General features: G+C 39.1%; 1 protein-coding gene across 1 annotated transcript; it reads right to left on the bottom strand.

Moving 5' to 3' along the window:
* Positions 1-97285: 97285 nt before the first annotated feature.
* Positions 97286-563145, bottom strand: TRHDE (thyrotropin releasing hormone degrading enzyme). The gene is made up of 19 exons (XM_055396175.2): positions 562006-563145; positions 549259-549532; positions 426930-427056; positions 329526-329680; positions 326662-326775; positions 299469-299606; positions 233532-233597; positions 204866-204931; positions 204049-204236; positions 198057-198145; positions 192895-193025; positions 192730-192785; positions 154180-154327; positions 152416-152513; positions 151854-151961; positions 113964-114131; positions 113302-113442; positions 106293-106374; positions 97286-99752 (listed from the first exon to the last, which is right to left on the bottom strand). The coding sequence occupies exons 1-19, from the start codon at positions 562902-562904 to the stop codon at positions 99609-99611; spliced, it is 3192 nt and encodes a 1063-aa protein (XP_055252150.1). The 5' UTR covers positions 562905-563145; the 3' UTR covers positions 97286-99608.
* Positions 563146-576716: the final 13571 nt, after the last annotated feature.

The raw sequence follows: 576716 nt of genomic DNA, 5'->3' as shown, positions 1-576716 counted from the left end.
TGGACGTGGGGTAGGTCCTCTCTGCTGCTCCAGCACCACACAGCCACTACTCTCTGCTCCAGCGCCTCTTTAATTCTTGATAGTGATAATTTTTATGATCTCTTCTTCTTGATTAGTCTGGCTATATTTTCATCAATTTTATTCATCTTTTTAAAAGAAAAAGATTTTGACTTCATTGTTTTTACTCTATTGTGTTATGTGTTCTATTTTATTGTTTTCTATTCTTACATCTCTATCCTTCTGTTTGTTCTAGATTTAGTTTTCTTCTTTTCTAGCTTGTTAAACTGGAAACTTACTTAATTGATTTGTGACCTTTCTTCTTTTCTTATATAAGCACAAAATGCTATAAGCCATTCACTAAGAACTGTCTTAGCTCAGACTGTAAAGAATCTGCCTGCAACGCAGGAGACCCCAGTTCAATTCCTGGGTCAAGGAGATTCCCTGGAGAAGGGATAGGCTGACTACCCATTCCAGTATTCTTGGGCTTCCCTGGTGGCTCAGATGGTAAAGAAACCATGCACAGTGCAGGAGACCTGAGTCCAATCCCTGGGTTGGGAAGATCCCCTGGAGGAGGGCATGGTGACCCACGCCAGTATTCTTGCCTGGAAAATCCCCATGGACAGAAGAGCCTGGCGGGCTGCAGTCCTTGGGGTCCCAGAGTCAGACACGACTGAGTGGTTAAGCACAAGCACTGTCTGCACTTTGGATCTGAGTGAGTTTTTATTCATTCATTTTTATTTCATTGCAGAAGGTTGGTATTTTTGTTTGTTTGCTTAGTTTCTTTTTTGTTTTGTTTTGACTCATGGGTTATTAAGAAGTACTTTTGTGAATTTATAAACATTTGTGATTTATTTCCATCATCTTTCTGTTATTGATTCTAGTCAAATTCTGACATGATCAGAGAACATGCTTTATATAATTTTAATTCTTTTGAATTTGTTAATACTTGTTTTATAGCCCAGAATATGCTATGTATTAGCAAATATCACTTGTGTACTGACCTGCCTCTTGAGAAACCTGTATGCAGGTCAGGAAGCAACAGTCAGAACTGGACATGGAACAACAGACTGGTTCCAAATAGGAAAAGGTGTACGTCAAGGTTGTATATTGTCACCTTGCTTATTTAACTTATATGCAGAGTACATCATGAGGAACGCTGGGCTGGAAGAAGCACAAGCTGGAATCAAGATTGCTGGGAGAAATATCAATAACCTCAGATATGCAGATGACACTACCCTTATGGCAGAAAGTGAAGAGGAACTCAAAAGCCTCTTGATGAAAGTGAAAGAGGAGAGTGAAAAGGTTGGCTTGAAGCTCAACATTCAGAAAACAAAGATCATGGCATCTGGTCCCATCACTTATGGGAAATAGATGGAAAAACAGTGGAAACAGTGTCAGACTTTGTTTTTTTGGGCTCCAAAATCACTGCAGATGCTGATTGCAGCCATGAAATTAAAAGACGCTTGCTCCTTGGAAGGAAAGTTATGACCAACCTTGATAGTATATTAAAAAGCAGAGACATTACTTTGCTGACCAAGGTCCGTCTAGTCAAGGCAATGGTTTTTCCCGTGGTCATGTATGGATGTGAGAGTTGGACTGTGAAGAAAGCTGATCGCCGAAGAATCGATGCTTTTGAACTGTGGTGTTGGAGAAGACTCTTGAGAGTCCCTTATACTGCAAGGAGATCCAACCAGTCCATTCTAAGGGAGATCAATCCTGGATGTTCATTGGAGGGACTGATGCTAAAGCTGAAACTCCAATACTTTGGCCACCTCATGCGACGAGTTGACTCACTGGAAAAGACTCTGATGCTGGGAAAGGTTGGGGGCGGGAGGAGAAGGGGACGACGGAGAATGAGATGGCTGGATGGCATCACCAACTCTGTGGACATGAGTTTGAGTGTACTCCGGGAGTTGTTGATGGACAGGGAGGCCTGGCGTGCTGTGATTCATGGGGTCGCGGAGAGTCGGACAGGACTGAGCGACTGAACTGAACTGAACTGGAAACAAATATTTTTCACTTCTGTCATATAGCATGTTCTCTTAATGTTAGTTATGGCAATTTCCTTGATTATATTATCTTCTATAAACACACTGACATTTTAAATCTACTTGTTCTATCAAGTTCTATCAATTATTATTAATCTACTATTATTGGGATTATTCCACTTCTTATTTCAGTCCTGTCAGTTTTTGCTTCATGTGTTTGAAGCTGTTATTAGTTATTTATATTTATGTTTTTTGTTGTCATTTTCTTAATAAGTTCAATCATGTTTGAGACAGAAGTAGAAAATGATGAGACAGAAATATTATTTATTTGAAAGTGTTTTGTCTTTTATAAAGATTTCTTTAAAATAATGCAGAGTTCAATATTCCATCAAATGATGCAGACTGAAATTTATTTTACTTGCCATGATGTAGTTCATTTTGCAAGTTAATTTCCATTAAGTTATGAATGGTACAGAGGAAGAAGAAGTGAAGCTTATTGAGATATCCCTGTACAGGTTTCCTTTTTAGTCAGGCTTCATTTGGGAATTCTCCATGCATAAACTGGTTTTACTGTTCACAACATGAATCTGGGTCGATGGGGATGGCTGAAAATAGCATTTGCTTCAAGAGAAATGTACATAATCTTATGCTCTAAAATCCGAGACACTAGAAAGCACTGAAGAAGGGAATCAGTGAGTAAACTCTGGGTTAACACTATGTAGCACAGGAAATTTTTCAGCATTTATGAATACTCTTTGTTCTCTTTTTTCATCATATATAGAACCTTCACTGCCACACAGTATTTTATTTATTGTGTGAAAAGCTTCAACGGCAACCTGGTCGATTTTATTCCCAGGAGATTGTTTCACCATCTGCTCGAGCAGTAAAACTCACAGCACTTGGCAAATATCAGTCCCAAGCTATGTGACACAGCACCAGTGAAGGAGTTCATAAGAGAGAGTTCATGACACCGTGGTAATTATTTTGGGTTACCAAGTAGGAGAATTTAATTGGAATATTTTCTGACTCCCATTTGTAATTGATAATAATCCTGGTAATAAATATTAACTAAATTTTGACTTCTAATGATATTATCTGATTAGAGTTATGAAAGACTTTACCCTGAATAAGGTCTTCCCAAATGGAGCTAGTGGTAAAGAACCTTCCTGCCAATGCAAAAGTCATGAGATGCGGATTCCATCCCTGGGTCACAAAGATCCCCTGGCGGAGGGCATGGTAACCCTCTCCAGTATTCTTGCCTGGAGAATCCCATGGACAAAAGAGCCTCGTGGGCACAGGTCTCAAAGAGTCAGACACAACTGAGGCAACTTACCACCTACACACTCTGAATAAAATGTATACAGATAGAATAATCCACTTATATGAATTTCATTGTCTCATTTTGTTGCCTAACAAATATTGATTGAGCACTCATTTTGTATCAGGCACAATTCTGAGCACTGAGATAGTGAAAAAAAATTGAATTGAAAGGTTAAATAAATAAAAAGTGCCTTCTCTTACATTCTAAAGTCAGTGATAACTGCTAAGAGGCTAAATGTGATGAAGATATACTTTTGAAAGATGATCAGGAAAAGTTTCTCTAAGGAGGTGACATTTTAACAGAGACATGAATAAAGCAAGAGTGAGCAAGGCAGTTTAGGTAAAAATCACCTTAAGCAAAAGGAACAGCTGGTTCAGAATCCCTGAGGCAGGAACAAGCAAGGTGACCAGTGTGCCTCAAGCAGAGACGTGGGTAAGGAAAGAGTGATAAGGGATAAACTCTAAGAAGGTGAAAGGAGCAGGGGTCAGATCATGTGGTATTTATTGCATTTTACTCCAAATGTAATAGAAGATCACTGGAGAATATGAGCAGGAAAGTCATTGATCAGGCAGTGTTTGATGTTTTGAAAGGGTCCCTGGGCTCCTGGGTGGAAAAGTAAGCAGACTATATGGGTGTGGGCACAAAGGGAAGTCAAGAGACCAGCCAGGAAGACACTGCACAGATCCAAGTGAGGAAGGGAAGTGGCCTAGAACAGGCCGTAAGGCAAATAAATGAGGAGCAGCAGGATTTCTGATCTCTTTTGAAGAACTCTTGCTAATGCATCAAATGTGTGAAAGAAAGAAGAGTCTGTGTGTCTCTCTCCAGTGTAACCAGGTCAACACTGGGTGAATGGTTGGACCAATGACTGACACCAGGAAAGTATAAAAGGCTCAATTTTGAATAAATCAAAAGTGATATCCTTATTTACATCTAAATGAGATGTTGATCAAACCATTTGTAGAATTCCGTATTTCAGGAATACATGGCAAAGCCATTGAAACAAATTTGGGTGCCACCAGCATATAGATAGTATTTAAAGTCATGAGAATGGTAGAAATGAGATCTGAGGTTGGAGCCTTGGATTAATCTCTTTTTGGTACCCTGGTGTACTCTGTCACAGAGATGAAAGAGAAACTATTGAGGCAGAATGAAAAGAAGAATGTGTGGTCCCCTGGAAGCCTAGGAACAAATGTGTTTCAAAAAAACAAGAGGAAGAGATCAGTTTTGTGCATTTGTTTCTTAATGCTTTCACTCATTTTATCCTAGTCATAATCAATATAAGTAGGAAGAAATCCGCACATTTTCTCCATTGAAGAGCTAGAAAATGAAGTTGAAATAAAAATAGAAAACTCATGAAAAATATACGGTTACAGATTCTATTTTCTGAGCATAATACATAGGATATACAACAGCATACCCCATTTTCTTATTTATATGATAAAACTTGAGGATAGACCCTCAGATGAGCAACACATATATGAATATATATCTACCTTCATTGCTATGTTCAATGGCAATGACAGTATCATTTTCTTTTTTTCCCCCATTTCCAGATTACCAGTGATGTGGGTAACCTATAAATTTAGAAATGAATCATTCACCAAGAAACTAAAATAACTATATTGGACTCCATTCCAAATGATCTATTCTTAGCTGATTAAAGGGGGAAACAGCACTCTAAACTTTTATCTTTTCTGTGAAATCATGTGCATATGTTGGTGCTTGTATTACTCCCTGACTGTAAGCTGATAGTGTCTTCATCTACACAGAGCATAGGGGATATTCTATTTCTTTTTCTTTGATGTTAAAAGAGCCAAAACTAGTATATCCCCCTGATAAACACACTGTCTTTCTATCCCCACAGAAGCCAGTCTGCACAAGTTAATTGCTTGGACCTGACTGTGCAAGGCAAAGCAATAATAAATGGGGTGTACTGGGTTGTAGAAAGAACAGATGTGAGTTTTCTGCTCCACTGTACGATAAATTAATTCTCTATCTCTCCATTTATATACCATGGTCACCAACAAAGACCTATGTTTAAAGACTCAATGGTAAAGCACTCTTCATGGTCTCTGGTGACATCTAAAATTTCTCCTTTAAGATATAGTCCTTTTCTATGGTGCTGGGGAGGAGGGACTTTTACTTGAAATGCCACTGAAATATGATTTTTGTTTCTGGTTGCTCTAAAAAACTCTTGCTCACAGACCTACTGCCTGGAGAAACTAGAATTGTGCAATTACCTGTAACTTTGTCCCTATGGAAAATGTAGTTGAAATACATTTTGTAATAACTTTTGGTATTTTATTTTTTACCTGACTCAAAGGATGCACATATTTAAGCTCCAAGGAATGTAGCACTAGCTTGGGTTCAGAAAACTGATCCATGAAAAAAAAGTGTTTTTAATTTATCAATATATTTCTTGGGGGTCACAGATTTCACTATTCAAGATAAATAACATGCAAACCTCATGTGTATCTATTGCTTCTCTGAGCATAGACCAACCACTTGATGATGAAAATGTTCTGAGACTCTATCACTAGACGGAATTTGTTGTTGTTGAGTCTTTAAGTCATGGCTGACTCTTGTGACCCCATGTATTATAACCCACCAGGCTCCTCTGTCCATGCAATTTCCCAGGAAAGAACACTGGGGTGGGTTTTCATTCACTTCTCCAGGGTATCTTCCTGACCCAAGGATTGAACCTGGGTCTCCTTCATTGCAGGCAGATGTTTTACCATGTGAGCCACCAGGGAAGGCTGTATTGAATAATGAAAAAATTTAACTACAATCCTAATAATCATTGAACATCCACAACAGAAAATTGACTTCATTAAAATGTATATACTGTACTTGGCTCTTTTTCCTTTTTGTGTGTGTGATCAAATTTAACATGATGTTAACATGACATAGTAAATATGTATGTATAAACATTCTACATAATCATCCTACAAAAACTGGAAATTTCTATAAATATTTAATTTTGTTTATTTTCCTGGTATATGTCATTAGATTTCCCCAAAACACTTCAGAGAGTTATTTTTAATGTTCTCTAATCCAAAAGGTCTCTAAAGCCAGACCACTTCCTACACTTCCTGTAGTATAGGAAGCTTCCCCACAGAGTTATGCCAAATTCTTTTATTATTCAGCTCAGACTTTTCATGATCATTTGCCAAATAATACTGAGGCAGAAACAAAATTAAAATAAGACAAAATAAATTAGATTTTCTACGATAAAGTTAGTTCTTCTGTACTTTCAGGTAGCCAGGAAAATGTCCGATATTCTTAAAACTCAAATTCGCTAATTCCAAAAGACAGGTAGATGAGCTCAAGTTCCAATGCAACGGATGTCAGGCAAAATATGGACTTTTTTGTCTAGGCATTGGCATTTAATGTAAAAACGAAGCTGAAAGCAACAAAGTCATTGGCAAGCTTGACCTATGAAATATGAGAAAGCATCTCATGTGGAAAATCTGCTAAACAGGCTTAATTACAATCTCAGAGCATTTTTTTCCTAATAATCACAAGAATAAGCCTTTGCATTTGCACATATCTTTTATTTTTAATTTTTGTTTAAATGTGCTTTTCTGAAAATTCCATTCTTGAATGTGGTTGGCATCATTGTCACAGAAACATATCATACGAAAAGTTGGGGCATTCTAAGTCAGCCCTAAATTGAGAGAGGAAAACAGAAAGGTCAGTATTGGAATGATTACATGGTTAAGAACAGACACTAGACTGTAAGATGGACTTGGAGTTGAGACTTAGCTCAACCACTTCACAGTAGTATGTTCTTGAGAAAATTATTTAATTACCCTAAACCATATCCTTATTGGCAAAATGGGGATAATAATATTTTAACATCTCAGTTCAGTCCCTCTTCAATCTGTGCACAATGTTAACCCAAGGCTTTCTTCCATTTGGGGATAAGAATTGAGATCACTCTTGCTCTAAGGAGAGGTTATCAATAGAAGACGCAAAAAACTAATGGTCAATGATTGCTTTTTAGGCTTTAAAAACTCCCAGTCTAGGTGAAAGTTGGAGAAAAAAACCAAACGCAACACCCCAACTCTTTTTAACCTTCTCTGGCAATCTCCCCACCACTCACTTGGATTCCCCACCATTCACTATGTCTCTGAGCTGGGGAGACTAAGAGAGAATTGAAAGGAAATAAAAGTGAAGCTTGAAAGCTTAGCAGTTTGATATAGAGGTGCTGAAACTGAGGGAGAACATGGCCCTTTAAAACTGAGAAAACAAAATTTGAGGATATTTGATTCCTACTTTCTGGATGAGCTCTGACAGGCCTGCAGATGTGCCCCAGGTCACTGTGATGTAGGTGCCAAGTGAATCAGGGTGACTGCCCAGGATTTCAGTAGCAGAGGATATTTGATGGGGATTCAGTCAACTGCAGTCTCAGGAAGGTTCAGGAAACAGCCAAACCTTACCTGAAGGTAGAAGAATCACATAAAATTAATCTTTAATTCAATGGAAATGTGCATTCACAAATAGCTTGTACAGAGTGGCAAGAGGCCACTGAAACAAATCCCAGTGAATATGCAAATCAAACAATTATGTGTCTCCCTGAATACCAGCACAGGACAGATCAAGACCAAGAAGTGGAGGTCTCTCCCTACCAATACTACAGAATTTTTATAAGCTCTGAATCTTAGAATCAACTTAAGGAACTGAGAAAGTAAGGAGAAATCATTCTATGTTTTACTTTAGACTTGAAATAATTTCAAAACATCTAAGTTTCCCTAGAAAACTGATTCTATTGCAGATTCTATCAACACCTGGGGCAGATTCATGTCAATGTATGGCAAAACCAATACAATAATGTAAAGTAATTAGCCTCCAATTAAAATAAATAAATTTTTAAAAAAGGGGAAGAAGAGAAGATGACGGAGGAATAAGATGGGGCGGCCACTTTCTCCCCCACACAGTCAGCAAAAGAACCTTTGAACGCTGAGTAAATCCCACAAAACAACTTCTGAATACCGACAGAGGACATCAGGCACCCAGAAAAGCAGCCCATAGTCTTCAAAAAGAGGTAGGAAATAGTATAAAAGATAAAAAGAGAGACAAAAGAGGGAGGGACGGAGCTCCATCCAGGGAAGGGAGGCCTAAAAAAAAAGAGAGAGAAGTTTCCAAACATCTGGAAACACTCACGGGCAAGTCTGTGACGAGCCTTGGAAACTCAGAGGGCCACATAACTGGGAGAAAAAAGAAATAAATAATTAAAACCCACAGACTAAGTGCCCAGAGGAAACTCTCAGCGGAGAAGTGGCACAGACGCCCACACCTCCCACTAGCAAGCGGGGGCGGGAAGGGAGGTGCGGGCAGCAGCGCTTAGAGAGAGGACCGGGCCTGAATGCTCCGAGGGCAATCTGAGGGCACTAACAGGGAAATAGCTAAGCAGACTGTGCAGCTAAAAGGCAAATGCCTGCAAAAAGGTGAAAAGCCCCAACCTAAGACTCCGCCAGCCTCGCTCACAGAACAAAGGACTGAGCAGAGCGAGCTGGCTGCGGGCGGCCCACTTCCCATCCCCCACCAGGACAGACAGGGGAGGGCAGCCAGCGCTGGAAGGGCCAACCGCGGCCCCAGAGAGGCTTCCCATACCAAGCGGCAGGCAGGCTTCATTGCTAACCAAGACTTCTTGGGTTCGGGCCGGTCAATATCCGCCTGAGAAGGTGCGCCAGTTGTACACCCAGAAAACTGAGCAGCAGAGACCGGGGAGGCGATAAGTCGTAGCGATCATGCTTGCCAAACGCCTGGTCACTTAAGCTGCTCAGACCAGGGAAGGCACAAAATGCAGGCCCAACCAAGTCTGCGCCTTTGTGGAGTACCTGAGTACCTGAACCTGAGCCGCTCAGACCTGGGAAGTGCATGCAACACAGTGCCAGCCACGGACAGCTCCCGGCAGAGCAACCTAGAGCCTGAGCAGCATATACAGGGAAAGCACACACACTGCAAGTGGGAGCAATCCCAGTGTAGTCGAGACACTGCAAGCACTCCCCACAGACGCCAGGGATATTTGTTAGCAGCATTCCTCCCTCCCCACAGCAGGACTGAACAGGTGAGCCGAAAAAAAAAGTGTCCACCACCACACCCTGGTGTCAGGACAGGAATTAGACACTGAAGAGACCAACAAACAGAAGAGCTTTAACAGAAGGAACTGCCTTGGAAGTAACAGATGGAGAAGTCTTGAGAGTACTGTGAGAATAATACTGAAAACCAGAGGCAGAGGCTTAACTCCAAATCCTGAGAACACCAGAGACCTCCTGTTCCAGGGAACATTAATTGATAGGTGCTCATCAAATGCCTCCATACATACACTGAAACCAGGCACCACCCAAGGGTCAACAAGTTTCAGTGAAAGACATACCACACAAATTCTCCACCAACACAGGAGAAGAGCTGTGAGCTTCAATACACAGGCTGCCCAAAGCCACTCCAAACCCATTGACATCTCAAACTCATTACTGGACACTACATTGCACTCCAGAGAGAAGAAATCCAGCTCCACCCACCAGAACACCAACACAAGCTTCCCTAGCTAGGGAACCTTGACAGGTCACCAGTCCAACCCCACACACAACGAGGTAACTACATAATAAAGAGAACTCCACAAACTTCCAGAAAACGGAAAGGTCACCTGAAGCACAGCAATACAAGCAAGATGAAGAGGCAAAGAAATACCCAGCAAGTAAAGGAACAAGATAAATGCCCACCAACACAAAGAAAAGAGGAAGATATAGGGAACTTACCTGATAAAGAAATTCGAATTTTAATTGTGAAAATGATTCAAAATCTTGAAAGCAAAATGGAGTTACAGATAAATAAAGTGGAGAAAAGGATTGAGAAGATGCAAGAAATGTTTAGAGGAAATAAAAAAGAGTCAATATACAATGAATAATGCAATAGATGAAATCAGAAACACTCTCGAGGGAACAAACAGTAGAATAACGGAGGCAGAAGACAGGATAAGCGAACAAGAAGATTCAGTTCAGTTCAGTTCAGTCGCTCAGTCGTGTCCGACTCTCCACGATCCCATGAATCACAGCATGCCAGGCCATTGTAGAAATAAATGAAACAGAGATGGAAAAAGAAAAACAAATTAAAAGAAATGAGGACAATATTAGAGACCTCTGGGACAATGTTAAACCCCCCAACATTCGAATCATAGGAGTCCCAGAAGAAGAGGACAAAAAGAAAGACCATGAGAGAATACTTGAGGAGATAATAGTTGAAAACTTCCCTAAAATTGGGAAAGAAATAATCACCCAAGTCCAAGAAACCCAGAGAGTCCCTTAAAGGATAAACCCAAGGTGAAATACTCCAAGACACATATTAATCAAATTAACAAAGATCAAACACAAAGAACAAATATTAAAAGCAGCAAGGGACAAGCAACAAATAACACACAAGGGGATTCTCATAAGGATAACAGCTGATCTTTCAACAGAAACTCTTCAGGCCAGGAGGGAATGGCAAGACATACTTAAAGTGATGAAAAAAATTAACCTACAACCCAGATTACTGTAACCAGCAAGGATCTCATTCAAATATGAAGGAGAAATCAAAAGCTTTACAGACAAACAAAAGCTGAGAGAATTCAGCATCACCAAACCAGCTCTCCAACAAATACTAAAGGATTTTCTCTAGACAGGAAACACAGAAAGGGTATATAAACTCAACCCAAAACAATAAGGAAAATGGCAAGGGGATCATACTTATCAATAATCATCTTAAACGTAAATGGGTTGAATGCCCCAACCAAAAGACGAAGGCTGGCTGAATGGATACAAAAATAAGACTCCCATATATGTTGTCTACAAGAGACCCACCTCAAAACGAGGGACACATACAGACTGATAGCGAAGGGCTGGAAAAAGATATTCCACGCAAACAGAGACCAAAAGAAAGCAGGAGTAGCAATACTCATATCAGATAAAATGGACTTTAAAACAAAGGCTGTGAAAAGAGACAAAGAAGGAAACTACATAATGATCAAAGGATCAATCCAAGAAGATATAACAATTATAAATATTTATGCACCCAACATAGGAGCACCAATATGTAAGACAATTACTAACAAGTAAGAAAGGAGAAATTAACAACAATGCAATAATAGTGGGAGACTTTAATACCCCACTCACAACTATGGATAGATCAACTAAACAGAAAATTAACAAGGAAACACAAACTTTAAATGATACAATAGACCAGTTAGACCTAATAGATCTCTATAGGACATTTCACCCCCAAAAAGGTGAATTTCACCTTTTTCTCAAGTGCACACGGAACATTTTCCAGGATAGATCACATCCTGGGCCATAAATCCAGGCTTGGTAAATTTAAAAAAATTGAAATCATTCCAAGCATCTTTTCTGATCACAATGCAGTTAGATTAGATCTCAATTACAGGAGAAAAACTATTAAAAATGCCAACATATGGAGGCTGAACAACACGCTGTTGAATAATGAACAAATCATAGAAGAAATCAAAAGAGAAATCAAAATATGCATAGAAATGAATGAAAATGAAAACACAACAACCCAAAACCTCTGGGACACTGTAAAAGCAGTGCTGAGGGGAAAGTTCATAGCAATACAGGCACACCTCAAGAAACAAGAAAAAAGTCAACTAAATAACCTAACTCTACATCTAAAGAAACTAGAAAAGGAAGAAATGAAGAACCCCAGGGTTAGTAGAAGGAAAGAAATCGTAAAAATTAGGGCAGAGATAAATGCAAAAGAAACGAAAGAGACCATAGCAAAAATCAACAAAGCCAAAAGCTGGCTCTTTGAGAAGGTAAATAAAATTGACAAACCACTAGCCAGACTCATCCAGAAACAAAGGGGGAAGAACCAAATCAATAAAATAGAAATGAAAATGGAGAGATCACAACAGACAACACAGAAATACAAAGGATTATTAGAGGATATCATCAGCAATTATATGGCAATAAAATGAATAACTTGGAAGAAATGGACAAATTCTTAGAAAAGTACAACTTTCCAAAACTGAACCAGGAAGAAATAGAAAATCTGAACAGACCCATCACAAGCAAGGAAACAGAGGCTATAATCAGAAATCTTCCAGCAAACAAAAGCCCAGGTCCAGACGGCTTCACAGCTGAATTCTACCAAAAATTTAGAGAAGAGCTAACACCTATTCTACTCAAACTCTTCCAGAAAATTGCTGAGGAAGGGAAACTCCCAAACTCATTCTATGAGGCCACCATCACCCTAATCCCAAAACCTGGTAAAGATCCCACAAAAAAAGAAAACTACAGGCCAATATCACTGATGAACATAGATGCAAAAATCCTTAACAAAATTCTAGCTATCAGAATCCAACAACACATTAAGAAGATCATACATCAAGACCAAGTGGGCTTTATCCCAGGAATGCAAGGATTCTTCAATATCTGCAAATCAATCAATGTAATACACCACATTAACAAACTGAAAAATAATCATATGATTATCTCAATAGATGCAGAGAAAGCCTTTGACAAAATACAACATCCATTTATCATAAAAACCCTCCAGAAAGTGGGAATAGAAGGGACATACCTCAACATAATAAAAGCTATATATGACAAACCCACAGCAAACATTATCCTCAATGGTGAAAAACTGAAAGCATTTCCCCTAAAGTCAGGAACAAGACAAGGGTGCCCACTCTCACCACTACTATTCAATATAGTTCTGGAAGTTTTGGCTACAGCAATCAGAGCAGAAAAAGACATAAAAGGAATACAAATTGGAAAAGAAGAAGTAAAAATTTCACTGTTCACCGATGACATGATCCTCTACACAGAAAACCCTAAAGACTCTACCAGAAAACTACTAGAGCTAATCAATGAATACAGTAAAGTTGTAGGATATAAAATCAACACACAGAAATTCGTTGCATTCCTTTACACTAATAATGAGAAAATAGAAAGAGAAATTAAGGAAACTATTCCATTCACTGTTGCAACAAAAAGAATTAAATACTTAAGAATATATCTACCTAAAGAAACAAAAGACTTGTACATAGAAAACTATAAAACTCTGGTGAAAATAATCAAAGAGGACACTGATAGATGGAGAAATATACCGTGTTCATGGATTGGAAGAATAAATATTGTGAAAATGAGTATACTACCCAAAGTAATCTATGCATTCAATGCAATCCCTATCAAGCTACCAACAGTATTTTTCACAGAGCTAGAACAAATAATCACAATTTGTATGGAAATACAAAAAACCTCGAATAGCCAAAGCAATCTTGAGGAAGAAGAATGGAACTGGGAGAATTAACCTGCCGGACTTAAGGCTCTTATAAAGCCACAGTCATCAAAACAATATGGTACTGGCATATTGACGCAAGAGACACCGGCCCCGGCGCAACGAACCACACAAACAGGTACGGCCGTGAGGAGCTACCCCACGCCTGAGGCCAGGACCGGCGGCCGAGAGGAGCTGCCCCACGTCCAACAGGCGGTGGCTGCACCAGCACAGGAGGGCCGAGAAGAGCTACTCCGCGTTCAAGGTCAGGAGGGGCGGCCTTGAGGAGATACCCCTCGTCCAAGGTAAGGTACAGCGGCTGCACTTTGCTAGAGCGGCTGTGAAGAGATTTTCCACGACCAAGGGAAGAGAAACCCAAATAAGACGGTAGGTATTGCGAGGGGGCATCAGAGGGCAGACAAACTGAAATCATAATCACAGGAAACTAGCCGATCTGATCACATGGACCACAGCCGAATGTGGTCCACTGGAGAAGGGAATGGCAAACCACTTCAGTATACTTACCTTGAGAACACCATAAACAGTATCAAAGGGCAAAATGATAGGATACTGAATGAGGAATTCCCCAGGTCGGTAGGTGCCCAGTATGCTACTGGAGATAAGTGGAGAAATAACTATAGAAGGAATAAAGGGATGGAGTAGGAGCAAAAGCAAAACCAATACCCAGTTGTGGATGTGACCAGTGATAGAAGCAAGGTCTGGTGCTGTAAAGAGCAATATTGCATAGGAACCTGGAATGTTAGGCCCATGAATCAAGGCAAATTGGAAGTGGTCAAACAGGAGATGGCAAGAGTGAACGTCGACATTCTAGGAATCAGTGAATTAAAATGGACTGGAATGGGTGAATTTAACTCGGATGACCATTATATCTACTACTGTGGGCAGGAATCCCTTAGAAGAAATGGAGTAGCCATCATGGTCCACAAAAGAGTCCAAAATGCAGTACTTGGATGCAATCTTAAAAATGACAGAATGATTTCTGTTCGTTTCCAAGGCAAACCATTCAATATTACAGGAATCCAGGCCTATGCCACAACTAGTAATGCTGAAGAAGCCAAAGTTAAATGGTTCTGTGAAGACCTACAGGACCTTTTAGAACTAACACCCAAAAAAGATGTCCTTTTCATTATAGGGGACTGGAATGCAAAAGTAGGAAGTCAAGAACACCTGGAGTAACAGGCAAATTTGGCCTTGGAGCAAGGAATGAAGCAGGGCAAAGGCTAATAGAGTTTTGTCAAGAGAATGCACTGGTCATAGCAAACACCCTCTTCCAACAACACAAGAGAAGACTCTACACATGGGCATCACCAGATGGTCAACACCGAAATCAGATTGATTATATTCTTTGCAGCCAAAGATGGAGAAGCTCTATACAGTTAGCAAAAACAAGACCGGGAGCTGACTGTGGCTCAGATCATGAACTCCTTATTGCCAAATTCAGACTTAAATTGAAGAAAGTAGGGAAAACCACTAGACCATTCAGATATGACCTCAATCAAATCCCTTATGATTATACAGTGGAAGTGAGAAATAGATTTAAGGGACTAGATCTGATTGATGGAGTGCCTGATGAACTCTGGATGGAGGTTCGTGACATTGTACAAGAGACAGGGACCAAGACCATCCCCATGGAAAAGAAATGAAGAAGAGTGAAATGGCTGTCTGAGGAGGCCTTACACAGAGCTGTGAAAAGAAGAGAGGCGAAAAGCAAAGGAGAAAAGGAAAGATATAAGCATCTGAATGCAGAGTTCCAGAGAATAGCAAGGAGAGATAAGAAAGACATCCTCAGTGATCAATGCAAAGAAATAGAGGAAAACAACAGAATAGGAAAAACAAGAGACCTCTTCAAGAAACTTAGAGATTCCAAGGGAACATTTCATACAAAGATGGGCTCCATAAAGGACAGAAATGGTATGGACCTAACAGAAGCAGAAAATACTAAGAAGAGGTGGCAGGAATACACAGAAGAACTGGACAAAAAAGATCTTCACGACCAAGATAGTCACAATAACGTGTTCACTGACCTAGAGCCAGACATCTTGGAATGTGAAGTCAGGTGGGCCTTAGAAAGCATCACTACTAACAAAGCTAGTGGAGGTGATGGAATTCCAGTTGAGCTATTTCAAGTCTTGAAAGATGATGCTGTGTAAGTGCTGCACTCAATATGCCAGCAGATTTGGAAAACTCAGCAGTGGCCACAGGACTGGAAGAGGTCAGTCTTCATTCCAATCCCAAAGAAAGGCAATGCCAAAGTATGCTCAAACTACCGCACAATTGCACTGATCTCACACGCTAGTAAAGTCATGCTCAAAATTCTCCATGCCCAACTTCAGCAGTATGTAAACCGTGAACTCCCAGATGTTCAAGCAGGTTTTAGAAAAGGCAGAGGCACCAGAGATCAAATTGCCAACATCCAGTGGATCATGGAGAAAGCAAGAGTGTTTCAGAAAAACATCTATTTCTGCCTCATTGACTATGACAAAGCCTTTGACTGTGTCAATCACAATAAACTGTGGAACATTCTGAAAGAGATGGGAATCCCAGACCACCTGAGCTGCCTCTTGAGAAACCTGTATGCAGTTAGAACTGGACATGGAACAACAGACTGGTTCCAAATAGGAAAAGGTGTACATCAAGGTTGTATATTGTCACCTTGCTTATTTAACTTATATGCAGAGTACATCATGAGGAACTCTGGGCTGGAAGAAGCACAAGCTGGAATCAAGATTGCAGGGAGAAATATCAATAACCTCAGATATGCAGATGATACTACCCTTATGGCAGAAAGTGAAGAGGAACTCAAAAGCCTCTTGATGAAAGTGAAAGAGGAGAGTGAAAAGGTTGGCTTGAAGCTCAACATTCAGAAAACAAAGATCATGGCATCTGGTCCCATCACTTCATGGGAAATAGATGGAAAAACAGTGGAAACAGTGTCAGACTTTATTTTTGGGGGCTCCAAAATCACTGCAGATGCTGATTGCAGCCAGGAAATTAAAAGACGCTTACTCCTTGGAAGGAAAGTTATGACCAACCTTGATAGTATATTAAAAAGCAGAGACATTACTTTGCCAACCAAGGTCCGTCTAGTCAAGGCAATGGTTTTTCCCGTGGTCATGTATGGATGTGAGAGTTGGACTGTGAAGAAAGCTGATCGCCAAAGGATCGATGCTTTTGAACTGTGGTGTTGGAGAAGACTCTTGAGAGTTCCTTATACTGCAAGGAGATCCAACCAGTCCATTCTAAGGGAGATCAATCCTGGATGTTCATTGGAGGGACTGATGCTGAAGCTGAAACTACAATACTTTGGCCACCTCATGCGGCGAGTTGACTCACTGGAAAAGACTCTGATGCCTGGAAAGGTTGGGGGCGGGAGGAGAAGGGGACGACCGAGAATGAGATGGCTGGATGGCATCACCGACTCTGTGGACATGAGTTTGAGTGTACTCCAGGAGTTGGTGATGGACAGGGAGGCCTGGCGTGCTGTGATTCATGGGGTCGCGGAGAGTCGGACACAACTGAGCGACTGAACTGAACTGAACTGAACTGGCATAAAGTCAGAAATATAGATCAATGGAACAGAATAGAAAGCCCAGAGACAAATCCACACACCTATGGACACCTTGTCTTTGACAAAGGAGGAAAGAATATAAAATGGAGAAAAGACAGTCTCTTAAACAAGTGGTGTTGGGAAAACTGGTCAGCCACTTGTAAAAGAATGAAACTAGAACACTTCCTAACACCATACACAAAAATAAACTCAAAATGGATTAGAGAGCTAAATGTAAGACCAGAAACTATAAAACTCCTAGAGGAGAACATAGGAAAAACACTCTCCGACATAAATCATAGCAGGATCCACCAAGACCCACCTCCCAGAATATTGGAAATAAAAGCAAAAATAAACAAATGGGACCTAATTAAAATCAAAAGCTTCTGCACAGCAAAGGAAACTATAAGCAAGGTGAAAAGACAGCCTTCAGAATGGGAGAAAATAATAGCAAATGAAACAACTGACAAAGAATTAATCTCAAAAATATACAAGCAACTCCTGCAGCTCAATTCAAGAAAAATAAACGACCCAATCAAATAATGGGCCAAAGAACGAAACAGACATTTCTCCAAAGAAGACATACAGATGGCTGACAAACACATGAAAATATGCTCAACATAATCAGAGAAATGCAAATCAAAACCACAATGAGATACCATTTCACACCAGTCAGAATGGCTGCTATCCAAAAGTCTACATGCAATAACTGCTGGAGAGGGTGTGGAGAGAAGGGAACCCTCTTACACTGTTGGTGGGAATGCAAACTAGTACAGCCACTATGGAGAACAGTGTGGAGATTCCTCAAAAAACTGGAAATAGAACTGCCATATGATCCAGCAATCACACTCCTGGGCGTACAGACCGAGGAAACCAGAATTGAAAGAAACACATGTACTCAAAGTTCATTGCAGCTCTGTTTATAATAGCCAGGACATGGAAGCAACCTAGATGTCCATCTGCAGACGAATGGATAAGAAAGCTTTGGTACATATACACAATGGAGTATTTTCCAGCCATCAAAAAGAATGCATTTGAATCAGTTCTAATGAGGTGAATGAAACTGGAGCCTATTATACAGAGTGAAGTAAGCCAGAAAGAAAAACATCAATACAGTATACTAACGCATATATATGGAATTGAGAAAGATGGTAACTTTAACCCTGTATACGAGAACAAAAGAGACACAGGTGTATAGGACAGTGTTTGGGACTCTGTGGGAGAGGGTGAAGGTGGGATGATTTGGGAGAATGGCATTGAAGCATGTATGTTATCATAAGTGAAACGAATCACCAGTCCAGGTTCGACACATGATACAGGATGCTCGGGGCTGGTGCACGGGGATGACCTCGAGGGAGGATATAGGGAGAAGGGAGGGGGGAGGGGGGTTCAAGAAAGGGAACACATGTACACCTGGTAGGCTGCAGTCCATGGGGTTGCTAAGAGTCGGACACGACTGAGCAACTTCACTTTCACTTTTCACTTTCATGCATTGGAGAAGGAAATGGCAACCCACTGCAGTGTTCTTGCCTGGAGAATCCCAGGGACAGGGGAGCCTGGTGGGCTGCCGTCTGTGGGGTCGCAGAGTCGGACACGACTGAAGCAACTTAGCAGCAGTAGCAGCAGCAAGTGTGATAGTAAAAATATTTAACAACCATTATGGCATGGTTGGGGCTTCCCTCATAGCTCAGCTTGTAAAAATTTGCCTGCAGTGCAGGACACCCTGGTTCAATTCTTGGATTAGGAAGATCCCCTGGAGAAGACATAGGCTACCCACAACAATATTCTTGGGCTTCCCTGGTAGCTCAGATAGTAAAGAATTCACCTACAATGCAGGAGACCTGGATTCTCTCCCTGGGTTGAGAGGATCCCCTGGATGAGAGCATGGCAACCCACTCCAGTATTCTTGCTTGGAGAATCCCCACGGACAGAAGTGCCTGGTGGGCTACAGTCCATGGGGTCGTAAAGAGTCAGACACCTCTGAGTGACTAAGCACAGCATATGGCATGGTTACTGCTGGCCAAAGTGGTGGAGTGGTTGACAGGTTGAGAATTTCTCAATAAGTTAGAATTTGAGATGAGACCCAAAGAATGAAAAGGAACCAGCTATGAAAAAAATAGCTTATTTTGATCTTATGATCAAAAATGTAAACCAGTTCAGTCTACTGACACTTTGGTAATAAACTATATGGTGAAAGAATTAGAAGAATTAATATATGTATTTGTAAAAATGAATCACTATGCTACATCTGAAACTAATACAACTTTGTAAATACTCCAACTTTTTTAAAAAAATAAAATAACCAAAATAGAAAAAATAAAACCCCTGCAATACATTAGTAAGTGTACTTGACAGAGGATATCCACTGTGTTTCTTGAATAACCATGTACAAATTGAATCATATTTTAAAGTTTTTTAGTGAGTCTCATTTTTTAAAGCATTGTGGTTATTATTTTAAAAATAGGTTCTTTGGGGGAAAAAAAAGACTATTCAGGCTATTGTAAGGAATAGACTTTTATTGGTAAGTTAATGGGGGAAACTTTGAAAGATTTTGAGCAGAAAATGACATGATTCACGTGGCTTTGTAAACAGAGCGCTCTTCTCCCGGCTGCTTTTGCCACCAGCGCACCCGTGTTTGTGTTAAGTGCACAGTCGTGTCTGACTCTGCGACCCTGTGGACTGCAGCCCACCAGACTCCACTGACCATGGGATTCTCCAGGCAAGAGTACTGGAGTGGGTTGCCACTTCCTTCTCCAGAGGATCTTCCCAGCCCAGGGATCAAACCCAGGTCTACAGCTTTGCAGGCAGATTCGTTACCATCTCAGCATGTATCAATAATAGTCAGGATGAGATGGTTGAATGGCATCACCGCCTCAGTGAACATTAGTCTGAGCAATTTCGGGAGACAGAGAGGAGAGGGAAGGCTGGCATGCTGCAGTTCACGGAGTAACAAAGAGTCGGACACAACTTAGTGAGTGAACTACAACCAGGCCACGTTGCCAGGAGTGCACGGAGGGAGCCCCCTTACAACAATTCCCTCAACCCAGCCTCCTACTAGTGCCCCCACACGGCCTGCTGAGTGAACCCAGTTTGGTTACCCTGCTGCTGGCTTTCTCTCTCCTGACAGGCCTACTCTTTAGGAAAGTCCTTCTTCTTGGTCCCACTTTGCGGTTCATACTTGCTTCACTTCTGAATGTATTAACGTCAGGTCGTCTTAGCTGATCTTCTGAGCATATTCATGAGGGGTCTTCTTAGTCGCCACTTCTTGGAGGAGAAGTCTTAGTACAACTACACGGAAGAACGTAGCCTAGGTTGCTACAGAGCTAGAAACAAAATGAACAGGCTCTCTCTCCCCATCGTTCTTTCACATGCCTTCCAATTATAGGCAATGTCTCGATGAGGCCGTAGTTTTTGGCTAGAATCTAAATCACACAGCTTGCCTGATACAGGATGGTCAGCACATTTGCCCCAAAGTGTTTGTGTTTAATGCTCACTTTCAGCTGGGAAGCATGGCTGCCAGTTTGGGACTAGGTGTGTTCCTCCCGATTCATTTTGAGCCTGGAGCAGTACCTTTAAGGAATTGTCCTGCTCTGGCAATGCATGCCTAGGTCTGCATGATAGAAACATCTGCTTCATATCCAGAGCTTGCCAGCTTAGTTCCCTAAACTGCCCTGTTTGTCACTGGTACATCTCATTCCTCACAAATTCTCTGCTTCTTGGCCCTTTTTTTTTTTTCCATTCTCTGATGATAATGGTGGTGATGATGATATTTATAATGATGATATGATGATAGCCACAGTCACACTTGTGCCACCAGTGTTTTCTCCATGCCAGGCATGGTGATGGCTGCCTAGCACATAATATTTCAAATAATCCTTTCAACAGTTCAGGAACTTGAGTATAATTTTAAGCTCATTTTAGAGAGAAGAAAAGTAAGACTTACAGCCTAGAAGATCATATAGCTTGTGAGATGTGAACCCATACTTAACATTCAGAACGTTCTGACATGAAAGCCCATGGTCCTGCCAACCCATTCCTTCTTGGACTGCTGAGGGTTCTTGTTTCTCCTAGCTACAGCTGATGACAACTGAATGTGTTCATTGATTCACTTGGGTAGTAATGCTTCCAGTCTAGCTTGTCTTGGGAAAAATCTTCCCAGTGTACTGCCCCTAAGTAAAAAACACAGATCTGTGGTTTTGCTTCTGTGACTCTCCCAGAACGTGTCTTACCGTGCTTTTTTACTTGCAGTAATTCACAGTGGCTCAAAGATCAAGTGGAAGCAATGCTATGAAAACTTCATAATGTATGCAAACTGAGTTATTATTAAATTATTTTGGAGGGGCCAAAAGAGGTTTTTATCAGGGGCAAGAAGTATATTGCTTGTTTGATTAATACCTGCACTATTTCTCAAAAAGGAGTTAAGGCCATTAGAAATATAACTTCAACTCAACTTCATGTTCTTTAACACAGCTTTAAAAATAATTATAGCATATTAATTGAAAATAAATTTATATTAAGTAATACTGCTTGGATTTCCACTTGCACAGAGGTAAATTATAGTTGTATTGCTTAGACAAAAAGCACTTAATAATTTTGTAAAAATCTGTTTTATTTTTCTAATCATGATGTTTCAAATAGTGAAAGTGTTTTCCTCTGATAGAATATTTTGGATTTGCCTAGCACTTGTATTTTATTTGAATATGAAAAAAGTCTTTCTTTTAAGTTCTCCTCTTAAAAACTATAGTAAAAACAATATTCACATTTTACTTTCCACAGATGATTTGAATTTCTTTTCTGTTATATTCTTATTCAATCTGCTTTTCATAATTGGTCTTTTTTTTTTTTTTTTGCTTACCTATTTGTCATAGAATGGCACGGCAAGGCTAATAATGCTTCTTTTTTTTTTTATTTAACTTCAATTAATTTATTTTATTTTTTTTGTAGTTAATTTATTTTTTATTGAAGGCAAATTATTTTACAATATTATATTGGTTGGTTTTGCCATACATTGATATGAATTTGCCCCGGGTTTACATAAGTTCCCCCTCCTGAACCCCCCTCCCACCTCCCTCCTCCCTTTATCCTCCCTCTGGGGCATCCCCGCATGCCAGCCCCGAGCATCCTATAACATGCATTGACCCTGAACTAGTGATTCGTTTCACATATGACAAAATAAACTCAAAATGGATTAGAGAGCTAAATGTAAGACCAGAAACTATAAAACTCCTAGAGGAGAACGTAGGCAAAACACTCTCCGACATAAATCACAGCAGGATCCTCCATGACCCACCTCCCAGAATATTGGAAATAAAAGCAAAAATAAACAAATGGGACCTAATTAAAATCAAAAGCTTCTGCACAGCAAAGGAAACTATAAGTAAGGTGAAAAGACAGCCTTCAGAATGGGAGAAAATAATAGCAAATGAAGCAACTGATAAAGGATTAATCTCCAAATTATACAAGCAGCTCCTGCAGCTCAATTCCAGAAAAATAAATGACCCAATCAAAAAATGGGCCAAAGAACTAAACAGACATTTCTCCAAAGAAGACAGACAGATGGCTAACAAACACATGAAAAGATGCTCAACATCCCTCATAATCAGAGAAATGCAAATCAAAACCACAATGAGATACCATTTCACACCAGTCAGAATGGCTGCTATCCAAAAGTCTACATGCAATAAATGCTGGAGAGGATGTGGAGAGAAAGGAACCCTCTTACACTGTTGGTGGGAATGCAAACTAGTACAGCCACTATGGAGAACAATGTGGAGATGCCTCAAAAAAATGGAAATAGAACTGCCATATGATCCAGCAATCGCACTCCTGGGCATACACACCGAGGAAACCAGAATTGAAAGAGACACGTGTACTCCAATGTTCATTGCAGCACTGTTTATAATAGCCAGGACATGGAAGCAACCTAGATGTCCATCTGCAGACAAATGGATAAGAAAGCTTTGGTACATATACACAATGGAGTATTATTCAGCCATTAAAAAGAATACATTTGAATCAGTTCTAATGAGGTGGATGAAACTAGAGCCTATTGTACAGAGTGAAGTAAGCCAGAAAGAAAAACACCAATACAGTATACTAACACATATATATGGAATTTAGAAAGATGCAAATGATAACCCTGTATACGAGACAGCAAAAGAGACACAGATGTAATAATGCTTCTTAAGCAGCAGGTAGTATGTATTTTCTGACCAACTTTCTAATGGATGCGGACTTTGATGAATAGGATAGAAATATTTTTAAAAGTACAAGTATTCAGACAATTTATGTACCCTCACTGACCATAGTACCCCAACTGAGCAATTACATCGTTTTAAGTGGGCATAATTCTTTAAACAATATTGCACTCTCAGAACACAGTAAATGGTTAAATAATAGTCAGACTAACTTTTCTTGTTCTTAGAGAAGATTATCTCTCTGCCTTTTTATATATGCATACTCACAGGAAAAAACAGACCTAGATGTTGTCCTTAAGAATCCCTATGTAAATGAAATTTTTTCAGTGATATTTATTTACAAATAAATAAGTTTAAAATATGCTAACTAGTGAAAAAGTCACTAGTGAAAGCAATTTTTAAAGATAATTTAGTCTCAATTTTAATGGCAATAGTGTATTTTGATTGCATGTCTGAGAAATTTATTTAAAGTATTTTCACTATCCTGTAAACTGAATTTGCTTTCTGACTGATTTTCTTCCATTATTTTATATTCTAAGGCATAGAATACAATAAATGTATTACAAAAAGTATTTCCTTTCTATTTCTTTTTGGATATTTGGACAATTTTTCAAAGACTCTTTATAGTTAAACACATATATTAGAATGAGTGTAATAGTTTTTTTTTTTTTTTAAATGGGGGGCATTTTGAAAATACTTGTTAAAGGAAGGTGGCAGTGATAGTTATAAGTTTCTTGTTCATCTATTAATATTGTGCTAATCTTATTATTTGGCTTCCCAGGTGGCACCGTGGTAAAGCATTTGCTTGCCAGTGCAGGAGGCTCAAGAGATGCAGTTTCCATCCATAGGTCAGGAAGGTCCCCTGGACTAGGACGTGGCAACCCATTCCAGCATTCTTACTTGGAAAATTCCATGGACAGAGAAGCCCTGGAAGGCTACCTTCTATGGGGTCTCAAAGGGTCAGACACAACGAAACTACTGAGCACAGCACAATCTTGTTATTAATTCATAGAATTGACACAAAATCCAATGGAATGGAGTTTGCTCATTTTACTGACACAGAAAAGGTAACTCATAATTTTCTAAGTGTGCAATTCAAATACAGCTTAGTTTTAACTGTGTAAAAGGAGACATAAAATTGAAGTGATTTTCTTTCCTCTAGAATAATGTTGATTTTTGGATAAGTAGTGACTTGGATATGCTTACTTTTGTTATTTGCTAGATGGTACTTAACTTTTTTCTTAAGTACATTATATTGGCGCTTTCTCATGTAACCTTTCAATTTTCCAAGAAAGCAGATGCCCATAAAAAGTATTAAGAGGAAAAGTATCTGATGAATGCCTACCTCTCAAGATGATTTTGTTTCAAAAAAAACTAGTTAAGCAAGTCTATGGTTAAAATTTGAAAGAAAATTGTGTCTATTTCCAGTACTTTATTTTTTTCCTGGAATCCTCATAATTAGAGTGCCAAGATGGTTTTTATCACTTTTCTCAGTTTTTATACACATCATTCCATTTATTTCTCTTGAGGTCTCATGCTATTATACATCATAGTTGCCTCCAATTATCTAAATACTCCTCATTTTTATGAACCAAATTGATACGTTTGTCTGCCCTGTGGTCTACTGGGAAATTTTAACTCTTAATGATTAGTGCTGGTAGCAAAGTTTTCACTACAGATGGTGAAATGCTTCTCAGATGATTGGAGTGGCTTCTGGAGATGGAAGACCATTCCACTGTGCCTTTTGCTGCCGTTAATATATTTGCATAAATAAACTCAGGCTAAAACAAATGGCATGGGGAGATGAGAAAGGCAATAGAAATTACTAAAAATTCAATGAAAGTGTCTGTTAATATTTAGTATATGTGATGTATATGGACTCTGGACTCAGACTTTCTGGACTTGAGTTCCAGCACCACCACTCACAAATTGAGCAAGGCCCTTAACCTCTCTGAGCCTTATCAGTAGATGAGGAAAATATCAGCACCTGCTTTATAGATGCCATGGACTGCCGTAGGCACCAGTGACGCAGCAACAAAGCATAACTTGTGAAAGCATGGCACTCACATGAAGGAAGAGATCATGAGAAGGTAAAGCTATAATTTGCCGTGGGGTTATATGAACAGACACGATGGAAATCAAAGACTAGAATGAAAGTGCAGGAAGGTGGGGAGGCTGTCAATGTTTTATAAAAGGTGCTCAGAGACGAGCTCACTAAGAAGACAGTATCTAAAGGAAGCCATAGACAAGTCATGCAGATATTCAGGGGAAAAACATCGTTCTATGTAAAGAATTGGACTCGGAAAGGTCTGGACCAACAAAATGTGTTCAGTCCAGTTCAGTCGCTCAGTCGTATTTGACTCTTTGTGACCCCATGGACTGCAGCATGCCAGGCTCCCCTGTCCATAACCAACTCCCAGAGCTTGCTCAAACTCATGCCCATCGAGTCGGTGTTGCCATCCAACCATCTCATCCTCTTAAGCCCCTTCTCCTGCCTTAAATCTTTCCCAGCATCAGGGTCTTTTCTAAGGAATCAGTTCTTCTCATCAGGTGAAGTATTGGAGTTTCAGCTTCAGCATCAGTCCTTCCAATGAATATTCAGGACTGATTTCCTTTAGGATGGACTGGTTGGATCTCCTTGAAGTCCAAGGGACTCTCAAGAGTCTTCTCCAACACCACAGTTCAAATTCTTTGATGCTCAGCTTGCTTTATAGTCCAACTCTCACATCCATACATGACTACTGGAAGAATGATAGCTTTGACAAAACGGACCTTTGTTGGCAAAGTAACGTCTCTGAGTATGTCAAGACTGTATATTATAACCCTGCTTATTTAACTTATATGCAGAGTACATCATGAGAAATGCCAGGTTGCATGAAGCACAAGCTGGAATCAAGATTGCTGGGAGATATAAATAACCTCAGATATGCAGATGACACCACCCTTATGGCAGAAAGTGAAGAAGAACTAAAGAGCCTCTTGATGAAAATGAAAGAGAAGAGTGAAAAAGCTGGCTTAAAACAACATTCAAAAAATAAAGATCGTGGCATCCAGTCCCATCACTTCATGGCAAATAGATGGGGAAACAGTGGAAACAGTGACAGACTTTATTTCCTTGGGCTCCAAAATCTGCACCATGGTGCACCATCTGCACCATGCAGATGGTGACTGAAACCATGAAATTAAAAGAACATGTGCAGTGTGTACAAATAAAAGCAGAGAAGCCAATGAGAGTCTGCAAAGTGAAGCAGCAAAAGTGACAGGGGAGGTGAATTTCAAGAGGTAGGAAGCAAGAGGTGGAAAGGTAGCAAACCGTCCAGGGCCTTGAGTGATGATAAGGACTTTATTACCCTGGGTGAAATGAGAAGCCATCAGAGGATTTTGCATAAAGCAACGACATAAACTTGTTCATGCTTTATAAAAAATAAAGTGGCTGATCTGTTGAAAAAGACTGTAGGAAAGAAAGAGTGGACACATAAAGGTGACTCAAAAATAAAATAATTGTAGCTCCAACTAATTCAGTAACCCAGTGGACATATCAGATTCCAGATATAATTAGAAAGTAGACCTAAATGAAATTACAAACACATTGGCTGTTATGGGTAGGCTAGATAGGAGAAGTATTTTGCCTCAGCACCTTGGCTGAGATGGTGAAGATTAGAAGAGGAACGTTTGGGATTGGGAAGGGAGGTTTTTGTTGTTTTTCAGTCGCTCGGTCGTGTTCGACTCTGTGACCCCATGGGCTGCAGCACACCAGACTTCCCTGTCCCTCAACATCTCCCAGAGCTTTCCCAAGTTCACACCCTTTGAGTGGGTGACGACATCCAACCATCTCATCCTCTGTCTCCCCCTTCTCCTTCTGCCTTCAATCTTTCCCAGCATCACAGTCTTTTCCAATAAGTTGGATGTTCACATCAGGTGGCCAAATTATTGCAGTTTCAGCTGGGCTTCCCTGGTGGCTCAGATGGTAAAGAAAGGAGATTAAAGGCATGATATATTACAGATATCCACTGGTAGATAGTTGCCTACAAGAGCCTTAAGTTTGGTAAGAGAAGGAGGTACAAATTTAAAATTCATCAGGGTAGAGCTATAACCTTCTCTCATGACACTGAATAACATCTTGTGAGTTATTAATGTTGATAGTTAATAAGTCTAAGAACTGCGCTTTAAGGCATTCTAACTGAAGTTAGAGAAGATCAGAAATGACTAGAAAGCTCCAGAGGATTAAGGAAGAAAATGTTCCACGTGTTGTTGATAGATGAGTAATGGGAAGTGACCACTGAACTTGGTAACATGATTGTTGACTTAGCAAGAGAAATTTTGGTAAAATAGTGGAAATTAGAACCCTATTGGAGTGGGTTCAAGAGATAATGTAAAAGGAGGAGTAAGAGCGATAACTCTGTCAATCTTTTCAAGAAATTTTGCTCCAAAGGGAAAAGGGAAAGTAGCTAAAGGAGCATGCATGATCAAGATTTTTTTTTTAACTCAGAGATTGCAGTGAACGTTAAATGGAATAATACATATAATTGAATAGAGCCTGACATGTAAGAGCTCAATAAATATTAACTATTATTATTGTATACTAAAAGGAATTTTTTCCCATAATAACAGTAAAAAGTCAACTCTTCCTGTCCTTTTCCTTCTCAGTCTCTAAATAACTAAGTAAGTTTAGGATCATAGGAATCTTCAAAAGATAGAATCACCTTGAATGGCTATTGAATAAGTCACCTGATTGGGGAACAAGGAAATATGTTAAAATATAGCTCAAGCCCATGAGTTATCAGATAATCCAAGCTCTATATTTTTGCCTTATATTTCAAACTTGGCTGCATTTGACAGTTACCACCTCCTCCTTCATGAGGCTCTCAGCTATCTTGATTTCTATGACAACTTGTTACTGGTTTTTCTGCCTCACCAAACACTTCTCTAAACTGTCTTGTTCCTTTCTAAGTGTATGTATTTTTTCCAAGATTCTGTCTTCACTTTTGATTTCTTCTCTCTCCCTCAATGGTCTCAATGTCCATAGGGGCCTCATTTGAATATGTTCAAACATGAAGACATTTTTTAACTCTTTTCACTGTTACAGTTGAAACCATTATCATCTTATCTGATGGCTACCAAAAAATCCTATCATTTTAACATGGTCTCCTTTTCACTTTGTTTGTTTGTTTTTAAATTTTTTTGGGGGTACAGTTGATTTACAATATTGTGTCAATTTCTGTTGTACAGTAAAGTGAATCAGTTATATATACATATATGCTCTTTTTTATTTTTTATTTTCAGTACATTAAATTTACTCATAAAAACATTCTAAAAATGTACAATTTTTCTTTTAACAAAGTATAATAAAACATAAAAACCCCAAAAACAGAATACTTGACATTTACAATTCAAAATCAAATTAGCAGAATATTAGATATTTATAAAACTATATCTTTTGAAAATATTTAGTGAGCACTTTTCTATGCTCTTTTTTAGATTCTTTCCCCATATAAGTCATTACAGAGTATTAAATAGAGTTTCCTGTAATATACAGTAGGTCTTTATTGGTTAAGTGGTGTGTATATGTTAATCCCAATCTCCCAATTTGTCCCTCCCTGTCTTTCCCCTTGGTAACCATAGTTTGTCTTCTATATATGTGACTAGATTTCTGTTTTGTAAATAAGTTCATTTGTACCTTTTTTTTAGATTCCACATATATGCAATAACATGTGACATTTGTCTTTGTCTGACTTCACTCACTCGATATGCTAATCTCAATTCCTTCTACTGCTGCTTGTCTCTCCCACATGTGTGTTTCAGGCCTGGTCCTCTCTTCTGAGTATTAGGCTCACAGTGACATCTCCACTTGAATGCCTAGTCACCATCTCAAATGTAACATATCCAAACTTGCTGTTCCTCAAGGTTTCCCATCACAGAAAAACTCTCTGTTCACTACTCCAGTCATTAGTTCTATTCACCCTTGAGTATTCTACTTTTCTAACATCACACCTCCAATTTATCACATCTTTCAATTCTCCTATCAGGTTGTATCCTGAGTCACATCTGAACCACTCCCCAGCAGTTCCACTGAGAGTATCATTATTTTTTCTCTAAATTACTGAAATATTCTTTGTGGAAAGTATTATTTTTGTTAAAAAATATTTATTTCTCCCTTACTTGTGGGTACAAAGACCCACATGTCACCTGCTTGACATATGATTTGCCTTAGCAAGTGAAATATATGCATGTGATTTCTTTCATTTTTGGATAAAGCCACTTAATCAGCATTGCTGACTCTATAGATCATTTTTCTTCTCCTTTCCTTAGCAATTATAGAAGCCCTTGTTGATGTGGAGGTGCCATGAAATTGATGATATTTTCATCAATTGATGATGTGGGAGTTGCCTCAACCCACAGTACACTTTGCACGTGTTAATATCCAGCCTGATCAACATGACCTCCAAACCATCTCCTTGGTATGCTCTTGCTTCTACATCCCTACAGACTATTTTTCACAAAGCTACCAATTGCTCTCTCAAGCACAAAACATCATATCTGTCCTCTGTTCCAAGCCCTTCAATAGCTTCCCATAAGACTGAATAAAATCCAAAGCCATTACCAACACCCACCATGGCCCTATATATATATCTGATTTGGTGTCTCCTGACTGTCTGAAGTTTGCATGTCTGGCCCATATAGGGACTGAACCCACAACCTTGGTGTTATCAGCACCACGCTCTAACCAACTGAGCTAACTGGCCACCTAATGTGGAAGTTGGACCATAGACAAGGCTGAGCACCAAGGAATTGATGCTCTCAAATTGTGGTGCTGAAGACTCTTGAGAGTCCCTTGGACTGCAAGGAGATCAAACCAGTCCATCCTAAAGGATATCAGTCCTAAATATTCATCGGAAGTACTGATCTGAAGTTAAAGCTCCAATACTTTGGCCACCTGATGCAAAAAGCCAACCCATTGAAAAGACCCTGATGCTGGGAAAGATTGAGGGCAGGAGGAGGAGGGGGAGACAGAGGATGAGATGGTTGGATAGCATCACTGACACAGTGGACATGAATTTGCACAGACTCCAGGAGACAGTGAAGGACAGGGGAGAGTGACATGCTGCAGTCCATGGGGTCACAGAGTCGGACATGACTGAGTGGTTCTGAACAACAACGGTCTGAAGTCCTTCATACTTCCTCCCCGCTCTATCTTTCTCTACTCCAGATATGCTGGACTTCTTTAATTTCTCACATATGACTAGTATGCTCCTGCTGGAGCCAAAAGCAAATGCTGCTCCCCTTCCTCTTGCCATCTATTCTCTGATCAACGCATCCACTCACAAAGTGAAAGTGTAAAAGTGCTCATTGCTCAGTCGTGTCTGACTCTTTGTGACCCCATGGACTGTAGCCCACCAAGTTCCTCTGTCCATGGGATTCTCTGGTCTAGAATACTGGGGTGGGTTACCATTCTCTTCTCCAGGGGATCTTTCCGACCAAGGGATTGAACTCGGGTCTTAAGCATTGCAGGCAGGTTCTTTACCATCTGAACCACCAGGAAGGCCACTCATAAAACTTAACTGAAACTCAGCTGGTGAAGAAGTCTGGGAAATGTCCTTTGTAGCCATCTGGTTTTAATAATACTGAGAAGAGAAAATAGTAAGTGTGGGGCTAAGAACCAATAAACTATCCAGTGCCCTTGGCATAATATAAATTGCATAATAAATATTTATTGAGAAGGCAAAATGAATATGTCCTCCTCAAAGTTTCTCCTATTAATCAGTACCTGCTCATGAGATTATGAAAATTACGGAAAGGCACAGATAAGGGCAATGGAGGTGGTGATCTGAGAATTATATAAAGTAGGTGTGATTTTCCTGAAAACTCACATGCTAAGCAAACCAACACAATGAGACTCTCTTCTTATAGATAAATGTTACATTAAAGCATCTCACTAACACTTGCATTCAAACTCCCTTCCTGGAAAAATGAGATATGGTGCTAGCCAAAGCCTGGAGTCATGGGATCCAAATCTGGCAGAGATGACAGGATTGACACAGGAGTGACAGTGCATGAATAGAGGCAATTCTAAATAATGACAACCAGGGATAAAGCCGGAGAAAAACCAAGCTGACGTTAAAACCGAAGCATCAATTTAATGAAACTGGGTAGTGAGGCAGAAAACGGGAACCAGGCAACAGAATAAGAACTAGTCACCAAGGGATAGAGAAAAGGCTTGGAATAAAGGCTGGGAGGCAAAGCACTCAAAATTCCTGTGGTTCTGGAGCATAGCTCATCAGAGCTTGTTGAGCAGAGGCTTTCTTACTACCCTCTGTGTGGGACCTTACAGACATACTGTGAGAGCAGTAAAAGAGCAGATGAAATTGAATTTATCATTACTCTGTTAAGTTCCAGGCACTATGATTAGTATTTTACTTGAGTGTATTATCTAACTTTCGGTTCACAGAAACCCCCAAAGTTATGCATGATCTCAATTTTACAACTGCGAATAATGAGACCCAGAGAGGTTAAGTCACTTTTTCCAAGTCACACAGTCCAGTAAGGAGAGGGATGATAAAGAACAGAAACAATAAGGATCTAAAAGAAGCAGAAGAGGATAAAAAGGGGCAGCAAGAATACACAGAAGAGCTATATAAAAATATATTAATAACTCACATAACCATGATGGTGTGGTCACTCCCCTAGGGCCTGACATCCTGGAGACTGAAGTCAAGTGGGCCTTAGGAAACATTACTACAAACGAAGCTAGTGAAGGTGATGGAATTCCAGATGAGCTATTTCTAATCCTAAAAGATGATGCTATAAAAATGCTATACTCAATATGCCAGCAAATCTGGACAACACAGCAGTGGCCACAGGACTGGAAAAGGTCAGTTTTCATTCCAATCCCAAAGAAAGGCAATGCCAGAGAATGCTCAAACCCATACTATCATGCTCATTTTGCACGCTCATAAGGTTATGTTCAAAAGCCTTCAGGTGACGCTTCAGCAGTACATGAACCAAGAACTTCCACATGTACATGCTGGATTTAGAATAGGCAGAGGAATCAGAAATCAAATTGCCACCATTCCCTGGATCATAGAGAAAGCAAGGGAATTCCAGAAAATATCTACTTCTACTTCACAGACTACACCAAAGCCTTTGACTGTGTGAATCACAACAAACTGTGGAAAAATCTTCAAGACATGGGAATACCAGACCACCTTACCTATGTCCTGAGAAACTTGTACGCAGGTCAATAAGCAACCGCTAGAACCGTAGCTAAAACAACTTACTGGTTCAAAATTGGGAAGGGAGTATGATAAGGTTGTATATCGTCACCCTGCTTATTTAACTTCCATGCCGGTTGTATCACATGAAATGCCAAGCTGGATGAGTTACCAGCTGGAATAATGATTGCCAGGAGAAATATCAACAATCTCAGACATGTAGATGATACCACTCTAATGGCAGAAAATGAAGAGGAGCTAAAGAACCTCTTGATGAGGGTGAAAGAGGAGAATGAACAAGTTGGCTTAAACCACAGCATTCAAAAAACTAAGATCATGGCATTGAGTCCCAACACTTTATGGCACATAGATGGAAAAAAAGTGGAAGCAGTGGCAGATTTTACTTTCTTGGGCTCAAAAATTACTATGGATGGTGACTGCAGCCATGAAATTGAAAGATGCTTGCTCTTTGGAAGGAAAACTGTAACAAACCTAGATAACATATTAAAAAGCAAAGACATCACTTTGCTGACAAAGTTCTGTACAGTCAATCTATGGGTTTTCCAGTAGCCATGTACGGATGGGAGAGTTGGACCATAAAGAAGGCTGAGTGCTGAAGAATTGATGCCTTCTATTTGTGGTGCTGAAAAAGACTCTTGAGAGTCCTTTGGACTGCAAGGAGATCAAACCAGTCAATCCTTAAGGAAATCAACCCTGAAATTCATTGGAAGGACTGATGTTGAAGCTGAGGCTCCAACACTTTGGCCACCTGAGGGGAAGAGCTGACTCACTGGAAAAGATCCTGATGCTGGGAAAGATTGAAGGTGGGAGGAGAAGGGGACGACAGAGGATGAGATGGTTAGATATCATCACCAACTCAATGGACATGAATCTGAGCAAACTTCGGGAGATAGTGAAGAACGGGCAGCCTGATGTGCTGCAGTCCATGGGGTTGCAAAGAGTAAGACAAGACTGAGTGACTCAACAACTGCAATTAAGTGCTATCAGACCAGTCACTGGAACAAATTTATGAGTCTTAGTTGGGGCACTAGGGATCTTCACTGCATCATGCCAGATACTTTGTTGTGGCACACGGACTCTCTAGTTGTGGCATGCAAGCTCAGTAGTTGCAGCTCTTGTGCTTCACTCCTCCGAGTCATGTGGGATCTCATTCTCTGACCTGTTAATCTAACTCACATCCCCTGCATTGCAAGTCAAATTGTTAAGCACTGGACCACGAGGGAAGTACCCAGTCTTTGAAAATACGTTTTAAAAAATCTGCAGGAAAACACATGGGTTTACATTTCACTTTTTCACTCCCTTTCCTAGTGCATGATGGATTGCAAACCACAGTCTATCTCTGAGAGAATTGGGAATGTAACATGTCAACAAGTAGCATCTGTTTCCAAGCACATTTCCCTGGCAAAGCCCAGGAAGAAACAAACAAAAATCCAAATATTCCCATAATTTAAAGATGTAAATTTTTTTAAGTGAGTTTATTTTTCTTTTCTTTTTTTTTAAAAAACATCATACAGAACTTTTAAGAGAGGGGGAAGGAGACCAGGTCTGTGTCTCCCATCCAGATGCTTCAGCAAGGACCAAGTCTCAGCCTCAGATTCCAACGCAGTCCTAGCTACAATCTGAGCTTCTCCCCTAGAAGGCTGAGAATCAAGGCTAATAGGAAAACAGAGCCAGGCAAAGCAGCAAAACCAAATGAAGAATTTGCTGGGAAGCACCATGGCTTGGAAGAATTAGTAAGGAACACATTTCCCCATACCAGTCTTCTTCCTAAAAACCTATTTTTCTTTTAGATCTTGACAGTAGGTGATATTTTACCTAGAATTGTTTTGTTATAAAAATCCAATATGGGACAACTTCCCTGGCAGTCCAGTGGTTGAAACTGTGCTTGCCAGTGCAGGAGGTATGAGTTTCATCCCTGGTCAGGGAGCTAAGATTTCACATGTTGTGTGGCCAAAAAAACAAAACATAATGGACAGACATTCGTGACATTGTAGAGGAGACAGGGAGCAAGACCATCCCCAAGAAAAACAAATGCAAAAAGCAAAATGGCCATCTGAGGAGGCCTTACAAATAGCCATGAAAAGAGGAGAAGTGAAAAGCAAAGGAGAAAAGGAAAGATACACCCATTTGAATGTGGAGTTCCAGAGAATAGCAAGGAGACATAAGAAAGCCTTCCTCAGTGATCAATGCAAAGAATAGAGAAAAACAATAGAATGGGAAAGACTAGAGATCTCTTCAAGAAAGTTAGAGATACCAAGGGACCATTTCATGCAAAGATGGGCTCAATAAAGGACAGAAATGGTATGGACCTAACAGAAGCAAAAGATATTAAGAAGAGGTGGCAAGAATACACAGAAGAACTGTACAAAAAAGATCTTCATGACCAAGATAATCATGATGGGTGATCACTCACCTAGAGCCAGACATCCTGGAATGTGAAGTCAAGTGGGCCTTAGGAAGCACCATTATGAACAAAACTAGTGGAGGTGATGGAATTCCAGTTGAGCTATTTCAAATCCTGAAAGATGATGCTGTGAAAGCGCTGCACTCAATATGCCAGCACATTTGGAAACTCAGCAGTGGCCACAGGACTGGAAAAGGTCAGTTTTCATTCTAATCCCAAAGAAAGGCAATGCTGAAGAATGCTCAAACTACCGCACAATGGCACTCATCTCACACACTAGCAAAGTAATGCTCAAAATTCTCCAAGCAAGGCTTCAACAGTGAACTTCCAGATGTTCAAGCTCGATTTAGAAAAGGCAGAGGAACCAGAGATCAAATTGCCAACATTCATTGGATCATCAAAAAAGCAAGAGAGTTCCAGAAAAACATCTACTTCTGCTTTATTGACTATGCCAAAGCCTTTGACTGTATGGATCACAACAAACTATGAAAAATTCTGAAAGATATGGGAATACCAGACCATCTGACCTGACTCCTGAGAAATCTGTATGAAGGTCAGGAAGCAACAGTTAGAACTGGACACAGAACAACAGACTGGTTCCAAATTGGGAAAGGAGCCTGTCAAGGCTGTATATTGTCACCCTGCTTATTTAACTTTTATGCAGAGTACATCGTGAGAAACACTGGGCTGGATGAAACACAAGCTAGAATCAAGATTGCCGGGAGAAATATCAATAACCTCAGATAAGCAGATGACACCAGCCTTATGTCAGAAAGTGAAGAAGAGCTAAAGAGCCTCTTGATGAAAGTGAAAGAGGAGAGTACAAAGGTTGGCTTAAAAGTCAACATTCAGAAAACAAAGATCATGGTATCCAGTCCCATCACTTCATGGCAAATAGATGGGGAAACAGTGGAAACTGTGGCAGACTTTATTTTGGGGCTCCAAAAGCACTGCAGATGGTGACTGCAGCCATGAAATTAAAAGGTGTTTACTCCTTGGAAGAAAAGTTATGACCCAACCTAGACAGCATATAGCAGAGACATTACTTTGTCAACAAAGGTCTGTCTAGTCAAGGCTATGGTTTTTCTGGTAGTCATTTATGGATGTGAGAGTTGGATTATAAAGAAAGCTGAGCCCTGAAGAACTGATCCTTATGAACTGTGGTGTCGGAGAAGACTCCTGAGAGTCCCTTGGATGGCAAAGAGATCCAACCAGTCCTTCCGAAAGGAGATCAGTCCTGAGTATACGTTGGAAGGACTGATGTTGATGCTGAAACTCTGATCTTTTGGCCACCTGATGCAAAGACTGGAAAGACTTTGATGCTGGAAAAGATTGAAGGCAGGAGGAGAAGGGGTCAGCTGAAAATGAGATGGTTGGATGGCATCACTGACTCAACGGACATGAGATTGAGTAAACTCTGAGAGTTGGTGATGGACAGGAAGGCCTGGCATGCTGCAGTCCATGGGGTCGCAGAGTCGGACATGATTGAGCGACTGAACCAAAGTGAAAATATAAATAATATTGTAACAAATTTAAAGAAGACTTTAAAAATGGTCCACATCAAAAAAATCTAAAAAAAAAAAACACTAATATATGTAGCGAAGATATGTAATCATTTCAGCTCAGTTTTTATCTCCTCTGATTGACTCCCACATGCTTTAGAGGAACCATTACCTTTGCCTGTCTGCTATTGCATTGTTAACCCCTGGAGGGCACTTTCTTACCTCCCATTCAACCCACTGTGTTTGAATCTGTCAGCCATGAAAATTGTTCTCCCAGAATTTCTAGGTGCTACATATCTAAGAAGTATCTGACAATTCCTACTGAACTCAGTTTCTCTGAAGAATTTTATACTCTTGACCACTTACTTCTCTTTGAAATTCTCCTGAGTTCTGAGTTACCATTCTTCTCTGGATTTCTTCTTATCCCTACTCCTTCAAGACATCTCCTGAGGTTTCTTCCTCTTCCTTTCTCAGTACTTAAAATGTTGGTGTTCAAGGAAATGTATTTCTCAGCTCTCCTCTGTAACTATTTTTTGTTAATGAGACTCCTCCATTCTTCACTGGTGGTGGTTTAGTCGCTAAATCGTGTCTGACACTTGAGACCCCATAGTCTCTCCATAGCTCGCCAGGCTCCTCTGTCCACGGGATTCTCCCGGGAAGAATCATGGAGCAGGTTGCCATGCCCTCCTCCAGGGGATCTTCCCGACACAGGGATGGAAGCCCCATCTCTTATGTCTCCTCCTCTGTCAGGAGGGTTCTTTACCACTAGCACCACCTGGGAAGTCTCAATTGTAGTTACTATTTCAAAAATCATATTTCCAGTCCTGATATCTCTTTTAATCATACTGTATTTTGGATAATTCCAGCTGGGTCCCTCATATCCAGAAAATTAGAAATGGACCTGTCATATTGCTGCCGAGCAGTCTTCTCTTTCTCCTGTCTTCTGCACCTTATCCAACGCCATGACTGTTCATGTAGTTTTCCCAGTTCCAAAAATCTGGCAGGTGTTCTTAACTTCACTCTCAATTCCAATACCCACCACACCTGAAGGAAAGTGAATTCATATCAATCCTCCAATTTTAATATGTGCATTAAAAGTTTTCATTTCTCTCTTTATCACCTCTGTCTTCTTTCACCAGAATTATTTCAACAGCTTTTATTCTTAATTATGGTTTTGCTTACTTCTAATATAGTCCCTGCCCTGAAGTCATGGTAATCTTTTTAAAAGTCACTTCTTATCATGTCACTGTTCTGCTATAACCATTCAACTACTCTACCTGGATCTCGTATCTCCTGCCAAACTCTCAGGCATTGGATACAAGATCTTTCACAACCTGATTCCAGATAAATTCTTACCTTTGTTCATGTCCATCTCAATCCCTCATCTCTGTCTTATAAAAAGCTATTAAATGATATAACTCCTCAAATGCAACATTCTTTTCTTTCTTATCTTGGCACATGCCACCCACAAGAAATACTTTTTCCCCTTTGTCTCTTCACTTGCTTTACCGAACTACTCCCTATTCTTTCTTTTATACTCAACTGTGAAGTTTCCATGATTCACCCTTCCCAAAATACATCTACACAAACACACATAATTTAAAAATAAATGTGAAATAAAAACAGTTTTAAGAATAAACTGTAAGAAAAACCATTACCGTAGACCCACACCAAATAAAAACTAATACTGTGCACCAAGATAATGTATCTATGTTTTGCAAACATCTTTACAAAGATGTTACATGTGCTTTTAAACACTTGTCTAAAAGTATTACAGAAGAGCTATCACTTCCATTCCATGAATTAATGCTGATATAACATCACTATATGTCATCACTTCTCCAGGTTAGTGGCAAAATTTATCTAAAGGAAAGAAAAAAGACTTATAAGGTGAGAGGCTTAATGGGATAAGCGACTATCCTCTGTATTCCTTCTCTCCGTTCTTTAACAGTCTTTCTAGATTCTCCTGTTTTGGACACCTTACATTCTAGATCTCTCACTTTGTGGTCTCACACCTTCATAACTAGCTGTCTGATCCCCTAGTCACCTTGCCCTTGTCAGGTCTCAGTTGTGGTAATTATCACTGGGCAGAGAAGCAGCAGAAGGTGACTCGCTGAAGCCCCTGAGTCCTGAAACACTTATTCCTCTCTGCCCCAGTAGGTTACAGCAGCTCAGTGTCTGCATAATAGCCAGGTCAATTATTTCTGCCAATATAGTAACACTGTTATTTGTCTGCTGGTCTGTAAGCATGGGGTTTCCTAGGTGACTCAGTGGCAAAGAGTCTGCCTGCCAATGTTGGAGACACAGGTTCAATCTCTGGGTTGGGAAGACCCCCTAGAAGAGGAAATAGCAACCCACTCTGGGATTCTTGCCTGAAAAATTCTGTGGACAGAGGAGACTAGAGGGCCATAGGCAATGGGGTCACAAGGAGTCGGACGTGACTGAGCAACTGAGCTTGCACACAGCACACACACACACACTGCTGGCACGAGGAGCCTAAAATGACGTGGTGGAGCTTTGACTTTAAATTTACTTCACCATTCATTGCGCCCCTAGTTGCAGGCCCTTCCCCTTCTCACATCCCACCCACAACCAAGATATTAGTCCTGTAGAGACTACACTGCTGGGACAGGAAGCACAAATTCCCTAACTGGATAAATAGAAGTAATGGTCAATGGAAGACCTTCTACTTTGTTTCACAGGCCCATTTAGATAAATTATTTGTATCACTTAGATTGATACAATAGCAATTGATTCAAAGTATATTGTGGTGGTGGTTTAGTTGCTAAATCATGTCTAACTCCTTGCACAACCCCATGGACTGTAGCCCACAAGGCTCCTCTGTCCTTGGGGTTTTCCCAGCAAGAATACTGGAATGGGTTACCATGCCCTCCTCCAGAGGATCTTCCTGACCAGGGGATAGAACTCACATCTCCTGCACTGCAGGCAGGTTCTTTACCATCTGAGCCACCAGGTAACCTGGGCTTCAAAGAATATACAGCAACTTAAAGGACAAAGTGCAAAAGGCAACTAATACTGCAAAATGTCCTCCCCAAGCTGACACCTTATGTGCACTTTTGACAGACCCTTCTGAGAATCTGTATGATCAACAGTTCCTGAAATGTGGATCCCATAGTCATGCGCTCCTTTCTCTATCTCCTCAATCCTACAGTGAGTTCTTCATCCTAGGTGATGTCTTTTCACAGTATAATCAGACACTTTGTGAGCCCTCTGACAAGTCTGCTAGCTGAGGTACTGTGTACACAGATACATATCAATCTCAATACAGGTGGTTTGCTATCAATATAGTCAACTAGACACCAAGTAACTTACTGAATTCTTCAAAAGATGAGGATTTAGTATTAATCTCACAGCTGACTGCTTAGACATTCAACAGCAGGTTACTCTTGGTGAAAAAGAACCCATGCTATTAAGCCTATAGATAGGCATTATCCCAACCATAATAGCTTCTCCATTCATGAGCCAAACATGCAAATACTAGAACAGAAAAGCAGAGGCTGGCTAGCATATATTAAATTAGTAATTATGTCCATCTGCTTTCAGTGGTGCCTCTGAAATTGGTACTCTAGAGTATAAATTGTTATGAAATAAGAAGATGCACATATCTTTGTGCCACTCCCATTCGTCTTCATGCCTATTGTATATTTCCTTGTCTCCAATTTTCTATTCTTGCACTTTCCAGATCCCTGAAAACCCTGCAAAGCTATTCACCACTTCGTAGGGATTTTTGTACCTTCAACCACTTCTTCCTTCACATGTTGTTGATGACAAGTTATACTGAGTGAAGTTCTATCTACTGGGAGACCTTTCCCTCACCCCTGTCTTCCAGGGCCCCTCCAAGTGGTGATAGTGTGACAGAAGCATTTTCTTCACTTGCATCAATCAATCCAGCCATGATCCAGACCCAGGTGTTTCGCACTTCCATCAGCTGGCCTTAAGGAACCCTCAAGGAGGATGCACTTGTGACCTTAGAGTTAATAACAGTGGTAGATGACAAGGAGCTCTGGTCAGCAGATCAATGTGAAGTGTCCATTATCTAATAAGTTTATCCAGCATGAATATACACTCAGGGACCAGAGAAATGACTATGCTGGAGATCTGTGAAGTGCACATGTGCTAGGACTGTCACTGGCCTCTGTGTATCCCCCTTCACAAGGTGGGCAGTCGATGCTTGAATCTTCAGGTGTGACAGTCAGCTCAGAACCTGTTTTTAAGTGCTCTCAAAATATTTGAGTATTTCTGCTTTCCTCAGTGTATGCTACTATATTAAAGGGGAAGGAATGGAAGAGTGGCTATTGAATGTGCCTTTATGTATATTCTTCTGGCAGTGTTCTTCCACCCCTTTGATCAATAACCCTGACTCTGAAAACTGGCTAAGTTTTGGGAACAAGGACTGTGATTTTCCCTTACAGAGACTGCCATCAATCTTCTTCTCACTTGTTCTTGATCTCCTTTGATTGTATAGGTCAGGGATCATCAAACTTCTTCTGGAAAGGGCCACACACAAAAATATTTTATGGCTTTTCAGGTCACACAGTCTTTGCTGAACCTACTTAACTTTGCCACTGTAGCACCAGATGGCCATAAACCATAGGTAAACAAAAGGACTGGTTGTGTTCCACAGGCAAATGACTGGCTTTGACCCACAGACTGTAGTTTCCTGACCCTGATACAAGTCAAGTTATACCCTTACTGTTGCTACCCATCTATCTCAGTCGCAGGAGATCTGTGGTCTCTAAAATAAGACAGAGCCTCAAAAGTCAGTCCCTGCATGTTGCTCTGACCTTGCTGCCCATCATAATAATGATATCTACTTTGCTGCTGCTGACTGAGGGCTGCCATCTGACATCAAATATGCCATGATTTTATTATCCACATTGACCCCAGGGAGACGAGCTCCATACAAGCATCTTCCATCATCAATAGAAGCCTACAGAGATAATCACCTATGCTTCTCATCAATATTGAATTTCTTATCCTTTTAGTAAAAGGAGAGCCCTCTGGGACCTTCCAAGAAACATAGTCAGATGGTATTTTTTGCACTTGTTTAATAAATTCATTCTAAATTGTTCACTCGTCAAGTTGGTGATGGAGTTCTTACTACTATCTAACTAGCAAGCTCTCCACTTCCAGTATTTCACATCAGTGGGACAACTCCGGTATTCTCCTAAGTTGAGTTCCTCAACAGCATACCCCATGAAGAAGATAGAAGGACAAGAAGCTTATTTGAGAATCACACCCAAGACGTGAAGAGGAAGACAAATAAGGAAAGGAAGCGAAATACAGACTGTTATCAAGCAAGTCACTGATTCAGGCAATTAAAATGCAGTCTGGCTGAGAAACTTGAAATTACCCTTCCAAAGGGTCAGGAAAACTGAAGCCCCAGTCTTCAGACTCTCATCCATCATTGGCCAAGGACTGCTCCTGGGGCACTCACTGAGTGCATGAGAGAAGCCGTGAGACAGGAATGGCAGGATCATGCAACAGGAAACGTGTTACCATGAGTACCAGGGAGACATGAGCAGGACATCCATTATGTGTTCTACATACATTACAGCTGATGGAAAGGAAGAAAGGGATGGACAGGAGAAAGAGTAAAAAAAAAAAAAAAAGGTTTTATTTCTTAGAGTAAAAAGATTAGATACTGCCATGTAGACACTCCCAAAATGCTAGGGTTCAAAAGAGATAGAAGCTTACCTTCCTCTCATGTCACACTCAAATTTCCTGGTCAGTATGTGGCTCTCCTCCATATGGCCTTTCAGAGGGCATGACTATGACAGTTCTGCTATATTCAATATGTGGTTTTCAAGGTCACTTTGAGAATCACCTTTTCATCCAGGGGAAAGAATAGAAGGTAGAGATTTACTTCCCAGGATGTGTATTGAAGCTAACAGACATCATTCTCACTTATGTAATATTAGCAAGATTCTGTCACAGGAGACTTGGGTTCGATTCCTGGGTCTGGAAGATCCCCTGGAGGAGGAAATGGCAACAGTATCCTTGCCTGGAGAATCCCATGGACAGAGGAGCCTAGCAGTCTACTGTTTATGGGGTCACAAGAATCAGACAGGACTAAGCACACACACACCATTATGGTATGCCACTGTTACCAGCAGCAGTACACAAGGGTTCCGTCTAAAGGTGATAAAATAAGCAGCTCATATAATTCAGTGGCTTGAAAGTAACTACCCAAGAATTTAAAGTAAACAAAGTTTTTAAAATACTGTAGATTTTTCTAGATGTGGTGGAGGGGTCTGGTAGAATTTAATTTTTACTATTGTTTTGAATTTGATTGAAATATACTCCAAAAGTATAAAAATGAAGTGGGTCTTGATTTGGGAATATAAAATAATTTATAAAACACAATGTTAACTACTAAAATCAAAATACATAATACTATCTTTAATACAATCCCATTACCCAGGTGGCTCAATGATAAAGAATCCACCTGTCAATGCAGGAGATCCAAGAATCTCTGGGTGGGGAAGATCTCCTGGAGTAAGAAATGGTAACCCACTCTAGTATTCGTGCCTGGAAAAATTCCATGGGCAGAGGAGCCTGGCAGTCTACAGACCATGGGGCCGCAAAAAGTCAGACACAACTGAGCAACAACACACACACGCATGCATTAGAGTAAATTAGAAAGAATACACACACACACTAAACAGAATATGCTTATGTTTGCTTATAGATATTTTTAGAAAGATACATAAAAGATTATTCTTACTGGTTATCATCAAAGAGTGAAATTGCTGGTCAGAAGTTTGAATTAGAAAAAGGGAGATTTCAGTTTTTCTGATTTTTTAAAAATCACTTCCACTTAAAGTATTTGTTTAGAAAAAATAATATATTTACTAGGGAAATAAGTTCATTGAACTAAAAAGTCAAATACTCTGACTTACATTTTTTAGTCACATAACTTAAACTGCAAACTATCTTAAAATTCCTGTGTCCACCGCAGCTGTCTGTTTCCCATCATTTGGCAGAATCACTGAGTCATAACAGGACAGAGTTTCATTAACACGGGCAAAGAAGAGCCTTATCCTATCTCACATTCTCCATCCACGCCATCCGAGTGACTTCCATCCAGTCAGAATAGGACAGTTCTAAGTTAGCATGCATCCATTCACCCATTTACCAATTCTCGCCTTAAAATTCTGAGTCAGAAGCAGCAACAAAATCACTAGAAGCAGATGATGAAAACGTCATGATGGTGATGGATGGTGGAAAGAGAATTTCTAGAGAAAACTGTGTTTCAGAACAGACATTTGTATTATTACAGGGGGACTCTACCACCTACGGCCAGAATTGGAAGAGATAGTCTCTTCAAAATCTTGTATTCTTTTTTCATCACAATACCTTTAGAAATAACAGCCCTCTAAGGGTAAATACTGAAAGGAAGAGGTTTTATTAATAATAATTCTTTACCCTGAGCACTTTATTGAATGTGATTATTTAAGTATGGCAGATGTCCTTATGCATCTGCTCATTTGCACCTGCTTTGTACAGTCCATGAGAAATAATGACCACTTTTAGGATAATATACATTCATGAGTTATGTTTTGAACATAAGGTAAAATCTTAATTTCCACATAATGAAACTTTTTATGATATGATCATTTTTACTTTTCAACTCATGCCATGCACCATGCATTTTTTTTCTCCAAAAGTGATCAAATTTGCCATATAGCGTGTGCAGTGAGGGCCTTTTGACCATTCAGATCAGTCACACTGACTCAACCTTTTCCTATTCTCTGGTCACATGGACACCTTTCAAGTTGTTCTTTGAGAAATTCATTTGAGTCACTTAAAAGCATTGGGGTCTGGTTGAATTCCTGCAATAGGATAGGTTTGCTGCTGAATGGGATTTTGAATTCTGCTAGATCAAGACCAGAGTTGAGAAATTCACTCTGAAGCATCATGGTCATGAAAGCCAAAGAGTGAAGAAAGCCACAGAGAAAAAACCAGCAAATATACCTAAAATTAAAATGGTAGGAGGTGAGGGCTATTCCATCTGAAGCTTCCACAAGCAGACATCAGAGTGGAGGAAGGAAGAATCAGGGCTCGAGAGCTAGGACATGAGCTCAAGTAAAAGAAAATCGAGGTACTTCCTGGTGGCCCAGTGGCTAAGAATCTGCCTGCCAGTGCAGGAAACAAGGGTTCAACCCCTGGTCCAGGAATTAATATCTCACATGCCTCTGGGCAACTGAGCCCAGTGGTGGCCCACTACTGAGCCCACACTTTAGAGACTGCTCTCAGCAACAAGAGAAACCACTGCAGTGAGAAGCCTGAGCACTGCACCTGGAGAAAGCAAGTCTCCCCTGCTCACTGCAGCTAGAGGAAGCCTGCCAGCAGCGGTGGAGAGCTGTGTGCCACACAAAAGAGCCGGCACAGTCAAAAATAAATGCACAAATAAATTAAACACAGAGATCAATGGTCGTCTTAGACGTTTGCCTAAAATAAACATGAGGCTGCTGCCCATGGAAACATCCACCCAGAAAGGACCACTCTGTGCCCCTCTTCAGCTTGTATAGTGCATGAAAGGACAGGAGATGCAAGTGAGGGCTACCTCTTTGAGTCTCTTCCGCCTGCTCAAATTCTGTATAGGTCAGTGGGGCCCTGCACTCAGGTTAAGCAGACAAGCTTCCACTCGGCTGCATTATGGCTTCTAATCATATTCCTTTCTCCAACCTTAACAAAGTCATCAAACAAAAAGTATACAAAAGCACAAAACAAAACCATAGGTAAGCAACTAAACAAAATCAATGAAAGAAATGAGGCAAAAGTAAAGAGGACTCCAAGGGTGCATACCAAAGAGTGAATGCCAGCTTGAATATTCAGGATTTCTGGTAACTGTTCCCCGCTCCAACACACAAATGTTATCAGGTAAGGAATGTTCAGGCAAGATTCCATGCCAATAAAACCATATAATAATTATTCTTCTATTTTTAAATAATGGAATTCCAGCGTTTACTTTTTCTATAAATATGCATTGAATCCCTACTCTATATATTCCAAAGAGTATTCCAGAACCTGCAATGGTCTTTGCTCTCATGGAGTTTATAATCTAGCGACAGAAAAATCACTAATCTCATTGAGGTAAGCTTTCAAGTTTAAAGGAATTCAGTGTGCCTTGGGAGCACGGAACAATGGAAATTGGCTGGAGGGGCAGAGACGTACTGATGCAGACTACTTCTTTGCAGTTATCGAATACACGAAGACATTTAATTCCACATGAGATTAGTGCATGTCTTTTGTATTATAAACTCTTTAATAAAATAACAAATGCCCCATAGAAATTAGGTAAGTGTTCTGATGCTCCAAGTTTTCAATTGACAACAAGAAATCTAGTTACAGACACTGGGGAGGGATCGCTTTCATATGAAAATGGAAAAGCTGTTACACAGAAGGATTGAGAGATATTGCACTCTAGCTGAGAGCCAGTGGTGCTTGAGCCTGACTTCCAGTTGCTTCATAACGAAGAAGCCACCACTGCTAGAGGAACTGGCAGTCTACAGTCCATGGGGCTGCGAAGAGTCGGACACACTAAGGACGCACTCACACATATGTACACACACTACTTGTAACTGGCCTCTTCTGCAGGTATTGTCTTTGAAAGCTGCAAATAAATAATACCTGATAATTTTGAAAGACTAAATGTAAAAACAGGAGAAAAACAAAAGGCATAGTACAAATCAGGCCAGATTTTCTCAAAAAAAAATCTATTTATCTTTGGTAAAGAGTGTTTTTTAAATATAATTCAGGAGGAAAACAGGCCACAACCAGCACCAATGCAGAGACAAAAATGCTGAGTTTCCATGCTTATTGTCTGATACTTCTGTCCCCTCATAGAGCTCCCATTTCCCATGTAGCCCTGTGGGGCCAGCAGAAATTAATTGATTTTGTTAACATCTGACTCAAATCTGAGATGACACTTGGTAAGCCATAGCAAGTAGATACTGTGACTTGTATATTAGAATTCTAGGACTGCTATCACAAAGTACAAAATTATAGAAATTTCTAACAACACCCATTTGTTACCTGAATTTTCTGTGGGATTCAGGTGGTTCTCACCTTAGCATCTCACAAGGAGGAAATCAAGATGCCTGCAAGCTTGTGTTCCTTTCTGGAGGCTCCAGGCAAGAGTAGCACTGAGCTCATTTGGGTACTGGCAGAACCCAGGTCCTTGTGGCTGTAAGCATGAGACGCTGCATTATTAACCATCAGCATAGGAGCCCCTCTCAGTTTCCCAAGCCCACCTGCATTTCTTCTCACCTCACTCCTTCCATCTTCACACCAGCAACCGGCTGTCGAGTTTTTCTTAACTTTGAGTATCTCTGACTTCTGCTTCTTCCAGCTAGACATATTTCTCTGCTCCTAAAGCTTTTGGGATTAGACTTGAGTCCATCCTTGTAATTCAGCATAATGTATTTAAGATTCCCAACCTTATTTCATCAGCTAAGTAAATAATATATTCACAGTTTCTGAGGGATCCTTCAGGATTCACATCCTTCAGTTCAGTTCACTTCAGTCGCTCAGTCGTGTCCGACTCTTTGCGACCCCATGAATCACAGCACACCAGGCCTCCCTGTCCATCACCAACTCCCAGAGTTCACTCAAACACACCTCCATCGATTCGGTGATGCCATCCAGCCATCTTAATCCCTGTCGTCCCCGTCTCCTCCTGCCTCCAATCCCTCCCTGCATCAGAGTCTTTTCCAGTGAATCAACTCTTCTCATGAGGTGTCCAAAGTATTGGAGTTTCAGCTTTAGCATCAGTCCTTCCAATGAACACCCAGGACTGATCTGCTTTAGAATGGACGGGTTGGATCTCCTTGCAGTCCAAGGGACTCTCAAGAGTCTTCTCCAACACCACAGTTCAAAAGCATCAATTCTTTGGCCCTCTGCTTTCTTCACAGTCCAACTCTCACATCCATACATAACCACTGGAAAAACCACAGCCTTGGCTAGACGGACCTTGGTTGGCAAAGTAATGTCTCCGCTTTTTAATATGCTGTCTAGGTTGGTCATAACTTTCTTTCTAAGGAGTAAGCGTCTTTTAATTTCATGGCTGCCAGCATCCACAGTGATTTTGGAGCCCAAAAATATAAAGTCTGACACGGTTTCCACTGTTTCCCCATCTATTTCCCATGAAGTGATGGGACCAGATGCCATGATCTTAGTTTTCTGAATGTTGAGCTTCAAGCCAACCTTTTCACTCTCCTCTTTCACTTTCATCAAGAGGCTTTTGAGTTCCTCTTCACTTTCTGCCATAAGGGTGGTGTCATCTGCGTATCTGAGGTGACTGATATTTCTCCCAGCAATCTTGATTCCAGCTTCTGCTTCTTCCAGCCCAGCGTTCCTCATGATGTACTCTGCATAGAAGTTAAATAAGCAGGGTGACAATATACAACCTTGATGTACTCATTTTCCTATTTGGAACCAGTCTGTTTTTCCATGTCCAGTTCTGACTGTTACTTCCTGACCTGCATACAGCTTTCACAAGAGGCAGGTCAGGTGGTCTGGTATTCCCATCTCTTTCAGAATTTTCCACAGTTTGTTTTGATCCACACAGTCAAAGGCTTTGGCATAGTCAATGAAGCTGAAATCAATGTTTTTCTGGAACTCTCTTGCTTTCTCCATGATCCAGCAGATGTTGGCAATTTGATCTCTGGTGCCTCTGCCTTTTCTAAAACCTGCTTGAACATCTGGAAGTTCACGGTTTACATATTGCTGAGGCCTGGCTTGGAGAATTTTGAGCATGAATTTACTAGAGTGTGAGATGAGTGCAATTGTGTGGTAGTTTGAGCATTCTTTGGCATTCCCTTTCTTTGGGATTGGAATGAAGACTGACCTTTTCCAGTCCTGTGGCCACTGCTGAGTTTTCCAAATTTGCTGGCATATTTAGTGCAGCACTTTCACAGCATCATGTTTCAGGATTTGAAATAGTTCAACTGGAATTCCATCACCTCCACTAGCTTTGTTTGTAGTGATGCTTTCTAAGGCCCACTTGACTTCACATTTTAAGATGTCTGGCTCTAGGTCAGGGATCACACCATTGTGATTATCTGGGTCGAGAAAGCTTTTTTGCACAGTTCTGTGTATTCTTGCCACCTCTTCTTAATATCTTCTGCTTCTGTTAGGTCCATACCTTTTCTGTCCTTTATTGAGCCCATCTTTGCATGAAATGTTCCCTTGGTATCTCTAATTTTCTTGAAGAGATCTCTAGTCTTTCCTATTCTGTTGTTTTCCTCTATTTCTTTGCATTGATCTCTGAGGAAGGCTTTCTTATCTCTCCTTACTATTCTTTGGAACTCTGCATTCAGATGCTTATATCTTTCCTTTTCTCCTTTGTTTTTTGCTTCTCTTCTTTTCACAGCTATTTGTAAGGCCTCCTCAGACAGCCATTTTGCTTTTTTGCATTTCTTTTCCATGAGGATGGTCTTGATCCCTGTCTTCTGTACAATGTCACAAACCTTCGTCCATAGTTCATCAGGCACTCTATCTATCAGATCTAGTCCCTTAAATCTATTTCTCACTTCCACTGTATAATCATAATGCTGTACTTGGATGCAATCTCAAAAATGACAGAATGATTTCTGTTCATTTCCGAGGTAAACCATTCAATATCACAGTAATCCAAGCCTATGCCCAACCAGTAACACTGAAGAAGCCGAAGTTGAACGATTCCATGAAGACCTACAAAACCTTTTAGAACTAACACCCAAAAAAAAAATGTCCTCTTCATTTTAGTGGACTGGAATGCAAAAGTAGGAAGTCAAGAAACACCTGGAGTATCAGGCAAATTTGGCCTTGGAGCATGGAATGAATTAGGTCAAAGGCTGATAGAGTTTTGCCAAGAGAACACACTGGTCATAGCAAACACCCTCTTTCAACAACACAAGAGAAGGCTCTACACATGGACATCACCAGATGGTCAATACCAAAATCAGATTGATTATATTCTTACTGCCAAAGTTCTATACAGTTAGCAAAAACAAGATCAGGAGCTGACTGTGGCTCAGATCATGAACTCCTTATTGCCAAATTCAAACTTAAATTGAAGAAAGTAGGGAAAACCAGTAGACCATTCACATATGTCCTAAATCAAATCTCTTATGCACATCCTTGGGATGCCATTTTTCTGACTAAATAGCCTGATTTCACTATGGGAGTTGGAAGAAATTCTTCAGCTATGGGAAAAGGGGACAAGAAGACATATGACAGAAAGGGACTGACAAACAGTGGCTGATTGGAGATAAAGAAGTTGTATCTGGTTGGTAGTTTTGTCTGTTTAGTAAGGTATTTGCTGTTTGGTTTTTATATTGAATCTGAATGCCTTTAGGGTGATAAAATACAAATTGTTAGCTCCACATTTACCACCATTCCTCATGGTTTTACACTGCCCTAATTTCCACTATTAATCTTACATCCCTGTCCTCTGAAAATATCTGTGTTACAAAATCTGCCTTAAAATGAGGTCCACAGGACACACATAAAAAATAAATGAATAGATAAATGGGGCATATTGAGTCAGGAGCATATTTGGTCACAAGAAGACAGAAATGGCATAATTCTAGTCATCCCATCCTGTAGGATGCTGAGGAGTGCTAGCATAACTTCCTTTGTGTTCTCCAAAGCAACCAGAAGATGGTCTGTGTGATTCTATCATCAGTTCTGATACTTTTCACCTCTAGAAAGGAACTGGGAGCATACTCAGGGGGTTATAAAAGGGAAAGGTCTTCCAAAAATAGTTACACTCATATACAGGCAAGGCTCAAAAAATGGTTTGTTGTTGTTTACTGGCTAAGATGGAAGGAGTGATGGGAGAGGGATGCAGATGACCTCAGTCACTGTGCTGTGAAGACACTTCTGTCAAATCCAGTTCTTTTTCAACCCCCATGGTCTGTAGCCTGCCAGGCCCCTCTGTCCATGGGATTATCCAGGCAAGAATACTGGAGTGGGTTGCCATTTCCTTCTCCAAAGGATCTTCCCTACCTGGAACAAACTGGTATCTCCTTCATTGACAGGCAGGTTCTTTTCCACTGAGTCAGCCAGGAAGCCAAAATAAATAGATAAATAAAAGGTTCCTAGTTCACAAACCTTTCTCTCTCTTTGTAAACTCATTCCTTGAAAGTGGAAGTGAAAGTCACTCCATCCTGTCCAACTGTTTGTGATCCCATGGACTGTAGCTCGCCAGGCTCCTATGTCCATGGGGATTCTCCAGGCAAGAACACTGGAATGGTTGCCATGCCGACCTCATGGACTACACAGTCTGTGGAATTCTCTAGGCCAGTATAATGGAGTGGGTGGCCTGTTCCCTTCTCCAGGGGATCTTCCCAACCCATGGATCAAACCCAGGTCTCCGTATTTGTGGGTGGATTCTTTACCAGTTAAGCCACAAGGGAAACCCAAGAATACTAGAGTGGATAGCCTTTCCCTTCTCCAAGGGATCTTCCCTACTCAGGAATGGAACCAGGGTTTCTTTCATTGAAGGCAGATTCTTTACCAGCTGAGCTACTAAGGAAGCCCAAACTCATTCCTTAACTTTTCATTAAAATGTCTAAAAATGAAGGTGACCAGACAGGGAAGAGCACAGATTCTGTAATCAGGCTGCAGAGATGAAAACTTTGGCCCAATTATTTCCTCACTGCTTCCAACTGGGGAAAGTTATTTAATTCCTCTGTGCTTTGCATTTCTCATCTGCGAAGTGGGAAGAATAATGGAACCTACTATACAGGGTGATTTTGTGAGGATCAAATAAGTTAATATATTAAGGGAACTAACTGATCCAATACTTACTAATACTTTCAATACTTTAGTACTTATTCAATAAACATTGAATATTATTATTGTTAAAACCTATCAATTAAGTTTTTAAAATAATATCTGTGCTCTTAAAAAAAAGACTGAGCAATGCATATGTGAAACAGATTAAAATGTTATTCCAATATTTGTGTGTAGGGTTAAAAAATAAATCATATTCTCAGAAGGAGCTCAGTGTTTCCTGGTGAATATTAAGTAAACTGTCATACAGAAAATAGCCACAAATACCATAGTGGAGAGTGTGAAGGAAAGACAGAACAAACCTGAATGTGTGTGGAGAGCTGGGAATGTAACTGAGAAACATAATTTTGTGGAGTTTATAACTTAGTAGAAAATGGATTTTCTATGAAGCTAATGAAGCTGAAACTTTGGAAAACTTTATAATGAAGGACCCTTCTAAGGTCGAGGAGGAGACCTAATAATCTGTGAATTTAGTTTTGTGCTAATAATTTTGAAATAATTTTCTTTTCCAGCTTTATTGGAGTTTAACTGTCAAACAAAATTGTAATATTTAAAGTGTATAACATGATAACTTGACATATGTATAAACTGTGAAAAGATACTCCCATTAAGTTAATTATTACCTCAACCATCTCACACATTTACCTGTGTGTGTGTGTGTGTGTGTGTGAACATTTAAGTTCTACTCTCTTGGGCTGTGCTAAGTCACTTCAGTCTTGTCTGACTCTTTGCGACCCCGTGGGCTGTAAACCACTAGGCTCCTCTGTCCATAGGATTCCCCAGGCAAGAATACTGGAGTGGGCTGCCATATATTCCTCCAGGGGATCTTCCCATGGGATTGAACCCATGTCTCTTACATCTCCTGCGTTTCCGGGTGGATTGTTAACTACTAATGCCATCTGGGAAGTCTTAGCAAATTTCAATTACACAAAAGTTTTATCAATTATAGTTATCATGTTATACATCAGATCTTCAGACCTTGTTTGCCTTATAACTGAAAGTTTGTAAGCTTTTATCAATCCTTCCTTTTTTTCCTCACTTCTCTCCCAGCCCATGGTAACTGCTCTTTTACTATCTAATTATTCTTTTTTTTTTTTTTCCGATTTCATATATAAGTGATACCATGCAGCATTTGTCTTCCTCTGTCTGGCTTCTTTCACTTAGCATATGCCCTCCAGATTCATTCACTGATGTTGTCCCAAATAGCAGGATTTCCTTCTAAGACTAAATAATACTTATATTATTCCATTGTGTATATATTATTCCATGACTCCCCTGGTGGCTTAGTGGTAAAGAACTTGCCTGCCAATGCAGGAGACCTGGGTTTGATCCCTGGATTGGGAAGATCCCCTGGAGAAGGAAATGGCAACCCACTTCAGTATTCTTGCTTGGGGAATTCTGTGGACAGAGGAACATGGTGGGCTATAGTCCATGACACAACTTATCGACTAAACAACAACATATTATTCCACACACACACACATCTTCTTTATCCACTCAACTGTCAGTAGACATTTAGGTTCTTTCCATAGGTTGGCTACCATGATTATGGCTGCAGTGAAAATAGGGGTGTAGGTATCTTTTTGAGGCAGTGATTTTATTCCCTTTGTATAATAAGAAGTGGGATTATTAGATCATATAGTAGCTCTGTTTTTAATTTCTTGAGGAATATCCATACTATTTTCCATAGTGGCTCTTTACATTCCCAGCAACAGTTTTCAAAGGTTTTCTTTTTTCCACGTTTACCAGAATTTTTATCTATTTTTGATAATAGCCATCCTAACAGGTGTGAGGTGATAGTTCATTATGATTTTGATTTGCATGTTCCTAATGATTAGTGATACTGAGCAGCTTTTCATGTGTCTGCTGGCTATTTGTATGCCTTCTTTGGAAGAATGTCTATCCAGGACCTTTACCCAGTTTAAACGTTGCTTATTTATTTATTTCCTGCTATTGAATTGCATGAGTTACTTGTATATTTTGGATACTGAAGTTTAGTTTGCAAATATTCAAATATTCCTTATTGGATATATTGGGGGAGTTTGTAATTTCCTCTCTTCTGTCTCGCCACAGCAAAAATTTGAAGTGATGGACAAGCCAATGTTACAGCTCAGTTATATTTGGCAAGCAAAGGAAAATACATCCTCAAGGCATGAGGGCGGGCCAACCCAAAAGATTCGAAGAGAAGAGAGAGGCCCCAGGCTCAATTTTGGCTCCTCTTTTATATATTTTTTTCTCCTCCACCTGAGCTTGCCTTATGTAAATTGATCTAGCCAGGAGGGCTGTTTGTTTCACCGAGGTTCTCATTCCAGTCCTCAGATCTTCCTTTGTTTTATTTATGGGAGATTTTCCCTTCTTTGTCTTTTAGCCACCACCATTCTGGACTCGTTTTTCCTATTCTAACTACTTAACATTCCCCCTCAAAAGATGGGAGGCCCAGTTCTTTGGGAATAGGGGCATTGAGGTCTTTCTGGCTACTTCCTGCTGAGCTGGGATGACAAGGGGCATTGGCCTCCCCCTCTTGCTAGTCTCAAGCCTCAGAGTCCTTATAATGGTGTCCATCTGAGAGTAAGTGATCTTTTCTGTGTTCAGGTGTAGTTTTATATATCCTTGCTAAACTGGCACTGCATGTTGTAGCTTGTTGACCTGAGCAGAGACAAAATGGGTTAGACAACAGACAATACCCGGAGCAATCATAAGCAGCATCAATATGGTGATAACAGGGATTAGTAAGGGAATTAGCCAACTCCAAATTCCCCCTCGTCAGGAGAAAGATCCCCCAAAGAGAGATTGTAGCCACCCCAAGAACTCTCCAGCTCATTCTTTGAGATCCTGTATGATCTGAATGTTTTTCTTGAGGACTGTGAGACTTTCTTTAACTTTACTGGAGGTACTTACCCAGAAACAACAAATCTCATTCAAGATGGCTCAAGTCCCCCCTTATTCAGGGATCAGGAGATCTATCTCCTGTCTATTTAGGACTGCAACCCCTGCCAAGCCGTGTTGGCTCTTTAGAGCTGTCCTGAGGAATCTTTTCCCCAGAAACTTAATTTTCAGGGTGTTCATTAGAATGGCACTCATTTGTAGTCCTGAATAGGTATCTGAGATCTCCCAGGGGCTCACGGGTGTATTGAGTGTCCTTTTCTGTTTTCTTCTATGGCTTGACACGTAAGTAGTGAATCCAGAAGTCATGTTCTGGTGCCTTGACTGCTGTGGGGGTAGAAAGTATTACAGGGTAGGGGCCCTTTCATGGGCTGGAGCTGAACCTTTGGGGACCCATCTTTCCAGACTTTAATTAGGACTTGAGCCCCTGGAGCATATAGTGGTGGTTCTTTAGAATCTTTTGTGTCCTGGTTGACACCCCACAAGCGTATATCCTGTCAAAATTGCCCAATGTCCATGGTATAAGACCAGAGGGTCTGAGCCTCTGGATCTAGGACGAGGTCATTGACATAAACAAAAGGTCTCCCATACAGCATCTCATAAAGACTAAGACCAACCTCGTCCTTAGGAACAATACGGGTGTGGAGGAGAGCTTTGGGAAAGCTTCCTTCCATCCCAGGGAGGTCTGGGTTATCTTTTTTATTGCTGATTTTAAGAATTGGTTGGCTCTTTTTACTTTTCCTGAAGACTGAATCCTCCAGGCACAATGAAGATAATAAGTAATGCCCAATGCTTTAGAGACCCCTTGGGTAGCCTTAGAAGTAAATGATGTCCCATTGTCACTTTGTAATGACCTAGGCAGACCAAATCTTAGAATGATTTCATGGAGCAGTTTTTTTTTTTTTTTTTACTACTTCCTCAACCTTCTCAGTCTAGGTGGGAAAGACTTCAATCCATCCTGTGAATGTAACTATCATGACAAATAGGTTTTTATACCCTTGAGAAACTGGCATCTGGGGGAAGTCCATCTGCCAGTCCTCTCCTGGGTAGGCCCCATGTCATTGGATGGGCTGGGCCAGCTGGGGTCTTTGAGTTCCTTGGGGGCTGTTTAACTGGCAAGTAGGACAAGATGAACCCACTTGCCTCATAGTCATTTGGAGACCTGTTCCTCTGAAGGACCTTTCTAGTAATCTTTGGAAGGCCTTTTCCCCTAAGTAATTGGAGGCATGTAAGGAGTTAACCAACTTCCATTGGAGGTTCCCAGGCAGAAAAATGAGTCCCTCCTTGTGGAACGACCCCATATGATCTTCTTGAAAGCCCTCACTCTTAGCTTTAAGAATCTCACCTTCAGTATATGAAGGAGCTTCTGGCATATTAGACTGTGGAAATAAGGTGGTAATCCCTATTAAGTCACTGCTCTGTAATGCTGCTCTCTTAGCTGCCTGATCAGCTGCATGGTTCCCTCGTGCCACTTCTGTGCTCCCTTTTTGGTGTCCTTTACAGTGGGAGACTGAACCTCAGCAGGCAGATGGACTGCCTCCAAGAGCCTAAGGATTTGACCACTATATTTGATTGGGGACCCTCGGGTGGTCAAGTGGCCTCTTTCTTTCCAAACAGTGGTATGTTCATGTAGCACCAGAAAGGCATACTTGGAGTCAGTGTAAATGGCTCCTCTTTTTCCTTTTTCCAGCTCTAAAGCTCGAGTCAGGGCTATGAGCTCAGCTAATTGGGCTGAAGTACCTGGTGGCAAAGGTTTAGCTTCTATGGTCTCAAAATTGGAGACTACTGCATATCTGGCTCTTTTTCCATCCAAGACAAAGCTGCTTCCATCAGTGTACCAGATTTCCTCAGGATTGGTTCGAGGATCTTCTGACAATCCCTCTTGGGGTTTTGTCCAGTGGTCCAAGGTTTATAGGCAAGAGTAAAAGGGGAGAGAGCCCTCAGGGGTCGGCAGGAGATGGCTGGGTTAAGAACCTCACAAGGGGATGTAATGAGGCCTGTATTTTCCATCAGCATTACTTGATATCTGAGGATCCTTTGATCAGACATCCATGAATGGCCTCTCCCATTTAGGAGTTGTTTCACTTGGTGGCTGGTGAAAATAGCTAGTTTGCTCTCAAAAGAGAGTTTTAAAGCATCTTCTATCAGGACTGCAATAGCTGCAAGAATTTGAAGGCAGGGAAAGATCTCTTCCCAATAAGTGAGTAGGACACTTAGGGACCACCAGAAACTGGTGGGAAAATATTTGTCCATCCCAGCAAACAAAGAAGTGCTCAGGTGAATCTTTTTGTAATTGTTTTTCCTGTAGCACCAAAAATAGTGCAGGTTTGGGAGGAGAAGGCTCCGGAATAGGAGGTCAGGACAGAGTAGGTAGCCCCTGTATCAAACAAGAAATCTTGGACCTACCTGCCACATCTAGTTGCACCCTTGGCTCCAGCCCCATGATGGTTATCTGTGACAGGTGGGTTAGTTGGAGCAGGCCACTTCAGTCCTGTTGAACCATTGTGAGGGGAGGCTTGGCCCTTGACCTTGAGGCTCTTGGGTCCTGAGGGCAGAGTGTTGCCCAATGTCCCAGTTGATGGTATTTGTGGCAAGCTGTTTTAGAAGACTTGTCACAGTTTAGGCACTCTTTGGCCCAATGTCCCACCTGTCTACAGATTAAGCATTTTCCTCATGCCTTGTCCTTTAAGAACTTGGGATTTTCCATAGGGCTTCCCTGGAAAGCAGGCAGCATCTGGGTATGCCTTATCTCTTTCCTTTTCTCACTTTCCTGGGCCTTGGCTTCCCTCTCCTATTCTCTGTTATGAAAGGTATTGGTGGCTGTCGGGACCATCTCATCTAAACAGGCAGCAGAGTCCTGCTGCTGTTGCTGTTGTAACTTTATTCTGATATCTGATGCACATTGGGACAGGAATTTGTCCTTTAAAATCACCTGTCACTCATGAGAGTCTAAATCCAGATTAGTAAACTTTTGGAGGGCCTCTTTTAGCCTTTCTAGAAAGGCAATGGGGTTCTTGTTGGGCTCCTGAGTTACTTCTGAGACCAGGGACAGTCCCACAAGTAATAGGCTTCCTTCTATTTCCATGGGCGGACTTCTTTAGGAATGAGTCTTTCTGAACCTTAACCTACCCAGTACTGTTGCAATCTGAGAGCCAGGTGTCCCCAGGTCAGGGTGCAGATCCCCAGGCAGGTTGAGACATGACAACCTCCTAGAGGTTGAATCTCCGGGCAGGTCGAGGCATTTCAGCCTCACAAGATTTGGGTCTCTGGGCAGGCCGAGGCATGTCAACCTCCTTGGACCCCTGAACTGGTGGATCTCCAAGCAGGTTGAGGCATGACAACCTTCCAAGGATCAGATTCCTAGGCAGGTTGGGGCAGGTCAACCTCCTTGGACCCCCGTACTGGAGTTGGGCATCTCCAAGGTCTCCAGCATGACCAGCGCTGGGTAGGATTAAGGGGTTGTAATCTTAACTCATTGCTGGTTTGTCCACCGTGGATGGGAATAGATATCATGATGTAAAGCAGTCCAAGCCTGTGCTCTGAGACTTGGAATCTGGTCAAACAGCCATAAGCCTTATCCTCTTATTGCTCTGAGGGAATGTAAGTCACTGATTTCCTCCCCTAGTCCTCCATATGAGCTGTGTATCCAATGGTAAACATTTCATTGTCATAGACCCACTTTAGGTAATAACATAAGTAATGGCAAAGAAGCAGGTTATCTCGTCCTGTTAGGGGCATTAAGAGTATTTTAACAACAAGTGGGGTGGAGCAATGTTGCTTATAAGGGCACAGGGTCCTGGTTGTAGGAGTTAGTAAGTAGCTTAAGGATGAATTGATAAGAGGCCAACAGACCAGATGTTAAAAGTGGAGTGGAGATTTGATCCAGGGGTATGTTTGTAACTTTAGGAGAAGAGTGGTAAGGGTTTGGGCCCAATGGCCTGTAGAGATAACTCCCAAAGTGGCAAACATTATCCCTGGAAGCCCAATTGCCTTTGAAGGATGCCACCAACAGATGGACTTCTAGCAGGCACTGTGTGCCTGTCGCCCACCCTAGCAGGTTCACTGAGAGATGTTGTTGTTGCACATGCTGTAGAAAACATGAAATATGAAGGCCTGAATATCTAGAGAGATTGGATATTACATAGTATTTCCCTCCCAAGGGCCTCCCTGATAGCTCAGTTGGTAAAGAATCCACCTGCAAAGCAGAAGACCCTGGTTCGATTCCTGGGTCAAGAAGATCTGCTGCAAAAGGGATAGGCTATCTACTCCAGTATTCCTGGGACTCCCTTGTGGCTCAGCTGATAAAGAATCCGCCTGCAATGCAGGAGACCTAGGTTAGGAAGATCTCCTGGAGAAGGAAGGGAAAGATTGCCCACTCCGGTATTCTGGCCTAGAGAATTTCATGGACATTCCATAGGGTCACAAAGAGTCGAATATGACTGAGTGACTTTCACTATTCCTCCCAAAGGCCGGCTATTTTCTGGTTGTCCCTCCAGAATATTGTAAAGCAACATTGTGGGCCTGGACAGGGCTCAGGAAAAGAGCATGAAACAGGGTGGAAGGGGGCAGGGCACAACTTTTGAAAGAATGACATAGCCCAAGGGCACAACATAAACCAATTAAAATCAAATGGGTCCAAGATGACAAGTCAAATTCAACTAAACCTTGATCCTCAATCTGCAAGCTAAATGACACACACAGAGGTGCCAGGACTGTTCCAAAGCACTGTCAAAAGACCTAGGAGTGGGTGGTTCCCCAATTGTTGGAATGATTCTCCCACTCACTAGCATATGAAATCACCGTGCTCAAAAAAACTAACCACACCACATTCCATGGCCACTGCACTCTCCCTCTGTGATGGCCAACACCCTGTGGAGTGTGCTCTCTGAATCCAAACAAATCCGCCTCTTACCTATCACTGTGTCTGTCACTGATTTTTTTTGCAATGAGACATCAAGAGCCTGACTTTCATTAGGTCCTATAACCAGGCACCATGGGTTTTGGCTGGGCTCAAGTCCCAGTAGGATATGACTGAGTGACTAAGCATAGCACAGAGTCCCTGCCATGTGGGTTTGAGTCCCAGTCTTAAGTAATCAGTTTCAAGCACAACTTTCAGAAATGAAAATATGATGACCTGCCCAACACTTTGTAAGCAGTGGCATAGATGGAGAAAGGAGCTGAAGGACGGAAGGATAAAGCAGTGGGGGAAACGTGCCAATGAATCCCCTTCATAACCTGCTGGAAAATCAGCTAAATACCTGACCTGTGCTCACAGTTTTGATTGACCTGATCCTTGGCACAGAGAAGATTAAGGACAGAAGAACCCCCACCCACTTGAGCAACAGCTACTAAGTAGCCCCTGCCAGAGTCCCTCAGTTGCACCTACTTCCACTCACCTGTTCTCAGGGGGTTCAAGGAAACAAGAAATGAAAGATTGTAAAGGAATTAAGATTTTTTTGCAGCCATATGTCCTTCTGGCTGTAGGGGTGAGGACTTCCTACCCCAATCGGAGGTCCCCTGGAATCTGCGACTAAGCCACATGAGCTTTCTGCTGAAATGGTTTTTGCTGTCCTACTCTCCAGCATGCTGGGCTTCTTGTCACTTCCCCTGCACTAGGTTTTCTTCACTTTCAGCTTCTACCGTGGGAGATTTCATCGAGTTGGGCTTCAGCTGTTCTTAGCCTCCACCTTGTAGGGGCCAAGCCTAGGTTGTTCCAACCAGGTTAAATTAAAGTCAGGTACCATAGATGTCGGGGGAGTGTGTAATTTCCTCGGTTCTGTCTCACCGCAGCAAAAATTTGAAGCGACGGATGGACCAGTGTTACAACTCTTTTATTTGGCAAGCAAAGGAAAATACATCCTTGACACTTGAGGGCGGGCCGATCCAAAAGTTGAGAAGAGAAGAGAGAGGCCCCAGGCTCAATGTTGGCTCCTCCTTTTATATGTTTTTTCTCCTTTCCCTGAGCTTGCCCTATGTAAATTGGTCTAGCCAAGAGGGCTGCTTGTTTCACCTGAGGTTCTTACTCCAGTCCTTGGACCTTCCTTTGTTCTATTTTCATAGGATTTTTCCTTCTTTATCTTTTAGCCATTGCCATTCTAGACTCATTTTTTCCTGTTCTAACTATTCTAACCTATTCTAACTACGTGACTCTATGTGACTTAAAATATTTCTCCCAACCCATAGTTTGCCTTTCATTTTCTTAATGGTGTTCTTTTTGATGCAGAAGCTTTCTAGTTTGATGTACTCACTTGTTTACTTTTGCGTTTGATGCCTTTGCTTTTGGTGTCATATATTTCCCTAAAGAAGGTCCACCAAAATGGAATAGATATCAGATCTCCCCAAATCAGGCTATTCACCATATATTTAAGATCCACATTTGGTTTATTAGTGTTCCTAGTATTTATCCTTGCCCATCTCTATTCCATTGCATCTGCTCTGCAGCTACTTAATCACTTCAGTCATGTCCAACTGTGTGTGACCCTGTGGACTGCAGTTTGCCAGGCTCCTCTGTCCATGGGATTCTCTAGGCAAGAATACTAGAATGGGTTGTAAGTCCTCCTCCAGGGGATCTTCTTGATCCAGGGATTGAATCTGGGTCTCCTGCATTGCAGGCAGATCCTTTACCACTGAGCCACCAGGGAAACTCCCACCTGCTCTAGGTTGGGCTTATTGACAGAGAACATTCAGCCCAGCAACCTATTTGTTATTGGAAAGTTTTCTTTGTCTTGTAGCTACCACACTTAATAGCGGCTACATTCTGGAATTTCTGTCTCCTAAAAGGAGTACGTCAAGGTTGTATATTGTCACCCTGATTATTTAATTTATATGCAGAGTACATCATGAGGAACTAAAAAGCCTCTTGATGAAAGTGAAAGAGGAGAGTGAAAAGGTTGGCTTGAAACTCAACATTCAGAAAACAGAGATCATGGCATCTGGTCCCATCACTTCATGGGAAATAGATGGGGAAACAGTGGAAACAGTGTCAGACTTTGTTTTTTTGGGCTCCAAAATCACTGCAGATGCTGATTGCAGCCATGAAATTAAGACGCTTACTCCTTGGAAGGAAAGTTATGACCAATCTAGATAGTATATTAAAAAGCTGAGACATTACTTTGCCAACAAAGGTCCATCTAGTCAAGGTTATGGTTTTTCCCATGGCTATGTATGGATGTGAGAGTTGGACTGTGAAGAAAGCTGATTGCTGAAGAATTGATGCTTTTGAACTGTGGTGTTGGAGAAGACTCTTGAGAGTCCCTTGTTCTGCAAGGAGATCCAAGCAGTCCATTCTAAAGGAAATCGATCCTGGGTGTTCATTGGAAGGACGGATGCTAAAGCTGAACCTCCAATACTTTGGCCACCTCATGGGAAGAGTTGACTCACTGGAAAAGACTCTGATGCTGGGAAGGATTGGAGGCAGGAAGAGAAGGGGACGACAGAGAATGAGATGGCTGGATGGCATCACCGGCTCGATGGACATGAGTTTGAGTGAACTCCGGGAGTTGGTGATGGACAGGGAGGCCTGGCGTGCTGTGATTCATGGGGTGGCAAAGAATCGGACACGACTGAGCGACTGAACCGAACCGAATCTTTCTCAAGGGCATTCCCTCTGCTCCACCTCAGCTGTCACAGTCCCATTCAGAAACCCATCAACTCTTCATAGATGAATACAATGGACTCTCTGTTACCTGATGTCTGAACCCCTTCCCTTACACTTTCTGGTCTATTTTTTATAAAACTCAAATGCACTCATAATAGTCCATAGGATTCTTTGGGCAAGAATCCTGGAGTGAGTAGCCATCTCGTTCTCCGGGGGATCTTCCTGACCTTGGGATCGAACCTGTTCCCCCACAGTGGGCAGATTCTTTACCGTCTGAGCCACCATGGACGCCTAATCCACTTCATATATTTTTTCAAATGTTTCCCATTTCCTTTAGAGTAAATGCTAACTCCTCAATAGGAAATTAAGATCCTTCATAATCTAGTCAATACTTTTCCCTCAGTATCATCCCCTCTTTCACCATTTGCTTTCTTCCTATTTCCCAGCGACATTGAATTACTGCTCATTTTTTGACAATGCTACCCTGTGTCACAGTTCCATACTTCTCTGTCACTGTACCCTAGTAATGATGGCTTTAACTCTTATCACCTTATTCCCTGGTTGACCATAATCTGTCCAGTAAATTCTAAGACATATTTCAAGAGCCACTTTTTTTCTTTAATGACCTATGTTAAGTATTCTTTGACAACACCCTGGGAATTAACTTTCTTTCCTTTGTGTGCCCATTACTCTTTGTAAATAAACTTCATAATCATTTCCATTATATTCAAGAGCAGGAACCATTTTCATTTTAATTCCTAAAGCTACCATGGGACTTCCCAGGGGGCTCAATGGTAAAGCATCTGCCTGCCAAATAGGAGATTCAGTCCCTGGGTTGGGAAGATACCCTGGAGAGGGAAATGTCAACCCACATCAGTATTCTTTCCTGGGAAATCCCATAATCAGAGGATCCTGGTGGGCTGCAGTCCATGGGGTCACAAAAAGTTGGACACGACGTAAGAAACTAAACAACAAAAAAGCTACCTTAGTTTGATCACACAGCATGTTTTGACAAATGCCGGTGCTGACTGAAAGAATGGAATAATAAGAGACTGGAAATGGTCACCTAGAAGTTACTTCTTATGAATAAATCTTTCCCTCCCAAGAAATACTTCAATAAATATGTCATTGACAAGTGTCATGTCTTTTCCTTCCATGTTAGTCTCTTGAGTTCTTATTACAGTACAGAGAACATTGTAAATACTTCTTAACTGATTGAATATTGTCAGCAAGGGCAAATCTAAAGCACACTCCACTTAACTTCTCTGACAGAAAAGTTGGAGAGTGCCTCACAGGGGAAAAAAAAATAGGGGCAAGTAAATACCAACTTCCACCCAGCAGGTGGAGAATTTGCTTCCTTTTTTTAATCTCTCTAAAAAAGTACTGATTACCCAGGTTGCTGCTGCTGCTGCTGCTGCTGCTGTTAAGTCACTTCAGTCGTGTCCGACTCTATGTGACCCCATAGACGGAAGTCCACCAGGCTCCCCCATCCCTGGGATTCTCCAGGCAAGAACACTGGAGTGGGTTGCCATTTCCTTCTCCAATGTGTGAAAGTGAAAAGTGAAATTGAAGTCGTTCAGTCATGTCCGACCCTTAGCGACCCCACGGACTGCAGCCTACCAGGCTCCTCCCTCCATGGGATTTTCTAGGCAAGAGTACTGGAGTGGCTTGCCATTGCCTTCTCCAGATTACCCAGGTTAAGGAAGACTATTTCTATGATAAGACCACAGCTATTTTTCATCTTACAAGAAAAGCCAGTAAGAGTAATTAGATCCTTTCTCAGATTAATCTAATTTATGCTTTTGTGTTCCCATGTCTTGGAAATACATGTTGCTTGCATCTGTATTGATTACAACCACGTGAAACTCTTAAGTTTGGCATGAAATATATGTGGATATAATTTATGTGTTTGTTCTAATTGCAAGAAAAGTAATAAAACTATCTATAATACCAATAAAAGCCAAAATAAGTGAGAACTGGTGTTCTTCACTGCTCTTCTAACAAACTCATGATCAACACATTTATAAAAGAAAAACATATTTTTTCTTAAACATCTCTATATCATCCAAAAGACTAAAAAAATATGATCAAATGTACATGCCAAATATAGTCATTGGAAGTATTTAAGTATGTTTCCATGTAAACATATTCTGAAAGAAATACATTTGTCATGTATTCCTCTAAATTCTGACACTTAATGCATCTAAGATTATAAGCATAAAATTAGCATATTATTATTGTAAATTAGCATGGCAAAGATATGGGCAGTGGCACATTATGAAATGCCGTTAGAGAAAAATGGGTTTCCTCCTCCAAGAAATATTGAGAATTCTCTCTCTGTCCTACACTTAAAGAGGAAATATTCATTATCAATTACATTTTTATAAGGACCGTAACTATATTATTTGCAAGCTCCTTTTCCTCCAAACAAAGACTGGGAAAATTGCTGTAACTGAAATCACCTTGAACTGATGAGAAACTGCATGCCTCTAATCAGTGGTAGTAATAACAGTTATAGTTACCAGTTCAGTCGCTCAATCATGTCCGACTCTGTGACCCCATGAATCGCAGCACACCAGGCCTCCCTGTCCATCACCAACTCCCAGAGTTCACTCAAACTCATGTCCATCAAGTCGGTGATGCCATCCAGCCATCTCATTCTCTGTCGTCCCCTTCTCCTCCTGCCCCCAATCTGACTGTTAATTATGTGCCAAAGATTTTACATAAACCATATCAAAATCCACACTATGGTTCTAAGAATTAGGTACTATTTTCCCCCTTTTCTACAGTTGATTAAACAGAGGCAGAAAAGTTCAAGTCATCCAAGGATACAGCCTTGGTTGGGAAGGTGTAGAGTCAGAAATAATACTCAGTTACAGTATAGCTCTCATCCACTGGGTCATATTTACTCTGGGGAGAAATGTTGACTCCCTGAGGCTTCTAGCTAAAGAAGGCTTCCTTCCTTATAATGTTCCATTTCCTATGTAAGTCTATTTCTTACAATTCTGCTCCCTATGGAGAACAGCTGGCCAGTGCCCTTCTTCTAATAAAATTAACTAATTCACTGGGTGAGTAGTCTTTCTTATGAAAGATTTTAAGCCCCTAGAAAACCAAGTATTTACTCACAGAAGAAACAAAATCTACACTGAAAGAATGCAAGAAGAATGTTTCTTTAGCATCAAGCTTTCCCTATATTTTCAGCATGGGTGGGATGGAAAGAGGCAAATAGTGCAAAGAATCAAAAGTAAAGATATTTTCTTAATTTTTTCCTCATAACCATGATCTTGAACTTGCTGACTATAGACAAAAAAGTTGATGGAAACTCAAAAACTACTGAGAATATAATTTACACAAACATTTTCAGTGTTTACATCCCAAATCAAATTGTCAAAAAATTAATGTATTATAAAAACATTTGCCTCAATAATATTTGCTTTGGGACAAGGCCCTTCTTAAATTTATCATTCAATAATCTCATTGCAATTAGTCTTCTTCGATGAATACTTTTGCTGGTTCTTTAGCAAGCTCTCTCATCTGACTCATTTAATGCTCCACTATGTTTTTACCCAATTCATCTCTGTCTCTCTGCTGAAAATTAATCAGTCTTTAATAGCCACCTTATGTAATATGCAACAAGGCAGGACTCTCCCATCCTTTCCAAAAAGGACAGTATTGAAATATGTCATTAAGCTTATCTTTCCATCAAAATTTCACTCACCCAATTATCAACCTAGGAAATTTTGGAACCGTATTATAATTTTTTTCATAGCAACTCTGGGGATTAGAATTCCAAATCATCCTGGTATTTCTCAAAGGATTACCAACAAATAAAATGTAAGCTTTAAAATATATTTAAATGACTAAATACTAGAACAGAGGAGTTCTTTATGTCTCTCAGTATATTTAAACATGACAGCAACTTCTAGCATTTACGAACCTGATAATGAATTGAAAAGGTAAGTATTTTCTCTTGAGTATAAACATACTACTGAGTCCTAGCTAAACCAGAGTGGCTGGACTGTATAATAACAAATTAACTCTAAAAAAAAAAAAAAAAAAAAAAACTTGAAAACTAATACTGTTTTGTAAGGATACACAGAAGATTCTAACCTCCTAATCACTCTGGTGAATGAATTAATGAATAAATGATTTTTGAAGCAATTGGTTTGCTGGGTTATTATCCTGGTCCATATTTACCCTGAAATTATATGATCAACCCATAAGTCCACAGGGAAAAATCCTTATATAAAGCAATACCTTTTCCTTTCTTTAGTCCAACATATTGACCTGTTAATTATCTGTTTGACCAATGTTTTGAACTCCTACTGTATGCCTGATACTGTGCAAGTCAGGAACCACAGATGACTAACAGTGGGCTTCAGTTGACATTTTAGTAGGGAGACAAATTGGCTAAACGAACCATTTCTACATAGTGTGGAAAGTATAAGAATTGAGGTATGATTCAGTAGAATGAAAGTACACACAAAAGGTAACTAACTACTTGTCAGAGCTCCTGTCGCACTGCATTTTAAACCTGCGCGCTCCTGTCTTCCGCTCCTTGAGTTTCATCTATGTATGCTGAACTTTAACCATGAAATTACCAAATTCCTTCATAAACACTGCCAGTCAGATGTGAAAAGTATAATAATTGCTAACTTTTATTGATATGCCAGGCATTACTGTGAGATTTTCCGTGTATTAACTCAATTAATCCTCTCAATTCTCTGAAGTAAGCATAATTATGAACTCATTTCACATATGAGGAAACTAAGGCAAAAGAAGCCAAGTTACTTTCTCAGGGTTACAGAACTAGACAGTAGAACTGAAAATCACACTCAGGCATATACCTAATGGTATATTCCCAGTTCTCAAACATTTCACTCCACTGCTTCCTAATGATAGAAAGTGCAATGAAAGGAAAATGAGGTTTGAATCTCAACTAGAACAGTAATTAGCTCTTGTGATCTTAGACAAGATTTCTAATTTCTCAACTTTCAAGTTTTTCAGTATAAAATATAAACAATTTATACTTTTGTGGAAGTTTCAACACAGTTCTAAAATTCTTTGATCTCAAATTTCCATTGAGAGGTGAGATACATTTTTCTCCCCTTACATGTAGGCTCTGTAATTCCCCAACAGAAATGACCCTGTGCCAGTTTCCAGGTTTAGTCCTTAAAACTCTATCAGTTTCTTCTTGTCTGTTTGGATTCGCTCTCTCAGAACCTTGGCTTCCCTGGTGGCTCAGAGGTTAAAGCGTCAGCTTAGAATGTGGGAGACCGGGGTGACCCCCGGAGAAGGAAACGGCAACCCACTCCAGTACTCTTGCCTGGAGAATCCCATGGAGGGAGGAGCCTGGTAGGCTACAGTGCGTGGGGTCACCAAGAGTCGGACACGACTAAGCAACTTCAATTTCTCAGAACCTAGCCTTCACGGGTGAGGAAGCTCAGGGAATACCTATGTATAAGTGCTGAGGCCAATGGCCTGGGTAGAGCTCCAGACAACAGTGACTTTTGATATGTAAGCAAGGAAATCTTTGAGTTGACTGTGGACAGAGTGTGACTGCGACTGCGTGAGAAGCTTCAGCAAGAATCACCTACACTTCGGATTTTCCTCATCGTCCAGTGGCTACCATGCAGGCTCCGAATGCAGAGGGCCTAGGTTCAGGCCCTGGTCAGGGAACTAGAGTCCACATGCCTCAACTAAGAGTCACATGCTGCAACTGAAGATCCTGCGTGCGGAGACTAAGACCTAGCACAGCCACTTAAAAAAAAATGATAGAATCACCTACACTCAATTCAAACCCAGAACCATGAGAGATCATCAAAAACCATGAAAAACTGTTTTAAGCCATTCTTAGGGGTGCTTTTGTATGCAGCAATAAGTAATAGGAACAATTTGATCTTTTGTCAGTATTACTGGAGCAAGTTTGAAAGCCCTTGAAAAGTGAAAATGACAGTAGTGGACAGTAGTGTCCAGCTCTTTGTCACCCCATGGACTGTAGCCCCCCAGGCTCCACTGTCCATGGGATTCTCCTGGCAAGTATGCTGGAGTGGGTTGCCATTCCCTGCTCCAGGGGATCTTCCTAACCCAGGGATCAAACCAGGCAGATTTTTTACTGGTCTAAGCCACCAGGGAAGCCCATGAGAGCCCTTAGTATGTTATAAAGTACTGTACAAATGGAAAGAAATATTAACCTATATTAAGTGTACAGAAGCAATGATATTACATGAAATAATATGAAATCATAAAAATTTCAGTGTTCAATACCAAGGGCCAGTTAGTAAATTCATTTAAATCCAGTGGATATTCCTTGAGTATGTATAAATAGTTAGAAGATAAAGGTTCTATAAAGCTACAAAACAACAAAGACAGGTATATTTCATGTATTCTAAGACTGTGTAAAAACTTCTTATAACTAAGCAACAAATGAAAAGAACTATTTTATTTAGCATCTAAATTTCTCAGAAACATTATTTTCTCCCTTAAAGCACTATTCACTTCTTGAGAGAAGATTTGACACTGACATCAGGAAAATCTGGGTTTCAATCTTTCCTTTAATACTTCCTTGAGTGCATATAAAGCATTTCTAGTGAAAAGTTTCTATTTGTAAAATGAGAGTAATAATATCTAACTTGAAGAATTCTTGGAAGGATTAAATGGCACAATATATATTGAGAGCCTAGTACATAGAATGAGATCAATAATAGACAGCTCCCATTATAAATGATCCTTCTAGGTGTGTTCTCCATTGAAAAGTTTCATTAAAGATGATCCTAGATACCTATCATCATAGCTTAGAAAAATGGCTACCATATTTTAGTGTGTCCAGTTCTTAAGAGTAACAGCCTATGTTTTTCTTGAATTCCTTCTCACTCTTCTCTATTGAACCACGCATGCACCAGCAAATCCCATTGCTTTTGCCTTTTTAAAGTACCCTGGATCCAATAACCTTCATGACTCCCACTAGTACCAATCTGGCCAAGTCACCATCAACACTCACGTGTTATTTGCAATCTTTGTATTAGTTTCCTTAGGGCTTCCATTAAAAAAAAAAAAAAAGTGCCATAAACCAGAAAGTTTAAAACAACAGAGATTTATTCTTTCATGTCACAGAGGCTAAAATTCCAAAATCAAAGTGTCATCAGGGCCATGCTCCACCTGAAGTGTCTAGGGGAGGTCTAGAAGCTCACCATATTACTTACTGGTACTTGTTGGAAATAGTACTTAGTGCTTGATGGAAATCCTTTGGCATTCCCCAAATAAAGGCAACATTAACTCCAACCTTCTCCCAATGTATGTTTACATTTTCCTTTTATAAAGATACCAGTTTTGGGGTAAGAGATTGCACTAATCCAGCATAACTTCATCCCAACTTGGTTACATCTGCAAGGACATTATTTCCAAACTATGGAGACTCAGTTAGTGAGGAATCCGCCTGTAATGCAGAAAACCCAGATTCAGTCCCTGAGTTGGGAAGATCCCCTGGAGAAGGAAATGGCAACCCATTCCAGTATTTTTGCCTAGCGAATCCTAAGGACAGAGGAGCCTGGAGGGCTACAGTCCATGAGTTCACAGAGTCAGAAGCAACTTAGGGATTAAACCACCACAGCAAAGACACTATTTCACAGGTATTGGGGGGTTAGAACTTCAGTGTATCTTTTTGGCGGATATATTTCAACTTCTAATACTTCCCATCTGCTTTCCCTGATTTACCTTCAAACTATGTACCTCATCACGACTGAAATGTTTTCCATGCCTGATCGTGTTCCTCCTTTGTTCAAACCCTCTGTTGAAAATACATTTCCCATGAAGAAAAAAAGAATCAAAGTTCTGAAAGAAGACAAAAGAATTCATCTCGATCTTCTCAGACCTCCCTGTGATTCACCCACCCCATGGCTGTTTCTTAGAACTTCCTCTCCCTGTGATAATTCCATTCTAGCTGCATCAGGTTTCCTCTCAGTTCATACTGCAGCTGCCTTGGCGCCTTTGCACTTCGTGTTTCCTGTGTGTAAAATTCTCTCTCTCCCTCGACTTCCATAGCTCATAATGTGCTCCCTTTTACCTCCAAGCTTCTGTGGCAATATTACCTTAGTGGAGATAAGACTCCTGATGACTCCATGGAAATTAACACTCTCTTCTACCTTGTATTACTTAGTCAGCATCTTGGTTTGTACTTCTGCACAGATAACACTTCACTAACTAAGGTCTGTCTAGTCAAGGCTATGGTTCTTCCAGTGGTCATGTATGGATGTGAAAGTTGGACTATAAAGAAAGCTGAACCCCAAAGAATTGATGCTTTTGAACTGTGGTGTTGGAGAAAACTCTTGAGAGTCCCTTGGACTGCAAGGAGATCCAACCAGTCCATCCTACAGGCGATCAGTCCTGAATATTCATTGGAAGGACTGATGCTGAAGCTGAAACGCCAATACTTTGGCCACCTGATTCGAAGAACCAACTCATTGGAAAAGACCCTGATGCTGGGAAAGATTGAAAGTGGGAGGAGAAGGGGACGACAGAGGATGAGATGGTTGGATGGCATCACCAACTCAATGGACTTGAGCTTAAGTAAGATCCAGGGGTTGGTGATGGACAGGGAGGCCTGGGGTGCTGCAGTCCATGGGGTCTCAAAGAGTCAGACACGACTGAGCGACTGAGCTGAACAGATGGCACATGTCTCTTTGCTCTTGCTGTTCAGTCACTAAGTTGTGTCCAACTCAGTTGCAACCCTATGAACTGTAGTCTGCTAGGCTCCTCTGTCAATGAGATATCTCAAGCAAGAATACTGGAGTGGGTTGCTATTTCCTTCTCCAGGGGATCTTCCCAATCCAGGGTTCAAACCCATGTCTCCTGCACTGGCAGGCAGATTCTTTGCCACTGAACCACCTGGGAAGCCCCACACATGTCTCGAAAGGCCACATAGTATATTTCTATGTTTAACATCTGATTCTACTCCTCCTTCCCCACTCTGCACACACAATGACATAAGCTTCGAGAAGGCAGGAACTGTTTTGTGTACTCTTTTATCTATACAGTGCTTAGAACAGTGTCCAGAAAATTGTAGAAATCCAATAATGCAAGCTATACTTATCCATAGGAATGCAAGTTGGCTTGGTGGAGATTTGGTTCACTATAGGCCTTTGGATATTGACCAGTTCGACAGTTTTTCATTTAAGAAAATTTATATCAACATTCTCGATGGCACTGGCTTTCCTGGTGGCTCAATGGTAAAGAGTCTGCCTGCCAATGTAGGAAAAATGACTTCATTCCCTGGGTTGGGAAGATCCCCTGGAGGAGGTCAAGGCAACCCACTCCAGTATTCTTGCCTGGAGAATCTCATGGACAGAGGAGCCTGGTGGGTTATAGTCCATGGGGTCACAAATGAGTTGGACATGACTTAGTGACTAAAAAGTAGCATTTATTTTTTCTCTCTTAATGGCATTATGTATGTATGGTTCTTTAAGTTTCTTTGAAGAACTTGTAAAATGCTACTACTTCTCTCATTATTTGTCTTTTCATAACATCCACATTGATAAGGTTTCTGGAAAGGGATGGATGAGAATTGAGTTTCAAAGAGAGCATAGGAATGTACTGACATGTGGGGACAAACAGGGCAAAGAGGGCAGTAAGGATTTATGTACTGATACATTATTCCCTGTTATCTAGTAGTTTTCCAAAAAAAGAAAATCATGAATCTCATAAAAAATAAAGTGAATAAAGTCAACAATTTTATTTAGCTCATTAATTAATTGAGGCTTCCCTTGTGGCTCAACTGTTAAAGAATCCACCTGCAATGCGGGATACCTGGGTTCAATCCCTGGGTTTGGAAGATCCCCTGGAGAAGGGAAACGCTTTCCACTCCAGTATTCTGGCCTAGAGAATTCCATGGACTGTAGGTCTCAAAGAGTCAGATACGACTGAGTGACTTTCACACTTCACAGTCAGATTTAAATACCAGCAGAGTTACTTATCATAAGTCCAATTCTTCTTCAAACTGTCATTAGCAGGAAATGTTTGCATTGCTATGGACAGGAAACATTGTTGATGCATCACTAGTGCATTGTCATCAGCCATCCAAAAGTTAATCTTTATCTTTCTAATGCAAAGTACCCCAGCCATAAACAATCAAATGGACACACCCCATAAAAATAAGATAATCCTTGAAAAGTACCCTAGATAACATTCAGCATTCCTTTGAAAAGGCATCCAGTAATCTTTTTTAAAAAAAATCTTTCAGAATTTTCCTAAAAATACCAAGCAGGTTATGTAAGATATAGAGACTCACGTATTTCTGAGAATGATGAATATTCGTTTAGTTAGATGAAGGGACAGTCCAGTTAGTGAAAGATGTTATTGTAAGGCAAGTTAGGATATTATGTAACAAGTTATGGAAAATCACTGTAAATTATCAAGCACAGGAGAGACTTGATGAAAATTATGTTTGACGAGAATCATTTTAGCAGAGGTGTGTAGAATGAAAACTTAGAGTTGAGGAGAGGTGGGAAGAAAAGAAAAAGAAAAACAAGAAGATGTACTTGGAAAATCCAACCCTGGGTTAGAACTGGGACATGCAAATGATCCAGAGAGCGTTGATTAGACAGCACTGGACTTTGGGACAGAGAAAGCAACTGATCAGGGTGACCAGGAGAGAGTCCGCCTTCTCGGAATTGTTCAGATGATGCCTGATTGTGGGAGTTCTTATATCTCTAAAATGTGCTCTTGGTAACATGACAGTTTATTTCTCTCCATTTCTATTACTTTTGACAGCATGCTAATAAGTGACTTTTCATTTGAATTCAAAACATTGCATTTATGGACTTTTGTAAAAGCCATGGACTTCTGTAGCATTTTCTTGCCTAAAATATTTTCTCCCTAAAATGTTTTCCTATCATTTGAGAAAGGCATGTATCTATAAAACATTCAAGTGTATCTACTCCACTTCTGTAAAAGTATTTGTGATATTTTTTTTGATGAATGTTGTTTAGATTTCAATTCTAGTGTAATTTATTAATATAATTTTACTAATGTTCATTTGGTCTTCCCCAGTGGCTCAGCAGTAAAGATTCCTCATTTACTGAGATGCAAGGACATGGGTTCAATCCCTGGGTCAGCAAGATCCCATTGAGGAGGAAATGGCAACCCACTCCAGTATCCTGGCTGGGAAAAATCCCATGGACAAAGGAGACTGCAGGGCTACAGTCCATGTAGTTGCAAAGTGGGGCATGACTAAGAGACTAAGCATGCAAGCAAGGTTCAGTCAGAGCATTCTTTAAATGTGGAGCTGAATTCTAATAAAGTTTCTAACAATACAACAAGCTTAGAGGAATCTATTCTCTTTAACGCAGAATTATTGAGATATAATTGACATTGATATAATTGACATTTAAATGTGTGTAAGTTGAAGATGTACAAGGTGATGATCAATGCACGTACATATTGCAAAATGATTACCCAATAAGGTTAGTTGTTTATGTTTTTTTTTTAATCTGTGGTTCAATTATATTTTGAGTGTGACTTTTACTGAATTTTACCTGACTTGTAAAAAATAAGAAAAACATCATGTCTATTCAATATTAGAAAACAAAACAAATCATTCAGGTCATTTAAATCTATAACCACACTTGTTTGAAGTGCTTAGGTTACATCTTAATTTTAAGAAAACCAACTTGGGAGCAGTCTCATCATAATTGCAGGTAAATAACTGAAGTTCAAGCCATGCTTCCAATCTTTGATGTGAGCATACTTTCTTCATTTGCTTGAATTTTGTAGAAATTAAACAGTGGTGTTTTAAGAAAATGCCATTTTCCTAGCTTGACATATTCTAAACAAACACGTGCACTCTAAAAGTGCATATCAAAGCTAACCTTTTGAAAATTCAAACAGCACTGAGGAGTCATAAATGATTCACCAGTGACAGACGTATAGGTAATTTTTATGACCGAAGCCATGAATCGTTCTTAAGTTCTTGATTCAAGTGACTACTCCTCACTATATTGAGCCATGAGTTTCAAAAATAAACCTTCTGCTGATAAGGAGATTTACAGAGAACAAAAAAGCCTGAGTCAACTCTTTATCTGGGACTAAATTCTGTGAACTAAGCTTAGTTCGAGCAAGAGGTTTCTAAGCAGTTCATTTATTTCAATACGGTACAAGCATTTCAGAGCTACACTGCAGCCCTGTCCGCAGTGCATCGACAGACAGGAGGGAAAGGCCTAAGGTAACACGCCATGCGTTCCTAGAGATAAGAACTCGGCACCGCTAGAAGCAAGCTCCACATCAGGTGCTCTCGAGATACCCAGGCCTAGCCTACAAGGGGCTTATACCTATAATCAGAGGAGCAAAAGCCAGTGCACAGATCATTACATTATGGCAATTTATGACAGAAGACAGAATATTATAAATACTCTAGGAAGGTCATAAAAGTGAACTTTTTCAGAAATTCCACAGATAGAGAAAGAATATTGGTTTTCTAGGGGAATGAGAAAGACTTTATGGTGTTTGAATAGAACAGTGTTTCTCAAACTTCTGCATGCATAAAAGATGCCTGCTGAGCTTGTTAAAATTTAGATTTCTGGACCATCCCTAGAGATTCTGATTTTTATAATCAGTCTGCATCCCTAACTAGCACCCTGGGTGATTTAGATGGAAATGGCTCAAGTACCCTGATTTAGAAGCACATGGTTAGAGCCTTAGAAGATAAATAGTATTGAGAAGGCAGTGATGAAAGGAGAAAGAATTCAGATTAAAGAAATGCTAGAATAAATGAGGACATAGGGGAGTTTGATGTATTATCTGATCTCTGTGGGGGATTTTGGAATCCCTTTTCCTACCCCAATTAGCTAATTAAAATAACAACAATGGTTTCTGATGAGTCATTCTAGAAAATGAGGAAACTTGGAGGTCAGCAATAGAACACATTTAATATCACTATCTCCCAAAATAACCCTAAATCGCCTACAAGTTGATGAAGAGTATATGAAGTATTAATAAGAGATCCTCACATTGTCAAGTGATCTCATTTAAACAACTACAGAACTCTGGAGGGAAGGGCACCTTGGAGAACCAGCAAGGGAGGTCGGGGAGCTGATGCACTTCAGAACAACAGGCAGATGCTGACTTTCCATGGGCCAGCTCTGAGTAACTGCCCAATTTTGCTGGTGCCAGCCTGGCTCAACTTGTCCCCATCATCAATGGGCAATTTTCATAAACAGGCACTGCTGATTGTCATGACAAGCAGAAGGTGGAAGTCAACTATCTTTCTCCTGAGTCCAGCTGCTAGTCATCGGGAGTTCTCTGTGTCCTGTATCTTTGGACACAAGCTCAGATTCCCTTAGTTTCATCTTACTCTCCCTCTCTCATCCCCACTTTCCATATTATCCATCCTTACATAGCAGAAAATGTGGGCTCACAAACTGTAGAGTGAAAGCTGAAACTGGCCCCTGTACATGGAGAGCAAGGAGAGACTGGAGAGACCACGCCAGAAAATGCGAGAGAACTCACTGACAAGGTTTATCTTGGGTGTCTGCAGGATGGAATCTCCACAGCAGCCTGCCAGAATTTTAAAGTTGTGTCTAGAAATTTATATCGCTTAACTGGATTCAGTCACATATTCAGTCCAGATGGTCTCAACAACACCTTGTGCTCTGAGGCTGCATCCTTAGAACAGCTCCTAGTGTGGAAATGGTAGGCTGAACAAACGTTCTAAGGAAGGGGAGGGAGTGAGAAGCCTTCAGTAGCCTGGGTCCAGCTCAAATGTGTGTGCTAAGGCTCTTCAGTCATGTCCAACTCTTTGCCAGGCTCCTCTGTCCACGGGAATTCCCAGGGAAGAATATTGGAGTGAGTTGCCATGCCTCCTCCAGGGGACCTTCCTGAACCAAGGATTGAACCTCTTACTTCTCTTGCATTGGCAGGAAAGTTCTTTACCACCAGTGCCACCTAGGAAGCCCTGAGTTGGGCATGTCCTATTGACGACCTCTCCCTGCAAAAAAGGAATCTAGCATTCTTTATCTGTGTCAGCGCATGGTTAAAGCAGCAGAGGTAGGATCTAGAACTCAAGGAAAAACTTTGTATAGTTGGTAAACATCCAGTCTCCACTAGATGAGAACTTCCTAAGTGACCATTATGACAAAAACTTTGTAAAAGGATTAAGAACACTATGGTTAAGATGCAGTATATGGTAAGGAATGAGAATCAAGGAATAAATTATATGCCAAAGGCAAATTGTGAAAAATCTTGATGATGGCAAAGGACTTTTTCAACAGACCAAGGGGAATTACTGCACATGATTCAAAATTAGTCTGTAGGAAGTTTGAAGTGTACACAAAGTATAGAGAAGTTGACTAAAGACAAGACAAACATAGAAAACTCTAAACAGATTCACAGAGTTAAGATCATTCTTATATAGTCAGCCCCCCAAAACATTCGGTGCTGACCTATGGAAGAAATTCAATTACAGCATTCATTTCAATTTATTTCTTAAAGAGCTTTCATGTAACATCAAAAGCATAATCCCAGAGGCTTTATCATTGAGCACTCTAGAAGAAAAACAATTTTAATCATTTCAATTATATAGATAATTTTAAAAAAACATGAAATAGAAGTTTAAGGGATTATACATGTACTTGTATATCATCCACAATCTTAAGAAAGCATTTATTTTTATCTCAGATTCTTCCCATAATAATTGTTACTTCTGAAAAAATAGTCCTCAGAATAGAAACTGTTTGTTTTCATTGGAGCAGGCAGAATTAACTTAAAGTCAGTCAGAACTTTTCTCTAACTTGGGTGGATAAAATGGATGAATAGAAAAGATATTCAAAGTTGTATTTAACTTTTCCCTATGTCCTGCTTCCCTCCCCAAGTCTTACTTTTTCTCTCAATGAAAGTGCAGAATGATAAGCAATCTTCCTCCAAATCTATTTACTCCACAGTGTTTCCTAAAGAGTTCAGTCCATATCCAAATTTCTCTTTACTCAAAAGTAACCTAAAATGTGTATTATGTTTTCCTATATTCCTTTATGATATTCTGTTTTATCCATAAATGCCATTTGTCCAATCAATCAAAATTTATTCTCAGCAAAAATTTATGCCTTGGATTTCTTTAATGCCAGTCTAGTACTTTGGCCACCTGATGCAAAGAACTGACTCAATGGAAAAGACCCTGATGCTGGGAAAGATTGAAGGCAGGAGGAGAAGGGGATGACAGAGGATGAGTTGGTTGGATGGCATCATCGATTCAATGGACATGGGTTTGAACAAGCTCCAGAAGTTGATGAACAGGAAAGCCTGGCATGCTGCAGTCAGTCCATGGGGTTGCAAAGAGTTGGACATGACTCAGCGACTGAACTGAACTAAACTATCTAATATGGCTTCCTAGGTGGCACTAGTGGTAAAGAACATTTCTGCCAATGCAGGAGATGCAAGAAAGTCCAGTTCTTTACCTGGATCAGGAAGATCCCCTGGAGGAGGAAATGGCAACTCATTCCAGTATTCTTGCCTAGAAAATTCCATGGACAGAGGAGCCTGGAGGGCTACAGTCCATGGGGTTACATGACTGAGCACACACAGTATCTAATGTAGTCATGAGTGCACAGTTCAGTTCAGTCGCTCAGTTGTGTCCAACTCTGTGACCCCATGGACTGCAGCATGCCAGGCCTCCCTCCTGGGGAAGTTCACTCAAAATCATATCCATTGAGTCGGTGATGCTATCCAACCACCTTATCCTCTGTCATCCCCTTCTCCTCCTGACTTTAATGGTTCCCAGCATCAGGGTCTCTTCAAATAAGTTAATTCTTTGCATCAGGTGGCCAAAGTATCAGAGTTTCAGCTTCAGCATCAGTCCTTCCAATGGACACCCAGGACTGATTTCCTTTAGTTGAATCTGGTTGGATCTCCTTGCAGTCCAAGGGACTCTCAAGAATCTTCTCCAACACCACAGTTCAAAAGCATCAGTTCTTCAGAGCTCAGCTTTCTTTATAGTCCATACATATACTCACATCCATAATGACCACTGGAAAAACCATAGCCTTGACTAGATGGACCTCTGTTGGCAAAGAAATGTTTCTGCTTTTTAATATGCTGTCTAGGTTGGTCATAACTTTTATTCCAAGGAGCAAGTGTCTTTTAATTTAATGGCTGCAGTCACCATCTGCAGTGATTTTGGAGCCCCAAAATATAAAGTCTGACACTGTTTCCACTGTTTCCCCATCTACTTGCCATGAAGTGATGGGACTGGATGCCATGATCTGAGTTTTCTGAATGTTGAGCTTTAAGCCAACTTTTTCACTCTTCTCTTTCACTTTCATCAAGAGGTTCTTTAGTTCTTCTTCACTTTCTGCCATAAGGGTGGTGTCATCTGCATATCTGAGATTGTTGATATTTCTCCCGGCAATCTTGATTCCAGCTTGTGCTTCATCCAGCCCTGCGCTTCTCATGATGTACTTTGCACATAAGTTAAATAAGCAGGGTGACAATATACAGCCTTGACGTACTCCTTTTCCTATTCAGAACCAGTTTGTTGTTCCATGTTCAGTTCTAGCTGTTGCTTCCTGACCTGCATACAGATTTTTTAAGAGGCAGGTCAGGTAGTCTGATATTCACAGCTCTTTCAGTATTTTCCAAAGTTTATTGTGATCCACACAATCAAAGGCTTTGACATAGTCAATAAAGCAGTAGATGCTTTTCTGGATAGTAGGTCAATACAAATTCACATTCATTAGCTCCATAGTGGTTGAAGCTTAAACCATTAACATTTTGCAGCATTATGAAGCTTAGCAGTGGCATGTGAGTCAGAGGATTGTATAATTAACCTTCACCTTCGTTTCATACTAAAATATCAAGGAATAAAAGCTTGACAAAATTGTCCCAGTCCAATCCATGATTTTGCAAGAAATCTCAAAGCCATAAAGGGAACTATTTTCTGGGATAGATTCACTTTTATGGTAATAAACTCATAATGCAAATATTTTCTATAAGAAGATAATTTGAAGCTGCAGCATGCATGCAAAATCAAGTGTATGTGAAATTAACAAAATATTTTGTCAATATTTTCAGAAAATATTTTGTGAAAAGTGTGTTTTGCTATTTATTACAGTTTATCTTTAGCAGTGAACAAAAATCTCTTTAAAAATACTGATACTTTTTTAAAAAACTATTGCACTTCTTGGTTAGTTCAGCTCTTCAACTACAATTTCTTTCTCCCTTATGCATTTTGCAACCTTTTGGCAGCTTTATTGTTAAAAGCCAAGGTACATTCATAATTGTACCACAGCAGCATGCATTTATCATTGGCAAAGTTTCCGTACTATAAATGAATTACTGTAATAGATGTGTCATGAAATAGCATCTTATTATTCTTCTCTTCTTCTATTTTCTCTACCAAGTGGGTCAAAGTCAGTAACAAGTGTTCCTCTAGCATGACACTTTTGAACAAGTTAAAGGAATGGAGAGAGCTTTAAAGCTTTAGTTTTGTAATACTTTAAAATGATCAACACTTTTAATTTCAGTTATGTTTCTAAATCTTCTGAGAACTTCTTGCTCTGTGCTGATTTTGCCTATACTGGAAAGCCATTGGTTTCTGTACTGCCACTTACATTGTTCTCAATCAAGAAAATGTGATTGAGAATTTATTATATTTGAGGCTCCTGTAAAAAAAATTATATAAATCATCTCTATCCTTGAAGAATGTATAATGTCACTGTGAGATAAAGGGTGAAATAATGGTATAGCCAATAAGAACTATATTCAGAGGAGAGAGCTTTCAAATTGACCCCCCAAAAATGTAGCTGTGAATAGATCAATGTCTAATACAGATTATAAGATTTCCAATTGGTTTTATTCAGACGAGCTTGAAAACCTTATGAGAGAAAAACATCTACCCTACTTGTCTTCTTAAAGTGATAGCAAGATAAAAGAGTAAATATATTTATTGGCTCTGTGGCATGTTGGTGATTGCCATTTTAATGTCTCTGAGATAGGTAAAGTGGAGTTATCAGAAATTGAGGAAGCACAGGGTTCTGTTACCGCTTTATTTTAACAACTTTAAGGAGCCCCTGAAATAGACAGTGTGCATGGTCTGCCACGCCCAACTCTTTGCAACCCCATGGACCGTTGGCCACCAAGTTTTTCTGCCACAGAATTTTCCAGCAAGAATCCTGGAGTGGGTTGCCATTTCCTACTCCAGGAGATCTTCCTGATCTAGGGATTGAACCCAGGTTTCTTGCATCTACTGCGTGGGCAAGTGGATTCTTTACCACTGTGCCATCCGGGAAACCTTCGTGCATAAGCAACAGTGTGAAAAGTCAGTGTTAGTCACTTAGTTGTGTCCTACTCTTTGCAACCCCAAGGTCTGTAGTCTTCCAGGCTCCTCTGTCTATGAGATTCTTCAGGCAAGAATACTGGAGTGGGAAGCCATTCCCTTGTCCAGAGGATCTTCCCAACCCAGGGATCAAACTCCTATCTCCTGTATTGTCAGGTGGATTCTTTAGCATCTGAGCCACCAGGGAAGCTCAGTCTATAAGCAGAGTTCTCCCCAAACAAGTCCCACATAAATGTTAACTAACCATAGGATCTACATGTCTAAATGAGAATACGTTGGCAAGTATTAGATCTGCTGGCATATTGATAACAATCTCATCTCATGATTTAAGATGAGATTTAACAATGTTATCTCATTCAAGACAAAGTTGTAACCCTATTCATACATAGAGAGGTATAATAGATAACAAGATCAGAATCCCTAAATTCTCACATAATGACATTTAACAAGAACAAAAATATTAATTTCTTGGCTTCAGTATGAAAAATAACCAATATTTAATTGATATTTGACTTAGCATTATTCAAAGTTTGGACCTTTAATAAAATAAGAGCTATGTGGATCAAGTTGCTCTTTATAAGAAAACTACATATTTAGACATTACTAGAAATATAGTGGGCTTCCCAGGTGGCACAGTTGTAAAGAATCCACCTGCCAATGCAGGAGATGAAGGAGACTTGGGTTTGATCCCTGGGTTGGGAAGATCCCCTGGAAGAAGAAATAGCAACCCACTCCAGTATTCCTGCCTGAAACATCCCATGGACAGAGGAGCCTGGTGGGCTACAGTCCATGGGGTCGCAAAGAGTCAGACACAACTGAGCACAACAGTGCAGGAGTATAGTCCCTAAAACATGACAAGAGATATTTTGCTCTATTCTCATAATTTGGCCAATCTGTATAAAGTCTGTATTAACAAAATCAAACCCCCCAAGTGATGATAAACATTATGGTAAGTAAGCAACCATAGTCAAACTGAATAAAATATTTGCACAAAAATTTCAGACAAAGCATTTACTTTCAGTCAAGTTTTTTTTTTTTTTTCAAGTAACTGAGATTGACTAGAAAATTAACACATGAGAGCTCTTATTTTAAAATGAATCTGTGACAAAAGAAGCACCTCTAACATTAGCATTCCTGTATTTTGTTAGGGCTTCCTTGGTGGCTCAATGGTAAAGAATCTGACTGAAGTGCAGGAGACCCAGATTTGATCCTGAGGTTGAGAAGATCCCCTGGAGAAAGAAATGGCAGCCCAGTCCAGTATTCTTGTCTGGGGAAATCCGATGGTCAGAGGAGCCTGGCGGGCTACAGTCCATGGGGTCACAAAAGGACCAGAAAAGGCAACTTGATGTTTTCCAGTTTCATTTGGCCAAAATTAGATTTCGGTATTTCATTTTGCACTCAAGAGCACATCCAGATATGAGTGTCTATGTACTCAAGAGATCTACTGAATTGTATTTGATGCCTCTAGAAATGCACATCACTTTCTATTGAACCATAAGTAATAAAATTATGCTAAAGCATAGATCTCTCCCCTAAGTCACCAGGCATTTTCCCTTATGCACCAAGATGAGAGTTTCTAAACTAGAAAATTGAATAAATTGAGTCTAAATAATTGGAAAGTGATTTGAATATGGAATTCGAGACTCTAATTTCATTCTTTTAATGTGGAAATATGCTTGCTTAAAAGTTATGTCATCTGCTCTCAACCTTCCTCACTCTTCTCCTTCATCTAAAGTAAATAAACACACACACACACACACTTTGAATATCTCAACACCAGTCACTTCTTACTCTTCCTATGTAGTTTGAACAGGATTGAAATTAATATTTATTTTTGTACTCATGTTTATTATCTAAAACATTCCATTTATTTTACTCAATTTTTTTTCATTCACATATTGCTAGGAAAATAGCAAGGTGAGACAAGCACCAGAATTACAGTTATTTGTATAATATATTCATATGTAACTATAGTCCTTTAGACACCTGTTGCATTTTGCATATCCTCTGTCTTTGGAAGTCCATCATCTTAAATATAACAAGGTCACTTTCCAATCCCTTTTTTGGGCTAAATTTTGCTATATGTCTACCTAGTAATGCTAATGCTACACTGAATTCATTTGTTTTAAGCTTTACCTTTCAGACTTCTACATAGATCTTTGCTCGTTAAGCAGTTCCTTCTTTTATCTTACCCAGCAGTTGTTTGATAGACCTGAGTTGTCATAAATGTCTTAATGACATTCATCATAGTGCAAATTATAATCTTGATAATTTAATAAAAAGCTACTAGCTTAGAAGGTCTTCAGTTCAGTTCATTTCAGTTGTGTCCGATTCTTTGCAACCCCATGAATCACAGCACGCCAGGCCTTCCTGTCCATCACCAACTCCCGGAGTTCACTCAAACTCATGTCTACAGAGTTGGTGATGCCATCCAGCCATCTCATTTTCTGTTGTCCCCTTCTCTTCCCGGCCCCAATCCCTCCTAGCATCAGAGTCTTTTCCAGTGAGTCAGTTCGTCGCATGAGGTGGCCAAAGTATTGGAGTTTCGGCTTTAGCATCAGTCCTTCCAATGAACTCCCAGGACTGATCTCCTTTAGAATGGACTGGTTGGATCTCCTTGCAGTCCAAGGGACTCTCAAGAGTCTTCTCCCACACCACAGTTCAAAAGCATCAATTCTTACAACAAAATTTCCTTTCTGTCTGAAAAACAGGTTCAGTATGAAATCATATGGACATACTGCTTTTAGGGCATGGGTTCCCAGCCCCCAGGCTGTGGACCATACTGCTGTGGCTAGTTAGGAACAGGGTCACACAGCAGGAGGTGAGTGGTTGTGGAGGCAATGAAGCTTGATCTGCCACTCCCCATCACTTGCATTACTGCCTGAACACCTCCCAGCCCCACTCCTGTGGAAGAAAAACTGTCTTCCGGGAAACTGGTCCCTGTTCCCAGAAAGGTTGGAGATCACTTCTACTGGGTAAAAGAGAATGAAAAAACGTAGGAAAAGCAGAATAAAGGAGATTCAAGATATTGCTGGCCACTTACAGCTCAGGAGTTCTCCAGTGAAACTACTCACCCTCTCTTCTGTGCTGTGCTAGGTTGCTCCAGTCAGGACCATCTCTGTGAGCCCATGGACTGTAGCCCGCCAGGCTCCTCTGTTCATGGGATTCTCTAGGCAACAATACTGGAGTGGGTTGCCATGCTATCTACCATGGCATCTTCCTAACCCAGGGATCGAACCCAAGTCTCTTGCAACTTCTGCATTGGCAGGAAGATTCTTTACCACTAGCACCACCTGCTAAGATCCACCCTCTAACAGCTTGCTAAAACTTTCCCGAGGTGACCATGTTTCAGAGGTGACAATGTTTCTAGTTTCCTTTTTAGTGAAAAAAAAAAAAAAAAAGAATTGCTTGTATTCTGCAATCTGTAATTAGCTAGATAATTCAGGAAAGGAAAGCGAATTTCAGCAACCCGAGGGAAGCCAAGAGCTAAAGGATCAGTGAGTGAGCACAGCCGCTGAAAGAACACACCCCAGCGGTTTCGATGCACCCAGATGCCCTTTGGGTCTTGTCTGACAATCTCAAGAACACATGTCACTTTCTATTAGGCACACCAATATAGAAAGAGCTCCAAACTTGCACTATTCTTTTGCAATGTCAGTTGAAAATATAATGTCTATGGCTGAAAAAGGCTGAGGCTCAGCTGGCAGATCACGAAAGAGAAAAAGTAGGGAGACTAGAGTAAAAGACACAGGAAAAGAACTGGAAAAAAGAATAATATTTCAGAAACTAACAGAATATTTCAGAGAATAACAATTGTTAATAATATCTTACGATGCATTTATCCTCCTGATGTAGCAATTTTAACCCAAGCTCTGATTTCAGGCACTTGGGAAATGGGCAGCAGAAAATAAATTTGTTTTATTCAGCAGAGCAAAGGTTCAGTCATTTGCTGGAAGTTTCCACCATTTCAAAGCAAAAGTTGAAAAATTGTTATTGCTGATAATAGTAGATGTGTATATAATCACAAGATGATAGAGACTCATTAAGACTGTAGAGAAAAAGGTGTAAGACAAAGTGGGTGACAGGAAAATGTCAGCGTGGGAACACAGGGGAAATGAGGCATTTATGTGGATGGCCAGGAACCAGTCAGCTTTCTGCACTGAATCAGTGACATAGAAGAGCTGTAAGTTCAGTTGTTTAAGCCTCCTATTTGCTTTTCACAATTAAACTCACTGAGGACATATTTTGTATTTCTATATTCAAAGAATGTTAAACAATAGTCAGACATTCTTAGACTTTTAAAAAATAGGTACTTTTGGAAACATTCTATAATTATTGCTTATGCTACTAAAAGTTCAATTTGGTATCTGCTGCCTGGAGTTTCTTGACTATGATTGTGTATTAGAATCATCTGGGGGCTTTAAAAATATTGCTAATGCAAATACCTTGCACCAAAGATTCTTCTTTAACTGAAGTGTAGCCTAGGCATAAGTATGTTTTAGGAGCTATTTCAGTTGAGTCTAATATCAGGGCAGAGAACCCCTGTTGCCCACCCACTCAGTGTTTCTTAAAGTGTGGTCTAGATGGACGGACTCTACCAGAACCAACTACAATCCTCGCTCAAAATGCAAACAACCACATCACACCTGACACCAATAAGACAGAATCTCTAGAGTTGGGAACCAGAAAGAATTGTTTTCTTCATAAGCTCCCTCACGATTCTTAGAATTCCTATTACTGTGTCTGGATAATTTAATGTCATTTGACAGGCTCTTCAACTGTATAGAGCCATACTCTATAACCCCAATTTATATTTTGCAATAGCCATTTTCTGATCCATGTGATTGTTTTCTAGAGAACAGTCATTTGGACAAAGAGATAAAGAGACTAGATGAATACAGACACAGATATAAGATATACATCTATTTGTGATATCTACAGTGTCAGACTTTATTTTTTGGGGCTCCAAAATCACTGCAGATGCTGATTGCAGCCATGAAATTAAAAGACGCTTACTCCTTGGAAGGAAAGTTATGACCAACCTTGATAGTATATTAAAAAGCAGAGACATTACTTTGCCAACAAAGGTCCATCTAGTCAAGGCTATGGTTTTTCCCGTGGTCATGTATGGATGTGAGAGTTGGACTGTGAAGAAAGCTGATCGCCAAAGAATTGATGCTTTTGAACTGTGGTGTTGGAGAAGACCCTTGACAGTCCCTTGTACTGAAAGGAGATCCAACCAGTCCATTCTGGAAGAGATCAATCCTAGGTGTTCATTGGAAGGACTGATGCTAAAGCTGAAACTGCAATACTTTGGCCAGCTCATGCGACGAGTTGACTCACTGGAAAAGACTCTGATGATAGGAAAGGTTGGGGGCGGGAGGAGAAGGGGACGACAGAGAATGAGATGGCTAGATGGCATCACCGACTCTGTAGACATGAGTTTGAGTGAACTCCGGGAGTTGGTGATGGACAGGGAGGCCTGGCGTGCTGTGATTCATGGGGTCGCGAAGAGTCGGACACGACTGAGCGACTGAACTGAACTGATAGTGCTTGCTCAGTCGCTCAGTCATGTCTGACTCTTTGCTACCTCATGGGCAGTAACCCTCTGAGCTCTTCTGTCCATGAAATTTTCCAGCAAGAATACTGGAGTGGATTGCCATTTCCTACTCAAGGGGATCTTCCCCACCCAGGAATCAGATCCGTGTCTCCCATGTCTCCTGCATTGGCAGGCAGATTCTTTACCACTCAACCACCTGGGAAGACTCTATATATGAGATATAGACATATATATGCATCTATACATCTCTAGCAAATGTGGACATTGACCATAGTACTAATAGGAGTATTCTTGGTCCTGGCTTGGAAGGCCTTCTGATTCTTATTCCCATACTCAAGGGCAGAGGAGAATTTCATATAGCTGAATAAAGTGCCATGGGTAAGGTTAAATGGACAGCTATGCAGAGTCAAGTCTTAATGTTCTCTGAAGAATCCTTAGAAAATCAAGAGACATTGAAAACTATACTTTGAGTACTATTCATGCAGTGTGATGATATATATTTTATAGTTCCTGTTATTGAAAACTGTTCTTGAAATTCAAGGGATCCTGACAGTCTGTAGAACATGCAAACCTATTAAAAAGCAATCTGGAAAAGCATTTCTGCTGAAATCTCTTTTACCAAAGTGCAGATCATTTCATTTATTCTAAAAGGATATAATTAGAAAGGAGACCGAATTGGTTTATTTTTTTTCCTTTTTACAGTATAGCACAAATACATACTTCTTTATTCCAGCTTCAGCATGTGTATAGTTTTAAAAACGTGTCAAAAAAGAAAGTGATTTTTTTTTCTTTTTTCATGGACCTCTATAGTGTGTCTATTCAGAATTTTAAACATTGATTCTCAAGCAAGAACAGAAGCATAATTTTAAAAAGGGAGAAGATATTATTTATCTTGGCCTTCTCTGCACATGTCAGAAAATTAAGACAGTGATGAATTACACATTACTGTACAAAATTTTATTATCAGAGTCAAAATTCAAATTTTTTCTGCTTAACATACAGAAGATAAATTTTCTCATTTAGAAAAATCCATTTTGTTAGTGCTTGGTTATAATGGAATAAAAATTTCATGTTGAACACATACTGATTCAATTTTTACTGAATAATTTTAAAGGCATACCATAGAAAACATTAATCTGCTAAACTAACAACAAAGTTATTTGGTAAATGCTTTAGTAACTCATACTTACTAAAAGAACAGTGACTTTTTTATTCCTAAATCATAAAGTATTAGAAATGAAAAGTGCTTCCATTCGGCATTTTTTAAATATCTGTTCATTTGGGGAATGGCTCTACAAAAATAAACTTTTTGCTGAATAAATTCAAGTTCATTAGAAGTAGTCCACGTAATATTTTTAAAGATTATCTGATGAATTCAGAAATGTCTAAAAGCCAATTATGAAAGCTCAAAGGCGGAATTTCTCTTCTTGCTTCAAGAACTGGACAGTGCATAAGCTTCATAGTTCTACTGCATTTTAGTTTTATAGTTTTGGTCTGTTATTAAAGCTATTAAAATGTAAAGGGACTAAAACAGCAAAAAAAAAAAAAAGATGGCAAGTATAATCATACGTGGCAATCCTTAGGTAGCATTTAAAAAATAATGTTAGGTTACTATTCTACAATATTTTGAAGGGTAGAAACACAACATTTACTTGAAAAATGTTTTGTACTTAACTGACAGACAATAAACCTTTTAAAAATGAAACTGAATAGCAAAAAAATTAATAATGAATGTTTTCACCCAGGAGGTCATAAGTTATGTGAAGGTGGGAACAGAATAGTGAACAAGAGCAAAAGCTATATTGTGATCCTTGTAGGGGTTAAAAGGAGAGTGACAGAATGACAAACTTAGAAAGTAAATGCCGGCATACTCAAGGCAGATGTTCTTAACTCCACTGTAATATTTACTAGAAAACATTTCACTCTTCCATTTACTTACCTGACATCATAAAAAATATGTGCGATTAGACCAAGTTGGCCTGTGAAGAGCTAGATCAAAGCAGTCATCTTAAACTCTATTTGCACATAGCAAGCCAATGGAAAATGCAACTTCAAATAAATTAAGGCACTTCAGTGCATCTATAGGGTTCTAAGCAGAGAGAAATATTTCTCTAACCTTATCACTAAGTGAAAGGAAAGTCCTGGATAAACTAATAGGTCTCCTCCAGATGCAGGAATAGAGATTTAACCTTATTTTTGGTCCACTGGTGAAGAGCTTTGCAATCCATCCTCTCTCTTCCCTTATTTTTCATAGTTTGTTGGCTGGACTATCTCCTAATTACTTGTAATAGCTCAACACCCACTACACAGCACACTAATTCAAAACACTTTGAAGAAAAGTTTTATGGGCCATATGAAGTAACCAATGAAGTCTCTGTTCCTGCCATCAAGACATGTGGACAAGAAGGTTGGGGAGGCTGGGGCAAATTGGGAGGATTGACATACATACACTTCTGTCAGCATTGTTAGTCGCTCAGTTATGTCCTACTGTTTGCTACCCCATGTACTGTAGCCCACCAGGCTCCTCTGTCCATGGGATTCTCCAGGCAAGAATACTGGAGTGGATTGTCATTTCCTACTCTGGGGGATCTTCCCAACCCAGGGATCAAACCTGGGTCTCCTGCATTGCAGACAGATTCTTTACCATCTGAACCACCAGGGAAATCCACATACACACACTGCATGCATGCTAGGACACCACAGCTGTAGCCGACTCTAACTCTATGGACTGTAGCCCAACAAGCTCCTCTGTTCATGGGATTCTCCAGGCAAGAATACTGGAGTGGGTCTCCATGCCCTCCTCCAGGGGATCTTCTTGACCCAGGGATCAAACCCTCCTCTCTTTACGTCTCCTTGGTACATGGGTTCTTTACCACTAGCCCCACCTGGGATGTATGAAATAGCCAGTGGGAATCTTCTGTACAGCACAGGGAGCTCAGCTAGGTGGTCTGTGATGACCTAGATGGGTGGGATGGGGGGGTTGGCCCCAGAGGGAAGGGATATATGTATACGTATAACTGATTCACTTCATTGTACAGCAGAAACTAACACAACATTGTAAAGCAATGATACTTCAATTTCAAAATGAAAAAAAAAAAGAAAGGAGTCATAAACCAAAATGCAATAATTAACATTTTTCTCAAATTAACTAATTACAATGAAAAAGTATCTAGGTATCTATTCAAATCTTCTACATAGACTGGTCTGTATAGATAATCATTATGTTTCCAGGTTTGTAGCAGGCAGATTGGAGAAGGAAATGGCAGCCCACTCCTGTTCTTGCCTGGAGAATCCCAGGGACGGGGTAGCCTGGTGGGCTTCCGTCTATGGGGTCACACAGAGTCGGACACGACTGAAGTGACTTAGCAGCAGCAGCAGCAGGCAGATTAATGACTGATTTAAGCCATGTAAGGCTTGGGTTTGCAGGTTTAATTCTCACCAAAAACCTACCAGCAGTTACACAAACTCATCACAGCTCTCAGCCTCTGTCTCCTCACTGTTGACTAGAACCAATGGTATTTCACAGGGTTGTTAAATGATATGAAATCTACACAATGCCCAGCACTTAGGAGAACACTCAAATTTTCATACTTTCCTGATATCCTAACTCATTTAACACTTATACAGCACAAAAAATTAATTCTAGTTAAAATGAACAACTGGCCATAATTTTTTCTTTTTTCTTAGTGGATTGGTACATGAACTGGGAATGAACAAAAGGTAAACATCTCCAGTGTACTACCCTTAATGTGCTAAATATTCAAGATAAAATCCCTGAAAATGCTATGTTTTCAAAATCTGGGTAAAATTAATACTGCCTTCTGGTAGGGCTATTTGTGAAAAACCTATTTTAAAAATAAAATGCATATACAGTACATTTTTAAAATAGAACATATATTTTCACCAACTGCTTATTTTTAACATTTAAGACAGAATTTTTCTAAGTAAAATTTCATAAAATTAAAACTAAAAGCTACTAGACTATAATTTTGTTAGTTTTTTTTTTAATATAAACAATGCATGTTAAATTATTTTAATAAAACAACAACCTTATTCATTCAGAGCAATTGAACTGAAAGTTATTCTTATGTAATTAAATTTTGGAATTCCAGGATATTTTGCAGGAACATTTTCATACTCAAAAGTTCACATATACTAATTGAACAAATAAATTATTATTTAGTATAATAATTGTTGAACCTGTTTTTAAAAACATATGATTAACATTAACACATTGTGAACATAGAGTGTGCTAAAACTATTGTAGAAAACTTGAACTACTTTTACATAAGTAGGTAAAACATTTTCCTGCAACTTACCAATATTATTAAAATGCTCAAATAACTTTTCTTAGAGATAAATTCTATCCTAACTAAGGTTCCAACTTTAAAAGTTTAAACTATATGGTTTTATTGTGCTTTCTAAATGTTACACATTTCTTGAAAACATAATTAAGTACCATGAAACCAAAATGAGAATTATCTTGAAGTACCATAAATGTTTTGAAAAGACATACACATAAATAATGCCTAATATTATCTATATCTAAGAATTATTAGTTTCTTTTTTGTAGTATGTAATTATCTTTCACGTGCCCTTTTGGATTTATTATTTCACTGTTTGTTTCACTTATTGTGATGTAAATTCTTTTAGGTCTTGTTCATCCCTTCCCTTCTGCTCACAAAGTGCTTTGTGAAATAAAAGGTGCTCAATAAATATCTGTTAAGTCCTATCACTGTATAATTAGTAGTGTCAAATGAAAATGATTCAGCTATGGTCTCTGATAAAGGAAAAAAAAACAGCTATGGGAATCTTAATTTCCCATTACATGAGCTTTTACTTTGAAAAAGTATATATGTTTAACTTCACTGGAGTATTGAGCAGAATAAGCCATTTCAGTTTTCTAACTACTTACAAAAAAACTCCTTCAAATTCCAATAGATTTACATATCTATTCTTTCTTTCCTTTCCTCTCAACATATTTGTTAGTTTTGTTTTCATTGCTTTATTCCCCACTTGGTGCCATGCTTTAGTTTTGTTTTCCAGTTTGTGCTTTAGTTAGTTTTGTTCTTAACTGGTAAATATAATTTTCGATTTCCTTTGTTTTCCAAGTCAATCAGCTGTACATTATTTTTGTTGGACTGTGTTGACCTTGTTCATGGTTGTATATGTGTATATTCCATTATTTTAATTATTATTTGACTTGTTTTTAACTGCTGTCTGTCTGGGATTCATCTTTGGTTTCTCATTTTTGGGTATGTGTTTTAATCTCGCTTAATGCCATAACAAGCCACTTGTGGAATCTTCGTTCTTGACCAGAGATCAAGTCCTGAGCCTTTGGAGTGGGAACACTGACTCCAAGACCCTAGACTACCAGAAAACTAGCACTAGGGAATACCAAATCATGAAAACAGTGAGAACCCACACAGAGGAAACCACTTGAATACAAGACCTAGCATCACCAAACCACCTGTAGCACCCTGGGAAAGACCCCTCATCTAAACAACAAACAAAACAAAAACACAAATATAGTCACCAGCAGACAGGATTATCACCTCATTCAGCCTTGCCCATCAGAGGAAAAACAAACAAAAACTCAGCACAAATCTCACCTACCCTATATGAAGTTTACACATATCACTGGAGTAGCAATCCTCATATCAGACAAAATAGACCTTAAAAAAAGAATATTACAAGAGATAAGGAAGGCCACTACATAATGATCAAGGGATCAATCCAAGGAAGACATAACAATTGTAAATATCTATGCACCCAACATAGGAGCACCTCAATACATAAGACAGACACTAACAGACATAAAAGGAGAAATTGACAGGAACATAACAATAGTAGGAAACTTTACCACCCCACTCACACCAATGGACAGACCATCAAAACAGAAAATTAATAAGGAAACACAAGTCTTAAATAATACATTAGATGAGATGGACCTCATTGATATCTTCAAGACATTATCCAAATGCAGAAGACTAAACCTTCTTCTCAAGTGCACATGGAACATTCTCCAGGATAGACCACATCTTGGGTAACAAATCAAACCTCAGTAAATTTAAGAAAATTGAAATCATATCAAGCATCTTCTGTGACCACAACTCTATGAGACTAGATATCAATTACAGGAATAAAACTGTAAGAAATGTAAATGCATGGAGATTAAACAACACGTTTCTAAATAACCAACAGGTTACTGAAAAAATCAAAAGGGAAATCAAACAATTTCTAGAAACAAATGACAATGAAAACATGATAACGCAAAACAAGGGATACAGCAAAAGCAATTCTAAGAGGGAAGTTTATAGCAATGCTATCCATCTCAAGAAACAAAAAAAGCATCGAATAGAAAACCTAATTTTACACCTAAAACAACTGGAAAAAGAAGAAGAACAACAACAAAAACCCTAAAATTAATAGAAGGAAAGAAAACATCCGAGCAGAAATAAATGCAAAAGAAATGAAAGAAATACTAGTAAAGATTTAACAAAACTAAAAGCTGGGTCTTTGAGAAGATAAATAAAATTGACAAACCTCTAGCCAGATTCATCAAGAAAAAAAGAGAAGAATCAAATCAACAAAATTAGAAATGAAAAAGGAGAGGTTACAACAGACAATTCGGAAATACAGAGGATTATAAGACACTATTATGAACATCTATATGGCAATAAAATTGATAACCTGAAATAAATGGACAGATTCTTAGAAAAGTTCAATCTTCCAAGACTGAACCAAGAAGAAATAGAAATTATGAACAACCCAATTACAAGCACTGAAATGGAAACCGTGGTCAAAAGTCTCCCAAAAAATAAAAGCTCAGGGCCAGATGGATTCACAGGAGAATTCTATCAAACATTTAGAGAAGAGCTAACGCCTATCCTTCTCAAACTCTTTTAAAAATGTGTAGAGGAAGGAACACTTCCAAACGCATTCTATGAGGCCAACAGCCCCCTAATACCAAACCCAGACAAAGAGAACACAAAAAAAGAAAACTGCAGGCCAGTATCACTGATGAACATAGATGCAAAAATCCGCAACAAAACTTTAGCAAACAGGATTCAGCAATACATCAAAAATAGCTCATACACCATGATCAAGTTGGATTTATTCCAGGGATGCAAAGATTCTTCAATATACACAAATCAATGTGATACACCATATTAGTAAATTGAAAGATAAAAACCATATGATCATCTCAATAGATGCACGAAAAGACTTTGACAAAAATCAGCACTCATTTATGATTAAAACTCTTCAAAAAATGGGCATAGAAAGAACCTACCTCAACATAGTAAAGGCCATATATGATAAGCCTACTGCAAACATTATTCTCAATGGTAAAAAAATGAAACATTACCCCTAAGATCAGGAACAAGACAAGGGTGTCCACTTTTCCACTATTAAAGATAGTTCTGGAAGTTCTAGATAGCAATTAGAGAAGAAAAAGAAATAAAAGGAATCCAGATAGGAAAAGAAGAAGTAAAGCTCTCACTCCTCACTCAATGAGGAGTAAAGCTCTCACTGACATGATATGGTACATAGAAAATCCTAAAGACAGTATGAGAAAATTACTATAATCAGTGAATTTAGCAAAGTTGCAGGATACAAAATCAATACACAGAAATCACTTGCATTTTTATATACCAACAATGAAAAATCAGGAATAGAAATTAAAGAATCAATCCCATTCACCATTGCAACAAAAAGAATTAAATGTCTAGGAATAAACTTACCTAAGGAAACAACTATACACAGAAAATTATAAGACACTAATGAAAGAAATCAAAGATGACATAAACAGATGGAGAAATATTTCATGTTCCTGGGTAGGAAGGATAAATTTTGTGAACATGACTACACTATCAAATACAGTATACAGATTCAATGTTATCCCTATCAAATTACCACTGGCACTGTTCGCAGAACTAGAACAAAACATTTCACAATTCATATGGAAACACAAAGGACCCGAATAGCCAAAGCAGTCTTGAGAAAGAAGAATGGAACTGGAGAAATCAAGCCTCCTGACTTCAGATTATACTACAAAGCTACAGTCATCAAGACACTATGATACTGGCACAAAAACAAAAATATAGACCAATGGAACAAGATAGAAAACACAGAAATAAATCCATGCACCTATGGGTAACTTATTTTTGACAAAGGAGGCAAGAATATAAAATAGGGCAAAGACACCCTCTCAAATAAATGCTGGGAAACTTCAGTTACATGTACAATAGTGAAATTAGAACACTTCCTAACACCACACACAAAGATAAACTCAAAATGGATTAAAGACCTAAATGTAAAACCAGAAACTATAAAACTCTTAGAGGAAAACATAGGCAGAACACTCGATGACATAAATCAAAGCAAGATCCTCTATGATCCACCTCCTAGAGAAATGGAAATAAAAGCAAAAGTAAACAAGTGAGACCTGATTAAACTTAAAAGCTTTTGCACAGCAAAGAAAACTATAAGCAAGGTGAAAAGACAACCCTCAGAATGGGAGAAAATAATTGTAGATGAAACAACTGACAAAGGATTAATTTCCAAAATATAGAAGCAGTTCATACAACTCAATACCAGAAAAACAAACAACCCGCTCAAAAAGTGGGGAAAAGATCTAAACAGACATTTCTCCAAAGAAGACATACAGATGGCTAACACACACATGAAAAGATGCTCAACATCGCTCATTATTAGAGAAATGCAAATCAAAACCACAATGAGATATCACCTCACAGAGGTCAGAATGGCCGTCATCAAAAACTCTACAAATATTGAATGCTGGAGAGGGTGTGGAGAAAAGGGAATGCTCTTGCAGTTGGTGGGAATATAAATTGATACAGCCACTATGGAAGATGGTATGGAGATTCCTTAAAAAACTAGAAATAAAACCACCATATGACCCAGCAATCCCACACCTAGGCATATACCCGGAGTTCACTCAAACTCATGTCCATCGAGTTGGTGATGCCATCCAGCCATCTCATTCTCTGTCATCCCCTTCTCCGCCCGCCCCCAATCCTTCCTAGCATGAGACTCTTTTCCAGTGAGTCAACTCGACGCATGAGGTGGACAAAGTATTGGAGTTTCAGCTTTAGCATCAGTCCTTCCAATGAACACCCAGGATTGATCTCCGTTAGAATGGACTGGTTGGATCTCCTTGCAGTCCAAGGGACTCTCAAGAGTATTCTCCAGCACCACACAGTCCAACTCTCACATCCATACATGACCATGGGAAAAACCATAGCCTTGACTAGACAGACCTTGGTTAGCAAAGTAATGTCTCTGCTTTTTAATATGCTATCTAGGTTGGTCATAACTTTCCTTCCAAGGAGTAAGCATCTTTTAATTTCTTGGCTGCAATCAGCATCTGCAGTGATTTTGGAGCCCAAAAAAATAAAGTCTGACACCCTGAGGAAGCCAAAATTGAAAAAGACACATGTATCCATTGTTCACTGTAGCACTATTTACAATAGCTAGAACATGGAAGCAACCTAGATGTCCATCGAGAGAAAGATAAATATCATATTCTAATGCACATATATAGAATTTAGAAAAATGGTACTGAAGAATTTATTTACAGGGCAGCAATGGAGAAACAGACATAGAGAATAGACATACAGACATGTGGAGAGGGGAGGAGAGGGCGAGATGTATGGAAAGAGTAACATGAAAACTCACATTACCATATGTAAAATGGATAGCCAATGGGAATTTGCTGTATGGTTCAGGAAAGTCAAACAGGGGCTCTGTATCAACCTAGAGGGGTGGGATGGGGTGGGAGAGGGGAGGGAGGTTCAAAGGGAGGGGATATGTGTATACCCATGGCTGATTAATGTTGAGGTTTGACAGAAAACAACAAAATTCTGTAAAGAAATTATCCTTAAAAAAATATTAAAAGGAAAAAATTTCCAATAAATTTGAATTAAATATATTATCATAAACTTTATTAGGAATTCTTGATTGTATCTAACGTGGAACATTTGCATGAAAATTGCTGTTGCACTGCTTAGGTCTTCATAGATTTATAAACATTTTACTAAAGATTACTTTCATAGATTTAAATGGACATCATTTTACCTGTGGTCTGACCATCTATTTATCAGAGAAATCTTTGTGGAAAATAAATTGTCAGTATTTTTATGTCATTTTTAAATAATGTTCACCAAGATATTTTGAGAAGTATTATCAATGAGCTGTATTTTTTCATGATTTGGCTATTTACACTTACTAAAAGTGAAAGGTGATTAACACTTCTTTCAGTTGTTTGACATTATACAAACTAGAAACACAGACTTTTAAAAATAATATAATTATTGTGAAAAGAAAGATTGTTAGTTGTTTAGTCCTGTTCAACTCTTTGTGAACCCATGGACTATAGCCCAATAGGCTCCTCTGTCCATGGAACACTCCAAGCAAGAATACTGGAGTGGGTAGCCATTCCCTTCCCCAAAGGATCTTTGAGACCCAGACTCAAGCCCAAATCTTCCAAATTGCAGTTAGATTCTTTACCATATGAGCCACCAGAGGAGTCCCAATAATAATTGTAGACATATGTAATCTCATATTTTGATATGGCTTCTGATTTTTGGAAAATCTCCAATTAATGCAACTGACAGATGTTTCAAACATGTTTTTATATTTTAGTTGTAGGAAGGCTTTCTTGAAAGTCTAAAGTTATTGTAATAGGTCTGCAAATGACAATTATGTAATTTTTAAACAGTTCATGTTGCTCCTCTGAGCCTGTGTTTTGATCAGACTATTATGGTTAATATAATTTATTATGTTTTTGAAAAGAGTCAAATGAACCAGTATATTGCATTCAAAATGAAGTGTAATTTATTGTGCACGCGTGTGTGCTCAGTTATGTCCAACTCTTTGGGACCCATGGACTGTAGCCCACCAAGCTCCTCTGTCCATGGGATTTTCCGGGTAAGAATATTGCAGTGGGTTGCCACTTCTGCCTCCAGGGGATCTTCCCAACTCAGGGATCAAACTGTGTCTCTTGTGTTTCCTGCATTGGCAGGCAGATTCTTTACTAGTGCCACCTGGGAAGTCCCCAGTTATAACATATGGTATAATCTTAATAACCTTGTAAGTTTTACTGTGATATTTGTAAACTGCACTATCACAGAAATCTCAGTCATATGATAAAATTATCCTAGAAATAATGTAAACCAAAATTCCAAGTAAAATCCATGTTATTGAAACTGAAGAATCAACTTAACATTGTAGATAATTGCCTTAGAGGTTGTGCCTGTATATGTAAAAAAAAAAATACAATTGTAAGAACATTTTAAGGGAAAAGGCGTAAAAATGGGGAAAACTTTATTTACAAGTTACCTAGAGATATTTAACACTTAGGGTGGTAAACTTTTAGTCCTTTGTATTTTCTACCAAGTTTTACTGTCGTATATATATTGGCACAGTAAAGTTTTAAGCCTAGATGTTGAATTAACAATTTGCTATTTCATGCATATATATATATATGTGTGTGTGTGTGTGATTTGTAAGACAGACAACGGAGAGAAAAAAGATAAAAACTCTATGTAGAAAATAGAATTTTATGACTACATTTTACAGAATATTCCAAGAGATATCATTGGTCATTTTATTATTTTGAAAATATTACTCATTTAAACAACTAAAAAAGGTTAAAGCTTGATATAATCTTCAACACTGGAAAGGATAAATTATTGAAAAATATGTAGAACAAAAATTCCATCTCAATGCCATTGATATCACTATACTGTTGAACAAGTATGAGGTATTGAACATTGCACATAATTATACACTTAGGATTTGACATTGTAGCTAAACCAGTTGTTCAAGGCCACTAAAATACTGAAAGAGGATTAAAATTATTAACAGTGCAGAGGAAAACAGGACTATAAAATCCCTTGTAACTCAAATCTGGAAATGGTGCTTTCACTCAAAAGAATGTCACAACTACCAAGAATTTTCAGTAATTCACAACACAAAACAAGACAGCCACCTCTAATTTTTTATCTTTGCTATCAAAATGAATCCAGTGGTGATATAGTACATATTTTGGACCTGCGTGACAGTGATATTTATAATTGTTATGTTTCAGAACTTACCCCTTAAAGATTTCACATACATGTGATATGTACTAGTTAAATTTCATCACTTCAGATAGACGGGATGACTTTTAGATTTTATATTAAGCATTAGTATGTCTTATTAACAACATATAGAGTATTTAAAATTCATATATTAATTGAAAGTGCTGAAAAAATATATATGAGTAATAGCAATTAATTGCTAAAAAGATAAAATTCAATTTAGATGATACTTGTTCTATGGATTAGGAAATTGCTTCTCTTTACTGCAAACTTATAATAAATCTATGGCTCTGGTTTCTAAAATGCCTATTTTCCTCCCCCCAGTGTTCAGTGACTATTGGAGCTAGAAAATATTTCTTTCAATGATTTGCAAGATTTGGAGAAGTGGAAAAACCTCAGGAAAGCATAAAGTGGTCCACAAACATTTGGCTTATGTGCAATTAGTTGTACTGGCATTTCATAATGGTAAACTTAAAATATATTCATTTTTGAATATCTAAGCAGTACTTGGAGAGCTGGCCTACTGGGTGAGAGTACCATTTAAAAACACTTGTGTTACATAATACACAATCAGGAAAAGACTATTCAAAATTCCCAGTTAGAACAGAATTGTCAATGCCAAAGGATGTGCTTTGCTCAAGAAAAGAAACTTTTCATCATAATGGATGGAACAAAGGGCATCAAAGATCATTAAAATCCACCTGAAGTAGGGTTGCTTGATGGGGGATTAGATTCGCACAGACCCAAAGATCAACACGTGGAGAGAGTTTTTAACTCTCTGGACCTACCCAACATGAAAAAAGTGGAAAAACAAACAAGATGATAAAGAAACACTTTCTCAGCACTGATCATCATTAAGTGTGCACAACTGTTTATCCAATAGGAAGTTTGACTAAAATGATGACAGAATCTATATTTACGAGGTGAGGCTGCTACTTAGGAAAATTAGAAGAGCGTCTGTACATAAAATTTTTTTCAGTTCATTTTCATGTAGTAGAATAGACTATTCAGGAAATAGATGAAAAAAATCTCTAACAGGTGAGAAATTTATCAGGAAATTGTCAGGAAGGATAGTACTGAGATAAATTCTTTGAAGCATTTTCAAAGTTTGCATAAGTTTATAAAAAGAGATAAATTTTCTTTGAGGTGAAGTTTTTGCACGAGTGCAGCGTACAGCATACTATATACATATTGGGCTTCCCTATGCACATATACATATGCACACAGTATCTATATGCCTTTTTTAAAACATATACACAGCTTTAACGCAAAGAAAATGAGTTAGTAACACAATAATCATTGCAAGACAATCCAAGTGCTGAAATACATGACACCAATCAAAGGGTGACTTCACCTCTCACATTGCCCAGGACTACGACTATAACTCCCTGTTTTAGTGTTTCTTTTGATGCAACACTGATTGTCATAGATAATCTTTGTGCTTTTGTATAATGCCCATCCCGATGTAACATATATTCACATACAACACTGGACATTTTAAATAAGCATGCTGGAACACAGGCAGGACCATACACCATGCACAACGTTTTCTGAATATGTTTTTCGATACTGACTGCAGCACCAACATGCACCACTATCGTATTTGGTCCTGTTCAGCGAGGAATGTACAGCAGAAGCAGTCACGGCTAGATTCACTTGCAGGAGTTTCTTAAGAGAAGAACACCCAGTAGAGAAACAAAACAGAATGAATAAAACAAAAACATTTCCTAAAATTAAAAATTAAAAAAAAAATTCCTCCCACATGTTAACACTGAAAATCTGGCCATATTCCTCATTCCAAAACAGATCTTCTCACAAAACTCTGAGTTGCACTGTTTATAAGAGACACATATTAATGTCTCAGAGCTTTTCCTAGCCACTGGAAAAGCTCATCCTGATAAAGCATTTTCCAGCGTACATTGGCTTCGACAGTTTCCACAGCTCTTGAGAAAGAGGCAGCAGCTACTCCATCATAGCTCTTCATGAAGTTCTTTAGCTGGAAACAGAAATGTTAGATGGTAAACAGACAGCATAAGTTATATGGTCAATAATACTCTAATAACTTTGTATGGGGGCAGATGGTTACTACACTTATCATGGTGATTGTTTCATAATGTATGCAAATGTCAAATATATATAGGTATATACAGTGTACTTGAAAATAACACAATATTCTACTATGCTTCAATAAAATGTAAAAATGATAAATTCATGTCTTAAAATGAGCCCATGTCCAACACATATAAATAAGAATCAATTTGAAAAAAAAGTGTCACAGTCACTACAGAATGTATATTTAATGTGTGGAGTGAGCTAAGTAGGTATATCTAATATGCGGAGTGAGCTTAGTAATGAAATTCAATGAAACAGATTTTGTCCGTTAGGTGTAATGTAATTTCTTTTGGAATTGAAAGGGGAAAGAAAGAATGATATAGTTGCTCAGTCATGTCTGATTCTTTGCGACCTCAATGACTGTAGCCTACCAGGCTCCTCTGTCCACAAAATTCTCCAGGGAAGAATACTGGAGCAGGTTGCCATTCCCTTCTCCAGGGGATATTCCTCATGCAGGGACTGAACATGGGTCTCCTGTATTGCAGGTAGATTACCATCTGAGCCACCAGGGAAGCCTAAATAACTCCAAGTTTAGCTTCTTGTTTCATAAATATTAAAGCAGACATATTTAATTTCTCTTTCATAATGGGCTGGTGAGGTAGTGGCCAAAACTAGTTCTAATAACAAAGCATATCTAATGTACTAGTAGTAGTGTTAGTCATTCAGTCACGTCCGACTCTTTATGATCCTATGGACTGTAGCCTGCCAGGCTCCTCTGTTCATGGAATTCTCAAGGCAAGAATATGAGAGTGGATTGCCATTCCCTTTTCCATGGGATTCTCCCAACCCAGGGATCGAACCTGGTCTCCTACATTGCAGGCAGATACTTTACCGCTGAGTCACCAGGGACGTCCCCATATGCTCTGGGTTGGGTTTATTGACAGAGAACATTCAACCCAGTAACCTGTTTATTATTGGGAAGTTTTCTCTGTCTTGTAGCCACCACACTTAATAGTGGTTACATTCTGGAATTTCTGTCTCCTAATCTTTCTCAAGGGCATTCCCTCTGCTCCACCTCAGCTGTCACAGCCCTATTTAGAAACCCATCAACCCTGTCACGGAAAGCTCCAACTCTATCATAGATGAATACAGTGGGCTATCTGTTACCTGACGTCTGAAACCCTTCCCTTATTCTTTCTGGTCTATCTTTTATACTGCCAATATACATATATTGGAGTGGATTGCCGTTCCCTTCTCCAGGGATTCCTCCCAACCCAAGAATCGAACCTGGTCTCCTGCATTGCAGGCAGATTCTTCACTGTCTGAGCCACCAGGGAAGCCTGGTGAATATGTGTTATCTAATGTACTAAATAGTCTTAACATTGAATACAAACATTAAAGTTAACTTTTTGTCCACAAGGAGAAAAATATTCATCTTTTCTAAATAAGTAGTATGAGTATTTGACACTATCTTTGCTGGCAAAAGAATACCAAAATCACTGAGTAACAACAACGAAAAAAAATAATAATGATGCTATGAGTACTGGATGATAAATGACACTGGATCACCTGAGTAAGTAGATTTAGAAAGAATGAAGAAGGAATGCTGATTGATTTAGCTAGAGAATTTGAGCTTTAATTAGAATGCTAAAATTTTTAAATGATTTGTCATAATTTTATGGGTATCAGATTTTCTCTAGAGAGTACATACACTTTGGGAATACACAGGGATTTTATTGCAAGATTAGATACTAGCAGTTTTTCTCTCTGTTTCATATGTCTTAATAACTGGCAACCACCAATAAAAATCAACATGTAACACAGAAGCATTTATACTGTATAATTAGGATGAGATGAGATTCATCACATGATGGACGCCACATGGAGAATATACCAGGTGAGAAATGTCATCAAAATTGACTCGGGGATAGGGGGATGTGTGTGTGTGTTGGGGGGGGTCATTTAAAATGGAGTTATTAATAATTATAACTTTCTGAATTAATCTAGAAATTGGTTCAGGGTAGCTTGGTTTGTTTATGACAATATTACTTTGATTATATGATACATTTTTTTTCAAAGTTTATCCTCTACTTTTCTATAAAGCCAGGTACCTGGCAGCATTAGAAATGGATTTTCATATCTCATAGCTATATTCTTTGTAAGAGTTCAAAATCACTATCTTTTAATAACAAACATGAAAAATATTCAATGTGTAACGAAGATTTATCATTGCTGTCCTTAAAACTTATCTGACATCTGACACATACAAAAGAAAGATGATGAAGAGAAGGGACTGAAATTTATTGATACCTTCAATATATACCTGTGACATGTACACATACATAAAAAAGAAGTCTAATGAAAGCATTTGAATCATATTTTTAAACTTAACTAATTTACCTAATAATTCACTTGAATTTATATATTTATGTTCAGATTCATTCCATCCATATTCCTAAAGTGACAGAAAGTACATTTTGAACTATGTTTTTAATTTTGTGTTTTAATTTATTACAAAATATGCACATTGCAGTGCATATTTGTATATCTACTCATTATGGTGGCTTTATTTACATAATATGTCAGGAAAAAAAATTATATCTACTTCTTTTAAACTATGTTCCACATTATTAAATATTTTCCTAGACAGTCAATGAATACTCCAAATGGTAATAAATGACCTTTTGGCAACTTTGACTCTGGAGAGTATGCTCTTGGCCTTTTGATAAGATAGTAAGCCAGTCTGAATACATGAAGGAAAACTCTTGTGTATCTCAAAGGCAAACTGAGTTGACTATGAATGTGTTATTGACACAAACACAGTAGGTCAGATTATCCTGCAAGAGAATTCTTAGTATAAAATGTAACTGGAGTGTCTCTAGAGATTCATTTCTTAAATCACTATTTAAGTGCTCTAAATACTTTCTTTGTGAGCTTGGAGAGCATGGTGTGACTGATATGTAGATTAGCTGATTCATCAGAACACAGATGGCCCCTTTGCATAGTTGGCATAAACTGATCTTACGCCTCATACTCCGCCACAACTCTTCTGGTGAACATGTGGTCAGAGCAGCCATGTGATGGGTCCTCAGGCAGGAGCATAGCACCTTCCAGACCCTGCCTCACTATCAAGGGCATGGGGTAGATGGAAGGCCTTTGGCATTCCATTTTGCTTATTTTGGCAGTTCTTCAGTAGATGTTCTGCTGCTATTAGGTTTTATCATTGCACTTCCTAAATATTTATGCCATCATATGCTTTTATTTGAAAATGTTCCAAGTTTAGACATTTCTATAAAACAACATTTAGTAAGATGTCAGAGTTGTTTGTGTTTCCTGTTCTTCTTAGCATAAAAATTCTAGACATGTTTGTTAATTTATCTATTTAAAAACATTTCAGTATTTGAAAAAAATCCTTAACTTAGGGTACACTAGACCCTAAAACTCACAAAATAATTTGTAATGTGCAACACATAATATACTCTTAGTAACTATCGAACTATCTGAGTCGAATTAGCTATTGCCTGTTTATGAGGTTTATATTTTCAACATTAAAACTGTAAAGGGGATGCCTGTGATGCACAGGAGCTGTGTTCTTTCACAACAGTGTTGTGTATAAGGCAAAACAAACAAACAAAAAACAGGGAGTGCTGGAGAGGATGGCTGAATGAACATCAGTATGAAAAACGGCAAGGGCCTCTGAGAGTCCATGAGGTTGTACTTCCATTAGTTTAAAATTAAGGAAATGATGTACTGTTTCATGGAGAAATAGTGTTCAAATCGCTGGTGCTGCGGCTGCTGCTAAGTCGCTTCAGTCGTGTCGGACTCTGTATGACCCCATAGACGGCAGCCCACCAGGCTCCCCCGTCCCTGGGATTCTCCAGGCAAGAACACTGGAGTGGGTTGCCATTTCCTTCTCCAATGTGTGAAAGTGAAAAGTGAAAGTGAAGTCACTCAGTCATGTCCGACTCTTCGCGACCCCATGGACTGCAGCCTACCAGGCTCCTCCGTCCACGGGATTTTCCAGGTAAGAGTACTGGAGTGGGGCGCCACTGCCTTTTCTGGTTCAAATCACTAAAGCCATGTAATTAAAAAGAAATGGCCAGTTTCAGGTTCTAAAATGGCGTTTTGGGGAAGGACCACAGAACAATGCAAGTGTCTCTACTGAATGCCCCTAAAGCTGATGGGGATCATTAATATCTGAAGTCAGCTTTCAGAATTCATAAAGATGCCAATTCGTTTTTGATCTGTAAACTTTTGAAAATAAGAATATGCTGTAGACAAAAAGAGCACATTGGTTTTTCTGTTTACAAGGCTCATTGGATATGGGAAAATGAGACTGAAATTTCCTCAGCCCCTTCTTATTTATGGAAGGCAGTCATCAGCAATACAAATTATCCCCCCTCCCATCCAACAACAGTGGTCCACAGTCTTACAGTCAATGATTAGATAACAAAACTGTGGAAAAGCCTCAGGCTGCAGTTGGTAAACTAGAACCTCAGTGCAAGTAGCTGTGTCCTGAAGGGATTCATCTCTCGGGCTACGGAGAGCTTGTGTTGTGAAGTTAACTGCTTTGCAGATAATGGAATAAAAGCCACAGTTGAGTTTCAGTTTCCAGATGATACATTTCATTACAGGGGTATCTTGGAACATTTCACATGACAATTAAATCAAGCGTAAAAAATTAAATATGTAAGTGAAATATGTAAAGCAAAATGGCCATCATATGATAAAATTAATTTAAATGTCCGTTTAAAACATGTTTCCATGGGTTGGGTTATCACCAAAGCAAGGGAAATGAAGAGTTAGAGAACAGAAGAGGGAGAGAGAAGAGGAGGGACATGGAGAGAATGGAAGGGGAAGACAAGAGAAGAAAGGGAGCCAGAATGAAGACGGGTGGGGGGGGGATTTTTCACTTTTGCTTCACTTCAATGGCTGCATAAGTTGTCACTAAATGAGTCTTTCATTCCCAGATTATTGAATGCAAAATCAAAGAATTAAAACTACTTCATTTAAACACACAAAGCCATTAGCTTAATTGTTCTTTCTTTTTGCTTCCTTTGGAGATGAAAGAATTCCTTCTCTTTTAGGTTCCTAATAAAAAATATAGCAAAACATGTACTAGGGCTTTCAAATCCAAATCTTTCAGGGCTGGAAACACACATAGCAGGGATAAAAATATAATTTCAAGTTATTACGATCAGAGCTTAGCTCATGGTGTGAAAGAATCCAAGTTGCTGCATGGAAGATGATCATACAAAATTGGGCAATATTAGGAGATATTAAGGATGGAGGAAGGTTGATGCTTCTGGGGGAACCTTGCTCGATGGGATTAGCTTTGGGTCACAGCATCAGGCTTTCTGTCAGTGAAAACTGAAGAAACCATGATTCTCAGAGGTACACCTCGGCTATACTTTATAATTATAAGTGAAGAGAGGCTAAAAAGTGATAAATGTTTGAAGTCCAATTCATTTTAATCAGTGAAATATTTTGCTCCTTCCTCCTTTGCTCCCACCCCCAATCTCACATCCCTCTCTATTAGAGATGCAAATTAATGGTCACAAAACCAGCTGGTTTAAATTCCAGAGATGTAAACCAGAGAAAAAAGAAAATGTTAGATATTCTGCAGACTGGACTTCAGTCCTTAAAAAAAATGTTCAGTTTCATTAATGAAATTCACTTGTGACGGTATTCAGCAGAATATTAAACAAACTATTAATCTTAATATATATTGTCAGATATAGTTACTTCCAAATGTATGAATTTATTCCATTTAACAAAACAGATAGCATGAAGCATATTATCTTATACAATTATCATTCTTTGTATAGACCTGACCATAAAGCAATGAGACTCAAGGTCTGTACCTCAACAGCAATCTTAGTTCTGCATATCCGAATGCTGAGTCATTGTGACAGGATAGTTTTAATGTTCCAAGGATCCTAAACTGGGCTCACAGAGTCAAATGAGGAGCAGCTGGTTGGGAAGATTTCTAGAGTATATATGGAGTCTCCTATTTTGAGAATCACTGGGGCTTCCCCAGTGGACGGTGGAAAAGAATCTGCCTGCAATGCAGGAGACCAAGTTTTGATCCCTGTAGGGAAGATCCCCTGGAGAAGGAAATGGCAACCCACTCCAGTACGCTTGCCTGGGAAATCCCATGGACACAAGATCCTGGTGGGTTATAGTCCATGGGTCACAAAGAGTCGATCATGACTTAGTGACTATACAACAACAAACAACATTTTGAGAATCATTACATTCAAGCACCTTTCACAGGCTTAATATTTAATATGTTAGAAACATTTTTTTGCAAATAATGACTGAAGTAAAGCCTTTAGCATGAATGTGTGTGCGTGCCTGTATACGTGTGTGTGTGTACTTTAAAGGAATGAGTATGAATTTATTAGAAAGAAATGGTTGAAGTCTATCTATAATTTCATAAGTTTACAAAAGCAAAACATTACACTCATCTTATAATATTTACCTCTTTCAGTTCACCTTCAGTATTAAGAAATTCTGTAACACCACTGATAAGTTTGGAATTCATAAATAATGCTTCTCCATACCTTGAAAGATTAAAAAGAAAAGTCTTAATGTTAAAACAGGCAGTAATTTAGGAAATATTACTACACAGATTTTTTAGAATCCTTCTCATGAGCTCCATTCCATCTCTTAAGGCTATTCAAGGCCATTTCCCTAGGGAGTGGAGAGGTGCAAAGAGCTGTGGCTATGGGATGTCATCAAGTGCATCCTGATTTGGCTCACAGTGTTTCAAAGAGATCTACATTATAGTAAATGTTTAAAAAGGGAGTCCTATGATATTATAATTAGGAATTACTACTACTACTATTTCCAATATGAGGCCTGAAGGAAAAGTATTTTAAAACTTTTAATTTTAAAGCAACCTGGGTCACTGAAATAAGAAGGATTTCACCAAAAGAAACACGACTGCAGAACCAACTTTTGGAATTATTCATAAGTCACAGAGATCCTTTGGTTTGGTCAGCCCAAACTGATGTGCATTATTTTCTATTTCATTCCTAGAAACTAAGCCAAATTTCTCAAAAATGCTCCCAAAAGATTAGCATTTTTTCATATGAGCATTAAAATAAGACACTGAATTTTTCCTTTGAATTTTACAATCTTTGTATCACAAGCATAATTATTTTACTCATGACCTAAGGTAAGAATACTATGTACCAGCAAGTTGAAGAGATTTCTCCTTTTACTGATTTGTGTCTACTGTGCTAAGGGTACCTGTCACAGGATATCATACTCTTTGAAATTTAAAAAAAACAGTACACTAGGCTAAATTGGAGGCAGGATCAAGATGGCTGAGTAGAAAGACCCCGAATTCATCTTCTTCTATGAACATGCCCAAAATACAACTACATAAAGAAGCTAAGAATGACTTACTGTCTATTCATTTATGATAAAAACCCTAAACAAATTAGTGGGAATGCACATAAACATAATAAAGGTCATATATGACAAGCCCCCATAAACATAATAAAGGTCATATATGACAAGCCCCCATAAACATAATAAAGGTCATATATGACAAGCCATGGAGAAGGCAATGGCACCCCACTCCAGTACTCTTGCCTGGAAAACCCCATGGATGTAGGAGCCTGGTAGGCTGCAGTCCATGGGGTCATGAAGAGTTGGACACGACTGAGCGACTTTACTTTCACTTTTCTCTTTCCTGCATTGGAGAAGGAAATGGCGACCCACTCCAATGCCTGGAGAATCCCAGGGATGGCAGAGCCTGGTGGGCTGCCATCTATAGGGTCGCATAGAGTCGCATAGAGTCAGACATGACTGAAGGGACTTAGCAGCAGCAGCAGCATGACAAGCCCACATTTAATATCATACTGAATGGTGACAAATCAAAGTATTTCCTCTAAGATTGGGAACAAGACAAGAATGACCATTCTCACAACTTTTATTCAACATAGTGTTGGAAGTTCTGGCCAGAGCAGACAGATAAGAAGCATAAATAAAAGGAATCCAAACTGGAAAGGCAGAAGTAAAAATTTCACTGCTTACAGATGACATTATACTATATGGAAAACCCTAAAAACTACACACACACACAAAATTATTAGACTACGTGAATTCAGTAAAATAGAAGGATACAAAATTAATAATAGAAATCAGTTGAATTTCTATACACTAATACTGAACTATCATAAAGACAAGTTGATAATTTTTTTTAAGTACACTAAAGATAGCATATTAAAAAGCAGAGACATTACTTTGCCAACCAAGGTCCATCTAGTCAAGGCTATGGTTTTTCCCGTGGTCATGTATGGATGTGAGAGTTGGACTGTGAAGAGAGCTGATCACCAAAGAATTGATGCTTTTGAACTGTGGTGTTGGAGAAGACTCTTGAGAGTCCCTTGGACTGCAAGGAGATCCAACCAGTCCATTCTAAAGAAGATCAATCCTGGGTGTTCATTGGAAGGACTGATGCTAAAGCTGAAACTGCATACTTTGGCTACCTCATGAGACGAGTTGACTCACTGGAAAAGAGTCTGATGCTGGGAGGAATTGGGGGTGGGAGGAGACGGGGACGACAGAGAATGAGGTGGCTGGATGGCATCACTGACTCGATGGGCATGAGTTTGAGTGAACTCCGGGAATTGGTGATGGACAGGGAGGCCTGGCGTGCTATGATTCATGGGGTTGCAAAGAGTCGGACACGACTGAGCGACTGAACTGAACTGAAAGATAAGACTGAGTTTTTAAAAGCAAAGTCCAGCCATCATTAAAAGAGGCTTTCTAATGTTGTCCCTGTCTGTGGGAACTTAAGTAATTTAGTTTCTGGAGCCTTAGTTTTCTCATCTGTAAAATGAGGGGTGGGAAGTGCTTATAATGGCAAATGATATCACAGACAAGGGCTTAACCTCTAAAATACACAAGCAACTGAGCAACAAAAAAACCAAAAAACCTAATTGAAAAATGTGCAGAAGATCATAATAGACATTTCTCCACCTTACACTGGTCAAAATGGTCATCATTAAAAAGTCTACACTGTTGGTGGGAATGCAAACTAGTACAGCCACTATGGAGAACAGTGTGGAGATTCCTCAAAAAAACTGGAAATAGAACTGCCATATAATCCAGCAATCACACTCCTGGGCACACACACCGAGGAAACCAGAATTGAAAGAAACACATGTACTCCAATGTTCATTGCAGCACTGTTTATAATAGCAAGGACATGGAAGCAACCTAGATGTCCATCTGCAAACGAATGGATAAGAAAGTTTTGGTACATATACACAATGGAGTATTTTTCAGCCATCAAAAAGAATGCATTTGAGTCAGTTCTAACGAGGTGGATGAAATTGGAGCCTATTATACAGAGTGAAGTCAGCCTGAAAGAAAAACATCAATACAGCATACTAACGCATATATATGGAATTTAGAAAGATGGTAACCTTAACCCTGTATACGAGACAGCATAAGAGACATAGGTGTATAGAACAGTCTTTGGGACTCTGTGGGAAAGGGTGAAGGTGGGATGATTTGAGAGAATGGCATGTAGCATGTATATTATCATATGTGAAATGAATCACCAGTCCAGGTTCGACGCATGATACAGGATGCTCGGGGCTGGTGCATGGGGATGACCTGGAGGGAGGATATGGGGAAGAGGGAGGTGGGAGGGGGTTTCAAGAGGGGGAACACATGTACACATGTGGCAGATTCGTGTCAATGTATGGCAAAACCAACCAATATATTAATGTAAAGTAATTTGCCTCCAATAAAAAAAAAAGAATTTTAAAAAGGTAAAAAAAAAAAAAGACCTCAAATAACAAATGCTAGAGAGGGTGTTAGTTGCTCACTTGTGCCCAACTCTTTGCGACCCAAAGGACTATAGCCCTCCACGCTCCTCTGTCCATGGAATTCTCTAGGTAAGAATTCTGGAATGGGTAGCCATTTCCTCTAGCAAGGGATCTTCTTGACCCAGGGATCAAACCCAGGTCTCCTGTATTGCCACCAGGAAAGCTTCCCAGGTGGCAGCAATGGTAAAAAAAAAAAAAAAAATCCTCACCTCCCCAGTGTAAGAGACATAAGAGATGCAGGTTCAATCCCTGGGTAGGGAAGATCTGAGAAAGGCATGGCAAACCACTCCAGTATTCTTGCCTGAAGAATCCCATGGATAGTGGAGTCTAGCAGGTTATGGTCCATTGGGTTGCAAAGAATTGGACACGATTGAAGTGACTTAGCATGCACCTATGCAGAGAAGGTATGGAGAAAAGGGAATCCTCCTACACTGTTTGTGGGAATGTAAATTGTTATAGTCACTATGGAAAATAGTATGGAGGTTCCTCAGAAAACTAAAAAGAGAATTACCATATTTTCCAGCAATCCCATTCCTGGCAATATACCCAGAAAAAAATTATAATTCAAAAAGATATCTGTACCCCGATTTCAATAGCAGCAGTATTCACAAGAGCCAAACCATGGAAACAACCTAAATGTCCACTGACAGATAAATGGATCAAGATGTACATATATACAGTGGAATACTACTTTGCCTAAAGAGGGAGGCTAAGCCATACGACCATCATAAATTGCTAAAATTCTAACATTGAATTGGGAAATGATTCAGTTCTAACATTGAATCCATGGGAAAAGTTGGCTAGATAAAATAGACATTCAATAATAATATAAGTATTCATTAGTAATCAATATGTGGTTATAAAAATGGCCAACTGTACAGGAAAGGGGACAATTCCTCTTTAAAGAGTGTTTTGCTTATACTTGCAGTCATGTGAAAAAGAAAAACAGTCAGTCCTTTCCTTGAAGGTTATGTACTATATAATATTGTAAACAGATCATTCCCAGTTATTATGGTTAAAAGTGATGAAAATAAAATTATATACTGTTCAGAGTTCTCTTTAGCCGTGGGGTCTCTGGAAAGGCTTCCAGGAGATGATGACAGATGGATTGAATATGGAGTAATTTCAGATATCAAGGAAGAAAGCAGGCAGAGAACCAACATACATGAAGGCAAGGGGGTGTGAAACCACACGGTGTGTGTCAACAACTACACACATTTGGTATTGAGGGTATGAACTGTGAGACTGAGGATGACAGAATAAGAGGCAGAAGGGTTAGTAAGACAGGAGCTTAGATTTTCAACATGGCACAGAGTATTGAAGGCTTTACAGGAGGAAGTGTCATTTTTGCTTTTCAGAGAGATTCTTGGGACAAAGGGAAGTGGTGGGGGGTGTGTGTGTGTCCACGTATGCACACATGTGTTCATATATGTGGCAGCATATGTAATTAGAGACAGAAGACAGTCATTAAGAGTACTAACAAGGGCTAAGAACCTTCACTAAGGCAGTGGTAGTAGGAAAGAGAGGAAGAATTCAAGAAACATTTAGGAATTGTTCAACTGATAGGACCTCAAGCCTAAATGTTACTTTTTACATATATCAGGGGAAAAAAATAACTATATGTAGATTTCCAGGTGCCCAGCTTGAGCAATTGGTGGATGGCCATCTATTTACTGAGAGAATGAAGACATAGAAAATGATGGTTTAGCTTTGCAGGTACAACTCAGTAGGGGATCTCAACAAAAAACCATCTTTCATAGAGTGAAGCTTAGATGAAATATCTGAGGTGTAGATTTGGGAGTGATTCAAACTGTGAGAGTAAACGGCAACTAAAACCAGGGAGAATCTGCAGGCCAAGTAGTAAGGAGAACCTTGGACTGTTCCCTCAGAACTTTGATGTTCCAAGATGGACTAGGGAGTGGAAGGTGAAGAAGACAATCCTATTTGTCAAGATAAACACAGCTCTATCTGTAGAAATGCTGTAACTTCACCTTTCTACTTTTTTTTAAAATTAACTTTAGTTTGAGAGCAGTCTTAGGTTTACAAAAAAACTGAGCAGAAAGTTGAGTTCCCAAGTGCCTCTTCCTCCCTGTTCAGAGTTGTAGCTAATACTGATGTCCAGCTAATTAAACAAAGAGGTCATTAGACTGAGGTGGTTCTAATGTTATCTCTATCTTTCTACCTTTTGGTTAGAGATGATGTGCTTTCAGTGAAACAAAACAGGCATATCAGGAACTGAATATTTTAGGTAGGGACTATAAACTATATAGGCATTATACTGAACTCTGATTTACAAAAGCACGCCCTGAAGAGACTCTGTATTGGTAGATATTTGATACTTTTTAGTCAAATGCTTGTACATATATATTAATTCCATCTTGTGTCTGACTATTCCTTATACTATGTGCATGACAGCAAAGCAAGTGTAAATCATTCTAATTTCTGAGCTGAAAATACAAGAAATAGAAAGAAAAACAATGTGCCATCTAGGAATATTAGTGATTTCTAACAATGAAATAACAGATAGAAATACATTTTATTATTAAAAATAAATTCAAACTGAACTCATTATACAAGGTCAACCAATAACAGTGTACTTTAAAAAAATAAAGTTTATATACCAGCTTAAGAGATAGAACAGTGGGTATGCTAAATATCAGGGAACATTTAAGTTTGAGAACATGCAGCATTTACATGCTCTATAATAAATTTAACTTTAAAATACCATAGAGATTATCAAAGTAATACATTAACATTTATTATAATATATTTAAATATATAATGAAATATTTTCTAAAACAGAGTCTGAAGAATTCTCAACATGAAGCAAGATGGCTCAGGAATGAATTCTACTGCATCTAGAATTATACAGTGATTCAAACATCCCTCCTCTATGTCATGGCTTTACTTCAGATGTTTTATGATATTTATATTTTGAAATATTTAAACAATTCTATAGAAGCAATTAAAGTTTTCCTGTTCTGTGTGTGTGTGTTAGTCACTCAGTCGTGTCCAACTCTCTGTGACCCCGTGGACTGCAGACTGCCAGGCTCCTCTGTCCATGGAATTCTCCAGGCAAGGATACTGGAGTGGGTTGCCATTTCCTTCTCCAATGTGAATTTTAGTAGTAGTAGTTTAGTCACTAAGTTGTGTCCGACTCTTGCGACTCTTGCGACACAGACTGTAGCCCACTATGTTCCTTTGTCCATGGGATTCTCCAGGCAAGGATACTGGAGTGGGTTGCCATTTTTTTCTCTGTTTCTTGTTCTAATACCATTATATATGATTCATAAATCATTTTTTATGCAACACACTCAGGATATAGGATTTTAATGATACAATTTCTTCAGCCTAAGACAGTTTGATAGATTCTCCAGGAAAGCTGCAATGCTAAACCTTTTCACTCTGCACATTTCCATACATAATTATGGATATCAATCTTTAATAAATGAATAATGTTATAGAACTGTTAAATTAATTCTGAGCTTCACAGGAGTGGCAACACCCATCTTGGCTGACTACTTCAAAATCTAATTCTATTATCTGGATCTTGCTTCTACCACAAAAAGTTGTGTCTTTATCTCTCAGATATCACCTTTGATCTCACTCCAGTAAGAATGATTGAACTCTTATTTTTACCTGGTATTTAATATCTTCCATTTATCTCTAAAAAACTTCCAGGCAAGGTCTCGGCCATGTGGATTTCGAGCTACATGGATTATCACATCAATTGCATCTTGATCCAGAACCACCTCAGAATTCAGTGATAGATTTAGAAGCCTTTAAGGATAGAATTGTGGGGAAATTTTTAGTTTAATAACAAACTTTTCTTTACTTATCAGAATTATATGATTTAAGTTATCACAATCTTCAACGAATAGTCCATGTAAACTTTACTAATAAAAATTTATCAATAGAACAATTTTGTGTTTATAAAAGGAAGAAGAACAAATTCATAACATTTTAATTGATGTATTAATTAATGTCTGAAAAAATCTTGTAGGTGGTTAAATCATTATTCTGAGTTAATGATGAAAATTTGCTTTAAAAATTCTTTTTAATAAATACCTCATTTTTATAATGAAATATTATCTTACATACATATAAATAACATAAAATAGTTAGAAACAAACCTTTCAAACCAACAAGCTTTCTTCATATTAATATGGCTGTTTTCTTTAGCTCTAGAATGATATATTTTAGTGTAACTAGCGTATTTAAGGAAATAAAAACAAGTTCAGTACAATTTGATTAACAGAGAATACTCTCATTATACACATTTAAAAATTTAATTGACCCACCTATTTAATAAATTCCTGTCATCACTGCAAGTTAAGGCTTCCAATAATATTTTCTTTTCAGAAATGGCCGTGGTAGAGTGGAATTTCATCCATATGAATTCCCAGACATCCTCATCCAGTAGTGAAACTCCTGTACAGTAGACGATGTCTCTAACATTTAGTGGTATTCTAAAGAAGCAACCCATGGTGGTTTTCTATTAATTAAAAGCTTCATAATATTGAAAATAAAGACAAATGCTGCCTTACTACAGTCATTTTTTAAAAGATGGTCTTGTTAATTAGATTTACCTGAAACACAATAATACCATATAGTAACAATATTCAAACTATTCACAACTGAATTAATAAAAGAAGGTGTTTTATTGAGTGATATAGTCTTGAATGTAATTTTTCCACTTTTGAAATTATATGGACAAAAATCAGAACATAAAGGGTTTTTTTTAACTTTTTATTTTATAGGAGTCAGAACATAAAGGTTTAAAGAAATACAAACAAGGCGTCTTATATTTCAGCCAACATAAATATATTTATGCTCTCAGAATTATTAGACCCAAGAATGATGGGAAAGAATGGGATGAAGATGAAACAAATACCTCCTAAATTTTGAGACACTATTTTTCTAAAATTATTTTTCTCAAATACCTCTCTGAATTTGGGAAGCTAGAAGATCACTAACACAGATAGTAAATAAAACATAAGTAGCAAAATTTGAGAACATAGAAAGCTCTTTTTCTTATGTTTATAAAAGTGACTATAAAACATAAACTAAATTTTGATTTTGACGTCAAACTAAATGTTATGGAGGGAAACTCTTAGTCAATTTAATTCATCTCGGTTATTTATAAGCTATAAATTCTCATGTGTACTTCGCCATGGCAATTATTTTTTTTACTAAATATTATTTTTTCAAGTTTTTATATATTTCCCACATTTTAAAAAACTCAGATCTCTGAAAGAATACTCCAGTACATTAAAAAGTTAAAAATGCATTTCTCTTTGCATAATATTTAGAAATCTGTTATGAAAATTTCTCATTTATAATTTGAATGTGACTAATAATAAGGTCCGTCTAGTCAAGGCTATGGTTTTTCCCGTGGTCATGTATGGATGTGAGAGTTGGATTGTGAAGAAAGCTGATCGCCGAAGAATTGATGCTTTTGAACTGTGGTGTTGGAGAAGACTCTTGAGAGTCCCTTGTACCTCAAGGAGATCCAACCAGTCCATTCTAAGGGAGATCGATCCTGGGTGTTCATTGGAAGGACGGATGCTAAAGCTGAAACTGCAATACTTTGGCCACCTCATGCGACGAGTTGACTCACTGGAAAAGACTCTGATGCTGGGAAGGGTTGGGGGCGGGAGGAGAAGGGGACGACCGAGAATGAGATGGCTGGATGACATCACCGACTCTGTGGACATGAGTTTGAGTGAACTCCGGGAGTTGGTGATGGACAGGGAGGCCTGGCGTGCTGTGATTCACGGGGTCGCGGAGAGTCGGACACGACTGAGCGACTGAACTGAACTGAACAATAAGAAATGTTTTCTCTGTATAACAAGATGAAAATCTCTTTTAAGTATTTAGGACCTCGATGGCCAAAAGACTGCTTTGGTTAAAGGAGCACTTAGGAAACAGGAGGAAGCATCTGCATGACCACCAATAAGATGATCATCACATTGCGGGAAAAGGTCCATCTAGTCAGAACCATGGTTTCCAGTAGTCATGTACGGATGTAAGAGTTGGACCATAAAGAAGGCTGAGGGCCGAAGAATGGATGTTTTCAAACTATGATGCTGGAGAAGACTCTTAAGAGTCCCTTGGACAGCAAGGAGATCAAACCAATCCATCTTAAAGGAAAACAACCCTGAGTATTCATTGGAAGGACTGATGCTGAAGCTGAAGCACCAATCCTTTAGCCACCTGACTTACTGGGAAAGACCCAGATGCTGGGAAAGATTGTTCGGGAAGGAGGAGATGGGGACAACAGAGGATGAGATGTTTGCATTGAATCACTCACTGGACATGAGTTTGAATAAACTCGGGGAGATGGTGAAGGACAGGGGAGCCTGATATGCTGCAGTCCATGGGGTAGCAAAGAGTCAGACATGATTTAGTAACTGAAAACAAAAAGGTGATCTTCATCGTTTTTTGTTAAGCAGCTAAGTAGGCTACAATCAAGATGTTAAAGATTGTGTATCAGGATACCAAATGTGTAGAGTTGTTAGTACTATCATACAAAATTCACAGTTCTCAGAAATGGCTAAAACTACATCACTCTGTGTCTTCCTACCAATAACTAAATTGTTTGGAGAAAAGTTACTTTAGTCTTGCTGACTGAAGCTTTTCTTTCTTTGTAGTATTTGAAGGTAAGCACTTTATTTGTTTGATTTGTTTTGTTTTTGAAGAAACAAAGAAGTATAGATATCAGAAGAAGCCAGTAAAGAGTTTCATACCTCTCTCAGCCCTGGAGTCCCTTGAAGAAAGTACCCAGAATAGTATTACTAAAGGTGGTGAAACCTTATTCCCCCTGCTCTGTTCATGCCCAGCTTGGGGCTTCCCTGGTGGCTAAGTGGGTAACCTTCTTTGCAAGGGACCTGGGTTTGATCCCTAGGTCAGGAAGATCTCCTGGAGAAGGGAATAGTTCCCCACTCCAGAATTCTTGCCTGGAGAATCCCATGGACAGAGCAGCAAGAGTTGGTAACAACTGAATGTATAAAACTTTTTCATTTGCACACACCACATCTGAAAACACTAAGAAAAACATTACCGTCACATTTTGAAGAGTGTGTCAGTCCTGGTAGATACAAAAATGCCTCCATCTTTACTAACTGCCATAAGAAAGTTAAAAAACCTAGTCTTTTGTTAAATCAACAGCTATAAAAGTGGATGAATCTTTTCCTCCAAATATTACAGAGCATAATACTGTATTACTATCATGATTTTGGCCAAGAGATTGCTATAAAAATTTGCCAGAATTAACAATAAAATGTCTACTTAAATCATCAACTCAAGGATTGATATATATTAGATCTAATATTAGACCTAATAGTAAGAGCTTATTTTCTAAAATAAATTCTTAAGCAATTAATATACCAATAAAAAAGGCAAAAAAAAAAGAAAGAAAAAGAAAAAAGTAGACATTAAACTATGTTCCTTAGAAATAACTTGTGTCATGTACTATAGTCCTTAGCAACAGTCTATAGGTTTGTAATTCAGTAGTTACTCCTGGCTGATGTTGAACAGTGTAAGAGGCATACACACATGAATAAATGGACTGGTTGGTACACAGTCCTAAACAGTGGCTTTAAGGGGCATCAGAAATAGAAAATAAGACTTTCATTCAATGCTGCATTCCAGGTTACATATCTTAATTTATTTGGTCTATACAATAATATCATGATATTTGTATTATAATAAACTTCATTTTGCAAGAGAGGAAACTTTTCTGAGAGAGAATATTTTGCTCTGTAACAACTATAAAGTAAGTTGAAAACCAGGATGACTTATACATGAAAATCTTTCCTATTTCTAGCAGCTTAGAGATGGCTAATGATGATGAAAATAAAATATATTGATTTCTGTTAGCAATAATAATCAGTAATTGTCACTGAATGCTGATATTTCTTGTTCAATAAAACGCTATCTTATAGAAAGTAAGAACAATAAAAATTTTTAAACAGGAAAAATATATCCCTTAAAAGGATATAATCACCAAACCCTGGATCTAATGAGTAGGTTAGCAAATACCAGTGCAGCCTGTCTATAATTCCCTTAATGCTGAACTGGCTGAAGCTGTCTTTTTCACTACTTTCTTTAATCCACAGTTTGATCAGTCATCTTTGAGAAATATTCAACACCAGCAAGAATGGTTTTCCAACAATAAGCTTCCATTCTGTTCACCAGAATCAAAGTGACACTTGTTAAAACTCAGCCTCTGGGTGACTGAAAAGACAGGCCGGGGATGCATTTGTAAAGGTGTTGTGTAGCAGTATGGTCACACACACAGCAAGGAGAAGAAATCTTGAAAGGGCACCAGGAAGGAATGCTGGATGAAACAACAGATAGATCATCCTGAAGGGATGTAACAAAAGTTGTCCTGGGTAAAGGAGGCCTTTGAAAGCAAAGCTGTCCAGAGAGGGGCAAACTCTGTTTTTGAAGTGGCAGCCTCAAACCAAGAGACAGATCACACAAATTGGACGTGCTCTGCAAGAACCTGCAGGTCAAGTTTCAGGCTCATGAGCAGCTGTCTCCCTATGCATAGCAAATGCATCAAATTTGATGTTGATGAAAATGAGACCCTCATATATTTACATATATAATCTAGAGTCTGTTGATGATCTATTGAAAAATAGCCCTTTGTCTCAGTTATAAAAGGCTTCCCTGATGGCTCAGTGGGTAAAGAATCTGCCTGCAATGCAGGAGATACAGGCAACTGCTGGGTTGGGAAGATCCCCTGAAACAGGAAATGGCAACACACTCCAATCAATATTATTGCCTGGAAAATCCCACGGAGATAGAAGCCTGGCAGGCTACAGTCAATGGGGTTGCAAAAGAGTCGGATACAACTGAGCAGGAGCACAAGGATGTCAGCTACAAATCCTCAAACTTAAGGGAAGGAATGGCTCTATCAGCAGATACTGGGAGGTACACTTGTTGAAGATTCACAAGCCTCCTTAGAATAACAAGGACAGAGTGGATTAGCCAGAAAATACTGCTCTGATTTTTCTAGCATTTCTTCCCAACCCATCAGCTTCTTATCTTCCTTACCCACCCACCAGTTAAAGAATCAATATCTCGTTCATAAAATTACTTGTACTCATCACTGAAAATAAAACAAGATGGGTGAGCACTAAACTTGCCAAGGGTCCTTGGTTCGCAAAGATTTCCAGTGTTAACAGAACCCCCTTTCATTGCTAAATTTGTAAAGATGTTCTAATAACATTTTAGCAAAATGATTGCTCTGGGGACAGTTTAAGATTTCTTTGTATAAACCAAAGTCATTAGGAACAAATGAAAAAGCTCATTTGTTTGTAAAGCATGAGTTGAAAAACCCACAGTACCCATAGTTATGAATAGTACAAATAAGTCCTGTGAGATTCTTGATATTAGAATTACAGGGAGGGAGAACATGGAAATTGTTTAGGAAAATGTGAATATCCTAACAGTCATATCTCTTTAACTGCTGCCTCAGAAGTAAATCTTTTAGTGGAATTTGATCATGTGGGAATGAAAGCTGTGCTTGTTTTTCTCTAGGTATGGTATGCATTGCATACAGGATTAGAGAACTGGACTTTCCTAGCTGCCTTCCTACAAGATGAATAAGGCAAAAAAGGAAGTGCTTTTATCTTTCTAGGGCACTAACACTGCAGAAATGATTACCTAATTAGTCTAACTGTTCTATATTTTTTATTCTTCTCTCATTTTAAATAGCATGATGACAGATTTCATTTGTATGTAAAAGTTCTGAAATTATACTAGTTGCATATATCATGTTGAAATAATTTTTTATATTTTGGTGATATGTTAATCTTTTTTAACCTTGCCAAAAGCAAATGCCTAAAAACTAAAAACTTTGAGGTAGAAGTTAAAAAATTAAGTACTGGGAAGATTAAAGGCATCCATCTTTAGGGGAAAATTTTTACAGAGTTAAATAGTAATGGTTATGTAGTGGGACTAATATTTTAAAACATAGTAAATTTGTACTTTAGCTATTAAATGGAAAACTGTGAAGTAGATTGGTAAACTAACATAAATAACTAGAAAAATTTCCAAAGTTTTTGCTATGGAAGTTTTCATTGCTGCATTGTTTTTTAAGGTGAAAAATCAGAACTCATCTAAGAGAGAGGGTATATGTATACCTCTGGCTGATTCATCTTAAGTTTGACAGAAAACAAAATTCTGTAAATCAATCATCCTTCAATAAAAAAAAAATTTTTTTTAAATAACAGTAAAGAATTTGTTTAAGATATAAATAGCAACTAAGAATTAAATCATAGATTAATATTGAATGATGTGGTAAAATACTTTATCTAATATGATGAAATATATCATTAAAGACAGAGTATTATATATATATTAATATGATACCTCTATGCTAATCTAAAGAAAAATGATAATGTGTATGTTAGAAGAAAGATTGAAAGGATAAATAAGAGAATATTAACATTAGCTTCTGGGATTGGGGATTATAAGTAGAATTTTTAAACTCACATATTTTAAATTTAATAATTCAATAACTTTTACAGTTACTTTGGAAATAAATAAGTATATAATTACATTTATAAAGATAAAATTCTTGGAATAAAATGTATCCCAATATAAAAAATGCTGTTAATAATATATAAAAATTATGATGATACAGTTACAATATCTCCCAGAGGAAAATTACACTTAGCAAAGGAAAAAAGATCACACTATTTTAAAACAAAATTTTGATGCTTAATCATGATATGGGTTCATTTAAGCAGGTTTTTAGTAGACCTAATTGAACAAGTAACTGCCTTTAGTACTAGGTAAGTCAAGGTCATTGCTTTGGGCTTCACTTTTTACCCTAATTGGACAAAGTACATGAGTTCTAAGGTCCCTTCCTGCTCTGTTAGTACAAGCTTCTTTTCATTAGTGGTTGTATTAACTTTGAAATGTGCATTTAATTATTTTCAAAGACAATAAAAAAGATTTTTCAAATCACTAGTCTCTTCTTTCAGTGGCGCTACACATGCCATTGATACAGAGTGGGCCTACCATTTAATTCATTGTAATTAATTTGCAGTTAACTACATCATTTGAAATATCATTTGCCTATTCTAACTAAAAATTAAAAGATAGCCATGGTTGAGGCTTCCTCCACCAACACTCTATATCTTGTTCTGCTTATACTTACAAACACTCTTACTTCTTTCAGGACACACAGTCCTAGACTTTAAAATATCTGACTGAAAAGTAACCTGCATTATCAAAGGCTGACCCTGTCCATTTTGTCTTCTACCCTCATTTCTTATTCTATCTTGATCCCTTGGTCCCTTGGCTGCTGCTAAGAAAGTCATAGTGAATAAAAATTAAAGTCATATAGAAGGAATGTGTGACGTTTTGCACCTACCTGTCTGTCTCATCTGGAAAATGGAAATAATAATTCCTCACAGCATTGTTGCAATGATTAAATGAAATAATGTTTCATTTGGTATTCACATGATAATGGTGCATATCAAGAGTTCAGTGTGGACTTCAGATAAATATTGTGCATAGCCAAATACACGGGACATAGAAAATTGTCTATGTTCATAGAAAATAGGTATGAACATAGAAAATAGGTAACAATAACATTCCTCTTCTTCATCATTTTTATTGCTGCTGTTATTAAGATGCAGTGGCAACAAATATTCCTATCATTCCCAAATGAGTACTGGACTAAAAAGAAGCAAAAATAAAGGTTTCAGCCAACCTTGCTAAAAATGAAGGATTAATTATAAAAGTCATGAATGACACACATCTCAGGTTTAAGGCATTACAATAAAATACACTATTGTAATTCTGCTTAACTTGACTGGTATGCGTGTGGGCTAAGTCACCTCAGTCGTATCCGACTCTTGCGACCCCATGGACTGTAGCCCGCCATGTCCCTCTGTCCAGGGGATTCTCCAGGCAAGAATGCTTGAGTGGTTGCCATTTCCTCCTCCAGGGCATCTTCCCAACCTAGGGATCAAACCCCGTTTCTTATGTCTCCTGCACTGGCAGGCAGGTTCTTTACCACCAGCACCACCTACGCTACTGAATCCATACAAAAACTCTGGCATCCCAAGGACTACAGTTCCTTAGTATCTCTACAAGCCCCCTGGCCGGGGGAGAACAGAATCCCACGTGAAGTACACAGTTGGTGAGGCGGCAACAGTGCTGTCAGGGGTATCTTTTCTACAACAAGGGGTTGCTCCGTTTTACTGGTGCCCACAAGCCTGCCCATTCCCACTAAACAATGAGCACAGCAAAAGAAATATCCTTTTTACCTCAAAAAAAGAAAAATATTAGAGTAGGGGGAAACCTGGTGGACTATAGACCATCTGTATTTAAAAACATCCTGAACTGATGTTCAAAACCTCTTCACATTTTCGCTTTGCATATTGTAAAGAAGCATATGCTGATGTTCCTAGTTGAAAGAAAAAGGACTGCTGGGAAGGGGTGAGTCACTTTAACTCAATATCTTGAATGTATCGAGAGTATATTTTAAGATAACTGCACTCCTTTTAAATGGCTTTTACAATTAAAATGAACTTTAAAAGGGACGTTCACTTTGCTTAGGCTGAAATAATAAATATGACATTATATTTTAAACCTTTAAGTTCCTATATATAAAGTAGCTACTACTTCTACTGGGTGGGAAGGGAAGGGAATGGTGAGGGTCAAGTGTCTGGGCTGTAAGACCATTTTATAAAATATAATTGCAGAAGCACAAAAACAAAAGAAACCAAGTGGCCCAGACACAAGATTAAAAAGAAGAGGGCTGGCAAGAAGGAGCAGACATCGGATGAAAGGAGGAAGAACATGAGACACATACAGAGTTGCCAGAAAATTCAGTGATGATGACACAGACTGGCATGACAAAAACTGCAAAAACGTAAAGGGGAGATTTGTAAATACGTTCTACTGAAACCCTGCTGCTGCTGAGTCGCTTCAGTCGTGTCCGACTCTGTGCGACCCCACAAACGGCAGCCCACCAGGCTCCTCTGTCCCTGGGATTCTCCAGGCAAGAACACTAGAGTGGGTTGCCATTTCCTTCTCCCACTGAAAACCACAGAACACAGTTATTTAACATTTCACAACTCAGAACCCTTATGACATCTAGAATCAATGATGCCTATAAGAACTTAAAAAAATCAAACTGGTTTATAACAAAGGTAGAAAAATTAAGATATCTATGATGACTCACTTGAAAACTGAGAAGTAAGCTGTGAGTATAAATAACTCTAAAACCATAACATAATTTAAAACTTAAGAGGTATACAGTTGTAGTAGAAGTTGTGAAATGGCTGATAAATTACCCCGTTTATAGACGCCTGTGTTAAAGAGCAGATAAATTGTTTCCTAATTGTTTCCCGGTAGTTGCGTGCCTATTATGCTTGGCTTTCCAATGAATCTCCAATCTGCTCTACCCCAATCCTTGAATATTTAAGCTTCTTCTTCACCTAGTTCAGGTCAGAGCACTAAATCGAAGTGCCCCCTATGATATGAATTTTTAATATAGGTGGTGTTTTCTGAATCACAATGATTAGGAGGAAGTACTCTAGGTTAACTTTTAAGATGGAAGATAATGACAGGAATAATACATGAGCTCCAACAGCAAAACGACTGCACTGTTCTCATTCAAATCATGATCCAGGCTTGAATGCTTATGTAAACTCCACTGGATGACATCAGCTCCACCTGGCAAACAACTCTTGTCGTCGAGGAATAGTTTATAGCAACAGTCATTGTCTGGAATTCTTCATACAAAGGTTGAAAAGTGCACCAATTTATTATATCCATCAAATTACTACATTTGCAAATATATGGCCATGTACAAATGAGGTCTACCTTCATTTCTAATGCACTGTCAAGGTCACTGTGGTTAATAAGGCTGATTGTCCAGCTTGGGAAGACTCAACTACAGCCATTTAGTTAATTCTTTAAGTGTAACAAGGAAGCTGTCATGAGGAGGCAATAATTAATAAATTTTCCTCACTTGAAAGGTCACTAACTGAAAGATTTTATTTGGCTAAAGTAAATTTTACTATTCTCTGTGTGTGTGTCTGTGCATTGAACAAAAAGTAACTCTGTACATTTTCATAATTTTAACTGTTAGATTCACTGTGTAAGAAAATGCTGCAATTTTTTAAAAATAGAGAAATATTCTTATGCCCATTAAATCGTGGATGTTGTTTTCACTGAAATATACTTTGATCCTTCTGTGAAAAAGTAGTAAAATCTGTGATAAACTTTACATGTCAAAGAATAAAGATTAATTTAAAATAATTTTATTTGATAATTAAAATAGTTATAAAGAATCTAGCTCCATTACAAAAAGCAAAATAAAATTATTGTTTTAAAAAAACAATCTGGGTTCTGTAGAAACATACACTTTGAAAGAGTCGACACAATTGTTATGACTTTCTGAAATAACAGACATGTACGTGTGCACATAGACGTGTAACTGGCAGGTATTGGTTCAGTTCAGTTCAGTCGCTCAGTCGTGTCCTACTCTCTGCGACCCCATGAATCACAGCACGCCAGGCCTCCCTGTCCATCACCAACTCCCGGAGTTCACTCAAACTCATGTCCACAGAGTCGGTGATGCCATCCAGCCATCTCATTCTCGGTCATCCCCTTCTCCTCCCGCCCCCAACCCTTCCCAGCATCAGAGTCTTTTCCAGTGAGTCAACTCATCGCATGAGGTGGCCAAAGTATTGCAGTTTCAGCTTTAGCATCCGTCCTTCCAATGAACACCCAGGATCGATCTCCCTTAGAATGGACTCGTTGGATCTCCTTGCCGTACAAGGGTATTGGTTATAGCGCTGTTATTTGCATAAAGAGAAAGAATGCACACTGAATGCTTGCATTGCATGCTCATCTCAACATAAAATAATCAAGATTCGTTTATATATAAAAATAAAAGTCACTGCAATATTTAATTTGTTTTTTTGATTATAGAAAGAATCTCAAATCACTAGAAAGACCAAAAAAAAAAGTCTTTCTAAATATTTAGATGTGAAGGGAGCCTGAAACATGAGGATGGGTTCTCTATTGTGAATTTTAGGGCTATCTATATTAGTTTATCTTCATGCCATAGGCCACTCTCCTCTTTTTTTCTTACACAATTAAAAAAATGGTATTCTGAGGAATCATGATATTAATTTTCTCTGAATTTTTGAGGAACAAGAACCTGCTTTCTCAACATCTTCTTTCATTCCTCCATTTCACGATGAATATCTTAAGTAAGAATAGGGTGAGGTCAATTAAAGTTAGAAGTCTTATTTGATATCAGTTGGACTGTGAAGAAAGCTGAGCGCCGAAGAATTGATGCTTTTGAACTGTGGTGTTGGAGAAGACTCTTGAGAGTCCCTTGGACTGCAAGGAGATCCAACCAGTCCATTCTAAAGGAGATCAGTCCTGGGTGTTCATTGGAAGGACTTATGCTAAAGCTGAAACTCCAGTGCTTTGGCCACCTCATGCGACGAGTTGACTCACTGGAAAAGACTCTGATACTGGGAGGGATTGGAGCAGGAGGAGAAGGGGACGACAGAGAATGAGATGGCTGGATGGCATCACCGACTCTGTGGACATGAGTTTGAGTGAACTCCGGGAGTTGGTGATGGACAGGGAGGCCTGGCGTGCTGTGATTCATGGGGTCGCGGAGAGTCGGACACGACTGAACTGACTGACCGACTGACTGACTGAGCGCTCCTTGAAATCCCATCAAATAGAGAAACACAATCCAAAAAACTGCATGTATCAAGTTATGATTGCAAGGCAGAGGCTAAAGATGTGTGTATTACTTTCCTAAGGCTGCCATAACAAATTGCCTCAAACTTGTTTGCTTAAAATAACAGAAATGTATTCTCTCACAGTTCTTATGGCTAGAAGTCCCAACAAGGTGTCAGCAGGGTGCCTTCTCCCGTGGGTTCTGAGGAACATGTTCCATGTGTCTCTCCTAGCTTCTGGTGGCTCTGCCAATCCTTGTCATCCCTTGGCTTACAAGTGAATTACTTGCATTTCTACCTCCATCTTCACATGGATTTCCTTCTGTGTCTCTCTGTTCTTTCTCTTCTGCTTCTGATAAGGACACTAAACATGGGACTTAGGGTACACCCTTAATCCATGCAATCTCAGCTCAAAATCATTAATTTAATTATATCCGCAAAGATCCTATTTCCAAATAAGATCACATTCACAGATGGGGTTTAGGATTTAGACATATCTTTTAGAAGATATGAAGATATCTTTTCAGTCCATGCAAATGTGTGCATGTGCTTTTATTTTTCCTATTATTGCTAAGAAATTACAAGTAATCAAAGTTCTTTCTCATTTTCAGATATTTTAAGATATGGGTTACACAAAACAATATTTGATGCTTAGGAACATCTTTCATTAACATTATCACAATATTGAGTAAATGTTATCACACTATGGGGATTCCCTGGTAGCTCAGCTGGTAAAGAATCTGCCTGCAACGCAGGAGACTCCGGTTAAATTCCTGGGTTGGGAAGATCTGCTGGAGAAGGGATAAACTATCCACTCCAGTATCCTTGGGCTTCCCTGGTGGCTCAGCTGGTAAAGAATCTGCCTGCAGTGTGGGAGACCTGGGTTCAATCCCTGGGTTGGGAAAATCCCATGGAGAAGGGAACATCTCCTGGAGAAGGGAACCCACTCCAGTATTCTGGCCTGGAGAATTCCAAGGACTGTATACTCCGTGGGGCTGCAAAGAGTTGGACATGACTGAATGACTTTCACTATCACACTATTATTAGAAAGACTAACATGAATTATTTTCATTTTGAGATAGGGTAAATTATATGTATAAAATCAGTCCTAAGTCTTAATCACAAGGGGAAAGTATAAAAGAAATGTTGTTAATGCTAATAGCAATGCTTATATTATTTTTGGAAAATGTGGAGGAAATGTCTTACTTATAGTGGTTCTAGTAGTTGAAATAAACCTTATAATCAGTGAATCTTGAACCCATCAGTATAATCTACTCTGTGTTAGTACATAAGAATGCTTTTGAAGCTGCAGATATTTCTGTTGGTGCTTCTGCTCTGGCTTAGTAAATAATGGTTACTATGGTAAATTTGATCACCATTGCTCCCTGTGTTGCCCATGTAAATCTATATTCCCTAGTACTTATACTGTGATAAACTGGCAGTTAAAATAGAGCTATTCTACAACTAATCAATACATATCTTTTGACAGATGACACAAGAGTTCAATAGTGTTCTGCCTAAAATTGGTATAATATTAGGCAAACAATGCTAGCATGATAGGAAAATTATTTTTGGCAGAAATGGGGGACAAGCCAATTATAATAAAAAGAAGAAAAAAAGTTAAATTAGATTTAACTTAAGTTAAAAAAAAAGTTAAATTAGATTTTCAAAATCACACTCTATAAAAAATAAAATACTTTGAAAAAAACACTATTGACTATTTGCCTCTAAGCATATCCAGTAATATAGTTTTTAAAGTAAAATGTCAGGAAAAGCCAAAAGGGTTGGGAAATGGAAAATAAGTGTATGACTATTTCTGCATTTTAAATTAGAATATAAAATCATTAATGCATTTATATTACAAACTAAATATAACTATAAGAAAATTAATAGAATCAAGCACTTACCACAGTTATATTAGCTCTCAATGCAATTAAAATCCCTGCTACACCAAAAAGTAAATTAAAAGTACATTCTGCAAGGAGGTCATTCAGTCAGATATTCATCTGATGATGAACTGAACTGAGATAGAATGTATTGAATTCTCCAAATGGCGAGAAAAAGAGTTATTTTCAGTGTGATTCCAGAGAAGCATAAGAAGAAGAGAAACTATAAAGTCTTCTCCATTTAGTTATTGCCACTCCTTAAGTATACGGTCACCCTGCTTATTTAACTTATATGCAAAGTACATCATGAGAAATGCAGGGTTGGATGAAGCACAAGCCGGAATCAAGACTGCTGGGGGAAATATCAGCAACCTCAGAAACGCAGATGACACCATCCTTACAGCCAAAAACAAAGATGAAATAAAGAGCCTCTTGATGAAGGTGAAAGTGGAGAGTAAAAAAGCTGACTTAAAACTCAACATTCAAAAAACTAAGATCATGGTATCCAGTCCCATCACTTCATGGCAAATAGATGGGGAAACAATGGAAACAGTGATAGACTATTTTCTTGGGCTCCAAAATCACTGCAGATGGTGACTGCAGCCATGAAATTAAAAGACACTTGTTCCTTGGAAGAAAAGTCATGACCAACCTAGACAGCATATTAAAAAGCAGAGACATTACTTTGCCAACAAAGGTCTATGTAGTCAAAGCTATAGTTTTTCCAGTGGTCATGTATGGATGTGAGAGCTGGACCAGAAAGATGGCTGAGCACTGAAGAATTGATGCTTTTCAACTGTGGTGTTGAAGAAGACTCTTGAGAGTCCCCTGGACTGCAAAGAGATCAAACCAGTCAATCCTAAAGGAAATCAGTCCTGAATATTCACTGGAAGGACTGATGCTGAAGCTGAAGCTCCAATACTTTGGCTACCTGGTGTAAAGATCTGACTCATTAGAGAAGACCCTGATGCTAGGAAAGATTGAAGGCACGAGTAGAAGGGAACAGCAGAGGATGAGACGGTTGGATGGCATCACCGGCTCAATGGACATGAGTCTGAGCAAGTTCCGGGAGATGGTGAAGGACAGGGAAGCCTAGCATGCTGCAGTTCATGGGGTCGCAGAATCAGACATGACTGAGTGACAGAACAACAACAAATTAATTTTCATGCATGATTTCTCCTTATACAGAAAGTCAGGCAGGTCGTGATTGATTATTGTTTATGAAAAAGATTTTCAGTTTGACAAAGGAATTCACAATTAGATCAATTCAGATAGCAAGTCTACTTGCTACATTTCATATATTGCTTCTCTTCTCCATAGTTTATCAATACATTTCTATTTGTTAACATACTTCAATCTTAGCAGAAAAATCTCCTTCTTAAGTTTTGACGATGGAGTTTAATCAATTAACTGGAATTTTTGTGTTTTTCAGCAAATAAAATCAAAACTAACTGATTAACTGAAAATGAAATTATAACACTACCAGAGGATGTTCTTGGGTCAGTATAGATTCTGCCCAATCAGCTAAATTTTTCACAGTACCAAGACTTCAATCTTGATAAATTACTTTGAGGAAGAAGGCTACATTTTAAGGTGACTTAAAAAAATTCATCCGAGTATAGTTGATTTACAATTTTGTATTAGTTTCTGTACAGCAAAGCTGATCAGTTATACATATACATATAACTAGTCATTTTAGATTCTTTTCCCATATAGGTCATTAACATGTATTGAGAAGAGTTCCCAGATAAAGTCACAGATACAGATAACAAACTTATGGTTACCAGGGGCGAAAGGGTGGAGAGAGGGATAAATTTGGAGATTGGGATTGACATATACACACTACTATCTATGAAATAGATAATAAGGAAGGCCATTTTTATACACGGTTCCTTCCTCTTTTTTTTTTTTTTCTTTTTTTTTATTGGAGGCTAATTATTTTACAATATTATATTGGTTGGTTTTACCATACATTGACATGAATCCACCCCGGATGTACATGAGTTCCCCCTTCCGAACCCCACTCCCACCTCCCTCCTCCCCTTATCCTCCCTCTGGGTCATCCCTGCACACCAGCCCCGAGCATCCTGTAACATACATCGACCCTGAACTGGCGATTCGTTTCACATATGATAATATACATGTTTCAATGCCATTCTCCCAAACCCTCCCACCCTCACCCTCTCCCACAGAGTCCCAAAGACTGTTCTATACATCTGTGTCTCTTTTGCTGTCTCGTATACAGGGTGATGGTTTGCATCTTTCTAAATTCCATATATATATGCGTTAGTATATTGTATTGGTGTTTTTCTTTCTGGCTTACTTCACTCTGTATAATAGGCTCCAGTTTCATCCACCTCATTAGAACTGGTTCAAATGCGTTCTTTTTAATAGCTGAGTAATACTCCATTGTGTATATGTACCAAAGCTTTCATATCCATTCGTCTGCAGATGGACATCTGCAGATGTCCTGGCTATTATAAACAGTGCTGCAATAAACACTGGAGTACATGTGTCTCTTTCAATTCTGGTTTACTCGGTGTGTATGCACAGAAGTAAGATTGCTGGATCATATGGCAGTTCTATTTCCAGTTTTTTGAGGAATCTCCACACTGTTCTCCATAGTGGCTGTATTAGTTTGCATTCCCACCAACAGTGTAAGAGGGTTCCCTTCTCTCCACACCCTCTCCAGCAGTTATTGCATGTAGACTTTTGGATAGCAGCCATTCTGACTGGTGTGAAATGGTATCTCATTGTGGTTTTGATTTGCATTTCTCTGATTATGAGGGATGTTGAGCATTTGTTCATGTGTTTGTTAGCCATCTGTCTGTCTTCTTTGGAGAAATGTCTGTTTAGTTCTTTGGACCATTTTTTGATTGAGTCATTTATTTTTCTGGAATTGAGCTGCAGGAGCTGCTTGTGTATTTTGGAGATTAATCCTTTATCAGTTGCTTCATTTGCTATTATTTTCTCCCATTCTGAAGGCTGTCTTTTCACCTTGCTTAGAGTTTCCTTTGCTGTGCAGAAGTTTTTTATTTTAATTAGGTCCCATTTGTTTATTTTTGCTTTTATTTCCAATATTCTGGGAGGTGGGTCTTGGAGGAACCTGTTGTGATTTATGTCAGAGAGTGTTTTGCCTACGTTCTCCTCTAGGAGTTTTATAGTTTCTGGTCTTACATTTAGCTCTCTAATCCACTTTGAGTTTATTTTGGTGTATGGTGTTAGAAAGTGTTCTAGTTTCATTCTTTTACAAGTGGCTGACCAGTTTTCCCAGCACCACTTGTTAAAGAGACTGTGTTTTCTCCACTTTATATTCTTGCCTTCTTTGTCAAAGATAAGGTGTCCATAGGTGCGTGGATTTATCTCTGGGCTTTCTATTTTGTTCCATTGCTCTATATTTCTGTCTTTATGCCAGTACCATACTGTCTTGATGACTGTGGCTTTGTAGTAGAGCCTCAAGTCCGGCAGGTTAATTCCCCCAGTTCCACTCTGCTTCCTCAAGATTGCTTTGGCTATTCGAGGTTTTTTGTATTTCCATACAAATTGTGAGATTATTTGTTCTAGCTCTGTGAAAAATATCGTTGGTAGTTTGATAGGCATTGCATTGAATGTATAAATTACTTTGGGTAGTATACTCATTTTTACAATATTTATTCTTCCAATCCACAAACACGGTATATTTCTCCATCTATTAGTGTCCTCTTTGATTACTTTCACTAGTGTTTTATAGTTTTCTATGTAGAAGTCTTTTGTTTCCTTCAGTAGAAATATTCCTAAGTATTTAATTCTTTTCATTGCAACAGTGAATGGAATAGTTTCCTTAATTTCTCTTTCTATTTTCTCATTATTAGTGTATAGGAATGCAAGGGATTTCTGTGTGTTGATTTTATATCCTGCAACTTTACTGTATTCATTGATTAGCTCTAGTAGTTCTCTGGTAGAGTCTTTAGGGTTTTCTGTGTAGAGGATCATGTCATCAGCGAACAGTGAAAATTTTACTTCTTCTTTTCCAATTTGTATTCCTTTTATGTCTTTTTCTGCTCTGATTGCTGTGGCCAAAACTTCCAGAACTATGTTGAATAGTAGTGGTGAGAGTGGGCACCTTGTCTTGTTCCTGACTTTAGGGGAAATGCTTTCAGTTTTTCAACGTTGAGGATACTGTTTGCTCTGGTTTGTCATATATAGCTTTTATTATGTTGAGATATGTCCCTTCTCTTCCCACTTTCTGGAGGGTTTTTATCCTAAATGGATGTTGAATTTAGTTGAAGGCTTTCTCTGCATCTATTGAGATAATCATATGATTATTTTTCAGTTTGTTAATGTGGTGTATTATGTTGATTGATTTGCAGATATTGAAGAATCCTTGCATTCCTGGGATAAAGCCCACTTGGTCATGATGTATGATCTTCTTAATGTGTTGTTGGATTCTGATTGCTAGAATTTTGTTAAGGATTTTTGCATCTATGTTCATCAGTGATATCGGCCTGTAGTTTCTTTCTTTTTTGTGGGATCTTTACCAGGTTTTGAGATTAGTGTGATGGTGGCCTCATAGAATGGGTTTGGTAGTTTCCCTTCTTCAGCAATTTTCTGGAAGAGTTTGAGGAGTATAGGTGTTAGCTCTTCTCTAAGTTTTTGGTAGAATTCAGCTGTGAAGCCGTCTGGACCTGGGCTTTTGTTTGCTGTAAGATTTCTGATTACAGCCTCTAGTTCCGTGCTTGTGATGGGTCTGTTCAGATTTTCTATTTCTCCCTGGTTCTGTTTTGGAAAGTTGTACTTTTCTAAGCATTTGTCCATTTCTTCCAGGTTATTCATTTTATGCCATATAATTGCTGATAGTATTCTCTAATAATCCTTTGTATTTCTGTGTTGTCAGTTGTGATCTCTCCATTTTCATTTCTAATTTTATTGATTTGGTTCTTCTCCCTTTGTTTCTTGATGAGTCTGTCTAGTGGTTTGTCAATTTTAATTACCTTCTCAAAGAACCAGCTTTTGGCTTTATTGATTTTTGGTATGGTCTCTTTTATTTCTTTTGCATTTATCTCTGCCCTAATTTTTATGATTTCATTCCTTCTACTAACCCTGGGGTTCTTCATTTCTTCCTTTTCTAGTTTCTTTAGGGTTTTGGGTTGTTGTGTTTTCATTTTCATTAATTTCTATGCATATTTTGATTTCTCTTTTGATTTCTTCTATGATTTGTTCATTATTCAGCAGTGTGTTGTTCAGCCTCCATATGTTGGCATTTTTAATAGTATTTCTGCCGTAATTGAGATCTAATCTAACTGCACTGTGGTCAGAAAAAATGCTTGGAATGATTTCAATTTTTTTGAATTTACCAAGGCTAGATTTATGGCCCAGGATGTGATCTATCCTGGAAAATGTTCTGTGTGCACTGGAGAAAAAGGTGAAATTCATTGTTTTGGGGTGAAATGTCCTATAGATATCTATTAGGTCTAACTGGTCTATTGTAACATTTAAAGTTTGTGTTTCCTTGTTAATTTTCTGTTTAGTTGATCTATCCATAGATGTAAGTGGAGTATTAAAATATCCCACTATTATTCCATTGTCGTTAATTTCCCCTTTCATACTTGTTAGTAATTGTCTTACATATTGCGGTGCTCCCATGTTGGTTGCATAAATATTTATAATTGTTATACTTTCTTCTTGGATTGATCCTTTGATCATTATGTAGTTTCCTTCTTTGTCTCTTTTCACAGCCTTTGTTTTAAAGTCTATTTTATCTGATATGAGTATTGCTACTCCTGCTTTCTTTTGGTCTCTATTTGCATGGAATATCTTTTTCCAGCCCTTCACTTTCAGTCTGTATGTGTCCCTCGTTTTGAGGTGGGTCTCTTGCAGACAACATATATGGGGGTCTTGTTTTTGTATCCATTCAGCCAGCCTTTGTCTTTTGGTTGGGGCATTCAACCCATTTACGTTTAAGGTAATTATTGATAAGTATGATCCAGTTGCCATTTTCTTTATTGCTTTGGGTTCGAGTTTATGCACCCTTTCTGTGTTTCCTGTCTAGAGAAGATCCTGTAGCATTTGTTGGAGAGCTGGTGTAGTGATGCTGAATTCTCTCAGCTTTTGCTTGTCTGTAAAGCTTTTGATTTCTCCTTCATATTTGAATGAGATCCTTGCTGGGTACAGTAGTCTGGGCTATAGGTTCTTTTCTTTCATCACTTTTAGTATGTCTTGCCATTCCCTCCTGGCCTGAAGAGTTTCTGTTGAAAGATCAGCTGTTATCCATATGGGAATCCCCTTGTGTGTTATTTGCTGCTTTTCCCTTGCTGCTTTTAATATTTGTTCTTTGTGTTTGATCTTTGTTAAGTTGATTAATATGTGTCTTGGAGTATTTCACCTTGGGTTTATCCTGTTAGGGACTCTCTGGGTTTCTTGGACTTGGGTGATTATTTCTTTCCCAATTTTAGGGAAGTTTTCAACTATTATCTCCTCAAGTATTCTCTCATGGTCTTTCTTTTTGTCTTCTTCTTCTGGGACTCCTATGATTCGAATGTTGGAGCATTTAACATTGTCCCAGAGGTCTCTCTTATTGTCCTCATTTCTTTTAATTAGTTTTTCTTGTTTCCTCTCTGTTTCATTTATTTCTACAATTCTATCTTCTAGCTCGCTTATCCTGTCTTCTGCCTCTGTTATTCTACTGTTTGTTCCCTCCAGACTGTTTCTGATCTCATCTATTGCACTATTCATTGTATATTGACTCTTTTTTATTTCCTCTAAGTCCTTATTAAACCTTTCTTCCATCTTCTCAATCCTTTTCTCCAGGTTATTTATCTGTAACTCCATTTTGCTCTCAAGATTTTGAATCATTTTCACCATCAAAATTTGAAATTCTTTATCAGGTAGATTCCCTATATCTTCCTCTTTTGTTTGTGTTGGTGGGCATTTATCTTGTTCCTTTACTTGCTGGGTATTTCTCTGCCTCTTCATCTTGCTTATACTGCTTTGCTTGGGGTGGCCTTTCCCTCCTCTGGCAGTTTGTGGATTTCTCTTTATTATGTAGTTTCCTCGCTGTGTGTGGGGTTGGATGGGTGACTTGTCAAGGATCCCTGGTTAGGGAAGCTTGTGTCAGTGTTCCGGTGGGTGGAGCTAGATTTCTTCTCTCTGGAGTGCAATGAAGTGTCCAGTAATGAGTTATGAGATGTCAGTGGGTTTGGAGTGATTTTGGGCAGCCTGTATATTGAAGCTCAGGGCTATTTTCCTGTGTTGCTGGAGAATTTGTGTGGTATGTCCTACTCTGGAACTTGTTGACCCTTGGGTGGTGCTTGGTTTTAGTGCAGGTATGGAGGTGTTTGATGAACTATCGATTAATGTTCCCTGGATTCAGGAGTTCTCTGGTGTTCTCAGGATTCGGGCTTAAGCCTCTTGCCTCTGGTTTTCGGTCTTATTCTTGGAGTAGCTTCTAGACTTCTCTATCTGTCATTTCCAAGGTGGTTCCCTCTGTTTTAACTTCTGTTTGTTGGTCTCTTCAGTGTCTAATTTCCACCCTGATACTAGGTGGTGGGTGGACACTTTTTAAGTCTCAGTTTTTCAGTCCTGTTCTGGGAAGGGAGGAACGCTGCAGACAAATATCTCTGGCATCTGTGGAGAGTGCTCACAGCAACTCGGCCACACTGGGTTTGCCCCCATTCACAGCGCATGTGCTGTCCCAGTCTGCACTGCACAGGCTCTAGGTTGCTCTGCTGGGAACTGTCCGAGGCTGGCGCTGGGTTGTATGCACTTCCCAGGTCTGAGCATCTCAAGTTCAGTTTCTCGGGTACTCCACAAAGGCACACACTTGGTTGCACCTGCGTTTTGTGCCTTCCCCTGTCCGAGCAGCTCAGGTGACCAGGTGTTTGGAGAGCGCGGTTGCTGAGACTTATCGCCTCCCCAGTCCCTGCCACTTGGTTTTCTGAGTGTACAACCAGCGCACCTTCTCAGGTGGTTATCGACCAGCCCGAGCCCAAGAAGTCTTGATTAGCAACAAGCCTGCCTGCAGTTTGTATCAGATGCCTTTCTGGGGCCATGGTTGCCCCCTCCGACTCTGGCTGACCTCCCTGCCTGTCTCGGCGAGGGGATGGGGGATGGGCCGACCGTAGCTGGCTTGCTCTGCTAAGCCCTTTATTCTGTGAGCGAGGCTCATGGAGCCTTAGGTTAGAGCTTTCCGCCATTTCGTGGGGAAGCTGTCCCCGTCTGCCTTGCCATCCCGTTAGATCCCCCAGATTGTTCTCACGGCATTCAAGCCCAGTCCTCTCTCTAAGCAGTTCAGCCGGCTCCTCCCTTCCCAGCCCCCACTTGCTAATGGCATATGCAGGCGTCTGCGCTGCTTCTCTGCTGGGAGTTACCGTTTGGTGGGTAATCTGTGGGTTTTAATTATTTCTTTCTTTTTCCTCCCAGTTATGTGGCCCTCTGAGTTTCCAAGGCTAGCCACAGATTCACCAGTGAGAGTGTTTCCTGGTGTTTGGAAACTTCTCTCTTTTTAAAGCCTCCCTTCCCGGGACGGAGCTCCGTCCTTACCTCTTTTGTCTCACTTTTTATCTTTTATGTTTTTTCCCACCTCTTTTCGAAGACAATGGGCTGCTTTTCTGGGTGCCTGATGTCCTCGGCCAGCATTCAGAAGTTGTTTTGTGGACTTTACTCCATGTTCAAATGTTCTTTTGATGAATTTGTAGGGGAGAGGGTGGTCTCACCGTCCTATTTCTCTGCCATCTTGTTCCTTCCCGGTTCCTTCCTCTTAACATCTTTCCCTCTTTGCTTACTGAGTGTGTATCTTTCCTGTAGGCCTCAGGTCAATTGTCACTCTGCAGGAATGTCAGCCTTACTGATGGGTCATACTGTTCCTGTCTTATAAATCTCCCTCTGGTTCTCAATACACTAAAATTATACAGCATTCATATGACATCTGATTAGTCTCAGTCTATCCCACTGGACTGTCAACTTTAGGAAAGAAGAAACTGTCCTTTAGCTCATCACTGAATACCAGTGCCTTTTAGCCCAACGCCTGGGATATGGCAGAGACTCAGGCTATGTTTTGTACATGAATAAAATGCTGACAGAGTCTGAATTAATATTGATTAACCACATTAAGTAGATATTACTGTGGGAGACATACTACTTTATTTTAGAAATCAAGCTGAAAGTTAAAAACTTTCAAACTTTCAAGTTGTTTATGATCCAGGTATTTCATTACTCAAATGTGACTGGTGAACTTGACTCTGTAATTTTGCATTGATCACAGTGAGGGATACAGCATATTTAAGATTTTATGTTTTAACCATCAATGATGGCAATAATTTTGATGATAATTGTGAATTATTCCAGAGGTTCCCACAACACTTTTTGCTTTAAAGATTACCTTTGTTGGATTTATGAAGAAACAATTTATAATGAAGTGACCGGCCACAACTACTAAAAGATAAAATTCCTAGAGCAGAAAGGTAATAGAAGGAAAGTATTTATCTTTTAAAGGATCACATCAAACTGTGGAAAATTCTTAAAGAGATAGGAATACCAGAGCACCTTATGTGTCTCCTGAGAAATCTGTATGCAAGACAAGAAGAAACAGGTTAGAACCAGACATGGAGCAACAGAGTGGCTCAAAACTGGGAAGGGAGTATGTCAAGGCTGTATATTGTGACCTTGATTTTTTAACTTAAATGCAGAGTATGAAATACACTGAATATAAGTTATATCATGAAAAATGCCAGGGAGGATGACTCATAAGCTGGAATCAAGACTGCCAGGGAGAAATATCAAAAACCTCAGATATGAAGATGGCACCACCCTTATGGAAGAAAGCGAAGAGGAACTAAAGAGCCTCTTGATGAAAGTGAAAGAGGAGAGTGGAAAAAGCTGGCTTAAAACTGAACATTCAAAAGACTAAGATCATGGTATCCAGTCCCATCTCTTCATGGCAAATAGATGGGGAAAAAGTGGAAACAGTGATAGATTTTCTTGGGCTCCTAAATCACTGTGGAGGGTGACTGCAGCCATGAAATTAAAAGATGCTTGCTCCTTGGAAGGAAAGCAATGACAAACCTAAGCAGTATATTAAAAAGTAGAGACATCACTTTGCCAACAAAGGTCTGTATAGTCAAAGCTAAGACTGGAATGCAAAAGTAGGAAGTCAAGAAACACCTGGAGTAACAGGAAAATTTGGCCTTGGAGCATGAAATGAAGGAGGGCAAAGGCTAATAGAGTTTTGCCAAGAGAACGCACTGATCATAGCAAACACCCTCTTCCAACAACACAAGAGAAGACTCTACACATGGACGTCACCAGATGGTCAACACTGAAATCAGATTGATTATATTCTTTGAAGCCAAAGATGGAGAAGCTCTATAAAGTTAGCAAAAACAAGACCAAGAGCTGACTGTGGCTCAGATCATGAACTCCTTATTGCCAAATTCAGACTTAAATTGAAGAAAGTAGGGAAAACCACTAGACCATTCAGGTATGACCTAAATCAAATCCCTTATGATTATACAGTGGAAGTAAGAAATAGATTTAATGGTCTATATCTGATAGATAGAGTGCCTGATGAACTCTGGATGGAGGTTCGTGACATTGTACAGGAGACAGGGACCAAGACCATCTCCAAGGAAAAGAAATGCAAAAAGGCAAAATGGCTGTCTGAGGAGGCCTTACAAATAGCTGTGAAAAGAAGAGAAGCGAAAAGCAAAGGAGAAAAGGAAAGATATAAGCATATGAATGCAGAGTTCCAAAAAATAGCAAGGAGAGATAAGAAAGCCTTCCTCAGTGATTAATGCAAAGAAATAGAGGAAAACAACAGAAAGGAAAAACAAGAGATCTTTTCAAGAAAATTAGAGATATCAAGGGAACATTTCATGCAAAGATGGGCTCGATAAAGGACAGAGATGGTATGGACCTAACAAGCAGAAGATATTAAGAAGAAGTGGCAAGAATACACAGAAGAACTGTACAAAAAATATCTTCACGACGAAGATAATCATGATGGTGTGATCACTCACCTGGAACCAGACATCTTGGAATGTGAAGTCAAGTGGGCCTTAGAGAGCATCACTACGAACAAAGCTAGTGGAGGTGATGGAATTCCAATTGAGCTATTTCAAATCCTGAAAGATGATGCTGTGAAAGTGCTGCACTCAATATGTCAGCAAATTTGGAAAACTCAGCAATGGCCACAGGACTGGAAAAGGTCAGTCTTCATTCCAATCCCAAAGAAAGGGAATGCCTGGCCACAGGACTGGAAAAGGTCAGTCTTCATTCCAATCCCAAAGAAAGGGAATGCCAAAGAATGCTCAAACTACCACACAATTGCACTCATCTCACATGCTAGTAAAGTCATGCTCAAAATTCTCCAAGCCAGGCTTCAGCAGTATGTGATTCGTGAACTTCCAGATGTTCAAGCAGGTTTTAGAAAAGGCAGAGGTACCAGAGATCAAATTGCCAACATCTGCTGGATCATGGAAAAAGCAAGAGAGTTCCAGAAAAACATCTATTTCTGCTTCATTGACTATGCCAAAGCCTTTGACTGTGTGGATCACAACAAACTGTGGAACATTCTGAAAGAGATGGGAATCCCAGACCACCTGACCTGCCTCTTGAGAAACCTGTATGCAGGTTAGGAAGCAACAGTTAGAACTGGACATGGAACAACAGACTGGTTCCAAATAGGAAAAGGAGTACGTCAAGGTTGTATATTGTCACCCTGCTTATTTAACTTCTACGCAGAGTACATCATGAGGAACACTGGGCTGGAAGAAGCACAAGCTGGAATCAAGATTTCAGGGAGAAATATCAATAACCTCAGATATGCAGATGACACCACCCTTATGGCAGAAAGTGAAGAGGAACTCAAAGGCCTCTTGATGAAAGTAAAAGAGGAGAGTGAAAAGGTTGGCTTGAAGCTCAACATTCAGAAAACTAAGATCATGGCATCTGGTCCCATCACTTCATGGGAAATAGATGGGGAAACAGTAGAAACCGTGTCAGACTTTATTTTTGTGGGCTCCAAAATCACTGTGGATGCTGATTGCAGCCATGAAATTAAAAGACACTTACTCCTTGGAAGGAAAGTTATGACCAGCCTAGATAGCATATTAAAAAGCAGAGACATTACTTTGCCAACCAAGGTCCGTCTAGTCAAGGCTATGGTTTTTCCCGTGGTCATGTATGGATGTGAGAGTTGGACTGTGAAGAAAGCTGATCGCCGAAGAATTGATGCTTTTGAACTGTGGTGTTGGGGAAGACTCTTGAGAGTCCCTTGGACTGCAAGGAGATCCAACCAGTCCATTCTAGAGGAGATCAATCCTGGGTGTTCATTGGAAGGACTTATGCTAAAGCTGAAACTGCAATACTTTGGCCACCTCATGCGACGAGTTGACTCACTGGAAAAGACTCTGATGCTGGGAGCAATTGGGGGTGGGAGGAGACGGGGACGACAGAGAATGAGGTGGCTGGATGGCATCATTGACTCGATGGACATGGGTTTGAGTGAACTCCGGGAGTTGGTGATGAACAGGGAGGCCTGGCGTGCTGTGGTTAATGAGGTCGATAAGAGTCGGACACGACTGAGCGACTGAACTGAACTGAACTGAACTGAACTGAAGGCTTTTCCAGTAATTCATGTACCGATGTGAGAGCTGGACCAGAAAGAAGGCTGAGCACCCAAGAACTGCTGCTTTCAAATTGTGGTGCTGCATATATTGAATCTAGAAAAATGGTTCTGAAGAATTTATTTACAGGGTAGCAATGGAGAAATGGACATAGAGAATAGACTTATGGACATGGGGAGAGGGGAGGAGAGGGTGAGATGTATGGAGAGAGTAACATGGAAACTTACACCACCATATGTAAAATAGACAACCAATGGGAATTTGCTGTATGGCTCAGGAAACTCAAACAGGGGCTCTGTATCAACCTAGAGGGGTGGGATGAGGTAGGAGATGGGAGGGAGGTTCAAAGGAAGGGGAATATGTATACCTATAGTTGATTCATGCTGAGGTTTGACAGAAAACAGCAAGATTCTGTAAAGCAATTATCCTTCAATAAAAATATAAATTAAAAAAAGCTGTGGTGCTGGAGAAGACTCTTGAGAGTCCTGTGGACAGTAAGGAGATCAAACCATTCAGTCCTAAAGGAAATCAATCCTGAATATTCTTTGGAAGGATTGATGCTGAAGCTCCAATACTTTGGCCACCTGATACAAAGAGCTGACTCATTGGAAAATTCCCTGATGCTGGAAAAGATTGAGGACAGGAGAAGAAGGATATGACAGAGGAGGAGATGGTTGGAAGGCATCATGGACTTAATTGGACAAGAGTTTAAGCAAAACTCCACAAGATAGTGAAGGACAAGGAAGCCTGGTGTTCTGCAATCCATAGGGTCACAAAGAGCTGAACAGGTTTTAAATCCACACTACAAACATTCTAGTAGCTAATTCACTATATTCTTCCTCTCACCTCAAAGGACTAGTCTGTTATCTATATAAAGAAAAAAAAAAAACGATTAATGAAGGAAATCACATCCATAGTGCATGAAGTCCTCTATTACCAGCATCTCAACTGTGCACAGTGTGAAATAAATAACTAGCCAAATAAATTACACATAGGATGCTCACGCACAAGCGAAAATGCGAGCGACTGAAAATACAGGCCAATCAGTGTGAAGTTTCTCAATATAACACAGTGGGACTATAATTGCCTTTTGCAGCATACTTCCTAAATTCTTAGAAATTAAAAATGAAATAATTTCTGATATTTTTACCCAAAAAAAGCAGATTTTATGCCAGATATTGGTTAGGAGGTAAGGAAATACACAACTTGTAAAAGCAGTATTGTCTAACACTGAAAGTCAAATATTGAAATGAGACAATCATAAAAGTATTTTAGATATAAAATGCCTATTTTCTAATCCAAGGTAGAGGCAATTAGTTGCATTTTTGATGGAAATGAGTTAAAGTAAAACTAAAAATTATATAAGGTCCCTTGGGGACATCTACAAGAAAAAGTATATAAATTCTTAGATTATATACCATTTTGACATATCTATATTTACAGATATATATGTATATCTGTATAGTCAGTCATGTCCGACTCTTTGCAACCCCATGGACTATAACCTGCCAGGCTCCTCTATCCATGGAATTTTCCAGCAAGAAAACTGGAGTAGGTTGCCATTTCCTACTCCGGGGGATCTTCCTACCCTGGGATCAAATCTGGGTCTCTTATGTCTCCTGCATTAGCAGGAGGATTCTTTATCACTGTACCACCTGTTTAAATAGACGCAACTTTAAAAATTTATACTGGAAAGGATTAATATTAAGTGAAAAATACATGAAAATTGGCAGAGGAAATAAAATAACTTTTAGCATACACTGTAAATATTCATCTTCAGGGGCCGCAACACATGTGTGAATTATACCCAGCTACTCCATGCTGTGATTTCTTAATTCCTGGCCTTGAACTCCCTTCTTATATTCTCTCCCTAGACAACTTCATCTACTTCTCATCCATTCCATTTCTACCTACATCCTAGTGCAGGTGTCCTCAAAATGATGTGTTCACAACTCTAGGCATAAAGGAAGACTTTTCAAGGAGTTGCTGTTGCTGCTGCTGCTGCTGCTAAGTCACTTCAGTCGTGTCCGACTCTGTGTGACCCCATAGACAGCTCCCCCATCCCTGGGATTCTCCAGGCAAGAACACTGGAGTGGGTTGCCATTTCCTTCTCCAATGTGTGAAAGTGAAAAGTGAAAGTGAAGTCGCTCAGTCGTGTCCGACCCTTAGCGACCCCATGGACTGCAGCCTACCAGGCTCCTCCATCCATGGGATTTTCTAGGCGATAGTACTGGAGTGGCTTGCCAGTACCTAAGGGTAATTCCCTGGGCTTCCCTGGTGGCTCAGATGGTAAAGAATCTGCCTGCCATGCAGGAGACCCGGGTTCAATCCCTGGGTTGTGAAGATCTCCTGGGGAAGGGAATGGCAACCCACTCCAGTATTCTTGCCTGGAGAATCCCATGGACAGAGGAGCCTGGTGGGCTACAGTCTGTGGAACTGCAAAGAGTTGGACATGACTGAGTAGCTAACACACACATGGCGATCCATTTCTGCATTCTAAACACTTAAATGGATTTCTCTTCTCATAAAAACCCTTCTCCCACTTTCTCTCACTTTCCAGAAGAGAGGCATATTTCTCATTCACTCACCCTGTGTCTTCTGAGGGTGCATTTTATTACAGTACCAAATAAAGAGAAAATTCTACATATTGGGGTTGATATCTAGAAAATGAATTTTACATTTTTCAAAACCTGTTTCCATAAAATTTGAAGGGACTAATCAAGCTGTCAGGTGATAATTAAATTTTAGCAATAGATTACTATGCCACTTTCAGAACAAAATTTGGAAAGATTTTGAAGAATTTTGTTACATTCCTATAACAAAACAATTTCTATTCTCATTTATTTTCATGTATAAGGTTTTACAGCACTTAAACATAAAAAGATGAATAGAATTTATTGTGAAGTTTGTCTCATTCTAGCAGTAAGTAATATTTATCTGTGAACATATAAACTAATTGGGGGAAAAAGTCAATTTCAATTTTTACTTCTATATTTAACAATTTTTATTTCCACACTTAGAAATTATTTACCAAAATTTTCAAAGTATTTATGTTGATCAAGTATGTATAAGAAACAATTGTAATGAAAACTCAATTTAGAAAAAATAATATGTAACAGGATTTTATTATGAAATGAAAAAATTTGTGTGTATGTCTATGTGTACTTTCTGTGTTTATATTTTATTGCAGAGAAATATGGTAGGGTGATCCAAAAGAGATTTTCAAGCAAAAACATAGTATGTTAGAACACAATATGAAGGAGAATAGAAGAATGAGAGGAAATTTGTGTTTAGCAAATAAGTAATCATATTTTTAAATGGCTAATGATGAGTATAAAATAACTATGGTGTCTCAGATCCACTGGAGACATTTAAAAGTCTGGAAAGAATCTTATTGATAAAAATGTCTATTTTTACAATATACTGGAATTTACAATCATTTAAATGTATGATGGAGGGTTTTGGATATAGACTTAAAATGCCATTTTAGGCAGTTCATATGCATAAAAGTTTGAGCCCAAGGGATTATTTTCATCAATTGTCATCATTGCCTTCCTTTCTCTTATTTTTTCTATCCAAACATTCATTAACTCCTGTCGCTTTCCTTCCTCAGTCATGTTCAACATGCCCTGTCTCTTCATCTCCAGCCCCAGTGATCAGGGTTGGAAGTTCTCCCTGCTCTCCCTGCTCTGGTCAAATTTCCACAGGACTGTCTCTCAGGGCATCACACACCTAAGTTTCATCTTCAGCTTTGTGTGATTATTTTGAAAAATTTCTGCCTCCTTCCTACACTCCCCTCCTTGCCTCTGCATTCATCTTTAGTGCAGATAAGGGCACGGATCACGTATTCTCAACGCCAGTCAGGTAATAGGGGCTGGCACTAGTTGAATGAAGGGATGCTGCCTTCCAAGTGTCTAGCACAGTGCCTGATACATGCTTGTTAAATACATGAATAAATGAATATATGCTCCCTTTAACTATGCAATCAAAAGAGAACCCAAAGTGGACATGTTGTGAGGAAACTGTATGATTTATGTGCAAGCACAGTGAGTGTGAAATTTTGGACTGCTGGAGTCAAGGGAAGCACTAGAGATTTAGATACAATGCCCTCACTGTAGAAACAGGGTTGAAAGTTTGGAGATATTAACAGACTTGTCTGAACCCACAGCTGCCTACAGACAAATTAGGAGCAAACCTGATTCCTCACCCCCACTCACTGGAGGTTTGGGGAACCCTGCCTCTCCCACTACTCCATACAGACTCTGCGCTGTGTTCACTATTTTGCAACAGGACTATGCTGGTAACTGACCACTAGAATGGCAGGACTGGCTGGTAGGAAAACTTACAGCAGGCCAATGAGTAGTGGAAAGAATACAGAAAAGAGTGTAAAGAGCAGAGGGAATAGGACCATAGTAACTTGGAAACATGGCCAGTAACTTAGGATCTATGCTTTCAGGGAAGAAAACATGAGGTTTCTGAACCAAATACATGAAAAACGTAACGGAAAGAGCCCTTTTTCCTTCCACAGTTATGCTCTCACACAAGTTCAACAATTACTGATGGGCCGAGAGCAGACAAAAGGAAAGGAGCTTAGCTGGAGCTCTTTACACTGTGAGATGAAACAAAAGCTATGACTGAGGGAGGGGCATGTACCAAAACAGCAGCTGATTAAGGGGGGAGGAAACTAACATTTATCCAGAGACCGAGACAGGCAGTGTTTCTTAAAGCAGGGGGAGAGAGGCAAACGTCCCCCTGCTCTTAATTTAGAGCCTCTATGGTAATGTTTTATTTTCTATGTTACAAGTCACATCCTTATATCCTCAAAATTTATAGAGTGTTAAGTCTAATACTGAAAGCCTTCTATAAATATCTTATCCTGTTCTTTTCCAAACTGTTCCTACTTTCTCCATCTCAAATTCATACCACCCATTACACAGGGGTGGTCAAAAATAAGTAGAAGCCAACTTCAGAGATGCTAAATGTTGTATGATTTCTTACAGGGTCACGTCCTATATAGGCATTCTTTTATATAATCCTCACTACTTGTTTGGTTGTTAGTAGTCTTGCCACTTTTCAGATGATGTAACCAAGTGATTTTCCTAAGCTTATTTAGTCAAATGGCTGCAATTTGATCACAGTGTCTATGACTCTGAAGACCATAACCAATCCTAATACCAGCGGTTCCCAAAGTGTGGGCCACAGATAAGCAGCCTCGGCATCACCTGGAAAATTATTAAATTATTAGCAAGTCACATTCTTGGGCCCCATCTCACCTATGAATTAGAGCTTATAAACTGTTTAGTCTCCCCAGGGACTCTTGTGCACAGAAAAAGCTGGCTTATAACAGTGCAGCATAAAAGTTTTGTTTATACTACTGCAGAGAGTATTTGAATTCTCTTGGGTATCTTTTTTTGTTTTTCTTTTTTTTTTAATCATTTTTGAACAAACATCTGTTACTGATATATGGAAATTCGATATACCACCATAGAATTCTAGGCTGTAGGGTGGAAGATAGACTTTGGATGGAAGCCCAGGTCTCTCCCCCCACCCCATCTATTGCTGTATAATCTTGGCAAGTCACATTTAACCTTTGTAAGTTTTGGATTTCTCTTTGTAAAAGGAGAATAAAAAATAAAAAATCATATACCAAAAACACTTAGCCCAATGCCTGGAATGTAATATATACTCAGTAAAGTAGATATGATTTTCATTATTATTATCAGCAGTAAGGACAACAATATTAAGCTTATTATGTATGCTGCAAATTTCCACAGAGGCTCCTCTACTTATAATTTTTGTTATAAAATGACCTTATTTTTTTTCAATTTCAAATGAATTCACAGTAAATTTTAATTCAGTTAGCAGTTTTAATTTCCCACAATGTACAAGGTCTTCTGCTGTTTTAGGGTACTTTTTAAGTAGATTATTGATTTATTGTTGTCGTTTAGTTTCTAAGTCATCTCCGACACTTTGCAACCCCATGAACCCACCAGGCACCTCTGTCCATAGGATTTCCCAGGCAAGAGTACTGGAGTGGGTTGCCATTTCCTTTTTCAGGGGACCTCCCCAACCCAGGGATCAAACCCACATCTCCTGCATTGCAGATGAATTCTTTACAACTGAGCCACCAGGGAAGCCCATAGTATTGATACCAGTTATCAATTTATATTAGGGAATGAATATCACAATTGATTACTTTTTAAAAATTAACCACTTAAAATCTTTACCCTGTCTTGGCTTAAAGCTTTATTGGAATATTGGGATTCATATATACATACACTGGTATATATAAAATGGATAACTAATAAGGACCTACCAAAAGCACATGGGATTCTACTCAGTACTCGATAGACCTATATGGGAATATAATCTAAAAGAGTGGATATATGCAGATGTATGTGGTGTTGGAGAAGACTCTTGAGAGTCCCTTGGACTGCAAGGAGATCCAACCAGTCCATCCTAAAGGAGATCAGTCCTGGGTGTTCATTGGAATGACTGATGCTGAAGCTGAAACTCCAATACTTTGGCCACCCGATGCGAAAAGCTGACTCATTGAAAAAGACCCTGATGCTGGGAAAGATTGAGGGCAGGAGGAAAAGGAGACGACAGAGGATGAGATGGTTGCACGGCATCACCAACTCTGGGAGTTGGTGATGGACAGGGAAGCCTGGTGTGCCGCAGTCCATGGGGTCACAAAGAGTCGGACACGACTGAGCGGCTGAACTGAACTCAACTGATTCACTTTGCTGTACACCTGAAACTAACACAACATTGTAAATCAACTATAGTCCAAAAAATTTTTTTAAAGAAAAAACGTATCTTTTAATATTATTTGAGAAAAACCTTAATACAAAATTAAGAGACTGTATTATCGTGGACACACTTAATTTCAGGCTACATGTTTATTCAAAGAAAATCCCACATTGGTGTGAAATTGAATCTCATTGTGGTTTTGATTTGCATTTCTCTGATTATGAGGGATGTTGAGCATTTTTTCATGTGTTTGCTGACCACCTGTATGTCTTTGGAGAAATGTCTGTTTAGTTCTTTGGCCCATTTTTTGATTGGGTCATTTATTTTTCTGGAATTGAGCTGCAGGAGTTGCTTGTATATTTTTGAGTTAATTCTTTGTCAGTTGTTTCATTTGCTATTATTTTCTCCCATTCTGAATGGTGTCTTTTCACCTTGCTTATAGTTTCCTTTGCTGTGCAGAAGCTTTTAATTTTGATTAGGTCCCATTTATTTTTGCTTTTATTTCCAATCTTCTGGGAGGTGGGTCATGGAGGATCCTGCTGTGATTTACAGTCAGAATGGCTGCTATCCAAAAGTCTACATGCAATAACTGCTGGAGAGGGTGTGGAGAAAAGGGAACCCTCTTACACTGTTGGTGGGAATGCAAACTAGTACAGCCACTATGGAGAACAGTGTGGAGATTCCTTAAAAATCTGGAAATAGAACTGCCATATGATCCAGCAATCACACTCCTGGACATATACACAGAGGAAACCAGAATTGAAAGAGACACGTGTACTCCAATGTTCATTGCAGCACTGTTTATAATAGCCAGGACATGGAAACAACCTAGATGTCCATCTGCAGACGAATGGATAAGAAAGCTTTGGTACATATACACAATGGAGTATTACTCAGCCATTAAAAAGAATACATTTGAATCAGTTCTAATGAGGTGGATGAAACTGGAGCCTATTATACAGAGTGAAGTAAGCCAGAAAGAAAAACACCAGTACAGTATACTAATGCATATATATGGAATTTAGAAAGATGGTAATGATAACCCTGTATACGAGACAGCAAAAGAGACACAGGTGTACAGAACAGTCTTTGGGACTCTGTGGGAGAGGGTGAGGGTGGGATGATTTGGAAGAACAGCATTGAAACATGTATATTATCATATGTGAAACGAGTCACCAGTCCAGGTTCAAAGCATGATACAGGATGCTCGGGGTTGGTGCATGGGGATGACCCAGAGGGAGGATAAGGCGAGGAGGGAGGTGGGAGGGGGGGTTCAAGAAGGGGAACACATGTACACCCGGGGTGGATTCATGTCAATGTATGGCAAAACCAACCAATATAACATTGTAAAGTAATTAGCCTCCAATAAAAAAAAAATCCCACATTGATATATTGAGATCCCTGTGTAGTTATCTGTACGATCTCAAAAGTGTTTTAATACAGATGTTTTCAGATAATAATTCATTTACAGTAAAAAATATATCCCTTCTATTTTACTCAGTGAAGTTTATGTCAATCATTCTTATTTATTTCCACTAAGCAGTGAAAGAAACCAATTCCTGTCCTTTTTATTATGCTTTTTATCCACACAAAAACGCTATCATCCTTTGTGTGTCTTTTTTTTACAGTGAAATTCTCATTTCTCGTGACCTCCTCTCGTAGCTGGTGTTTTCACAGTCTTTTTTATCATTTGTATTGTTCTCTCCCAAATGCCTGGTGATTTGTCTCTTTTCTGAAATGTGGCATTCTGCTGAACTTAGTCCCCAAACCACAGCCTAACAAGACTTGAACAAAGCTCAGTCTGTCTGTATGCATGACATCACCATTACAATTCAGCACACTGTAGCATTTGAATATTTTAAGAGATCAGAATGTTGACTCATTCAATGCATCATCCACTGTAATTCCGAAATTTTTCTCATGGCTGCTACCACCTCTAGCTTTTCATTGCACGTTTTGGATCCATTAGCCAGCCTTGCACCAACTTTCCATTCTATTTTCCAGTGCCACTGATGTGACCTATCTCCCCAATGTATCAGGACCAGGCTGTATAGTGACAGGCAGCCCGGATCTTTGCAACTGCCGCTTCTTCCAGGACTCCTTGTCCTTTAGATTTATTAGCACAAATATATATAGCATCTCACTGACCAAATGTTTTAGCATGTTATGATGTTACCTTGTGGAACAGACAGTAAAGAATCTCCTGCAATGTAGGAGACCCGAGTTCAATCCCTGGATCAGAAAGATCCCCTGGAGAAGAGAGTGACAACCCATTCTGATATTCTTGCCTGGGAAATCCCATGGACAGAAGAGCCTGGTGGGCTATAGTCCATGGGGTTGCAAAGAGTCAGACATGATTGAGCGACTAACACTTTCACTTTAACATTACCTTTGGAGAGTCTTTTAAGATGATTTTTAAGGTTCCAATTAAACAAAAACAAGCAAAGAAAACTGACTGGCCTGTTACTTCAGGCACATTTAAAAAAGAAACCTAACCTTCCTCTTAATTGACTCAATTTAAGAAAGTTAAACTCAGCACCAATTACAGGGCACATTATTATTATTGAGCTGTCACTTCAAAAATACAGATGAAACCTCTGATCTCATACATAGCCAGCTCCGTGAGCATCATGTACACTTCCTGCAGGAGGTCACTTATGTACGCTGGGGCATGTCATTTGGCTGGTTGGTTGAGTATTTCTTAGTAAACACAGAGTTAGTTTCATTTAGCAGGCTTACTTGCCCAGTCACAAAAAGAAGCAAAACAGGACCATGTAAAAACGATGAAGGAAATAACAAAAGAAACTTAAAGAATTAGGCCCCAATTTAACTATTGTACCACAAATAAGTGGAATAGTTGTAAGAACTGAAATGAGCTGACACTTTCATTTATAAGGGGTTTATGGAAGTGACAGAGGGTTCAAACTCACAAGTCAAAAACTGCTGTACTCTAAAATTAAACATCAACCCACATGCCTCCCTTTCATTTGGGACCCCTACCACTCCCATGACATTCTCATACACACCCAGCCCTGCCTTACGCAGCCCGGTCATCTAACAAAGTCACACTCACTCTTCATAAGGCAGAACACAGGGTCTCCCAGGTAGCAACCACCCCTTTTGCAGGCTCACACACTGTCTTATGCTTGGTTCCTGCTTCAAAGTACCACCATTTGTTTACAGAGCTGTATCTCCTATGAATTTTGAGCTTTGCCTCTTCTCTTTGTTTTTTGGTTACCAGCTGCTACTGAGAATTGCTCAATAAAATTTAATTAAGCAAATGAATTATTTTAAAGATAGAATTTCCCCGATAGTTATATTTTTAAATGTAGAAAGTGATATCAGGCTTGAATACTCCTTAGAGAAATTACGGTAATACAATGGTATAAGTTCAATTCTAATAAAATAGTAGGAATGTAGGTAAGTATGAGTAAATTCATGAAAAGGTTCAAAAACAGCTATCAGTTCTGACAAAAAGCACCTATCTGTAGCCAAATAAGGGCCTTTCCAGGGGGCGCTAGTGGTAAAGAACCCGCCTGCCAATGACAGACATGTCTTTGATTCCTCGGTTGGGAGAATCCTCTGGAGGAGGAAATGGCAACTTACTCCAGTATTCTTGCCTAGAGAGACTTGGACAGAGGAGCCTGGTGGGCTGTAGTTCAGGACACAACTGAAGCAACTCAGCACATTTAAGTCAAATTGCCAAATAAAACAATCAAAGAATCAAACAAAAAAAACAAAGGGGCAGAAAGGTGAGAACACAATTGTCAAAGAGTATATTTCACTTTTTTTCCTTGAATGTATATATGATTAAATATCTTGGTCACATTTTGGATGTACTGATTTTGGATAAATGTTTCAGTTTTCATAGCCCAATTACATGAGATAGAATTGAAAGGGGTGGTAAAAAAACAAGAAAAGTTTTTAAAATAACATTTTAAGACTAATATAAAAGGTATTAGAGGACTTAGCAAAAAGGATAAGTTTTAAAAAATGAAGATGTTTTAGTTCTAGAGAAGAGCGATGAGGAATTTAATCACTGTCTTCTAGTATATGATGGTTCCATTGAGAGGTGATAGTAATAAAATATTTCCTTCTTAGTTCAGTGTATGACCAACAAGGATTAACTTGAAAAGCGGAAAACTCTAGAGAAGGTGAGAGTTTATGACTAATTACTAAGTAATGCAATGAAAGATTTCCCTCACAGACTTTAAAGCAGGAGAGCTACATTTTGATCTGGAGTCAGACATAAGTTTAAACTAAACAGCTCTCAGCAAGCCAAGTACCATTTTGTTCCATAAACAAATTATATTCTCTGTGGTTCTCAATGTTCTTCTGTAACAAGTCTCCTTCTCTGTTGCCCGCGGGGCTGCCTCAGCCACTGACACCAGGGACAATCCCCCTGAAGCATGTAAAATAGAATCTTCTGAACTAATTGTTCCCTAAATCCTCACCCTTCTGATCAGACTCTCCTCAACAAGGTGGCCAAAGACTGGAGAAGTGTGATTAAAAATTTCCCAGAATATAAAAAGAAATGGAACATAATGATCTTTGGAAATTCAAAGACACCTAAAATATTTTAAAAACTATAATATGAAAATCACTGATCTTTGATTTTTGTTTACACTTCACATTTTTTCATTAACATTAAGTGACATTTAGTATAACATTTAAGTCAAAAATAATTCTATTAAATTTTTTAACCTCACATAATATATGAAAATACTGTACTGTGAAATTCCAAGATAAGACACAAGTTTAAGGTTTCTATCAAAGGTCACTGAAAGACTAAAGGTTTTTCATAACATTTTTGTCTTTAGGTTTTACAATTAACATTTGCTATGCTGCTTCATTTATATCAAATGCTCACAGTTGTTTTATAAATAAATACCACAACCTTTCTAAGGAACTTCAGAGTTTGACCTAAATTCAATTATTTCGTCTTCATGGGAGAGCAAAGCTATCAAGATTCGAAATAAGGTGACACTCTAAATAAGAATAAGGGCCTTAAGAAAGGCAGTTTAAAACTAGATAAAATATTCCAAAGAGATGTACATTGTGGCTTCCGTGCGGCTGCTTGTTAATCTGTGACCCTGAAACAAAGTGCTGCAGTGTTTTTATCTTGTCTTGTTTTTCTCCAATTGAAATGCATCCACTAAGAATCTGAAAGTAGTACGTATCATATCAGAAAAATAGGATTTGGTTCAGCTTACCTGTTCCTGTTGCTGGAAATCCAGTCTGAAATAAGTGTTGATGCTTGCTGGTGACAGTGCTTGTTGCCAAAACTACACGCCAGCATTATAACTTCCCGACGCAGTTCTCTAGGCGTCATCAAAAGGAAAAGAAAAGCCAACAGTGTTACTATCTGGAGAGAAAGGGTAACTCATTACACTACATTACAGTATATAAGTAAATAATTAGCACAAAATAATTTTCAGACACAGGAATTCCATTTTGTTGAGTAAGAAATAATTAGGCAGGGTGGGAGTTGTGCATAAAAACGTCTTCTCTGGAAACAGTTCTCTAGTGAGGGGTCTAGGTTCAGATTCCAACTTTACCAGTAGAGGCACATTTTAAATTGAAACACGGCCGTGAAAAGCCTTTGTTCTCAGTACCAGGTGGTGGAACCTGTGCTGTCCACCAGCAGTCCTTCCAGGAAAGGGAAATGAAAGATGCAGAATGAAAGGTCCTCTTACGCTGCGACAGTCACAGTGGTTCTAGTGAAGCATCATTGCACAGTTTTGGGGGGAAGCAAGTAAGAAAATAAAACCGTACTCATGCTGGTAGGACGCTTGGACAAGAGATCCATTAAAATTGTTTTTTGGCCAACCAAGCTTGATGTACGTCGTTGCAACTTGCTTTAAAATATATTCCTAAATGAAGAGCAGGAGAAATAAAGATAATGTTACTTTCAAATCACTCCACTCTGACAATTGAAATTGTATGGTAACTTAAAATATTTTCCAAATGAACCTACTTTGAATATCCATAAAATAATGGGTATGGTAAAGCTTTATTATAATTTCATTCTACTTAGTATTTCAAACATAGAAAATAAATATAAAATACAGTTGCAATGGTGGAAGTCTACTGTCTACTGACTATTGAACAATTAAGCAATTTTCACTCTTAAATATTAGTAAAATGATGTACTATTAATATTTCAAAGGCAAAATCCATTCATCTAATGATATACTTAAATATTAGTAGTAATGTAAGATATGTTCTTCTCACTTTAATGTGGTCCTTGAATTTTGTCAAAGGAAGGAAAACACTGAAATTACAGTAAAACAATTCTTAACTTTTACTGGACATGAAGTGCCTGACATGATATACTATTCTAAAGTACAAATATACACAAGAGTGTATTTTGTCTTACATAAGTTTACTATTACAGTGTCTCTATGTTAAGGAGAAAAGAGAAGGATAATAAGCCTTGCTCCAGCAGATAAAAATGATACCATAACTGTCCTGACACTTGTATGTGTGTCTGCTGCAAAGGCAGACTAAACCAAGACTAATGGCAATGAACAGTCAAGCCAAGATTATTCTCATTAAAAAAATTATTAAAGCCAAGGTGCTTTCATGCAGGCTTAGGATAAGATAAAAAAAGCAACTCTTATGGACATCACACTGTTTAGATGACTCTAATAAACAGCTTTCATGTCGGAGCAATCTAGCCTCAAGTTATTTCAAATGCATAGGTTAACTAGCAGAGCCAGTACATTATAAATTAGGAAAATTTTATAAGACACAGAGCAGAGTTTTCAAATAAGTAAAAGGAAAGTAAATAACGCTCAATGGTGACAGAAGTTACAGAGATACATTCTCAAAAGCAAAACTTTACTAGGGATAAGAAATTTTGGAATCAAAAGCTCATTAGCAGTACTTAACCCTAATACTATTCAAATTGATTATTATATTAGATTAGGTGGTGTCAGCTGTGCAGGTTTGGTTTTCCAGCCCTTAGGCTTAGGAAATCCAGTCAGGTAACATCTTGGAATGTTTGTCATGTCTTCAGGTCTATTTGGATTATCTGTTGTTTGCTCTCCTATATCTCCTTGGACCCAATTATGAATGGGCTTTTGCCTCAGTGTTGATCTTAACCTTGCTAATTAAGGAAGTGAATTGAATTTACTATGCCCTTTTGGATAAAAATAATGACTAATAGTCTTTACTGAAACTGTCTATATTCTGTGAAGATTTTTGCATCCCTCTCCCAGGTTAAGTCCTTTGTGAACACAGAACCCTTTAACTCTAGGGAAGAAGTTTGAACGTTAAGGATTTGTTATGTATATTTGTTCTTAAATTCTGAGGCATTTAAGCTGAACTGACACTTTTAGGCCAGAACAAAAAAGTAGTATGTATTACATTTCTTTTTTCAGAATCTGTCATTAGTGTCATACAGAAAATCAGAACAAAAATGATAACACAAATTAGAAGGAACTAAAATAATCTGGGATCAAGTTGAACATAGTAAATAATGAGAAAACAGTTTATCTTCTGAAAAAAAAGAAGGAAGAAAATATATCTTTTTACATTGAAGATGTTGTATTTCTCCATGCGGTCCAGTAATTTATCTAGAGGATAAAGAGCTCTGCTGGCAGCATGCCAAGGAAGAAAATCCTTTTCCTCAGACAGGTATCTGATAATCTCCAGGGGAATATTCTGAGGCAAATACCCAGCTCTGCACAAAAAAATTTAATGTTAATTATATGCAGAAAAGATACATGATGAGGCAAAAATGAAGATTTTATGTATGCAAATAAAAGGCAGAAAGCAAGATTCATCACAGTATAAAGATGCCATACTCAGAACTATAAGAATAAAATTACTCACTTTTTAAATATAGTCCTACTTAGGATGCCAATGCCCCTTAATATATACAGAGTTAGAGAGTTAAAAATTTGCATGAACACAAAAATATCAGCATGAATGTTTTTAAAAAGGAAAGAATTGTGGGACTTGAATAAAATCAACTCTAGGTATTTTCCTTCATGGAAACCATTCAGAGGTCATGAGTCATTGAAAATAATTGATTACTGAAATGAAATTCTGGGTTCTCAATGCATTTGTTTTACTTTCATCTAGTTCTGTATAATGATATTTAATCCAGGTTGTCCTCAAAAGGATAATCAAATTAAAATAGCAACTTCCAGTTTTGACTGTATTTGTTACATTACCATACAAACATTTTTCAAAACTTCCTATTAAAAACAATTCTATCAATATAGCACCTATGAAGAAGAGCTGAGTTAGATCTAAAGTTTAAATTACAAAAATGTTAAAAAATAGACTCTTCCTCTTTATTATTTTAAATAGGTGCTATGTCACCATGGGGACCAATGTCAGATTCTTTGGAAAATATGAAACAGTAGCTTTTAAAAACTGTCTGACCACATGTAGCCCACTTTTAAAATGGGTATATTCAAAAAGGGATCCAAAAGAAGTGAAGAATATCCCTACACTACAGTGGACTGAACAGAAAATCCTCACAAATCAAAGCAATATGAAAAACAGCTTGGAGTACATTAAAAGATGGTCTTAGCCTTAATGTCCTTGATGCATACATAGGGTGACACTATGCATTTTGCTGATTTTTTACATTAATAATCAACTGAATATAGACTTCTAACACAGAGGACAGGTAAATATGAAAGCAAACAAAGCCTGGTTATCTTCTTTACTTACATTTCACACCATTATTTTTTGTGGCATCACAAAATTAGATGGACTGTTTAATTTGTGTTTGGTAGAAGGTGGACAGGGAGGAAGCAAAGTCTTCTCATCTTCATTTCCAGCAAGTTTGCCAGATTATTTAGTCTTTACTAATGTGATAAGCAAAAACTACTCTATGCACAAATATTAACTTGCAACTCTGTTTATAATAAAAACCAACTCTGAAGATTCTGCTTCAGTTTTCTTTGGATTTAATAAATGAACATACATCATCACTCTAATGATTTTGATTCACTCTTGGTATAAGATCAACCGTAGCTAACGCCTGACATAAATAAGAATGGTGAAAATAACCCCAAATTTCCACATTACCATAAAATTCCCTGAAGTTTGTATGCTTTAGACTCCATCTAGATTTGTGCCACTTTTCTTGTACAATTTCTATTTTATACATCCTTACAAAAATAGCATGAAATTAGGCTAAGGCAATAGTAATTAAATAAGAAACAAAACTTCATATTTTTGCTAATGTAGCATAATAAAACAGCTAAATTTTGCCTACAGGGGTTGTAAAAGTAATGATGTGGTTTTTCTTCCTTAAAAATAACACAGCTTCCAATATTTCAGATTTCATAATTTGTTTTTCCTGAACTTTTAATCCTAGATCTTAACTAGCATGGTGATCATAAATTTCTTCTCTAAAATTATAAAATCTGCATGCCATGGATTAGATAATTTTAGAGTTTAAGAAGATTTATCTAGAACCCATTATTCTTTTATTGAGGAAATAAGAAAAAATTATGTATTTTTTTTAAAAAGAACCTTTAGTAAGTAGTTAATTTTTTAGGGTCCTTCAGATGAGTTTGGAAAATCAAGAAAGGTGTTTGGGTCTATTTTCTCATGGATTTAAACACACTACCTCTTGTCAGTTACAATTTATTGTGTATTATTTCTTCTTTATAAATGGATGGACATCTTTCAATGACATGTTTTGTGAGCAATATGACTACAAGTAAAAAACATGACAAATAGTGTTATGAAAAGAGACTTGGTCCAGAAAAAAGAGCCTGAAACTGAGGAAGAGCCTGAAAGCCTGAGTGCTTGCTATACAATCAGGTCCGTCCATCTCTCCAAGTCTCACATTCCTTATCTGTGAAATAAGAGGGTTGAACGAAGTGATATCTTTTTTACGATTCGAAGCTAACCTTTTATTCTAACCCACTTACCTATATTTTAGCCTGCTTAAAAAAGTCATTACCACAACAGGTGCATAATGTGTTTACTTAAAATTTTGGAAAAAAATGCCTTTTCATTTTTATATTCCCCATTATTCAACTATTTGATGTGTACAAGTCTTCTAAGAGTCAGAGCTTGAATCTAGGTTTTATAGGACATTTGACATAGTGTAAGAAAATTAAAGCAAAGCAGGCCTAAGAAAAATTTAAGTAACGACCAAGGCAAATGAAGTATTCATTAAATCAAGAAATGGAGCAAGTTATGTTTTGAGTCCTTAAGGCAAAAATTGCTAACTGCACACCAAAATCCATGCCCTCTTTCACTTCCTGGAATAAAGGATAATTCTCATTTCCTTGGTAGCTAGTTGTGGTCATGTGACTGAACTGTAGCCTATAGAGTATTAGCATTCCTCACTGCCAAGCTCAGCCCATAGACACCTTCATTAGTCCTCCATGTCCTTTTTCCCTAAAATGAATCTTTCAGAGTGACCTTGAACGGAACTCTTATATTGAATATGTGAGAAACCTACCTGGGTGTCTGAATGACTGCATCCCCAAGTACCAGTTCTCATACCCAATTCTGTTTTGTGTGCAGGAAGTACACTTTTATTGCTTTTTTTTTTTAATCCAAATATATCTTTGGGTCTGTTTTTAAAACAATTACCTTCTCTAATGCAGTCTTTAAATAGAATAAGAAACAGACTACTCTCAAATTGCCCTCATTTTGTGTTGTTACAAACATATGTAAGTAATTATCTACTATATAATTCAATAAACTTGCATTTAGCCTGCTAGATCAAAATATGTAGCTATACTCAATTGGGTAAGAGGATAATCAACTTCATTACAAAATTAAGACTTGTAAGAGGTAATGTTGGTGAATAAGTTACCTAGTTTAGATATGTGCTTGTGTAATTGGCTGGTAATGATATGTGTGATTAGTACTACTGATAATGCAATCAATACAGGAGAAGTGTGTGGAATCCTAGTGAATGGAACACTACATTAGCTCAAAGTAATCAGCCCAGTAGGGAGCACACTTAGGGTCCTGACGCTGAAATGCAGTTTCCTTAAATTTGCATCATCACAGGGAAATGTTACTAGAAAATGTGATGCGGGGGGGACAAATTTTTAAAGATTAGTGCATGTATAACTATATGGGGTTTTCGTCTTTTAGGAAGAAGCTGTAGATGATATTTATCTTCTCTACTCTTGAGGTGAGGCTTGGCATAAGAAATTAGTTAGGAACCAAGACAATGGGATAAACATGTGAAAAGATGCTCAAAATCACTAATAATTAGAGAAATGGAAATCAAAACTGAGGTATTGCCTCACACCAGTCAGAATGGCCATCATCAAAAAAATCTACAAATACCAGAGAGGGTGTGGAGAAAAAAGAACCCTCTTGCATTGTTGGTGGGAATGTAAACAGATATAGCCACTATGGAGAACAGTATGGAGATTTATTTAAAAAACTAGGAATAAATCTACTATATGACCCAGTAATCCCACTACTGGGCATAGATGCTGAGGAAACCATAATTGAAAAAGATACATATACCCCAATGTTCACTACAGCACTTTTTACAATAGCTTGGATATGGAAGCAACCTAGATGTCCATCAGCAGACGGATGGATAAGGAAGTTGTCGCACATATACACAATGGAATATTACTCAGCTATAAAAAGGAACACGTTTGAGTCGATTCTAATGAGGTGGATGAAACTGGAACCTATTATACAGAGTGAATTCAGTCAAGAAGAGAAATACAAATACTGTATATTGATGCATACATATATGGAATTTAGAACGATGGTGCTGATGAACTTATTTGCAGGGCAACAGTGGAGAAGCAGATACAGAGACAGGCTTGTGGACACAGTAGCGGAAGGAGAGTGGGCCAAACTGAGAGAGCAGCATTTAAACATATGCATCACCACGTGTAAAACAGGTAGTGGGGAGTTACTGTGCAACATAGGGAGCTTAACCTAGTGCCCTGCGACAACCCAGAGGAGTGGGGCCGAGCGGGAGGTGGGAAGTAGGTTCGGGGGCAAGTGTAACCTATGGTTGATGCATGTTGATGTATGGTGAAACATAACACTGTAAAGCAATCATCCTCCAATTAAAATAAATAGTTTTTTTAAAAACACTATGGGGAAGACAGGCAAATGAGGAGTTTAAGCAATGGATAAAAGATGGCCTGCATACACCTATACAGTTTTTCCTCCCATCCCTGTGTCTCTTCCAACACACACATACCTTCTGCCCTTCCTTCTCTAATTACTGGAGCTTGAGATGGGATATATCTTTAGGCATGCAAGAGGATATTTTATAAAGGAAGGACATTAAAATCAGACTATGTTAACTGATGTTAAAATGCGTTGACCTTAGCTGGCTTTGTTTTCACCTAATGTTAAATGTTAACTCTTGAATCTTCTGTGATAGGTGGCTTGTACACATAACCTATTTTACCGTGAGTCTTCTGTTTTTTTCTTTTTTTTAATTTATTTATTTTAATTGGAAGCTAATTACTTTACATTATTGTGAGCTTTCTTTAAAAGCCATTGGTTTCTGGGTGCTTGAAACTTAACGACAAGTAAAAGGCACAACCTTCAGACTTTTTAGATCATCATACTCCAGTCTTCATTAATTGAGTATTTATTTAAAAACAATAAATAGCCTGCTACATATCTCACCATACATGCAGAAGACACCATAACTGTCCCTTGGGGCATAGGTTTTTTGAAGCAATTACTGCAACGCTTAATTAAGAAGCTTACTATTCTATCTACTGTTCTTTGCTATTCATCATTGAAAGACTTTTATGTGCTGTTTGTGGAAAGAGCCTGTGGTGGAGACTGAAAACCCCATTTGTCCACACAGCACCACAGAATAAGGAGGGAATTACACAGAGGAGGTATCTGTGTCAACCACAGGTCCTTTGGTCAGTTCCTAGAGAAAACAAAGATATGGTTCAGGCATTGGCAAACCACTGTCCGCAGAGACAAGCAGGAATTACAGTCAGTCCATCACACCTACAGGTTCTGCATCAGTGGATTCAACCAACTGTGGATCAAAATATTTGAGAAAAAAAATTCCAAAGTTCCAAAAAGCAAAACTTTAATTCACTGCATGCTGGCAAACATAAACAAAGCAGTTATACCATATTAGATATTATAAGTAATCTGGAGATTATTTAAAGTATCCTGGAGGATGGGCATAGGTTATATACAAATACTAATGTATGCCATCTTGGGCTTTCCAGTTGGCACAGTGGTAAAGAACCTGCCTGCCAATGAAGGAGACGCAAGTTTGATCCCTGTGTCAGGAAGATCCCCTGGAGGAGGAAATGGCAACCCACTCCAACATTCTTGCCTGGGAAATCCCGTGAACAGAGGAGCCTCACAGGCTATAGTCCATGGAGTTGCAAAGAGTCAGACACAACTGAATTACTGAGAGTACACATTACACTAGGCCATTTTATACAAGGGATCTGAGGATTTTGGTATATGGGGGTTCTGAAGGCAATACCAGAGTACACCAAGAGATGGCTTACCTGCTTGTAGCCCCACAAAATTAGGAATGTGAAAAGTTGCACAGAAAAAGAGAGTTCTCATGGCCCCTTCTCCTCCTGCTCCTTTTCTTCCAGAGGGCGCACTTCCAAAACTGACTCGGGCACTTAGTCTATCATTTCACATACACTTTGATAACACCCCTATTCATACTAAGTATCATGATATTAATCAGAATTTAACCTAATACCACCTTCTCACTCACTGAACTTAGATCTCTAAAGAAACCTGCTTTTTATCCATCTTTTTACACCCATAGCCTAATGCAGAATCTAGTTCAAAATAAACATACTCAAACTAAATTAAATCCTGGCAATAATGTCAGTTCTCAAAAACAAGAACACTTTTCATGTATATTTAAACAAACATTGCTACCATTTCTTAATTAAGTATTTTCTAAGATTAAATGATACCAAAGAAAATTCTGTCTGAGTGATCTTCGTGGTATTTTTGCTCATCTTGTTTACTAATGATACACATAATAGAAGACATGAAGGCCATTGCTAGCTAGCCAATAGCTTTGAATAAGCTAGTCTATAATAAAGGAAAATAGCCTTATAGCCAGTGAGAAAGCAGAGGTATTATACAACACCTCTGTTCTTTTCTTTCTGATTAGCAAATGACTCCTAATCTCCTGGAAGTGTTATTACATAGCAGGGATTTAAATAAATTAAGAGAGGGCTTAGGAGTCTTTCTTCTGTTCAGTAAATTGACAAGGGTCAAACTACATGATCTCCAAGACCCCTTCTTCAGTAAATACTTAATAATTAAAAATAAAACATCTAAAAATAATTTTTGCCATTTGTATAGTTCCACAACCACCACCACAACCACAACCATCCTTTCTTTTCCACACACTTGTTTCTTCATTTCCAAACATTTCTCAAGAAATCAGTCATTATGTAAATATAGTGGGTCCTCTAGGCACTCACGGAGAAGGCAATGGCAAGCCACTCCAGTACTCTTGCCTAGAAAATCCCATGGATGGAGGAGTCTGGTAGGCTGCAGTCCATGGGGTCGCTAAGGGTCGGACACGACTGAGCGACTTCACTTTCATTTTTCACTTTCACACATTGGAGAAGGAAATGGCAACCCACTCCAGTGTTCTTGCCTGGAGAATCCCAGGGATGGTGGAGCCTGGTGGGCTTCTGTCTATGGGGTCACACAGAGTCGGACACGACTGAAGTGATTTAGCAGCAGCAGCAGCTAGGTACTCAATAATGTTCAGAAGCAAAGTCAGTGTTTGGTCATTAGTTGGAAAAGCCAACAGATGTTAGCTATTTTCCCAAAAGTGAAAAAGTCCTTAGCTTTATGGTCAAAGTCAACTAATTTAGTTCATTTTACATTTTAGAAAACTATCAACTTACCTAAGCTATCCTATATTGAGGGGGCTTCCCAGGTGGCTCTGTGGTAAGGAATCTGCCCACCAATGCAAGAAACACAGATTCAGTCCCTGGTTCAGAAAGATGCCCTGGAGGAGGAAATGGCCACCCACTCCAGTATTCTTGCCTGGAGAATTCCATGGACAGAGGAGCCAGGTAGGCTATGGTCCATGGGGTTGCAAAAGAGACACAGCTGAGCGACTAAGCACACACACACATCCTATACTGAGGAATTTCTGTATTCCCTTGGTGGCTCAGATGGCAAAGAATCTGCCTCCAGTGTGAGAGACCTGGGTTTGATCCCTGGGTTGGGAAGGTTCCCTGGAGAAGGTAACGGCTACCCACTTCAATATTCTGGCCTTGAGAATTCCATGGACTGTATATCCATGGTACTGCAAATAGTCGAACACGACTGAGCAATTTTCACTTCACCTATATGTTATGGAATGACAGTCTGTTTCAGTTTATTGTCCTTAAAAGTGTCAAGATCAGTACTGTTATGCTCATTTTTTAGATTGTTATTATTCAGTCACTGAGCAACTGAACAACAACATATATGTATATACACATATACATATTGTCTAGTATACTATACATATATGTATACTGTATGTGTTTACACACACATATATATGCATAGATACATTGTCTAGTATACTTACATATACATATTGTCAAGTAGTTAAGTCACATGCGAATCTTTTGCAACCTCAAGGTCTGTAGCCCACCAGGCTCCTGTGTCCATGGGATTTCCAAGCAAGAATACTGGAGTGGGTTGCCATTTCCTTCTCCAGGTTATCTTTCTGACCCAGGGATTGAACCGTCATCTCCTGCATAGGCAGGCGGATTCTTTACCACTCAGCCACCAGGGAAGCATATATGTATATACATATTGGCTGCACTTTGCAGTATGTGGGATTTACATTCCCTGACTAGGGATTCAACCCTGTGCCCCCTACAGTGAAAGTGTGGGGTCTTAGCCACTAGACCACCAAGGAAGTCCTTTTTTTTTTTTTTTTAAGATAGCTAAAACTTATAGAAGAGAAGCACCTTGCCAAGCTCATTTGACTAATAAGTGACAGAGTTGGAATTCAAAGTCAGGACTGACAAGAAGCTCCCATGGTTCCCTACATGAGGTTCCCTCCCCAAATACCACTTTGAAATAGGGTTAAAGGCTTTCTTTCCCTCTTGCTTAAACATCTGTTTGCATGTCACAATCACAGCACTTATATTCCAGATGCTGTGCTGTGCTCAGTCATGTCCAGCTCTTTGACACCCAGTGGACCATAGCCTGCCAGGCTCCTCTGTCTATGGGATTTCCTAGGCAAGAATCCTGGAGTGGATTGCCATGCCCTCCTCTCACATCCCAGACCAAAGCAGAAATAAATACCTAACAAAATCTCAGTGCTTTGAAGGGGAAGTAAGCAACGTTAGGGAATGGAGATTTATGGGGAAACAATTTAAATAGGGGTTTTAGACAAAGGTCTCCCTGAGGACATCTGCATGAAGTGAGAGAATGGTTTACATAAATCTGGGAGGAGGGGAATTCTGACCAAGGAAACAGCAAGTTCAAAGGTCCTGAGACAGGAACAAATTTGGGATCTTGAAGATAACAAAAAGGACTGTGTATGAAACAGAATAAGCCTGAAACAAAGAGGAGGGCCTGAGGTGGCAGAGGTTGGTGGCACTAAACCATGACAGTTCTAATAAATAATAAGGGCTTCAGATCATTTTTCTATGGGTGATGAGAAGCCACCACAAGTTTTTGAGCTAGGAAATAGCATGATCTGATTTATGCTCTAGAAGGGTGACTCTGACTGGAATAGAGAGCAAACTCAAATATGCATATGGTCTTCCAAGAGAGAAGGAAGTGAAATATGATTGTCCAGTTGATCTCTCTCTCTTACTATATGGACTATACTCATGAGAGGCACATAATCTAGTGAGTGAAACTGATAACATGAAAACAGACATAATGTTTTATTTTGTTTTTAAGATAGGTTATGCATGAGATTTGTTTTAGAAACAGTTTCTTATACAGGTATAAGGAAAAAAAAGTTCCAGAAGCTTATTCATGCATTTTTTATTGCTGCTCAATTTGCTAAAAACAGCATCAGATGATATGGGAAGGTCACTGAGAAATCACTTAAACAAGAACACATTTTAAAAACATATATAGTGTATATACAAGAAGTTATAATTCCACTTTGAGTTAATAAGATTTATTCCAGAATTTAAACACAGAAAATAGCCTGAAAGAACACCAGAAAAATTACCCACGTAGCTTATAATTTCCATGGAAAATATCAATACAATTCTTAAAGTTGGTATGGAATCCTTTCTAGGCAGTGAAATTTTCTAGTGCTCCACAGAGCCACATGGGACTGTAAAGAATAAAAAATTACAGCATGATTTTGCAGAGTTTGAGTTTACTGACATCAGGATATCAGATCATTAACCTAAAGGTCCATATATCAGTGGAGCTTCTAACTTCCTACATGGCTGCTTTTTCAGAAAATGTGTGAATAATAGGAAACTAAGAAAGATAAAAATATCACTCAAACCAAGGTACTTAAAAATAACTGGGTATATCCCCTCTTGTCTAAAATTTATGTCAACATTTTGCTTTTTATATAGATTTTATTACACTATATGTAAGTTTACATATTTAACTTAAGGTTATTTTCCATGCTCTTGGGAATTCCTCATAATTGCTTTCAGATAACTTCAAGAATATTCTGGGAAGATAAGTGCAGCTCACCATTGTTGTACATTTTGGATATAAACATGTTTCACATCTCAAGTGACAGAACTATAATCATCTTTGGGCACAACACTTTTACACGGCCTGGATGATTTTCCTTGGGTGGAACACCCAATATAATTCTCATGCTACACATTATAAAATAGTATGGTTCTTGGTTAATCTGAGTTCATGTTTTCTGGCTTCATCCATCAGCAACTGATCTCAGACAAAGGGAAAAAGACAGTGAGTCACTGCGGCGGCCAATACTGAGTCAGCAGTCCCTATGCCAAGTGCTACACATATATGATGCTATCCTCATGATGATCATCTGAGGTGAGCACCGTTAATATCCTCAACCTACAGATCAAAACAGAGGCTCAAAAAGGTTACCTAATCTCTCCAGGGTGATACTGCTAATAAGGGTAGTGCTGTTATTTGAACCCAATCTTCCACTCAGAGCCTGTGATATTCTTAACCACTATTCTGAAAGGCCTAGAATGTAACTTTTTATTCCTTTTTCCACCTTCTAGCTAAAAATGTGAGCCACAGGATATGGGGAAAATCAAGTGGGAATCCTCTCCGGGAGCCTTGAGAACAACACAACCTGAGAACAGACATGGAAAGAGAGTCTGGTGTGGTACATGACTGTGACTTTGAAATGGGGTTTCGTGGACTCACTGTAGACTTTGGTCATTTGGGCCTCTTCTGCCAAAATCACTTTCTTCATCATGGCCCCTCATTCCCTGGGTCCCTTCATTATCACATCTAATCTCTACAAGTCAAGGAACACCCACAGGTCAGACTTTGGCCTGAAGTCTGAACTCTAGCTAGCAGCAAGATACCTATCATGAAGATCATGCGTTGCAATGACATTTTGTTTTCAGAAATATTATTGATAGAGGAAAAAACAACAGAGTACTAGAGTATAGTGTAAAAAAGAAAGAGAGAGATAATCGAATAAAATTATGAGCTTTAATTTAAACAAGAGGAAACGTTTCAAATAACAGAAGATATTTTCCATATCAAGGTCTTATGGGAAAAGGACAAGTTAAGGCTGTGGAAAGTGATTTGGGGTTCTAAATTCAGACTGAGAAAAAAGAAGGACTAGAATACAAGCATGCACAGCATGGGAGAAACTGCTTCCTGGCCAGGACTGTAGGGCACGGCTTGGATAGTCCACCTCATTTCAAATGCTCAACAAGAAAGCTGAAAATCACAGCAACCCCACCCCAGAGTATGCATGGAGGTACTGCTACACAAATGTGGCCCCTATAACTCCTTATGTAATTTCCCAAATATACTGCTGAGGCCTAACTTTTAGACTGATAAAAAATTAAGCAAGAAGATATAATCCAAAAAGTGGATGTATTGGGGAAAAAAAAACAAAAAACACTTTTGAGAGTGTAACCAAGCCATGCAAAAGAGTGATGACTCGGTAGGGAGGCTTTTTAGAAGAGGAACCCAAAAGTGAAATCTCTGAAATCTAAAGGGACTGTAATAAGAAGGAAGCAATAGCATCCCATTTAATCCACGCTCTGCAGCCAACCTGAAGAAGCTCCTAGCCAAAGTTAGACATTTTGAGTATCAATAAGAATAAAAAAATTACAATGGATTTTAAACTCATCAAATATACTTAAATCCAGAGGTCAAAATGGTACTTAACTAAAGCAAAACAAAACAAAATAATTGGTCACTATGGAGAGAACTGGCTCATTATGCCAGAGAACTGGCTCATTATTTTTGATGCTGAAAAATGCAAGGAAACAATCAGGCATTTCCCTTGTCTTTCTTAAGAACTGTATCACTAGGTCACCAAATAGTAAAGGAAAGCGGAGAGCAAGTGTCTCTTTGAAAAGCTATTTCTTTTATAAACAAAAAAGGAAAGAATGAATCGCCATTTGCAAGCTCTAGTGACTTATTAGAGCTGCAAATGTCATAAAAAGAGAGACTACTCTTTATTTTATGTGTTCACATAGAGTCAACTCTGAAGCTAACTTGCTAAAAGGCCTTAAATTAAGCCTCTAGATTTGATTACTAATTTATAAGTGATAGAGAACACGGATCATATAAAAATGCAGAGTAGGGATGCGATCACCAAAATCCACACTGTGGGAAATCACATAGGACAAACCACCCCATGATTTATCAAACATTTCTTTAAGGTGAAGAAGAAAATCAATAGTTTAAAAGAGATTAAAAAATATCAACCAACCTCAGCACAGTAATATTATTTGGATCTTAATTTATACAAACTGTAAAAAAATATATGGCATTTATGACACAACTGGAAATTTGAACACTTCCTGAATATTTGAACATTTTTTTTGGTTTTACAGAGCACCTTGAACAAGCTCCATTCCTCTAGCAGGGATTGAAACCAGCTCATGGCAGTGAAAGCCCTGGATCCCAACACCTAGGAACTCCCCCTGAATATTTGATATTATAGAGGAAATACTAATTTTAGGTCATTATGTTTAATAATGTCATTTTTTAAGATATACATAGTGAAAATTATTTTGACAAAATGATTTGATGCCTAGACTTCAAAATAGCAGGAAAGTTTGTTTGGGAACACAGATGAAGTAAGACTGATGAGTTAATAATTGCTAATACAGAGCAATGTATATAGGGGGTTTGATACAGAGCTCCAGTGGTTTTCATATACATTTGAAATTCTTTGTAATAAATAGTTAAAAAAATAATTGAAGTAAGAACTAAGTTTTATTTATCTGTGTAGCCGCAGTGTACATCATAAAACCTTCACATTGCAAATTGCTTTAAAATATTTGCTGAAGAGCAAACTTCAAGTTGACTCACTGGAAAAGACTGATGCTGGGAAAGGTTGGGGGCGGGAGGAGAAGGGGACAATGGAGAATGAGATGGCTGGATGGCACCACCGACTCTGTGGATATGAGTTTGAGTGAACTCCGGGAGTTGGTGATGGACAGGGAGGCCTGAGCGACTGAACTGAACTGAACTGAAACTTCAAGAAAGGCAACATATTCATTCTCAGTTTTGTTCTTAACAAATGGGAGCAACAGTATTTTTTACCTCCCAGGGTCACTGTGAGGGTTAAAAGAAGAGAAATAGAAGAGTAGTTTGTTCACCATAAAGTGTCACACACAAACGTGGAAAGCCTTCAGGCTGAAGAACTAGAACCAAATTCAATAATCCCTTGTGCTGCATTTGTATTCTGACCTTGATTTGTTTCTTACAATGAGCCACTAAACTCATGGATAGATCCCAGCACATTCATTTTCCCCTTAGGGACAAAGTACCAAATGGTAGTGTAATTGCCAAGGGAAAATTATTACTCTGTTCTGAATTATTTCCATCATAAATCCAAAACCAGTCAAACAGGCTCTATCACAAAAACAACAGGGTTGCTGTACAGTGATGAGAACCCCACGTACGCGTACCCCATAAATCCAAGAGGATCACAGCCCTGCAAAGGCATTCTGAAACATGTATTTAAATCAGAAGGGGGAAGCCAGGCTGGCAGCATGTTGGTCAACACCATTTAAACAGTGAAAATGAGGTGATTCATCCAGCCGTCAGCGAGAGAAATGTCCCTTCAGCTGTCTTAGCTAGACTGTACAACATGTGACAAGCATTTTGTTTTTCTTTACACGTTTTCTGTTGCATCAAAGAAAACAAGTCTTTTCATTTGGCAATGATAACAGTCATCCACAGTTCTCTAAAATTCAATCATAACTGCTCCTAGCATGTCAAGGAAACAATTTCAAGCAACAATAGTGAATAAGAGAGAAGGGGGTGAGAAGGACAGAACTTCTGTTCTTGTCATGCATTTTTTCCTTCTCTAATCTTAGTAAGAAATACTCATTTTTACTTATGGAGAAATGAAATATGTAATCCAATTCTTTATGATTCAAAGTGATATTTGCCTGCCTCTCATAACATTATACCCTCACCCAAATTAGAGGCAAGAGCCACTCAATGCTATTGCAGACAAAATGTGGAAGGTAAAAATACCTTTTATTATCAATGAGATAGAAAAGGGATTTCTACTCTATAATTCATTATATGGAAAAAAGGATTAATATCTTGGAAAAAATAGATAGTTGCGGCCCCTTGAAATCATGACTTAGGGAAGCAGGAATGTTAGTGAGATTTTTGATAACTGTTCTCAATCATAAGAAAGCTAAATGATAATTTGAAGAAAGGACAAAGCTAAATAAACTTGCCGAGCCACAAGGAGTACAGGAGTCAATGAGTATAAAGAGTATTAACAGTATAAAGAAACAAGGCAATCAATTTATTTCAGAATTTGTCCAATAGGAATTTTAGATTTGAGGACATTTTCAATTCTTGGAATTAAAGCATATTGAAATAATTTGAAAACAGCTAACAGCTATATGGACTATATCACACGGACCACAACATGGTCTAACTCAGTGAAACTATGAGCCATGACGTGCAGGGCCACCAAAGATGGACAGATCATAGCAGAGAGTTCTGACAAAATGTGGTCCACTGGAGAAGGGAATGGCAAACCTTGAGAACCCCGTGAACAGTATGAAAAGGCAAAAAGATAGGACACTGAAAGATGAACTCCCTAGATCGGTAGGTGCCCAATATGCTACTAGAAATCAGTGGAAGATAACTCCAGAAAGAATAAAGAGAGCCAAAGCAAAAAACACCACCCAGTTGTGGATATGACTAGTGATGGAAGCAAGGTCCGATGCTGTAAAGAGCAATATTGCATAGGAACCTGGAATGTTAGGTCCATGAATCAAGGCAAATTGGAACGGTCAAACAGGAAATGGCAAGAGTGTACGTCATTTTAGGAATCAGCAAATTAAAATGGACTGGAATGGGTGAATTTAACTCACATGACCATTATATCTACTACTGTGGGAAAGAATCCCTTAGAGGAAATGGAGTAGCCATCATGGTCAACAAAAGAGTCTGAAATGCAGTACTTGGATGCAATCTCACAAATGACAGAATGATCTTTGTTCATTTCCAAGGCAAACCATTCAATATCACAGTAATCCAAGTCTATGTCCTGACCAGTAATGCTGAAGGAGCTGAAGTTGAACAGTTCTGTGAAGACCTACAAGACCTTCTAGATCTAACACCCCAAAAAGATGTCCTTTTCATTAAAGGAGGCTGGAATGAAAAAGTAGGAAGTCAAGAGATAACCTGGAGTGACAGGAAAATTTGGCCTTGGGGTACAGAATGAAGCAGGGCAAAGGCTAATAGAGTTTTGCCAGGAGAATGCACTCGTAATAACAAACACCCTCTTCCAACAACACAAGAGAAGACTCTACACATGGACATCACCAGATGGTCAACACCGAAATCAGATTGATTATATTCTTTGCAGCCAAAAATGGAGACGCTCTATACAGTTAGCAAAAACAAGACCGGGAGCTGACTGTGGCTCAGATCATGAACTCTTTATTGCCAAATGCAGACTTAAAGAAAGCAGGGAAAAGAACTAGACCATTCAACTATGACCTAAATCAAATCTTTATGATTATACAGTGGAAGATTTAAGGGACTAGATATGATAGACAGAGTGCCTGAAGAACAATGGACAGAGGTTCGTGACACTGTACAGGAGACAGGGGGCAAGATTATCCCCAAGGAAAAAAAAATGCAAAAAAGCAAAATGGCTGTCTGAGGAGGCCTTACAAATAGCTGTGAAAAGAAGACAAGCAACAAGCAAAGGAGAAAAGGAAAGACATACACATCTGAATGCAGGGTTGAAAAGAATAGCAAGGAGAGATAAGAAAGCCTTCCTCAGTGATCAATGCAAAGAAATAGAGGGAAACAATAGCGTGGGAAAGACTAGAGATCTCTTCAAGAAATTTAGAGATACCAAGGGAACATTTCATGCAAAGATGGGCTAGATAAAGGACAGAAATGGTGTGGACCTGACAGAAGCAGGAGATATTAAGAAGAGGTGGCAACAATACACATAAATACATGACCCAGATGATCACTATGGTGTGATCACTCATCTAGAGCCAGACATCCTGGAATGTGAAGTCAAGTGGACCTTAGGAAACATCATTATGAACAAAGCTAGTGGAAGTGATAGAATTCCAGTTGAGCTATTTCAAATCCTGAAAGATGATGCTGTGAAAGTGCTGCACTCAATATGCTAGCAAATTAGGAAAACTCAGTAGTGGCCACAGGACTGGAAAAGGTCAGTCTTCATTCCAATCCCAAAGAAAGGCAATGCCAAAGAACGCTCAAACTACCACACAATTGCACTCATCTCACACACGAGTAAAGTGATGCTCAAAATTCTCCATGCCAGACTTCAACAATACGTGAACCATGAACTTCAAGATGTTCAAACTGGAAAGGCAGAGGAACCAGAAATCAAATTGCCAACATTCGTTGGATCATTGAAAAAGCAACAGAGTTCCAGAAAAACATCTATTTCTGCTTCATTGACTATGCCTTTGACTGTGTGGATCACAATAAACTGGAAAATTCTGAAAGAGATGGGAATGCCAGACCACCTGACCTGCCTCTTGAGAAATCTGTATGCAGATCAGGAAGCAACAGTTAGAACTGGACATGGAACAACAGACTGGTTCCAAATAGGAGAAGGAGTACATCAAGGCTGTATATTGTCACCCTGCTTATTTAACTTCTATGCAGAGTACATCATGAGAAATGCTGGGCTGGAGGAAGCACAAGCTGGAATCAAGAGTGCCAGGAGAAATATCAATAAGCTCAGATATGCAGATGACACCATCCTTATGGCAGAAAGCGAAGAAGAACTAAAGAGCCTCTTGATGAAAGTGAAAAAGGACAGTGAAAAAGTTGGCTTAATGCTCAACATTTAGAAAACTGAAATCATGGCATCCAGTCCCATCACTTCATGGCAAATAGATGGGGAAACAGTGGAAACAGTGTCAGACTTTATTTTTCTGGGTTCCAAAATCATTGCAGATGTTGACCGCAGCCATGAAATTAAAAGATGCTTACTCCTTTGGAGAAAAGTTAAGACCAACCTAGACAGCATATTAAAAAGCAGAGACATTACTTTGCCAACAAAGGTCCATCTAGTCAAGGCTATGGTTTTTCCAGTAGTCATTTATGGATGTGAAAGTTGGACTATAAAGAATGCTGAGTGCTGAAGAATTGATGCCTTTAGACTACAGTGTTGCAGAAGACTGTTGAGAGTCCCTTGGACTGCAAGGAGATCCAACCAGTCCATCCTAAAGGAAATCAGTCCTGAACATTTATTGGAAGGAATGATGTTGAAGCTGAAACTCCAATACTTTGGCCACCTGATGCAAAGAGCTGACTCATTTGAAAAGACCTTGATGCTGGGAAAGATTAAAGGTGGGAGGAGAAGGGGATGACAGAGGGTGAGATGGTTGAATGGCTTCACTGACTCAATGGACATGAGTTTGGGTAAACTCCAGGGGTTGGTGATGGACAGGGAGGCCTGGCATGCTGCAGTTCTTGGGGTTGCAAAGAGTCAGACATGACTGAGCAACTGAATTGAACAACTATATATTACAACAGAAAAATTTTGTCCTTTGGGACATTAACTTGCCAACAATTTATAAAACCTCCAGAGACAGATGTTAGGGCTTTAAAGGACTTCTCAGTTGGTGTTAGTGGTAAAAAAAAAAAAAAAAAAAAAAACCTGCCTGACAACACAGGAGATATAAGAGATGTGGGTTTGATACCTGGGTCGGGGAAATCCACTGGAGGAAGGCACAGCAACCCACTGCATTATTCTTGCCCAATAAATTCCATGGACAGAGGAGCCTGGCAGGCTTTAGTCCATGGTGCTGGACAGAGTCCAACATGACTAAAGCCAACTCAGCAGGCACAGAATAGCTACACAGTTCTCTTTTCCCTAAATTTTAGCTAAAAGTTCAGTGTCACAAAAAATCCTGAACATATGGTATTTACACAGAAATATTTAATTAATGTAGATCTCCAACTCAGAAATATATGACCTTAGCCTTTCCTTGATTTTCTTTAATGTTGATGATGTTAAAAAAATTTTTTTGGAAAAGTAATGATAATGATGTTCTAACTCCTTAATGATAATTAGCAATTAGAGGACATTAATGGTATAGATTTACTGTGTTCTAACAATGACACTCATTAATTTTAATAGTCCTATAGTTAAGTCCTTGCTTATCCTTTGAAAATTTACCCTTCATTACCACTTGTAGAAAGTAATTTTTAAAAGTTGAAGCATCAATGAAAACACAAATAATACCAAAAACTGTTACCTAATTCAGAGGAAAATATATATATATATATATATAATTTTAAAATACTATTACATATATTTTTACAAGAATAATACATTTAAAATGTTTTGTATTTTGCTAAAATGATCACATATAGTTCAACATTACTGAAATTCAAAGTGATATACAATTGTAAAAATTAGAAATACTTCTCCAGTAAGAGAACCACTTTTATGAGAAGATAATTCTGAAATCTTAATTTAATAAAAGTCATCATCATTATTATTTAATGTAAAATTATAATACAATAATAATTTTCATAAGAATCATATATCAATATTAAAAAGTAAAAATGTAGGCAAAAATATGACAAAGTGACAAAATCTTTTAAGGAATTTATTGAGTTTTAGAAAAATGAAAGAAAGCTGGGACACTCCATAAACTATAATACGCTTTAAAAATGAGCACTTCCTGCAGTAGAGATTGGCACAACATTGTAAATCAACTATATATCAATAAAAAAAATAAACAATTAAAAAATAAACTTACACTTGCTACTCCTTTCTTTCAGATGGAACTTCATCCCCACTAAACTATATTAAAATAATTTTTCCTATGAATTTATCCATTGCTAAATCTTTATCCATTGAATCTCTGATAAGGAAAAACGAGAAAATCATGAGACTCATATTTTCTACTAACTCATATGTCCCTTCTGGATTTTTAATTGTTGAATTATGTTTATGTTTTCTTGGTTTAAAGATTTGCCTTCTATTTTGTAACCTTCCTTTCCTTGTTTCCTTTGTTCCACATTCATGGGGATTCCAGAAGTACCACCATTCTTTTGCAGTCAATGGGTGACTTGATTGCATAAAAGGCTTTGTATTCTATCTAGTGAAATTTTCTTTGCTTATAGAAATGTGAGCCAGTCTGAATTTTCCACTTTCTAGGTAACCTGTAAAATTTTTAAAGCCCAAGGTTTTCACCCAAATATGTCTTAATATTTGGGTGTAAGTATTTTCCTTAAGCACAGGGTACCCTTTCAATCTGCATATTCACATCTTTACTATATGAAAGTTTACTCTTTCTATATATTCAATTTTTTTATGTGATTTCTTTTTCTTCACAAACATTAAGTGCATACATACACACATATACCAATACACAAACACACTGAATGTCTCATTTACATTACAATTTTCTTTGTCTTTTCCATTTCATTTATCTCAGTTATCTCAAGCTTATTCTCCATATCATTCCTCAATATGTTGGTCCCTGTGTCTGAAATTTTTACTGTAATATGGTTTTCTTTCTTGAAATGCCAGATCAATTTCATTCCTTTTGTCTCTGCTGCTTTATCTCTTTTATTCTTTTTGTGTGTTTTCTTTAAAGTCTTGCCTCCAAAGAAACCACATGTCTGTTTTCAATCTTGGAAATCACATGATGAGAATATTTGAATTTTTTGCTTGATGTAGTTCTTCTGTTGTTATTCTTAATGATCTTTCCTATGGTACTTTTATATAGTTCTATGGCTTTCAGAGCCAGACATCCTGGAATGCTAAGTCAAGTGGGCCTTAGGAAGTATCACTATGAACAAAGCTAGTGGAGGTGATGGAATTCCAGTTGAGCTGTTAAAAATCCTAAAAGATGATGCTGTGAAAGTGCTGCACTCAATATGCCAGCAAATATGGAAAACTCATCAGTGGCCACAGGACTGGAAAAGGTCAGTTTTCATTCCAATCCCAAAGAAAGGCAATGACAGTTCAAATTACCACACAACTGTGCTCATCTCACATGCGAGCAAAGTAATGCTCAAAATTCTCCAAGCCAGGCTTCAACAGTACATGAACTGTGAACTTCCAGATGTTCAAAATGGATTGAGAAAAGGCAGGGGAACCAGAGATCAAATTGCCAACATTCGTTGGATCATTGAAAAAGTAAGAAAGTTCAGAAAAACATCTACTTTTTCTTCATTGACTACACCAAAGCCTTTGACTGTGAGAATCACAACAAACTGTGGATAAACCTTAAAGAGATGGGAATAACAGACCATCTGACCTGCCTCCTGAGAAATCTCTACACAGATCAAGAAGAAACAGTTAGAACTGGACATGGAACAACAGACGGGTTCCAAATCAGGAAACGAGTACATCAAGGCTGTATATTGTCACCATGCTTATTTAACTAATATGCAGAGTACTTCATGCGAAATGCTGGGCTGGATGAATCACAAGCTGGAATCAAGATTGCTGGGAGAAATATCAATAACCTCAGATATGCAGATGACACCACCCTTATGGCAGAAAGTGAAGAAGAACTAAAAAGCCTCTTGATGAAAGTGAAAGAGAAGAGTGAAAAAGTTGGCTTAAAGTTCAACATTCAGAAAACTAAGATCATGGCAGCTGGTCCCATCACTTCATGGCAAATAGATGGGGAAACAGTGGAAATAGTGACAGACTTTATTTTGGGGAGCTCCAAAATAATTGCAGATGGTGACTGCAGCCATGAAATTAAAAGACGCTTGCTCCTTGGAAGAAAAGTCATGACCAGACAGCATATTCGGAGAAGGCAATGGCAAGCCACTCCAGTACTCCTGCCTGGAAAATCCCATGGACGGACGAGCCTGGTAGGCTGCAGTCCATGGGGTCGCTACAAGTCAGACATGACTGAGTGACTTCACTTTCACTTTTCACTTTCACACACTGGAGAAAGAAATGGCAACCCACTCCAGTGTTCTTGCCTGGAGAATCCCAGGGACGGTGGAGCCTGGTGGGCTTCCGTCTATAGGGTCACACAGAGTTGGACACGACTGAAGTGACTTAGCAGCAGCAGCAGCAGCAGACAGCATATTAAAAAGCAGAGACATTACTTTACCAACAAAGGTCCATCTTGTCAAAGCTATGGTTTTCCAGTAGTCATGTATGGATGTGAGAGTTGGATTATAAAGAAAGCTGAGCACTGAAGAATTGATGTTTTTAAACTGTGGTGTTGGAGAATACTTTTGACAGCCCCTTGGACTATGAGGAGACCAAACCTATCAATCCTAAACGAAATCAGTCCTGAATATTCTCAGCTTTAGCTGAAACTCCAATACTTTGACCACCTGATGCAAAGAACCAACTCATTGGAAAAGACCCTGATGCTGGGAAAAATTGAAGGCGGGAAGAGAAGGGGACAACAGAGGATGAGATGGTTGGATGCTATCACTGATGCGATGGACTTGAGTTTGAGTAGGCTCCAGGAGTTGGTGATGGACAGGGAAGACTGGCATGCTGAAGTTCATAGGGTCGCAAAGAGTCAAACATGACTGAGCAACTGAACTGAACTGATGGATCAGGCTGGTTTATATTTAAATGTCACTTATGTTTGAAAGGGGTGGTCCTATGTAGTAGAAGTAGTTGCTGATAGATTGTTAACTTAAGAGCCATCATGGTGAATAGGCTGAAACAGTAGTTTAACATTTGTGTTGCTGTTATCTCAGACCTGATTCTAATCAAATCAGTGGTTCCATCTTTTTAGGGGTATATTTCTGCTCCAGAGTCACATTTCACAATTTTCCAGAGAGCTGTGTGATTCATAGTTCAATGTTGCATAGTGAAGGTACTTGTGGAGATTTAGCATTTAATTGTTTCTCTCCAGCTGTCTCAATTAATGTTTGCTAAGCCAATCGCCTTTTGATACTGTTCAGACATGGAGGCCTGGCGTGCTGTGATTCATGGGGTCACAAAGAGTCGGACACGACTGAGCAACTGAACTGAACTGAACTGAACTGAAGCCAATTGCCATATATATTTCTTCCCCACCCCATTATTTCTTTCCTCTGATTCCTGCAAAAACTGGGAGTTTGTATGTCTTCTCTTTCAGGCCCGAATTTGTTTTCTGATCTTCCATGTAGAGAAGGATTCAGCAATGTAACTCATAATTCCTCCAGATTCCGTTAATCCAAATAAGGCAGTCTCTTCATATATGTGCCTTTCATTTTTGTAGCTTTCTGTGTCCCACAGAGGTTCTGTAAATCCTTTCATCCATTTTCAGAATCCTTCTGTGTTTGGGCCCATAATTCATTGCATTTGTCAGTCATTCTTTTTTTTTCTTCCTTTTTTTGGTTGTTGGCAGTTGGTGTCAGGGAAGCAGGGAGATATATAAATATGTGTGTGTGCATATATATATATGCATATTTCATTTCCTTCAACTGAACATCTTTTTTCTAAAAAAAATGCTAATAAGCAAACAAAAACTGGTCCTACTAATCTGGCTCTTGAAAATGTTGTGTAGATGCCAATGTTTTCATGTATTTCCAGTAGCATGTTCAATTGATATCTGTGTATTACTCAGCTTGCTCTTGACCAGATCAATTTAATTTTTTATCCTGAGGGCATAAAAAGATTTTATTTACCTGATTCCCTCACAATTAGGAATTACCATGTAACTGACATCTACCAAAAGGAAATAGGCATATCTAGAACTGGCATCTTAAAACTTATTGTGTATTTCTCCCCGTCTCATTCTGTCCTGTTGGAATAGAGTCAAATCCAAGTTCACTAAGGGCTTACTTGTTAAGGATAACAACCCTTGTCCTACTTGATAGTAAGTCTTTTCAAATAGAAATATAACTCAGGGGATGAGCCTGAAAGCCTAGTTCTCGTTTTGAAGGCTGGAGAACTTGAGATAATCCCCAATATGTCAAAGAAATATAAGAGATCTGAGAACTAAGTCTCTAAGATATTGTTGAGGTGGGGACTCACACAAGAAGTTGCCAGAAAAAAATAAGAAGGCTACTAAGGTTTCAAGAGGGTTCTGCTTCCAAATATGCTACAATCTTAGACTAAAAGCATGTGTAATTGTTTAAGACTTGAAACAAGCTTTAGGCATCAACCTTCTACAGGCTTGGAAGTGGGATGACAACACTGCGTTGTGCCCAAGGGAGGTATATGCCCACCGCTCATGTCACGCATGCTCATGGAAGATGATGGAAAGGGAAGAATCTCTCTAAGGGCAGACCCAGAGACTACTAAGAAAAACTGACCAGGAAGCTATGCTCAAAAAGTAAAATCAGAATTTAATTAAGAAATTTTTTCATCCCCAAGTCCTTTACAACAGCTCCTAGTTTTCCTTTTTTTTTTCCTTCTTTTGAATGTCACATTTTGTTCTGTCATTATCTACCATTGAGAATCAGTTACGTGAGAGACAATCAACTTATTATTTCTTCCAATTTTTTTTTTAAGTTTGTAGAGATCTGTGCTTCACTTGGAAATACTGGACCAGGAATTTGGTTTGTATTCAAAAGATAAAATTTCAGAGAGTGTCATGTGAATACTCCATTCACTGACCAAGAATATAAAGTATGCAAAAAGAAATCAGCATTTCATTTATTTTAAAAAATGCAGAGCAATCCCATCTATCAGGAATTCTTCTTTGGTTTCAGGTAGGTTTTCTTTAAGACTTTCCAATGTAAAAAAGCAGTGTAGGAATTCAGTTGAAATGTTTGGAAAACAAAAGTGGTTGTAAACCATGTTGATTCTAACTAAATGTAGAGATGTGGTCACTAATATTAAGCTCTGGCAATTAATAATGGTAAATAAATCATTTTTCCACCATGTTACGTATACTACACAATACACTTATGGAAGAAAAAATGGTTAAGCACATTTAATTTTGCTTGTACAATTAAATAATAATTACTTGCTAATTTCCTGAGTTAATAAGCATTTTTAGAAGACAATATTTCAAGAAAAAAGATTAAAGCATTTTTTTCTCTCTTTTACCTTCTCAGTTGAGGCATGTAGATTAGGAAAAACAGCACATTAGTTGTTTCTGAAAACCTTATATATAACTTCTATTTTGAAATATATATTAATGTCCAATATAATTTATATTTTAGAATACACACACATCTCTTACTTTTCTTAAAGTACAAATTGCTATTGATTCATGAATAAAATATAAAAAGGACCACAAAAATTATTAATAGTTCAAAATGTACTATAATATTCTAAACATGGGTTCAATAATAAGAAATTCCAAAAGATCTCTTCATTGATGTTTAACAGAAAGAGAGAGCTGTATGTGCATATATCAGAACATTCTCATAGAGCAGTATATAACTAGAGACATTTTATATTCTCCAGAGTGACAGATTTTTCACTTTCCTATAGTGCTATTCCCTGAGTGATTTAATTCAGATAAATATGGTTTAAAACTGCATCAAGTAAAAAGTGAAACTGATTGGCAAATGAAATATCTTAAAATGACTTTTCTATATTAGCATGTCACTTTAACTAGGCAAAGCCAAAATTTGGACATCCTTTATCTAGCTAGAGATTTGAAATCTGAGCATGCATCTTAATCTAAAACTGGGACAAAATTTCACTAGCAAAATCTCGCACTAGCAAGATATTACTTTTTAAAGTCAAATTTCATAAAGATGATATCATGTTAAGTTTTCCATTTTTATTTCTTCATGTTTGTCTTCCTCCTCTATGTGCACTTTTTGCTTCACTTTATTTTGAGAGCTCTTTGAAGATTATCCTGAAATACCATCTACTGCTAACATGCTTGCGATCAATGACCAGATAATGGTGGACACAGGTGTCATTATTCTGTGTGACGTGTTGTTTCCTTCTTCCAGATGTTTTTCAAAGCTGACCTTAAATTCTCAATTACTGTGTCTTCCATGAAACTCTAGGAGATTGTGAGTACACCATCCTAAAGTGACGTCTCCTTCCTTTAAAATACTGTGCTCTTAAACCACCTAAAATTCATAGTAGATGATCAATAAATCTTTTAGACCAGTGTTACATTAAATTCTCCCATTAGATAATTGTGAGATTATAATCTCTCCTAAATTCTAAGACATTTAAGAATATGCTGTTAAATTTGGTGGTTCATATGTTTAATTAATGTAGTTCACTATGTTTAATAATATACTATTATAGCAGAGTCCTCATAAACATTTACTTGGTGAACAAACAAAATACATGTATTTCTAACAACTATTACTTGATAAAAAATTAATTTTGTTGTGAATGTTGCTTCTGAGATTCCTTGCTGCTCTCAACATCATGAAACTGCATTTATTCAGACATATTTATACTTCTTTTAACTACTTAATAATGAAAACTATTAAATTTAATATTAATATTCAACATTCATATTTAAAATTATAAGCTGCATATTGGAGGAATTATTCCAGATTTCAGTAATATTTTTTGCAAAAAATGTCTAAGAGCATATTACAGAGAAAGATAAATTAAGATGAAACCCAAGTAGACAACTTCATCAAAATGGATTCAGATGAAAACTTGGGTATATATTTTATACTTTCATAGAGTGGTATGCTTCCATGATAGCTCAGTTGGTAAAGAATCTACCTGCAATGCAGGAGACCTTGGTTCAATTCCTGGGTTGGGAAGATCCACTGGAGAAGGGATAGGCTACCCACTCCAGTATTCTTGGGCTTCCCTGTGGCTCAGCTGATAAAGAATTCGCCTGCAATGTGGGAGACATGTGTTCGATCCCTGGGTTGGGAAGATCCACTAGAGAAGGGAAAGGCTACCCACTCCAGTATTGCCTGAAAAATTCCATGGACGGAGCCTGGTAGGCTACAGCCCATGGGGTCGCAAAGAGTTGGACACAACTGAAAGACTTCACTTTCACCTACTATGTACCAGGCACTATTGTGTAGTTGTATTTAGGTATTTGTTAAATATTTGTTGAGTTAATGATCTGTTACGTTGTTTTAGGATCACCATTTCCATCCCCATCTATGTATATTCTTAACTTGCATGTATTTTCAAATGTGAAACATTGTTACTACATAACCGGAAGACATTGCTGACTAAGTGTATTACAGAGTCTTCCATTTGTGAATTATTCTTACAAATGATCATCAGAAATTGACATTAAAAAAAGATCAACCCACTAGAAGTATTTTGACATGGTTGTTTCTCCTACTTCTCAAAATTTTTATTTTGTTTGTGAAAGATGTTCTCATATCACTTATCTCTTGCGAATATGGAGAAAACACAGTTCATTTTAATGTCATGTATATACACTTTAGAAACTGATTAGCTTATCTGGAATGAAAAATAGATACTGAATGGTGACATACAAACCAGGTAAATAGCTGTTGAAAGATTTTCCTACTAGTTTCTATACATTCTATAATGATAAAATACAGACTGAAAAATAAACATATACTTCTAGGTTATTTTGAATTTTGCATACCTTTGAAATAAACATTTGATAAACATCTCCACCCACATTTGTAACTTTCTATTGCTTCATGTGATAATTATCTAGTATACAATTTATGTTCATGTTTTATCTCAGTGTCTTCCTCCCACTAAGAAAATCACTTGAGTTTTTTTTGACTAAACATTGGCTATGATTCTCAAATTTTAAAATTCTGTACTGCTTTTCCCATATGAAAAGCAAGCATGACAAATTAATCTTTCTGAGGCCAAATATAATGATTTCATCATAGCATGAAATAAGTATTATGGCTCTGTGTTTGTTACCCACCTACCCTTCAATCCATGTATCCATCATCTATCTCTCCGTCAACAAACTCATTAATGTTCACATTGAATATACAATTTACTGAAATACCCTACATATTACTTTTGCATTTATTGAAACTCAAATTCTCATACGGATTTCTCAACTCTTCACACTCTATGAAATCACTGATAGTCTATCAATGTCAAAATTCTACAGACCGCAGTAACATTTTAAAAATGGAAAAAGGAAAGCTGAGAAATTCTACAAAAATAGAAATTAAAAAGTGTGGTAAGCTGGGAGGCAAGGGGCCTAATTGCTCTGCATAGTAACTATATTTCTGTAATAATTTTAGTCTCAGTATCAGCTGAAAAGGGGAAGTAACATTTCCCTTGATATGGCCTGGATAAAGCTCATGATCTGCCCTCAGCTTATGCAATTAACTTCCAATGCATTTGCACACTGGGAATGCAAAACCAGGTAATTTTCACCCGGAATCCTTTCCATTTTGGCATTTCTGACAGCATTCTTAAGAACCTTCCGCGAATTTAGAGTGTGTTTAAGTTAGCATCCCCATAAAACTCGCTGATACTCAATCATTATTCTCTTCAGGGCCTATTAGCCTTACTTGAATTTGTCACATATGGATGGCTAGACTAACATTTTCTTTCTTATTAAATCTCTCTTTTTTCCCCTTTGGTTAGCACTACCACCTGGTGACGTGGAGAGTTGATATTGAACTTCTGTTTAATCCTCATCCTAATTAAGTGAAGCAGCTGAGCAACCAGAAACCTCTGCCTCCTTCCCTTTTGAGGCTCAAATCCACTGCACTCCAGGCCATTCAGTTTAGGAAGGAAGAACGCAATCTGTGATTCAAATGTGTTCTGATTCCACAGGGCCCAGTGCTGCTTCTTAGCTTCTGAGCTGGCCTGTACTTTAAAGAACATTAAAGAGGCTTTGGCACAGTTACAACAAGTCAAGTTTCCTAATCTGATGTTTGCTCACATCCCAAATAGTGAAGGCCTCTTCACCACTACTCCATTCCTCCCAAGGGCATGTGAAGCATCACATGGAATTATAGGAAAACATCATGTATTTAAAATCATCTCCCAAGGCATTAAGATCTGCCATTAAAAGCCAAAGTGTCTGCTATTGTGAATTAATCACTCACCTTTGTTGCATAAATGTTGGAACTAAATTTCCTTTCCTTTCTCCTCTTTCCCAAATTATTGTCTCTTCAAATATAAAAATGAAATCTTTCATGCTCATGCCAAGCAGAAACTAATGTAAGATACTTTTTTCCATTACCTTTTTTATAGTTTCCTTATCAAGAGAGCATTGCTACCTTAGGTAAATAACTGTTAAAGCACAAAACAGATTTTATGAGTTCTAGGAGAAAATTATGAACAGCTCTATAGCACTGGCCGATTAGTACATTTGTTAAGAAAGAATGCTATCAGAAAGCCCCTATGAATCTCTGTTCCAAGGTGGGAAAGTATCATTTCAAGATAACTTAAAGGAATTACTCTAACATAAAACCTGAATTAACACCTGTACTCATACTGCTTAGTCACTAAGTGGTGTCTGACTCTTTTTTGACCCCATGGGATGTTCCAGGCAAGAACACTGGAGTGGGTTGCCATTTCCTTCTCCAATATTCATATATTACTGATTTTAAAATTTTATTTATAATTTAATTTATCATAATATAAATGAAAAGAGAGTTTTTTTGAGAGCTCTTTGAAAATTAGGCTTTTACATTAATAGACTAAATGTCAGAGGAGTCATTTAATTTTTTCACACACTAAGTCTACCATAAAACTCTCATTTTCTTCTTTCCTATCGACTATTTCTTGCTGAAAAAAATGTAATTACTTTTCTTTTCTTTCTTTCATCTTTCTAAGTTCCTGATTCCTTCGGAGTATCACAGAATAACCACAAAACATAAACATGCCTTCTTCTCAGTTAACATTTGTTCCAGGTAATTCTACTTTTCCTGCCTATTGCACTGGCAGTAGATTTACAAATTATCCAAGTTTAGATGCCAGATTAACTTTCAAGAAAATTCTGCCATAGCCTTCACCATGGAAAAATACTGAACAAATTGGAATTCAGTATGCATATGTATGGTTGATCTATGCCAGTATGCTCATTTAAACATAAAGGTACCCCTTAATTATATGACATTCCTCCAGGAGCTTTCCATGCTTGGGAAAATTTCTAAGACACTCAGATTTTGAATTCTGTTCATAGCTATCCAATGGCATATCTGCAATGGTAAGATATTTAATAGCAAGAATTAAAAAAAGTGGTTTTTGAAGGGTTACAACTAAGTCCCTGATGTCCTGATTGTGAATGATCAGCTCCAGACACTAGTATCCAAAGAAAGCCATGTTCACTGCTGTTAAGAATACTGTATATGGTCTTTTAGTTTCACAGGAGCACCTGCCTAAATTGATTCCATAAATACCTTCTGCGCCTCAAAAGGAGGCGTTTTCATGTTGCTGTGGGTGTCAGAATCACATGAATTACTTCATAGAATGCAGACTCTCAGGTCGTGGTGGGAATATGCAACTTTTAATAAAACATCTCAGGTACACAATGCTGATGCAGGTGTCTCCAGGTTCATACTCAAAGAAGCACTGCACCTGAGTATGCAAAGACCCCAGCAAGCAGCAGAGGAGACGACTCAAATGCATGAAAGGAAAACCGCTAAGGGGCACTACCACAGCCCAAGCCTCTAAGGCCAGAGGAATATTCAGGTCTTTGTGCTAAAAGCACATGTCAAAAATATCTATTAGAGTAAAATTGATGATGTAAATGACCATCTTGGAGGAAGCTCTACCTAGATAATTTATTTGTGAATAGGTAAGCATTTCAAATTATTGGGAGGTTCAGAGAAATCCTAGAGAAATTCTTATGAAATCTCAGGCTTATGTTCCCGAGCAATTATAAAATCAAAAGAATCATAACTTTATGGTAAATGGAACCAGACAGTACTAACTATACTGCACATTATATATTTTTTTAATTTGTGAGACTCTAAAATGATTATATACACTTATTCAAGCAAATTTGTACTTGCAGTTGGAAATTTAGACTATTCTTAAACAAAGAATGGCTTATGCAAATCCATGTGTGTTACAAACATCACTTACACAGTTTTTTAAGTCCAGGTTTTTTTTTCAATTGGAGGAACATTGCTGTACAATGTTGTGTTGGTTCCTGCTGTAGCACTGACATATACAAATATCACTTCACTTTTGTAACTCAAGACTTCAGGCCTTTTCTATGCAAAAGTATCACACCTACAGAAGAATGTCAAAATATTTTTCTTCTTTCTATTCAGCACTCTCAGACATTAGATTGTAATATTAAAACATTTTCAACTATAGACCTGAAACACAAATTTGGCACCAGAAGGTTACACCTTTCTATTTCATGCAGTACAACTGAAAAGTCTCCAAGAAAGTTTGCCATCCTCAAGAGCCGCAGTGCTTGCATGTTAAGTTGCTTCAATCATGTCCAACTCTGTGACCCTATGGACATAGTCCACCAGGCTCCTCTGTCAATGGGATTTCCCAGGCAAGAATACTGGGGTGGGTTGCTTTTTCTCTTCCAGGGGATTTTCCCTTAATGCCTCAAGAGGTGTATTCTCAGAAATAGCTGGTATGTATGGCTGCTGCTACTGCTAAGTCACTTTAGTCGTGTCCGACTCTGTGTGACCCCATAGACGGAAGCCCACCAGGCTCCCCCGTCCCTGGGATTCTTGGAGTGGGTTGCCATTTCCTTCTCCAATGTGTGAAAGTGAAAAGTGAAAGTGAAGTCGCTCAGTCGTCTCTGACCCTTAGCGACCCCACGGACTGCAGCCTACCAGGCTCCTCCGTCCATGGGATTTTCCAGGCAAGAGTACTGGAGTGGCTTGCCATTGCCTTCTCCGGGTATGTATGGCAGCTCCCTCTAAATCCTTATCCCAAGGATAACATCTGTGACTTCACCCTCATAAGGTTTCCAAATATAGCTCAAAGGAACACATTACCTCATTTTCTAACCTTGAGCAAACAAGCATATGCCTGTGGGAACAGTTTGGCTTGAAAATTCAGAAATATACTCTAGACTTTCACTGGGTTATCATAGAAAGAAAGTGAAGACTCCTAGGCCATTATAGTAAATGTCCTGAAATGCTTTCAAATTATTTTTAACATTTACTGTGACAAAGTGTTGTATAAACTAATATCAATTTACAGTCCTTTAGATATGAATTTTTAAGTACTTGCATACAGAAAGTTATAAAATGAGAGGGCTTCAAGGTGAATTTTTTTGTATATCTCAAGAGGAGCCTTAGCTGATAATGACAAATAGATAATTAAATCTCCAGCCTTATAGATGGGAGAAATATTTTAATTTATTGGGTATGGCCACAAAGCTCCTGAATGGACTCATTATGAGTCTCTGCTCAGGGCATGGAAAGATATTCCCTGGTCAGAAAGTCCAAAAGTATAACTACAAGCTAACTTTAATAGCCTTTGATCAATGGCAGAAGATTGGAAGGAAACATAGAGCTAACAATAAATCCTAGTTTGCAATAAACAAGTTTAGCACTTCTAGGATTTCATAAATATTTAATTGCAATCCTTTTGCACACACATTCTAGTAGCCTAACAAAAAAATAAATAAGAATATAATCATACATGGATACTTCTCCCAAATGAGTCTAATATAAACAACTAAAGAATCATCCTTCTCTCCCTCCCCAGTGAGTAAATATGAAATCCATTTTAATCAGTATTCTCAATATTCTATTATTAATAACTCTTATGATTCCATTATAAAACACAGCTAAGGAAGAAAAATGTTTATACTAAAATTATATGGTACTTTTGAAAAAGAAGAAGGCAGGGATTGATGAAAGAATTCTAAAACTAAACATCCTTTGTGAAACCAGAATTTATAAAGCAGTAGACAGTGTCAGTATAAAATCATTGTGGATGGTGACTGCACCATGAAATTAGAAGATGATTGCTTCTTAGCAGGAAAGCTATGACAAACCTAGTAAGTTATTAAAAAGCAAAGACATCATTTTGCCAACAAAGGTCTGCATAGTTAAGAATATGGTCTCTCCAGTACTCATGTGCAGATATGAGAGTTGGACTATAAAGAAGGCCGAGCACCGAAGAATTGATGCTTTTGAACTGTGGTGTTGGAGAAGGCTCTTGAGAAGGCAAGGAGATCCAACCAGTCCATTCTAAAGGGAATCAGTCCTGACTATTCATTGGAAGGACTGATGCTGAAGGTGAGGCTCCAATACTCTGGCCACCTGATGAGAAGAGCCGACTCCCTGGAAAAGACCCTGATGCTGGGAAAGACTGAGGGCAGAAGAAGAGGGAGACAGAAGATGAGAAGGCTGGATGGCATCACTGATTCAATGGACATGAACTTGGGCAAACTCCAGGAGCTGGTGATGGTAGGGAGGCCTGGCATGCTGCAGTCCATTAGGTCACAAAGAGTCGGGCAGGGCTTGGCGACTGAACAACAATTTACAGACAGAGTCAGAGGGACCCAGGGTTCTTAGTCAGGTTTTGCATGGCAATGTTCAGGTGAAGTGAAGCAGTCCTGTTATCTCCACAACTGACTTGGGTAATCAGGATAAAATGTCCAGTCTGCTAAGGTATTTCTCATCAAAGGTTTCTAAGTCATTACTTCTCAGTACTACAAAAGGTCAACACATGGCAATTTAAACATCCAGCCATCGACATAGAAAAGCTACTCTTCATCTAGCCCAGTTCAGGATGAACTTGCCTGTTAGGTACACAATGTTCCTATTTTCTGCAATGAGCAAAGAAATAATGAACATAAGTGTTGCAGGAAGAACTTTAAATAAGGGGTAGGAGGACCATCCAGAAGACACAGAACTTCTAATAAAAACTATGAAACAAGAAGTCTCACAGGCAGCAGATGACGACCACTCAGTTTGCAAACATTAAGTCGGTTTTAACAATGCTGCTAGCTCCTGAAACTACAGCCCAGAAACAGCAACAACACAGGAGGGTAGGTTTGGAGTATTCTCATCATCTGCTTCTTCATGAGCCATTAGATTTTCACTGACTCATCTACTGAATTTGCAGTTCTTCTAACAGCACTCCTGAGAGTTCTCTCAGATTTTTAAACTCAGAAACAAGTTGATAAAAATGTATGTGTTAATTTTTTAACTCACAGAGTCTTCAGAAATGTATTGAGTACTACTGACGGCAGCTCACCAGTACTTCAAGCACTTGTAGGTGTGACACTCATGACCTCCAGGCACAGGTCTTCGTGGTTATTGCTAATACATCACTAGTATTTTAAAAGAGATAACTGTTATCTTCTTTCCCAACACAACTTGCAAACTAAGCTGTAAGACTCTGCCCTGGCTGAGGCTTTTATAGGTGACTGGATCCTTAATGGAATAGCCTGTAACAGAATTTTTAAAAATATGCTATTCAGGCTAAAGTATATGTTATGACATTAATAATGTAATAATCTGGCATGTGTTATACATAACTAAACTTTCCAGGAAACTGGTGACTAAATAAATAAATCAGTGCAGTAACTGCCCAGGGCAAGGGTGGCAATGATGACTTATCTCTGGAATTTTTTTGGATATGAACAAATGTTCTAAATAATTTTCTTGTATTTTGAATATTTTCAAATAAAATATCACATAGGTCCACAATCCAGTGACACACATTTGCATAGCTTTTTAAAATCATATCAGAGTATGTTAATAGTTTTTAATATCCAAATCGAGTGGTTATTATATTTTCTATGGCAAATATTCAAAATTTCCAGTTTCTACTATATTAAGTGAATAAATAACTTCAATATGAGTTCTTATGTAATCTAACTGCCAATTCCACTCCTTCTCAAATCTATGTTTTAGTCAATTTGTTCCATGAGTATCACTGTGGTAACAGTTCCCTTACCTTAAATCTATCCTCTAGTTTACATTTTTCCCTGCTCTCATTTTGCTACTTTTAAAACTTTAACAGATTTTCATAGCAAACTCTCACTCTCTTGATGTTATTTCCTACATGATGTCCATCACCCTTGGACAGAAAGATCAAGCCAGTTAATCATAATGGAAATCAACCCTGAATATTCATTGAAAAGACTGATGCCAAAGCTGAAGCGCCAATACTTTGGCCACCTGATGTGAAGAGTCAACTTATTGGGAAATACCCTGATGCTGGGAAAGACTGAGGGCAAGAGGAGAAGCGGGCAACAGAGGATGAGATGGTTGGATGGCACCAGTGACTCAATTAACATGAGTTTAAGCAAACTCAGGAAGATAGTGGACAGGGAAACCTGGCGTGCTGCAGTTCTTGGGGTCACAAAGAGTCAGACATGACTTAGCAACTGAACAACAACAACAATCTTTCTAGACCACAGTAATTCTTTACTTTCCAACACTTTCATAATATTTTATTCATCATATTGACACAATGAATATAGTTTATTGTCTACAGTGTGCTAGACCATGAACTCATTGAAAACAAGAACTGCATCTTGTTCATTTTTATATCTCCCAATCTAGCAATGCTTTATCACAACAAAGCCTAACAACAAACATGAAGGACCACTTACAAAAAAAACAAAATATATCTAGGCATTTAGTCACTAATTTCAAAGTTCAGGTCATAATACAGTGACATTTGCAAGGCAACTGTTTAGTTCCTTACACACAAGGAATGAAAATTAGAACAGGTAAGTGCAAAAGCAGTGCCATTTCCTATAGAAGCATATATCATTAAAACAAAAAATGAGGGAATAATATGACATAACCAGAACTCATGTAAATAAAGCTACAGAACTTCATTAAGGACCTAAATAATTGGGGATAAATGTTTTGGTATTGGAAAACTCACATTTGAAAAGACGCTAATTCTTTAAAAATTAACATAAATCCAACGCACATTCAGGCATAAGTACAGCAGGATTTTTTAATGGATTTGTCAAATTGATTTTGAGATCTATGCTTAAGAGAAAAATATGTAAGATTTTGAACAAGAACAAGAGGAAATGTCGCCAACCACAGCACACTATAAAGCTAAGCTAATCAGAGCAATGTGGTACTAGTGAAAAAGAGAACAGAGACCGGTTGAACAGAATTGCATCAAGTCCCTAAAACAAAAGTATTAGCATCAAGATAAAGACATCACTTCAAATCTATGAATAAGAAAGTTCTTGAAAACAAGCAGGATTAAATAATTGGTTATAAATGTATAATGTTAAGGAAAACTATGCTATACATGAAAACTCATTAGAGAAGCAGGGGTTGAGAAAATAGATGTAAAAATAAAATAGCTTACAAACAAAAAATGAAATATTTTCAAAATGCTCACGTAGCAAGGGTCTCCTATGGAAAGCAGAACCAGACAAACAGAGAGCTAAAAACGGAATAGCACGTAAATTAAAAGCCATTGAGATGATGAGATACATCACAAAGTTAAAAAAAAAAAAAAAGACATGATATTGAGAGAAAAGAAAATACTGTAAAATCATCTTCTACAAAAAGGCTTAAAACCTCAAAACATCCAAAATATATAGGAAAAGAGTAGGAAAAATACCTTACCCATCTTCTATTAGACTTTTCTTTTCCAACTGGGTGACAATTCATAAAAGAAAACTAAATACACATGGAAGATGTATAGGAAAAGATGCACAAGTTATTTTAACTAGTTCTGTAACAACTTCCAAAAACCTTATTTTTGTTTCCATACTGTCCAAAATGTAAAAGATATATACTGTTTACTATCCTGTAAGGTATGAGGGCATTGGGCCCCCTCATACATGGTTGATGGAGGGTTCTACTGGGAATCCCTTTGGAATACAACTTGCAATGTTTATCAAAAATGTTACACTCTTTAAACCAAAAATTCCACTTTCAAGAATCAATCGTACCGAAATATATATATGTACAACAAAAGATTGTTCAAGGATGTTCAGTTGCAGTCTTGATTATAATAATGAAAATTTAGAAAAAAATGGAGTAAAATTCCTGACTTATTTTTATAAACAAGTCAGAGAACATTTCTGTTCATATAAACAATTAAACTGTATCAGTTCAGTTCAGTCCAGTCGCTCAGTCATGTCCGACTCTTTGCGACCCCATGAATCACAGCACACCAGGCCTTCCTGTCCATCACCAAAAGGGCCAGGTTTATATACATCAAATATTAATAATTTTATCTGAGGATAAAAGCTATGGGAGGCCACAGAAGGAGAAAAACAAAAGTTTCACATTGTTATCTCTCTTGTCTCAATCAGTACCAGAATGCATTCTTGCAGTTTTTAATGTGTTTTAAAAAACAACCATAAAAAAATACCTAGAATATGTGTACTTAACTGCACAAAAAATACTGGGCCTGAAAGTTTATGGTCTGAGTAATCAATAATTAATCAGCAATCCATTCAACAAATGTATATTGGTATAATCCAGTACCAAAGATTAAGTTAGGCAGTAGTCACACACGGATGAGACAAGCCCTACCCTCATGATCACTCAAAAATCACAGGGACCCAGAAAAGTAGTTGAACTATAAGGTGACAACTGCTAATGCACAGATACACAGATGTCACCTTATTCTTGCTGGGGAGGATAGGCAGGTTTCAGGTTGAGTTGGTGCAAGTGAAAAAAAATTCTTTTAAGTGAATAGTAATATTCCCAACAGACAAGGGGAGAGGAGAAGAATTTCACGTAATGGGCAAAGCCATCCTGACCCGAGGTCACAGGCTTTGCTGTGCTACATCTTGAGGTGAATGTTATCTCCCATCCCTTACTTAAAAGCTGTGCACCCTTAGCTAAGAGACTAAGCCCTCTCAGCCTCCATATCTATAACATGCTATAACACGGCTGTAGTAATCACACCCACTCCATGGGTTCACTAAGAAGACTGGACAAAATCAGTCATAAAAGCCTCAGTACCGTATCTGGAACATGTACACTGATAAAGATTTGCTACTCTCCTGTGTGTTACCTATAAAGAAGCCAGAAGGACTACAATATGTTCTGGAAACTGAAAGAAGGCTGAAATAGGTGGGCAGCAAAACTTTGAAACATTTACTAGCATACACTGTAACATGAACTCCAAGTAACTGCAGCGTGTTTCATGTAAATGCAGAATAAATCTAATTTGGGGTTTATTTACTTCCATGCTAATAGGAGACCTATTTCATGATCAATAGAACAAATTTTAATATATGTTCAAGGAGATTTGCATATTTCCCTGGTAAATATGTATAAATGATAATGAAATTGTTTACTTGCAAACATTTAAGGCTTCCAAAATTGTTATTTAAACAATGTTCAACAAGGAATTTAATTTTTGAAAAAAAAATTCCTCTACTAAAATTAAAATATTTCATTTAAAAATAGCTTCTATTATTTAATACAAAATTCCTTTCCTTTCAGTTTCCATCTGCCTCTCTCTTTAGGACGTCACTATTTATTTGCTTTCTCACCATCATTTCAGACCCATAAGGATTCACATGAACTATTGTTTCAAATCCCCCTCTCAATATTCTTATATTACCTAGCTCTTCTATTACTGCATATATATATATGCAAAGCCCTGGCCCTGTCAGTTACTAGCTATGTGACTTTAGATAAGTTACTTGATCTCTCTGAGCCTCAGTTTCCTCACTTATAAAATGGGAATAATAATAATAGTATAGGTCTACTTATAAGGTTGTAAGAATTATACAAATTATTATATGTAAAACAAAACAGTGTCTGGAATCTTTTAAATGTTTAATTAACTGGTAATATTAGTTACCTTCCAGTTCCTCAATTTTTCCTGTGGAAGCCTTAACAGGTCACTCTTTTGCCTGCTTCTCTTTCAGGGCAATGTATCCTCTCCTACTGGCTTTCTGCACTCTCAAACTCCTCTGTCAAAGTAATCTTCATGTCATATCTAATACTTTCTTGAAAGTCTTCATATCTTACTGAATCTTTATCCCCATATATGACTTTCCTCCACCTCTATCATTTCTAAATTTTTGTCTAGTCTTATCATATTATTAAAATAAAACTATATTTGGACATGAAGCAACACAAAATATTAAAAGAACTGAGTTTATTTTACTATTTAGCCTAAAAATTAGTAAAATAGCCTGGGTTTATGATCAACATTATTTTAAAGGAATAGCTATTTAATGACTATTCAAATGAATATCTGATTTTTAACATTATAAATATAACTATGAAAAAGATTATTAGAAACAAATATTACTATAACTAGTACTAAAACTTCTGCTACAAGATTGATATATATTTTGTTCAGAACAGCTTTACCCAGTAGAATATTTATTTCTGTCTTGCAGCACAAGCTTTTCATAATGAATCACATTCAAAAATACATTAAAAAAAAGATATACTAGTATATGTCAGGAAAAAAAATTGATGCTTGAAGGTACTTTCCATGAAAAATTAAATATGGCACAATGGTCATTTTGTAGACTTCATTAATGAAATTGGAAAGAGATTATTAATCTTGAGTGTTAAATTGAACCTGTGGCAAAAATTGATCAAGCTTCTCCTGGCTCAGAAATGCCCTACAGCTACTATTGATCAAGAGTTTGGGACACTGATTATAATTTATAGATAAACACAAAAGATGTGAGATAGAATTTATTTCTAAAAGATTCCTGATTCAAAACATATATACCATTTAGCAACAGAGGAAGTCTTAAGAGTACTAGTTTTATCGTGGAGATCCACAGGAAAACATACCTGGCTAGGCTGAAGGCATCGTCGATCAAAGCTGCTCGGTTGCTGACAGAGAGAACCTATGAGGTCAACCAAAATAACCAAAAATACAAAAATGGAGTTACTTAGGATTAAAACGGCAGATGTTCATATGTCTAGACAGATCTTTGATGAGTAAGTCCAGTTTACCTCATGGTTCCTGATTAATTGATCAATTAATAATCTCCAGTTCCTTAAATCATAGTTGACTCTAAAATAGCCAGTTTGATTGATGTTCCCCAGCAACCAGCTTCCTTTGTCCAAAGTTATCCTATGGTGTTCTGAAAGCAGCATTTTGGGGTAAGAGAGATTTTCAATTTTAAGGGTTAAAATAGAAGGAAGTATGCTTTCTTAATATCAAATGTCACAGTACCAATAATTAAAAGAGGACACCATTCTAAACACCTAATTGAAACCTACTCTTTACTCATTACTCAATTAATCACTATGGTTAGAATTTTCTGGAAAACCTTTAGTCTCTTATTCATTATTACTCAATTAACTATTTTCTTATAATTAACATTTTTATTCCTGATAAAGCCCCATTATGTATATATAGTTATCTTTCTCAAGATAAATATAACCAAGAAATCTACTACTGCATTCATGTGGCTTCCAGTTAGATTGTATATGTATCTGTGGTTGGAATAAAAAAAAAGGCTTCAGGTGCATAATCTACTTATTTTATTCAGGAAGAAAGTGATTAAAACAATAGGGCTCATTTATTTGAAAGTCACTCATTTCTTATCCTTTTCCTTGTGCTTTTTGAAAGTGCTAATAAATAACTGATTTTCCAGCATCATCAGTCATGTTGGGAAAAAGAACCTCATTTAAAGCTCTAATATTTCTACATATAATTAGAACAAAGGTAATAAATTTTGCTTATTAGAATTTGGAAAATGGTAACTTGATTGCATTCACTAGTTAATTCAATTAAAGGAAGCCAGTAAAAGCAGTCTTATAACTTAACATATTTAACCCCTTCAAATGTGATACAGAGAACTCATTCACTTTTAACAGCAGCCCTTATTGACTTCCTAAAACCGTAGTTTAGAGTTCTAATCACTTTGTTGCTGATGCCATCAGGACTCATGCTTCATAGAAGTAGCATGATGTATGAAGTTATTTAAAACTTCTACTATATATATTGGAAGGACTGATGTTGAAGCTGAAACTCCAATACTTTGGCCACCTGATGCGAAGAGCTGACTCATTTGAAAAGACCCTGATGCTGGGAAAGATTGAGGGCAGGAGGAGAAGGGGATGACAGAGGATGAGATGGCTGGATGGTGTCACTGACTCAATGGACATGAGTTTGGGTGGACTGTGGCAGTTGGTGATGGACAGGGAGGCCTGGCATGCCGCAGTTCATGGGATCACAAAGAGTAGGACATGGCTGAGCGACTGAACTGAACTGTATATATATATATAATTTTTAAAAAGTGTACAAAACCTGTATTGTTGTAACTATTCTCCTACATAAAAATGTTTGAACTTAGGCCATTGATTGTTTTTGGCTCTCAATTTCCTTACCTATAACCTAAAGGCCAAGTAATGCCATTTAAGGACCCTTCCAGTTGTGATTCAACGGCAAAAGGGGATAATTTATTAGTCTGAGATTTTACACAGCTTAATCTGTGGTACTTAGAAAAATAAATCTGTCAGATATTACTCTGAAATATTTATAACTTTCCAAGTTTGTAATACTTTGTATCTACATAGTTTTCAAAAATGTAATATTTTCCCATGCAATTTCTGTGAAGCTTTAGAATATCACCCAATTTTACAAATGTAAAAATAAAAACAAATAATCTAAAAAACAACATATAAAATTAGTTTTCATAGAGAGATTTTAGCTAATCATGTCTGAATTCACTGAAGAAAAACTAATTGAAATATTGATGATATTGTTTCTCTTGAGTAACCCTAACTCTTTAGGAATGATAAGACTTTTTTATAACAAAACATTTAAATATTTATAACAAAACATTTAAAAATTATTATTGAATTCACATGGGTTAAGACCAAGTTTAATCATTTTCATCTAGCAAGTGATTATTCTTTGAAGAAATTACAATATTAAAGCATTGGGTTTAATAAACACATCATAAAACTTTTTACAATTTTGAAATGGTCATGGATTTCTATACTAAATCTATTTTTTAAAGTTACTTCCTCCTGACATTTTATTTAGATGGTATAACTTACCTTCATATAATGCACTTATTTCTAGTTTTTTGAGCTTTTGAATTCAACAACTTATAGGTAGAATAGAGACCAATTAAAACAGGAAAACAATCCCTAAACCTAATATGTAATCTGCGGAGAAAAACAAAAGCAAGCATCTATTATTTTTAAATATTCTATGATTAATAACTAAAACTTGAAGGTTATTACTGTTCATGGATATTTTTACACCCTTGCTATTAATGAAATCTTTGAAAAAATGATTCCCCAAAAGATTTTGTAATAGATTTTTAAATATCTTTTTCATTTTATTTAATTATATCTCTAAAATGTTCTTCAGATTAACTAATGGCAAGCAATGAATTTTAAAGAGATCTTTTCCAATAGTCTAATGAGGTACAGTGTGTAATGGGTACCCTAGTAAAAAGTGTGGATGTTATATTCCAAGTATTAGTAGTAACAATTAAAATGTATATTTAGAATATATACAAAATGGCACAAGATTTAGAATACATCAAGGCACAGAGTAGTTGGCATTTTATAATGTTTTATATTTTTATATTTTATTCTTCCTTTTGGAATGAAAAAGAAAACAGATCAGATCTTTCTACTCAATACTGGCTGGTTGCAGAACAATGAGAATTTAAAACAAACAAAAACGTGAACCAGGATGACAAGGGGAACCATGTAAAACAAACTCATGTAGTACATTATCATATGTGAAACGAATCGCCAGTCCAAGTTCGATGCATGATACAAGATGCTCAGGGCTGGTGTACTGGGATGAACCAGAGGGATGGGATGGGGAGGGAGGTGGGAGGGGGGTTCAAGATGGGGAACACATGTACACCTGGGGCAGATTCACGTCAATGTATGGCAAAACCAATACAATAATGTAATTAGCCTCCAATTAAAATAAATAAATTAAAATTTTTTTAAAAAATAACACTCCTTGGTTTTCTCATTGGCTCTTGTGAGAATCAAATTGGAGCATGCTCTGTAGAGATTATGGAGAGCCATGCACGTGCATCCTACGGCCAGGGGTCGAAACTGACAGGTCTGCAAAGTGACCTGCCAAAGTCTCAAAATCTCGTGTGTGTTCACGTGTGTCATAAATAAACTCAGAAACGAAAATCAGGTTCCTAAGACGTTTTTGGCAAGTTATTTCTCAAGACTTAATTTTATCATTTGCAAAGTAGAGATTAAAAAAAAATACCTTAAAGGCTATGAGAATCCTATGAGCCAATATTTAAGGGAAGCATTATGCTATTTTTAATATTTACTTCTGATTTTCAGAATCAATTTCCCTTTTAATTTGAACTTTTTCTTTCCTAACATTTGTCATTAAGTGTATTTCCTTTCACTATACATTAGTTAATAGTCAGTCAATATGAGGGCTACTATGTATAAATGTTTGCTTTCTCAGCATTTTCATAGTAAAAACAAAAGAAAAAATCTTTTTACCTACTTTCAATTATTAAAAAATTTGTTTTAAAACTATGTTTAACCTAAAATGATATGTGCCTTAGCTTGGAATTAATTAGATAACCACCTGACACAACAAAGTATGTGAACTCAGAGCATAGTATAAAAACTAATTCAAAGAAATGAAAATAGATTATAGTAAGCAATTTAAAAGGAGATACACCAATACGTTTTAAAGTAAGCATCTCAATGCATCATTGCATTATATATGAATGTTTTATACACAATGTATATAAATGAAAGCACATATTTTCATAATATGTGTTAAAAATACAATAACATGAATATTTGAATAAAAATCCAACTGGAAAAACAAGAGTTTATGCTTCTGGTAAGCAGATTAGATTCTGCTGTAAAACCTTTTTCTTGTATTTATGTGTGTATGTATTTTGACCATTTACATCTCCCTAATAAAAGCTAGACTGAGGGGAAGAAACAGTATTTTGTTATTCACCTTATTTCAAGAAAAGATTTGTTTAAAATGATGCTTATAAAATAGTAAGAAAAGATATACTAGCAGAATATGAGAAAACAGAAAAACAAAATGTGGAACACTTGACCATTTAAACCTAAATGAGCTGTTACATAAAAATGATAATTGGTTTTTTCAATTCAATGGAAAACAGAAATAAAAGAGACTTGGTTCACACTCTAGCATGAAGGATTTGGATTGGTTTCAAGAAATAGCTTTCTGACAGTGAACTGAAATAGGTCACAATTTAATTTGAAAATATTTAGAAACAGAATAGAATCTCATCTTTCTCAGCTCCTTGAGCATTAACCCTGTGGTGCTGGAGAAGACTCTTGAGAGTCCCTTGGACTGCAAGGAGATCCAACCAGTCCATTCTAAAGGAGATCAATCCTGGGTGTTCATTGGAAGGACTGATGCTAAAGCTGAAACTCCAATACTTTGCCCACCTCATGCGACGAGTTGACTCACTGGAAAAGACTCTGATGCTGGGAAGGATTGGGGGCGGGAGGAGACGGGGATGACAGAGAATGAGATGGCTGGATGGCATCACCAACTCGATGGACATGAGTTTGAGTGAACTCCGGGAGCTGGTGGTAGACAGGGAGGCATGGCGTGCTGTGATTCATGGGGTTGCGAAGAGTCGGACACGACTGAGCTACTGAAATGAACTGAACTGAACTGAACTGAAAGGATGGTTTGATGAGCTATCAAGTCCTCTCATATCCAGCTCTATAATTATCTAATTTTATGGAAACTACTGCCAGACCCAGTCTATATAAAGGGCTAGTCTAATAAAAAGAAGATAGCTGGAAAGCGGAATTAAAAATGTGGCCAGTGTTTCAGTGCTTGACATACTGCTCTATTGGGAACTATGATTATAATTTAATTACATTTGGGATTATAAAATAATGCAGTTTAAAACAGTTAAAACTAGTACTACAAGTATTTTAATTTTACCTTTACAATCAAAGACACACATTTAATAATTATATCAATAGACTGAAATTACACTATGTAGAAACTATACTTAATTTTATAGAGAGTATTCTTCTATATTCTCTTCTAATTTGTCTTTATTCACATGTTTATAACAGCTGAAACCAGAAGTTAAGTTGCTAAACATTTATTTGAGACCAAGTAGTTCCTCAGAGGAAAATATATGTTTTACCTGATTTGTTAGACACCCAAATAATTGCTTCTGAAGACACATGGCTTCTATTTCCTACCACAATAGTTAATGGAATCTGCCACAGGTAACTGCAAAATAAAAGACAAACTTTAGAAATTAAAATGGTTGTAACAAATAAACAGTATTTCCTATACATCTTCCATGTGATTTTTTTTTTTATTATTCTCTTTAGGAAAATTTAAAAGATTCCCCAGTCATAAATGTAAGGAGTAAGTAAAAATGAATTTACTCTTTCAACTCACTAAGCAGACTTGACCTCTAAGCGTTTTAATTTCAATACAAAAGGAGGACTACCAGCAAAACAATTTATCTTACGGGGTAGGGGGGGGGGAAGATTTGCATTTTACATGAGGAATAAAAAGTACCTAAAATCTATAAATCTGAGCCACATAATATATTGATTAAAGTCTTAAAATAACTTCATTCTACTTGATTCTATATTAGATTAATGCACATTTCAGTGGTTTTACGCATTTACATTTCAACATTCTTCTCACTTGTCTAACTATTCTTAGAAAAAACTTGTCAATTTTTAAAGAAAAGTTAATATAGCACACCTAAATTTACACAGCAAAGTAAGGACAAAAATAAAAATTAATTAGATATCCCTGAAATCCAGATGAATAAAAGAATACTATGAGACACACTTAATGCTCTGTTTTCTGAAGTGGATTTTCCAAATTGATGTGTGAAAATATCCACCAACGTGCAGGGATCAGTCATGAGTCTCAGCTGTTAAAGAGAAGCACTTTGTAGGCTATGACTTTTGATAGGACAAAAATTGAGGCCTAAACTTGTACATGAAGTAGTACCAATTTAACCTCAAATGAGCAGCCAGAGATAAGCTGGATAGTCATAACAAAATCCGGGGACTACAGTTTGCCCCCCTATAATGCAGCCAGATTATGTTGACCAATCACTGTATCATCAGCAAGAGGGGTAGACAACAGTATGCAATATGTGAAAACTATTTCTGACTTGAAAACTATAAGAAGATATGCTGTATGATCTCAGTAACCATGGGAGTTAATGGAGAATTTTTCAGGGAACATGTCAGAGCTATACACCTAAAAATAGAATGAATATGCCCTTTAATGGGGGGGACATCTCCAAATCTGTCATGCTGAATGTGATTATTCGTTTATCATTTCATGTTTCATAGTCACAATAAACAGGATATAGTAATAGCATAAAACTCCAAACAGGAGACTGGGAGAAATTCCTAGTTTTATACCGACTATTATCTCCAACAAAAGTTAATATGTTTAAGATTCTAAATTTTAAGTATAAGCTATACTTATTCAGATAAACATTTTTGAGTCCCCACTAAGGGAAGACATGATGCTATACTCTAATGGACTCCAGACAGGTCAGGAAATAAACAACCTATAGCAGCAAAATAGTACTGCATTTAGAATACACGTTGGTAAACACAACCCATATACACTCTTTAACAAATATCTGAAAACTCGTAATGTGATACTAAGAATATGCCAGAAATATTTTTAAATGGATTTACTGTGAGGAAGATATACAGAGAACTGAGATAGAAACTTAGATGTAGACAGATACAGCTGTTCTCTAAAACTAATGATGTAGATCATTAGATATAGCTGTTCTCTAAAAGTTTGGAATCATTTTGATTAATTGAAATCATTAATTAAGAGACAACAATACCTAACTCGGCATCTGCTTCTCAATTAAGCTATGAACTCACTTTTGTGTTACTAAGATCTTTCAAAAGCCTGGAAGTGAAAGGGATTCCATAAATTGTTGAAATGGATTGAATGGGATTGAACTGAAGTAAAATAAAAGGAACCATATCAGTCTATAATAGAGATTAACTTTATGAAATTGATTTTTTTAGTATATGTCTTCTGTATTGAGTTGGGGCAACTAAATTTTTACATCAAATAAGTATCAGTTAAAGGGCAAAAGATATGTTTAAAAGTTTTCAAGGATAAATGTATCTTTTTGTAGTATGATCATAAAATATTTATGAATATTATTTGCTCCTAATATAATTATACTTCCAATTTTACACTTATTTAAACTTCATTCTTCTAAATAATGAAATTATATATAACAATAAAAATTGAGGTTTTGATATTTGAGTTTTCACAAAAGTCTCGAAAGTGCAGAAAAAGAGATTAACATCAATACCTGCATGTTGTTTACAGACAATTCCACACACAAGAAAACTCCCTAAATGACAACACTGCACTGTACAGCAATATTCAGATGCAAAAAAAAAAAAAGAAAGGTATCAGGACACAACCATCAGGGCGTTTTTGTAAAACTTTTAAAATAGCCTCTATATTTTTCTTAAGAATATTTTTGGCCTATATTCTATATGCCTATGTGTCTGTGTGTGACTGTGTATATATATGCATGTATGTACATGTATATTGATAGACACAAAAGCAAAATCTATACATTGTCACAAAGACAAAATAAAAATTACAAATCACTAAGCACATTTTGCCATACTGTAAATATTATGGGGCTTCCCTGGTGGCTCAGATGTTAAAGTGTCTGCCTGCAAGGCAGGAGACCTCAGTTGGATCCCTGGGTCTGGAAGATCCCCTGGAGAAGGAAATGGCAACCCTACACGTTACTTTCTGTAACTTTCCAAGCAACACATATTTGAACTTTCTACCAATTTCACTTTAAGATCAAAGAATGACAATTATGTTCCTTTGTGATTACAACTTAAAAGGCTAGGGACCCTCTATATCGTGGGCGAAAAGATCTGTGTGGTGTGCTGCAAAAAAGAAAAGAAAAAAATCCAAGACTGCAGTGAATTATACTTTAAAGGAAACTAGAAAAAAGAATGTGTGACAGTAGCTTGTACACCTGCCCCTTAAATTTAACTTGAATGTTTTGTCATATCATTTTAAGAAGAAAAGAAACCAAAATGATACATTTCAACAGACTCTCCAGATAATTTTTTTCTTTAACAGTCCCTGAGAATAACTCTCTTCAGGTAGGTCACATTTTTATAATAAAGCAATGTTATTCTAATGATTATGTTAAGGTAGAAAAGAATAGTTGCTTATTTTAGCTTGAGCAAAAAATCTTTTTTTTTTTAATTGTACCAGTATTAGTAAAGCATTCAAGCAGATGCCAAGAAAAATGGTTCAGAGGCTGCTGTCATTAGACCCAAAACAAAAGGAGATAAATGTAATTCTCTATAGCACAGGACTCCAAGAAGCTTCATACATATGAGAGACATTACTGAATCTTCATATTAACTTTATTAAAAAAAGAGCTACACAAAGTTACAACTTTCCAAATATAAAAATGCTAGCAAATATGTTACTTTCACATATCAACTAACTTTATGTAATTATTATATAAAAATCTTTCCTTTCTCTGCTGTAACATAGCTACCTTATATGAAAAATAAAATGACTGTTGTTGTTCAGTCGCTCAGTCATGTCCAGCTCTTTGCAGCCCCTGGACTACAGCACACCAGGCTTCCCTGTCCATCACCATCTCCTGGAGATTGCTCAAACTCATATCCACTGAATTGGTGATGCCATCCAATCATCTCATCCTCTGTCGTCCCCTTCTTCTCTTGCCTTCAGTCTTCCCCAGCATCAGGGCTTTTCTAATGAGTCAGCTCTTCACATCAGTTGCCAAAGTACTGAAGCTTCAGCTTCAGCGTCAGTCGTTCCAATGAGTATTCAGGGTTGATTTCCTTTAGGATGGACTGATTTGATCTCCTTGCAGTCCAAGGAACTCTCAAGAGTCTTTTCCAACACCACAGTTCAAAAGCATCAATCTTTCAGCACTCAGCCTTCTCTGTGGTCCAGCTCTCACATCCACACATCACTACTGGGAAAACCATATCTTTGACTATATTGACATTTGCTGGCAAAGTAATGTCTCTGCCTTTTAATGACTGCATACATTTAAAATGTTCTAGGCATGTTATAGTATTCTAGTGTCCTCTACAAAATTGAAGACAAAGAATTGATTATGCTGTCCTAGAAAATATCCTCAAAGGGGTTTCTGGCATAAATGAGCTCTATGTTTTACTGCACTAACTATTTGCACTATACAATAAAGATCTAAGAAGTTTACAAAGAGCAGAGAGAATTCACCACAACATTATAGTGAATTAAATGATCAGTTACATAAAAGTGAATACTAAAATTTCAACTGCAAACTCTATTATTTCAAAATAGATAAAAAATAAATGTTGAGGCTGATGGGATGCCATGCATTATCTCACTCAATATTTTCTATGACAAGTTCTCAGCATTCAAAACATCCATGTGATTTTATAACTTCAGCTAAAGCAAAGTTCTGTAGACGCTATATATGCCTATACATCCTGGGAGAAAGTCTTACTTTAGAGAATCAGATTCATGGCTGACACATCTGGAACATGTTATTGGTTGACAGAATATTTTTGTTCAAAATTCGTTCTGTCGTCTGCATGTCCTTTATGTTTTTCTGCATCAGTGATGCTTGTGTCAGCTTGATCATTTTCAAAGGCATGGCCTGAATCTCTCTGACTTTGCCACAGTCAAGTCTTTTTATGTGCTTCCTGGCAGGCCTAGGGTGATGCCTAAGCAGGATTCACCTGGGGCCAGACAGTGGTTGACTGGAAGCACTGTCTGGGAGCTGTGAGTGATTCAGCCTGGGTAAAGAAGTGTTGACAGGATCAGACCCTAACAATACGGCAGGATAGTACCTTGTATTCCACAGGTCCAAACAGTTGAATTGTAAGGGCAGTTTATTGAAGGACAGTGTATCTATTGACCAGGAAACTTACAATACTTTCTCAAGTGGCTTCCCAATTTAGTCAGCAGAAAACATCCATGACTTCTCAGTCACTTCTACGTGGACTCTGTCTTGGAGCTACCCTACTTAGGATGATGTCTGTTCCTTTTAGATATAACAAAGAAAGTTAATGCACACTTTACATAACCTAGACACTGGTGCATGATCAAATCAGAATTCTTAATATTCCAAATGGGAGACAGCATGACCAGTCTACAGTCCACACCTCATTTAACTTATTAATTTAACCTCTATCCCTCCCTGTCCCCGATTCTCGACTTCTTATTAAGATACTTTAGAAAAAATAAAATGCAATGATTGAAGTTATACTATCTTTCCTTGGCTCAGCTTTAATAAAATGCAAAACAACGGGAAAACATGAAATAGAAAAGAAACACTGAATTTTCAGTAATGAAATAATTTCAAATGAAATTTAAAATAACAACAAATCAAATTCTATGTATGTTGCATTTAGTGGTTTTGATACTATGTGACTCTGATACCTAGACTAAATGGATCTAATTTGAGTTCCTTTGGTTCAAACACTATTTATCTTGGTTTTACATTTCTGTTGGTTTTAACAGGTCTTTCTGGATTGTTAATTTCTATTGCCTGTTTTATAAATCTCAGTTTTCTCAATACTATTCAATTCACTTCAAAGTATTTTAACTTTCTTAAATTTAATTGATAAACATTTATAGGGAAAAGTAAAAAATCACACATTATTTTATTTTATTTTTCCCTCATCCTGGGAAAGACTGAAGGCAAAAGGAGAAGTGGGGTAACAGAGGCTGAGATGGTTAGATAGCATTAGCTACTCAATGGACCTGAGTTTGAGCCGACTCTGGGAGACAGTGAAGGTCAGGGAAGCCTGGGGTGCTGCAGTCCACAGGCTCACAGAGTCGGACACGACTTACTGACTGAACAACGTTGTTTTAAATGACCATAATAATTTAAATCCTGTCCTCTTAAATGAAACAACTTTGGTATGCTGTCACACTGATAGTTAAAATATCTGGAAATGGAAGTAAAAAAGGGCTCAAAATGAAAACATCATATGCAAGTAAAGAAATGAAAACTATATTTCACGTACATTTCATAATTCTGTTATCAATTCTTTTTAAAATGTTAAAGTGCAAACAAAAAGGATCTTTTCCATGTAAACAGAGAATTGTACCTGCTATTCTGAGGTTCCTGTGCTTTAGTTTTAGCACTGATATCATAAATAAAATGCTGCTGGGTAATTATTATTCTATTTTCAGCTGTTGTGTTTCCCAAGATGGTGATAACAGGATAACCCATCTGGAGAGTCCACTGATCCATTACTTCTTGTATATTTACGTATTTTCCATTCCTTTGTAAAGCCTTTATAATTAAAATTGTATAAATTAATTTTATATACACGAATTATAAACATAATTAACATTAAACCATTTTCATGTCTGCCTTTATGACTTGTTTCAGGATGAAAACACTTAAAATCAGTGAAACTAATATAATGTGTTAATAAAATTAATCTTCTTGTCTTAGCTTAAGCTTCATGTGTATGTAATAGAAATGAAAGCTTTATCAACATTAACATTTTTAACCTAATGGAGGATAAAATATATTTATTGTTAAAGCAAGTACTTGAAGCATCATTAACATATCCAGTGTGTCTAGTATTAAATGCTTTTATTCACTCATACAGAAAAAATTCTTTACCATCAATATTTCCTCAAACATGAATATCTGACACCATATTAAAATTATATTTCAAAAGTATTATCATATTTGAAACTAAGCAAGGTATCTTAACAATGTGTAGCTGAATTAATTTTTAAACCTCATCATCCTTATAATACATCAAATAAAAAACAAGAAAGCATATCAAAGAAAGGGAAATATAAAAAGTGAAAACAAACTGTCAGTGTCAATAAAAGTTATGAATGTTTTATAAACTCAATTCAAATATTCAAGAAGAGGTTTTGGTTTTCAAGCTTCCTATACTTTACCTCTGATAGTGTATTCCAGAGATCTTTTCTGGCCGCATTGCCATACTTATGAATAGTTAAGTAATCCTACAAAGAATATAAAATTGTAATTAAAATTCAAAGGCTAAGCAATTTCCAGTAAACACATTTGTTTCTCAGTTAGATTAATTATTTCTATTTGTTGGAACTATATTAACACAACGATAAAGACATGCCAAAAAAAAAAAAGAATCTCATTTTAAAATATCCCAAAGAGACTGAACTACAGCATATTTTTAATTAAATCATCAAACAGTACTAATCTCTTAAAACTTATTTTCATATCTGTTATCACTTCTTATGGATTTCCAGGGTGAAAGATCTTCCTCAAATTTAGCAAGTTAAACTCAGGCAATTTTGAAGAAACTACTAACGCAGTGAAATATTTAGGGGAAACTTTCTCATCAGGATTTCATGCTGAAGTGTTGAAAACATATTTTGTCTTATGGGAAAAGAAAAAAAAAAAAACCTGACTTATATGTACAAATGCGAAGAGGGACTGTTTTGCCAAAAAGGTGATGACTGTCTCCATGACCTCTCCAGTTACCTAGCCTCTCTGCAAAGGACAGCCTGCCTTGTACAAAACTATACATGCTTATTTTCATGAGCTTGAAACACATTAATAGTTAATTTTAAAAATCAATCCTGAGTTTATACACTATTTTAAAGCTTAGGGCTTCACATTTTCCAATTTCCGTCACTAGTAGTCAACTGTACACACTTCTATCTGTTTCATGTCTGTTCTTTCCTAAGAAGCACGGTTTATGTCACTGTGAATGTGTTATTTATGATTTCTAGATATTATGTTTTTCTGAATCCAAAGTGGAAAGATCAATATAAAACACTGTTTTATGTTATAAAACAGTATCCCCTCATTCATCTGAAATTTCATGATCTCTAGAACACGTAGGTAGTAGGCAAAATTCTAATTTACATCATTGTACTAAAACTGAAAAAAAAAATGCTGATTCCTTTCAGTACTTTATGTAGAGTGGAATACTTTGGGGATAATTAACGTTGGGGAAGAAACTTTTCTGAAACACAAATTCTAGCACCTGTGACGGATTCAGCTTTCTTGGCAAGTTGCAGCACAGCAAATGGCAAGCCCTGATTAATCAGACTCCTAGAGATGCCCTGCCCAACACTCACCAATCACAAACGCATTGTCACCACCAAGTGTCAGGGATAGCTTTACTGAAAAAGTGCAAGTGAATGACCAATCTGAATCCTAATGTTGTCTTTGAACCTGCCATATGAAGCATTTCCATTTAGATCCCAGGGACCAGGATTTAAATCAGTTATTTCAGATTTAGTTTTCAGAATTATTTTTTATATTTGTTCAGCATTTAAATGAATAAACTGGGGAAAAACAGGAATTATGAAACATAAATTTAAATTGTATTTTCCCTGTAGCTCAAACAGTAAAGAAAATGCCTGCAATTCAGGAGACCGGGGTTCAGTCTCTGGGTTGGGAAGATCCTCTGGAGAAGGGAATGGCAATCCATTCCAGGATTCTTGCCTGGAAAATCTCATAGACAGAGAAGCCAGTTAGACATGGACACGGCACAGTTCATGGGGTTGCAAAGAGTGGGACACGACTGAGCGACTAACACCAATGAAAAAGCATTAAAAGTAGAACTATTTATTATTGGGTTCTCCTTATGGATAGTGCTGCTAGAATAATCCAAAAGAGAGAACAAAGGAATACTACACAGACCGTGAAAGGTCCAATAGATAACTACAGGTTTCTCTTCACAAGCAGACCATAAAAATCCAATGGTTCATGAGATGAGTTGTCCTGGGCCCAATGCTTATCATCAACTTGAGCTCTTGGTTCACTCCTCAGTTTAGACTAAAGCTCAAATGTACATTTCAAGCAAGCTGAAATGGCAATTATCCAAGCTCAGGAAGGCGTTCCAACTTGCCTGCCTCAATATTCAGGGCAGATTTCATGCCTTCTTGGACTGCCAGCAGACCCATTCAGATTTTTGGGTGTCTCCAGAGTCCTATGTATGTCATCTCTGTTCTCCACAATAAAATCCAAATGGTTTCCTCAGTTATTTTAGACTTCCTCTTGGACAAATATAGTCATATTTTGAATGGAAACTTTGCTTTGTCTTTGTAGAATTACAGAAAAACCTAAAGAACCGTGTGCTTTTTTGACGATCAATCATTTATTTCTTTGTTCATTCCACAAAATGTAAGGCGCACTCTGCATGTGCCAGGCGGCCTCCCAGGGGCTGGGGCAGCAGTGGTGGATACAGGCTTACTGAGGACAGCTGCCAGTGCTGAGATAACCTGCAGAGGGAGGTTCCTGTGACTGAAGGCGGGCAAGGCTTGGTACAATAGCCACTTGACAAGACGAATGAGACATTTGATATGAGTTTGAATAAGAAGACTTTAAGCCCCTTTTAAAACTACAAGTCAATGAATATGGAGTTGTGAACCAGAAATGAAAACTTTTATTTACATTTATGTGTATGAAAGTAAATCAATTGTATTGGCATTATAATACAAAGCAGATAAATGATTTAATATTAACTTTGTAAAGAGAATTCTGGGTTCTCTACACAAAGTATTTCAGAAACAGTAGAGCTGTTGAAAAGAATAAAACAAAGATGGCCATCATATTCTAAAGTAATGTAACTAACAATATAAGCTGATTGAAAGTTCAGAGCATGTGAAGCACAGTATAGTCTGAAACATAAAGTGCAGGAGTGCAAGTCTGACTGTCTCTGTTCAAACCTATCCTCCAGTGCTCCCCAGTTAAATGATCTTTGGCAAGTCACTCAACTTCTTTGTGACTATCTTCACACCCATAAAAGTAAGAACAATAAAAGTAACTGCTACATAGAGGTTTTCTGAGAATTAAATGATTTAATATCGATACCACCTTTAAAAGTGAAGAATGCCTAGTAGAGTAATGTCTATTCAATAGACAGTAGCTGCTATAATCTTTTTAATCATTTCTGGCTACAGGTTGGAAAACAGTAACAAAAACAAAAGCATCATTAACAGTAGGAAAGAACATAGTACATGAGAACAATAATATCTGTCTCCCTTTGAGCTGTGTAAGTTGCTTTATATTTTCTCATTAAATCCCATGGCAACATTTATGACCCAGGTGTCATTATCATCACTCAGTAAATCCACACACCAGAACCAGAGACTCCAGCCCATGTCCAAATCCTACACCTGTCCACACAACTGCTGACCCAAATCCAAGATCTGTGAGCTGACACACAGGAGACTAACAGATATGTTCAAAGCTGAACTCAGCATCCTCCCCTGTATCAGCTCCTTGTGGGAGCACTTCCCCAGGAATAACCCTTCTATCCACTGCAACCAGAAGTCAAACAAGATGCCTCTCTTCCCCTTTCCAAAACATTCAGATAATGATGAAACATTCTCCCAATACTCCCCCTTCTTTCACCTGTTTGACAACCATTCTACACTATTTTGTCCAGATATACCAACTACTGCCACTATTTCTGCTTTGTCCCTCTAAAATCTAATCAGTGTTACTCAGCCATGCATAAATACTTTTCATCAAATATATACATGAATCCCTGCTGTATTCAGAATATCATTCAAACACACGTCAATGTAACTTAAAGGTATCGCTCATGGTCTGGTCTCTCTGTACTGCTCCAATGCCCCCCATTACTTTGTTGCCTCCCTGCCTCAACTTAGTCATTTTCAGCTTTCTTGAAGCAGGTGCCTACTATTTTCTTCCTTGTCTAGTTCCCTACAAATGCAGTTCTCTACACACTCTTTTCTTTTTTGCCCATTTGAATTCAATTCAACCTCCAGGACTCAAACTTACTTTTGTTTCCTCCGGAATCCTTTCTTGTGCATTCCCACTCTCTTCTTAATTCTGACTTAAGTAAGTACCTCTTTTATTCTCACATTACGACATATAGCAGCAATTATCACACCGTGTCACAGTTCAGTTCAGTCGCTCAGTCGTGCCTGACTCTGTGAGACCCCATGAACCACAGCATTCCAGGCCTCCCTGTCCATCACCAACTCCCGGAGTCCACCCAAACCCTTGTCCATTGATTCAGTGATGCCATCCAGCCATCTCATCCTCTGTCGTCCCCTTCCCCTCCTGCCCTCAATCTTTCCCAGCATCAGGGTCTTTTCAAATGAGTCAGCTCTTCGCAGCAAGTGGCCAAAATATTGGAGTTTCAGCTTCAACATCAGTCCTTCCAATGAACACCCAGGGCTGAGCTCCTTTAGGATGGACTGGTTGGATCTCCTTGCAGTCCAAGGGACTCTCAAGAGTCTTCTCCAACACCACAGTTCAAAAGCATCGATTCTTCAGTGCTCAGCTTTCTTTATAGTCCAACTCTCACATCCATACATGACCACCAGAAAAACCATAGCCTTGACTAGATGGACCTTTGTTGGCAAAGTAATGTCTCTCCTTTTTAATATGCTATCTAGGTTGGTCATAACTTTCCTTCCAAGGAGTAAGGGTCTTTTAATTTCATGGCTGCAGTCACCATCTGCAGCAATTTTAGAGCCCCCCCCAAAAAAAGTCTGCCACTGTTTCCACTGTTTTCCCATCTATTTGCCATGAAGTGATGAGACCGGATGCCATGATCTTAGTTTCCTGAATGTTGAGCTTTAGGCCAACTTTTTCACTCTCCTCCTTCACTTTCATCAAGAGGCTCTTTAGTTTTTCTTCACGTTCTGCCATAAGGGGGGTGTCATCTGCATATCTGAGGTTATTGAGACTGTGTCATAACTGTTTGTTAATTAGGCTAGCTGCCCACGAAATCTGTTAACTCCATGGGAGTGAGGATCCCATGATTACCGTTTACCACTATTCAGCAAGCACCTATGTGTCCAGCCTGGTATCAGTAGATGCTCAATATATTTGCAAGATTTCTGACTTTCCTTATGCAATATGCCTTTCTGCTGACAGCCGACAATGCAGAGAGAGAGATTTCTTGTACCTAAAATATTCCCCCCAAACACCATCTTTAAACACTTATAGAGGGCTTTATTATTTCAGTGCTTATTCATCAGATATATAACTTGCATTGATATATACAGTTGGCTGTGATGTCATCAAGAGTGTACACTATATTGGGTATGAGACCATTTTTTGTTTTACTTTCTTTGCTAACAAGTAACACAGTTCATAACATTTTATGTATAAAAGCCAGTGGGACTAATAAAGACAAGGGGAAAAGTAAAAAGTGCACTGAAGAAGTAAAGCATTATTATCTTTTAAGATTTACATGGAAATAATTATGGATACTTTGGCCACCTCATGAGACGAGTTGACTCACTGGAAAAGACTCTGATGCTGGGAAAGGTTGGGGGCAGGAGGAGAAGGGGACGACAGAGAATGAGATGGCTGGATGGCATCACCGACTCTGTGGACATGGGTTTAAGTGTACTCCGGGAGTTGGTGATGGACAGGGAGGCCTGGCGTGCTGTGATTCATGGGGTCGCGGAGAGTCGGACACGACTGAGCGACTGAACTGAACTGAACTGAACTGAACTGAATTATGGAATACTTACTATTAATAGGCCCTTTAGCATGTTGAAACAGAGGATCAAACATATATATGGCTTATTCCTTATGACATGGAGGGAAAGTTTGACAAAATTTAAAGGTGTTTAGCTTCACTTTCACTTTTCACTTTCACACATTGAAGGAAATGGCAACCCACTCCACTGTTCTTGCCTAGAGAATCCCAGGGACGGGGGAGCCTGGTGGGCTGCCGTCTATGGGGTCACACAGAGTCGGACACGACTGAAGTGACTTAGCAGCAGCAGCTGCAAGTAACAAAAACTCCAGCCTGGATGACTTTTTTTTTTTAATAACAAGATTTATTTTTTCCTACTATAAGAAGATAAGATAGTGTTGCAGCTCTTTTCCAATGGAATTCTTTTGGCTCCACACTTACCTAAGTTTTGGCTTCATCTTCAGTTATGGGGCTACATGGCTAAAGCAATCCTAGCCATCATATTCAGATGGAACACTGCACAGAGGAAAATAAGGACTTTCTTCCTAGGGATCTCTTTTTAAAAATTAGGAGAAGTCTCCAGACTTCCCTGGTGGCCCAGTGGCTAAGATTCCAAGCTCTGACTGCAGGGTGCTGGAGGTTCAACTCCTGGTCAGGAAACTAGATCCCACATGTCACAACCAAGACCCAATGCACCCAAATAAATAAATAAACACAAACAAATAAATATTTTTTTAAAAAATCAGGAAAACTCTCCCTCAAGTCCTATATCAAACTCCCTATGTTTCCCATTTAACAGAATTGTATTATGTGTTGTAGCCAAAATAAATTAGTGAAACATTTGGGGGAAATTGCACAGGTCAGGACCCTGTCCTGTGAAGTAAATGGTTATATAGACAAGGATGAGAGCCCAAACAAAATCAAAATCTGGTTGATAAGAAAGAAAAGGAGACTAGCTTATGGGTAGGCCACCAAAAGTGTTTTCTCCAGTGAGACAAGGGATGCAAGTGTGGGCCTTCATGACAATAGAGGCAGGATCCCATCTACTTGTAAGAACCATCTGGGAAATGCCAGGTAAATTGGGCATTGGTTTTTCTGACTATGTGTCAGGAAGTTTAAAGCAAGGGTTTGAAATACTGCTCCTTTCTATTAAGAATAACTGTAGCTCAAAATATTTGTAGTGGGCATTTGTCATTCTTTTGTCTTTCCAGCATTTATTTATTTATTTATGTTTTGCCTTCTACTCTTCAGAATTTTTTTTTATTATTATATTGGTTGGTTTTGCCATACATTGACATGAATCCACCCTGGGTGTACATGAGTTCCCCTTCCTGAACTCCCCTCCCACCTCCCTCCTCCCCTTATCCTCCCTCTGGGTCATCCCCATGCACCAGCCCCAAGGATCCTGTATCATGCATGGAACCTGGACTGGTGATTTGTTTCACATATGATAATATACATGTTTCAATGTCATTCTCCCAAACCATCCCACCCTCGTCCTCTCCCACAGAGTCCAAAAGACTGTTCTATACACCTGTGTCTCTTTTGCTGTCTCGTATACAGGGTTTTCACTACCATCTTTCTAAATTCCAGATATATGTGTTAGTATACTGTATTGGTGTTTTTCTTTCTGGCTTACTTCACTCTGTACAATAAGCTCCAGTTTCATCCACCTCATTGGAACTAATTCAAATGTATTATTTTTAATTGCTGAGTAATACTCCATTGTGTAAATGTACCACAGCTTTCCTATCCATTCGTCTGCAGATGGACATCTAGGTTGCTTCCATGTCCTGGCTATTATAAACAGTGCTGCGATGAACATTGGAGTACATGTTGTCTCTTTCAATTCTGGTTTCCTCGGTGTGTATGCCCAGGAGTGCGATTGCTGGATCATATGGCAGTTCTATTTCCAGTTTTTTGAGGAATCTCCACACTGTTCTCCATAGTGGCTGTACTAGTTTGCATTCCCACCAACAGTGTAAGAGGGTTCCCTTCTCTCCACACCCTCTCCAGCATTTATTGCATGTAGACTTTTGGATAGCAGCCATTCTGACTGGTGTGAAATGGTATCTCATTGTGGTTTTGATTTGCATTTCTCTGATTATGAGGGATGTTGAGCATTTTTTCATGTGTTTGTTAGCCATCTGTATGTCTTCTTTGGAGAAATGTCTGTTTAGTTCTTTGGCCCATTTTTTGATTGGGTCGTTTATTTTTCTGGAATTGAGCTTCAGGAGCTGCTTGTATATTTTGGAGATTAATTCTTTGTCAGTTGTTTCATTTGCTATTATTTTCTCCCATTCTGAAGGCTGTTTTCACCTTGCTTATAGTTTCCTTTGCTGTGCAGAAGCTTTTAATTTTAATTAGGTCCCATTTGTTTATTTTTGCTTTTATTTCCAATATTCTGGAGGTGGGTCATGGTGGATCCTGCTGTGATTTATGTCGGAGAGTGTTTTGCCTATGTTCTCCTCTAGGAGTTTTATAGTTTCTAGTCTTACATTTAGATCTTTAATATATTTTGAGTTTATTTTTGTGTATGGTGTTAGGAATGAAACTAGAACACTTTCTTTCCAGCATTTAAAATATCACTTTTATATGAGGGTAATAACTCATCATGGAATTTTACAGGGAAGTGAGAGCTCTCTCCCTTAGAAATGGAAGGGATGAAATTCTCTCTCTCTCCACTCTCCCTGGAAGTTAAAGCATGAACACAAGTGGACGCTTGATCCCACGGCAGTGACTCCTACAGGAGCAATGCAAAGGAGCAGAAAGAGTTGAAATCACATTTCCTGTGATGGTGACGAATCTCATTGCCTGTGATGTGATGCTTTCTTAGTTACTATTATCTGTTTTGTAAGCCTGATTCTCCAGCCTTCCCAATGAGTCCAATGACTGGCCTGAAGTATTAGTCACTCAGTCATGTCCAACTCTTTGCAACCCCATGAACTATACTGTCCATGGAATTCTCCAGATAAGAATATTGGAGTGGGTTGCCATTTCCTTCTTCAGGGGATCTTCCTGACCCAGGGATCGAAACTCATCTGCAACAGTGAGAGCTTTACTTCTTTTCCAATCTGAATTCCTTGTATTTCTTTTTCTTCTCTGATTGCTATAGCTAGGACTTCCAGAACTATCTTGAATAATAGTGGTGAAAGTGGACACCCTTGTCTTGTTCCTGATCTTAGGTGGAATGCATTGTTTTTCACTATTGAGAATTATGTTTACTGTAGGCTTATCATATATGGCCTTTACTATGTTGAGGTAGGTTCCTTCTATGCCCATTTTTTGAAGCATTTTAATCATAAATGGGTGCTGAGTTTTGTTAAAGGCTTTCTCTGAACACTCAATGACATAAATCAAAGCAAGATCCTTTATGACCTACCTCCTAGAGTAATGGAAATAAAAGCAAAAGTAAACAAGCAGGACCTAATTAAAATGAAAAGCTTCTGCACAGCAAAGGAAACCATAAGCAAGGTGAAAAGACAACCCTCAGAATGGGAGAAAATAATAGCAAATGAAACAACTGACAAAGGATTAATTTCCAAAATATACAAGCAGCTCATACAATTCAATACCAGAAAAACAAATAACCCACTCAAAAAGTGGGGAAAAGACCTAAACAGACATTTCTCCAAAGAAGACATACAGATGGCTAACAAACACATGAAAAGATGCTCAACATCGCTCATTATTAGAGAAATGCAAATCAAAACTACAATGAGATGTCACCTACCACCAATCAGAATGGCCATCATTGAAAAGTCTACAAACAATAAATGCTGGAGAGAATGTGGAGAAAAGGGATGCTCTTGCACTGTTGGTGGGAATGTAAATTGAAACAGCCACTATGGAAGATGGTATGGAGATTCCTTAAAAAACTAAGAATAAAACCATCATATGACCCAGCAATCCCACTCCTAGGTATATACACTGAGGGAAGCAAAATTGAAAGAGACACGTATTCCAATGTTCACTGCAGCACTATTTACAACAGCTAGAACATGGAAGCAACCTAGATGTCCATTGACAGATGAATGGATAAAGAAGTGGTGGTACATAAACACAATGGAATATTCCTCAGCCATATAAAGGAACACATTTGAGTCAGTTCTGATGAGGTGGATGAACTGAGAACTTATTATACAGAGTGAAGTTAAGTCAGAAAGAGAGATAAACATCATATTCTAATGCATATCATGGAATCTAGAAAAATGGTACTGAAAAATTTATTTACAGGGTAGCAATGGAGAATCAGACATAGAGAATAGACTTATGGACATGGGGAGAGGGGAAGAGAGGGTGTGAGATGTATGGAAAGGATAGCATGGAAACTCACATTACCATATGTAAAATAGATAGCCAATGGGAATTTGCTGTATGGTTCAGGAACTCAACCAGGCGCTCTGTATCAACCTAGAGGGATGAGATGGGGAGGGAGAGGGGAGGGAGGTTCAAAAGGGAGGGAAATCTGTATACCTATGACTGATCATGTTGAGGTTTGACAGAAAACAGCAAAATTCTGTAAAGCAATTATCCTTCATTAAAAAAATAAATTAATTAAAAAAAAAAAAAAACATTTGAAGCCTGGCCATGCATTTCAGAGGATGTTTCTACATTCCCTGACCTTGAGAAAAAGAAGTAAAAGATTAAAACAGTGACAGATGACCAACTGAATCACAAGAAAGCTAGGCTGCAGCTCAAAATAATAGTTTGGTTAATACACGAAGACTGGCTGGACATTATGAAATTAAGTAAAAGTGAGTAGTAAAGTATTAAAAAGGCATTATGGAAAATAACAGGATGTTTGTATTTTAATTATATTAAATAAGAATAGGATAGAAAGGTATAAATAAGTTTTAAATGTTTGTTATTAAATTACAACAGTTTCCAAGAGGAAACTCAGTAAAAATAGAAACCATTATCAAACATTTTGAGGTACAGCAGTTCTGACTACAAGATACAATGAAAAACAAGTGGAATTTCAGAAGGAATGTTGTTTGAACAGCTAGAGCAATATTAGTTGAAAAGTCAGTTATATCATTGTTTGTAGGCCACTTTGATTTTTTAAATGTTTGCTTAACTTAACTTTCAGAAGTTGCTTAGTTATAAAAGTATTCAGATATTTCTGTAGGAACAAAAAGGTACTTTACACTTTTAAAAATCCCTTATCCCACCTAATGAGTATAAATTTTGTGAAAATCAGTATTCTTTCTTAAAGTTGTGAATATGCCAGAAAAATTTACATCAAAACAATCTGCTAGCCCATGAAAAATGTTTTGTTTGTCTTAAATTATAGACATTCAGTTCTGTTTTCACATATCTCTTATTTAGCAATTTTAGACCATACCATCAATGCGCCAACAGGCAGGCGCAGAGAGGCAATATTGCCGCTGTTGAATTTGTACTCCCATTCCAGAGCACCCTGACAGGGCCTTACACCTGTCAGCAAAGTAGTGTGAATATAAGCCTATAGGGGTATCCTGGGTACTCAAACATCCCCACCTCTCGCTTCTGCTGCCAGCTTGAAGCATTACCGAGACATAAAGTGAATCTATTGGTAAAACTGAAGTTTGTGAACTGCTTTTTCCGAAGGCCCAGGTAAAGGGTTTTGACCACAGCAAGCCCACAAAATAGATAAAATATATCCTGGCTGGTAAAAATACACTGCCTTTTGTAAATCAAGATGCCCACTGACTGCAAGCCACGCACATGGAGTTTTCTTACTCAGCGCTGGCGAGTCACTGAGAAGAAAATGAAACTCAGTTGAGAAAGAGATTATGATGTGCATATTCAGGAAAACTAAGTATTCAAGCCAATCTTTAACAGCCGTGTGATCTTGGGTAAGATATCTAATTTCTCTAAGCCTTAATTTCTTCAACTGGAAAAAGTAGGTAATATAGTTCTTACTCGAGAACAGTGTGTAGAGATAATGACATAAAACCAGTAAAGCACTTAGGGGAAAAAATGTCTGCCACCCAAAGAAGCTGAGAAACTTCAGTTATTTTAAGATCAAGCTCACGGGAAAAGATAGTCCAGAGTCAACATCTTCAACCTTGTTTCCAAGAGAAGTCAAAATGTTCTAGAGGACCAAGGTAGGGAAATTAAATGGACTAACCTGTAAGAGGAAAGTGCTCGGAGGAATGTTATTTTTAGTTTTAAAAAATAAAACTGCAAGAAAAAAATTGAGATCAAAGTTTCTTTATATGTGAGAAAAGCTTAGAAACCTCCCTTACCCAAGTCTAAGGAAAGAAAGAGACCCTGGACTCTAAAAGTCTGCTTTTCACAGAGAGACCACTGATGAGAGGACGGGGCAATCACTAGTCAGCTCCTCAGCACAAAACAGCCATACCTAGGTGAGCAGCAAAGTGACAAAGACACTAACCTGCAGGGCACCGGAAAGGCGAGGTTTGAACAAGATACATACCAAACACTCAAGCAATAACACTGTCTCAGTTCTTCCCTGAAACTTCCAGGACTGCTTGTCTGTGTGGATGAGAACACAGGGTTCTTCACCATGTGTTCTGGACTGACAAAGCTCCCTAGAACATTCTCCTATTAGTGGGAGTGACATAAGGCCAATTTCCTAAGGACAGATTAAATTTCCCATAGGCTCAGAAGCATGGGGATGTCTTTTATTAAATGTTAAAATTACACATACTTACTAATATAAATAATATATTATATTATATAAATAATGCTCTTAACATTGTTACCTAGATAGATAGTTACCTATCAGATCCTTCCTGGTTTTGTTTCCCTGGTTATTCAGCTTCTCTTATAGTTGTATCTGAATCAGTTTCCAGCAGATAGCCTCATCTCCTTTGCAGCTCTGCTTTGCAATTAGACGACCTGGCAACAACCCCAGTCCTAGATGAACTCAAGTATTTGCTTCTTCAGACTTGCACAAGTATAGCTTAACATCACAGGAGACAAATGATGCAATTTGAGCAGTTGAGTATTATTATAAATTCATAATCGCCAAACTCAAATAGGCACTCAGGACTACCAGGCAGCCGTGACTGCCTACTCATCCCAGTTCTCAGTCTTCAGACCTCTCTACCACGCAGCATGACCTTGCTTTCAGCTAGTGACCTCGCCTCACAGAACACTAAAACACGGAATTTGGGAATCCTTGGTGGTCCAGCAGTTAGGATGCGGTGCTTTCACTGCTGTGGGCCTGGGTTTGATTCCTGGTTATGGAACTAAAGTTCCACAAGCCTCGCAGTGTGACATAAATAAACAAATAGAATTCATCAGAAAATTAACTCCCTTATTTTCTGATTTCCAAATCTCCAAATTTCCTGGAAGGGTCTCTCTTCCAGAAGAGTGGCCTTTTTACTGTCTCAAGAACCAAAGCCCCTGTTAGCTCTTTCTTCTCCAGGCTATCAACTTCTGTCCTCACTCCTCCTCTAGCAGCCGAAAACTAGACACCTCCCTCCCATTTTTAAAACAAAATCTTTCCTTAGCCCTCTAACTACTTCCTCTGTTCTTCTGATCTCCTTCCGTGGCAGATTTTAAAAATTTTATCCTGGATACACTGTCTCTTCTTAGACATTTCTCCTCCACCCTTTAGCACAGTCCACTAAAGTCATTAAATATGCAAACTGCCTAAAGGAGCACTTTTTAGTCTTTATTTTATTCCACCTCTCAGCTGCATTTAACCTCCTGGGTCACTTTCTTATTCTTGAAATACGCTTTTTTTCTTGGCGTGATTGACAGCGCACCGTTGGCATTCTGCCTTCCTCTTTATTCATCCTACTAGTGACTCAGATGGTGAAGAATCTGCCTGCAGTGCAGGAGACCTGGGTTCAATCCCGGGGTTGGGAAGATCCCCTGGAGAAGGCATGGCCACACACTCCAGTATACTCGCCTGGAAAATCCCATGGGCAGAGGATTCTAGCAGGGTGTTACAGTCCATGGGGTCACAAAGAGTCGAACATGACTGAACCACTGACACTTAACTTGATACAGCCTCTATTACTAGCACCTTCTCTTCCTTGCACCTCCAACAGTATAGCCCTTCCGGGCTAAGCTTCAGGCTTCCAACCCAGAAACTTCAGAATCGTAGGTGCCTCTTCCTCCTCTCATACCACACTCTTCAGCCAATCTATCCCTAGGTCCATTCTATCCTACCTCCAAAAAACACTGAATCTATCTATATCTCTCTATATATCTAGTGACTCTTTAAGCCTTTGTCATCTCTCACCCAAATATTAAACTATCTTCCTAATTTTATTACCTGATTCCCCTACTGGTATGCTGATTGCCCCAGTCCCAATATAGTACTATAATTAGCCAGATAATTATTTTAAGTATAAATAGAGCCAGGTTGCATCCCAGTTTTAAAATTGGTGAATCACCTCCCACTGCATTCAGAATAAAACCCAACCTTCTTAAGCACAGTGCACTTTGACATTGCATAATTAGCTCCTGTTCTCCTGTCTCTTGTCCTGACTAAACTCTGCTCATCTACACTAGCTCCTTTCTTTTCCTTGATCACACTGAGTTCCCCCCTCAGCTCTTTGTGCAAGCCCTTCCATCTTCCCAGAATGATCTCTCCCAACCCCCTTTCTCATCCTTCAGAACTCAGGACACATGCCTTCTTCTCAAGAAGGGTTTTCTAAACACCCAATCTAAAGTCGCCTGACCCACGCAGCTTATATGTTCTCTCACAACATCCTATTTTTTTTCCTGCCTAGTATTTATCACTTTTAGGAAATATATCTGTGTTTTCCTTTTTCCTTTTTAGCATCAATCTTGTCCAAAAATATGACTCATGAGGTCAGGGGGCAGATCTGTTGTGTGCAGCATACCCTGAATGTTTAAATACTTGGTACAAGTCTAGTCAAAGCTATGGTTTTTCCCGTGGTCATGTATGGATGTGAGAGTTGGACTGTGAAGAAAGCTGATCGCCGAAGAATTGATGCTTTTGAACTGTGGTGCTGGAGAAGACTCTTGAGAGTCCCTTGGACTGCAAGGAGATCCAACCAGTCCATTCTAGAGGAGATCAATCCTGGGTGTTCATTGGAAGGACTGATGCTAAAGCTGAAACTCCAATCCTTTGGCCACCTCATGTGATGAGTTGACTCACTGGAAAAGATTCTGATGCTGGGAGGGATTGGGGGCGGGAGAACACAGGGGCGACAGAGAATGAGATGGTTGGATGGCATCACCGACTCAATGAACATGATTTTGAGTGAATTCCGGGAGTTGGTGAAGGACAGGGAGGCCTGGCGTGCTGTGATTCATGGGGTTGCAAAGAGTCGGACACGACTGAGCGACTGAACTGAATATGTCATGGTGTCTGACATTGTGTGCCATGCAGTGTGTGTGGAATAAATGAGTGACTGAACGTATCTGATGGGTGAACTACATGGAAATAAAGAGAGGCAGGAAGAGAAATCATAATTTGATTTATTAGCACAAAGCATCAAGGAAACTTTTTGACACTAAAATGAGTTACTGCTCTTAAGGGGGGAAAAATGTTCTGTAACATAATCGTAGAAAGAGACTTTGAGCAGAAGTGGAAAAGTGAATACAAGAGACGGACTGCAAAAGGAAATAAGATGCAGGATGACACGCGGATACCCCCATTTCTTTGTGTGACCTACTAACACAGAGCCTTCTCTTCCATAGACAGAAATGCAGAGGCAGATCAACACAGGATTTTTAATACATCTGAACCTTTTGTAAGACAGGTTCCAAACACATGACTTAGGATAGGTCTCTACAGCACCGTTAAGCCACTAATTTATAACGTATGGCTTTTTACAACTTAATTTTGACATTTAGATATCAGAAAGGAAAAAGAATTAGTATAAATATACTAGAGTTCATTATTTCTGTAATTATTTATGAATAGTTTTAAGTTTAAAAAATGAAAACTTCAACTTTTAAACAGACAGGCACATGGATAAATATGTCATATAAAAGTAAGTGATAACAGTGAAAGGCAAGAGAATATATGAAAAGTTTTCAATCTCATTTGTGATAAAAATACATATACTGAAATACCAATTTTTTACTTATTAAATTGGTGAGCAATTTATTTTGAAAATAAGACACAATGTTGTTTGCTTAGTGTATTATAAAAATAGAACTTTCAAGCTTTCTTTCTAAATTATGCATTTGCTTAATATCTTAGAAGAAAAAATTGGTAATGTGCTTCCAGAAATATAGATTAAAAGAAAATCAAAATACAATGAGTAAATCTATAATTTAAAAATTATTTCAGTGTTATTTCTTTTACCAGTATTGGAAAGCAGTGTAAATGTTTGTCAACTGGGGAAAACAAACTAAAATTATTATGTACATCTATGCCATATTACTAGTACTAAACTATGTACTAGAATCATCTAGGAATTATGAAAATAGAAGCTAAAAAAATCTTCCCAACCTGGAAGGGTTCTTTTAGCATCAAAGCTTTCAATATTGCCAAATATATAGTTCTAGGCTATTACATGAACATTCTGAAAATAGAACATAATATAAGAGAAAAAATAAAAAAGGAAAGGAAAGAAAACTGCTGATGCAAGAGCTAATTAGGTTAGAAGAAAATGCCTCTAAGACAGGTTTGCTATACCTCTGAACTAGTAATATAACCAAATGGTAATGTTCACAAGGAGAGAGGGTTTGTAGATAGGTATACATATCCCACGGAAAAGGCAATGGCAACCCACTCCAGTACTCTTGTCTGGAAAATCCCATGGACAGAGGAGCCTGGTAGGCTGCAGTCCATGGGGTCGCTAAGAGTCAGACAGGACTGAGCGACTTCACTTTCACTTTTCATATTCATTCACTGGAGAAGGAAATGGCAACCCACTCCAGTGTTCTTGCCTAGAGAATCCCAAGGACAGCAGAGCCTGGTGGGCTGCTGTCTATGGGATCGCACAGAGTCGGACATGACTGAAGCAACTTAGCAGCAGCAGCATACATATCCTAGTATGTGCATATTTACACAGATCAACATATATATATATATATACACATACATATATATATGTCATACATCAGTCAAATATGTCAAATCATTTCACAAATGTATTTTAAATAAAGTTATAAAAAAACATCATTTTACAGTATGAAATCTATTATTTTAAATGAATATAGGACTTCTCTGGTGGCTCAGATGGTAAAGAATCTGCCTGCAAAGCAGGAGACCCAGGTTCAATACCTGGGTTGGGAAGATCTGTTGAAGAAGTGAATGGCAACACACTCCAGTATTCTTGCCTGGAGAATTCCATGAACAGAGGAGCCTGGTGGGCTATAGTCCATGGGGTCGCAAAGAGTCGGACATGACTGAGTGACTAACACTTTCACAAAATGCATTTATCTTGAGCTCTTGACTAACAGGTAAAAGAAACCAGTAAGAACAAATTTCTAAGACCTCCCATTAATCTGGGTAAATGCTTGTGGGATAAACAAATAGAGATATATGTTACTAACAATGAAGGCTTTTAGTTAATGCTGTATAGTCACAGTAGTCAACTAACAACATTTATTTCAGAGGCAAAATGATAAGAATTCAATCAGTAGCTATATATAAGCAAATTAATTAAAACTGATGAATAGAAGTTATTTTTCTCTGATTAAGAAATATGAATAGTTTTTGCTATTTATGTTTTTAAAGTACTTGGTTTTTATTAGAGATAGTATTCTTGATTCTCACTCAAATTTATAGAATCTTTCCTTAAAGTTAATATTTTTTTCTCTATAGCATACTCAGTGAGTTTAGCTTTGTAGTTGGTCTTTAATAAGTTAAATGCTACGGTCAAATCCAATGACTAAACATGATCAATGATAGTATGATCATACATTATTGAGTGATGACAAAAATTATCATGAAGAGTTAATTAGCCTTTCTACCTATAGCATAGCTAAAACTGCACAGTGATTGAAGTGAAGCAGGGAGAAATGTGAACAGAACCTGCCTATGGTCATTCAGTTTTAGATGAAGCATGATTCAGCTACCATCTGATTAAAAACACAGCACTATCTCTTCAGAAAGGAAATTAACTTTGACACACTGTCTCTGTTCCTTTGTTATTTTCTGACTTTCCATTTATCCAAAAACTTACATGCAAGGGGGCAAACCACTGTCTCACAGACATAAGTTTTCAGTTTTCAAATAAAAATCCTGTGTACACATGTTAACATGTAGCTTCTCATGGAACCCAGGTTATTGAGTATGTTGCTGCTACTGATAAGCCCTATAGCTTTGTGCTGTCACTCCCTTCAGGCTATCAGAATTTTATGAGCACAACCAATAATAATGATATTTACTTCTTATCCACACCTCATTGCCTTACATTGATTTGCATAAGCAATTTCCACCCTGATAATTGGAGCCAAACATCTTTTTGTAGGTTACCTTATGGAAAAGAGCAGTTAAATACTAATCAAAAGAAATCTTTCTTTATTCAACCATATTTTAAATGATATTGAATTACCTTCATTGGATGAGCAGGAAGGTGACTCACTCTGATGGATTTCAAAGTGAGTTTATATCATGTTTAACAGTGATCTTTCTTTATAATTTTAGTTCCCTGGCGTTGCCTCTTAACAACAAAAAGAACAGTACCGCCAGGCTCAAATCATTAAAGTGATATTGTTTTGTTTGGGAAAAAAAAAAAAAAACAGTAATAGTATGTACTAATTATTTTTTAATAGCTACTGAATCATTGTTATCTGAGAATGTAAAAATTAAAATTATACCTTTATTCTTTTATTTCTAAAAACTCAAATAAAAACTATAAAAAATGCAACTATGGAGATGAAAACAAGTAAAAATCAACTAAGAAAGGTCAAAGTCATGTGAAACAATTGTATCTAAAAGAATCCTACTCTGAATAATTTACTTTAAAAATAAGTCTAGAGTACTTAGGGAAGAATGAGGATTTGTGCTTTGGAAGCTTAAATTATAAAAACAAGGTTAAAGAAGTAGATCCCAATTTATTGATCATAGGTACAAACATTGTGCAAACGGGTAGAACTTACTATGTGGACTTAAACTATAAGCAACCTGGGAACTTAAAGATGTGAGGATTTCAGAAAGATAAAGCAGTTCTTACAGTAACAGAGGCTGAGCATGAAGTATACTAAGAAGACACTCAGAACACAGTGCCACGGAAGTCAACTGAAGAAAGAGTCCAGGGACTTCTGGGTTAAAACGGTGGAATGAACAAACACATCTGATCCCAAGCTCTCCCAAAACCTGACTAGAACTACACTGAATGTATGGGTGTTTTCTCTGTGATACCAAAATTTCTTGATTTTCGAAATCTAGCAGTGGTTTTCCTGACTTCTACTCCTCTAACTCTCCCAACAGGGTCAAAGCCATATAGTCTCACTATGCAGATGATTAACTGAAGATTCAGGAACGCTAGTTAAATTCTCCCATTAAATTGAAACAGTTATCCCAAATTAAAGCATCAAACCCAAACTGTCTAACTAGTAAAATGCATTAATAAGATGAAAAAAAATCTAATGTTTAATCCTACTCTTGCATTTAATAACTATGAAGTCAGAGGTCAGAAAGGACTTAGTGACTAACAGAAAGCCCAATATTAATTAGGAACAAGAATAATGGTTGTCAGGGGGAAAACAAAAGGGGAAGGAATAGTTAGGGAGTTTGGGATGGACATGTACACACTCCTATATTCAAAATGGATCACCAACAAGGACTTATTGTAGAGCACATGGAACTCTGCTCAATGTTATTTGGAAGCCTGGATGGGAGGGGAGTTTGGGGGAGAAAGGATACATGTATACATGTGACTGAGTCCCTTCACTGTCCACCTGAAACTATCACAACTTTGTTAGTTATACCCCAATACAAAGTTAAAAAATTGAAAAAAGAATAAGAAATGTCTCTCCCTACTTATCCTATTGCCTCTTGTGTCCCAAAATCTACTATGGAAGAACAGTAGCTATACAGAACTTGCAAAAATATAAATATTTCTGTGTTTGAAAAAATGTATTATTTAAAAGTGGCAAACATAATCCACAAAGGCTCACACTTCATTTGCTCTATTTCACTTTCAATTCAACCATCAGAACAAAATGGAAACTGACTTATCAATGGTGCTCAGTCACTTCAGTCATGTCCAACTCTAACATACTGTAGCCTGCCAGGCTCACCTCTCCATAGTATTTCCCAGGCAAGAATACTGGAATAGGTTGCCACTTCCTTGTTCAGAGGATCTTCCTGACCCAGGGATGGAACCTGGGTTTCCTGCATTGCAGGCAGTCTCCTACACTGCAGGTGGTCTCCTGCACTGTAGGCGGATTCTTTATCCAATGAGCCACCTGAGAAGCCCTACCCTATCTATTAGAATCCAAAAAGACAGAATGTGTGTTCTGTCTGCTGCTGCTACTGCTAAGTCACGTCAGTCATGTCCGACTCTGTGTGACCCCATAGACGGAAGCCCACCAGGCTCCCCTGTCCCTGGGATTCTCCAGGTAAGAGCACTGGAGTGGGTTGCCATTTCCTTCTCCAATGTGTGAAAGTGGAAAGTGAAAAGTGAAAGTGAAGTCGATCAGTCATGTCCGACCCTTAGTGACCCCACGGACTGCAGCCTACCAGGCTCCTCCATCCATGGGATTTCCTAGGCAAGAGTACTGGAGTGGCTTGCCATTGCTTTCTGTCTATTACATACTAAAAGACATTGTTCTGTCTATTATATACTACAAGAAGTTTTGAGGCAACTTATTTTAAAAGTATGCAAAACTGAACCATTTAAGCATAACACAACATTCAAGAAATAAGGGAATTAGACCAAAAAATCAAGATCAGATCAAGGAAAGTAGTGATTATTCAATATGAAACTGTTTGCCAACATTCAAAGAGCTGACTGAATGGATTATATGGATAATAGAAACAAAGTTCAGTTCAGTTCAGTTCAGTTCAGTCGCTCAGTCGTGTCCGACTCTCCGCGACCCCATGAATCACAGCACGCCAGGCCTCCCTGTCCATCACCAACTCCCGGAGTACACTCAAACTCATGTCCACAGAGTCGGTGATGCCATCCAGCCATCTCATTCTCCGTCGTCCCCTTCTCCTCCCGCCCCCAACCTTTCCCAGCATCAGAGTCTTTTCCAGTGAGTCAACTCGTCGCATGAGGTGGCCAAAGTATTGCAGTTTCAGCTTTAGCATCAGTCCCTCCAATGAACATCCAGGATTGATCTCCTTTAGAATGGACTGGTTGGATCTCCTTGCAGTATAAGGGACTCTCAAGAGTCTTCTCCAACACCACAGTTCAAAAGCATCGATTCTTCGGCGATCAGCCTTCTTCACAGTCCAACTCTCACAACCATACATGACCACGGGAAAAACCATTGCCTTGACTAGACGGACCTTGGTTGGCAAAGTAATGTCTCTGCTTTTTAATATACTATCAAGGTTGGTCATAACTTTCCTTCCAAGGAGCAAGCGTCTTTTAATTTCATGGCTGCAATCAGCATCTGCAGTGATTTTGGAGCCCAAAAAAACAAAGTCTGACACTGTTTCCACTGTTTTTCCATCTATTTCCCATGAAGTGATGGGACCAGATGCCATGATCTTTGTTTTCTGAATGTTGAGCTTCAAACCAACCTTTTCACTCTCCTCTTTCACTTTCATCAAGAGGCTTTTGAGTTCCTCTTCACTTTCTGCCATAAGGGTAGTGTCATCTGCATATCTGAGGTTATTGATATTTCTCCCAGCAATCTTGACTCCAGCTTGTGCTTCTTCCAGCCCAGCGTTCCTCATGATGTACTCTGCATATAAGTTAAATAAGCAAGGTGACAATATACAACCTTGACGTACACCTTTTCCTATTTGGAACCAGTCTGTTGTTCCATGTCCAGTTCTAACTGTTGCTTCCTGACCTGCATACAGGTTTCTCAAGAGGCAGGTCAGGTGGTCTGGGATTCCCATCTCTTTCAGAATGTTCCACAGTTTATTGTGATCCACACAGTCAAAGGCTTTGGTATAGTCAATGAAGCAGAAATAGATGTTTTTCTGAAACTCTCTTGCTTTCTCCATGATCCAGCGGATGTTGGCAATTTGATCTCTGGTGCCTCTGCCTTTTCTAAAACCTGCTTGAACATCTGGGAGTTCACGGTTTACATATTGCTGAAGCCTGGCTTGGAGAATTTTGAGCATGACTTTGCTAGCGTGTGAGATGAGGGCAATTGTCCGGTAGTTTGAGCATTCTTTGGCATTGCCTTTCTTTGGGATTGGAATGAAGACTGACCTCTTCCAGTCCTGTGGCCACTGCTGAGTTTTCCAAATCTGCTGGCATATTGAGTGCAGCACTTTCACAGCATCATCTTTCAAGACTTGTAATAGCTCAACTGGAATTCCATCACCTCCACTAGCTTTGTTAGTAGTGATGCTTTCTAAGGCCCACTTGACTTCACATTCCAAGATGTCTGGCTCTAGGTCAGTGATCACGTTATCGAGACTATCTTGGTCGGGTAGATCTTTTTTGTACAGTTCTTCTGTGTATTCTTGCCACCTCTTCTTAATATCTTCTGCTTCTGTTAGGTCCATACCATTTCTGTCCTTTATCGAGCCCATCTTTGCATGAAATGTTCCCTTGGAATCTCTAATTTTCTTGAAGAGGTCTCTTGTTTTTCCTATTTTGTTGTTTTCCTCTATTTCTTTGCATTGATCACTGAGGAAGTCTTTCTTATCTCTCCTTGCTATTCTTTGGAACTCTGCATTCAGATGCTTATATCTTTCCTTTTCTCCTTTGCTTTTCGCTTCTCTTCTTTTCACAGCTATTTGTAAGGCCTCCTCAGACAGCCATTTCGCTCTTTTGCATTTCTTTTCCATGGGGATGGTCTTGTTCCCTGTCTCCTGTACAATGTCACGAACCTCCATCCAGAGTTCATCAGGCACTCTATCTATCAGATCTAGTCCCTTAAATCTATTTCTCACTTCCACTGTATAATCATAAGGGATTTGATTGAGGTCATATCTGAATGGTCTAGTGGTTTTCCCTACTTTCTTCAATTTAAGTCTGAACTTCGCAATAAGGAGTTCATGATCTGAGCCACAGTCAGCTCCTGGTCTTGTTTTTGCTAACTGTATACAGCTTCTCCATCTTTGGCTACAAAGAATATAATCAATCTGATTTCGGTGTTGACCATCTGGTGATGTCCATGTGTAGAGTCTTCTCTTGTGTTGTTGGAAGAGGGTGTTTGCTATGACCAGTGAATTCTCTTGACAAAACTCTATTAGCCTTTGCCCTGCTTCATTCCGTGCTCCAAGGCCAAATTTGCCAGTTACTCCAGGTGTTTCTTGACTTCCTACTTTTGCATTCCAGTCCCCTAGAATGAAAAGGACATCTTTTTTGGGTGTTAGTTCTAAAAGGTCTTGTAGGTCTTCATAGAACCGATTAACTTCAGCTTCTTCAGCATTACTGGTTGGGGCATAGGCCTGGATTACTGTAATATTGAATGGTTTGCCTTGGAAACGAACAGAAATCAACGCGACGCGAGAGACGCCGGCCCCGGCGGCGCAGACGCGACGCGAGAGACGCCGGCCCCGGCGGCGCAGACGCGACGCGAGAGACGCCGGCCCCGGCGGCGCAGACGCGACGCGAGAGACGCCGGCCCCGGCGCAACGAACCACACAAAGAGGTGCGGCCGTGAGGAGCTACCCCACGCCTGAGGCCAGGGCCGGCGGCCGAGAGGAGCTACCCCACGTCCAACAGGCGGTGGCTGCGCTGGCGCAGGAGGGCCGAGAGGAGCTACTCCACGTTCAAGGTCAGGAGGGGCAGCCTTGAGGAGATACCCCTCGTCCAAGGTAAGGTACAGCAGCTGCACTTTGCTGGGGCGGCTGTGAAGAGATTTTCCACGACCAAGGTAAGAGAAACCCAAATAAGACGGTAGGTATTGCTAGGGGGCACCAGAGGGCAGACAAACTGAAATCATAATCACAGGAAACTAGCCGATCTGATCACATGGACCACAGCCGAATGTGGTCCACTGGAGAAGGGAATGGCAAACCACTTCAGTATACTTGCCTTGAGAACCCCATGAACAGTGACAAAGGGCAAAATGATAGGATACTGAATGAGGAATTCCCCAGGTCGGTAGGTGCCCAGTATGCTACTGGAGCTCAGTGGAGAAATAACTATAGAAGGAATAAAGGGATGGAGCAAAAGCAAAACCAATACCCAGTTGTGGATGTGACCAGTGATAGAAGCAAGGTCCGGTGCTGTAAAGAGCAATATTGCATAGGAACCTGGAATGTTAGGTCCATGAATCAAGGCAAATTGGAAGTGGTCAAACAGGAGATGGCAAGAGTAAACGTCGACATTCTAGGAATCAGTGAACTAAAATGGACTGGAATGGGTGAATTTAACTCAGATGACCATTATATCTACTACTGTGGGCAGGAATCCCTTAGAAGAAATGGAGTAGCCATCATGGTGAACAAAAGAGTCCGAAATGCAGTACTTGGATGCAATCTTAAAAATGACAGGATGATTTCTGTTCGTTTCCAAGGCAAACCATTCAATAGAAACAAAACTTTTCTCAAAAAGTCTCTGGAGTCCCTTTCTACTGAGGGATATATGTATAAGCTGAAACTTGAAATATGTGGTCCAATACAAAATATTATAAAAGTTAAGAAATATGTAGTTCCTGACATTGTGCAGGAGACAGGGACCAAGACCATCCCCATGGAAAAGTAATGCAAAAAAGCAAAATGGCTGTCTGAGGAGGCCTTACAAATAGCTGTGAAAAGAAGAGAAGCAAAAAGCAAAGGAGAAAAGGAAAGATATAAGCATCTGAATGCAGAATTCCAAAGAATAGCAAGGAGAGATAAGAAAACCTTCCTCAGCAATCAATGCAAAGAAATAGAGGAAAACAACAGAACAGGAAAGACAAGAGATCTCTTCAAGAAAATTAGAGATACCAAGGGAACATTTCATGCAAAGATGGGCTCAATAAAGGACAGAAATGGTATGGACCTAACAGAAGCAGAAGATATTAAGAAGAGGTGGCAAGAATACACAGAAGAATTGTACAAAAAAGATCTTCACGCCAAGATAATCACGATGGTGTGATCACTGACCTAGAGCCAGACATCTTGGAATGTGAAGTCAAGAGGGCCTTAGAAAGCATCACTATGAACAAAGCTAGTGGAGGAGATGAAATTTGAGTTGAGCTATTTCAAATCCTGAAAGATGATGCTGTGAAAGTGTGGCACTCAATATGCCAGCAAATTTGGAAAACTCAGCAGTGGGACAGGACTGGAAAAGGTCAGTCTTCATCCCAATCCCAAAGAAAGGCAATGCCAAAGAATGCTCAAACTACTGCACAATTGCACTCGTCTCACATGCTAGTAAAGTCATGCTCAAAATTCTCCAGGCCAGGCTTCAGCAATACATGAACCGTGAACTTCCAGATGTTCAAGCCGGTTTTAGAAAAGGCAGAGGAACCAGAGATCAAAATGCCAACATCTGCTGGATCATGGAAAAAGCAAGAGAGTTCCAGAAGAGCATCTATTTCTGCTTCATTGACTATGCCAAAGCCTTTGACTGTGTGGATCACAATAAACGGTGGAAAATGTTGAAAGAGATGGGAATACCAGACCACCTGACCTGCCTCTTAAAAAACCTGTATGCAGGTCAGGAAGCAACAGTCAGAACTGGGCATGGAACAACAGACTGGTTCCAAAGAGGAAAAGGAGTATGTCAAGGTTGTATATAGCCACCCCGCTTATTTAACTTATATGCAGAGTACATCATGAGGAATGCTGGGCTGGAAGAAGCACAAGCTGGAATCAAGATTGCTGGGAGAAATATCAGTAACCTCAGATATGCAGATGACACCACCCTTATGGCAGAAAGTGAAGAGGAACTAAAAAGCCTCTTAATGAAAGTGAAAGAGGAGAGTGAAAAGCTTGGCTTGAAGCTCAACATTCAGAAAACTAAGATCATGGCATCTGGTCCCATCACTTCATGGGAAATAGATAGGGCAACAGTGGAAAGAGTGTCAGACTTTATTTTTGGGGGCTCCAAAATCACTGCAGATGCTGATTGCAGCCATGAAATTAAAAGACGCTTACTCCTTGAAAGGGAAGTTATGACCAACCTAGATAGTATATTAAAAAGCAGAGACATTGCTTTGCCAACAAAAGTCTGTCTAGTCAGGGCTATGGTTTTACCCGTGGTCATGTATGGATGTGAGAGTTGGACTGTGAAGAAAGATGATCGCTGAAGAATCGATGCTTTTGAACTGTGGTGTTGGAGAAGACTCTTGAGAGTCCCTTGGACTGCAAGGAGATCCAACCAGTCCATTCTAAAGGAGATCAGTACTTGGTGTTCACTGGAAGGACTGATGCTAAAGCTGAAACTCCAATACTTTGGCCACCTCATGCGACGAGTTGACTCACTGGAAGAGACTCTGATTCTCGGAGCAATTGGAGACAGGAGGAGATGGGGACGACAGAGAATGAGACGGCTGATGGCATCACCAACTGATGGACATGAGTTTGAGTGAACTCCGGGAGTTGGTGATGGACAGGGAGGCCTGGTGTGCTGTGATTCATGGGGTCGCAGAGTCGGACACGACTGAGCGACTGAACTGAACTGAACTGAGCTGAATCAATGCTCAGATACTTGCTAAGTTAAATATAAACATGTGAACTCATCTACATTTATATTATTTTTATTATATAAATATTTCCATTTATATTTTATATCTATTTATATAATGTTATTATGTTTTATTATATTTTAAATTTATATTGTGTAAAGATATTGTTTTATTTATTTGTGAATATATTTGTAAAAAACAGTTTCCTTGTTCCCAATAGAGCTTAAGATGGATCACAAGGACTAAATGATTCAAGAGAAACCGAGTTTTAGAAGAAACCACCATTATAATCTTGTTCAGATGTGGAACATCAGAGCTAAGGTCCAAGTACTGAAAAAAAAATAAAAAGGAAACATGGAGGGAGGGAAGAAGAAAGGAAGAGAGGGATAGGGGAATGGGGGAGAATATATGAAAAAAATACTGTTTGCAATTTAGGATGCCTACACTTGTAAATCTCTCCCTGGGTCTGTGTGCAAGTATAAACTTCCACTTGTCAACATAGAAATAGCCATTGTTAATATAAAAACAATTAATAGATTTTCCAGCAGAGATAAGCCTTGACAGTCTAGATTAGCTTTTTCAGCAACATGTAAACTAAGATTCCCCAGAGGCTTGTGGATGGGAAATATATTAATATCAACTCTGTGACCACTCAGTTCCGTGACACGAAGTGTCTGTTCAGGAGGTCATTTTCAAACCATATCCCATGCATCTTCATGCACAAGAGATGATAATTTATCACCTAGACACAGGAATCTACTGTAAACTAATCCAAACTGCTGATGATACACTAAATCAGTTTGAGTGATGAGTATAAATAAAGCGGCAAGGAAAGTACTGAAGGATAAAGATCTATCTGATCAATGAGATGTCACAGGCAAATGAAATGCAATGTTGACAAACACAGAGTCCCTCAGTTGAAAATTAACCAAGTCAAGTACCAGAGCATAAAGGCACACAATAGTACCGGCTTCAAATGAAAGTTTACTATCATGGGAGTTAGAGGGTTGAGTCTAACTGTTACAGATAAAACTGAACAGACTGGGTCAGTAGAAAAGGGTGTATTAAGAATTGATCTATTTTGCATACCACAGAAAGTATGATAAGAAAAAGAAAAATACTGAAAAAAAAAAATCCTTTCCAGATAACATAAGTATCGTTATTCAATCTTCCAAGCAAATCTAAACACACAAATGAGAAAATAAAACAAAAAGTGTATGCAGAAAGTGATTTCACATCAGCTTGCTACCAGGAAATTAAATTCAATTTGTGGAGCTCTTGTGAAAGCTCAGCTATTTTCCGGAACTGTACTGTCATGTTATAATTTCAGTGGGAAAAACAAAGGAGTGGGGATAAGGAAGGACATTTCTCCAGATAGTTGATATTCATGGAGGTCATTCACAGAGGAAAAAAATATATATTTTCCTAACTATGTGATCAGAATAGAGACTTTAGCCCTTAGCAAAATTCAATGGAATTCAGCGATTCCAAAGGTGGCCCTAATAGAAGGAGCTGATTAAAGTAATTCCAACCCCAGCTGGAACAATTTGGTAAAAATATTTTCTAAGGAAAATTATTCTTCAAGGAATTTATATACATTTTTTTCTCTTGTGTTAAGTATTTATAGCTTTGTCATAACATATTTAACTCTTGTTTTGTATTTTATCGTTTATTTTGGGTAAAGATAGAATTAGACTACTAAAACATGACCTGATCCAAATGTAGTTTATTTAAATTTCAAAATGAAAAGCTTACTGAGAAAGATAAGATTGATTGCTTTCTCTGTCTTAGCATAATTGTATTTCAGGTGAACATCAATTTACTTTAAAGGACACTTCTAAGTAGCAGAATGCATCATAAATAATTCATCAATCACAGCTGCTAGGAACATGATTTACTCCAACAGATTCAATGGAATAAAAATTCTATTTATCTATATTTGTATTTGCTTTCAAGAATTTAAGAATCTTCCTTTTCTAAGAATCTACTCCTGGATTCCACGTTTCATACTGTAAATGTATTATAATAAAACTGTTTCTTTTTTTCCTTCTTTATTTAAAGTACTGAATTTCCTAATTTAAAAAACACTTTAATACATTTGGAACAAATAAAAATCTCTGTATATCAGCATTAAAACAGCAAACAACATAAAAGGCACATATCTGAAAAAGTGTAAGAATTTCTCAAACAAGGCATAATTCCAAGAAGGCTAACATAATTTGCTTTCATTTTATATAAACTTTTAAATTGAAGAAAAGGGAAATAGACTTTTGTGAAATCGTATATAGACTATTTAGGATCTGTTATATTTGAAAATTACTTCAATTTAAAATGCATGTTAAAGAGATTCTAAATCATATAACCTCTCGAGTTCTGTGGGTTAATACAGAATCTTATCTACCATTTTCATTTGTCATATGGTAAGGCACTGCTTACCTTACTTACCTTATAGTTTCCAATAAAATTCAGCAATTTTGTATTAGCAATTTCCCAAGTTGTGAAATATCTTTAAAATAAACACAACAATAAGGAAAAATGTAAAAGAAAATAGAAAACATTTTACTTACTTGCAAACCCCTTTGAAATACTGAATGGCCCATAAAATTAGCCAGCATTCTAATTAAAGCAGCACCCTGTAAAAAAGAGTATTTTTTAAAAAGAAAAGAAAAAAGTTTCAACCAAGTAACATGATTCTAAAATTATTCTATATCAGTCAAAAATAGTCTTCTTCATTCATGCTATTTTATTCTTAAAAATAGTTAAGAAATAGGAGAATTATGAATGCAATAATAGGTTACAATTGCATTTTTTGTTCGGTCAATCTAAAATCTTTGTGGATCTAAAACTGATGGCTGTGAGGTAGAAGTCTCTTGGATAAAATATCTCAGAGCAATAATAAGTTGTAGTTCATGAATACTAGAAATTTTACTGAGTACCATATGTGACAAAGTTAACAAAACAAGGCTCTTGTGCTCACAGGTTCTTCATCCAGTAAAGGAGGCACACGCATGTTACACATAATCATATTGAAATACAGCTTTGAAGTAACAGCTACATGCTCTATCTCTGGCTCAATCAAGAATCATTTAGTTATAGAGGTGGAGAGTAGGAAGTTCCAGGGAACCAGATTTCTTGGATTCAAATCCTTGTTCTGGCATTACCCTCCATGTTTACTCAGCAAAAGTATTTAACCCCTCAGTTCCTCACTTTTCTCACTTGAAGAGTACAGGCAATAATAGTCCCAATTTATATGGTTTTCCTGAAATTTAAATACAGTATTGAATGTAACTCAAACTGGGTTTAAAAATTAGTAACCATGATAGAAGTGTTAGCTGTCAGTATTATATCAAGGTAATTATATTTATTTCCTGTGTTTTTTCCTTTTAGGGTCTTCTATAAATCCACATACAAGTAGAACATATATGAGGCTGATAAATATTTAGAGTAACAGAAGAAAATACTAATGTAAGAGTCTATCTCATTTTGAAAATGGTTCTCACATTGTAGAAAAATATCAGTGTGAAAAGGCTGACATGTAATCAATAAGAAAAATTTCAAGAATCAATGGTTAAGCCTAGATTATCACAAATCTGTGTGCAAAATATAAATAAGCCATCAAGAAGATATTTCAATCTGCACCAAACTGTTTTAACTAAAAAGCAGTGAATTAAAAGCCGCAAAAGTTTAAAAATAAATGATAGGAAACAACACAATTTTGTAAAGCAATTATCCTTCAATTAAAAATAAACTTTTAAAAATCTTAAAAAAAGAAAAAAATAAATGATAGCCTGGTTTTAAGGGAAATAAATCCCTTTATAACTACATTTCTAACTTCATACTCACTTTAAATTCATACCCATCAATAGCTGATTTCTTACCAGGTTTCTCTTTTTTATAAGCAAATCATAAGTACCCCATATAGACTCAACCAGCCTGGGGCTGGGTGGCAACAAGGAGTACGGAGACACAAGAATGAATTTCCATTGTTAGCAGAACTGCTCCCTGTAATTCCAGAATTTCAATGCAGTAGAGTACTCAGGCTCTATGAATCAGCATTAGAGAAATGTCTCGAAAAAATTCAGTCATCATCACGGTTGCTCCCCAAATTGGTATTTTATTCGCATCTCAACAAATGATGGGCTCCCTGGACAACATAGAGTTGTACGCTTCTTCTGGTATATTTTCCTTCCACAGCTTCTACTCTCTGCTCTTTCTTCTGCTTCTTACTCTTTATCTTCTGCACAGCTGTATAAATCCATAAAGTATCAGCATCTATGATTCAATCTGGGGACCAGGTTAGAATTCCCTTTAGAACTTATCAATTCTGCTCCTTGAATTTCCTTGACAAGCTCCCCTCCTATACATTCCCAATCTAATCTACCCACCCCAAGGTGGAAATGGTCAGTTCTGCAGAAAAACTAACCCTTGCCACCTGGAGAGTGAGAAAGAATCTCGAGCAGTCAACGGAAAACTTCCCTCAGTACAGAACAGCCATCTTCAGATGATTTCAATGTTTCCCTCTAGGTAATGAAGACTTGGTCTCTTGTCAGGCTATAAAAACTATCAATTTGGCATGGGCTAATGACAAAAGAGTCCTTTCTAATCATAAAGAATGTACCTGTTTTCCTGTCTGGGTTGAGCTGGAGCTAACATTAAAGAAATCTAGGAATATATTTAATATTTTAAAGTTATATACTATGGGACTCCCTCTTATGATTATATTGTATAATTTAATTAACTTTTCAAAAATATATTTGTCTTGCCAATTTAAATACTTTAAGTTCTCCAGAGTAGCATGCATGCATTCCTCTAAATTTAACTAGACTTTTCTTTCCAAAACTCAATTTTGAAAATCACTATTTCATAGAACTTCACAAGCAGACAGGTTCTTCAACTGTCCTTGTGCGGCCAGCACACAGTAAGCACCTACTATACGGGTTATAGCAGAGAGCACCCTTAATGCAGGCAGACCCCGCTGTGAACCCTGTTCAAAGGAAGCAGTAAACCCCCTTTCACCGGGTCTTTAAAAATTTTTTTCACCAATGTAATTTGTAATACTGCAATGTATACTCACTTTTGATTCAAAATGCCAGCTTCAATCAAACACCATGGGATATATATATATACTATTTCTGCAAGATTTGTATAATTCTGATATTTAATTAAAAAAATCACGATATTTGCTATACTAAATTTCAGGGAGATGATAGTGTAGAAACTACTAAGTTATTTTTTTTTAAGGTTTTATAAAAAATATTCTGGACTTCCCTGAATATGAAGTCTTCATTGCAGACAATGAAGAATCTGTCTGCAATGCAGGAGATGAAGATTCTATCCATTGGTGGGGAAGGTCCTCTGGAGAAGAGAATGGCTACCCACTCCAGTACTCTTGCCTGGACAACTCCATGGACAGAAATGGGCTACAGAACACAGGGTCGCAAAGAGTCAGATACAACTGAGCAACTAACACTTTCACAAAGAAAATTCTACAAAAGTATGCTTATAAACCTATTACTCATTTAGTGATTTTTCTATTTGTAGTATCATTCTCATAGAAGTTCCTAGCTAAAATTTCCTTTATTTACATGCAAGCATTTGCATGCATGTCAGTCTCAATGACAGTAACATCTCCAGAGGCAGGAGTGTGTGTGACTTAGTACCCTGCTCCATTTGCCTGGCTGAGAAAGTGCTTCCCAACCACAATGACTGGATGAGACAGAAAGAGAAGTCGGCTGCACACATAGCAATTGCCTTGCATGCTGGAGCACTGCTCAGGCAGGAGAGACAGTTTATTACTTTATCTTATTCGTCTTATTGGTGTGTTTCAGTGATAAGTAATCACTTTTGAAGAGTTTCCCTGGTAGCTCAGATGGCAAAGAAATGGCCAGAAATTCAGGAGGCCCTGGTTCAATCCCTGGGTCAGGAAGACTCCCCTGGAGAAAGAAATGGCACCCCACTCCAGTGTTCTTGCCTGGAGAATCCCATGGTCAGAGGAGCCTGGTGGGCTACAGTCCACAGGGTCGCAACGAGTTGGACACGACTGAGCCACTAACACACACACACTCTCACAGTGATAAGCAATCACTTTTAAAGAGAGGAAGATCTTCTCAACTAATTTATTCCTTCAACATATGCTTATTGAGGAAAATCGTATGCTCAGAATCCTGTAAGGTTTTGCTGGTGGCTCGAATGGTAAAGAATCTGCCTGCCTGCAGCACGCAGTCTCCACAGAACAGTTTCCCGGCAGCGCAGCGGACCGTCTTCACCATTCCTCCTTCTCGAGTTCAGCCGGCGTACACCCGTCCACCCCACACGGCCCATGGACCTCGGTACCAGCCCACCACCAACAGCAGCTGTAAGCCTGCCCTGGAGGGACCGAAAGGCCAAATTCCCTCCTCCCTTCTACTGCTTCTACCCACTGGAAGCACGGAAAACTAGAATTTCATTATTTTGTTTTGAAAAAATATATGTTGATTTCTTGTAACATCCAATAGGAATGCTAACAGTTCATCTGAAGTGGAAGATATTTGGACCGAGTAGAGGCATATAGAAACTTGTGGGCTGCCCATAATTCCATAGGCTGTTTCCAAGTCCCGCAAGTACCCCAGCTCTGCTTGCTGAAACCGGAAGTTATTTATTTTTTAATGGCCCTTGAAAGTCATGAACACATCAGCTAGCAAAAGAAATAACAAGAGTGATTCTTGCTGCTATTACCGCTAAAAAAAAAAAAAAAAATCAAGACTTGGAACTCCCTTTTACTAAACTTGACAAAGGTTCAGTAAATTCTTACCGTCAAACTGACGGATTATTATTTATAAATCAAGTTTGATGAAGTAATCACTGTCTGGAGTGATTCAACTTTTAAGTTAAAGGAAAAGCTTTTACTTTGTAGATAATATGAAATAAAAACTTAAAAAAAATTTAAAAATAAAAAAAGTTTTAAAAGCTGAAAAAAAAGAAAAAAGAATCTGCCTGCAATGTAGCAGACCCATTGATGCAATGCATCAATCCCTGCTTTAGGAAGATGCAGATGCCCTGGCAAAGGAAATGGCAACCCACTCCAGTACTCTTGCCTGGAGAATTCCATGGACAGAGGAGCCTGGTGGGTACAGTCCATGGGGTAGCAAACAGTCAGACACTACTGAGCAACTCCTTTCAGAATCCTATAAAGCATAAATAGTAATGACACAAGTCTCTAAACTCAAGCAAAGATACAATGTAATATAAAATGAAAGACAAAAGAAATAAAATACCTTACTGTGTTTCAGAATAGGGGGAGGTGCTTTTGAACTGTGGTGTTGGAGAAGACTTGAGAGTCCCTTGGACTGCGAGGAGATCCAACCAGTCCATCCTAAAGGAGATCAGTCCTGGGTATTCATTGAAAGGACTGATATTGAAGCTGAAACTCCAATCCTTTGGCCTGATGTGAAGAGTTGACTCATTTGAAAAGACCCTGATGCTGGGAAAGATTGAGGGCAGGAGGAGAAGGGGACGACAGAGGATGAGATGGATGGATGGCATCACCGACTCGTTGGACATGGGTTTGGGTGGACTCCAGGAGTTGGTGATGGACAGGGAGACCTGGTGTGCTGCGGTTCATGGGGTCGCAAAGAGTCAGACATGACTGAGAGACTGAACTGAACTGATTTTATCTGAAGAGATGAAGGGTAAAGAGGATCTGAAGAAGGGTTGGGCTTTGAAGGACAGATAGGATTCCATGAGCAAAGGTAAACAGTGTTCAAGGTATGGGTGGAACAACCTTTGTGTAATATCATGCAGGTGCAAAAGTGAAAAGCACAAGTGGGGAAGGTAATATTGAAAGAAAAAGGCTTACAATTAAGTGACAGAGATTCAATGGAATATAAAATTGAAGCAGTTGTTAGAAGAAATTGAATACCAGGTCTAATACATTTGAACTTTGTTAGAGGATAGGCCAAATAGAAGGGGAAAAAGTGGAAGCAGTTATAGATTTTATTCTCTTGGGCTCTAAAATCACTGCAAATGGTGACTGCAGTCATGAAATTTAAAGGTTCTTGCTCCTTGGAAGGAAAGCTATGACAAACTTATAAAGATGACAACATATTAAAAAGCAGAGACATCGCTTTTGTGGCAAAGGTCCACAAAAAAAAAAAAAAAAAAGCTATGGTTTTTCCAGTAGTCATGTAAAGATATGAGAGTTGGACCATAGAGAGAGCTGGGCACCAAAGACCTGATGCTTTCAAATTGTGGTGCTGAGAAGATGCTTGAGAGTCCCTTGAACTGGAAGATCAAACCAGTCTATTATAAAGGAAATCATTCTTGAATATTCATTGGAACAAGTGACATTGAAGCTGAAGTTCCAATGCTTTGGCCACCTAATGTAAAGAGCCAACTCATTGGAAAAGACCCTGATGCTGGGAAAAATGAAGACAAAAGGAGAAGGGGGAGGCAAAGGATGAGATGGTTAGATAGCATCACTGACTCAGTGGGCATGGATTTGAGTAAACTCTGGAAGAGAGTGGACACAGGAGCCTCATGGGCTACAGTCCATGGGGTCACTAAGTGCTGGAAATGACTTAGTGACTGAACAACAACAAAAACGAGCATTGGGAAAGGTTTTTGGAAACACGGTTAAAAAAGCCACAACTCATCTAAAATACTTCAAGGAGGAAGTAAAATAACCAGAAGCAAATGGTAACAATGAGGATAAAAACAAAAAGACTGGTTTAAAGAATAGAACAAAAATCATTTTAAATCTTAAAGCCTTAAATCATCTTTCAGATGATTAAGATGATATTAGCAAATATGGGACATTTAAAATAAAGAGTTAGATGACTATATTCACACCCATTTGAAATAGGTGGCATTTTGAGGACCACATAGGGACACAGAGAAATGGAAGGAAAAATGTGACCATAAGAATGAAATTAAGAAAAAGATTATGATTGAGGATATAAATAAGGATCTGTAGGGAATGAGATGACCAACAGATATGTGCTGAAGTTTTAGTGAAGGAGGTCAGTTCAGTTCAGTACTCAGTCGTGTCTGACTCTGCAACCCCATGGACTGCAACACCCAATGGCCAGGCCTCCCTGTCCATCACCAACTCCCAGAGCTGATGTCCATAAACCCATGTCCATTGAGTTGGTGATTCCATCCAAACATCTCATCCTCTGTCGTCCCCTTCTCCTCCTGCCCCCAATCTTTCCTAGCATCAGGGTCTTTTCCAATGAGTCAGTTCTTTGCACCAGTATTGACCCAAAGTACTGGAGTTTCAGCTTCAGCATCAGTCCTTCCAATGAATATTTAGGATTGATTTCCTTTAGGATGGACTGGTTGGATCTCCTTGCAGTCCAAGGGACTCTCAAGAGTCTTCTCCAGCACCACAGTTCAAAAGCATCAATTCTTCAGAGCTCAGCTTTCTTTATAGTCCAACTCTCACATCCATACATGACTATTGGAAAAATCATAGTTTTGACTGGATGGACCTTTTTTGGCAAAGTAATGTCTCTGCTTTTTAATATGCTGTCTAGGTTGGTCATAGCTTTTTTTCCAAGGAGCAAGCATCTTTTAATTTCATGGCTGCAGTCACCATCTGCAGTGATTTTGGAGCCCCCCAAAATAAAATCTGTTTCCATTGTTTCCCCAACTATTTGCCATGAAGTAATGGGACCAGATGCCATTATCCTAGGTTTCTGAATGTCGAGTTTTAAGCCAACTTTTTCACTCCCCTCTTTCACTTTCATCAAGAGGCTCCTTAGTTCCTCTTCGCTTTCTGCCATAAGGGTGGTGTCACCTGCAAATCTGAGGTTATTGATATATCTCCCGTCAATTTTGATTCCAGTCTGTGCTTCATCCAGCCCAACATTTTACATGAAGTATTCTGCATATAAGTTAAATAAGCAGGGTGACAATATATAGCCTTGACGTACTCCTTTTCCTATTTGGAACCAGCCTGTTGTTCCATGTCCAGTTCTAACTGTTGCTCCTTGACCTGCATACAGATTTCTCAGGAGGCAGGTAAGGTGGTCAGTATTCCCATCACTTTAAGAATTTTCCACAGTTTGTTGTGATCCACACAGTCAAAGGATTTGGCATAGTCAATAAAGTAGAAGTAGATGTTTTTCTGGAACTCTCTTGCTTTTTCAGTGATCCAATGGATGCTGGCAATTTGATCTCTGAATCCTCTGCCTTTTCCAAATCCAGCTTGAACATCTGAAAGTTCACAGTTCAGAAGCCTGGCTTAGAGAATTTTGAGCATTACTTTGCTAGCATGTGAGATAAGTGTAATTGTACGGTAGTTTCAATATTATTTGGCATTAACTTTCATTGGGATTGGAATGAAAGCTGACCTTTCCCAGTCCTGTGGCCAATTCTGAGTTTTCCAAATTTCTTGGCATATTGAGTGCAGCACTTTCACATCATCTTCTCTTAGAATTTGAAATAGCTCAGTTAGAATTCTGTCACCTCCACTGGCTTTGTTCATAGTGATGCTTCCTATGACCCAATTGACTTCACATTCCAGGATGTCTGGCTTTAGGTGAATGATCACACTATCATGATTATCTGGATCATGAAGATCTTTTTGGTACAGTTCTTCTATGTATTCTTTCCACCTCTTCTTAATATCTTCTGCTTCATAACATTTCTGTCCTTTATTGTGACCATCTTTGAGTGAAATGTTCTCTTGGTATCTCTAATTTTCTTGAGGAGATCTCTAGTCTTTCCCATTCTATTGTTTTCCTCTATTTCTTTGCATTGATCACTAAGGAAGGCTGTCAGCTATCCTTGCTATTCTTTGGAACTCTGCATTCAGATGGGTATATCTTTCCTTTTCTCCTTTGTCTTTCACTTCTCTTCTTTTCTCAGCTATTTGTAAGTCTTCATCAGACAACTATTTTGCCTTTTTGCATTTTTTGGGGGGGATGCTGTTGATCACTGCCTCCTGTATAATGTCATGATCCTCCATCCATAGTTCTTCACGCAGTCTGTCTGTCAGGCCTAATCCCTTGAATCTATTTCTCACTTCCATTGTATAATCATAAGGGATTTGATGTAGATCATACCTGAATGGTGTGGGGTTTTCCCTACTTTTTTTCAATTTAAGTCTGAATTTTGTAGTAAGGAGTTCATGATCTGAGCCACAGTCAGATCCCAGTTTTTTTGTTTTTTTTTTCTGACTGTACAGAGCTTCTCCATCTTCAGCTACTAAGAATATAATCAATCTGATTTCAGTATTGACCACCTGGTGATGTCCATGTGTAGAGTCTTTTCTTGTGTTGTTGGAAGAAGGTGTTTGCTATGACCAGTGTGTTCTCTTGGCAACTCTAAAACAGCATTTACAGATTATGTATGACCTGCACTTGAGTGCCTAGAATAGGAACTCAATAAATATCTGAGAAAATCAGTGGGAAAAAAAAAAAAACGAAATGAAGAACTAAGCATGAAACACTGTGATAAAAATAGAACCATAACTGGATATAGGTAGTGTCATAGAAGACTTGTTTGATGAATAAGTGCTTCAGTTTTAAAGGGAAAAAAAAATATAGCTACAAGAAGGCCAAAGTAGGTCACAGTTACAGAGTGGTATTTAAATAGACTTTGTATAAAAGCCATATTGCAGAACAATGGATAAAAAGGAAGAGAAGAGAAAGCAATAAGCAAGTTCACATGAGATTTGTTTGTGCTTTTATTTTTTAAAATATAGGAGGAATTTTTATGCTAGAAAAAGACAATCTAGGAGAGATAGATACTGGAGACAGTATGTCAAGGAATGAATGTTGGAGCAAAATTCTAGTATAGCTAAATAAGAAAAGTTAGATTAGTCTTAGAAAAGAACAAGGACAAGCTTCCACTGAGACAGGCCTATGACAGATAAGGGAAGTAAAAATAAATTAAAAATTGTGAAGTATGAGACACTGCAGTGGAGGAAACAGACTATAAGTTTCATCCAGGAGGAGACTTGGTCTGTCTGATTCACCACTATAGATTCATTGCAAAAAAACAGTTCCTGGCACATTGTAGGTTCTTAATAATACTGATGATACATGGCCTGTCACTTCTCAGTCATGTCGGAGATGTGGTTCCAAGAACAATGGTTGGAAAGAGTAGAACTAGGTTTGAAGTAACCCCAGTGAGAAGATACGAGGGAGTGAAAAAATGTGGAAATGTATAGAAAAGTCATAAGTCCTAGCTCAGATTGGTAATAATGTACCTGTCATTCATTGAGTTCAGTTCAGTGGCTCAGTCATGTCCGACTCTCCGCGACCCCATGAATCACAGCACGCCAGGCCTCCCTGTCCATCACCAACTCCCGGAGTATACTCAAACTCATGTCCACAGAGGCGGTGATGCCATCCGGCCATCTCATTCTCCGTCGTCCCCTTCTCCTCCCGCCCCCAACTTTTCCCAGCATCAGAGTCTTTTCCAGTGACTCAACTCATCGCATGAGGTGGCCAGAGTATTGCAGCTTCAGCTTTAGCATCAGTCCCTCCAATGAACATCCAGGATTGATCTCCTCTAGAATGGACTGGTTGGATCTCCTTGCACTATAAGGGACTCTCAAGAGTCTTCTCCAACACCACAGTTCAAAAGCATCGATTCTTCGGCGGTCAGCTTTCTTCACAGTCCAACTCTCACATCCATACATGACCACAGGAAAAACTATAGCCTTGACTAGACGGACCTTGGTTGGTAAAGTAATGTCTCTGCTTTTTAATATACTATCAAGGTTGGTCATAACTTTCCTTCCAAGGAGCAAAAGTCTTTTAATTTCATGGCTGCAATCAGCATCTGCAGTGATTTTGGAGCCCAAAAAAATAAAGTCTGACACTGTTTCCACTGTTTTTCCATCTATTTCCCATGAAGTGATGGGACCAGATGCCATGATCTTAGTTTTCTGAATGTTGAGCTTCAAGCCAACCTTTTCACTCTCCTCTTTCACTTTCATCAAGAGGCTTTTGAGTTCCTCTTCACTTTCTGCCATAAGGGTAGTGTCATCTGCATATCTGAGGTTATTGATATTTCTCCCAGCAATCTTGATTCCAGCTTGTGCTTCTTCCAGCCCAGCATTCCTCATGATGTCCTCTGCATATAAGTTAAATAAGCAAGGTGACAATATACAGCCTTGACGTACATCTTTTCCTATTTGGAACCAGTCTGTTGTTCCATGTCCAGTTCTAACTGTTGCTTCCTGACCTGCATACAGGTTTCTCAAGAGGCAAGTCAGGTAGTCTGGGATTCCCATCTCTTTCAGAATGTTCCACAGTTTATTGTGATCCACACAGTCAAAGGCTTTGGCATAGTCAATGAAGCAGAAATAGATGTTTTTCTGAAACTCTCTTGCTTTCTCCATGATCCAGCAGATGTTGGCAATTTGATCTCTCGTGCCTCTGCCTTTTCTAAAACCTGCTTGAACATCTGGGAGTTCACAGTTCACATACTGCTGAAGCCTGTCTTGGAGAATTTTGAGCATGACTTTACTAGCATGTGAGACGAGTGCAATTGTGTGGTAGTTTGAGCATTCTTTGGCATTGCCTTTCTTTGCGATTGGAATGAAGACTGACCTCTTCCAGTCCTGTGGCCACTGCTGAGTTTTCCAAATCTGCTGGCATATTGAGTGCAGCACTTTCACAGCATCATCTTTCAAGACTTGAAATAGCTCAACTGGAATTCCATCACCTCCACTAGCTTTGTTAGTAGTGATGCTTTCTACGGCCCACTTGACTTCACATTCCAAGATGTCTGGCTCTAGGTCAGTGATCACGTTATCGTGACTATCTAGGTCATGAAGATCTATTTTGTACAGTTCTTCTGTGTATTTCTGCCACCTCTTCTTAATATCTTCTGCGTCTGTTAGGTCCATACCATTTCTGTCCTTTATCTAGTCCATCTTTGCATGAAATGTTCCCTTGGAATCTCTAATTTTCTTGAAGAGGTCTCTTGTTTTTCCTATTCTGTTGTTTTCCTCTATTTCTTTGCATTGATCACTGAGGAAGTCTTTCTTATCTCTCCTTGCTATTCTTTGGAACTCTGCATTCAGATGCTTATATCATTAAGCAACTATTATATATATAGTGAAACAGCCAGCTTAAGACCAAATATTAAAAAAAAAAAAAAAAAACTAAGATCATGGCAGATGCCCACTTTCCTTCCTTCCTTTTCCGTCGCTCAGTCGTGTCCGACTCTTTGCAACCCTGTGGACTCTAGCCTACCAGGCTTCTCCGTCCATGGGATTCTCCAGGCAAGAATACTGGAGTGGCAAATAGAAGGGGAAAGGCGGTGGAAGTAGACAGATTTCCTCTTCTTGGGCTCCAAAAATCACTGCAGACAGTGACTGCAGCCATGAAATCAGAAGATGATTGCTTCTTGGCAGGAAAGTGATGACAAACCTAGACAGCATGTTAAAAAGCAGAGACATTACTCTGCCAACAAAGGTCCCTACAGTCAAGGCTGTGGTCTTCCCAGTGTGCATGTACGGCTGTGAGAACTGGACCATACAGAGGGCCGAAGAACAGATGCTTTCTAACTGTGGTGCTAGAGAAGAGTCCTGAGAGTCCCCTGGACAGCAAGGAAATCAAACCAATCTAAGGGAGATCAACCCTGAGTGTTCACCGGAAGGACTGATGCTGAAGCTCCAGTATTCTGGCCGTCTGATGTGAAACAGATGACTCATTGGAAAGGTCCCTGATGCTGGGAAAGATTGAGGGCAGGAGAAGAGGACAACAGAGGATGAGATGGCTGGATGGCATCACTAATGCAATGCATATGAACTTGGGGCAAACTCTGGGAGACGGTGACGGACAGGGAGGCCTGGCGTGCTGCAGTCCACGGGGTCACAAAGAGTCAGACATGACTGGGCAACTGAATAACAACAAGATGCCATATTCATGATATTATAAGGAAAATGTCACTATCTTTATTTGTCAAGTCGTAAAATGGAGATGTGATGGATGCATGTAACTTGATCAAATTAATACAGGTAGTAAGTAATCAAGCCAGAATCAGAAACCCAATCATACCTACCTCTAAAATCAATAATCTTAACCAATTTGGATGACTTTCTTGTGATTCCAAATCAAAGTAGTTATATGAAACTCTTCAGAAACACTACATATAGTAGGAACTTAGAACAGAAATTCTTAGAATCACTCAGAGTTTTGAATTAATAAGCATTCCCAGAAGAGGGTGAAGGGAAACCTAACTGAAAAGACCTCGTTGAAGGAGCTGACCAATATGCCCAGGATGGGAGATGGCATAAAAGACATAAACTGGCTAGCACAATAAAACACATTGATGTACCAGGAGACATAAAGTTAGTCTGGGCCAGGTTCAATAGGAACAAGGGGCCAGCAAAGTTGAAAACAGTGATATTTGTATCGGGTACTGTGTGTGGATAAGGAAGCTATGACAATGCACTACTTCTATTTCCTTCTACTGCTCCTTTACATCCGCCAACGTGAAGGCTGCATTTTCACAATTCATTCCAAGCCCTATGACTTAGCATGGAACAGAACTAAGTTGGGAACGTTCCAGAGAGACAGGGGACTCCTCCAGTGGAAAACTCTGGCTCATAGACTCACCATCATCCTGGATGAATGCTACTTGCAGTTGAGCTGCAGTATGCAGCTCTTTCAAAGCAATGCTTCTCTGTTCCTCCTCTCTTTGCACAGGCTGTGACCTGCAGTGTGGTCTCAAGGGGCTCTCGCTTCCTCCTCTGGCTCTCCTCCCAAGGAAATATCTCACACACCATAATTTTTCTTCTCAGAAAACCTATTCCAATAGGGCAACTTTGAATGCTGAAGTACAAACAAGTATAAATTGCTGGATGATAAGTCATTGGAATAAGTTGGTACTGAGCATACTCTAATATTTAAAGTAATGCACACATCCAGATAAAATCTCTCCCTTCTTAGTCCTCTCAAGAAGTTCCTTACAAGCCAGGATTCCACGTTACAGATGTGTTTGCTCAACCTCAGGATAGGAGCAAGTAAGGAATGCAATATCATTATGTTCACAGTACATATGGGAGGGACTGAGGCAAAGGAATAGGTAATTTGTTCAAAGTGACAAGTATAGTAGTTACTAGAAATTGTCTCCTTCCATTTTTTTTTTCAGTTGTTGCATTCTTTGATTAGCACAGAAACCTATAAGGCAAGATTTTCTTGTTTCTTTCTAAATTACTGGAAGGATTAGTCTACTGACGCTAAATCAAGGTACTTTTATAGTGTAAATTTCTAAATGATGTCCTTACAGTACATCTACACATAGATGTACGGAGATTATGCGATATGACATGATTTGTTACTGAAGAATCTTACTATTACTGAAGAATATTTTCAGTCTGGAGTAAAAGCATATCTTAAATCCTCCACAGATTTTCCAAAAAGATGTTTTTTCCTTTATTTTTTTGCAAGAGAATAATGGCTGTATCTAGGACCTGAGGAAAAGGAAAAATAAATACATAAAATCCTGAATATCACTTACTCTCAAATTGATTACTCAAAAGAAAGGAACAGAGAGAGAGAGAGGCGGAAGAGGAATAGGGGGTAGAAAACAAAAAGGGAAAGAAAGTTAACTTGACACAGAAAGCAGAATTAATGCCCCACTGCCCCAGTCACTCATGCCTGGAGCCTCGGAGCCCTCTTTGATTTGTTACTTCCTGAGGCCACGCTGCTGTCACTGCACAGCTGAATTGTTTCACAGCCTCCCGGTGACAACCAGCAGACGCAGTCTCACTTTCACATGTCCATCCTATGGACTACCTCAGACTAATTTTGATAATTACTTCTGAAGAAGCATAATGTCTCCAAAAGGTCCCAACTCTTACTAGATGTGAGAGTTTGGGCGCGTTAGAGAAGCTGCCTAAGTGTTTACAATTAGAACAGAGTAACAGCAACAGCAAAGACTGTTTCTACTGATGATGCTGGTACCTCGAGAATTTTCTGAGGACTCACTTAAATCATTCATAGGAAGCACTTGGATTAGTTTGGGGCACGTAATATGCTTCAACAGAAGTCTGCAGTTATTGTCATCATCTTCATCATTAGCATCATTTTTATGTTAGCACCCTGCCCACTAAACTCTTTCCTTTTAAAAAACAATTCCTATGATAATAAATCAAGGCCATACACAGTGAAACTGTGTTCAAACTTTACCTATAAATACTTTTTATAAATACATTACCTACAAATACTTCTTCCCGTATGGCCAAATAATCAGCCTCTGGTTAAGCTGGTCTCATATCCCATGAACATACCTTATACCTTCAGGCTTTAATCATGCTATTTACTTCAACTGCAATGACATTTTTTTTTTCCGATCTTATATTCTAAGCCCTATAAATCATTCAAAAGCAGAGACAAAGTCCACACTACAATATGAAACTTCCTGTAAATATGTTAGTCCTCAATGCTTTTCTCTCCTTTGCAGTTATAAATCCTTTAAGTCTAAACTACATAATATATCAAATTATTTTACATTACTCACTGATTATTCCATGTGACCATTTATTCTTTACACAGTTAGATGTAGATCAGATCATTTAGACTTATTTCTGGCATACCTGTTATTTGTCAACGCCATAACTTTTTCATTGCCAGTGAAAGATGGTCCAAGCTAAGAAAAGTATCCACCAACAACTTGTGAGTTTCAGATCAGCAATCCAAACCATAAGCTTTGGTCCAATACACAGGTATTCCATCTTCACTACTGTGAAAATCAGCTAATACCCTACACTGAAGACTAGTACTCTTCAGCATCATTATTAAAGCATGGTAGTACATATTTTGGGCTTCTTACGTGGCAAAATTGGTAAAGAATCCACCTGCTCAACATAGGAGACACAAAAGACGCAGGTTCGATCCCTGGATCAGGAAGATTCTGTGGAGTAGGAAATGGCAACCCACTCCAGTATTCTTACCTAGAAAATCTCATGGACAGAGGATCCTATTTAAGTCATTAGGAAACCAAAAAAGAGGACCACAGATCTGGACCAAGAAAACAGGAAGCTTTCAACAGTGTCAGAAATAGTATTTAAATGAAAACATTCAACTAAAGAAATATGAAACATAGCAATACTGAAAGCTCCGTGAGTGTTCATGAAAGGGTAGCATATCAGGAGCAGAAATTAACAAACTGGAAAACAAATAAATTATTGAGAAGATGAAAAACATTTGTTACAACTTAAATTCATTCAAAACATTATGTCTTAACAAATTAGAAAGAGAAAGGAATTCATTAACATATTAAACACCTTCTTCCAAAAACATACTAAGCATTGAAACAGTAAGCCTTCTCCATAAAGATAGAAAAAAAAAATGCTCTGTTAATATTTATATCAAAATCACAATAATAAATGAATCAATAACATAATTATGAAGCAAAAGATAGAAATGAAGAAATAAATTAGAAATAAATCTAGAATACTAATCTATAAACTCAATAAAAAAGTGTACAAAGTTGCCTGACACAACCAATACATAAATATCAAGAAAGCTGACATAGACCAGTAATCACTAACTTAAAGAATTAATTTAGAAAGAGTCTTATTCTCAAGAGCAAATATACAAATAAATATGAGAAAACCAAAAATTACAGGGAAGAATTAGAAGTTGTTAAGAGTTTTCACGGAAAAAATTGCAGAAATTATCCAAAGACACAAGAACCTAAAAATAAAGAATTACATATTTTCCGTTAAAAGCTAACGAGCAGTGTCACTGTAAAAATGTCAATTATTCCAAAACTAACTTATTAAATCTTCAAATATTTTTTCTAGAAACTATCTTCATCTGAAAATTCATATGGATTGGAAAAGAGTCGACAATATTATTTTGAAAGAGAACAAGACAGGGAGAATCACCATACATGATATCAAATCTAAAAATCTGTATATAGTTGGACCTTAGACAGAAGTGTTGAAGCAGGAATATACATGCAAACCAGGGTCAGAATAAAGGACTGCAAATGCACCAAAGCTGACAGTTGTAATAGTTGACAGAAATGGTATTACAAGAGTGGGAGTAGGGCAGGAAATTCAATAAATGGCACTGGAAAGATTGATTATCTAAAAAATAATGACATTAAATTGTACAGCTTAGCACACAAAAAAAACAACAAAAAAATATCCAAATGGACGAAAGAATTTAATATAAAATGAAAGTGAAAGTCACTCAAGTCCTGTCTGACTCTTTGCAACCCCAGGGCTATACAGTCCATGGAATTCTCCAGGACAGAATACTGGAGTGGGTAGCCTTTCCCTTCTCCAGGGGCCCTTCCTAACCCAGGGATCAAACCCAGATCTCCCACATTGCAGGCAGATTCTTTACCAGCTGAGCCACAAAGAAAGCCCTCAGTATAAAATATAGAATCTTAAAAATATTAGAAAAATCATCTCAAAGTATACCTTAAAGAATTTGGAATAAAGAAGGATATTTAAGCAAAACAAAAAGCATGAAGCATAAAAGAGAAAATGGACAAGTAGTCTACATCTGAGTTAAAAACATCTATATGATAAAAGACATAAATTAAAAGATAAAGTGTAAGTCTATTATCAATCAAAGATTTGTGTCCATAATACGAAGAAAACCTCCAATAATCAATAAAGAAGCAAACAAAGTTTAAACAAAAAAGACTCCATTGAAAAATAGGCAGAGGATATAGTCGGAAAATTTACAAAGTAAGGAGCCCAAAGGGCAATAAATACACAAAGGAGTTTTAATCTGACTAATAAATAAATAAAGCCAAATTAAACAGTAAGATAGCATTTCACAGTCATTAACCAAGCAAAATCTCTGGAAGTTTCATAATACCAAGAATAATAAAGGATGTAAGGAAGCTTTCTCTCAATTTTTCCCGAGGGGGTACGAATGTAAGTGCCAACAATTTGGGCAAAAACTGTCACACTAAGGTAAATGTAAAGGTTGATTTCTTTGTGAATTTAACAAACAATTATTGAGTGGTTGCTGTGTCAGGCACTGCTGTAGGAACTGAAAATGATGCAGAGAATGAAGCAAATAAAGATGTCATGGAATTTACATTCTAGGTAGAAGAGGCAGTTAATAAAGAAACAATATAATGACGCCAAGCATTATCGCTATGAAGACAAAATAAGCAGGGTAAGGGAAAAGAGAATGTTGGGGGAGATGGACTCTCAAGTTTTACATAAGCTAATCAGGGAAGATTGCTCTAATAAACTTATATTTGAGAATAGACAGAATTCAATGAAGCAAACTATGTTTACAACTGAGGAAGAGTATTTCAGGCATCGGAGTCAGAAGTCTGGAACCCCCAGACTCCCACAAAGAGATGAAAAAATAACAACCTATTATATATATCAAATTATTATATAAATATATCTGAAGAATTGGATCTGGGATATTTCAGCATTTAGAAGTTAAGAAAGGTGATTGATTTCATTTAAAAAGATGAGAAAGAAATGGCCAGTGAGTGAGTAACTAATAAACAAACAAAAAAATAACATTGCCTCTAGGAAATAAAGTGAAGAAAGTTTTCAAGGGGAGAATGATCATTGCCATAAGACGTGCTTGAGAAAGCAGTCGAGTAAGTTGAAGACTAATCAGATTTTGCAATGTGGAGTTTATATTTGATCTGACTAGAAAGATTTGGTCAAATGGTAAGAATGAAGAAATAGAGGGGTTTTAAAAGAGAAAAGGGAAACAGGAAATGGGGTTTTGCACTAAAAGAATACAAAGACATAAGGAAATAGTCTGGGGGGACTTCAGTCAAGAGGTGTTTATTAAGAATAAACTAAAACATTCTATGCAGATAAAGGTAGTAAGCAGAGAAGGAAAATTTGATGATTCAGGAGAGAACAGACAGCTCTGCTTAAATAATCTCCCCAGAAAGGCAAGAGAGGATGAAACCCAGAACACAGTAGGGGCATTGGCCTAGACAGAGCACGTCATTTATCTGTTGCCGCAAAGAGCAAGGGCTAACAGGTGAGATGCACATAGAGGTTTGAAAGTGGAAGAACACTGCTGTTTCTCTGTGAAATAAATGCAGAATCAACAGATGTCATATCCCTCTGTGTCTTAATCACCTTATTAGTGGAAATCCCCTTGTTTCATGATGTATGTGTAGATACGTCATGTATCTGTAGAGCTTTCTAAGAATATTTTGGTGCTGATATTTTTTAAAAGAAACTTATCTGATAGAAATAAACTGAAATAAGTTTAAATCAATTAGCCAGACATTTAGAATATACTTTAAATAAGATCTTATAAATAATAATTTTCTCTTAAAAATCAAATTATTAATGAACATATTGTAATCTCCATTGAAGGCTAAAAGTATTAGCAGGCAATGATAAAGAGTGATAAATAAATTTATGTTTCTTTTTATTTCTGAACAAATGTAAGGCTGAATTGCCAGGGTCAGCAGAAGGAAAGAAATTGTAAAAATTAGGGCAGAGATAAATGCAAAAGAAACAAAAGAAACTATAGCAAAAATCAACAAAGCCAAAAGCTGGTTCTTTGAGAAGGTAAATAAAATTGACAAACCACTAGCCAGACTTATCAAGAAACAAAGGGAGAACCAAATCAATAAAATTAGAAATGAAAATGGAGAGATCACAACTGACAACACAGAAATACAAAGGATTATTGAGAATACTATCAGGAATTATATGGCAAAAAAATGAATAACCTGGAAGAAATGGACAAATTCCTAGAAAAATACAACTTTCCAAAACTGAACCAGGAAGAAATAGAAAATCTGAACAGACCCATCACAAGCACGGAAATTGAAACTGTAATAAAAAATCTCCCAGCAAACAAAAGCCCAGGTCCAGACGGCTTCACAGCTGAATTCTACCAAAAATTTAGAGACGAGCTAACACCTATTCTAATCAAACTCTTCCAGAAAATTGCTGAGGAAGGGAAACTTCCAAACTCATTCTATGAGGCCACCATCACCCTAATCCCAAAACCTGGTAAAGACCCCACAAAAAAAGAAAACTACAGGCCAATATCACTGATGAACATAGATGCAAAAATCCTTAACAAAATTCTAGCAATCAGAATCCAACAGCATATTAAGAAGATCATACATCATGACCAAGTGGGCTTTATCCCAGGAATGCAAGGATTCTTCAATATCCGCAAATCAATCAACGTAATACACCACATTAACAAACTGAAAAATAAAAATCATATGATTATCTCAATAGATGCAGAGAAAGCCTTCGACAAAATTCAACATCCATTTATGATAAAAACCCTCCAGAAAGTGGGAATAGAAGGGACATACCTCAACATAATAAAAGCTATATATGACAAACCCACAGCAAACATTATCCTCAATGGTGAAAAACTGAAAGCATTTCCCCTAAAGTCAGGAACAAGACAAGGGTGCCCACTCTCACCACTACTATTCAACATAGTTCTGGAAGTTTTGGCCACAGCAATCAGAGCAGAAAAAGACATAAAAGGAATACAAATTGGAAAAGAAGAAGTAAAACTTTCACTGTTTGCTGATGACATGATCCTCTACACAGAAAACCCTAGAGACTCTGAAAACTACTAGAGCTAATCAATGAATACAGTAACGTTGCAGGATATAAAATCAACACACAGAAATCCCTTGCATTCCTATACACTAATAATGAGAAAATAGAAAGAGAAATTAAGGAAACTATTCCATTCACTGTTGCAATGAAAAGAATTAAATACTTAGGAATATATCTACCTAAGGAAACAAAAGACTTGTACATAGAAAACTATAAAACACTACTGAAAGCAATCAAAGAGGACACTAATAGATGGAGAAATATGCCATGTTCATGGATTGGAAGAATAAATATTGTAAAAATGAGTATACTACCCAAAGTAATTTATACATTCAATGCAATCCCTATCAAGCTACCAACGATATTTTTCACAGAACTAGAACAAATAATCTCACAATTTGTATGGAAATACAAAAAACCTCGAATAGCCAAAGCAATCTTGAGGAAGAAAAATGGAACTGGGGGAATTAACCTGCCGGACTTCAGGCTCTACTACAAAGCCACAGTCATCAAGACAGTATGGTACTGGCATAAAGACAGAAATATAGATCAATGGAACAAAATAGAAAGCCCAGAGATAAATCCACGCATCTATGGACACCTCATCTTTGACAAAGGAGGCAAGAATATAAAATGGAGAAAAGACAGTCTCTTTAACAAGTGGTGCTGGGAAAACTGGTCAGCCACTTGTAAAAGAATGAAACTAGAACACTTCCTAACACTATACACCAAAATAAACTCAAAATGGATTAGAGAGCTAAATGTAAGACCAGAAACTATAAAACTCCTAGAGGAGAACGTAGGCAAAACACTCTCCGACATAAATCACAGCAGGATCCTCCAAGACCCACCTCCCAGAATATTGGAAATAAAAGCAAAAATAAACAAATGGGACCTAATTAAAATCAAAAGCTTCTGCACAGCAAAAGAAACTATAAGTAAGGTGAAAAGACAGCCTTCAGAATGGGAGAAAATAATAGCAAATGAAGCAACTGATAAAGGATTAATCTCCAAAATATACAAGCAGCTCCTGCAACTCAATTCCAGAAAAATAAATGACCCAATCAAAAAATGGGCCAAAGAACTAAACAGACATTTCTCCAAAGAAGACATAAAGATGGCTAACAAACACATGAAAAAATGCTCAACATCCCTCATAATCAGAGAGATGCAAATCAAAACCACAATGAGATACCATTTCACACCAGTCAGAATGGCTGCTATCCAAAAGTCTACATGCAATAAATGCTGGAGAGGATGTGGAGAGAAAGGAACCCTCTTACACTGTTGGTGGGAATGCAAACTAGTACAGCCACTATGGAGAACAGTGTGGAGATTCCTCAAAAAACTGGAAATAGAACTGCCATATGATCCAGCAATCGCACTCCTGGGCATACACACCGAGGAAACCAGAATTGAAAGAGACACGTGTACTCCAATGTTCATTGCAGCACTGTTTATACTAGCCAGGACATGGAAGCAACCTAGATGTCCATCTGCAGACGAATGGATAAGAAAGCTTTGGTACATATACACAATGGAGTATTATTCAGCCATTAAAAAGAATACATTTGAATCAGTTCTAATGAGGTGGATGAAACTGGAGCCTATTATACAGAGTGAAATAAGCCAGAAAGAAAAACACCAATACAGTATACTAACACATATATATGGAATTTAGAAAGATGCAAATGATAACCCTGTATACGAGACAGCAAAAGAGACACAGATGTATAGAACAGTCTTTGGGACTCTATGGGAGAGGGTGAGGGTGGGATGATTTGGGAGAATGGCATTGAAACACGTATGTTGTCATATGTGAAACGAATCACTAGTTCAGGGTCAATGCATGTTATAGGATGCTCGGGGATGGCATGTGGGGATGACCCAGAGGGAGGATAAAGGGAGGAGGGAGGTGGGAGGGGGGTTCAGGAGGGGGAACTTATGTAAACCCGGGGCAAATTCATATCAATGTATGGCAAAACCAACCAATATAATATTGTAAAATAATTTGCCTCCAATAAAAAATAAATTAATTACAAAAAAAAATAAAATAAAATAAAATATTTAATTTGTACACACACACACAAAAAAAGAAACTTATCTGATAGAAATAAAATGAAATAAGTTTAAATCAATTAGCCAGACATTTAAAATATAGTTTAAATAAGATCTTATAAATAATAATTTTCTCTTAAAAATCAAATTATTAATGAACATATTGTAATCCCCATTGAAGGCTAAAAGTATTAGCAGGCAATGATAAAGAGTGATAAATAAATTTATGTTTCTTTTTATTTCTGAACAAATGTAAGGCTGAATTGTCCCAAATCAACAACAACAGTTTTGAATGAGTTAAACTAATTTAATTTTTAAGAATTTAAGAATTCAGGAAACACTGTTTGTAGGAATCGAAGTACTCTTTAATCTCAAATTCATCTTAGAATTTAAGAAAAACAGGCTTTCCTGAATATCAGCCAACAAATGGTGCCCTTGTAACTTATTGTAGAGCAATTATTCCTTGTCAAACTACCACAGCTGGAAACCCATATGAAATTTAGCTTATTAAGAAAAATTCAACATGAATTAATGCTAGTGAACAAGGCATGCCAAACATGCTACCTTTAAGACCTTTAATAAGACCTTTAAGAGACACTGGCATAATACTGTGCTAGCAAATGTCACAAATTAAATACTTCACAGAATCATTACAAATTAGGTTTCTGATACGTTTTGAATAAAAAATACTTCCCCAAATTCTGTCTAATATAGAAGATGCCATGGTACTTGTTAAAGAGGCATTGCTGCATTAAGTTGAAATCTAACAACTTAAGTAAATATGGTCCAATAACTTAAGTAAATATGATTCTCACAACTTAAGTAAATATGAACAATGGGGCTTCCCAGGTGGCTCAGTGGTAAAGAATCTGCCTGCCAACACAGGAGATGCAGGAGACATGGGTTTGATCCCTGGGTCAGGAAGATCTCCTGGAGGAGAAAATGGCAACCCCCTCCAGTATTCTTGCCTGGAGAATCCATGGACAGAGGAGCCTGGTGGGCTACAGTCCATGGGGTCACAGAGAGTCAGACACAACCAAGCAACTGAGCACAACACACAAACAACAGTGTATATTAGTGTGATGAAACTTTAGTCCCAGTTGGACATTCTGTCTGAAAATTAGAGAAAAACACTAACCTCTAATAAATTACTAAATTGCATATTTTCTGAGTAATTTAAACATTTGTCATCTAACGATCAAAATGCCAAATTTTCACATATTTGATAGCTATCAATAAACGAGTTTATATGCACAACATATATTTAGTGATGGGGCTTAATTCATTCTTTCCAATTTTTATTTTCTAAATTTTATTTTTATTATGCATATTGATGTATATAATAGTGAAGTGTATAAAATATATACAGTATACATCAGCTCCTTTATATTTTTATTTGACTTACTGACAGAAGGGAAAAATGAATGGTCACGTGACTTTTAAGAGAATAGTGCTTTCTTATGTCTCCCTGTCTTTATAATCCCTCCCCGCAGACTGTGACCTGCATTGTCTTTTGAGAGACCATGTAAAGAGCTGTATCTCTGGTCTCCCTGTACTTCCCTTCTCCTTGTCTTTGAACAAGTTCTTCATGTGTGAAAAATGCCCCAATTGCCCAAAATCATCTTAACTCAAGTATAACTTAAGTTTTCTATTAAATTTAATGCCACTTTTTAAAAAAGAAATCTGTCCCAACTCAAAAAGTCCATTATAAGATTGTTCTTATAATTTTCCTGGAGCTCTTGTTTTTATACCTATTTTTATATCTGTGTTGAGAATTTACATACTACATACATACTTACTACAATTATTTACCACACTAATTTCGAGTCAGGAAGGGAGGGTCCATGATCCACAAAATCAAGCATCTTTCTGTATTATTATACATTCAAAATATGTGCGTTTGTTAGTTGCTCAGTTGTGTCCGAATCTTTGAGACCCCATGGACTGTAGCCTGCCAGGCTCCTCTGTCCATGGAGTTTTCCAAGAGCGGGTTGTCATTCCCTTCTCCAAGGGATCTTCCCAACTCAGGGATTGAACCCAGGTCTCCTGCACTTCAGGAAGATTCTTTACTGTCTGAGCCACTATACATGCCTATATAATAAGATGACTAAGTAAATGCATCAATGTATGAAATATTGGCAGAAAGCAATTTAAAAAACAGTAAATAAGTACGATATCAACCTCATTTGGGACAAAGTCTATCCCAGATGGAGATGCCAGGAAGAAAATGATTGTATAAAACTAAATACAGATTTTTTTCATTCATTTACATGGACATTTTTTGGTATCCCCAAGCTCCAGACTCCCTTTTATAGATTTACTGTAGTATCCTCAATATTTCTTAATACTTTCTCTTAAATAATCTCATTCAGCCAATAAATTATAACCTTTAGTTATAAAAAGTAGTTTTTGCTTTTAAAGTCATGAAGAGACAGGCTTCCAAATCTCAGATACCCATGTGCAGACACTTCACTGACTGTGTACTCAAGCTGGAGCATTGTCAAGTGTAGCCCAACTGAAAGTGACATTTGGAGGAGGACAAACCTTGGTAGAAGACAGGCACTGTTTTTCTTCTTTTTAGGGTTTCTCAGAGTAACTCTATTAGCTCTAATTATTGTTTAATTATTTATTTTAATTGGAGGCTAGTTACAATATTGTAGTGGTTTTGCCATACATTGACATGAATCAGCCATGGGTCTACATGTGTCCCCACCCTGAACCCCCCTCCTACCTCCCTCCCCATCCCATCCCTCAGGGTCGTCCCAATGCACCAGCCCTGAGCGCCTGAAGACAGGCACTTTTGTGTAATCTTCATGTTGCAGACAAAATCTATTTGCAGGTTATAAAAAAGTGATCTTACCATAATGGAAAAATGTCTCTGCATATTTTTAAATAATTTTGAACTACTACCTGTCATCAACAAAATGTTTACAACGTACAATCATCCAGGCAACATAAAATATCAATTAGAAGCTTAATAACCAAGTCAAAAGAAGCTGGAGTCTTGAGATATTGAATAATATTTCTAAATTGTCTACCAATAGCTGACAAAAAGCAAGCAAGGGCTATTTGTCTGAATTGCTAGAAAAAAGAGGATTTTAGCAATGTTATATGAAAAAAAGCATAAAGAAACCAATCCAGTGGAAGCACAACAGTAAAATGCATGACCCTTTGTATCCCGAGTATCTGGAAGCGCTGTTCAGAGTGAGCACAAGAATGAGATGCAAAATATAATACAGGGGAAAAACCTGTTATATTGAACATGATTTAAAACAACTCTGTGCTGGAGGAAAAAAAAGGTTATCGGTAAAACTGTCAGAGGAACATCATAGAAAATCCAGGTATAGGATAAAAAGTTTTTAAAAAGTAGATATGAAGGTTTCTTCCTGGAAAAAAGTCAGTCAACACTTAATAATAATTTTCAAATATAGGAAAATTTCACACAAAGTAGATGTAATTGGTTTATTTTTAGGTCCAGTGGGAGTTAAACAGCAACCACTTGAAAAAAGAAATGGCTGAAAGAAAGAAGACATTCCTTAGCAATGAAAGAATTACTATTTGGTATTAGCCATCAGAGGAATACGTAGATTGTCCTTCAAAAGGTAGCTTGAATAAACTGAATATTCTTTTTGTATTTAGGATTTAAGCATTAATCTGTTATAAAGTATAAGGATATCCTCTGGAAAAATCTGCCACAATCAGGCAGCTGTGCGTGGATGCTGTTTAGTTCATCCTCAAACTGGAACATTCTTTCATTCATTCATTCATGTGTCCATCTAACCCAGCCTCCTGCTAAAACAGGTATTGCTCTAAAAATCCTTCTCCACCATAGGTCACTGGTAATCCTTTTGGGAAGAAGACAATAGCCTAAAAGTTGCCAACTGCATACACATACACACACACATGAACGTTAATAAGAAACAGAAAAGCCTAGTGTATTGTCTTAAGATTCTGTATGATTCTACATAGTCAAGGCAAGTGAATTCAAGCCTAACTTTCAATAATATAATCTCAAAATATACTAGACAGAATCTTTTCATTTTGTAATTCACCAGGCTAATTAATATTCAAGTGTTTCAAAACATTGCACCATTTGTAGATTTGAGAGTTGATATTTTTGGAAATAAGTAGGGAAAGGTTGGGGGCGGGAGGAGAAGGGGACGACAGAGAATGAGATGGCTGGATGGCATCACCGACTCGATGGTTCTCCCGCCCCCAATCCCTCCCAGCATCAGAATCTTTTCCAGTGAGTCAACTCGTCGCATGAGGTGGCCAAAGTATTGGAGTTTCAACTTTAGCATCAGTCCTTCCAATGAACACCACGATTGATATCTTTTAGAATGGACTGGTTGGATCTCCTTGCAGTCCAAGGGACTCTCAAGAGTCTTCTCCAGCACCACACTTCAAAAGCATTAATTCTTCGGCGATCAGCTTTCTTCACAGTCCAACTCTCACATCCATACATGACCACGGGAAAAACCATAGCCTTGACTAGACGGACCTTGGTTGGCAAAGTAATGTCTCTGCTTTTTAATATGCTATCTAGGTTGGTCATAAGGATATAATAAAACTATGTCTGATCTAAGAATATAATACTTTTCAACTTAATACATATACCTAAGGGAAAAGTTATATTATTTTTCTTTTAAAAAGGGATTCGGATTTTCAAAACTTGCTTTTTCTAAAACATGTCAAGTGGTATTTTTCCAAAAGACTTTAAAATGAAGTAAATTGGGGCAATGACTATGTTCACAGAGTTTTTATGTAAGCATGCCTAGCTTGTTAGTCTAATTCAGAAACCCTAGATTCAAATATATCTTAGGATAAGTTTTGCCTTGAGTGGTATATATACAGCTTTGGGGACAGGTGGCAAAAGACACTTCTAAAGAAAATTAAAGAAATTCTCCAGTCCAGAAGACTGGAGACTTGGAGGTCAGTTCTCTGAAATTTTAGGCATAATTTCCACATGAACAAAATTCAGCAGACACGACCATAAATAACTGTGTCCTTCATTTGGACTCAGGATTGCCTTTTTCTGTGAAACCCAGGATGTTGCTTACTCATCCAGACAAAATGTTGCCGGGCCTCCTCTTACAGAAGAAGCTTTATGTAGCAGTTATGCTGAACATCTCATATGTTCTGACGCCACTCACAAGGACAAGAGCACAGTATATTTTCTCATTAGGCATCCACACGAGGAACTCTTCAAGGATGGGCTCACATAAGAGGCTGATGAGATTACTTACACAGATGGGCCATCACAGAGTTCAAGAACAATTTGAAGCCATGCTTCTCAAACCACTGGGCTATAAAACTGAATTTACCATCCTACCAAATTCCTAATAAATAAAGGACATATTATCAGTGGATACTAGCATAGCTAATGTTTCAGTCACTGCAATTAATCCATGACAGAAAAGGATCAACCTTTTATCATTTATCAGTTTTCCTTTTATCATTCAGATATATGGAGAGAAAAGCAAAGAATAAAAATATCCTGTCTAGCGCAAGAGTTTGATAACTGAACGACACCTTTTCATCTTCACTATTGAATTCATTCATACATGATACAAATGACTTCCTGGAAGCTAAGGAAATTATTTTACTGTGCCAATGTTTGCAGGATAAGGGAAATAATTGCTTGAGTAAAGTTTTCTTTATCTCTTTTCCTGCTATTCTGACTCTGGGGTGAGTTTACAAAGAGAATGAAATGCCCAGATTATAGTTTCATCAAACTACCTTCGGCTGTTGTCAAGAAAATAAATTAGCCTCTTCTCCCATTTCATTGAGAAATAGATAATTTCTTTCCTTGCTTCTCTTGTAGAAAGGCAGAGGCATAATGTCCATTTGGATGCTTGTGGGTAGTAGAGTATAATGGGGAGCAGGTTAGTATTTGAGGAGTTGATAACATTTGGAAAGCAGTCACCAAGGTAAGTGTTCATCACCATCTCCTCTTGTAAAAAATAAGGACAGATTTCCCCCCTCAGGTTTGATTTTTGTTTTCAGTGTAGCAAAGCCCAGATGTATTTTGATCCTAGAGAGTTTCAAAACTCAAAAACATATCATCTAGGGAACCAAATTGGCAAGCTATTTATCACAAAGCAAACCTTTATGACAGTAGTGGACCATAGGCACAAAGAATCAGTCCATTTTTAAACTTTTCATCTAAGGTACACTTTTGTGTAATGCCATTAAGCCAAATCAATAAGGTCTGAAGTTTCAATACGGAAGTGAAGGGGAATAAAATCATTTTAAGAGAATATGTGATATTCCACAGCTCACACTTTGGGAAACATCAATTTTATAAGATAAAACTTCCCGAGACACATACATAAAAATACACACTGGCCTTTCTCCTAGGAATCTACAAGGAAGCCTTTCACATTCTAAGCAAACATCTACATCACAGGTCCTTCTCTTACCTTCCTAAATTCTAGCTTCCTGTATGTGGCAGCAAATTTCCACCTCTAACTTTACTCCATTCTCTCTATCATCAACCAAAGCAGGAAAAAGTGACTGCTGCCACTACAAGAATTTTAGAAGAAATAAACCACTTAAACACCTGGCGATCTAGTACACTTTCATTTCAGAAGCAATTAAAGGTCAACTTAACTTTCTTATGGTTTAAGATAGAGCAAATGTAAAAAGGGAAAAGCAACCGACTCTTATCATTTCTGGGAGAAAAGAAAAAATATTCTGCTTTGATCTCAGCAAAATTTTCCCATATCCCCCACCAACATCACGGCTTCCACTGGGAAAAAGAGCACTGAAAAAAAGACATTAAAATGAGCTGATGAAAAAGATTTGGTCCCAAAGCTATAAAAATGTTTTCTCAAGCAAAAGTGGAAAAAGTGAAAGACTTAGCTCTTAAAGTACACAGGAGTGGAATTAGGAACAAAAACGCCATAAAAGGGGAGATGGATGTTCTGTCAGACTGGAGTCTGCCTCTGATAGAGGCATCAAGGGATGCTGTGAAGCACCTTTGCTGGCTGTTTTCCATGACCTTCATCTCGGAGATGCGGAGTGTGTTCTGAACATCCCTAACTCCTCCATCAGACTTGTGGAAGGAATTACAGGATACCAGAATGAGGGATGATCACTTAAGTAAAGTTAATTCAGGACAAGCAGAAGAAGTTTCATTCTGCATTAATTTTCAGGATAAGTCTGACAAGTTCAAACTAAAGAACTCTTAAAAAGGTAATGTTAGCATTTAATAAAGCATGGCTCTGCTTAATAGTGTGAGAGTGTGAGTGTGTGTTAGTCACTCAGTCGTGTCTGACTCTTTGCAACCCCATGGACTGTAGCCCACCAGGCTCCTCTGTCCATGGGATTTTCCAGGCAGAAATACTGGAGTGGGTTGCCTTTCCTTTCTCCAGGGGATCTTCCCCACCCAGGGATCGAGCAGACAGATTCCAGGCAGATTCTTTACCTTCTGAGCTACTAGGGAAGTTTCTGCTTAATAGTACAGACCTTATTTACTTCTCTATTTTATGCTAAGTGTTTAAAATAAAAACCCAAAATATCTCAAAAGTCACTGCGGTTAGGAATCTGAACCAGCTAGAAATTAAGTGTGCATCACTTCTTTAAAGCCTCTGAGGGTTTGGAAGGTGGAATTAACCTCTGCTAAAATCCATGCAGGGACTTCTCTGGTGGTCCAGTGGTTAAGACTCTGAGCTTTCACTGCAGGGACACAGGTTCAATCCCCAGTCAGGGAACTTAAGATTCCCCCAAGCCACACAGTGCAGCCACAAAGAAGAAAACTCATTCAAACTACAAGTATTTATTGTGTGTTCACTATCTTCAAGGCAGTGAAGTATATAAAGCTTTGATTTTAAGAGAGATAATTAAACAAACATACATAAACAATTTTAAAATATGAGATCTACTAAAAAAGAAATGACTATCTCTTCATGTTTGATCTGCAATGTGTTCTCAAAACATAAAGAGAGAAGAGAAAGATGACCAGTTAAGTGTAACTGACAAAGAGCACAGAAAGAACTGCCAGAGTATGAATCCTGACTTCAGTATTGCCTAACTTAGTGATCTGGATAAGTTGTTAAGTTTCCTCATCCATAAATTTGGGAAAGAAAGGGTTATTTGCATCACAGAGTTGTTGCAAGGATTATATGACTTAATATAGTTAAAGAACTTATATAAAAGTAACTGGTGCATGGTGCTATAGAAGTGTTCATTGAGGTTTTTATTTCAGAAAGAAATACTTTTACGCATGTTACCTTTTCTCCACCACTACCACCACATCCATTTCAAACTGGAAAAACACATTTAGATATTAGATAGCACTTAAAAAAATCTTGATGATGTGACTACTAAAATAGTTTCAATTGCTCCAACTTAGTTGCAAAGTCCCTGCTGTGACTGGCGCCCTTCCAAAGGAAAATGATATGGCAATAAGTGTCTGCACGTTTCATCTTAGAATTCAGTTCAGTTCAGTTCAGTCACTCAGTCGTGTCCGACTCTCCGCGACCCCATGAATCACAGTACGCCAGGCCTCCCTGTCCATCACCAACTCCCGGAGTTCACTCAAACTCATGTCCACAGAGTTGGTGATGCCATCCAGCCATCTCATTCTCGGTCATCCCCTTCTCCTCCCACCTCCAACCTTTCCCAGCATCAGAGTCTTTTCCAGTGAGTCAACTCATCACATGAGGTGGCCAAAGTATTGCAGTTTCAGCTTTAGCATCAGTCCTTCCAATGAGCACCCAGGATCGATCTCCCTTAGAATGGACCGGTTGGATCTCCTTGCGGTACAAGGGACTCCCAAGAGTCTTCTCCAATACCACAGTTCAAAAGCATCAATTCTTCGGCGATCAGCTTTCTTCACAGTCCAACTATCACATCCATACATGACCACGGGAAAACCATAGCCTTGACTAGACGGACCTTTGTTGGCAAAGTAATATCTCTGCTTTTTAATATATTATCAAGGTTGGTCATAACTTTCCTTCCAAGGAGCAAGCGTCTTTTAATTTCATGGCTGCAATCAGCATCTGCAGTGATTTTGGAGCCCCCAAAAATAAAGTCTGACACTGTTTCCACTGCTTTTCCATCTATTTGCCATGAAGTGATGGGACCAGATGCCATGATCTTTGTTTTCTGAATGTTGAGCTTCAAGCCAACCTTTTCACTCTCCTCTTTCACTTTCATCAAGAGGCTTTTGAGTTCCTCTTCACTTTCTGCCAAAAGGGTAGTGTCATCTGCATATCTGAGGTTATTGATATTTCTCCCAGCAATCTTGATTCCAGCTTGTGTTTCTTCCAGCCCAGAGTTCCTCATGATGTACTCTGCATATAAGTTAAATAAGCAGGGTGACAATATACAGCCTTGACGCACTCCTTTTCCTATTTGGAACCAGTCTGTTGTTCCATGTACAGTTCTGACTGTTGCTTCCTGACCTGCATACAGGTTTCTCAAGAGGCAGGTCAGGTGGTCTGGGATTCCCATCTCTTTCAGAATGTTCCACAGTTTATTGTGATCCACACAGTCAAAGGCTTGGGCATAGTCAATGAAGCAGAAATAGATGCTCTTCTGGAACTCTCTTGCTTTCTCCATGATCCAGCAGATGTTGGCAATTTGATCTCTGGTGCCTCTGCCTTTTCTAAAACCTGCTTGAACATCTGGGAGTTCACGGTTCACATATTTCTGAAGCCTGTCTTGGAGAATTTTGAGCATGACTTTACTAGCATGTGAGACGAGTGCAATTGTGCGGTAGTTTGAGCATTCTTTGGCATTCCCTTGATGGAGAAGCTGTATACAGTTAGCAAAAACAAGACCAGGAGCTGACTGTGGCTCAGATCATGAACTCCTTATTGCCAAATTCAGACTTAAATTGAAGAAAGTAGGGAAAACCACTAGACCATTCAGATATGACCTCAATCAAATCCCTTATGATTATAGAGTGGAAGTGAGGAATAGATTTAAGGGACTAGATCTGATTGATAGAGTGCCTGATGAACTCTGGACGGAGGTTCATGACATTGTACAGGAGACAGGGACCAACACCATCCCCATGGAAAAGAAATGCAAAAAAGCAAAATGGCTATCTGAGGAGGCCTTACAAATAGCTGTGAAAAGAAGAGAAGCGAAAAGCAAAGGAGAAAAGGAAAGATATAAGCATACGAATGCAGAGTTTCAAAGAATAGCAAGGAGAGATAAGAAAGCCTTCCTCAGTGATCAATGCAAAGAAATAGAGGAAAACAACAGAATAGGAAAAACAAGAGATCCCTTCAAGAAGATTAGAGATTCCAAGGGAACATTTCATGCAAAGATGGGGTTGATAAAGGACAGAAATGGTATGGATCTAACAGAAGCAGAAGATATTAAGAAGAGGTGGCAAGAATACACAAAAGAACTGTACAAAAAAGATCTTCACGACCAACATAGTCACGATAACCTGAACACTGACCTAGAGCCAGATATCTTGGAATGTGAAGTCAAGTGGGCCTTAGAAAGCATCATTAGGAACAAAGCTAGTGGTGGTGATGGAATTTCAGTTGAGCTATTTCAAATCTTGAAAGATGATGCTGGGGGAAGGAACAAGATGGCGGAGGAATAGGACGGCGAGACCACTCTCTCCCCCACAAATTTATCAAAAGAACATTTGAACGCGGAGTAAAGTCCACAAAACAACTTCTGAATGCTGGCAGAGGACGTCAGGCACCCAGAAAAGCAGCCCATTGTCTTCAAAAGGAGGTAGGAAAAAACATAAAAGATAAAAAGCGAGACAAAAGAAGTAAGGACGGAACTCCGTCCTGGGAAGGGAGGCTTTAAAAAGAGAGAACTTTCCAAACACCAGGAAACACTCTCACTGGCGAATCTGTCGCGAGCCTTGGAAGCTCAGAGGGCCACATAACCCTCTTTTTTTTTTAAGATTTTTTAAAAACCCACAGATTACCCGCCAAACGGTAACTCCAGCGGAGAAGCAGCGCAGACGCCTGCATACGCCATTAGCAAGCGGGGGCTGGGCAGGGAGGAGCCGGCTGAACTGCTTAGAGAGAGGACTGGGCTTGAATGCCGCAAGAACAATTTGAGAGAACTGGGGAGAGCAAAACAGACTGTGGGATAGCTTCCCCACGAAAAGGCGGAAAGCTCCAACCTACGACTCGGCCAGCCCCGCTCACAGAATAAAGGACTGAGCAGAGTGAGCCAGCTGCGGCTGGCCCATCCCCCATCCCCCACCGAGACAAGCAGGGAGCACAGCCAGAGCCGGAGAGGGCAACCGCGGCCCCAGAAAGGCATCCGATACAAACTGAAGGCAGGCTTGTTGCTATTCAGGACTTCTTGGGCTCGGGCCGGTCGATATCCCCCTGAGAAGGTGCGCCGGTTGTACACCCAGAAAACTGAGTGGCAGGGACTGGGGAGGCGATAAGTCGCAGAGACCACGCTCGCCAAGCACCTGGTCCCCTGAGCTGCTCGGACCGGGGAAGGCACAAAACGCAGGCCCAACCAAGTCTGCGCTTTTGTGGAGTACCTGAGAACCTGAACTTGAGCCGCTAGACCTGGGAAGTGCATACAACCCGGCGCCGGCCTCAGATAGTTCCTGGCAGAGCAACCTAGAACCTGTGCAGTATAGACTGGGACAGCATACGTGCTGTGAGCGGGGGCAAACCCAGTGTGGTCGAGACGCTGCGAGCACTCCCCACAGACGCCAGAGATATTCGACTGCAGCGTTCCTCCCTTCCCAGAACAGGACTGAACAACTGAGCCTTAAAAAGTGTCCACCCACCCCCTAGTATCAGGGCGGAAATTAGACACTGAAGAGACCAGCAAACAGAAGCTAAAACAGAGGGAACCACCTTGGAAATGACAGATAGAGACGCCTAGAGGCTACTCCAAGAGTAAGACCAAAAACCAGAGGCAAGAGGCTTAAGGCCGAATACTGAGAACACCAGAGACCTCCTGACTCCAGGGAACATTAATCGATAGGAGCTCATCAAACGCCTCCATACCTACACTAAAACCAAGCACCACCCAAGGGTCAACAAGTTCCAGAGCAAGACATACCACGCAAATTCTCCAGTAACACAGGAAAATAGCCCTGAGCTTCAATATACAGGCTGCCCAAAGTCACTCCAAACCCACTGACATCTCATAACTCATTACTGGACACTTCATTGCACTCCAGAGAGAACAAATCCAGCTGCACCCACTAGAACACCGACACAAGCTTCCATAACCAGGGAACTTTGACAAGTCACCTGTCCAACCCCACACACAGAGAGGAAACTTCATAATAAAGAGATATCCACAAAAGGCCAGAAGAGGGAAAGGCCATCCCAAGCAAAGCATTATAAGCAAGATGAAGAGGCAGAGAAATACCCAGCAAGTAAAGGAACAAGATAAATGCCCACCAACACAAACAAAAGAGGAAGATATAGGGAATTTACCTGAAAAAGAATTTCGAATTTTGGTGGTGAAAATGATTCAAAATCTTGAAAGCAAAATGGAGTTACAGATAAATAACCTGGAGAAAAGAATTGAGAAGATGGAAGAAAGGTTTAAGAAAGACTTAGAGGAAATAAAAAAGAGTCAATATACAATGAATAATGCAATAGATGAGATCAGAAACACTCTGGAGGGAACAAACAGTAGAATATCAGAGGCAGAAGACAGGATAAGCGAGCTAGAAGATAGAATTGTAGAAATAAATGAAACAGATGGGAAAAAAGAAAAACAAATTAAAAGAAATGAGAACAATATTAGAGACCTCTGGGACAATGTTAAACACTCCAACATTCGAATCATAGGAGTCCCAGAAGAAGAAGACAAAAAGAAAGACCATGAAAGAATACTTGAGGAGATAATAGTTGAAAACTTCCCTAAAATAGGGAAAGAAATAATCACCTAAGTCCAAGAAACCCAGAGAGTCCCCAACAGGATAAACCCAAGGCGAAATACTCCAAGACACATATTAATCAAATTAACAAAGATCAAACACAAAGAACAAATATTAAAAGCAGCAAGGGAAAAGCAGCAAATAACACACAAGGGGATTCCCATAAGGATAACAGCCGATCTTTCAACAGAAACTCTTCAGGCCAGGAGGGAATGGCAAAACATACTTAAAGTGATGAAAGAAAATAACCTACAGCCCAGACTACTGTACCCAGCAAGGATCTCATTCAAATATGAAGGAGAAATCAAAAGCTTTACAGACAAGCAAAAGCTGAGAGAATTCAGCATCACCAAACCAGCTCTCCAACAAATGCTAAAGGATCTTCTCTAGACAGGAAACACAGAAAGGGTGTATAAACTCAAACCCAAAGCAATAAAGAAAATGGCTATGGGATCGTACTTATCAATAATTACCTTAAACGTAAATGGGTTGAATGCCCCAACCAAAAGACAAAGGCTGGCTGAATGGATACAAAAACAAGACCCCCATATATGTTGTTTGCAAGAGACCCACCTCAAAACGAGGGACACATACAGACTGAAAGTAAAGGCCTGGAAAAAGATATTCCATGTAAATAGAGACCAAAAGAAAGCAGGAGTAGCAATACTCATATCAGATAAAATAGACTTTAAAACAAAGGCTGTGAAAAGAGACAAAGAAGGAAACTACATAATGATCAAAGGATCAATCCAAGATGAAGATATAACAATTATAAATATTTATGCACCCAACATAGGAGCACCGCAATATGTAAGACAATTACTAACAAGTATGAAAGGGGAAATTAACAATAATGCAATAATAGTGGGAGATTTTAATACCCCACTTACATCTATGGATAGATCAACTAAACAGAAAATGAACAAGGAAACACAAACTTTAAATGATACAATAGACCAGTTAGACCTAATAGATACCTATAGGACATTTCACCCCAAAACAATGAATTTTACCTTTTTCTCAAGTGCACATGGAACCTCTTCCAGGATAGATCACATCCTGGGCCATAAATCTAGCCTTGGTAAATTCAAAAAAGTTGAAATCATTCCATGCATCTTTTCTGACCACAATGCAGTAAGATTAGATCTCAATTACGGGAGAAAAACTATTAAAAATGCCAACATATGGAGGCTGAACAACACGCTGCCGAATAATGAACAAATCATAGAAGAAATCAAAAGAGAAATCAAAATATGCATAGAAATGAATGAAAATGAAAACACAACAACCCAAAACCTCTGGGACACTGTAAAAGCAGTGCTAAGGGGGAAGTTCATAGCAATACAGGCACACCTCAAGAAACAAGAAAAAAGTCAACTAAATAACCTAACTCTCCATCTAAAGCAACTAGAAAAGGAAGAAATGAAGAACCCCAGGGTCAGTAGAAGGAAAGAAATCGTAAAAATTAGGGCAGAGATAAATGCAAAAGAAACAAAAGAGACCATAGCAAAAATCAACAAAGCCAAAAGCTGGTTCTTTGAGAAGGTAAATAAAATTGACAAACCACTAGCCAGACTTATCAAGAAACAAAGGGAGAAGAACCAAATCAATAAAATTAGAAATGAAAATGGAGCGATCACAACTGACAACACAGAAATACAAAGCATTATTAGAGAATACTATCAGCAATTATATGGCAATAAAATGAATAACCTGGAAGAAATGGACAAATTCCTAGAAAAGTACAACTTTCCAAAACTGAACCAGGAAGAAATAGAAAATCTGAACAGACCCATCACAAGCACAGAACTAGAGGCTGTAATCCGGAATCTTCCAGCAAACAAAAGCCCAGGTCCAGACGGCTTCACAGCCGAATTCTACCAAAAATTTAGAGAAGAGCTAACACCTATTCTACTCAAACTCTTCCAGAAAATTGCTGAGGAAGGGAAACTTCCAAACTCATTCTATGAGGCCACCATCACCCTAATCCCAAAACCTGGTAAACACCCCACAAAAAAAGAAAACTACAGGCCAATATCACTGATGAACATAGATGCAAAAATCCTTAACAAAATTCTAGCAATCAGAATCCAACAACATATTAAGAAGATCATACATCATGACCAAGTGGGCTTTATCCCAGGAATGCAAGGATTCTTCAATATCCGCAAATCAATCAACGTAATACACCACATTAACAAACTGAAAAATAAAAATCATATGATTATCTCAATAGATGCAGAGAAAGCCTTTGACAAAATTCAACATCCATTTATGATAAAAACCCTCCAGAAAGTGGGAATAGAAGGGACATACCTCAACATAATAAAAGCTATATATGACAAACCCACAGCAAACATTATCCTCGATGGTGAAAAACTGAAAGCATTTCCCCTAAAGTCAGGAACAAGACAAGGGTGCCCACTCTCACCACTACTATTCAACATAGTTCTGGAAGTTTTGGCCACAGCAGTCAGAGCAGAAAAAGACTTAAAAGGAATCCAAATTGGAAAAGAAGAAGTAAAACTTTCACTGTTCGCTGATGACATGATCCTCTACACAGAAAACCCTAGAGACTCTACCAGAAAACTACTAGAGCTAATCAATGATTACAGTAACGTTGCAGGATATAAAATCAACACACAGAAATCCCTTGCATTCCTATACACTAATAATGAGAAAATAGAAAGAGAAATTAAGGAAACTATTCCATTCACTGTTGCAACGAAAAGAATTAAATACTTAGGAATATATCTACCTAAGGAAACAAAAGACTTGTACATAGAAAACTATAAAACACTACTGAAAGCAATCAAAGACGACACTAATAGATGGAGAAATATACCATGTTCATGGATTGGAAGAATAAATATTGTAAAAATGAGTATACTACCCAAAGTAATTTATACATTCAATGCAATCCCTATCAAGCTACCAAAGATATTTTTCACAGAACTAGAACAAATAATCTCACAATTTATATGGAAATACAAGAAACCTCGAATAGCCAAAGCAATCTTGAGGAAGAAAAATGGAACTGGGGGAATTAACCTGCCGGACTTCAGGCTCTACTACAAAGCCACAGTCATCAAGACAGTATGGTACTGGCATAAAGATAGAAGTATAGATGAATGGAACAAAATAGAAAGCCCAGAGATAAATCCACGCACCTATGGACACCTCATCTTTGACAAAGGAGGCAAGAATATAAAATGGAGAAAAGACAGTCTCTTTAACAAGTGGTGCTGGGAAAACTGGTCAGCCACCTGTAAAAGAATGAAACTAGAACACTTCCTAACAGCATACACAAAAATAAATTCAAAATGAATTAGAGAGCTAAATGTAAGACCAGAAACTATAAAACTCCTAGAGGAGAACGTAGGCAAAACACTCTCCGACATAAATCATAGCAGGATCCTCCATGACCCACCTCCCAGAATATTGGAAATAAAAGCAAAAATCAACAAATGGGACCTAATTAAAATCAAAAGCTTCTGCACAGCAAAGGAAACTATAAGCAAGGTGAAAAGACAGCCTTCAGAATGGAAGAAAATAATAGCAAATAAAACAACTGACAAAGAATTAATCTCCAAAATATACAAGCAGCTCCTGCAACTCAATTCCAGAAAAATAAATGACCCAATCAAAAAATGGGCCAAAGAACTAAACAGACATTTCTCCAAAGAAGACATACAGATGGCTAACAAACACATGAAAAAATGCTCAACATCCTTCATAATCAGAGAAATGCAAATCAAAACCACAATGAGATACCATTTCACACCAGTCAGAATGGCTGCTATCCAAAAGTCTACATGCAATAAATGCTGGAGAGGATGTGGAGAGAAAGGAACCCTCTTACACTGTTGGTGGGAATGCAAACTAGTACAGCCACTATGGAGAACAGTGTGGAGATTCCTCAAAAAACTGGAAATAGAACTGCCATATGATCCAGCAATCGCACTCCTGGGCATACACACCGAGGAAACCAGAATTGAAAGAGACACATGTACTCCAATGTTCATTGCAGCACTGTTTATACTAGCCAGGACATGGAAGCAACCTAGATGTCCATCTGCAGACGAATGGATAAGAAAGCTTTAGTACATTTACACAATGGAGTATTATTCAGCCATTAAAAAGAATACATTTGAATCAGTTCTAATGAGGTGGATGAAACTGGAGCCTATTATACAGAGTGAAGTAAGCCAGAAAGAAAAACACCAATACATTATACTAACGCATATATATGGAATTTAGAAAGATGCAAATGATAACCCTGTATACGAGACAGCAAAAGAGACACAGATGTATAGAACTGTCTTTGGGACTCTATGGGAGAGGTGGAGCGTGGGATGATTTGGGACAATGGCATTGAAACACATATGTTGTCATATGTGAAACGAATCACTAGTTCAGGGTCAATGCATGTTATAGGATGCTCGGGGCTGGCATGCGGTGATGACCCAGAGGGAGGATAAAGGGAGGAGGGAGGTGGAGGGGGGTTCAGGAGGGGGAACTTATGTAAACCCGGGGCGAATTCATGTCAATGTATGGCAAAACCAACCAATATAATATTGTAAAATAATTTGCCTCCAATAAAAAATTAATTATAAATAAAAAATAAATAAATAAATAAATAAAAGAAAGATGATGCTGTGAAAGTGCTGCACTCAATATGCCAGCAAATTTGGAAAACTCAGCAGTGGCCACAGGACTGGAAAAGGTCATTCTTCATTCCAATCTTAGAATTGTGGGGCTGGAAAACTGTCCAGGAAATATGTAAGCGACACATGAGTTTGAGCAAGCTCTGTGAGATGGTGAAGGGTAGTTCACCTGCAGTTCATGGGGTTGCAAAGAGTCAGGCTCAAGTGAGTGACTGAACAACAAAGCAAAACATAGACCGTCAACTGCTTGATTAAGTCTCTGCTTTGGTTTACAGTACTGACCAGGGGGATCCATTCCTCCAATTCTCTACTTCAGGCCAGATATTTTTATGGCCATGAACTAGTTGCATTTTTGCTGTAAAATTATAGCAAAAAATCAGTGTACAGCTGAACTGCACCAGTTAGTTTATTTCTGAATATGCTCCACTCTGTGGCGCCCAATTGTGCCTCTGAATCAACTTGACCCCCACAGCTCCACCCCGGCCCAGGCACGTCTCTACTGAGGGCTCTCTCAGCTCCAAGACAGTCTTGGTATAGAAATTGTCTGAGGATCCTTAGGTTGTCGGCTTAATTGAAAAGGAATGTGAGGTGGGAAAAGGTGAGAAGGGAAAATAAGGATGGCTGAGAATGGAGGACAAAGAAAATAAAAGCATCTGTCTGATCAAGATAGACTCTTCATTTCAGTTCAGTTCAGTCACTCAGTCGTGTCCAACTCTTTGCGAACCCATGAATCACAGCACGCCAGGCCTCCCTGTCCATCACCAACTCCCGGAGTTCACTAAAACTCATGTCCATCGAGTCGGTGATGCCATCCAGCCATCTCATTCTCTGTCGTCCCCTTCTCCTCCTGCCCCCAATCCCTCCCAGCATCAGAGTCTTTTTCAGTGAGTCAACTCTTCGCATGAAGTGGCTAAAGTATTGGAGTTTCAACTTTTTTTTAAATTTATTTATTTGAATTGGAGGCTAGTAAAACATTATTTACATTATTGTATTCGTTTTGCCATACATTGACATGAATCTGCCCCAGGTGTACATGTGTTCCACATCTTGAACCCCCTTCCCACCTCCCTCCCCATCCGATCCCTCTGGTTCATCCCAGTAGCATCAGGCCCTCCAATGAACACCCAGGGCTGATTTCCTTTAGAATGGACTAGTTGGATCTCCTTACAGTCCAAGAAACTCTCAAGAGTCTTCTCCAACACCACAGTTCAAATGCATCAATTCTACAGCACTCAGCTTTCTACACAGTCCAACTCTCACATCCATACATGACCACGGGAAAAACTATAACCTTGACTTGACGGACCTTTGTCGGCAAAATAATGTCTCTGCTTTTTAATATGCTATCTAGGTTGGTCATAACTTTCCTTCCAAGAAGTAAGCGTCTTTTAATTTCTTGGCTGCAATCAGCATCTGCAGTGATTTTGGAGCCAAAAAATAAAGTCTGACACTGTTTCCACTGTTTGCCATCTAATTCCTATAAAGTGATGGGACCAGATGCCATGATCTTCGTTTTCTGAATGTTGAGCTTCAAGCCAACCTTTTCACTCTCCTCTTTCACTTTCATCAAGAGGCTTTTGAGTTCCTCTTCACTTTCTGCCATAAGGGTGGTGTCATCTGCATATCTGAGGTTATTGATATTTCTCCGGCAATCTTGATTCCAGCTTGTGCTTCTTCCAGCCCAGCATTCCTCATGATGTACTCTGAATATAAGTTAAATATGCAGGGTGACAATATACAGCCTTGACGTACTCCTTTTCCTATTTGGAACTAGTCTGTTGTTAAATGTCCAGTTCTAACTGTTGCTTCCTGATCTGTATATAGGTTTCTCAAGAGGCAGCTCAGGTGCTCTGGTATTCCCATCTCTTTCAGAACTTTCCACAGTTTATTGTGAGCCACACAGTCAAAGGCTTTGGCATAGTCAATGAAGCAGAAATAGATGTTTTTTTGGAAACTCTCTTGCTTTTTCCATGATCCAATGGATGTTGAAATTTGATCTCTGGTTCCCCTACCTTTTCTAAAACCTGCTTGAACATCTGGAAATTCATGGTTCACATATTGCTGAAGCCTGGCTTGGAGAATTTTGAGCATGACTTTACTAGCGTGTGAGATGAGTGCAATTGTGCAGTAGTTTGAGCATTCTTTGGCATTGCCTTTCTTTGGGATTGGAATGAAAACTGACCTTTTCCAGGCCTGTGGCCACTGCTGAGTTTTCCAAATTTGCTGGCATATTGAGTGCAGCACTTTCACAGCATCATCTTTCAGGATTTGAAATAGTTCAATTGGAATTCCATCACCGCCACTAGCTTTGTTCGTAGTGATGCTTTCTAAGGCCCACTTGACTTCACATTCCAAGATGTCTGGTTCCAGGTGAGTGATCACGCCATCGTGATTATCTTCGTTGTGAAGATCTTTTTTGTACAGTTCTTCTGTGTATTCTTGCCACCTCTTCTTAATATCTTCTGCTTCTGTTAGGTCCATACCATTTCTGTCCTTTATCTAGCCCATCTTTGCATGAAATGTTCCCTTGATAGCTCTAATTTTCTTGAAGGGATCTCATCTTTCCTATTCTGTTGTTTTCCTCTATTTCTTTGCATTGATTGCTGAGGAAGGCTTTCTTATCTCTCCTTACTATTCTTTGGAACTCTGCATTCATATGCTTATATCTTTCCTTTTCTCCTTTGCTTTTTGCTTCTCTTCTTTTCACAGCTATTTGTAAGGCCTCCCAAGACAATCATTTGCTTTTTTGCATTTCTTTTCCTTGGGGATGATCTTGATCCCTGTCTCCTGTACAAAACCTTCATCCAGAGTTCATCAGGCACTCTATCTATCAGATCTAGTCCCTTAAATCTATTCCTCACTCCCACTGTATAATCATAAAGGATTTGATTTAGGTCATATCTGAATGGTCTAGTGGTTTTCCCTATTTTCTTCTTTTAAGTTTGAATTTGGCAATAAGGATTTCATGATCTGAGCTACAGTCAGCTCCCGGTCTTGTTTTTGCTAACTGTATAGAGCTTCTCCATCTTTGGCTGCAAAGAATATAATCAATCTGATTTTGGTGTTGACCATCTGGTGATGTCCATGTGTAGAGTCTTCTCCTGTGTTGTTGGAAAAGGGTGTTTGCTATGACCAGTGCATTCTCTTGGCAAAACTCTACCAGCCTTTGCCCTGCTCCATTCCATACTCCAAGGCCAAATTTGCCTGATATTTCAGGTGTTACTTGACTTCCTACTTTTGCATTCCAGTCCCCTATAATGAAAAGGACATCATTTTGGGGTGTTAGTTCTAAAAGATCTTGTAGGTCTTCATAGAACCATTCAACTTCGGCTTCTTTAGCGTTACTGGTTGGGGCATAGGCTTGGATTACTGTGATATTGAATGGTTTGCCTTGGAAATGAACAGAGATCATTCTGTCGTTTTTGAGAGTGCATCCAAGTACTGCATTTTGGATTTTTTTGTTGACCATGATGGCTACTCCATTTCTTCTAAGGGATTCCTGCCCACAGTAGTAGATATAATGGTCATCTGAGTTAAATTCACCCATTCCAGGCCATTTTAGTTCACTGATTCCTAGAATGTCGACGCTCACTCTTGCCATCTCCTGTTTGACCACTTCCAATTTGCCTTGATTCATGGACCTAACATTCCAGGTTCCTATGCAATATTGCTCTTACAGCATTGGACTTTGCTTCTATCACCAGTCACATCCACAACTGGGTATTGTTTTTGCTTTGGCTCCATCCCTTCATTCTTTCTGGAGTTATTTCTTTACTGATCTCCAGTAGCATATTGAGCACCTACCAACCTGGGGAGTTCCTCTTTCAGTATCCTATCATTTTCCTTTTTCATACTGTTCATGGGGTTCCCAAGGCAAGAATACTGAAGTGGTTTGCCATTCCCTTCTCCAGTGGACCACATTCTGTCAGACCTCTCCACCATGACCCGCCCATCTTGGGTGGCCCCACACGGCATGGCTTAGGAACTATCAAGCAATGATACTGGCTTTCTGAGACAAGGAACTGTATCTGAAAGATTTTTCAAAGTAGAGATAAGACAGATGAGAGGTAAAACTATTTGAATAAATGCATAACCATTTCTACTGTGAAAGTCAACACTTATTTGACTAGGTGATCAGGCAATGAGAGAGCAGAGACTGGAATCAGGCAGGCTGGGTTGAAATCTTGGTTCTTCTGCTTACGAATTGCAAGAACTTGGGCCATAAAATGTAACTACCATAAGCCTCAGCTTCAGGTAATGTTTAAATAAAAGGATGTATTTTAGATAGTTTCTTTGCAGCCTTCTTGTAAAACTCCAGGAACATAGTGAAAACTCCATAAACAATAACTGTTAATATAAAAAATGCACTGGGTTTAATGTTTAAAATACTATCTTGCTCACACTTTTAATATGTGAATAAAAGAGAATAAAGATAACAAACAGTGCTTTGTTAATGGGTAAAATGTATTACTTTAAAATAAAGAAAATCTTAGACTAAACTCAGAGCTTTTGTTTCTAAGAATAATGCACTGTTTAAAGCAGAAAACTTCAGTCCTTTTTAAATTAAGAGGCAATAATTTGACAAAGAAATAAAGGACAGAAAAAGCAAGTAAAGCTAAAATTTGAGACTAGGCATCGCCCGTCTTCTCATCCCCTCGCCTATGTTTCTTAATCACTCTTGCATATTTACCATGTTTTTTTTCCTCTCTGCTGCACTCTAGTTTCTTCAACTCTCTCTTCCTATTTAAAATTCTCCCTTCAACTCATTCTAATCTGTGATAATCCACATATATTATGATTAAATACAATTATTACATTTTTATTTCTAGATAGCCTCATTAGTTATTCTCTTTAATCTGCTTGAATTGTGTTTGTATTTTCAAGCTTATTTCCTCAAATTTATTAATATACAGTTTTATACACCATGTATAACATACCCAATGTTTTAGTCATATGCATGGGTGATTATGCTGTCAACTGTTTCTGCGGTCTTACAGTTCATGGAACCCTCTTTCCTTTCATAGCTGGTGATTTTTGACTGTGAGATGCTCTTTTTGTTGGGATTTATCTGTGGAGATCTTTGAGCTGTGATATGAAGGCATGAATTTCTGGAAGGGTTTATTTTAGTTCTGTGTGGCATCTGGGGATACCACTAGTCCAGAACCAAGGATTTTAAATTAAAATCTTGGCTTGATGTTCACAGTAGTTTTCATTTGAATTGCAATGCTCTGCAAGAGTTGCTCATGATTGCAAATTTTCAGGAGAAATTTTGTTTCCCTCTCTACTTGCTTTCATAGTTTGAAACAGCTTCTCTGTATTCTCCTGAGGAAAGGAACAGTTTTATTTCCAGTTCATCTGTGTGCTAAAGGTGCAGCAGTTTAAGGTCCTGGCTTTACGGGAGGCTTCCCATTAAACTTCTCACCTTCAGCTTTGTCTTCTTTTCCTAGCTCTGTAAAATCTTGAAAACTGTTCAAACACTCATATTTGGAAAAATGCCCTCAAGACAAAAGCCAGCTTAAGTATTTTTTAATCTCTCTGTTTTTTAAAGGTGAAAATATGCTGTATGAAATCACAGGTAAGCCTTCTAATACTGATAAAAGACAACTCAAAAAACAAAAAAGCTGAAAGAAAGACATCCTAGTTTTAAAAAGCAGAGAAACCAAAAACTTGATTCAGTACTACCAAAAATATGTAATGGAATAGATGATAAAGATGGATAAAACATGTCGTCTCTAGGTAATTTTCTCAGTAGGTCATCAAATGAGCCTCAGCTTCCTCTGAAAGAATCCATGATAATATCTGTGAAATTGTATCCAAAGAGACATTTTCACTGATTCTGATGAAATGCCATATTTACCTTCAAACAGGACCAAACAGAAAGGCTTTTGTCTGTCTGTCTTACTAGGATTTTATTCACCTTGCAAAGGGATATAGCTTGACTTGTTTGAAACACAGACTGTCACTGAGACTTATATATGTATTTGATTAATACAGGTAGATTGTGGAATGGTTGCTTCATGGTAAAGTAATCAGGGCGTAAGTATTTTGTACTTTATATGTAAAGTTACCATATAAGGCACTTTATATGTATCAGTAACCATATCGGGCTTCTGAAGATTTTTATACTGTGTCAATATACCATGGGTATTTGATTAAAAATGGGAGGCAGTTATGGTAAGTAAAAACATGAATCATCAGATGCTAAAACACAACCCATTCATGACTATTCTACTGGAAAACTCATTCAGCTCTACTTCTTTCAACCTATTCCATTGTTGTAGGTATATAAACTACTTACATTGTGAATATTTTTATTCTTTACTTCCTCCAAACATTCTTTGTGTAAAAAGGAAGTTTTATCTCTGTTCTCCTTTTCCTTCTACTAAACTTCTCATTTGTCAAAATGTCAGCCTTTAATTCTAGTTGCCTTTCTTGTTTATCCTTTAAATCTTAATTTATTTCTAACTTTATCTGTCCTTTTTCTAAAGACTACAGATTCCAGAAAATCTATTCAAAACATTGCAATCCTCTTATGTGCTAGGGGAATATACACTGGATGATTCCTAGCGCTTTGTAGTTTCTATCTTCAATGGCTCTTTCTCTCTGAATATCCTGTATAAAACAATGTGAGATTCACAGTTCTCCTGATGGAACTGACCTTGTACTGCTAATGGAAATCTCATTCCCTTCTGAGATGCACTGTAGCTGCCTCCTCGCCTAATGGAATTAAAATCACATAGAGCTGCAAGTTGTGCAAGTTACAGCAATGGAGTACTCTTTGTAGAATTACCATTAATACTTATTGAAATGGTACTTTTTATTCTTAATTATGACTACTAATTAAGTCTGACATGAGTGAACCATTGCAGAAGTCATTAGAATTAGGCTTTTTGCATACATAAAACACTAAGAACAACTGTAGCTGTGAAAGTATTTCATAAAGCTACTTTGGAAGCAGGGTCCCACTGTAGCCAGATTCTGCAAGCTAAGACTTACACAGCTTTGCCTCTTAAGCTTCTTATATTGTGTGATCACCACTCTAGCTTACACAAAAAGAGCAGAAGATAACGTCAAAACCAACACTGCACTTTCTTAAGCATTTCCACAAAGTTAAAAAGAAACTGTGCCATAGAGAAATTCAGACTAGCATATTTGACTATCAGTTAACAATAATAAGTCAGTGAGACCTCAGCAGGGCAAGAGAGAACAAGAACCCTTTGAACAGGGCTAGTCCGTTCTTTTCACTACTGAGTAATCTGCTACCGGTTTTCACTAGATACTGGCATGTTCATTAAATACCAGTATTTAATAAAAATAATTTCATTAAAACTATTTCAATAGTTTATCTTTCCATTTTATCAAATAAATCAGAGAACAGTTTAACAGGGAGAAATGCAAGTGACTTGAAAGGAAAAAAGCAAGCCTTTGTAAGTAATAATATTTGAGCAAGAAAAAAAGAAAGAAATCATTCCATTGGTGACGATTCAGTCAAACACATAGGCAAAAGAAAGCTTGCCTCCATCAGCAAAATGCACAAATTAATAATTTACCAGTAAGTGGTAAAGGCATTTATCACAGAAATTTCAGTAAAATCATCTCCTCCCACCATGCACATTTTCTTTACAAAGGCAAAAGTCGTTTCTTTATACGATGTTTTAAAGTCACCTCTGGCCTAGAATAATGGTAATTTCAAGGCTAAAGGCAAAGACAAGAGCCACTGGTAATTAGTTCAGTTCAGTCACTCAGTCATGTCCTACTCTTTGCAACCCCACGGACTACAGCATGCCAGGCCTCCCTGTCCATCACCAACTTCCAGATTTTACCCAAACCCATGTCCATCGAGTCGGTGATGCCATCCAACCATCTCATCCTCTGTCGTCCCCTTCTCCTCCTGCCTGCAATCTTTCCCAGCATCTGGGTCTTTTCCAATGAGTCAGCACTTCACATCAAGTGGCCAAAGTATTGGAGCTTCAGCTTCAGCATTAGTCCTTCCAATGAATATTCAGGACTGACAATAAAGAGAGCCACAAAAGGAAGTTCTACTCTAGATGTTCTTTTCATATTTTTTTTTCACTGATATCAACAGATGATTCAGAGATGGATGAGAATTATCTCAAATTTTCCCATTTTAACTAAGAAACAAGTACTTCGCTTATTTTGTCATTTACACTTCTACATTTACTAAAAAGGGAAAATTTAAATCCTATAAACATAAATATATGCATGCAAAATTAATTTCTAATAAATTATGTATTTTCTATTACTTTATTTGACTATAATATACCATGGAAGCAAGATTCAGTAGGAACATTTTTAGAAGTCTTATAATTTAGTTTGCTAATTTTGGAGCAGATTTTTACTTTATTTTTAAAGAATATCAATGAAATCAGACTGTCATCTTCAGTGGTTCATACTGAGATGTTTAATTGTCTTTTATGTCAAAAAGTTTTTCTTCTATGAACTGAAATTTCTGCCTATAATTTAAGGCCAGTTATCTTATTTAGAATTTGATATTGACAGAGAAATGGTGAACAGCCTGCCTATAATGACCGTTTATATATTAGAGCCAATTATTTAGTCACCTCTGAGCCCTCTTGTCCTCCAGATTGGACATTTGTAAATTCTTTAGCTTTTTCTGATAGGACTTACCCATAATTGTCTCTGTATCAATCTCTCTCTCTCTCCCGCCATTTCTCTCTCTGTCTCTCTATTCTTTGCTTAATTATCCTCAACCTCTTAAACTTCACATATTCCATATAAGATGATCATAACCATTAGTAGTTACTTTCCAAACTTCAAAGCTTTATTTTTTATTTGTATGCCAGTACATTACTTATTTTAAAACACTGCATTTTCTTATTCAGGGAAAATCTCTAACTTTAGTATATGCCAAAAGACTGTAACCCAAATCATATTTCCTGTTGAAACAGTAGCATAATAGCAATTAGTTAAAGAAAGTACCCTGATAGAGTCAAAAGAGCATGAGTTAAGAAAAACAAGGTGAGAATCCCAGCTCTGACACCTAGAAGTCAGAGAACACCATTAACCTCCCTGGGATTCTGTTTCTGCTAAGTCATTTCAGTCGTGTCCGACTCTGTGAGACCCCATAGACAGCAGCCCACCAGGCTCCCCCGTCCCTGGGATTCTCCAGGCAAGAACACTGGAGTGGGTTGCCATTTCCTTCTCCAATGTGTGAAAGTGAAAAGTGAAAGTGAAGTCGCTCAGTCATGTCTGACTCGTAGCAACCCCATGGACTGCAGCCTACCAGGCTCCTCCGTCCATGGGATTTTCCAGGCAAGAGCACTGGAGTGGCTTGCCATTGCCTTCTCAGGATTCTGTTTAGTCTTATGTAAACTGAAGACAATAATATCTACCTTACAGGGATGGGATATTTAATGAGATAATTATGTGGATGTTGAGTGGCAAAATAAACTCTCAAAGAACTATTTTTCCTACTACTAGTATTATTGCCATTATATACCTGACCAAAAGCCTACTGTCCAACTGTCTTACAGAGATGACCACAAGTGCTAGTGAATCAATACATATCATACACCAGAAACCGTGCAGCATGCACAAATGTGCCAGAGGACAAAAGAGCAATGCTATATTCACTCGATAGCCTGTATGTAGTAGACAGTAAAAGAGAGAAAGTGGAGGCTGAAAAGAGGGATCTACTTAAAAGAATAAGAGCTGGGGAAGCTTGCAGAACAGGAGGCTGATTGTGCCTGAGGCTGGAGGGTACAGACGCGGCAGGAGAGGAGCTGAGTTGACGTGAAAGGGTCCCAGCTGGTCCAGGGCTGGGGGTCAGGCCACATGTGACAGAAGCCATTAAGAAGCAGAGTGACTGGGTGACATGATCTTCCTTCCCCCCTAGAAGAAGTGAAGTGAAGTCACTCAGTTGTGTCCGACTCTTTGCAACCCCATGGACTGTAGCCTACTAGGCTCCTCCATCCATGGGATTTTCCAGGCAAGAGTACTGGAGTGGGTTGCTATTTCCTTCTCCAGGAACTCACATGGAATTACGTCTGAAACTCTTTAATCCTATTTCAAGTACCAAGTCTTTTTCCTAATTCCTATAAACAGATGGGATCTCTCCCTCTGAAACACCAAACTATTTTGCTTATATTGCTTTTCTGACATTTACTTTAACTCAGGAAATACTTATTGAGTGCCTACTATATGCAGGCAGGATAATGAGTACTGGGAAACAGTGAAAACACAGAGATATCTCCTTTTATGAAGCTCATACTCAGTGGGAGGAAGTGGGAAACCAGGTTGCATAATAACCAGAATAACAAGTAAATTGTATTGTACATTTGAAAGTGATCAAATAGTATGTGGATCAGAATAAGAAAAATGAATGAAGAAAACGAGTGAGGTTATCAGCTGGCATTTTAAGTGGGCGGTATCTTTGAAAAGATGACATTGAAATAAAGTTGTCAAGAACAAGTTTAAGTTAGAACTAATTATGACGATATCGAGAATAACAACATTCCCAGATCAAAGGTGCTGGTGTGGGAGGGAGTTTAGTTGCATTTCAGGGAAAGCAGGAGAGGTAGATCAGGATTACATTGAGTGAAGGGACAATAAAAAGAAGAGGTAAAGTCAGAAGGGATAAGAGAATAAGGGTCAGAGACCTATGGAGGACTTGGGAAGACTATGGTGAGAGGCATAGTAGGACCTCACAGGTCATTGTAAAGACTTTATCTTTTATTCTCATTTCGGTGGGAAGTCATTGCAGGGTTCCAAGCAAAGTGTGACTATCTGGCTTAAGTTTTACTGCCCAGATAGCAGACTGGAAGGCAATGTTCCAGGGTGCCTGCCTTGCCAAAAGCAACACGGGAACATGGGTGTGGATCTGGGAAGACAGTGAGGAGGTGGGGGAGTCAGGGGTCATGCAGCTCCCACAACCCAGAAAGGTGTGCATTCCAAGGAGTAGGGAGAAAGGACAACTCACGAATCAAGAGAAAATGATGAACCATAACTGCTGTGGGGATCATCTTGAAATATATGAAAAATCAAATCACTATGTTGTGTTAAAGAAATTAAAACGGTGTTGCACATCAATTATACTTCAAAGACAAACTCAGAAAAAGAGGTCAGATTTGTGGTTACAGGGGGAAGTAGGTGAGGATTTGGGTGAAGATAGTCCAAAGGTACAAATTTTCTCCTTATGTCATGTTACCAAATAAGTTCTAGGGATGTAGTGTGCAACATGATAGCATCAACACTGCTGTATGTTTTATGTGCTAAGAGAGTAAATCCTAGGAGTTCTCATAAAATGGAAAAAAAAAAATGACCACTTCCAGTGCTTGGTTAAAAAAGACTGTGGGGTGGAGGATTAGAAGCAGAGAGATCTTTAAGACACGATTGTGGCAATACAGTGGTTTTTCAGACCAGTATGGCAACAGTAATGGTGGGGTGTGTGCTGTGTGCTAAGTGGCTTCAGTCGTGTCTGACTCTTTGTGACCCCATGGACTGTAGCTCACCAGGCTTCTCTGTCCATGGGATTCTCCAGGTAAGAATACTGGAGTGGTTTCCATGCCCTCTTGCAGGGGATCTTCCAGACCCAGGAATCAAACCCGTGTCTCTTATGTCTCCTGCCTTGGCAGGCAGGTTCTTTACCACTAGCACCACCTGGCAATGGTTGAGAACAGGTCAAATTCTGGAAATATTTTACAGCAGATACAGTAGGATTTCCTGACAAACAGGATGAGAAACGGACAGAATCAAAGGCGGCCTAAGAACTGTGAGTTGCCATTCAGTGTGATGGTTCCTATAATAACTTGTCTTGAAACATATTTATTTCTGAAAAGTTTTATATACAAGAACCTGAAATTTGGAGTTACATAGATCAGACTTCAGATACTGCTTCTTCGTTTGCTGGATGTCTGACTCTGGGAAAATCACTGAACTTCTTAATTCTGAGTTTCCTCATCAGTGAATATGACAGTGTTAAGTAAAATGGCTTTAAAACACCAAATTCCAAGTTTTTTGTATAGAGTAAATGGGAAAATACATGCAAAGCATTTCACAAAATGCCTCGTACCTAATAAATGCTTGTTAAATGAAATATATGCTTTACTATGACTCTTAGTATAATCAGTTTTTAAATTTCATGTTTTAAATCTGCTACTGAAAGAAGGCACCATTCTATTATTATCGGTATTGTCATTATTATTGCTTTTCTACAGAAACACTCTGTCCTATGTATAGAGTCAGTTTTAAACTTTGAGTTTAAACTTTGAAATATATTTTAAACTTTGAGTCTGCAATATGTTGGTAGAATAACAAAAGTTGGATTTCCACTGCCCCATTTTTTTTATTTGTATTCACTATGACTCCTTGCAGGTTTGCCCTGCTTGTCAATTCATTCCTTTTACTCTATGTAATTTCATTTGATCTCTGCTGCTGCTGCTAAGTCACTTCAGTCGTGTCCGACTCTGTGTGACCCCATAGACGGAAGCCCACCAGGCTCCCCCGTCCCTGGGATTCTCCAGGTAAGAACACTGGAGTTGGCTGCCATTTCCTTCTCCAATGTGTGAAAGTGAAAAGTGAAAGTGAAGTCGCTCAGTCATGTCCGACCCTTAGCGACCCCACGGACTACAGTCTACCAGGCTCCTCCATCCATGGGATTTTCTAGGCAATAGTACTGGAGTGGCTTGCCATTGCCTTCTCCGCATTTGATCTCTAAAGTATATCAAACTAGATATAAGAATTGCTGAAATGTGTTCTTGTTTTTAAAGGACCCTCTTTAAGTCATTTGAAATTTGCTCCTCTCTCCCAAGCTTGTAGCGATACTTTCCAACTTGGCACCATATGTAAATTTAATGAGCATTCACTCACTTTCATCATTCAGGTCATTGGGTCATTGATTCCTATTTCCTTTTGTGCTTTTAGAGTAAAGAGACTATTTCAATCCATCTTTTCCAGTCTTCCTATCTATGGATAGTATTTTCCTGTTTCCACTGCACTTTTAGGATAAAAGTATCCTCATTTTCAGCTTATGATTAAAATGGAAATTTGGCTGTTTCCCAGGATGAAACTTGCTCTCTTTCTCTTTTGTTTTGAAATACTAGTTTTCATTTTTTCTCTATCCATTCGAAGAATATATATGCAATTTTAGGAGTTTTATTTTTCATTTTAATATTGGCCTCGAAACTATCCATATTTCACACTGCTTTCTTCAAAAGCACTCAGTTCTAAAATTCAAATCCAAAACAATCAGTATCTGATTTGCTGGGTCCTAATCTGTCTAGTCAAGGCTATGGTTTTTCCCGTGGTCATGTATGGATGTGAGAGTTGGACTGTGAAGAAAGCTGATCGCCGAAGAATTGATGCTTTTGAACTGTGGTGTTGGAGAAGACTCTTGAGAGTCCCTTGTACTGCAAGGAGATCCAACCAGTCCATTCTAAAGGAGATCAATCCTGGGTGTTCATTGGAAGGACTGATGCTAAAGCTGAAACTGCAATACTTTGGCCACCTCATGAGACTAGTTGACTCACTGGAAAAGACTCTGATGTTAGGAAAGGTTGGGGGCGGGAGGAGAAGGGGACGACAGAGAATGAGATGGCTGGATGTAATCACCGACTCTGTGGACATGAGTTTGGGTGAACTCCGGGAGTTGGTGATGGACAGGGAGGCCTGGCATGCTGTGATTCATGGGGTCGTGGAGAGTCGGACACGACTGAGCGACTGAACTGAACTGAACTGAATCTGTATTTCTCTGTAATCTTCTCTACCCCTGTAACACAGTTCTTTTTAAGAAGTTATTTAAAGTGCAATAAAATTACTATGCAGGAAAAATAACAATAAAACAGAAGTGAGAATAATTATTAAGGGAATAATTACAAGAGATGATAAGCCAACAAAGCACTGATATGATGAGAGGCTGACTGATGGCAGAGGTTAATGTAGCCTAGTAACGGGGATCTTCAGGGAGAAGAGCAAGAAGAGAGGTGGCAGGAAGTCTTTATTAAGTGCTACATACTACAATCAAAGGAAAAAAATGTTCTACATGCTGCAAATCTAGTTGCTACAATCTTTACTGAAATGTCTAGATCTATCGTATTATTTCCACATCCCCCATACCTACAGGAATATTCTTTCTAGAATACAATTTTAATTATGTTACTCCTATGCTTTAAATTCTTCATTAAATTTAAATTGGCCTGGTAGATAAAGTTCAGACTTCTTAGTATTGCATAACATGTCCTACAAGTTCTCACCAGTTTATCTCCTCAGCCTGCTGCTGCCCCAAATTCTCACTATGCTCCAGCCATGCTAAACTCCTTGACATTCCACTCAATCACCATTGCATCCCTTTTCCAGGCTAATTTCACAGAATGGTCCTTTTCTGCCATTTTGTCACCCCTCTCACCTTTACCCTCATGACTCAATGGATCTTATATATATTTCTATCATAACTCCTAAGATTCTGAGTTTGGCATCCATTACTTTTATCTAGCCATCATTTTCTTTGGGAAGCCCTATTTCAGGTGATCCCAGTGGACCTACCACTTATATGACTTATCTCTCCCACCAGAGTATGAGCTCATGACCCATGCTAGGCATTCAGAACATTCATAGGGACTGTCCATCCCATGGACATAGATTGGCCAATAGTGCTCTGTCACTTAACAGAACAAACCACAGGTTTGGGGAAAAACAGATGAAAAGACGCTCTTTCGTGAGCTCATTAGGATCACAGGTTCAAGGACTCTATCAGCCTAAACATTTTTAGGCCTCCTATCTAAGAATAATCTAGAAATTAATCAGAGGCAGGGAGCCAAGAAGTCAATGGAAAGAGATTTCGGATGACATGGTAAAAATGCCTGGATTCAATAATTCTTAAACATAACAACATCTGATATTAAGAAGCGGTGGCAAGAATTCACAAAAGAACTGTACAAAAAAAGATCTTCACAACCCAGTTAATCACAATGGTGTGATCACTCACCTAGAGCCAGACATCCTGGAATGTGAAGTCAAGTGGGCCTTAGGAAGTATCACTACAAACAAAGCTAGTGGAGGTGATGGAATTCCAGTTGAGCTATTACAAATCCTAAAAGATGATGCTGTGAAAGTGCTGCACTCAATATGCCAGCAAATTTGGAAAACTCAGCAGTGGCCACAGGACTGGAAAAGGTCAGTTTTCATTCCAATCCCAAAGAAAGACAATGCCAAAGAATGCTCAAAATACCGCACAATTGCACTCATCTCACACGCTAGTAAAGTCATGCTCAAAATTCTCCAACCCAGGCTTCAGCAATCCGTGACTTCCAGATAGTCAAGCTGGTTTTAGAAAAGGCAGAGGAACTGGAGATCAAATTGCCAACATCTGCTGGATCATGGAAAAAGCAAGAGAGTTCCAGAAAAACATCTATTTCTGCTTTAGTGACTATGCCAAGCCTTTGATTGTGTGGATCACAATAAACTGTGGAAAATTCTAAAAGAGATGGGAATACCAGACCACCTGACCTGCCTCTTGAGAAACCTGTATGCAGATCAGGAAGCAACAGTTAGAACTGGACGTGGAACAACAGACTAGTTCCAAATAGGAAAAGGAGTACGTCAAGGCTGTATATTGTCACCCTGCTTATTTAACTTATATGCAGAGAACATCATGAGAAATGCTGGACTGGAGGAAGCACAAGCTAGAATCAAGATTGCTGGGAGTAATATCAATAACCTCAGATATGCAAATGACATACCCTTATGGCAAAAGTGAAGAGGAACTAAAAAGCCTCTTGATGAAAGTGAAAAAGGAGAGTGAAAAAGCTGACTTCAAGCTCAACATTCAGAAATCTAAGATCATGGCACCCGGTCCCATCACTTCATGGGAAATATTTGGGGAAACAGTGGAAACAGTGTCAGACTTTATTTTTCTGGGCTCCAAAATCACTGCAGGTGGTGTCTGCAGCCAAGAAATTAAAAGACAGTTACTCCTTGTAAGGAAAGTTATGACCAACCTAGACAGCATATTAAAAAGCACAGACATTGCTTTGCCAACAAAGGTCTGTCTAGTCAAAGCTATGGTTTTTCCTGTATGTCTGGATGTGAGAGTTGGACTATAAAGAAAGCTGAGAACCAAAGAATTGATGCTTTTGAACTGTGGTGTTGGAGAAGACTCTTGAGAGTCCCTTGGACAGCAAGAAGATCCAACCAGTCCATCCTAAAGGAGATCAGTCCTGGGTGTTCATTGGAAGGACTGATGCTGAAGCTGAAACTCCAATACTTTGGCCACCTGATGCGAAGAGCTGACTCATTTGAAAAGACCCTGATGCTGGGAAAGATTGAGAGCAGGAGGAGAAGGGGACAACAGAGAATGAGACGGTTGGATGGCATCACTGACTCAATGGACGTGAGGTTGAGTGAACTCCAAGAGTTGGTGATGGACAGGGAGGCCTGGCATGCTGCAGCTCATGGAGTTGCAAAGACACAATTGAGCAACTGAACTGAACAACATCTCAGACTTTCCAGTTATTTAGTCAACAAATTTTTATTGCTTAAGATGACTTGAGTTATATTTCTACATTTAAAATGGAGACATTGATGCTAATACTCAAATATTACTGCCCTGACTTATTTATTTGTTATTCCTTTTTTGTGTCTTGCGTGAATGCATGCTTAAGTCGCATCAGTTGTGTTTGACTGTTTGCAACCTTATAGGCTGTAGCCCACCAGGCTCCTCTGTCCATGGGATTCTCCAGGCAAGAATACTGGAGTGGGTTGCCACGCCCTCCTCCAGGGGATCTTCCCGGCCCAGGGGTCAAACAAGCATCTCCTGAAGTTCCTGCATTGGAGGTGGATTCTTTACTGCTGAGCCATGGGGGAAGCCTCTTTTGGGTGTTACTGACTGTTATATCCCTAACACTCAGGACATAGAGCCTGGAACATTACTTGGGGTTTACAAATGACTTTGGAATGAGTGCTCCAGCCAAGTATATTAACCAAATATGATACTGTTTAAGAATATTGGCTCTACAATCTGATTTCCTGGGAAACATATCGTTGGATTGACCATGATCAGTATCCTCATTTTTAAAGTGAGGATCATGGAAATAACAACCCCTGCGGGCAGGAGGAGAAGGGGACGACAGAGAATGAGATGGCTGGATGGCATCACCTACTCGATGGACACGAGTTTGAGTGAACTCCGGGAGTTGGTGATGGACAGGGAGGCCTGGCGTGCTGTGATTCATGGGGTCACAAAGAGTCAGACATGACGGAGCAACTGAACTGAACTGAACTGAAAGGGGATTATGAGAACTAACTGAGTTAATGAAAGTACAGAGTTAACACACTGCCTAGCACAGAGAAAGCATTCGATACATGGTAGCAGTTGATATTTTTGGCTGTTCAATTATCAGCAATATCTGTCATGCACCTCCTAGAATGACAGTACATCCATTCCACCCACAGAGCTAAGTTGACTATTGTTTATTACCCACACGCTAACTTGCTCACAGTATGAGCCTGAGGGAAGCCAAACTGCAGAACTAGTCTGAAGCACTGAAAACACATGAAGGCCTGATATGAAGGTTAGCAAGCCAAAGCCTGTGAGGTTACAGCTGGATTTTTCTGAGCTTTGTTCTTCCACATTCACATTAAAGATTATTTTTCAGACACGCCAGCAGGTACATGGCCCATGTTTTTTTACTACATTTTTAGAAGTTTGATTTGACATCATGTGGGTGAATCCAAACAATGAGCACCCATCATAAAAGCATGATGAACGAGTAGACAGAAAATCAATAAGGATGTGGAGGACTTGAACATTTCTATCAGCTAAGTTGACCTAATTGGCATTTATAAAACATTCCAGCCAAAAGTGGGATACACATTCTTTTGAAATGCAAACAGTACATTTACCAACAGAGACCAAATTCTAGGCCATGAGATAAGCCTCAACAAATTTAAGATTCAAGTCATACAGAATATACTTCCCTGACCACAACAGAATTAAATAAGAAAGGAAAATAGAAAATTTTCTGGAAAAACTTCAAATAACCCATGGATAAATTACTAAATCAAATGGGAAATAATACCATAAAGTGAATGAAAATGAAACCTCTATATATCAAAAGCTGGAAAATGCCCTAAGCAGTACACTTAGGAGGAAATTGATAAAATAAACACCTGAACTATAACAAATGAAAGACCTCCAACTAATGACCTCAGTTTGCACCTTCAGAAACTAGAAGAAAGAACAAATTAATCCAAAGTATTTAAAAGGAAGAAATAATTAGAGAGGAAATCTATGACATAGAAAGTAGACCAGAGATCAATTAAATAAAAAGCAGATTTTTTTCAGAATAAAATGTATAAACTTCTAGCTAGACTAATCAGGAGAATAGACAAAAATTAACAATATCTGGAATAAAAGAGGTGATATTATATGATATTAAAAGAATAATAAAAGGATACAACATTTGAATCTTTATGCCAATAAAACAAATACATTAGGTAAAATGAGCCAAAAAGTGTCTTACTGAGAGAAAATAAAAAGGCCCTAAATTAGTGGAAAAGTGTATGCTATTCATGGGTCACTCGATACTGCTCCCAAATTATTATATAAATATAGTGAAATCTCTGTAATTATAGCAGAATTTAAAAGAAATTTCAAAACATTCTAAAATTCATATATAAATTCAAGAAATCAAGAATAACCAAAAGAACTTTTAAAAAGGACAAAATTGGAGGATTAACAATCCTTTCACTGCTTATTAAAAACTACAGTCATCAAGATTATGTGGTACTGACACCAAGATAAATAATCAATAGAACAAAATAAAAGTCCAGAAAAAAGACCCACACATAGATAGCTCACTGATTTCAACAAATGTGCAAAAACAATTCATTTCAAGAATTGATTCTTGAAAAAATGCATATCCATATTCAATAAAAAGGAAGACATTCAATTCAAACTTCATACTATATTCAAAAATTGACTCCATTCAAAAACAGAATATAGATCTAAATATAAACTGAAAACTATAAAAACCTCTAAGAAAAAACAAAGGAATAACCTTCAATAGCCTTGAATTAGCCAAAGATGCCTAAACTATGACACCAACAGCACTATCAATTAAAAAATATGGTAAAATGAATTTAAAATGAAAATAATTTGCTTTTAGAAAGATACTGCTATGAAAATAAAGAGTAGGTCACAAATTGGGAAAGCAATTATTTTATATCATGTATATGATAACCTACATTGAGAGTATAAAAGATTCTCAAAACTCAATAATAAGAAAACAATCCAGGAGGAGATGGGGACAGCAGAGGATGAGATGGCTGGATGGCATCACCGACTCAATGGACATGAGTTTGAGCAAGCTCTGGGAGTCAGTGATGGACAGGGAAGCCTGGCATGCTGCAGTCCATGGGATCTCAAAGAGTCGGACATGACTGAGTGACTGAACTGAACTGAACTGAATCCAATCTAAAAAAAATGGGCAAAGGATTTGAACTGACACTTCACCAAGGAAGATATATAAAAGAAAATATGCAAAGGAAAAAATGGTCAATATCGTTAGTCATTAGGGGAATGTAAATTAATAATCACAATGAGATACCATTACAATATCTAAAATTGAACAAACTGATTATATCTAGTTTGTGTTGGTGAAGATGTGGGAAAAAATAGAACTCTGGTATGCTTTTGATGAGACTTTACCTTGATACAGTGGTTCAACTACTTTGAAAAACAGTTCAGCAGTATCATAAAACATTAAATATACCTGCTGCTGCTGCTGCTGCTAAGTCACTTCAGTCGTGTCCAACTCTGTGCAACCCCATAGATGGTAGCCCACCAGGCTCCCCCGTCCCTGGGGTTCTCCAGGCAAGAACACTGGAGTGGGTCCCCATTTCCTTCTCCAATGCATATCATCATCTAAATATTGACCAAGAGAGGCAAACTGCACACATACAAAGACCTGCAAAAATGTTCATAGTAGCTTTATTTGTAACAGCTCCAAGCTAGAAAAACCCAAATATCCCAGTGAATGAACAAATTATATTACATCCATATATTCTACAACATGAATTGTATCTCAAAATCATGATATTGGGTGAAAGAAAGGCAGACAAAAAGAGTGTATGCTGCATAATTCTATTTATATAAAACTCTAGAAAATACAAATTAACCTACAGTGGAAAGTTGATCAATGGAAGAGTGAGGAGGGATGATTCCAGGGAGTCATGATTCCAGAGAGTCATGGGGCAACTTTGATGAATGAGTCCATTAACTTGATTGTGGTGATATTTTCACTGTGTACACATATGTTAGAACATATTAAATTGTACCTTTTAAGCATTATAGTTTATTGCATGTTAATTATTTCTCAATACACTTATTACAAAGAAATGTTTTCCTTGAGAAGTCTTCATTGAAAATGGATAGATCCTATCATCAGTTAAAAGCACAGTGAGGACAGCATTTTCAGTGATACTTAAGCATAATGACACAGGACTGGAATGAAGACAGCCCCTTTCAATGATGAAAGCTAACAGCCTTTCCTCTCAGGTCACAGATAAGACAAGGATGCCCACTCTTGCCATTTCTACTCAACGCGGTACTGGGAGTCCAAGTTATAGCAACTAGATGTGAAAAAGTTAAATAGATAAAAGCCTTAAGTTAGAAAGGAAGAAGTAAAATTATCTCTGTTTATAGATGGCATGTTATTCTATATTGAAAACCCTAAAGACTTCACACACACACACAAAAAAAACATGGTTACAACTAATGAATTAATTCACTGGAATTGCAGGATACAAAGTCAACATATAGAAATTAGCTGTTTTCCTAAACACTAACAATGAAGTATCTGAAAGAGAAATTAAGAAAGCAATCCCATTTAGAATAGCATCAAAACCAATAAAATACTTATAAATAAACTGAACCAAGGAAGTAAAAGATACAATGAGAACTACGAGATATTGGTGAAAGTAACTGAAGAAGACACAAATAAATGGAAAGATATCCTGTGATCTTAGACTGAAAAATTAATACTGTGAAAACCTCCATACTACTGAAAATGATCTACAAATTCAATACAATCTTATTAAAATTCCATTTTTCACAGAAATAGACAAAAATTATCCTAAAATTTGTATGGAGCCATAAAAGACCCCAAATAGCAAAAGTTCACCTGAGAAAGAACAAACTTGGAAGAATCACCATTCCTGATTTTGAGCTATATACAAAGCTACAGTAATCAAAGCAGTATGGTACTGGCAACAGGTACATGGAACCAGCGGAGCAGAACAGACTCCAGATACGAGTCATAAATGTGTGGTGAACTGATTCTTGACAAGAGCACTAAAGCCACACAGAGGAGAAAGATTCGTCACTTCTGTAAGTGGTGTTGTAAAACTGGACATCTAGATGCAAAAGCAGAAAACTGGACTCCTCTCTTACACCAGTCAAAAAAATGAACTTGAAATGGGTCACAAACTTAGATGAGAAACCATCAAACTCCTAGAAGAAAATATAGGGAGAAAAGATGCTTGACATTGGTCTTGCATGCATGCTATGTCACTTCAGTCATGTTTGACTCTTTGAGACCTATGGACTGTAGCCCACCAGGCGCCTCTGTACATGGAATTCTCCAGGCAAGAATATGGAGTGAGTTGCCATGCTCTCCTCCAGGGGATCTTCCTAACCCAGGTATCAAAGTCACATTTCTTGTCTCCTGCATTGGCAGGCATATTCTTCACCACTAGCACCACCTTGGAAGCCCAATATTGGTCTAAACAATGATTAATCATATAAGAGACTAAGAGCACAGCCAATAAAAGTCAAAGTAAATCAAACTACATCAAACTGAAGAGCTTTGCAAATAGAAGAGCAAAGCAAATAATAAATGGAAAAGACAACCTGAAGAATGAGATAAAACATTAGCAAATCACACATCTGATAAGGGTTTAATATCCAAAATACACATAGAAATCTCATACAACTCAATTGCAAAAATAATAATAATAATAATAGAATTTTAAAATGGTCAAAGGACATGAATAGACATTTTTCCAACAAAGACATACAAATGTCCATCAGTTATATGAAAAAATGCTCTACATCATTAATCATCACCAAAATACATACAAATCAAAACTATAAGATATCACTTCATACCTGTGATGGCTATTATCAAAAAAGCAAACGATAACACTACATAATGCTTATGTAGTGTTAGTGGGAATGTAAATTGGTACAGCCATTCCAGAAAACACTATGGAGGTTCCTAAAGATATCAGAAATCAGACCACCATATAATCTTTCAATCCCACTCCTATATATTCAAAGGAATTTAAACCAGTATCTTCAGGAGATATCTGCACACCCATGTTCCTTTGTTCCTTTCATCATGTTCTATAATAACCAAGATATAAAAACAATATAAATGTTTATCAACAGATGAATGGTTTAAGAAAATGTGATATATATATAATTGAATTTTATTCAGTAATGAAAAGAAGGCAATCCTACCATTTTTGACAACATGGATTAACCTGAATGTCATTATGCTAAGTCAGAGAAAGACAAATATTAATACATATGTTATGTGTTAAGCATATGTAAAATCTAAAAAAAAAAGCTAATTTCATAGAAACAGAGAATAGAATGGTGGTTTCCAAGGGCTAGGGGAAAGGAGAAATGGGGTGATATAAGTCAAACTACAAATTTTCACTTATAAGAATAAATTCTAATACTCTAATGTATAGCACTGTGACCACAGTTAATAATACAATGTTATATGCTTGAAAGTTGCAGAGATAGATAGGCATTCTCACTCCCCACTCCCCAAAAATGTTAGGTGAGGTGACATATGTGTCAATTATCTTGATCTTGGTAATCACTTCACAATGTATATGTATATCAAGTCACCATATTGTATACTTTAATTATACACAATTATATTTATCAGCTATTCTCTCTGATGATGGTCCTGAGGATCTTGGCTCAGTTTGCTCTTGATCACATTTTAAACTGATAAGCCTTTGCACCAAAATGTAGAGAGGGTAAAATAATAATCATTGTGAATTCCTTCTTTCCTACTGTTTTGAGTCTTAGCCTTCTTGATTAAATTCAAAATTACTCAAATATATGAAATCTGGAATAAATGTTAACTTACACATAAAAGCACATCTATTAACATATTTAATCAAAATAATATTTTCCTAATATTATCATATGGAATTTAAATTGGTATTTACAAATAGTCTCTTGGAAATGGTAGTTAGGTGGGAAAAAATTAGACATGTCTCCAAATTTGTCTCAAGCTAAGTTAATGAATTTTCTGCATTATATTTTAGGAATCAATACAGTTGAATGATCCAAATTTGCAAAATCTAGCCAAAAATATCATATATAAAAATTAATATATACTTTATTTAATTTGCAAAATAAATTACATTAACACTACATATTTAAATATGGTTATACACTTTCACTTATTTTTATAAAGCATCTAAAATATCCTTTTTGAGCCAATGTAATGATCAGTGACTTCAAAAAGATATTTTCTTTTTTTTAAAATTTTTTTTTAATAGCCAAAGCAGATTTCACCATTAATGACATCAGTGTTTTTCTAGGTATGAGAAGATGCAAGAATTGGAACTCATAAAACCTTTTTCTGAAAAGATCTAACCATCTGAAGGCCTGTTCTGCCAGTTTTTTGCTTTTTTTTTCAGAGCAGAGTGCCTCATTCCTTCACCCTGAACTTCTTTCAGGGGGTGTTGAAGGTCAGCAGCTTGCAATGGTCATGATGTAATCTTTGTAGAGGCAGCTGGCAAGTACCAACTTCCAGTCAGTAGGGTCCCTTCATAGCCACATATCTGACCATGTGACACCATTTCACGGCCACTGTGTCCCGCGGTGCTGGGAAGGCTCATTCCCAGGTCTAGGGAAGTGATGAGCCACTCAGTGTGCTAAAATTGGACCAGGCCTTGCAAGTAGCAAAACTCTCTGGACCACTGTCTTACTAGCCTCCTGGTCCAGGAAAATATTTCCTCTTGTTGCTTTTTCCCATACCCAGAGTCACATTATTACAATTATTGATCTCATATGGAACTGTCAGTTCAGCATTATATCACAGGCTCAGTGAAACAAGTGACATAGAAAATAATATAGCCATAGCTAGCAGGTATTAGTAAAATAAGAATTATAAGTCAAGAACTTTCATTAGATAAAGCCTGGTATACCCCAAGTCACCTGACTTCATTCGTTAAATGATTATAGTCTGATGTTAATCTCCTGGTTGTACATTATGGAGCATCCAACCTTTATGTGAAGATTGGTTACTGAGATAAGCCTTAGAAACTAACCTAGAGTGTCCTTTTTAATAACTTAATTAAATCATTTAGCAGTATCACGTAACAAGGAACTGTCTCAGCAGTGAGTCTTAGTAAACACTAGATATTAACAAAACTAGAAACTTAATTTAACAATTTACAAAACTTAATATTCCGTGATTTTTCATTATGGAGGCCCTGTAGCCAGGGAGGCTTTAACCCATCAAATAAAAAATGAGGTTTGTCAGGGAGCTGGGAAAAGCCAAGCAGCCATCTTGTATTTCCCATAGCCCTGACTCTGATTTCCAGCTATTGTTTTTAATTTTCCAATTTAGAAGCAGACTGTTGCCATGGTTTAAGGACATTAGGATGGCACAAGTCTAACAGAGTTTTTGTATAAGCAGAATGAGCTTTTACATGTCTACAAACCCGACAATTGGATTAATTTCTAAAACTAGCATAGGATCAGGCCTATGGTAGAAAAGCATTTGATTTATATGCAGAGGGCTAAGAAGTCAAGAAAACATTATAAATGATCATACGAATCAGGTCCAGCATCTTGGGCAAGCTGTCTACCTCTGATGTTGTCGTCTTCTCATCCTGGTGTAGTGTAGTTTCTTCTGAAAAAAGTCCTTCCATCCAGGTTGGAGACAGTCCTTTAAATTATGTCCTTTTTTTTTTTTTTTTTACAATTAAAAGTCAAAATAGAGTAGCTATGGTTCAGACATCCTGGGAAATAACTATTTCCCAGATATCCTGAAAAATGATATTATGGGTGTGATTTCAGATTAGACGCTGTAATGCATTTTTGCTTCTGTACTTTGCTTGCTGCTAGTAAAACCAAAGTTACTCCATTTTAAGATAAGGTTGTTTTTAAGTAAAGATTCCTAAAATTGTTTTTGAAAAAAGAAAAAAATATATATTTTCTAACACAATTTGCATCTTTACATATTATAGCAAACAAGATTAACTAATAATCATTGACACAGTCATTTCCTGAGTGTAAAACCAAATATCCAAATTAGTGCATCAAAGAATTCTGGTGAATCATTTGATCTCTAGTCATAAAGAGAATAACTTGTTTTTCAGAAAGAATATTAGCAACTTATTTTCAAACTTAAACATTATTAAATCAATAAGTATACAGAAATCCCAACAAATGCAATCCAATCTACACCAAAGACAAGGTAAATTTTAAAATTATTTTAACAAGTATTAAGTGGCTGTTAAGTTTTTAATGGGCTTCCCTTGTGGTTCAGCTGGTAAAGAATCCACCTACAAAGTGGGAGACCTGAGTTCAATCCCTAGGTTGGGAAGATCCCCTGGAAAAGGAAAAGGCTACTCACTCCAGTATTCTGACCTGGAGAATTCCATGGACTGTATAGTCCATTGGATCACAAAGAGTCAGATACAACTGAGTGACTTTCATTTCCACTTCAAGTGTTTAACACTGAGATGTAGGTGCTTATGTTAAAATTAGAAAAACTAAAGGATAGAGATATAAGGAAAAATCCTAATCAAGTAACAATGGAAAAAAATTCATAATATATCTTATTTCTACAGATGTCTAGTCATTGGTCAAAAATCTTTGCCATTCAAAGTCTATTCTTTAAGATTTCATTTGTTTTATTTATTATTTATTATTATTCATTTATTATTTATTATTATCCAGGAAACATGGTTAATTCCCCAAATCATCCTTAAATAATGTTTATAAAATACATATGTCATGTCACTGCCTATACCCATCTGTAGCAGCCAATCAAAAAGTATTAGGGGCACAGGTGGGAAATAATTTGTCACTACATAGGTCAGCTGTCTTATTAATAACAATAAAACCTGACATTTACATAATGGCATCTGTACAGCAGCTTCATTTCAAGACTTCAAACATTTATCTCATTAATACTTCCAATATTTCTATGCATTATTTGGCAAATATTTTACTGGTTTATAAAGCAAAACCCTAACTCATAAAATGACATGAACCTAGTGACTATATTTTCTCACAACCCATTTCTATCTGCCAAAGAGAAGAGAAAAATATATATCTAGCATGAAAGAGTTTGGCCAGGAGAGTGAAATACCCAATTAGCAATTGGGTCTTATCTATTCCCACCTTTTTGTATGCGATCCAGTCAAACACCCTGTCAATATCTGTTGCCCGTAGCACTTCCTGTGATACTGGATGGGAACTGGCCAAGCCATCAAGCAGCATCACTTCATGGAGAACATCCGTCAGAAACCTCTGTTTTTCCTGCAATACAGTAGGTGGAACAACATCACAAGAGATTCGTGGTTATGACAAAATATGGGTGACAATATGAACTGAATGTGTGTTGCTGAATTGATGATGCACATCAGCATACTAGATTAGACTTAACTATAAAGAGAAAGCAGTAAATAAAATACCTCTTAAGCCACTCTAAAAGTGGCTGATTTGAGCACAATACGAAACAAAACCAGTGAGCTACAATAGGCCCTAAATAGAAACAATGGACTCTGTGTTTTTGCGTGCTGTGATTCATAGGGTGGCAAAGAGTCAGACACAACTGAGCGACTGAACTGAACTGAACTGAAAGCAAATTTGGAGAGTGGGCACATAAATGAAACTGACTCAGCTTGCTTATGGGCCTCCCTGGTGGCTCAGATGGTAAAATAAAGAATTGGCCCATGATGAGGGAGACCTGGATTCAACCCCTGGGTTGGGAAGATCCCCTGGAGGAGGGCAAGACAACCCACTCCAGTATTCTTGCCTGGAGAATCCCCATGGACAGAGGAGCCTGGAGAGCTACAGTTTATGGGGTCGCAAAGAGTCAGACACGACTGAGTGACTAAGCACACACAGCATTTTTATATGTTCTGCAGGGTCAAATCTAGAATTCCAGTCCCAAATAACCTTTCTAAAGTTAATTCAGTATAAGAATAGTCACTAAGTCTCAGAATTCCAGTACTATTTGCTATTTCTAGTCCTTTCAACAACCATTCTCTCTCTGATCCTACCTCCTCTCTCTCTGTCTCACTTATTCTCTCTGTAATACACACGTGCACACACTTATTTTCCAAAAGAACTTCAGGAGACCTCCACAAATAATGAGGCAGTATTGACAACACTCTGTAATATCTCTGAACATAAGTGAATTCAGAAAGTACAGAACAATAGGTATTAACAGTTCGTTACCATAAAACTTGTGAAAGTAGACAAAATCGTGAGACCTCTGTACATTGTTGAGACACCAGTATTTGCTCTAATGAAAGCTGACTTGTTACGTTAGAAATAAACTGTAAAAAAAAAAAGTGCTTCTCTGTTGTTTTCGCTTTAAGAAGTCTGCTTTAAAGAAACAGCTTGGGTTCTGTTAACAGAAATGCTGGCAGTTATCAGTCCGCCTAGCCTACTGCCTTCACTGAGGGAGGAGGAGAGAAAAAAGCAGTTGCAAGAGATAACGAGAGCTAAATAGCCCCTGGATAGTTGGGACCTGAGGAGTATCATTACAGAGATTAAAGACCGCGGCACCGTAATTGCTCTAGCTAATTCTGAACTCATTCCTGGAGCCTCCAAATTTGGGGCCAGCAGATAAACTGCTTTATTTCTGAGTAAGCTGTAATGTCAAGCTGAGACTACACCAATTCTGGATTTTAAAAATTGGAAATGCAGAATAAATATACTAAGAAAAGAATGGTTAACTAAGCATATGTGTATATATTAATTTAAATCTGGCTTTAAAAACAACATTTTTGTTCTTTATCACTTGCTCAATAATTTAATATGTTTAATCAATTTAACTAGTCATCCAAGTATCACTGTAAGGTTTATTTTCTAATAGTTTATTTTTATAGCCTGTGGACTTTATATTTAATTTCTTTGGTCCTTATTTTTCATCTAAGAATTTCATATCACTGCTCCATCAAAAAGGGCTGTGTTGCAGTGACTGAACCAAAAGTCACTCTGAGTCCCAGAAGCATACTTCAGACCCTAAGAGACCACAATAAAAAATACAAACTTATAATGAATTAAGTGACAAGTATTACTCAGAATAATACTGTATTTCTTCTTATTGAGTTCCTAATTCAAGATGAATTGAGGAGAGTGATATTGGATCTTGTGATTTAAACATTTTAATTAAAAAACTGGCATTTACATTGCCCATGTTAAGTCCACAGAAAACAAAGACATGGCCTAGATTTAGAGGACAAGAAAATTCATTTCCAAAACAAGGATATTAAGCAGATAGGCAATCTTGTGACTCATTTAATTCTAAAATGCACATTAAAGCTATTTGATATTGGAATTAATGAGGAATTATGGAATATATAATGATATTTCAACTTGACAAGTGAACATATTTATTTATAGAAACTACCAACTGAAGATGTGATGTCCATTCTGAAGATCAAAGAATACTCAACTCTTCAAATAATTGTTTGCTCCATTACATCACTCAAACATCTGATCAAAAATCACAGTAAAATGAAAACCTTAACAGAATGATTTATTTTAACATTAATTTTTAACATTTAGAAACAATAAATACATATTCAGTTCAGCTCACTCTCTCCGTCAAGTCTGACTCTTTGTGACCCCATGAATCACAGCACCCCAGTCCTCCTGTCCATCACCAACTCCCAGAGTCCACCCAAACCCATGCCCATCAAGTTGGTGATGCCATCCAACCATCTCATCCTCTATCATCCCCCTCTCCTCCTACCCTCAATCTTTCCCAGCATCAGGGTCTTTTCAAATGAGTGAGCTCTTCGTATCAGGTGGCCAAAGTATAGGAGTTTCAGCTTCAACATCAGTCCTTCCAATGAACACCCAGGACTGATCTCCTTTAGGATGGACTGGTTGGACCTCCTTGCTGTCCAAGGGACTCTCAAGAGTCTTCTCCAACACCACAGTTCAAAAGCATCAACTCTTCAGCGCTCAGCTTTCTTTAGAGTCCAACTCTCACATCCATACATGATTCCTGGAAAACCATAGCCTTGACTAGACGGATCTTTGTTGGTAAAGTAATGTCTCTGCTTTTTAATATGCTGTCTAGATTGGTCATAACTTTCCTTCCAATGAGCAAGCGTCCTTTAATTTCATAGCTGCAATCAGCATCTGCAGTGATTTTGGAGCCCCAAAAAATAAAGTCAGCCACTGTGTCCCCTCTTTCCCCAACTATTGGCCATGAAGTGATGGGACTGGATGCCATGATCTTAGTTTTCTGAATGTTGAGCTTTAAGCCAACTTTTTCACTCTCCTCTTTCACTTTCATCAAGAGGCTCTTCAGTTCTTCACTTTCTGCCATAGGGTGGTGTCATCTGCATATCTGAGGTTATTGATATTTCTCCCGGCACTCTTGATTCCAGCTTGTGCTTCCTCCAGCCCAGCATTTCTCATGATGTACTCTGCATAGAAGTTAAATAAGCAGGGTGACAATATACAGCCTTGACGTACTCCTTTTCCTATTTGGAACTAGTCTGTTCCATGTCCAGTTCTAACTGTTGCTTCCTGACCTGCATACAGGTTTCTCAAGAGGCAAGTCAGGTAGTCTGGCATTCCCATCTCTTTCAGAATTTTCCACAGTTTATTGTGATCCACACAGTCAAAGACTTTGGCATAGTCAATGAAGCAGATGTAGATGTTTTTCTGGAACTCTCTTGCTTTTTCGATGATCCAGAGGATGTTGGCAATTTGATCTCTGGTTCCTCTGCCTTTTCTAAAACCAGCTTGAACATCTGGAAGTTCACAGTTCATGTATTGCTGAAGCCTAGCTTGGAGAATTTTAAGCTTGACTTTACTAGCGTGTGAAATGAATCAATACATATTAGTCAAAATCAAAATTTAGCAAACATAACTTGGCTTGCTGGAAATGACATTTTGTTAAATGGTATAAACGACCATGTAATTATATAAATGAAATCTAATATAACATTCAAAAATGGAGATTCAACCAGTCTATCCTAAAGGAAGTCAGTCCTGAATATTCATTGGAAATATGAATATTCCAATGAATACTTTACTCCAGTATTGGAGTACTGAATACTTTACTCCAATACTCCAAGATTGATGCTCCAGTACTTTGGCCACCTGATATAAAGAACTGATTAATTTGAAAAGACCCTGATGCTGGCAAAGATTGAAGGCAGGAAGAGAAGGGGATGACAGAGGATGAGATGGTTGGATGGCATCACTGACTTGATGGTCGTGAGTTTGAGTAAGCTCCCGGAGTTCGTGATGGACAGGGAACCCTGGCATGCTGCAGTCCACAGGGTCACAAAGAGTCAGACACGACTGAGTGACTGAACTGAACTGAATTGAAACTTACTTATATATTTATATAATAATAATGATATATTACTTCATGCTTCTGGAGAAAAGTAAAAACAAATCTTTGGTCAGTGGAACTGAAAAATGGAGGGTTTAAACTGAGCAGTGTTGAGTCATTAGCAAAAAATTCATCTCTATATTTTTGGAGAGAATGATACTGTCTGATTGAGAAAGGGGGCAATAAAAGACAGTAAGACTTTAATCTTAATTTATTTAATCTAGAATCAAGATTTCATCTGGAATCAAGAGTGCCAGGAGAAATATCAATAACCTCAGATATGCAGATGACACCACCATTATGGCAGAAAGCAAAGAAGAACTGAAGAGCCTCTCGATTAAACTGAAAGAGGAGTGAAAAGTTGGCTTAAAACTCAACATTCAGAAAGCTAAGATCATGGCATCCAGTCCCATCATTTCATGGCAAATAGATGGGGAAACAAGGGAAAAAGTGACAGACTTTATTTTGGGGGCTCCAAAATCACTGCAGATGATGACTGCAGCCATGAAATTAAAAGATGCTTATTCCTTGGAAGAGAAGTTATCACCAACCTTGACAGTATATTAAAAAGCAGAGACATTACTTTGCCAACAAAGTGTGTCTAGTCAAAGCTATGGTTTTTCCAGTAGTCATGTATGGATGTGAGATTTGGACTATAAAGAAAGCTGAGCACTGAAGAATTGATGCTTTTGAACTGTGGTGTTGGAGAAGACTCTTGAGAGTCCCTTGGACTGCAGGGAGATTCAACCAGTCCATCCTAAAGGAAATCAATCCTGAATATTCATTGGAAGGACTGATGCTGAAGCTGAAATTCCAATACTTTGGCCACCTGATGCAAAGAACTGACTCATTGGACAAGATCCTGATGCTGGGAAAAATTGAAGTCAGGAGGAGAAGTGGAAAATAGAGGATGAGATGGTTGGACAGCATCACCGACTCCATGGACATGAGTTTGAGCAAGCTCTGGGAGTTGGTGATGGACAGGGAAGCCTGGTGTGCTGCATTTCATGGGGTTGCAAAGAGTCGGACACAACTGAGCAGATGAACTGAACTGAAAAGAGCTTAAAAGAGAGAGAAGGAGATAAAGGAAAGAAGAAAATCCTAGCAAAAGACATTCACAAAGCTCAGAAGAGAGAATAATTTAAATTGGGGGGGGGGAGGAAAATTCTAACCAGAGGCAAATGCAATTTAACAAAACTACAAAGAGTTTCCAAGAGAGAAGGTGCTAATTTTTTATAAAAGAACCATGTCACTATAAAATAAGAAATATTTTTACTTTGTTAGTCCCTGGCAAGGGCCCTCCCTTCTTCTCCTCCTTATCAACGACAAAAACATCTACAGCAAAAATTACTAATAACGGTCAATTGTTTACTGTTGATGTGAGACTGAAAGTTTAAAAATAAAGTAAAAGATATCCTGGGTCTTATGTGAAATAAAAGAACAAACAAAAGTTAGCCACAGTGGATGAAATAATAGTTTTCTCTCATAGACTAGAAATGCTAAAAATTTTGAGACAAAAACACAGTAAAGTATAATTACTGATGGAATGGAAGATGTGGAAATGAATATGATCCTTGAAGTAACTTTAAAGTTGTGTGCATGTGTGTGTGTGTGTGTATTCAAGGTGTAGAGTCAATAGTTTTTATTTTACACGATATTTTAAGGACACTGTGATAGCCCGTTCTACAACTCTCAAAATGCAGAACAATAGGCAAAATGGAGAAATTTAAAATCTGTTAGCAAGAAGTTTATTGCTGGCAATAACAATAAATCCCACCATTCTGATACAGACACTTCTTAGAGATGTTACATACATACCTAAACTTAAACAGTCCCAATAATACTGAATATATGTATCAATTTGTGCTGAACTATTTTCAAAAATATATTGCCTTTGAATTTTTGGAGAACAGTGTAAAAGCCTTTTCAGAAAATGTGAACGAATGCACAGAGTTGAGAATAACACACAGAAAAGAAGGTCACTATTATTTTATTCATACTTTCATTTAACAAATATGTTAAATTCCTACACAATGCCAGATACTGAACTGTGTTTGGGGAATACATATATGACTAACATCTCATCCTCAGCCTTAAAGAACTCAAAACCAGAAGAGAAAGTACAAGAGAAAGATAAACAGCTAACTGCATTATAACATGATGGGTGTTATAAAACATGAAGTATGAAATGATTAATTAGTTCAGAAAAGGCTTCACAGAAGAGGTGACATGAAAGTGGGATGTTGAAGGATGAAAGTCTACTCAGATGAATGGGGAAAGCAACTTAAAAGGGCAAATCCAGGCAGAGCAAACATGGGGGCGGGGGGAAGCCAGTCTGTTTGCATCCTAAGATATCAGGTTGAAGGTTTGGTCTTAATAAATAGGCAGTAACAGACATAGTGACATAATAAAAACAGTGACTCAGGAAAGTTAACTTATCTGAGGTATACAAAGTGGCTGATACATGTAGAAATGCGAGGCAGGGATTGGTTATTGTACTAAGGGATATGTGATGATGTATTAGAGCAGGTGTTACTGAAGACTTTTGAATCTGAGAGAGACTTTGAATGAATGATCCAGTGACACAGAAGCCTTGGTCCCTAGAGGGTAAAGAGGAAGTCCCAGAAAATAACGGAATGATTTGATGGATTTTTAGATTGACAGAATTTTTTAAAAGGTATGGGGCATGCGACTGGCAGAAATGAGGAGTGGAGAAAGTGTGGTTTGGAGGGCAAGCTAAAAAGATCAGTTTTAGACATGCTGAAAGGAATGTGACAGTGAACTTTTAGAAAGCAATGTGCCACAGGCAATTCAAAGTAAAAGCCCAGGTCTAAGACACGGGGCATGTCCTAAACAACTTTTGGCAATAAATAGCAATCTGTATAAAAAAATGTAAATAAAGTCTCAGAAAGAACGAACTCTTTTAAAAAATTACTTCTTACAATACTAACATTTCATATACTGGTATTTAGTAATATATGTGGAGCGAGTTATTAAGAATTCTTATCATCACAGATACACTTGAAAAAATTAATTCCTTGATACCCCCAAAACAAGGCTTCTGCCCGAACATGTCAAGATCTGAATATGCCTGATCTAGGCATAGCCACGGTGATGGTGGGACGTTCCTATGAAGAAAGGGTGAGTAATTTTAGTGAAGAGCAATGCCAGACAGAGATTTTGACTCGTCATCAGAAAAGAAAGGAAAAAAAAAATCTAATAATCTGAATTGAAATCAAAGAAAGTCAGCTATATCAAAATAAACAAAGAGATGAGAGCCAATTCAAGACGTGGTGAGGTGCTTATAGGCAAAAAAGCATAGGAAAAAATTCTCCAGGCAGACATGGGTTTCATCAGAGCAGTCACAAGGACTCAATTTTATTTTTTTTTAATTTAATCTTTATTAAAATGATTTTAATGCTCATTTAATGATTTGAAATGTTGTGTTAGTTTCTGCTGTACAGCAAAGTGAATTAGTTACGCATAGTCTTTTTTAGATTCTTTTCCTATATGTGTCATTACAGAGTACTGAGTAGTGTTCCTTGCACTATATGGTAGGTCCTTCCTAGCTATTTATTTTAAATGTAGTAGTATGTATGTGTCACTCCTAGTCTCCCATTTTATCCCCCTACCTCCTGCTAGCCATAACTTTGTTTTCTCTCTATGACTGTTCTGTGAATAAGTTTATTTGTACCATTTTTTAGATTTCACATATCTAGGAGGATAGATCTGAAATAAATGGCTCTTTCATTATTCCTGGGAGAAAAGACGGGAACACTGCTAGAAAGTTGATGACAGAATCCTAGACTGGAAAAAAAAATCTGCCATTCACTTAACTGTCTGGCCACAAGCAAGTTACTCAGTCTTTTCCGACGTCAGCACACTCATTTGCAAACATGTGTGCTTGTGAAAATTGAATAAGATAATTTGTTCTACAAATATTTGTGAGCACCTGTGATATCCCATGTGGTATACCCAGTTCTGAGCATAAAAAGAAAGACACGAATCCAAGTTCAGAGATTCTATACTAGTAGAATGACAGACAAAGATGAAGACAAATATTAATAATACCTGCTATATATACAAATGGAAACAGGTTCAGAATATGACGTGACCTCACAGAGAAGGCGTCATTTGTTCTGCCTGGAGGAAGGAAGGAAAGCTTCTGAACTGATAGTTTGAGTTGAATCTTTAAGGATGATTGGAGTTTTCTAAAATATAGTAGAAAAGGGCATTTTGGACAGAAAAAAAAATCTGGTATATGGGGTAAGTCATGGAGATTTGAAACAGCCTGGCGTATTTGGGGGATTCCAGAGCTCTCTGTAGCAGAAGGCAGGGAATATAATGGGTAAATGAACAGTGATTAGTACAGACAGAAAGACAAGAATAAAATCAAGATCCTCAATGCCAAGTTAGGAAACTAGAATTAAGAAGTGACATCATCAGAACTATATTTAGAGAGATGACTATGAATACTGGAAGGTGGACTGGAGGGAGGAGCAACTGGAAACAAAATAGGACAATATTGCACAATCACACACAAACAGCATGAGGCACAGGCTTTATCTCTGTGATCACAAAGTATCCACAATTTAGTTCCATTTTGTGATGACCAGTGGTGAACAAAAATGGTATTTCTTTCAAATTCCAGAATGTATGAATCCAATATAGATTTAGACATAAATACAGATGTAGGCATAGATATTTAGATATGTATGTAGCTACACATATAGATAACCAAATAGATACAAGTATTTCCTTTTACAGTGTTTTCATTTGTTTATTTAAAGCAATGTTTTATTCCAGATTTAATGTTGACAATAGCCTCTTGAACATAGATAAAGGCACTTTTCCAATCCATAGTGTCAAATTAACAAGAATATCTGACAAAAATCATTTGAACAATACAATCTAATTCCATTCGTGTTTACTGAGGGCTTTGTATATACAACCTTCATGTGTTAGATGCTGGGGAAATGAATGCATTTGGGATACAATTCCTAGCTCCAAGCAATTCCCTTTATAATGGGGAAAATAGATACATGTATAGCACATTAGTGCTATTAGATAGCTAAAGTATTAGCAGCCAAGCAAAGTACTATATGGATCACAATAAACTGTGGAAAATTCTGAACGAAATGGGCATACCAGACCACCTGACCTGCCTCTTGAGAAACCTGTATGCAGGTCAGGAAGCAACAGTTAGAACTGGACCTGGAACAACAGACTGGTTCCAAATAGGAAAAGGAGTACAAGGTTGCATATTTTCACCCTGTTATTTAACTTCTATGTAGAGTACATCATGAGAAATGCTGGGCTGGAGGAAGCACAAGTTGGAATCAAGATTACCGGGAGAAATATCAGTAACCTCAGATATGCAGATGACACCACCCTTATGGCAGAAAGCAAAGAAGAACTAAAGAGCCTCTTCATGAAAGTGAAAGAGGAGAGTGAAAAAGTTGACTTAAAGCTCAACATTCAGAAAACTAAGATCATGGCATCCAGTCCCATCACTTCATGGGAAAATAGATGGGGAAACAGTGGCTAACTTTATTTTTGAGGGTTCCAAAATCACTGCAGGTGGTGACTGCAGCCATGAAATGAAAAGACGCTTACTCCTAGGAAGGAAAGTTATGACCAACCTAGACAGCATATTAAAAAGCAGAGACATTACTTTGCAAACAAAGGTCCCTCTAGTCAAAGCTATGGTTTTTCCAGTGGTCATGTACAGATGTGAGAGTTGGACTACAAAGAAAGTTGAGTGCCGAAGAATTGATGCTTTTGAGCTGTGGTGTTGGAGAAAACTACTGAGAGTCCCTTGGATGGCAAGGAGATCCAACCAGTCCATCCTAAAGGAGATCAGTCCTGGGTGTTCATTGGAAGGACTGATGTTGAAGCTGAAACTCCAATATTTTGGCCACCTGATGCGAAGAGTTGACTCATTAGAAAAGACCCTGATGTTGGGAAAGATTGAAGGCAGGAGGAGAAGGGGACGACAGAGGATGAGATGGTTGGATGGCATCACCGACTTGATGGACATGGGTTTGGGTAGACTCCGGGAGTTGGTAATGGACATGGAGGCCTGGTGTGCTGTGGTTCATGGGGTCGCAAAGCGTCGGACACGACTGAGCGCCTGAACTGAACTGAACTGAACTGTGTGCAGGCATTGCGTCTTTGGGAATCTATTCTACCTCAAGACTTCATAGGTTGAACAAAACGCCACATGAGCCATTGCTAATCCGAACCTTCTGCTTACAGAAGACTAGAGAAAGGGACAGAGACATGCCTAGTAGTGCATATTTTGGCTCTTCACTCTTGTTCTTCATGACTTACTCAAATCAGGACAAATTAAAGGATAGGAACGTAATCAAAAATTCAAGTAAGAAAAGCAAGCATATTGGAGGAAGATATTCATCAGGTTTTACTCTGTGACTTTGAAATTAACATGTTTTGTAAACACATAACACAATCTCATATTTGTAAACATTAGAAATTATTTGGATTCCAAGTGTCTTAAATATTAAAAGAATTTTATTCTGTAATTTTATATTTCAACATACTTTTATAAATTTCTAAAATGTCCAAAATTATTTTAAGGTTTACTCAGTTTAAAGTTAGGTAGATATACTTGTGAAATATTATTCATTATTTAGCTGATTAAAATTAACACTTTGTAGATATCTACATTATACAATAAATGAAATAAAACTAAAGTAGTGAAAGTAAGTGTTGCTTCTATATAATATTCTTCAAAAATCAACATTTCAAAATCTCATGTTTAAATACACATGCCTAAGATGTTGATAATCATTTTCATGTGCAGGTTGTTAAAGCAGTCTGACACTTAAAGTCAAACTTCTGTAAACACACAAACATACAGTTCAGTTCAGTCACTCAGTGGTGTCCGACTCTCCGCGACCCCATGAATCACAGCACGCCAGATCACAATAAACTGTGGAACATTCTGAAAGAGATGGGAATCCCAGACCACCTGACCTGCCTCTTGAGAAACCTGTATGCAGGTCAGGAAGCAACTGTTAGAACTGCACATGGAACAACAGACTGGTTCCAAATAGGAAAGGGTGTACGTCAAGGTTGTATATTGTCACCTTGCTTATTTAACTTATATGCAGAGTACATCATGAGGAACGCTGGGCTGGAAGAAGCACAAGCTGGAATCAAGATTGCTGGGAGAAATATCAATAACCTCAGATATGCAGATGACACCACCCTTATGGCAGAAAGTGAAGAGGAACTCAAAAGCCTCTTGATGAAAGTGAAAGAGGAGAGTGAAAAGGTTGGCTTGAAGCTCAACATTCAGAAAACAAAGATCATGGCATCTGGTCCCATCACTTCATGGGAAATAGATGGAAAAACAGTGGAAACAGTGTCAGACTTTATTTTTGGGGGCTCCAAAATCACTGCAGATGCTGATTGGAGCCATGAAATTAAAAGACGCTTACTCCTTGGAAGGAAAGTTATGACACAAACATTAAATAGGCATTAATAATAATTTTAGAAATAATTACCATTATAAGTATTAATGCTTATAACGAAGCAAGCACTGCACTGAAAGCTTTACTTCTGTGTTTGTTCACATAACTTTTTACAGAAAGTGACACACAAACAGTTATCTGAGCAGATCTCTGCAGTTGTTCAGTCACTAATTCACGTCTGATTCCTTGCAACCCCATGGACTGGAGCACCCCAGGCTTCCCGTCTTTCACTGTCTCCTGGAGTATGCTCAAACTCATGTCCATTGAGTCAGTGATGCCATCCAACATCTCATCCTCTGTCACCCACTTCTCTTCCTGCCCTCAATCTTTCCCAGCATCAGGGTCTTTTCTAGTGAGTTGGCTCTTCACATCAGGTGGCCAAAGCATACAATATTATTCTGTAATTTCACATAAGCCTTACAGTAAGTAACCAAAATTGTCCTAATGCTCTTATTTCTTTTAACCGTTAACCACATTTCATCCACTGCCAAGTGACAAGCACTTTAAGATACCTTAGTCAATGCAGTAACTAAAAGAGCAATTATATCTGTACAGACTATTCTGGATCACTTTCTAAGACTCTCATAACCCCAAATAACCCCCTGCACATGTTTTTATGAACTGATATACTCCCAAACATGACTAACACAAAGAAAGTGCCTTAAACTGTGAGTCTCTTCAATGACTACACCCTTCAGTTGACTAATGTTTCGTTTGTAACATCCCGGCTCAACGTGTCATGTTCCATATTATCCAAGATGTGACACAGTTAAGAGGAAATGCTAAGATGAAACACAAAATGGACTGCATTGTATTCAACCAAATCCTAAACCTCCTGCATACTTACTCAAGAACCTTTAAGATAGAGCAATATTGACATGGCAGAAGTCACTATCAATTAGTCATTTATATATTTATTAATTATGATAATCCTGGGTGTTAAAGAATAACCTTGAATGTGCTTCAAATAATGTCAATCACAGTAATAATTATGATCAGTTTGTCTAATTACATCGCTCTTTCTGATTCTAGCAGCCCCCAAAAATCACTGTGAACAATCGCCATATGCCATGGGCTTTTACATAACCCTCTTAAAATGTTCATACCATTTTAGCTTCCCTTTATTTTTAGAATTTCTTGACATTTTTTTCCTTCTGTTTTCCTTCAAACACTTACCAAACATAGTTTTACATGGTTTTTAATCTCACTATCCTTTTTTATTAATAATCCAATGAATGAGTTCCTATATGATATAAAGAGTTAAAATCTTTCATAAATTTTTAATGCCTTTCATTTCAAAAATTTTTGTTAACTTTCTTGACCAGACTTTTATTATTGATTACCTCATTGATGTTAAATGTTGAGAAATAATGGTGAAATAAACTTCCTTAACTGACGAAGTGTACTGTTCAGTGGGAGAGATTTAATTCTTGCCCTTTGTTAGTTCACATGAACTCACACTTACTCTTCTACATGTCACTTCAGGATCTTCTGCATAAAGAGGTAATGGCTTCTTCACATTTCCAATAATCCTCTGTCTACTTTGGCAGTAAGAATCTTTTCCTCTATCTCTGTGCTTAATTGTTTTGAGAAGCTGATAAGACATTTTGATAAAATCAAATTTGCCAGTCTTTTGTGGTATTTCATGCATTTGTTTCACACACTGATCACAAGAAGTTGCTAATATTTTCAGGCACATTAAAAGATGGGGAACACATGTACACCCGGGGCAGATTCATGTCAATGTATGGCAAAACCAATACAATAATGCAAACTAATTAGCTTCCAATTAAAATAAATAAATTTAAAAAAATAAATAAATAAAAATAAGTTAGGAAGAGCCTGTAATACTTGATTAATAAAACGTAATCCAGAGTATTTTGAAACACACACTGAGATTCAATTTCTATTTGCATCCTAATGGAAAGTTTCTGATATCAGTCAGGTCTGGAATCAGAAAACTTGGGAAATAAATAATATTTAGATGAAAATGCCCCACCATACTATCACCATCACCACAAAGAGAAGAACAGAAATCTTAAAATTTTTTCAAGTACTCATCTTCTGAGCAAAGCTGTGAAGCTTTGGGAAAGAACAGAACTTAACTGAGCAGAAAGATACTCAAAATCTAAATAAAAATGAATAGCTATTGTAACTAGGTAAATCTGAGTAAATGTTAGAGAATATTTGATCCATGTAATATAAAAATGATAATAGGTACCTAAATGTTCTTCCTGCTCCATCATTTGGCTAATCCTCTGAGACTTATTCCACTAAATCTTATTTTCCCAACACATCCATGAATATGAACAGTCTGACTGAGTTTTTGGATCTGTGTTTTTCAGCTATTCCATAAACAAAACAACTTCTGACAGAAGCATGGTTGTCAGTCAGTTCAGTCACTCAGCCATGTCCGACTCTTTGTGACCCCACGGACTGCAGCACGCCAGGCCTCCCTGTCCATCACCAACTCCCGGAGCTTACTCAAATTCATGGCCATTGAGTCAGTGATGCCATCCAACCATCTCATCCTCTGTCATTCCCTTCTCCTCCTGCCTTCAGCCTTTTCCAGCATCAGGTCTTTTCCAATGAGTCAGTTCTTTGCATCAGGTGGCCAAAGTATTGGAGTTTCAGCTTCAGTATCAGTCCTTCCAATAAATATTCAGGACTGATTTCCTTTAGGATTGACTGGTTGGATCTCCTTGCAATCCAAGGGACTCTCAAGAGTCTTCTCCAACACCACAGTTTCAAAAGTATCAATTCTTTGGAGCTCAGCTTTCTTTATAGTCCAACTCTCACATCCATACATGACTACTGGAAAAACCATAGCTTTGACTAGATGGACCTTTGTTGGCAAAGTAATGTCTCTGCTTTTTAATATGCTATCTAGGTTGGTCATAACTTTTCTTCCGTGGTTGTCAACTAAGAGGTAAAAAAAATAAAATCCTAAATCTAATCACACCTTCTAACTGAAAACACCACACAAAAGATAAAATACAGTGTATAAGAAGCTGATATATAGCAGGTCTCTGCTAATAGCAAAATGAAGGTCTCATTTTAGGTACTTGATAATTCTCTGAATTAATTCATTAAACGGAATGAATGAAATGCATAACAATGCAGTGGGCAAACCTGTGGCAGCAATCCATCAAACTAGTTTATGTAAAATTAACATTAATCGCATCCAGGAAAGGCATCACTCAACTATAAATGAAATCTGGAGAAGACAAACTAAAATGGTTAACAGAATAAATTGGACACAGGTGGATTTAAAGTAGGTTCTTCGAGAAAAGTAAGCATCCCCACATATCTTAATTCTTAAAGATCAATATGACAAAGATGACATTCCAATAATCATAAAGAATTTTATTTCATTAGTCCCAGGGAAAGGTAAAAAGCTAAATATATAAATAGCTTCAAAAGAAGCTTACTTTGTGAATGGTAGACCCATAGAGGTTATTTAACTCAGTGTCAAAACATGTTCTACCCCAAAACATCTGTTTGAATTCATAGTTGAAGAGAGCTGCCTGAGTGGTGGCCTGCATAGATGTCTAACCATTACCACACTCTCGGACTCTTAAGAAAAATGACAGCAAAGATTTGTACTTTCAAGATACATAGCAGAAGGTCTTACTCTGTTTCACAGGGAATTAACATATGCAAAGTGCTTAATGGTACACAGTAAATATTACGTGTCTTTACTTTTGCAAGTGTTACTGGAGTAATTGAAGCAAAATCTCACCAGCCTCAAATTATTGCTTTTTGCTTTCTCTGGACAGGAACGTCTCTTAGATTTTTGACTCTTCGAAAATATCACTTGAACTCACTACTTTCATTTATCACATCCTTTTCTAGTAACATTTGAACAGTGTTAAAGTAACCTTGATGAAGTGAAAAAAAAAAAGTCCCATAAAGTGTTATGGACTGAAACAGTCACTCCTGGTTTAGAAATAAGTTGTGTTCTAATTTCTTTTAATGCATATAGCTGCCTGGTTAAGGATGATTAATAATTAGAAAATTAATGAATTATTCTTTGGTTGTCCTCTTGGTCCCCAGGTTTTCCTTTTTGGTTATGTTCATGTTACAGATTTTGCAAAGCAAATTCTTTGTAATATATCTGGGAAAACACTGAATAATATAAAGTGTTGAACAATTCATGTACCATAAGAAGATAAACTTTTTTTTTAAACCAAGTGTAGTAAAAGGACTGATTAAACTGGTATAATCTGCTATTGCAAGTCATAAATACTTATGAACAGTGATGGCTAACAGAACATTCCATTGTCTTGGAATAAATTTTTGACATCATCGATTTTCTGTTTATCAAGTGATGTCTGACCATTTTTAGCAAGTCGGAACATTTTGGTCACAAACTGCCCTCACTTGGTAATGAATGGGTTAACTTTTCCTGCATTATCCCTAGATATGAAAAAGGACAGCCTTGCATTATTGTTAGGCTCCAGGTTCAGCAAAAGTTTTCTTCTTAGGAAGTGTCTAATCCTGTCAATGTATTGATTGCTTTTGCAATTAATAAGGAAAGGTAGAAAGAACTTGACACAATGCAAACCTGCACATGGTCTCTGGAAGAAATATTTTATTTCAAAGGGAATGCTCATTTATCTTTTATCTCTAAGTTTAAAATATACAAAACCCGAAACAGTGTCTTTCTGAACATAAATGACGTTTTAAAAAATCATCCTTTAAGAACATACATGAAATTTCAATTTGCAGCTTCATTTTAAATTTTAAAAATTCATATAGTTAAAAAAAAAAAGTGAGGTAATGTGACTAAGAAAAGCCTCTCAGACACATACCTGTATGGAAGTATATATGAGTACTAATGAGTTATGCTTACTTTTTCTTCCCTTTCTAAAAGTATTTAATAAAAGTTGATCTTTCATTTGAAGCAATAAATAAAGCAGATTTACATTTTCTGAGACTCAACACACTTTGATAACAAGCTTTTCAAAAGTTTCCATTTCTCAAACTGTGAAGCCAACATCTTGATTGTTATATAAAATCTGTAAGTATAAATAAATGCATGAATGTATTATCAATACTTCAGTTGTCATTTTACCCTCAAAAATGTATTTTTGCCATAAAGTTTCTAAGTCAGTTAACGTACATCAACAATTAAATAATGACTGGCCTTATTCACCCTTCATTCTAATTGATATTCTTTTTTTATTGTTATTTCTATTATTATGGGAGGTTAATTATTTTACATATTATATTGGTTGGTTTTGCCATACACTGACATGAATCTGCCCCAGGTGTACATGAGTTCCCCTTCCTGAACCCCCCTCTCACCTCTCTCCTCCCCTTATCTTCCCTCTGGGTCATCCCCGTACACCAGCCCCGAGCATCCTGTAACATGCATCAACCCTGAACTGGTGATTCGTTTCATATATGATAATATACATGTTTTAATGCCATTCTCCCAAATCATCCCACCCTCACCCTCTCCCACAGAGTCTCAAAGACTGTTCTATACATCTATGTTTCTTTTGCTGTCTCGTATACAGGGTTATCATTTCCATCTTTCTAAAATCCATATATATGCGTTAGTATATTGTATTGGTGCTTTTCTTTCTGGCTTACTTCACTCTGTATAATAGGCTCTAGTTTCATCCACCTCATTAGAACTGATTCAAATGCATTCTTTTTAATGGCTGAGTAATACTCCATTGTGTATATGTACCAAAGCTTTCTTATCCATTCATCTGCAGATGGACAGCTAGGTTGCTTCCAAGTCCTGGCTATTATAAACAGTGCTGCGATAAACATTGGAGTACACGTGTCTCTTTCAATTCTGGTTTCCTCGGTGTGTATGCCCAGGAGTGCGATTGCTGGATCATATGGCAGTTCTATTTCCAGTTTTTTAAGGAATCTCCACACTGTTTTCCATAGTGGCTGTACTAGCTTGCATTCCCACCAACAGTGTAAGAGGGTTCCCTTCTCTCCACACCCTCTCCAGCATTTATTGCATGTAGACTTTTGGATAGCAGCCATTCTGACTGGTGTGAAATGGTATCTCATTGTGGTTTTGATTTGCATCTCTCTGATTATGAGGGATGTTGAGCATTTTTTCATGTGTTTGTTAGCCATCTTTATGTCTTCTTTGGAGAAATGTCTGTTTAGTTATTTGGCCCATTTTTGATTGGGTCATTTATTTTTCTGGAATTGAGCTGCAGGAGCTGCTTGTATATTTTGGAGATTAATCCTTTATCAGTTGCTTCATTTGCTATTATTTTCTCCCATTCTGAAGGCTGTCTTTTCACCTTGCTTATAGTTTCCTTTGCTGAGCAGAAGCTTTTGATTTTAATTAGGTCCCATTTGTTTATTTTTGCTTTTATTTCCAATATTCTGGGAGGTGGGTCTTGGAGGATCCTGCTGTGATTTATGTCAGAGAGTGTTTTGCCTATGTTCTCCTCTAGGAGTTTTATAGTTTCTGGTCTTACATTTAGATCTTTAATCCATTTTGAGTTTATTTTGGTGTATGGTGTTAGGAAGTGTTCTAGCTTCATTCTTTTACAAGTGGCTGACCAGTTTTCCCAGCACCACTTGTTAAAGAGACTGTCTTTTCTCCATTTTTTATTCTTGCCTCCTTTGTCAAAGACAAGGTGTCCACAGGTGCGTGGATTTATCTCTGGGCTTTCTATTTTGTTCCATTGATCTATATTTCTGTCTTTATGCCAGTACCATACTGTCTTGATGACTGTGGCTTTGTAATAGAGCCTGAAGTCCGGCAGGTTGATTCCCCCAGTTCCATTCTTCTTCCTCAAGATTGCTTGGCTATTCGAGGTTTTTTGTATTTCCATAAAAATTGTGAGATTATTTGTTCTAGCTCTGTGAAAAATATCGTTGGTAGCTTGATAGGCATTGCATTGAATGTATAAATTACTTTGGGTAGTATACTCATTTTCACAATATTTATTCTTCCAATACATGAACACGGTATATTTCTCCATCTATTAGTGTCCTCTCTGATTTCTTTCACCAGTGTTTTACAGTTCTCTATGTACAGGTCTTTTGTTCCTTTAGGTAGATATATTCCTAAGTATTTTATTCTTTTCGTTGCAACAGTGAATGGAATAGTTTCCTTAATTTCTCTTTCTATTTTCTCATTATTAGTGTATAAGAATGCAAGGGATTTCTGTGTGTTGATTTTATATCCAGCAACTTTACTCTATTCATTGATTAGCTCTAGTAGTTTTCCGGTAGAGTCTTTAGGGTTTTCTGAGTAGAGAATCATGTCATCAGCGAACAGTGAAAGTTTTACTTCTTCTTTTCCAATTTGGATTCCTTTTATGTCTTTTTCTGCTCTGATTGCTGTGGCCAAAACTTCCAGAACTATGTTTAATAGTAGTGGTGAGAGTGGGCACCCTTGTCTTGTTCCTGACTTTAGGGTAAATGCTTTCAGTTTTTCACCATTGAGGATAATGTTTGCTGTGGGTTTGTCATATACAGCTTTTATTATGTTGAGATATGTTCCTTCTATACCCACCTTCTGGAGGGTTTTTATCATAAATGGATGTTGAATTTTGTCAAAGGCTTTCTGAGAATTATTTTAATGTTAGTACAACAGATGCATTTCTTATTTTCACTGTTCTTCTTTGCTAGAAATTTTTAATATCTCTTTGTTTGTGCATGCATGTTCAGTTATGTCCAACTCTTTGCAGTCTCATGGACTTGTAGCCCACCAGGCTCCTCTATACATGGGACTTTGCAGACAAGAATACCAGAGTGGGGTGCCATTTCCTCCTTCACGGTATGTTCCCAACTCAGGGATTGAACACACATCTCCTGTGTCTCCTGCATTGGCAGGCAAATTCTTTACCACTGAGCCACTTGGGAAAGCCTAATATCTCTTCAGTCATCATTAATTAGAAGCCAAGTCTCTGACCTGTTTCTTAACACTGACATCTTAGATTATCCTAATTTGTACATTCTGAGTGTAAATCTCATTCTCAATGCATTAGGCCTATGCATCTCGGAATCCTTTTTCATTTACTTAGAATTCAGACTTGAATACTATGAGAAACTTTTCTGTAAGACTGTTCTCTTTGCTAGCTCTTATTTCCTCTGTGGACTTTTTCCATGTGTTTATTATGTAAAAGAGTCAGACACAACTTAGTGACTAAACAAAAAGCAAAAATTGTCCACCAAAGCTCCAAACGTCTCTGACTACTAATGCTAGGGAGAAAGCAACCCCATTTTCCCAGAATCGAAGGCTACAGCTCCCCAGATTCCCTCAGATAAGAAAAGAGATTTTTTTTCTCTTCTTTAAAAGACAAAAGTTAATGTTTTCAACACAAAGAAAAATTACTTACAGAGGGATTCGTAGGGAAGAGTAAAGGGAAAGCACAAAGAAGTCATTTTGAAGACTGTGACCCCCAACAGACCCAAGGGCACCCCTTCTACTTTTCTTCTAGTCTTTCAATGTAAATGTCACTTTTTAAGCTACTGAGATGGATCAAAAATACCACAGACCCTTGGGACTAGCCAATAGAAGTCTTTAATTTTTTCACATTCACTATGTCAGTCAGCTGAGAATAAAATATCATCGACCAGTTGAAAACAATTGCATCACCTTCTAATTTACTGACATCAGGAGTAGAATATTATATGTGGATTTTTTTATCACAATAGACAAAATACAACTGCATGGAAAATCTACATATATACACGCATTTATTTGGTATTCAGTATTTATAAAGTAAGATTCTAAAATATTTAATTCCCAGATGGTCCATCTCTGACACCATAGCTCTCCTGGGCAAATATATTTTAATATTGATAAATCATAAGCAACAGTACCAACATACCAACTATTGTTAAAATGTATACTAACTAACTTTGAAAGGCACATGAAAGCATTTTTCATTTTAATAAAAACATTAAATCAAAGATGGACTTAAGACATGAAGAGCTAAACAAGTAACATAGTAACAAAAACAATTTTTCTCTAATTTTCTTCCCCTCTCTGAATAGCAGAGTTTTTATGATTGCTTGGAATAATTAATCGGTATATCTTTACATTTAAACTGGAAAAAAATGAACTCAATAAACTCTGTATCTATTTCAGTTCACAAATGATTCTCTCAACTTCTTTTTGAATAAAAATAAAATAACTTAAGAAGTAAAGATAATTTTATTGCAATGCCTATTAAGTTTAGCAGGCAATTTTTGTTATACCACATATTGAGTCTAATGGAAGAATTCATTTTTACCATTTTAATCCTGCCCATGGTAAAAACAATTGAGAACATTTATCAAGGTTTTGGGCCATACACTTTGAGATATCCTAAGTATTTAGCATAATTAAGTTTAGCTGCACAATTGTCTATTAATAGTTATCTTTCTGCCCAGGTATGTGCCCTCATAAAAATTTAAGAAGAATTCCCAGTCCTTGGACTTTATCAGTGTCTAAGGTTACTGCTGTGTGACGCTCCTTAGCATCTCAAATTATTTAATAAAAAAAATACACATGTTTAATAATTCTCATTATAGCAAGCACATTCTTACAAGGCTACATTCAGGAAACTACAGGATACACCTATCATATAGATACAAATTACAGTGAAAACCTGTGCAATACGCACAGGGAATATGATTTTGCCTACATCAGCACCAGGTCTGCAAAATAAGGATTTCTTCATGGTATCATTTTACTATTTATCCATTTCCTGTATTAAAACTCTTTTATCATAGACCTCTTGCAAATTAAAATTATAAAGAATTACTGAATAGTAACTATGCTGCACGGATCCTTTATTTTCTCCCTTTGGAGGAATCACAGTAAGATTTAATATGACTGCTATCAATAGCTTAATGCAACTTAATTCATCCAATAATATTGTCCTTAACAATAAACTTTGATAGAATAGTCATCAAGTCGTCAAGTCGACTCGCCCTATGAAATCTAACCCCACAAGATAATCAAGTGATCTTGACACTTCTGTTTGATGGATGAAACATGATATAAAGCTTATGTTCCTATAAATAGTCCACATTGCCAATACAGATAAGCATTGATTTAGAGAGACTGAGTCTAGATACAAAGTTTACAGAAATTTTTTTGTTATCTTTGCACATTGTTGTTCAGTCGTTAAGTCACGTTTGACTCTTTGTGACCCCAAGGACTTCAGCACCCCAGGCTTCCCTGTCCTTCAGTATCTCCCTAAGTTTGCTCAAAGTCATGTCCATTGAGTTGGTGATGCCACCCAACCACCTCATTCTCTGTCACCCCCTTCTCCTGCCTTCAATCTTTCCCAGCATCAGGGTTTTTTCCAAGGAGTTGGCTCTTCACATCAGGTGGCTAAAGTACTGGAGCTTCACCATCAGTCCTTCCTAAGAATATTCAGGGTTGATTTCCTTTAGGATTGACTGGTTTGATCTCCCTGCTGTCCAAGGGACTCTCAAGAATCTTTTCCAGCATCACAGTTTGAGAGCATCAGTTCTTCAGTCCTCAGCCTTCCTTATGATCCAACTCAATCTATAGGTAATTGTTATAAAATCTAGGGCACCAAAATAGCTTACTAAGGTTGGAAGTGTTAGGGTATTTATATGTAAAATCAATGCCCCTTTCTAATGCAACATTTATTATTTTCCAGGTCTATGACACCTACTCACATTTGTTCACGTATTTCAAAGAACTTGCAAGTTATTTTATCCTCACAAAAATCATGTGTGCTTACTAAGTCAATACAATCATCCCATTTCTCAAATGATAAAGATGAGTCAAGAAGTGAAATGCCTTTTTGGAATCTGAATTACTTCTTGTCAATCTATTTCCTGACCTTATATCATACTACCTGTAAAACCCATATCTATAAAATGGCATTCTTGATTAGTTTGTTGGGGGAAAAAATTTGGTAGTTTATTTCATGTAGTGTTCTTAATGTAAAAAACTGATTATTTCTATAGCAGAAACTGTCTATAAACACATGTATACACATATACACAGCCTAAGAGGCCACATAAGTATACTATCCTAAACCAGAACAAAAGCTTCCTTAACGATATTGTGCAATTCTGGGCTTCTTTACTGCTATTCCATAAAACATAGACTGTCATAGTAATCTCCCTAACAAGTCGAAGTTGTATTTCAATGTTTGAGTGAATGCTGTCTAAAAATAATAAAACTATGGTTTTTGAGATTAGAGGCAAAAGAGGTCAGCTTGCTTACTTGACTTCCAAGACACGTCTGACTTCTGACTTTTCTAATTTAGGCTAAATTCTAGTGCAGCCCAAGCCTTGCTCTCATAGGTAAGCTCTTGTGCATATCACAACAGTATGAGTTACTGCTGACACAGCCATCACTCATGTTCTTCCTAGTATTTCTTTCACTCTTTTGCTGATGCCATTATGAAAAATAGTGCTGACACAGCCTTAAAGTCACTTAATATCCTTTCTTATTTATGTGGCTGACGTCTTAAATTTTTGTTTGCAAAGAAGATATTAATGATTGTGGAGGAGCATTTGTTTAGAGTCTCTTCTTATAGGTTTTATAAATTTAATATACTGAAGTACTCTACAAACTAAATTTAAAAAACTACTAAAAAAGCAAAAGCAGCCAATAATAGAAAGTATTTGTGATCTTTAGAACCTGAACATAAAGAGACATAATAATAAAGCTTGTTTTCACTATTGCCTAGCTAATTATGATGGAGTTTACGCTTTCATTTCTTAGTGTAATCCATCATGAATCCCCATTATTTATTATAAAATATGGATTGATATCTTACTACACCAAAGCATTTTTTATAAATGCTTTCAACACATGGTCTTTACTGTATTTAAGACAAAGTATCAGAAGTGTTACTTATACTCTATATTTATTTTCAATATTCTTACAAAAATGCTCTCCATTTATAATTTGATTGATAAAATAATGAAGGAATATAAAAAATTATTTGAAAACAAAATTCAGTATGGGAATATTGAAACTTGGGGTAGACTGCAATGCTAAAACCATCAAAAGCTGTCAGTTTTCACCATGAGTATAATTCTGTTCATAGCTTTTCAATCTAAGATTTATTTTTATAATGCTGAATAGATTTTGTCATAGATAGCTCAATGAGCTCAAAAAAAAAAAACTTACCTATGTGAGTAACATGTCATTTATAATACTAACATTTTATTTTTTTAATTTATTTATTTTAATTGGAGGCTAATTACTTTACATTATTGTATTGGTTTGCCATACATTGACATGAATTTGCCCCGGGTGTACATGTGTTCCCCATCTTGAACCCCCCTCCCATCTCCCTCCCAAATAATACTAACATTTTAAGCATTAAAACATAACAGAATTACCAATCAGTAATAACTCACAGCATAATGAAAATTTAATAAAAATTTTAAACAAATTTGGTTGAAAGTCAACTAGAAACCAAACTATATTTTTACAAATGTTTCAATATCCTTAATATTTCAGTTTTAAAACTGCATATTTGTTTTTAAAATACCTTTAATAATAAATATTGCATGCTATTGATGATTTTACTTCAAAGTTCTTTAAAGGCGTTTTTTTAATTAATTTCAATGATATAATAAAATAGTTTAAATAAGATTTTTTAAATTAAGTTATTTATACATATATATCTAGATATATAAGGCCAAGTAAAATTAACTCACACGTTTGTTCAAATGAACCATGTTGCTTTTATAAAATATAAATAAAACTGGATAATTCAAACATATCAGTATGATATTACAATTGCAACATTTCTTCTGAGATATGTCAGGTCACCTTTTATACTCAATAGGAGTATGGTAGAAAAGTTATATCATGACTTAATGGACAACTTTATATTTCACCATATCATACTTGTAATCATGACAGATAATTAGATAATCACATATATTAGTAGTTTAAACATCAAAAACCGAGTGTGTAAAATAAATTTATATTATCACTCAAGCTATAACACAGGTGAAATTTGAGCATCTGGAAGTTAACAAATGTTAGTATTTTGCAACATTTATATAGTTCCACTTAAATTTAAAATTAAAGTTCCAGACTTCCCTGGAGGCTCAGGGGCAAAGAATCTGACTGCCAGTGCAGGATACACAGGTTCGATCCCTGATCCGGGAGGATCCCACGTGCCTAGGAGCAACCAAGCACATGTGCCACAGCCACTGAAGCCCATGCACCCTAGAGCCCGTGCTCCACACCAAGAGACGCCCTCACACCACAGCTAAAGAGCAGCCCCCACCTGCTGCAACAGGGGAAAAGCCCCGAGCAGCAACTGAGACCCAGTACAGCCAGTTCAGTTCAGTTCAGTTCAGTCGCTCAGTCGTGTCCGACTCTCCGCGACCCCATGAATCACAGCACGCCAGGCCTCCCTGTCCAACACCAACTCCCGGAGTACACTCAAACTCATGTCCATCGAGTCGGTGATGCCATCCAGCCATCTCATTCTCTGTCGTCCCCTTCTCCTCCCTCCCCCAACCTTTCCCAGCATCAGAGTCTTTTCCAGTGAGTCAACTCGTCGCATGAGGTGGCCAAAGTATTGCAGCTTCAGCTTTAGCATCAGTCCCTCCAATGAACACCCAGGATTGATCTCCTTTAGAATGGACTGGTTGGATCTCCTTGCAGTATAAGGGACTCTCAAGAGTCTTCTCCAACACCACAGTTCAAAAGCATCGATTCTTCGGCGATCAGCCTTCTTCACAGTCCAACTCTCACATCCATACATGACCACGGGAAAAACCATTGCCTTGACTAGACAGACCTTGGTTGGCAAAGTAATGTCTCTGCTTTTTAATATACTATCAAGGTTGGTCATAACTTTCCTTCCAAGGAGCAAGCGTCTTTTAATTTCATGGCTGCAATCAGCATCTGCAGTGATACTCATCTCACACGCTAGTAAAGTCATGCTCAAAATTCTCCAAGCCAGGCTTCAGCAGTATGTAAACCGTGAACTCCCAGATGTTCAAGCAGGTTTTAGAAAAGGCAGAGGCACCAGAGATCAGACTGCCAACATCCGCTGGATCATGGAGAAAGCAAGAGAGTTCCAGAAAAACATCTATTTCTGCTTCATTGACTATGCCAAAGCCTTTGACTGTGTGGATCACAATAAACTGTGGAACATTCTGAAAGAGATGGGAATCCCAGACCACCTGACCTGCCTCTTGAGAAACCTGTATGCAGGTCAGGAAGCAACAGTTAGAACTGGACATGGAACAACAGACTGGTTCCAAATAGGAAAAGGTGTACGTCAAGGTTGTATATTGTCACCTTGCTTATTTAACTTATATGCAGAGTACATCATGAGGAACGCTGGGCTGGAAGAAGCACAAGCTGGAATCAAGATTGCTGGGAGAAATATCAATAACCTCAGATATGCAGATGACACTACCCTTATGGCAGAAAGTGAAGAGGAACTCAAAAGCCTCTTGATGAAAGTGAAAGAGGAGAGTGAAAAGGTTGGCTTGAAGCTCAACATTCAGAAAACAAAGATCATGGCATCTGGTCCCATCACTTCATGGGAAATAGATGGAAAAACAGTGCAAACAGTGTCAGTACAGCCAAAAATAAGATAAAATAAAATTTAAAAATAAGTAAAATTCAAATTCCAAAACAACCTATATCCTGGGTTCTATTTAATAACATAGTCACTTACTCATTAATGGAAGCTTGTATAAAATTAAGTGAAGTGAAGTGAAGCCGCTCAGTCGTGTCCGACTCTTTGAAACCCCATGGACTGGAGCATACAAGGCTCCTCTGTCCATGGAATTTTCCAGGCAAGAGTACTGGAGTGGGTTGCCATTTCCTTCTCCAGGGGATCTTCCCGACCCAGGGATCGAACCCAGGTCTCCCACACTGCAGGCAGATGCTTTACCGTCTGAGCCACCAGGGAAGTCCATGAAATGAAAAACTTATATTAAACAACATATAGAAATCATTTCCCCCCTCCACTTTTTCTTCTAGGATGTTCAAGAACATCACGGCTTATGGTACAATAAACCCTACTTCAGATTCAGATATACAAGTTTGGATATAAAAAGCACAACTCTTTATAAAATTAATGATCTCTTATTAAATCATTTAATCCTAAAGTAAAAATAATAATGTATCAAAGATTTTAGCTATGTTTTGAGTTCATCACACTGAATATTTGTTCTCATTTTCCTTCCTATATATTGAAATATCCTATACACATTTAAAATATAACCTATCAATTTCTATTACCTTCTCAATTTATGGGATAGTTTGTCTTTTATGCAATCTAAAATATTTTTATTTAGAAAACTTGTAGTATTTTTAAATCAATGTATAACCAATCAGACTCTATTTAGTTCTAATAACTAAAAGAGAATTCTTCTGGAATACTATCGTTTATATTTTGGGTTACATTTCTTTCGTTGGGTAGCTAATTTTTTTCAATCATTAGTTGGTATTTTCAAACACGTCTCACGATAAGATAAGCCCAATATGACATGGGATCAAGCTTTTCATTGAGAGTTCCAAACAATTAAAGAGAAATGCACTTACCATGTTCCAGCCGGGATAGAGGTAGTCTGTACCAACGAACTCAAAGTAGTGAGCAAACCCTTCCTTCAGCCACACGTCTTCCCACCACACAGGAGTCACGAGGTCACCAAACCACTGCCATCACAGATGAATGGACATCAGATAAAATCACATCTAGCCAGAGTTATCTCATTTAGAATTAAATGTATTAAACTATGATGATCACAACTGGAACTCATTTTCCAATTGATTTTGTGGTCTTAAAATAGGTTATAGCAAGACTATTAATTTGACTACTTGGGTCACGCTAATTTTTTAATGAGTGCATTCAGGGTAGAACAAAAATAAAATGATCAAGGAACAGAAAAAGAATATTTAACCTGGAAAAGAAAGGACTCGGGAGAAAAAGAAAAAATTGCTGACAGTTGTCTTCAAATATTTGAAGACCTAATATGTAGGAGAAGCTTGGGTTCTGTGGCCCTGCGGGAGAAAAATCAGGACTAATGGATGGATATTGGGTTTTGTCAATTGGTAGAGGTCGCTAAAAGCGCAGGAGACCCTCTCACAGACTGAAATGGATGAAGATGGAAAATACTGTCTCAAGAAGTAGTGAGCTCACCACAGGAAGTACTGAAGCAGCACCTTACAGTGGCAGAGGCAATTCACAGACAACGTCAGCTGACTGAAAGAGCTGAAGGCTTTCCAGATGCTCCATACCTGACTCTCCATGATTCTATGATAATGAGCGTTGGACCAAAAAAAAACCCTCTAAGATTGCGTCAGGAAAATTAATGTTGTAATTTTTAATCGGTGTTTTGATTAGATCATGATGCATTACTCTGAAATCCTTGTTAAGAAAAAGCTTAAAGGAATTCTTTTATCATTAAAAAAACAAAACAAACAAAAAACATATACCAGGAACTATACCACTAGGAATTTAATGATGAAAGTCAGACAACGTCCCATCTGAGGCAGCGAACACTTTATTGTGGAGGAAGGGACAATGAGGTGAGATAGAAAATAAAAAATAAACAAACAATAGAATTCCAGGTCCTATTAAAACATGATATGTATGGTGGAGGGGTCGCTTTAGATTGTAAAAGCAAAAAGGCTCTCTCTAATCAGATGACATTTGAGATCAGACTTTAATGATAAGAAGGAGCCATGAGAAAGCCTTAGGCAAGAGGATTTCAGGCATTTATAGGTAACTCAGTGTGAAGATTCTAAGTGGGAGTGAGCTATTTAAGAAACAGAAGGAAAAGGCAGGCAGGCAAGTATCAGATCATAGCTCTACAGCTTTAAGAGCTAAATAGCTTGGTGGCAGAGCGTTTCAATATTAATAATAAAGTATCTCTTACTCAAAGGGATCGCTAATCGAAATACACATACAAGATAATTCTGAACATGCTGATGACCACAAATTAAATGATGTTTTAAATATTTTTTTATTCTTGATCAGCAAATAAGAGCTTCTTCTCTCTTAAATTGAAAGTCTACCTTTAAAACTGCAACAAGGAATAGGTGAGGAGAGATGGTAAGATGGAAAATGCTCTGGCATTGACGGTGGAAATTATCACGTGTCTCTCTCAGCTGCCGGTTCATCTCCTCACAGTAAGTAGCTGACCATCACTAAGCTAGAACAGAGAGTAACTGAGAGTCTGGAACAAATGAAATCCAGCCCTAGGAACAACGATTATCAGTGTACTCTTATTTCAAAAGAACTCTACATGTAACTTGTGTCTAGGAATGTTCAAAAAGGAATCCGTTTTTGCGTCAAAGAATTGGATGATTAGCTGGAAACCACTTTTAGCACAATAGAGAAACACTAGTTATCTCTACAATGGATCCACTTAAGTCACTGCAGCAAGGAACGCGTGCCCTAACTGACCAGCATGGCCGGTACAAACACCACACAGGTTCACTGCAGAAGGCTGACATTTAGGTAAATAGTCATGTGGCCCGGAACAATTTATCATGAAGTCTGTGTTCATGTATTAGCATTTACCTGTTCAGCTTCTTTCACTGACAACATTTTCTACCTCTCTTTAAGGTTTTCAAACTTTTTAAAAAGATTTTGGGTTGATAAGAAATTGAAGTCCTGCGGTTTCACACTGAGATTTCTGGTGTTTTCACTTAAAAACTATCCATACTTTCTGGTCACCAGGACAAAGATTGCTTTTTATTAAAGCACAGACGTTTATTTTCAGTTATTCTTTTCATTAGAATCAAGATTCAAATAGGCATTGTGAAATCTCTGTAATACCTTTCGCTCATTGTAGTAAAGTGCATGAAATTAATTTTATCTTAGCTTCACGACAAAGCTGGCTAATTTACATATGAATTTCTAAACATGCCAAGACAAAAAAATATCAATCATTTCAGAACAAAGAGTCTGTGGCTGAGTTAGTGAAAGACTTCCTAAGTGTCTGTGTGATGGGAGAAGGGGAATAACAAAATGATTTCAGCAAAAGCAAATTTTGACATGTACACAGAACTCAGCCGCATCTTGCAGCAATGCAATAAATCATCGCCATCGCTGCACTTATCATATATACACACCAATAATCACAAGAAAATAAAGCAAGGTTGACAAAGAATAGTGAGTGGATGGGGTCTCCAAAGAGGCTGCTGGGTAGCGATGCCATCTCACTCCTCGCCTAAACTGAATGACAGCTGCTTATTCAATACAATCTGTGCGCTTGCTTTCATTGGTGCTGTCATTTGAGAAAAGCGACATATCTTCCAAAAAGAACTACACAATGCTCTACACTGAATTAAAACTTAATTGGGGGGGATAATAACTGAACTCCTAATCTTAGTATCTGAAATCACTTTACATTCTCCATAGTTTGCAATTATACTTACACCTGATCCTTTTTTCATACCTGGTGACATATCTCATGAACAATGACCATGGTGACATCCAGCAAATAAGAAATAGATGAAACGCTGGGATCCAGCAGTATTCTTTGTTCCACAAAAATACTTAGTCCCCAGTTCTCCATAGCAGCATACGGATGCTTAGGCACAGCTAAAAGATCTAGAAATAAAATAAAACAATTCCAAAGGCTTTAACAAACACATCAGATTCCAAACGCATATCCGACAAAAATCCAGAAATTCTCATTAAAAAGAATACTTGCTCTCTCTTAGTAATTTTTTTTTTCTAAATTAAACTACCTGCCATTTCTATGTGACAGCAGAAATATAGGCTATCACTGTAAATGCTGGCCGTATCCATCCATCACAGTACGCTTTCAGACCCAGTGGTGGAGGAGGTGGGAAGGATCAGCACCATTATTGATGCGCCCATCCTAATAAGTTGCAGAAGGTTCAGGAAACCAAATGCAGCAGGAATCTACAGAGTCAAAAGGCACTGTGCCTTCTAATGGAAATAGTCAGCTCAATGCAGTGAATACTATACTCTTGCTTTTACCTCAGTACTGTTCAAAAGAAAACATCTCACAGCAGTTTAAAAATCTGACATGTCATATTGCTAATTGCTTAACTTTAGTGCACTTTTGAGTTCTGTTAAAGATAAAATGTTACATGTAAACATAGCTCATATAAAGGAAGTTATACTGGACCATGTAGTATCGAAAGGACTATAGAGGGAGCCTGCAGACTGGTTCTGGTCCTGCCGCCACCATTAATTAAATAGATGACATCAATAAATCTCTTAATTTCTCAAGACCACAATTCTCTCACCTACCAAATGAGGTTATTAGACATCATAATCTCTAAAATCCCTTCCAGCTCCAAAAATCCATGGTTAGATGATTTTAAGATCTCTGCTTACTTTAAAAGGTGGTAAAGGTGTTATATTATCAACTTTTGGTTAAGGTGACACAATAAGTTCATGCTTTGATGTACTCCCTCTGCTCCAAACACATAGCAATGATAAATAAAATATGAAAAGGAAAAACTAAACATCATCTCTGGGCTGGAAAATAAACCTCTCCATGGACCAGAAATGGTACATAAGGCAAAGTAGTGATTGCAAGTGAAGCCACAGGCCCGCTGAGGTCTGGCTCCAGGAGCAAACAGTGGCATCTGGGAATTGGTTCTGGCAGGATCTACCGGAATTAAAGGGATCTAAGCCAAGTTGAGAGGAGAGTGAAAATGTTGGCTTGAAGCTCAACATTCAGAAAACAAAGATCATGGCATCTGGTCCCATCACTTCATGGGAAATAGATGGAGACACAGTGGAAACAGTGTCAGACTTTATTTTTGGGGGCTCCAAAATCACTGCAGATTCTGTTTGCAGCCATGAAATTAAAAGACGCTTACTCCTTGGAAGGAAAGTTATGACCAACCTAGATAGTATATTAAAAAGCAGAGACATTACTTTGCCAACCAAGGTCCGTCTAGTCAAGGCTATGGTTTTTCCCGTGGTCATGTATGGATGTGAGAGTTGGACTGTGAAGAAAGCTGATCGCCGAAGAATTGTTGCTTTTGAACTGTGGTGCTGGAGAAGACTCTTGAGAGTCCCTTGGACTGCAAGGAGATCCAACCAGTCCATTCTAAAGGAGATCAATCCTGGGTCTTCATTGGAAGGACTGATGCTAAAGCTGAAACTCCAATACTTTAGACACCTCATGAGATGAGTTGACTCACTGGAGAAGACTCTGATGCTGGGAGGGATTGGGGGCGGGAGGAGACGGGGACGACAGAGAATGAGATGGCTGGATGGCATCACTGACTCGATGGACATGAGTTTGAGTGAACTCCGGGAGTTGGTGATAGACAGGGAGGCCTGGCGTGCTGTGATTCATGGGGTCGCAAAGAGTCGGACACAACTGAGTGACCGAACTGAAGCCAAGCTGATGGCTTGTTGCCAGCAGCTGAGACAGGGTGTGCATGCTTAGGAGAAGGGCTGAAAATAGTTGGCGGTCAATGTTTCTTGGGAAAGCCAGTAAGCGGCAATGTAAGGATTCACACCTTGGCAAGCTGGCTCCATTTAACCGTATAAACCCAGGAGTAACACCCCCGGATGCTAAGAAAAAAATGGTACATGAATGTTGCTGCGGTACTGTTTGTAAAAGTGAAAGGAGAAACTACATGCCTGTCACCAAGATACTGGACAGAGAAACTGAAACGGTTCTAAAAAGGAATACCATACAACAGTTGAAATAGTCTCACCACTAGATTCTAACACTACATGTTTCAGCGCGGGTAATCAGAAAAACGTAATGCTGAGGGAACAAATAAGGTGTAGAATGCCCTTTATCATTCACTACTTAAAAGCAAGCCAATTAGTACCATAGGTGGAAATGGGTGCTCGCACATGCACTCATGCTCAGACAAATAGTAGTAGTAAAATGCACACAGAATCACACACATGTAGGAACGATAAACACCAAATTCAGAATTATGATTGCTTCAGGGAAGAAAGGAGAAGGAAGGAATGAGGGGCGGTCTTTTATGTTTCCAGAATCACTTTTGACTGTATGCAAATGGCGTAGGCAGAGGGGAGTTGTCTCACATCATCAATAAGCAATTCCAACAGAGTGACCCAGTGTTCAATTTAATTCTGATACTATCTACCCAAAGACAGAATCAGATTCCACAGGATAAGGGTTCAGTCCTGTCAGACTACATACCACCCCCGACTTCAGAAATCAGTCCCAAGCCTGGGTTGTTATCTTTGCTTCTGATCTATAGGTTAAAGACTGGAGGTTCCACCACCCCCTTCAAATCAGGATGCAACTGAAAGATTCGCTTGTTACTTTCACTTCTCACCAACTGGCAATAAATCAGAGATTCCCATAACTTCCTGCTTGGGTTTGATTAATTTGCTAGAGCAGCTCACAGAACTCAGAGAGACATTTAACTTCCAGATCACCAGTTTGTTATAAAGCTATCTAAGGAACAACCAGATGGAAGGGATGTCTGAAAGGGTGAAAAGCGTCCGTGCCCTCTTATAGACGTGCCGTTCTCCCCAGATCTCCACCTGCTCACCCACCTGGAAGCTCTCTGGGGCCAATACCTTTGGGGTTTTATGGAGACTTCATTAGAGAGGAATGGTTGATTAAATCATTGGCCACTGAGGCGTGAACTCAGTCTCCAGCCCCTTTCCCCACATTCTCAAGGCCAAGGAGTGAGACTAAAAGTTCCAACCCCCTAATCACCAGGTTAGTTTTCCTGGCAACCAGCCTCCATCCTTAGGTGAGTTCCAAAAGTCACTTTATTAATGTAACAAAAGACAACTTTATGTCTCTCTTCACTTGGAAAATTCTGAAGGTCTTGGGAACTGTAAGCCAGAAAACATGTGTGAGAAATCTGAATGACGTGGATATATTTCTCATAAATCACAATATCACAGAGGGTCATATACAATGGATTTCAAATTGTTTTGTCTTGGCCACTCCATGCGCTGTGCAGTATGCAGAAGCTCAGGTCCCTGTTCCCCAGTCAGGGATAAAACTCATGCCCCCTGCAATGGAACTACAGTCTTAGCCACTGAACCACAAGCGAATTCTTCCAATTTTTTTTTCATTTTATTTTACTTTTTACCCTTTGGCCACACCTCATGGCATGAGTGATTCCCTGACTGGGCATCGAACCTGTACTCCGTTGCTTTGGAAGGCAGAGTCTTAACCTCTGGACCAAGGAAGTACCCCCAATATGTTTTCAATGCTAATTTTTCAAAGCTGATAATGGATCCATGGGTATTACTTATAATATTATTGATTCTTTTCTGTATGCTTTAAATATTTCATAATAAGAAAAAAAGTCTTAAAGCTAATTTTCATTTATTCATGACGTTAACTACGGAGAAGGCAACAGCAAGCCACTCCAGTACTATTGCCTAGAAAATCCCATGGATGGAGGAGCCTGGTAGGCTGCAGTCAGTGGGGTCGCTAAGGGTCGGACATGACTGAGCGACTTCACTTTCACTTTTCACTTTCACACATTGGAGAATGTGTGAAATGGCAACCCACTCCAGTGTTCTTGCCTGGAGAATCCCAGGGACCGGGGAGCCTGGTGGGCTTCCGTCTATGGGGTCGCACAGAGTCGGACACGACTGAAGTGACTTAGCAGCAGTAGCAGCAGCAACAAACATCTAAGCATTTGCTGTGTCCTTAAGTTTATGTGGCCTGGAGAATTCCATGGACTCTCCATGGAGTCGCAAAGAGTCGGACATGACTGAGTGACTTTCATTTCATTTCATTTAAGTTTGTGTGCATGTTCAGTTGCTCATCATGTCCAACTCTTTGAGACCCTGTGGACTGTAGCCTGCCAGGCTCCTCTGTCCATGGGATTTTCCAGGCAAGTATACTGGAGTGGGTTGCTATTTCCTACTTCAGGGAATCTTCCCAACCCAGGGATCAAAGCCGCACCTACTTTTTATCCTGCATTGGCAGGCGGAATCTTTACTGCTGAGCCATTGAGGCAGCCCCCGTGTAAGTGTGAGATGTGTATTAAAATAAGTCAAGTATGGCCCCTGTGTTCACTGCAAGGAAACATGACAACTTAACACAAGAAATAAAGAATAAAAAGTGCTGTGAAAGAAACAGAATATCAGATCTAGTTCTTGAAAGAGATAGCATTTGAGTTGTATTTCTGAAAATAAATAGGATTTCGACAGGCACATGGAGATACTGCGTGCACTCATTGACACAAGCATGTGTCTTTGAGCAACTGTTTTCTCAATACAAGCACTGGCCTGCCCTCCAAGCTCTTTGTTCCCTGATCTCGCGGCACACACATGTGGGTGTACGTAGGAGGAAGAGATCAACTAACAAGTAATAAATGAATGAGAGAAACTGAGCAAATGACAAACGCGATCAAAATAATAATAGAGGAAGACTGACGGGTGGAGTGGCGTGGTCAAGGCAGGCCTCCGTGAGGTCATCGCGTCTCACTTGAGATGTGAGTAATGGGAGAAGCCGCCTGTCGGAAGATATGTGGAAGCACAGTTTTCGAAGAAGAGGGGACATAACTGCACAGACCTAAGGAGGAAATGAGAGCAGCACACTGGACAAAGAGTGAAGGCTGAGGCGGCCGAAGCAGGGAGAGGAGAGTATGGGTGTGAGAACTGTACAGAGCGCAAGGAAGTAACAAACAGACACACTTCTGCCTGAGATTTTATTTTGAGGTGTCCCCTAAATAGGAACAAAGTAGGCAACAGTGTGTCAACTCTTCCTGCCACCAGCAGATGGCAACAGCAGCAGCAGGGCTGCGGCCACTTACTTGTGGGAACACCTGGACTTACCAACAAGACTGTTGCAAAAGAGAGTCACTTCTGTTCCCTGGAGATTTCCAAGAGCCAAGGGTACTCAGGTCCCCAGGGTTAAGTGAGCAAGCCAGACACACTGGGATATGGACTGGCTCAGAGGGCAGAGCGAGGACCCCAGACACAGGCCAGATGCAGAGTCTGAAAGTCTGGAATAAAGAAGGAGCATCCGAGGGCAGTCAGCACACAGCCACAGTCTGACCCGCAGCCTAAGCCTGTGCGCTGAGGGGCAGCGGAAGGCTGTGCCAAAGACCTCAGGCAACGGTAGCCTAAGCAGACCGTTGACTCCTTAGTTTCCAGAGGCCTAAGGGCAGAGGCATCAGGCCTGAGAGACAAAGCTGGACTTCAACCAGACAAGGAGTCCTGAGGAAACGGAGTCAGATTCAGACAAAGGGACTGAGGACAAGAGACACACAGAAGGGTCAGCGATAGAAGGCAGCTTCTCAGACACTCACAGGCTTTATTACTGACACTGGGAACCATGTCTATGGTGGCAGAGCAGGAGATTCTTCTTCTGCAGACATAAAACCTAATGTCAAAGTACAGAGAAACCTGGATTTTACTGCACTACTGAGAGACACTTTGTGCCTTTCTGCTCTGTAGGGATTCCCTGGTGGCTCAGTGGTAAAAAAATATCCACCTGCTGATGTAGGAGACACGGGTTTGATCCCTGGGTCAGGAAGATCCCCAGGAGAAGGAAATGGCAACCCACTCCAGTATTCTTGCCCGGAAAATTAGAGAAGCCTGGCAGGCTACAGTCCATGGAGTCGCAAAAGTGTCGGACACGACTAAGCAACTGAATACACACATATTCTGCTCTGTATCTTTATCTCATAAACAGTTCTAAATTTTAAGAACAGCTGCAGGAAGCATATATCCACATAAAGACTTGTACACAAATGTTCATAATAGTTTTACTTCCAATACTCCCAAACTGGAAATACAATGTCCATCAATATATGAGTGACTAATGTGCGATGCACCCACAGAATAAAATACTATTAAGCAATAAAAAGAAAGAACTGTCAATACAAGCAACAACATGGGTAAACCCCGAAATAGCTATGCTGAGTACAAATGAAGAAAAAATATATATGCTGTATGAGTCATGTCATTTATATATAGAAAATGAAAACTAATCTATAATGTCAAAACTCAGATCAGTATTTGCCTGGGGACAAAGATTAGAGGGACTAAAATAGAAACAGGAAATTTTTGAAAGTGATGGATCGGTTTATAATGGTGATGATTTCATGGATGTAATACATATCTTAATACATCAAATTGTACACTTTCCACATGTGCATGTCACATATACTGCATGTCACCATACCTCAATGAAGCTGTTAAAAATATGTTTTCAGGGACTTCCCTGGTGGTCCAGTGGTTAAGAATCCACCTGCCAAAGGAGGGGACATGGGTTCTATCCCTGGTCTGGGAACTTAAGATCCTACATGCCTTGGAGCAACTAAGCCCATGTGCTATAAGTACTGACGCCTGGCTCTCTGGAGCTTGTACTCTGCAGCAAGAGCAGCCTCCACAAGAAACTTGCACACAGAATAAAGAGTCCCCACTCTCCGCAACGAGAGAGAGCCTGAGCACAGCAGCGAAAAGCCTGTGCTCAACAAAGACCTCGTGCAGACAAAAATGAAAACAGACCTTAAAGATCATAATAAATAATAGATTTAAAAACATATCTTCAGCTACTGAAATACTCTATTGCTTAACTTTGAAGATGAGATTTATGCACAAATTGTTTCAATTGTGCAAAATAAATGTGTTATGAGTTTATATCCATTAAAATGTTCAACCACAACTCTTTAATATGCCTTGAGAACAGAAGTAAGAAAACTCAAATGTTTCAGGGTCTAATTTACTTGGAAATTCAAAGAAAATCCTGGATAAAATTATGCATAGGCGTCTGCTTCCAATTAATTACTGTAGTAAATATTCATATAATAGTAGTGAATGTGATTACATACATTACCGTAAAAATCTGGCTTTCTCTACTTGCTCCCTTTTAACACTGTTGAAACAGCTCTCACTAAGATTACAAACTATGGAGACCTCTGGGTTTTTTCTTAGATATTGCTGAGAATTATACTGTTAACTAGGTCTGTCATAGTTTCTCCTCTACTTCTCAGATGGGCATTTCTTGCTGTCGGTGGACTTTGTTGTTTGCTTCATTTTCTTGTCATCTTCTAACTTTTGAAAACCAGAGTTCTAGGATTTCCATCTGTGTGTGCTTTTTTAACTCATTCTACTAGTTTTCTTTGAGTGTCCTCCCCTATTGCAATGTCATCTGTAGTGACCCACACACCTAGATAGATAGCTCTCTTTGACTTCCAGGGAAAAATGCATAAGCACCTTAGTAGTAGACTATAATTTGACAGCCCCCCAACTTCCCCTTCTAGCATAGTCCCCTCCTTTCTAATCTGGCTTAAACCTTAAGAAGCTTTTCCCTGATGGCTCAGTGGATAAAGAATCTCCATGTAATACAGGAGCCACAGGAGATGCAGGTTCCATCCCTGGGTACTCTGAAGGAAGAAATGGCAACCCACTCCAGTATTCTTGCCATGAAAAATCCCATGGACGAAAAGCATGTCCGTGCTGAGGATGCTCAGTCACTCATTCGTGTCTGACTCTTTGAGACCCCATGGACTACAGCCCACCAGGCTCCTCTTGTCTATGGAATTTTTCCAAGAAAGAATACTGGAGTGAGTTGCCATGACTTCCTCCAGGTAATCTTCCCAACCCAGGGATTGAACCTTGTCTCCTGAGTCTCCTGCATTAGCAGGCAGATTCTTTACCACTAGTACCACCAGGGAAGCCCAAGCAGCTAAGCACACATGCACGCAAACCTTAAGAAAGTATTACAACTTCCTCTTTTGGATTCTGGGAAAAGTCAGTCACTATGAAAAATGTACCACCACAGGTGTCCCTGGGAGCTCAGCTGGTAAAGAATCTGCCTGCAATGCAGGAGACCCTGTTTGATTCCTGGGTTGGGAAGATCCCCTGGAGAAGTGTTAGGCTACCCACTCTGATATTCTTGGGCTTCCAAGGTGGCTCAGATGGTAAAGAATCCTCCTGCAACATGGGCGGCTTGGGTTTGATCCCTGGGTTGGGTAGACCTCTGGAGGAGGGCATGGCAACCCACTCCAATATTCTTGCCTGGAGAATCCCCATGGACAGAGGTGCCTGGCAGGCTACAGTTCATGGGGTCACAAAGAGTCAGACACAACTAAGCAACTAAGCATAGCACAGCACCCTGACAACACCATACTAAGAACCTGAAACCATGTAGAAATGTTCTGAGAATCACAAAACAGAGTCTAATATTGATAATACATACAAACCAAAATCCAGTCTCCAGCATTAGTGGCAAAGTTCTGGTTTGAAACTTCATATACTAGAAATAGACTTTAATATATTCTACATTATTAAATAACTACTTAAAAAAAAAAACAGTGGGCTATATCAGGCCTCTCCTCCCTACCACAGTCAGGTCAGATTCTGAGCTCAGACTGATCAACAGAGCTTGTCATCCAGAATCTTTCCTTTCTGATCACAAGCCATGCTGAATATAGCTTACAACTAGTCTTGCCTGATGTTGCAAAGCAGATATGTAACCATAACCAGTTCCTATTGGAGGAAGAAGATCAAATTCTGCACTTCTGGTCATCAATTCCTTGGTTTCACTCTTTGCCTTGTGAAGTGCTCTTTGGCTCCTTTCAGCTTCTCTGTTGAGTATCATTCAGAGGCACTCCCTCTAGATTACAGATGCATTCTGAACATTGTCCTGGTTCTTCTACCCCAAATCTATCCTGCTGTCAAATCCCCAGGCTTCTGAACTAACTCTCCTTCCTATTTCCTTCCCATCCTTAAATTTCACCCTCAGCACTGTCTTCCACACTGTGTCCTTAGCAGCATCTCCATCACAACCCCAGTTACCCTTCCAGCTCTGCAGCCTAGGTCTTCTTGGCAGAGGTCAGCAGACATAACAGTTAAGAGTTGGAGCTTTAGAGTCCACACTAATTATGATCTAGGTCTAACACTTACTGGCTATGAAACTTCAAATAAATCGTTGTCTCCCTCAGTTTCTATCTCCTCATAGATAAAGTGAGGATATTAATGTACTATCCTTGCAGGTTGCTGTGAAAAGTAAAGGAGATGGTCCATGTAAAGCACTTAGTCCTAAGCACAAAACATGATAAATCAATGCCATCACTATTTGGGATCTAACCAGCCCATCCTCACCTTAGGGAATCTGATGCATGACAGGCCTTACTTTGTCTTTGAACAAAGACGCAGTGTTGGCTAACATGCTATGTTAGGCATTCTGATTTCTGAATTGAAAATACGTTTATGATGTAAAGCAATACAGAACCCACCTAAGAACAAGCTTTAAAAAAAAAAGCCATAGGACACTACCACTTTATTATTTAAGGACTCTAAATTTGAAGATTTAAAGGATTAACAGGTTAAAAAAAGTTGTGTTTTTATTATGTCATGACTGGCACTTGAAGATACTATTTACATAAGCATTCAAGTTTTTGTATTAAAAAATAAAACTCCTTGCTCTGACAATTACCATATGTGACTAATATAAATATAAATTACATTTGAAAAAGAAGCATTAATAAGATAAAATTCATAGAAGTCATCTATTACTGGTATTTATAAAATGAGAAAAACCATTTCTTTCTTCAAGTACATATTCTGAAGATTTTTTTTTTTTTACTCATGAAATAATTAAGTTCTGAATAATTGTTTTTAAACTCATTTGACAAAGAGGACTTTAAGCTTTGCTATCCCTGGATACATTTCCACCAAATTTAAGGCCTACACAGGAAAAGAATCTAAAAAAGAGTGGATATATGTATTTGTATAACTGTATTCACTATACACTCGAAACTAACACAACATTGTAAGCCAACTATACGCCAATGAAATTTTTTTAAAAAAAGAGTGAATCAGTACTTCAAAGCTTTAAAACAAAGCATACTTTCTCCTGATGGACTTTGTGCATATTTCCATCAAGAAAGACTAGTTTCAGCTACATATTTTAGCCTGTAACAACATTTTCATCAGGATCACTTGTACTCGCAAGCCTGCCATTTAAGTTCTCAAACTCCTAGCATTCTCCTGAATTAGCATTAGGCCATAATATGCAGTCAATGTTTTTGCTGATCTTCCTACCACGCACTCAAGACTTTTTTTTTTTCATCTCTGCAATCACTTTTCCTCGACACTTACTGATTACTGTCAACTGCAAAGGAGAACACTTGTTTTGCCTAATTCCCTTTTTCCCTGAAAAAGAATTTTTATGCCAAAGGACTTATCCCATATGCACAAGAAATGTTTGTCATTTTCTTACCCATTTAATTTTTAAAATTAGCTCTACTTTCATTTCACATTTTTTATCTTCTTTCAAGCACTTTCAAAACTCATAGTCTTTACTTTAATGGACATGATTAGGCATAAACATCAAAAACACACTAAATGATTCCTAACACCATCATTTGGTGACAGACCAAGTTGAGTAATGCTTGTTACACAACGAAGATTTGGTGCTATCTAAGCGAATGTAGGTGGTAAGTAAAGTTCCTTTATATGATGGTTTCATATATAGTATTTCTTTGCTTATTCCTAAAACATTTATTCATTACCTAACATGAGCCAGACTGATCTGGACATTGGATATATAAACCTTGAACAATAAAGAAACAGTCCCATTAAAACTTATGGAGCTTAAAAAAGAATAGGGAACACAAATAAGTTTAAAAGTATCAATATATATATCATAGACACGCATGAAGGAAACTGCAGTATAATCCACGCGCTAACATGAGGACATGGTGTAATATAGGCAAAATAACAGAGCGATTAAGAACATGGGCTCTGAAGTCAGGTAGTCTAGGTTCGAAACTCAATCCTACTCCTTAACAGGCTTGTTATTTATCATTTCTGCTCCTCATTCTCCTTACCTGTAAAATGATTATCATGCTTGCAACTCTTTCACAGGGTTACTGCGAGGGCTACTGTTGGACCACAGCTCTCAAGCATCTCTCACATGTCTGTATATCTTAAAAAGCATAGATAGCAACTGGCTTTTGTTCCAAACTACTTTTTAAAGATATCTGTATAGCCAAACATAGAGTGTGCCCTCTCAAAAGCAAAGGAGTACATACCATGATTTATAAGATAACTAGATCTCTGAGGCTTACAGTCCCTCACCGAAGGAGAGCACAACACAATGGATCATGTAGCAGGTGAGGAGCTCTGGAACTCTTTAATGTTACTCTTGGGAACTGGGGTTCAGGGAACTGGCACCACAATGCCGCTACTCTGGCTGCTGTTACAGCTGAGCAATAAAGCTTTATCATCCACAACCTCAGGGTTTCCTGTCTTATGTCTACTTTCATGAAACAACGGCAGACTGACTCGTCAAGCTTGCAAACAGCATAAGATAAAAACCTCAGACTCTTTACAGTTCTTGACAACAACGTGAGTTAAGACATGTGAGGTGCTTGGAACAGTACCTAGCAGGTGGCAAGTTATCAATATTGGGGTAGACAGGAAAATGCCCCTCCAAAGATGCCCATTCCTCCATTCCCAGAGCCTGTGAATGTATTAGATTATTTGGCAGAGGAATTAAGGACACAAATGGAATTAAGGTTGCTAATCATCTGACCTTAAAATGGAAGCGTATCCTGGATTATCCAGGTGGACTCAAGATAAACACAAGTGTCCTGAAAAGTGAAAGCCAGAGGCAGAAGAGTCAGTGTCACAGTGAGGAAATAAGAGACAGGCTCTGGAGCCTACTGTTGGTCTGGAAGACGGAGTGGGTCACAAGCCAAGGAGTGAAGGGCTTCTAGAAATTGGAAATGGCAAGATAAAATTTAGAGATTCTCCCCTAAAGAAAAGCCTTAAGTGAGAGCAGTGTCAACTTGCCCATGTAGAGGACCATAAGATAATAAATTTGTGCTGTTTTAAAGCACTATGGATGGCTTCCCTGGTGGTTCAGATGGTAAAGAATCTGCCTGCCATGCAGGAGACGCAGGTTCAGTCACTGGGTGGGGAAGATCCTGTGGAGAAGAAAATACAGCCCACTCCAGTATTCTCGCCTGGAAAATCCCAATGGACAGAGGAGCCTGATGGTCTACAGTTCATGGGGTCACAAAGAATTAGACACAACTTAGTGATCAAACTACCAAGGATGCAGTAAGTTGTTACAGAATCAGTTAGACACTGCTGATAATAGAATATTATCATCATCATCACCTTTATCACTATTACTATATTGATAAATATACTACATTATTGTATTATACTACTATATTACTATAACAATGTTACTATATTACTATCATTATCACCATATAAAAGAGGTCCCAAATCTTAACATGAAAATTGGGAAAGGCTTCCTAGAGAAAGTCGATTATGAGATCTGTTTAGTTAGCTGGAGGGAAAGTATATTCCAGGCTAAAGGTCTGTGCAAACAAGTGAACAAAACCTGGGACAATACAGCTGACATATATAGTAACAGATCCTGTTTAGGACATGCTGAGTTTGAGCTTCTCTGGAACATCCAAATACAGAAATTCAGTAAGAGGCTGGATACAGAGGTCTGTGTGGGCTGGGGAACAGGTTGGGAAGTCACTAATGTGTATAGCAGACCGTGACTAGTGGTGAGCATAGAGAAGGACTAAGATGTCTGAGGAGCACTGTGACGTAAGAAACAGGCAGAGGAAGGGGGAGAATGGAGCAGGCCCACAAAGGATACCAACAGGCAGTGTCATAAGAGGTGGGGAGACGCCGGAAGGGTGACGTCACATCATTCCGCAGTGATCCGCCCAGAAAGGAGGCAAGAGTCAACAGCATCAAAGAATATCTTAGGGATATTTGTAAAACACAGATATTATACACTGACGTGGTTATATATTAACTAACGTTTTCAAAGAATGCTAGCCATTTCATATAATTTTCAACAGATTTCCACACTGAATTACAAAAGCTTTTACATAGATCCAACACAAATGCTAATTGTATGTGTTAGTATTGTCACCCAAGGCAGGGTTAGGGGCTGTCTCATGAGTGTTAGTTGCTGGACTGGGCCCATCCCACAGCATGTAACTCAGGAGCCTTTTCTGTTTCAAAAGTCTGAGGTAACTGGGAATCATTTGAGAGTTTTAGATAGCTCTTTGACACTCTTCAATTGACAGATTCACATTTCCAGCAGAAGAGAGAGTAAAAATAGTACTATTTATAAATGAGCATTCTTAACTCTTGAAACTTGGAGTTGTCAGTAAAATATATTTCCAAATTCATATGCACTTCAGACATTCTGAGGACAGAATGGTTACTCCTAAAAGAAATTATTTATGTGAGTTTGGTAAAGTGGAAACAAAGATTCATTGAGTCTTAAGGCCAATTCCTCTTAGCATAAACTGTTCCAGTAATAGGCACACTTTTCAGTAGAAAAATGCAAATATATAATTCAAAGGAACCAGTGTTGGATGCTTATCGCTTAAAACTGTCTAGCATTATTATCAAGCAAAAAAATCAAATACTTGGTGAAGCTCCCAAGGAAAGAAAATCACTGAAGCCCAATAGTTGTTAATTTCTCTTTTTTATAAATCACTTCTTTTTGTGATACAAAGTATTATCTGATATTAACTGGCATTTGGAGGAGACGGGGATGACAGAGAATGAGATGGCTGGATGGCATCACCGACTCGATGGACATGAGTTTGAGTGAACTCTGGGAGTTGGTGATGGACAGGGAGGCCTGGCGTGCTGTGATTCATGGGGTTGCAAAGAGTCGGACATGACTGAGCGACTGAACTGAACTGAACTGAAACAATGGATGAATTTTCAGAGAGCTAGTAGTGTAAACAGGAGATTCCAAAATTTACTGTGAATTTTAAAGGTTCCTAAGGGAAATCTCTGGTGATGTTTGGGGTAATGAAGGCAGAGAAAAAAAAGAAAATAGAGTTTAAAAATAGCACAATTATAGAAACAGAAAACACAGTGATACTGTGCTCCATTACTAAATTTTAACATTAATTCAAAGGTAATTTCCCTTTAAGGGGACTAAAGTAGAACTGTATTGGTTTAGAACTTAGTGTGTTACCGAAAGACTTTATTTTCATATAATCCAAACCTATAGATCTACCATTTGAAATAGCATCAAGTCACTCAATGCCACGAAGAAAAATGAATGCCACATCCCATTCAGCCTGAATTATGTATCAGGTGGGAGGTATTGATCAAAATATGACCCATGTCTTTCATTACCAGAATCACCTGATGCTTTGTTATAAATGTCTTCTGAGAATATAAAGAAACCACCTTATCCAAATTTTTCTATAGAAGAGTTTCTGAGAGCTTCTAATCAATGATTTTTTTTCAAAACCCATTACTAGTGTTCCAAATATTCCCTAGCTAAATTTACATTAGATCCAGAAGCGAAATATAAGAAGAACTAATAAGGAGTCAGAGACTGAACTCAATCCTTTACTTCCCCAAGCTCCAGTATCTAATGGGCATCACTAAGTTATATTCCTAAAGTGTATTTTCTAGGAAGAAAAATATTTTGTATGCCTAATGGGGAAAAGTTGAAAAGAGGGGATTTTTTTTTTTTGTATCCATCATAAAAATGTTGCTCCTAATGTAAATACTCAGGGAATTGATATGATGGAAAGTTGCCAGAAGCCATTTTCCTGACACTACAGTTAATAGAGCATGAGGGTTCTACAGCTCAACACGACACGGAACTGATCACCGCACACTTGCAGCAAGAAGACCATCATGAAGACAATGGTAACACCCTTCTCGTTATTTCTGCTTCTTCTTGTCCTAAAGCACTATGCAAATTCTACACCTGTGTCTTGGAACCTGTCTGAATCATTATTAAAATGAAAGCCGACTTTCCACGGAATATGCTGCACTGAAAGACACAGGTCCAAGGACACTAAAGGTTGTGTTCATGTTCTGTTGGAGCATTCGGGGTAGGGGATGGCATCCTTACAGCCTGACCATTTTACAGCTTGAGCAGAAAATGCTACAAAGTATTTGGGATGGATGCTCTAAGAGCTAACTCGTGCAAGGAACTTGTATCCACCACTCTGGATCTCAGTGTATTATGTATGCATGTGTATATATTTATGGGTGTATATATGTTTGTATAAGCATTTATTATATAATGATATGTGCATCTTATAGAAATATACATACCAAGTGTACCTAAGTCTACATACTATATAATATTACAAAAACACATATACACATTATAATACATGTACATACATTTATAGAAATTAGCTGAAGTTTGATGAATTCATTGAATTTTATGAGTTTATCATTCCAAATTCATGCTAGACGTAGACTGCTTTTTATCTCATCCTATGTAACTTCACGGAGAAGACAATGGCACCCCACTCCAGTACTCTTGTCTGGAAAATCCCATGGACAGAGGAGCCTGGTAGGTTGCAGTCCATGGGGTCACTAAGAGTAGGACACAACTGAGCGACTTCACTTTCACTTTTCACTTTCCTGCATTGGAGAAGGAAATGGCAGCCCACTCCAGTGTTCTTGCCTGGAAAATCCCAGGGACAGGGGAGCCTGGTGGGCTGCCATCTATGGGGTCACAGAGAGTCGGACACGACTAAAGTGACTTAGCTTAGCTTATGTAACTTCAAGCTGATGGAGGTATTAAAACCAGATCACAATTTTGATTTTTGTCCCCAGGGGTCAATTTTAATCATGTGCTGTGTTGTGCTTAGTCGCTGCCGCTCTCTGTGACCCCATGGACTGTAGCCCACCAGGCTCCCACGTCCATGGGGATTCTCCAGGCAAGTGGGTTGCCATGCCCTCCTCCAGGGGATCTTCGCAATCCTGGGATCGAACCTAGGTCTCCCACATTGCAGGCAGATTCTTTACCAAATAATAGTCAACAATCATTTAGTCATCAGTCATTCTGGCTCTTCACGACTCCATGGACTGTACCCCACTGGATTCCTCTGTCCACTGGAGTGGGTTACCAGACCCAGGAATCAAAGCCGTGTCTCCTGCTTGGCAGGTGGCTTCTTTACCACTGAGCTACCTGGGAAGCCCTGGTCTCCAAATTAGCTATACAGAGACACTAACTCAGGCTTCCCAGGTGGCTCCGTGGTAAAAAATCTGCCTGCCAGTATAGGAGATGCCGGAGCAGGTTGGTCCCTGGGTTGGTCCCTGGGTTGGGGAAGATCCCCTGGAGAAGGAAATGGCAACTCACTCCGTGGACAGAAGAGCCTGGTAGGTGACAGTCCATGAAGTCGTAAAGAGTCAGACGTAACTGTGCAGCAGCACGATGGCCATCGCTGTATATGGGCTTTCCTCTAGCTCTGGGAGTGGGGGCTACTCTCTAGTTGCCCTGTGTGGGCCTGGGCCTCTCATTTGTCATGATAATAGCTTAAAGTTAACAAAAACACAATCCTGACCACATTTACTAAAAAGCAAGTAAGTCTGTTCTATTGCAAAGCACTTCTCTACTTTAAAAATAACAAGTAAAATACCAAGAAAATTAAAACGAACATTCAGGAGTATCTTCACAATACAGATATATATATACGTGATGAAAAGGTTGGCTTGAGGCTCAACATTCAGAAAACAAAGATCATGGAATCTGGTCCCATCACTTCATGGGAAATAGATTGGAAAACAGTGGAAACAGTGTCAGACTTTATTTTTGGGGGCTCCAAAATCACTGCAGATGCTGACTGCAGCCATGAAATTAAAAGACGCTTACTCCTTGGAAGGAAAGTTATGACCAACCTAGATAGTATATTAAAAAGCAGAGACATTACTTTGCTAACCAAGGTCAGTCTAGTCAAGGCTATGGTTTTTCCAGTGATCATGTATGGATGTGAGAGTTGGACTGTGAAGAAAGGTGATCTCCAAAGAATTGATGCCTTTGAACTGTGGTGCTGGAGAAGACTCTTGAGAGTCCCTTGGACTGCAAGGAGATCCAACCAGTCCATTCTAAAGGAGATCAATCCTGGGTGTTCATTGGAAGGACTGATGCTAAAGGTGAAACTCCAATACTTTGGCCACCTCATGCGACGAGTTGACTCACTGGAAAAAACTCTGATGCTGGGAAAGGTTGGGGGCGGGAGGAGAAGGGGACGACAGAGAATGAGATGGCTGGATGGCATCACCAACTCGATGGACATGAGTTTGGGTGAACTCCGGGAGTTGGTGATGGACAGGGAGGCCTGGCGTGCTGTGATTCATGGAGTCTCAAAGAGTCAGACACGACTGAGCGACTGAACTGAACTGAACTGAACTGAATTGACTGAACTCTGAGTCTGTAGTCAGTTTTATTACTTCCCTGATCTCTGTTACACCTCGAGTTTTATCAGCTGTTGACTACTAGATATGTTCTTATAATTAATGCAATTGTCAGCAAAATCTTAAGGCCAGCTCCAGATCTAGTGAATCCTAATATGCATTTTAATAAGATCATCAAATGATCCATGTATACCTTAAAATTTGAGAACAAATCTAAGATATGGTGCTTTCCCTCAGGGGTTGTATGAGACCCCCTATGAAGGTATGAAAGTAAATTAGAACTTTTATTTGTATTTAGGTTTGTCTGATGCAGATACTCTCACCTGACTGAATTATCAAAGTCCGTCGAAAGAGAGCAGAAGTTCCATAGACATCATAACAACAACCATCCGTCTCATTAGTTCATTTTCAAGGGCATGTGGCAGTACAGAAGCACCCAGTTAAACGGATTTATGGATTATATTATTCAGTGTATCTAGTTAAATGATTTAGGGATTATATTATCTAGTGAAATTATGACTTCTGTCATAAAGCAACCCTCACAAAACAAACAGATGATTTAAAAAGACACCTGCAAAATAGTAATGGGTTGAGGTTCATATTAATAATACAAAGACAACACAGCAACGAGAACCGGCAGAGCTGACGGCTCAGCTCTCAGGAAGAGTGGCCACTGTTTCTGAGCACAGGAAGGGCCAGGCAGTCTCCGAGGGATTAACGTTCTCATCAACAGTGAGCTTCATTCCGAACTTCATTGAGGTGTGTATTACGCTTTGAAGTTTAGCTACTCAACGTATCATGTGGACTAATTCAAAATTAAATAAATGCAGCCAAGTAGGGAGAAGCACAATTGAACTTTTCACAGTCGTGGTACACAGCCAGGAAAGGGAAGAAAAACCCTCTGTCATAAAGAAGCAATTCTCCAATCTGAGCATTCATGTGAATCACCCGGAGGGCTAGTTGGACTATGTATTTCTGGGTCCAAAGCCCACAGTGGGGTGGAGCTTTAATTTGTCTTTCTAACAAGTTCCCAGGTGATGCTGTTGGTCAGGCAATCACATTTTGTAAGGAGCATTTATAACTGAAGACCTCAGTACTTTTATATATTTGAGTCACCTGCTGCTGCTGCTGCTAAGTCGCTTCAGTCATGTCTGACTCTGTGTGACCCCATAGATGGCAGCCCACTAGGCTCACCCATCCATGGGATTCTCCAGGCAATAACACTGGAGTGGGTTGCCATTTCCTTCTCCAATGTGTGAAAGTGAAAAGTGAAGTCACTCAGTCGTGCCTGACTCTTAGTGACCACATGGACTGCAGCCTACCAGGCTCCTCCATCCATGGGATTTTCTAGGCAAGAGTACTGGAGTGGCTTGCCATTGCCTTCTCCGATTTGAGTCACCTAGGAAAACTTTAATAAAAATATTATGCCTTATGCTTCTCCCAAGACTCCAAATTGTTCCAAGGAGGGAACTCAGCCTTCTTATTCTTTAAATGACCCTAATGTACAAAGGTTGAAATCGTTGCTTTAGGTGGAGGGAAAATAAAAACAGAAAGACTGTTTCTGAATAATAGAATCCTAACTAAAATATAGAGGTGTGTCAAAGAAAACAGACATCACTTTTTAATTAGTAAATATTAAAGATAAGAAACCCACCAAAAAGGCATAGACTATGCGCGCTAATCGAATGAATGGGTAATGAATAGAATTATGGTACTCCATTAACCACAATTATAAATCCAGGTAATGGGAAGGGGGAGAGTGAGAAAGGAAAGCAAGGAACAGAAAGGGAAAACAGTTTCATGGCACAAAAAGAACAAATTATTTTCATAACACTAACCTTGAAAGCCCATTTTCCCTAGTAATGAAACAGTGATACAAATTTTCTATTAACAGCATACACTTATTTAAATCATGCCAGCATTTAAAACTTAGGTTGCCTGGCTTCAGAATTCATGTCATTAGTCTCTACTCTATGCTGCATCCTCTTCTATTCTTATATTGATGGAAATAGAACTCAATTAAAGGCCAATAATAAGTGAAAAGTAATAGAAATTAGCACCCAAAGCTATGAACTAGTAAAAAGATGATGCTTTCCATAGCCTATTTTTTTTAATTCCTAAGTAGCAGTCTAAACTAAAGTCTATTGTTTTAAAAAGCATTTTGAGAAAAAAAAAAATAGAGGCAGTGTGCTCTGCAATGCAGGGGGGAGGAAATGTTGAAATCTCAGATTACATGGACTTCTGCTAATATCTAGTGAGACATAAAATAAACATTTATTTATGGATTTTACTATGGACTATCAGTGCTGATTTCCACAAATGTTTGATCCCCTTATAGAACTGTATAGTCAGGACTCTAAGTAAACCTGAGCTAAATGCTTTTGCTTACATGCCAAAAAGTTTGTGTAAAAATACAATTAGGTCTCAATTTTAAACGTAATTTTGTTGTCAGCTGAGAGTTGGCATTCCTTATTATGGCATAGTACCTGGTGTTAATGAAAAACAACTTGCTCTCCCATATACAAACACCCTAAAACAAGAACAAATGAATTTTAATCTTTCAAGAAAAGAGAAAACTTGAGATCAGATGCAAACCACTTTGTTGACATTCCCAAATTAAGAAAATATATATGGCAAAGTACTGACTGATACAATATGCAAATATTTCATTTCCACTCTGTCGGAATAGAATAGCAGGTGGTAAAGTGGCATGAGGAGACAGTCACTTTCACTCTAAGCCCAAAGGCAAAGGATTCATTCTATCAATATTTGCAGAGTTAACTTAGGCCCTTCTGTTGCTTCTTCTATACATACGTACAGTCAGAAAAAGTAAAAATAAAAAATTTCCATTTTCTCCAAAGGCAAACAAAATGACTAGTTGATAACACATCTTTTTCTTTCTTTTTTTTTTCTTTTCTAGATTGCTTTCCATCAGGCTATCATTCAATTCATTAGGCTAGCTGACAATGGCTCTTCGCTTACTCTGAGCTGCTTCAGTGACACTGATGTCTTAATAATGCCACAACTGAGAACACAGTACACAAGAGGCACAACTTTTAAAAATAGGCAAAGTTTGTCAAATGAATTAGGTCTTAGGATCTGACTTTCAAATAAACTTTTATTGGAACACTATCCCCCTAAGTTTATGGACGCAAATGAGAACATATCAATTGTTTAACATGGATACTAAACTGACCCAAGGCTTATTTGCCAAGTGACTGATTATTCAGAATGTTTTTCAGCTGAGGGCAATCTGTTTTATTATGACTTTTTAGTGGTCTTATTTGTTAGACTGGCGTGCTGTAGTCCATAGGGTCACAAAGAGTCAGACACAACTTAATGACTGAAAAAAACAATTTGTTAGACCAAATACAGCACTACTGCTAACTCAAAGAACATCACTATACAAATTATAGAAAGTCACCTCTTCCCAAGGCATCATACTGCCATGTGCCAGAAAACAGCTTTAATAAATCAACGAATCTATGATGGCTCCAAACATGAAGGGTGCACTTCTAGAGTTGTGTGATGTACAACCTAATCTATTAATGTGTCAACATTATTAACAAGAAATGTTTCCTGATTCATAGAGCTAAGAAGTCTAATTTACTCTGCAAGGAGACAGTGAGACAGGATTTAAAAATAACAAGTCCACTTGTGAAGAGATTATTTGTGAAACTACCTTGGGTGAGGAAAAAATCTTTCCTCTCCCCTTCTAGGTTCTTCTGGCTCATCTAAGAATTAAATCGACATGAAATAGATTAATGGGAGAAAGTAAAATTTAACATATTTATGGGGGCTCCATAAGACTATGAGACCCAAGAGCAATTTAGACAATTGAATATTACACCATCTAGCAGAAGGAGAAGAGGATAACTTACAGGAAACTTACATGAGAAGTAACTTACATGAAACTTACATGAAAAGCAGGGAATGCTTGGTAAACAAGGGGCTTCCCTGGTGGCTCAGATGGTAAAGAATCTGCCTGCCATGTGAGAAATCCAGTTTTGATCCCTAGGTGGGGAAGATTCCCTGGAGAAGGAATGGCAACCCACTCCAGTATTCTTGCATGGAGAATTCCATGGACAGAGGGGGCTGGTGAGCTATAGTCCATGGAGTCACAGTCGGACTGTGACTGAGCAACTAACACGCTTGGTAAAAGAGTGTTTGCTGAGCCATCCAGAGACAGTGGGACACAGTGCAGACTTTGATCAAGCAGGTCTTGCTAAGTTTACCCCAGTCTGTCACACCTAGTTCATATCATACTTTACTCATTTGTGATGACAGTTCTTCCAGGAACAGGTTTTTTATCTAAATTCTTTTAGGCAGTTAAGAATAAGTAGTAAAAGCTCTTCCTAAGACTTTTATTTCTTAAAACAATACAACCCAAAATAATTCTCAAGCCACAGCGACACCTTTTGAGGTGGTAAAGGTTTGTCCCTCTGCAACACCGTATGTGTTTAAATGACCCGGTGATCATTAAGAGCATAATGAGAACAGATGCCTTGCTGTACAGAGGACGTTGTTTTTTGTTTCTTGATTTGCTGTTTAGTTACTAAGTCATGTCTGACTCTTTAGCAACCCCACAGACTGTAGCCTGCCAGTGTCCTCTCTCTGTGGGATTTCCCAGGCAAGAATACTGGAGTGGGTTGCCATTTCCTTTTCCAGGATATCCTCCTGACCGAGGGGTCAAACTCAGGTCTCCTGCATTGGCAGGCAGATTCTTTACCACTGAGCCACCTGGGAAGCCCATACATAGGACAGAGCAAGAACAAATGGATTTACAAGAGTTGAAGTTATAAATATTTTTCTGACAAGTGAGCTATTAAACATTCAGGTAATGTGCCAAGAAAGTCTCTTTACTTAGCATAAGTCTCAGCTCTGCTGTACATTAGAATCCACTGAGGAGCTTTGGAAATATTAAAGGCTGGGCGTCAACCCCAGACCAATTCTGTATGAATCTCCAGGGATGGGGCTCATGGATCAATCTTTCTGGAAGTTCCCCAAATGATTTCTCATGTTCAGCCAGGATTTAAAATCTCCAACTTAGATGATTTACAAACAGTGTTCTTACCTAATATAAACTAGAATAGAGATTCTCAAATTTTAGTGTGCATTCAAGTCACCATGGGGCTTCACAGGTGGCACCAGCAGTAAAGAATCCACCTGCCAACACAGGAGACATCAGACGCGAGTTTGATCCTTAGATCAGGAAGATCCCCTAGAGGAGGGCATGGCAACCCACTCCAGTATTCTTGCCTGGAGAATCCCATGGACAGCGGAGCCTGGGGAGCTTCTATCCATAGGGTTGCACAGAGTCAGACACGACTGAAGCAACTTAGCAACTTAGCACAGAGTCACCAGGAGATTTTCATAAAACAGACTGCTAGGCACAACTTCCAGAGTCCTTGGTTTGGTTAGATGTTGATGTTTCTGGTCAAAAACTGCATTTTGAGGACCACTGATCTGGAACTTACTACCCAAAATGTCCTGAAATGGCAACGATGACATAACAGGGACCCTGTCAGAAATGCAGGCTTTCAGGCTCCATCCACTTCTAAAGGGCTCCCTGAATTTTAGTAAGATTCCCAGGTGATTCACATGGAAATTAAAATTTAAGGAGTACTAGTCTAGACCACAGACCAATTAAAAAATCTACTGGGATAAGAAGGAATATGAATGGGGATGAAATAGGATAGGGATTTGTGAATAATGAGATAGCTCATATTCTAAAATCACCAGTTCTAACCAATCAGTGCCCATATGGGCCTGCAGATTCACTGCTATCAGATATTCTAATTTTTTAAGAAGGTTAGTGTGAAATCCCTCAACTGTAAAATATTAGCAATTTATTCAAAGGTTTTATAACATGTTTAAGACCAAATAAACTATGTCTTTGGGCCATATTTGGCCCATAGCTTGCCTGTATGTGACCTCTGATCTAAAAAGGGTCAATCATAAATTGAATTAGAGTTTGAAATAAATCACTGGAAATCCCCTAAGAACTCCTCCTTTAAAAGCTCAAGATAAATGATGTATTTGGCAACAATTAATTATTTTCCATAGGGCATACTTCTGCCTGACACAAACTCAGTAAAGCAACAGAAACAAATGTTAGGGCAGCTTTGAAATATGTTATGGAAAATATATATATAAAGCTATAAGGTAGGAAACAAGAGAGGATGCTGAAATGCCTCAGGAGTGCCTCTAAAGAACAGGAGATGCTCAAGCAATCAATCTCAAAACAAGAAAGGGAAGGCATTTGATTGTGTTTACTGATAAATACTACCAGTGGACACAGCAAAATTTCTAGTCATAAGCTTCTGAGAGTGGAAGAAAAACAGCAGTATCATATAACTAGAATTTATTTTCCCTTGTAAAAAAAGGGATAGTAAAACAACCTCAGTTCCATACTTCCCCTCACCTTTATTTGATAGCATTGGATTGTATCATTTCTTCCAATTATGAAGCAATCTGAAAAAAGTTTCCCATGGAAACACAGAATATACTCAATGTATGACATTTTAATGGTCATTGAGGTTTTTTTTTCTTTAAACTTTGTACAATCACTTATTAAAGTCATCTTAGAAGCTATCTAGAGAATAACAAGAAGGACTTCCCTTGTGGCTCAGCTGATAAAGAATCCGACTGCATGGGGGAAACTGGGGTTTGATCCCTGGCTTGGGAAGATCCCCTGGAGAAGGGAAAGGCTACTCACTCCAGTATTCTGGCCTGGAGAATTCTACCGACTGTATAGTCCATGTGGTCACAAAGAGTCAGACACGACTAAGCGACTTTCACTCCACTCACCTTTGAGAAACGTTACATAAGACTAGAAAAACACAAAAGGAATAGTTAAGCAGGTTGAAAAGAAAGTCAAATTATATAGCTGAGTAGAAGAAAAGGGAAAAGCTAGGAAAACTGCTTCTTACTCTGCTAGAGTACCAGTAAACAAGCAAAGTTCCAAAAAGGACTTGAGAATGGCATAGAAAAAAGGGATAAGGTAATCTCCAGTCTCTGCTAACCAGGCTGTCCTTCCAACACATTTCTTTCACTGTGTGTTCTTGAACTCTATAACCTCAAAAGGCTCTCTCTCCAGGATAACTATCACATGTCTCATAATGTGATAAAAGCTATTCGTAATATAATTTATCTTTGATCCTATTAAATTTTAAATACTATCTCATACTTCTCTCTAAATCCCCTCAATTAGGCCAACAATTAAGAGAACAGATCTTAAATATATCCTTATAAACATTTCAAGCTTTTGCTATTAAAATAATGAAACAAAGGTTAGCTAGAGGCCCTTCTTGGTTCAATACTTGAGAGTGCCGCCATCATCTCTTTATTCTCTCAGCCTGTTTAAAAAAATGTTGGGTTTGCCAAGGACATTTAACCAATGAAGACATATTAGACAACTATTTTTCAAAGAAAAAGTAAATAGCACCTCAAACATGTTACATTTGTCATCTTAAATAACATATATGAGCAGATGAAGGACAGACTTTAATAGGCCTATCAAAATATGAGAATTTGTGGTTGAAGCTGCCAAGATTTGAGATTACATACACTAAGTAAGTGTTAGTCGCTCAGTCATGCCTGACTGTTTGTGACCCCATGGACTGCAACCCACCAGGCTCCTGTGTCCATGCGATTTTCCAGGCAACGATACTGGAGAGGGTTTCCATTTCCTTCTCCAGGGGATCTTCCCAACCCAAGGATTGAACCCAGGTCTCCTGTACTGCAGGCAGATTCTTTACCGACTAAGCTACATGGGAAGCCCCTTATATACACTAGAAACTATAATTATAAGATAATGTTTCATCTGTGGGATTTTTTAAAAATATATTAAAATTAGAATATGATATGAGAGGAATGCACTGAAAATCAAAACAGTTTGCTTTTTACCTTTGCCTGCAAGAAACCATGTGACTCAAGACCAAAGCAGTTTACTTTAAACTGATGTCACCATAGCATTCTCATTACATACAGGAGGAGGAAAGAAATAAATTAGAATTTAATCAAGGCCTGATAACTGCCAAACTCTGTGTTTGGCAAAATAGTCAGTCAGATGAGAGGATCTAGACAATCTTTCAGTTCAGTTCAGTTCAGTCGCTCAGTCGTGTCCGACTCTCCGCGACCCCATGAATCACAGCACGCCAGGCCTCCCTGTCCATCACCAACTCCCGGAGTTCACTCAAACTCATGTCCACAGAGTCGGTGATGCCGGGCCCTTTTAATTTAAAACTTATCTCAATCCTATGGAATATTTGAGTAAACTGATATGTAAACCATGTGTAAATCCTGATCCCAGTTAGTCATGCAAGGACCACTGTTCTCTTGGAATCTGTCCTCTTTCTATCACAGCCTCCCCTTACTATAAGGAATAACTCCTTTATCTGTTTGTCAGTAGAAAATTCAGAACTACAGAGAGAATCTACAGAGCAACCAAACAAGGTGCCTTTCTTCCTGCTAGTGTTGCCATGATACATTGTAATGTTTCACATATACAGATAGATGAAACACATATATACATATACATATATATATGTGTGCATCTTATATACACATATATATATGCAAAATGTTCTAACAAATGTATTCTCCATTTTTCCTAATGATACTCAAAAACTTTTTTTTTTTTACTTTTGGCAGTTCACTTCAACATTGCTATGTTCATACTGAGCCACTATGTTAAATCCTAGAGAAACAAAAATGAATAATATTCAGTTAATGTCCTTATTTCTTAGGATTCAAAGAGGTCATAAAACAAAGAGTTTAAGTACATAATAATAGCAATATGCCTAGAATGCTTGCTGCTGCTGGGTCACTTCAGTCGTGTCCGACTCTGTGCGACCCCATAGACGGCAGCCAACCAGGCTCCCCTGTCCCTGGGATTCTCCAGGCAAGAACACTGGAGTGGGTTGCCATGTCCTTCTCCAATGCATAAAAGTGAAAAGTGAAAGTGAAGTCGCTCAGTCGTGTCCGACTAGTAGCGACCCCATGGACTGCAGCCCACCAGGCTCCTCCGTCCATGGGATTTTCCAGGCAAGAGTACTGGAGTGGGTTGCCATTGCCTTCTCCAGCCTAGAATGCTTCAGTTCAGTTCAATTCAGTCGCTCAGTCATGTCCGACTCTCCGCGACCCCATGAATCACAGCACGCCAGGCCTCCCTGTCCATCACCAACTCCCGGAGTTCCCTCAAACTCATGTCCACAGAATCGGTGATGCCATCCAGCCATCTCATTGTCGTCCCCTTCTCCTCCCGCCCCCAACTTTTCCCAGCATCAGAGTCTTTTCCAGTGAGTCAACTCGTCGCATGAGGTGGCCAAAGTATTGCAGTTTCAGCTTTAGCATCAGTCCTTCCAATGAACACCCAGGATTGATCTCCTTTAGAATGGACTGGTTGGATCTCCTTGCAGTACAAGGGACTCTCAAGAGTCTTCTCCAACACCACAGTTCAAAAGCATCAATTCTTTGGCGATCACCTTTCTTCACAGTCCAACTCTCACATCCATACATGACCACGGGAAAAACCATAGCCTTGACTAGACGGATCTTGGTTGGCAAAGTAATGTCACTGCTTTTTAATATACTATCTAGGTTGGTCATAACTTTCCTTCCAAGGAGTAAGCGTCTTTTAATTTCTTGGCTGCAATCAGCATCTGCAGTGATTTTGGAGCCCAAAAAAATAAAGTCTGACACTGTTTCCACTGTTTTTCCATCTATTTCCCATGAAGTGATAGGACCAGATGTCATGATCTTTGTTTTCTGAATGTTGAGCTTCAAGCCAACCTTTTCACTCTCCTCTTTCACTTTCATCAAGAGGCTTTTGAGTTCTTCTTCACTTTCCGCCATAAGGGTGGTGTCATCTGCATATCTGAGGTTATTGATATTTCTCCCAGCAATCTTGATTCCAGCTTGTGCTTCTTCCAGCCCAGCGTTCCTCATGATGTACTCTGCATATAAGTTAAATAAGTAAGGTGACAAGATACAGCCTTGACGTACTCCTTTTCCTATTTGGAACCAGTCTGTTGTTCCATGTACAGTTCTGACTGTTGCTTCCTGACATGCATACAGGTTTCTCAAGAGGCAGGTCAGGTGGTCTGCTAGAATGCTTAGAAAACACAAAAAGAGGGTGTCTAATTCAATTGCGGAATCAAAGGAAAGTTTCCTGGAATAAATGATGCTTGAGGAGACTTTCTGAAGACAAAACAGAGACCAAAGAAAAAGAGGGTATAAGGCATCCCAAGAAGACGGAATAGTGAAGAGAAAGGCACAAGGGGTGGAGCTGCACAGTATACACTGAAGAAAGCTCTAACGCAGGATTGTGTTGCCATGCCATGCTAAGTGCTTCAGTCGTGTCCGACTCTGTGAGACCCTGTGGACTGCAGCCCGCCAGATTCCTCTGTCCATGGGATTCTCCAGGCAAAATACTGGACTGGGTTGCCATGCCCTTCTCTAGGGGATCTTCCTGACCCAGGGATTGAACCAGAATGTCTTGTGCGCCACCTGGGAAACCCAGTATTGTGTTGGATTGGGCAAAAAATTCATTCAAGTTTTTCCGTAACATCCATAATAAACATTTGGTCACCCCAAGAGTAGAGCAGATGTAGTGGAACACGGGGAAGTGAAGCTGTAGTGGCAGTCAGTGCTACATCACGGAGGCCCCTGACTCATGTCAGGCTAAGAAGTTGGATTTTTATCGTAGAGGCAACAGAAAACCGATGGAGGGGGCACTAGACTAGCATCCCAGAATTGTCTACGTTTTGTTTGAATGATGGATCTGAAGTGGAAATGACAGAAGGCAAGAAAATTAGTGACAAGTGAGTCCCTATGTTGTGTAATATTAACAGAACTGTGGAGGAGAGGATGGAATTAAGGACTATTTAAGACTTAAAATCAGAGGGGTAATACGGACACAACAAGATGGAGGAATCTAAGAATCTGCCCTTTATATTGATGGCTTTAGGGCCAGTTCCCTACATAGGAATATAAACAATTGGGATATGAAATACACGGGAAGAGATTGGGTCTGGTGAGGGCGCAAAATGGGGAGCAGGGAAGCTGAATTCTGTTTGGATCTGTGCCAAAAAGTATGAGTCATAATCCATGAAAAGAGATCCAGCAAACATTAAACAAAGCAGTAGAAGGAGAGACAGGAAACATGCTAGCAGAGAAAACAAAGTTCCAGCAACGAAAGAAGTATCAACAATGCCAAATGCAGCAAGGACCTTCAGTAAGTACCAGAAAAGTGTTTACCGGATTTGGTGATTTTGCCTTTGCCAGGCAGTTTCAATGGACTGCTGGGAAGGAGAGCCAGATGCTGTAGGCTGAGGAGGGACTACCTGGTAAAGAAATGACAGCAGCAAATCTTCCAGAGGTTGCAAACTCACGTAGGTAAGTGTGGGCTCATGCACAGTCGTGTCTGACTCTTTGCGACCCCCTGGACTGTAGCCCTCCAGGCTCCTCTGTCCATGGGATTTTTCAGGCAAGAATACTGGAGTGGGTTGCCATTTCCTCCTCCAGGGGATTATCCCAACCCAGGGGTCGAACCCGAGTCTCCTGCCTCTCCTGTACTGCAGGGGGATTCTTTGCCACTGAGCCATCGGGGAGGCCCAGGTGGGTGAGACCCACCCGGATATCACTGCTTCCTCTCTGTGAGTGGACACCTCCTTTGCACGCTATCACGCAATCAATGAGGATCTCCATCAAGATGGCTTGGTAATAGAATTATTTTCCTCAGACTGAATGAAAAGTCTTAATCACATTCAAAAGCCATCATGAATTATAGTTATCACACACCTTAATAAATCTCCTATGGAGGAGGCTGATGAGGCAAGATGCCAACCCATAAATCTCTTAATAACCTCAGCACCACTTAGGAACTAGACCTTCTTTGCAGGTAGAACATTGTCCTAAACACACCTCAAACATTATAAAGAATATAAAGAGAGAGAGGTGTGCAGCTTCAATAAAGCCACCCGATCTTTTGCTTAGTATTTACAGGGAATGTTCGAGAGAATTCTAGTCTATTGCTCCCAAGCTCCCTCAAGGAAAATGGGTGGCAGAAAAGAAGAGGACTCATGCAAATTAACATATCTTTTATATATATATATATATTTCAAACACTGCCTCTGAATTATTATTGCTCTTTTCTATTTCTTGCAAGCACTGGCTTTATTATCTTGTTTATTGCTGTAATTTGGTGATTTGATTCAACATGTACATGATGAATTTGGCCTAAGAACATCAACAGGAATGAAATAGCTTCCAGTTCATTGGAAATGAGAATGCACCTATAACAGCTCTCTTCATTAAACTCTAAACCTGGTATAACTTATATTTTATGATGCTTCTTGTAACAGTAAACCACTTAAAGAGATTTTAAGAGATTCTCCTTCTCCAGGAGGATTAATAGGAAACTATACTTCTCATCAGACTTTTCCCACACCTCCTGTCTCTTTCCCTTCCCTGCCTGTCCTGCTCAATGTCAACTGCCTTGTATAGAGCAATGATGGACTGCCTTATCCAGAGACACTCATCAAAGGTGGCTTCTGCAGACAGAGAAAGTCAGTCATCATGGGGCAGGAGGGAGGAAAGCAAAGGGAATGAAGGGAAAATTGAACAGTAATCATTGGGCAATTTTATTTCTGCTTCAGCCAAACAACAAATTATCTTTCTCCTTGCAAACAACTATATAAGTTCAATGATGAAAAAGGGAAACCCGTTTATCTGAGAGGAGGAGAAAGTGTCAATTAAAAAAGGAAAGCAACAACCAAAATAAAGCTGGAAGTACCTCTTACAGTGTAGCCACTCTGAACTGCAAGAGGTTAACTTCTCTCTGTTGATGATTTTTCCATAAACCTTATCACATTTCATATACTAAAATCTAAAGCAACAACACGGAGGGACAGGATATATGTATGCACATGGCTGATTCACTTCATTGTATAGCAGAAGCTAACACCACATTGTAAAGCAATTATATTCCAATAAAAAAGTAAGGGAAAAAATAGAATAAATCTCAGAATATATTATTAACCAATAACAAAGTTGCAAATAGACTATATGGTAAATATGAACTGATAAAATGGTATCTCTCTCTACAATACTGTCAAAACTGATAATAGTATGTAGTGGATTTGGAAGGGCTTTGGATGGGGTGCAGGGGAAAATTTACTTTCCACTGTTAAAAATAATAATGAAGCAGCAACTCATGGAACTGAGTAAGACAGTGTTTTGACCCTCCCTAATTCATCCTTATTTTCTTCATTTCAGAAAGTCAAAACAAACATGAATATCCCTCACCCCAAAAACATCAGCAAGTGTATATTGCTTATTGAGTCACTGTTACTAGTTCCTTGATTAAAATCCATTTCCCACCTACACACTACCCTTTGTAGTTAAAGTAACTTGAGTTCTAGTAATTGAGGTCCTGGTTGCCATTATTAACAAATACTTACAAAATATCTGTCTGTGACAGACACTGCACTGAGTGGGATCTACTTTTGATGTTTTCAGCACACAGTAGCTCCCACCAAGAGACCAATGGAGGGGTCTAGACCCAGATACCAGAGTCAGGCTGCCTATAACTGAATCATGAACCTGCCACTTACTGCCATGGCTTAATCTCTTTGAGCCTCAGTTCCTGTCTTGGTCAAAGTAGGATGATATGAATATACATGTCACGTGCGTGCTTAGCTGCTCAGTTGAGTCCAACTCTGCAGACACGTGGACTGTAGTCTTCCAGGTTCCTCTGCCCATAGAATTTTCCAGGAAAGAATACTAGAACAGGTTGCCATTTCCTACTTCAGGGGATCTTCCTGACCCAGAGATTCAATCTTGGTATCTTGTGTCTCCTGCACTGGTAGGTGGATTCTTTACTATTAGCGCCACCTGGGAAGCCCAGGACTGTTATAAAGTTAAAATAATTCAGTACATGTGTTAGCATGTAATGCATGCTTAATACATCTTATCTAGCATTATTAACATGAATTTAAAGAGGTGATCCCTCTACAAAACAGAAACAGTTTGTCCCAAACTCAAGTCATGTCAGATGTCAAGCTTACTCTCAAAGGCATATATATAAAGATGAATTAAAAGTAGACTTCTGAAGATATTTACCATGCTGTAGTCCATAAAAATTATCACACCATATAGGCAGAAAGAGATACCAGTAGTTCAAAACTTGCCTGCCTCTGACTTCTAATATTTTTCTTATTTGATGTTTTTGAACAAAAATTACAGAGGTCTCAAGGACACCTGCAGTGCTACATGAAGTGTTACCATGTGGGATGCAGCTGAGAAATGGGTGACAGGAGGCCAGAGAAGGATGGACTCTGAACTGACTTAGAGCTTGGGGAGGTTTTAAGAAGGCACAGTTCAGTTCAGTTCAGTTCAGTCGCTCAGTCATGTCCGACTCTCCGCAACCCCATGAATCACAGCACGCCAGGCCTCCCTGTCCATCACCAACTCCCAGAGTACACTCAAACTCATGTCCACAGAGTCGGTGATGCCATCCAGCCATCTCATTCTCGGTCGTCCCCTTCTCCTCCCGCCTCCAACCTTTCCCAGCATCAGAGTCTTTTCCAGTGAGTCAACTCGTCACATGAGGTGGCCAAACTGCCTCTGTCAACCTTCTAAGTGCTTTACTCATATTAACTTGTTTAACCCTCAGACAACCCAAATTCATAGGAAGGTACTATTATCATTCTCAGGAAAGTGAAAGAGGTTAATTCACTTGCCCACAGTCAAACTATAGCCAGTAAGCGGTACACGTAAGAACTTAGAACTGTGCCCAAACAGTCTAGCTTTTATTCACGATACTCTACTGCCTTCCTCAGAAGCAAAGTGATGTAAATGTTTAGCCTAAATAGGTCATCCTTAAGCCAAAATTACAAATATCAGAAAACAGATCCTGGACAGTATGTTTCACGGTGTGTTGATTCAATGAGACACTAACATAAAGCTGATACATAGATGACAGACGTTACATGCTAAAATTTCACATTAATATAATATAGAAGCTGTGTGGGTCACAGGGGTGTTTACGGCACTTAAGAAGAGAATTCACACTGCGTTATACTTGACCTGTCATCCTTTCTTGATAGTGTCAAACAGAATGTGATTCTAGAAGTCAGAGAACAAGAGAGTTCAGAGAAACAGCTCTCTATTCTTCAATACCTCAACTTTGCTGAACTTTCGAGCATCCTGACTCTGTAGGGCATGTTGGACTGACTCTCTAGGAGTATTGCTAAAAGGAACATTAACATTTGTACCCGGGCCATGTCTCATTACCGAGCCTGACCCCGTAGGAACCCTGGGAAGCCTAGCAGATGGCGTGTGCCTGACAAAACAAAACATCATTATTTTATAGTAACACCTCAGAAATAATTCCAGAGAAGTAATTAGGATAATGTCTTCATATATAAAGCATTTTAAAATTTCAGTGGGTTTGAATTATGATCATCAAACTAAAGAAAAAACCAACATGACAAAAAGGAAGAGTGGATGATTCAGTTAAACAAGCTGGTGAATCATCTGGATTAGAAATAAATCTGGTCATATTCCATATTTTTATTAATGACCTGAAGAGGTCCACACTTTGTTAATTAAATCTATAAATGCAACTAAACCAACAGGGTATTTTCAAAGGTTAAGCTAGGACAAAAGTAAAAAAGAAGCATCTTCACCTTAAGGAAAATATTTTTAATAAGTAGAAGTACTGTCATAAACTCTCACTCAAAGCACCATCAATTATCATCAAACAGAGATGCTCTTTGAATAAAGGTCAAATTTCACATAATAAAACACTTGAGGATAGACACATGGCCCTGATTTTAAGAGAGGTTTCATAGTTTATATTTTTGTTTAGTATAAAAAACCTCCCTCTTGTTTTTATTGGTCATAGGGGAAAATATGTGAACAAGTAAAAAATTAAATTTTCACCTTCTATCATTTATACTTATTTTTTGCCTTTCCTACTTAATGAACCAGAAACTCTCTGTTTGCTAGTAATAACATAATTATGTCCTTGGGAACTTGGTTTTTATATTGCAGCTATTTATTCCTTTACCTATCAGGTCATTAGTTCAAAATTATATGTTTCTCTTGTAACAGCTGATAATAATAAATTCTTACATTGCAGCCCCAAAGAACCATGATAAAAATTCCCAACACCACTTCATTCAAAGCAAACACAGTGCAACAAGGAGATGGAGAAATTTTGACCAAAAATGTATGCCCAGCTATGGCTCTATTTCCACTCAAGTATTGTATCCACAAAATTAAATCAAGTACATTTTGAATGAGCGCAAGAAAAGCCCAATAACTTTATTAATGTCATAAAATTAGAAGAGGCCTGTAATAACCTCATTTAGGAGAAATTAAGTCAAGAATCATTCATTCCTGAATAGCTTTCAATCCCATTTTAGGGGAATTTGGCTTAATCACCCAAAACAGGGAGCTCTCAACCCAAAAGACCACCAACACTAATGAACTGATATCATAAAGATCCATTCCTACCAGATTAGTTAGATAAGCTGTCACACCTTGAGGGACTATTTTCATTCATTTGGGAAAAGGAATTGTCAAAGTGGCTTATAATTTTATCTGATTGCCAGATATGGATAATGGTCATGAAGAATGACAGGAATGACATCCATTTAGAAACAATCTTCTGCTGATGAGAAAGAATTTTTAAAGGGTGGCATATCACCTGGGTTCGGTCCCTGGGTCGGGAAGATGGAGGAGGGCATGGCAAACCACTCCAGTATCCTTGCCTGGAGAACCCCATGGACAGAGGAGCCTGGTGGGCACAGCTATGGAGTCTCAGAGTCGGACACGCCTGAGCGACTTAAGCACATACCATCTGCAGCTCACTTCAATCTCCAGGTCTCCAATTCCTCTCACTCACTTGACCCATGAAGGCACATTTAAGCTGTTTAAATTTGTCGCCCTTGTTCTGTAGTCCAAAGAACACATCTTCCTTTTTCTCTTTGGCTCTAGAGTAGGATGTACCTCTCGGAGGGAGAAGCATGAGGGACAGCAGGAAAGAAGTGGAATTCACTCCTGCAAAGCGTGAGGCTGCTGGGGATGCAGGATGATTGGGTAGACAGAATTTGTTGTTGGCTTTTTTGTTGTTTTGTTTTGTACCAGAGCCTTTGGTTCTTCCCATGACTGATGTGGCCTGGAAGTTAAGAGGTACACATTGAAATGGGGGATCTCAGAACTAGAAAGAACCTATGAGGTCATTGTGTCCATGGTTACCCCAAACTGGCCCCAACATGAGAATCATTGAAAGACATTTATTTTTGGCAAGAATTTCGGTAGGAACTTATCTAATCTATGATTCCAAAGATTTCCAGAATGGTGGCATGAGGAGCTTTCATATCCACTCTGCAACAAAACAAAGCTGATGAAAATGATGGAAACAATAAACACAAAAATCTTTGAGGGACTTCCCTGGTGGTCCAGTGGTTAAGATTCAGCACTTCCACTCTAGTGGGGCACAGGTTCCATCCCCAGCTGGGGAACTAAGATCCCGCAAGTCAAGCACAGAGCAGCCAAAAAAAAAAAAAACTATAAAACAAAATTTTGAAAACGCCCTAAAGATATTAGTGCCAAAGAACTTATGCCTTCAAACTGTGGAGCTGGAGAAGACTCTTGAGAATCACTTAAACAGAAAGGAGATCAAACCAGTCAGTCCTAAAGGAAATCAACCCTGAATATTAAAAGACGCTTGCTCCTTGGAAGGAAAGTTATGACCAACCTAGACAGTATATTAAAAAGCAGAGACATTACTTTGCCAACCAAGGTCCGTCTAGTCAAGGCTATGGTTTTTCCCGTGGTCATGTATGGATGTGAGAGTTGGACTGTGAAGAAGGCTGATCGCCAAAGAATTGATACTTTTGAACTGTGGTGCTGGAGAAGGCTCTTGAGAGTCCCTTGGACTGCGAGGAGATCCAACCAGTCCATTCTAAAGGAGATCGATAATGGATGTTCATTGGAAGGAGTGATGCTGAAGCTGAAACTCCAATACTTTGGCCACTTCATGTGAAGAGTTGACTCACTGAAAAAGACTCTGATGCTGGGAAGGGTTGGGCGTGGGAGGAGAAGGGGACGACGGAGAATGAGATGGCTGGATGGCATCACCAACTGAATGGACACAAGTTTGAGCAAACTCTGGGAGACAGTGAAGAACAGTGTAGCTCACGGGATCCCAAAGAGTTGGACATGACTTAGCAACTGGGCAACAACAACAAAAGATATACAACAACTGGAAAAATATTTATTTTTTAAAAATTTATTAACTTCTCAGTAAGAAGGGTGTGAGTCACCTGAGCCACAGATCACTCCCTCACTCACTCTTGTCCCCAGATCACCATAATGGGAGCTCCACTATGTCACGCATGACCCAGAAAATGGGGCTCAGAAACACTCTCCCACCAGCTCCCAATCACAGCTAGCCAGCACTTCTCCCCAGCCTTGCCCACACTGCAGAGACTGAATCCCAGGCCTGTGAAAAAAGAGATCAGTAGTTTCCTTTCCATACCCAGCCCCGACTTGTGCAGCAGAGACTGCCTCAGGCCTGGCAGGCTAAGAACACTGTGCCCCCAGGGGCCTTGGCTGCAGCTTTCTCATCCGGCAGAGGGCCCCTGCTGGGAGATGCAGGCCAAGACACTAGAGGCTGCTGCGCCTGGGTGGAGCCACTTTCATAAAGCAGAGGTTTTACTCCAAGAGAAGCAGGGCATTGTCTTCAGGCTCAGTTCCAAAACAGTGGCTCAGAGATTTTACCTATGGGAAAGACAGGCTATACACACCAGCTACTGAGAAGCTATCCCCATAGATTTCTTTATTTGGAACAGAAGGAACAAAAATAAAAATCCATAGATACTCGAAGAAACCATGGATATTTTGCTAGTAAGCATTTAAAACAAGGCTTGTAGCTACATAAAAGCAACAAACTAAACTGCTGGCCAATTTGTTTACCAGAGAGAATCAGAGAAAGAAACAGCTAAGAGCCCTCAAGGGTCAGAACAATCCTCCAAGACTGGCCTCTAAATTACTCCCACAAAGCAGTCTGAATTTTATTTGACTAGAGTTTAAAGAAGAATTCATCCTAATTCACCAAACATTCTTTCCAAAAAAATAGAAAAGGAGGGAACACTTCCCAATTTGTTTTATAAGGCCAGTGTTATCATGACAACAAAACCACACAAGAGATCAAAATCACAGGAATTATTATTATATACAGGCACAAATATCATCAAAATACAAGTTAACAAAATCCATACATATATAAAAAGGATTATACACCATGACCAAATGAGACTTATCCCAGAAATGCAAAGTTGGTGTAATATCCAAAAATGAGTAATGTTGGACACCATATTAGTAAAATAAAGGACAAAAAGCACACATCTCAATAGAAGCATAAAAAGCATTTGAAAAAAATTAAAACTAATGTCACTTCATGGGCTTCCCTGGTGGCTCAGAGGTTAAAGCGTCTGCCTCCAATGCGGGAGAGCCGGGTTCGATCCCTGGGTCGGGAAGATCCCCTGGAGAAGGAAACGGTAACCCACTCCAGTATTCTTGCCTGGAGAATCCCATGGACGGAAAAGCCTGGTAGGCTACAGTCCACGGGGTCGCAAAGAGTCGGACACGACTGAGCAACGGAACGGAACGGAATGTCACTTCATAATTAATAATAAAAAGGGAACATGTCAGTGTACTCCCTCGGCATTGCGGAATATATTAAAAAATATTAAATATATTTTAGGCCGATATATTAAAAGCCACCAATTCATGCTAGACTTATCTGCATTGTAATAATGGTGCATAAACTCATGTGAGAGAGAGACACATCCTACTGAGGGATTTTCTTCCCTAACGTTTCCCAACCCCTCCCCACACACATGCACACAGAAGCCAGGGACCTAGATGGAGCAAACTGGCACTGAGATTGAAAGAGGGAAAGAAAATAAATTCTCTGGCTTGGTATCCTCCCTGAACTATACTAACAGGAAATCATCCTACACAATGGCAGGAGGAAATGCCTTACAGCTCTACCCAGAAGCTGAGAAGGAGAGGCTGGACCCTAGGGAAAGGATGCAGAGAGGTAAAACGGCTATAGAAAAAGTTCAAGAAGCGAACATACATTGGTCCCCTTCCAGCTCCAGCACCATGATGTGCCTGTGTGCTAAGTCGCTTCAGTCATGTCCCACTCTTTGTGACCTCAGGCTCCATGGGATTCTCCAGAGCACTGGAGTGGGTTGCCATGCCCTCCTCCAGAGGATCTTCCCAACCCAGGGATCGAACCCATGTCTCCTGAAACTCCTGCGTTGCAGACAGATCTTTACTGCTGAGCCACTGGGGAAGCCCCAGGCACCATGACACTGATATGGAAATTAGAGAAAGAGCCTTGTCCTCCAAATTATCCTGCCTTTTAGATCACGGGGTTAGCAAACTACAGCCTCTAAGGCCAAATCCAACCACATCCATTCATTTACATATTTTCTATGGCCACTTTCAGGCAACAGCAGCAGGTAGAATTCAGTAGTTGTTTGTTATGGAATATAAATAAGAATTCACTTTCAGTTTACTGAGTGATCAAAGTTCTAAAAATAGAACTACAAATTCCATTCTTGGGTATATATCCAGAAAAACTGAAAACTCTAATTTGAAAAGATGTGTCCACCCCAAATATGCTAGCATTCACAGTAGCACTATTTGCAATAGCTTAGACATGGAAGCAATCCAGTGCTCATCAACAGATGATGGGAAAGATGTGAGATAGATAAATGGATGGACAGATGGGTAGCTACCTAGAGGAATATCACTCATCCAAAAAAGGATATTGCAATTTGTAGTAACATGGATGCACCTAAAGAATATTATGCTTAGTGAAGTAAGTCAGACAGAGAAAGACAAAAATGTATCACTTATATGTGGAATCTAAAAAACAGTACAAATGAATCCATGTATAAAACAGAAACAGACTACAGACATAGGAAACACACTTATGGTTACCAGGTAGGAAAGGGAAGGGGAAGGGACAAATTAGGAGTATGAGACTAACAGATGCAAACTACTACACACAAAATAGATAAGCAACAAAAGCTTACTATATAGCACAGGGAACTATACCCAATATCTTATGATAGCCTATAACAGAACATAATACAAAAACAAAAGAAACAAAGCCAAATCCCTATGCCATACACCTGAAACTGACACAATATTGCAGATCAACTATAATTAAAAAAAGAAACAAGATTGCACTTTATAAACTTATAGAGAAGGAAAGCCCAATGTATATGTTATTCATTTCTATGTGGGCATTTTGTTCATTAAAATACATTAAAATTTTTTATTACTATATTCAGCAATGAGAAAATATCACGTGCCAATGCAATTATTTATTTCATCAAGCATGTATTTATTTATGATATACCCAATAACACATCCCTATGTGCTTTAAAACCATATATATCTTAAATTATTGAGAGGTTATGAGATTCACTGGCCATGTAATTGCATTTACTTCACACTACAGCAAATGATTCCTTAATAATGTTAGTTCCATCCATACCACTAGCTCGATCATTTGATTCATCATAAGTGTTTGTCTGGGATGAACACTTGGTATCTTACTTTTCTTTTCTAAGTCTTCTGATTTTATATTTATAAGCTTCAGAAACTCCAATAGTTCCTGAGCCTCCTAATTTCTTCAATAAAAATTCTGGCTACTGCTGTTGTTATCCACAGCACCAAGGATGGTTTATTGTTACAGATCCACTGCTGTTGTTGTTCAGTTGCTAAGCTGTGTCCAACTCTGCAATCCCATGGATGGTACCACACCAGGCATTCCTGTCCTTCACTATCTCCCAGAGTTTGTTCAAATTCATATCCGTTGAGTTGGTGATGCTATCTAATCATCTCATCTTCTGCTGTCCCCTTCTCCTTTTGCCTTGAATCTTTCTCAGCATCAACGTCTTTTCCAATGAGTTGGTTCTTCCCATCAGGCAACCAAAGTATTGGAGCTTCAGCATCAGTCCTTCCAATGAACACCCAGGACTGATCTCCTTTAGAATGGACTGGTTGGATCTCCTTACAGTCCAAGGGACTCTCAAGAGTCTTCTCCAACACCACAGTTCGAAAGCATCAATTCTTCAGCACTCATCCTTCTGTATGGTCCAATTGTCACATCTGTATATGGCTACTGGGAAAAAACCATCACTTTCACTACATGAACCTTTGTCACCAAAGTGATGACTTTGCTTTTTAACACATTGTACAGGTTTGTTATAGCTTTCCTTCCAAGGAGCAAGCACCTTTTAATTTCATGACTGCAGACACTGTCCACAGAGATTTTGGAGCCCAAGCGAATAAAATCTGTCACCCCTTCCATTTGCCATGAAGTGATATGACCAGATGTCATAATCTTCATTTTTTGAATGATAAGTTTTAAGCCAGCTTTTTCACTCTTCTCTTTCTTCCTCATCAAGAGCTCTTTAGTTCCTCTTCACTTTCTGCCATTTCAGTGGTATCATCTGCATATCTGAGGTTATTGATATTTCTCCCAGCAATCTTGATTCCCACTTGTGCTTCATCCAGCCCAGCATTTCGCATGATGTAATCTGCATATAAGTTAAATAAGCAGGGTGACAATATACAGCCTTGAATATACTCCTTTCCCAATTTGAACCAGTCCATTGTTCCTTGTCCAGTTCTAACTGTTGCTTCTTGACCGGCATACAGGTTTCTCAGGAGGCAGGTAAAGAGGCCTGATATTCCAATCTTCTGAAGAATTTTCCACAGTTGTGATCCACACAGTCAAAGGATTTGGTGTATTCAATGAAGCAGAAATAGATATTTTTCTGGAATTCCCATGCTTTTTCTTTGATCCAGCAGATGCTGGTAATTTGATCTCTGGTTCCTATGCCTTTTCTAAATCCAGCTTGCACATCTGGAAGTTCTTGGTTGTTGAAGCCTACATTGAAGAATTTTGAATATAACCTTACAATATAGGAAATGAGCCCAATTGTATGGCAAGATCCAAAGTGAAAAGCAAATAGTTAAATAAATTAAAAAATAAAAATAAATAAGTATGTTCTTTCCATGAATAATAAAGCACAATGTCAATGTTTTCCTCTTAAAATTGTTTCTTTCAACTAGGGATGGAGACAGAAGTATGGCACAGGAAATGGTCATCTTCCTGAGAACTGAGACCAGAGAAAAGTCTTGTTTTCCATGGATTTTCAGCCTTGCTCATAATGATAACTTCTTTCAAGAGCTTTCCATCAGCTGTCATGAAGTTAGGATCTTAACTGAAGGCAAATTATAGAAACTCAACGGATTTGATAACAGTACAATTGCTAAACTAAACAAAGCTAACACACATACACACAATCTGGTCTGGTCAAAAACTTTCTCAAACTCTTCTAGATGTCCAGCTTTCTCAAGCTCTTCTATAATTTTAAAACATTAAATATATTATGGAACTATATTAGGGAATTATAAAACAAAGTTTGATAGTGACTATATATTGTAGGCATATTTAACCAGGAATACACAAGTTGCATTAGCTGCAGAAATTAACCCAAATAAAAAGCAAAACAGATCCAGTATAGCTTTTTAAGGGGAAACATGAATTTTCTGGTCCACTGAGTGACAGTACTTTCTGAGCTACATTTGAAAAGCATCTGGGGAGCCTGAGCCACACTAACCACAACAAAATGCATATTGAATTCCTTTTTTGGATCAAGATATTCTAAATCCACAATAAAATTTAATGTAAAATACAAGGCCAGTATTGCTTTCATTTTTCTTAGAGGAGTAAATTTTTTATAGTAACTTCGAAAGTTACTATAAAACGGTTTCATAGTAAATTTTTAAAGGATTTTTTTCCTTTCTTGGATTTCTTCTCTCTCATTTTAGTTTTAAACACAGTTGTTTGAGGAGAATTCCTTGACACTATAACAATAGCAATTGTGTTCTGTAAAAGAATTTAACATTCTTTTATTAAATATTTATTGAATGGCCACAGGGTGTGAGTCACTCCAGGAGGTACAAGATGAATAATCAATTGCCTCTTACCTCGGTAAGTTTAGAATTAGAGGGAGACAAGCATAACAAAGTAACAAGGAGATGGTTAGTGTTGTTGATGATCCGTCACTAAGTCATGTCCAGCTCTTTGTGACCTCATGGATTAATTAATAGCATGCCAGATTCCTCTGTCCTCCACTATATCCCTGAGTTTGCTCAAACTCATGATGCCACCCAACCATTTCATCTTTTGTCACCCCCTTCTCCTCCTGCCCTCAATTTTTCCCAGTGTCAAGGGTCTTTTTTTTGTCTTTTTTTTTATTGGAGGCTAATTACTTTGAGTGTACTCCGGGAGTTGGTGATGGACAGGGAGGCCTGGCGTGCTGTGATTCATGGGGTCGCGGAGAGTCGGACACGACTGAGCGACTGAACTGAACTGAACTGAATTACTTTACAATAATATATTGGTTGGTTTTGCCATACACTGACACGAATCCGCCCCGGGTGTACATGTGTTCCCCTTCTTGAACCCCCCTCCCAACTCCCTCTTCCCCATATCCTCCCTCTGGGTCATCCCCGTGTACCAGCCCCGAGCATCCTATATCATGCGTCGAACCTGGACTGGTGATTCATTTCACATACAATAATATATATGTTTCAATGCCATTCTCCCAAATCATCCCACCTTCACCCTCTCCCACAGAGTCCCAAAGGCTGCTCTATGAGTCAGCTCTTTGCATCAGGTTGCCAAAGTATCGGAGCATCAGCTTCAGCACCAGTCCTTCCAAGGAACATTTAGGGTTGATTTCCTTTAGAACTGACTGATTTGTTCTCTTTTCTATCCAAGGGACTCTCAAGAGTCTTATCAAACACCACAATTCAAAAGCACCAGTTCTTCAGTGTTCAGCCGTTTTCATGGCCCAACTCTCTCATCTGCACATGACTACTAGAAAAACCATAGTATCGAGTATGATGATTAGGGGTTAAAGTTTAATTCAGTTCAGTTCAGTTCAGTCACTCAGTCCTGACCGACTCTTTGCGACCGCATGAATCACAGCACACCAGGCCTCCCTGTCCATCACCAACTCCCGGAGTTCACTCAAACTCATGTCCACAGAGTCAGTGATGCCATCAGCTTTAATTAGGAAAGTTGAAACAAGTTAGGATGGGAAGAAGAAATGGAATTTAGCAAGAGGAAACAAGTGACTTCACACATAAGATAGGGTTTCAGTTAGTCCCTTGGGTTAGTTTTCTGAAGCTACTGTTACAAATAAACACAAATGTAATGACTTAAAGCAAACTGATTATCTTGGGTCTCACTAGACTAAAAGCAATGTATTGGTAGTGCTGGGGGTTTTTTCTGGAGGGTCTAGGAGTGTTATGGGTTGAATTGTGTTCCCCTCAAAAAAGGTATATTGAAGTCCTAACTCATGTACCTATGAATGAAATCTTACTTGACAATAGGGTCTTCATGGATGTAACCAGATTAAGAAGAGGTCATCAATATGGGCCCTAATATGAGTTTTATTTTCAGAAAAGGAAAACCCCACATAAAGACAGAGACACACAGGGAGAAGAAGAGAGAGGCAGGCATGGCGGTGACGCAGCTGCATCCCAAGCCAAGGAACACCCGGGATCCACTGTCACCACCAGAAGGAGGGCAGAGGCAAGGAAAGACTAGCCAAAGTCTCAGAGAGCACATGATCCCACTGAGACCTTATTTGGACTCTTAGCCCCCAGATCTGCAAGGGAATAAATTCCTGTCCTTTTAAACTATGCAGTGGACAGTACTTTGTTACAGCACCCCTAGGAAACTAATACAAGGACCAAATCTGTTTCTTTGCCTTTTTCAGCCTCTGGAAACCACCTGCCTTTCTTGGCTGATGGCTCTTTTCCTTCAACTCCAAACCCAGCACGGGCAAGTCTAGTCCTTCCCATGTCAAACTATGAGCACTACTTCCTTTGCCACAACTCCTTCTTGGGTTGGCTCCTCTTCTGCTCTCCTCTTCCACTTTTAAAGGTCCTTCTGATTACACACAACACACCCAGATAGTCCAGGATGATTTCCCTATTTTTTGTTTTCTTACTTGCTACTTTTTAGCCATGCCATGTGCCATGCGGGATCTTAGTTCCCAGACCAGATGTTGAACCTCTTCCCCCTGCAATGGAAGCAGGGAGTCTTAACCACTGAAGCACCGGGGAAGTCCTGATTTCCCTATTTAAAAGGTCAATTGATTAGTAACCTTGATTCTATCTTCAGTTTAACTTCTCATTTACCATACAATATGTATATGTTTCTGAGATAAGGATGACGTTCATTAAGGGACCATTATTCTGCCTACCACAGTCCATAAAGCAGAGTTCTCAGAGTGTGGTAGACACATCACCTTTATCATAATCACCTTAGTGTCAGATTCTTAGACTTTGCTTCCTATTTTGTGAGTGGAGACCAGAAACTAAAAATTGAGCAGGATTTCTGATTGGTGGTCTTGAGAAAAAAAAGTATCTCAAATGAAAAAGACTTTGAGTGTATATATAAATAGAGAAAAATGAAGACCATGATCATGGAAACAGAGTGTAGCTTTACTCTGTCGTTATTTAGTTGTTAAGTCGTGTCTGACTCTTTGTGACCCCATGGACTATAGCCCACCAGGCTCCTCTGTCCATGGGATTTCCCAGGTAGGAATACTGGAGTGGGTGGCCATTTCTTTCTCCAGGGGATCTTCCCAACCCAGGGATCTAGCCTGTCTCCTAAAGGTGGATTGTAGGTGGATTCTTTACCACTGAGCCACCAGGGCAGCCCAGTCTTACCCTAGGGAAAGATAATCTAAAGGAGATTTGTGAAAAACCAGTTTGGAAATGAGGATGGTGCCAGAGTTCAAGAATTTTGAGGACCACCTTAAGTGAGTTTAATTTCACTTGGGGAGTCAAGAAACCAAAAACATTACAGAGATACAATAACTTACTTCTTGAATACATTTGTTTTTTTCTCCAGGAAGTAATTTATACCCAGAAGAGTTAAATGAAAACAGTCAGTTGTCTTTGAAAATGAAATATTGAAATAATCTCATTTTGTATTATTCAGTTATGAGGCCATAATTTCTTTTTTTTTTTTTTTAACTAATCCTATCTTAATTCATTTCTCTCCAAGAATAAATCCCTGGCAAGAACTAAAAAGACAGATTGCTAATCAAAATCTTTCAACCACTTGGCACTGTTATATAACTATATCACAGTTACCTGTCTTTCACTGCTAATGAATATAGACTTGGAAGATTGTATAGGGAATGCAAAGATTAAATGGTAGTAGTTGTAATAAATGTTAGCCTTTTCCAATTCAACATGATGCTAACTGCTAGTTAACCAATTTTCAAACTCCTGCCATCGTTTCAAAGTACACTATAAAATTGGCAAGATTTTCATACCCTTGTCACTATTACCAGAACCATAAAATCCCAACTGAAAAAGAAACTATTTCTAGAGATAAAAATTTAATACAGTATAAAAGCTGAACAGTAGCAGCCTCAGAATATTTTAAAACGATTTTCCAAGATGAGAGATAATGAATCATTGTAGCTATGAAAAAGACACAAGACTTTATAACAACAAATCTATGTCAATACTAAGGAATAAGAGTAGACATATAAGGAATAAGAGTAGACATACATATATGCTGTCTCTGTAACATAAAATATTTGGCATTCTGGTTTACACAACATTTCTATTTAATAGAGTATTGGAATATATACCTATCTTAGATTTTACAAAAAATACCCTGAAGCAATGGAGCTTTTAAAAGTCGTAACTGAACTGCCATCACCACCATCAGTTCAGTTCAGTTCAGTCGCTCAGTCGTGTCCGACTCTCCGCGACCCCATGAGTCACAGCACGCCAGGCCTCCCTGCCCATCACCAACTCCCGGAGTTCACTCAAACTCATGTCCACAGAGTCGGTGATGCCATCCAGCCATTTCATTCTCTGTCGTCCCCGTCTCCTCCCGCCCCCAACATTTCATAGCATCAGAGTCTTTTCCAGTGAGTCAACTCGTCGCATGAGGAGGCCAAAGTATTGCAGTTTCAGCTTTAGCATCAGTCCTTCCAATGAACACCCAGGATTGATCTCCTTTAGAATGGACTGGTTGGATCTCCTTGCAGTACAAGGGACTCTCAAGAGTCTTCTCCAAACCACAGTTCAAAAGCATCAATTCTTCGGCGACCAGCTTTCTTCACAGTCCAAACCTTAAAAAGCTTACATACCTGGCATCAAGTAACGTAAAGATTGCTCTAGATTTTCCCACTTCACTCATTGTCCAAGCCAAACAAAACGAAATCAATCAAACAAATTAACCAAAACAGCACATTGTTGTTAGATGGCATTTTTCTAAAAATGCCCACAGCGATGTCTCCTATCCCTCAGGATCTTCGACAGTGTGATCTCACAAATTTCCCCCTGCCTTGAATCTGGGTTGGCTTTATTTTATTTTTTTAGTGTAAAAGATTTCTTTTACCACATGTGAGATAGATGACCAGTCCAAGTTCGATGCATGAAACAGGGCACTGAAAGCCAGGCACTGGGACAACCCTGAGGAATGGGAGGGGGTTCGGGATGGGGACACATGTACACCCGTGGCTGATTCATGTCAGTGTATGGCAGAAACCCCCACAATAGTGTAAAGTAATTAGCCTCCAATTAAAACAAATAAATAAATTTTAAAAAAATTTTAAAGTGTTCTTTTTATTATGTGTAACATAGGCAGAATTATTTAAATCAATAAATTTTTAAGGAATTTCACATGTTACAATTCTTTCCACTAAGGGTTACCTTCCCTTGGGCTGGCTTTTAAATCTCTCTTATAACCCACAGCTCAGTTGTGTCTGCCTCTTTGTGACCCCATGGACTATACAGTCCATGGAATTCTCCAGGCTGGAATACTGGAGTGGGGTAGCTCTTGCCTTCTCCAGGGGATCTTCCCAGCCCAGGGGATTGAACCCAGGTCTCCCGCATTGCAGGCAGATTAGAATTGATGCTTTTGAACTGTGGTGTTAGAGAAGACTCTTGGGAGTCCCTAGTACTGCAAGGAGATCCAACCAGTCCATTCTAAAGGAGATCAATCCTGGGTGTTCATTGGAAGGACTGATGCTAAAGCTGAAACTCCAATACTTTGGCCACCTCATGCGACGAGTTGACTCACTGGAAAAGACTCTGATGCTGGGAAAGGCTGGGGGCGGGAGGAGACGGGGACAACAGAGAATGAGATGGCTAGATGGCATCACTGACTCTGTGGCCATGAGTTTGAGTGAACTCCGGGAGTTGGTGATGGACAGGGAGGCCTGGCGTGCTGTGATTCATGGGGTCACAGAGAGTCGGACACGACTGAGCAACTGAACTGAACTGAACTGAACTGAACCCACAGCAGAATAATGCTTCATGTCTTCAGAGACCAGGTCAGAGGAAGCCCTACAGCTCCTGCCTTTGTCTCTGGGAATGTTCTTTCCATGTGTTCCTTTTCAATCCATTACCTCTCAGAACCCATCATCATGCAATAATAAGGCCAAACCACAAAGAAAGATCACATGTATGCACATTTGTGTTATCAGTCACAGCATTAATCTCGGACACAGCTTCACTTCCTGCCCACTCCCAGTTATCAGAGGTGTAAGAAGCTTACCAATGCATCCAAGACTCACCCCAACCTCAGAGTTTCCCAACTGCAGCTAGAAACTGTGGAGTAGACACAAGTCACACAATCCATGACCCCAGCAAATGGTTGTGTGATACTACTGAGTTTGATTTCATTTGTTACGCAATACAGATAACTTGACATTTGTTCAAGTTCACATTTTGTATAAAAACTACGCTAATCCCAATGTTAGTCTGATAAAAAAGGGATCCAATATAGTATATTATTCTGGCATTCAGGAATCATGCCACATGTACTTCAAGTCTTCACCTACAGGCTTAGAGCCATGCCCAGCCCTGAGATCAAGCTGAGAAGCTAGCCTCAGAGTATATTAGGAGTTGCGTCCCCACTGAAGATGAGGATCTACTTCCCCACATCTGGCATCCCAAAGCTGGAGACAACCTCAGGACATGTGAAACTGATCTAGAATCTCCCAACATATCTTCCTTGTGGCCAGTTTGTGTGATTAGCTGTATGCAAAATCTCAGGTAGAACTGAACTGAGTCTATTTAGATGGTCCCTTAATCCCCTTGGCTTTTTTCACAACCTTTTCTCCAGAGCTAAACGCTGCTTCCAGGATTATTCAAGTTCCCCTTACTGTGAATGAGAATCTATCTACTACAAAGGACCATGGATTTTATTAGGTATCTTATCATGTGGACCCATTGTACCTGATGCTGACTTGGAGCAGAAAGGTCCCAAGTCCCTTGGACTTGCTTATGTAAACAGTCTGTACCTTCCATGTAAGTCCCAAGCTTGTTCTAAGGTTGTTCCCTCAGCTCCATACCTTCATCCTATGAAAATTAGGATACCAGGAGTGTCTTCCCAGATAAAGAATCAAGAACATTAAACAGGACGAGGCTGCAGTTTCCAAAATTAGAGATGGACTGCGTGGATCCTGACTTTCAGAGTTCTAAGCTAGAGCTCCTTAATTATATCCAATCTGTTTCAGACCTGACCTTTGAATGTGGCGTGGATCTGAATCAACTGATAGGGTCAAGTAAGAGTCAGATGCAGCAGAATGTAGAGGCCAGGGAAAGGGCAATTCTTTATAGAAAGAATACCTCCGCTACAGTTTGTGCTGGAAATCTCTAGAAATGCATTCTAGAATTGTTATCTTTTTTAAAATTTGTTGATTCGTTGGCTGTGGCTTTATTAATTTGCCTTTTTGCTTCTTTGGAAAATATGGCATTTCCATTCTTATTTTCCATGAATTTTCAAAGATATTCCCAAAATAGTTTAGCAGATTCTGCTGCAATTTACTGGAACATACTTCATCAAGATCTGAGAAGGAAATGTAAGGCAAGTAATATTTATTTATTAAGTGGCTACAATTTACCAGATCTTTTTATTCATATTAGTTATCACCTTTAATCTCCTAAATTCCAGGAGCTACTGTGTTTTTCCTAATTACTGTGTAAGGATACTGAGACTCAGGTTAAATACCTTGTTGTTCACTTGCTAAGTTGTGTCTGACTCTTTGTGACCCCACAGACTGTAGCCCACCAGGCTCGTCTGTCCATAGAATTTTTCAGGCAAGAATTCTGGGGTGGGTTGCCATTCCCTTCTCCAGGGGATCTTCCTGACACAGGTATCGAACCTGAGTCTCCTGCCTGGCAAGCTACTGAGACTCAGGTTAAATACCTTGCCCAAGTTCTAAAGTAAGGAAGTAGCAGAAGTCAAGTTTCAAACCTACACCTGCTTGACTCCAAAGCCTATGCACCTTCCACCATAAGGTTAAACTTGTTTGGGACAGGATGTATAATTTTTCTTTATAAATATTATTCGCATTGGTCTGAGGATTATTTTCCTTCATAGAGAAGAGGAAGGAAGAAATGAAGCTGAAAATTTTCTTTTCTTCTTGCCATCTGTCCCCAGGAAATCAGCCACTCCCTTTATTTGCTTGCTCCAAACATACTTTGCCCTTTCAAGTATTACTAGCACTTTTTTCCTCTTAAAAAGCTTCATTTAAATCTGAATTCTACCTTTCAGATTTGTTTCATTTAAGTCCACGCTGCTTTTCTATATTCAGGTATGACCTGAGGCACCTTGCCTAATCTCTTTGGAATTCTCATCTCTGAAATGAACTAACAATAGCATCCAACTTACAGTATGTCATGAAATTTAAAGCACAGTGTGGTTGTAGGAAGTGTTCAGCAAATGTCATCTATGATTTCTACCATTATCCTTGGTCATCCAGCTCTCCTTCCACCTTTTGGTGCATATCCTTTGACATCTTTCCTCTGACAAATCTGATTTCTTCCAACACTGATTATACTGTCAGACTTTTATTTGAAGTTATTTTTCCACTCCTCTTAGTTCATCTACTCTTTTATCTTTTTGGATAACATATATATTTTTGTTTCTTTTCAAAGAAATGAATGTTGTAAAACCTTTTGCTAGTACTGGTTTACTTGAGTCTCACCTTTACCTATGTTTATTTCTTTTCTCACATGTCATTTATTTTTTCACTGGAGGATAATTGCTCTACAATGCTGTGTTGGTTTCTGCCATACAACAATGCAAATCAGCCATAAGTATATACATATATCCCCCCTCCCTCTTGACATCTACGCATTCTTAAGTCTCCATCCAAAGAGTTCTAGACAGATTTTTGACCACGACTTTGAATTGTGATTTGTTTAAATGCCTCTTCTCTGATTACTTCCTGGATGACAAAATTGCTTTTCTCTAGAGTTACTTCATACCCCTCACTTCAGTGTCTACATGGACAGATGTGAGCTTCCCAGGTGGCGCTAGTGGTAAAGAACCCATCTGCCAATGCAGGAGACATGAGACGTGGGTTCGAGTCCTGGGAAGATCCCCTGGAGGAGGAAGTGGCAACCCACTCCAGAATTCTTGCTTGAAAAATACTATGGACAGAGGAGCCTGGTGGGCCATAGTCCATGGGGTTGCAAAGAGTCAGACACAGCAAACAGCACAGCACATGGCCAGATTTAAGTCAAAATAGCAGTATGTCTACTTCTATTTCCCAAGAAAATAAAGTAACTTTTGCTCATCATCATTATCATTGTGTTTCCTTGTTAACTTTCTTTAAAAATAGAGGCTGTTCTGAAGTATCTGGGCTTCCCTTGTGGCTCAGCTGGTAATGAATCTGCCTGCAATGCAGCAGACGGGTTGAGAAGATCCCCTGGAGAAGGGAAAGGCTACCCAATTCCATATTCTGGCCTGGAGAATTCCATGGACTATATAGTCCATGGGATCACAAAGAGTTGGACACGACTGAGCAACTTTCACTTTCACATCACTTTCTGAAGTATCTTCTTTTTTAGCAACAAAATACATAGGAGACAACCATGTTTCTTGGAAGCTAAAAACAAAAGACAAAATTCTTTTATAGACTTGACCTCTGACTCAGCAACTGATTTGAAACAAGAAGATCTCTTGATACTTTCTTTTTCTCACCTGAAATACTAGGACAACAATGTTTTCCCAATGTTGGTATGTGGATTAATGAAGCAATATAAAAATTTTGAGCACTTCCGACAAAAGTTGCTCTATTATCACTCCAATTTCCCCTCAAAAGATTGAGAAATCAATTCACCAGTCTCTATGGAAAGTTTTAAAAAATCCATTTTGCTCACTTTTTCTAACAGAGCTGGAAGAGAAAGAAGTTTTCATAGGAAAAGATAACAGATTCAAAGCTGTTGTGCTGTATTTTGTCATCAGAGCCGTGAAACATTATATAAGAAATTTTATATGCAATTGACAGCTTTTAAATATTTTAAACATGCATTTATCTACAAAAGTAAACAGGCATTTTTCAAGTAAGTATCACATATTTTTCAATCATCCATTAAAGTATTTATCTTACATACTGCTACTATGATGGACTGTAAAAAGAGAAACACTGAAGTAAAAACTTTGAGTCATGCCTGAACAAGTATGGAAATTAAAAGTTACTCTTGAGAACCATTCTTGAGTCACATCTTTATGCCTCAAAGAAATTGAGCAACTCACTCTCTCTGCCAGTTATGTTTGATAATAAGAATTAATAAAGTAGGAATTACAGAAAGATTTAAACTTTAGCATAAATTCTGAAATATATTTAAAAATAATATCTAGGATATCTGAAAACACAAGTTACCCTAGCTGATTTCAATCTACTTCCAAATAATTGTCATATATGAAATTTTCATTTTTCTACTACATTCAGTAAACAATTAACACAACGAATGTCCCTGTGTAATTAAGACACTGAAAAATATGGAAATGCTCACCAAAACTGGTCAGTAGACTTGTAAGAATAAAATATATTATTAATATTTGTGAGAAGGAAATTATACTTATTTATACCTAAGGCTTATTCAGATGATTAGACTCAGAAGCATGTCATCTAAGAAATTAAGGAATCAAACCAAGCAAAAAACTTCAATAACAATATAAAGTGCATGCACCAAGTAGAAACTCACGGCCTAGAGATTTGGGAAAGGAAAGTGTAAAAGTCCATCACAGAGTACTAATGCAAATAAAATCCAGTAAATGAACATTACTAAGTCCACCTCTCCACAATTCTTCCTTCCCTTGGAAAACAATTTCAAACCCAAATCATCAACATTATATCATCAACATGATACAGATAGCGTCAGTGCTCATAGTAACTCCAATACACAAAATACAAATTGTTTTACAATGACTCAGTAAGGTCTTGGTTTGCCCCAGACTGCACAGGGCAGAAAAGAAAACCAGAGTAATCAAATAAGCCAAAGAGTTTAATTCTATAATCTTCACCAAGGCTAAACTCCCACTGATTCTAATTATATATCTATTGAGAAAATACAATTGAAGTTTAAGACTGTTAAAGTCATGTTCTAGCCTCCTTGAGGTTACTACATTTGCCGTTTACAGATTAGTGGCAGAACCAAAAGAATTAAGAAGTGAAAAAGAAACGAACTACAGCGATGGTTTTCCAAGAAAGGTATTAAGAGACTGGGTAGCATTATATCACATACAGAGTTCTCATTTGTAGAGAGCACTCCACTGCTAAAATCCTGAAATACAGATTCATGAGCTAATAAATAGTGAGAGAACCTGTCACTAATAAATAGTGAGAGGAAACTGAAAGGGGCTCAGAACCAGACCAATATAACTAAATTCAAAGCCTTGCTCAGACCCTCACTAATTTTTAAAAACAAGAGCATGCTAACACCAGCTTCACAGGAACTCCTGGAAAGAGTAAACGCTTTAATGTATGTAACGAGATCAGCAAAGAGTGCTAAATGGATGAATTATGTCCTCCCCTCCACCCCAAAGATACTAAGCAGGGATCAATTAATAAATCCCCATGTCGCCACCAAAACTAAACACTATCCATATTAGAAACTTGGAAAGCAGTTTTACAGCTCAGCCTCTCTGGTAGGTCATCACAGTGATTTACAGCCTTACTGCCAAGAGCGTGGTCCCTCCTGCTTACCTAACCACAAATTAAGTCACTTTCTTCTTGACCTTATTCAACCACCATACTACATTCTTAATTCTAGGCTCCTAGACAGAGGCGGTACAGAGAAACTCTTTGCCTTTTAAAATTCACTGTCTAAAATTAAAATCTAGTAATGTCTTTTTAACCTTTCTTTCTTTGTCCTTTCTTCTAATTTTATGCAAATGAATTATCACATCACGGAGCTAGCAATGAATATTTGGTTAGTACTACTTCACAGGACTTTCACGTCTTATCTTTACCAGTCTTGTAAATTTAGCCAAGGGTGTCCACGGATACCTGATTTCCCCCAATATATAGTACCTTTATTTCCCCTGCAACTAGTTTATAAAGCAACAAATTTCATTAATTCCTTAAAAAATATTCTAAGTCTTTATTAAAGCTTTGCTTTGGCACCAATTTGTTATATTCTTAAAATCATGCAATTATTCATTTTCTTATGTATAAAACATTACACCAACCAGTATAATCATATAAGAGAATAGCAATTCCAGGCCACAAAGAATGAGTAAGCACAAGAGAATTTGCTCAAAATTCAGTTAATTCCCAAAATTTGTATCTACTGTGTTTATTAAAGCACATATTTTATGCAGTATTGATTTTAAAATTTCACCTGGACAATGAAACAATTTTTCATAATTTGAAACTTTCTTTCAGTGTATAACCCCCAGATATGCCCACAACAACTTAGAATCCATTTGTAGAAAGAAGTAAAATAAAAATACAAAAATACAATAGGCCTCAACCCTAAGATACATAAGCAAATAGAAACCACTATGCCAACGGCAGTTCATATAAATGCTAAAAGGAGTCAACTTTTTAAAGATTTGTTCTAAAACAGTCACTTTGCTGAGAACAAACATGCAGACTATCTCATTAACACAACTGCTCAGTGAATTAAGTAATATTATATGATTTAATAGACAATTAAATAACCTTGTTTAAATTAAATGACTTCATGAATAACTGCTAGGTCGTGCTGTTGAGATGTGAACCCAAGTCTGTATAAGGCCGACATTTTTTGTATTTTACCACAATCGTGTGACACTATTAACTGTGAAGGAATGTGATGTTCATGACCTTTTCCTGACTTGAAGACTCTCAGGAAAAGTTTAGGTTTTGTATATGTATTGATCATGGTAGACAAATGCAGGACAAGCAATCTACTACTGCATATTTGGAATACATTTTCTCATTGGTAACATGGTCTATATCAGCATCACCTATGAGAAATAAAATGCAAGCCAATACACAAGTCAAAATTTTCTAGTGACCAAGTTTAGAAAAGTAAGAAGTAAAATTAGTTTTAATATTTAACCCAATATACCCCAAACATCCTTCCTACAGGTAATTCATATAAAAATTATTAATGATGTATTTACACTATTTTTCAAATCTAAACAGTTCAGTGTGTGTTTTAGACTAACAGCACGTTTAAATTAGCCATAGTTTAAGCACTCAACAGTCAACTGTGTCTGCTGACTACCATACTGGGCAACACAGTTCTAGACAACTTTCAAGCTTTCTTCCACCCTCAAAGTCTAGAGACCTATCATTCTATAATTTGCAAAATATACTCATATACTGAAAGAAATCAATAAAGTTTTATGTTGTAAAATTATCTTGGACAAAAGTATCATTGACACATGAATTTTATTGCCTAACTAGGTCTTTTATTATCATAGGATAACAGAGAAAAAGTAATAATATAGTTGATATATTTTATAATATATTTTGGGGCTTCCTAGGTGGCACTGGTAAAGAATCCAGGAGACTCGGGTTCAATCCCTGGGTTGGGAAGATCCCCTGGAGAAGGAAACAGCAACCAGATCCAGTATTCTTGCCTGGAAAATACCACAGACAGAGGAGGCTGGAGTACTACAATCCATGCGGTCGTAAAGAGTCAGACATGATTGAGCGACTGAGCACACATACATATTTTACATGTGGTATGAAATATCTAGATACTGGATAAGGCAATTCTTCCTCACCTTATCTTTCTTTTCCAAGAGCCTTTCAACTCTCTTCTTGATTTTTTCAACTTGCATATAATTTCTGAAACAGTCTTTTGAGTTGTATGAAAGTCTGCTAGGATTCGGTTTAGAATTCATTGACTTTACAGATCAATTGAGACAGAATTAAGACATTTACTCTATTAATGTTTTTTGTTCTAACTTTATTTAGGTCATTTTAATATAAATTTTTATATTTTTCCACAGAATTCATTTATCTTATTAGATTTATTGCCAAGTGCTTCACATTTTTAAATAAGACTAAAATGTATTATTTTACCTGCTGTTGCTTTTATTAATATATCTGTGCATGTATATATATACATTCTTAGTCACTCTACTGTGTCTGACTCTTTGTGACCCCATGGACTATAGCCCAGCAGGCTCCTCTGTTCATGGGATTTCCCAGGCAAAAATGCTAGAGTGAGCTGCCATTCCTTTCTCCAGGGGATCTTCCTCACCCGGGAGTCAAACCCAGGTCTCCGACATTGCAGGCAGATTCTTTATCATCTGAGGCACCCTAGGACTCAGATTATACATATATATTATATATATACATATATATAATTCATTATTGTGCTTGAATGTGTATCTAGCAATCTTATTGAATTAACCATATTAATAACAATTAAATTTCTTGGTTATTCCGTACAGAATTATGTTATCTGTAAACAATGGCAAGTTTGTATTTTGTGTTTAATCCTTGCATCTTTTGGTTTTTTCCACCTTACATCCAGTGTAATATTAAAGAGAAGTGGTGAACAGCCAGCTAGCATCATTGTCTGATTTCTGATCCAAGAGAAAATGTTCAATGTTTCATCATTAAGTTCTATTCTGCGGTACAATGTTTACAAATGACCTTTTATCATATTAAAAATGCTGATTGTAGATTGCAAAGAAATTTTGTCATGAATTGGATGCTCACTGTGATTAAATATTTTCTCCATTTATTGAAATAATATATTTTCTCTTTTGTATTCTTTTATTGTCCTTGTTCGTATTGATCATTTTTCAAATATTCAACCCATCTCATATTTTGGAATAAACTCAACTTTGCAATGCTGTACTTTACACTTGGCTATTAATTTTGTTTAGAATTTTTGCATCTATGTTCATGCAAGAGATATACCTGTGACTTTCTCTTTTATAGTAACTGTGTCAGGTTCTGATTTGCAAGTTATGCTGCTCTCATAGAATGAATTGGGGAGCACTCTTGCTTTTCTATTAAATTTAAGAATTTCTATAAATTGGTGTTATTCTTTTTTTTTAACTACTTGTTATAATCTGATAGAATTCAATAGTAAAGTCAGCTAAACCCAGAGGTTTCTTTGTAGGGATACTTTACCATATTCAGTTCAGTTCAGTTCATTTCAGTTGCTCAGTCATGTCCGACTCTTAGCGACCCCATGAATCACAGCACGCCAGGCCTCCCTGTCCATCACCGACTCCCAGAGTTCCCTCAAACTCATGTCCATCAAGTCGGTGATGCCATCCAGCCATCTCATTCTCTGTCGTCCCCGTCTCCTCCCACCCTCAATCCCTCCCAGCATCAGAGTCTTTTCCAGTGAGTCAACTCTTCACATGAGGTGGCCAAAGTATTAGAGTTTCAACTTTAGCATCAGTCCTTCCAATGAACACCCAGGATTGATCTCCGTTAGAATGGACTGGTTGGATCTCCTTGCAGTCCAAGGGACTCTCAAGAGTCTTCTCTAGTACCACAGTTCAAAAGCATGAATTCTTCGGTGATCAGCTTTCTTGACAGTCCAACTCTCACATCCATACATGACCACTGGAAAAACCGTAGCCTTGAATTTGTTTAATAGATGAACATCTATTCATATATTTCTATATTTGACTGACTGATTCTTTTGTCAACATTAGCAAGTTATTTTTTCTAGGAATCTGTCCATTTTACTGAACTGTCAAAACTAGTAGCATAAAATATCAATAAAAGCCTCATATTATTTTTAACATACACAATATCTGCGGTGATACTCTTTTGCTCTGCACATTGATAAATTTGCTCATTCTTATTTTTTATCCATTGTTTGATCTCAACAAATATTTATAAATTTTATTATTCTTTTTAGGAAGTGAACTTGTGATCACTTTTTTTGCTTTATTTTATAACTTTAATTTCTACCTTCTTCCTGGATAAGGCAAAGATTTTAGAACAATTTAATCATGCTTATTCCATTTCCAATAGATGGGTTATCATTACCAGTTACTCTATTTCTATTTTAAATTTCATAATACATTTTTATTATTTTCTAAACAATTAATGTTACTTTATATTTGCCTAGGTATTTACCAATATTTTTATTCTCATTTCTCTTGCTTTCCAGACCTTCCATCTGGGATTATTTTTCTTCAACCTGATGACATCTGGATTGAAATTTTAGTCCAAATTAAATCTCACTAACTTGAAACAACAAAGAGTTATTCTTTTCTTTCACATTTATGCCTATGATGGATCAACTATAGCTTTGCTTAATATACTCCTTATTTCAGGGTCAAAGTTAATGGAGCAATTTTGTCTAGGACAACAGTTTTAAAACTTTTGCCCAGAAGTGTCACATGTCATTTCCACTCAGACTAAATCAGCTAAAAAAGGGATATGGTAAAATCTGATAACACTGGGGCATAAGATCTATATCAGAAACATCAGGAAAAAATTCTTTCATTTAATAATACATCCCCAATCATTTTTTTTTAATGTTCCCACTATACAGAGTCTGTTATGACAAACTCAGAATTTGTCTGCCCTGAAAAATATCTTTCATTTACTAACATTTTCTGTGTATGCAACCTCTGGGTATTTTTCCTTTCAGAACAATGATATCATTCAGTTACTTCTGACTTCACTGTTACTATTAAATTAGCTGTCAATCTAATTGCTACCATTTTGAAGATAATTTTTAAAAATCTCTGGCTGCTTTTAAGATTTGAACTTGTATTTGGTTATTGAATATGATATAGTCAGATGTGTATTCTTTTCTATTTATCGCACTTGGGATTTGTTGGGCATTTTGAATCCACAGATTGTATTGCTCTGTTCTGAAAAATTTGAAGCCAGTATCTCCTCAAATATTTTCTCTTTCCCATTCTTCCCCTATTTTCTTCCAGAACTTCAATTAGACACGTATTATACCTGATGTATTAGACTTTCTTTTTCTTTCCTCCATGAATTATGTCTCTTTCATATATATCTTCAGGCAAAATTCTATAAAGTTATTCTGACTGACCTTCTGGATAATTACTCTGACCTGGTCATTGAGTCTTTAATTTGAATTATTGGTTTTATCATTTTTAAAACATATTTGTTTCCTTTTCAAATACACTAGGGTATGTTTAGAATGTTCTAACTTCAGACACATCTGTATTTCTTTGAGCATTGTTATTGTGACTTTTGGGGCTTCCCTGGTAGCTCAGCTGGTAAAGAATCCGCCTGCAGTGCAGGAAACCCTGGTTTGATTCCTGGGTTGGGAAGATCCCCTGGCAGAGGGACAGGCTACCTACTCCAGTATTCTAGGGCTTCCCTGATGGTTCAGATAGTAAAGTATCTGCCTGCAATGCGGGAGACCTGGGTTTGATCCCTGGGTTGGGAAGATCCCCTGGAGGAGGGCATGGCAACCCACTCCAATATTCTTGCCTGGAGAATTCCGTGGACAGAGGAGCCTGGTGGGCTTATAGTCCATGGGGTTACAAACTGTCAGACATGACTGAGCGATTAAGCACAGTACAACTTTTATAACTTGTGATTATACAATAACTGAAGTATTTGCACACTTGGTTTTGCTGTATGTTTTGTTAGCTGGTTCTTGCTACTGATGTCTTATTTCCTTGTGTGGTTCATTTTTATGACTACTGAGTGCCACTGAGTCATTTTCCTTAGAAAAATGTTTGAGGCTAAGATGAAGACAATTTTCGGCAGAAAAGCTTTTAATTTACTTCTGTCAAGTCCCTAAGGATACCCTCAGTTCAGAAGCAATTAAACAGAATCAAAGTCTTAGGAAGCCATCAACCTATGTAAATTTGGGTTTCAAATACATATGAGAAACAGACTGTGATTTTAAGTTCTCTGAGAGTTTCCTCTTCTGCTTTTCGGAGCACCAAGATGCTCTTCCTTATAGACCTGTGCTGGAGAAATGATGCCAGTCTGTGTTTCATCCTCTCACATCCCTTGCAGCTCCCAGCTCTACAAGAGGAGTGCTACCTAGTAGATGTTCCACCTAAAGTGGGTCTTTGGTTTGTCTCCTGGCTCAATTCAGTTCAGTTCAGTCCAGTCGCTCAGTCGTGTCCGACTCTCTGTGACCCCATGAATCACAGCACGCCAGGCCTCCCTGTCCATCACTAACTCCCGGAGTTCACTCAAACTCATGTCCATCGAGTCGGTGATGCCATCCAGCCATCTCATTCTCTGTCATCCCCGTCTCCTCCCACCCCCAATCCCTGCTAGCATCAGACTCTTTTCCAGTGAGTCAACTCGCCGCATGAGGTGGCCAAAGTATTGCAGTTTCAGCTTTAGCATCAGTCCTTCCAATGAACACCCAGGATTGATCTCCTCTAGAATGGACTGGTTGGATCTCCTTGCAGTCCAAGGGACTCTCAAGAGTCTTCTCCAGCACCACAGTTCAAAAGTATCAATTCTTCGGCGATCAGCTTTCTTCACAGTCCAACTCTCACATCCATACATGACCACGGGAAAAACCATAGCCTTGACTAGACGGACCTTGGTTGGCAAAGTAATGTCTCTGCTTTTTAATATGCTATCTAGATTGGTCATAATTTTCCTTTCAAGGAGTAAGCGTACTTTAATTTCATGGCTGCAATCAGCATCTGCAGTGATTTTGGAGCCCAAAAAAATGTCCTATTTTCATTTGATTTTAACTCATTTGGCAAGCAGGCTCAGAGAAAAGTGAGGGATTCAATGATCCTCTTAAGCTTCCAGTTCTAGCTTTTATTTATATTTTAAATCAGTTGATTGTTACTATATTTTTACATCTTTGGTGCTTTACATTTTTATTTTCTATTTTATGGAGCGTTGTTAATATTCCACTGCAAAGGTTGGTCCTAATAATCTACCTCACCATGTTTCCAAGAAGGGAAGTCTGAAAATGCATCTTTGACACATATATACTATTGATACTATGTATAAAATAGACAACTAGTGAGAATCTACTTTATAGCGCAGTGAACTCTACTTAACATATTGTGGTGACCTGAATGGGAAGGGAATCCGAAAGCAAGGGTGTATATGTATCTATACGGCTTATTCACCTTGCTGTACAATAGAAATTAAGATAATATTGTAAACCAACTACACTCCCATAAAAATTAATTTAAAAATAAAATTACTCATACATTTCAATGATGTTTTTTTCTAACAGGAACATATTCATTGCAAACAAAACACAAATATTTGTCTCTCACCTCCACTTTAGTGGAAGGAGTCTTCCTCACCCTAGCTGAAAACTGCAATAGTTGTCATGTTTTGGATATCCAGCTCTGGACAACAGTAAGTTTTGCCTGGAGAATCCCAGGGACGGCAGAGCCTGGTGGGCTTCCGTCTATGGGGTCGCACAGAGTCGGACACGACTGAAGTGACTTAGCAGCAGCAGCAGCAGCATTAAATTGCTTCCCTTCCCTCCACCGCCCTCATTAAATTTGGCCTCCTTTGGTCTGGAGTCGGCTGTACTGAAAGGGATCTCTTTACTGTGCTCCTCTACTCTCTCTACTCACTGGCTTTCCCATTTTATCCCGTTGCTAGTCTACTCTATTTTACTCCTCTATATGCAATTTCCTCCCTTTTCACTAGCTGCTAATTAGCCTATCTCCAGGATTAAAGTTATGTATCACAATCAGGAGATGGGAGTCAAGGAACTGAGGAGCAAGAGTTAAGGGAACAAAAATATACTTACTCAGATGAGAGGCTTTGCACTCTCCGAACCCGGCAAACTATGAAAGTTGACTTTTATGAGATAATTGTGGCCTGAGAGGATGATTCCTACAGTGTACCTGTGATTCTATTCCCAATGGTCATATGAGATGCCTTCCTCAAGCCCTGGCTATTGATGGTACATTTCCAGACTCATTTCTCTGAGGATAACCACTGGATAAATCCTCAGGTGATTCCATATCACTTTTCTCCTGTATTCAGTTTACAGGAAATGTGCCCTGACAAACTCTGGAAGTACAAGTCGATCAGAACACATGAGCACTCTCTTCAGTTCAGTTCAGTTCAGTTCAGTCGCTCAGTCGTGTCCGACTCTCCGCGACCCCATGAATCACAGCATGCCAGGCCTCCCTGTCCATCACCAACTCCCAGAGTTCACTCAAACTCTTGTCCACAGAGTCGGTGATGCCATCCAGCCATCTCATTCTCTGTCGTCCCCTTCTCCTCCCACCCTCAACCTTTCCCAGCATCAGAGTCTTTTCCAGTGAGTCAACTCGTCACATGAGGTGGCCAAAGTATTGCAGTTTCAGCTTCAGCATCAGTCCTTCCAATGAACACCCAGGATTGATCTCCTTTAGCACTCTCTTAGCTTTGTCAAAAAGCAATGTGTTCACTTTTCTCAGCTCCAGATTTCTCAGGCAGGAGTCAGATCTTAGTCTTACATCTGCTTTACTTTTTCTCACCTGTAAGAAGACCTAAGCCATCTATGGTTTCCAGCTGTAGGAAAAACATTTAGCGCTGTAAATTGCCTCACTGAAATCTTTCCCAATGAACTTTGAGAGGCAGGGAACAGACCATTCTCCTAAAGGCAGCAGAATAGAGACTCATGACTCATCAATTCAGTGGCTCAGTCTTTGCAACCCATGAACTGCAGCATGCCAGGCTTCCCTGTCCATCACCAACTCCCAGAGCTTGCTCAAACTCATATCCACCAAGTCCATGATCCCATCCAACCATCTCATACTCTGTCGTACATTTCTCCACCCGCCTTCAATCTTTCCCAGCATCAGGATCTTTTCCAATGAGTCAGTTCTTCACATCAAGTGGCCAAAGTATGGGAGCTTCAACATCAGTCCTTCCAATGAATATTCAGGACTGATTTCCTTTAGGATTGACTGGTTTGGTGTCCTTGCAGGCCAAGGGACTCTCAAGAATCTTCTCCAACACCACAGTTCAAAAGCATCAATTCTTTGGTGCTCAGCTTTCTTTATAGTCCAACTCTCACATCCATACATGACTACTGGAAAAGCCATAGCTTTGACTAGATGGACCTTTGTTGACAAAGTAATGTCTCTGCTTTTTAATATGCTGTCTGGGTTGCCCATAGCTTTTCTTCCAAGAAGCAAGGGTCTTTAAATTTCACGGCTGCAGTCACCATGTGCAGTAATTTTGGGCCCAGGAAAATAAAGTCTGTCACTATTTCCATTGTTTCCCCATCTATTTGCCATGAAGTGATGAGACCAGATGCCATGATCTTAGTTTTCTGAATGTTGAGCTTCAAGCCAACTTTTTCACTCTCCTCTTTCACTTTCATCAAGAGGCTTGTTAGCTCTTCTTCACTTTCTGCCACAAGGGTGGTGCCATCTGCATATCTGAGGTTATTGATATTTCTCCTGGCAATCTTGATTCTAGCTTGTGCTTCCTCCAGCCCAGCATTCCTCATGATGTACTCTGCATATCAGTTAAATAAGCAGGGTGACATATACAGCCTTCACACACTCCTTTCCAAATCTGGAACAAATCTGTTATTTCACATACAGTTCTAACTATTGTTTCTTGGCCTACATACAGATTTCTCAGGAGGCAGGTCAGGTGGTCTGGATTCCAATATCTTTAAGAATTTTCCACAGTCTGTTGTGATCCACACAGTTAAGGGCTTTGGCATAGTCAATAAAGCGGAAGTAGATGTTTTTCTGGAACTCTCTTGATTTTTTCGATGATCCAACAGATGTTGGCAATTTGAGCTCTGGTTCCTCTGGACTTTCTAAAATCAGCTTGAACATCTGGATGTTCATGGATCACGTACTGTTGAAGCCTGACTTGGAGAATTTTGAGCATGACTTTGCCAACCTGTGAGATGAGTGCAGTTGTGCTATAGTTTGAGCATTCTTTGGCATTGCCTTTCTTTGGGATTGGAATGAAAACTGACCTTTTCCAGGTCAGATCAGAAAACTGACCTTTCCAGCTATGACTCATAGCTCTCTAAAAACAAATATCTTTGGCAATTCATTCCCCCAATCCTATCTGACCCTTCAAGTCCTTGATCTTGATGAGAGACCATAAGTTTGTGGAGCAGCTTATCATTCATTCACTGCATGAAAATGAACCAATTTATTCCCACCTGGCATCCTCCTAAATATGGTTTTAATGACACTTCATTAAAGATGGAACATTCTGGGGACTTGCCTGGTGGTCCAGAGGTTAATTCAGTCTTCAATGCAGAGGACTCAGGTTCAACCCCTGGTCAGGGAGCTAAGATCCCACACGCCTTGGAGCAGCTATGCTAGTGCACCGCAGCTGAGATGTGACGCAGTCGCATAAACAGATTTTTTAATGGGATGTTCTACATACTTTGATATCACTGTTTTATTATCAAAAACAATTCATCAAAATTTCTTTTTTAATTGTTAATTAAAATTGTTAATTTTAATCATTTAACCATGATCTATCTGTGTGATGTTTATGGTAAAATGTCTGATACTGATGTATACCATTTCTTTAATAATATTTTAAGACAAATCAAACTACACAATATAGTCAACTGAATAGATTCTTAGAATTTTGAAATTGCTCACTGACAGAAAAATCCAAACTCTGGTAGAAAAAAAAAAATGAAAGTCATAAATATGCACCTCACAAAGAAGTAGTAAGAGGGAGCACTTTAAAGCTCTCTAAAATAGCAAAATCTATTTCAGTGTATTAATACTTAGAAGAAGTAAAGTTTCCTGCAAGAGGAAAAAAAAAATTCACCCTCATCAGAAACACTCAGGTATACCACTCATTTCTTATTAGATTAACCAACACCTACCAGTAAAAATCCTATTTCCTCTAAAAGCTGTGTGCCTTTCACATAAGAGGAAGCCTGAATAGCCTAGCCCCTGCTCAGACGCAATATTGCAAGCCGAGAGATCTTTGCTGGATTCCACTGGGAGTCTCAGAGGAAACAATAATCTGTTGTCATTATATAGAGCACTATACAATGCCCTAGGAAGCCCTGATTCTCACAAATCAAAAGTTCTACTTGAATGCAGCTGATCTATTTTAGGGAAGACAATCCTACTCAGAATCAGATTTGTCATAGCACATCCCTTTAATCCTTAGCAGTATGAGCTCTGTAAACACAGTATTTGAAATAATATTACACATTATTTTATACAGAAGCCTTCAGAGTCCTGCGTCCCTGAATGCTTTCCAGTAAAGAAGCCAAGTTATTTACTTAAGCTTCTTTTTTTTTTCCTTTTCTTCTGTTCTTGTTTTAAGGAGAAGAGAAATAGAAGTCCTATGGGCCAGTAAGCAAAATAATGTTTGAATATTGAGAAGAGTTAATGAGACTAAGAAAGAGCTGTTGCAGTTGGTAAGTCTTACAAAGCAAAGGTCCATGCAAAGCTATTAGTGATACAAATTAAAGACAGGGACACTGATCATCTATTTGATGCTTATATCCCAAAATGTTGCCTTCAGTAACTGTTCCATGTTTGCAAGACTGCCAACTTGCCTGCAAATATAATCCTCATGAAATGTTATGTTTTCCTTTACACTGACCAAGCAATCACTCTTTTAGGAACATCACAAAGGACTTTGTGTGAGGCTTTGAATGAATTTGCATAAAAACTCTGTGAATTATCCAAAGGAGTTTTTTGTTTGTCTTTTATTTTCCTTCTGTGGTTCAAGCACAAGGAGAACAGACACCTTAGAGAAAAACAACAGTAGGCTTCCGTGAGATATGCTTTAGATAAGAGGTGGCTTTGGGGAAAAGCATAATTAGAAATTAACTGAGTATAAGAGGTGAGATTTACCAACGTACAACTGGAGAACCAAAGCATATTGTGAACGAGGACCACTGGAGGGAGTGGAGACATCCAACCAGCAGCAACTAGAGACCATTATAAATAAACAGAAACAGACAAGACATAAACAAATCATACAAGTCAGTAGATAAAAATACTAAACATTATCTCCTCCATGAGGTATTCCATGGCCTTTCCCCATGCTGTGCTGTGTTTAATCACTCGGTCATGTACGAGTCTTTGTGACCCCGTGAATTCTTTCGTCCATGGAGTTCTCCAGGTCAGGATACTGGAGTTGGTTGCCATGCCTTCCTCCAGGGGATCTTCCCAACCCAGGGATCGAACCCAGGTCTCCTGCATTGCAAGCAGATTCTTTACCATCTGAACCATCAGGGAAGCCCAAGAATACTGGAGTGGGTAGCCTACCCTTCTCTAGGGGATCTTTCCAACCCAGGAGTCGAACCGGAGTCTCCTGCATTGCAGGCAGATTCTTTACCAGCTGAGCTCCAGACTTTTCCCCATACTTGTCATCAAATAAAGTCACCACAGTGTCCTGGGAAAGCGTTCTACCATCTCTAATCACATACAGCTCTCTCCGTCTCAGTACGGTCTTCTGCAAAAAGAACTTGTGATACCTTATGATTAAATGGAATAACTTCTAAAAGCTCCTAACACATGCCCTAAACACTGGGGGCTCTCTGCGCTAAGTTGCTTCAGTCCTGTCTGACTCTGTGCGACCCTGTGGACTGTAGCCCATCAGGCTCCTCTGTCCATGGGATTTCCCAGGCAAGAACACTGGAGTGTGTTGCCATTTCCTTTTCCAGGGGATCTTCCTGACCCAGGGATCAAACCCAGGTCTCCTGCATTGCAGGTGGATTCTTTCCCTCTGTGACACTGAGGAAGCCCCAAAGAATTTATAACAGCTAGTCAAACTAACATCTATTATCAACTGAGAAGTAACTACATACTAGGCCCTGGTCTACGTATTTTACATGGAGATGCTATCGTTATCCTATTTTACAGACAAGAAAAGAGAAGCACTGACAGAATAACTAAGTTGCCCATGGTCACCTGTCTAGAGAGTGGCAGAGCTAAGACCTCCCCCTGGTGGTCTGGCACACAGATAGTGCAACACACTGAGTGCCGGAACGAACGGGCATGCGTCTGTACATACCCCACCTGGCGATAACTAGCATGGGTATCAAGCATGAGTCAGCCTCACCTCCTTAACACTTTCCTTTCCACCCATAGTCAAAACAGGTAAATAAACAATGCCTGCCGAAACCACCTTCAACTCTAACCTAACCTCTGTCACTCTACTCCAAGCCCCATGATCTGTCCTGGTAACTCTGGTTTCTGCCCTGTTGGGTTCTGCTTTTCTGACAGTCTTCAGCAAATGGAAGCCTGGCTGGGACTTCCTAGCTGGATTTCACTGTTGAATTCATTCTAGAATCTGGATTAACCTTCAGCTTCAAATTCTGCTATCTCTGGACACAGTCTATCCTACACCTGTGTCCAATCCTGGGTCCTAGGAATGCACTTTGTTACTTATCTCAGGTCAGCAATTCCACTGAGCAGCATTTCATCCACATCTAGAAAAGAAAGCAGTGCTCAGCCCCAGCCATTACTATTCTCTTTCTAAAGGTTTGTGGTCCATTCTCGCTCATCTATTTCTATTCTTTCAATTGAATGTTAAGAGCATTTGTCAAGTTTATTTTAAGATAATATATAAAATGGTTCAAGTAGATTATTAAATGACTGAATAATATTACAAAATTTCTTATTAATGATATTCCTAATGATTTTATGGGGAAACAGTGTCAGACTTTATTTTGGGGGGCTCCAAAATCACTGCGGATGCTGATTGCAGCCATGAAATTAAAAGACACTTACTCCTTGGAAGGAAAGTTATGACCAACCTAGGTAGCATATTAAAAAGCAGAGACGTTACTTTGCCAACAAAAGTCCGTCTAGTCAAGGCTATGGTTTTTCCCATGGTCATGTATGGATGTGAGAGTTGGACTGTGAAGAAAGCTGATAGCCAAAGAATTGATGCTTTTGAACTGGGGTTGGAGAAGACTCTTGAGAGTCCCTTGGACTGCAAGGAGATCCAAACAGTCCATTCTAAAGGAGATCGATCCTGGGTTTCATTGGAAGGTCTGATGCTAAGGCTGAAACTCCAATACTTTGGCCACCTCATGTGAAGAGTTGACTCACTGGAAAAGACTCTGATGCTGGGGGGGATTGGGAGCAGGAGGAGAAGGGGATGACAGAGAATGAGATGACTGGATGGCATCACCGACTCGATGGACATGAGTTTGAGTGTACTCTGGGAGTTGGTGATGGACAGGGAGGCCTGGCGTGCTGTGATTCATGGGGTCGCAAAGAGTCGATCACGACTGAGCGACTGAACTGAACTGAATGATTTTATAAAATCTGTTGTAAATGTGATCTTAAACTGCCCTTGTATCTAAACTGTCATTGCCAGTTTAAAGGAAAACCTGAATTTCTATGTGTAATGGTCAGTTGCGGCCTCTGGAGTACACTGCTTGGGGGCTGTGAATGTAACTAAGTAAGTTTTGGTACCAATTCCAGAGATCAAATTCCAGAGATCAAATTGCCAACATCCATTGGATCACAGAAGAAGCAATAGAGTTCCAGAGAAACATCAACTTCTGCTTCATTGACTAGGCTAAAGCCTTTGACTGTGGATCACAACAAACTGTGGAAAATTCTTAAAGAGATGGGACTATCTCTTTACCTGCCTTACCTTACCTTACCTGCCTTCTGAGAAATTTGTCTGCAGGTCAAGAAGCAACAGTGAGAAATGAACATGGAACAACAGACTGGTTCCAAATTGGGAAAGGAGTAGGTCAAAGCTGCATATTGTCACCCTGTTTATTTAACTTACATGCAGAGTACATCATGAAAAATGCCAGGCTGGATGAAGCACAAGCTGTAATCAAGATTGCAGGGAGAAATATCAATAACCTCAGATATGCAGATGACAGCACCCTTATGGCAAAAAGCAAAGAGGAATTAAAGAGCCTCTTGATGAAAGTGCAAGAGGAGAGGGGAAAAGCTGGCTTAAGTTCAACATTCCAAAAACTAAGATTATGGCATCTTGTCCCATCACTTCATGGCAAACAGACTCAGAAACAATGGAAACAGTGACAGGCTTTATTTTCTTGGACTCCAAAATCATTGCAAATGGTGACTGTAGACATGAAATTAAAACACCCTTTCTCCTTTGAAGAAAAGCTATGACAAACCTAGACAGTATATTAAGAAGCAGAGGCATTACTTTGCCGATAAAGGTCTATCTAGTCAGTTTATGACTTTTCCAGTAGTCATGTATAGATGTGAGAATTGGATCATAAAGCAGGCTGAGTGCCATAGAAGTGATGCTTTCAAACTGTGGCATTGAAGAAAACTCTGGAGAATCCCTTGGGCCTCAAGGAGATCAAACCAGTCAATCTAAAGAAATCAACCCTAAATATTCATTGGAAGGACTGATACTGAAGTTGATGCTCCAATACTTTGGCTGAGTATTGACCATATCAAATAGGGCTTCCCAGGTGGCGCTAGTGGTAAAGAACCTGCCTGCCAATTTAGGAGACATAAGAGATATGGGTTTGATCCCTGGGTTGGGAAGAGCCCCTGGAGGAGGGCATGCAACCCACTCCAGGATTCTTGCCTGGAGAATCCCATACACAGAGGAGCCTGGTGGGCAACAGTCCATGGGGTCTCAAAGAGTTGTACACGACTGAAGTGACTTAGCATGTACACACTCACATCATATTAAATAAGTGTACATGTAGTCTAAGATTTATCTCTCTTTTGAAAAGGAAAAGAATTACTCATACCAGTAGCAGTTAATACCAATACCTAGTTTTCTACATTGTCATGGAAAAACTATCAAAAACCAGGAAATTAACATCAATAAACTTGAACAGCTTGCAAAATACTTTCTGCTACAGTGTCCTATAAGCCAATTTCACTATTTAAAATGACTCATTTTAATAATACACACTTGCTTAATGGAACAGAATGATTAGCGTACTTTCATAAGTCTCTCATCTTTAGTCACCAAATAAGTCACTTTCTGACTCAAAAGGCTTGCTATTCATCTGTTAATATGCTAACATAAAATGAAAGATTCCCATTTATTAGATTAAAAAACTGAAGTCCAGAGAGATTTTTGCCCAAGATTAGATAGTGCGTTAGTGGTTGCATGAGAAATTAATTTAAATTAACTGAAACCACTGCACTCCATTTTCTCCCTTGATAGCTTATTCATCGATATTACAATAGATGAAACAATTGAGAAACACAGGCATAAAGAATCTGGAAATGTGTCAGCATTTATCATTGAGAGTTTCCTCCTTTTTATTTGTTTAAACTTTGCTGATTTATTTTTGGCTGCACTGGGTCTCTGTTGCTGTGCGTTGGCTTTCTCTAGTTGTGGCGAGCAGGAGCAGGGGTTCCTCTTCAGCTGCCGGGGCTTCTTGTTTCACTGGCATCTCCTGTTGCAGAGCAGGAGCTCTAGGGTGCACGGCTTCAACAGCTGAAGCAAGTGGGCTCAGGAGTTGTAGTGCAGGGGCTTGGTTCCCTTGTGCAGTTGGAATCTTCTCAGACCAGGGATCAAACCCATATCCCCTGCATTGGCAGGTGGATTCTTAACCACTAGACACCCAGGGAAGTCCTTTACTCTTATTTTTAAAAAAGCAGTTTGGTTTTTAAAGTGATAATAATGACGGCACTTTAATAAAGAATAAGAAGAAAACTTTTTTTTAATTAAATTTCCAAAGGAGTCACCTAAAATCCAGTGACAGGAAGTTATTTTTGCAGTTTATATGTCTTGTCAATTACAAACTAGGTTTAATTTGAACTTCCTACATGCAAATTTTAGCTTTTGCCAAGAATTAAAGCTTTTGTGATTTAAAAAAACTGTTAGTAACTTACAGCTTTGATATTTATGTTCTTATGTGGATAATGTAATAAATTGTTGCTGTTGATTAGTCAGTAAGCCAACTCTCTGTGGCTTCATGGACTGTAGCTTGCCAGGCTCCTGTGTCCATGGGATTTTTCAGGCAAGAATACCAGAGTGGGCTGCCATTTCCTTCTCCAGGGAAGCTTCCCAACCAAGGGATTCAACCTGGGTGTTCTGCATCGGCAGGCAGATTATTTACCAAGGAAGCCTGGATATAATATATAAATCATCTCTGTTTCCTATATTTTATTAAGCAGCAAAGGAGTGGTTTATAATTATTATTATTAAATAAGCAAAAATTATCAAGTTCCACATAGAATCATTCCAGAACTTAGGTACTGTATGCATGCGTGCATGCTCAGTCGCGTCTGACTCTTTGTGACCCCATGGACTGTAGCCGATCAGGTCCCTCTGTCCATGAGATTTTCCAGGCAAGAATACTGCAGTCAATTGCCTTTTCCTTCTCCAGCGTGTCTTCCTGACCCAGGGATCGAACCCATATCTTTGGGGTCCTCTACATTGGCAGGCAGATGCTTTACCACTGAGCCACCTGGGAAGCCAATTATTCCAGAAATTAGAACTTGACCGACTTACTGGATAAAATGGTTTCTTAAGAAGAATTAGATAGTATTTCTTCTTTTAAAAACTCAATTTCATGATCTCATGTTTAGGAGATTCTCCTTAGCCACTCTGTGAAGATTTTTCTAATACTGGCCTTTAGGTAATACTTTGATATTAATTTTTCTATTAATTTGGAAACAGCTCAAACCTGGACTGGTAAAAATATTTCTATTAAAATCAAGTATGTAATACTTCAATCCACACCTTTTGAAGAAAGGGGAGAGTGAAGAATAACCCACCAACCCCCACTCCATTAATGACAAACTCTGCCTGCATTTTTTCTCTATATTGGAGTTCAAAATAAGGTTTAATTTTTAAATTGGGTCCTGCTGACTTAAAATAATTGAGACATTGACCAAACTTAGAAAAAAGAAAAAAATAGTGAACTAGGGGTAATTTATAATCAAATACTGATATTTCAATAATTCACTTACTGAATACATGTTTACTGAGTATCTTCCTCCATCTAGGGTGGTGGAAGAAAAAAAATTTCCTGTTTCTATGTTCTTCTGACTGGTCTAAGAATTAAAGTGACATGAGACAGATTAACAGGAGAAAATCAAATTTAATTACATACTTCAGGGATTCTATAAGAATATGAGGTTCAAGGACAAGTTAGACAATTGAAGCTTATATGCCATTTGAGAGAAGGAGAAGACAGCAGGGGTTTGGGACTTCAAAGGAAAGAAAGGCAACTTATAGGAAGATGAAAAAAGGGCAAATGTTTGGTCAACAAAAGTTTACTGGTAAACAAATGTTTGCTGTGCCATGCAAAGATGGTGGGACCCAGAGAGGACTTTATAAAACAGGCCTTGCTGAGTGTCCCCCAGTCTACCATACCTAGCTCATACTATACTTATGGTGATAGTTCTTCCTGGAACAAGCCCTTTATCTAAACATTTTTAGGCAGTTAAAGGGAGGAGGTAAAAGCTCTTCCCAAGTCTTTTGTTTCTTAAGAACAATCATCCCTAAATAATCCTCAAGACAGACATATTTTGTGGTGGCAAGTTTTGTTCCCCTACATCAGGCACTGGGGAATCATTCACGGTTAAGATAAAATCCCACCCTTATGAAATTTCCTACAGAATAAGTAGACACTATTACATAAATGGCAAAACTTACAATACGATGGCATATTCATGCTATAAAGAAAAATAAATACAGCCAAGGAGACGGGGTCGAATGGGTAGTTACTTTTGATCAGATCATCCGGGAATGTCTCTATCTCTGCTAAGAGGTGGCATTTGAACATATTCTCCAAATCAGTCTCTAGTGAAAAAGCATTTCAGAATGAAGGAGCAATAATTCAAAGGAAGAAATGAGAATGGTGCGTTCAAGAAGCATAAAAAAGGCATATTAATAGAGATCAATAAGCACACCGGCAACGACAGGTCCTGTCAGAAAGTAAACAGGCGTCAGATCCCAGAAAGCCTCATAGATTGACAAAAGCACTTGCCCTAAATTTGAAGGGAAGCAACAGAGGGAGTGCAGGGGTGCATCCTGCAGGCACGCAAGCCCTGTACTTGCCCAGCATTAAAACCAAAGAAACAACCCTGTGGTCAGCAAGAGACATCAATGGTTTAATAGATAGGGGATCTTACACACGTGAAGCAAAAAGTTCCAGGAGCGTACACCCGATCAGGGATGACAGGCTGCAGCAGGACAGGGCAGCAGCCTTCCCTAACGGGGGAAAGGGAGCCTGCCAGTGAGAGGGGGAACTGACCTCAAGGTGACTCATCCGTCAGTTACCAGGGAAAAAGAAGGCACATCTCTCCCAGCCCCTTGGCCTAACTAACAACCTTCATTGGGCAGATGTCTTCTCTTTGATAAACTGAGTCATAGCGGAGCCTTTCTGATCTAAAGATTTAGAGAAATCCCTACTTGGGGCCAGAGCCACGTCCATCAGCATCTACTGATTAGGACCCATCATGAGGAGGGAAGGTCAGTCAGGTGAGTAGGGGATAGGTGCAGCAGGGACTGGTGGAGTAGGGGATGGACTGAGAACAAGCGAACAGCCATTTTGGGTGGCCTGGTCATACAGGGCAAGACAGATGGAAATGTCACTTATATTTTTTAAAGCTCACTATGGGTTCTTGTTTGACAATAAAATTGGGCAGTAGAGAATGTTGCAAAAAAACTTGCGCGAGAGAGTAGTTTACAAGCCGGTTCAATAATCAGGAGGAAGAAGATGGTAACTCGGACCAGGGAGTAGCAGCAGAAACAGGGAGAATGAGTAAAGCACAGGATACACGCTGAAGATAAAAGCCTAGACGACTTGCTGCTGAACTGCATGAAGGCTGCACAGAAGACAGAATCGAGGCTGACTCTACAATATTTTACCTAAGTAGCCTGTATATGGAGACGGAAATGGCAACCCACTCCAGTATTCTTGCCTAGAGAATTCCGTGGACGGAGGAGCCTGGTGGGCTGCTGTCCGTGGGGTCACACAGAGTCAGAGATGACTGAAGTGACTTAGCACCCATGCGTGCATTGGAGAAGGAAATGGCAACCCACTCCAGTGTTCTTGCCTGGAGAGTCTCAGGGAAGGAGGAGCCTGATGGGCTGCCGTCTATGGGATTGCACAGAGTCGGACACGACTGATGTGACTTAGCAGCAGCAGCAGCAGCCTGTATATAGGGCTGCCGTTTGTTAAAATGAAGATGGAAGACGGAGCAGGCTCGGTGGGGAAAACAAGAGTTCTAAGGTGAAGATGTTTATGTTTGCCCATTTGACATCACAAATGTCAAATAAATTAGAGCTCAAAGTCAGAGGTGACTTAGTAAGCTTCATGCCTGCTCAGCCCATGTTTTCACAGCTTGCGCAGCAAGAAGGTGCCCTTACACACCATACACCTATTACTGAGAAGCAAAGCGGGGAGCAAGGGAAGGCTGGGGAAGGAGAGTGCTTAAGCAAACAGTCAATTTCAGGGGACATGTCTAATGTTTCAGAACGTGTCACATTTTTTAAACCTAGCAAATAGCAAAATTGAGGATCTGCCCTGACAGTGTCAGATTTTGTGTATCTGTTTTCAAACATATCAGTCACCGAAGATGAGATTAAAAATAAAAACTACAAATAAATGATTACAGAAAAGGAAATACGCTGATCCTCTTTCTTAGACAGCAGTTGATTTATTTTGAACAATACAGTGCTGTGTTATAGCTGACAAGCTTTTTGTACTGAGCCTAGACAGTGAATCTCAGACCATCGAGCTCAAACGTGAAGTGTGTCACAGGTACTGCAAAGATGTTACTACAAATTTCAAGGAAGTGTTAAAGCTTACTAAGTCCTTTCTCTCTTTAAAGATATAGTGGAATCAAGGTTCATATACCAAGACAATTCCCATACATTTGCTTTCTGCAATGCTTCCTGGGAGAGAATGAATGGGTTGGGATGACAATTATTCATTCATCTGGCTTGTGTGAATGTACTTAGGTCGCTACAATCCATAAAGCTACAAAGAGTTGGACCTGAGTTAGCAACTGAGCACACATACACTACCCATTTGTGCGCTTAGGGAGGCAAAGTTTAAGAAATCTTAGTTTAGAAAATTAACTGCATAGACTTAGAAATGTTGAGATGAACTATTTTCAGGCCTATCTTAATGTGCTAGTTTAAATGTGTTAATAGTCACCAGTTCCAATAAATGGGGCAAGACAACACTTCTTGAGGTCTCAAATTCTAAACACTGAGAAATCTGACTCATAGCCCAGATAACAGGTAGATTCTAAACATGCCACTTTCAACAGAATTGAAAGGCGATCCACAGAGCAGCATTTATTTGTGACCTGACTTTCACCCCTCTCATTTCCCAACACAATTCTTCCTTTTCTTAGGCATAAAAAAATCACCTAAGAAAAACACTGTACAAAGACGTCCTAATTAGATTTGATTATTGACTTCCTTATTAGACGGTCAAGCCTATTTAACTCTGCACCATCAGAATCCCAAGCATCCGGAGCATCCCTCAGCATCTAGAGTCTGCCACATTTACATGTGTACGTTCCTTGATCCAATTCAAATCACATCTATTCAATTTCTTTCATTCTACCCTCTGGAACTCCCTGTATATCATTAGCAAATTCTCCTATCTCCTTCATTTCTTTTCTGAGTGTTCTGTTTTCTTTCTAGCTCTAATTGAGACCTGGCTGTATCTTGAAGGACACTCTCTGAGATGGGGCTGATTTATTTCACTTCGCATGACATACAAGGCTGAAGTGTCATCCTTGTTGTTTAAAGCTATTATACTTACAGGCTAAGTAGCTTCTCTACCATCACCCTAAAATTCTCAGTTTCCTGAATAAATGCAAGTGATACCACCTGTTTCCTGAATTCATCTGCCATTGCCTCCAGGCACCGCATTTCATTAAAAGATGCCTCACTGATGACCCCAAAACAGTGACTTTCCAGCATTCTTTGGCCGTCCTACTTGGATGTTTCCATGTTTTCACTGATAATCCCTGAAAACCCTTGAGATGCCTTGATCTTCTTAGGTCCAGTGTTCTCCACTGACCACATCCAGCCAATGCTCTACACTGGACATTGTCATTTCCTAAACTTTTATCACCGAGAGATGTCTTCATTTCAAGCATCGCAATCCTGTTTACAGCATCCTACATTCACAGCCTTGTTCTGCCACTGCTGCTTCAGCACTTCACCCTCTTCCCTGGGATCCTCAACCCATTAATTCTACACATTTTCAAAGCCTCTCTTCCTCTCACACCCAAAGTCTATGATTTTGGATAATTTCACATGGAATTGGTGATACAGGCATCATCAAAATTATTTAATTTGATGGAAGAGGGAAGGGATGGCTGTCTCTCCATCATTCTCTTCTGGCAAAACTTCTACCCCAGGTGCACCCAACGTCACACCTATGCTGTGCCTGCACTGACTGCTAACGGTATAAACTTTAAATTTACGGCCATAGAGTGGGCCGCTCTGTGGTGCCTCAGTGACCCTGTATTTCTGTGTTCTCACGCTCTCCTGTCCTCAGTCTCAGCTGTTCCCCACTGTCTCCTTTCTTAATTTGAAATTAGAGGTCGTAGAGAAAAAGGGACATTGCAATCCTGACAAAATCAAAGCTTCCAGATATCATTCATTTTCACTGACAATGTGAAATAAATTACATAAGGGCATTTGATATAATAGCCTTACTGTGAATATGTAATCCAGAATATGAATATAGTATGTAATATACAAGATGTGAATGTACATGGAATTGCTTCTCTTCTTTTCTCAGTTATTTGTAAGGTCTCCTGAGCTAAGGAAGACTGAGCAAATGAACTGAACTGATATATGTAATCTGTATTTATAAATAGATAGCATAAATATACAGTATTGAGTTTTTAAGTTTATGGATTAAATAAATTGATATATAGCAATACTATACATTACTACATATATTATAGTATAGTGTATACTTTTTGTTTATTAATAGAAAGGCAAATTTCATTAATGTACATATTCTTTATATACTTAGGATCAAAACAAATGTCTTTAAGAACAAAGTGTACTAATTGTTTTTGATGTACCAATTCAGTTTAATTCTTTGCTATTGTTGTTCAGTCCCTCAGGTCAGTTCAGTTCAGTTCAGTCTCAGCTCTGTCTGACTCTTTGCGACCCCATGGACTTCAGCACACCAGGCTTCCCTGTTCATCACCAATCCCACAGCTTCCTCAAACTCATGTCCATAAAGTTGGTGATGCCATCCAACCACCTCATCCTCTGTCGTCTCCTTCCCCTTCTGCCTTCAATCTTTCCCAGCATCAGGGTCTTTTCCAATGAGTCGGCTCTTCACATCAGGTGGTCAAATTATTGGAGTTTCAGCTTCAGCATTAGTCTTTCCAATGAATATTCAGGATTAACTTCCTATAGAATTGACTGGTTTGATCTCCTTGTTGTCCAAGGGACTCTCAAGAGTCTTCTTCAACACCACAGTTAAAAGCATCAATTCTTCAGCACTCAGCCTTCTTTATGGTCCAATTCTCACATTCATACTTGACTACTGAAAAAAAACATAGCTTTCAATCTACAGACCTTTGTCAGCAAAGTAATGTCTCTGCTTTTTAATAAGCTGTCTAGGTTTGTCATAGCTTTTCTTCCAAGGAGCAAGTGTCTTTTAATTTCATGGCTGCAGTCACCATCTGCAGTGAATTTAGAATCCAAAAAAAAATAAAGTCACTCACTGTTTCTACTGTTTCCCAATCTATTTGCCATGAAGTGATGGGACTAGATCCCATGATCTTAGTTTTTTGAATGTTGCATTTCAAGCCAGCTTTTTCATTCTCCTCTTTCACTTTCATCTTTAGTTTTTCTTCACTTTCTGCCATAAGGGTTGTGTCATCTGCATATCTGAGATTACTGATATTTCTCCCTGCAGTCTTGATTCCAGCTTGTGCTTCAACCAGTCTGTCACTTTGCATGATGCACTCTGCTTATAAGTACTCCTTTCCCAATTCAGAACCAGTCCCTAGTTCCATGTCCATTTCTAACTTGCTTCTTGATCTGCATACAAGTTTCTCAGGAGACAGGTAAGATGGTCTGGTATTCCCATCTCTTGAAGAATTTCCCACAGTTTGTTGTAATCCACACAGTCAAAGGCTTTGGCATAGTCAATGAAGCAGAAGTAGATGTTTTTCTGGAACTCTCTTGCTTTTTCTATGACCCAATGGATGTTGGCAATTTGATCTCTCGTGCCTCTGCCTTTTCTAAATCCAGAACATCTGGAAGTTCTCAGTTCACAGACTGTCAAAGCCTGGCTTGGAGAATTTTGAGCATTACTTTACTAGTGTGTGAAATGCATGCAACTGTGCGGCAGCTTGAACATTCTTTGGCATTGCCTTTCTTTGGGAGTGGAATGAAACCTGACCTTTTCCAGTCTTGTGGTCACTGCTGAGTTTTCCAAATTTGCTGGCATATTGAGTGCAGCATTTTTGCAGCATCATTTTTTAGGATTTGAAATAGCTCAACTGGAATTCCACCACCACCACTAGCTTTGTTCATAGTGATGCTTCCTAAGGCCCAATTGACTTCACACTCCAGGATGACTGGCCGTAGGTGATTGATCACACCATTGTGGTTATCTGGGTAATTAAGAGCTTTTTTGTATCATTCTTCTGTGTATTCTTGCCACCTCTTCTTAATATCTTCTGCTTCTGTTAGGTCCATACCATTTCTGTCCTTTATTGTGCCCATCTTTGCATGAAATTTCATTTTTGCATGAAGTGTTTGGTATCTATCATTTTCTTGAGGAAATCTCTAGTCTTTCCCTTTCTGTTGTTTTCCTCTATTTCTTTGCATTGATCGCTGAGGAAGGCTTTCTTATATTCTTTGGAACTCTGCATTCACATGCTTATATCTTTCCTTTTCTCCTTTGCCTTTTGCTTCTCCTCTCTTCTCAGCTATTTGTAAGGCCTCCTCAGAGAATCATTTGTCTTTTTGCATTTCTTTTTCTTGGGGTGGTTTTGATCACCACTTCCTGTACAATGTTACAAACCTCCATCCATAGTTCTTCAGGCACTTTGTCTACCAGATTTAATTCCTTGAATCTATTTGTCACTTCTGCTGTATAATCATAAGGGATTTAACTTAGGATACCTGAATGGTCTAATGGTTTTCCCTACTTTTTTTCAATTTAAGTCTGAATTTTGCAATAAGGAGTTCATGTTGTGAGCCTCAATCAGCTCCTGGTCTTGTTTTTGCTGACTGTATAGAGTCACCATCTTTGGCTGCAAAGAATATAGTCAATCTGAGATGTCAACATTGACCATCTGGTGAGGTCCATGTCATCTCCTGTGCTGTGGGAAGAGGGTGTTGCTGTGACCAGTGCGTTCTCTTGGCAGAACTCTGTTAGTCTTTGCCCTGCTTCATTTTGTACCCCAAGGCCAAATTTGCCAGTTACTCCAGGTATCTCTTGACTTCCAACTTTTGCATTCCAGTCCCTATGATGAAAAGGACGTCCTTTTTGGGTTTTATTTCTAGGTCTTGTAGGTCTTCATGGAACCATTCAACTTTAGCTTCTTTGGCATTGGTGGTTGGAGCACAGACTTGGATTACTATGATACTGAATGCCTTTTCTTGGAAATGAACTGAGATCATTCATTCGTTTTCGAGATTGCACCCAAGTACTACATTTCAGACTGGTTTTTGATTATGAGTGCTACTCCATTTCTTCTAAGGGATTCTTGACCACAGTATTAGTTATAATGGTCCTCTGAATTAAAATCAGCTGCTTAAGCATTTATTTTTTAAAATGTAAAAAAAAACAAATCCCTAATAAGGATTCATTGGTTTGAGGGATTTGTAATTTTTATAATTATTGAACAAAGAAGTTATCGAGTAATGTAGGATTCAGCAAAACACAGCCTGTGGGGAAAATCCGCCAGGCATGTCGCTGTTGTTTAGTTGCTCAGTCATGTCCGATTCTTTGCAACCTCATGGACTATGCACACCAAGCTCCCCTTCCTTCACTACCTCCTGCAGTTTGCACAAATTCATATCTATTGGGTTGGTGATGCTATCTAACCATCTCATCCTCTGCCATTCCCTTCTCCTTTTGCCTTTAAACTTTCCTAGCGTCAGGGTTTTTTCCAATAAGTGAGCTCTTGGTATCAGGTTACCAAACTACTGGAACTCCAGCTTCAGCATCAGTCCTCGGGTGAGTCAGCATCTCACTGAATATTTAGGGTTGATCTCCTTTAGGATGGACTGGTTTGATCCCCTTGCAGTCCAAGGGACTCTCAAGAGTCTTCTCCAGCACTACACCAAAATCATCAATTCACAGATTTCTTTATAGTCCAACTCTGACATCCGTACATGACTACTGGAAAAACCATAGCTTTGACTAGATGGACCTTTGTCATAAACATTGCCATGTTTATTCATTGATATGCTGTCTATGGTTGATTTTTTCTTGACATAATGACAGAGTTGAAAAGTTGCAACCAAGATGGCATGGTTCACAAAGCTGAAAATACTTTGTATCTGAGCCCTTACAAAAAAAGTTTGCTGATCACTATGATATTGACTATGGAGATTTCGTTACATGATTAAAGTTCTTTCTAATCACAGGCTTTTATTCATTACAGATGAGAGGGAGAGGTGAGGCAAAGTAACAGATATTTTAAAACTTAAAGCAATAACTTCTTCTTAAATGATCAAAATAATTTAAGCGAAATAGAATTGCAATAGAGAGACCAGCATAATTCAAGTGGTTTCTACAGTCTTTATTTTGGCCTTGTCCTCACTGTCATACCCACCACAATCTAAGCAATCTTGCAAATGACTCAAGCTCATGCTCATGCATGGAAGTATTAGACAGCTTAGGCTGCAATAACAAAATAGCATAGACAGGATGACTTCAGTTCAGTTCAGTTGCTCAGTCGTGTCCAACTCTTTGTGACCCCATGAACTGCAGCATGCCAGGCCTCCCTGTCCATCACCAACTCCCGGAGTTAATCCAAACACATGTCCATTGAGTCGGTGATGCCATCCAACCATCTCATCCTCTGTCGTCCCCTTTTCCTCCCACCTTCAATCTTTCCCAGCATCAGGGTCTTTTCAAATGAGTCAGCTCTTCACATCAGGTGGCCAAAGTATTGGAGTCTTAGCTTCAACATCAGTCTTTCCAATGAACACTCACGACTGATTTCCTTTAGGATGGACTGGTTGGATCTCCTTGCCTCCCAAGGGACTCTCAAGAGTCTTATCCAGCACCACAGTTCAAAAGCATCAATCCTTCGGCGATCAGCTTTCTTTATAGTCCAACTCTCACATCCATACATGACCACTGAAAAACTATAGCCTTGACTAGATGGACCTTTGTTGACAAAGTAATGTCTCTGCTTTTTAATATGCTATCTAGGTTGGTCATAACTTTCCTTCCAAGGAGTAAGTGTCTTTTAATTTTATGCCTGCAATCCCATCTGCAGTGATTTGGGAGCCCAAAAAATAAAGTCAGCCACTGTTTCTACTGTTTCCCCATCTATTTCCCATGAAGTGATGGGACCAGATGCCATGATCTTAGTTTTCTGAATGTTGAGCTTTAAGTCAACTTTTTCACTGTCCTCTTTCACTTTCATCAAAAGGCTCTTTACTTCTTCACGTTCTGCCATAAGGGTGGTGTCATCTGCATATCTGAAGTTATTGATATTTCTCCTGGCACTCTTGATTCCAGCTTGTGCTTCCTCCAGCCCAGCGTTCCTCATGGTGTACTCTGCATATAAGTTAAATAAGCAGGGTGACAATATACAATATTGATGTACTCCTTTTCCTACTGGGTGACTTAAACAAAGATTCATTTTCTCACAGTTCTGGAACCTAGAAATCTGAGTTCAGGTTGCCAGCAGCATTAGGTTCTAGAGTTCTCTTTCTTCTTCCCTTGTAGACAGCCATCTTTTTGCTGTGTCCTCTTGTGAAAGATAGAGATCTCACTAATTTCCTCTTTTTACAGAACCACCAGATCTAATGGATTAGGTTGGTACCCTTATGACCTCATTTACCCTCAGTTCAGTTCAGTTCAGTTCAGTCGCTCAGTCGTGTCCGACTCCTTGCGACCCCATGAATCACAGTACACCAGGCCTTCCTGTCCATCACCAACTCCCGGAGTTCACTCAAACTCATGTCCACAAAGTTGGTGATGCCATCCAGCCATCTCATTCTCTGTCGTCCCCGTCTCCTCCCGCCCCCAATCCTTCCCACATCAGACTCTTTTCCAGTGAGTCAACTCGTCGCATGAGGTGGCCAAAGTATTGGAGTTTCAGCTTCAGCATCAGTCCTTCCAATGAACACTCAGGATTGTTACCTCTTAATTATCTCCCATCTCCAGATATACTCACAAGGAAAATTAAATCTTCAACACATGAATTTAGGGGAGATACAATTTAATTCATAGCAATAGATTTAAGAAATTATGTTTTGAGGATAACCAAATTTCTGCTACAGACACGGAGTACTGGTTTTGTCCACTAAAGAAATTTAGCTCATCAAGTTTCATACCATGACTTTATCAATATTAATAAAAATTGACAGGCTATATCTCAATGTACTTAAAAGCTAAATGATCACAAACGTTATCAACTTACAATTATTTTACAGTTTAGTGAATATTTTTCAGTCTGTAAAATAAAAAGAATTGCTAAACAATTTAAAAGCTAAAAACCAGTCTATTTTATATTATTGGAGACACATTCTGGGTCATCCATGAATTATTTCCCATATGAAGGTAAAACCCGTAAGGAAAAAAATAAAGCAAATAAAGAGTAAATCTAAGTTATAAACCATTAAAATTCTTCCAACTGAAGAAATGGCATTTGAGACCCACCCTCTCTTTCAAAATTACCCTTTAAAAGCTTAAGAAATGCCCAAAAGCCTCCATTTACAACAACCATATTAGATTTGCTCCACTTGTATACCGCAACCTCCCTTACAGGCTAAGGTTTGTTTCTCACACACTTCAGTCTGTTTTACATTTCAAAGACCGTAGCAGAGGTATCAAAATTCTCAAAAGCAGGAATGAACATTTTAAGCTCAAAGAAGGACCAGTAGTCCATTTTCCATTTGAAATCTTTCAGGAAGTTTTAGTCTCAATCCCAGAGCCCTGTCATGTCACAGTAGATAAAGTCATGATGTTAAAACTGTAAAAATAGCTGATTTTATGGTAACACTTCATTCTCAAATGATTATATCACTCCTATATTAGCTAAAATTTTTTCTAACTTTTTTTGCTTGTAATAATATCTCCATATCCAGCAAAGTTGAATTTTATATAGTTTACTGAGGCTCCATCTCCTATACTTGAAAAAGAGAGTAAACAAAATATGTATGCCTCACTCAGGTCACAACAGAGCATCTGCATCTCACCCTACAAAACTATAAGTAGATACTCTATGGTTTTAGGCTTTCCTGATGGCTCAGATGGTAAGGAATCTGCCTGCAGTGCAGGAGACCCCTGGGTTTAATCAGGGAAGATTCCCCAGAGAAGGAAATGGCTACCCACTCCGGTATCCTTGCCTGGAGAATCCCATGGACAGAGGAGCCTGGAGGGCTACAGTCCATGGGGTCATAGAGTCAGACACATCTGAGCGACCAACACACACTCACATACACACACACACACATAGGTTTACTACATCTTCTTATCTGATAACATCAAAAGACCTTAATGCCAAAGGCAAAGGGATGCCCTGATTATGATTATCACTTAGAATGCCTAAACTTTAGAAACAATAATAAATCAATAAATAATCACTGCAAATCGTTACAGTGGAAACGTGAAAAGTTCTGAATTAGATAAAGAACACTGTCACAATTACACAGGGACAAAGGGAGAAAGAAAAACAACATTTTGACTCTTTCCCTCCTCAGAGCCTTGCGCCTTAATTGACTTTTAGATACTTAACCCTAATTTACATAACTATCCCTCAGTCTCAGCTTCTTGAAATGAAGCTATTTGGGAAAACCTTCTGATTTAAATAGCTAAGCTATTTTGGCTCTCAAGTTTATGGTGATTGTCACCTTTCTTTTAAAATTGCTTGACTGGCAGGGCAGCCCCAGGAATAGGCAGCAATTCCCAGCCTAGACTTTAATGAACTGCTCCTCCCTTTCTTTAGGGCTTTGGATTGCAATTTGACTATAATTAATTCCAAATTGACCAATAGCTAGTGAAGGAAGCAACTCACTCTCAGAAGAGGATTATTACAACCATTATTTTGTTCTAAATACAGCTGTTCTAGCTAGAAAACACAGAAAATACAAACTATTTATCTTGCTATTTAATTGCAAATGACCAAGAAAGAGTGAAGGAGCCACAAAAAGACTTGTTCCCTTTCATTGTAGATACACAGAAAAAGTAAGCCACTTTGAGGTTGGCTGGGACGAGAGAAAGCTCATAGTTTTTCAACCTTGTCATAATTTTCTAAACTGTAGTTGGGAGGAACTGACATCAAAGCTTTGCTTGAAGGCCTATCATAAAGTAATAAGTTCTGTTGCTCATTCCTTCAAAATATTCAGAATCTGCCCAAATCTCACCACCCTCACTTCTATAACTCTATATTCAGAATCTGCCCAAATCTCACCACCCTCACTTCTGTGACTCTGGTTCAATATGGTATTATCTCTTGGGTTAATATAATTTCTCTCTGCTCTGTGCTTGGCTCCCCTCCTTCCACCAATGTATTTCTCACGAGACAGCCAGTCCATGTGAGCCCTTAAAATGTAAGTTATGGCAGACCGTGTCTGCTATGGACTGAATTTACCTGCCAAAATTCAGACACTGAAGCCCTAACTCCCTGTGTGATGTTATTTGGAGATGGGGCCTTCTAGAGGAAGGTCATCAGACTTAGAAGGTTATGATGATGGGTCCTTATGATGGGATTAGTACTCTCATCAGAATAATCACCAGACTCTGCTTTGTCTGTCTCTGCCAAATGAAAGGACTCACCCAGTGACTCAGCAGTAAAGAATCCACCTGCAACACAGGAGTTGCAGGAGATGTGGATTCGATCCCTGGGTCGGGAAGATCCCCTGGAGAAGGAAATGGCAACCCACTCCGGTATCCTTGCCTGGAGAATCCCATGGACGGTGGAGCCTGGTGGGCTACAGTCCATAGGGTCACAAAGAGTCGGACGCAACTGAAGCAACTCAGCACACACTCGTGCCACGTGAAGACGCAGAAAGCAGGCGGGCGCCTGCAAACCAGGAAGACAGCTCTCACCGAAGTTGAATCATACCGGCACCCTGATCTCAGGTTTCCAGCCTGCAGAATCATGAGAAAATAAATTTGTGTTGTGTAAGCCACCCAGTCTAGTCTGTTATGGTAGCCTGAGCCTCTGAAGAAATGCCTTTGCTCAAAGTAAAAGTGCACGTCATTCAGTGGCTAACCAAAAGGATTCGCCCCCTGGCCCAGCTACCTCTCAGACTTCATCTTCCCTGGCAGTCTCACTCACTCTGCATCGGGCACACTGGTTCTTCAACAAGTCAGAGCACCTCTTCCTTAGAGTGTGCGCACTCTTTAGGATTTTGAATCAAGTGTCACCATTTCAGCAAGGCAGTCCCTGACCATCCACCCTGTTTAATACTGCAACCCTCCCCCAGCCAACATTTCCAACACTTACTTCTCTACATTATAGTCTCTAAAGTAGATATTACTTTCTAACATTATATAGTTTGTCTGTTTCTCTCCCCTATCAAAATATAAGCCCAATGAGGATGGGGATTGCTGTCTCTGTGATGACCTGTATATTCTTCAGTATCTAACAGAACAGTGTCTAGTATACAATAGATGTTCACAAATGTCATCAAATACATGAAACAATGTTGTTTTCATTTCAACAACAAGGAGAAAAAGAGTCAATAGACAACAATGCTTATTTCATTTTCAGGTTGCAAAATCATCCCAGCTGCAAAGTATAGCCTCCTAATAGACAGTCTAGAACTGCCAAGATAATGAACCAAAAACTCAATACTTCTTCTGGTTATCAACTCACCCATTTTTCACCAACAATTTCCAATACATAAACCCTAATGAGACAGTGGCTCAACTACAACTAATTCATCTTTCACTTCTTTCATCCATATTTGCCAAAAAACAAACAAACAAGAAAAGAGTTCCTAGTAGTTTAAATGTTGTTGTTGTTTGGTCACTAAGTCATGTCTGAGTCCCTTGCAACTCCATGGACTAAAAAAAAGCCTGCTAGGCTCCCCTATCTACAGGATTTTGCAAGCAAGAATACTGGAGTGGGTCGCCATTTCCTTCTCCAGAGGATCTTCCCAGCTCAGAGGTTGAACCCACGTCTCCGTATTGGGAGGCAGATTCTTTATCACTGAGCTACCTAGGAAAACCACATCATCATTATTTCTTTATTTTATTTTATTTTTAAAAAATCATATTTTATTCATTCACAAAGTAGTCAAAGGTTTGCGTCTTTTTGCTTTCCAACGTGGTGAAGACAGTTTACAGAGGAAGCAGTTGGAGATTACTCATTCATTCAACAATAGTTTATTGATCATTCACCTTGGGTCAACCACTGTTCTAGGCAGAGAGAACAGAGCAGCAGACAAAGAGACCAAAATGTCTATTCTCACAGAACATTAACATGTGGCAAAGGAGGAGAGGTAGCTTGGAGACAAATAAGAAAAGACAACAGAAATAAAACGCATGTTGGGGAAGTAATTGCAAGTGAATGGAGAAAAGTAAACCACCAAAACGACGTGGGGCGTGATCAGCAAGGCTGTCATTTAGCAGCAGGATCAAAGACCACCTCCCTGGAAATGGTGATATCTCAGCCAGGTACATACCTGTTCTGGGCTGATGGAAGACTGAGTGTGAATACCCCAGGCTAGCGCACACCGATGTGCTGGAGAAAAGACACGGGCGGCGCTGCAGCTGAGAAAGGGAGACCAAGTGAGAGAGGGGCAGGCGATGGAGCCGGAGAGGCCAGATCCTCAAGGGCCTTGCAGGCCAAAGGGAGCGTTCCGGATGCCATTACTTTACTATTTTTTAAGATATCGGTTTTTTTTCTTTGGAGCCTGAGAGGCTCCATGGGGTCGCAAGAGTAGGACGACTTGGTGACTAAACCACCACATAATTGCTTTACAATGTTTTGTTAGTTTCTGTTGTACAACAAGGTGAATCAGGTGTATGTATACACATATCCCCTCCCTCTTGGGGCTCCCACCCCACTAGGTAATCACAGAGCACCCAGCTGAGCTCCCGATGATATACCACAGGTTCCCACTAGCTACCTATTTCACACATGGTGGTGTATCTATGTCAAATCCAATGTCCCAACTCAGCCCAACCCTCCCTTCCCCCATGTGTCCACACGCCTATTCTCTACATCAGCATTTCTTCAGTTCCATCTATAGCTCCATCTCTGCGGTGAAACTAGGTTCATCTAAACCATTTTTTTAGAGTCCACAAATGTGTTAATATCTGATATTTTAATCCATTGGAATGTTTGAGCAGGAGTGCAACGTCATCATGTAAGTTCAATATCCTTCCCCAAAACTGGGTAAATTCAAGCATCTCATTTTCTCAGACCACTTTAACTTCACAGTTCAATGAGGTTGAACTGTTGAGCTAGGCAAGAATGAGAACCATAGCTATGGAAATGTGAAGAAGTGATCAGACTCCAAACTCATTTAGATTGTGGAGTCAAAAAATTAAAAAATTTGTTGGCTTAGATATGTAACACGAAAGAAAAAGAGGGTAAATACAAGGATTTTTTTTATCTGAACAACTTTTGAAGGGATGAAGCTCTCCTTTACTGAGATAGGAAAGATTATGAAGGGAAGAAGATTGTTTAGGATCTGAAGATAAATTTGAGTATGTTAATTTGAGATATTCATTAGACATCCAAATGTAAATATCAAATAGCCAGTAGGATGTACAAGTTTGGAGTTGAGGAGCAAGACCCAAGATGGAAATGTAAATTTGGGAATCCAGTATCAGCAGATGGCATTTAAGCCATGAGGCTGGATGAAGTCACCACCAAGGCAGGTATCAAAGAGAAGAGAGGCAAAACCGGAGTCCTGGGCACTCCAGTGCTGAGCTGCTAGAGAGGGGAAGAAGAGAAAAAATTAGACTTCGAAAGAATGTCCGGTGAGAACAAACAAACCCCTCAAACAGGAAAATGCATTGCCTTGAAAGACAAATGAAAAATGTGTTTCAAGGATTTGGAAAGAGCAACTGTGTCGATACTGTTGACAGCTCAAGATGAAGACTGAGAATTGCCCATTGGATTTAGCAATGTGGAAGCATTATTGAACTTCACAAGAGCAGTTTTAATACAGTGTTGGGGGCAAAAACCTGATGCAGAGTGCACTCAAGAGACAAGAGAAAGCAAGAGATTGGAGTCAGTACAGACAGACAACTCTTTCAAGCAGTTTAGCTGTAAAATAATGGAGAGAAATGGCGTAGCAGCTGCAGTGAGTATGGATGTGTGTGGTTAGGTTGAAAGAGAATCAAGTTTTTAAAGCTGATGGGGAAAGACCCAATAAAGCAGGAGAACTGAAGATACAGGAAGGAGAAGAGAGAACTGCTGAAGGGATGTCCTTGAGCAACTGAGAGAGGATGGGGCCAGGAGCACCAAAGGAGAAGGTACCCAAGACGGGACCAACACCACCCACATCACCAGGAAAGAAAGCAGACCATACGGCACAAGGCTCGTGCAATGATGAATGACACAAGAAAATGCTGAAAGAAGTTATTTCCTGGGACCTCTTTGGTGTCCCAGTGGTTAAGAATCCACCTTGCAATGCAGGAGATACAGGTTCGATCCCTGGTCCAAGAAGATCTCACATGCCATGAGACAACTAAGCCTGTGCACCCCAACTACTGAAGCTTTCTTGCTTAGAGTCTGCACTCTGCAGCAAGAGAAGCCTCCACAATGAGAAGTCCTTACATCCCAATGATGGAGGAGAAAATGGCAACCCACTCCAGAGTTCTTGCCTGGAGAATCCCAGGGACAGGGGAGCCTGGCAGGCTGTCGCCACGGGGTCACAAGAGTTGGACACGACTGAGCAACCAAACTATGAACCTTATATCACAATGAAGAACAGCCCTTGCTCACAGCAACTGGAGAGAGCCCTGACACAGCAAAGAAGACACAGAAGACTCAAAGAAGATCCAAAGGAGACCCAAAGGAGACCCAAAGGAGACCCAAAGAAGACCCAAAGAGGATCCAAAGAGGATCCAAAGAAGATCCAAACAATTTTTTGAAAGTTATTTCCTAGTTTAAGAGCATAACTGAAAGGGCCAACTACCTCTGCTGTAATATGTAAAATAATGCTTCAGAGGCCTCTATAACTAAGTTCTGATTAAGTTAAATACTTTCTAAACTTGCATTTGTTTTCAGATAAAAAATATTTCACAAAACCCCTAATTAAATTAGTGAAAATTTATACTTAGGAGTAAATCCAAAATTGTGAAGCTCTGAAATTTTTAAAAGTAGAGAAGGAGGGAGGTGGGTGGTAAACAAACTGAACATGTCACAATATTGGCAAACTAGCTAAATAATGTAAAACTTCTCTTCCACTAGACTGTAAGCTTCTAGCGGAAGAGGCCATTTAAAGTCCACTGCTGAGTACAATACATATAGTAACTACTCAATAAACGCTTGTTGATTTAATTAGTTATTTCAGTTCTATAGCTGGTTTGTGTTGCATTAAACTCTCCATCCAGTGTACTTGTAGTTTGCTAGTTTATAGCAGTAACAATCTCATGCATCATTCCCACTAAAATGCATTGTTTTCATTGATTTGTTTATTTCTATTTTGCATTAGTAATTGAATATCATAAACACTGAGCATCATATATATGGTTTGCTTGCTAGTACAATCTTAGAAGTGTACAGCATGTAATAGCTGCAAAACAGCTTAACAAGAACAGTTAAATGGCCATATTATAGAATAATTAATGAAGGGGAAAATGCCTTGTTAAACTGTGTTAAAATAATTGTTAAATATTGAAGTAACTGTGTCCATTTTAATAGGGTTTGGTGTTGTTTCAGCACAAATGGTTGTCAGAATGAAGGTTAGCAACATATAAAAAATATTTTCAATTAAAAGGCATGATAACTGCTCTTTGGGTTGATGAGAAAATCACCACATGAAGGGTTTCTCAGAAATAAATTACCTTCATAAATGGGAGAGCATATTTATTTGATTCCTAAGAGGAAGGAAAAGGATAGTCATTTGAAGAAACTCACTTCTCTGGAGCACTTAGTAAACTAGAAGGCAAAGAACTGCCTCACCTGATTCCCTAAAAAATGCACTAGTAATGTTAACCCACAGAGAGACCTTTATGTTAGTTTCCATCAAGAAACTGTATCATTAAATAGCTCTAGTGTATATTCAAATATTTTTAGGAATTCTGATTGAAGAAAACATTTTGGGAGTGAACAGACATTATACATAATTAGATCAGACTATATAAAGACCATGTGCAGAATAGATAGCTAGTAGGAAGGTACTGGACAACACAGAGCTCACCTGGGTGTTCTGTGATGACTGGGGGGGTGGGACTGGGGGCGGGATAGGGGAGGGGGGAGGGGGAGGGTGCAGGGAGGAGGCAGGGAGGCTCACGAGGGAGGGAACATGTGTACACTTACAGCTGATTCACACTGCTGTACAGCAGACACCAACACAACATTATAAAGCAACTATCCTCCAACTAGAAATAAACATAAATGAAAAAAGAGCTTCTAGAGATTTTATTTTAGAAAGTACCACTCCAGTGTTCTTGCCTGGAGAATCCCAGGGACGGGGGAGCCTAGTGGGCTACCGTCTATGGTGTCGCACAGAGTCGGACACGACTGAAGCGACTTAGCAGCAGCAGCAGCAGCAGTATTACTTGAGGCTATCAATGAAACATATATATACTACTCAATATTTACCTAATAAAAAAAAGGTAAGAAAAGTCATAATTTTAAAAATCATATCTCTAATGATAACTCAAGTATGAGATGTATTGATATTCATTAAAATGAGAATAGTATTAAATGATTATCACCTCAAATGCACCCACTACTTAAAGAAAAAAGATATATAATCACAGAGACTGAAATCTATAACAGTCAACACAAATATTTCACGAAGGAAAAAACTCCAAAGCTTTACTACTCACAAATAGCAAATCCTCATCCTCAGCACCATCACCACCACCTCCATCATCAGTTCAGTTCAGTTCAGTTCGGTCGCTCAGTCGTGTCCGACTCTCCGCGACCCCATGAATCACAGCACGCCAGGCCTCCCTGTCCATCACCAACTCCCGGAGTTCACTCAGACTCAGGTCCATCGAGTCGGTGATGGCATCCAGCCATCTCATTCTCTGCCGTCCCCTTCTCCTCCACCCCCAACCTTTCCCAGCATCAGAGTCTTTTCCAGTGAGTCAACTCGTCTCATGAGGTGGCCAAAGTATTGCAGTTTCAGCTTTAGCATCAGTCCTTCCAATGAACACCCAGGATCGATCTCCTCTAGAATGGACTGGTTGGATCTCCTTGCAGTCCAAGGGCCTCCATCATCAACACCACAATAAAGAAATGGGTGTATCTGTCATAGCTTAAACATAACTCAATCATTAAAGCTAACCTTTCTTATTCACGCAGTTCAATAATGCAAGTCATCCCATAGCTTACCTATTCCATTATAGAAAAACAGACTTCACGGCTTTCCCTATCACACAGTTCTCAAAATGACTCCCCCTTACTTCCCCACCTTCAACTAAAGTTTTCTTTTTCCAGGACTCGAGTAAAGACGAGGCTTCTCTTTATGTGCATTCCACGCCTACAGCATTGCAATGACCCGCAGCCTTAACCATATGGTTCTACATTTTTGCCCTACAAACTTTTGGAGCTTAATTATATTCCATATAGTGTGAGTCTCTAATCTATTCATTCCTATAAAGATCATATTCTTTCCTTAATAAAATCACAACCTCCCTGAAGCCAGAAATTCTTCTTACAAAATAACTATGCTTCCTCTATAAGTACAGCAGTATGCTAGGAAAGTAATATATTCTTCATAAAAGCATGTTGTCCTTAAAAGAAGTAATCAAGCAAACTCCTTTATAGAACACACTGATTTACAAACTATATAGTAACAGCAAAGAAAACTGAAAACTACTTCCATAATTAATGGAAATTTAATAGGATGAATAACAAAATATTCCAATAGAAATCTGAGTCACTTTATCTGCCATTAATTGACTTTTAAAAAGTCCATCATGAAAAAAAACATTTAAAATACACATCTTCTGGTAATGAAACTGTAAGTCACACCTCTTTTTTAAACAAATTTTCTGTAAGAACCACATGTCACTTTTTAACAGGAACATGAAATTGACAAAAATAGCTATTCCATTATTCCCCTAGCAATCAAATTACTTAGTTTATTAAGGTGACTTAGATTTTAATTTCTGAATTCTCAAAATTTCTGGAATCTGTTTCACCAGATTCTTAAGATTCTGGAATTAAAAAACATGGTTTTGGATTACAAATCCACTATTTCCTGCTGTGTGATTCAAGAATATAGTCACTTAGTGCCTAAATTCTGTCACCTGGAAAATGTGGAAATAACAGCCTCAAAAGTCTGTAGTAAAGATTAAAGAGGTTAAAAGTGCAAAGCCTTTAAGAATGGCCCACACTTAATAAACACAAGCCCATTTGCTTTTGCAGTTATGTTCAACTGTTTTGAAAATAGGAGGAAAGATAAGTTAATTCTTTATATGTCTACAACAACCATCTTTTAAAGTAAACCTCCATGCCTCAGAGAGTTCTCGAGAAAATAGGGCACAGAGCTATAGAAAGCCTTGCTTTACTATATCAAGTAGACTCTACACCTTACATTACAACTTAGCACTAACGAAGAGAAAATCTTTACAAACTTTATACAAATACTATAGTATTAGTATAAGTTTCGTTAGACTAGTATACCAGGCTCCTCTGTCCATGGTATTCTCCGTGGATAAGAATATTCTCCAGGCAAAGACACTGCAGTGGGTAGCCATTCTCTTCTTCAGGGGATCTTTCTGGACCAGGGATTGAACCCGAGTCTCCTGCAATGCAGGCAGATTCTTTACTGTCTGAGCCAGCAGGGAAGCCTAATATAGTTTCAAATATCTAATAGATTTAAAAACAAACATTTACACAGCACACACTGGCTGCCTATTTGGGCTTTAAAACGTTACAGGAATATTGTTATGCAACAAGGTGAATCAATCTTGTTCTAACAGCAAGCATCAGGATTCCTCTTAGGGAACTACTCTGAGAAACTACTTGGAGTGAAACTTAAATCCTTAGAGATGAGCTAATATGAGATGATACAGTGGCAGAGAAAGGTAAACTGTTCAGCATTAGAAATGAACAAGAATTTGAGAAGAGAGAAGACATAGCTGAGTTTATGGCAGAACAACAAAGTGATATTTTTAAGAAAAGAAGGATTCAGTATTAGGTTTTAAAGGTTTGTTTTGGGATTCTGCAATGTCTAACACTGGGCTGGAAGAAGCACAAGCTGGAATCAAGATTGCAGGGAGAAATATCAATAACCTCAGATATGCAGATGACACTACCCTTATGGCAGAAAGTGAAGAGGAACTCAAAAGCCTCCTGATGAAAGTGAAAGAGGAGAGTGAAAAGGTTGGCTTGAAGCTCAACATTCAGAAAACAAAGATCATGGCATCTGGTCCCATCACTTCATGGGAAATAGATGGAAAAACAGTGGAAACAATGTCAGACTTTATTTTGGGGGGCTCCAAAATCACTGCAGATGCTGATTGCAGCCATGAAATTAAAAGACGCCTGCTCCTTGGAAGGAAAGTTATGACCAACCTTGATAGTATATTAAAAAGCAGAGACATTACTTTGCCAACCAAGGTCCATCTAGTCAAGGCTATGGTTTTTCCCGTGGTCATGTATGGATGCGAGAGTTGGACTGTGAAGAAAGCTGATCGCCGAAGAATCGATGCTTTTGAACTGTGGTGTTGGAGAAGACTCTTGAGAGTCCCTTGGACTGCAAGGAGATCCAACCAGTCCATTCTAAAGGAGATCAATCCTGGATGTTCATTGGAAGGACTGATGCTAAAGCTGAAACTGCAATACTTTGGCCACCTCATGAGACGAGTTGACTCACTGGAAAAGACTCTGATGCTGGGAAAGGTTGGGGGCGGGAGGAGAAGGGGATGACAGAGAATGAGATGGCTGGATGGCATCACCGACTCTGTGGACGTGAGTTTGAGTGAACTCCGGGAGTTGGTGATGGACAGGGAGGCCTGGCGTGCTGTGGTTCATGGGGTCGTGGAGAGTCGGACACGACTGAGCGACTGAACTGAACTGAATGTCTAACACCCCGACATTCACACTGGCACACATCTCTGCAAACCTTCAGTATGGTCAGGTCAACTGGTGGACAGTGTTCTTATCCATGTGTTTCCTCTCCAGGTTTTCTAATGCAAATCAAATAAAGAGGCAAGTTCCCATCCCCCTTGATGTAGCTTGGGACAGGAACAACATATGAGGTGAGGAAGTGATCTGTTCACAGAAACGATGCTTATCAAGAGGTTAGCATTTTTAAAACACAAATATTTCTCCTTGTCCATTAGAACTCTCCCATGGGGAATTTTCAGAAATGCTGGTCTGTGATCTGCACTCACAGTCTCTAGTTTCTGCTTCCTCTCCCCAGTGTACCCCTATTTGTTCTTGAACACACCCATCAGGACTTTGACCTAAAACCACTCCTGCCAAGGTCACTAGTTACTTTCCCACGGTAGCCTCAGTGTATGATCTCTCAGTCCTCATCTGTCTTCACTAGATGCCTAGAAACATCTCATATACCTGCTTCTATAGCGTCTTAATCAATTGCTTCCTCCCCATAGCCCTTCTCTAGCTCCAAATCTCTCTAACCTCTAAACATCAGATCAGTCCTTCCTTGCTCCTATTCTCTTTCTACCTGCTCTCACAACCTTGGTGATCCCATCCAGCCTCATAGTGTTATCCATCATAACACACTGGCAAACGTGTGTCTCTAGCTGGATTCCTCAACCAATTTCCATATTCATAAATTCAACTGTCTACTTGAATTTCCTAGAGACATCAAGCTGCCACTTAAATGTTTAAAATGATCTCTTTCCACAATCCTTTCTCAGCAAACGACAATTCCATCCTTCTAGTTATAAGGCACAAAATCTTGGAATCACTCACAGTACCTCTCTTTCCCTCAGATCTCACATCTGGCTCATCACTGTCTCTACTTCCAAGATCTGCCTAGAATTGTCTTCTGACTATCTCCCTCTTAAGATCCCAGTCCAAGCAACTAAAACTGCCTGCATTTTGCCATAGCCTCTTAACTGGTTTTCGTGTCTCTCCTTTCTCCCTACATCAGGTCTTTCCATCTCAGCATCATTAATAACCCTTGCTTGTAGGAGACTGACACACGCACTGTGGGACATCTAGCAGCACCGCTAGTCTCTCCCACTAAATGCCAGCAGTACACTCTACCAGTCCCTCTTGAGTTATGAGAAACAGAAACATCTTCAGATATTATCAAGTGCCTCTGAGGGACAAAATCACCCTCGGTGGAGAACCACTGCCTTACAGTGTATTCAACCTAGTGAATACACTTTTACAACAGAAACCAGATAATGTAATACTTCTGCTCAAAACTGAACAATAAATCTCCATCTTATTAAAAAAACAAACAAAATCCTTACCACAGCCTGCTGGCCCTATATTTGTCACCCTCTCATCACTCCTTGACCTCATCTGCTATTTCTCAACCCATTATATCACTCTCCTCCAGTCATACTTGCCTCTTTGCTATTCCTCAAATACATGAAAGCCGGCATCTCAAAATCTGGGCACTGTGTTCCTTCCGGCTAGAGTCCTTGCTCCATGATATCCCCTTGGCTTACCCCTTCACTCCCTTAAGTTCTCTGCTCCAAAGACAGCTTCCCAATAAAGCTTTCAATATCCCCCCATTTAAAAACTTCAGCCTTTTCTCCATGCCCCAGCTGCTCCCCACACTTCCTACCCTACACTCTATCTCTGTTTTTTATTTGTCTAGTTTGGGCTGGGCTGGGTCTTTGTTGCCATGTGCAGGCTTTCTCCAGTTGTGGCCAGCGGGGTCTACTCTAGGCATGGGCACAGGCTTCTCACTGCGGTGGCTGCTCTTGCTGTGCAGCACCAGCTCCAGGACGCGTGGGCTTCGGGAACTTTGGCTTCTCATCTCAGTAGTCGTGGCTCGAGGGCACTGGAGTGCAAGCTCAGTAGTTGTGGCACACAGCTTAGCTGCCCCGTAGCATGTGGGATCTTCCTAGACCAGGGATCAAACGCATATCCCCTGAATTTCAAAGTGGACTCCCAACCACTAGACCACCAGGGAAGCCCTCTAGCTTTATTTTATTGGTACTTGTCTTCATTTGATATGCTACGCTGCTGCTGCTGCTTAGTGGCCTCAGTCCTGTCTGACTCTGTGCGACCCTATGGACTGTAGCCCACAAGGCTCCTTTGCCCATGGAATTCTCCAGACAAGAGGACCAGATGGGCTGTCATTTCCTTCTCCAGCGGGGATAAAAAGTAAGGATTTGTCCAAATGCTTCTGTGCTTCAGAATTTTTATGTAGGGAGTATTTGGAAAGCATACTTACAAATCTATTAACATGTAGTTCTAAATATCCACAGGTATATTTAAAAAAGTAGAGTTTAAGAGAAAATGTACAAACTGCAGGGGCTGTGGAAATTCCCCTAGATACATAAAAAGGAATGCGCTGGGGTAAGTCAAATCATTCAATTATATATGCCATAAGGTAACTTACCATGTAATAGTAACAGTGAACACAGCTCTTTTCTATGGATGAAAGCCCACATAGTTCAATTGTGAGTGAAAGAGAGGAACAGAATGCTTCCTGCTGCAAGCAGAAGGTTACAGGGAACCCCCCCAAAGTTATAAATTGAGCTCCTCTTCTGATTACCGATCTGAAGGGGATGAAGATCCACACTTTATCTCTCTTGCTGAATGTGCAGCACAGGCATTGGTGAATTTTACATCACGGTCAAGCTGGGACAGCCCCAGCCTGCCTTACCTGGAGGAGAGAAGTGTCGCCCCACGCAAATGGGGCCAGGTCTGCCTTTCTGCCCTGGGTGCCCACCAGGGAGATCTCAGTACAACAGATCCTGATAGGGAAGTTGATATTGAGGGGGGAATAAAGAAGGCAGAATAAAACAAAACACAGATCTTATTTGAAATAAAAATTTGTTTAGAAATTTGAAAGAAAAGCTTAGAGATTCTAAGCTTATATGTTTCAAAAGACCTCAGAATTTTGTACCATCACTCATTAAAACTGCATGCTGTACCCATTGACAACATCATCAACTATGCTATCTATTTTCTGAATCGCTGATGGTGAGACCACTAAATCTACACAGCAGGCAGTTACTTTAGTGAAATAGGCCCATGTCCAGAGAGAGAGAAGAACTTGTGGTTCAAATGTTAATACTTTTGATCAGGTAAGTACTTTATTTTTGTCAGTAAGTGATAACTCTTGTGTAGATGTTGATTAACAATGTTCCTGAGAAGGAAAATGGATGGGGAAGAAGGGCTGAGGAACAACAGTGATGATGTAATATTTCAAAACAGGTTTTCTGAGAAGCAAAAATAACTTCAGCATTTCTAATGGATATAGGATATATATATAAATATACCCTTTCTAACTTCCTGGAACATCATAGCTCACTCCCTGAAAAAGCAGCAGTTTCATTCAAATTAGGATGACAAAATTCATTCATATAACAATTATTCATAGAACAAATAATAATTGAACGTACTCTCTTTGTGAAAGAAAGACATGTGAATACAATCTCCATCATCGCAATTTTCCTCGTCTCTTGCTTTTACTCTACTTACTATAACTGTGTACTCAAAATGTGACTGACTGAACAAAAGTAATCTGAGGGGTAACCAATAAATTCAAGTCTGACATCTGAGAATTAGGAAACAGAAGCCAATCAATGAGTGCCTTCTTAGTGTGAAATACTGAATAGTTCTGGGAATCATCTAGACCTACTTTGAAATCCCAGCTCCTTTTCTGATTGGCTGTCTGAGTGAATTCAGACTCCCAGGTCTCAGTTCCCTTATGTGGAAAGTATTCTAACAGTACCCACCCACAGAGCAGTTACAGGATTAAATGAGGTGTTCGCAAGCACCTCTCCATAGTACTTATTCAACGAATTAGCTATTTGGGTTATCTTTTGGAAGCTTAAACTTCCATAATGCCTTTCTTAATTCCTATGAGCAACACTAAATTTTATTTTACCTCTTCAGAAGAAACTATTTTCTGTTCTCATCTTCTCTAAAAATAAAACCCTTGGAATGTTTCAGATACATGCATGAGTAAGAAATTTCACTTCCAAGGAGTCCTTCCAACACAATAACCAAGAAAATTCTTACCTAGTTTTGGCAAGGAATAGGGCACTTTAAAGTAGTCTTCATAAAATTCTATTAATCTCTTTGCTATATGGAGCGCATAGTCCCCGGATCCTCTTCTGATAGCATCGGGTCTTGCATACAAGCGTACCTAATTTAAAATATATATAAAAGTTACTTTAGCCTTTGATACTCAAATTTTATCTTCCCCGCATGTATGAATCTACACAAATCACTTCGAATACTACAAAAATTAAGCAGTATTCTTGTTCATATATCAAAGCACACTGGGACTGAAAGAACCAAACTTAAACAATTAAAGTAACCAAGTTGAGCAAATCACAATTTCCCAGCTTTACAAGTTGACACAGGGAAGATTTATACACCTTGCATCAAAATAAATATTTACAGTTATCACTTACATGTGCTTGCTAGAGATAGGAAGGTATGGTGGATTAGTATAATGGTTCCCTGACTATGTTGAAAGCAGGCAGGATATGGTGACTCGGCAGGAGAGAAAATTCATGGTTTGTTAAAGATATACTGCAACAAGCTTTGGAAGTATTACCAGGCTGAACAAAAAACTAATTTATGCTTCTACTTTTCTTTGGAACCAACTATCCAACTGTCCTTATTCTCAATATGCAAAGCAGGAATAGAAAACTCTTCATGTACATAAATGATTGCCATTCTTGAAGGCTGTCTTGAGGAAGGCAACTGCTCCTGGCTTCAAAACCAGCTGAAATAATTCATATTTCTAACACAATCCAGATACTTAATATTGATTTTCAAATCAAGCATTGTGTATTATCTAGTCCTTGGCCAAAAGGAGCCTGAGGCAAATAACATAAAACTGAACAAAACTAACAACTGTACAGAAAAGGTTAAAATGAGATTAGTTTTCTTAAAGCTTTCATAAAGCTATCCAGCATCTTTCTTTCCAAAGGCTAAATCTATTTTTCACAGATGTGGTCCCTAATCCTCATATCAATTCTGTGAATAAGAAATATGTGCTTTGTGGAGCAGCGGAGAGCCCTGCAGCCCAGGAGTTGGGTTTTATTCCTACTCTGCCGCTAACTAAGCTATGTGATATTGAACAAATTACTTAACCTCTTCCAGCCTCAAAAGTTCTCCTTTATAAAATGAAGGCATTGGCCACCAGCTGGTTGCTAAAGTGCTTTTCAGTCCTAAAACACATTACTTCCAATCCCATTTTACAGATAAAAGATCTCTGCAAATCACTAAAAATGTAAATAGATGACTCTGTATGTGGAAATGTATATATATGTACAACAGGAAGACACAGGAAAGCTGCACACAATCATATAAAAATTGATTTTACAATTAACTCTTTATTATGCTTGCTTCAGGAAAGAGAACAGAGATGGGTGTAATCAAAAAGAGCAAAATGTCAACAAAAATACATTCTGACTTTGTTAGAAAGATCTGTAATTCAACAATATATTCACCAAAGTCAACAACTATTATTTACTGAATGGTGAGATGCCTTCCCACCGGACAGTCAAATGAAATAGCAAATGTTGTTCACAGTCACCTGCAGTTTTGGTTGGCAGGAGGATGAAACCACAAACTATCAGGAGACACCATCTGCGACAGCAGAACCTAACACTCTCAGAGAGACAGTGGTTATGATCTCCTACCCTTGACATCAACTGCTTATAAACATGAAAGGTCTTGAATTCCCAAAAAGCAGATCCTAAGGAAAACATGAGTGTACAGATGATTTATTAAGGAAGTGTTCTCAAGGGGAAACCTACAAGGGAGCAAGGGAAGCAATATAAGAAAACATAAAAAGCCAAGCAAGGGTGCAATTTCAAGTGAAGTCCTGGGCTCAACCTAATCCTATGGGGAGTCCTAGCTTGTAAATTGCACTGGTGAGTTTGTGCTGCCTTGAAGCAAGAGAGCTCCCATATTCCTGCTCCTCAGTCATTGGATACTGGCTACCAAGGGGAAAGCATTAAATTCCAGGAGTTTTCTTTTGGAGCATCTGGATGACATAGTTCCAGTGGCTCAAGGATAGCCCTTGGGAGAAGAGTTCAGACATGAGCTGTTAGAAGCAGAACAGTGAGAGCTGGGGGATAAGCACGGCAAACAGAAAGGAGACCTGGTCTGTGCACTGACAGCACACACCACAGACAAGAATCATTCATGCCTGCATTCGTTCACTCAATATTTATTTGGCACCTGTTTTGCACCAGGGCCGGGACTAAGCCTTTTTAACTTAGTGATGAAGGCAGGTTCTCTAATTCAGGATGATCCAAAACATTACTGAGAACAATAAGCAATAAAGGTGGAATTCCAATTCTCAAAGACCTTCCCATTCATAGGTAAATTAGATTATAATAACAGGTAAGGATACATGCCCAATGAATGGTAAACTCTAAGTGCCAAGTGGATACTGAGGAGAATAGATAGTTTTCAGAAGGTTCAAGGTGAAGTAAATAGTAAATTCATACGCAAACCATAACCAGGACCATTGCAAAATAATGCAGGAAAAGGTCACTGATTTTATTCCTAAGAAACATCATTGATTTTAGTAGAAACATGGCCATTCCTATCAGTCAACTCTACCAGTCAGTCAAGCTATCTATAGGCCCAGACAAGAGATGCACAATTAAATCCGTCTACTTGTCAAGATTTGATGGAAATGATTCAATTTAAGAGAGAAGCATACACATGTTTAGTACAGTGTCTTCATTTGCTCATTTAAACATTTATTGCACATCTGCTATGTGCCAGGCATTGTACTAGAGAGCAGAAATAGAACAATACAAATTTCTGCCACAAAATAAACAAAGAATTTACTTTTACTTCTCTTAAGAGGCTCACAATGTGGAGAACCAAACTAATCAACAGCAAAATACAATGTGAGAACTATAACTGCATTTTGCCTTCCCTCCCATTACAACCTGACCTCCCGTGGTGTAATAGAATGAACACCCATTGCAAAGGACTGAGCTCCTGTCTGAGGCCAAACCACAGTCTCTCCTTCCTGCCTGTTCAAAGACATCGTTCTCGAAATTCTCCCCTTCATGTCCTGCATCACCAATTTAGGCTCCCATACTGGATCCTTTTCATCAGCAAAGACTCTGTATCATTTCCTATGTTTAAGAAAAAATCTTTCTTGACTACAATTCCTCAAGCTATGGTTTCCAGCAAGAGTCCTTGAAAGAGTTTTCTATATAGTTAGAATTAGCATGGAATTTCTATATAATTAGAATATAATTTACTTAACTTTACTTCTATGTAGTTAGAATTAACATCTTTCCTTACTTTCCTTTTATATAGTTAGAATTCACATATGACTAGAACACTCTCAAAATGAAAAGTAGCACTTAGCCTGAGATAATAGGTATCTCCTGGACTCTGGGGAGGTTCCCCTGGAGAAGGAAATGGCAACCCACTCCAGTATTCTTGCCTGGAAAATGCCAAGGACAGAGGAGCCTGGTAGGCTACAGTCCATGGGCTCACAAGAGTCGGACACAACCGAGTGACTAAGCCACAGTCAGGGTGGTTGCCCATTTATACTTCCTGTTCCCAGTCTCTCTTGCATTCGCCACCACAAGGCTTTTATTCCCACTGCTCCACCAAACCTGCTCTCATCTACGTCACTACTGGCCCCAGGATGCCAAATCCATCAGCTCCCAGTCTTCGACATGCTTAGCTTAGCAGCAGCATTTGACACAGTGGATCCTCTCCCCTCTTTCAAAGGCTTTCTTCACTTGACTTCAATCTTTCTTTCCTTCCATCTGACTGATCACTCCTTATCAGTCTCTCAGCTGATTCATCCTCATCCTCTCCCTCACTCCTCTCACTTCTTAATATTGGAAGGTCTCAGATTTCAAAGCATAGACCTCATTTCTCTGCCTACACTCAGTCCCTTGGAGATGGCAGCAAGTCTCATAGTTATAAATACTATATAGATGCTGAAGACCAACCCCATAATTCCAGACTTCCAACTGCCCACTGGACATCTCCATTTGGATACTGAACAAGCATCTCAAACTTAACATGTCTAAAATCCAAACTCCCAATCATTTTCTCTTTTCCCTCTCTCTCATATGCATAGATGCGCACACACACACACACACACACACACACCCCAACCCTCCAGAAGTATTTCCTCCAACTGCCCAAGTCCAATACCTCAAAACCATCCTTGTTTGCCCTCTTTCACACTCAAGGAAGACTCAAGAGAGACAAAATCAGAAAAGTGAAGAGAGGCATACTGATAACTAAAGAAAAACTTCAAATTTAAGAAGGACTTCTAAACCAAATTGTAGATGATTAATTTACTGCTATAGGCATAGGCAGAGTCAAGGATTTTAAGCTACAGAATGACATAATCAGAATTAAGTTTTCAGCTGCAGTCCCGGCGGCTGCAGAGAAGGAGGGAGGGAAGCACAAAGCTGACTGCGTACTGCGAGAGATCAAACACTGAGCCCCTGGAGTGGAAGCACTGACTCCAACTTCCTAGACCACCAGAGAACTAACCCTAGGGAGTATCAGATAGAGAGAACTCACAGAAAGAAACCACTTGAATACAAGACCTGGCATCACCCAACCACCAGGAGCACCCTGTGCAGGATGCCTCATCTAAACAACAAAACAAAAATACAAACCCAATCTTCAGGAGACAGGATCACCACCTCACTCAGCCTTGCCCATCACAGGAAAAACAAACAAAAACTCAACACAAATCTCACCCTACAAGAAGCTCACACAAACCACTTGATCAACTTCAGAAGAGAAGAGACCAAAAGGAAGAAAGAATTCAACCTTCTTCAAGGAAAGAATTCAACTTTCCTTGAAGCCTGGGAAAAAGAGATCTCAAACACAATAACTTAAATAAAATAAAAAGGCAGAGAAATACTGCACAAATGAAGGAACAAGCTAGAAACACAGAAGTCCTAGTAAATGAAGAGGAAATAGGAAAATTACCTGAGAAAGAATTCAGAAAAATGATAGTAAAGATGACCAAAAACCTTGAAAACAAAATGGAGAAAATGCAAGAATCAATTCACAAAAACCTAGAATAATTAAAGAATAAGAATACAGAGACAAGCAACACAATTGCTGAAATTAAAAATACTCTAGAAGGAATCAATAGCAGAATATCTGAAGCAGAAGACCGAATCAGTGAACTGGAAGATAAAATGGTGGAAAAAACTTCTGAAGAGCAGAATAAAGTAAAAAGAATGAAAAGAGCTGAGGACAGTCTCAGAGACCTCTGGGGCCATATCTAACACACCAACATTTGAATTATAGGGTTCCGGAGAAGGCAATGGCAAGCCACTCCAGTACTCTTGCCTAGAAAAATCCCATGGTTGGAGCAGCCTGGTAGGCTGCAGTCCGTGGGGTCGCTAAGGGTTGGACACGACTGAGCGACTTCACTTTCACTTTTCACTTTCACACATTGGAGAAGGAAATGGCAACCCACTCCAGTGTTCTTGCTTAGAGAATCCCAGGGACGGGGGAGCCTGGTGGGCTTCCATCTATGGGGTCACACAGAGTCAGACACAACTGAAGTGACTTAGCAGCAGCAGTAGCAGCAGAAGAAGAAGAGAAAAAGAAAGAGTATGAGAAAATTTTTGAAGAGATTATAGTTGAAAATTTCCCCAACATGGAAAAGGAAATAGTCTATCTTGTCTAAGAGGCACAAAGAGTCCCATACAGGATAAACCAAAGGAGAAACATACCAAGACACATACTAACCAAACTAACAAAGGCTAAACACAAAGAAAGAATAGTAAAGCAGCAAGGGAGAAGCAACAAGAAACATAAAAGGGAAACCCCATACACTTAACAGCTGATCTTGCAGCAGAAACTCTTCAGGCCAGAAGGGAATGGCAGGACATATTTAAAGTACTGAAAGGGAAAAATCTACAACCAAGATTGCTGTACCCAGCAAGGATCTCATTCAAAATTGATGGAGAAATAAAAAGCTGTTCAGGCAAGCAAAAGTTAAGAGAATTTAGTACCACCAAACCAGCTTTACAACAAATGCTCAACGGACTTATATAGTCAAGAAATACAACAGAAGAAAAAAGATCTACAAAATCAACCCCAAACAATTAGAAAATAGCCATCGGAACATATATATATCAATAATTACTACAAATGTAAACGGATTAATGCTCCAACCAAAAGACACAGACTGGCTGAATGGATACAAAAACAAGACCCATATATATGCTGTCTACAAGAAACCCACCTCAGACCTCAAGACACATATAGACTGAAAGTGAGAGGATGGAAAAATATATTCCATGAAAATGGGAAGCAAAATAAAACTGGAGTAGCAATCCTCATATCAGACAAAATAGACCTTAAAATAAAGAATATTATAAGAGATAAAGAAGGACACTACATAATGATCAAGGGATCAATCCAAGAGGAAGACATAACAATTGTAAATATCAGGAGATCCAACCAGTCCATTCTAGAGGAGATCAATCCTGGGTGTTCATTGGAAGGACTGATGCTAAAACTGAAACTCCAATACTCACTGGAAAAGATTCTGATGCTGGGAGGGATTGGGGGCGGGAGGAGACGGGGACGACAGAGAATGAGATGGCTGGATGGCATCACCAACTCAATGGACATGAGTTTGAGTGAACTCCAGGAGTTGGTGATGGACAGGGAGGCCTGGCATGCTGTGATTCATGGGGTCGCGAAGAGTCAGACACGACTGAGCGACTGAACTGAACTGAACTGATGCACCCAACATAGGAGCACCTCAATACATAAGATAAACACTAACAGACATAAAAGGAGAAATTGACAGTAACACAATAATAGTAGGATACTTTAACACCCCATTCATACCAATGGACAGATCATCAAAACAGAAAATTAAAAAGGAAACACAAGTCTTAAATGATACATTAGATGAGATGGCTCTCATTGATATCTTCAGGACATTCATCCAAATGCAGAAGAATACACCTTCTTCTCAAGTGCACATGGAACAGTCTCCAGGGTAGACCACATCTTGGGTCACAAATCAAACCTCAGTAAATTTAATAAAATTGAAGTCATATCAGCATCTTCTCCGACCACAATGCTATCAGACTAGATATCAATTACAAGGAAAATAAACAACTGTGAAAAACAGAAACACATGGAAATTAAATAGATAAACACACACATTTCTAAATAACCAACAGGTTACTGAAGAAATCAAAAGGGAAATCAAAAAATTTCTAGAAACAAATGACAATAATAACATGACAACTAAAAACCTATGGGATGCAGCAAAAGCAGTTCTAAGAGGAAAGTTTATAGCAATACAATCCTATCTCAAGAAACAAGAAAAACATCTAATACAACCTAACTTTACATCTAAAGCAACTGGAAAAAGAAGAATTCAAAAAAAATTAGTAGAAGGAAAGAAATCATAAAGATCCAAGCAGAAATAAAGGAAAAAGAAATGAAAGAAATGATAGTAAAGATTAATAAAACTAAAAACTGGTTCTTTGAGAAGATAAACAAAACTGACAAACTCTTAGCCAGACTCATCAAGAAAAAAAGAGAGAAGAATCAAATAAACAAAATTAGAAATGAAAAAGGAGAGTTTACAACAGACAATGCAGAAATACAAAGGATTATAAGACACGATTATGAACAACTATACGGCAATAAAATAGATACCCTGGAAGAAATGGACAGATTCTTAGAAAAGTTCAATCTTCCAAGACTGAACCAGGAAGAAATAGAAATTATGAACAACTCAATTACAAGCACTGAAATTGAAGCTGTGATCAAAAATTTCCCAAAAACAAAAGCCCAGGACCAGACAGCTTCACGGGAGAATGCTATCAAACATTTAGAGAAGAGCTAAAGCCTATCCTTCTAAAACTCTTTCAAAAAATTGCAGAGGAAGGATCACTTCCAAACTCATTCTACGAGGCCACCATCAACCTGATACCAAAGCCAGACAAAGACAACACACAAAAAGAGAAAACTGCAGGCCAATATCACTGATGAACATAGATGCAAAAATCCTCAACAAAATTTTAGCAAACAGAATTCAGCAACACATAAAAACGCTCATTCACCATTATGAAGTTGGGTTTATTCCAGGGATGCAAGGATTCTTCAATATATGGAAATCAATCAATGTGATACACCATATTAACAAACTGAAATATAAAACCATATGATCATCTCAATAGATGCAGAAAAAGCCTTTGACAAAATTTAGCACCTATTTATGATTAAAACTCTTCAAAAAAAGGCATAGAAGGAACCTACCTCAACATAGTAAAGGCCATATATGACAAGCCTACAGCAAACATTATTCTCAATGGTGAAAAACTGAAAGCCTTCCCTGTAAGACTAGGAACAAGATAAGGGTGTCTGCTTTTGCCACTAGTATTCAACATAGTTCTGGAAGTCCTAGCTATAGCAATCAGAGAAGAAAAAGTAATAAAAAGAATCCAGATTGGAAAAGAAGTAAAACTCTCACTGTTTGCAGATGACATGATACTGTACATAGAAAACCCTAAAGATAGTATCAGAAAATTACTAGAACCAATCAGTGAATTTAGCAAAGTTGCAGGATACAAAATCACTTGCATTTCTATATACTAACAATGAAAATCAGAAAGAGCAATTAAGGAATCAATCACATTCACCATTGAAACAAAAAGAATTAAATATCTAGAAATAAACTTACCTAAGGAGACAGAGGAACTATACACAGAAAATTATAAGACAGTAATGAAAGAAATCAAAGATGATATAAACAGATGGCGAGATATTCCATGTTCCTGGGTAGGAAGAATCAATATTGTGATTGATGACTATACTACCAAATGCAATCTACAGATTTAATGCAATTCATATCAAATTACCAATGGCATTTTTCACAGAACTAGAACAAAACATTTCACAATTCATATGGAAACAGAAAAGACCCCAAATAGCCAAAGCAGTTTTGAGAAAGAAGAATAGAGCTGGAGGAATCAACCTTCCTGATGTCAGGTTATTCTACAAAGCCACAGTCATCAAGACAGCATGACACTGGCACAAAAACAGAAATATCAACCAATGGAACAAGATAGAAATCCCAGAAATAAACCCATTTACCTATGGGTACCTTATTTTTGACAAAGGAGGCAAGAATATACAATGGGGCAAAGACAGCCTCTTCAATAAATGGTGCCGGGAAAACTGGACAGCTACATGTAAAAGAATGAAATTAGAACACTTCCTAACACTACACACAAAGATAAAATGGATTAAAGACCTAAATGTAAGACCAGAAACTATAAAACTCTTAGAGGAAAACATAGGCAGAACACTCGATGATATAAATCAAAGCAAGATCCTCTATGACCCACCTCCTAGAGTAATGGAAATAAAAACAAAAGTAAACAAGTGAGACCTGATTAAACTTAAAAGCTTTTGCACAGCAAAGGAAACTATAAGAAAGGTGAAAAGACAACCCTCAGAATGGGAGAAAATAATAGCAAATGAAACAACTGACAAAGGATTACTTTCCAAAATATACAAGCAGCTCATACACCTCAACACCAAAAAACAAACAACCCAAATCAGAAAGTGGGAAAAAGACCTAAACAGACATTTCTCCAAAGAAGACATACAGATGGCTAACAAACACATGAAAAGATGCTCAACATCACTCATTATTCAGTTCAGTTCAGTTCAGTTCGGTCGCTCAGTCGTGTCCGACTCTTTGCGACCCCATGAATCACAGCACGCCAGGCCTCCCTGTCCATCACCAACTCCCGGAGTTCACTCAAACTCATGTCCATCGAGTCGGTGATGCAATGCAAATCAAAACCACAATGAGATATCACCTTACAGCAGTCAGAATGGCCCTCGTCAAAAAGTCTACAACAATAAAGGCTGGAAAGGGTGTGGAGAAAAGGGAACTCTCTTGCACTGTTGGTGGGAATGTAAACTGATACAGCCACTATGGAATACAGTACGGAAATTCCTTAAAAAACTAGGAATAAAACCACCATATGACCCAGCAATCCCATTCTAGGCATATACCCTGAGGAAACCAAAACTGAAAGAGACCCATGTTTCCCATTGTTCATTGCCCACTATTTACAATAGCTAGAACATGGAAGCAACCTAGATGTCCATCGACAGATGAATGGATAAAGACGTTGTGATACATATACAGAATGGAATATTAGTCAGTCTTAAAAAGGAATGCATTTGAGTCAGTTCTGATGAGGTGGATGAACCTAGAACCTATTATACAGAGTGAAGTGAGTCAGAAAGAGAACGATAAATACCGTATTCTAACACATATATGGAATCTAGACAAATGGTTCTGAAGAATTTACCTACAGGGCAGCAATGGAGAAACAGACATCAAGAATAGACTTACAGACGTGGGGAGAGGGGAGGAGAGGGTGAGGTGCATGGAGAGAGTAACATGGAAACTCACACCACCATATGTAAAATGGATATCCAACGGGAATTTGCTGAATGGCTCAGGAAACTCAAACAGGGGCTCTGTATCAACCTAGAGGGGTGAGATGGGGAGGGAGATGGGAGGGAGGTTCAACAGGGAGGGGATATATGTATACCTACGGCTGATTTATGTTGAGGTTTGACAGAAAACAGCAAGATTCTGTAAAGCAATTGTCCTTCAATAAAAAATAAATTAATAACAAAAAAAGAATTAAGTTTTCCTTGATGACACTAGCTACAGTGTGGATGATAGATTGGGAGGGACTAGGAACAAACAAAGGAAATGAGTTAGACTATTGCAGTGAAAAAATGATGGTGGTTTGGACTGTAGAGATGGCAGTAGAGATGCAGAGAAATGGTCTGATTCATTCATTTGCTCCTAACGGGAATGGCTACCCACTCCAATATTCTTTTTTTTTTTTAATATAAATGTATTTATTTTAATTGGAGGCTAATTACTTTACATTACTGTATTGGTTTTGCCATACAAGTGAGATCAGCGGAAGCACAGAGGAAAGTCCAAAATATTTCACAAACTGGATAACTCCTGTGTGGTTCATCAAGAGTTGGCTCTGCAATAATTCATTTTATACTGTGAAAAAAAACACAGCTTTTCTTTTCTTTTAGAGTAAACTAGGTTCTGCTTAATCATAACACAGAAACGAAATCTTCATAAACATAATTATCATTCAAAAGCAATAAAGTATAATTTTATTACACCTGCTCATTTGCTTTTCTGACATTCCACGATAAGAGCCCAGCTCTGAACATGTAAATTGCTAACCAAGCTTTATCTCTCCCTCTGCATAGCTTCTTCCTAAAACCAATATAAACCAAACTGCCCATTAAGTCTGGTGGAAAGGACATTACACTAAGAACTGGCAAACAGGTATATGAGACTCAGCTTTCTCACCAACTACTGTCAGCTTGTGAAAGTCTGCTAACTTCCGTGGGTCTCAGTTCAGAGTTCCTTCCAGGGATAACAGTTTATCATTATCTATATATCATATTAACCCTGAGCAACTGGTGTATCATACTAACTTGTCTAAATTATTCTCCTCCAGTCACTACTTCGGAGAAGGAAATGGCAACCCACTCCAGAACTCTTGCCTAGAGAATCCCATGGACAGAGGAGCCTGGTGGGCTGCTGTCCATAGGATCGCACAGAGTCAGACATGACTGAAGTGACTTAGCATGCGTGCTTTGGAGAAGGCAATGGCAACCCACTCCAGTGTTCTTGCCTGGAGAATCCCAGGGACAGAAGAGCCTGATGGGCTGCCATCTATGGGGTCGCACAGAATCAGACACGACTGAAGCGACTTAGTAGCAGCAGCAGCAGTCACTATTTATTTTGAGAAGAAAATAATGAAAAGGTTTTGTTTTTAACTCTCATACAGTTTAACTCCTTGACATTTTTCACTTACTGTGAAAATACATACCAACTACTCAGCTGTCATTCTCCATTCTTCACTCTTGAGGGGAAAAAAAAGTTCTCTTTTTTTCCTTGAACTGTCCATGAACTTGGTATTGATTAGACAGATGTAACTATGGTAGCCAGCCAATATGAAAGAGAAGAAGCTTGCTTTGGAAAAAACGATCTTATGGTTCCACCATTGCCGCAATGAGCTAAGGTTTAGGAGCTGTATGATTTTGATCCCATAGAAAACTTAAATGCCCAAAACGGGTACTCCTAGGGGGCTTCTGTTTAACCCAGTGGCCTTTACTCTGTATTTTTATGGACACTTTATATTTAAAGTATGTTTATTTCATCTTTTTATAGGATTTTACATATAGTTGATCCTTGAATAATGGGTTTGAACTGCACAGGTCCACTTCTAATTTAAATCTTCTTTAATAAATACAATGGAAAAATTTTTAGAGGTTTGAAACAATTTGAAAAACAATATGAACTACGTAGTCTAAAAATTTTTAAAACATAAAAAAATTAGGCATGTCATGAATCCATAAATTATATGTAGATATTGTCCACCTCATGCGACGAGTTGACTCACTGGAAAAGACTCTGATGCTGGGAGGGATTGGGGGCGGGAGGAGACGGGGACGACAGAGAATGAGATGGCTGGATGGCATCACCGAATCGATGGACATGAGTGTGAGTGAACTCCGGGAGTTGGTGATGGACAGGGAGGCCTGGCGTGCTGTGATTCATGGGGTCGCGGAGAGTCGGACATGACTGAGCGAGTGAACTGAACTGAACTGATGCATATAATACACAAAATATATGTTAATTGAGTGTTGTCTGTAATACCTCCGGGTCAATAGTATGATCTTAGTAGTTAAGTTTTGGGGAGTCAAAAGTTACATATAGATTCTTGACTGCACAAGGGGTTGACACCCCTAACCTAACTGTTCAAGGGCCAACTGTGCTTTAATCACAGAAGGGGGTATAATACTAAAGGCAGACATTATCAGTCCCATCAGTCATCTTACTTTCTCACAATAACAGGGGTGGCAATTAAGCTTCAACCTATTCTAACAGCTGAGAGTGGCTTCTTAGAGGACATGTTAGGAGAAAACCTGAGGCCACTCCTGCACTTGCCCGGAGAAGGTGCCCTGATTGTGTGAAACACCATCTGTGCTCGTAGGGGTTGGGGAGGTGGCACTGATGTCAGATACCTGCCATTATTAGGACAGCATATTCTATCGGAAGAAGTCATAATGGAAGGAAGCTTTAGACAGGCTCAAATCCACTTTGTCTCTGAGAGCTGTGCAGCGCAGAATGACAGCATCCAAGACTATGTGATAGTCAGCTAGCTGCTGTTTCATGAGTGTCCATTAATGGCCATGCACTGAGCATCCACAGGTGAGCAAAAGAGACATGGTCTCTTCTTTCAAGAAGCTTGCAGTCCAGTGGAAAGATACAGTGAGTGTGATCACTGAGAAGATCGATGTGGACCTAATTCACAATGGCTGCTGGCATCACAACAGTGATTCATCAGAACAGGGATGGAGCACCAAAGAAGGAAAGAGAAGCAAACACCTGTTCGAGTTCTTACATATCACATTCTAGCTTTCACTGGGTTCAAGATTTCAAATGAAAAGCAAAAACGCTGATACAACTGTAATGCAAAGCAAATACATGCAGTTGTCAGACACATGACAAAAATATTCCCTAAATAATTTTAGAGACTTTCTTCTAATAATTCAAGATACTTCATAGGGTTTCTTATTTGTCTTTACAAAACACCTGTAGAATCAGCATGGAGTTCATTGGTAAATTCTGATATTATAGATGAAGAATCTGAAAAGAAGGTTTTCTGTAGTCCCTGAGTCATTATAAAGGACAGTGAAACTAAATCTCTCTAGTGCCTTTCTTCTAGACTGTTTTAATTATTTGTTGTATTAAAAATGAATTATGGTAGTTGCTATACAATTATGTGAAACAGTGTGTTTCCCATGCAGCAAAGGTTCAAAAAAAAAAATTTACAATAGTAGCACACCTGTTAAACAAAGACCTGAACAGCACTTTCTCTGATTTGACATTTGCAGTTTGGTATGTTAAGTGGAATAAACCTTCTGGCTTGCCAGAGACATTCTCTGAGAAAATTTCACACTGCAAGAGTACCTTAAGAACTTTGGAAGACAGAAATTATTTTATGGTGTTAAAATTTCACTCTAACAATAACAAATTTACTTTTTCTTTCACCTAACTGAAAAAACCAGTCCCTTTCTTCAATAACTACAAAACAATGACGTGATATCAGTAAACTCTCCACCATTAAAGCTGAATTAATTCTCATATGTGAATATAATTTCATTTGGGGGTTCTTCGTATAAATCAATAAAATAGAACAAGCCAAGCAGGAGGGAGCAGGTGCGTTTGGCACTGAGTAGGAGACAAATACACTCGTACAAAGTAGGAAGGATGCAAACAAGACGCTAAACGCCCAGGAGAATTAGTCTTATTTAAAATTTGGAAGATGCCTTTTTTTTGTAAAGAAAAAGGAAAATAAATACACACAGAACTCTGGCAGAAAGAAGGAACCAGAACCCAGATGCATGAGCCAATAAACAGAAAGAGGAGGCTGCAAGGGGGCTGGCGCAGGAGTTGGCCTGGCTGGAGCAGGTGGTGCCAGTCCAGGAGGCAGAGCCCGCGAAGGGGCTTGGCAGCTCGAGTGAAGAGCCTGGTGTGCTGCTTCCAGTAACAGAGCCTCCTCGGAGCCTGCAGCAGAGGAACATGATTGAAAACGACACCAGGAGATTATTTAGGCAACAGAACATAAGACATATTGAGACGGGGTGGCTAGCAAGCAGAAAAGCCTAATAATACAAGTAAAAAAATTAGTTCTGCAGCTTTTACAGGGAAAACAGCCAGCAATAGCCAGTCTCTATCACTGCAGTCAAAAAACTCATTTGGAGAAGGAGGATTTAGAATGGGGAATGGATTGGGAGTAAGATCCCAGTACTAAGAATGAGAGGCTTCCCTGGTGGCTCCGTGGTAAAGAACCCACCTGCCAATGCAGGAGACTCAGGTTCGATCCCTGGATCAGGAAGACCCTCAAGGAGGAAATGGCAACGGGAGGAAATTTCCAGTATTCTTGCCTGGAAATCCCATGAACAGAGCAGCCTGATAGGCTACAGTCCATGGGGTCGCAAAAAAGTCGGACACGACCTAAGACGGACTAAACAACAGCAACACTAACAGTGAGGCGTTCTATGATGATGAAACCAGGACAGCCTCCGCACTTGGCCTCCTAACTCACACGCCCTGTAGACACCCTCTCGGCGCTCCTCCACCAGTCTTACCGGGGACGCCTTGCCTCGGAGCCGCCTGACAGCTCTTACATCTTTCACGAGATCTGCATTTCACTTCCTAGCAAGTCCTGTCACAGGGGGAACCCGCGTACCGCCACTGGTAAAGTTGCTCTTTCCGCCTGTCCCTGCCTGTACTTTCCCCCTTCCCCTCTCGTAGAATCCTACTAAGGATTCATGAAAAAGCACTTCTGAGAATCCTGAGACAGACTGGCTACATACTATGGGGTTTCTTTGGGAGCCAGGGGCCTTAATTCTACGGGTTCATAGGTTCTCTGCATTTAAAGCATTTTTGTTTCATCTTTCTATGAGACCGAAATTCTCTAAGCCTTGGGTCCATCTCTTCAATTTCTCTTTTTACTCCTTACTGTGTCTAATAGAGTCCCTTTCACCCGAGAGGAGCTGACAACATGTTGCTGACGACCATAAAATGGCAATAAACTTTGAAGGTCCTTGTCTGCTCCAGTACTAAAATGCTATTATAATAGATTGATTGTATCTTCCAACCGCATTTTGCTTCAGGCAAGGAAATTAGTACTGTGGCCACCTGAACAGTCTCTTCTTGTAAATCTCTTCACATTTGCTTTCTAAGCATACTATTTACTAGCTCACTATGGAGCCTACAAGTTCAACATACTGACTTCAAGGAAAGGGCAGAGCTTTGCCATATTCACGCCACTGCCACATTTTTCTAATATTTATGTGGTGGGCTGAATAATGGCCCCTCAAGGATATCGTGGCCTAATCCTTAGAACCTATGAATGTTACCAAAAGGGACATTGTGTGTGATTAAATTAAGAGTGTTGACACAAGGAGACTATCCTGGATAGTTCCGGTAGGACCTAAAGGTTACCACAACTCTCCTCCTAGGAGGGAGGCAGGAGTTTTGACTACAGAAAACGAGAGTGGTCAGTCGTGTCTGACTGTTTATGATCCTGTGGACTGCAGCCCACCAGGCTCCTCTGTCCATGGGATTCTCCAGGCAGGAATGCTGTAGTGGGTAGCCATTCCCTTCTCCAGGGGATCTTCCCAACCCAGGGATCGACACCGGGACTCCTGTATTGCAGGCGGATTCTTAATCGTCTGAGCCACCAGGGAAGCTCAAGATGACAGAAGGAGAGAGAAATCTGAAGACGCAAACAAGGAGAAAGAGGTCATAAATCACCAAATATAAGTCCTGCAGCTCGAGAAACCAGAAAGGCAAGGACTAGCTCATGCTCTAGAGTCTCTAGAGGGAACCAGCTTTGCAACACTCGATCTTAACCCCATAAAACTTGGTTTAGGGACTTCCCTCGTAGTTCCGTGGCTGAGTCTACTCGCCAATGCAGGGGACACAGGTTCCATTCAGGGTCCAGGCAGATCCCACATGCAGTGGGCAAGTAAGCCCAAGTGCCGCAGCCACTGAGCCCGCAATTACAGGAGAACCCACAACAATGAGGAGCCCGTGCGCCACAGCTAGAGCAGCCCCTGCTCTCTGCAGCCAAGAAAACACGCGCACAGCACTGAGGCCCCCGCGCAGCCCATCAATAAACAAATCTGGAGGAAAAAAGAAAGACTTGAAGGAGAATGGCTGCTAACTCAGCCCCTCTTTACTGTCTTGCTTCTAAGAAAATAAAGAAAACTCAGTTTAGATTTCTAACCTCTGGAACAGTAAGAGAATAAACTTGTGTGGTATTAAGTCCCTAAGTGTCTGGCAATTTGTTACAGCAGTAATAAGAAATTAATATAACATTTTTTAAATTTTCATTTCAGTTAATACATTGTTTTGTGTTCGATTTTCACCTTCATGCTAGAGCATAATTTATATTTCTCTGTGTGTCCCTCTTTCTACTACAGACATAATTATGTACAGTTTCAGTCTGCTGATGTTGGCATACCTGTTTTACTTACATATATTATTACCAAGCACACAACACAGTCAGTTCAGTGCAGTTCAGTCGCTCAGTCATGTCCAACTCTTTGAGACCCCATGAATCACAATATGCCAGGCCTCCCTGTCCATCACCAACTCCCGGAGTTCAATCAAACTCATGTTCATCGAGCTGGTGATACCATCCAGCCATCTCATTCTCTGTCGTCCCCTTCTCCTCCCACCCCCAATCCCTCCCAGCATCAGAGTCTTTTCCAGTGAGTCAACTCGTCGCATGAGGTGGCCAAAGTATTGCAGTTTCAGCTTTAGCATCACTCCCTCCAATGAACACCCAGGATTGATCTCCTTTAGAATGGACTGGTTGGATCTCCTTGCAGTACAAGGGACTCTCAAGAGTTCTCTCCAGCACCACAGTTCAAAAGCATCAATTCTTCGGTGATCAGCTTTCTTCACAGTCCAACTCTCACATCCATACACGACCACTGGAAAAACCACAGCCTTGACTACATGGACCTTGGTTGGCAAAGTAATGTCTCTGCTTATGCTATCTAGGTTGGTCATAACTTTCCTTCCAAGGAGTAAGCATTTTTTAATTTCATGGCTGCAATCAGCAGCCGCAGTGATTTTGGAGCCCAAAAAAATAAAGTCTGACACTGTTTCCACTGTTTCCCCATCTATTTCCCAAGAAGTGATGGGACCAGATGCCATGATCTTTGTTTTCTGAATGTTGAGCTTCAAGCCAACCTTTTCACTCTCCTCTTTCACTTTCATCAAGAGGCTTTTGAGTTCCTCTTCACTTTCTGCCATAAGGGTGGTGTCATCTGCATATCTGAGGTTATTGATATTTCTCCCTGCAATCTTGATTCCAGCTTGTGCTTCTTCCAGCCCAGCATTCCTCACGATGTATTCTACATATAAGTTAAATAAGCAGGGTGACAATATACAACCTTGACGTTCTCCTTTTCCTATTTGGAACCAGTCTGTTGTTCCATGTCCAGTTCTAACTGTTGCTTCCTGACCTGCATACAGGTTTCTCAAGAGGCAGGTCAGGTGGTCTGGTATTCTCATCTCTTTCAGAATGTTCCACAGTTTATTGTGATCCACACAGTCAAAGGCTTTGGCATAGTCAATGAAGCAGAAATAGATGTTTTTCTGGAACTCTCTTGCTTTCTCCATGATCCAGCGGATATTCGTAATTTGATCTCTGGTTCCTCTGCCTTTTCTAAAACCTGCTTGAACATCTGGAAGTTAGCCATCATGATCAACAAAAGAGTCTGAAATGGAGTACTTGGATGCAATCTTAAAAAAGACAGAATGATTTCTGTTCGTTTCCAAGGCAAACCATTCAATATTACAGTAATCCAAGTCTCTGCTCCAACCAGTAATGCTGAAGAAGCCGAAGTTGAACGGTTCTATGAAGACTTACAAGACCTTTTAGAACTAACACCCAAAAAAGATGTTCTTTTCATTATAAGGGACTGGAATGTAAAAGTAGGACGTCAAGAAACACCTGGAGTAACAGGCAAATGTGGCCTTGGAGCACAGAATGAAGCAGGGCAAAGGCTGATAGAGTTTTGCCAAGAGAACGCACTGGTCATAGCAAACACCCTCCTCCAACAACACAAGAGAAGACTCTACACATGGACATCACCAGATGGTCAACACCGAAATCAGATTGATTATATTCTTTGCAGCCAAAGATGGAGAAGCTCTATACAGTTAGCAAAAACAAGACCAGGAGCTGACTGTGGCTCAGACCGTGACTCCTTATTGCCAAATTCAGACTGAAATTGAAGAAAGTAGGGAAAACCACTAGACCACTCAGGTTTGATCTAAATCAAATCCCTTATGATTATACAGTGGAAGTGAGGAATAGATTTAAGGGACTAGATCTGATAGATACAGTGCCTGATGAACTCTGGATGGAGATTCGTGACATTGTATAGGAGACAGGGACCAAGACCATCCCCATGGAAAAGAAATGCAAAAAAGCAAAATGGCTGTCTGAGGAGGCCTTACAAATAGCTGTGAAAAGAAGAGAAGTGAAAAGCAAAGGAGAAAAGGAAACATATAAGCATCTGAATGCAGATTTCCAAAGAATAGCAAGGAAAGATAAGAAAGCCTTCCTCAGTGATCAATGCAAAGAAATAGAGGAAAACAACAGAATAGGAAAAACAAGAGATATTTTCAAGAAAATTAGAGCTATCAAGGGAACATTTCATGCAAAGATGGGCTCGATAAAGGACAGAAATGGTATGGACCTAACAGAAGCAGAAGATATTAAGAAGAGGTGGCAGGAATACACAGTAGAACTGTACAAAAAAGATCTTCACAACCAAGATAATCACAATGGCATGATCACTCCCCTGGAGCCAGACATCTTGGAATGTGAAATCAAGTGGGCCTTAGAGAGCATCACGATGAACAAAACTAGTGGAGGTGATGGAATTCCAATTGAGCTATTTCAAATCCTGAAAGATGATGCTGTGAAAGTGCTGCACTCACTAGGCCAGCAAATTTGCAAAATTCAGCAGTGGCCACACAACACTTTATTGTATATAATTGGTACACACGCACAAAAGTGAAATGAGTAAAAGTGAGAATCATCCACAGTAAATATTTTCCAAGTGTTGTCTCATTATGTTTTGTAGTAGAATCACCTGGAGTAATTTTTTAAAATTCAGATTCCTGGGTCTAAGTGCTGCAGAAATTCTGAATCATCTCTCTCCGTAGAGCCCTAATCTTCATTTTAACATGCTAACCAATTGAATTATATATATTTCACTAAAGCTGAGGAACTTCTGGCCTAGAGTCACCTCAGAACTTTTCGCTCGTTCAGGGCCACATCAGGCAAGCCTCAAGACTGGAAAGAAATATTTAACAAAAGCCCAACACATAGGAAAACATATAAATCCTTATTCCCTAAATCTCTCTCAACATTGGAATCTTCAATGACGACACATTCAACATGACTCATTATTTTTAACTTGAAAAACTAATCTTTCTTTCCCCTGCACAAAAAATGATAAACAATTGATGAGTCGGATCCAGTGTTTGAAGACCAGTTGCTGCTGCTGCTGCTGCTGCTAAGTCACTTCAGTCGTGTCCGACTCTGTGTGACCCCATAGACAGAAGCCCACCAGGCTCCCCCGTCCCTGGGATTCTCCAGGCAAGAACACTGGAGTGGGCTGCCATTTCCTTCTCCAATGTGTGAAAGTGAAAAGTGAAAGTGAAGTCGCTCAGTCGTGTCCGACCGCTAGCGACCCCAAGGACTGCAGCCTACCAGGCTCCTCCATCCATGGGATTTTCTAGGCAAGAGTACTGGAGTGGCTTGCCATTGCCTTCTCCAAGTAAAAGTTGTTTAATACTGTCACAGCCCATAGACAAAATAGTAGCATTTATTCTCTCTCTGTGACAGAGTAATAAACTGAATTGCATTTTTTTTAAGTGAGATAGAATAAACGTAGAGAATTTCCCTATTAAGCTATCCATTTTATGCCTGGTCAAATTTCTTCAACAAGACTGACAGCCAAGAACATCTATTTGTAAATACAGGAGCTCAGGGCTCAGTTGGATTCAATTTCAATTTGGTTTGGCCCATCTGTCCTTTCATTCCCTGATTTCCAACAGCCTGTTGACCTTACTTTTATCTATACCACCTTCCACTCCAACTGAGCACCATCCAGGGCAAACACAGCATCCCGCCTGCACCAGTCCTCCTTTCTGGATCATTCAATGATGCAGGCGGTCTTCCACACCTGGGGGTAAGAACTCAGAATGCCTTTGTCCATTCACTCATTTAATAAATATTTACGGACAGTCCACTCTGTGCCAGGCACTCTTCTAGAAAGTAAACCAAACAGATAAAAATCCCTACCATGGAAAGTTTATTTTCTGGCAGGAAAGAGGGACAAATAGAAACAACACAAATAAATACTACAAACAATACAAATATATCGATACAATATAAATAGTAAAAATACAAATAGATACAAATAATATATAGCATGTTCAGTTCAGTTCAGTTGCTCAGTCCTGTCCGACTCTTTGCGACCCCATGAATCACAGCACGCCAGGCCTCCCTGTCCATCATCAACTCCGGAGTTCACTCAAACTCATGTCCATCGAGTCGGTGATGCCATGCAGCCATCTCATCCTCTGTCGTCCCCTTCTCCTCCCGCCCCCAATCCCTCCCAGCATCAGGGTCTTTTCCAGTGAGTCAACTCTTCACATGAGGTGGCCAAAGTATTGGAGCTTCAGCTTTAGCATCAGTTCTTCCAATGAACACCCAGAACTGATCTCCTGATATACTCAACATTAAAATAAAAAATAGTTAGAAAATGTCAAAGACCAGGGAAAGTGTCAATGAGAAGTTGGTGTTTGAATAAAATATAAAATAAGTAAGGATGTGAGCAATGTGGACACAGGTTCCAGGAAGAGCTACTTATCGAAGTCCTGAAAACTTCATTCCTGTCCTCAAGTCTCTCCATTCAAACTTTAAAATAAATAAATAAATTACAAAATGTTCCAATCATATAGAAAAGTATAATACAAAAGTACATTATTTTTTTTACCCCAACAGATTTTAAATAATGTTATATTTTTCTCCATTTGCTTCCGATATTTTTTAACCATGTAAAACGTTTAAATTCCTCTGAGACAATACACCTCCTTCTTAACACGTCCCTGTCTCCCACTCTAGAATTAACCATGGCTATAAAGTACAGACTTCAGTAGATTTTCAATTCATGTTATAATTGTCCTTCATTTTAATAGACATTATCAATTTCTCTTCAAAGGAGTTATACCAGTTTACATCCCACCAGCAATGTATGACAGTCCCTGTTTCCCCACAGCCTCATAAATTTTGAAATGTTTGTTCATCAGTGGTTATAAAATGATGTCATGGTCATGATGTGCATCGTCTTAATGTTGGGGATGTTAAGCACCACATCACATGCATGTTGGCCTATATTTTCCTCTTCTACACACTGCCCTGTGTTCCTTTGCCTGTCTTCCATTGATTCATTTACCTTTTTTCTCATGATTTGTAGTAGTCCTTGGTATATTCTAGACAGTAGTAATTTGCCTGTGTATTACTTACAAAAAATTTCTCCTAGTCTGTGTTCTGTGTGTGCATGTGTTAGTTGCGCAGTCATATCCGACTCTTTGAGACTCTATGGACTGTAGCCATCAGGATCCTCTGGCCACCAGGATCCTTCGTCCATGGAATTCCTAGGCAAGAATAGTGGAGTGGGTAGCCATTCCCTTCTCCAGACGGTCTTCCTGACCCAGGGATCAAAGCCAGGTCTTCTGCATTGCAGGCAGATTTGTTACCATCTGAGCCCCCGGTCTGTGCTAGTCTTGAACATTATGGTGATTTAGTTGCTAAGTCGCGTTCAACTCTTGCGACCGCCATGGGTAGTAGCCCACCAGGCTTCTCTGTCCATGGGATTCTTCAGGCAAGAATACTCGAGTTGGTTGCCATTTCCTTCTACAGGGGAATCTTCGCGACCCAGGGATCAAACCCGGGTGTCCTGCATTGCAGGCAGAATCTTTACCAACTGAGCTACAAGGGAAGCCACCTTGAACATCATGTCCCTGATCAAATAGAATTTTTCACTGTGAATGCAGTCAAATAGCAAATGTTCCCTTTAAGAGGTTGTGCTTTCTGGGTCTCTTTAAAGACATCTTTCATTGCCCTCAAGGTCAAAAGGATATTTTTTCCTATATATTCTTCTAAAATTGTTAAACTTCTGCTTTTCAAAATCAGAGCTTTAACCCAGACAGAATGTACTTACGTGAGTAATGGGAGAGAGCAGCCCCGTTTTGGTCGTTTTTCTGTGCAGAGGATCGACTGTCGCAGTAGAGTTTGGTGCGGTCCTGCCTTCCCCGCTGGTTTATAATGCTCCTCTCCCGTTTTGTTTTTTTGTTTTTCTGTGCAGAGGATCGACTGTCGCAGTACAGTTTGGTGCGGTCCTGCCTTCCCCGCTGGTTTATAATGCTCCTCTCCCGTTTTGTTTTTTTGTTTTTCTGTGCAGAGGATCGACTGTCGCAGTAGAGTTTGGTGCGGTCCTGCCTTCCCCGCTGGTTTATAATGCTCCTCTCCATATACCAAGTCCTCATCCAAACTGAGATCTCCATTTTTTTCTATAGGTCAGTATGTCTATCATTGTACCAACAGCACGTTCTGGAACCACTAAAACTAAATAATAAATTGTGAGGTCTAATAAGACCAGTGCTTTTCCTTAATTTTTTTCAAGACTTCCTTATTAGTCTATATGAATCTTAGGAAGATTTTCCACATTTACACAAAATATCCTCTTGAGGGTTTTGATAAAATTGCACTAGATTTGCATGTTAAATTTATTCCTTCAAATGTTAGATCTTAACACCTATGCCCATGGACTACATCTTGAGTATTTCAGTCTTTACCCCACTTTTAAATTTAACAATTTCCCTCATATAAACCTTGCATCATATCTTCTGTTAGATTTACTTCTAGATACCTCGGGGTTTGTTGTTACTGTGAATGGGATTTGAAAAATCATATTTCTAATCTTTTACTTCTGATATTAGTCATATATTGATTTTAGTAAAGTACTTTGAGACTAAGCGACTGAAATAATTTTAATAGTTTTTCTGTGTTGATTGGTCTCAGTCAAGATTTCTAGAACAATGCCAGCTTTATTTAAAAAAAAAATGCAATGAAAGAAGGCATCCTTATCTTATTTTTTACTTTATTTGGAATGCTTCTATTGTTTCACCACCAACTATAATTCTTGCTGCCAGATAAGGAAATTCCCTTGTATTCACTGTCTGCCAAGAATTATGTCATGAATAGTGGTGGATTTTTCTAATGCTTTCCTCACATCTATTCAGATGATATTTTTCTTTTTCCCTGTGTTCTGTTAGCACACTGAATCATAATAATAAATTCTCTAGTGTTAACTGTTTGCTTTACTGGGGCAGGGATGGGGAAGTGGCAACCTGCTTAGATGTGTTGGTAAGCTTTCTGTTTAAGATAAGATTTAACTTTTCCCAGTGTCTTAACTAGAATATGCCTATGCAGGCGTGCCAAGTTGCTTCAGTTGTCTCCAACTCTTTGCAACGCCATGGACTGTATCCTGCCAGGCCCCTCTGTCCATGGGGTTCTCCAGGCAAGAATACTGGACTGGGTCACCATGCCCTCCTCCAGGGGACCTTCCCGACCCAGGGGTTGAAACCCCATTTCTTAGGTCTCTTGCATTGGCAGTGGCTCTTTACCGCTTGCCCCACCTGGGAAGCCACCTAAGCTGTGTGAACCTGATGGCTTGGTGTGTGAGAGGGCAGATTTTGATTAGTGATTCACTTCTCTGTGGTTATTGATGATTCATATTTTTCTAAAAATTATGCATTTCAGGGACTTCCCTGGTGGCCCAGCAGCCAAGATTCCAAGCCCCCAGTGCAGAGGGGCCTGCTCAGGGAACTAGACCCCACACGCTGGGATTAAGACCTGGTACGGCCAAATAAATGAACATTTAAAAAAATTTCATCTAAGTCTTAAAAGCATGCAGAGTTTCTTCATAATATTCCCTATTTTTAAAATCTCTCATCCATAGAGTTGTTTCAGTTCTAATAATATTTGTACTAACTTTTTTCATATTAAAGTTGTCAGAGGTATGTCTAATCATCTTTTCAAAGAAGTCTCTAATAATTTTCATTAAACATATTATTTAATTTTTTATTTCATTAATTTCTAATCTTATTTTTATTATTTTCTTGCTTCTTTCATTATATTCTGTTATTTCTCTGTTTCAATAAAATGATCAACTGATGAATTTTAAATTACTCATGTTTTAAATACAATCTTTTGTTCTATATCCTTTAAGACTCTAAGTTCCTTCTATGTATAGTTTTAGTTGCATCCATGAAATTGAAGAAGCAGTGTCTCATTTTTTCATTAATTTCTAAGCATTTTTTAAGTTTCTGTTGTATGTTTTTACCTTCCTATGTATGCAATTTCTAGGTTACTTTTTTATTATTGTTACCTAACTTTATTGTCAAAAGGATGGCCCATTTGACACTGATTCTCGGTATTTCTTCAGACTTTTTGTAGACTAGCAATTGATGAATTCTATAAGCAATGGATCCAGATGCTTGAAAACAAAGTTTAACCACTAAAATGGTTCTAAAGCATACTGAGATTATTATGTTATTTATAACTTCCAAATCTCTATTTGGTTTTTTGTTTTATGTTCCTGAGAAAGATGTTAGAATCTCCCACAAGTTCATTGAGTTGATTGTCCATCTATATATAGTTCTGTCAATTTCTGCCTTATATACTTTGAGTCAACATTATTAGGTGCGTATGGGTTCATGTCTTCCAGGTAACATTATATGTCTTATAATTTCAACTTCATTTAATGTGAACACCTTAAAATCTATTTTACCAAATAACACTGACTTTATCCTTCCTTTTACATTCAAAATTGTGGGCTTTATATTTAAGATGAATCTTCTGTCAGGCCATAGCATCATATTTTACTTCTTTACCCAGTTTTTTATTCAACTTATTTAAACTAAAACAAAAACAGCTTTACTCATTGCTTAGTTTAATAGGCAAATTTAGTGTAAACAGATATACAGATACAGCTCCAGACAGATTCTGACCCTGCTTTACTATATTTTTCAATGTTTTCTATTCACCTTGCTTTTGGTTTGCCCCTTTTCTCTCCTTTCCTGCGTTATAGTAGATTGATCATTTTCTCCATTTTTATTCTGTTCATCCTTTCAAAATTGTATAGTCTGTTTCTGTCTGCTCCTTCAGTGGCTGCACTTCAGTATTAAGGCATGATGGCTTCACAGTCTGATGTTAATCCGTACCTCCACATGACTAGAGAGCAAGGGCCTGGACACACTACACATTCAGTGTTGTGTCATTATCAGGTGACGAGGTCTGGAGCTGGATTACCTGGATCTGGATCCCAGCTCTATCTCCAACTAACATTTACTAGGTAGGCTGCTAACCATCACTCTGCATCAGACCCTTCATCAGGAAAATAAAGTTAATATAAAAATGCTAATCATAATTGCTTGAGAATTCAATTGGTCACTACATGGAAAGGGCTGAGAGAAGTACCTAGTATATGTTGCTGCTGCTGCTGCTAAGTCACTTCAGTCATGTCCGACTCTGTGTGACCCCATAGACGGAAGCCCACCAGGCTCCCCTGTCCCTGGGATTCTCCAGGCAAGAACAATGGAGTGGGTTGCCATTTCCTTCTCCAATGTGTGAAAGTGAAAAGTGAAAGCGAAGTTGCTCAGTCATGTCCGACCCTTAGCGACCCCATGGACTGCAGCCCACCAGGCTCCTCCATCCATGGGATTTTCTAGGCAAGAGTACTGGAGTGGCTTGCCATTGCTTTCTCCGTAGTATATGTTACCTGTTATAAATTTTAATTTTCCTATTATACTATTAAACTATTGGTATAGTAATTTTTACATCATCAAAGTTCGTCATTATTATTATTTAACAGGTGGTGCTTATTTAAATTTACAAAAGGTTTACCAGTCTTTGCTTTATCATTGCTTCTCTCTTTCGAGATTAAATTTTCTTCTTCCTGGGGTATACCCTATAGTCATTCTTTCCACAATGATCTGTAAACAGAAAACTCTTCTAGTCCTTCTTTGTCTGAAAATGTCTATATTTTGCCTTCACTCATAATAATTTATCAGAATATGGAAGCCCAGTCAGGCTACAACTTTAACTTTCTTTCAACATTTTGAAAATGTGTATCACACTATCTAGGAGACTCTACTCTCACTGATGTGATGTCTACTTACCATTCCTTTCTCATGAAGTGATCTTTCTTTTCTCTCTAGTCGCTTTCTTTAAACATTCATTGTTGTAGTTTCATCTTTAAATTGGCGCCTAACTCTTTTGGGACCCCACAGCTATACCCTGCCAGGCTGCTCTGTCCATGGGATTTCCCAGGCAAGAATATTCAAGAGGGTTGCCGTTTCCTTCTCCAGGGTATCTTTCTGATCCCTGATCAAACTCATGTCTCTTGCATTGCAAGCAGATTCTTTACCACTTAGCCACCTGGGAAGCCCTTTTTTAAACATGATAGTGTTAAATTTTCAGAAAGAAACAGAGCTAACAGTACCATGAGCCCCTGTATTACCATTTCCTAGATTCAACAGTTATCAAGAGTTCGCTTCATCTATACCTTTTCTTTCTTCACTAAAGTATTTTAAAGGAAATAATAGACATTTAGTCATTTCACTCATACCATATACATCTCCAAAACTGTTTTATTTAACGTAATGATGATGAAATTATACATATTATGAAATGATCTCCAGCTGTCTTCAAGGTTGTTGTTTTCTTTTTTTTTCCTTGAGCTTGGTATTTCATAGTTTTACCACAATGTTTCTGATGTGACTTTGCTTTTCCTTATCTTGCTCAGGTCACTTTTGATCCCCCCTCCACCCCAATTTCAATACACTATCCCAAACCCGATCCATCACCAGGTTCTTTTATTTAACCTTCTTAATAGATTTTTAATCCATCACTTGTCTCCCTATTCACTGCCATCCAAGGCAAGTGATCCCATCTCTCTTCTGAACTTCTGTAATAACTTCAAAACTTCTCACATCCATTCCTTCCTCTCTATGTCTAATCCTCACAATGTAGCCAGGAGGTTCTTTTTACAATGCAAATTTGCTGATGCAACCTCCATCTTCAAACTTTCATTTTCTCTGATGAAAAAGGTCTAGGGGCTCCATGTGGTCAGTGTCTAACCAGTCATGCATAAACCGTTCATTTCATCTTGATATAGCCTTCAACCTCTACCCTCCACCACATCCCTAATCATTTCTTAATTAACTTTTTAAAATATTTCTTTATTTGGCTGTGCTGTGTCTTAGGACATGCAGGATCTCTAGTTGCAGCATGCAAACTCTTAGTTGTGGCATATAGGATCTAGTTCCCTGATCAGGGATCAAAGTCAGGCCCCCAACCTTGGGAGCTCAGAGTCTTAGCCACTGGACCACCAGAGAAGTCCCACTTCCTAGTTAACTTTTAATAGTCTTTCAGTTTTCCTCATCCCTTCTGTAGGGAAACCATCCTTGGAATCCAAACCTAGATGAAGGTTTTCGCATCATTCTTTTTTAATAAATCCTGAGAGAGAATACTTGGCACAATTGTAATTTTCCTCCCTCAATTTTTGATGTGGTTATTTGATAAATATCAGTTTCCCCGGAAGAATAAGAGTTCCAAGAAAGTTCTTAATTGTATCCCCACACCTAAAAGAGGAATTGGCATGAAGCAGGAACGCAAATGCATATTGGTCAAGTGAATGAATGAAAGCATGAGTCTCCAGGCATTTAGCCTCTGTGCTTCCACTCCAATCTGCAAAGTCCTATCATACTTACCACATTCGACATTATTAATAGCTTTCCATTCAGTTTCCCCAAATATATTGTGATCTCCTAAGGGGCAGATAATGTGTTTGGTTCATTTCTGTATCTCCAGCAACTGGCCTAGTGCCTGTATGTAGTATGTATTTAATTATAAAGTAAGAAATTAGTGGAGAGCCACTAATGTTGATTGACTCCCAGGCACATGGAACTGAGTTGATCATTCTTTTTAATTTATACATTCTTCATTCCGACTTTACTTATCTGAAGGCTTTTTATTATCCAGATACAGGTTTAGATTCAAGGGACAGGCCAATAAATTATAATCTGGTCCCCACAGAGCTTATGTCATGCCATGCTTCCATCAGTGATCTGTGAAAGCTTCCTCTTCTGTTCTGGATTTGAGTTTTATTACTGCTTTCCTGTTTATACCTTATTTCCAAGACCATGCTTCACTTCTTGGTAACCACTCCTATGAACCTTCTATCTACCCATAATACCTGTTTTCATGTGAAAGTATATCCAGGAGAACACACAGTATATATGTATTTTTTTATATAAATGATATTATGTTATAGAGTTTCCCTGATGGCTCAGTTGGTATAGAATCTGCTTGCAACGCAGGCAATTGCAGTGTGGGTTCAATAACCTCATCCTTCTCTTTTTTAACTTTTACTGTTTGTTCATTCAACTACTTTTGAAATCTATTCATGTTTTTGAATAAAAAATTTAGTTAATTTCTGGAAATTAACATTACAAGCATCACATAGCATACCATCCTATAAATATAGGAAGGTACCCATTTTCCTAGAAAAGGACTCCTATGATACTCTCAACTGCCCACATTCCCAGCACCAAAGCAATAAGCATCCTAGTGCATGTCTCCAAGTGCAATGACTTGACAGTTTCTCTCTGGTCAATGCCCAAGAACAGAACTGCCAGAATATCATGGTTAGCATACCCATCTTCCCTAGGAACCACTGCTGCTCCTTGAAATTGCTATACCAGCTCAGATGCCACAAATAGTAGAAAAGGACTCTGCTCATCTTTCCACTCTCATCAGCACCTGATACTACCTGATTTCACATTTTTGAAAATCTGATAAGTGTAAGTATTAAGTTGGTTATTATATATCTAATACACATTTCTCTGACAACTAGTGAGCCTGAGTTTCCATGTACATATGAGAGCTCTGATACCAGATTCCCATTTAGTATTCAAGTAGTTATATTATTAACTGTTTCATGACTTAGTTTATTTCCTCTATAAAGCAGAATGATAGTAATAATTCTATTGTGAGGAATTAAATGGTCAAAAAAATTAAGCACCCAGGAAAAAATCTGGTACAAAGAAATGTTCAATAAATGTTGACTACTTTATAATTATTTACTATTATTTTCATTCACATTTCCTCTCCTGTAAACTGCCCTTTTATAACCTTGAACTATTTTTTCTCTCTATTTCCTGCATATTCCTTGCTGGCTTATATGAGCTTCTTGTATAGTCCAAATATCAATGTCCTGCAAATCTTTTTAAATGAATAAGTAAATGAGTGATCAGATAAACATGCCAGCTTTGTTTGATAGAAATCCAGCTGTTTGTTCTTTCTGCTCACTGCATTACTGGGTCATTTTTGTGAACAAAATATTGAATCTCAATGTATTTTTAATATGGTCAATAAATTTTAAATAAAATTTAATTTATATTTCATTTTTCTAAGTCAACAACACACAAATACAAAATTACAAGATGATAATCTTAGCTCTGCTGTGAAAAAGTTAAATAATTCTATTTGTCGTTTTTATTGGGAAATTATTAGAAAAGCAGAATTATAGCACGAAGAGCTATAGAGTCTGCAAATTGTCTCAAGTACTTTGTTTCCATTTCAAACTCAGTATTTAACTAGAATAATCCCTAAAATGGACTTGCAAAATAAATTCCTAAAGATTACTAAGGGAACTATTTATCACTCTCAAAGGGTCACTTTTAATAAAATTCTTAGTAATCTCTTATAAAAACACAGAGAAAATCATAGAAAACATCAAATTAGAGCAGCAATAAACATTTATTATCAAATGTTTCTATTAGTGTTTCTAACTGTTGCTTCTTGATCTGCATATAGATTTCACAGGAGGCAGGTAAGGTGGTCTGGTATTCCCCACTTGAAGAATTTTCCAGTCTGTTGTGATCCACACAGTTAAAGGCTTTAGTATAGTCAATGAAGCAGATGTTTTTCTGGAATTCTTTTCTTTTTTCTATGATCCAACAGATGTTGGCAATTTGATCTCTGATTCCTCTGCCTTTCCTAAATCCAGCTTAAACATCTGGAAGTTTTCAGTTCACGGACTGTTGAAGACTAGCTTGGAGAATTATGAGCATTAATTTGCTAGTATGTGAGATGAGTGCAATTGTGTGGTAGTCTGAACATTCTTTGATATTGCCTTTCTTTGGGACTGGAATGAAAACTGACCTCTTCCAGTCCTATGGCCACTGCTGAGTTTTCCAAATTTGCTGGCACATTGACTGCAGAACTTTTAGAGCATCATCTTTTAGGATTTGAAAAAGCTAAGCTGGAATTCCATCACCTTCACAAGCTTTGTTCATAGTGATGCTTCCTAAGGCCCAGTTGACTTCACACTTCAGGATGTCTGGCTCTAGGTGAGTGATCACCCATCGTGATAATCTGGGTCGTGAAGATCTTTTTTGTACAGTTCTTCTGTGTATTCTTGCTACCTCTTCTTAATATCTTCTGCTTCTGTTAGGTTCGTACTATTTCTGTCCTTTATTGTATCCATATTTGCATGAATCTTCCCTTGGTAGCTCTAATTTTCTTGAAGAGATCTTTAGTCTTTCCCATTCTACTGTTTTTCTCTATTTTTTTTGCATTGATCGGTGAGGAAGACTTTCCTATCTCTGCTTGCTATTCTCTGGCACTCTACACTCAGATGTATATATCTTTCCTTTTTCCCTTTGCCTCTTGCTTCTCTTCTTTCCTCAGCTATTTGCAAGGCCTCCTCAAACAACCATTTTGCCTTTGTCATTTCTTTTTCTTGGGGATAGTTTTGATCACCACCTCCTATACAATATTATGAACCTCATCCATTAACTTCAGGAACTCTATCAGATCTAGTCCCTTGAATCTATTTGTCACTTCCACTGTATAATCATAAGGAATTTGATTTAGGAAATACCTGAATGGTCTAGTGGTGTTCCCTACTTTCTTCAGTTTAAGTCTGAAATTTGCAATAAGGAGTTCATGATCTGAGCCACAGTCAGCTCCTAGTCTTGTTTTTGCTGACTGTATAGAGCTTCTCTATCATCAGCTGCAAAGAATATAATCAATCTGATTTCAGTGTTGGCCATCTGATGATGTCCATATGTAGAGTCATCTTTTGTATTGTTGGAAGAGGGTGTTTGCTATGACCAGTGTGTTCTCTTGGCAAAACTCTGTTAGCCTTTGCTTCATTTTGTACTCCAAGGCCAAACTTGCCTGTTGCTCCAGGTAACACTTGAATTCCAACTTTTGCATCCCAGTCCCCTATAATGAAAAGGACATTCTTTTTTGATGTTAGTTCTAGAAGATCTCGTAGAACCAGACATGCAATAAAGAACTAGTTCAAAATTGGGAAAGGAGTACGTCAAGACTGTATATTGTCACTCTGTTTATTTAACTTATATTCAGAGTACATCATGTGAAATGCTGGGCTGGATGAAGCACAAGCTAGAATCAAGATTGTCGGGAGAAATATCAATAACCTCAGATTTATAGATAAAAACACCCTTATGGCAGAAAGCAAAGAAGAACTAAAGAGTCTCTTGATGGAAGTGAAAGAGGGGATTGAAAAAGCTGACTTAAAACCCAGCATTCAAAAAACTAAGATTATGGCGTCTGGTTCCATCACTTCATGGCAAATAGATGGGGAAACAATGGAAACAGTGGCAGACATTATTTGGGGGGCTCCAAAATCACTGCAGATGGTGACTGCAGCCATGAAATTAAAAGACACTTGCTCCTTGGAAGAAACCTAGACAGCATATAAAAAGCAGAGACATTACTTTGACGACAAATGTGAAAGCTATGGTTTTTCTAGTAGTCATGTAAAGATGTGAGAGTTGGACTATAAAGAAAGCTGAGCACTGAAGTATTGATGCTTTTGAACTGTGGTGTTGGAGAAGACTCTTGAAATTCCCTTGGACTGCAAGGAGATCCAACCAGTCAATCTTAAAGGAAACCAGTCCTGAATATTCATTGGAAGGACTGATGCTGAAGCCGAAGCTCCAATACTTTGGCCCCCTGATGCAAAGAACTGACTTATTGGAAAAGACCCTGATGTTGGGAAAGATTGAAGGCGGGAGGAGAAGGGGACAACAGAGGATGAGATGGTTGGATGGCATCAGCGACTCAATGGACAAGAGTTTGAGTAAACTCTGGGAGTTGATGATGGACAGTGAAGCCTGGCGTGCTGCAGTCCATGGGGTCACAAAGAGTCAGACATGAATGAGCAACTGAATTGAAGGATTAATATTTAATGAAAATCTTTGAGGAGAACCCTAAGTTTGTGACCCTTTCATAGCAACTCAAAACAACTGACAACAAACTTCTCGATTCAGATCTGCATAGTAAGTCTATGATTACTATATCTTGTTTTTAAAAAGAGATGCAAAAGTGTCAGTGAAGAAAAAGTAATTGTCTCCTTCCTGAAAGAGTGCAGTTTATATAAAATGAGAGAGTGCATGAAGGATCACAGGTAAATAAATAGAATAACGACAAATCACCACCATTTCCACATGACATCTTGACGGCCTTCTGCAACCTGAGGCTTCTGTATGATCTTTGTCATTTGTTTTCATGGGAAGACTAGGTGATGTAGCTAAGAATTCAATTGCCCATGACAGAGAAGACGTCCTGGTGAACAGTCACCTGTTCCAATATGGATCAGGAGTATTCTAAGTAGGTAAAATGGACACAAGTTTTAAAAGTTAACCAAATCTCTTTTTTTCTAACTAATTACAAAGCAGATAGGCAGATTCATCTAGTTTATTTCATGAACATCATTAGATGCTGGAGTTACAATTATGAGCAAAAACTCACAACATCCCAAGTGGTTATGACTCAGCAGGGGAGACAAATGTTAACTCTAAATCACATCAAAGTGGAATTATTCTGAAAGTCAGAATCACAGTCAATGTTATTATGAAAGTCTATAATGAAAGAACCTGACCTAGTCTGAAAGATCAGAGAAAGCTTCCCTGAGCCAACATCTGTAGGCAGAGGATGAGGTACACTGGTGAAAGGAACAGCATGTTGAAAACTCTATGGTGTAAGAGAACAAAAGAAGCCCGCAATTATGGCTGGGCTGGAGAGCATAAAGGAGATGCAAGATAAAGGTAACAGAAGGGTCCCCAGAAGGTGCCTGGCTATTTGGCTATCTTACATGTTTAATCTTTAAGTAAAATGGAAAGCTATTGATGGACTTTAAGAAGGCAGGCTCCAATGTGGAGAATGAATCAGGAGAAACAACAAGAATGGAAAGCAATTATAAAAAATGTTTCTATTGTCCAGGTGAGAGACAGAAGTAACTTGAAATGAGGCGGTAGTGGTAGAGATGAAAAGAAGAGGTTCTGGGGCTCCAGAGATACTGACGAGGCAGAATCAATAAAATAAGATAGCAAAGGGCAGTTGCAACAAAAGCCTCTTTCATAATTTCTCTAAGAATCTTCAGAGCCATTGTACTGCTTACTCCATTATGGCTGCCAGTTGGTCACATCCCCACAAGTTAAAAATGAACTACACTCTTGTTACTGTTTGGACTCCCAGGCAGAAGTTTTCATGAATCCATTAAAGAAATGAATTCAGTACTATTTACAATAAAGAACAGTTTTAACTGCAGATCTTCTGTAATCTCCACTTCTGTAACATGGAAGAACATATTTTCGAGACCAACTTATGATCCTATTTAACCCTGTGGGACATAAGTTATTTTCATTGCTGTTAACTTTACTTGCTTCCTTATAATGTCTGATTATAATACATAGGATGCCTACTTCCCAGGACTTCATTCCTTTCCAAGGGTTTGTTCCAGTTTATGAAATATTTTATCTGAAAAACAAGTAGAAATTTCAAAAAATGTCTAATCTTTTCCTCTGAATCTTCTACTAGTTGAATAAGATGTATATGATAGATAAACAAACATATTTAAATATTATGCAAAAATTTCTCTTCCAACTTCACAGTCAGTTGTATACAAATGCCTAGTTCTACTTGGTTAGGTTTCGATTCTTTTATTACAGACTCTCATAGTGACACTGACTATGATCCTGCCATTCAGAGTAATTTCACCTTTATGTAATTCTAAAATTGCTTGTCTCCTTTGCTAAGTGATAACCACTAAGGATGCTATAAGTTTCTGCCATGTTCACTGCCAATTGGACTATCAGATTTATTTCTTAACATCCATTCACACATTCTGAAAATATACTCATTTTAATTTTAGAATATATCTGTCCCCCCATTTTTCTACTGCTAATTTCTCATTAGCAATTTTAATAAGTGGGTTTGGTACATGGAAGATCAAAATCCAGCCAAGGAAAACCAGGCATATCAAACATCCACTGGAATTCTGGGCTTACAGGCAGGCATGGTTCAAAACATGGACTTTGGTTATCAATCTGATACTCTATGACTTACTAGCTGAATGGCCTTGGTCAAGTTACTTAACCTACATAAGCCTCATTTTTCCCACAAAAAGAAGATTAGAATAAAATATGTTGTATTCTATGCTATATGATGTAATATACAATATGCTGGGATATAGTACATAAAATGCTTGGCACAGAGAAAATTACAGGAGCTAACATCACTGTCACCACTAGCATCGTGGTCAGGCTTCCTGATTTCCTCCAGCCACGGCCATCCACCAAAGAAGGACAGATGCGTATGAGGTAAAGGCTGTGCCCATGAGCTGTCTCCTGGCATACTAGAAGATGCAAGAGTAAGTAAGTAATATAGGGAATTAGTAACAAACTCAAAGAACTGGGTAATGCGTCTAGACTAGGTGGAGAGGGAAGATGTAAAATTGTATTTGTGTGTCTACTGAGTAGATTAAATGAAGGAGTAAGTTGTTGGTCTGAAGAAGAAAGTATATGGAGTGTGGAAAATGGTATATACACCAAGTGAAGAAAAAGATGGCAGCACAGACTTGAATCTAATATCTCTGTTTTTTAAATCACATTTTAGTTTTCTATAAGAACAAGCATATTCTGGTTTATAACTAACACCATGCATAAGAAATGCATGACATACATTCCCATTTTACAGATGAGGCAAAAAAGGCTCAAAGAAGTGACTCATTTATAATCATAAATCTAGGAAATAACAGACCCAGACCTAAACCAGGTTTCCTCACTTCTAAGTCCACTTCAAAGTGCCCTTTTATACTACACCAAAGTCAATCGCAAGGCCACACAGCTTGGTCTTTTCTGACTAAAAGTGCATATGTAATTAGTTTTAGTCACAAATTACCATCCTCAACAATAACCAGATATTGGTAGATTTCACTGTAAAGTAAGCAGCGTCTACTACTCAGGACACTGTAAGGGTGTGTATTTGTCTACAAACCAAAAAGAGTCAAAGGGGCCAAACAGTCTGCCAATTACCCTTCAAGGAAATTCTCTTAATAAAAGTAAAACAGAAAACAAAGAACCACATTTGCATCCACTGTCCCCAGGCATCACATGAAGCCACTTCAACAACAGCATTTCTGGTGACAATCCTTTCAAGATTACCATATAATGCCGAGAAATTTCAGAAGCATAAAGAACAACTATTTGTCTAATAAGGCCAATGAAATAAAGTCAGGCAGATTAGAAATAAAACTATGCATCTCCATGATGACTGTAGAATATTTTGTATGAGCAAATAAATTTCTGATTTAAAAAATGGTTAGCATTTTTAGGAATGCAAAGATATTCATAGGAAAAAGTGGTAAAAATGCATGCTTAGCTAAACTCAACTTTATGTATGAGAAATCATAACTACTGTATAAAATCCACAGTAGAAATGAAACAGGATTACATCACTGATGATTGCTATATTAATGTACCAGAGGGGACTACATTTCCTGAAGCTAAACATGTTGGAGGAGAAGACATACAATTCAGCTTGAAAAAGCAAAATCCATTAACCATGAAATAGGGAAACAAAAAAGTCAAAGTTTCCATATACTATATCCTACTGGAAAAATAAAATATCTATTAGCAAAAAAGACCTCTACTAGACAAAATGTTTTCAACTCGAAACAAGTATAAAGATAAAAGATTTAAAGTCAAGAAAAATTCAATAAATTTTATAGTGCTGATATTTTGGCCACATAGATCCATCAAAGTACCAATATACTTCTCTGAGTGTATTGATCTCAAAAGAAGGCATGTTGATTGGAGTGTACTTAAACACATTGTTAGTTGAAAAAAATTACCACAGGGGCTACCACAGATTTCATGTGAAATGTTCCAAGTTTATGTTTCCATCATGAAATTACCCCAAACAACATCTACTCCGAAAAAGAAGTCTGAGCCTCTGCGATAGGAAGAGCAGGACAAATAAGAAAGATTTGACCCTTTCAGTCTATTTAAACTCATTAAGATTTATAATGGCTTCTAGAACAATCTTTTAAAAATATTGCACACCCAAAAGCAAAAGATGACCTGCATCCATTAAAGAGTTATTCAGATGGCAGAACTCCCAGATGGAAAAGATCAATGCCATTGTCAGACATCAGAGCAATTAATTATGTCACCACTAGTCCAGAGTGATTCAGAAGGGAGACCGCATAGCATACATACATGGAGAATTACACAAGCAAATAGAGGCTTTCAACTGCTTTCATGGGAGTAAAGAAACAAATTCCACGAAAAAATGTCATTGGTAATTTGATAGGGATTGCACTGAATCTGTAGATTGCCTTGGTTAGTATAGCAATCTACAGATTCAATGCAATTCTTATTCAATTACCAAAGGCATTTTTCACAGAACTAGAACAAAAAAAATCTTAAAATTTGTATGAAGACACAAAAGATCCTGAACAGCAAAAGCAATCTTGAGAAAGAAAAATAAAGCTGGAGGAATCGGGCTCCTTGGCTTCAGACTACACTACAAAGCTAGGGTGATCAAAACAGTATAGTACTGACACAAAAGTAGAAATATAGATCAATGGAACAGGACTGAAGGCCCAGAAATAAATCTACATACCTGCGGTCAATTAATCTATGACAAAGGAAGTGAGACTATACAATGGAGGGAAGGTAATCTCTTCAATAAACACTCCTGGGAAAGCTGGACAGTTACATGTAAAAAAAATGAAATTAGAACATGAACACCATAAAAAAAAAAAAAAACCCTCAAAATGGACTAAGGACCTAATGCAAGACGGGATACTAAAAAACTCTTACAGAGGAAAACTTGGATGTAAACTGCAGCAGTATCTTTTTCAAGCTGTCTCCTAGAGTAATGGAAATAAAAACAAATGTTTAAAAATGGTACCTAATTAAACTCAAAAGCTTTTGCACAGCAAAGGAAGCCAAAGACAAAACGGAAAGACAATCCACAGAGTGGGAGAAGATATTTGCAAACAATATGACTGACAAAATATTAGTCTCCAAAATTTACAAACTGATGAGCCAGCTCGTGGGGCTCAATATCAAAAAGCAAAACAAACAATCCAATCAAAATATGGGCAGAAGACCTACATAGACATTTCTCCAAAGAAGACATACAGATGACCAAAAGGCACATGAAAAGATGCTCAACATTGCTAATTATTAGAGAAATAAAATAAAAACTGTAATGAGATATCACCTCACACCAGTCAGAATGGTCATCATCAAAAAATCTACAAACAATAAATGCTAGAGAGGCAGTGGAGAAAAAGGAACACTCCTACAATGTTGATAAGTATGTAAATTGGTATAGCCACTATGGGGAACCATATGGAGGTTCCTTAAAACACTAAATATAGAGCCACCATATGATCCAGCAATCCCACTCCTGGGCATATATCTAGAGAAAAACATGGTCCGAAAAGATACATGGAGCCCAATGTTTAGTAGCTAAGACATGAAAGTGACATCACTCAGTTGTGTCCAATTCTTTGTGACCCCATGGACTGTAGTTTACCAGGCTCCCCCATCAATGGGATTTTCCAGGCAAGAGTACTGGAGTGGGCTGCCATTTCCTTCTCCAGGGGATCTTTCCCACCCAGGTGTCGAACCCAGGTCTCCTGCATTGCAGACAGATGCCTTACCATCTGAGCCACGAGGGAAGCCCCAAGACATGGAAGCAATCTAAATGTTTACTGACAGATGATGGATAAAGAAGATGTGGTACATAAACAATGGAACATTACTCAGGCATTAAAAAGAATGAAAGAATGCCACTTGCAGCTACATGAATGGACATGGAGATTATCATACTAAGTGTAGTAAGTCAGAGAACAATAAGTATCATATCGCTTATATGAGGAGCCTAAAATTGATACAAATGAACTTATATATAAAACAGACTCACAGACTTAGAAACCAAATTTATAGTTACCAGAGAGTTATGGTTAGGGAGAGGGATAGTTAGGGAGTTTGGGGCTGACATGTACACACTCTCATATTTAAAATTAATAGCCAATAAGAACTTACTCTATGGATGGGGAATTCTGCTCAACATTCTGTAATAACCTAAATGGAAAAAGAGTTTTAAAAAGAATGGATACATGCAATATGCATAACTGAATCACTTTGCTGTACACCTGAAACTAACACAACATTGTCAATCAACTATGCTCCAATATAAAAATAAAATTTTAAACTTTTATTTAAAGAAAAATTCCAAGATGACTGACATATAAACTTTTAAAAAGTGGCTCAACTGCTACAGACAATAAAGCATATGTGCAGGAATCCTCTCTAAGATGATCAATGATCCCTGCCTGCTGAAATTCATGCTGTTATATAATCACTTCCTCTTGAGTATTACCTAGATCTGGCAACATGCTGCTGATGGGCAAATATTGCAGAAATAATGGGATGTGAGAGTTGGACTATAAAGAAAGCTGAGCACCAAATAATTGATGCTTTTGAACTGTGGTGTTGGAGAAGACTCTTGAGAGTCCCTTGGACTGCAAGGAGATCCAACCAGTGCATCCTAAAGGAGATCAGTCCTGAATATTCAGTGGAAGGACTGATACTGAAGCTGCAACTCCAATACTTTGGCCATCTGACGTGAAGAGTTGACTCATTGGAAAAGACCCTGATGCTGGGAAAGATTGAGGGCAGGAGGAGAAGGGGACGACAGAGGATGAGATGGCTGGATGGCATCACCAACTCAATGGACATGGGTTTGGGTGAACTCCAGGTCTTGGTGATGGTCAGGGAGACCTGGCGTGCTGTGGTTCATGGGGTCGCAAAGAGTCGCACATGACTGAGCGACTGAACTGAACTGAACTGAATGGGATGTCAATTCCAAGACTGGATTGTGAAAGATTTTGGTCTCTGCCTTGCACTCCACTTGGCTCTTTTGGCTTGCTCGCTTGTGAAGCCACCTTTCATGCTGTGAGCAGACCTATGGAGAAGCCCACATGGCAAAGCACTGAGCACAGTCTCCAGCCTTCGCCAGCAAGCGTCCACCAGCCCATGGGGAGCTGAACCCCACCAATAATCACAGCAGAAACTTGGAGCTTCTCCTTCCCAGCCACGCCCTGAGATGACGGCAGCCTCTGCCATGCCCTGACAGTGGCTGTGTGAGAAACCCTGAGTCAGATGACCCAATTAGACCACATCCACATTGCTGACCCACAGGAACCGTGAGATAATAACTTGTGTTTTAAGCACCATACTTCTGAGATAAGTTGTTACATGGTAAAAAAAAAAAAAAATATATATATATATATATATACACACATACAATATTCAACAAAAATAACACTTCAATGACTTCATCTTTGAATAAATATAGTACTGATTTTAGAATGGAAAGATCCTTGTGTCCACCCCAACTCCAGAACTTTGGTATCTCTCCCTTGAACTTGTCTCCTTGCTTTGAGTTCTGTCCCTCTGAATCCATGTGTTATGAGTTTATGTCCCTCAAGAATTCATATATCAATGTGATATAGGTCATGTTGGAATAGGTGGGCCCTTAATCCAACATGACTGATGCTCCTTGTAAAAAGTAGAAATTTGGACACAGGCATACACAGAGAATGACATGGTGCTGACCAAGCCAGGAGTGGGAAGACAAAAGACCTGCAGCTGGTCAGAGCTCTACATGGGGACTTGGGCCTGGTTTCCACTTATCTTCTGATGCAGTACCACATGGATGAGAAGCAGTCCAGACCCCATACCCCTCTCTAGCTTGTCTTTTGGATGCCAGCATCAGGCTGCCTACAATTCTCCACACTCCCACACCCTGCTGTTCTCCCCAGCAAGTCCTTGCGCGTGCTGCCCACCGGCATGGGAAGCCCTTTTATTTCCATCAGAACCCAACCCAGGGCCTAAAACATCACAAGACTCAAAAGTGTGATTTGAATTAATGAATAAATGAACTTTACGGGCACCAGTGCTTGGTTCACTACTTATTAGCTATGTGGCATTATTAAGCTCTTCAGGATTTAGTTTTTTCAGTAGTAAGGATAAATAATCATCACCTTGTTATAAAGATAAAATAAGATGCTACATGTGATAACTCGAGCAATAATATTTATTAAGCACTTGCTAGGCCCTGGGCTTGGTGATTCACATGGACTATCTCATTTTAATCCTTTCACACTTTAAGCCTAGGACCATGTGACTGTGTCAGTCGTTCAGTCGTGTCTGACTCTTTGAGACCCCACGGACTGTAACCCACTAGGCTTCCCTGTCTACGGAGTTCTCTAGACAAGAATACTGGAGTGGATTGCCATTCCCTTCTCCAGAAGAACTTCACAACCCAGGGATCGAACCCTGGTCTCCTGCATTGCAGGCAGATTCTTTACCTAGGAGATAGGTGCTATTATTATACCCATTTTAGAAAAGCAGAAACTGAGGCTTAAGAAGCTTATGTTTAATAATAGGATTCGAACAATAGCTTTTTACTCCTATGAAAGCAATAATATATTTGGGTAGTATTTAACTTGTAATAAATTCCAATTTAAAAAAAGAGTATTAAAATGTTAATAAAGAAATAGCCCATGTAATCTGCCTATATATTTAGTAAATCTTATACTGAAAAGCAAATATTAGTGAGTCCAATGAAAACAAATTATAAGAAAAGTAATCAGTATAATCAAAGGAGATTAATATGATCCTATTATAAAGCTGGGCCTTCCCAGGTGGTGCTAGTGGTAAAGAATCCTCCTGCCAATGACCGGTTATTTTAAGAGAAGTTGGTTTAGACAGATAAGAATAACAATCACAAGATAAATTTTCACTGAAAACAACACAATATAAATGACTGATTATGTACAAACCAAACAGAGGTTCTCCAGCCCTGAGAAATGCTCTCTTCCCTTAGAATCAAGAGGTTTAACCCTCGCTTTAGATACTTTAAATCTCCCTATATCACATCCTGAATCATATTAGTCATACTGTATTTTCTGTTTCAAAAAAAACTTAAAAGAAACTACATTAATTAAAAAGAGTCAGTTCAGTTCAGTTCAGTTGCTCAGTCATGTCCGACTCTTTGCGACCCCATGAATCACAGCACGCCAGGCCTCCCTGTCCATCACCAACTCCCGGAGTTCACCCAAAACCATGTCCATCAAACTGGTGATGCCATCTAGCCATCTCATCCTCTGTCATCCCCTTCTCCTCCTGCCCCCAATCCCTCCCAGCATCAGAGTCTTTTCCAGTGAGTCAACTCTTCACATGAGGTGGCCAAAGTACTGGAGATTCAGCTTCAACATCAGTCCTTCCAATGAACACCCAGGATTGATCTCCTTTAGGATGGACTGGTTGGACCTCCTTGCAGTCCAAGGGACTCTCAAGAGTCTTCTCCAGCGCCACAGTTCAAAAGCATCAATTCTTCAGCGGCCAGCTTTCTTCACAGTCCAACTCTCACATCCACACACGACCACTGGAAAAACCATAGCCTTGACTAGACAGACCTTTGTTGGCAAAGTAATATCTCTGCTTTTTAATATGCTGTCTAGGTTGGTCATAAAAAGAGTACTAGTCATCAAATATGAATTACCTTAAACTAATACTGAGAACATAAACTCTTGGCACAATAAGCAGGAGAGTACATAAAATTCAATTTAAAGTAACAGATAACAATGTTAACATTACACCTGTCCCAAGACAAGAGTTTGAACAAATTCCAGGAGATAGTAAAGGACAGGGAAGCCCGTCATGCTGCAGTCCATGAGGTACAGAGTTGGACACAACTGAGGGACTTAACAAGACAAGAAAACGTGAACTGCTGTTGACCATATCAGAATAATGTAAATCGTTAATATTTAGATTTTCAAATCAATACTTACATTGAGCAATGACTCTTGTTGATTTTTTCTCTGAGCTATTCATGTTGACATCCCCAATACACACTATTTAAATAGCAGAGTGGAATGAGAACACACAGAAAACGCTACACAAGGCACTGTGGTGTGCTGAAAGGGAAGGAAGCCCAAAAGGGAGTGGGTGTATGTACATGTATGGGAAATCCATTCAGCAGCACAACAGAGGCTAACACATTACAAAGCAACTGGACTCCAATAAAAACTATATTACATAAATAAAGAGTATAGATTCTAGAGCCTGCTGCTTTGATTGAGAATCTTGATTCTGACAATCATTAGTTATGTTACACAACCTCACTGCTCCTCAGTTTGCTCACCTACAAAATGAAGACCCACTTCATGGGATGTTAGTATTATATGTAACGCATGTGGAATAGTGCCTGGCACAAAATAAATGCTATATGTTGGTGATGATTACTAGCATTATCACTTAAATTAAATAATATCTTGCTGCTGCTGCTAAGTCACTTCAGTCGTGTCTGACTCTGTGCAACCCCATAGACGGAAGCCCACCAGGCTCCCCCGTCCCTGGGATTCTCCAGGCAAGAACACTGGAGTGGGTTGCCATTTCCTTCTCCAATGTGTGAAAGTGAAAAGTGAAAGTGAAGTCACTCAGTCGTGTCCAACCCTTAGCGAAACCATAAATTTGTGTCTCCCTTAAAATTCATGTGTTGAAACCTAACCCTTGACATGATATTTGGAGATAGAGCCTTTGGGAGGTAATTATATTTTGACGAGGGAGGAGTAAATGGCTTCTCACTCCAGGATCCTTGCCTGAAAAATCCCATGGGCAGAGGACCTGGTGGGCTGCAGTCCATGGGATTACAAGAGTCAGACATGACTGAGCGACTAGGCACACATATGTGAGGCTGAAGTCCTCAGGACAGGGTTAGTGCCCTTACAAAGTGAGACTAGAGAGTTCTGTCTCTCTCCCTCTCTCTCTTCACCATGTGAGGATACGGCAAGAAGGCTGCCACCTGCAAACCAGGAAGAGTGCCCTCACCAGACACCAGATCTGCCAGTACCTTTGTCCTGAACACCCAAGCCTCCAGAGCTGTGAGAAATAAATGTTTATTGTTTAAGTCATGCAATCTATAGTATTCTGTTATAGCAGCCTGAACTAAGACATATCTCAAAGCCTGGTTGCTACGATGGCCAGGCTCCAAAGAAAATGAAAACAAAAAGTCTCTATCTACGAATCATGTCTACAGAACTATATATTACATGCCACTATAATGAAGAAAGAAAATCAATGGATGTGTTCTATGTCCTACGTGTCTAACTCCATCTTTAATATATAATATTAGGACAACAGAACTAACTCTTCCACAGAGGTACCAGCTAAATATACTTATAAAATACATAGATTATATTCCAATGGTGTTCTCTTTATTACTTAATTGCTTACTTTACTAGTTAATGAAAATTTAAAAGATTGATTTTTATAATTCCACATATCAGTCATCTACATGAGCTATAGTCTGTTCATTATTGCTTTTTTAGAAATTAGAGTGCATACAAAGATATTATTTTGGGAGAAATACACTTTTTTCTCAAGAGGCAGGTCAGGTGGTCTGGGATTCCCATCTCTTTCAGAATTTTCCACAGTTTATTGTGATCCACACAGTCAAAGGTCTTGGCATAGTCAATGAAGCAGAAATAGATGTTTTTCTGGAACTCTCTTGCTTTCTCCATAATCCAGCGGATGTTGGCAATTTGATCTCTGGTGCCTCTGCCTTTTCTAAAACCTGCTTGAACATCTGGAAGTTCACAATTCACATATTGCTGAAGCCTAGCTTGGAGAATTTTAAGCATGACTTTACTAGCGTGTGAAATGAGTGCAATTGTGCAGTAGTTTGAGCATTCTTTGGCATTGCCTTTCTTTGGGATTGGAATGAAGACTGACCTTTTCCAGTCCTGTGGCCGTTGGTGAGTTTTCCAAATTTGCTGGCATATTGAGTGCAGCACTTTCACAGCATCATCTTTCAGGATTTGAAAGAGCTCAATTGGAATTCCATCACCTCTACTAGCTTTGTTCGTCGTGATGCTCTCTAAGGCCCACTTGACTTCACATTCCAAGATGTCTGGTTCCAGGTGAGTGATCACGCCATTGTGATTATCTTCGTCATGAAGATCTTTTTTGTACAGTTCTTCTGTGTATTCTTGCCACCTCTTCTTAATATCTTCTGCTTCTGTTAGGTCCATATCATTTCTGTCCTTTATCGAGCCCATCTTTGCATGAAATGTTCCCTTGGAATCTCTAATTTTCTTGAAGAGATCTCTTTTCTTTTCTGTTGTCATCCTCTATTTCTTTGCATTGATCACTGAGGAAGGCTTTCTTATCTCTCCGTGCTATTCTTTGGAACTCTGCATTCAGATGCTTATATCTTTCCTTTTCTCCTTTGCTTTTCGCTTCTCTTCTTTTCACAGCTATTTGTAAGGCCTCCTCAGACAGCCATTTGGCTTTTTTGCATTTCTTTTCCATGGGGATGGTCTTGGTCCCTGACTCCTGTACAATGTCACGAACCTCCGTCCAGAGTTCATCAGCCACTCTACTATCAGATCTAGACCCTTAAATCTATTTCTCACTTCCACTGTGTAATTATAAGGGATTTGATTTAGGTCATATCTGAATGGTCTAGTGGTTTTCCCTACTTTCTTCAATTTAAGTCTTAATTTGGCAATAAGGAGTTCATGATCTGAGCCACAGTCAGCTCCTGGTCTTGTTTTGGCTAACTGTATAGAGCTTCTCCATCTTTGGCTGCAAAGAATATAATCAATCTGATTTCGGTGTTGACCATCTGGTGATGTCCATGTGTAGAGTCTTCTCTTGTGTTGTTGGAAGAGGGTGTTTGCTATGACCAGTGCGTTCTCTTGGCAAAACTCTATTAGCCTTTGCCCTGCTTCATTTCGTGCTCCAAGGCCACCTGACCTGCCTCTTGAGAAACCTGTATGCAGGTCAGGAAGCACAGTTAGAACTGGACATGGAACAACAGACTGGTTCCAAATAGGAAAGGGAGTACGTCAAGGTTGTATATTGTCACCCTGCTTATTTAATTTATATGCAGAGTACATCATGAGGAACGCTGGGCTGGAAGAAGCACAAGCTGGAATCAAGATTGCCAGGAGAAATATCAATCACCTCAGATATGCAGATGACACCACCCTTATGGCAGAAAGTGAAGAGGAACTCAAAGGCCTCTTGATGAAAGTGAAAGAGGAGAGTGAAAAGGTTGGCTTGAAGCTCAACATTCAGAAAATGAAGATCATGGCATCTGGTCCCATCACTTCTTGGGAAATAGATGGGGAAACAGTGGAAACCCTGTCAGACTTTATTTTTTTGGGCTCCAAAATCACTGCAGATGCTGATTGCAGCCAGGAAATTAAAAGACGCTTGCTCCTTGGAAGGAAAGTTATGACCAGCCTAGATAGCATATTAAAGAGCAGGGACATTACCTTGCCAACCAAGGTCCGTCTAGTCAAGGCTATGGTTTTTCCCATGGTCATGTATGGATGTGAGAGTTGGACTGTGAGGAAGGCTGATCGCTGAAGAATTGATGCTTTTGAACTGTGGTTCTGGAGAAGACTCTTGAGAGTCCCTTGGACTGCAAGGAGATCCAACCAGTCCATTCTAGAGGAGATCAATCCTGGGTGTTCATTGGAAGGACTGATGCTAAAGCTGAAGCTCCAATACTTTGGCCACCTCATGCGACGAGTTGACTCACTGGAAAAGACTCTGATGCTGGGAGCGATTGGGGGTAGGAGGAAACGGGGAAGACAGAGAATGAGGTGGCTGGATGGCATCACCAATTCGATGGACATGAGTTTGAGTGAACTCCAGGAGTTGGTGATGGACAGGGAGGCCTGGCGTGCTGTGGTTCATGGGGTCGCTAAAAGTCGGACACGACTGAGCGACTGAACTGAACTGAACTGAACACTTTTTTCAGTAGATACAGGGAACTCTCTTGTCTTAAAAGACTATTCTGTTCTCTGAGAGTTCAAAACACTGAAAATTAGCTTGGCGTAAACATCTAAAAAGAAATGATTAGATAGAACTAAAACAAGTTTTAGCTCTGGTAGATTTAACTTGTTTCACTTACACCATACTTCTCAAGTATTTTCCAATCTAAAAAAAAAAAGAATTATGTCCCCAGTTTTTTTTGAATTAATTTATTGTATAATGATGCAAATAAGTGAACACAATCAAGGTATAACAATAGAACATACCAAGAATTTAGGAAGACAAATCCCAAATATTGGTGATTCTTTCTCTAAATAAGCTCCAATTTTATTTTTGATAGCCTTATAGACACAGAAATTTGGGAGTTTTTAGTTCAGTTCAGTTCAATCGTTCAGTCGTGTCCAACTCTTTGTGACCCCATGAATCACAGCACACCAGGCCTCCCTGTCCATCACCAACACCTGGAGTTCACTCAAACACATGTCCATTGAGTCGGTGATGCCATCCAACCATCTCATCCTCTGTCGTCCCCTTCTCCTCCTGCCTTCAATCTTTCCCAACATCAGGGTCTTTTCCAATAAGTCAGTTCTTTGCATCAGGTGGCCAAAGTATTGGAGCTTCAGCATTAGTTCTTTCAATGAATATTCAGGATTGATTTCCTTTAGTATGGACTGGTTGGATCTCCTTACAGTCCAAGGGACTCTCAAGAGTCTTCTCCAACACCACAGTTCAAAAGCATCAGTTATTTGGTGCCCAGCTTTCTTTATAGTCCAACTCTCACATCCATACATGACTACTGGAAAAACCATAGCTTTGACTAGATGGACCTTTGTTGGCAAAGGATGGACCTTTGTTGGCAAAGTAACATCTCTACTTTTTAATATGCTGTCTAGGTTGGTCATAACTGTCTTCCAAGGAGCAAGCGTCTTTCAGTTTCATGGCTGCAGTAACCATCTGCAGTGATTTTGGAGCCCAAGAAAATAAAGTCTGTCACTGTTTCCACTGTTATCTATTCCCTATTGTTTTGAAGCTCACCACTCCTGCAGACTAGTTCTTCCAAAACATCTTTCAAATATTTTCTCTTTCTTAAAAAATACCCATAACTTATCAGCCCAGGATTTTCAAGAAGTACAATATTTTGTTTGTTTGCAGAAGATTCTTTTAGAACTGCCTTTGTAAACTTCAGATCCATTTTTTACTAATGGATATCATTTGTCCATAGTTTTTAAATCCTGTTGACTCTACTCTCTGAATAGTTTTTTAATACTGTCTCTCGACTTCATCCTTAATGGTATCTTTAAATCCAGCCCCTCATCACTTCTCATCTGGATCAAAGAACAAATTGTAGAACTCTCTCTGATTTCAGTCTTAACCTCTTCCAAATTATCTAATCTTGGAGTTTTAAAGGGCTTCCCTGGTGGCTCCAATGGTAAAAATTCTGCCCGCAATGCAGGAGATCTGGGTTCAAACCCTGGGTTGGGAAGATCCCCTGGAAGAGAGCACGGCAACTCCCCAAGTATTCTGGCCTGAAGAATTCCATGGACAGAGAAGCTTGGCGGGCTACAGTCCCCGGAGTCGCAAAGAGTCAGACACGACTGAGCTTAAGCACACAAAGTTTTAAAAAACATTTTCCAAGACAAAAATATTTAATAGGATCATTTTTCCAACATCAGGCCAAATTTCTTTTTTATCCGATGCCATATTTTACCTTAGAGTTCACATCTAGTGTTGTATATTCTATGGAGTTTAACAAATGTATAATGACATATATCCATCAATATAATATGATACATGGTACTTTCACTTCCTTAAAAAGCTTCTGTGTTCTACCTGTTCATCTCTCCTCTTTGCCAGCTCCCGATCCCTAGCCACCACCGACCTTTATATTGTCTCCTAATTTTTTTCTTTCTACAATGTTATATAGTTGGAATCATACAGCATGGCGCCTTTTCAGATTGGCTTCTTTCACTTAGTAATAAGCATTTAAGGTTCTTCCATGTCTTTTCATGGCCAGGTAGCTCATTTCCTTTTAGCGTTGAATGATATTTCATTGTCTGGGGATACTACAATTTATTTATCTATTTACCTGCTGAAGGACAGTAGTTGCTTCCAAGTTTTGGCCAGGATGAATAAGTGTAAGGCCAACTTTAAGAGAGAAAAAGTTTAAAGACATTTTCCTCTTTAAAGGACTCAAACTATGCTGACTGTTAAATGTTGGCATACTTTGAGGAAAAAACTGTATATTACTATTCCCCTTTTGTTAATATTTCTTTCTAAAGAGATGCTGGAGGCTCACAAAATTCATTTAGCATACATCTTCTTCACAAGTTATAGCAACATAAGCAGCAGCTGCTGCATCTTCATCATCATCTGCTACCTGACATATTTATAGCACATCATTGTCCGCAAGGGCTTTACATACATCAGCCACTCGGTCCTCCTTAGAGACATGTGGCGCAGAAGACATTTTCCTCAGTGTAAACAGGTGACTTGGGCAAAGTTATATAACTAGTACCTGGTAGATCCAAAGCCGGAATCTACACTCTCCAACTCCCCTGACCCAGTAATTCTTCACTTTCACACGCTGTACTCTTTTCTCTGTTCTTTTCTCTGCTTTCAGTAATCCCAAATTCAGAAGTTCAGTGTAGCTAGCAAGCATCTATTTCTTCACTGTCCTTGAATTATTTAAAATTTACCAGGTAAGTCAACTAGGAATGCCTGATTGAAGAAGTCACAACCTATCTACAAAATCAACTGGGATCTTTGGCATAACTGCTAAGAAGAAACTCAATCATCACCACCATCCTTTTTTATTAAAGAACAACAGGATTTTTGCCTGAGGTGGGATGGGTTGTATTCCACAACCCCAAACTGGCAATAAAAAGCTTCAGCAGAAAGAGCTGGCATCAATCTAATACGTAAGGAGAGCCAAGAAAAAGAAAACACATTCCTCTCCAACACTCTGTGTGAAAACAGAAGTAGGCACAGTGACATTCATTCAAAAAGTCAACTGAAATATATTTTTAAGTTCCAATTAGCAGAAAATTCCTAAAATCTGAAATTTCCACAAGTTGATTTTTCTCTGCAATCTGTTTTAGGGTTTATTTGATTTTGTTGATATGTTTTCACAGATCTTAAGTTCCCACCTAAAAGAGCTGTTAGTTATCATGCTTCTCCATAGCCAAGAGCAAGCAGTGGGAAAACGGTATCGCCTTCCACCCTACAACCTTTAAACATTTGCACCGGGTTGACAATAAAATAATAATAATAATCCCAATGCAACTTTCAGTTATGGATATTAGGAACAGCATGTAAAGCCAGGGAGGCAGCAGTGAATCTAAACCAGCCAAAGACCAGAAGCAGGAACTCTCTGGCTCCAGCAGTTTAGGAATAATGCAGATAAATCACAGAGCAAGCAAAGGGGAATAGAATGCACTTCAGGCTTGGCTCAGAGGAAAAGACATATGAGACACACTCAGGGAAACTAAATTTATACAGTCTAGAGAATGAGCTTCAAGGAGGGAACATGATCATAATCTATAAATACTACCAAGGTAACACCATAAATAATTAAGGAAAAGAACTGTTCGTCGTCTCTGAAGGAGGTCTACAGATGATGTTTTAGATTTACACCTCCCTTCCTTTCTTCTTGGCATCAAAACATGTTTGTTTGAGTCCCCTGCTCTTGCCTGGGGTATACTGGGACAGAGTACTAGACAGGCGGGTGCCTGGAGCCAGCCTGCCCTGCCTGTGAAGCATGGCAAGCTCTCCCTCCAGGCAGCCAGACCTGCCCCCAGATCAGCAAACTGCAGGAGCAGAAGCATAGGACCTCTCTCAGCACACCCTTCTGCCACTCCAGGAAGTCAGAGCATCAGCCTCTTCTAAACTCAGAGAACAGGGCTATGTGCACTATTTATTTCATTATTTCCTGCCTGCACTGGGTGTCTGATGCTGTACACGGGCTTTCTTTCTCTAGCTGTGGCAAGCAGGAGCTGCTCTTGGTTGCAGGGCACGGGCTTCTCATGGGACGGCTTCTCTTGCTGCAGAGCACAGGCTCTAGCAGACCTCAGTCACTGCAGCGTGTGGGCTCAGTAGTGGCAGCCCATGCGCTTAGTCGCTCTGCGGCATGTGTGACCTTAACTCCCGAACCAAGGGTCAAACCCATGTCCCTTGTACTGGCAGGCAGATTTTTAACCACTGGACTTGTCAGGAAATCCCTATGTGTATTTTAAATACTTACTGTTGTATCTATTTGCTCAATTGCGTGTTTACCAGGTGCTAGGACAATGCTCTCGACCCAAATGCGCGCAAATCACTCAGGGGTTTCCGTCAATGAATATTCTGATTTAGTAGGTCCCAGGTGAGATTCTGGGCTTCCCTTGTGGCTCAGCTGGTAAAGAATCCGCCTGCAAAGTGGGAGGCCTGGGTTCACTCCCTGGGTTGGGAAGACCCCCTGGAAATGGGAAAGGCTACCCACTCCAGTATTCTGGCCTAGAGAATTCAACGGACTATAGAGTCCATGGGGTCGCAGAGTCAGACACAACTGAGTGACTTTCACTTTCAGATGAGATTCTGCATTTCTAACATGCTTACAGGTAACACTGATGCTGCTAGCCCACAAACCACACTTCGGGTAGCAAGGGGTTAAGATCTCAGAGTCCCTTGGTGTAGACAGATGCAGAAGTAATTAACAATATGGTACCATGCTATAGGCACCTAATCCAGCTTGAGAGACAGAGGAAAAGCAAGCTTCCTGAAGAGGACAATCCTTGAAACTGAGTCTCGAAGATACTAGTGCAATTAAATATCAGGAAAGAGCACCCAGGAAATACTCACAATCCTTTCATTCCCAGATAATTAACGTGAATAATTGGAGGATCAGGAGAGAGTCTGTTAGCTGTTGATTCTCTTGGGTTGGGCTCTAAGATTTTACAGTGTTTGAACCTAAGACGGTGCAGAGTAAAAACAGCACAGGTTTTTGAGTCAAACAGCCCCTCTGAATTTCAGTTTCCCAATATAAAAGAAGTATAATAAAACCTGCCTCCGGGTTTTAGAGGAGATGACAAATGCAAGTTCTTAACAAATGTTAAAACTCTTTTCCCCTTTCACTGACATCTAAAATAAACTGCATTTCCCAAGTCACTATAAATGCTTCCCCCACCCCTTTCTACTGTTTCCATTCCTGACTACTCTAAATGTGCTTACGTCTAAGGAAAATCACATTGAATTTACGAATTTTGCTCCTTTTTTTAAGCATGTTAAATGTATTATCCCACTTGCTCACTCAGCATTTTAAAAATAATTGCTCATGAATCTATCCTTTAACAGAAATAAAGATAATGGCAATCGTACACCTGGGTTTTTCAAGGCATATCTGATTTCAAACATTCTGCCCACTCATCAGACAATTGTCTCCAGTTTTTGGCTTCAGAATACAGTCACCAGAGATATAAAACAGAATATTTTGAATGACTGCCACATTCCTAGGAAATGTTTCACTCAATTTTTCATTCAATAAGTTCAATGTGATAAATATCTATTTTTACATGCCTACATGTGAGACTCTCTGGGACAAGCCTACATGGTTATGAAACTGTCCCTGCCCTCCAGTCGTTCACACCCTCATGGGTAATTGTGTGCATTCAGGGCAGTGACAGGCAGGAGGTGGGAGAAGGTCTATCTGATATTTGCATACCCAAGTGTAGTCTAGTGTTGGTGCCAAGTCATTTGCTTGTTTTAATGCATATCTTCTTCACCTCTCAGGCCCATAAAAGAAACGACTGATATAATAGATGCCTAAATGCCAAAGTAATTTCTAATATTATAGATTTGTGCCCAATGGTTCATTTGAACTTAACGTCTGTAGCTCAAAGGCTGAGCCTTCCTAAAATAGACACAAAATGGCATGCAAGGGTTACCCAGTATTGATAGGGTTCACTCCCTGAACTCTCTTGACAAAACATAGAATTCGCCCCCAAGAGAACATAAAGAAAATATTATGGCAAGCTCCTAAGGAATGTTTAATCACAATGAACTAGAATTCAAGTGGGAGTGGATTTGGAAAATACACTGTTCTTGTCCTTGTTCTATCATGAAGAATAGGATTGAACCCTATAGCTACTCTTTAAATCATTTTTACTGAAGAAATTTTCTGGCAAGAAAGGAAAAATCTACAAATGAGCAAAGTGTCAACTATAACGATTATGATGATGAATGATAGGCTGAACAATATATTACACAGAGATTTTTGCTCTCTGTGAGTACTATAATGTTATTATTTTACATCCTGCCCCTTGAAATACAATTCTTGCAGCAGAAGCCACTGCTGCTTTTCTCTTTACACTTGAAAAGAATTAAAAGAAGAGAGAATAATTAGGAGAATTCATTCGGAGGACTCTCAACAAACATAAAATTATAGCCATTTCACTAACTGTAGAAAATCAAAGGTTGATTTTAACCCCCAAATAGCTGGACCATAAAACATTACTTGTTTCCATGCATTATCACTTAAATTTGAATTGTACAGTGTAAAAATGCTTTAAAACAAACAAACAAAAAACCTATTTCTTAAGTAACAAAATTTCCAATAGAAAGTCTATCTGCATCTAGGAAAACAATATGTAGATAAGGTAACACTTCCCTGATGGTTCAGTGGGTAAAAAATTCACCTACAACGCAGGAGACACAGACTAGGGTTTGATTCCTAGATCAGAAAGATCTGGAAAAGGAAAGGGCAACTCCAGTATTCTTGCCTGGAAAATCCCATGGACAGAGGAGCTTTGTGGGCTATAGTCCAAAGAGTCACAGAGTTAGAGCCAACTGATGACTAAGCACAGCAAGGTAACACTTCACCTCAATTCCAAACCCAAATCACTAATTCAGTATGACAGTGTTGATATTTTTGTCCCCATTTCCATCTTCAGAAGTGTATTTCTATCCTCAACCTACATAGGCAAGAAGATCAAACAAGATTTACTAATGGCACAGACATGCATTACTAACCTAATACACACCTAATCACTGAGGTTTGTGAATTTACACCTACTGGGTCCCTTCAGCCCATGTTCATCCACTTTTAATGCATAGGAAAAGAAATCTTCAGTAGTGCAGATCTATTATTTTAATCCCATTACTGTCACAAATTCTTCACAATATCTCCCCAACTACCTTCTTTTCTAAAACTAGACCTCAATTATCTTCACCTGGATTACCACTCTCTCCAATGTCAAATTTCTAATTTTTAACATCTCTGTATTCGTACAACCTAACCTTCAAATCTGCTAAAAGCAGTTTCCTTTACAGTTTTTATTCTGGCTTTAGATCTCATACTAAGACATGAATACATATTGGTAAATATTCAGAAACAACCTTATTTTCTGATTTAATTTTTATTAGTTTCTCCACCATTTGAAGAATCCATCAATCCTCACTAGGTATCACCAAAGTGTCTGACCCTGAATTAGAAGCTAGAGAAGAGATGAAAAGGTAATGAGCATCCTCCCCATCACTAGAGACATTTAATCAAGCACCTAACAACAGCTAGTGGGAGATTTAATTTCCTTCGGACTTTCATATGTTCTTACTTACTTTGATCATTCCAGGAAAAGTATTCATCTTCTCCTAAATCAAACTACTCCTCACAGACAGTAATTTCAGTGAATGAGAAGAACAGGGCAAGTGTTAAAAGCTGAACAGTCTAGTGCTTCTTGAGTGTTAATGCCCGTGTAACTTACCTGGAAGTCTCGCTTAAATATAGATTCTGACTCAGTACCTCTATACTGGGCCTGGGACTCCGCATTTCTAACAAGCTCAGATGATGCCTGGTGCTGATGCGGCTAGAGCACCGACAGCAAGGGCCGCGTGGGAAGGGCTCTGAGTGCAGCGTCTCGTCCGCCTCTCAGCCTCACTCCAGACCAGCGGTGCCCAGCCTTTTTGGCACCAGGGACAGGTTTCATGGGACACATTTTTTTCCATGCTCCAGGGTGGCAGGAAGGGATGGTCTGGGGATGGTTCAAGTGCATTACATTTACTGTGCACTTTATTTCTATTATTATTACCTCAGCTCCAACTCAGACCATCAGGTGGATGGTCCCCAGAGGTTGGGGACCCTGCTCGAGACCAGTGCCAGGCCTGCTGCCTAGCGTGTAGTAAATGCTCAGTAGTTACCACTGTAATAAAGAATTATTAATAGTCATGGAAGAGATAAAGAAGAAGAAAATAATATAGGAAAGGAGTGCATTAATCTCAACCCAATTTTTCTCTTGTATACAGTCAAATCATTTTTAAACCCAATGTCACATCGTGGCCATCAAACGAGTCTATATTTGACCCATCGTCCCTAGCCTTCTGCTTTTCCCTGCACACCTTCCCCTCACATTGGGCCATTTGCCCACACTGCAGTACATAAACGCATGCCCATCCTTTCGAGTTCCCCATAAACTGTTTCTCTTTACAGCAGCATGAATCTAGAGGCACCAAGCTCTTCAGCTCAAGATCCATGCTTCCACAAAGTTCTGCCCAGCTTCCCCAGCCACCTTCCAGAAGTCTGCACCTTGTAGTTCCTTTTGGACATTGTTAGTAAAGTCAAGTAACACATGAACACCTTCACAGCAGAGATAACCAGTCACTTTGATGACAACATGGCAAAAGGCCCTTTTGTCAGAGTGAAATTCACTGACAGAGCTGTCTTGTATTTACACAACCCCTGCTAAGTAAATAAAGAATGTTAATCATCTAGAGAGGCTTCTTCCATTCTTTACTTAGGACAGAGGAAAAAGTGAAAAATTTGAGTCAAGCTATATGTAAAGACAAAGATGTGCTGTGGTGTGGTGGTCAGAGCATGGGTTTTGAGACCAAAGTGTTAGCTGCTCAGTCATGTCCAACTCTTTGCTACCCTATAGACTGTGATCCACTAGGCTCCTCTGTTCATGGAATTCTGGAACTGGAATTCTGGAATACTGGAGTGGGTAGCCATTTCATTCTCCAGGAGATATTCTTGACCCAGGGATCGAACCAGGGTCTCCCACATTGCAGGAAGATTCTTTACCATCTGAGCCACAAGGGAAGCCCCTTGAAGACCAAAGCCTTTGCTTAAATCCTAGCCTAGGTCTAAATCCTGGCTCCATCACTGTTATATCTATGGCTTTGGCCAAATCCTCTGGCTTTTGGGAGCCCACAATTCCACATTTAAAGGGGAGAAATAATACCTAATACCACGTTTAAATGTTTGTAAAGATGAAAGCAGATGTGAACTGCTTAGCCAAGTGTCTGGCACATAGTAGGTACCCAAAGCTTACTACTGTGACCATTATCACCAAGAGTTTTATCAATATATAGTCTCTGGTTCTCAGAGGCAGCATCAAAATCATCCAGGATGAATGCAAGTTCTCATAAAATCAACACACAGAAATCCCTTGCATTCCTAAAAAAAAAAAAGAAATGCAAGTTCTCAGGCCTCACCCTTGACTTCATGGGTGCGTCGCCCAGGAATCAGTTTTAACAAGTCCTCCTGATGAATCCCGTGCTCTGTGAGTTTGAGAAGCACTGTTCTAAAGAGTAAAGAAACTGTGGGTGGAAAGCAACAGTGCTAGCATAAGGCACAGAGGAGATACTAAATGGTTCCTATTATTTTTAACGGATACGATTTTTGCTTGGAAAGTGCTTTCACTCTGCGTCCTAACACTGGCACGTTCCGCCCCAGTGTGTTGAAATACCTAGTCATTTCAGTAAAGGTGCTGCCTGATTACCAACCACGAGTGCCCCAAACTGCTGCTCACAAACTATTTAATTGCTCATCCAATTGCCTACCTAGAAAGCCCGTGGGTCTAATCACCAGTGGCTGACCCCTGGCTGCAGGAGCAGGACTGCGAGCTCTCCGTCACCTGGGAGAACAGCACTGGTGGCTGAGCGCCGCGCCCCCCGCTTCTCAGCTACTCCCACGACCAACTGCATGCAGGATTCCGAACTGCTTTGACTTTTTTAAGCTTTGATGTTGGTTGCCTATTTTTCTGTGCTTTTATTTTTTGAGAATTGAGGGCGGGGATGGAGGAGAGTTGCCTTTGTTTCCTTAACTGCAGAACAGTCAAACTTTTCCATAAATACTGTGTATTGCTCAAGGCCAGACCGTTAAGCAGCTAGGGCATTGTGGGCACTGCCTGTTACTGATTTTATTTCCTTTTCACTGCACTTGCAAGTAAGTCATTTATCTTTAAGTTAGCAAGCAAGAAATGGGAAATAAAAGAAATATGCTTTATTTAAAGCAGTGTTTGGCGCTAGTCATGGTGAGGGGAGTGGGCACTGCCCACACTGAGTCCATTTTCATTACACTGCCTGACAATGAAACCATTCGGCTTTGTTGGTATCCCACTTTCATCTCTCTGCTTCCCTTATGTTTCTCCTGGTTTCCCCTGGTGTACCAGTGTTCTTAAATTTTGAAGATAAAAACCTGGTAAAATCCAAGACAAGTGATTCCTTTGGGTACCAAGCCTCAAGACACACTTTTCCTCTCTGAAGGAACTAGTATGGGGGAAATAAGCCATCATTTCAAGGTGTGAACCAGAGAAGAGCCTTCTTTTGTCCACTTAAATGGGATAAACAAAAATTTTCCACCACATATTCTGGAGAAGGAAATGGAAACCCACTCCAGTACCCTTGCCTGGAAAATCCCATGGACAGAGGAGCCTGGTAGGCTACAGTCCATGGGGTCACAGAGTTGGAAACGACTGAATGACGTCACTTTCACTTTTCACCACATAATCTTTAAAATGGAGATTCGTGATTCTGCCATCTATTAATGCAACCTGTAATATAATAGTGAAACAAAATTGGAATAAGCCAGAAATTTCCTCAAAAACCAAAGATGTCAATGTTCCTTAATAATTCCATTTGCTTGCATTTAAAACATGGGACAACACTCGCTTCAAAGACTCAATAGAAAAAAGGTACTGCATTACCAATATCAAAGGGAAAACATGGATTCAGTGCATTTATTATCACTATAGTAATTCTCTGATTTCCTATTTTTGTGTGCGTGCTCAGTCATGACCGACTCTTCACAACCCCATGGACTACAGCCAGCCAGGCTTCTCTGCCCATGGGATTTTCCAAGCAAGAACACTGGAATGGGTTGCCATTTCCTACTCCAGGGGGTCTTCCCAACCCAGAGATTGAACTCACATCTCTTGTCTCCTGTATCGGCAGGCAGGTTCTTTACCTTACCATCTGGGAAGCCTCTGATTCCTTATGGCTGGCACTAGATATAGCTAATTGAAATCTCCATATGAAATCATATTTTCCTATAGTCTACCTCTTGCTTTAAAATTGCTGAGTTTGTTGTCAATTATTTGAACTTTTAAGGATTGGTTTATCTGAAGTGGATGAGCTCCACCAACACTTTAATATCCAAAAACAAGAATACATCTTTAAACCTTTCATAATGCCCTCTGCTTGGTTTATTACAGTCGACACTGCACGATAAACACTGGTTTTCTTATCTGTCCCTAATCAGGTGATGGCAAACTGGGAAGCAAGCTCTATAACCAGATTGAGCAAAAGTTAAGAATATGCCAAACTCTCTGCAAGTATGTTTGTAGTGAAATGAATGAATAAGAACTTTATAAAACTTTGAAACTATTTCTTATATATTTATACAGACCTATTTTCAATGATATCAGAGAAATGACACCAGGTTAAAATGGGGATACCAGAAGGATGGGGCTTCCCAGATGGTGCTAGTAATAAAGAACCGATCTGCCAATGCAGGAGACATAACAGACAAGGGTTTGATCCCTGGTTAAGGAAGATCCCCTAGAGAAGAGCATGACAACCCACTCCAGTATTCTTGCCTGGAGAATCCAAAGGACAGAGGAGCCTGGTGGGCTACGGCCCATACAGTCGAAGAGTCAGACACAACCAAAGCAACTTAGCACGCAAGCACCAGAAGGAGACATCATTATACAAAAGTGTATGTGACTTGGCTGTTAAAATAAACTAGATATTATAGTCTAAGCTAAAACAAATAATAGACTATTTACTCAAATAGGGTTATGTCAATTAGGAAAATCCCTTGGAATTATGCCACCAGAAAACTAACAGTATGACATGGCAAAGAAAGTTAGCAGCAAGGAAATCTTTCCTCATCAAAAAATGATTTCACTCCACGTAAAGTTAAATCTTGTCATTTAAAACTATTTCAGCAAAATTTTTTCCAGCTCAGTTCATTTATGCTACATGTGTACTATAGCTTCTCTCTAAAATATAAATAGGTGGAAATATTCTGAAATCTCAGAAAAACGTAGAATAAAGATGACCTGCACACTCCCCATCCAAGGGCCCCCAAATCATAAAAACACAAATCACTTTTCTGTTTTACTTTCCTAAAACCATGATGAACTAAATCATCAATAATCCAAGGGTAAATGTAAGAATATCTATCTTTTGGCCTATGAACAAGCTTTTAAAAGGAAAACCAATAGACAATGTGAATGATGTTTATGAAAAGAAGGCCATCAAACTTAAATCTGAACCATTAAATTGTAGTAAGGTGCAACTTACTACAAAAAGTAAATTCCAAATTGGGAAGTTACTTATAATGTGTTTGCGACACTCGGCTTCTGTCTTAACCAGCCCTGAGCACTTCCCCCACCCTTTCAGTGCCAGCCTCTGTGGAAATCTGACTTTGCTGCATGTCAGCGCACAGCAAAATGGAAGTACACCAAGCCAGCAGCAAACTCAGAATGTAGTTTGGTGGGCCTCAGATTTAAATACTGGCTTCGGTTGATATAATTCGTAACTTGACATTGTTTAAACCCAGTGAACCAAGTTTTTCTGTGATACCCGCTGCGCCCTTTACAACGCATGTCAGTATGCAAAAACCAGAGTGACTGGTGTTGATTAGGTGAAAGCCAAGCAAGGACAATTACTGAACCTGGGCTGCGTGCCCTGTACACACCCCTAGTGAGAAAATTGAGGACCAAATGCTGTAAGTGAGAAACAAGTGACAAAAAGAAGTCTTAGCAGAACAAATTCCCGAAACAACCTTCTGAAAGTCAAAGCCAGTTCTTTTATATTTCCAGTCTGATACGTAATCAAATAGCTTAGGTGTTAATGTTATGTTACATCTTTTATTTCTCTTTTAAAATTAATCCCATAAAAGAGGACAACTGCTAAGAGCTAGTTTCATCTGGGATTTAAGGAGCCTCAAACAACAACAACAAAGGGAAAAAAAAATGTTCAACTCCATAAGCAGAAAAAATAAAAAAATAAAATGATATAGAAAATCTCTTAATTGTGGTCCAGAGCACTTTCCTCTATTGACAATAACACCACGAATACTGTGTTGAATTATGAAAAGAAATCTCTATGGTCAGTTTGGTGATTCAATGTTTTCTACTAAATGGTCCGTTAAAATGTAATGATTACCCAAATATGAAAAGTATTAGACCATTATGAACCTAGCCTAAGTATTTTCATCAGGAAGAAGACTTAATGATGTGAGAAAGAACATTCATTCATTCATTGGTTTGTTCACTCATTTTCCCACCCAATACTCATTAATTTAGGAAACCTACATCAGACTCTCATGACTGCCCAACTCTCAGTACTCACCTCATGCTGCATTTTCTCTGTATTAGTCCTAATATTAATTAAGGGGATGGCAACCCACTCCAGCTTCTTGCCCAGAAAATCCCATGGATGGAAGAGCCTGGTAGGCTACAATCCATGGGGTCGCAAAGAGTCGAACACAACTGAGCAACTTCACCTTCACCTTCAAGGAAAGGATGGGGAACCCCAGGTGGTGCTAGTGGTAAAGAACCTGCCTGCCTGCCAATCCAGGAGACAAGAGATGCAGGTTCAATCCATGGGTTGGGAAGATCCCCTGGAGAAGGAAATGGTAACCCACTCCAGTATTCTTGCCTGGAAAATCCCACAGACAAAGGAGCCTGGCAGGTTACAGTCCAAAAGGTCACAAAGAGTTGGACACAACTGAAGCAACTTAGCACACATGCTTGCAAGGAAAGGATTCCCCACTCAGACTTTATTCTCACTAATTAGAGTCCCTGCTCCATGTCTCCAGCCTCTGTGCCTTTCTCATTGGACAGGTCAGCTCGTCATTTTCTGAAATAATCCTCAGCTTGTTTAAAAAAAAAAAAATGAGTAAGATAGAAGTCCTCACAAAGAATACTCTACCAAATCAAAACCTATTAATAATTGAGCTTTTTTTTCTCTAGTATGTAAATGTATGCTCAAAGGAACAAAACTTACAGAGTCATAAAATCAAAGTACTTTATAGCTTATCAGGATAGATACAGAGCTAGAGATACATATAATCTAACTCAGGAATTTCCAAATATGGGCCCCTTCTTCATCATTAAGGTCAAAGTGAGAAAAGTAAGGGCAATGTGCAAAATTTTCACAAAGCTTAACTTGTTCAATGTTAAAAAAAAAAGTATCTGCTATTCTGAGAATGCAGTTCCCACTTTTTGGGTTAAAATACACTTTTTGATGGGATGGTGCCAGTAATGATGGTGGCTTGCTGGAATAACGGCTCCTTGCCCTTACTCTGCAGATTAAAAGTTAAGAAATTACTATTGGTCCACAATATTTGTTTCTTTATTTTTCTGATGTGTGAATTCAAACTTAAATTTTATTTAATACAAACATTATGTATTAAATACATAAGTAAAGCCTGGTGAGATAAAGAAACCAGAACACAGTGATATAAAGTGCCAGGGTGGACACAGGATTAGTGTCTTGACAAGTCAGTGACCTTTGTTTTTGAACTTTATCAGTTCAGTCTGTTCAGTTGCTCAGTCATGTCCGACTCTTTGCGACCCCATGAATCACAGCACGCCAGGCCTCCCTGTCCATCACCAACTCCCAGAGTTCACTCAAACTCATGTCCATCGAGCTGGTGATGCCATCCAGCCATCTCATTCTCTGTCGTCCCCGTCTCCTCCCACCCCCAATCCCTCCCAGCATCAGACTCTTTTCCAGTGAGTCAACTCATCGCATGAGGTGGCCAAAGTATTGGAGTTTCAGCTTTAGCATCAGTCCTTCCAATGAACACCCAGCATTGATCTCCTTGAGAATGGACTGGTTGGATCTCCTTGCAGTACAAGGGACTCCCAAGAGTCTTCTCCAGCACCACAGTTCAAAAGCATCAATTCTTCGGCGATCAGCTTTCTTCACAGTCCAACTCTCACATCCATACATGACCACAGGAAAAACCATAGCCTTGACTAGACGGATCTTTGTTGGCAAAGCAATGTCTCTGCTTTTTAATATGCTATCTAGGTTGGTCATAACTTGGTCTAGGTTTGAACTTTATAGGTGTCCCTTAAAAATAATAATAACAAAAACACTATCTCCCTCATAACATAGAATGGCTGGTGATTAAGAAGAAAGCAGAAACCCCTCCAAATGTTCTAGCTGTTCTAATTGTCTCAGTCAGATCAGTCCTTCAGTCGTATAGGACTCTTTGTGACCCCATGGACTGTAGCACTCCAGGCTTCCCTGTCCACTATTTCCCAGAATTTGCTCAAACTCATGTCCATTGAGGTAGTGATGACATCCAACCATCTCATCCTCTGTCGTCCCCTTCTCCTCCTGCCTTCAATCTTTCCCAGCATCAGGGTCTTATCAAATGAGTCAGTTCTTTGCATCAGGGGGCCAAAGTATTGGAGCTTCAGCTTCAGCATCAGTCCTTCCAATGAATATTCAGGACTGATTTCCTTTGGGATGGACTGGTTGGATCTCCTTGTAGTCCAAGGGACTTTCAAGAGTCTTCTCCAACACCACAGTTCAAAAGCATCAATTCTTCGGTGCTCAGCTTTCTTTATAGTCCAGCTCTCACATCCATACATGACTACTGGAGAAACCATAGCTGTGACTAGACGGACCTTTGTCAGCAAAGTAATGCTGCCTTTTAATATGCTGTCTAGGTTAGTCATAGCTTTTCTTCCAAGGAGCAAGCATCTTTTAATTTCATGGCTGCAGTCACCATCTGCAGTGATTTTGGAGCCCAAATAAATACTGTCACTGTTTCCATTGTTTCCCCATCTATTTGCCATGAAACAATGGACTGGATGCCAGGATCTTAGTTTTTTGAATATTGAGTTTTAAGTCAGATTTTTCACTCTCCTCTTTTACTTTCATCAAGAGGCTCTTTGATTGTCTGTGTTTGTTAATAATGTCAGCTACTTGGAGAACTGGATTGAGAATTGTTTTAAGTGGTCTACAAGAATAAAACTCCCTCTCACAAACAAATTAGCAAGTTACTTGACTGAATACACTACATCAAATGCTTGATTTATATTTCCATAAACCAAGAATCAAATTTTGTGTAGAAGCAAAGTGAGTTGCACAATAGGTAGTTATCCAGATAATTGAAGCAAAAAGTCCCAAATCTACTATTTAAAAAAGAATTGGCTGCTCATACTGTCAATTTCACTAAATAATTCCTCATTTTACAGTAATTAAACTCATCTTTACAAGAAAAAGGTTTCACTGTGGTGCTTCACATAGAGACTTGGTTTCATAATCATTGGTTAAAATCTTTTGAAAGGCTGAAAACAACAGAGATCTACAGGTACAGGAAATGATAAAATACAAGTAGAATACCTTTGATAAAAGGACATATTGTATTTTTTTCCCTAGCTTTTTGTTGCTAGGGGGAAAATCCCTTATTTTGTTGTTTTTCATTATTTGTTATATTTGCATAGCTTCCTTGTTCCTAAAGCATCAAATTCTGATTACAAGAACAACAAGATCACCATTATAGTTTTCCTTTACAAAATGCTGTATGGTAAACAAAAATGTTCATCTGTTTTACTAGGTTTTCTCTCTCTGGGTTTTGCCTTTTGGGGATTTAAAGAAACATGTAAAAATATGTACATAAGTCTCTGAAGATGAAATCTAAATCTCTTTAGTTTTCAGTTCCTTAAAGTACATGAAAAATTGCTAATAGGAGAATGGTGTCTATATGAAAATAAAACTGTGGAGTGTGCAGGTTTAAATTGAAGAAGATAGTATTTAATTCAGAATTACGCCTTTTTAAAAATACAATGTTATATCTACATAACCAATAACAAGGGTTTTTCCAGATTAAAAATACGGAGCAAATGGCTATGGGCAATATTCTATGCCAAAAGAATTCTGTTGAGTTTTGTTTTGTTTTTCTCTTTTAATTCATTTTTCATTTTATTTCAAACAGTTTGCTGCTTTCTTGTGCTGTCCCTGAGAGGAATAGTTTAGCTCAGGAGCTCCCACCTTTATAAGCTCAGTTTATTACGTATTTACCATTATTATTTCCCATGTCTTCTAAAATGTCAACTCAAACCCAAGGTAAGGAAGGATGTTGGTGATAGAAAAATGAAAAAATATCACTTAAATAGCATGACCCATTAAGGAGTTTTATAAAATAATACTGAAGATCATGTAAGAAAGAGGCCTCCTTCAAATACAAAAATCTCAGAGATGTAAATGAAGGTCTGCAGTGACTCACAGGGGAAAAAGTGTACTCTTTCAGGAGGAAGTTATCCTCCATATAAAACTGTTGTCTATGCACTTCTACCCATGATAACAGGAAACAGATACCATTTGCTCAAAAAAAAAGTATATCCTCCCCATCACCAGCACCCCTACTTTATTCATGAGGCCTTTTCTACACCCATGGAGGCAGAACATAAAATCAAGAACTATCACATCAAGGAGATGCAGGTTCTAGTCCTGGCTTTCACTTTTACATACATTTGTTGTTGCTTTTCAGTTGAGACTATTCGTGACCCCATGGAGTGCAGCACGCCAGGCTTCACTGTCCTTCACTATCTCGCAGAGTTTGCTCAAACTCAGGTCCATTGAGTCGGTGATGCCATCCAACCATCTCATCCTCTGTCATCCCCTTCTCCTCCTGCCTTCTATCTTTCCCAGCATCAGGGTCTTTTCCAATGAGTCAGGTCTTCACATCAGGTGGCCAAAGTACTGGAGCTTCATCTTAAGCATCAGTCCTTCCAATGAATATTCAGGGTTGATTTCCTTTAGGGTTAACTGGTTTGATCTCCCTGCAGTCCAATGAACTCTCAAGATTGTCTTCTGCAGCACAGTTCAAAAGCATCAGTTCTTTGACCCTCCACCTTCTTATTTACATACATAGCTGTTTTTTAACATGCAGATTTTACCATTTTAATGGCAGAAAGTGAAGAGGAACTAAAGGGCCTCTTAATGAGAGTGAAAGAAGAGAATGAAAAGGCCAACTTAAAATTCAATATTAAAAAAAACCAATATCATGGCATCCTGTCCTATCACTTCATGACAAATAGAAGGGGAAAAAGTGGAAACAGTGACAGATTTCCTCTTCTTGGGCTCTAAAATCACTGCGGATGGTGACTGCTGTCATGAAATTAGAAGACAGTTGCTTCCTGGCAGGAAAGCTATGACAAACCTGGACAGTGTATTCAAAAGCAAATACATCACTCTGTCAACAAAGGCCCCTCTAGTAAAGGCTCTGGTTTTTCCAGTAGTCATGTATGGATGTGAGGCCTGCAACATAAAGAAGGATGAGCACTGAAGAACTGATGCTTTCAAACAGTGATGCTGGAGAAGATTCTTGAGAGTCCCTTGGACAGCAAGGAGATCAAACCAGTCAATCTTAAAGGAAATCAACCGTGAATACTCATTAGAAGGAGTGATGCTGAAAATCCAATACTATTTGAAAAGACCCCAGTGCGGGGAAAGATTCAGGGGAGAAAGAAGGGGGCAACGGAGGATGAGACGGTTGGATGGCATCATCTATTCAGTGGACAGGAACTTGGGCAAACTCTGCGAGATGGTGAGGGACAGGGAAGCCTGGCATGCTTCAGTCTGTGGGGTTGCAAAGAGTCAGACGGGACTTGATGACTGAACAAAAACAACTGTTGTTTAACCCCTCTGAGCCTCAGATGTCTCTCAGTTTCTTGTTGATTTTAAACTGATGTTAACAAATAGAAAGTGTCCAGTAGGGATTCATCAAACACAAATCATCTTGATTGCTCCAGGTTCACTACTCACTTTTGTTAGACAGTTTGGTTCCAAGGAAGAGAGGTTACTGTAAGGATAAATATGCACAGGAACTGCTGATAAAACTGGTAGCAGGAAGGGCAAGAGTTGCAGTATATGTTGATCTTAGAAAGCACAAAACTATGTGGCAGAGCTGAACTTCGGGATTTTCAGTGAATGTTCTTCCATCACTGTGACTCGGTGATTCTGCATCTACTTCTCTGTCTGTCCTCTTAATGAACCAGATTCCTTCTCACATCCATCTTCTCTCTCTTCTCCTCCTCCTACCCCCACCCTCTCCCCTCCCTATTTCTATTCAGATGCCTACCTACCCTTATCCTTTCTCGATCTCTCTCTTCTCTTTATGCCTTCATCTTCTGAGAGATCCACCAAGACCAGCCCAGCTTCTTTCTACATCAGGACGTTCAGCCTCACCTCCCACAGCTGCTTCCTTTAATTACCATTACTTGGTTCAAATTTACTAAGAGGAAATCTGATTGGCCCAGTTCATCTTTTTGCACCAACACATACCCACTGAATTGGCACCCTTTGGGTAAGGTGTCCTCATATAATTCAATCATCTGTGGAATCAGGGTGAGAAGGGAGAGCCAAAAGCACCCGGAACAAATGTTTGCAAAAGAACAGCCCTTTGAAGGGTATGATGTTGTAAGCGGAGCTGTGAGAAGGACAAATCCCAAGAACAGAAGCAAGCAGAACACCATCCTTTTCTAGAAACTCCTGCAGCATTAGTTACCAAGGGCTCCAGATCTTATTTTGTTAGCACACATTCTGAGGGACAGCACAAAGTGGGGACGAGGGTAACTGAAATCAGTTTATTGTCGTTGTTTAGTCACTAAGTCACTTCCCACTCCATGCAACCCCATGGACTGTACCCCACCAGGCTCCTCTGTCCATGGGATTTATCAGGCAAGAATACTGGGATGGGTTGCCATTTCTTCCTCCAGGGGAATCTTCCCAACCCAGAGATCAAACCCAGGTCTCTGCACTGCAGTCAGATTATTTACCACTGAACCACCAGGGAAGCCAAACAATCTATTGGGTTACCCCGAATTGATTGTGACCTTCTTAATTATAGGTACTGTACTTTATAGAGACACATCTTTGTAATCTTTCTCTTTCCTCTATCCTGAAGATCATGGTTAATCATCTAAGTGATAAATTAATATTTTCATAGACATATATTTTCAAAATTGAAAGAACTTTGGAAACCTTTGGAAACCTCTTCTCATTTTTTCAGAGATGAGAAAGTAGAGTCCAAGATAGGGAAACTAGTTCGTCTAAGATTACTCAACTAATCAGTAGCAAGGATAAAACAAGAACCCAGGCAGGCTAAGGTCCTACTCACAGTTCATACACTCCCTGTATCTATTGCTGATATGATACGTACATATGGATATCTCAAATACTAAAATGTCATTTACAATTTATGGAGCTATTGCTGAATTTTTCAGATACTTCTTTCAACACTAAAGTAGGAACTAGAAGTCTTTATATGTAGTGAACAAACAGTCAACAATTTGTGTTTTCATACACAGTCATTCTCATTATTCATAGTAGCTATGTTCTGGAAAGTTCCTGCAAACACTGAATTAATGGATACTAAAAATCCCATGGACGGAGAAGCCTGGTAGGCTGCAGTCCATGGGGTCGCGAAGAGTCGGACACGACTGAGCGACTTCACTTTCACTTTTCACTTTCATACATTGGAGCAGGATATGGCAACCCACTCCACTGTTCTTGCCTGGAGAATCCCAGGGACAGGGGAGCCTGGTGGGCTTCCGTCCATGGGGTCGCACAGAGTTGGACACAACTGAAGCGACTTAGCAGCAGCAGCAGCAACCCATTGCTCCTAGGGAAAAATAGGATAAGGTTCCTGAAAGTCTTTGGACACCTTTTCATCAAACAATCAATATATGGCCTTGTTTTAGGTCCATTTCTGCATAAAGACAAGTTTTATTACCCATTTTTCATTAACATTAAACTCACAGTCAACAGCACTGTAACTCAAGCTCAAACAAAGCTTGCCTAACGTGCATGTTTTCTCCTTAAGGCACATTACAGCTTTCCTGTGCTAAAGAATGCTACTAGACATCACTTCAGCACTTTGTTACGGGGCCCTTTAAACAGTAAAATCTCCAACAAAAAGCACAGAAATTCAGGGGAAAAAAATAACTGGCACTAAATAGATCATGAGGAGAACACTTGTCTACAAGAGCGGAGACAAGTGGGCAAAGCGTCATCTCGTTTGACCTCGGCTGGGGATACTTATGCCAGACTACTCACATTCTTCACCATTCTGCACTTGCCTGAGAACAGTGATCAAAGTGCCATGACTATTGATTCTGAGATTTCAAACAAATTTTAGTGCATATACAAATTTACTAATATAGAATTTGTGAACAACAAGGGCTGACTATTCATATTTATATAATCTAAGTGATTAAATCACATTCCATTTTCTTCTTGATATTTTGTGATCTCCTTGCCACACAGACTAATATAATAAAATGAGTAGTCAACAGTGCCTTTGATGTTAGTGGAACACAGACTTCAGAACTACCAAATTTTGATAATATTATGTTACCTACAAGTTTGCAGAGAATACCAACACTAAGCCAAACCATACATTATTTACTTATAATTGATAAACACTGCTGTTTTTGTACTTTATAACTATTAACCTTGGTTTTAACATATACCTCTATTAAGCATTCACAGTAAAGAGTGACTTTTTGATTTTAATGAATATTCACTAAAGAAAAGGCTTTAAACACTTGGTAAAATAGATGCACATTTACTTTCTACAAATAACAACTCACAAATATATTCTTCCTTGGGGTCCAGGTATCCACAAACACAAAGTGACCTATAAAAACTTTCCAGAGCAGCAATCATGACCGGTTGCCCAAAGGATGACTATCATGTTCAGTTTCCCCTAAACAGTGTTAACCCCCTCAGTGGGTTGAAATTTGAATTAATTTTTGAATTTTATAAACTAGGAGAATTTGCACAAAATCTAATTTTCTGAATTCTCCTGGAAAAAACAATCATTGGCGAACACTATTTCCCATTCTTGCCTGGAAGCCACTGGCCAGCATTGAACGTAGCTGCCTCCAGGGCAGGGCGCTCCTGCTCAGGTTCTAGAACTTCTGAGTACCCCTCACGTTATGGCTACATGTCAGCTGCATTTTCCTTTTTTAAAATTAAGAGGTAGGTTAAGTATTTCTCTTACTAATCTATCCAAATTGAGACCAAAATAAATAAATAAATGAGGATCACAGTTTTCCTTCTCTCTTACCTTGATCATTCATATCAGCATGGGAGTTGGTGATTCCTGTTCCCAAGTTCAGGTAAAGCTTTAGACTAAGCTCTAGACCTTCAGACCAAGAAGTTAAAACATCCTCCACATGCAATCAAACCCTGGATGATAATCTTACCTCTAGCCTTTTATGGTTCACAGAGGCTCATGCATTACCTAATGTAATCTTTGCAATAAAGGTAAGGTGGGTAGAGCAGTAATTTCATCCTCACTCTCCCAAGAAATCCAAAACCCACAGAGATTAAACAGCCTGTCCAAAGCCATACAGCAAGAAACAGACTAAGGAAGGTGAAATCCAATCTTCTAGTTTCAAGTTCAGAGCTTTTCCTACTATAGTCTGCATATGGGCAAAAGGGCTGATCCATATTTTATCACACGTTACTTTTTAAATATATTCCTGTCATCAAGGTGAAACTCCAAAGTGATAGAAATTAAGGTGCTGCTTTTATATTGCACATAGAAATGTCAGCTTCACCAGAATAAGAATAGTTTTGTCCACATCACTCCATTAATGCTGCTAAAAAATATATGATGCTGTGTGTGCATGCTCCAGTGCACACAGATGCTCCTCATTCCAAACAAGAACTGAAGCAAGTTTCTGTTGCAACAAGACTAGAACAAGTGAGAAGACTGTATTTAAAGAAAACTAAAAGTAGGAGAAAGAAAATAAAGCTAGAGGTATGAGTAATACATGAGTACATGCCATAATAATCAGATGCTTCATTCAAGGGTGCATATTTCACTCCAAGCTTCCCAGTGATCACCGCACAGAGGGAAACATCATCTGCTACCCAATTCACCATATCAAGGAAAAAAGATATGTTATTGATGTCGGAGAGATATTTCCCCCCCAAGAGTCCTCACAAACTCTCTTTGATGCAATATAAATACCCTGATTCTCCATAATATTAAAACAGTGAATAAAACAATAAACCATGGTTCCCTTAGCTATTTCATATATTCCCCAAAGCAAGCAGAATGTCAAATCACATTCAGTAAAAGCAATTCTACTAAATATAAAATAGTCTAGTTGCTTAGTAAATCTGATGGCCAGATTAATAAAACAGATAGATAGATAATCTAAGAAAGTGTCTATGAGCAGCATACCTTTCAGACATTCCATACATACTGCTTTTCGCATTCAAGCTTTTGATTAAGTATTGTGCAGAAAAGAGTTCAAGGTTAAAAGTCTCTGACAAGATCTTGGCACTGAAAATTTCATGTTGTTGATTAAAGACAAATCCATAACTTTTAACGATGAACAAGGTGGGTACAGGCTTGACACTGCATACGAAACACTTGAAGTCCTTTCCCACCATCCTAAGGAGGGGAGCCAAGGGAGGCGCCGAGGGCAAGGGCAGTGACTTCTCTTTTCTCACCTAGACGGCCGGCCTCTCCACGCGAGGTCAGCAGTGACACAGGCCACGGCACTGGACCCCGCCTCTGAGCCTCAGTCCTGGGTCATCAGCAGCCTGCTGAACATTTCCATCTGCCCGTAATGTCTGTCCTTCAGTGGCTTTTCTATTCCTGTATTTCCCTTCTGCAGCGACGATCTCACTTCCCACCCATTCTTCCAAACCAGACCCACAGGGAGACTGTTTCCCCTCCTTTCCGTCACCCTACCATGGGTGACCCAGTCTTCCAGTGTCAGCTCTCACCCACTGTGCCCTCTCTCCATGCCTGCTCCCACTGCCCTGGTTCAAAGGGAAAACTGCCTCTCACTGAGGTTCCTGAATTGCGCTCCGAGTCATTTCCCTGTCTCTCTTTCTCCGCACCTGTCTTCTTTCGTTCTGATGGAGTCATCTTTCCAAAATAATAATAATATTATTAATAGCATAATTTATTGGAACTTTACCACGTGCCAAGCACTGTTCTAAATACTTTACATATATTATCTCATACATCTTTTTTAACTTCAGCTTTATTGAGGAATAATTGATAGATAAAATCGTAAGCTATTTAAAGCGTATATCGTGGTAATTTGCTATACATATACATCATAAAGGGTCTTCCCTTGTAGCTCAGTCGGTAAAGAAATCTGCCCGCAATGCAGGAGATGCAGGTTCGATTCCTGGGTCAGGAAGATTCCTAGGAGAAGGAAATGGCAACCCACTCTAGTATTCTTGCCTGCAGAGTCCCATAGACAGAGGAGCCTGGTGAGCTACAGTCTATGGGGTCTCAAGAGTCAGACATGACTTAGCAACTAAGCCACCACCACCATACATCGTAAAAGGATCTTCCTCATCTAGTTAATTAACACATTCATCTCACATATTTCTCCCTTTTTGTGTGACAGCATTTAAGTTTTACTCTCTTAGCAAATGTTATTTACATAATACAGCACTTTTAACTCTAGTCAGCATTTTTTACATGAGATCCTCAGACCTTATTGGCAACCTTTTTCTTTTTTTTTATTCCACATATAAGTGGTATTGCACAGTATTTGATTTCTCTGGCTTATTTCACTCAGCATAATGCCTTCAAGGTCCACCTATGTTGCCTCAAATGGTAGAATTTCCTTCCTTCCCATGGCTGAATTATATTTAATTGGATATATATACCACATTTGAAAAAATTATAGTTGACTTACAATGTTGTGTTAGCTTCTGGTGCAGCAAAGTGATTCATATATATACTCTGAATTCATATATGGATATATGAATCCCTTTGCTGCCCCATAAACACATATATATATATATATTGTTTTCCATTCTGGTTTATTACAGGACATTGAATATAGTTGTCCACGCCGTACAGTAGGGCCCTTTTGTTTATCAATTCTACAAACAAGAGTCTGCATCTGCTAGTCCCAAACTCCCAGTCCAGCCCTCTCCCGGCGTCCCCACAGACTTGACGCTGTCAAGATGCCCTGTGTCTGTGAGTCTGCTTCTGTGTCATAGATAAATTCATTTGTGTTATAGTTGAGAGTCCACATATAAGTGATATCACATGGTATCTGTCTTTCTCTTCGAAACTTAGCTTCTCTTAGTATGATAATCGCTAGTTCCACCCATGGAGCTGCAAACATATCACATCTTCTTTATCCATTCATCTGCTGATGGACGTTTAGGTTGTTCCCATACTTGGCTACTGTGAATATTGTTTCAAAGAACATGGCAGTGCAGGTATATTTTCCATCTTATTGTTATTTCTTTTGTATCTATACCTAGAAGTGGGATTGCTGGATGTAACAGTTGTATTTTTAAGATTTGAGGACCTTCCGTACTGTTTTCTGTAGCAGCTGCACCAATTTACACGCCCACCAAGAGTACACAAGGGGCCCTTCCTCCATATCCTCACCAACATTTGTTATTTGTGGTCTTTTGGACGATAGTGTTCTGACAGTAGAGGTGGTATCTCATTGTAAGCTGGATTTGCGTCTTCCTGCTGATCAGCAATGTTGAACATTTTTCTTGTGTGTCTGCTGCTTATCTGTCTGTATTATTCAAAAAATGTCTAGTCTCTCTGCTGATTTTTTAACCAGAATGTTTCAATTTGCTATTTTGTTGTGTGAGTTCCTTGTGTATTCTGCATATTAACCCCTTCAGAAAAATGGTTTGCAAATGTTTCCTCCCATTCCATAGGTTGCCTTTCATTTTGCTGATGATTTCCTTTCCTGCATGGAAGTTTTTTAGTTTGATGTGATTCCATTTATTTTTGCTTTTGCCTCTTTGCTTCTGGTGTAAAATCTAAACAATCATCTTCATGACCAATGTTAAGGTATTTACTGCTTACATTTTCTTCTAGGAATGTTATGGCTCGTGGTTTTACACTCAATTCTTTCAGTTCAGTTGATCAATCGTATTTGATTCTTTACGACCCCATGGACTGCAGCACACCAGGCCTCCCTGTCCATCACCAACTCCCAGAGCTTGCTCAAATTCATGTCCATCGAGCTGGTGATGACATTCAACCATCTCATCCTCTGTCATTCCTTTCTCCTCCTGCCTTCAATCTTTCCCAGCATCAGGGTCTTTTCCATTGAGACAGTTCTTCACATATGGTGGCCAAAGTATTGGAGTTTCAGCTTCAGCATCAGTTCTTCCAATGAACATCCAGGACTGATCTCCTTTAGGATGGACTGGTTGAATCTCCTTGCAGTCCAAGGGACTCTCAAGAGTCATCTCCAACACCACAGTTCAAAAGCATCATTTCTTTCTTTATAGTCCAACTCTCACATCCACACATGACTACTGGAAAAACCATAGTTTTGACTAGACAGACCTTTGTCTGCAGGTAATGTCTCTGCTTTTTAATATGCAGTCTACGTTGGTCATAGCTTTTCTTTCAAGGAGCAAGCATCTTTTAATTTCATGGCTGCAGTCACCATCTGCAGTGATTTTGGAGCCCAAGAAAATATAGTCTCTCACTGTTTCCATTGTTTCCCCATCTATTTCCCATGAAGTGATGGGACCAGATGCCATGATCTTAGTTTATGAATGTTGAGTTTTAAGCCATCTTTTTCACTCTCCTCTTTCACTTTCATCAAGAGGCTCTTTAGTTCCTCTTCACTTTCTGCCATAAGGGTGGTGTCATCTGCGTATCTGAGGTTCTTGATATTTCTCCTGGAAATCTTGACTCCAGTTTGTGCTTCATCCAGCCTGCATTTCACATGATGTATTCTGCATGTAAGTTAAATAAGGAGGGTGGCAATATATACAGCCTTATTGCACTCCTTTCCCGATTTGGAACTAGTCTGTCGTTCCATGTCCGGTTCTAACTGTTGCTTCTTGACCTGCATACAGATTTCTCAGGAGGCAGGTCAGATGGTCTGGTATTCCCATCTCTTGAAGAATTTTCCACAGTTTGTTGTAATCTACACAGTCAAAGGCTTTGGAATAATCAATAAAGCAGAAGATCTTTTTCTGGAATTCTCTTGCTTTTTCTGGTTCCTCTCCTTCTCCTAAATCCAGCTTGAACATCTGGAAGTTTTTGGTTCACGTACTATTGAAGCCTAACTTGGAGAATTTTGAGCATCACTTTGCTAGCATGTGAGATGAGTACAATTGTGTGGTAGTTTGAACATTCTTTGGCATTGCCCTTCTTTGGGACTGGAATGAAAACTGACCTTTTCCAGTCCTGTGGCCACTGCTGAGTTTTCCAAATTTGGTGGCATATTGAGTGCAGAACTTTAACAGCATCATTTTTTAGGATTTGAAATAGCTCAACTTTAATCCAATTTGAAATAGCTCACGTCTTTAACCCATTCTAAACTGACTTTTGTTTATAGTGTAAAATAGTAATTCAATTTTTTTTTTTTTTTTTTTGCATGGGGCTGTCCAGTTTACCCAGCATCATTTATTGAAAAACTGTACTTTCCCCATTGTATACTCTTTGCTCCTCTGGCAAACATTAATTGACCATACATGTATATGTTTATTTCTGGGCTTTCTTTTCTTTTTCCATTGATCTTTTTTTTTTTTCCATTGATCTTTATGTCTGTTTTTAGGTTAATACTTTAGTGTCTTGATTGCCATAGCATTATAATATAGTTTATAATCATGGAGTGTGATGCCTCAAGCTTTGTTCATTTTTCTCAGGATTACTTTGGTCACTCATGGTCTTTTGCAGTTTCATACAAATTTTATGATTACTTGTTCTATCCCTATAAGAAATGCCATTGGAGTTTTGATAGAGATTGCACTGAATTTGTTCATTGCTTTGGGTAATATGGACATTTTAACAATATTAATTCTTTCAGCTATGACTAGGCAATATCTTTCTAATTGTTTGCATCTTCTCAAATTTCTTTCATCAGTGTCTTAGAGTTTTCAGTGAATAGACTTTCATCATTTAGTTTTATCTAGTTTAACATAGTTTTATACCATTGTGTTTGGAAAAGATGCTTGATATAATCTCCATCATTTTAAATATATTAAGACCTGTTTTGTGATTTAACATATGTTCTATCCTAGAAAATCTTCCATGTGCACTGGCACAGAAGGTGTATCCTGCTGCAGTTGGATGAAATGTTTTGGAAATGTCTGTTCAGTTCTTCTGGTCTAATGGGTAATTTAAATCCAATGTTTCCTTATTGATTTTCTGTCTGGATGATCCATTGTCAAAAGTGGGGTACTGGGTACTGAAATCTCCTGCTATTACTGCACTGCTGTCTACTTCTTTCAAGTCCATCAATATTTACTGTATATATTAGTTTGCCTATCGTGAGTGCATATCCCACACTATTCTTCATAATTCTGCAATCATCCCATTTTCAGATGAAGAAATTGAGTCACAAAGAAAATAAATATCTTTTCAAAATTCACTCAGCTGAGACATAATGGATCCAGGATACAAGAACGACACTGCACTTCTAATCACTGAGAAACAGAAAAGCACGCCCTGACATCTGCAAATTGGCCTGCAACTCACAGCTAGGCTACAGTGTCTTCCTGTTGGTGTTAACAGCCCCGAAATGCACCAACATCAGCCAAGCTCGACATCAGCCAAGCTCACTCTGACTGATGAGGTGAGACCAAGCCCAACACCACTTCAAAATCTAATCTGAGCGCACACACAAATAAGGCCATTGTACAAATGACAGAACTCCCAAACATCCCCCTCTCCAATTACATGAATGACTGCTGCCCTTCTACCAATTACAGTTTTAAATTTCTCTTATCTACCTTTCTTATGGGTAAGATTGATTGAGGTACAAAATCATTTTATCACCCCTGTTTCCTGATAGAACCCAATCCAGAATGAACCCCCACTTTTTGGCCCACTCTCCCAAATCACCAGATATAGGAAGTCCTTTCTAACACCTTTTTACTGAGTGCTGTGCTCAGTCTCTCAGTTGTATATGACTCTTTGTGACCCCATGGACTGCAGCCCACCAGGTTCCTCTGTCCAGGGAATTTACCAGACAAGAATACTGGACTGGGTTGCCATTTCCTACTCTGGGGATTTCCTCCTGACCCAGGGATTAAACCAGCATCTCTTGAGGTTTTTTGGCCCTGGCTGAGAATTTTGAACCCAGGCCCCCCATGTGGGCAGGCAAGAATTTACCACTGAACTACTCCAAAACACCAACAGTTTCCACATAGGCATTTTTGGCCCACGGGTTGATAGGATCTGGAAGAAAACAGTGCCCACATTTGGATTTTTAACCCCTCTCTCCAATGCAAGGGCCAGACCCATAGAGATGGCAGATTGCAGGGCAGGGCAGGGCAGACACAGGCTGGGCATCCTGTGGTGGAAGAAAGCAAGGACATGCTGGGGATGGAAAGGGGAAGAGATATCCCATTGTGGCCCATAGCATGAATAGTCCCTCACTGTAATGAGAAACAACTCCAACTTTTCCATTACAGATATGTCTTTGGCTAAAGGACAGTGACACCACAATGTCCTAAGACATCTCATCATGATTTATTTCCAAGATGAAAAATAATCTGATGGCTGCACATCCCCAACATGTAAAAGTCTCTTAAGAGGAAAATGCAATCCTCCATGTCTTACCCATGCCATTCTTCAGCCTCACTCCTAACATAACCTTCCTTCTGCCGCTCCACCCCTTCCCATTCATCTGGATGTCTTACTACAGCAGCATTCTCAAATATTCTGCACTTTCACACACGCCATTGTTCTGCCTTGAATACTTTCTGCTCATTCTATCCTATGACTCCCTTCCCTTCTGCAACCCCTTCCCCATTCTGTAGACTGCCATTGGCATTCCCCTCTCCATGGACCTATAGCTCCCATATGTCTGTTACAACTTTTCTCCACTAGATTAAACTTTTCGTTGACTTGATCTGCTTTGCTCACTTGCAGCTAAAGCCTACAGAATATAAGCTCCAGGCATGCAAGTCATTGTGGCTGTTCAGTTGCTCAGTCATGTCCCACTCTGCGACCCCATGGACTGCAACATGCCAGGCTTCTCTGTCCTTCCTTATCTCCCAGACTTTGCTCAAACTCATGTCCATTGAATTGGTGATGCCATCCAACCATCTCATCCTCTGTCATCCCATTCTCCTCCTACCCTCAATCTTTCCCAGCATCAGAGTCTTTTCTAATGAGTCAGCTCTTCCCATCAGGTGGCCAAAGTATTGGAGCTTCAATTTCAGCATCAGTCCTTCCTATGAATATTCAGGGCTGATTTCCTTTAGGATGGACTGGTTTGATTCCCTTGCTGTCCGAGAGACTCTTAAGAGTCTTTTCCAGTGCAATTCAAAAGCATCAATTCTTCACTGCCCAACCTTTTTTATGGTCCAATTCTCACATTCATACATGACTACTGGAAAAACCATAGCTTTGATTATACAAACCTTTGTCAGCAAAGTAATGTTTCTACTTTTTTATACACTGTCTAGGTTTGTCATAGCTTTTCTTCCAAGGAGCAAGGCTCTTTTAATTTCATGGCTGTAGTCACTGTCTGCAGTGATTTTGGAGCCCAAGTAAATAAAGTCTTTCATGGTTTCCATTTTTTTCCTATCCATTTGCCATGAAGTGATAGGACCAGACGCCATGATCTTAGTTTTCTGAATGTTGTTTCAAGCCAACTTTTATACTCTTCTCTTTCACCTTTGTCAAGAAGCTTTTTAGTTCCTCTTCATAAGGGTAGTGCCATAAGGACAGTGTCATCTGCATATATGAGGTAATTGATATTTTTCCCAGCAAACTTGATTCCAGCTTGTGCTTCATCCAGCCTGGCATTTTGCATGATGTATACTTCATATAAGTTAAATAAGTTTGGTGACAATATACAGCCTTGACGTTTCCCCCTCCATGGACCTATAGCTCCCATGCCTCTATTACAACTTTTCTCCACTAGACTAAACTTTTCATTGATCTGCTTTGTTGTTTTCCTCTATTTCTTTGCACTGTTCACTTAAGAAGTCTTTCTTACCTCTCCCTGCTATTTGGAATTCTGCATTCCTTTTCTCCTTTGCCTTTTGTTTTCCTTCTTTTCTCAGCTATTTGTAAGACCTCCTCAGACAATCATTTTGCCTTTCTGCATTTCTTTTTCTTGGGAATGATTCTGATCACCCCCTCCCGTACAATGCTATGACCCTCCATCCACAGTTTTTCAGGCAATCTGTCTTTCAGATCTAATCCCTTGAATCTATTTGTCACTTCCACTGTATAATCAAAAGGGATTTGATTTAGGTCATACCTGAATGGCCTAGTGGTTTTCCCTGCTTTCTTCAATTTAAGTCTGAATTTTGCAATAAAGAGTTTGTGATCTGAGCCAAGGTCAGCTCCTGGTCTTGTTTTTGCTGACCGTGTAAGAGCTTCTCCATCTTCAGCTGCAAAGAATATAATCAATCTGATTTTGGTATTGATCATCTGGTGACGTCCATGTGTAGAGTCATCTCTTGTATTGTTGGAAGAGGGTGCTTGTTACGACCAGTGCGTTCTCCTGGCAAAACCCCGTTAGACTTTGCCCTGCTTCATTCTGTACTACAAGGCCAAACTTGCCTGTTACTCCAGGTATCTCTTGACTTCGTACTTATGCATTCCAGTCCGTTATGATGAAATGGACATCTTTTTTTGGTGTTAGCTCTAGAAGGTCTTGTAGGTCTTCATAGAACCATTCAACTTCAGCTTCTTTGGCATTAGTGGTTGGGGAATAGACTTGGATTACTGTGATGTTCAATGGTTTGCCTTGGAAACGAACCCAGATCATTCTGTTGTTTTTGCAATTGCACCCAAGTACAGCATTTCAGACTCTTTTATTGACTATGAGGCAAGCAAGTATCTTGTCTAAATAATTTATTGAGAGAATACAATAGAAAAAGCAGGATTAAACAAGCCACTACTTAGCACCTGTATAAAAACAGAAAACCACCAAACTTTCTGAGACTCAGTCTCCTCATCTATTAAAAAGAAAAAGGAATTATAATACCCTATAGAGTTGCTTTCGGAGAAGGCAATGGCAAGCCACTCCAGTACTCTTGCCTAGAAAATCCCATGGATGGAGGAGCCTGGTAGGCTGCAGTCCGTGGGGTCACTACGAGTCAGACGTGACTGAGCGACTTCACTTTCACTTTTCACTTTCACACATTGGAGGAGGAAATGGCAACCCACTCCAGTGTTCTTGCCTGGAGAATCCCAGGGACAGGGGAGCCTGGTGGGCTGCCATCTGTAGGGTCACACAGAGTTGGACACGACTGAAGTGACTTAGCAGCAGCAATATAGTGTCTGATACTTAATACATGGTCCCCCTGTTATCCAAAAGTAGAGCATTCCTATGAAACCTTTTGTAAACCAAAACAGAGTAAAGTGAAAAAATAATTACCTTAGAACACATCTTGCTAATGGGCGCACAAAATAAATCAAGATAAAGCACAGATGCTCACAGACACAGTTCAAAGCGGTGGCAGCTGTGGCAACTGAACATAGTTTCCAAAGAAGGGGCTCGGCGGTGCCAGTCTCTCAGTTCAGGGTTTGTGTGCTGTCTCTACAACAGCTTGCTGCAAACAGACACTGGGTGCTACTTCACTCTTCACCTTTTTCTCATGACAGTGAAAATCCTCGGATTTCTCTAAATTAGCAAAAGTACTAACTAGATTTTTCATAAAAGCAAAGCACTGTAAATCAAACTTTCAAAAGACAGGCCAGCCTAGTTCAGTCGCTCAGTCATGTCCGACTTTTTGTGACCCCATGGACAGCAGAATGCCAGGCCTCCCTGTCCATTATCAACTCCTAGAGCTCACTCAAACTCAAGTCCATCGAGTCGGTGATGCCATCCAACCATCTCATCCTCTGTCGTCCCCTTCTCCTCCCGCCTTCAATCTTTCCCAGCGTCAGGGTCTTTTCCAGTGAGTCAGTTTTTCGCATCAGGTGGCCAAAGTATTGGAGTTTCAGCTTCAGCATCAGTCCTTCCATTAAATATTCAGGACCGATTTCCTTTTGGATTGACTGGTTTGATCTCCTTGCAGTCCAAGGGACTCTCAAGAGTCTTCTCCAACACTGCAGTTCAAAAGCATCAAATCTTTGATGCTGAACTGTCTTTATAGTCCAACTCTCACATCTATACATGACTACTGGAAAAACCATGGCTTTGACTAGACAGACCTTTGTTGGCAAATAAAAACAGGGGACACCTGTAGATTGTTCAGTGAATTTAACATACAGAACACAATAAAAATATATCTAATGCTTCTTCTGATATGCATCATATCCAAATCCCTCTATTTTTAAATTCTCATAACCTACTTTCTTAAAAATTTCAATTTGCATTAAATGCTATCCTATACAAGCTAGTACAAGCTAATCATGTAACTTATGTATCACAACACATTTTTCTGGATGATCATTCAGTTATAATCTTTAGACCAAGGAGAGACTACAGGGTTATTTAATCCAATGCACTCTTTTTACAAAAATAAATAAATTGCGCTACACTTGACCCTTAAACAATGTAGGGGTTAGAGCCATTGAGTCTACCTCAGTCGAAAATTCACATATAGCTCTTCATCAGACCCCTGTATCTGTGGTTCCACATCCACAGGTTCAACCAACCACAGATCATGTAGCACTGCATGCATATTTTGGAAAAAAAAAACCCACACTAAGTGGACCCACGCATTTCAAACCTGAGTTGTTTAAGTATCAACTGTATATTCATCTGATGGGATTCTTCCACTTACATTGACATGAAAGAAGATCCCCTGGAGAAGGGAAAGGCAATCCACTCTAGTATTCTGGAGAATTCCAGGAATGGCCTGGATAGTCCATAGGGTCGCAAAGAGTCGGACACGACTGAGCAGCTTTCACGTCATCAGTGAGTGAAAAGTCAGAAACAAAGAGCATTATGGGTAATTCCATTCACAAAATGTTAAGAACTAGGCACAAACTAAAGTATGCCTTGTGGCTCAGCTGGTAAAAAAGCTGCCCTCAATGCAGGAGACCTGGGTTCGATTGCTGGGTTGGGAAGATCCCCTGGAGAAGGGAAAGGCTACCCACTCCAGTATCCTAGCCTGGAGAATTCCACGGACTGTATAGTCCCTGGGGTCACAAAGAGTCGGACACGACTGAGTGACTTTCACTTTCACTTCACTGTCTTGGAAAAGAGGATTAGTGACTAAGGGGAAGCCTGAAAGGATTTCATGGGTGTGGGTGATTCCCTTTCTTGATCTGAATCTCGTGAACAGCTGTTCTCACCTTGTAAAAATTCACATATGACTTAGCCACTTTTCCTGATTTTTTTATACTTTAATGAAAATGCTTATTATTAAAAAAAATGATGGCACTAACCATTAGCTATACTCTATAGTAGCTGTCAGGCCCCAAGTGACACTCGTTCTACAAGCAACGCTCTTGCTGTGAACATGAGAAGGGCGCAGCAGCATAAGTGACTACCCCAAAGTCATACAGCAAATCCATGACTCAGAACTAAAACCTCTAAGTACTGATTTTCTTACCAGGGCTCTTGATTTATGTCTGTATAATGCTACTCCAAGTAAATATATCAGTGTCTTCTCAAGGAAAAAGTTCCTTGGATCTGTGCATTCGGAAGCTGGAATAGAATACATTCAATGAAAAGCTGCTCTTTGGCCATATCCCAGCTATTACACTGGCTGCTGGCAGAACATCCTCTGAATCTGTGAGAATTTGCAAATCAAGGCCAGGCCTCAATCTGCAGCTGGTGTAACACATTTCTGCTTGAAATGAAATTTAGTTGCATTTTTTTTCCAAGCTAAATTACACATAAAGGAGGAAAAAATCATTGCAGATCCATTTAAAGTAACCGTAATTCCAAGACCACACAATGTAATTAAAATGCTGCAGAAAATCAGGCTACATGGCAATAATGCAGCATCGCCAGCTCTCTTCTTGGTCAGAGTAAGCCAGGGGTGAGAGTACACAGCACATCATCCCTAACGGTAGAACCCAAGGCTGAATCACAAGAAGTCCAGCACCATGGCACTCTCAAATACAAATCCTGGGATTGTGTTGCCAGTCACACTCTCCAGCAGTTTAACAGATGTGTCTCTGCGAGGCTTTGATTTGCAGATCATCTGCTCAGGTACAGAGAAAAAAACACACACCATAATTTTACAGCTATGAGTCCTAATATCCTGCAGCACTTTACTGTTTTAAGCATTTAGATGGCAATAATGCTGGGGCCATGCATAACTATATGCTGATTAAAAATGCAGAAGAAATCATGAGTTATGGCACAGATGGCTGCTTGAAAATAATCTAAGGTATATATGGACTTCACAAACTAAACTATTTGTTTCATAAAATATTGTCACCTTGAGGAACTTGTGTAAGACTTATCAGTTTGTCCATTCTTTTTTCTTACAAAATTAGTAGAAAGCAACCCATAAACATCACCTTGAAATACTTCATATTCTTACCGAAGACTAAGGTAAAGTTTTATCTTCCTCATGTAGATCATGCAAATTAAAGATTTTGAGGGAAGTAGCTGAGAAAACCTACAAACAAGTCAACTTTAAAAAAAAGACACAGTTTTGCTTTAAATGGGAAAAAAATATATCCTTTAAAAACGTGAACAGTAGAGGTGTCCAAGATGGTGAAATAAGATCTCGGGTCTCTTCCTACAGACATATCAAAATTACAACTGCTTACAAAGCAAATACCCATGAGAATGAGTTGAAGACTAGAAGAAGAAGTTTCCCACAACTAAAGACAAAGAAGGACCCATAGTGAAACAGGAAAGAGGACTAGAGATGTATTATACACACCACTGGGTCGGCAACCCATATACTGGAGGAATATCCCAATCTTAGAGGTCCTCCACAAGAAATGGGGGTCTGAGCCACATTAAGCTCCCTAGTTCACTGTTCCGGCATCAAGAAGATAAGCTGCCAAAATGTCTGGCTTTGAAAACCATCAGGGCTTATGTTCAGAAGACCTGGAGGGCAGTAGGAAATAGCGACTCCACTCAAAGTGCACATGTAAAACCTCACATCTTCTGAGTCCCAGAGGAGAGGCAGCAGTCTGAAAGGGGCCTGGGTCAGACCCACTTACTGATCTTAAAGAGCCTCTTGGAGATGCAGGAGGCAACTGGAACTCCCCTGGGAGGTAGAGACCCTGGCAGCACAATTTGGGGATGCTCATTCCATCATAATAACACCAGTGCTGCCAAGGGCCATTTTGGAATCCTTATTCTAGCCTACTAGCTCCAGGGACTTAGCCCCAGCCACTAGCAAACTGCACTACCTGAGCCTCCCAGGGCCACACAAAGAGCTACATTGGGGGTCTTCCTCACTCTCCAGTGGAGGCACAACCTTCCAGCCAACAGAGCCAGAGGCCAGACCCATTTACCAGCACACCCACAGTAGTGGGCCCTGCCACAGCAGAAGGGTATATGCAGTCCATATAGGGCCCCCCCGCCAGAGGATATAAATCTGGTGACCAGAGGGGAGTGTACTGCTGGACCCCATAATACCATGTCCTCATAAGACCACTTCTCCAAGATCAGGAAATATAACCCATCTACCTAATATATAGAAATAAGTACAAAGAATATGGAAAAATGAAAATACAGAGGGATATGTTCTAAATAAAGGAATAAGACAAAAACTTCAGAAAAAGAACTAAACGAAGTGGAGATAAGTAACCTACCTGATAAAGAGTTTAAGGGAATGATCATAAGGATGTTCACTGAGCTCAGGAGAAGAATGGATGAACACAGTGAGAACTGTGTTAGAAAATTTAAAAAAGAACCAAACCGGATACAATAATTGAAATTAAAAAATATACTAGAAGGAATTAGCAGTAGATTGGATGATACGGAGGAACAGAATCTAGAATACAGTGCAGTGGAAGTCACACATGTTAAACAGAAAAAAAGAAGGTTTAAGAGACCTCTCAGACAACATCAAGCATATTAACATTCACATTATAGAAGAAGAAGAAAGAGAAGCTAATTATTTGAAAAAATAATAGCCAAATCTCCCCTAACTTGGGTATGGAAGCAGACACCTGGGTCTAGGGTTCATAGAGAGTCCCAAACAAGATGAATCCAAATAGGTTCACATCAAGATGCAATGTAATTAAACTAGCAAAAATTAAAGATACAGAATTTAAAAAGCATCAAGAGGAAAGCAACTAGTAACACAAAAGAGATCTCCCATAAGACTATGAGCTGGCTTTTTCATAAAAACTTTTCAGTCCAGAAGGGCATTGCATGATATAGTCAAAGACAAAAAAAAAAAAAATTTAACTGTATAAACAAGAATATTCTGCCTGATAGGGTTATCATTCAGAATTAAAGGAGTGAAATGGAGTTTCCCAAGTAAGCAAAAGCTAAAAGAATTCAGCACCACTAAACTGGCTTTACAAGATATTTTAAAGAGATTTTTCTAAGCAGAAAGGTAAAAGCATAACTAGAAATATGAAAATAATGGAAGCAAATATCTCACTGGTAAAGGAAAACATACAGTAAAGGAAGGAGACCAACCAAATACAAAGCTAGCAGGAAGGTTAAAAGACAAAGTAGTAAAAACATACATATCCACACTAATTAGTTGAGATACACAAAACAAAAAGATGAAAATGTGATGTCAAACACATTAAATATTGGTGGGGAGAGTGAAGATAGCAAAAATGTATGGTGGTTAGAATGCATTTGAACTTAGGAGACCATTAACTTAAAATACAAGAGATAATCAACTTAAAACATCATGTTGTTATAGAAGAACCACATGGTAACCAAAAACCACACACAAAAGAGAAAGCAACCCAAACATAATACTAACAATAGTCATCAAATCACAAGAATGGCAAGTCAAGAGCAAAAGAAGGAAAAAGGAACAAAACAGAACTACCAACTAGTGAAAAATGAGTTTAAAACAGCAATCCATATATAAATATCAATAGTTACTTTAAATATAATTGGACTCAGTTCAGTTCAGTCGCTCAGTCGTGTCTGACTCTTTGTGACCCCATGAATCACAGCACGCCAGGCCTCCCTGTCCATCACCAACTCCCGGAGTTCACTCAAACTCACCTCCATTGAGTTGGTGATGCCATCCAGCCATCTCATTCTCTGTCGTCCCCTTCTCCTCCTGCCCCCAATCCCTCCAAGCATCAGTCTTTTCCAGTGAGTCAACTCTAGATGCTCCAATAAAAAAGATACAGAGTGGCTGAATGGTTAAAAAACAAAAATGGTTAAAAAAAAGAGAGAGAGACATATTTCAGATCTACAGACACATACAGTCTTAAAGTGTGGGGATAGAAAAAGGTATACCAAGCAGTGCAAGCAAAAAGAAAGCTGGGGAAGCAATATTTATATCATGAAAAATGAACTGAAAACAAGAGCTATATAATAAGATATAACGTTAAAGGGATCAATTCAACAAGAATATAACAACTGTAAAAATATATATGTACATAACATATGGGGCAGCAGAGGATGAGATGGTTAAATAGCATCACTAATTCAATGGACATGAATTTGAGCAAATTCCAGGAGATGGTGGAGGACAGAGGAACCTGGCATGCTACAGTCCATGGGGTTACAAAGAGTCAAACACGATTCAGTGACTGAAAAACAACACAGGAGCACTTAAATACATAAAGCAAATGTTAACAAACATAAAAGGAAAATATGACCGTAATACAATAAGAAGGGACTTTAATACCCCAGTTACATCAATGTATATATCATCCAGACAGAAAATGAATAAGGAACACTCTCCCCAATAACATGGTAAATTAGACTGAATTAATAGATATATATAGAAACTTATATCTCAAAACAGCAAATGCACATTTTTTTCAAGAGCACATGGAAATTTTCCAGGATAGATCACATACTGTGAAACAAAATAAGTCTCAACAAATTTTAAGACTAAAATCACACAAAGCACACTTTCCAACCACAATAGCATGAGACTAGAAATCAACTACAAGAAGAAAACTACTAAAAACCCAACACATTAAGTCTAAACAACACGCTACTAAGAACCAATGGGTCAACAAATAAACCTAAGAGGAAATCAAAAAATACCTGGAGACAACTAAAACTAGAAAAACAAATATATAAAATCTATGGAATTCAGCAAAAGCAGCTGCAAGAGGGGAGTTTATAGCCCCACATACTTACTTCAGGAAACAAGAAAAATCTGAAATAAACAATCTAAACTTACATCTAAAGGAACTCAAAAAAAGAACAAACAAAATCCAAAGTTATCAGAAGGAAAGAAACAATAAAGATTAGAGGAGAATTAAATGAAATGCAGACTTAAAAATACAACAGTAAAGATCAATGAAGTTAACAGTTTGTTCTTTCAAAACATAAAGAAATGGATAAACCTTTAGCCAGACTCATCAAGAATAAGAAGATAGAGTACCCAAATAAATAAAAAACAGAACTAAAAGATGAGATGTTACAGCTGACACCACAGAAGTACAAGGGATCATAAGATTACTACAAACAATTATATAGTAATAAAATGTACAACCTAGAAGAAATGAATAAATTCCTTAAAAAGTACAATCTCCCAAGACTGAATTAGAAAGAACCACAAAATATTAACAGACTTTAAAGTAACAAAATTAAATAACTAATATTAAAATTCCCAACAAACAAAAGGGAATTTTCTTTTGTTCCCCAGAAGCAGACAGCTTCACAGGTATATTCTATCAAACATTTAAAAAACAGTTAACACCTATATTTCTCAAACTATTCCAAAAATTGAAGAGGAAGGAATGCTTTCAAATTCATTCTGAGTCTAGCTTCACATAAATACCAAAACCAGACAAACACCACACACACAAAAAAGAAAATTACAGACCAATGTCACCAATGAACACAGATGAAGAAATCCTCAACAAAATGTTAGCAAACCAAATACAATACCTTAAAAAGATAATACACTATGATCAAGAGAGATCTGTCTTCCAGTGATGGAAGAGTAATATCCACAAACCAATGCGATACACTACACTAACAAACTAAAGAATAGTAGTCAGATGATCATCTCAATAAATGCAGAAAAAGCTTCTATCATAATAAATTATGATATAAATAAGTAGCATCCATTTATTACACCTCATCAAAGTGGGTATAGAGGGAACACACCTCAACATAATAAAAGCTATAAATGACAAACCCGCAGCTAACATCATACTCAAAGGTGAAAAGCTGAAAGCATCTCCCCTAAGATCAGGAACAAGACAAGGATGTCCACTCTCACCATTTCTATTCAACAAAGGATTGGAAGTTCTAGACACAGCAATCAGACAAGAAAAAGAAATGAAAGAAACCCAAACTGGAAAGGAAGAAGTGAAATTGTCACTACTTGGAGATAGTATGATACTATATACAGAAAATCCTAAAGATGCTACAAAAAAGAACTAATATATATATATATATATATATAAATGAATTCAGTACAGTTTCAGGACACAAAATTAATGTACAATTATCTGTTGCTTTTTCATACATTAACAATGAACTATCAGAGAGAGAAACTAAGAAAACAATCCCATTTACGCTGCTGTTGCTGCTAAGTCACGTCAGTCGTGTCTGACTCTGTGTGACCCCATAGACAGCCCGGGCTGCCCCGTCCCTGGGATTCTCCAGGCAAGAATACTGGAGTGGGTTGCCATTTCCTTCTCCAATAATCCGATTTATAAATGCCCCCATATAATAAAGTACCCAGGAATAAAGCAACTAAAGAGGCAAAAGACTACAAGTAGTCTGAAAAGTATAAGACATGGATAAAAGAAACTGAAGATGACACAAACCAATGTAAAGATATAATATGCTCACGGATTAGAAAAATTAGAATTGCTAAAATGTCCACATTATCCAATGCAATCTATAGATTCAGTGCAATCACTATCAAAATACCAAAGGCATTTTTCACAGAACTAGAGCAAATAATTCTAAAATTTTAATGGAAATACAAAAGACTTCAAATAACCAAAGTAATCAAGAGAAAGAACAAAGCTGGAGATACCACATCTCTGATTTCAAACTATACTATGAAGCTACAATAATCAAAACAGTATTGTACTGGCACAAAAACAGACACATAGATGACTGGAACAGAATAGGGAACCTAGAAATAACCCTATGCTTATATGGACGATTAATCTAGGACAAAGGAGGCAAGAATATACAATAGGAAAAGACAGCTTCTTTTATAAATGATATTGGGAAAACAGGACAGTGACATGCAAAAGAATCAAATTGGACTACTTTTGTACAAAAATAAAATGGACTAAACACTTACTGTAAAACATGAAATGATGAAACTTCTAGGAGAAAACAGGGCATATGCTCTTTGCAATCAATCTTGGCAATATTTTTAGATACGCCAGGGAAACAAATGCAAAAACAAACAACTGACTACATCAAACTGGAAAGCTTTTGTAGAGCAAAGGAAACTATCAATGAAAAGAAAAGGCAGTCTACTGAAGGGAAAGAGTTATTTCAGATGTTTCAAATGATGTATCAGACAAGGGGTTAATATCCAAAATATACAGATAATTCAGAGGACTAAACTTAAAAAAAACATACAGCTCAAAAAATGAGCAGAGGCCTTGAATAGGCCTTTTGCCAAAGGAGACATACAGATAGCCAACTGACACACGAAACGATGCTCACCATCATTAACCATAAGGAAGACATAAATTAAAACCACAATGACATATCACCTCACACCTGTGAGAATGGCTATCATCAAAAAAACAGCACATAACAAGGGCTGGAGAGGATGTGAAGAAAAGGAAACCCTCATACATGGCTGGTAGGATTGTAAATTGGAGCGGCCACTATGGAAAACTCAAAAAATTAACAATAGAACCATGGGATCCAGCAGTCTCATTTCTGGGTATTCACCTGAGGAAAGCAAAAACACTTAATTATAAATTATATACACATCAACACTAATCGCAACATTATTCGCAATAGTTAAGACATGGAAGCAAAGTAACTGTCCATCAATATGTGAATGAATAAAGAAGTGATATATGTATATAACGGAATATTATTCTGCATAAAAAATGAATTCTTGCCATTTGTGCCAACACAGGTGGATCTGGAGGCTATTATGCAGACAGAGAAGGACAAATAGTCTATGATATCACTTTCATGCAGAATCTAAAAAACAAACACAAACTCATCGATAGGGACAACAAATGAGCGGTTGCCAGAGTGGAAGGAGTGAGGAGTGAAATTAGTGAAGGGAATTAAGAGGGACACACCTCCAGTCACAAAATAAATAACCCATGGGAAGTCATACACAGCCTAAAGAATACGGTCAATAATATCATAGCAACTTTGTATAGGGACAGATGTTTACTAGATTATCACGTTGATCGTTTCATGATATATGCAGATGTCAGATCATTATGCTGTACACCTGAAACTAACATAGTGGGGTATGTCCACTATATTACAATTTTAAAACTAGGAGTAAAAATAAAGAAACTTAAGAGACACCAATCTAATGTAAATTAAATAGCTATACCTATCTATTTTTAAATAGGCAGCACCAAGCTGATTTCGGAGAAGGCAATGGCAAGCCACTCCAGTACTCTTGACTAGAAAATCCCATGGATGGAGGACCTTGGTAGGCTGCAGTCCATGGGGTCGCGAAGAGTCGGACACGACTGAGCGACTTCACTTTCACTTTTCACTTTCACACATTGGAGAAGGAAATGGCAACCCACTCCAGTGTTCTTGCCTGGAGAATCCCAGGGACGGGGGAGCCTGGTGGGCTGCCGTCTATGGGGTGACACAGAGTCGGACACGACTGAAGTGACTTAGCAGCAGCAGCAGCAAGCTGATCTGGCCAACTTGACATGAAAATACAAATTATATTAACAGGTATTTGTGGTTCAGTGAGTGCAAACTTGCCACCTAATTGTCTGAACACTGATCATAAATGTAGTATTTTTTAAATGTTTAATCATAACCCCATTTCAAATCTCAATCCCGAATTTCTGCATTTTATCAGTGGAGCCAAGTCTGAAAAAAAAAAAGGTACAATACCAGGAGCAAAATAAGGTCACAGTTACCAGGCACCTTTACTTTTAAAAATCCTTAAATATTTTTATGCAGTTGTCAAATTCAGATATAAATTTCACCTGCAACTCTTAGTAGGGCCAAAGGGCTTCACAGAACTACCTTTTTTTTTCCGTGACATCTACTTGAAACAGTAGCAATTTTATGCAAATAAAATTAATTTCATATTCATGTACTGTGTCTACAATAAATGCTGCCATAGTGGATTATGTTTTATAAGATGACTTTTATATAGGAACAACTCATTCCCAGTGCATTTAATTTGCAAAATCAACCAAAAATCAAGAAAAACAGATTGCAAGTTTGCAATTTATAAGGTATTTTATTTCTCTACATTTTTTTTAATACATGATGCTCTGGTCTTTCACATTCAGATCACATGTGATAAAATAGGTTTTTGTCAAGAACTGAGAAGGGTCAGAAACGTTATCTTGCTTGCAAGCTAACAGTTTAGCTTGCTATAGTTTCATAGATTTTGGCAAAGACACGAGATCCCTGGGTCAGAGGCAAAGAAGTTTACTACCCAAAGACAAGCAGGCAGAATGAGCTTCCTGTTCATGGGTTACCCTTGGACTCAAGTCCAGTGTGGACGACAGAGAGTGGCCAAGAGGGATGCTGCACACACCAGGGTTCTAGGCCACTGCGGAAGAAACCCAATAGGAAAACTGCCAATCTCACAGAGAATCTTCCAAAGAGAACTGCAAACAAAACTGCCTGAGCTTTGTCCTGAGAGAGTTTATCTTGCTCAGGAACAAATCTGCCTTCTTCCCTAGGGGACACAATCTCTAGCTTCTAAAGTTATATCCTGTGTCATGTGCTACGCTTAGTCACTAAGTCACATTTGACTCTATAACCCCATGGACTGCAGCCTGCCAGGCTCCTCTGTCCATGGAATTCTCCAGGCAAGAACCCTGGAGTGGGTTGTCATTTCCTCCTCCAGGGGATCTTCCCAACCCAGGGATCAGACCTGTATCTCCTGCACTGGCAGGAAGATTCTTTACCACTGAGCCAACATCCTTGGAAAGATAGTGTCCAACAAAGGCTGTCACAAGACCTGTAGAAACACCTTGGATAATTGTTCCTGATAGTTTTGTACTCTACACTCCATACTTTTTAAAAATTATTTCTTCTAAAGTGTTACACCATTTATCTAAAATAAAAATTTTGCACTAGTTGTAAAAGAACATTTGTCCAATGATAAAGTTCGGTATTGACAAACAGAAAGAAAAATAATGCTTTTTTGATAGTAGGATTCATTTCAGTACAATAAATATATACTTGGGTTATACCTTACACTACTATTATATTTTATTCTCATAAAAGAATATTTTAAAAACACTCATTAGAACATTTAACAAGTATTACAAATATTTTGTATGTTTTAATTAGTTGGATGGACAGGGAGGCCTGGCGTGCTGTGATTCATGGGGTCGCAAAGAGTCGGACACGACTGAGCGACTGAACTGAACTGAATTTAAACAAACTTAATTAATCAATTTAATTTAAAGTTAAAAGCTAAGGGGAAAGTGTTAGTACAAAGAGAATGTACAGAAACCCTATCCTAATGTTCAGTCTATCCGCTGCTCTACAATATGAGCAAAATCTATAGAGATTTTTTAAAATCAGTCAATATTCTGGAAGTAGCCATGTATTTTGGGTTTTGGAAAAGAGAAGCAAAATTATCTACTTACCTGACCTAATAGTTTGAAACTATAAATATGACCCAAAATAATAAAATCATAAAATTTGATAGCTTGGAAGTATTTTAGTATTTCTAATCGAATTAAAGATAGACTGAAGATTTACACTGGAGAAGGCAATGGCAAGCCTCTCCAGTACTCTTGCCTAGAAAATCCCATGGACAGAGGAGCCTGGTGGGCTACAGTCCGTGGGGTCGCTACTAGTCAGACAAGACCGAACGACTTCACTTTCACTTTTCACTTTCACACATTGGAGAAGGAAATGGCAACCCACTCCAGTGTTCTTGCCTGGAGAATCCCAGGGACGGGGGAGCCTGGTGGGCTTCCGTCTGTGGGGTCGCACAGAGTCGGACACGACTGAAGCGACTTAGCAGCAGCAGCAGCAAAGATTTACATTACAAAAGCAGAAATATTGCAAATGGCTACAAAGGAAGGAAGGGAGGGAGAGAAAGAAAAGCCCCTTTTAAAAGAAAAAAAGAATCTAAGTTTTGCTTCAAGACCCTCAAAAACCAGATATACGTCTCTTCACATATATTCATAGTGATGGTGAAAAAGGGGGAAAGGAAAATAACAGCAGAGGCACAAGTCACTACTTCACTACTTACTAAAGTTCCTGGACAAATATTTTCACCTTAGCCTAAGAAGTTGATGTTTATCTCATATTTTTTTTAAAGTGTCACAACCTTTAAAAGCTCACAGAATTATAACCTTCATGAAATTTTATTAAGGTTGGAAGGATAAGATAGCTTAATGAAATCTGATAAATTCATGGTCTACCGGAAAATGTGTTCATCTGCTCTGTAAGTGGAGTAACGGGAAATAGTCACAGGCTACCAATATTACCTTTTTAACACCCACCACATTGTTACATAATAACCAGAGTATCATTTGCTGTGTTATTTTTTATTTTTTTATCATTTTTAAAGCAATGGCTGAGTGCTGTTGGGTCATAATTAATAGCAGGCTGGAGAAGGTCTGGTCATCACTTTACAGGAAATGTCTGACCTTAGGTCATCAACTTTATTATAAGTCATTCTAAACTCCTAAATATAGAAAATAAAAAGCAATTCCTGTTATTTGTTGAGCAATTGTACATAATCACAAAGCTGATGTGCTGTGAACAGTATCAATACATTTAGCCAGCAGATTAGTAGAGCCTAAGGGATGATGCTGAAAAGTCATCACACGGCATAACGCTTACAGCAACACAGGGAATCGGTGAGGTGAGGGGCTTTGGCCTTTGAAGGCAGACCTGGTTTTACTAGCTGTGTGACTCAGGGCAAGCTCTTTTTAGATTTACTTACCTGTAAAATGGAGATAAAAATCCTACTTCTAGGTTTCTGTGAAAAATCAGTGAGCTGTATTTAAAGTGATTATCACACTCAACAAATGTTGGCTCACTTGGTTTGTCCATCTATCCACATCTCTACAAATGCTACCATCCAGTCTTTGAAATCTATATAACAGCCCTTGTGAAGAAAATAGGAAGTAAAAAAGAGAATAGTAAAAATAAGCCTTTCTCCAAGGAAGGTACTAAATGACTTAAAGCTATCACAGCAGACAGTTAAATAATGAGTTTCATTCTCCCCCATATGTTATGGGAAGAGTTTGTACAGCTTTTCAATTGACCATGTTGCAGTCAATTTAGTTTTCTCTGATTGTGTTACTGGACATCTACCAAGATGTACTGACTCAAGCATGGCACTCCAGATTGGCCAGTGTAATGAACAAAATATAATTAATCCTCTTATTATTATATTATCATACAGATTAACTGAGTTTCTCCATGGCAGTTGTTAGTGTTAGCAATTTCATTAGTGTTCCATTAAAATATTGTACATTTGATGAAGAGTCAGTGATATTTACTGAGTGGCAGATGAAAAAGACATCTCCCTTTCCCTGCATTTTTAGCGATGTTAATGCTTCATGGGAAATAGATGGAAAAACAGTGGAAACAGTGTCAGACTTTATGTTTTTGGGTCCAAAATCACTGCAGATGCTGATTGTAGCCATGAAATTAAAAGACGCTTACTCCTTGGAAGGAAAGTTATGACCAGCCTAGATAGCATATTAAAAAGCAGAGACATTACTTTGCCAACAAAGGTCCGTCTAGTCAAGGCTATGGTTTTTCCCGTGGTCATGTATGGATGTGAGAGTTGGACTATGAAGAAAGCTGATCGCTGAAGAATTGATGCTTTTGAACTGTGGTGTTGGACAAGACTCTTGAGAGTCCCTTGTACTGCAAGGAGATCCAACCAGTCTATTCTAAAGGAGATCAATCCTGGGTGTTCATTGGAAGGACTGATGCTAAAGCTGAAACTGCAATACTTTGGCCACCTCATGCGATGAGTTGACTCACTGGAAAAGACTCTGATGCTGGGAAAGGTTGGGGGCGGGAGGAGACGGGGACGACAGAGAATGAGATGGCTGGATGGCATCACTGACTCTGTGGACATGAGTTTGGGTGAACTCCGGGAGTTGGTGATGGACAGGGAGGCCTGGTGTGCTGTGATTCATGGGATTGCGGAGAGTCGGACACGACTGAGCGACTGAACTGAACTGAACTGAACTGAATGCGTTGAGCACACCTAGGACAATTGCACTGCTGCCCTGGGCGCTGAGTTACACTGAAGCCTGCATCCGTGGACTTGTTAGCGCCATCTCCACGCAACCAGCACAGACAGACACACAGACACACACATCCATAAAGCCCACATGCAGACATGGTGCGTAAACTAGGGTGCAAGCAGTAATGAAGCCCAGTAAGAGGCACCAGAACACTGCTTTAAAATGACTAGTTGATACAAAGGACATTCTGGAAAAGGTAGAACAACTGGAAAAGAAAAAAGGATCGGTGGTTGCCAGGGGTGGGATGTCAGGAAAAGGAACTGACCACAGAGAGTCATAAAGGAACTTTGGGGAGTGATGGAAATAGTCTATATCTTGATTGTGGTGGCGGTTTCATGACTGTATCCATTTGTCAAAATCCACAGAATAATACACCTACAAAGGGTGAATATTACTGTTTGTAACTTATAGACCAATAAACCTGACTTTAGTAAATGCCAGCTAATTGGAAAAGGGAAAAGAAAGTGGAGGAACCCTTCTGACAACAAATGCTATCATTTATCCTCCAATAATGCTCCATGAAGCTAAAATGCAGAGTTGTCACGAATCTTTAAAAGAACCTGCAACATTCTGCACATGAATAAATTCTTAGACTCAATACCATTAAAGGTCAGAATCAACTGAAATTGGTATTGATTAAGTACTGTCAAATTTCAACTCCACATGTTAAGGCAAAGACAGGAAATTAAATACATGAGGAAAGCAAAAACTTCATTTTAATTGGGAATTTAAATGGCTGCCTTTTCTCCAGTAAGTTTTTTCTTCAGAGATGTAGTTTAAAAATATAATCAAATATATAATTTAAATTATTTAAATTAAAACCTAAAAACACTTTCAATTCCCACTGCTGCTCTACATTTATGTAAATATTTCATAATTTGGAGCATTTTCACATTCATTATTTCATATAATTCTTGAGTAAATGGACAAACAGTTAATGTGGTATATTATGTGAAAACAATAAGCTTTCTTTACTTTGTATAGTATTTCAAAGTCTCAGAGGACTTTCATGCATATATTATCTCCGTCACTGGCACTGAAGCACATGCAGTAAGGATTCTTCAACTGATTTCACAAATGAGATAAGTAAAAGGCAACCAGCGATGGCTGAATGATTTGCACATAGTCTCAGATCTAAGGTTCTGAATTTTTGACACAGGACTTGAATCCAGGTTTTCTGACTCCTAATAACAATATCTAGAGTTAACTGTTAGCACACATTAAAGCACTTAACTTACACACCAACACTATGAACTGAGTCCTATCACTGTCTCCCTTTACAAGTATGGAAACTTGTTAAGTTTCCTTACGGGTTGAGTAACTTGCCTCGATGGACATGAGTTTGAGTGAACTCCAGGAGATGGTGATGGACAGGGAAGCCTGGCGTGATGTGATTTATGGGGTTGCAAAGAGTCGGACACGACTGAGCGACTGAACTGAACTTTACCAAGGTCACACAACCCGAAAACAGAGGAAGCAGCATTCAAACTCAGGCCACAGGGCCCCGATTCCACAGTCCAACAGCCTGGAGCATGGCATGTCACAGCGTCTTCTATTATTTCTGGACCAGGCATAAAGTCCACTCTAGCCAAGGTACACATTACTCAAGTTTGTTTTAATGGGAACTGATTTTTAAATGAATAAGCAACAAACTAGAAAGCTCAATCGTTCCTTTTATACAAACTGTTTTGATTTTTATTTTTAATTGGAGGATAATAGGGCTTCTGACAGAAAGAGGAATGTTTTTCACCCTATCCTGTCTCCTGCCTCTGACCAGGTTCCTAATCCGTGTAAACCACACAGGGCACAGCTATTGTATTAAACAGAATCTTCCTGATTTTCCTGTCCTCCTCTACGTCTTCTTTGCAACTTCTCCCCAACTCTGAAAAACTCATCTTCTATTAATAATATATCTTTTACTGCTGTAGCCTAGCCACAAAGAACAAGTGAAACAAGATCACCATGAGACGGGTTCCCCCACGAGATCGTGACCTCCAGGGTCAGCTAGCCGTCAGAACCACCAGTACCCTCAGTCACACAGGCACGCTCTCCCCTCCCCACAGCTGCTAGTCCAAACCCTCATTATTCTGCCCAGGCACCTTCTCACTTCATGTCTCACAACACATGAGTGTCCTGGCACTTAATTAAAGAAACTGAACCAGCTGATGCAAAATCTTCAGCTGTCCACAGATAGTAGCATGCCTGTCTGCTTCAGCTCACATCACCTCACCCCCACTTTTTGAGGAAGAAGGGCTTTCCCTCTGTTTCCAGTGACTCCCCCAGTTATACGTTTCATCCCAGCCCTTCTCAACTACTTTGGAGTTTCTTTCAGCCTCTCCACTGCTTTCTTCCATTTAGCATAAAACATGCTACAATTGTTTTTATTTTTTGAAACTCTCTCTTAATCTGTCTGACCGCTTCTCCTAGACTTTCTCCTCACATCTAAAATCATGAAAGAGTGGATGCTGTCTCCCCTTCTTCCCTCCTCTTTGTCTCTCAAACTAGTGTCATGTCTCTTCCCTCAAAAAGGACTTTGCAAAGGCTTAATCTTACAAAATTACATGCAGTGTAACAGCTGTCTGGGATGAAGGGAGGGCGTTAGAAAACACTGTGGAGGAGATGGAAGCAATCTGCATCTTCACTGTGTCTGCAGTGTCACATCTCAGAACCCATGAAATTCACACACTCTAAATGGGTGCCACTAATTGTACATAAACTATACATTAATAAAGCTGATTAAAAAATAAAAGTGTGACAAGAGTTCTAACATTAAATAAAGAACAATGAAATGAATTAAAAGGAGGTAGGCCAGAGTAGGGCTTCCCTGGTAGCTCAGCTGGTAAAGAATCCACCTGCAATGCAGGAGACTGCAGTTCGATTCCTGCTTCAGGATGATCCCCTGAAGAAGGGATAGGCCACCCACTCCAGTATTCTGGCCTGGAGGATTCCATGGACAGAGGAGCCTAGCAGGCTACAGTCCATGGGAATGCAAAGAGTCAGACAAGACTGAGGGAATAAACATAGCAATACCAGAGTTATCAACAGGTAAAATAAGATAAACTATGCAACTAGATACTAAATTAAGATGTGAGTTTCTTCTCCATCAAATAACAAAAGGAGTAATATTGGACTAGAGAAACCATTTCATGGGTACTAGAATTAAACAAGGAACATATTACCTAGTCTTCACAGTTAAGATTGCAGGTAACATAACAGTTTTTAGAAATACAGATAGAATATTTAGTTGAACATTTTATGTATCACTTTCTATTTTTAAAAAATGAGCACATAACATTAAATTATACCCAATGAAAGAATTTCTACAGCTCCTGATAAAAAACCCGGACAGGGCTTGTTGCTTTCTCACAATATAATACACTGCAGGAACAGATAAGGATTGAAAAAAAATCATCTTCTGCATGCCAGGTACTTTATATGTATAATCTCATTTCATCTAACTTGCATAATAAAAGCTTGTTAGATGAAATGAAATCTCTTATTTAAAGCAGTTAAATAACCCAGCTAATAGATAGTAGAATCAGAATCAGTTCCAGAATCTGTCAAGATTTAAAACTCCTCCTCCGTGCCATACACATCCTATCACCTAAAGGAGTGGGTTGCCAACATGCCCAGTAAGTGCTTTCTCTCAGGTATCAACTGTCTGCGGAAGTCACTGACAAATGCTAAGCCACAGGCAATTTGTCCTCCTGTTCACTGATGTGTGCCTAGCCTATGGAACAGACGGAGAAATAAATGTGCCTTTGTGGTTGTTCAGTCCCTAAGTTGTGTCCGACTCTTTGCAACCCCATGGACTGCAGATGCCAGACGTCCCTGTCCTTCACCATCTGCCACAGTTTGCTCAGACTCATGTCCATTGAGTCAGTGATGCCATCTAACCATCTCACTTTCTGTCAGCGCCTTCTCCTTAGCCACCAAGAACCACGGAAGTCAAGTCACTACTCTGAGATCTCACCTGTATTCTCTCTCAGTCCTCTCAAATGATGTGGACCAGAGGAGAAACTTCAAAAAACCAAAAAAAAAAAAAAAAGTATATATATATATATACATATATATATAATGTTTTCAACCTTAATACTATTGCCCTCAGGCAGTTATTGGCTGAATCCCAAGAGTTCTATATCATATGATATACAAGGAACAGGCATGACCATAAAAAGCACCTTGACCATAAAGCATTTATTTTTAATAAAGGTTATATTTTTACAGGTGCACATAAAATGTGTTAGCTTCAAAATGCACTCTTAAAGGCTCAATTAATTACTTTGTTGGGTGGAGCTATTTAGTATCAATATTATCCATTTAAAGAATGGAAAATTTTCTATTTTAGTTTCAGTTGACCAAATTCAGAACTGTTCTCTCTGATGACAACAAGCAACCATTCCCTGTCTAACACAGAAATTGTAGGTATCATCTCAGCATAAAATAAACTGAAAGTATTCCTCAAATTCTCATTTTCTCACAACCCATAGCCAATACATCATGGATCCTGGCAATTCTACTTTTAAAATATAGCCCATTTTCCACTACTTTTCTATACCTACACAGTGTCACCACTTAGAAGGTCTCTCTGCGTCCATCCTTACCCGAATATAGCATATTCCCACACTGCAGTCAGAGGGGTCCTTTAGAAATATAAGTCTGATACGTCACGCTTCTACATGAAAGCTTCCAAAGGTTTGGAATCACACTCAGGTTGAAAGCAAAAGCCTCTAAAATAGCCCATAGCAACCTACCTACAGCATATACACACAGCCCTGACCTCACCATCTACTATTCTCTTCACCCCAGGGCTCTCTTCACCCCCAGGAACACTCCAGGCCTTCCCCTATCCCCTGCCTCAACATCTTTGACTGTCGGTTCCCTCTGTCTGGAATCTTCTCTCCGCAGACACCCCAACACTCTCTTCTACAGGTAAGTCTTTGTTCAGACATTCATTTTTCAAGAGGCCTCTTCCTAATCACCCTGTTTTAAGCTGCATCACTCTTTGCCCATTTTGCTTTTCTCCTTAGCACATATCACCTTCTCACATAGATGTATTTTATTTGATTGTCAATCTCCCAAGGAAATGGAATGTAAGCTTTGTAAAGTTTTATCTGCTTTATTCATTGCCTTGTCTCCAGTGCTGACAGGAGTGCTTGGAACATAGGAAAACTCAAGTAAACATTTGGTGAGTGACCATTCTTGTATGACTGAATGAATGAAATCATAATATCTACACAGAGAAGAATGCTTATCTTCTTGTTTGCTACAGCTGAAGCTATAGCTTCCTCTAGTACTGCTGCCAAGGCGTTTAATGTACATTTAAAATAAAGGAGAATTAGGGCAAAAAGCTGCTTTACATGGCTGAGTCCTAGAATGAAAAGTGAAACTGAAGTCGCTCAGTCGTGTCTGACTCTTTGCAACCCCATGGACTGTGGCCTGCAGGCTTCTCCATCCATGGGATTTTCCAGGCAAGAGTACTGGAGTGGGTTGCCATTTCCTTCTCCAGGGGATCTTCCTAACCCAGGGATCGAACCCGGGTGTCAGGGACTGAACCCAGGTCTTCCACCTTGCAGGCAGCCGCTTTACCCTCTGAGCCATTTCTCAGAGTACTAGAATAGTGTGTATCATAAACTGATTCCTACCCTCCCTGATTTAACAATGTTAGCATTATGCAGATTTTCAGAATAGCATTTACTAGGCTGTGATTTACAGAAATACTATGCTTGGTCCATAACTAGTTTCTGACACAATCAAAAACTGATGCGGGACTTGATAAATACTGTACTTTAGTGTGCTTCAGTGACAATTGCAGATATGGAAAACATTCGTAAGAAACAAACAGTATAAAGCCTGCCTGTTTCTCCTGCAAAATATTAGATTAAGACATGTGACCTCACAATTTTCTCAAAGGGAATCAAGAGAGTTTCAACTAGATATCCTCCAGGAGAACAAACTCTAGGCCATGAGTCGAGAAAAGGGGAGATGAAAGACCAAGCCAAGCAAGAATCTGAGCAAACTGGGAGATAGTAGAGGACCAATCTCCACCATGAGAAGCCTGGCATGCTGCAGTCCACGGGGCCGCAAAGAGTCGGATACGACTTAGTGACTGGAAAACAAAGAAGAGACCAACCCAAGTTGCATGGGACCTGTCTTAGGACTGGTGTCTTTCGCCAGTAGTACGCCAGCAAGATGGAGTTCTTTGTAAGATGCAGGTGTCACATCCAGAGGAGCTAAAAAGTAATAACAGCCAAGGCAAAGAGGGGAAGAACACCAGGAGGGAAATCCAGGAATGCCTGCCAAGATTCAGGGTGTGTGGAGGGGTGATGCAGCCATGTCTGAGAAAAAAGGAATTTTAGGCACCAAGTTACTGGAACCAGTAAAGTTCCTGGAGAAAATCATTAACTCTTGTCAGATTGCACCTACACTTTTAGACCGACCTTGCATCTTCAACAATCAAATCTCCTCTCTGTTGGGATTTTTTTTTTTTTTGCCTGTCCTGAAAATGCCCTGCTCCTTTATATAATACCAGAGAAATTCTCTTTCTCTAGTTGCAGATACATCCTGATACAACCATCCTAACACATTTAGGGTGTACCTACTGAAAATACTAAGACCTATTACAGAGTAGGCAAATGACTCTTATAGTCCAAATCCTCCAGCATTCTTAGTCATCATTTGGTGATTAATTATTTGGCTTGTCACAAACAGCAGCATACACCTCTATGATCTCATCTGCAAAAGTGAGATGGTGAACACCAACGATGTTTCAGTATCTTCTTCTGTAACTGTCTGGAATGACTGAGCCCAAAGCCTGTCAGTAGGATTCGATCATCTGTTTTTTCAGAAAGGATAAATTTTTGAAAATGCTCTAGCCTCATTTGTGGAATAATATTCAGTATTTTCTAATAAGAATGCCACATGTCATGTTTAAAACTTTGTCAGTGTTGTTTTATTGTTATTGGTGGGGTTTGGATACTTCTGAACAAAAAAATGCAAAAAGAACACTGATTTTATTGGAGTCTTGGGTTTGTTTTGTTTTGTTTTGGTTTTGGTAAGATATTCTAATAAAGTAAATGTCAATTTCTCAGAATGTTTATCTAACCGCAGGACAAGATGACAGACACATGGGACAATAAGACTGATTTCTGCTGATCTATAACCATATACAACTGCTTACAGAGGAAATAATTCCCTAAAGAGACCAGCACGCTATGAATAACTTACTATTCTAAAGGTCAGTCAGGGAATTGGAAAAATACGTTCCCTATATTAACAATTTCCTGAAACGTTTCTGGTTAATTTATGTGTATAATCTGTCTCAGTGATATCAGCAGTCAAAGGAATCTAAGGAAAGACTCTCAACGACAAGAACCGTCTCAGATTTGGAGCAGGCTATGAGGATCTTCTCATTAACTGGCCTTTTGATGACAGACTGCTCTAAGACTTCTCAGAGCTTGCGGCTTGTGTCATCTCAAGGGGATAAATAAGCTTGGCCAGGTATTCTTCTATTTGATTCATGTACTAACTATCATGGAGAGGGGCTTATACAGTTATATAAATTCAATCTAGACTTATTATGAATAATACTATGGTGGGATCGCTGTCATTCCAAACTTTCCTAATATTTATTAATGATCCCCCGAATTATTGGGCATAGCAACTGAAAATGTTGCCAAATTTACTAAACGATATCAGGCTCTCCCTGAAGCTTATGGTGCTCTTACCCTGTCTTATGGTGCTATTGCTTTTCCTCATTTAGAACTCTCAAAACAAAGTAGATACTAAATTAAAAATACAGATAGTAGTAAAATTCTAATAACATCTGAAGGATGAAGGACTATTGACATTACTGTTATCAATAAAGGTCAAATAAGTCTTATATCTAAATTAAAGAGTCTAAAAACCATAACTAACAGGCTCGTTGGGGCAATAGAGTTAGTGTAATTAGATTGTATCATGGAAAAATCTTGTAGACAGAAACTGTTTAATATTTTAGCTTTCAGTTCAGTTCAGTTCAGTCACTCAGTCGTGTCTGACTCTCCGCGACCCCATGAATCACAGCACGCCAAGCCTCCCAGTCCATCACCAACTCCCGGAGTTCACTCAAACTCATGTCCATCGAGTCAGTAATGCCAACCAGCCATCTCATTCTCTGTCGTCCCCGTCTCCTCCTACCCCCAATCCCTTCCAGCATCAGAGTCTTTTCCAGTGAGTCGACTCGTCGCATGAGGTGGCCAAAGTATTGGAGTTTCAGCTTTAGCATCAGTCCTTCCAATGAACACCCAGCATTGATCTCCTTGAGAATGGACTGGCTGGATCTCCTTGCAGTCCAAGGGACTCTCAAGAGTCTTCTCCAGCACCACAGTTCAAAAGCATCAATTCTTCGGCAATCAGCTTTCTTCCCAGTCCAACTCTCACATCCATACATGACTACGGGAAAAACCATAGCCTTGACTAGATGGACCTTGGTTGGCAAAGTAATGTCTCTGCTTTTTAATATATTATAAAGGTTGGTCATAACTTTCCCTCCAAGGAGTAAGTGTCCTTTAATTTCATGGCTGCAATCAGCATCCAAAGTGATTTTGGAGCCCAATAAAATAAAGTCTGACACTGTTTCCACTGTTTCCCCATCTATTTCCCATGAAGTGATGGGACCAGATGCCATGATCTTTGTTTTCTGAATGTTGAGCTTCAAACCAACCTTTTCACTCTCCTCTTTCACTTTCATCAAGAGGCTTTTTAGTTCCTCTTCACTTTCTGCCGTAACGGTGGTGTCATCTGCATATCTTAGGTTATTGATATTTCTCCCAGCAATCTTGATTGTGCTTCTTCCAGCCCAGCGTTCCTCATGATGTACTCTGCATATAAGTTAAATAAACAGGGTGACAATATACAGCCTTGATGTACTCCTTTTCCTATTTGGAACCAGTCTGTCATTCCATGTCCAGTTCTAACTGTTGCTTCCTGACCTGCATACAGGTTTCTCAAGAGGCAGGTCAGGTGGTCTGGTATTCCCATCTCTTTCAGAATGTTCCACAGTTTATTGTGATCCACACAGTCAAAGGCTTTGGCATAGTCAATGAAGCAGAAATAGATATTTTTCTGGAACTCTCTTGCTTTCTCCATGATCCAGCGGATGTTGGCAATTTGATCTCTGGTGCCTCTGCCTTTTCTAAAACCTGCTTGAACATCTGGAAGTTCACAGTTCACATATTGCTGAAGCCTGGCCTGGAGAATTTTGAGCATGACTTTTCTAGCGTGTGAGATGAGTGCAATTGTGCAGTAGTTTGAGCATTCTTTGGCATTGCCTTTCTTTGGGATTGGAATGAAGACTGACCTTTTCCATGAACAGTATCAAAAGGCACAATGATAGGATTCTGAATGAGGAATTCCCCAGGTCAGTAGATGCCCAGTATGCTGCTGGAGATCAGTGGAGAAATAACTCCAGAAACAATGATGGGATGGAGCCAAAGCGAAACAAATACCCAGTTGTGGATGTGACCGATGATAGAAGCAAGGTCCAATGCTGTAAAGAGCAATATTGCATAGGAACCTGGAATGTTAGGTCCATGAATCAAGGCAAATTGGAAGTGGTCAAACAGGAGATGGCAAGAGTGAACGTCGACATTCTAGGAATCAGTGAACTAAAATGGACTGGAATGGGTGAATTTAACTCAGATGACCATTATATCTACTACTGTGGGCAGGAATCCCTTAGAAGAAATGGAGTAGCCATCATGGTCAACAAAAGAGTCCGAAATGCAGTACTTGGATGCAATCTTAAAAACGACAGAATGATTTCTGTTCGTTTCCAAGGCAAACCATTCAATATTACAGTAATCCAAGTCTATGCCCCAACCAGTAATGCTGAAGAAGCCGAAGTTGAATGGTTCTATGAAGACCTACAAGACCTTTTAGAACTAGCACTCCAAAAAGATGTCCTTTTCATTATAGGGGACTGGAATGCAAAAGTAGGATCTCAAGAAACACCCGGAGTGACAGGCAAATATGGCCTTGGAGCACGAAATGAAGCAGGGCAAAGGCTAATAGAGTTTTGCCAAGAGAATGCACTGGTCATTTTAGCTTTAACATCCACCAACTGTGTGACAAAGATCAAATTGGCAGACCCTTTGAGATTCCACTTCCTCATTTATAAAAAAAAGGACAAGGGTAGCAGCACCATCACATGGTTGCTTCTCACTGCTCCAGGTACACATACAGTGTCCAATAAATATCTTATGTTCTCCTTATGTTTTAATGAAAATAATCTGTGTCAGGGACTGCTAACTGTCTACCGGTATCCAATCCCCTCGTTTTTCAGTTTTAGAATCCCTCATTTTTGGCTCAACACATGGCCTAATGAAATGAAGACCACATTTTCCGTCATCCCTTTTACTTAGGCATAGTATGGAAGAAAGTTATGGCCAATGGGAGTTGTTTCAGAGCTTTATATGTGGCTCTCAGGATATGCCCTTAAAAGGAGAGCACACAGTCCCAAAAGACCAGCACAGATAAAGAGGCATGAGACGAAAGCCTGGAGCCCACGCTTCTCATTTAGGGGTGCACATCAGAGCATGTCAGTGGCCTCTCAGAGTCGAGGCCCACATACGAAGGTTCAAATTCATCAAGTCTATACAGTAAGGCTCATAAGTGTGAATCTAAAAAACAGTCCACAGGCAATTTTTATGTGGTTTAAGAACCCCTCTGTAGGGTCTCCACCAAGTCCCCTACATTTAGAACATGGAGACTAGGCGAACATCAGTGAATCAGAATATAAGTCAAACAGTAAAACAAAGCCTGACCACAGAACACAGCATAAAGCTTCCATGCTGATGGGGCTTCCCCAGGGTTCGGTGGTAAAGAATTCGCCTGCCAATACACGAGATACGTGTTCGATCTCTGATCCAGGAACATCCCACGTGCTGGGAAGCAACTAAGCCTGTGTGCTGCAGCCGTTAAGACTGGCATCATCAACCACTGAAGCCCACACACCCTAGCGCCTGTGCTCTGTGATGCAAGGGGCCACCGCAGCAAGAAGCCCACACACCACAGCTAGGAAAGCCCACACAAGGTAACGAAGATCCAGCACAGCCAAAAATAAATAATTGTTTTAAGTGTCCTGCTCATTTGTTCTTCCAACATGGTGAGCTATGTCCTTTAATTATGAAAAGCTTTGTCTCTTAATCCATTTCCTATGCAGAATCTCAAAGGAAATGGCAACCCACTTGCCCATGGACAGAAGAGCCTGGCAGGCTATAGTCCACAGGGTTGCAAGAGTCGGACACGACTTAGCAACTAAACCACCAATAATGTATTCTATATTTCCCTGAATTGTATCTGTGTCCACTTTTATCTGAAGAAGCAAGTATGTATCAATGAGTGAAAGGAGTCTTGATGAGTCCTCTGTCACCTCTTGAATATCTAATCCAGGTTAGCCTCACACCTCCAGATAGAGTCCTCTCCATGGCTTTCATATAGAGTCATCAAGCACTAAGTCATTCTTCCAGATCAGTGGTTCTCAATTAGGGGTGATTTTGCCAGGGCACATCCAACAATGTCTGGAGACATTTGCAGCTGTCATGACTGGAGGGGCTAATGGCAACAACCAGAAAGAGGGATGTTGCTGCACTTCATACGACGCACAGGACAGACCTCTGCAACAAAATGTTATCCAATCCCAAATCTACAGGGCCAAGGTTGAGAAGGGTTGCTCTTGTCCAGTCACTCAGTCACATCCAACTCTTTGCAGCCTCATGGAATGCAGCACGCCAGGCCTCTCTGTCCTTCACTATCTCCCAGAATTTGCTCAAACTCATGGCCATTGAGTTGATGATGCCATCAAACCATCTCGTCCTCTGTCACCCCTTCGCCTCCTACCCTCAATCCTTCCCAACATCAGGGACTTTTCCAATAAGAAAGGTACTCTTCCCCTGTAGACATGTGGACAGAATACCCAAATACACATTCTCTGAGAAGCAGCTCACATCTAGCTAGATCATAAGCTCTGTGAAGAGAGAGGTCGTGCTTACTGTGCACAGGGCTGTTTCTGCCCCTGTAAACATCTGGTCTTAAGCATCTGTGAGATAGCACCGTGCAGCAGTGAGGCCCACAGGCTCTGCCGTAAGACCACCTGAGCTCCAGCTCCAGCGCAGCATTTAAAGCAGTGTGATGACGGACAAGTTACGACATCTCTCTCAGCCTCTGTTTCCTTGTCTGTAGAATATAAAAACTGTGATAGAAATTTCCAAACATCACTGTTATGCAGATTAAATAAAATAATCCATGTAAAGTTCCTAGAACAGTATCTGACATGTAATAAATGATTAATAAAATAATGCTATTTTAAAATAAGATAATCTGATGAATATGTGAATGATTTTATGATGTTCCAAGAGTGCAGAAAATCTCTTCTCCATCTTTTAACCTCTTTGTCCTTTTCCTTCACCCCACCTTAAATCATAGCCTGATAACTAGTTGGAAATAACTCTATTTTTAAATATATGAACATAGATAATAGACATAGAATCTCCATGTCTTCAAATACATTTTTCTCCCTGGATTTTTCCCTCCATGGGAGCAATTCTATAAATCTGAGACGATTCCATCTTCCCACCTATGACAGAACCACAGAGAAAGATACCTCACACCCTTCTTCCTTCCTCTAATAATGAGCTCGTAATTCATTTCCACAATGTTGGTAATCACAGGAAACATAAACCCTGAAAATTTCTGCAATACCTTTCACAATGGCATTATGCTGGAGTGTCAAGATGACACAGCAGTGTTTCTCATCTTCCCCTCTGAGCAATCCTCCTCGGCCTTTGAAGACGATGCTTTTTAAGCGGGTGCCACAAAGGCTCCCATTCTACCCTCCTGTGCTCCTTCTCATCCTGCTCACTAACCTACTCACTAGTGAGAGTGAGACCCAGAAACTCAGGCTTGTCGGTATAGCTGCCATGAACTGAGCATCCATCCTTACTTGCCCAGCAATGTGATGGATAATTCCCTTCCATTGTCTCTCTTAAGTTTCTCAACAATGTTACCAGGCATGCATTGTTATCCTCAGTCATATCAGAGAGTGTGTCTCTAGTTAAGAAATCTGCCCCTAGTAAGTGGTGAAATCCAAAATTCACCCCAATCTGCCAAATACCAATGCAATTCGCACTGTGCTTCTTGGTCCAGCCTGTGCTTGACTCCCTGATGGCCTCCGAGAAAACACATATCACGTAACAGAATCTCTCCCCTTTGGATGGCTTCTCTTACCCATGAGTACTCCACACACTCACACGGCCAGTCCCCAGAGGAAGGGGAAGGCAGAGAACTGTCCCCACCACGAGCATCTCAGACATTGCCACAAGGCCCTTCTGATGGAGGTTCGCATTGGCCAATGGATTACTAAAATGAAGAAATTAATAAGAACATGTCTCCTGTCAGGAAAAGGGTTACTTGTTCAAACAGTTGTTTTTTCCTCTCTGAAATGCTCAGAGACACAGCTGCATTAATTCTAGGCATGTGTAGAGATAACCAAATTTTCAACCTGACTTGCCATTTAAAAGATTCACATTTCATCAGAGAGACACACATAATAAACCTACCATATTAGAAAAAAAAGAACCCTGTATTTCTTCATTTTCCTTCTCTGGCATGACAGGCATGTATAGTGTAAGTCAGAGGGGAAGAAGGAAAGTGAACCGCTTCACTTGGGCCAAGCTCCAACCTGAACCTAGAACTCCATGGAGAAGACAGAGAGAAAGGAAGAAAGGAGGGAGAAAACGGGAGGATGAATTGGGAGGTTAAGATTGACATATACATGTAAAAAATGGATAACTATTAAGAACCTCCTGTATAGCATGGGATCGGGGGGAAAGAAGGTATAGTCTCTCCATGGGACATATATTGTTAACCTTAAAAATACATTCCAGTATACATTAGGTGCAGACAGATATTGTTTGATCTCACTTATACAAGGTACCTAGAATAGTCAAATTCAGAGAGTCAGAACGTACACTGGTGGATGCCAGGGGTCAGGAGCGGGGAGGGCGAACGGGGACTTGGTGTTTAAGGCGGACAGAGTTTCAGTAGGAAGGTGAAAAGTTGGGGCAATGGGTAATGGTGAGAGCTGCACAACCGTGTGAATGTACTTAGTGCCACTGAGCTCCACAGTTAGTATGGTTAAAGCAGTATTCTTTATACTGTGTGACTTTTACCACAATTAAAAAAAGAAACAAGGGGAAAGAAAGCAAAGCAAAGAGGAAAACTACAAGAAGTAAAGACGCAGCACTGAAGCACCGTCATCTCAGTCAAGCAACTTGAAGCTCTGAGGTTTTGTTTGATTCACTTTTATTCCCTTGTCACCCAAATCAACACACTCATCAAGGCCTATTGATTTTTCCTTCAAGTGCATCTTAAAACATCCATGCTTTGAATATTTACCGAGTGACTGCTACGGGCAAAGAAATGTGGTATATATCATGGAGTATATAGTATATACTAAACACATGATTTCTGTAAGCTGCCCAGGAGATGTGTGTGTGTTGTATGATTATATGAATAATATAGTATATGAATGTATTTTTCACTGGCAACAATTCTTATCCTCACAGATCTTGCAATCTCACAAGTAAAAAAAAAAAAGATGTGCAGAAAGTAACATAATTAATTTATCTGGACAATGATCCAAAGAGAGTTATAATTACAGGGCAATTACAGTTCAAAGAAGAGAAAGAACCTAGCTGGGGCAAGGTTTCATGCAGAAATGAAACCTAAAACTGCCTAGAGAAGTTAAGCTCTTGTGTCTGGATAATTTTCCCCTGTTTTATCAATATTCCTTAAAATCTCAATTCAGTAATTAAAGTATAGCATTTCATGGAGTTATGTTTTAAAAACATGTTTCATTGCTGTGTGAAAAAGACATATGAACGGGCAGTAAATTTGCCTTCACCAGGTCTAAATCCCCACCATCCATGCTCGATCATGACCTTCTGGTGGGCTTTCAAAGCTCTAGGCTTTCCTCCCTTCCCCTAGATTTGGCATACTTCCTCGAGATTTAATAATTTAAAAACCTCACTTTTATCATGTCATTCCCAGGATCCTTTGGGGATCCTGGCTTCTTTCCGTTTCTGATCCAGACTTGCCTTTCCGACCCCGCTCCACTGATTTCCCTTCCCTGCCGCCGCGCCACCTTGCATCTTCCCTGGGACCCCGCCCATAGCCCAGCTGACCAGGAGCTCCTTTCTCAGGGTGGGTGTGAACGGTAGCTCTGCCTCTGTGAGCCACGTCACTATGGGCAAGCTGGGCGTTCACTCTCAGGGCCTCATTGTCCTCATCTAGGAAACAGGGACAACAGCTCTTATCTCAAAGTACTAAATGAATTATTAAACAGATCAGAGCCTGGCAGCTACTAAGTACTCAACACCGATGTCTGCTATTTATCTGAATTTGCTGACAGAATATACTTCTTCCTTTTTTCTAATAATGTCACACTGTTTTTCCTTTGAGAAACTCCCCCTCCTCAGATTCCATCTGCCCCATGAAGGCATCCCAGAATCTATTAATACCTCATCCATGGAGATGGGCGCTCTATTCAGGCAAAACAAATTTCTCCCTCTGTGTCTCCTGGGAACTTGGGGACTGCAACTAAAACATTCATATGACAGCATCCCCAGAAGATTGCTCATTGGTAACTGCTATCTAGATGCGCAAGGCTGTCCTTCCCAAGACATAATTATTTTATTCTCCATTCCTTGGAGCTGGCCAGGATCCCACCATTGATTTTCTCTTCTGCTTAAGTTTTCCTGAGTTGCTTTCAGACACTTGCAACCAACTATTAATAACTGATACATTAATCTTCTCACTCTGAAGAAAATTCTATGATCATCCCTTCTGTAGACACTCTCTTCATCTCACGAAGAAGACTCTCTAGTTTGCCTTTCACATATCCATATCCACCCTTCCCTCAAGATCCAAACTCCTCAGTAAATATCTGTCCACATGCATCCCCTTCTCTGTTCTTCAATATCTAACATCTAGCCACTGAATTTATCTTCCCATTATAAAATAGCACCTGAACCATCCAGTATGTGGTAATGTGTTTACCTTGTCTAATCAGCTGGCTCCTAAAGCCTTTGGAAATAAAATCCATGTCTTACACACTGGTTTTGTGCAGTTTTTAACCCAGAGGAGACACTGGGCATCTATTACTGGCTTGCTGATTGGCTAATCACAAAAAGTTGAGAATTCTTCCTCTCCTCGTCACTCAAAGTCCCACATCTTTGTGAGCTTCTTATGAATTCTGCTCAGTCTGTTCTCTCTTTAGTCATCTTAATTACACCAGAATTTTCCAATTTTCTCAGTTTATTATTGGACACAGTTGCCTAATATAGCTTTGTAAATGGATAAATCTGTGATTTTCTACAGTTTTAAGAAATACAATAAGAAATAAGCAATTTTCATTGCCATGAGAACAGTACATTTGCTTGGTGGTTGGTTTTAGGTGTTCACCAGTTCCTCCCCAAATTGAACCTAACCAGAAAACAGCAACATCTTACAGACCCAGTAAGTTTCCTGCCATCTAGTCTGAAAAGGAAGTCAAGAAACATTAGTAGGTGGCAGTGGCTACAAGACAGACAATATTATTAGTACTCTGGATATCTTTTTCACTCTGAACATTCAGTTTTATGTATCCAGCTAACTACAAGGACCTTCCAGGAATACTATCTGAATCTTCAGCACAGAATTTTCCTTTTTTTCATGCAAGTTCTATCTCCAGAAATATTAATGTCTTAACCAAATACCCTAGTTAGTCTCTGAAATTTGACATCAAATCTTATAAGAATCATTTGAATCTCAGTAACATCAACCTTTAGAATATAATTTTCTTTCATCTTTTGTTTTATATCATGTTTACCCAGTTTTTTCCTCTGGACTGAAGCACATTTTGTGTCCAAGACCGGACACGAAAGTTTGCTTATGTTTTTCATGTCACCCATGAGCTAAGCCTCTCCACTTGTTTCCCATACACATCCTTGCTGCCTGTTCCGTGATCTTCAGGAAAGTCAACAAGACCAGCATGGCAGCCTTAGCCAAAGAGGAAAGCGGATCCTTAACCAAACAATGGAAAAAAGGAGCTGAGAGTCTTTTGGCAAAGATGATATGACATTTTGTATTATCTCCATGCTTCCACAGAAAGCTCTTGATATGCTCTGAAGCCCTCCCAAGCTCAAATCCTTTAATGGTCCCCTTTTCTTAAAGGATAAAATCAAAACTCCTTAACATGACATACAAATCCCTTCATGATCTGGCCCCTGCATAAATCTCTGACATCATCTCTCACCACTTTCTTCCTCAATACTATAAAATATTCTACCTCCCTTAGATTATAAAGGCTTGGGCCAAACAGTTTTTTAAAGTAAAAGTTCTAAAGAACTGGAAGTAAAACAAAAAAGGAGGGTCAAAAATTGGCAAAAATAAATCTGAAGTCATAAGGAATGTACACAGCAAAGAAAGGAAAAGGAGCTTCTTAGATTATCAATTTATATGTTATTTATTATGTTACTCTAGGGTTTCCGAGGTGGCGCTAGTGGTTAAGAACCTGCCTGACTGCCAGTGCCAGAAACCTGGAGAAATAAGAGACCAGGGTTTAGTCCCTGGGTCAGGAAGATCCCCTGGAGAAAGGCACAGCAACCCACTCTGGTATGCTTGCCTGGAGAATCCCATGGACCGAGGAGCCTGGAGAACTACAGTTCATGGAGTCGCAAAGAGTCAGACACGACTGAAGTGATTTAGCACATACACATGGCACGCATGTTACTCTAGATGTGCCAGGAGCATATCTAAGAGGTAATTGGACTGATGGGCCCCATTGCAATCACCCAAAATTTCAGCAAGAAGACTGAGGGAAGGAGGATCACAGCCAGAGTCATCTCTTTCCTCTCAACCAAGAGAGAATGGACCTGGCTACACACCACATCATCCATCACACACATCATCATGATTAAACATACTACAACCACGAATATTCTACATGACTAAACGGTTCTGTTTCATAGGTTTGTTTTCACTTAAACCCTTTTCCTTAGCTTATATTAGTCTCTTCAATACACGGACTCTCAAGACTCAGGACAGTTGATAAAATTGTGGATTATACAACAAAACTCATAATCATTCATCACTTAATTGACCAACAGCCCAGGCTAGCCAGCAGGGGATGGAGATTTGCTGAGGCACACTCCATTACGCCAACATCCCAATGGAAACCTTGGAGCAGGACAGTCATACAATCTCCTCCACTAACTAAATTCTGCCTACTCAGACCCTCTCTTCTATTGTGGACATAACCCTCCAGCCTAGCGTTCCACCCTTCATATCAATAGCTCTTACACAACTTAGCAACTAAACCACCATCACCATTAATGTAACCAAAAGGTTTTGGAAACTCCTTACATCATGACTTCTCTGAAGGGATTCACTTATTTAGACGTGCAATGGATTTTCACTGTCTCCCACTTTCTATATACAATAGGAATGGCTGATCTTACAAAGATGATACAGTGCCTGACGTCAAAGAGTTCACAGTCTAGAGGAGCAAACAGGCCAGCAAGAAAGGACTTAAACAGGAGGATAATGACTGAGAGAGATGAGTGTACAAAGTCTCCTGAGAGGAAGGGGACTATTTCTTCTTGGGATAATCAAGAAGCCTCCACTTATATTCCTGAATAGACTGTAATCCAACCCTTTTGTCATTACTTTTTCTTTCTCTGTGGACCATTACTATATTTTTAATGCAGTCTAAACAAAAGAATTCTTAATATTAACATGGATTTTTTAATATGAATTTGTAAGTGCTTAGAGTACATTAGTCTACACTCCTCCACTTCTGTTAAAATGAGACCTAAATTTTATTTCCAGTAGGAAACAACATAGAATAATTACATGTTTTAAGTGTATACACTAGTACTCTCACTAGAACTCTAGCACCAGAAATGTGCACCCCATGTCTGATGTATGCTTCCCAGGTACAGGTATGTGTACACATACACCATCACTGTAAGTTTTGTGTATTCTTCCTATTTTAATCAGTCCACACATGAAAAAGAAATGAAAAATATATTTGGGGCACTTGCAGTTGCTTTTCACTCAGCAGCTTTTCTTTAGCAATTCCTCTTTTTTGGAACTCACACTCCCATCCACAAGGTGAGACAGAAGATGTCACTTCCCTACGATGTGCATCCTCTAGACACAGTGTCCAGAGACGATCTCACGGCTCAAACAAGGACAACCAATACACTTCCTGCAAGTCTGGAAATTTGTGAAGGGCAGTTTCCCTCTTAGGGCCTGCATGGCAATATACAAAACTCGGGAGCTTCTGGCAGCAATGTTCTACCACGCGCGTCAAAGAACAGAGGAGGCCTGTCCTTAGTGAGAGAGTAAATCAAAGCAGAGAGCACTGACAAGGATCTGAAGCAGCATTTCCAACTATCTCACTGTGCTCAAAGTTTCGGTCCACCCCTCACCTGGAGTTCTTTAATATCTTCCTTTTTTTCTTACACATTTCCCTTTTTGCTTAAGCTCCATGAGTTTCTGCCACTTGCTAATAAAAAAAAATGCTGACTAATAAAATTCTCTATGACCAGTTATAATAGGAGGAACAGATCACTCGGGTAGTGTAGGTTGTGCATCCAACAGACCAGCCAAAAAAAAATTAAAACTCTCATTGGCTGTGAGAACCAGTTCAGAATACATAGTGAATCTGGAGGACAGGAACTACAGAGTTGTTGTCACTCTAACCCTTAAAGCCATTCTTGACTCTTAGTCTTCTGCTTCCTCAGTGTTTACTTTCCCTATATTTTATCCCTCACCAAGTCCTTTAAAATGCCTCTCATAACTACACTACCTTATCCCTTTGAATCAAAACTACTCTAGTCCAGACTTTCTTAGCTAAATGGACCCCTATCCCCAGTCTCCTCACATGTGCATATTTTGCATGTTTCTCTCAAGGAGATTTTAAAAACTACACACGTCATGCTTCCAGGTCTTAAATTTCCAGTGGCTCTTACTGTTAACCGAATGATAATTTTAAAGTAGGCATAAGCCCTTTTACAATCTAGATTCCATCTACCTCTCAAACTCACATATCCCTTCTCCTTTCTATGACTTCAGAATATATCATCAATTTGTCATCATCAGAGTGAGTACCACATGTCAGGTACTGTGCTTCTGACTTTATGATCTCTATAACACTTATAACAACTGTGGTGGTTTCCAAGCGAGCCTTCAAATTCTTTGACACTGTTCCCATTGAAAGATGGAGACGATGTCCCCTCTGCTAAAATCTAAGTTTGTGAGTAAAGAATGCTGCAATAGTGACTCTGTTTATCCTCATAGACTAGGTCAGGAAAGATAACATAGCCTCTGCCTGGCTACAAGGAAGAGAGAGAAAAAAAGATGGTGACTAACTCAATCTATGTAATCATTTATAATGGAAAGAGCAGGCAGCGTAAATCTCTTGGTACACTCACCTTTGGAGGCTTGAGTCACTAGTAACAAGTCTGAAACACAAGGCTGCAAGAAAGCTCAGGCCCCAAATGGAGACCATTCACAGGTGATCCAGATAAGGGCCCCAACTGAGATCCCAGACAACAACCAACAACAAGCAAAGAAAGTTAGTACAGATTGCCCTCCGATGACTCTGGCCCTCAGCTGTCAAGTCACGCCCAGTAGTCAAGCTTTCCCAGCTGAGACATCAAAGGAGAGATGAATCATACCCTGCTCCGTGCAGTCCGTACTCCTGACCCACAGAATGCAAAAGGCACAGACACTGGTTATTCTGTTCTATTGCTAAGTTTTAGAGTGACTTATCATTCAGCAATACCAACTGGAAACTATTTTAGTGCCTGGAAGTGGGGCACTGACATAACAAAAGTCTTAAAACAGGTGACATTGGCTTTGGGACTGAACTGCTGGCGAAAGCTGGAAGAGCCTTGAGGGGGTCCTACAGCCAAAGATTTATAGCTCTTGAGGAATCTGATGGTGGCAGCTTGAAAGATATTAAGGTAAATGTATTGGAAGCAGAAATTTCGAAAGAGGACCTTTGTTATTAAGTGAAAGAAAGTTTGGCAACACTGTTGTGTGTAGTACCATGGAAAATAAGAAATAATTATTAAAATACATTTTCTAGCTAAGAAGACTTCCAGACAGAACACTGAAAGTGCCAGTGGCGGCTTCTCCCTGGATATGAAAAATACAAACCAGGAGACATGAGCTTCAGAACAAACTACCAGTTTCCAAGCAAAACTTAGAAGAGACCAAAAAGAGCCAGGATTTGATAAGCTCAAAGTTAAAACACATTCTGGCAAAATATTCTCAAAATAAGAAATGGCCCTGAAGCTAAGGATATGACTTCAGAAACTAATAAGACTTCAGACACTCCTAATGTGATGACCCATGGACTCAGGACAGCCTTAGTGACTCACTTGCAATTATTAAAATGCAACAGAAGTGAGATATGTATATATATACACACTCAGATGCTCAGTTGAGTCCAACTCTTTGCAACCCTACGGATTGTAGTCCTCCAGGCTCCTCTGGTTTTCTAGGCAAGAATACTGGAGGGAGTTGCCATTTCCTTCTCCAAGGGATCTTCCCCAACCAGGGATCGAACCTGGGTCTCCTAAACTGCAGATGGATTCTTTACCAACGGAACCACTGCTGCTGCTGCTGCTGCTGCTGCTGCTGCTAAGTCGCTTCAGTCGTGTCCGACTCTGTGCGACCCCATAGACGGCCGCCCACCAGGCTCCCCCGTCCCTGGGATTCTCCAGGCAAGAACACTGGAGTGGGTTGCCGTTTCCTTCTCCAATGCATGAAAGTGAAAAGTGAAAGTGAAGTCGCTCAGTCATGTCCAACCCTTAGCGACCCCATAGACTGCAGCCCACCAGGTTCCTCCTTCCATGGGATTTTCCAGGCAAGAGTACTGGAGTGGGGTGCCATTGCCTTCTCCAAACTGAACCACTAGGGAAATCCAATATGCTGTGTGACTTCAAAGGATAAGTCACCAGTGCAATACAGCCATCACATAGTTTTTTTAAGACACTCATCTTTAGAACTCAGAACAACCACATAAGAAATCCAATAAGCCTGAGGCCACTATGCTGTGAGCAAGCCCAGACAATATAGAGAGACTGCAGATATCTATCTGATATCCCAGAAGACCGACAGAACAATCGTCAGACAAATTAGTGAAGATGGTCCAGATGATCCTGGCTTCAAGCTATCAAGCCCGCCATCAAGTCTCCCCAGCCAAGCTCCTTGACATCACTGAGCAAAGACAAAGTGTTTCTGTTGGGTCTTTTACATTTCTGACCCACTGAAACTCTGAAAGCAATAAAATGCTTGTTTTATGGCACTAAACTCTGTGATAGTCTGCTGAAGGAATAAATGAATGAACAAATGTTGCCAAGTGAGACTGAACCTGCTGTCACAAGATTTTCCAATTTTTCAAGAGAAGCCAGATATAAATAATGTTATGTGCCATTTCCCAATCTCTAAATGTCGCCAACTAGAAAAATGCTAAGCCATTGTGGGGATAGGTAAACAGAGTCCCTTGGACTGCAAGGAGATCCAACCAGTCCATCCTAAAGGCGATCAATCCTGGGTGTTCATTGGAAGGACTGATGCTAAAGCTGAAACTCCAATATTTTGGCCACCTCATGCGACGAGTTGACTCAATGGAAAAGACTCTGATGCTGGGAGGGATTGGGGGCGGGAGGAGAAGGGGACGACAGAGAATGAGATGGCTGGATGGCATCACCGACTCGATGGACATGAGTGTGAGTGAACTGCGGGAGTTGGTGATGGACAGGGAGGCCTGGCGTGCTGATTCATGGGGTCACAAAGAGTCGGACACGACTGAGCGACTGAACTGAACTGAAACTTAACGTTCAACAGGTATGGATTCCACTTGAAAGTTGCCCTTCAATCACTCTACTGGAACGATCTTCAGTTCAGTTCAGTTCAGTCACTCAGTCGTGTCCGACTCTCTGAGACCCCAAGAATCACAGCACGCCAGGCCTCCCTGTCCATCACCAACTCCCAGAGTTCACTCAAACTCATGTCCACAGAGTCGGAGATGCCATCCAGCCATCTCATTCTCTGTCGTCCCCGTCTCCTCCCGCCCCCAACCTTTCCCAGCATCAGAGTCTTTTCCAGTGAGTCAACTCGTCACATGAGGTGGCCAAAGTATTGGAGTTTCAGCTTTAGCATCAGTCCTTCCAATGAACACCCAGGATTGATCTCCTTGAGAATGGACTGGTTGGATCTCCTTGCAGCCCAAGGGACTCTCAAGAGTCTTCTCCAGCACCACAGTTCAAAAGCATCAATTCTTCAGCAATCAGCTTTCTTCACAGTCCAACTCTCACATCCATACATGACCACTGGAAAAACCATAGCCTTGACTAGACGGACCTTTTTGGCAAAGTAATGTCTCTGCTTTTTAATATGCTATCTAGGTTGGTCATAACTTTCCTTCCAAGGAGTAAGCGTCTTTTAATTTCTTGGAAGGATCTTATGCTTTTCTTAATCTTCTTAATTACCTAGGATAGTGCTTTGCAAGGGCTTCCCTGGTGGCTCAGGTGAAAATCTGCTTGCAATGCAGGAGATCCAGGTTTGATCCATTGGTCAGGAAGATCCCCTGGAGAATGGAACATCAACCCACTCCAGTATTCTTGCCTGCAGAATTCCACGCATAAAGGAGTCTGGCAGTTGCAAAGAGTCAGACACAACTGAGTGACTAACTAGTGCCTTGCAAAATACATATAACTTGATAAGCAAATAATGATGCTTCAACTATGCATACTTGACGCTCTGCTTCCATTCAGCTGTATATTAAATGCTACTCAAGTTACTCTCTCATATATCAAAGGAAACTGCTTCAGTTTCTGATTCAAAATGATCACCTGGATTTCATTTCACTAACCCACACCTAAGAGTCTAAAGCTAAACTTTCACTCCTAGCTGTTAAAGAGTTCAGAAATGTCATTCCATGTGTTCTCAGTAACAAAGAGGAATGGCAATAAAATGAAAATAGACTGGATTTCCAAGGGGCGACAAAAAAAGAGAAACAGGTTTTACATTTTAGTTCCACAGTTGATAAATAAGGGCTCACAACAGCAATTTTGCTTTCCTTTTTCCTACTCTTAGTATTTTTAGATTATACAACAAAAACTTTATTTCAGTTGACCTTCTCAATGTTCTCATGCTTTATCTTTTCTCCATAAAAATAATTAAGTAGGAATTTTTTAATGTTTACTAATTACTTGAATTCTTAACTCTAATAAAAGTCACATCTAAATAATTGGGCGTGTATCTGGTTCTAAAACATGGATCACTTAGCAACAAGCATAATTGTGTAGAGCTGAGAATACTTTTAGGATAAAGAAAAGAAAACACTTCCAATGTACCCCATTCTCCTAAGAGACCCACAGAAACTCTCAACAACTTTTGAAGATGTAAAAGAAAGTGAGATATATTAGTATTCCTTTTCTTTGTACAGTCCAAAGTGAATAGCCTTAAAGTATCTATCCACAGGAGATATCAAGAAATACCAGAGGAATTCAACATATTAAATAAGTATAAGTCCAAAAGAGCAAAATATCTTTTTTCTAGTCTTCTACAGTCAGTGTGGATCACAATAAACTGTGGAAAATTCTGAAAGAGATGGGAATACCAGACCACCTGACCTGCCTCTTGAGAAACCTGTATGCAGGTCAGGAAGCAACAGTCAGAACTGTACATGGAACAACAGACTGGTTCCAAATAGGAAAAGGAGTACGTCAAGGCTGTATAGTGTCACCTTGCTTATTTAACTTATATGCAGAGTACATCATGAGGAACGCTGGGCTGGAAGAAGCACAAGCTGGAATCAAGATTGCTGGGAGAAATATCAATAACCTCAGATATGCAGATGACACCACCCTTATGGCAGAAAGTGAAGAGGAACTCAAAAGCCTCTTGATGAAAGTGAAAGAGGAGAGTGAAAAGGTTGGTTTGAAGCTCAACATTCAGAAAACGAAGATCATGGCATCTGGTCCCATCACTTCATGGGAAATAGATGGAAAAACAGAGGAAACAGTGTCAGACTTTATGTTTTTGGGCTCCAAAATCACTGCAGATGCTGATTGCAGCCATGAAATTAAAAGACGCTTGCTCCTTGGAAGGAAAGTTATGACCAACCTGGATAGTATATTAAAAAGCAGAGACATTATTTTGCTAACCAAGGTCCATCTAGTCAAGGCTATGGTTTTTGCAGTGGTCATGTACGGATGTGAGTTGGACTGTGAAGAAAGCTGATCGCCGAAGAACTGATGCTTTTGAACTGTGGTGCTGGAGAAGACTCTTGAGAGTCCCTTGGACTGCAAGGAGATCCAACCAGTCCATTCTCAAGGAGATCAATCCTGGGTGTTCATTGGAAGGACTGATGCTAAAGCTGAAACTCCAATACTTTGGCCACCTCATGCAACCGGTTGACTCACTGGAAAAGACTCTGATGCTGGGAGTGATTGGGGGCAGGAGGAGACGGGACGACAGAGAATGAGATGGCTGGATGGCATCACCGACTCGATGGACATGAGTTTGAGTGAACTCTGGGAGTTGGTGATGGACAGGGAGGCCTGGCGTGCTGTGATTCATGGGGTCTCAGAGAGTTGGACACGACTGAGCGACTGAACTAAACTGAACTCAACAGTCAGTATTTAGGGGTATTATTAATGATTATGTAGATTAACTCACCATATACAGTTCTTTACTAATGGCATTAATTTTGTATGCAAGCAAATTTTATTTTTTAAATAGGTTCTCTGGTGATTTAAATTGAAAGTTAACAGCGAGAAAAATTTATTTATCCAAACCTATTATTCAAAATTTAGGCTGTTATAGAGCTATGGACTTCCTACAGAATAAGAATATAGATTTCTATTCACTTTTTCTGTCATGTTTGAGTAACACCAGATACAATGCCCACTGGATGGAAAGAATCATTACCTGAACTCTCACTTAGACACAGACGTGAAATGGTAAATACAGCACGAGGAGCGGAGTCAGGGCTGAGAGCCCAAAATGAAGGGTCATACCATAAGGAGTTAGTCTTGCAGCCCTGCCACTCACTTACTTTTTACTCTGATAAAGTTATTTCACTTCTTTAAATCTAAATTTCTGCATGCTAAGTCTCTTCAATCATGTCGACTCTTTGCAACACCAAGGACCATACACCACCAGGCTATTCAGTCTGTGGGATTCTCCAGGCAAGAATACTGGAATGGGTCGCCATTTCCTCCTCCAAGGAATATTCCCGACTCAGGGGTCAAACCCACATCTCTAATGTCTCCTGTATTGGCAGGCAGGTTCTTTACCACTGGTGCCACCTAAATTGATTCACTTGGAAAAATGGAATTATAAAACCTTGCTTTAGGGTTGACATGAAACTTAAAATAAATGCATATTTATTGCATAAGCCATCGAAATGAAGATGAAGTTGTTAAGTGAGCACGGCCTGCTTTAGTCTGATTAATGCAAGACAATAGCATGTCAAAAGTACCTGGAATAATGGTGTCACAAATGGTAAAGATCATAAAGAATCCAATTGACTTTTGTTATAAACTTAATACAAAGAGTGAATTCTCTAGGTATAACACCCTTGTCTAAGTACACATTTCTATAGTTATGGATGCTATGGGTTAAAAGAAGCTTCGTACATTACAGAAATTCTAGCACATCAGCAGAAGAATTTAGGTGCAAAAATGTTCACTGAGCATTGTTGTTAATCACTGAAAAGTCAGGAAACATTAAATTGCTCATCTATAGGAGGAAGGGAAATTTTAATACATCCATTCAACCACTCCATTCAGATAAGCCACAAAAACATAATTTTAAGCAAAAAATGAAATCAAATAAAAATGAGTTGAAGAAATGATCATCTATAACATAAAACCACTTATATGAAATTTTAAAGCATGGAATTATTTAAACAGATTTATACTTAATAATTAATAATATTTAATAATTGTGTGATAATATGCATAGAAATGACAAAATTCAAATTCAGGGCCAGGTAGGAGGCAAGGCAGTAATATCAGGCAGGGGTCCATAGGGGGCTTCAATTCCATCCAACATGTTTCACTTTTTCAAAAATTAAATGAGACTGGAGAAAAGATGGTAAAACATTTAGATTCTATAGACCTGGCTAGTAGGTATATGGAGCTTATAATATTATTCTCCACATTTTCTTTATATGTGAAATATTTTATAATAAAAAGGAGCTTTCAGTTCGGTTCAGTTCAGTTCAGTCGCTCAGTCGTGTCCGACTCTGCGATCCCATGAATCACCCTCATATAAATAAAAACAGGCAATTTCCCATACCAGACAATAGCTGTTGCAGAGATAGTCAGGTGACCTAAGGAACAGGAACGGCAGGAGAGGGAAACTGATTCAATTAACAAGAGCGCTGGGTAAGGAAGAGAAGGACGAGAAGAGAAGTTCCTCTCTGGCTCTGAAACCAAGAAGATACTTTTCCTTCCAAGGATTAAGAAAAGAATTCAACTACATGAGATGGGAAGCAGAGAGAAAGGATTCACTGTTTGTCCAGCTATCAGCGTATATCATCCAAAACGACACTGCGCTTAAATACTCACCACAACGCCACTCTTCGTGGCCGTTTCTCTGTATGTGAAGTTGCAAATCGCCCAGGCTAAATAATACGTGGACATGAGAGGGGTCTGGGAAAAGTGGTCCGTAACCCACCCGTCTTCCTCAAACACAGATGTTTCCACCGGCATGTTGGATAAAGATAAATAGCTTGCTTGATGCTTGATGCTGATTTTGAAAGTAGCCTTGTAGATGGGCTCGTCAAAACAAGGAAATGCCTTTCTGGCATGTGTAGGCGAAAACTGAGTAATACCAAGGAATCTGGAAAAAAGAAAACGACATTCTCAGTTACATTTATGACTGAAGTTATGACCACTTTATATACTTCTGTTAATAAAATGCTTTTGCAAATTTCAAGACACTTTTTTCCTGAACCAAACTTAAGCATATGAATGGTACAAAAGCATACTTTATGCATATTTCCCCAACAACAAAAAATTTTCAGAAAACTTTTTGTTTCAACTACAGTAAATTCTCTAAACCCAGTGAAAGTGCAAGTCGCTCAGTGGTGTCTGACTCTTTGCGACCCCATGGACTATACAGTCCATGGAATTTTCCAGGCCAAAATATTGGAGTGGATAGCCTTTCCCTTCTTCAGGGGATCTTCCCAACACAGGGATTGAACCCAGGTCTCCCGCATGCAGGCGGACTCCTTACCAGCTGAGCCACAGAGTTGTGCTTATTAAGCAAAACTGATACTTTACCGAAAAACAACTCATCATCATATTGGAAAGTATTAGAAAATAATGGTTCTCCTTTTTGGTATGCCTCTCTCTCCTCTCTGAAACTGTTCAACCAGTAAAGACAATGAAATCAAATCCAAAAATTGTCATTAGATACAAGTAAGACACAGATGATCACTAAGGAACATCTGCATCCTCAGATTTCAGCAAGACGTGGCCTGATTTGTTAAAGGACTCTGAAACCTGACAAGACTCGGGCTGCGTTACAACTCCACAACATTTCTTAACCATGTCATCTTGGATGACTACTAAATCTCTGTAAGGTGCAGCTGTTCATTGCTTAAAAAGAAATAACCATGCCCAATGAGCACTGTAAATGCAATAAGCATTGTAAAACTTAGTAGAATGGAAAAGGAGGATGTAAAGGTATGACTAGATGAACAGCACCCAGCAGGCAGGTAATAAATGGCAGCCACTGGTTCACAGCATCTTCGACCTTTCTTGGAATGATAGAACATACATTTACACAGAATAATCCAGAGATCATTGGTTTTTACCACTCATAATATATATCTGCTATATAAGTTATATGTTATTATATGTTAATATAATACATATCTGTATAGTAAATATGTATGTAAATATGTGCATATATATATTATATTGAATCCACTCTGGTTTTCAGGTCAAGCTGAAAAGTTGCATCTCATTTAAACTCTAGAAACACCCTCTGCATTCTTTCAAATCAAAATACCCAAACTATGTACTTGAAGACAGACGCTCCTTTAACTCAAAAAGAGGGCCATTATTTGTGAAAAGATTCCTAAGGTAATTATACTTTTTCTATGTGTGTGTGTGCACGCTTAGTCCCTCAGATGTGTCCTACTCTTCGCCACCCCATGGACGGTAGCCCTCCAAGCTGCTCTGTCCACAGGATTTCCCAGGGGAGAATTCTGGAGTGAATTTCCATTTCCTTCTCCAGGGGATCTTTCTGACAGGATTGAATCTGGGTCTCCTGCACTGAAGGAGGATTCTTTACCACTGAGCCACTGGAGAAGCCCCAAACTTTTTAAATAATACTAGTTAAAACTGTAGCTAAGGCAAGTCAATATCAAACCCTTGGTAAAACATTACTGAGTGCTACAGCCATCTCTTTAGAAGGCTCTTACCCCCACAGTCGTTCTGCCACCCACCCTGCCTTCCCCATCATTCACAGAGTTCTTGCTTAATCTCACATGGCACACTTTCCCGCTGAGCCCAAACTTGGCCTCAAAATTATTCTCAACACAGCACTTCAGGGAGCTATACCAATCAATAGAGGCTGACACGTGTATTGAATCTTATTGGCTATCCCTGGATCAAACCACAAAATGTAAATGCTTATACTTTTAAAAATTATGACACATGTATTATTGAGGGACTACTTTTTAAAAGCTTAGTTTTCAAACAGAGAAAATAAGACATTTTAAAGATTAATTGTATATTTCCTCTGAGAGAGGGGTTTCGAGAATTATCTTGAAGCATTACTGAGCTGCTACATACCAGGCTTGGGTAAATCACTTTACTGCCTGAGTTTATTTTTTCATTAGTAGAAGGAAAATATTTCTAGGCCTCCCTTACAAAACTGTTGAGATGATAAAATGAAATAATATTTAGGAAAGAAGTTTTAACTATAAATCTTTAGAAAAAATATAAAGTTGGAAGCAATCTTAGAAACAAATTGTCCAGCTTTCATAAATTCCTAAAATGAAAAAGTAGTTCCAGTAGGGTTAAGTGATTTCTCTAAAGTTACACAGGCAATTAGTGCAAAGTTGGGTCCGGAATCCACATTTTCTGTCTCTGAGAAAAAGGTAACTGTATTTCAAAAACAGCAAAATGAACATTCACCCACAATTTATAAGCAAGGTTTTATTTTGACTATTGGCCATAAAGGTTTTTCTTTCCAAATCTGCCAGCATCTTGTCAATATTTTCCCTGTTTTCTACTGATGGCAATATAGTTTTTGCTTAATGAAATATCAGTAACTTTTTGCTAAGATGCACTCATTTACAATTTTCTCTTCACGTGATTTTGTGTCTTACAAAATGTTCTTGAATCTTAACTTTTTTATTAATTAAGATGGTCTCTGAGCTTCTTATTTCTTTACTGAGACCATTTAAAAGATACTTATGAAATGTAATATACAAGGAAATATGTTCACTTCCAAGCACTGAGAAATCCAAGTCTTGTCATTGAGCAATTAGACACTGTCCACCATGTGTGAGATTTTCACTCCATGTGGCAGGATTTTTTTTTTTCAAGATAGAATCATTTTTGTCCTTAAGGTCTTTGCAATCTACCTGAAAAGAAAAATATATATATTATGTTAAAAACTATTAATAATATTAGGGGAAATTTCCGTAAGAGTTCAACAGAGAGGTTGCATTTAGAATGTACTGGTCATTAGATAAAAAATCAAAGGTGTCTTTGGTATTGAGTAATTAAAGGGTAGGAATTTATTATATGTAGAACATCTAAATACCTCTGGGTTAATGAGAAATTAATAAACCAAATATTTATGCAGAGGAATCATTTCATGTTCAAGTCTCTTTTTGCCTCACACAGTAAGTAAATATGTTAGTAAGCCCAGCAATTAAATTGCTGATTCTCGGGGTTGAAAGGAACTATAAAGATCATCTAGTGACTTTTTCTGCAATTAATATTCTTAATGAATTCCTACACACAGTATATATATCCATGCACTGAGGGCTAGCATATATTTGATAATGTCTAAATGAGGAAATACCAATTTCACAGTCTGGCACCTGAGGACGATTGCAATTGAATTTCAATTCAGTATTTAGCAAATCAAAACTAAGCCCCTTGGAAAAGAAGAGCAATTGGACTAGACTATGCTTAGGGTCTTTTTCAAGTTGAGAACTTATAACTGAATAAAAATGAGAAATAAAATAGTCCTTGAATTTGATGAGATGATTTTAAAACACTAAATTACATTACTGCTAGATAGTTTTTTGCTACAAGATCTATATACATTTGCTTCTCTTGGTCATCATTCTCGAGTGTTTAATGTTGTGGAGATAAAGATATATATATATGTTCCTTCCCTCAAGGAGTTTATACTCTGATAAAATACATAAAACATAAGCCTAGATGGTACTGCACAAAAAGCCATAACAAATGTATGAAGAAATTACATCTTCTAAAGCAAGGTTTCTCAGCCTTGGCACTACTGACTTTTCTTTTCTTTTTTTAAAGTAAGTCTTGGTGGTTCAGTGCTAGAATTCTTGACACTAGGGACATTTTTAGGATGGATAATTCTCTTTCTAGGGCCATCTTGGGCTCAGCAGCATCCTAGACGTCTACCGCTAGAGGCCAGTAGCAACGCCTCTCCCCAGCCGTGACAACCCAAATGTCCCCAGACACTGCAAATGTGCCCTGGGAGGCAGCACCGACCTCGCTAAGTGCCACGTGTCTTAGGAACGGAAACAAGGCTTTATGGAGGAGGAAGTTAAGAACTAGTCTTGAAGCCTGGGCACTACTTTACGGGTCAGAGACAGATGGAGACATGAGCAAGCGGACTACAGGTGGCACAGCAATCAGCTTTTAAAAAGGCTTTGACTCACATGCTGTTACCGTCCTCTTTGCTCTCTTACAGGGCCTGCTTTTCTCAGATCTCAGTACTGCCCATCCAGCTCTAACACCTCTCTCTGTCCCAGGATCGCCGCCTTTCTAACAAAGAGAGCCAGTTTCAGGCTCAGGGCCCTCAACAGGCAACAGTGTCTGTTGGGTTTCAAAAACTTAACCTTCACTGCATGTGTTTGACGACTGCCTTCAAGTGGTGGAGGTGAGACCTCTTTTCTGCTTACTGTCACTAAAAACATCAAAGATCTCTAGAGAAAGAAATTGGGAATAGAAAATAATGAGTTTGGTTTTTAAGCAAATTTGAGGCAGACTTTGAGGTAGTAGCAGTATACCAGGTAGGAAAAAAATACCCAAAATTAATTAAAAACAGAGAGCACTTTAATATACAGTGAGGATACAAAATACATATGCAAATACAGCAAGAAGGAAAAACAAAACAGCAGGAGGCAGAAGGTAATGCGGAAAAGTATTTTGTCATCTATTTTTCTCCTGATTTCTCAAACAAAAACATTTTTATCTTTTTTTTTCTTTTTGCAGCCTGAGGCAGTTGTAAAATAACTTAATGTAGCTTTTTACAACTGTGTATTCTATAGTATTTTTTCATTTGGTGAAATTTTAACTGTTAATGTTTTTGGCATTGTGCTTTGTACCATTTATTAAATAAAAATTTTTAAAAAAAAGAAATAAAATAAAAAAATAAAAATAGAAGAAAAAAAAAGAATCCTGCTATTATCATAAAGAAATTTCACTACCAAAAGTAACATCCTGGAAGTGTTATTCCAAGAATATCACTTTAGCATAACTAGAAAAATGAATAATATACATGTATTTTAATTCTCTTCTATCTAAAATAAATTATTTGATTTCTTAACAACTTGTCTATTTGACATTTTGGTTGTGCTAAGAAGTAGAGCTTAAAGCTCTAGGTTGCCTCTGAAGGATATAGAGAATTGATTTCTTCTTATTTCTGCGGAAGTTCACTAGGCAAGCTACTTGTGTCAAATCATTATGATACGATTCAGCTGAAATAATGCATTAATGTTAGCTGATATTGCCAACAAATTACAGTATGTGATACAATTTCTGTTCCATTATTTTCAGTTGGCCTTTTCATAAAGTTAATATCTGCAAAGGAAACAGATATTTGCATAACACCACTCGTTTTCAGATTGATCCATGTTTCACTGTGGAACCCACCAAAACCAAGACAACCTCCCAGATGGCAGGGCATTTTTGGAAGGCTTCCGCTCCGGCCACATCTGTACAGACCACACATACAGGACAACGAATGATAATCTTTGAGGCTGCTTCTGTTGCAACAGCAATTTGCCTACTGCTGCATTAGTTTAAGATGAGTAACAAAACTCCCAAGACTGCGAGAAGCGGTCCAGCGGATCATCGACTTACTCTCCAGCTGCTTTCAATGACTGAACAGTGACAAGGTCATTGAAGGTACCCATGTCCCATTTAAAGTGAAGACTGTTGATCAAAATGCAAATTATTACTCAATGACAAAACATTTTAAGGCAAAATGGGTCTTTGTGGAGACTGTGTTTTTATGTGCTGCAATGAGTCATTAAAACTCTGCCATTTCGGAAGAGAAGTGCTCCTGCTGAATATTCAGTGTGATAAGCAAGTGTGTAGTCTATTTTTTTAAATAACCATTCTAGTAAACTAAAAACATAATGCAATAATACCAGCAATATGTATGTAGGAAGTGGTGCGTGTGTGAATAATCGTGTTATAAAAACAGAGCATAATATTCATAATTGTTTTCATTTTTGTGTACTCTTCTCAAAAATGAGTACTAAGTACTTGATCACCATTGTTGGAGAGTATCACGGACTCACTAAAATTACTTTCCTGAGTCACAATATTAGGTTTCCATAAGGATAAATAAACTAGTATCTGAGATTCATTTGTTTAATAGTGGAAAGGGAGAAAGTATGTAAGTATCATAAAACAGTGCCACTGGTGGAACCCAAATACAGTCTGCAGAGCAGTAGCTAATGACTGATGTGCCTTTCCCCTGGAACTCGAGGTTTTTCTATTTCCTGAACTGGCTTCCAGCGACAAGGCAGGCACCCTCCTGACCCTTCAGTCACTGTTTCCTTCTTTTCCCACTGCTGAGATAGCAGGGCAATAACCAGAGTTACGAGTTCCTTCTGTTTCACACACTCTTCCTGCTCCCTTGACCCTCTCTACCGCAGTGTCTGGACCAAGCATGGGGCTTCTCTAGCTATGAAATACCACAGCCTTTTTCTTCTCTGTCTTCTTCATTGTGGAAGGGCCCTGCTTCTTTCTCTCCCTGTCTCTTGAACTCTGCTTAGGGAGCAAAACAAACAGCAGTGGAAGGAATGTCCAAAGTGACCATTTCCACACTGCCTTGTGAGTAAGGGGAAGCCTAAGGCAACAACATTGAACCTAAATGACCCTATACCAGCTTGAAGAATAGATATCCAGCCATGTAATAATATATTTCATTCCCACAAATACTTACCAACTGTCAGACACTGTTCTAAGTGCTTTATTACTTAACACATTTAATATCCTCCCCAGTAACCCCACAAAAGACGATATCATTATCCCTGTTTTGCAGATAAGGATACCAGACACAGAACAATAAGAAACCTGGCCAAGGTCATAAAGCTAATTAAGTGGTAGAGTCAAGACATAAACCAAGACAGTCTGGTTCCAGAGTCCCTGAACACACACACACACACACACACTTTTCCATCCAGCAATACAACCAGTAGTGCTTGAACCTCTTCTTAAAAGGGATAAAATGTAACCAACAAGGGTAATTTTAAAACTTCATTCTTTTTACATCCTTTGGTTTTGGGGGTTTTTTGTTTGTTTGTTTGTTTGTTGAGTTGTGTAGTCATGAGAAGATATCCAAATAATTAAACTGACTTCACCATGCAAATCAACGCAGGTCTGCACTGGGAGGACTCAATTCAACACTGTCCCTGTGCAACCACTGCCAGAGCTCCTTAAACCCCGAGCGAGCAGCTTATTCAGAGACCGAGAAGGCACCTCTGGGGATGGGGGGAGATGGGGAGCCGGGGACTCTTCACCCCAGCTCAGCCCCACTCAGTAAGGTCTTGCCAATCTTACTCCACCCTGACAGCCCCATCAGGACCACCATCCAGCTGTGCCTGTTTGAGAATTATTTCAGATTGTCCAAAGAACTGGGGCAAGAAGTGTTTTGCATCTTTAGATCCTCTCAAATTCTCTGTAGCAAAATTCTGTTGGAGAGAGCAGCCACTCTCTAGTGGCAAAAAGCAGGATTGCATGGATCTTTGAGAAAATCTGGAGGAATCCAGCCAGTGGTGTAATTTTGAATTAAAAGGACGACGAGGTGATGATCATTGCTGGTGGGATAGGAGGATGAATGAGCCTGGGGTTACAGTGGACGCCCTTCCTTATAGACGGTCAAACACATATTAAAGGTAGACTATTTCTTCTTCACTCTTTTTATATCACTCTTTAAAGTCATGGTTAAAGAAGTGAGTCCCATTCTTATTTCATTCAAATGCCATCATCATCCTCAAGCAAACCTAAATTACTGCCCTTTACTGTTGTCTCAAGCCCATCTGCATAGGTGGCAAAAATTGGCTTGAGAAAATAAACATGCTACGCAAACCCAACATAGGGAAATCAGTCACAACTCTATCTTTGCTTGAAAGAGATCCAGAGCAGATAGGCCCTGTTTAGAGTTATTTTGAAGAAAAAATACACAGGGAAATTAATTTAACTCTTTCATAAATAAGGTATACTTTATGACTATCCAGGGTCAGAGAAGGCTATGGCAAGCCACTCCTGTACTACTGCCTAGAAAATCCCATGGATGGAGGAGCCTGGTAGGCTGCAGTCCGTGGGGTCGCTAAGGGTCGGACACGACTGAGTGACTTCACTTTCACTTTTCACTTTCACACACTGGAGAAGGAAATGGCAACCCACTCCAGTGTTCTTGCCTGGAGAATCCCAGGGACGGGGGAGCCTGGTGGGCTGCTGTCTATGGGGTCACACAGAGTCGGACACGACTGAAGTGACTTAGCAGCAGCAGCAGCAGCATGACTATCCATGGTAACCAAAAAACATAGCAAGACAAACACCAATTACATGAATTTTCCTCCCTGAATAAGTGACTATTAAATGGTCAAAACTTTTTTCCCAATATTTTCTAATTTAGTTTACTGATAGCATTTTGAACTGTAACCAAAATCCAACACTGGACTCAGATTGGCTGTATGGTTGTGTGTGCCGTGACAGGAAAACAATGAGCTAAACAAGTCCATTAAGGAATCATACAAAAAGTTTTCACAGAAACAAATGGTTCCCCTAGATTTTTCAGTGCAGAGCCCTCTATAGAGGGGTAAAAAGCCATATATTCCAATTTGTTCATGTAAAGATACCTCCTGAGCAGACTGAGTGGGAGAAGTAAGGTTGCTCTCAATATAAAAACACGGTGGTTTTCTTATTTTTATTAAATACCATGGTTTTTTGAAATGAAATTAATTCATTTCAGGAAAAGTACGAGGCATCAAACCATCCACACACTCACAAATGATCAAATGCCTACCCATAAAATCCTCTATGCTCACCACAAGATTTTTGCAAAGGAGCTTTTTGCAATTCTCTGTGAGGACCACAATTTTATCCTCCCATTCTACTTGGAGATCATGGTTTCTCTCTGAATAACCCTTGAAAGAAAAAGACCTCCTCTTTTCATTCTGTCTTCTGTCACTGTGGCATGTCACAGACTCAAAGTTTGTCAAAGAAAAAGGGTGTCCCTTTTGAAAGTGAATAAGATAGTCATTTGCTTTGGGTAAGCTTCCTCTTTCAATCTGACCATCTGGATCTAAATTAAGGAACCTTACCTTAAACACAGGTATGCTCACCATCTGGCTACCCCAAAAGGTCAATTACCTCAGGTAAATGAAGATTTTGCCTAATTCTAAGCAAGCATATCCTACTACAGGGTATTATGGCATGAATACACACCTTCTGTATCTGCCTGCTGCCCACCTACTTGAGGGAAAAGTGAGTGGGTATTCTGCCTAACGGAGATCATTTACTGACATGTGTAAACATTTCAAATTTAAGAGAATTTATTTGCAATATTCAACAAGTGGTGAATTTCCCTTTAGCCAAATGTTGAACCGAGAGTAAAAGATTTGCCTCAAGTGAAGATCTTGTCTTCTAAACTTTCTCTTCTGTAACATGGGAACCAGGGGAGGTAAGTCTTCTCTATAGAGCAAAAACCAGGCCCCCTCCAAAACCTCCTGGGGGATGAAACTTATCAGGGTCAAAGGCATACAGCACATAGTGAAATCTAGTTTCCCTGCTCAGGCCAAATTATATCTCTCAGGCCGCTAAGGAGTGAACCAGAAAATCAGATTGATTGAGTATTAACCAGTTGTTTCCACATAGACCAAATAAGGTGGACAGAATGGTAGTACTGCTCGTTTTAAATCTTTCAAATTACTCAATGTGACTCCCTATTGCGAGATTAAATACTTTCATTACAGAAATTGTCTGATAATTAAATTGGCAAAAATTCTAACTAAAAGACCAAGACATTCAGTCACTAAACAAATGAAAACTCAGAGTTTGCATTTAAGTCCTTTTGAAAAGTATGTTTTAAAATGTTGATTTACAGTGCATTTGGGGAACAGAATCATCACCAATAAAAGTCTAACTCTAGCTGAGATACTGATATTGGTGTGTTTAAAAATTCTCCAAGTATCCATAGTAACAACAAACAAACAAAAAAAAAAGCTTTAATATATGTTATTTTGACATAACTGTGACATGTTTGATTCGATTTCTTTTGCCTTATCAACTCTAGTAGAAAGATATAAGAAATTATCACATTCATTCTGATGTTGAAGGAGGGGAAAAAGAAAAGAAAAGAACAAGTACTTTCTCTAACAGGCTGCTTAGTAATCAAACCATCCTAAGATCTCCAAAAACGCCAAATCCTGGAGTGTTAATGGGATGCAGAGTTTAGCTACATAGGCACTAGGCTAAACTCCCAACCATCTTATTTACATCTTTGGGGAAAATGAAGCAGACTTTGAATATAAATATGCACTAGGGTACAAGAAACCAGTTATAGGTCAAGCAGGAACATCTGGTCCTTTTAAGAGTCCTGTTAATTTGAAAGCACTGACCACAACAAGCTCAGTTCCACCAAATATATTTTGGCACAGCTCAGAAAAAAACTGGATTTGCTGGAAGTATTTATTTCACCACAGCAAGATTTATCACTAAGGATATGCAGTTCCCACTATTGGCACTTTGACAAAACATGCAAACTTGCCTTCTATGCTTTTCCCCCAAATTTGACATGCTCGTGGATCTTTTAAAAACCCTTTTCATCTGTATTCTTGAGAATATGTCAGAGAACGTAGTGGAAGGGGTTTTAAATTATCTACATCTGATCTGAGGAGTTTGAATGGGAATAATTTATACGTTCACTTACAGGAGGTTTTAATTAGCACACAACCACTAAGTGTGTTAGTTACTCAGTCCTGCTGGACTCTGCGACCCAGTGGACTGTAGCCCCCACCCCACCCCCCAGGCTCCTCTCCATGGAATTCTCCAGCAAGAATACTGGAGTGGATAGACATTCCCTTCTCCAGGGAATGTTCCCGAACCAGGAACCGAACCTGGGTCTCCTACATTGTAGGCAGATTCTTTACCATCTAAGTCACCAGGGTCCCTAACCACTAAAGCACTGGGCAATTTATTTAGATGAGGTTATAACACAGCACTCTATAAATATTAAAACTTTTATGTTCTCTCATAACACACTGAAATTTTCCCAGCCTCTTATTCTATATCAACTTCTCCTGGGAGTTTCCAGACAGCATGAGCTCTAGTCCAGGGATCAGAACCTAAGTTTGAGTCCCAGCTCTCTGCTACCCAGTCTGCTGAACCCAGGAGCCCTGTACTGCTCTGATCCCAAGTTTTCTGCTGTCCGTGAGAATCTCTAGAGAACAAGGGAGTCTCTGCCAATGGCACCATTACTAATCTCCAACCTGCCTCCACTTCGAAGGTTGTTGATTTCATTTTTAAGTTCATTTGGGTTATTCCCTGGCCCCATAGCCATTTAATTATTCAGTTATTTTAAATGCAAGGGGCCAGGGAAAAAACAAGAATCACTTGTTTATGCATTCAACAACATGCTTGAGAGCTTGCTACCATGGGACACTCATAACATGAGTGGGCACACTACATGGCAAGTACCAGGTTAAGTGCTTTTCAGTGCATTTATTCGTGGACATCTGCAACAATTCCATAAGGATATTACTATTATTATTTTCACCAAGTTAAAACTAAAAGTAGAGGTTCTGGAGCCAAAGTGCCTAAGTTTAAACCCTTCTTTGTCCTGTCTCCACTTCTTGGTGCTTCCTCTTCCCCACCAGTAGAACAGTGAGTGCTAACAGCACCCGGGCTCGGGGGGGCTCCTGTAAGACTGAGTTGATACAGGATGCTCCTTAAGCACTGGAAGTAGTCACTGCCAGGACCTGGTGACAGATTAATCAGCTTCCACAAGCCTCCATGGCAAGCAGAGTTGAAGCTGAGATCTGAACCCAGTTCTTTTGGACTTCGAACAAGTGGTGAAAAACCCCACAGCTTCTCAAAAAAATTAACAGAATACTGTCCAAATCTAAAAGAAGCATCAAAGGCACTCACTAATAAGGCATTTGAGACTGACACTTAGCTTTCCCCTTTTCACCACTGGAGTCACTTCCAGAGGCAGTAACTCAGGAACAAACTGGAGTCACTCCGCGTTAGGAGAGCGGGAAGCGCCAGCAAGAACATTCCTGGCTGGCTTTGGCCAAGGCAGCCGCCGCCACCCCCACCCCACGCCCCGTTACTCTGTCACTGGGACCGGCTCTTACTGTCCAGAATCTCAGCTTCCAGTTTTGCAAAACTTCGTGAGGTCAAAGCCTGTCCACGGCGCTATGCCTTCCAGAAGCGGGCGGGTGGGGACCTTGCCCTGCCTCCCCCGTCCTGACTTCTCGCCGGGCTGCGGCCCTGGCCTCTGGCGCTCACCTATGTTCCCTCCACCGTAAGTTGGCAGGGTTTTGATGTCACCCTGGCCTGGGGCCGCTCAGATTACACATCACTTTTTTTTAAAAAAAGGAAAGCTGTGTGCTCTGCCAGTCTAAGCAACTGTAACGAGGCAGGGGGTCCCAGCCTAGGGGAGTGGCGTTTGGTACCGGGGAGCGAGTTTGTGGAGTTGGCCTCAGGAAGACCCCGAGAGTTCCGGGCGATGGCCCGACCCCACCTTCACTTCCTTCCCTCCATCCTCGGTCCCCCGGTCGCCGGCGGCCCGCGGTTTCGAGCAGCCTGGCTGGGTGGGGCGGCGCGGGGCACCGCCTCCCTCCGTACCTTCTCTCCCCGTGGAGCACGTAGGAGCTGCGGAAGAAGCCCAGGAGCTCGTTTTCGATCAGGGCGTTGTAGATGATCTTCAGATTGTAATTCCTCTGCGCATCCAGAGTCCTGTTCAGCACCACCACCAAGACCTGCGTTTGCGGGTAGAGGAAAAAGCCGGCCACCGGGACCGCCCCGGCCACCCGGTCCTCGGCCACCTGCACCTTCTCGACCGCCACCCGGGAGGCGTGCAGCACGACGTAGCGAGTGGCGTTCCGGCACGCGATCTCCACGTTGACCTCCCCGGAGAAGGTGAAGTTCTCCATGAAGGCGGTGAGCATCAGATTGTAGTGCAGCGGCTTGAGGTGGCCGGACAGGCGCAGCTGCGTCCACGGCTGCCACTGCTCGCGCTCCTCCCCAGACGGCGGCTGGGCGGACGGGGTCGCGGGGGTGGCCTCCGCGCCCGCCCCGGGCTGCGAGGGGTCCCCGCCGGCGTGGTGGTTCCGTCGGGCCGGGCCCGGAAGGCTCTCGTTGCCGCCGCGCGCCGGGAAGCCGGCCGGCCCGCCGTCGGCGCCGGACGGCACGCTCGCCCCACACTCGTCGAAGCGCAGGCTGAGGAGCACGGCGAGCATGGTGACCGCGAGCAGCGCCACGATGGACACCGCGAAGGCCAGCACTAGCCGCCTGTGCGCCGTGATGTGGCGCTCGGTGGTGCGGGGCCGCACCCCCGCGGAGTCCGCCCACGGGTCCGCGGGCCCCCTGCCGCCGGCCCGGAGCGCCGCGTCGCTCTCGCCCATCGCGGCCGCCAAGAGGGAGCCGCTCTTCTGAGCCCCCTGCTCCTTCTTCTTCCTCTTCTTTTTCTTCTTCTTCTTCTTCTTCTCCTCCTCTTGTTTCCCCCGCTCGCCGTCTAGGGCCATCACACCGCCTCCTCCTCCTCCCCCGCCCCCGCGGGCGCCCCCCGTGAGCGGGCGGCCGGGGCGGCCGGCAGCGTCGGCATCAGCGCGCGCGCCGGCCGGGTGCGCGACGCCAGCTGGGGCCCTGGGGAGACCGGCCGGGCGTCTTTTAAGACGGGCTCCGGCCGTAGGCGACAGCGCCCGCGACGCCCCGCATCAGCCCCGCCTCTCTCCGGACACCGCAGCGGCGGCAGGGGCGCGGGCCAGCGGGCTCTGGGACGCGCCCCACTTGGAGAGCGTCTTGCTCGCCCAGAGCGCGCGCTACTTCTTCTGCGGGCGCCGGGCTCCGGGGCGCAGGCTGCTCCCAACCCTGTGCGCCCGCGGCTCCCAGCTCGCCGTGCCCAGCGCCGAGCTCTCGCCTGGCTTTCCGCGGGAGCCTTCTAGCGGGTCCGCGGCTGCCGAGGAGGGAGCGATGGGGAGGGAAGTTAGGGCTGCCGCTTTCTCTGCCCACTCCAGCGCCGGCGTTCAGTCCTCTGGCTGGGATGTGCTCGCAGCGGCGGCGGCGGCGCCCGAGTCCTGAGACCCGCCGCCGGGGACGCGAGGATGGCCGGGGCGGAAGAGACCAGCGTGAAGCAGCTCAGTGAAGTCCCAGGGCCGCAGGGCTGCGCCGGGAATCTGTCCAGGAGAAGCCTGCTCCTCCAGCCTGGACACTTTAAGCAGCGGTGGCGGCAAACAGCGCGAGGCTGCACACCGGGCAGCCAGCCTCCCCGGCCCCGACGTTGCGCTGACCTCCGGAGACGACAAGTGAGCAAGAAGTGTCCGGCCGGGCCATCCCCCTAAGGTAGATGAAGCTCCGGGTCTGCTCTATATGCCCGTGGGGAGAGCCGGAGTGCGTGTGTGCGAGTGAGTGTGCATGTGTGTGCGCGCGTGTGTGCGTGAGCGTGTGTACACAGGCTCCAGATCTAGATTGCCAGAGCTACTCTGGCTGCGCTCAGGGACTGAAACTCCCCGAGAAAGGCCAAGGCGACAGCGCGAGAGCGAGGAGGCCGGAACGGCGGGAGGGAGGGGAGCGGCAGAGGCAGGCCCTGGGAGATTAGAGAGCTTTTCTCCGCTCCGTCACACCAGACACCCACAGCCACAGAGGGGGTTGCTGCGCCGCTGGGAGAAGTACACTGTAAATCTTCAGCGCAACGAGCCCCGCAGCCACCCCTCTTCCCGACCCTTCAGCCCCACCGCGCCTTCCCGGAGGGAGCCTTGGAGCCTTTGGCTATGAATGCCTAGAGGCCAAGGAAGAGCCTGCTGGGGAGAAAGAGCGGTCTCAGATTTCACATCAAGCTCACCAGAGGATTTGGAGGATTGTATGTAAACTGAAATAAATTCTCCAAAGCCTGACAGCACATACTATACTGTGTGATGTGTCCAGGCGTGCGGTATTAAAATAAGGGTTAGCAAGAAAGCGTTAGACTCCTCCGGAAGTAAAGGCTGCAGAAAAGAGATGGCTTTTTCCCGACAAATATATTTTCGGCTTGAGGAAATACTTACAATATTCAAGTGTAATATTCAGAACCAGAAACTTGAGACTGAGAAAAGCTGAGAACATGAGCTCCGTTACTTTAGACTTAAAACAGTGAACAGTGATATTCTGTGACTGGACAGTTTTTCACTTCACCTGGTCACAATTTTTTTTTTTTTTTTTTTTTTGCTGTTATCATGAAAATCGTTTAAACTGTTTTTAGAATAGTTATCAATAGGAAGTGTCCATCCACAGCAGTGTCGTCAAAACAGATTCACAGACCACTGGCTGGTTATGGATTCTTGTCTAAGTTTGTTGAAGTTTTAAATAAGAGTGCAGAATATGTATGAGTATAGGGGATATCCAAGCCAAAGAATTTGGGTGAAGAACTCTAATTGGAACACTATTCAGAATACAGCTACCCCAAAGCTTAGAGGCATGAGTCTCTAGTTTTCAATGAAACAAAGTGTGATGGGCTTCAGAGTCAATTTTGAAAAGTGCAAAATAAAAAGAGAATGAAGTAATTTCTTTTTACACATTTCTTTCACATCTTCAAATCCCGAAGGCATTTTAAAAAATCATGTCCCTAATTATTTTTCTTACAAAAAGGAATGTTTAACTCCACTGGCTTTGGAGTCCTGAATGTACACATTAAAATCTTGCGTTTGGCTTTAAAAGCATGACCAAAGAGAACAGCCCAAATATGTATCAACTTCAGCCGGAAAACCACTGAAAACACAACCCTCTGTTCAAGGAAACTCTTTACCATTTATACTCAGATGGGATACATTCCCAATGCCATACATTCTGAATGCCCATTTGAATCATTTTAAATGATGATAAAAAGAAGTGCCAGGGTGTTGTGTGTTTTTTTTTTTTTAAAGCATGTTTTATGTGGGCTGTTAGCAACAGACCAAGGGAAATGCCACAGTCTGTTCAAGTTACTTTTTTATGCTCTGTTTTTAAATCTCTGTGCTCTTGCTGTCCATATGTATCTGCCTGTGTGCATTTTAAGAATTGAGGAGTCCGGGGTTTGTTAGTTTGTTTTCACTGACTCAGGAAACATAGTATAGGCAGACAGAAAGAGCTGTGACTCTTAGCAGCCTACCAAACTTCTCTGACCTTAGGGTACTAACCTGCAGTTCAGGATTATTGATCAAAAGTCCATGGATACAACTCACTTCAATTATAAGAGAAATCTGGAACCATCCCCTAGAAGTCTGAGAACCACTGCCTCAATGAAGATGGTACCTACTAAAGGATCTTTAAATGATATTAGTCAAGAAAAGATTCAAAGAAGACCTTTTCTGTTCTTCTTTGTATTTTATCTGTGTACTTTTGAAAATCTCTAAAAGGCAACTGTCAAGGATTTCGGAATTAAAGAATACATTTACCAACTAGTAAAGTCTCAACTGGCTATAATTAAATTAGTGGATGGGTTATTTCTGAGACATAAGTGGACCAGACAAGAGCTCATTACCCTGTAGTGAACACAACTTATGAAACAGTGATTTCCCTAAAATGCAACTTTACCCAGTAAATGCAGTATCAAGGCCAAGTGGGTAAATATTTCTTCCTCTCATATGGATGTTACAAAAGGGCCCCAGAGAATTTTTCTCTTGTTAATTTCTGAAAGTATATAACCTACCACTGAGAAGTAAATAACTTTGGTATAGTAACTTTTCAATTTTATTTTTTAGAGAATATCTATTCTACCCTCCTCAAACCAAAACCATAAAAGACAAAATTTCAGATAGTGTACCTAACAAAAATCTTAAAGAGATGATTCACTAATATTCCTGTGAAGAAGCTGCCTTCAGTGTGTGAGTGACTACATTGGAGAGACTTTGTTGGTTTTGGAGCTATGCAGGAGAATGAGACTTTCCAAAGTGCCTGATGCTCTTCTCAGAAACACATTTATCATTAATGATGAATTTGGTAAACTTATTATTATTGGATAATTTATGATTATTTTCTTTAGTTAATAAATGTCTTTCAAGTCATTTTTTGGCTATATTTGATTTTGTAGGCTTGTAAAATTGAAAATAGTCTGAATGTTTAATATCAATAAGTCCAAACAGAAGTTATTACACCCAGGTTCCATGATTAATCAAACTGAAGTATTTTCAGTGAATGCACGGGCTTCAGAGGCTGTTTACTCTTTGATTGTTTACACTTGAACTGCTTTTTCTCTCTTCCCACTGGTTTGTATGTAGAGGCACAACTGAAGTGTCGTTTTTAGATTCAGCCCCTTCAAGTGTAATTACCACTTCACTTTCAGAAACAGCTTGGCTCAGCAGAAAGAACAAGATACAAATCTGCCCTCCCCTCCCTTCATTATCTGAACCTACCTCACTGCCTCAGTTTCTCCACAGGTTCATGTACAGGAATTAGATGGACTGGGTAATCTCCGTGATCTCTTCCAGTTCTCAAATTCTGCAAAAGAAATTCCAAAGTTAAAACACTAATCTCTTTATGCTCTCAGGGATTTTTAATTAGTCTTCTCCACTGAGAAGCAAAAAAGAAAAAAAAATTAACAAACTATAAATTTAATGGGTAACAAGACTGTATAAAAATACACTGTACTAGTAAAAGCATATGAAGAAAAGAAAACAACCCCTGCTACTCTGGCAGAGAAACAGGAATGATCTATTTTCTGAGAGGCTGCGGCCTGAAGACCTCACACAACTGGAGATCAAAGCCGACAGTAAACGGTGCGAATCTCTGTTCCCAGCAGAAGTGGTGCTGCCATGTGCCACCAAAAGTGGTTTGAGACTTGAGATGGTGATAACTTGATGAAATTTTTAATTTGGGAAAAACAATATTGCAAACTTTATTAATATTTTATGCTATATAACTTCAAGTTTTTATACCATTTGATCACTGCATCTGCTAAAGGGTAACATGTAAGCAACACCCTTCAAGATAGAACTTTCCTCAAGAATCTTAGCAACGGCCTTTTAAATTAGCCATAATTGAAACAGTGCAATATCATAATGTTCACTAACCACAATTAACACCTTGATTTAACTGCTGGTTATCTGACATATGTTTATGTAAAAAGATTAATCTGAATGATATCGTATTTAAATTTGACTATGTCTTCTTTGCTCATATAAAATCTGTAAAATTGTAAAGTTGTTTTAAGAGGAAAACATTCCCTAACCTATTAATGTATTACCACATGTTATTAGGCCAAGAATCTCATAATTATGCATAAAACTAAACAGAACAAGTCTTACTTACAGAGTCCAACACAACTGCAGTGACTTAGCATGCACGCACGCACCTGCCATGGAAATCTTACCTCTTGAAGGTATTAATAAACATGTCTCTGACCCGAGCTCATGTGACAGTTCAAATTTACATGACTAGAGTAGTGCCTCACCTCTTTTAAACCATGAAAAATATTTGAAGAATGTGTACTTATTTAGATATTAAAGTAAAGTCACATAAAGACAGAAATAGCCTACTGTATTTCTTCCATATGTACCTTCTAATCCAATTGTTTTCTCTGTTCCACTCATTTGCTCACTCTTCTTCCATTTAATAATAAAGCATATTATCTCTTAAAACCTGTACCTACTAAACATACACAGATAGACATCTGTTTGATATATAAATGTTTGGCACTATTGCTCTTTAAATGAGGCAATTACATAGTGTATTATACACCTCAAAGTTGCTAAGAGACTAGATGTTAAATGTTCTTACCACAAAACGAAATAATTATGTGACAGTGACAGAGGTATTAGCTAATGCTACAGTATTAAGCATATTATGAATTACAACATATAGATGTAGTAGGCTTCCCTAGTGGGCTTTCCCTCAGATGGTAAAGAATCTGCCTGCAACTCAGGAGACCCAGGTTTGATCACTGGGTCAGGAAGATCCCCTGGAGAAGGGAATGGCAACTCACTCCAGTGTTCTTGCCTGGAGAATCCCATGGACAGAGGAGACTGGCAGGCTAGTCCTTGGGTAACAAAGAGTCAGACACGACTGTGTGACTAACACGTCAACTTTCACATACAGCTTAAACTTATGTACGTTAAACTTACAATGTTAGTGCATCAATTAAATCTTAATTTAAAATGAAATAAAAATAAAATAATATTAATTCATTAAATGAGGTAATTACAATATTTTCTTAAATTTAAGTAGCAAATGGTGGTTGTAAATGGATTGATAAAGAAGTTAGGATAAATAGGATGAAGTGTTTCTTTTTAAGATAATGAAATGTCACTAATCTTGAGGTCATATACTGATACTTAAGGTTTTGAAAGCTAATCCAGATCTACAATATTTTTTATTTTTAAGCATATGCATAGGACATACTTTTAATGAGTCAGTATTCTAGTCAAAGATGCAATGATTTCTGAGTAAGAAATATATCTTCTGTTAGAAAATATTTCACAAGCTATATAGTATGCATATTATACAGTAACAGTAAAAATTTAAATTGTTTCTTGACTCATTAAATTCCTACTTTGAAACCAAGGGAAAAAATAACCAAATCATAGTATTTCCCTTCAAATTTTAGACCTATGGATGAATAACATTATCTCTTAATCATGAACTGAGGAATAGCAACTTTGGGGGCTATCCCTCCTTCTTGCTCAGAATCAGAGAGATTTGATAGAGAAGACCCAATTCCTTCCACCACATGGCGCTGTAACTAAGGATCCTCCGTGTCCCTTACTTTCAGGGTTATGATTAAGGCTATGCCAATGTCACTCCATTTGTTTGTTTCTCCATACAAGGTTTTCTGAGAACATTTCCCCATATGCATCCATGACGTGATCTCAAAAGTTAGGTAAAATATGTATTTGGGAAACCAGGAATTATTTTTGGAACTCAAACAATTAGACTGACTAAAATACCTTAAAGAAGTTATTTCTATGCTATTACTACAAACAAGCATCAGAGATATTTCAGGTTCAGTTCCAGACCACCAGGAAAAAAAAAGCAAATATCACAATATAGCAAATCACATACATTTGTTGGTTTCCCAGTCCATATAAGATTTATGCTTACGCTATACTGTAATATATTAAGTATGCAATAGCATTATGTCTCCAAAAATACATACTTTTTAAAAATATTGCTCACCATCATCTGAGCCTTCAGCAAGTCATAATCTTTCTGAAGCATTAATATTAAATATCACTGATCACAGAGCACCATAACAAACATCACAGTAATGAAAAAGTTTGAAATATTGTGAGAATTACCAAAATGTGAGCAAATGCGGTTGGAAAAATGGCGCGATAGACACAGGGCTGCCACAAACCTTCAACTTGTGTAAAAAAAAAAAAAAAAAAGCAGTATCTGTGAAGCACAATTAAACAAGGTATGCCTATGTTACAAGTCTAAATATATCATTTTACTATAAATATTAAAATGTTAAATAAGACTGTTTACATTTATAAGACCGTTAAGTGCCAGGCACTATACAAAACATTAAAAATGGTCATAATTTACAACCATGCAATGACTGTAAAGTCTGTATCTGGAAGAAAAAAAACTTTCCTACAAAAGGACTACACTAAAGTATTTAAACTTACTCTTTATAATTGTCTGCTGGATTAGAGGATTTTTTTTTTAACTCCAAGAACAGTTTGTGGGAAAAAAGCAATGAACCTGAATATGGATGTTTTGAGTTACTAGCATATTAGAAGGATAATCATGTCAGGAAATAGGATCAATGCCCATAAAAGAATTGATTTAGTGTAGAAATTGCTTGTGGTCTTCACTGTTGTCACTTTTCTCTTTAGTGCCACCTTGTGGGTTAGCCAGTAACAATAAATACATAGGGTATGAATTTAGGTTTTTTTCTTTTTGTTTCCCTCTGCTGTTAAGAGTTTTTCAGGTGGTTCAATGATAAAAAAAAAAAAAAAAAATGCACCTGCCAATGCAGGAGATCCAGTCTGGATCCCTGGGAAGATCCCCTGGTGGAGGAAATGACACCCACTCCTGTATTATTGCTTGGAGAATTCCATGGACAGACGAGCCTGGCAGGCTACAGTCTATGAATTCACAAAGAGTTTTACACGGCTGAGCATGCAAGCATGCATGCGGTATTAAAACTAGACTTTGTAGAGTGGCAAAACTCAGCTGTGAAGCAATTTTTTTGTTTTCTCAGAGAAGCAACCACTTCACTAGAAGATATTTGCCATAATTCTGCAACTGGCCATTTTAGACACCAGAACCGTTTCTCAGAGATTGGAAATATTGGAGTCTACACAAAAATCGATGTTCATTTACAGGATAATCACCAAACTTATCTTGGATAACGCAAGTGGCAATCTCTGACTTGTGATTTTTTCCATCAGAAAAATGTTTTCTTAACTCAGTATCATCATTTCTACCAGTGTCCCATGAGAATTGATTCTAGGTGATTCGAAATGCTGCTCAATCCTGTTTAGAAAAAACTCAAATATCTGATTTAGTCTCGTTTGCACCTTACTTCTAACACCAGATTCAATTTGGAATGAGTTACCTTACTTAGTTTGTTTTTTAATTATGATCCTGCAGTTATGAAAAATAAGGGAAAAAGTCAGTACAGTATGTTGAAAGCTTTCTTTTATTAGAGATGCACAGGAAATGTGTTGTAAATTCCCTAACACTCTCGATATATAAATGCTATAATACTGAGTAGCTAAAAAAAGAGAATAGTTTCTCCTTTTTTAAACATCTAAACTTTTGTTAGAATTTATTGCTAAGTTTTTTGTAGAATGATGAAAAAATAAAATTTTAAATTGCATCTATGGAGTTATTTCAGAGCAAGTGAAAATCATGTGTAATTTGGTCACTTTGAAAGTATAAATGTCCATATGTGAATTCCTCCTCCTCTATTTGGAGTTGAAGGTTTTACTGTGGGTTATTCAAAATGTAATTTTCCCTGGATGTGTAATAAGGTCTCAGACTTGACCTCTAACCTGAATGTTATAAGCTATCAGTTATCTATTCTGGAATCGCACGACCCATCAACAACAAATTTTAAGTGTTGTTATAGGCTTTCTAAAATCTTAGTATGGGCTTCCATGGTGGCTCAGCGGTAAAGAACCTTCCTGCCAATGCAAGACACACAGGTTCAAACCCTGGGTAGGGAAAATCCCCTGAAGAAGGAAATGGCAATCAGTATTCTTGCCCGGAAGCTCCCATGAACAGAAGGAGTGGGGTGGACTACAGTCCATGGGGTCACAACGACTCAGACACAACAAAGAATCAGACATAAATTAGCAACTAAACAACAAAATTTTAGTATTGAACCAAAGTCAAACACTATCAGTACAGAAAGCTGTGGAAACTTCAGAATCCAATTCCCAAGTCATTTTTGACTTGAACAAGTCTCTAAAGACAGTAAGCTGTGTTTTCCAATTTAGGAAATGCCTTTTAATTAATTTCTGCACCCTTTGATATTTGAATTTTTCTATCACATTCTGACACATATTTAGTTTCCCATGGATCTGATACAGGAGCCAATGAAAAGGTGCCTTAGAATGATAGGGCTTCCCTGGTGGCTCAGATGGTAAAGAATCCACCTGCAATGCAGGAAACCTGGGTTCAGTCCCTGGATTGGGAAGATCCCCTGGAGGAGGGCATGGCAAGCCACTCCAGTATTCTTGCCTGGAGAATCCCAATGGACAGAGGAGCCTGGAAGGCCACAGTCCATGGGGTCATAAAGAATCAGACACAACTGAGCGACTTACACTTAGAATGATAACATTCAACCTATAGTCCTCCATTTAACATTTTTTCTTTCCATTGAACCTTTGCATAACTACCATTGAACAAATCAGTGTTCTTAGAGTTTAACCAAAACACAACCAACCAAACAAAAAAACCCTAACTAAAGAACTTTTTAATCTGGGGACCATGAAAAGTGGAGACCAGTTTTCACTGATGTTTCAAGTTGTTAATTTTAAAGGTATGTCTTCCTTCGAATTCTGTCCTTGGTGGCTCAGACGGTAAAGCATCTGCCTACAATGTGGGAGATCCAGGTTTGATCCCTGGGTCCGTAAGATCCTCTGGAGAAGGAAATGGCAACCCACTTGGAAAATCCCGTGGATGGAGGAGCGTGGTAGGCTACAGTCCCTGGGGCCCTTCAGTTTAAGCTGAGTAAACCACTGTATAGTGCCATCCACGTGATTCCTTGGACACAAGCTTCTGCTGGAGAGGCAGGGGCTGCCCTGTATTCAAGTAAGTGGTACCTCCATTCACCACATAGTTTAACTCTAGGGATGACTTCTAGCCTCTCTTCACTTTTATTGTATTCATTTTAAATAGGTAGGGTTTCAAAAATGAGTTACAAAGCAGCAAAACACATTTCATATCTTCTCTGTTACAGGTTCCAAATTAAGCAGTTCCTAATTATCTGGGTTACATTATGTAACAATAGCGTAATGTCAAAAGGCTTTTGTAATCTCTATTCAATTCCTCTTAAAGTGAAACTGAGCAAAATATTTTCTTGACATTTCTGAGAATTTCACTTTCAGTTTCAAAGGATCATTTATTTCTTTAATCTTCCAATGTGAAAAAGTAATGAATATTTACTTTTTTTAGACTCATTTTTAGAAGCGCTAACATTCAACTAGGTAAACTTAGTAAGTGATAGCTAATAATGTACTCTTTTGTCTTCTAGGCAGAAAAATCAAAGTTATTTAAAGTAAAGGATGTGTTTAAAATCAATGGATGTCCACAAATTAATGTTTATAAATACTTTTTGTGATTATTATGTTTTATTTGGGTGTATGTTCTTTATTTATCTATATCTACCTTAAAAGATATGGAGAGAGATGTAAGTCGATGAGAGAGGTAGACTGTGTCTCCATGTGGTCTGAATAGAAGTGTATGATTTGTCACTAAGCTGAACTGCAGTGCTCTAAAGCACACAGATTGTTTTCTGTGTCGCTCCTTCATTTTCAGTGCTTGCCATGCAGCCAGATTAAACTGTGATGTGATAGTCATCCAAATATATAATTCCAAATATAAAATTCCAAATTCCATCCAAATGCAAAATTCTAAAACCGTGACTATCGGATCAATTCTTTATTTCTATGAGATTTGCCTATAGTAATTCTGTTTAATGTTCAGAGTTGCATAGCAGTTCACTTTTTAATGTTCAGAGCTACACGTTCTAGGATGTGAGAATAATCAAGTCCTAGCAACTCTATAAAATATAATCCACATTATGAACTGAACAGAATGAGCCCTCACATCTGATTGCCTAAGGCTCAAAATGTTAATGCTCCTGACACACCTTACAAGTATTAGCAAGTTGAAATCGCATTATGAAGATGACCTGTGGTCCCCACCCCACCCTCCCTTCGCCACCCTTCCCGTCCCTGCCTGCCTGAGACAGGAGATTCTGCAGCCCAGATGAGGGGTGGGCCACGACTCGGAGGGAGACCACAGAGCTGCACTTCTGTCAATTTCCATGAGTCCGAAAAGGGTCAGGCCTGGGGAATGTTATCTTCTAGTGTTCGACTGTGGACTGAATTAATTAAATTTTTCCCAAAGGCCACATTCTCCCATACTTTCTCAGGAGGGAAAATTGAGAAGGATACAAATAGGTCCAAATGAAGTGAAATTTTTCTTAATTAATTCAAACAATAATACCATGAAAAAGCACCTTGAATTTTTCAATTCCCAGGCAATTGGTTCTAAAAAGAAAACCATTCTAAATTGTCCACTTGCCCTCATTTTTATTAGTCTAGAGCTCTTGCCCAAGCAATTATTTGCAAAGGTAATATAGAGAACATCGTGGTGATTTACTTTTTTTCTAATACTTTTTATCCACGAACTCTACAGAACTGAAAGTGTGTCAGTAAAGAGAAGTGACTGTAACAGAAAGCCCACTAAATATATAATAAATTTTGTAAAAGTAAAGGGAAAAGAACCAAATCCCATTTTAAAACAGATCAAATTCTGCAAAAGGTAAATGTCACACAGACATCATTGTTTATTTATTGATAACCGCTTAAGAGTAATCTATAATTCTTCCTAATCTTCAAAATAGGTTTCTGCCAGTCACATAATCTCCTGGGGAGAACTGTCTTATGAAATTATCACCTGATTTTGTAAAGTTCAGAAAACTTTAAGGCAGGAGGAGAAGGGGACGACAGAGGAAGGCATCACCGACTCGATGGACGTGAGTTTGAGCAAGCTCCAGGAGTTGGTGATGGACAGGGAAGCCTGGCATGCCTCAGTCCATGGGATCACAAAGAGTCGGACACGACTGAACTGAGCTGAGAAAACTTGATACCAAACTGAATACCCTTCATTTACTCAATAGCCATTCAAAAATGTTATAGATAATGAACAATAATCAAAATAACAATTTAACTGAAGATGAGCTTCCCAGGTGGCACTAGTGGTAAAGAACCTGCCTACTGATGCAGGAGACATAAAAGATGCGGGATCAATCCCTGAGTAGGGAAGATACCCTGGGGGAGAAAATGGCAACCCACTCCAGTATTCTTGCTTAGGAAATCACAAGTATTCTTGCTTGGGAAACGGACTGAGAAGCCTGGCAGACTACAGTCCAAAAAGTCAGAGTCAGACACAGCTGAGCACACATGCACATCACAGGCATCTTAATAAGTACGTGTTGAATGAACAAGCGGGCCATTCAGCATTTGTCACCGGCTTCTTGGCCTCTGTCATTTCTCCCCCTGGTTTAAGGCTTGTCTTCCTTTCCCTGCCCAGCACTCTGGTCTCCATGCCTGATAAGGGCACCCTGCAGTTTGGCCTTCTATGGATGGCCCCAGTGAGCCACCCTACTGGAGTTGGTCCGATAGCCAAAACCTTGCTCTTCCCTAAATCTGGCCTAGAAACGTGGTGTCAGAGTACTTGTTGAAGCATTTTATCTTGAGGGAATGAACTAACAAACAAAAACTCTCATTTTCCTTGAATAAGCCAGTAATAGATAAATAAGATCTATAATCAGCATCTGACCCTTGGAAACCACTGTGGTGTGTTCTCCCAAAGGAAAATTTGACTAGATGTTGAGACAGTTTAGGCATACAGTGGCATCATACTTTACACAGGAGTTAGAGTCTGAAGTTGGCTTATAAAATAAGTGTGCGTATCTGCTCAGTCTCTCAGTCACGTCCAACTCTTTGTGACCCCGTGGACTGCAGCCAACCAGGCTGCTCTATCCATGGAACTTTCCAGGCAAGAATACTGAAGTGGGTTTCCATTTCCATCTGCAGGGGATCTTCCTGACCCATGGATCAAATCCATGTCTCCCAAGTCTCCTGCATCACAGGTGTATTCTTTACCACTGTCACCAGGAAGCCTAAAGTAAGAAGCACCTGTGGTCAAACTTTCCCTTGAAAAATTCCCTAAACTGCCCACAAAAGGCTGTAAACCCTGGTTCTATGTAGGCATTCCTATGTAAGCAATATGTACATACAGATGTAAGTATAAAATATGTGTAATATATGCAATATTTCATTAAACTGAATTTGAGTAAATAAACCATCCAATGAAGAAAGCTCAGTTAAAAATGACAGTGATGCCTGCCTCCCTTTCTTTGCAGCAGAAAGGCTGTATAGTGTGTGTCAGGGTCCACACAGAGGGGTGCTGGGGTGAGCAGGAAGGCAGCTTGATGGGAATCAGAGCCCATGCAAGGTGGGCTTGCGAGCAGGTGAGAAGTCTGGAGGAATTAAGCGAGGGGCTACATATAGGGAATCAGGATTTTTGTGCTGGAGAAGGAAGGCACAAATACAGAAGGGGGGAAGGTTGAAATGAATGCCATGGTTTTGGACCATTGACTTACAGTTGAAAGAGTGGCTGTCAACATGTACTTTTACAGGTATGGATCCATGTATGTAGATATTTAAATGTGTGTGTGCATCCACTAAGGGGACCTGAGTAGGAATGAGCAAACTTAATGCCCAAGTCTTGGTTTCTAAAAGCATCTTTTTAGGACTCATGGAGATTCTGAAGGTCAGGGTCAGGGAAAGAACGAGATGAGCTTTCAACATGCCCAAGTGCCAGAAAATAAAGAAGTTATCAAAAGAATGATGGAGACATAACGGAAAACTCAGGATCCGCCGTGAAGGAGCTCTCAGTGAGCAAATCTGGAACCATTTGGGCGTCACAATAAGTAATAGGGTAATGGAGTATAACGCACAGTAACGGAATATAATGGAATCCGTGAATGCACACTGATATAAGTGGGTAGATAAACAGAGAGGAAAGAAAGCTCTTTCTTAGAAGTCCAACTAAGAACGTTGAAGGAATTCAGGCAATTCCTTCAATGAATGCCAAAATTAGTGGGTGAAAGTAAGGTGAGGAAGGATCTCACAGCTCAA

Source organism: Moschus berezovskii, chromosome 6, assembly GCF_049115385.1.
Source record: "Moschus berezovskii isolate FMDL1 chromosome 6, NW_MosBer_1.0, whole genome shotgun sequence".
Classification (NCBI taxonomy): Eukaryota; Metazoa; Chordata; class Mammalia; order Artiodactyla; family Moschidae; genus Moschus; species Moschus berezovskii.
This window is presented reverse-complemented; position numbering and strand designations above follow the sequence as displayed.

Excerpts from the sequence above, each read along its gene's own strand:
- TRHDE (XM_055396175.2), bottom strand. The coding sequence starts at position 562,904 with ATGGCCCTAGACGGCGAGCGGGGGAAACAAGAGGAGGAGAAGAAGAAG. Across the intron at positions 192,786-192,894 it reads AATTAATCAGGAACCATGAG|GTTCTCTCTGTCAGCAACCG; the intron begins GTAAACTGGACT and ends TTGACCTCATAG. Across the intron at positions 152,514-154,179 it reads AGAAATACAACATCTTCAAT|GAATATATTTTAAAGCAAGT; the intron begins GTAAAAAGATAT and ends CTCTTCATTTAG.